This window comes from Aulonocara sp. 'chitande type north' Nkhata Bay, linkage group LG6 (genome assembly GCF_057382095.1).
Source record: "Aulonocara sp. 'chitande type north' Nkhata Bay isolate Kocher_YH1m ecotype deep benthic linkage group LG6, A_spYH_male_GT1.1, whole genome shotgun sequence".
NCBI lineage: Eukaryota > Metazoa > Chordata > Actinopteri > Cichliformes > Cichlidae > Aulonocara > Aulonocara sp. 'chitande type north' Nkhata Bay.
In genome coordinates, this window is record NC_141349.1 from 18,232,805 (window position 1) to 18,809,520 (window position 576,716).

The 576,716-nt window shown below is 41.0% G+C and overlaps 10 protein-coding genes and 2 non-coding genes across 30 annotated transcripts in view; 4 read left to right on the forward strand and 8 right to left on the reverse strand.

The window, feature by feature from the left end:
* Positions 1 to 85,094: 85,094 nt before the first annotated feature.
* On the reverse strand, positions 85,095 to 86,399 carry dctpp1 (dCTP pyrophosphatase 1). Its single transcript, XM_086295370.1, has one exon. It carries the CDS (start codon positions 86,289 to 86,291, stop codon positions 85,806 to 85,808), a length of 486 nt encoding a protein of 161 aa, XP_086151496.1. The 5' UTR covers positions 86,292 to 86,399; the 3' UTR covers positions 85,095 to 85,805.
* Positions 86,400 to 86,512: 113 nt separating this feature from the next.
* Positions 86,513 to 105,445, forward strand: gatb (glutamyl-tRNA(Gln) amidotransferase, subunit B). Its single transcript, XM_086295371.1, has 13 exons — positions 86,513 to 86,670; positions 90,020 to 90,173; positions 90,259 to 90,372; positions 94,888 to 95,086; positions 95,649 to 95,771; positions 95,879 to 95,992; positions 98,878 to 98,962; positions 99,475 to 99,519; positions 99,804 to 99,996; positions 100,201 to 100,334; positions 104,705 to 104,783; positions 104,910 to 105,044; positions 105,129 to 105,445. The coding sequence occupies exons 1-13, from the start codon at positions 86,525 to 86,527 to the stop codon at positions 105,252 to 105,254; spliced, it is 1,647 nt and encodes a 548-aa protein (XP_086151497.1). The 5' UTR covers positions 86,513 to 86,524; the 3' UTR covers positions 105,255 to 105,445.
* Positions 87,022 to 87,093, reverse strand: trnam-cau (transfer RNA methionine (anticodon CAU)). The gene has a single exon. It is a non-coding gene; the product is annotated as a tRNA-Met (tRNA).
* Positions 105,446 to 105,910: 465 nt separating the features above from the next.
* fhip1aa (FHF complex subunit HOOK interacting protein 1Aa) lies at positions 105,911 to 134,939 on the reverse strand. Of its 6 annotated transcripts, XM_086295376.1 has the most exons (15): positions 134,721 to 134,939; positions 126,508 to 126,600; positions 120,671 to 120,731; positions 120,096 to 120,160; positions 118,628 to 118,848; positions 114,734 to 115,414; positions 113,074 to 113,232; positions 112,859 to 112,945; positions 112,111 to 112,278; positions 111,780 to 111,859; positions 111,390 to 111,592; positions 109,090 to 110,094; positions 108,816 to 108,994; positions 108,544 to 108,664; positions 105,911 to 107,880 (listed from the first exon to the last, which is right to left on the reverse strand). In XM_086295376.1, the coding sequence occupies exons 5-15, from the start codon at positions 118,751 to 118,753 to the stop codon at positions 107,681 to 107,683; spliced, it is 3,009 nt and encodes a 1,002-aa protein (XP_086151502.1). In that variant the 5' UTR covers positions 118,754 to 118,848; positions 120,096 to 120,160; positions 120,671 to 120,731; positions 126,508 to 126,600; positions 134,721 to 134,939; the 3' UTR covers positions 105,911 to 107,680. The 6 variants fall into 6 exon arrangements, with proteins under 6 accessions (XP_086151502.1, XP_086151500.1, XP_086151498.1 ...); XM_086295374.1 differs by lacking the exon at positions 126,508 to 126,600 and having other exon boundaries at positions 134,745 to 134,939; XM_086295372.1 differs by lacking the exon at positions 126,508 to 126,600.
* A 1,461-nt stretch (positions 134,940 to 136,400) lies between these two features.
* On the forward strand, positions 136,401 to 152,030 carry sh3d19 (SH3 domain containing 19). 2 transcript variants are annotated; one of them, XM_086295380.1, is made up of 21 exons: positions 136,401 to 136,638; positions 142,480 to 142,522; positions 144,271 to 144,311; positions 144,521 to 144,557; positions 144,819 to 144,924; positions 145,216 to 145,372; positions 145,456 to 146,493; positions 147,071 to 147,184; positions 147,365 to 147,471; positions 147,611 to 147,651; positions 147,741 to 147,951; positions 148,043 to 148,111; positions 148,208 to 148,345; positions 148,465 to 148,516; positions 149,512 to 149,642; positions 149,728 to 149,792; positions 149,879 to 150,102; positions 150,870 to 150,922; positions 151,072 to 151,258; positions 151,555 to 151,658; positions 151,740 to 152,030. In XM_086295380.1, the coding sequence occupies exons 1-21, from the start codon at positions 136,575 to 136,577 to the stop codon at positions 151,848 to 151,850; spliced, it is 3,093 nt and encodes a 1,030-aa protein (XP_086151506.1). In that variant the 5' UTR covers positions 136,401 to 136,574; the 3' UTR covers positions 151,851 to 152,030. The 2 variants fall into 2 exon arrangements, with proteins under 2 accessions (XP_086151506.1, XP_086151505.1); XM_086295379.1 differs by lacking the exon at positions 136,401 to 136,638 and adding an exon at positions 140,791 to 140,930.
* Positions 152,031 to 152,486: 456 nt separating this feature from the next.
* rps3a (ribosomal protein S3A) lies at positions 152,487 to 156,362 on the reverse strand. The gene is made up of 6 exons (XM_086295393.1): positions 156,220 to 156,362; positions 155,540 to 155,643; positions 154,996 to 155,183; positions 153,178 to 153,386; positions 152,927 to 153,036; positions 152,487 to 152,655 (listed from the first exon to the last, which is right to left on the reverse strand). The coding sequence occupies exons 1-6, from the start codon at positions 156,279 to 156,281 to the stop codon at positions 152,528 to 152,530; spliced, it is 801 nt and encodes a 266-aa protein (XP_086151519.1). The 5' UTR covers positions 156,282 to 156,362; the 3' UTR covers positions 152,487 to 152,527.
* Positions 152,814 to 152,880, reverse strand: LOC147327627 (small nucleolar RNA SNORD73). Its single transcript, XR_015130075.1, has one exon. It is a non-coding gene; the product is annotated as a small nucleolar RNA SNORD73 (small nucleolar RNA).
* A 4,360-nt stretch (positions 156,363 to 160,722) lies between the features above and the next one.
* Positions 160,723 to 336,922, forward strand: lrba (LPS-responsive vesicle trafficking, beach and anchor containing). 8 transcript variants are annotated; one of them, XM_086295381.1, is made up of 57 exons: positions 160,723 to 161,638; positions 186,254 to 186,485; positions 187,909 to 188,009; positions 189,897 to 189,992; positions 191,685 to 191,806; positions 192,516 to 192,642; positions 193,330 to 193,449; positions 194,359 to 194,505; positions 195,986 to 196,183; positions 197,267 to 197,400; positions 197,908 to 198,016; positions 198,318 to 198,470; positions 198,751 to 198,919; positions 199,161 to 199,240; positions 199,586 to 199,648; positions 200,222 to 200,319; positions 200,520 to 200,612; positions 201,738 to 201,846; positions 202,159 to 202,240; positions 204,163 to 204,286; positions 204,399 to 204,591; positions 211,231 to 212,526; positions 212,696 to 212,892; positions 213,712 to 213,865; positions 214,389 to 214,569; positions 216,184 to 216,317; positions 216,884 to 216,991; positions 217,135 to 217,276; positions 217,977 to 218,316; positions 223,581 to 223,750; positions 225,585 to 225,669; positions 225,950 to 226,083; positions 226,776 to 226,837; positions 235,715 to 235,779; positions 237,931 to 238,039; positions 248,211 to 248,377; positions 261,898 to 262,022; positions 262,370 to 262,384; positions 266,878 to 267,021; positions 268,796 to 268,932; positions 287,049 to 287,166; positions 287,373 to 287,475; positions 288,957 to 289,072; positions 289,215 to 289,327; positions 294,895 to 295,035; positions 296,217 to 296,336; positions 301,436 to 301,588; positions 314,280 to 314,447; positions 319,768 to 319,857; positions 322,000 to 322,192; positions 323,497 to 323,562; positions 325,281 to 325,436; positions 327,288 to 327,455; positions 331,073 to 331,174; positions 331,369 to 331,565; positions 334,323 to 334,474; positions 335,615 to 336,922. In XM_086295381.1, exons 1-57 carry the CDS (start codon positions 161,453 to 161,455, stop codon positions 335,703 to 335,705), a joined length of 8,748 nt encoding a protein of 2,915 aa, XP_086151507.1. In that variant the 5' UTR covers positions 160,723 to 161,452; the 3' UTR covers positions 335,706 to 336,922. The 8 variants fall into 8 exon arrangements, with proteins under 8 accessions (XP_086151507.1, XP_086151508.1, XP_086151510.1 ...); XM_086295382.1 differs by having other exon boundaries at positions 331,076 to 331,174; XM_086295384.1 differs by having other exon boundaries at positions 322,015 to 322,192.
* mab21l2 (mab-21-like 2) lies at positions 265,035 to 271,895 on the reverse strand. Its single transcript, XM_086295392.1, has one exon. The coding sequence runs from the start codon at positions 271,479 to 271,481 to the stop codon at positions 270,402 to 270,404; it is 1,080 nt and encodes a 359-aa protein (XP_086151518.1). The 5' UTR covers positions 271,482 to 271,895; the 3' UTR covers positions 265,035 to 270,401.
* A 76-nt stretch (positions 336,923 to 336,998) lies between the features above and the next one.
* On the reverse strand, positions 336,999 to 379,988 carry dclk2a (doublecortin-like kinase 2a). 2 transcript variants are annotated; one of them, XM_086295390.1, is made up of 18 exons: positions 379,497 to 379,988; positions 378,940 to 379,390; positions 374,734 to 375,071; positions 357,415 to 357,544; positions 355,466 to 355,564; positions 355,092 to 355,142; positions 352,783 to 352,862; positions 350,634 to 350,721; positions 350,110 to 350,215; positions 349,432 to 349,489; positions 348,989 to 349,108; positions 348,749 to 348,895; positions 348,526 to 348,659; positions 348,149 to 348,226; positions 347,247 to 347,343; positions 345,265 to 345,345; positions 345,060 to 345,173; positions 336,999 to 340,206 (listed from the first exon to the last, which is right to left on the reverse strand). In XM_086295390.1, the coding sequence occupies exons 2-18, from the start codon at positions 379,343 to 379,345 to the stop codon at positions 339,460 to 339,462; spliced, it is 2,874 nt and encodes a 957-aa protein (XP_086151516.1). In that variant the 5' UTR covers positions 379,346 to 379,390; positions 379,497 to 379,988; the 3' UTR covers positions 336,999 to 339,459. The 2 variants fall into 2 exon arrangements, with proteins under 2 accessions (XP_086151516.1, XP_086151517.1); XM_086295391.1 differs by having other exon boundaries at positions 357,442 to 357,544; positions 378,940 to 379,988.
* Positions 379,989 to 438,261: 58,273 nt separating this feature from the next.
* nr3c2 (nuclear receptor subfamily 3, group C, member 2) lies at positions 438,262 to 522,941 on the forward strand. The gene is made up of 10 exons (XM_086295395.1): positions 438,262 to 438,545; positions 438,697 to 438,735; positions 440,245 to 442,071; positions 489,148 to 489,275; positions 499,304 to 499,420; positions 505,873 to 506,211; positions 507,763 to 507,907; positions 511,973 to 512,103; positions 520,876 to 521,033; positions 522,244 to 522,941. Exons 3-10 carry the CDS (start codon positions 440,264 to 440,266, stop codon positions 522,397 to 522,399), a joined length of 2,982 nt encoding a protein of 993 aa, XP_086151521.1. The 5' UTR covers positions 438,262 to 438,545; positions 438,697 to 438,735; positions 440,245 to 440,263; the 3' UTR covers positions 522,400 to 522,941.
* A 7,369-nt stretch (positions 522,942 to 530,310) lies between these two features.
* The window catches only part of arhgap10 (Rho GTPase activating protein 10), a 52,069-nt gene continuing 5,663 nt past the window's right edge, over positions 530,311 to 576,716 (reverse strand). Inside the window, exons 2-23 of one of the 5 annotated variants that reach the window (XM_086295398.1) lie at positions 567,079 to 567,174; positions 566,883 to 566,944; positions 564,979 to 565,050; positions 564,660 to 564,761; positions 563,088 to 563,198; positions 562,365 to 562,469; positions 561,758 to 561,887; positions 561,163 to 561,269; positions 560,936 to 561,030; positions 560,223 to 560,304; positions 559,991 to 560,033; positions 559,817 to 559,885; positions 559,308 to 559,382; positions 556,076 to 556,160; positions 554,580 to 554,638; positions 553,113 to 553,218; positions 549,711 to 549,870; positions 547,302 to 547,443; positions 541,712 to 541,877; positions 536,680 to 536,781; positions 535,168 to 535,250; positions 530,311 to 531,818 (exon numbers count right to left, since the gene is read on the reverse strand). In XM_086295398.1, the coding sequence (XP_086151524.1) occupies positions 531,730 to 531,818; positions 535,168 to 535,250; positions 536,680 to 536,781; positions 541,712 to 541,877; positions 547,302 to 547,443; positions 549,711 to 549,870; positions 553,113 to 553,218; positions 554,580 to 554,638; positions 556,076 to 556,160; positions 559,308 to 559,382; positions 559,817 to 559,885; positions 559,991 to 560,033; positions 560,223 to 560,304; positions 560,936 to 561,030; positions 561,163 to 561,269; positions 561,758 to 561,887; positions 562,365 to 562,469; positions 563,088 to 563,198; positions 564,660 to 564,761; positions 564,979 to 565,050; positions 566,883 to 566,944; positions 567,079 to 567,174 (2,141 nt within the window). In that variant the 3' untranslated portion in view covers positions 530,311 to 531,729. Of the gene's footprint in view, positions 531,819 to 532,877; positions 532,904 to 532,928; positions 535,260 to 536,679; positions 536,782 to 541,711; positions 541,878 to 547,301; positions 547,444 to 549,710; positions 549,871 to 553,112; positions 553,219 to 554,579; positions 554,639 to 556,075; positions 556,161 to 559,307; positions 559,383 to 559,816; positions 559,886 to 559,990; positions 560,034 to 560,222; positions 560,305 to 560,935; positions 561,031 to 561,162; positions 561,270 to 561,757; positions 561,888 to 562,364; positions 562,470 to 563,087; positions 563,199 to 564,659; positions 564,762 to 564,978; positions 565,051 to 566,882; positions 566,945 to 567,078; positions 567,175 to 576,716 lie in introns of those variants that run through there. The other 4 variants (XM_086295397.1, XM_086295399.1, XM_086295400.1 and 1 more) reach the window with 4 other exon arrangements.

Consider the following 576,716-nt stretch of genomic DNA (forward strand, 5'->3'; position numbering starts at 1 on the left):
GCAAAAACAGCTTTTAATTTTCTTACCTATGTCCTTCAATTTTAAAAGATATAAAAGCCCAAAACATTTTAAACAATATAGAAAAATCATATGAAAGTCATTTTCCAAAAGAAGAGGCAGGTTTGTCGGTCTTAGTTTGTGATTGTGTTAGCTGTGCTCTTATATAACTCGAAACTGCAACATCTTTAGAGGTCTGAGACATTGTCTTGTATGTTTTATCTCCAGGCTGCAAACGCCACACAGGATGGATATTTAAATTTCCAACAGTCTCTTCTTTTCTCTTAATAGTGTAGATGTGTGAAAAGTAAAGTAATTACTGTAACACTAAAATCAGATAAAGTGATAATCATGACTGACCTCCACATGAGCACCTATCCACTCTGTGAATGAAAAGTGCTGTTAGCTGTGTTGTAGTTTCCTAGGTAACAGAGAAATGCACTCTTGCATCCTCACTGAAGCAACCATTATCTCCGTTCTCCTCTAATACTTATTTTTTCATATGTAGGCAGAAACTGTGAGTAACGGAAGACAAACAGCATTTCAAACACAAACATTATAATCTACAAACAATATAAATTAGCTTGAAAATAACGCATATACATGTGTACATGGCAAATTAATTTAACTGCTTATTTAATACAACTTGCAAAGTCAATCATCATTGAAACAAATCACTTTGGTAGACACATTTTTATTAGTGTGCTTTTATGTTCTCACTGTGTTGCAGAGCTTTAGTAAGTAGTGAGCCAAACTAACTTATAAAAAAAACAGCTGCTCATTGAACAACATAGAAGAAAAAAACCAAAAACAAAATTTTGAGATTAAATAAATTTAACTTACTGTAATTAACTTCAACTTGCAATTCTGGGAGATCTGATAATAACAAATCTTAGCCAGCCCACATCAACTAAAGGCTCATATGATACCTTACTATGCATTCAGTTGGCACACCTCAAACATGGCTTCATTTTTAGGTAGCTTTAGCCTGCCTTTAGCTGGCGCTGCCTCTGCAAGCTGCATTACAACCCAGCTCAAACGCAGGTTCTTCTTTCATGTTGTGTCTGAATAAATCAATGTCATAACTGTTATCACTGACTCCTGCTTAGTTCTGACTCCTACTCTTCCTCCTTAACAAACTTTCCTGAAGTATAGAAAATAAAGTTCTGTTAGAAATACATTTTTTTATGTGAGAAAACGACATCAACCACTGTCAAAATGCTAAAGCACACATAAAAACAGAAACAAGCTAAGTAATGCCTTTGCTCAGTATAATCTTCATAATTCTGGTATTGTAAGCTTTAGGTAATTTTCACTTTCCGCAGTGGCTTTCTGTTTATTCTTCACTGTGAGAGTAATGACTTTAAAACTGGAGCAATGTTCTTTAAGACCGAGTACAGTTTCTGTGATGTCAAGTACAAGAATTGCTCTTGCTCTACATGTTTCTTTTAAGTTATTCAACATTTTTGGGGAGATAATTTGCTTCAACTTGAGCCAGCTAGCCAACAGCATATTGTCAAGAAAGATGATCATGTAGATTTCAAATACAAGGTCAGTTAATACTTTCACTGAAATGTTCCTAGATGCTTGTGGAGATGTAGAACCTGCAGGCCAGGTGAGACCTGCTGGTTCTCATTTCACAATATTAAGTTAGAGCAGGTCAGATTTTTAAATTAATCTGCCTTCAGGCTTACACTATATACTACCAAAGGACACTGTCAGAGAGGCTGCTTCAGCGTAGACACAGGTTCAGTGTAGTCTAGCTCAGCAAAACAGTTTTTTTCCTATAATATTTAAGTTGTCTGCGAAGCGCAACTCATTAAATGTAAGTTCAACTCATTATTTATTTATATCGTGCCAAATCACAACAGCAGGTCTTTAAAAAAGAGAGCCTGATTATTAAAGACCCTGTGTGTAAGAAGGATTTCAAATTCAAATTACCGATTACTATTTGATGCAAATGGTTTCTAATACACAATCCAGATATTGAGGAGAGATTGAGGAGATATACTTAAAAGCGTGACTAAACGCCAACACTGATACATTGCATGAACGCGACAGCTGCACAAGGAGATTTTCATCCTTGGAGATTAATGGAGAAAGAGCCTCAGCCGAACTGAGACTGTCATATGAACACAGATCAATGCTGTTTTTCAAATTTGATTCTCTCAGAGATATTTGAAAACTGATTTAATTGTAATGGTAAAACTCACAATGGCATATTTATTGGTATAAACAGGATGTGCTTATGTGTGATTTGATCTGCATCCAATGAGAAGCATAGTGCGCTGTTACTAGTAGAGAAACAAATATTAGGAGCAAAGATCCTTTGAGTGTAGGTAACAGAAGAAGAAAAAAGATGCATGTTCTGAATCCCAGCATGCACACAATGGATGAAGTTGAGCTATGGTACAAAGTAAGTGTAGCACGTGACAGCGAAGAGTTTGTGTTTAGTTTTAATTTTATAGTTTCACAGATGTGAGCTGTTGGGTGACAGGCAAATAGCTTGAGTGCTATTTTGAGCACCGGGGTTTTGACAGCTATGTGGAGGCTGCATAGGAATGAGTGCAAGACATGCAGAATTAATTGAATACAAATAGAATTCTATCGTCTTCTGACTCACATTTCAGTAGAAGAGTATATATATAAATCAAACTGAGCAATTATTTCTGTGTTGGCCTTTTTACCGTTTGCTAATTGCGGTTATTGTGGATAGCTACATATAGGAGTGCTGGGAATTTAATTTTCCATCTTAACCACTAATGAGTTAAAGTGGGACTTTGATCCCACAATGTAGAATCCTTGCAAGAGATGAAAATGCAAATTACTTAAAAGTATGGGGGGAAAAAAGTCATAAAAGTGACAGAAATTGCTGAGATTTATTCTGGGCTGAGAGTATACAGATGGGGAATTTTTCATGAGCCGTTTGGGGATTTTCCACCTTTTCACCTCATGTTGCATATCTATACTGTCCACACCTCTTGCCACTGTTGCCTGTACCAGTGTATCCACCTTTAGCAATTTACTTTCACCGTCTTGTGAAATATTGGATGCCTGAAGAGAGCAGATAGTTGAGAAACTGCAGGGGGGATTTGGTAGTTTTGTTTTTTTCCCCCTCTGCGCTATGGCTCAGACTGCTATCAAAGCTGAGAACCACCTTTCCAGGTATGCAGGGGGCACTGTAGATTGCTACACATTTCACAGCATGTCAGAAAGAAAGCTGATTTGCTTGAGCCACAGTCCACCTATTGCAGACATAAAATCCTGACTCAAACCATGAACAAGTTTTCACAGGACTCTAGTCCTGTTGTGTGCATGCTTACTGTCTGTGAAGGTTCTCAGTCATCCAGGTCATTGTAGTCTAAGGAGCTTGGAAAGAAAAGCGTCTGGACTTCTTTAAGTTGCTTGAAGACGTTTCACCTCTCATCCGAGAAGCTTCTTCGGTTCTAAGGTCAAATGATGGAGAGTCCCATATTAAATATTAAATATCTCTTAATCTGTTGTATCTCTTGCTCCCTCTGTTCCCTGCATTTGGGTCTTACCCTTGCCTGCAACACAGCCCACCATGACAGAAAAACGCGACCAGGTTATGGACCCATCGGACTCAGCCTTGCTCGAGTGTTGCAAGGAAATTACTCCACAAGATCTTCATACACACTCTCAAGGCTCCCGATCTAGGGAGCATTGAAATTATGGTCAACACGGCCATAGCTTTTCTGAGGAAGAATCCCCGCCTCCTCCAGTTCCCAGACTCATTTGCAGTAATCAGCACTGTAACAGAGGTTAAAAGAGGTGCTGCAGGCCCGGGAACTGGCGCTTCTCATGATGTCCTTCAGCACGTCCATGTCCAAGTCGCCACCGCAGCAGTGGGAAAGCATGTTCACGTTGTAGACATCGCCACCACCGCAGTAGCGGGTGAGCATGTCCACCTCACCATGTTTAGACTACTCCTCCTCTGCCTCAGAATGTAGTTGGAGGATGAGGAGCTGGCCGTCTCTACAACTCAGGTACTTAATAACAGTCAGTTTTGTGTTTCTGGGCCAGCCAGCTCCTGATCCATGATCATGCCGGCTGATTATGTCTCCCCAGAGGAGGAGAGAGCCGAGGTTTTGTTCCTGAACTCCATCCATAGGTGGCCATAGGTGAGGGTAGGGGGGTAGATCGACCGGTAAATTGAGAGCTTTGCTTTTACGCTCGGCTCTCTCTTCACCACGACGGACTGGTGCAGCGTCCGCATCACTGCGTTTGCATCACTGCGTTTGCATCACTGTGGCCGCAGCACCAATCCCTCTGTCGATCTCCGGCTCCCTTCTCCCATCACTCGCGAACAAGACCCCGAGATACTTGAACTCCTCCACTTGGGGCAGGAACTCATCCCCAACCCGGAGTGGGCACTCCACCCTTTTCCGGCTGAGAACCATGGCCTCAGATTTGGAGGTGCTGATCTTCATTCCCGCTGCTTCACACTCTGCTGCGAACCGTTCCAGTGCGAGCTGGAGGCCATCACCCGATGAAGCCAACAGAACCACATCATCCGCGAAAAGCAGCGATGACATTCTGAGTGAAAGCCCTCCGCCATTTGGCTGCACCTAGAAATCCTGTCCATAAAAATTATGAACAGAATCGGTGACAATGGGCAGCCCTGGCGGAGCCACCTCCCAGTCGGCCACCTGAACTGTTTCATCGCTGTTGCTGGCCACACGGCGGGCCTGATTTTTTTTTTTTTTGTCTTGTTGGATTTGCTTTGAATGCTTTTCTGGTTTTATTTATGTTCTTTGATTTAGTATTATTCATGGTTCTGTTCTTTGCAACCCTTGTCTGCCACACAGCCCACCGTAACACAACTCCAGCTGATTATTTGATCATCAAGTGTGAGCATCTCTACAAAACCAGAAGTTTTTGGCAGTTTGCTTGTCTGGAGCATTCAGATATGTAAGACAGTAACAGTAGAGAGGAATGATATCAGCAATGACCTTAGAAAAACATTTGTTTCTACCCATTAATCTCGGAAGAGTTGTGCGGCCATTTCCAAATAATTCAAAGTCCATTATGAGTGGAAAGATTATTCACAAGTGGAAAACATTCAACTCATTTGGCAATCATTTCACCAGTGGAGGTCCTAGCAAATTCACTCAACAGTGAAATTGTGCGATGCTCAGAAAAACAGCAACCCAAAACCCAAAAGCTACATCTCAGGCTCTGCAGCACAGCTTAGGATTGCCAAGATGCATCTGAACAAATGAAAAAGACTTTAAGAACAACTTTAACAGCAAGGGGAGATGTTTGGTATTAATGCATAACACTGCAGATAACCAAATATAACATATGAGGTCACACACCTCATACCAGCAGTCAAGCATGGTGGTGGTGGAGCTGATGATTTGGACTACAGTCAAAGTCCAGACCTCATAATGATGCATAAACAAATGCATGCAGACCTCAATGAACTGAAGCAACAATTTAAAGACGAGCAAGCCACAATTCCTCCACAATGATGTGAGAGACTGACAATCATTTTTGTAATGTTGTGGCATTGTTTGGTGTTTACATGTTTTAGGAACAATAATGAAAAATTATGTCTGGTCAGGCACTTGTGAAGTTTTAAATGTTAACAGAATGAGGAAGCTACCACAGCATTTATTGTACATTTAACTCTTCTGTGTACTTGAAGAAATGATCCAAAGTTCTACTCACTGAATCTATCATGTCAAGTTCTCTTCCTTGAGATGGGCACCACTGCTCTTATGTTTATCACCTACTTCTTTGCTTACTGAAAGAAGATATGCCCTTTGCTGTAAAAGGCTTTGTGCCCCATTACTGCTGTTTGCAAAGGATCAAAATTAGTTGAGTTCTTGGCCTCTTAGAGTTTGGCAACACTTCTGATTGCTTCTGGTCCACTGAAAGAGGGTGCCAGCTATCTCTGATTATAACCTGTGAGTCACTATCTCACATTACTCACACAGGGAAGACAGAGGGTAAGTGTTGTGGGGGGCTGACTGTGTAACTGTCAGTGATTTGAAGTGTTCTTAATATCCCTCAACAATTACAGAGGCACATGGATATCTTTAAATTGCCCCTTCCTCAAAGTGCCTCTCGGGGTCTGGCACATGACAAAACATTTCACTCTCAGATCTTGTCACGTTCATTCATTATGGGTGAGCGGCATACCAGCTGTGCTAGAGTCCCGCTTTAACCGAAGGCTGCACTGACTCACCTGCATCCTCCTCAATCACACAAAACAAATGGAGATGCATTTCCTCACAGATGAACAAGAAAAACAAAATAAGACATACACAAGAGGCGGAAGGGAAAAAAAAACCCAAAGCACAGAGCATAGTGCCAGGTGAATTAATTAAATGATCAGAGGTAAGAAAAAATTTAATTTGGCCCTTGGTCCTGGAGCCAACATATTTCACTGTGTTATGATTGCTGGTTCAGAGAAAGCACGCCTGTTCTTCTGATATATTTCCTCTACGGTGATGGTGTTGGCCAGGGGTTCAGAGCGGGTTTCATATTTTTTTTAGAAAGCAGAGGGACCAGAAATAAAGATATAAATATTTATACATTTAGAGTTTTATCTAAAGGAATTATTGAGCGATCCAGACCTTGTGCTTGTTCAATATCAGTTCTTCATGACCTTCCAATTTTCCAACAGGTTTTGTTATATCACTGGCGTATTCCATCACAGCAGCTTACACTTTAGTTGATACAGTAAAAGAACTGTCAAGGTACATGTCTGCGACTATAGTGTACTTAGAGGTCTGAGGAAATTCTTTTTCTGTGAGCAGAATGAGATGATTCATATTTCATTAGAAAACAATTTAAAATTTTGGATGGAAATTTTGTCTGATGGCCTTTACATTTGAACAGAAAAATAGGCTTCAAATTAGTGAAGGACAAAAGTTTACAGAGCACACTTTGTAGAGAAAACAGTTTTCTCTTAAATTTTTTGGATTTTGTGTATTGAATATTCCGCATGTCTTCAAAAGGAATATTATGACTTAAAGTTTTCTTTGAGAATCAATAGAAGTGTCATTTTTTTGGTTTTGCTATGATGAATAGCTTGCATTTAAGTTTTGGCTTTTCTGAATTGAGCGCCAGATTCGTGTGAACATCAGACAAAGGCAGCAACAGGACTACTGGACGAGAGAAAACAATCGTTTTTAGGCTGGATTCATCTTTCTTAAGTTATGTCTGTACAATTTGTGCTTATTTGGTGAGTTTAAAGTTGCTCTAATACAAATTTTTATGCGTTATTAGAATCTATTTAGTGTGAACTGTGCACCTAGTAAAGACAATTATGTGACTTTATGTGACTTTGTGTTTTAGCACATCATTTTGGAATGACCTTAAAACTTCACCTGTTGCATAGACCAGGGGTTAAAGTGGTCTGTAATGACCCAGAACAGTGGGACCCTGGCCTTGCTCCCAGTTGATGCCATGGAGATCTCAACAAGTCAGAAGGCAAAGTCACCCCACCATCCCACCTACACCATAAGCTGTTTCTGTGTAGTTTGGATCGTAATTTGTCTGCTAACCAAAGATACAGTGGAAGTTTTTTGTTTGTTTAGTTTTTTGCTGGAATAAAAATGTTAATATGTGATAACATCACCCTCAGAGATGGGGAGACATTTAAAAAGGGAGGACAGGAGAGAAAACTGTTTAAAGAATCTCAACATGGTGTTTTGCTGAAGTCATTTTGTATAGCAGAATGTCTTTAAAAGCACAGTTAATGATAATTAGTGAAAAACTTTTTTGGGTTTTCAGGTTAATTTAAGAGTAGTGCTCATGTATTTACATTTAGGCAGATGATGCTGTTTAGTTTGACTTGCCAAATTCCACTGTAATTCTAGATTTATATTGGCCAGGGGTTGGAACAAAGCCCTGATGGTTTATGTAACAGCTGCTCATGAACTGTAGATTGCATTTGGTTAAAACCTATAAAAAGCTTACCTGTTCACAGTCTGCATACATAAATACATTCTAAGACTAAATACAAATGATTTCGTGACTTCATTTCTGCTGCATTGCTTCCCTGTATCTTATGTTTCCCTCACCTGCCAAATTCCACTTTATTCTACAATCACAATAGGGGAAACAATGGTTGGAGACCACCTCATGACCAAAACTACTGTGACTGTGTGCAATGAACTTGCACACTCATGTCCTTTGAAATTGTTGTTTCAAAGATTGAGGACAGGTGTGCAACCACTCGCATGCAATTGTTGTCTTCAGAGTATCTTTGGTGCGCTTATAATAATAAGCTGGACACAGTTTGCTATCAGATTGCTACTGCATGGGGTCAAGCTAGCAATTATATTAACTGATCAACTGTGATAAATCAGCAAAAATCGCAAATCCATTGCTGTCTGCATACACAGAAATTCACATTAACTGCTTCCATTCAGAGTTCAGCCAGGACTTCATAGATTTGAAACAGAAATATCTACTGCAGTAGGCGATGTAACTGCGGGACGACAGTAAGCTCAGCTACCTTTCTTTTATGAAGGAATTTAACCAGTTGAGTCGAGCCTCCAAATGCAAAGAAATGTGTCACAGACTTGGACTGATTGCAACATGTTGTCAAATTATACAGCAGTGGTCACCCAGTGATCGAGGGTGTTGCAAACTTTTACTGGTCACAAGCAGATTGCTGTTCTAGTTTTATTCCAGTGTGACTGACAAATTGACTGCTGGTCAGCACCAAATATCACGCAGACAACATTAGCAATGTAGGGATACATACATCCTGACGCTTGAAGGTGTAGTAGGCTCATTGCAGTTTCTGAATGATCAGCACTCATTTGGAAGAGGTTAAAAAGACAGCAAAGAAATTTTTTGCAACATCTCCCCCTCTATGTGGATTATCTTTAAAGAGCAACACTGTCATACACTCATGTCTCCAACCTGGCTGCAGGCAGCTGTGATAAAAGCAGCAAGCATAAATGAGCCCCAAAAACAAGCTGGATAATTGTTTAAGGATATACTAGAGAGTAAACATCTAAATGAAGTGTAAATATATGACTTGCATTTGCCATTTTCTAGAACTCTGAAGAAGCAGAAAATGTTTTTTTTTGTTTCAAACTAACCAGTTTAAACATACAAACAATAAAAGAAACAGCCTTCAGTCAACAAATGGGGCATCTGCGCACAATGGGGCTCTGTCCTTGCACTCAGCTATAATGAAGGTGAGTCCACATGTACTACATGCTGCCAGATTCTAATTCTCTGGATATTATCATGTAATGATCTAATCAGTACCTCATTATGTATATATTTAGAGTTGTTCATGTCAGCAGTATATGTTTGAAGCATTACCAGCTCAACAGTGATTAGGGGATATGTCATATCCAATCATATAAATTGTTATTTCTCTCTATAGTAATGGTGAACAGGAAGTCTGTGCTGTATTTTAAACCATCTCATGTAGTAGTTGATAATACAAAACTCATCTCTAGCATCTCTTACCATCTATTTGTGGCTCTAAATCACGGTTTTTGGGCAAGAGGAAAAATTCTATTGGCCATTTTTCTACAAAGTTTGAGGTTTTGGGAGTGAACTTATTGATTCAAACATATCAAAAGAAAATAATCACCTGTTGCTGTTCTAATTAGGATTGTCATCAAAAGCTAGATGCAGCATCAAGTGGAAAAAAACAGGAAAGCCCACTCTTATCCTCAGCCACATTTTTCAGCATTAACTGCAGGATGCGCAGATTCACATGCGCTAACACATTTTCTTCTTACCATACTCATTATTTCTATCCCTTGGTGCAGTATATGTCCTGAGCCCTCCTAACATTTGCTGAATAAATGACAGCGTTGGCTGTTTTTAATGAGATGAAGCATATACCAGCCTCTTGTCCAGCAGTGATGCAGAGGAAATGCAGCTGAGAGGGACTTGAGGATGAGGAGTTTAAAGTTTTCCTTTTTATTTTATACAATATTTTTCTTCTGTTTATGTTCATAGAACTGAATGCCAGACCAAAATAATGTCTCATTACATACATTATCTGTATTTATGTTTAGGGGAAAAGGATTATTATATAATACTGTTTTATTTAGGTAATGCAGTAAGATATAATAATAAAACAGCCACTGGGGGCTCATGCACAGGCTCGATAATTCTGTGCCAAGTCTGGATAAATGAGGAGTTGTGTCAAGAAGAGCATCCAGTTTTAAACCCAAGCAAAATATGCCGATCATAAATTGGATCTCTATACCGGATTGGTCAAGGCCCAGATTACTGATAACCCTATTGGTCAGCAGGACGATGCAGAGATCAGGAAGAGATGGAAACGGATGATGTGCCCTGGTGACTACTGACAGGAGCAGGTGAAAGACGATGTTTTATTTAGGCAACAAATGCCGATTAAAGCACGAGTAAGTGTTTACTGGCATATTTCAGCTAATTCACATTCATATTTGTATTGGATACTTCATTGAACCAGTTAATTCTTACAGATTGCTTACAGATTCCAGTAGGCCCCATTTAAATGGAAAGACTGTGCATTTTAGATGTTATAGATGCCTATACCCCTGCTAACTCACACTGCACACTCCTACACCACCAAAGACAAGCTCCTCTAATTAATAATACATTTATTTATTTAGTGCTTTTCAAAACAAGTTACAAATCATCAAGCTTACACGGTGATTTCTTCCTTTGTGTCGGTGCCATGTCCCCGCGAGGGAATAATGGATGTCTAACCGGATTAGGAAGTGTCTCTGTGTCCTTTCAACCTGTAACAGATTCTGACATGTCCAGGAATATCAGCTCATTTCTGCCATTGGGCCTGACGCCCTTTCATCTTATTGTCTGATGAAACATTCACCTTCAAAGGCTCACATATTTTCCATCAGGGGGAAACTCTGGTTCAAGGAGATGAAGAATAAACTTTCTTTTATCTTAGAGGATGGTGTCTCCACAGACACTAGTTACACGGTGCGGTATAGTACTGCCTGAGAAGCTGAGGAAAAACAAGTCTGAGCTACAAGACGTACAACAAGACTGATGCCTGCAGGAACCAAACTTAATCAGCCCGAGTAAACATAATCTAATTACAGAAAGACAGTCTTTTTGCTTGTCTCTTCCTTGCAGGTCTCTGTGATCATCTATTTGATATAAGCACAGATGGTCTGTTGCTCCTATAACTAAAATCCTGGAAGTTATTATTGCTTTGCAGGTAAGATAAAGTCAGAATGCTTTGTGTGGGTTCTAACACAGCCTGAAGATGTGATATCATGTCTGCCTGACATAGCTCAGGGCAGCCCAGACACTGATGGACCTGAGTATTGCATTTGTGAGGTCATTCAATTAACATCCCAGGTTGATGTCTGCTGTTGATTCCCGCTTGGACAGTCCCTTATCTAATCTCACGTGTCTTTCCAACTGAGGCTATATTTTACAGATCAAATCATTTGGTTAGTTTTATTTTTCCACAAAGATGGTTTTAAAAAGCGATAGGTACCAAAACATCTTATTTATTTAGTTGGCTACAGCCACTTAAGAAAAGCCACACATGCTGAAAACCTTACTTTTGGACATTAATCAGCTAATTGAATAACTGAGTAACAGAAAAATCAACCATTTGAATGAAGGATCTTTTGAACTATGGTATTTTAAATACGAGAATTTGTCCTTGTCATACATGAACGTGAACTTAATAATAAATGTTCACTTTGAAAACATGATAAATCAGTTAATTAAGAAAGTAACTGCCAGACTTATCTGTTAACCAAATAATCGTTAGTATAATAATTGTTAAAAAATAAAACACTGGCTTATCATAAATTTAATGGAAATATTTTCAAGTTGTGAAGCGCACTGAAGCGAAAACCAAGATGCTGAGAGGCAGATTTCAATAACAAAAAGGAAGATGCCCCAAAACAGAGGCACAAAGACACCAAAATAAAAGTATCCAAATCCAGGTAACTCACAAGAAGGCTCAACTGAAAGACAGGAGCTGTGTCCCAATTCAGGATCTGCATCCTTAGGAGGACCCGGCCTTTGCGGTCTACGTGGGCTGCGTCCTCCGAAGGATGCAGACCCTGAATTGGGACAAAGCTAGGGTGTGGAGGAGGTGTGGTCCCTGGCTCAGCTATAGGGGAGGGGTGGTGCTGTGAGCTCAAGGGGGCGGTGCCGGGGAGGCAGATGAGACCACGGCTGGTGGCTTTTGAACCGATGACAGTCTCTTTTCCCTTATAGTGAAGCAAGAGACCAGCATGCATGAGGGGAGAGCGCCGAACAGACTGTGGGTCGTTATATGTGCACTTTATAATAAAAACGGAAATCTGTGAGCACAACCATTGTGTGTGTGGAAGTCCACCTTACACAGGGGTATATATATTTAGACACAGGAACACAGTGAGTGTTCAGGAGAGGGAACAGAAACAGCTGGATGGCAAGAAACTAACTGCAAAAAATTAAGAATAAAGAGACAGGAGAAGTAAAACTAAAAACAAAGCACATGTAATAAAGGACTCACCAAAATAAAACAGGAAGTAACTAATGAAACTCTAGGAAACAAGTTGCCACACTTAAAGAATCCTAACAGAGATACTGAGTAGGAACATGAAAATGAAAAATGTAACAATAAATGTATGAACCAAACAGAATGTTAAACAGTAACTCGGTGGGTTTTTTAAGTGCTCAAAACTCAGTGCTCAGTTGTTCTGAGTAATCTGGCAGGATTCATCTAAACTGATAGGATCTAATCCTAAAATCTGTTTGTTCAAAGGAAAGACAGGATTACTTACAGGAAAACTTATATTTATGCAGCACACTAAAGCGACTTGAAATCCAGTTCCTTAAAGCACATCTGAAGAATTCGAAACACTTTTCATTTTTCTCTTCTTTGACATTACTCAGTGTAGATGATTTCAGGATGCCTTAAAAATGTCCACATTGTTTCTGTAAATAATGTAAATTTTGTTGATGTTTATTAGTCAGACAGGTCAGTGGACTGAATATTAATTAAACTGAAATAAAAGCACTTAACATTACCCCACGTTTGCTGTACTACATGCTGTTCTCATCATTATGTCCAAAAATGTTTTATTATTTTATGTGTTTACTTTATTACTTGAGAATATTCATAACCCTGCATGCAATATTAATTACAGTCCATGCAGAAAGTATTCACAGCACTTACAGCCTTATTCCAAACAGATTACATTTATTTTTCACCTCAAAATTCTAAGAGAGGGATTCTGTACTGGTAATCTTGGTAATCCTTAAAAGTCTGTACCTGGATAAGAGTGATCCTATCCAGTCCTTTTCTGAACAACCAGGACAAAAGTGAGCTAGAATACATCATCTGTGGAAGTTAAAAACTAGATAAACAAAACTGGATTATTTTCATCCTGATCACACATTTTTAACAACTGGGCCACATGCTATGACCTGGGACCATGACAAATATATTCAATTGTCTTTCATTGTGTTTTTGTTTCAACACCTGTGTTTTAAAGTAAGGTTCAATGTCTATCTGACCTTTCTATTTTTAATCTAAACAGTCTTAAGTTAGGTCCGTAACTTTTTCCTAAATTTGGTTCTATACATTACCACAATTAATTTTAAATGAAACAACGCAGATGCAGTTGAAGTGCAGACTTTCAGCTTTAATTCAATGGGCAGAACAAAAATATTGCATAAAATATGAGGAATTAAAGCATTTTTTTAACACAACCCCTTCATTTTAGGGACTCAAAAATAATTTGACAAGTTAAATGAATAACTGAAAATAAAATGTTCATTTGCAAAAAGAAAAAGTACTGAATAAATCAATAGCCTAAAATATAATAAATTGTGTTTGTTTATAAATAATCCATATGTATGAAGATGATAACAACAATGTTGATATTTGGGGGGAAAATTCAATTTATTAATCATGTAAATTCCCTGCACCTGTCATAAACATAAAAAAAAATTTGCCCACTCCAAAGTTCAAATGTTAAACATCATATTAACGTCCAGGTTGGGTCATGGTTAGGGATGGGTATCGTTTAGGTTTTATCCGATACCAGTACCAAACCGGTACTTTTGAAACGGTGCCGGTGCTTAAACGGTGCTCAATCCGGTGCTCAAACCGGTGCTTAAAGAATGGAGAACACAAACTTTGTCCAAAAACCGCTTGTGTTTAGCTGTTTTCCACTTTTTTTTTTGGTAATTTTAGCCTTTTTGGCCAGGGTGAAGGGGGTATCTGCCATCAAACAAGAAGACAGCCACATGAAAAGCATTTCTCGGCTTTTAACAAAACGCTGTGCGTCGCCAGGTAATTCATCAGATTCGAGGTGTTACCTCCTTTGCACAGTATCATCTTAAAGCACTTGTTGCAGGCTGCTGAGTTTGCATCTTTTGCTGTGAAGTACAGCCAAACTTTTGACTGCTTCCCTTGGGCATTTTTAATCTGTAGCTCTGCTCTATGTACGTACCCGCCTACTATCCTTGGAAAGGTAAAATGATTGGCTAGAATCCAAAGTGTATGACATGTCAGGAAAAAAAAAGCACTGAAATAAAGCACCGAAATGTGCGCTGCTTTTCGGTCTGGTTACTATCGTTTATGTCAGAACTGGTGCCATAATGGCACCGGATACCGGTACCCATCTCTAGTCATGGTTGGACATCCAAAATGTGGACCAAGTTTATCGAGAATTGGTCATGGACCAACTGACCCAATATAGACATGGTCTGCACGTCTATCAGACATCCAGTATTTAGTAGAAAGGATGACTTGTTTCACCTGCATGGAGAGCTCCTTTGACCACATGTTGTCTGTTCACAGCAAAATCTTCCAAATGCAAGCACCACACCTCAAATCAACTCCAGGCCTTTTATCTGCTTAATTTCTAAAGACATAATAAAGGATTTGCCCACTGAGGAGCTGAAACTCCACACACTTCTTCCAATTTGAATCTGTATTTAGTCTCACATTACAATGGTTTGAAGTTTTCTTTGCATACAACACACAAAATCCAATATTCCATGTCCTTTTATAGGAGGAATTTCCGCCTCTTTGATTGCTAAATGTGCAACTGTGCTCACCAGCTGGCAGCAGTAACTGCCGGTCTGTTCTCTAATGGGAAGGTAGCCTAAAGTGGGAGTTTTTGCTGTAAAGATCCTCTTCCACTTGATGAAACAAATAGAAACAAAAAATGTAAAAGATGCTAAAACATGTTAGTGTTGAGAGGCCCCACAAAGTAGCGCAAAAATTAAGTAATTTATTAGTTAGAGATTCTGCAAATTGGTGAGAACCTAATTTGTAGACGACTAATTAGGCCCAGAGCACAAGCACAGAGGAGAGGAGACATCATATACAACTGCAATGGTAGCAGTTCCACACAGGCCTGCTATGGAAAAAAGTAAGATTAGCCAGCCAGTTAAAGTGTGGGGATTGCAACCGTGTTTCTTAAACAAGGGCTCTGATGCCAAACTCTAAACCAGAATGAACCCTGATGGGGCAGATTGCACGTGCATGGCCCTAGTGCTTGTGATAAAATTGCACATTCAAATGCATAACCTGTCCTTGTGTCTGTATTTTTTCATATTGTGCTTTTTTGTCAGGCGTCGTGTATCTCAGAGAGGAGAACACAGACCACAACTATGCCTACCTCTTTCTAAGTCCACCCTAATAATGCAGGCTAGCAGCAGCCCTAGCATCACACATGAACACACACAAAATCCTATAATTTATGGTGGCCACTGCAATCTTTTTAGACTTCATACCTCTGAAACATAAGTATTGTTGTGCAGAAATCACATCAAGCTGTTAAAACTGCTGTCTACATGACTTGGCTGCATGGTGAATATCTATTACGTGCCTATGTGCATTACCCAAGAGGACAGAGGGATAGCGGACAGAGTGAGTGCCAAGACCTCTCAGCTTAGAGAGGGGCTATAGAAGCATGTCAGTCTAGATAATTAGTGCTTAGACTGAGGGAATGGGACTTTAATCAGCAGAGCTCTGTGTTGATCATCAGCATTCAGTGTTCCACAGAGTACCATGAGTCTGTTAATAAAGTCACTGACCCACTGGCTTGTTGGCTAAAGGCAATAAGAACATGTACATTTATTCAGACACATCATTCACTTCCTCATGTTTTCTGTCATTTGTCCATTTGTAGTTTCAGTCACACAATGATTCGCACTTTAATACAATAAAGTGGCTGTGGCTCATATGTAGAGCAGACTAATCAGAAAGTCAGTGGTTTGATTCCCTATTTTCTCAGTGTATCCTTGGGCAAGATACTGAACCCAAAATTGCCCCCAATGCAGTTATGTGAGTGTGTGAACCTTAGGTTAAAGCTGATTGTCTGAAGGAGAAAGTGCTCTGAATGCTAAAAGAAAATAGAAAAGGGATATACAAGTATTAGTCCATGAATAGCGAAAGAGTCGCAAGACGTGGAAAGATTCGGTAATACAGTACTACCATTATCCAACAGTTTTCTTCTTCTGAGACCTTCCTTCCTGTTAAAAAGAGTTTTTCCTTCCCACTGTCGCCATGTGTTTGCGCCTGGGTTGGGGTATCTAATTTAGTTTTTTCTCTAATGTAGGGTTAAAAGTTGAAATGGAGTAAGTTTATCAGCCACTACGTGGTTGCTTACACTTTAATTTTGGTTTTACTCCTTTTTTAATTTCTTGATAACTTGATCATTTAAATTTGGGCTGCAAGTTTAGGCGCCTAACTTGGATAAGACGAAAAACATTGTGGTTTAAGTTACATCCCTCACAGCTGAAAAAAAAATGCATATCTTGTGTGTTAACGTATGACATTGAGGGTCCTTCAGGTCTTTCTTATCAGACCTGAGTTGTGATTTTATATATGCAGTTGTCAAGTCCCAGTGACCAGTGAAATTAGAGCGATCTCCCCATTCATTCAGATAAGAGCTTAGTCCCGCTTAAAAGAAAGTTGGCTGTTGACTTGTGAGACATGTCTGGAACAACTTTAATCAGAGTCCCTGCAGTTTTCACAAAAAAGAATGAACACATTTCACACATTTGTTTTAGAATCATTTTCTTCTTCTTTTGGGTGTTCCCATTAGGGGTCACCAGAGCGGATCATCTGCCTCCATCTCACCCTGTCCCTTACATCTGTGACACCATCCTCCTTACATCCACAAATCTTCTGTGTTTTCCTCATTTCAACATTCTTTATCCAATATACCCACTATGTCCAAACTTTACCTTCAGTTTGTTTGTTTATTTTAGAATCTAATCTGAAGTAACCACAAAGATTTGTAACAAAGTATTGCGAGCATTAAGGATCAACATCATAGACAACGTGACATGAGTTAGTGGTCTAAGAAGTTGTCGATAATTTTCTATCTAGCCTTTGCTCCTACCAGAAGTCCCCAACAAGTGTTACAATGCTCTGACACTTGTTTTTCCAAGAGAGAAAATAAGATATTCACACAGTTAGCTTAAATGATTAAAAATTCAGTTGTCACAGGAAAATTAGCGTGGCGGTGCGTTTGCAAATAATGTCCCTGTGGAAACTAAATTTCTTTGGGTGCTCAAGCAACGTGCTACTCTATATGCAAAGCTGCAGTCAGTTCATTTCAATGATTACCATTTATTATAACGAAGTGTAGCAAATTAGTGGCCCAGAAACAAGTACACCCGATGAGGGAACCAGAGGTAGCAAACGTACAGACATTCAGCCTTCTTTACGTCTTTTTCTTTAGTTATAAAGTACACTGAAATGTATTCAAAGCGGAAAAGTAAAAAGTAGTTCTTTTGTAAGCTAACTGATATTGATATAATAAAACAATGCTAATAAAAGACTGTATACCCTTTTAAAGCTCTCTTTCTTTTTAAAGCTCTATTTCCTGTTGCCCTCACTGTGACGGACCTTGCCTTTGCACCTAAACAGGAAAATAGAATAGAATAGAATAGAATTCAACTTCATTGTCATTGCACATGTCACAAGTACAAGGCAATGAGCTGTACCTTTAGATAGCAGACACTCTGAGTGGCAAACTGCACAGAAACTGTGTGTTTGCTAAGATTTATTGAGCTGTTAGAAACATTGCATTTTAAATTCCCTGCCTCTTTGTTATTCTGTTTACGCTCCCTCTGATTCTGTATCTAGGTGTTGTAATACTGCAATCTCAACTTATGGGCTTCGCCACCAAAAATGCCATTCTGGTCTACTTTAACCCCAGAGTATGGAGCTATAAATGATGTATAAGGTATAAGTTATAAGTCATTTATAATTTATAAAGTGTGTAGTTATTCATTTAAATATTCTCCTCCCAAAGTTTTGTGCCGTGTCCCCACCTTTCAGTCCCAGAACTGACACTAAACCTCTTCATTACATTCCAATAGTAGCCTTTTAAGGCTACTGTTTTGCGCTGGTGCACAGTGTTAGTAAATCCAGTCCTTGAATGTAATATTTTTGAGGCTGACCTCATTAAATCTGCATTTTGATTTCCTTTCAGAGCCCACAATGCAAGACGCATGCAAGCAATTAGGATATTTTATTTAAAGATCATTGAAAAAGCAGTTTCTCAACAGCTCAGTTACTTCTTAAAACAGAATAACTACTATGATGCCTTCCAGTCAGGTTTTAGACAGAACCACAGCACTGAAACCGCTCTGACCAAAGTGTTTAATGACATATGTCTGAATACAGACAGTGGAAAAATGTCAGTCCTAGTTTTACTGGATCTCAGTCCAGCATTTGATACAGTTGACCACAACATATTACTCAAACGACTGGAGAACTGGACAGGTCTTTCAGGAACTGTACTAAACTGGTTCAAAACATACGTAGAAAACAGGAAATACTTTGTATCAATAGGTAACTTCACATCTGAGCAGACAAGTATCACATGTGGAGTTCCCCAAGGTTCCATCTTGGGACCCCTTCTGTTTAACATCTACATGCTCCCACTGGCACAGATTATAAACAACAACAAAATAAACTATCACAGCTATGCAGATGACACACAAATATATATCACAATGTCACCAGGAGACCGAGGCCCTGTACAGGCTCTTGGTAAATGCATTGAGGAAATCAATGACTGGTTGTGCCACAATTTTCTCCAGCTAAACAAAAACAAAACTGAGGTAATAGTCTTTGGCGCCAAAGAAAAACGATTACAGGTCACCAGAGAACTTCAATCTATACATCTAAAAACCACAAACCAGGCGAGAAATTTGGGTGTAGTGATGGATGCAGACCTAAACTTAGAAAAACACATTAAGACAATAACAAAGTCAGCTTACTATCACCTCAAGAATATATCAAGGATAAAAGATCTGATGTCTCAACAGGACCTGGAAAAACTAGTCCATGCGTTCATCTTTAGTAGGCTTGATTACTGTAACAGCATCTTTACAGGTCTACCTAAAAAATCAGTCAGACAACTACAGCTCATTCAGAACTCTGCTGCTCGAGTCCTCACTAAGACCAAAAAAGTGGACCACATCAGTCCAGCTCTGAGGTCTTTACACTGGCTGCCTGTCCGTCAGAGGATAGACTTTAAAGTTCTGATGCTGGCCTATAAAGCTCTGAATGGTTTAGGACCAAAATACATCAATGACCTCCTGACCCAGTATGAACCATCCAGATCCCTCAGGTCATCTGGATCCGGTCTTTTATCAGTTCCCAGAGTCAGAACCAGACACGGAGAAGCTGCATTCAGCTTTTATGCTCCTTATATCTGGAACAAACTCCCAGAAAGCCTCAGATCAGCTGAAACACTCAGTTTATTTAAATCCAGGTTGAAGACTCACCTGTTCTCAGCTGCATTTGAATAAAGCACCAAATCCACACTTTTAAGCTTAAATTTCAAAACTTACACTTTAACTACTGATTTTATCTACTGTTCTGATTTTATCTGTTTTGATTTTATATACTGTTGTTTGTTTGTTTGTTAATTAGTTAGTTAGTTTATTTGCTTGTTTTAATCAATTTTAAATCATGCTTTTTATTTGTTCTTGTTTCTAATGTCTCTGTAAAGCACTTTGAATCACCTTGTTGTTGAATTGTGCTATACAAATAAACTTGCCTTGCCTTGCCTAAAGTCAGCCGATAGATTTGTAGTGTTTAACATTTCTAGTCAAATTACTAAAATCGGTCCACAATGAACACAAGTGCAGTCAGTACAAATCACCTTCACTGAGTTTCTTTTTTCTCCTTTTTCTAATTTCTGTACTTTACAACACTGAACTCTGTCAGTGTGCAACAATTAATGGGAGTAAGAAAGATGTCTCAATGTATGAATCCTGCATTACTGCAATACCCAACATTGCAAAAAACCCAACACATTTACTCATGTGACACGGTTACTGTGTAACTTCAATATGCTGATGATATTTGCGGTCAGATTGTTGGGATCTGACGGCTGTCGTATGTCTTGTGTCCTTCTATACACCCTACACATCAGCTGCTAGACAGATTTTAGGGTTACATGGTGGAATAGTTTGTGATAAGGCAGGCAGGGATTGGACCCAAACGCAAACTCACGGGGACAGAACTTGAACTCAAAAACACAGCTTTATTGCTGGGAAAATAGAACACAAGCAATACGAAACTAAACTGGAAAAAGCTAATTATAATGCATACCAGGAGACACGGGGAGAATCACACACAGCATGAGGGAGAACGCGACACCGAACTGAGGGAGACGCAGACATAAATACACAGAGGGTTAACGAGGGAAGTGGGAACACACGGGGAACACAGGTGACACTGATAATCATAACAAGACACGGCAGGAGTAAATGTAACACTGACGGGAGACTGTCAAAGTAAAACAGGAAGTACACAGAGGTTCAGACAGGAGGAGAGAGAGCACAGGGAGAACACAGACATAACGGGCTGGGGAAAACATGGAATAAAACACAAGGAGAGACGAGGGCTCACAAATACACAGAGGGACACACAGGGAGTAAGAGTCACAAGGGGAAAACACATAAGGAACAACGTAACAGGGCTACATAAGGAACAACGTAACAGGGCAACCCAGGAAGCATGGCCTAAATAAGGAACAAAATACAAAAATACATGAAAACTAAGAATACTGGGCCAACAGGATCATGGCAGCATCTAGATGAATCCTATGCTCCACCTGAGATATATATATATATATATATATATATATATATATATATATATATATATATATATATATATATATATATATATATATATATATGAGAGAGAGAGAGAGATATCTATAGATATATATATATATATATATAAGGGGTGCAACGATACACAAAATTCACGGTTTGGTTCGGTTCGATACTTTGGTGTCACGGTTCGATATTTTTTCGATACAAAAAAAAATGTTCATGCCTTTTTAATTTGTCATTTATTAAAATTATAAATATATATTTTAACTCAAAAGTACAGTTTTTAAATTTAATGTTGCTGAAACAACAAAGTAATAAAAAAATAAATCTATCTGATGGAGAAATCACTCATCTTTGGAAAAGAGAGTGTATTACAGAATATAATAATCCAAATCCAAAATAAAAGCTATACTATACGCTTCTTCTGGGCTATATTCTCAGCAGCATATTAAACATATCAGGTGCCCATAAGGAGAATCATGTGCTAACGGCTGTCTAAATGACTCGGGTAAAGTTTGTAGCATGCGTGCTTGTTGTTTTTGTCTGCTTCCACTTGTCTTTGCACTAGGATGATGTCGGAGTAAATGTGCAGTCATATTCGTTGTGTTCCCACTAGTGCTGTCAGCGTTAATCTGAAATGACGTTAACGCCACAACACGGCAAATCTCCGTTAACGAGCTACCGCGGATCGCCCCGTGCGTGGGGCTGGACGGCTAACACGTTAACGAGCAAACTGTGCTAATGCACTAGTTCCCACCATGTAATTGAGCATTGCGTGGCACATCCAACATACTGTTTTACTTTTGTCCATGACAAGCTTACCATCAGGGTCATGCTTCACATGAAAACCAAGATAGCTCCAAAGGCCAGATCTGAATGAGGGTGGGGGAGGTTAAATTTGCCATGTTGCAACGAGAGCTTAACTTCTGTCTCGCTAGCTTGCCCTGCGCTCAGTCAATCTGCGTTTGACTACTCCGCCTAGGCTGCACTCTCGAGCGCAGATCCACTGAGCGCTCAACACAGACAGCATCGTCAGAAGAAAAGTTGATAAAATAAATTTAAAATTTTGTATTGTTCGATACATATGCGTACCGAACCGAAAGCACTGTATCGAACGGTTCAATATCGATACGAGTATTGTTGTACCCCTAATGTGTATATATATATATATATATATGACGTTCTGACGTTGACTCTCTGAAAATCAATAGATTTATAAGTATATATAAAAACAATATATAAAAACTGATAAAGATGGTGATCGAGATGACTTTGTGTTCCTAAATTCAGTCTGACATTTAAACACCTTTACTCAGATGTTGGCACTCGGGAACAGCTACTAAAAAAACCCTCTGGAGGCAAATGAAATATCCACCAATTAGCTGATAGAGATTGGCTACAATATACAGCTGCTGACATTTTCGATTCCACTTTCATTTTAACACAGACGATCACAGACACAGAATAGCAGAGAGAACTTTTGAGAGAGACACTCCGTCTAGCTTCAAGTTTGTTTGTTGGCATTAAATGCACAGCTTGTGGAAAGGATGTGTCATGATGGCAGCTGTGTGGATCTGAGAATGCCCAGCCATCACTCTCTTTTTGAAGCCAAGTGTGAAATGGGCTTTAAATCACTTTTACCCCAAGCACTCGCATTATTGATGGCAGACTCTGAATCCCATGAAAGAGGCTGTCTTATCGGTTTAGCACAAATGCTGCAAATTAGTAAAGTAATTATTATGGCTTTAGCTTTATAAATGCAGCTAACCACAATCCTCTCAAAGACATGCATGCATGGAAATTAAATATTTTAGGAATGCCTTGGCGAAGGGAGCAGACCAGGGGGCACCTTCCACCATCCGGCCTGATTCATGCGAAATTTATCTTTTCATTTCTAAAATACAAAAACAAATCACTAGGAGTACACTGCTCTCAGTTCATTATATTTAAAAAAAAAAACTGGCTCCTTCTATGTTGCATTAGGCACAAATGGATGCAGAACAAACAGAAAAGCAATGAGCATTACTTCTTTCTGTTGTTGACGCCTGAAGCCTTCATGTGTGATTTACTGTGATCTTGCAAAAAAAAAAAAAAAGACACCAAACTTAAGAAATGCAAACTTGGCCTTCGAGATTTGTAAATATTCCTCTCTGAATTCTGTTTAGCCCACAGTGAAACATGGGGTAGAACTCATGGGACTACATGACCTGCTAAGACGCACAGAGCCTTAGACAGAAAACATCTAAGGCTCGCTGACCTTCAGTTTGTCTGAGCTCGCGCTTTGTGCAGTTGGAGACATCAGGGGAGTAATGCGTCTTTAATTAAAGGAGCCGGAAAAAGATCGTAGTACTCTCAGACCGGTGGAGCCGTGCCAGGTTCAGCGCCAGCCTGTGCTGGTGCACTACTGGCTACCAGCAGCAACAATTCATCTTCACTTTGTGTATTTCTCTGGGAGATAGGAAATGACACCGTTCCCGTTCTCATCTCATCTCATTCTCCGGAAGCCATCTCTGCTGTGATGAATCTTTTCATCTTCTACTCATTGCTGGTTGTTGGAATGACAGAGCAGCAGGCATTTCCAAGCCAACTGTATTGCATACTCATGTTTCCAGGCCTTAGACGGTGAATCAAAAATATTGAATATTAACATTTCCTGTCTGCACGAAATATGATTATGAACCCATCACTACTGCTCTGTGCCCACGTGCTGCACACAGAAACAAACACGCACACATTTACTTACCTTTTGTGTTAATGTGTAACATATTGGCATCTTTTGTTATTATACAGAATCTGTATGAAACTAATTTTTCTTTAATCTAGGGTTTATCGAAGGCCTAGATCTGCTTAATCCATCTGTTAGCCCCTTTCCACAATGACTGTCTAAGAAATGATGCACTGCAGACCTGATGAGTTTTAGCTTTCTTCCCTTGTTCTAAGAGCACCTACTGTGCTCATCTCTAGCTCTGTATTTTTGTTTTTCGACTCTATTAGAGTGAATTTGCATTTATTACACTTAAAAAGAATCTTTATCTTATCATCTCCCATCCAGTCTTTTTATATTCTGCAGTTCCTCAATTTACCACTTGAGGCTGAGTTCAAAACCAAGTAAATCCACAGATTCCAAAATCAAACTACAAATGTTAAAGAAACAGTATGCTTACGGTATATGACAAAAGGTATAATTTTCCTCTTCATGCAGCTGAATTTTTATGTAACTAGATCAAAGCTGAAAGTCAGAGAAGCTGGGGGTGTTACAAACAACAGACTTCACAGCACCCCCTACCAAATGCAAAAAAACCCAGACACAGAATATAAAAATTATTAAAATGACTGCTACAATATTCTTGTTGTCATTTTATCTAAAGGATGCATGATTTGCATGAAAAGTTGTAATAAATGATAACTATCAATGATTATTTTCCCTTAAATAGCTAAGCATCATGGACAAATGATGTAGCTATAAATGCTTTGTCTTTCAAAATGAGTTACCAGCTAATATCTGTCACAGCTGTAAAAAGCTATTACAATGGAACAAAAACAAATTTCCAATTTTTCCCTTGTGTTTTGTTAAATAACAGCTCATAAAAAGAGCACAAAGTGGGAGCTCCACTCCATTGAATCGCTCCTATCTTAACCAAGAGGCCTCATCCCAGTAATGACTCTCCAACTTGCTGAAATTGAAAACATGGTCCACAAGGACACCAAAGAAACTCACAAACCTTTCCCTGATGAATAACCTCACAGATATTTTTGAATACTTTGGATCTCTGTGCTGCTTATGAGGGAATTTATCGCCAAGACCTCTGAGCAGCGAGTCACATTTAGATTAGGATTTAACCGTGTACCAATATGAGGGTAACATGAATTACTACTTAATGTTATCATTAAGTAGTAATTCACTTTATTACCTTTGCTGCAAAATGGTACTTGACTATGTTGCATGATGGCTTTTGGGCCCGGTAAAACATTGTGGATATTGGGTAGGTTATAGTCAGCTGTGCACAAATGGGCTTATTGTAAGTTTTAAATGCTGTGTGTGCAAGACAGACAGTTTTTTTGTGGTTTCATAAAAAATGTACTCACCAGTGTGTGCTTGATATGTGCACCCACTCACAGAGCAGAGGTTTAATTAATGCCATATCTATGCTGTGAAAATGTTCAGATATCCCGCATGACTTTTTTCTCAGCCGTGCAGATCTATTCAGCTAATTTTTCTTTTATGCAGGGGTCTGGTAGTTATTACATATTGCAGTTTGGTAGATGTAATGCACTAGATAGACCTCTGTTGGATCATGCCACAAGCACACACACACACATGCACTAACAGACACTCAACATTCAAAGCATGGCCCACAGCTCTGCTTGAAGTTATAAAAGATTAAAGGCGTGGCCATTTTAAGTGATGGTTGCTAGCTTAGATGCTAGCTGAAATGTATCTCTACACTTTACTTGTGGTGTTCGTGCCTTTTGGAGCATTTGAAATGCAATTAATTAGCTCAAGTGTGCTAACAGACCCATCAAGAAGTCTCTTCACTAATTTTAGTGTGTGTTTCATTTACATATTCCAGCAACAGTTATAGAGCACCTTGCTAACTATCTTTGTTAGCATTGTCTGATAATTTAGTACATCAAACTTATCAGATGAGCCAATGTGATAACAAGGTGAGGCTTTAAAATATTAACGGCTAGGTTGTGGTTACATGCGTCTTTTATGTAGAATCAGTTCAATCGATTAAAAATAAACAGGTCAAACAGGCTAAAACTTAAACAAAATTACATTTATATGCCAGTTTAATAGTTGTTTTTGCAATTTTATCGTGAAATTTTGAAGTATTCACAATTAATAAAAACAAAATGAAATAATTGAAATAAAATATATCAAATATAATTTTTGTTTCAAAATGCCTTTTAAGGAGACTACATACTGGTCGATTCAGTTACCAAGTGTGACATTTTAACCATGTGAAGTCCTTTTATTTTGAGAAATTTGTAAAATTATCAATCTGGATATTATCTTGGGATAATGGAAGAGACAGTTGTTCCATATGAAAAGAGTAAAATTTCATTGAAAATAAATAAAGGTAATAACTAGAAGTTTAATGAATGTTTGTTTATTTGTGCTTTTAAAATCATGTATCATCATTAATATTATTGCGTAAAAAATATCATGGTGTTTTTAATTTGAACATATTTGGTATAAGCTCTTACGTACACTACAGCCTGCAACATGCTGCACAAAACTCAACCCCCAGGTCTGTAACACACATTTATCCTCATGCCTGCACCAGTACCATTTGCATTAAATATGTAGAAGTTATATTAAATTAAGTATGGTAAAGTAATATTTATCTTTACTGTTGCATCACTGAAGTTATGCACTGTTAAGGACACTATGGTCAAAGTCAACACAGAACATACTGATATGAAAAAAAAGTACTGCTGCAAGTATTAGCTTAGATGAAAATTAATAATACAGAAACGTAATTTTGAGGGTCGTTGCATTCATATATCAAATAAATCATATTTTATGACAATTTATAGTTGATGATTACAACCAAATCCTTTGTGAACATCATCAGTAGGCCCAACTTCATATCAACAGAAGCTCATACAAAGTTATGAATTTAAACAATTTATCGACTTCCCCACTCACTCTAAAGGACACACCCTGGACTTGGTCTGCTGTTCTGGTCTTACTCCCTTGAATCTTTCTGCTACTGAAATCCCCATAACTGACCACTTCCTCCTTTCATTTAACCTCACTCTCTGCTGCTCTTCTACCAAGCCAACCCGTCTCATCTCGTTCCGCAACATCAAGAACATTGATATGGACATTCTCACTACCAGTTTGGACAATGTTCAGATTCCGGACTTCTATTCTACTCCTGATGATTTGTTGTTATATTATAATAATTGTCTACGCACTGTCCTTGATTCTCTGGCTCCTGTAAAAACCCACTCTGTTTCCTTCACTCACTCTGCTCCCTGGTTTACCTCTGACCTCCGAGCTCTGAAGGCCAAAGCTCGGCAGCTAGAGCGTAAATATAAGAAATCTGGTTTAACTGTTGATTCAGAAATCTATAAATGTCACGGTTTGCCGGGGCAAGCCGTGTGAATAATAATGGATCCAAACTGCAGGCTGCTGAAGTGGAGGGTGAGTTTATTGGGAACTAAAAGGTACAACAGACAGGGTGGCGAGGAACAGAACGGTGAAAACTCTAAACTGGGAAAACTAAATAAAACACTAACCGGAATACGAACGTGACATGCAGGGAGAATGACCAGAGAATCAACACAGAAGGGTGGAAGGGAAATAACACAGACGACCCAGCAACTACCATGACAGAAGACACAACTTAAATACACCCAGAGAACACAGGGAGATTACACGCAGGTGGGGAACACAGCTGGGAGTGATTATCGTGACGAGACTAGGGAGGCAAACTGAAAACACTCACATAAGACGCAGACCTTCACAATAAAACAGGAAACACATACACGCAATGACATAACACACCAACTAAACACAGACTGGGGGACACAGAACATAGGAACATGAACAGAAGAATACAAACACCCAAGGTAACCAAAACCACAGAATACTAATAGACTAAACATAAACACGGAGTCGCAGACTCCGGACCATGACAATAAATACCATGTACTTCAGTATAAAGACTCCATTAACAAGGCCAAACAAAGCTTCTACTCTGGTATTATCAGTTCTTATGAGGGTAATGCTAGGACTCTGTTTTCAGTTTTCAACAAACTAATTCAACCCCCCAACGCTTTACCACCGCACTTCTATTCCTCTGAAACATGCAACTCCTTGATGCTGTTCTGGACTACGAAAATCGATAACATCCACCAGCAACTCAGATCGAATGTTGTGTCTACGCCCTCTCCAGAACCTTTTCTCCTTTTTGAGCCATTTTCCACTTTTCATCTTCCTGATTTATCTGATATTTCCGAGTTAATATGTAAATCAAAGCCTGCCACATGTCATCTTGACCCCATGCCCACGGGGCTTGTGAAATCCTGCCTCTCTTCTTTACTCCCACTCATCTGTGCTATCATTCACTCTTCTCTCACCACCGGTATCGTTCCCTCCTTATTGAAGACTGCTCTAGTCACTCCTATACTGAAAAAACCTTCTTTAGATCCTAACAACTTTAACAACCTCTGTCCGATTTCCAATCTACCCAACTCTTGAGCCACGGGCGATCGTGGCTCAAGAGTTGGGCGTTCGCCTTGTAATCGGAAGGTTGCCGGTTCGAGCCCCAGCTTGGACAGTCTTGGTCGTTGTGTCCTTGGGCAAGACACTTCACCCGTTGCCTACTGGTGGTGGTCAGAGGGCCCGGTGGCGCCAGTGTCCGGCAGCCTCGCCTCTGTCAGTGCGCCCCAGGGTGGCTGTGGCTACAATGTAGCTTGCCATCACCAGTGTGTGAATGTGTGTGTGAATGGGTGGATGACTGGATATGTAAAGCGCTTTGGGGTCCTTAGGGACTAGTAAAGCGCTATATAAATACAGGCCATTTACCATTCATTTCTAAGATACTTGAAAAAGTGGTTGCAGCTCAACTTCATTTACACCTGGTTAATAATAACATCTATGAGAGATTTCAATCTGGTTTTCGCTCATGTCACAGTACCGAAACTGCTCTACTTAAAGTCACTAACAATCTCTTAATCGGAGCTGACTCTGGTCTTCTCACCATTCTCGTCCTTTTAGATCTGAGCTCTGCCTTTGACACCATTTCTCACTCTGTCCTTCTAAGCAGACTTTCCTCTCTCGGCATCTCTGACACACCCCTCGCCTGGTTTCAATCATATCTCCTCGACCGTTCCCAGTTTATTCAACTAAGATCATTCCGCTCTCGCCTATTCCCCGTCACCTCTGGTGTACCCCAAGGCTCAGTTTTAGGCCCTCTTCTCTTTATAATATACATCCTCCCTCTAGGTACCATCTTCCGCAAATTTGATCTTCAGTTTCACTGTTTTGCTGATGACACCCAGTTATATCTCTCTTGCAAACCTGATTCCTCCCTCCCACCTTCTTCCCTTACAGAATGTCTATCCGAGTTAAAATCCTGGTTTACCTCTAATTTTCTAAAGCTCAATGAGGATAAAACTGAGATCCTCCTTATTGGCACCAAATCCAACCTTTTGAAGGCAAACCATTTCTCACTTACCATCGATAACTCCACAGTTTTCCCTTCTCCTCAGGTTAAGAGCCTTGGTGTCATCCTAGACAGTACACTTTCTTATAAATCACACATCAATAACCTCACCCGTTCTGCCTACTTCCATCTACGTAACATTAACAGATTGCTTCCTTCTCTTTCCACCCAGTCTACGTCCATTCTTGTACATAGTCTTGTTACCTCCCGTATTGACTACTGCAATTCTCTTCTGCATGGTCTCCCCCAAAAATTCCTCCATAAGCTTCAACTGGTTCAGAACTCTGCTGCTCGCATTATCAATTCAATTCAATTTTATTTATATAGCGCCAAATCACAACAAAAGTCGCCTCAAGGCGCTTCATAATAACAGTGGGTGGATTATATTCTTAAACTTAGTTACAGTGCTTTCAGAAAGACATCTACTTTGATAAAGTCTACTCTTCACCGCTGTGTAATCAATTATTGTAAAAGTAAATGTTATCAGGAAATGATCAGACAGCAGAGGGTTTTCAGGAAACACTGTTAAATGTTCCGTTTCTATGCCATATGTTAAAACAAGATCACCAGAACCCCCTCCTACCAGCACATCACCCCTGTTCTTCAGGAACTTCACTGGCTCCCTGTGAAATTCCGGATAATTTTCAAACTTCTTCTGCTCACCTTCAAGGCCATTCATAACCTCGCTCCTTCTTACCTTTCTGACCTGTTAACCACCACTTGTTCTGCCCGTTCACTTTGTTCTTCTTCTTCTGTCCAGCTTACTGTACCTTCCTTCCGCCTCACCACCATGGGAAGCAGAGCTTTCAGCTGCTCTGCTCCCAGGCTGTGGAACTCTCTGCCCCCTGAAATAAGAAATATTGGTTCTCTCCCCCAGTTTAAATCCCAACTCAAAACTCATCTGTTCAAATCTGCATATTCACTGTGAATCCACTGTTTGTTCATTTTATCTTGTGCTTTATTTTATTGTTCTTATTCTGCCATTGTTTTACTAAGTGTTTTATCCTATTGTAAAGTGTCTTTGGGTGACTTGAAAGGTGCTCATAAATAAAATTTATTATTATTATTATTATTATTATGTTATTTACTGGAAAATAATATTGTGTTTTACAGATAAACCCAGTGTGGTGTGAATGAGACACGGCACACGGCGGGTCCAGGGATCATAGGTTTGAACCATTTTATTCAATATTTGTCACACCACAACACACCAACCCCTGAGTCCCTGTGTTTTTAACTAGGCGGGCGTGATTAAGGATGCCGTGCAGGTGCGTCCGCCCTCCCTGCACGGCACCGCAGACCACGCCCCGCCACACCCAGGTTTGCCACTTCATTGTGGCTGACCTGAAAGGCTTATTAAATGAGACCCAAATGAAATGGAAAAAGTGAATAAAAATTAATGTCACTTACAAACCAAAAGATAACAGTATGGGTTCCCATTTGTTTTTACACTTTAATTTAATTTTGTTTTTTTGTTGCTCAGATTTAAGCACCAAAACAACTGTTTGGGTTAAAATATACCCTTTAACTTTAACTACAAAATACAAGCGTGTCTGTAGGTGCCATCATCATACAGAGCACATTGCCTACAGTCTTACTGTCCATTTCAGACACTGAGATAGGTCGGAAATGAAAGTTTATCAGACTGTGCTGCGAATTGAAAACTCTAACAGGGATATCTAGTGATTTGAGCGATGCCCCTAGGACCCGACCAAGAGCCTGCTTTTGTCTGCCCGTCGGAAATCAAGTACTGTAGGTGTTGTTTCAAAAACTAGTCAAATATGTAGTGGCATTTAAGGATGCTACCGTCACATAATTTAGTTGTAAATAATGGCTTTCCTGCAGCTCTTTCTTGTCTTTCCGCCCTTTCTTTGACATAAACAGTTTCATTATATTTATTGGGAAATCTGTGCTGTGTAATAGCATCAGCTCTGCCAGTCACAAGACAAACAAGAACAACATTACACCAAAGCCCAGAAGAGACCCGGGCAAAGGTTTTATTGGTAATCTGCTGAAGCCAAATGTGCTTCTATACAAAAAGTACCATCCATTTGCTGCACACTTCATACAAAGGAGTTTATCTTGGGTAGTTGTTGCACAAAATTGATGTGAATATGTCAACTGTGAGAGCAGCTGTGCAACTTGATTGATATAAATGTGGGCTGCAAACACGGAGTTTCAGATTTTCCCTGGCTTGTTTGGATCAGCCCACGTTTATGTCTAGCACAGTCACTGAGGCTGTAACTGCTGTATCGACTCCTCAAATGATGTGTGTTCTCAAGTGTGCATAAACTGAATCCTTAAATTGCTAAAGGGGTCAGTGCTGATAGCATCAAAATTATCTTTTTACCTTTTTAATGGCGGCCAATTTAAATTATTAATTGGACATTAGTCCTTTATTAACTGATTTATCTGATAGGGCATTGGGGGCTAGCAATACATCACCTCACAGCAAGATAATTCCTGCTGTGAACTTCCTGGATGGCTGGAGCTTTTCTGTGTGGCGTTACGCGTGTTCTTACCGCCTCTTCCACCCACAGTGCTTGTTAGATTAAGTCTTAATTGGCCGGGTTTAGATGTGAGTGTTTGGTTGGTTTTCTTTCTGTGTTGGTCCTGTATCACAATGATATCCGACGCCCATCTCCAAATGATAAAGCTCTCCAACAAAGGCAGCACAGTGGGACCGTTCTGTGGGGGGGCGTCTCCATGTGCTCTCCAGGTGATTAAGCAATGATCAATTCATAAGGATCCAGGAGGTCTAACTCTCCACTTACTTCATGAGTCATTTCTAATCAGCTCTATTCTAATTACTGTACAGTACAAAACAGTAACTACTGATTTATTACACATAGCACCAGATCACACAAAATTGTTTAAAAATTGTATTTAGTATTTAATTTTGAGGACATTAGTAGTTTTGATATGCAGAAATTAAACATTTTTTGTTATTATAAAGTTATAATAAAGTGACTTCTTTTCATTAAGGGCAGTCCAAACACACACAAAATAATAATATTTGCCACTACTTTCTTCACCACTGCTTTCCTTAACTGTGGCACATCTGTTCTTGCAGTGAGCAGTAATGAGCAGAATGACAAAATGTGGAAGACATATGTTATGTGTTTGTGACAGCTGTGCGACTGTCTGTGCATTCATCTTGCTTTTATTAAGTATGTATGGAGATAAAGGCGAAATACATCTGCGCACTGTAAGTAAAAAAAACTTCATCCTCTGAGTACATCAGGATCAGAGTGTCATCATTAATGTAACACGGGAGTGAATATGGGGTTCTGTGTCGTGGCACCGCTCAGCAGAAATTACACCTCAGACCTGAGAACTTGTTTCCCTCTCATGCCTCTGAGGGAGGACTGCAGGAAAACATAAATTGAAACGGAGAGTGTTTCATCAAAGTGGGCATACATTGCTGATAGACTGCGTAACTGATTTGGAAAACAGCAAATTGTTCAGGACAGGGTTAGAAAGCACACGTAGCCACCATAAACACAAAAAGGCAAACATAAAACCATGCAAGCAATCACTGTCGCTTTAAACGCTCCCTCTGCTTTAAAGAGCCTGTGTTTTATCGGCAAACCATAAAAGAAACAGCAAGAATCCTTTACTCTGGCTTTTAGATTGTGAGGGAGACCAGCAGTTCATATAAACCGACGTAAATCTGCCTGCTCGTCTTTATGTAAGCAACATCTTTTTCTAATGCGTGTAATAGACAATGCTCAGTTCAGCAGAGGGGAGAAACTGTGTACTGTAGTGACTTCAGCCCATTGTATCTGTCAATAAAATTACTCATCATTGTTCACAAATTTAGGAAAAATAAAAGGCAAACCATAATTACATCAGGAGGTTTTTAAGGTTTGCTCCGAAATCTGAGTTCAAAGTAAAGAATGTTTTCATTTTTTGCTAATCTACCAATTAATTTTCCATTTAGTGCATTAGTATAAAATGTTGTGCGAAAAAAAAAACCTCACAAATGATGCCATCAATTAGTTTTCTTTTAACCATAAACTATATCAAGTTATTCAAGTTTGTTTCCAGTGTTCAGTTGGATTTAGGCACACAAACTACTCGGTGTGATCAGCAAATGTCCATGGTATCAAGCTCGTGATCAATGTTATCACTTCCTCTATCCTCCAGGAACTGCCTGCATACTCTCACCACACGAGGCCAGGCATTGCCCCAGGAGGAACCCGGGACCCACTGCACCAGTATAGTGTCTGACAGTGAGTCCAAGGACTTCATCCTGATATCTGATGGGAGCCAGGGTGTCATTGCCTAGCCTGCAGGTCTGATCCACCACCAAACCACACGTGCTGAACGATGTTACAGGCAGCATGACGTTCTTTACAGCTTTTCCACACACTTGCACGTCTGTCACATGTGCTCAGGGTGAACCTGCTATCATTTGTGAAAAGCACAGGGCCTCAGTGCCCTGCTGGAGGTCATTTTGTAGCTCTGGCAGTGTTTATTTTGTTCATCCTTGCATGAAGGAGCAGATGCCAGGCTTAAGGACCTTCTACGGTCCAGTCCAGCTCTTGTAAAGTAACTGCTCATCCCGTAGGATCTCCACCATGCTCTTAAGACTGTGCTTGGAGACACACCAAACCATCTGGCAGCGACACGAATTGATGTGCCATCCTGGAGGAGTTGAACTATCTGCACAACCTCAAGGGTCCAGCTGTCTCATTCGCTGCCAGTAGTGACACTGACCCTAGCCAAACGCAAAATTAGTCAGAAAATATGAGGAAGGAAAAAATGCCAGTGGCCTCTACCTGTAAAATCATTCGTGTTTTGAGGGTTGTCTCATTGCTGCCCCTTTAGTGCACCTAGTGTCAATTTCAATAACACCAAAGCAGCTGAAAGTGATTAACAACCCCCTCTGCTACTTAACCCTTGTATGGTGTTCGGGTCTGTGAGACCCGTTTTCAGTTTTTCTCAAAAGAAAAATTAAACAATTAATTATTTTTTCAACCTGAAATTCATTGGCTTTGGCTTATTTTCTGTGAAGAACATAAATCCGAACTAATTTTCAATGACCTCATACTGTACCTCCCCCACGCATTTACATTACATACAAGGTGTTCGGGTCCACTGGACCCAGGCCTAATAAAAGTGTTGAAAGTGTAGGTCCTGTGTTCCCACACTCTGTCCTCCTCCTTTCTGGTGCTGCTGATAGTGTTTTCTTCCCCTCCTGCTCCCGCACAAAGTTGCAACATTGTTGAAAATTCAACTATCAACACCGTCTGCTCTGACATTCCCACACATTTTACCCTCTTTCTTGAGGGATCCAAATTTTATTTTCTCATACCCTGTCCCACCTGCAAATTAGGGGCATAATACTATAAATAAGACTTTGCCAGTGTGGTTCTTTATCACAACTGATCAAGATGGCAAAAGATTATCTGCTGCAAGGGCCATCCAATTGATTTTGGAAGAGAGAGGAGCTTCGGATGACGATGTTGACAAAGAGGTTTCAGAATATTTCACATTTCTGAAAATTCAGAGTCTGACAGTGACTTTGAAGAAGAGGATGAGGTTGAGCACCATTTAGTAACAAAACGAAGACGAGTACCCCATCTGCAGCCAGCTCCAGGACCAGAACAAGCCCACCAGACAGCAGGTGAAGAAATATGGACATCAATAACTGGTGAAATTGAATGGTCTTCTTGCCCAAGAAATGAGCCACCCTGCAGAGCTGCTACTGTGATAAGCCAGGGCCAACACGGCTGACAGTTACTCATGTGCAGGACATCAAGTCTTCATTTGAGCTTTTCATCCCAGATTCCATCCAGAAAATTATTCTGGATTGCAGTAATCTAGAAGGAAGGTGTGTTTTTGGAGAGAGGTGGAAGGAGATGGACCAAATTCATCTAAGAACCCCAAAGGCCTACTTTGGGGTTCTTATCCTTGCAGGAGTTTTCAGGTCCAAAGGGGAATCCACAGAATCCCTGTGGGATGCAGAAACCGGCACGAAGCTTTCCGTGCATCAGTGTCTCTGGAAAACTTCCACAAAATTTCCAGGATTATCCGTTTTGATAACCGAGACGACAGACCAGCTCGACAGCAGAGAGACAAGCTAGCTGCCATCAGGACAGTGTGGGATAAGTGTGTGCACCACCTCCCCTGTTTTACAACCCTGGGCCTAATGTCACCATTGATGAGCAGCTGATCCCATTTAGTTGTGAAACATATTGCTTCACGTGTAAATGTGTTGTGTCTTTCCACTCACTCCACTTGATTATAACTGATTTATTTTTTTATAACATTTTATAAAAAAAACCAAAAAACGAGAAGCACATTAATTCATAAATGTGATCTAACAAAGGTAAAGGGAAAAAAATTAACCATGTTTGCTGTTCATATGGCTTGTAATTGGGATGAAGTAAACATCTGTTGAGTAATTTAACATAAAATTGTTTGATAGTGTTAATTTGGAAAGCCAAAACTCTAGCGGGTCCACCAGACCCATGAACACTGGCTGAGTAACAAAAATACGAACACCACACAAGGGTTAACTGACCACAAGAGTAATTGACTTGAGGCTATAGTCTGATTTAAAGGAATTCTTTGATCTTATTAAAAATATTTTTAGGTTGTGGAAAAATATGAGCAGGGCTCTAGACTAACTTTTTGCCATGGGCGTACGCCTAACTTTTATAATAATTGATATAATATAAAGTGTTTTTCTGGATACACTGTGCTTTTTCAGCATTCAAAGATTGATGACACCGTGTCAGAGCACTGGCTATGAATTTCAGAGGGATCAGGCCTTAACTTAACAGAAAAGTTAGCAATAGTTCTTTTCCTATTACAGCTACATCCACTTCTGTCGGGCCTAGGCTGCTCACTAGGGCTGGGTATCATCACTGATTTCTATAATCCATTCGATTCTGGTTTTCAAAGTCCCGATTCGATTCAACTTAGCCTCAGACAGTCAGAAATATTATAATTCTGATCATTTATCAGTACAGACTTCTTCAGAATTGTGAACATCACAGCAGATGCCTTTGTGTGAAAGTAACTGAGAATAAAACACAGAAAAACATGAAGGAGATTTTCCTGGTCTGGCTTTTTATAGCAGATAACCTTAAAAATATTCTACAATGTTCTGCATATAAAGTTTAAATTTCTTCAGTATTGAACAACAGAAAAAATGGGCTTTCTTGTCCGAGGTCATTTAAGTGAAAAAAAGAAAAAGAAAAGAAAAAGACAGCAGCCACAGCTGTAAACAACGGTAGACTGGTGGGTAATAAGTGAATGAATAACACAGAAAACAGAGATTGGAGACGGGAAACTGTTCTTGAAGTACAGAGAGATATAGAGAGAGAGCTAGCTGTTCATGAAGTGTGATTTTAATAGTCGTGGAAGCAAAACAGCAAAATTCATGACGACATTGATCAAATGTGAAGCGCAGTTTGCTGCTTCGTTTGCTGCTTCGTTTGCTGCTTCGTTTGCTGCTTCGTTTGCTGCTAGCTCGGTGAATTTTGGTTGGAGAGACAAAACCTGCAGCTCAGAATCAGCACAAAAAGACGTAAACACAGCGCGGACCGGACGCATCAGAATCGCTTTATTCAAGCTACTCACCTCCCACTTCCACCTGCACTTTCAACTGGACCACGGCCAATTAGAGAGGTCCCGCCCCTTACTATCTCTGATTGGTTTAGTCCAATCAGAGTCGCATTTGCGACCAAATTGGTCGCACTCTAGAGCCCTGATGAGGGAATTCTGCGCTCCTGGTGACACTATATTTCATTGCTGATCAACCAGAGTTGATAAAATAGGTGGCCACTGTTCCTCACTGGTTCAGTCAGGGGAGCTTTACTGACCTCTCAAAACTCCTCAAAGCGTTGAACATCAGATACTTCAGCTGTCAGCAGTGTCCGCTTGACAAGGTGAAGAAGACACTGCCTATCGGTGTCTAGTCTCATGGTAATCGTATTGATTATTCTCTGTGTTTTTTTGTTTTTCTACTTTGTTTTTTGTATAACAGCACTTTGCCCAAAGTAGGATGAAAGAAGATTGCGTGCTGACAAACACATTGTAAACACTGCAGTATGTAAATATGCATACTGCAGATTTTAGCTTCGAATGTCACCTTTAGCCTTGAGTCAATGTTTCCCATTAAATCCTTCCATTTAATCCCATGAATATTCTTCTTCAAAAAGTACCTGCTGGTTGTAATAACAGCTCATTGGTTGTTACAGAGACATAGGAGATCTCAAACAATCGTAAACAAATCAGTGGGAGAAGGCTGTAATCCTGAAAAGGTGGTCAGTGGCATTTTTAGAATATGTTTGACCCCTCCAATCACCATTATGTTAAAAATATTAAAATAAATTAATTTTTTTCCTTTTTCAAAAAGCAAGATGTTAAGATATTGTTTAACAAGGAATCTTTAAAGTGCAATGCTTATACAGTGTATAATAGTCAATTAAAAATGGAACTCTAAACTTATAGTCAGCATCATCAGCATTTAGAGGGGCCACCTTGTCCTTTTTTTTCCTGCTGGTGCCAAAAACCTAAGAAGTGACACACTGCACAGCATGCCAAGATACGACAACAATAGCGTTTTGGGAATTGTTGTCTTAATGGTGCAAAAATACTGTTGTGTGTCTGTCAAACTGTGTTATCTTTCCCTAAATAAATAATGTATCAAGCTGCTAGCAACAAAGTGCCTAAAAATACTAGTGAATTAATTGTAAGTTGTCTGTGCGCACATAAGACTGGTTTATTCCTTGAGTTAGGTGAATTTTTAATGCTTGACTGATTCATAGGTCAGTGTTAAGTGGCTTAGCGAACAAAAACATTCCTCTGAAAATGGTATTGTATGAGGACTGGATTGAAAACGAGTGTAAAAAGCAGCCAGTATCCAAAGAACAATTTTTATAGATCTTTAGAAAGCCTGGAGAGCAGGAATGAGAGAAGATGCATGCTACCAAACGCATCTGTGAACAACGCAGAATGTAAAATTCATTCAAAATAACTTTTAATTCAGCACATTTGTTTACATTTTAAGAATACACTCAGTGCATTTATGTGACAAACACTCAAACGTAACTGCTGTGTTTACTCCACGGGGCACTTTTATTATTCTGTCCATCAACTAATTGGCGGAAAAATAGTTTCAGGGCTTTACAAGAGCTTTGCTAGACGGCAGACAAGTGCAATCCAAAATTTTTCATTGGAGCAATCTTATATCCATAGACCTGCAGCAAACTCGCAAATATCACTCAGGTGTGATACATAAAGGTCCAGCCTTGAGCGACAGGCAGAAAGAACATTTTAAAATTAATGTGTTTACACATTTTTGAGATACGCAGGACTGGAAATTGGCTTTCTTTGGGGCAGCTTTGGATCAAGTAAATCAAAAAAACCAAACAAAAAGACAGCATTGTAGTCATTTATAACTCTTTACTCTCTAAAGTGAATGCAGAGACTGGAAGGGGAAAAAAATGAGACAAGATGAAAATCAAATTTGAAGCGCAGTAATACAAACAGATGAGACATCATTGCATTAGCTGACAGTTAACGCGGTGACATCTCATTTGTTTTCCTTCTTTCTGCAGAATCGAGCATCTTAAATTGACCCTCTGTGGCGAAGAGACAACAGCATTTGAATATCTACAGCCTGTTTCATCTCGAAGCTAATCTCCCATGTGCTTCTTATCTGAAGGGCTTTTAAACTGGCACATCCCTGAATACACAAACTGACAAGGCTGCAATAAGCCAAAGCTGCAGTCATGCCTTTACTGCACCCAGAATTCTTGCACCGCTTGTTCCGACTGGAGTAGTAATTCCCGTCTTGGCATCTGCTCTGCCTCTCAGCCGATGGAGGGAACATGCATATGTGGCGAATCCAGCCCACTCCAGGGTCTTTGTAGTATGTGCGGACGGGCATGAATGTCTCAGCCATGGCATCTTTCCATGGCAGTAGATTTTAATGTTTCCACTGAGGGGAGTAATTGCAGACAAGCATGGCCAGACTGGCAGTACACACCACAACACACACATACCTCGGTGGGTACACACACACACACACGAGCACAGATACTTGCCCACTTCACACTGAGAGGGCCATAATGACAGTGCTAATGGTGTCTTCTATCAAAGGCGCTGGAATTAGGCATGAAGGACAACAAATTTCAACATCACAGGAAAAATGCTTGTTAACTGTGATGTTTAGATGAGCTGGGTAAACAAACGCTCAGTTATTAATAGTGTCAGAGGGGCATAAACGGAATTGTAGTAATGATGCAACGGGACTGATGTCGAATAGCTCTCCAATTTCCATGCGAAACAGCAAGAACGGGCCAAGAAATAAACAGATTTTCAATCACGTCTGTGTCTTTAAAACTGATTGATGGTGTGACATTTCCACATCAGCGTGCCAAGCAAAGCTGTAATTAGTTGTGCTGCAGAGATAGGATGAATCATGTTTTTTACCTCCCCCCACAGCGATGATCATGCAGGCTTTATTTCTGAGCACAGAGGAAGACGGCGGCGCCATAAAGTTCTGTAGTCTGTGGTGAAATACTGCACGAGCTCGTGACATGAAGCGCTCACCTCTCACAGGCAGTCACATGCCCCTGACTCCTGAGTACTAGTGTGACAGCGCGCTTGATCACCGTGTTTCCTTTGCTCTGAGAATTGTTTTTGTCGAGCATCTTGCGAGAGCAATGCAATCAGAGAAGTTTCAAGAGTTTCTTGCGAGGATTAGCTCGGGCCCGCAGAGAGCGCAGGTTAAAACTGCTCAAATTCAAAGGGGAAAAACTTTGATCCTCGGAAGTCAGGGTTACACGAGACGAGTTTCCAAAAATAATAGTGTTTGCCTTATATACACTGCTACATTTAGGAAAGAAAACTTCTCCCACCTGTCCTCTGGGAAGAGCTCAGAGGCAGAAGTTTGCTAGAGGTAATATTGTCTTTGGAAGGTGCGGGAATATTATGCATTATTCATTACATTTGGTCAACTTCAAAGGTGAGATGTAAGCAATGGTAAGGTATCACCTCTGGAGTGTTATCACCACAGAGACCTTGCGCCGGCTTTTGTTCTCTAAAAGCTGTTTAACACAATGTTGTCTTAGGAATTACACATCGGATCACAACTCAGAGAAGAGGGAGAAAGGAGAAGGCAATCGCGCGGGTAAATTTCCTGTTTGTTGTCTTCAGTTTTGTTATTTGACACTGAATTGTCATTTTTTACTAAAAGATTGCTCAATTTACTTGTCACAGCACCTACGCGCTGCACCAAGATGTGTTGGGTTAGTGTAAAACGCGATTTAGTCGCACATCACATTAGTGCTTCAGCTGTAATCTGTGCTGTTGCCATTATTAAATCACAGATGCATCTGTGATTTAATGTAGCCATTCAGATGACTACTAACAAAAAACTGCAATGCAGAAATACCAAGGATATGGTCATAAACACTGTGCCAAAATTCAACTACCATCTGAATGTCATAGCAGAAATGGAAACTCATCAGAGCAGGTGACTTTTTCCAATTTTCTGTTGTCTAATTTTGCTGAGCCTGTGTGAGCTGTAGCGTCAGTTTCCTGTTCTTACCAGGCAGGAGAGGCAGCCAGTGTGGTCTTCTGCTCACCCAGTTGCTCTCTGTTTTTCAGACCATTCTTGGTAAACCAATGAGACGCTTCTGTGTGAAATCATAGTACTCCATAAGTTTCCTTTTTTTTTTTTTTTTTTTTTTTTGCCTGTCCCGTACTCCATAAGTTTCCAAAATACTCAGATCAGCTCATCTGACACCAACAACCATGCCACATTCAAAGTCACTTAAATCACCTTTCTTCTCTATTCTGTTGCTCAGTTTGAACTTCAGCACATCGTCTTGACCACGTCTACATGTGTAAATCCAATGAGTTTTAGACACGATTGGCTTATTAGGAATTTGTGTTAAGGAGCAATTGAGCAGGTGTACCTAAGAAAGTGGCTGGTAAGCACAGCTTGTCCTTGATTTTCTTTTTTCTTATTTTTTTCATTTTAACTGTGCAAAAAATACTTCTCACCGTCTTTTACTAAGAAATACTCATGGTAACTTTGCACAGTGCATTGCAGAGGTCCAAGCTGATTTAAAATCTTGAGACCACGTTAACGGGCCTGTGAAATCTTCAGTGTGCATAATGAAGTCAATTAACCAAAGAGACCTGATCCTACAAGCAGGCAGTCAGACTCAAGCCAACAAAGATCTAAGAATAATTAGATCAAATGTGCTGTTGACCAAAACAGATATGAAGCACCAGCTCTGGCAGGAGCACGACACTCCAGCAATTTATGATCACAAGCCCAGTGCTTGTATTTACTTCTTGAACTGCTCACATTCAATATCTAGTCTCAGAAATACACATCTATGATACACGTGACCAGAGCATCTGGGCCTATTATGGCTCAGGTCTTTGGCCAATTTTCTGGTTACAAGGATCCATGAAAAAACAAGTCCTCTGTAGTGAAGGAGAGAACGGGAAGGAGTCGGTGCCAGAAGCAGAGAGACGCAGCAATAGTGAGAGCTGCTGGGGGCTGTTTGTTGGACCACAGGGACGTCCGTGTGATTAGTTTCTTCCATAGCTTAGGATGACTCTAACAACGGCAGGGGTACAAGAAATATGTTACCGCCCCAGCATTCCTACAAGGGTTCTGTTGTGTACCCATACATCAGCAAACTACTACTGGGCTATAATGTTAACTGCTCTGTTCTTAGGGCGCTGGATATATCATCAAACAAAATATGCAGAGCAGACAGAGAAATCCAAAGGTGCATAATGATGTGTTTATTTTGGGAGGTGGGATGGCAAAGAAATAAAAGGACAAAAAAAAAATCTATGGCTATAAGTTGAATTTAATTTCACAGGACATAAAGCTAGCCTTTATTAGTTTTTCTCTCAGACTGTGAAGCGTGCTCTAAAGCCATAGGCCACGGAATACGCTGTACCCTGGAAATATTGAAAATCAAACCATAAACAATAACTATGCATCCTTGTCTTGCTCCCCTTCCTCGTCGTAAATTACGCTCTCTGAGCCGCTTTGTCATTTTGTCTGTGTCTTAATGCATCCAAGAACAAGCCACGAGAGCTATTTATTTGTTTTCAAACACTGGAAACAAAGACATTTTTTATCCCTCTCAACATGTCAGTAAAACGGCTGAGGAAGTTTGAAGGAAATAGGCAGGGAGGAAATTAAAACTTTCCTGATAACTGATGCAGACGGTGTAGATTATGACTGAGCTTCATTAGCAGTAGGTTCCCCAACTGGGCTGTCTGCTGTAATTGGTGTGGCTGAATAAAACACTTAATGAGGGTGCCCCACAGAACAGAAGTGACAAATAATATATTTATAGGCTGCCCTGTTTGTATTAAGTACTGAGAGCTTTATGTGTCTCCATCTTGCGTATAACTGCGGCATTATTGTCAGCGAAAGAAATACATTTTCTGTTTCTACCACTAATGGCCAGCGCTTGATGAGAATTGCTTCAATTTATAATTTAGAATCTATACAGTACGTTTGATTGATTGCGCGCGATGAACGGCACAATAGGCTGCCTGATGCTAAATGACTCGGGGCGATGCGGAATCCATCCATTTGCCATGGAAAAGGATACAAATCAGTCCTGCAACACTCCTGGACATCAATCTTTCCTGCCTTGCTGAATTCCTAAGAAGGTGGATGAAAAAAGAGGTGACCGGTTTGGTTTAAGAGGAGGGCCATTTTTATGAATCCAGGTATAAATGCAAACATTAACGTGCAAATGTATTAACAAGCCCAGATCGTGACTTTTCCAAAGTGGTGAGTGAATGAGACCCAACAGCTGTCAAATGATGGCTCTTGCCTGCTTCCAACACAACCGGCAGGCACACATAAAAAGAAATATGGTAACCGCCCCGTGATTTCCCTGCACAAATTATTATAGCAAGACCTGACATGTCTTTTGGATGAGAAGATACTTCTTAAATGCTTTAGCACATTCTACATTTAAATAGTAAAGTGATTCTTCACGAATCACCGTGTTGGCTGCTGCAATCTCATTATGGTTGAGTGTGTTAATTAAGATCTCATTGGGAATGACATTTTCATGCGCATTCTCTCTGCAGGGCGGCAAAGCCAGTACCATTTTCCCTTTGCTAAGGAGCCTGGGAGTAATGAGATATGACACCGAGGGGGAGGGATAAAGGTCTTGGGTCAGCCAAAACATATGAATCAAACGATATACAAAATACGTGGAGTCATATATTTTCACGTCAAGCGCCAGATTAGATCTAAGGTTGTGAATTCAGTGTGTCTCTCTGTGGCTCTGTCTATCTATTCACAGGCTGTCAGAATGCATGCACACATGGACATTTGTTTTAAAGATTTTAATGTCAGGGGAGAGTGAAAGATGTTGCACATGATGCTTCCTGAAAAACAGATACTGATCATCAACATCTTCAAGCCGGAGCTTAAAAGGGCAGCGTTGCTGTTATTACTCAGGATGTTGATTAAATCTTAAATGTTAGCTGAGCTGAGGATATACACTTGGGTATATCCTGTGAAAAGGCATCTTCTGCTTGTAAATATATTTGTTTCTAAATGAAAACAGCAGTAAAGAGTTATTCATTGCATTTTTTCAGCCAATGTCTGCAGTACTTTCACTTATTTTCATACTTATAGGCTACATTTGAGAGGGCAAAAAGTACTTCTACTGAACCATTGCTTGTACTCAAGCCCCGTGGTTGCAACACAAACCCAAATCATCACCTCTCCTCCACCATGCTCAACAGTTGGTGTGAGGTATTTGTGCTCAAATGTTGCATTTGGTTTTCTTCACCATGCGCTTTGCATTTTGACCAAATCTTCTCCACTTTGGTCTTATCTGTCCGAAGGACTTTGTTCCAGATGTCTGGGGGTTTGTTCAGATGCAGTTTTGTTACCTTAAGCTCTGCTGCCACCTTCTTTTTACAGATAAGACTTTCTCCTGGCAAGCCTTCCAAATATGCTATACTTGTTCATCCATACATCCATCTATCTTCTTCCGCTTATCCGGGGCCGGGTTGCAGGGGCAGCAGCCTAAGCAAAGAGGCCCAGACTTCCCTCTTCAAAGCCACCTCGTTCAGCTTATCCAGGGAAACACCAAGGCAATCCCAGACCAGCTGAGAAATATAATCTCTCCAGCGTGTTCTGGGTTTTCCCCGGGGCCTCCTCTGGAGGGCCATGCCAGGAACACCTCATTCAGGAGACCCCCAGGAGGCATGCTTATCAGATACCCAGACCACGTCAACTGGCTCCTTTCAATGTGGAGGAGCAGCGGCTCTACTCTGAGCCCCTCCCGGATGGCTGAACATCTCACCCCTCTCTAAGGGAGAGTCCAGCCACCCTGTGGAAGAAGCCCATTTCCGCCGCTTGTTCTGTCTTTTTCTAATTCTACTGTCATGAACTTTGTAGAATCTGAAGAGTCAGTCCATCAAATATTTACCAGCACATTTGGAAAAAAAAAATCTGTAAAACAATCATATAAACAGCTGTGATTTAGAGCCACGTTTCTCTCATTAGAAAGCTTTCCAACAGTTCTGAACTAATAAGCGGTGTAGTTTGAGTCTCACACATTTGGCTTATTAAAAAATTTAAAAAAGAAAGAAGTTCATTACATCAGGAAGGGTTCGCTATGGCAGTAAGCGAGGAATAATGCAGCAATCTCAGAAACGCCTCCCCAACAGAGCTACACCAGTTTAAATCCAACTGAAATAAACTGGATTGCTGCACTTTGATTACAGTTGCTGTATTTACTGTGTGTTTGTCTTAGAGTAAAGTTTCAATAAAGCTATAACACCCACACCATCGTGTCTGCGTGTGTTGGATCATCGTCTTACACACTTTGAGCTAAACTTCAGCATTTTGTCTCAGAGCATCCCGTTGTTGTTCCCCACAGTAGGCACGGTCGCCTTGACTTCCTTTCCACTGACCCACCCAAAGCGTTCAATCTCCTTCGACCACCTTGTTCAGCCCACCACAGAATACAGCAACACACAAACACACACACACACACACTGGCAGATAATTCCACCTGCGCCTGCATGCCTCCAAATTGATTGGTCCCTCTCTGCCTGTCCCTTTGGTAAGCTCGGCTGTATGATTGAGGTCCTCACTAATGAATTCTTAGAGACCAGGTGCTGATACCATGTTAACTGAAAGCAGAGGGAGGCATCTATAAAACAGGAGGGTATGAGCCCCACTGGACAGCTAGACAGTGCTCCTGAGCGGTGCAGTGCAAGATGAAATACATAGGTAAATATATGATTCCACCTACTGTTTTCCCACTGTCTCACAACACTGTCACCACTCTGACTGGTGATTTATCATTTGTTTACCATTTCTTATTTACTTCATTAAAATCAGTGGTTGCATACTTTAGCATTACTTTTATTATGTATCAGATTATTGTTGCCAAGTGGCTTCATCGCGGCAAACCTGAGCACATTTTTGCATTAGGACTCACGACACACTGGATCATGTTTTAGACACATGATAGACACAATGTCACCCTGGCAGTTCAGAATTAATGGTGAGATGAAATGAGTTGTCTGTCTGGGGACATGCCAAGCAGGAGATGGCCGCTATTAAGATGAGGGGGCAAAGAAGCAGAATGCTCTTTCCTACTCATCTGTCCGACATCCTAATATGTGCTGACAAGTTTAATGCCGTGTCCCATCCTTGAACAAGCAGCTATTACTGTAGCGGAGCACTGACTGTCAGTCAGGCCAGTGGAAGTTTATCATGTGAGGAAAAAGGAGAATTTAAGAATAGAGGTGCACCAATTAGAGAATAAAAAATATGTTTAAAATGCAACAAGTGGTTTTGATGTTCGCAGGAAAATGTGCTCTAAGCAGACACATGATGCAGATACACATGCAGCTGCACAAAAGCCAAAGCCCTAATCAGCTTGTTATGGCCTGAGATCTTTGTCAAGGTTACTTTAACCAGCAGCACCTGCTGGTTTTCCGTTTGCTGCACATGGATTGGCAGAGAAGTTGTGAAAGGTGTGTGGGGTGGATGCCAGGTTGGAAGATGCTGATCTCATTTTGAGCGGGAATTTGGTTCATGTGTAGCCACACTACATTATGTGAGGGGAAGTTTGTCTGAGACCTAAATCCACTGCACATGGAGAAACAGTGATTGCTGCTATTACAGTTTCCTGATGTCCTTTTCCCCCTTTTTTTTTTATTAAGTTAGTCCGACCAGCCTTGCATGTTTAGTGGATGAAAATATCTGAGAGTGCATTTTTTCAGGGCAGACTAATTAACTTTGGTTTTTTTAATTATTTGGTTTGGTTTTTGTGAGATATTTTTCACATTATCACATCTTCAGTTATAGCTGGGAGTATCTCTTGAGTATCTCTTCTTGGGGGTGAATGGGAATTATTATATGTTTGACTGAAATGAATATTATTTATAAATCTCTAATGAAGTTGTATTTATATCTGTTAGATATCAAGGGAGACATGAAACATTTCTATTCCCCGACTGTTTGTGAGTATCTGGAGGCTGCTGGCTGACACTGGGGGAAGTCGTGTGTGCTCCAGAAGCCTCCATGTGACTGCTTTAGTTGATTGCTATGGTCAACCGTAGTTTGCATGAAAGACACCAAGTTGTCTGGCCGTTTTGCATTTTTACGTAAGCTGTACAGAGAGACGCGTCACCTTCAAAGTAAATGTTTGGCACAACTAAGTTGAACTTCAAGACCGTCGCACAGTTTCACTACCAGGTGATGAGTAGTTACGAGTAGGATATAGAAACAAGTCGGAGGCTGTCATGCAAACTGCTGCAAGCAATTGCAAAGCGACTGGCAGTTGCTGAAGGTCACTGACTGGTCTGCAGTCCTGCATGAATGCAGCTTTAGTGACCTCCAGCAGCGATCCACCAGACAGTTGGGGAATATACGGAGTGCAGAATTATTAGGCAAGTTGTATTTTTGAGGAATAATTGTATTATTGAACAACATCCATGTTTTCAATGAACCCAAAAAACTCATTAATATCAAAGCTGAATGTTTTTGGAAGTAGTTTTTAGTTTGTTTTTAGTTTTAGCTATTTTAGGGGGATATCTGTGTGTGCAGGTGACTATTACTGTGCATAATTATTAGGCAACTTAACAAAAAACAAATATATACCCATTTCAATTATTTATTTTTACCAGTGAAACCAATATAACATCTCCACATTCACAAATATACATTTCTGACATTCAAAAACAAAACAAAAACAAATCAGCGACCAATATAGCCTCCTTTCTTTGCAAGGACACTCAAAAGCCTGCCATCCATGGATTCTGTCAGTGTTTTGATCTGTTCACCATCAACATTGCGTGCAGCAGCAACCACAGCCTCCCAGACACTGTTCAGAGAGGTGTACTGTTTTCCCTCCTTGTAAATCTCACATTTGATGATGGACCACAGGTTCTCAATGGGGTTCAGATCAGGTGAACAAGGTGGCCATGTCATTAGTTTTTCTTCTTTTATACCCTTTCTTGCCAGCCACGCTGTGGAGTACTTGGACGCGTGTGATGGAGCATTGTCCTGCATGAAAATCATGTTTTTCTTGAAGGATGCAGACTTCTTCCTGTATCACTGCTTGAAGAAGGTGTCTTCCAGAAACTGGCAGTAGGACTGGGAGTTGAGCTTGACTCCATCCTCAACCCGAAAAGGCCCCACAAGCTCATCTTTGATGATACCAGCCCAAACCAGTACTCCACCTCCACCTTGCTGGCGTCTGAGTCGGACTGGAGCTCTCTGCCCTTTACCAATCCAGCCACGGGCCCATCCATCTGGCCCATCAAGACTCACTCTCATTTCATCAGTCCAGAAAACCTTAGAAAAATCAGTCTTGAGATATTTCTTGACGTTTCAGCTTGTGTGTCTTGTTCAGTGGTGGTCGTCTTTCAGCCTTTCTTACCTTGGCCATGTCTCTGAGTATTGCACACCTTGTGCTTTTGGGCACTCCAGTGATGTTGCAGCTCTGAAATATGGCCAAACTGGTGGCAAGTGGCATCTTGGCAGCTGCACGCTTGACTTTTCTCAGTTCATGGCCAGTTATTTGGCGCCTTGGTTTTTCCACACGCTTCTTGCGACCCTGTTGACTATTTTGAATGAAACGCTTGATTGTTCGATGATCACGCTTCAGAAGCTTTGCAATTTTGAGACTGCTGCATCCCTCTGCAAGATATCTCACTATTTTTGACTTTTCTGAGCCTGTCAAGTCCTTCTTTTGACCCATTTTGCCAAAGGAAAGGACGTTGCCTAATAATTATGCACACCTGATATAGGGTGTTGATGTCATTAGACCACACCCCTTCTCATTACAGGGATGCACATCACCTAATATGCTTAATTGGTAGTAGGCTTTCGAGCCTATAAAGCTTGGAGTAAGACAACATGCATGAAGAGGATGATGTGGACAAAATACTCATTTGCCTAATAATTCTGCACTCCCTGTAGACATTTTCCCCTCAAGATCAGTGGTTGTTTCGGTTTAGGCCTGCGTAACTGAGGCCTAAACTGAAACAGATAAATAGGTGATGTGAAGATGATCGTGGACATTGAGGGTTTTGAAAATGTTTGCACAGGAAATGGAACCCTACCAAATAAAGTGGACAGCAGGAAATACAACAATCATATGACCTTTGAGCAAGCACTTTGTTGACAGTGGGAAGCAAAAACTCCTTTTTCCAACAAGAAACTGTCAGAACCAGGCTCAGGGAGGGGCAGTTATCTGCTGTGACTGGTTGGGGGTGAGGGGAAGGAGTTACAAGGTAGTACTGGGGGGTGTAGAGTATTTCAGTCACATTTTTAACTCTGTCTTTTTATTTCTTTTTTGTTGCTGGAGCTCCATCATATATATTTAATTGCTTTGCAATACATTTTTGCACCAACTTTTTAAAACCACTGTTTACATCCATTGATCTCTTGTCTTAACTTCTTCTGTAGCTTCAGTTTTTTTCTGGGTGCCTGAAGCCTTTTTTTCTCAGGTGTATTTTTTTTACTAACATTTTTTTTGTTTGTTTTGAAAGGGAAATAAAAGTTTATAATAATAATAATAATAATCATTATTATTATTACTACCTTGGACAGGCTGTCCGTCCATCAAAGGACTAAAACACACACAATACAATTTGTCTGCAATTAGGTCAGAATATACTGAGAAGAAAGTACTGATGTGTGAAAGTGAAATTGACTGGACAGCACTGAATGCAACAGAGGTGCACTGAAAAGACTTTGATTTGAGGAACAGAATGAGAGGGATGCGCTGCTACACACGACTATCCTTCTTATCCAGTCTGGTCACACATTCCTGCAAATTATACTGCTTATTATCCTTACGCGCTCTATCGCAGCCCTAAATCAGACTGAATTATGGGTGCACAGCCTCTGCCTGTGTCTGAGCATCTCTGCCGGACTGTGTGACAGCCACAGAGAACATAATCTTACTCCTGTCATTCTCTCTCTGTCTTTCCTTCATCCTTTGTTTTCCACGTCGTGTGCCAGTGCATCTCCCCAAGTCAATCAGGCTTCACTTCAATACTGTCCTCTCCCTTGATTCTCTTTATCTCTAATTTCAATTTTCAACTCCTCTAATGTGTTTTTCCTTATCAAATTTTGCCTCCATGCCAACTCTCCCCTTCTCTTTCACTTGTAAAACAGCTGCCAGTAAGCACTCTTATGCGCATATATAAGAGTTTTATTTTAAAAAATAAAAATTCCCCACTCGCCCCTGTGGGCGGTCAATCCTTCAAGCTCGGGTCCTCTACCAGAGGCCTGGGAGCTTGAGGGTCCTGCGCAGTATCTTAGCTGTTCCCAGGACTGCGCTCTTCCCGTGGATCTGCTGGAGACACTCGCCTAGCTTGGGAGTCACCGCACCTAGTGCTCCGATTACCACGGGGACCACCGTTACCTTCACCCTCCGCATCCTCTGGAGCTCTTCTCTGAGCCCTTGGTATTTCTCCAGCTTCTCATGCTCCTTCTTCCTGATGTTGCTGTCATTCGGAACCGCTACATCGATCACTACGGCCGTCTTCTTCTGTTTGTCTACCACCACTATGTCCGATTGGTTAGCCACCACCATTTTGTCCGTCTGTATCTGGAAGTCCCACAGGATCTTAGCTCGGTCATTCTCCATCACCCTTGGGAGCATCTCCCATTTTGACCCCGGGACTTCCAGGTTATACTCAGCACAGATGTTCCTGTACACTATGCCGGCCACTTGGTTATGGCATTCCATGTATGCCTTGCCTGCTAGCATCTTGCACCCTGCTGTTATGTGCTGGATTGTCTCTGGGGCATCTTTACACAGCCTGCACCTGGGGTCTTGCCTGGTGTGATAGACCCCAGCCTCTATGGATCTTGTGCTCAGAGCTTGTTCTTGTGCTGCCACGATTAGTGCCTCTGTGCTGTCTTTCAGTCCAGCTTTGTCCAGCCACTGGTAGGATTTCTGGATATCAGCCATCCCCTCTATCTGCCGGTGGTACATACCGTGCAGGGGCCTGTCCTTCCATGATGGTTCCTCGTCTCCCTCCTCTTTCTTGGGTTTCTGCTGCCTGAGGTATTCACTGAGCACTCGGTCAGTTGGGGCCATCTTCCCAATGTATTCTTGGATGTTCGTTGTCTCATCCTGGACTGTAGTGCTGACACTCACCAGTCCCTGGCCCCCTTCCTTCCACTTAGCGTACAGCCTCAGGGTGCTGGACTTGGGGTGAAACCCTCCATGCATGGTAAGGAGCTTTCTTGTCTTTATGTCAGTGGCTTCTATCTCCTCCTTTGGCCAGCCTATTACCCCAGCAGGGTACCTGATCACGGGCAGGGCGTACGTGTTGATGGCCCGGATCTTGTTCTTACCATTCAGCTGACTCCTCAGGACTTGCCTGACCCTCTGCAGGTACTTGGTGGTTGCAGCTTTTCTAGCGGCCTCTTCATGGTTCCCATTCACCTGCGGGATCCCCAGGTACTTGTAACTGTCCTCTATGTCTGCAATGTTGCCTTCTGGTAGTTCAATCCCCTCAGTTCTGACTACCTTCCCTCGCTTTGTTATCATCTGACTACACTTCTCCAGTCCGAACGACATTCTGATGTCATTGCTGTATATCCTGGTGGTGTGGATCAGTGAATCGGTGTCTTGTTCACTCTTGGCATACAGCTTGATGTCATCCATGTACAGGAGGTGGCTGACAACTGCTCTATTCCGTAGTCGGTATCCGTAGCCAGTCTGGGTTAAGGCCTATGCAGAACAGCAGTGGAGACAGAGCATCTCCTTGGTAGATCCCGCACTTGATGGTGACTTGTGCTATGGGCTTGAGGTTGGCCTCCAGTGTTGTCCGCCACATCCCCATTGAGTTCCTGATGAAGGCTCTCAGGGTCCTGTTGATCTTATATAGTTCTAGGCATTCCAGGATCCAGGTGTGGGGCATTGAGTCATAGGCCTTCTTGTAATTACTCCAGGCAGTGCACAGGTTGGTCAGTCTGGTCCTGCAGTCTCGGCTGACTGCTTGGTCTGCCAGTAGCTGGTGTTTTGCGCCTCTGGTATTCTTGCCCATCCCTTTCTGTGCCCCGCTCATGTATTGACCTATGTGCCTGTTCATCTTAGCCGCTATGATGCCTGATAAGAGCTTCCACGTGGTGCTGAGGCAGGTTATTGGTCGGTAGTTGGATGGGACCGGTCCCTTCTGGGGGTCCTTGAGGATCAGGACTGTCCGGCCTTCGATTAGCCATTCCGGGTGTCTCTCGTCAACTAGCAGTTGGTTCATTTGTGCTGCCAGACGCTCGTGGAGTGCAGTCAGCTTCTTCAGCCAGTAGGCGTGAACCATGTCAGGGCCTGGTGCTGTCCATATATGTACATGTGTATATATACATATAGATATATATTTATGTATATATACATATATCTATATATATGTATATAGATATATATGTATATAGATATATGTATATATATATATATATATATATATATATATGTATGTATGTATGTATGTATGTATGTATATAGAACTTAGTGGAGAGTGCTTGATAAATTCATTAGTCAACAGATATTGAATAAATGTGAAGATTAAAAATTCTATCTGTTCCTCGTAGACTGAGTTTTGCTTTTCTCTCAGTAGATATTTATGCAGTATCCTATCAACAACTCTCCATGAGGGAAAATGGCAACTGCAAGCTGATAAACAAATTTTGCTGCTACAGCTTAAGGGTACAAACAATGCATTTTGGTTAATAACCGTATTGTTAAATTAAACTTGTTTGTTTAAGCTTTAAGTTAAAATGCTTAATCTTGTATTGCAAATGTATGTATTTTCTAGTCTTCTTTAATAGTAAAAATAAAACATATTTAGGATTGGGACGGATATACAACAAAAAGCAATTTCAAGTGAACCAGCCACTCAAATTTTGTGCTTATCATATTTGCAGGCTTAACCGAGACTAAGGAATTGTGCAAAATAAATAAATAATCAATAGGAAACCAGGAGACGGAGACATATATACTCTGTTAGGGATGTTCTGGGAAGCATCAGCATGTGTTTGCGCATCATGCACCATCATCCAGGTGACCTGGATCACATGCTTGATGGAACTACAGATAGTGATCATGTTTGGGAAGCGTTGTAAACAGCATTGCGCTCCGGGAACTTTACCTTGATCTACCCACATCTGCTAAACTGCAGCCGAGCTCCTTGCGGGCCTGGCGCCGGGTTTCTCTGCATGCTGGGCTTTTGATGTTGCTGATTGCACAGGTGACTACCCCGCACTTTGAGCATGCAGTGCTTATATATCGCCACCTATACCAAACTTCTACACAAGCCTTCACATTTCTGCAAGATGCATTACTAATATTCTTATTCTCCTTTAGTAGCACCACCGACAAAAGAAACACAGCAAACATAGACAGTCTGATTGGGCAGTAGACTTACATTCCTGGAGGACCTACCAGCTATGGCAGTACTGAATGACAATACAGATACACGGCACAGAAAAGCTAACATGCAGTAAAAGCCACCAGAGGGAATCAGCTGAAAAATAAAGACCCTCTGGGGTGTGTGGACACGGAGGAAAAATCAGAAGAGGTAAAGGCTGCAGTGGAGGAGCAGCAGTGACATAAACAAGGTACGTGTCAGGGTTTTGAGTGAGGATACTGACGATAAATCTGACAATAAATAATTTAATGCAAGCTTGTATGTCTTGGGCCAATGCCAGCTGATATAATATAAGTGCTATCACCACGGTCAGGTGAAGGTTAGGCCCGATTAGTCTAAATAAAAGAAGCGAATAAAAAGGACAAATCAGGTCCACCTTTGCCACCTTTGACTCTGTATTTGCACTGAAACACAATTCAAATGAATTTTTTCTTACTTGTTACTTTTTCCTGCCACCAGGAAATAAAAGGAGCATGCTACATCCACAGACTTTACAGTGGCACATTTTGTACACAGTTGCAGTCCCTGCTTCGAAACTATGCAGCAAAATGGTGACCATTAAGGCTGAGATTTTCACAAAGTTCAGCACTCACTTTCTTGTCACAATGAGCCATTTTTGTCTGTAGACAAAATGACTCAAAGCAGAAAGTGTAAATATGGAAGTACACATTTTTGAGAAACAGCTCAGTGATTTAAAAACATGCTAACAGTTAAATAATAAAGAATAAATAGCAAATATCAGTAAATGTGAATTGTTAGGATGAGTATTAGCACCTAAATTCTGAGACCACGGTTCTCAGTCTGAAATTTTTCACTCTAGGTCAGGAAAAAGCTGCTGCCCGAAGTGGAGGAGTTTAGGTGTCCTGGGGTCTTGTCCACAAATGAAGGGAGAATGGATCTGAGACTGTCTGAGCATCTGCTGGGAATCATGTAGGTTAGATGAGGCCCCGGGACAGATGCAGGACATACTGTATAGACCACATCGCTCAGCTGGTTTGGAAAGGTCTTGGTGTCCCGCTCTGAAAAGCTCAAGGAGGTGGCTATGGTGAGGGAGGTCTGGGCATCTGTGCTTAGGACCCTGCCCCTGTGAACTGGACCTGAATAAGTAGCATGTATGTATGTATGGAATTGGTTATACAGGTATTAAAGCATTAAAAAGACTAAAAAAATTTAATGGCAAATCCGCCAATATTTGTTGAGATATTTCACTCAACATAACAAATGTAGACCTGATGGTGGTACAGAGAAGAGGTGAGAGGATCAAATGTAACCAGGGTTCATTTTTGAGGATCAAGGAATTTACTAATTTTGGGAAATCTCTTCAGTAGATGTTGGAATACATTTCAGGATGTATGAAAACTCTATGCAGCCGTGGAGCTGGAAGAAAAGTTTAGGAAAAGTCACGACCGAATCAGTGGACCAGCCAACTGAAAGACGGACTGACAGTGTCAATCGAGATCCATAGCACAGCTAAAATGTGTATGGACTGAAAAGCAGCATAGAGACGATGCCTCATCAACTTAAAATTGCACAATGTAACATGACGTGATGCTACTGCAAAAGGTCTTTTCCAATGTCAGCAGCTGGTTTGTGAGAGCTGCCCTTACCACGGAGATCTGTGAATTCTCCCCAAAGAGTAAAAAGCACAACCAAAATACAAGAAAGAAGCCAGACCTGTGCAGCTGCAGTGACGTGCATTTAAAAATCGGGAAGTGTACAAAAAAAATCGCCTTGCTGTGTAATTAAGTGACAAAATATCTTGACAACTTAAAACAGAAATGAGAAAAGTAGAATTAATTATGGAATCTCAAAGGGGAAAATCCTTGCTCACAGTTTTGCATATTTTTGCAGTTTTTAGAAATTTGACTTGCAGAAATGTTGCAGTGTATTCCCCAGCTGTGTGTAACCTGTTACATCAGGATGAAAGCTTGATTAGAGCTCAGCACATTTGTTTCAACTGGCAACAGCAGCAGTAGTCTCTAATGATCAGCTTTAAACTTTACTTGTGCTGATTGCATTAGCATGTATTTCACTCTGTTTTCATTTTACTCGACTGTGGATGCCTTTTCCCACTATGTGCTTGATAAACACTGGTTAATACGAAGGGGAATTTTAATAAAACATGACACAGTCTGATCTACTGTATGTGCGCAACCCTGCACATAATGAGTGAAGAATTTGAACTAATGCGTTTAAAGATCAACAAACTGCCTGTTTGTTGATCTTTAATTCTTCATTAGATTTAAAAAATAAAGTAATTTTATTCCTTTAGTTGATGGAGAAAACAGTTGATGGAGACCACCGCACTACCAAAAATAATGTGACTCTGGGCATTGAATTTGTATCTTTGTCGCCTTGGAAATGGTTGGTTTGAAGTCTGCAACCATTCATGCCAGTTGTTGTCTTCAGCAGCAACTTTATTGCTGACAAGACAACAATAAAAAAAAAGTAAGACAGAGTCATTCTGCTCAGTTTGTTGTTGACAATTATATGCAATCCTTTTCTGATAATACACAAATTACCTGTAATAACTCGGTAACAATGCAGAGCGTTCTCTGTTCGCTAAATAAAGGACAAAATGCACATGAAGTGCTCCTGGGTTTAATAGAGAGTCTTCTGTGTTTACAGTGAAAAATGGGGTGTGGTGCTTAGAGCAGGGCGATATGACCAAAAATATTTATCACGATATACATTTGAAAATTTGCGATAACGATATAACTGACAATATAATTGACACTAGACAAAATACTTTACAACTCCTCAACTTTATTAGTGCAAAAAGCCCCATCAATGTATTTTCACTTAAACAAGCAGCTGTTTTTTATGTGCATTAAAGTTGTATAAAAATGTAACAGTGAAAATGCAAATTCCTTGCTGACAGTTTAACCAAAAGGCATTTCCAGTGGAAATTGGCCGACATATCCTCAGCATAACCATGTATAATATCCACAAAACTTAAAAAGAGGTTATACACACACAATACGGTAATATTATGTTGAAGTACGTATCACTCTGCGAGGCGCCTGCCGTAATGCTCCGACAATCAATCAAGCGGTGCGGGTTTGTAGTTTAGCAAAGTCGTACTAAAACATTTGACAGATTTTCGAGCGCCGTGTACGACATAAAATCGTTTCGAGGTCAGTAAACACAACCGGAATTTATACATAAGGCACACGGGATTATAAGGGGCACTGTCGATTTTCAGAAAAATCAAAGGATTGATTTTAAGTGTGCCGTGTTTTCCAAAATACACGGTAATAACGACGGCCGCTAGCATGCACTACCAAAAATACTGCTTTGTTGTGTATCTGACGGACGAAAGCTAAACCAGTTCCACACCACTGAAGTTGCAGCATTTTTACAAACCAGTTCTGGTTCATCCGTTTCATTCAACGATCTGCTTTCGCTCTTCTCATTCTGCGTCGCTGCCATGTGCATATGTAAACATAGGCACTGAGCACGCGCGTTTTACCCATATTCTATCGTGATACTTCATTTTCCTATTGTTGCCCTAAAATTACACCGGTATTACTGTGAACGGTATGATATAGCCCAGCCCTAGTGGTGTTGGCTTTTTAGCAGTGATAGCTGAATGTACTCCATGTTTTGATATTATGAAGTCTTGGCATAGCTAGACCCCACACAGTTTTTGTGCAGCTATGCCTGCCTTACCTTTGTAAATATATTTTAATGTTCAATTATTTGGGGTGAAATTCCTAATTATACATCTTTTAAGCATTTTTTTTCCAGGTCTACTGAATTAATTAGACAAACCGCATGCATGTTTCTCAGATAGATGAATAAGCCTCAAGCTTTCATGAATTTTCAGTGGTCTCGGGGGAACTGTTAACATGAAAAAGCTGTTCGTTTCAATTTCTTGACATCAGCTGTTGCAGTGTTTTAAAATTTGAGTATCTAGCATACAAGATCTAGTGTGTCAAATCTGTTAAGAAATCATGGATTTATACAAGCACACAAGTGCAATCCAAGCAAACATAGGGAATAAAAATATATGATACATACAATGATAAAACATACGTCTTCTCCCCGCAGTCTTTTTTAAGCAGCAATTTGAGATTTCTACCAAAGAACCTCTTGACTATACACGAGAGCTAGATCACAATGGAAACAACACATTAAGGTCTGTAGACGTCATGCCGAGTGAGTCACACAAAGGCTCAGTGTGAACAAGTGTTTGGAGTGTGTGAGTTTGGCTTCCGCTAAAGGCGAAACCTACCTCCCACCAAGCCGTAAAGTCTTTGACAGAGAAACTGGGAAGGAGAAGAAAGACGAGGAGGAGATGCGCTAAAAAAGAAACTAAGGACTTAAAAATTCGAATGTTGTGTGCAAATTTCTATTATTTATACAGGACATGCTTTCTGCCTTTCATGAAAAAGCCCACATTCACTTTGTGTCACGGTCCTGGGTCTCCTGACCCAGCGTTTTTAGTTCTTTGTGATTTTCGTATTATTGTACTTGTGTGATTTATTCTATGGCTTCTAGTTTTGATCCCTTGCCCTTCATGTCTCCCTGTGTGCCCCTCTATGTATTTATGAGCCCTCGTCCCCTTTCGTGTTTATTCCGTGTCTCCCCTGCCTGTTATGTTGGTGTTCTACTCGTGCTCTCTCTCCTCCTGTCTGAACCTCTGTGCTCCCTGTTTCACCTCTCCCGTCAGTGTTCAGTTCACCCCGCCCTGTCTCGTTATGGCTATCAGTGTCACCTGTGTTCCCCGTGTGTTCCCACTCCCCTCGTTAACCCTCTGTGTATTTCTGTCTGCGTCTCCCTCTGTTCAGCGTGACGTCGTCCCTCTTGCTGTGTGGATCTCCCTGTGTGTCTCTCTGTGAGTTCTTAGTTTATGGTTTCCCAGTTTGGTTTAGTTTATATGTCTGTTCTGCCAGCGAATAAAGCTGAGTTTTGAGTTCATTCCCTCGTGCCTGTGAGTCCTGCATTTTGGGTCCTACTCCTGCCTGCCGCACAGCGCTCCGTGACAGTACGACGTCACCACAACATGGACCCAGCAGACTTACCCGGGGAGAGCGATCTGATACGTGTCCAACGCCTAGTCGAGTGGATAACCCACACTTCCAATACAAGGGCCAAGATTGTGGGGATAAATGCTATCGAAGCAATCCTCAAAGGAAATTCTCATCTCCGCCAGGTCAGTGGATGTTTGGACCTATTGGCCAATTTGAATAACGCCCGGGAGGCGGCGCGAACTCGGGAAATATCAGACTTGGCCCAGCAGCAACAGACAACAGCCACCCTGGAGCAGCCGCGTCAGTTTCACCGGCCGGATGTGGTTTTTCCCGGCCCTTTGGAGCCATCTGCGGGGAAAAAGAAACGGCATTCACGCCGCCGACGCGCCACCCCACAGCCGGACATTCAGCCTTCTAATTCACCTGTTGTGCTACCAGAAGCTCAGTTAGCTCCCTCGCAGCCCGTCCCAGCTCAGCCAGCTCCCTCGCAGCCCGTCCCAGCTCAGCCAGCTCCCTCGCAGCCCGTCCCAGCTCAGCCAGCTCCCTCGCAGCCCGTCCCAGCTCAGCCAGCTCCCTCGCAGCCCGTCCCAGCTCCGTTAGCTCCCTCGCAGTCCTTCACAGCTCCGTTAGCTCCCTCGCAGCCACCCTCAGTTCAGTCTCCTGTGTCCCCGTTAGCTCAGCCATTAACTCCACCACAAGCTCCATTTTCACCTCTACCATCGCTTCAGTCATCAGTTCGGTCTGCCACTCAGTCGCCCTTAGCTCCATCATCCACACTGCCACCTGTTTCTCTTCCACCACAACCGTCACTACACCCAGCCACTCAGGCTGCTACTCAGCCAGTCATTCAACCCATAGCCCTGCCGTTGCCATACCCTGTAGCTGAGCCACTAGCCGTCCGACCCACAGCCACTTCAGCCACTCCTTCACCCGTTACACCTCCACTACAACCATCAGTGCAGTCTCCAGTGTCCCCAGTGCAGTCTCCAGTGTCCCCAGTGCAGTCTCCGGTGTCCCCAGTGCAGTCTCCGGTGTCCCCAGTGCAGTCTCCGGTGTCCCCAGTGCAGCCTCCTTTAGCACAGTCACCCACTCAACCACCAGCACCACAACCGTCACTACCTCTAGTTCATTCCCCTGTGAAGTCATTAACTCCACCACCTACTCCACCCTCACCACCACCGTTACTACAGACATCAGTTCAGTCCCCTGTGCAGTCATTTACTTCTCCACCGTTAGCAGCTCAGGTCCCCGTGTGTCCAGCAGCTCAGGTCCCCGTGTGTCCAGCAGCTCAGGTCCCCGTGTGTCCAGCAGCTCAGCTCGCACCTGAACCTTTGGCCCAGTTCCCCGTAGCAGTGCGGTTTTCTAGCCAGCTTAACATTGAGCCCGGGGTCCCAATCCTCTCTGGCTCTACTTCAGCTCCTGCTGGAAGCTCGGATGAGCTCATCCAGGACTCCGCGGCTCCCACGCCGCCATCTACCTCGTCCGCTGGGGGTTCCAGTGAGCCCGGCCAGCACCTCCCTGTCTCCGCTGGAGGGTCCGAGAGGCCCGTTCAGCCTCCTGTCTCCGCTGGAGGGTCCGAGAGGCCCGTTCAGCCTCCTGTCTCCGCTGGAGGGTCCGAGGGGCCCGTTCAGCCTCCTGTCTCCGCTGGAGGGTCCGAGGGGCCCGTTCAGCCTCCTGTCTCCGCTGGAGGGTCCGAGGGGCCCGTTCAGCCTCCTGTCTCCGCTGGAGGGTCTGAGGGGCCCGTTCAGCCTCACGCCGCATCAGCTGGAGGGCCCGAGGAGCCTGTCCAGCCGCCATCTGCGACCGCCTCGTCATCACCTGGCCCGGCTACATCCGCCTGTGCTTCTGCTACGCCTGGCCCGGCCTCAGCCTCTGCAACCTCGCCTGGCCCGGCCTCAGCCTCTGCAACCTCGCCTGGCCCGGCCTCAGAGCCTTCGTCTGCTGCAGCCTCTTCAGAGCCTTCGTCTGCCGCGGCCTCCTCTTCAGAGCCTTCGTCTGCCGCGGCCTCCTCTTCAGAGCCTTCGTCTGCCGCGGCCTCCTCTTCAGAGCCTTCGTCTGCCGCGGCCTCCTCTTCAGAGCCTTCGTCTGCCGCGGCCTCCTCTTCAGAGCCTTCGTCTGCCGCGGCCTCCTCTTCAGAGCCTTCGTCTGCCGCGGCCTCCTCTTCAGAGCCTTCGTCTGCCGCGGCCTCCTCTTCAGAGCCTTCGTCTGCCGCGGCCTCCTCTTCAGAGCCTTCGTCTGCCGCGGCCTCCTCTTCAGAGCCTTCGTCTGCCCCGGCATCCTCTTCAGCTGCTTCGTCTGCTCCGGCATCCTCATCAGCTGCCTCGTCTGGTCCGGCATCCTCATCAGCTGCCTCGTCTGGTCCGGCATCCTCATCAGCTGCCTCGTCTGGTCCAGCATCCTCATCAGCTGCCTCGTCTGGTCCAGCATCCTCATCAGCTGCCTCGTCTGGTCCAGCATCCTCATCAGCTGCCTCGTCTGGCCCTGCGCCCACCGGGCCATGGCCGGCACGCCTGGGACTGGAGGGCCGCCGTTGCCTTGCGCGCGGCCGGCCTCCTGAACTGTTTCCGCGTCGCCGCCGTTGCCTTGCGCACGGTCGGCCTCCTGAACTGTTTCCGCGTCTCCGCCGTTGCCTTCCGCACGGTCGGCCCCCTGAACTGCTCTGTGTTTTGGGTTGTTTTCTTGGGCTCCGGTGTTTTCTGTGCTCTTTGTTTTCTGTTCCGAGCCCTCCGTCCTGGGCCCCCGCCGCCCGCCCTGGGTTGTTTTCTGTTTGGTTTTGTTTTTCTGTGTTTGGGCTGTCTGGAGCCAGCCCTTGAGGGGGGGGTACTGTCACGGTCCTGGGTCTCCTGACCCAGCGTTTTTAGTTCTTTGTGATTTTCGTATTATTGTACTTGTGTGATTTATTCTATGGCTTCTAGTTTTGATCCCTTGCCCTTCATGTCTCCCTGTGTGCCCCTCTATGTATTTATGAGCCCTCGTCCCCTTTCGTGTTTATTCCGTGTCTCCCCTGCCTGTTATGTTGGTGTTCTACTCGTGCTCTCTCTCCTCCTGTCTGAACCTCCGTGCTCCCTGTTTCACCTCTCCCGTCAGTGTTCAGTTCACCCCGCCCTGTCTCGTTATGGCTATCAGTGTCACCTGTGTTCCCCGTGTGTTCCCACTCCCCTCGTTAACCCTCTGTGTATTTCTGTCTGCGTCTCCCTCTGTTCAGCGTGACGTCGTCCCTCTTGCTGTGTGGATCTCCCTGTGTGTCTCTCTGTGAGTTCTTAGTTTATGGTTTCCCAGTTTGGTTTAGTTTATATGTCTGTTCTGCCAGCGAATAAAGCTGAGTTTTGAGTTCATTCCCTCGTGCCTGTGAGTCCTGCATTTTGGGTCCTACTCCTGCCTGCCGCACAGCGCTCCGTGACACTTTGATTCGAAGTTCACTAACCCTAAAAAGTTACGTGAGTTTACATTGCAAACTTTTCTCTTGATTATTGATGTGTGCATATGTGTATGTGAAGTTTCAAACTGGAAGCACAAAACACAGCTCACATATACTGCAGACCGTATGCTGGCTATTGTAAGAAAACCTTACTGTAAACCAGTGTTTAATGTTAACAAACCCATATTGGTATTTGGACAAACGTCAAGTAGTCCAATACTTCTTTTGGTTTTAGATCTAACTACATGTGGCTGCAAGTGTGTGTGTGTGTGTGTGTGTGTGTGTGTGTGTGTGTGTGTGTGTGTGTGTGTGGCACGTGCATGTGTTTCTGAGTTAAATTCGTCAGTAGGATTAGTGCCACTCCTGCAGCCAGTCCATATGGCACAGAGCTCAGTTTGAAGGCTGGCTCCACTCATTAACATTCCCCGATCGTAGAGGCCAAGGGGAATGAGAGAGAGAGAGAGAGAGAGAGAGAGAGAGAGAGAGATATCGATCTGCCATATGCTTGCTGTTGAAAAGGCAGCTGCCCCCAAAAGCCTCGGATTCCATGTTTCTGTGTTTTTGTGTTCGGGCGCCAGTTTGATTCTGTACTAATTACTATTTTGGAACATGAGGAAAAAAAGAAGAGGCGAGATGTGGGAATAGAAGTGTGTACATGTGCGTGCGGCAAAGTTAGAATAGATCCGTTTTGTTTTTTCCCATCCCAGGGCCTGTGCTCCCTGCCCTGCTGTTGTCTTCAGTGTTTCTCCTTTAACACAAACTATTCTCATGGCGTATCCTTCAGCTATTATGCGTTACACCGGTGGCTTTTTATTTTTTCTGCTAATTTGAGCACAGGACAACAAATGTCTCTGCTCTTTAGGTGCCACAGTTTTTTCTTTCTTTTTTTCACGTACAAACGTTTGACATTTAAGTGATCCTTTCACCAAGCGACTGCACAGACATATATGAAAGGTTTGGCTAAAGGCTACACAATATATCGTTTAAGCACTGGTTTTTACACTGTGCACATAAGAGGTTTGATGTCAAGTAAGGTAAATGATCTCTAACACTTTGTGCTGCACCTCACGCAGTTGTTATTTTCTATGAAGAATCTACATAAAAGTCTCTCTAATATAACACGATTTACTCCAATTTAAGGGTACACTTATACTTTAAGCGCAAAAAAGAAAAAGGCTGCTGGAAAACACAGAAAAAGGAAGCGCTAGTTCCACAAAGAAGCACGACTTGGGAGGTGAATCAATTTATTCATCAAATACATACGAGAGCCACAGAAGAAGAAGAAAAAAGTCTAATTTTCACTATTTTCAAAGGTGTTCAAATCATGTATTCAATGTTTTGTCCCATAGGCACGAGGTACAACTTTGTCTTCTTAAATCTCCACAGGCGTTGCACGACTGGATTTGGGTACTTTTATTCTTTCTTGGAGATCTGATTTAACGCTGGGCTTTGGCTGCCCGACTCAACTACTGTCAAACACTTGTCCTGAAGCCACTTCAGTGCTGTCTATGCTTCTTGTTTCAGCTCATTGTTGCGCTTTTGCTGCATTCATCCTTCCTTCACGTCCAACCAGTGTCCAGATACTACCACCACCGTGTGATGTAGGATTGGAAGTCGTGGGTGAAGAGCAGAACTCTTCAGAGTTCTCTCTCTTCTCTAAAATCTGTAAAGAAAACACCAAAACAAGCTGTGATGAATCCTTAACTTACTTTAACTTACAAAACTTTCTGTTTTCTTTCTGGTCATCCTCAGGGTGTTTTTATGCTCACCGTGCGCCGCCTGTCACGGGTGTTGTGCGCTGATTTTGACATCACATCATGTGTCGCAATCTTTGCTGCACTTCGGCAAGTTGAAAACACAAGTGTACAATTATGTTGTTGTTTTTCCACAGTTTTAATGATGTTCCAGTACAGAAGCTCAGAGACATTTTTCTCTTCCTATATCAGGACTTCTGTTGTCTAGGTGGCAACATCTGTCGTTCAGGAGAATACTGAGTCATTATATTTCTGCCTCAGATCTACATTGTAACTTGTGCCATAACCCCATTTTAACTCTAACCGCAACCTTCTACTTAACCTGACGAGCACCTCACCGAGAAATGTAACGACACGTCGGGCTGATACAACAACGACTTGAATGGTGTGGAAGGTTGCTGAGTAGGGATAAAAGAAGTTTCTGGCTACTGCGTAAATTGACGTAAATTTCCAGCAGAAGTCTAAAACAACCTTGAGACAATTCTGCGGGGGCGAGTGAACCAACTTTTGCGGCGGCCTGGGGCCTTTAAAGTCCTGACTAAGAAATGTTCTCCAGTCTCTATAGACAACCAGCCTCTGAAGCTATTTTAGAAAGCTTGATGTGCCTCTTGTCACCACTTCCACCAAGGCACTCCTAGCTCTTTTTGGAGTTTGACGACACAGGGGGATCTCTAGGAAGCGCTCTGGTGGTTCCAAATGAGCTCTATCACACAATTTTGGAGGCTCGTGTGCTTCTGAACACACTAGAAACCTCACAAATTGCTATATCATGCCATAGTTCAGTAACAGTGTTTGTGGAATACTTTCATTATAGACATCTAATGAGACTAATGAGACTTTGTGGGGATAGGTTAATTGAAAAGTCTAAATTACCCTGTACCCTGCCTCTTGCCCTATGACAGCTGGGATAGGCTTTCAGCGCCCCCCGCGACCCTGAAAAAGGATAAGCGGAAGCAAATGGAAGGATGGATGGACATCTAATGAGAGTTTGGAGTTATTCGTGGCTCACCATGAGACTCTGCACAGGAGTATGCCTTTCTAAACTATCTGAAAACTTTTATACTTGCCAACTGAACACCAGCTGGATGTGGATGTTGCAAACAAACAATCTTTGTGGAAAAAAACTCATTTTGTGAAGCAAATGTTGCTCCCATACGCTCATGTTATGTGTTTTTGAATGTACTCGTGTCTTTTCAGAGTAGGTCACTTTAGCTGAATGCCTGCAATACTAGCAATGACCCAAAATTACTAGTCAATAGTGATATAGAAACCTTAGGAGTGTTTGGTGTTTGTCCCAAACTTCTTTGTATCATGCAATCTAGAAGTTGCTGAGGGACTGGATGTGCTTTATACAGCTGAAATACTGTGTAAGAAATCTCATGTAGGTCCCCCAAAATTGCAACCATGCAGTAGTTCGGTAACAACCACTTCAGGACACTCCTCACCTCTCCCTGCTGTTTTCATCTCGTTTCATTCCCCCGACTCCCTTTGGAAAACATGAATCCCAGCATGACATCTTAAACACTGGCAGTCGGTATCAGAATACAAGTCCAATCTCTCATAGCAGCTAACCTGTGGGTCACAATCACCTGCTTCTCATCAAAAAACCACCCAAGAGCACCTCACAGAAAATACCAAGGTCAAGCTCCTCCTATCTCTAGTAAATCGAAGTGTTATGGCCTTGTTAGTGACGGCGACTCTCTCACAGATCGCATTACAGATGGCGACGAAAAACATCCACATACACTGTGGAAATGCTGCAGTGTCAGAACTCACAAACTTAACTCTGCGCGTTGCACGTTATTTGGGGCACAAAAAATATAGGACACTGGAAAATACTGACAAAAATAACCACGCATGTATAGTGCTAAGTCCTACTAACTCGTTTTCAAGGCACCTTTGGTCCATCTCGTGCTAATTATGCAAAGTTTTCTGGTTCTTAACCTGCTTATCAAATCAGAATCCTCTCAAATCCCTTGAGGAATCCTTTTAGTCAGTTTGAGAGCCACAGGTGTCTGGCTTTCACTGCTCTGTCTGTGACATTCATTTACCTCTCTAGCGGCGGGGGGAAAACAGCATTTGTTCCTCAACGTGGAGCTTTGTTACAGCTGTAGAATCCACATAAGCTAAAATAAAATCAACACTGCAGAAATAATATGAAATATGCTTTATCCTCTAGTTTTGTTTTCCTCTTACAGATGCCTGTAGTGTTGGAAAAATGCTAAAGAGGCTTTCCACTGATCAGCAATCAGACACAATGTTAAAACCACCGACAGGTGAAGTAAATAACATTCATTATGCCCACAGTTCAGATCCATTTCAAATACCCGACTGGAATTCAAGTTGTTTTATGTATGCAGTGATCAGTACATACCAAAAGTGATCCAAGGAATAAAGAGATGGTCATGGGTGCCTAAATCATTTTGATGTAATGGGTAGAGCTGATGTTGATATGAAATGATGCAGCATAAATTACTGAAAAGCTTAACAATCTAAAGTCTGTTAAGCTTGCCAATACCAAATGCTCCAAATGCAAACATCACCTAGCAAAGACTGTGATCAGAGTGGTCCTATCAATCACGTTAAAATAACAAGTGTCACAATATTCACAATGTCTAGGTTAACATTAATATTTTCCTTGATTCCTTGATACTGATCCAGTGTCTGATATGAGCAACATACTGTACATCAGCCCAGGCGACATTTATCAAACTAGATAAAGAGGACTGTGGCCTTTTAGAAAGCACTGTGACTTCCTGAGGAGTTTTTGAACAACGTATAACAGAGAATGGATATTTGGCCCCAGTGAGTTCAAAAAGGAGTCCTGTGAAATTGCAGTTCCACTCCGTCTCGCTACCCTGACAGACAGAAAGGAAATATGACACTTCAAGAAACTAAAGATTCTCTCATTTTTGCCACTTTATAGTATTTTACATCTAATTTCCTTTTCTCAGACGAGCGTTCTCTATCCCTGACTTCTCATTCACACAGTTATACTCTCAACTATATTATTTATTGCATAACCAAAATGAACTAAATTAATTCCAGAGGAGCTACATAGATCTTTAACTTCAGTAAAAGACCTATGAAATACTCTCCTTTTGCCTGAAACGCCTGAAGTCTGGTAAGTGTGACACACAGAAAACTTCACGTCCATATTTTGATTAATAAACACAATAACATTTTAGTAAATCAGGTACAGCTTGACAGACAGAAAAAAGTAATAACCTAATGGAGATCTATGAATCCCTCTGCATTCATTTACTGGTGATACATCATATCAGTGTGTGTGTAGCAAGGAATGACCACTGAAAAAATGCTAAAAATATGTATTTTTAAATGTACTCTGGATAAAGTTTAAAAGTAGTTATCGTTAGGCCACTATGATATGTGTTACGCAGAAAAAGTCGACTCATCAGACCTAAGGAGCTTGGAAAGAAAAGTGTCTGGACTTCTTTAAGTTGCTTGAAGACGTTTCACCTCTCATCCGAGAAGCTTCTTCAGTTCAGACCAGTCTTCTGGTCGTTTCCAGTCTTCTGTTATCAACATTTCAGTGAGCCTGTGCAAACCGTGGCCTCGGTTTCCAGGTCTTAGCTGACAGCAGTGGGACCTGGTGTGGTCTTCTGCTGCTGTAGCCCATCTGCTTCAAGGTTCAGCATGATGTGCATTCAGAGATGCTCTTCTGCAAGTGGTTCAAAGCAGTCCAGCAGTTTTCCTTTAACCTTTGAACTGCTGCTCACTGCATGTTACCTTGTTTTAAGACCATTCTGTGTGAACACTAAAGATGGTTTTATATTAAAATCCCAGCTGATCAGCAGTTTCTGAGATACTCAGCCCACGCCACATTTGCAGTCACTTAAATCCCCTTTCTTCCTCATTCTGATGCTCAGTTTGAACTTGTCTACATGGCTAACTGCATTAAGTTGCTCCCACGTGATTGGCTGATTGGACATTTGTTAACCAGCATTGTATACCCAATAAAGTAGCCATGAGCGTAACTGCATGCAGTAGTTTTTATTCCCTGCAAAAGATGAAAGAGCCAGTGAGAATGGTGTGTTTAAACTCTGTTTTCTAAGGAAGATGGACAAGCACTATTTTATTATATCAAACAAAAGCTTGTAAGAGTCATTAAAAGGTGGCACTGAGAAATGGTCGGAAACACTGATTTAAAAATGTACAGGTACTCTTAGTCTCAGGGAAATTTCCTTTTCAGGGAGAGAAAAGACTCCCCACTTCTGCCTCCGTGGTACCCCCGGCTGTGCTTGTGTTTAGCTGTGGGAACAGCCCACTTGGTGGCATGTCCTGAATAGAGGGCCTTTGCCTCTTTTGGTGATATGTAAGTGGATCAGCCAGCAAACAGGCTTTGGACCATTTCCTTCTTTGTTCTTTACTCTCATCTGGTTATTTTATTCTGTTGCGCACACACTTGTCACAGCCATTCTTTAAAAGTGCATTCATCTTTCTGCCCACTTCTTTTGTAGTCACCTTTGTCTCAGTGCTCCCTTCCTCTGCTCTGTCCTCTGCCCTTTGAGAAATTATTAGGACAGGAGGTAAAAGACAAAGAAGTGACAATGATTATGTGTAGTAATTAGACATCTCATAACCAGCTCTCCAGAGAAGCCATCCTGGAGGCTGAGCTGTGTTGTGGAGAGTTGGACTTGGTCACTTGGAGCTAGTCCAAGCTAAACCAGACCCGCATTCCTTTCTTCTCTTTCCTCAGTGGGCTTACCAGGCCTGCTCCTAAACACAGTAAAACAGACAAAGTATATTACACTAGGGTGATTTAAGAGCCAGCGGAGGCTTGATTTATCCCCACCTATAGATGCAGGGCCGTCTGCTTTGGCCAACATACCACCCCCTGCCATAAGAGTCTTGAGTGGGTTGAAGAGGGAGGGTGGAGGACAAAAAAGCAGTGGCTTTGGCAGCACCCATTAATAAACAAAAGACTGCCCAGCATTTTGGCAATGCATTGGTAAAAGGTCTGTAAAATGTATTTTTGGTTTCCCAAAGAAGAAGAAGAAGAAGAAGATTGCACAACAGAGAGAGATTTGCAGAGATATGTTTGTGTGCAACTATGCCTACAAGCTTCTCTGTCAAATCTGTTCCCTCAGTCCCATTGCACAATAATCAAATCGCTGATTGCAACTTCAAATGTTTTATTGTCTAATACAGTATGAAAACCCATTTGGAGACGTAATGAAGCCAGATCGAAATGAAAAAAGAAACAAAAAAAACCCACTACTGCCTTGAAATACTCTTTTTCAGAGCTGAGACATGGTTTTTATTTTTGAAAAGCTCCCCTTTAAAACATCACTAATGAGCCAGAGGGCTCTAAAGTGAAGGAATAAATAGACAAATAAACAGTTACGAAGCCCCAGCACATCCTGAAAATACACTCACGTCTCATAATATATGGAGAAAACAGGAATATAATGAAAATGAAGGCATGGGAACACAACTCAGTGTCCAGAGACAGTGTATTTTCACTCTTGGTTTAAATTACTACAATACTTTACTTTTTGGAAAAGTGAAAGCAAAAACTGTGGAAATATCATGCACCAATTTGCAGCAGAGGAAATTTTCATCAGAGTCTTGTGGAGAACATGATTTAGCTCTAGGTAATCAAGGACGATCTGATTTCCTCGTGTCAGCATTAATCACGCCCAATATAGCCTCTGTCAGGCCCTACAATCCATTCAGCTCTGCTCACCGGGAAGTGTGATGTGCTGCATGCACCTATCATAGCTATCCGGGGGCATTAATAATGACTGGGCTTTATGTACACTGCAGGTTCCACGTGTGTGTTGAGCACCATGCCTCCCCATTATCTGTGGCAGTGCATTGCCCCATACCACATGAAACATGTATAATATATGAGCCGCCATGTTTGGCTGTAAAAACAGATGAACAGGCTGCTCGGCTGCTCTGCCAGACTCTGTGGCTGGCACTTCAGGACAACCGTGTCAATGCAGAATTTCACGGGCCAGTGGAAGGTAGCTTCTGCAAGGTTTACTGTCTGCTAATTTAAAAAGAAATGTTAAAATTCAAAGCTCTGAAATGCATTTGAATGCACGTGTGCACATGTTTTTCTGTACTTTTATTTCTTTAATAATGGGAACCGTACATTTATGGGAAACAATATAAAGAGGAGCTCAAAACTGCAGCTCCATCAATCCATCCATCCATTTTCATCTACTCATCCAATTCAGGGTCACAGGGGGGCTATAAAAGACACTAATCCAATTGTCATAGGGTGAGAGGCAGGACACACTCTAGACAGGTCGTCAGTCCATCATGAGGCTGATACAACAAGACAGACGACCATGCACGCTAGCATTCACACCTGTCAATTTAGAAACACCAATTAACCAAACATGAAGTGTTTGACTGTGGGAGGAAGCTGGAGGGCCTGGAGAGGACCAACACAGATACAGGGAGAACATCCACATGCCACGCAGAAAATCCTGAACCAGCCAGTGGAGCCAGTGTTGCTGTGAGGAACATTCCTAACCAGTGCAACGTATTTTGTCCTGCCTTTAATTACCCCACCTTAAAACTGACCACTGTTGTGGGGTTCAACACGAGTCATTGATTGGATCTTTTTTCAAAGTGTCTGCTTGTCTTAAAATATCAGTTCCACTGTGAACTTTCGGATAATAGTTTTAGCATTCATGTAATATCAGCTGTGAAATCAGATTTTAAAATTACCTGAATGAAACATTTGGAACTTGGAAAACATGATTCTTGCTTTCTTTTTTAGCCAGCTGGACTACAACTCTTTTCTTGAAACTTTTGCAATTACAGCTCATGCAGAATGATGTAGCGAGACATTCTTAAAACCCTGACATCCAGTTAGTTTTCAAATGCTTCGATTTGTCTTCAAATCAAACCACAATTACATTTCTGAACTCTTAAATTCTGCTGGACCTCAGATAATCAGGGAGGCTGGGGCTGACACAGAGCACACAATCAGCTTCTAGTGACCAAGCTGCCTTCTGCACAGGCTCCAAATATATATATACATTTATGTGCTTGCTGTTGTGTTTTACCTCATTTTAATTCAATTCAAAATTTAAAATCACTTTCTATCTTACTGCTTTTAAACTGTTCTCGCTGTACTTCTTTTTTTATATTTGAATATGTAGCTCTGTGAATTGCCTGTATACATAAAGCTGCCTTGCCTCGTCTTGCGTATTTATGGTCTGTTAATACACCACTTGTGAACTGTTATGGCGTGGTTAAAATAAAATGTTACAACATCGAGTGGGCAACAATACCAACCTCACTCTGGCAGAGATAATGTGCACTTGTGGGTGATGCAGTGAGCTAGCTGGAAGTTTATTCTGGAGTACGGTACAACTGAGCCATAAAGGGTTTTGTGGTTCCCTCTCCAAGTACAGTACAATAACTTTGTTTCAGTCATCTCGCTCACTATTTAAAGTTCACTTTTCAAATAAAACTTGGAGTAGCTGTGGTGGATTGAAGAGGGGGAGGTGTTGTGTCGGTGTGAGGTATTAGCAGTTGCCGGTTTTCCCTGCGGTGGCACTGAGCGATGGCCTGCCAGTGAAAACGCAGTGAGAGATCTGATGACCCCTTCTAAAGTCCAACTTGAGGAAGCTGCTCCAAGATTTAGCCTGTCGCTGCGTGAGTGGTGGGGGGTAAGAGACAGAGAGACCACCAGGGAACCATGGAGAGAAGGGAGGGCAGAGAGGCAATGACCAGAGAGGAAAAACAAGTAAAAGAGAGTAAAAGTATCGATACCAACGCTGGTATTGGTATTTGATCGATATTAGCACAATAGGCTCGACACTTTATGTCCTCTATGTTCAGTATGCAGCCCACTGAATTGTGTTTAATTAATTATTTTGGGGGGAAATAAAAATATATACGTGCACTATAAAAACATACCTGAACCTTTTTGTGTTGATTGTCAAATCTATTTTATTTACAGCCTATAGCACATTTAAACGTTTACACTCCAGGTCTAAATAAAACCCAGTTTCAAAATACCTAAAAAGCTGAAAGGTGTGTTTTGTGATCTACTGGTAATTAAAATCTGTTTAGAATTTGCAAATTGATCTTAGAAGTAATTTCACACTGCCTTTATAAGTTACATATATCGGTATCGGTATCGGTAATACTGAGCCTGTATTTTTGTGTGTAAACACAGATTAGCAGGTGTGTCTTTTGCTACGGGGAAGCGCACATTATCATGGGGGGACTAAAAGGGAGGTGTTTGCAGCTCTAAGTAGGGCTCATCTGTATTCTGGCCCTGCTTCGTGGAACACAAGCGGGTGGTATTCATACAAAGAGCATCAGCCACAGCTGCTGCTCTGAGAGTGATCAAGAATTCAAACACCCACGCAGCAGGGGTTAAGAGCAAACTCTGCTACTTGGGGATGCCAGGTGTTGTACGAGGACCTAAAACAGGAGCTCAAACTAAATTCACCAAACTTGCTCAGGTTTGATCTTAAATTTTCTCTTTGAGTAAGCAGCAATTTGGGCTAAAAACAACAGTTGGTGTTGGGGAATCTTTGGAGACACTGCTGGCTCCAAACATGCTCGGTGCCAGTTTTCGTTGTGAGGATTGGCAGCAGAGCAACAGTGAAATCAGGTGTGGATAGTTTCCGCCGATTTCACGTGAAGCGTGTAGGGCTGCCATGATGATGCTGGTTTCGCTCCAGAAGGATACCGCAGCAGCTGGCGCGGCTTATAGGACTGGTCTCAGTCAAAAACAGCTGCCCCAGGTAGGAACGTCGGAATGCTAAATGTGTCCCTACAGGCCTGATCTTTGAGCACAGCAGCAGCTTCCTCTCAGTGGGTTCTCTGATTTCACATCTCCGTGGAGGGACGACGCTAAAAAGAACACCTGCTTAATTCAGTGATATGCTGTTTTTCCTGTTTAAACATATACTGAAATAGTTTGGGATATTAGCTTACGTATATAGAAGCTCTTCTGGGATTCAGAAGGCCTTCAACGAAGCAGGTGGGTAAAATATAATCTGCATCTTGGATTTTGGTCTAATCTTTTTGATTAATCATTTATTCTACACAGTCCTACAAACTCAGATTACCTTTGAGAGCACCTGGATTATATATTTATAATATCATTAGGAAACATCTTTAATGACTATATCTATGATTCTGACAGCCTGGTTTTAATCAGTTTGTCTCCAGGCTTTGCTTGTGGAAACTAAAGCAATACTAAGGCTCTCCATGGCTCTTTGTAGGTTCTCTGAGCACGGACAAACGTTATAATCTTGGTGAAGTAGTGAAAAAGTCTAAAGGGCCTTTAAGTAACATGAACATGCTTAAATTATTTAATCAAATCCACAATCTTTTCCTGGAACATTATACAGCTTCTTATGCGTTTACTGAACTGCGGGCACGACTCAGGATGCAACCTGTCTGTCTTGCATGTCGAACTGAGTTGCTCTTTAGGCTGAGAAACAGTTATGTATATCATTTTGGAAGTATGCAGCATTACCTTTGAGAGATAGCTGTTCAACTCATTTATTTATGGGAAATTTAAAAATCTATCTGTGATGTGGAGTTGGACAGAGGTGAGCTCACTGACCTCTCGCCTTCGCCCAACCTTTGCTTTAGGCTAGTGGTTGGAGGTTATGTAGGCCGCAGCTTACACAAAATCATGCAGGGCTTCAGTGTGGAACAAGGAAAAACATGTGCTTTTTAAATCCGATTTAATTTTTGCCATCCATAAAGAGTCTGACAGTGTACGAAAGGTTTAGCGCATAAGTTGGTACTGTACTCCTTTACGCAGTTTGTGGCTACACACCCATACTGCACTGAGGTTCCGTATGATACAGTGTTGCCTAGGACGTATACGTCATTTGTTACCATTTCTTTAGTTAAATTTATTTAAATAGTCAAAGATGAGAAAATTTGTTAGTCATGAAAATGTATTTGTTTCACCAGCAAGGTGTTTCCCAAAGAGCTAAAAATCTGACATCTTTGAGCACAGTGCGCAGAGTGTCTTTAGAAAAAACTTCAGGAAACACAACAAATGTCCTTAAGAAATAGAAAACATCCAGCAAAGAACTGACACAGGACCTGAGACCCTTCAGTTAATCCAGCTGCTGTTCACCGAAGCTTCATCAGAAATGGTCTCAGTGGAAGAAGTATCAAGGAGTAATTCTTAAGGAAGGGAGACAGGAGGAGAAGCGGTTATGGTATCCCAAATTACATAAAAACTGCACTGTGAAAATCGCAGCACGGGAGAGATCAGGAGAGAGGTACAACAGTGAGTTTACAGTCGTCTGGAAAACACAGTGGAGGCTCTGTCATGGTTTAGGGCTGCATCTCATCCATAGGTGTTGGAGATCTGGTCAAAATTTGTGAATTTATCAATGCAGAAAAACACACATGCGCGCGCACACACAAAAAACAGATGAATTCTTCAGTATGACAATGATCCCAAACACACTGCCAGTGCAGTAAAAACATACCTGGATAGAAAAACACACAATAGTACACCATCAGTCATGGATCAGAGCCTGGACCTCAACATTATTGATAGTGTGGAATCATCTTGACAGAGAACAGAACAAAAGACAGTGAACATCCAAAGAAGAGCTTTGATTGAAAAGCCTGGAGAACCATTCCTGAAGACTACTCAAAGAAATGAGCAGAAAGCTAGGAGAGAAGAATAACGGTATTCATACCAAATTTTCATTTTCAAGGTTGTTGCAATTGTAAGAATTCTGTTTTTGCCTTATATACTGTATTTCCACATATATTAGCATATGTTTAAATAAATGCCTACAATTATTTCCCATTTTCTTAATAAAATATAAAATAAGCGGTGGCTCAAGACTTTTGCATTATGCTGTAGTACAAGTTAAAGATGATTATAAAATGCATACTCCTACAGTTTGTTGTTTTGCTGTAACACCTGCAAAGAGGATATGCAAAATAAGCAAAACAATATGATCACAGAAGGGGAAAAACACATTATACCACTTTCAAGCACATTTTGCTTGTCATGTGTTTGCTATTTATGTATTTCACGCGTTAATTTTAAAAGGCAAAATTGATGCAATACTTTGTTTAATTTGTGGCTTGGAATGACACACAAAGAATGGCATTCATGCAGTATTGCAAAGCTGTTTGTGAGCGACAAAACTTAAGTGTAGAAATAAAACAAATGAACGCCTAAATTACGCTCCCACGATGGAATCTAATGCCTCTCTTTTGCGAATGACCTGTGGCATGCCGGTGCTAACAGAAGGTTCCGTAAGTGGACTTGTGGACTTGTCACAGTACTGTATGTAATGGAGTTTTTATATCCGTGCACACAAAAGTAAAAAACATGAATCAAAAGATTACATTTTGGGACAATTTCACAAACTGCACACTACCCACTTGATGAATGTCCCTTAGAGACACCAGCCTGGTATCGTAAAAAGGCAGTTTCCATAAGTCAGTCTGCACATTGTTGCTGCGACTTCCATTTCACACTGTGTGACCCCCCCAACACCTTAACTGATATTTATATGCAATTTTCAATATATCACACTCAAGATCATTAAAAGAATAATTCTCTTTAAAAACAGCTGTCCAGAGGAAACGGAATAATAATTTAACTCTTTCTTTTAACATCCAGAGAAGGAAGTCTTGTTAATATATTATTGTAAAAAGCTTCAGCTGCCCTATGTTTGACAGTACGAGCTCCTGAGCACCCATCCAACCAAACTTTTGTTGTTGTTCCTTCAGTACTTCAAACATCTGCATAAAATTAAAAGCTTAATGATATTCTCTCTGTGGCTTGAAGCAATTTAAAATGTATAAACTAAGGCGTGGGGAGATTTTAACATTCACAAAGCTGAGGAATAAAGATCCAGCCGTGCTGCATTAACAGCCCCGACCTGTCGGGAGCTGCTGTGAATATCTGCTGCATTACTACAAAACTTGCATACATGAGTCGCTTCTTGAACTTGGTCAGTTTCCTCCTGTCTTTGTATGTGTGAGTCACCGTTTTATTTTTATCGCCTTGAAGGAACACCCACCCCAGGAGGAAGAGAGAGAAAGGGCTCCTCCCTGTGGTGAGGCTTCAGCTGTCCATCTCAAGGAGAGGGTGGAAGACTCCCTACTCCATAGCAACAGTCCAACATAGCAACAGCCAAGATAGCTTTGGATGCCATTCAGAGAGTATCGTGTATCTTCACTCAGTCCTTAGAAACAGAGGACATTGTAAGGAGCGCAGGATCATAATGCAGGCTGCTTAGCTTTAATTTCACTGCCACTTTTCTCCTTTGGTTTATGGAAGTGACTGTATGCGACTTCAGTTCAGAAGTGTGAGGGTGTGTCTTTTTTTTTTCAAACTGCAGGCTGTGAAATAAAAAGTCAGGTGCTTATTTCTGATTCATGCTGGGCAAGGAAAAGAAAACTGAAAAGCAGGAACTGGAAAATCTAGGCAGAACAGAAATGACTGCCATCGAGCGTTCAAAGATTTAAGCTCTGCATTTGAATAACAACACCTCTCAGCGCCCTCTGGTAGAAACGTCTGAACCGAGAATTTGTCACTCCTTATTTGAACTTTTTCCTCGTCTTTTCCACAGTCCTTATGATGAATCATTCAAAATCCCGGGCTCGAAATGAGACCAGACAGGGACAGAAACTTCCCTCATACTGAGCTTGCAGCAGCCAGCCCAACTCCAATTTCAGCCCAACAATGCGGCACTTTGATCAGAATTTATGGCTGATTTAGGGTGTCACCAGTAACTGTCTATCACTCCTACGCAGGGCCTCTAGGAGCAGTCGAGCTGAGAATGCCGGGGTTGGGACATGCCAGGAAATCAGGAATAGGGTGACAGATGGCAGACCGGATGTAAATCGAAGATGCATGTCAAGCCAGATTTGCCCTGGCACCACCTCTCTCTGTCTGTATTTTACTTTTTGTCAGCAAATTCTAAAAGTAAATTGGCAAAACTCTATTAAGATTTATCTTTGTAGCCAAAGCCTGAAGTACTACACTGTAGGTCAACCCTCTGCTGTTTACCAAAACCTGTCGACAGCGTATATCCACAAACCCCCATGTTGTTTACCATTATTTTGAATATTAGCGCTATTTGAAGTCAGTCCCACAAAAAGTAATTTGGACTGGTGATGTTGATCTAACAAGATTACCAAACCAGTAAATAAAAGCATTCTCCAGTAAATACACCAATCTCATCACCTTAAGTATCATTTACTTTAAACCACAATGTCGGTCTGTTTGAGCCAAAATTTCGAATGAAAGTTCAAAAAGGAGAGATCATTTGAAAAACCTGAACATCAAAGCATTAGAACTGAAGCCCCCACCCTCCCAGACTGTAGAAGCAATAGTGGTGGTGAAGATAAAGATGGAGGCTTGACTGAGTGAACAGGGTGAGGTGAGATTCAAAGCACAGAGGCCATAGACTGATTGGGTTGGAGAGGGCAGGCCAGAAAATGACTGGACCAGAGTAATGATGTCAGTATTGAGTTTGACAGCGTGGGAAATTATAAGTTGGATGACTAAAGACCCAGAAAACTGGTAGATGAGCGATTACAGATCTTCATTATTGAACTTACACATAAACTTCAATTCTCAGCAGGAAGACATCGACTACTCTGAAAGCCACGGGCAAAGTAACAAAGATAAAAGAAATTACCAAGAGACAGATGATTTTTAGACACAATGTTGTGCAAAAGTCTTGAACCACCCCTTGATTCTTTGTATTTTGCCTCTTGTCATATTAAAGTGGCTTCTGGACAGCCATCCTTAAGGAAAGGAAACAAGAAGGAGAGGCTGAAGTATGCCAAATTACACTGCATCTGTTTCCCATTTCCCTAGCAAAACAAAGAAATTAGGTGTGGCTCAAGACTTTTGCACGGTACTGTACTAAAATTTTTATATCTTGTGTGTCCTTGTTAATGTAACTCAAGGTTAAAGGCAAAAGAAGAATCATATTATTTTACTCTTCATATTACAATAAATGCATTGAAGAGATTGATATATTCTTCAGTGTGTGTGTGTGTGTGTGTGTGTGTGTGTGTGTGTGTGTGTGTGTGTGTGTGTGTGTGTCACATTCACACTGAGTGCTCTTTTACATCCTTTACTCCACATAAAAAACTGTATAGTTTGAATAGCGCTGCATGTGAGCTAGGCCGGAGTGTTTTTTAAGGCCGCACGGCTCAATCAAAAGACAATCTTCCTGCCTCTCACTGTCACACATTAGCCTTGTTGCACTTGGCTCCCCGTGGCCATTATGTGAATGGAGTCTGTGCCTGTTCTGTCGCTCTTTGATCATTCCTGTTATTAACCACTCACCAGATACATCTGTCAGATGTTTTACAGTTATGGTTTCATACCATTAGGCACCTGCTGCAAATCACAATGTCAACTATCTACAGGGGTTTGCCATAATACCAGCAATACCTGTGCAACCTAATGCAATCCGGTGCTGTAGCTCTGCAACAAAACCTTTAAATCTTTGTGAGGATAACGCTTCACTTTTATTCGCTGTTTAAGTTTCAGCTGTGTCAAATTCTTAGGCCTTAGTTTCACGAAACTCTGTACTTAGTCAGCCTGTTTTATTTGTACTACATACAGATAAAGTGATGCATTGATCCTCTTTTTTCTGTTTTTTTTTTGGATCCATGTCTACCTGACACAGCCAAAGATGAGAAGATGACAAAAGGAGCAGAGATACCAATGTTTCTGTCAGTAGAAATGCAGCTTCACCACCTTGGTGAGCTCTCTGGGATTTCATGACCCAGCTGTAGACAAAAATAGACGTTTTCATAGAACCACAGACCATCTGGTTGCTTCATCCATTCTCTCTCTCTCTCTCTTTTTCATTTTTGAAAGATGAATGTGAATCCAAGAAGGGTCTCTCTGGTGTACTCGGCATAAATTCTGCAATAATATTAGCATAACAGATTAACCATTACCTACTGTGAGCACCAGATACAACCACAATTGGTCTTCAGGCTTGAGCCTCATGCAGAGAGCCGAGGTATGTAGTTAATCATTAAAGCATTTTTTTAATCAATTCAGATGGAAAAGAGCTGTGAGGATGGAGAACTGTCAAGCAGAGAAACTGCTTTATTTTGTGGCGGTAGCTCATCACCACACTGTCGAGGAACGCTGAACAGCTTGTCGGGCTGCACTTGTCTGGGTTGATAGTGGCAATCAAGTCTGTTAAAACCTGCGTGCTGGCGGCAGCACTTCTCACAACGAGTTTGCACAATCGCACATTAAAATCAACAGCATTAACTCATCAGTTTCACACTTCGCTAGTCGTCCCATTTTCCGAGCTTTGGAGAACTCGATTTAAATAAACAGGAGGTTTTACCAAAACCTGCCACAAAACTGTCTCTCACCGTCACCATCATTTCAGTTACCGCTCACTGCTAGACAGGACAGTTTCCTCACTTTACACTGAGACTCATTACCAAAGGAAAAAGCAGGCATCATCTGCATCACATCTCTAAATGGCATAGTCAGAAACTGCCCTGTAAATAAAGTTCATTCAATTGTTTATTAGTTCTAGTTGAGCTCAGTGCAGCCCATTTTGCATTATATTTTGCCTCAAGAAGGCAATTTGTTTATGCATATGAACTACATTGAACCATACAAGACAACAGACCATAGAAATGAGCCAGAGTGTCTACTGCGAAACAATAAAGCAGATCACCACGGGTCATGGGAGGCCTGGAGTGGAGTCAGTGTTTCGACTGAACAACTGAATGCAGTTAAATACATAAGTATGATACAGTAGTGCGCAGCAAATAAGCAAAGGGAATTCAGTCAGCCACCTGCATCTGGAATTGATGTGTTGTTAAATGGATGCGGAGTAGTAATGAGTTTATTTGGTGTCTGAGACAGACACTCCCTGCAAGCAAACGCCGAGCTCAGCACAGAGGAGACTGGCGAGTGACAGTGATAAACTCCACCACAGGAGAATCAGAGCCTACAGGTGGAGGCCGGGCTTATGAAATACTGAAAGAGCAGAGGGAGGGTAGAAGTGGTGTCTGCATTTCAGGCTGAGCGCTAGCCGGCCCATGCATCTTTATTTGCCTTATGATCCGTATATTTTAAAAAATAATGTTTATATCAGCAAATACAGGACACCATATACAAAGACTGGCCAACCAGACTGGGCTCTAGTATAAACTCTGGAACTGGAACTGTGCTGTTTCTCCAAATGTAATATGAAAAACTGTCAATTTAATGTACTTGCATGTATATGGGGCTTTTCTAGTCATACTAGAATAGAATAGAATAGAATAGAATAGAATAGAATAGAATTCAACTTTATTGTCATTGCACATGCACAGGTACAGGGCAACGAAATGCAGTTTGCATCCATCCAGAAGTGCTTTAGTGATATAGATATATTACAATATATATTAGCAATAGTATAGATATGTAAGTATATTACAGAAATGGGTCCATTATAGTATGTTATAATGTACACGGTATGAAGTATGTTGTGAATATTCTATAACTATAAGTATGTACAGGCTGTCGTGAGTACAAGCTATGTACAGGATATGAACAGGATATAAATATGAAAAACTATACAGAATATGAAATAAATAACTTTACAGAAATCTGAGATATACAGCTATACAGAAGTGGGAACTATGCAAGTTATAAACAGTTGTAGGATTAAAAATTATCGAATGTACAGAATGATTATTTACACAGAGCTATACAGTAGTGCAGTTAAGATAAGTGAGGGTGTAGATAGTTTCTATACTAACCCCTCAAGTCACATTTTAGCGAGTCACATTCAGATTGCACTGAATCCATTAGTTAAACTAATGTGCATGTCTTTGGACTGTGGGAGGGAGCCAGACTAACCGGACGGAGCCCACACAGTCTGAAGGAGAACATGCAAACCACTCCACCCTTATGCCATGCAAGCACACAGACATGCCATGTTTACCTGCTGGATTTGGTTAAATGTGTGGAGTGTGGAGAGAAAAATCATGCAAATCATCACCTCTCTGTGTCAAAAGTCAAGGTAAGTGTCCATTCAGGCCTATGTTGCAGGGAAAAAAAATGTGAATTACTCCCTTTTAACACATATCTCCATACACTGTGATCTTTCTTCCCCATTTCAGTGCTCTTTTCCTTTAGATTTAAAAACTGATGAATATACACAAATGATGTATTTTATATGTGTCCAGAGAACTTTGACCTTCAGTCGCAGTTTTACTCAGACTTGATGGCTGCACCTGAATGCTTTGGCTTACTTTCAAAGAAACTTTATCATAAGGTAAAGTAAGATATTTGGACTAGTCATATGAGCAAAAGCACAAATGTTACTAATAACAATAAAGACTGCTCTGTTCCCAAAGTGTCTAAGTAAGCCAAGGCTGTAATAATATAACAAAGTTAATTAATAATAAAGTAATAATCAACCACTAAAAGGAGGCATATTTGAAAAGGCTGCCTAAAGGGTTTTCTCTTCTCTTGGTCTCAAAGCTGGTCTGAAATGACAGGTATTAAGGTAGGTAAATTGTGCAGCATATATGCATGTGTGTATATAATTTATACAATGTATAAATTAGAAAGAGGTAGTGCAATATTTTAGCAGTCTACAATAAGCAACAGCCTGGAACCAAATGCCACCATGCAGACAATAAAGATAGATTTGACCGTAAAACCACCAAGGCACTCATATAAATGTTTAATTGTTGGCAGGAAATTTGACTTGTTCCATTGCTGCATTGGCTCAGCTGCTTGGTCTGGATGAAAAGGAAGGAAAGTGCCAAGGAGTCAATGCTCAGAATGGATCCGTTTGGGGTATTCAGGACATGATTGTCTGTGGCTAAAGCACACAAAAAGGAAGAAATCGTGGCTATCCATTAGCGATGGTTACAGAAAGAGTCTCTGTGTGCTTCTGTACGTGTGCATCTGCGTGTACATGTGTATGGGATGTGATGTGAACCCCTGCTGCTGGATAACCTCACTGTGTGAGATCTGACAGCTCCCACTGCTGTCTCTATGACAGGATAAAAGAGCGCCTGTGTGTGTGAGAGACTCAGATAGTGAAAAGGAGGAGGAAGTGGCCACAAAGAAAGCGAGAAACCAAAGCCTTTTCACACAAAAAAATAAATATGTTCACTCAAGTAAATGTCTCTTTGAAAGCTTATCTGTTTGAGCATGAACAACTAGATGTCCCACACTTCTTTGAAACTCACAACAAGCGACTGCAGGCGCGATGGTATCTGCTGAGCTGTTAACAAGACGATTTAAGTCATCAAAAGTCTTAAATGTAATTATGCCCCCAGTGCTGTCTTCAAACAAGGCACAGCACCATAGGAACCATCTGATTTCTTTCTAAAAAAATATGAAGACACAAGGGTACAAAAAGCCTCCCCCCAGCTTGCTTTCAAGCAACAATTATAAAGTTTTTAAAGAGTGGCGTATAAGCACACAGAAGGACACGGGTCTGCACCGCAAGATAACAGGTGTACATTCATTTCCCACTTTTAAGTCAAAGAAATACAACATATTGACAAATGCAGCAACAAACAGAGACGTCGATACAGTTTGTGGGCCTGTTATTGTTGTGTGGTTCGGAGCAGTCCAAGCATACAAACCCTGCCTGCAAGCGTGTAATTTGCTGTGACACTTGTGAGATGGTTTGTGCTCCCGGAGAACTTTGATGTATTTGTAGCATTTCCAAGCCATTTGCCCACTTTGGCTTTAAAAATACAGCTTCCATCAAACAGCAGGTAGAGGGTACATGAAGTACGCTTATCAACAGTCAATGGAATCCACCATTACATATTAGTTCTTAAGTGTACTTAAGGTCTTAAGGACTTACAAGGATTTTTGGGATTTCTAGGCTATTCCAATTACTGCACCCTTTAAAGCATGGGTGCTAAAAAAAAACTTATAAAACATTTACATATGACAACTTCTGAAGAAACGTTAGTATTTTAATTTGCTATGGTGCTCATTTGTTTTGGGTTCCAACAAATATTTAACATGCAGAAAGCTCTGGAAGATTACGGTCCATATGCGGCACAGCAGGCTTTCATAAGCGAATTATGTTAAATATTTTACACAGACACAGATATTTTTCTCCAAAATTATGAGGTGTGAACTATAACACAGTGCCGACTGGTATTCAGTCAGTGGCTCGGTTCAGGGTTCTGCCTGGCAAGTGGATGGACGTTGAAGGAACATGGATGCATCTATGCAGTGTATTCTAGTTGTGCATGTGTTCTTTTCTTCTAAGTGGTTCACACTTATAATCAAGGTACGCAGGAGAACATTACTGAGCATACAATGAATAGAACCCTGAAGCAGATGGGCTATAGCAGCAGAAGATTACACCAGGTGTCACTCCTGTCATCTAAGATCAGGAAACTTACAGTATATAAACAGTATATCTTATACTATAGTATAAGAAATACTGTATAAGTCTCAGTAGATATCCTACACAATACATTTAGGCTGTAAACATTTACAATTAGTTTTTTTTCCTGTTACTTTTCTGTGTGGGTACACGTGGCTCTAAAATAAAAGACCTTCTGCTTCCTGGAAAGTATCAAAAGCCACCGCCCAACTGTAAAATCCTAAAGCCAGTGTGTGCATAGTTTTCTGCCAAGCAGTAGGCATTGTGGCTGCAAGTAAATTAACTTAATAATGTCGGTCCATAGAGTTTGCTAATATTGGCCACTACACACTGCAGTGAATACATGCTGGCAGAAGATTAAGTCCTGAGGGGTAGAAACATAAAGACAAGTGTTATACGTGCTATTCCTTATATTTTACAGACATTGACTTATTTAAGAGATTTAATTAAAAAGTGTGAGTGATTCCCACAAGATTAGAAAAACAAGTGAATGTTAATTTAAGAATAGCTCTTTGATCAGGATATTCAGAAACAGGCATCTCACATATACCATAATTTGATGGTGAACACTAATGTGGGAAGCCTCACATTCTGTTCCACTCTGTTCACAGCCAACAAGGCTTCTTAAAGTAAAGATTTCTTACTAAATCTGTCCCGAGGTGGTCTCAGAGAAACAGCACACCAGAAGCCTGCAGGTAGAACAGGGGGTAGGCTTAAAATGGCTACATTTAACCCTCCTGAGACAGCTGTAATTGCAGCTTGCTACCTGCCTGGCATTCATCTAGACGGTGAATATTGCGATAGCACCTACAAAGTGTCACGATCATCCATTTAAGAGCAAACTGCTGTTGTGCAATGATGTTCCCTGTGCAGCACATACGTCTGCTGTCTGCTCTGCCTGTTGTTTTGGATGAAACGAAAACGGATTTCACTTTCAGCCGAGGAACAAAACTCGCACTAGTGTGGGAGTTATGGATGATGTACAACAAATTAGGGTAGCTCTGCGCTTCATTTGATTAACGCAGAAACAAACACAACACTTGCTTCTTTTTCTTCTATATAATCCTTCACTTCAAATAAAGAAGTTGTATGCGCAAATAACATTAAGAAGAGAGGAGTTTTCATATCAAATGCATACCACCAGATATGGGCAACTGCCTATTTTTAAAAGTGGAAAGCTATATCATAGACGCTGCAAATAAAGCTGTTTACTTTGAAGTGAGGCTCAGCTCGCATACAGCAGCATCTTATTGATGCATGGCTGTTCTCCTTTGCAGCCTGTGGATGACTCATTCTTCCAGCTGAACGCCAGTATACACAGCTGATGGCAATGTTTGCATCTCGGAGCACATCAAACAAAGAAAATCAGACGCTTCAGCGTTACGCTAAATGCCTCACTTGAGCATCCAAATGCATTTTACTTTTAAAATCTTTGCATGCAGAAATATAGCAAGAGATTCACTTTTCACCCCGATTCTTGAAAAAAATGCTGATTTAAATTAGACAAAACAACTAAACTACCAGCATAGAGAAGCATGAATAGGTGAACAAGAGGTAAAACTGTATTTAGCCAAATGTACACTAAATAAAAAAGCACTTCAGAAAAGGGAAGTGGTGATTTATTGCTGTCATAATTTTTGCAATTTTTAGTCTTTCATTTGGTTTAGATTTAGTAGGTTTAGCCTTTAACAACATTGTTTACCAAAAAAAGCCATCTATAAAACACAGTTTAGGCTGTCATGGTTTGGGGTTGCAGCCAGTGGTGTAGAGGATGTTGTCAAAATTGATGTAAATATGAGCGCAGAAAAGTATCATAAGATTTTGATTTACTATGTGATACACCTGGAAAGTATCTCATTGGCAACAGCTTCATTTTTTAGCATAAAAATGATCCCAAACACAATGTCAGTGTAGTAAAAGCATATCTGGATAGAAAAACACACATATCGCATGGAAAGGTCTTACCAGAACCCAGACAACATTCAAAGAAGAGCTTTAAATGTCCTTGAAGATACCTGGAGAACTATTTCTGAAGACTACTTAAAGAAATGACAAGAAAGCTGCCTAAATAAGTTTAGACTGTGCTGAAAAATAGACGATCATACCAAATATGGACATTAAGATTGGCAGAATTATACAAACTGCTTTTGTCTTATATGCTGAATTTCCATATACATTTATGTTTTAACAGAATTTTTTTTTTAAAAATTAAAGGTGGCTCAAGACTTTTGCACAGTGCTATATATACACAATTTCAAATACAGGATCCTTTCATCCTTACTTCACTTAACCTTTCGTTTTCATGTGAGTGTGGGACACTTCCACGTGATTATAGTGTCTTAGAAAGAACTTGTAAAAGAAAAAAAAAAGGATGGATTGTAACTGCTCTTTATTACAGCCCAAATACAAATGTCCTGATTTATGGACGTAACTTGCCTTTTCATGAATAATAAGACATTATTGAATCAGCAAATAAAGTGGACAGCAAGATGACCTGACATGTGACTGAAATCAAAACATCGATTAAGGTACAAGACTGCTTAATCAACTGCAGGCTGGTTAACAGATTACTAATCCAGTTTCATCCTTTAAAACACAAAACTGCTGAGTGAAAACATGACTCGGACTCAACTTTTACTTATGACAAAATGATAAAAACATCCAAATTTGAAAAATATGCTGATACATTTGGATGGAAAAAAGAGACGAGACTGCCAGTTTGGCACTGATCAACACTCCACTCCGTGCTGACACTGGAGCCAATCTAAATAACTTAAAATGTTTAGTGACAAATAAACCCCCGAAAGGCGATGCGCAACAGTCCCACCTTAAACTAACAGAGGCACAGCTAAGGTCAGACTAAAACTCAGGACTTAAAAGTGAACTTCAGTAAAAGCCAACATATTCCTTGAGTTCGGATAACTCCCAGATAACACAACAGTTGAAGGTTTTCGTGGTTTCCTAACATGTAAACCCAGAAAATGTCATTTAAACCGAGCTGTGATTGTGCAGCGTTTGTGGGTCTTTATTAAACAGCAGCAGGTCCAGCAAACACACTCCACCAGTGCTCTCCCCCTCGTCCATCAGTCTTTATACTCCGTGTACTTCTTGGCTGACCCCTGCACTTTGCTGGCGGGGTATTTCAGACGGTTTAGAGCCATTTTACGGAGCACCGCTTGTGGGAGATCCACGCGACACTTCTCGGCCAGCTCCACGAGGTAGATCAACACGTCGCTGAGCTCGTGCGCCAGCTGCTCCCGCTCAGTCTCGGTCCAGTCCGGCAGGCCCTCGGCTACCTCTCCCTTCCACTGGAAGAGCTCTGCCACCTCGCCCACCTCCCCGACCATGGCCAGCAGAAGGTTGCGGGGCTGGTGAAACTGGTTCCAGTCTCGCTCGTCCGTAAAATCGGCCTGCATGCGCCTAATATCCTCGATGGAGGGCTCGGAGCTGAAGGTGAACCTCTGCGGCCGCTTCGACTGCGGCGACGCCTCTGCACAATCTCCGTTTACCGCAGCTGTGTGCGCCTCTTCATTGACCCCACACGCGTCTTTTCCGTTTGTTGCCATCATTTTCTGTGTGTTTAAACAAACTCCGAGGCTTGTAAACAACCCGCCTCTCTCCTATCCAGTGAAGAAGTCCCGCCAGTTCTCAAACCGGAAATGATGCCTCTTTACTCGGAAGCTGGAAAATACACAATGCTGGGGTTTGTAGTTTTAAACCTCAGCTAGCGGCGTAGGCCTATATACTAACTGCTACTTAAAAAAACTACAATTCCCGTGTTTGTCAGAGCAGCGACACCAACATGGCTGCCTCCTGTGTTGCAGCAAGTGAGCTGCTCAGTAATATAAAACAAATATCAGCCTTGCGTCCAAAGGCTTCGTACGCAGTTAGGGCCGTGAGCACCACAAGCCCACAGTGCCACGCTCAACTCCCGCAGAGGGCACGAAGGTAAGAAAGGGTGCTGAGTTATTGTGTGTGCGTGTGTTTATCGTCTCTGACCTGCAGGTTAACCTGCATGTTGCCTTGGTGTTGAGCTATAATAATACCTCTTTAGGGTCTTCTTATTAACAGCAGCCGGGTGAGAAAAGTCATTAACGGCAGCCTCCACTTGTCAGCCTGGTAAAAAACACTGCAGACAAAAGAACATTACTGCGTATGCGACATGATTCGCGATTTCATCAACAAAATACGCCCTGAACATTATGCATTCATGTGGTCGAACAGCTTAATATACGTTTATTAGTCTTTTAAACGGCATTTGGAGTATAAGCTTTATCTTGTGGCTCGGTTAAAAACAGTTAGCAGAGGATGGTTTCGATCCATCGACCTCTGGGTTATGGGCCCAGCACGCTTCCGCTGCGCCACTCTGCTGTGGAGTTATGAAGGTGATACAAATCTAGTGGCTGAGCTAACGGTGCAAAGATTTTCTTAGGGCTTGACCTAAGATAGATGAGGAATAATAATGGATGAAAATCAGTAGAAGCAAGATAGAACGTGTGCATGGAAGAGAGGTACAGCAGGTGCAACAGTAAAGCTGCAGGAAGCAGAGGTAAAGAAGTTGGGGTCAACCAAAGCAAAGGACAACGCTCAAAAGAGGTGAAGAAAAAAGTGCAGGCAGGGTGGAGCAGCGGAGATTAGTGTCAAGAAGGGATTTATGACACAAGGATAGCAGCAAGATGGTAGTGGGATGTATGGTTTGAAGATGGTGTCATTGACAAAAAGACAGGAAGCTGAGCTGGAGGTGTTTAGATTTCCTTTGTGAGTAACCAGAACGGACTGTATTAGAAATAAGTTAATCAGAGTGACAGTTCAAGTTTTACCATTTTGGAGACAACGTTTCAGAGTCAAGGCCAAGGTGGTTTAGATGTGTACAGAGTGGCCAAGATAGTGGATACAATGGACAAAGGATGTTAAAGATGGAGCTGCCAGGCACGGCAACAGAGAAGATTCATGGAGGTAGAGGAGGACATGCTGAGGGTTGTTGTGAATTTGTTAAAAAGTTTGTTAAAAAACTACCATCATAGTTTCAGTTTAGGTATGGTTATGTACCAGATTTTTACTACTTCCTGGATACTCAACCGGTTGCCTTGGAGCAAAAAAAAAAAAAGTCATGTTACTTTTATTCTACTTAAGTAGTTCAGTTTCATGTGGCTTTATGCTTCTAGCCCAATTTAAAATTAGTTATTTTTCTTTTTACTCTGTTTCATGTGAAATCTATAGAGCAGCTAAGGAAAAAACACACATTGTGTGTCCATATTAGATAAAGGATGTTGAATATGGAGGGAGACTACAGAGAAAATTCATGGGTGTAATGAAGGAGGACATTTAGAGACCTGGTGATACCAGGGGGTGCCTTTTGCTAAGGCGATGTTGTCTTTATCAGTTTTATTTAGCTTTTCAAAGGGTTAAGGCAACAGTACAGACAGCAGTCTCTGTGCTTTTGTCCATAGAGTCACTCGAAGATACAAGCTATCCATCTGCCATGGTCACAGGATGCCGTTAGAACACTGTAATAACAGATGACGTCAACGTGTGGTGCAATGTGAAAGATTACACGGAGACAGAATAAGACAATATGGAGCCTTTCATTCAGGATGCTCACCAAGCCTCTTACATCTGTGGCAGAAATCATGTTACTGTCGTGCAGTGTATCATACATCAAATGCAGTCTGTGTCTGAATAACAGGATGCCACGAGTTAAACAGATTAATGCAGACAGACATTTTAAGCTTTTCATCTCTGAAGAGTGCTTTAGGATTGCGTGCATGTTTCAGCTGAGAGAAACTACACAATATCAGTCCACTATGTACCCCTTTAGGATATTAAATCAAGGCTACAACATAATGCAATTTAAATAACTACTGTATTATTATAGGGTCTTTACTTTAGTATAAGCACCTTAAGGCAATTGTGGTTGTGGTTTGGCACTACTACAAGTGGCACCTGAGTAGAACATCTGTTGCAGACACTAAGCTTTCCTACTAGTTTTTCTCAGTGGTCACAGATATAACTGTGGCTGCAATTCTTTTTGCTTGTATCTAGATACAAGCAAAAAGCGGCTTTTTTTTTTTTTTTTTTACTTCTCATCCGTAAATAATCTGCTCTTTCACGTGATTCAGTTTATTTTGAAAAGTCTCAACAGGATCTTGAGCTTTATTGTGAAAGGTTTATGTGGAACATAAACAAGCGGACACGCGAAGGTGTTACCGTCGTTGTTGCTAACCACAACGCATAAAAACAGGCGCTTGTCCGTCCGTAGTGTGGTTATATTAAATATAAGAGAAAGAGAGAACTTTAAGAAATTAATATAGCCACTACAGTGACCATCAGAACGATGAAAAAATATTGCCGTAAACAGTTTATTTTGCCACACCACCAAACAAACGATAGCGTAAAATGAAACGATAGATGTTTTTATATCATCATCCGATATATATCGTTATATCGAACAGCTCTAAAGAAGATTATTATTTACTCTCTCTGTTAGGATTATATTTCATTTAGATGATTGTTAAAAAAAAAAAATCCTCAGTGCCTTAAAGTGAGCTTAACTTTCATATTGTCAGGACACCACGACACTACCAAGAAACTGTAAGTGGGACCAGAAGTGGAAACACTAACTTTTCAAAAGCAAAGCCAGAAACTGAACAGCTGTTTTGACTCGTGCTGTGCCGTTCATTCATCTTTGAGTCTGTTATGGCGTTTTTCAAGTTTTTATTAATGAACTGAGAAAGTGTAGTTTCATAAAGTTGTGTCATTTGCAGCCTACCTGCATTTGCTCCTGTCGGCCACATAGTAGGTCAGAATAAAGTTTTTAGGGCTTAAGTTAAGTTATAGTCTCCAAGCCCAGCCTCTGGGCTGTAAACAAAACAAAACACAGGTTTCTGCATACATTATTGAATGCAGAATTTATTAAAGCAGAATATGAACTGACAGAATAAGGCCTTTCAAGGTGAAAGGTCCCAGTGTCTGAACGTAGTTTCAGAGCCATATGGGAAGATGTCCTTGCAAACTCTTTGGAAAAGGACAAAAACATCTTCTTTTTCTTCTTCTTCTACTTCTTTTGTGCTTTTGCTTCCTTTGTGAGAAAACAGTGTACATCAAAAGCGCTGCCAATTATAAAGTGTAATTGTAGGCATCTAAACACACTTCAAACCCATAACCCGCATGAAATTTGCTCATTTCCTTAACACCTCAAAGCCAGATTGTATTTTCCTTTGCCATAGTACACAAATACAGCCCACCTGTGTAGTTGAATTTTCTTTCATGTTTTTTGTTTCTGTACCGCGTGTCTCAGTGCTCCCCAGCAGCTGGTCGGCGTGGTGGGTTTGGAAATTCATGCTCAGATTAACTCCAGTACCAAGCTGTTCTCTGGCGCTCCGGTTCGCTTCTCGGCTCCTCCGAATTCCCTGGTGTCATTCTTCGATGCATCCTTACCCGGCACATTACCTGTAAGTTATGCTTCATGTGATTAGAATAAACGTAACCTGTCATTCTTAGATCATCTGTCCCCATAATGTCCCCGTGTGTCCCCAGGTCCTGAACAAGCGCTGCGTCGAAGCAGCGGTGATGACAGGACTGGCTCTTAACTGCGCCGTAAATAGGAAGTCGCTTTTTGACAGGAAACACTACTTTTACGCTGACCTCCCTGTAAGTTCTCGTTTTCCTGTCCTCGGTTGTCACTTTCTGTGCAGCATCTATGGATCTATGGGAAGGAGAGTGATAGCACAGGAGACAGGGGTTATCTAAGAGACAGGACTCATTATCATCCTCCACGCTGCTTCCTTGCTTTGACTTTTATGCAAGCTGTGCTCGTCTGCTTCCCGCCTTTCCATCACAACTGTTCCGGTGAACTCTCCCAGCCGTGAGCTCTAATTTAAATGGTGAGCAAGTCTTGCAGAAGAAGCAAAAAGCAAAAAGGCAGTGTTTTCCTCACATACACAGAAAAATAACACTGAAAATGACCAGTGCTTTTAACTTGCCAGCTCATTTCCTTCAGTTCACTTCAATTTTTTTATTATCCACAGGTCATTGCCTCCTCCATGCTGTTAAGTTTGTGCTTTCTCTCTTTTATTTACTTAATTTCAGTCATTATCAGAATTGGAAAAACCAAACATAAAGTAACTGGATGGAACTGCACAGATTCACAACTTATCATATTAACTGTGAGCTAATATTATAAATTGTAAATTAAATAGTGAAAGTAAAATAGTTGGGTGAGCAGAGGCTGAATGATCTCCAGTCATTAACCAATAATGGGCTCTATTTGGATATTGGCTGCCGGCCATTTTCTTAAAGTGGATGTTTGTGTTTTGTAATGTTGGCTATCGCACTCTTAATTGAAACTATCCATATGGTTACTGTTGAATGCCCCCTTTTAAAGCAGCAGAACGGATCCAGCCAAACCAAAACTTGTAGCAGTGTAAAGTTCGAGTGTGTGCTAAACTCATAGAGTGTATGTAAAGAAAAAAAATGGACAAAGCCATTGTGATGTCAGCCATAGGTTTCTGAAGCTCTGCTTGGAGATTTTGTTAGCATCATATCATGTTGCTGGTTTGAAGCCCATATTCGAAGGAGAGAGTAGAGTGCTAAGCATCTCACAAACAGAACCACAGATACCTGCTAAGCATAATACAAAAGTTACTAGATTTTGACCCACCAAAACTGGTGGTCAGAAAATTGCATTTAAAACATGCCAGTAGAGATCAACACCACAAATGCAGCCAAGAGATGCAATTCAGTAACCAGGACTTTCAAAGGTGTTGCCAAACAGCATCCCGCTGCAAAGCAAACACACTCCTAATTTAGCTTTTAAGACCCCAAGATGCTTAAACTCCCTTCACTTGGTGCAGTAATTGCTCCATGACCTGGAATACGCACTCAGACTTGGATGTGCTAATTCTCATCTCATCTGCACTTTTTAAATCACTGGGGATTGGCTTTAAAAAAGAAAAGAAAAATGCACCGAATGGGAAAAGAAGAAAACAAAAGTGACAAGGCCTTTGTGACTGCAGGCTCTAATGTTGTAGTTGGCTGCTGAATGTCTATATGCTGTGGTGTGTATCAACATGCAAATTCATGCATAAATAGAAAAACAGAGAAAAAAAAACTTTTTATCTTGAAGTGAGAGAAGAAAAACTAATAAGTGAATGTTAAATTAAACATATTATTTAAAATTAAAAAAAAAAAAAACAGGACATGTAAGAGAGAACATGAAAGAAGGTAAGGAGGATTGCTAAACGTCCCCAGCAGGCATGGCCCCCACAGGAGTAGGTCACAGGGGGGCAGGGCATGCAGTATTTAAATATCTAACGGCAGGATGTATAAGCTGAATAGTAGCAATACTGGAAGAGATACCCCAACCTCCCAAAAAACCCTCTTTAACGGTGATATTTCCATTAAACTGTCTTGCCCAAGTCATATTCACTTTGCTTTCTGTAATGGAGTGCTTGCATGGAAAGGTTTCTCAACCCTTCAGTAGCCCTGGGGTAATTTTACTGCCAGACATTTTAAGGCTTGGGTGGAACAGACAAAATGTCATGGGAGCTCTACAGTGACTTAGCCAACAGAGACCTCCTGCTAATAAATCTAGAAATTTCTCAAAAGAAAGGTGTAAGAGAATTTTACTTTTCAAGTTTGTTTTCAAAGTGTAGCCAGCCCTGGTAAGACATTTTGCTAACAGAGCTTTGGGCAAAGTAATGAAGAGGGTAATTATGGACTAAATAAAAGTTTCATTTTCTTTGGAGTGTACCATATTTCAATGAAACTGCTCAAAGAAGTTCATTATGGAGAGTACTTTCTTGAAGTAGCAAGCAAAAAACAAAAAACTTTAGCTGGTGGTTTTATTTATTTACTTTCTCATCTAACTTGACTTTATTGTGAGCAGATGTGACTGCATAAGCATGATGAAGAACATCCATTATATGCAGATCTTTACAGATTGACGTTCTCCCGTTTAATTTTAGGGGAATTACTGATTTTGTGGCAGCAGTGCACATTTTCACTGTTGTAAATGATACATTGTCTCCTCTCAAAGTTCATCAATCTTCCAGCAAAATCCCCTCCAGAAGCGCGGGGATTATTGTTGGGCTCCTCTCGCTTCCTTGCATGTTTGTAGAACTTTACATCATCTCCTTTGGATTCATCCTCAACACACACGGCAGGATTAAGATTATTATTTTTCTTTTGAGAACTCGTGCCAGTAGGTTTTATCCCAAAGCCTTATTGATGTTTTAAATACCTAGTGTAGTCTGCTTTATAATCACTTAGTTTCCATTACTCTCACAGCTGCTTAAAGAGGGTGGTCTGTCTCAGTGAAGCAGCTTGATAATCTCAGAGTCAGAATGGCTTTAATTATGCAGATGATGGAATATTCTTCACATTCGACCAAAAGTTTGAGTGCAGTCTGTGCTCGTAAAAACCAAACGTGGAACAGGATCGAGGGAGAAATTATCCCGCCCTTGAAAAATACATTTGTAAATTGCATTGTACATTATTGATATGTTCCAGTAGAAATCCCTGATTGCATTTTGTAAAACACCACAGTTGCTCATTAAATGATTAATGCCGCTGTCCGAGCAGCATTCCTTCATTGAGTTGAAATGGCAGGCAAGGCACATATATAAAGTTTTTAACAGCCCTTTAATAACATGCCTCAGCAGCTCCACGCTCATCTAAATAATTACAATTTCCTTGAGATATTAAGTTTCCAAATAAACAGACATGGCCTGGCCATTGAAGCTTTGACTTGTGTTTAATGAGAGAAATGAAATGTCTTTGTGACCTCGGCGGGGTAGCCGAGGAAAAACATCGGTGTGCAGGGGTGAGGAATTAGACGACCGACTGAGTCTTGTTTGTTTAGACTTTGGAATGAGTCAGAAAATGACTCAGGGGCTCACAATGTGGAAAAGAGTTGAAAGTGTGTGTGTGTGCGCGTTTGATCCTGCTTGAAACGGCGTGTGAGCAGACATGCATCTGTACGAGTCTCAGGAAGCGCTCATTAGGGCTCCGTGTTCTGTCACAGAGTAATTGCGAAAGCTTAATGTGGGTACAAGGATGCTGTTAACAGCAAACATGGCTCATCCAAAAAGCAGCTGATTTATTATGCAGGAAATGTAAATGGTCTCCACTTATTCAGATGCTCCCTAATGTCAGTAGTTGGTTGCACTTTCACCTGCAGAAATTGTCATTTTCAATGACCAGAGACAAAACTCGTGAAAGGATTAAGTGGGAAAGGGGGGGATTTCTGATGAGCTGCAACGGTAGTCACAAAATCTTGCAGATTTACAGATCAAATCCACCAAGAGGAGCAGAAGTTGAAAAAGAACATCCCCAGGAATCTTGTGTTGTTTTCTTCCTGTTTCTTTTAAAAGGAGGAGTTGTGGAGGTGATTGATTGTGTCGATCAGGCGCATTGTACAAAAAGCCGGTGACTAACAGCCCCCCCAATCTCTTCTCCCACGTCCTCAGTCTCCTTAGCATAAGTGTGATTAATGTTTAGGTCTTGTGATGTGGTTGCCGTGGTAACGTCGAAATTAATACTCGGGGCAGCAGGTTCTTGTAGGAATAGAGGAGCTCATGAAATATTGTGCTTTTGTGAGCAGAAACCTTGAGTGAAATGCCAGCTCCTCCTGCATTATGACAGCCAAGCCAATCGCCGTGTCTAACTGACGCTCCCCGCCAGACCTTTACACGCAGCCATGACGCTGCAAAAACTCTACTGCAAGACTTCACGAAACAGTCTTTCTTCTATAATTAAAAGGATGTATTGGTTAAACAAAGTGAAGGATCATTTCTTCATTCAGTTAAAGAGGAGATGAAATTCCTATTTTAAACACATATACACTCACTGACAATTTATTAGGTATGCCTTGCTAGTACTGGATTGGACCCTTTTTTGCCTTTAGAGCTGCTTTAATTCTTCATGGCACCAGTTCAACAAGGTGCCGGAAACATTCCTCAGAGATATGTGGGCCATATTGGCATTTAACAAACCAGTCTTCAACCAACCAGCTATCCAGCACTCATATATTTCACTATACTTTAATTCACATAGCAGCTAACATAATAATTATAGGACATGTCTTTTAATCACGTAGTAAGTTGGGGCATGTTTTCAGGTTCTATTTTTTATTGAATTTTTTTGTATTGTATTTTCTTGTTTTAGGCTGGATACCAGATCACTCAACAACGTTTGCCAATCGCAGTAGATGGCGTGCTTACTTACAGCCTCCTTGGAGGGAAAAAGAGGAACCAGGTGATGAGAAAAAATGTGACCATCAAACAGATTCAGCTGGAACAGGACAGCGGCAAGAGTCTCCACGATGACGTCCGCAGCCAGACACTCATAGACCTCAACAGAGCAGGTAGCAATACAGAGGAAGAGTCTGCTCAATGGAAAAAAATCAATGATAAATCAGTCCTGCTCATGTCTTGTACATCCAATAGTGGCAGCTTATTCCTGTGATTCTCCTGATGCCATTTAAAAGCCGTCACTGAGCTAAACCGGTCTTTGCTTGATTAATTTTTTTATCAAGAACTTCAGCTAAAAAATGGACACCGGCAAATACTGTATTTACTGCGTATTTACTACTCATTGATTAGCTGTTTACTCCGCCACTGAACTGGTATTTAAAAGTCACTGGAAGAAAAACCTCAGAGTTATAATGTGTCAGAGGCCTGAGGGCTGCCAGCGTGTAGCAGCAGGTGTTTGGCAGTTGACTTTCCTAAACCATCTTTTGATTAAGAAATTAAACTATTTTTAAGAAGATGTTTTTATGATTGACAGACAGCAGCAGCAGCTGGAAAAGTCATAGAATTCCAGTGATAATGTTTTGATTTTTAAAAACTAATATTAGGTTAATCAACAAAGCAAGGGTTTATCACTGAGCTTCAGACCCTTGAGATGTGAAACGTTGCTGTCTTCAGGTGTAGGTCTGATGGAGCTGGTGATGGAGCCAGACATGAGCTGTGGAGAGGAGGCTGCTGCAGCTGTCAGAGAGCTGCAGCTCATCCTGCAAGCTCTAGGCACCTGTCAAGGCAACATGTCTGGTATGGAAATCACTCTCTGTCTCTCTCCTTCTCTCGTGCTTCCAAGCTGCCACACTTCTAAACCTAAACTTAACTCTCTCCGCGTGCATCTACCTCTTTTTGCTCAGAGGGGCAGCTGAGAGTGGATGCCAATGTCTCGGTGCACAGACCTGGAGAGCCACTGGGCGTCAGGACAGAGGTGAAGAACATCAACAGCATTCGATACCTTGCCAGAGCTATAGGTAAGCACCGATAAAAAGTTTGAGACTCAGTAGCAAGGATAGCAGAAAGCGCCTCAGGCATTTATTCATTTATTTTTTGAATTTACTTTATCTGAAAGGGTCTTAACTGCACGCATGATTGCTCACACATTTTAGTCCTTTTTTAGTTGACATTTAAACAGGTCATGTTCAGATGAAATGGTGTTTCAGAGTTTTGCGTTTTGTGGTAGCTGCATCTACCAGCTTGTGGTAATATTGTCCAGGTCAAGATGTCTTGTGCCTACAATATGTTGAGCTGATTTTGACACACGCTGTAGTGCAGCTATTCTATTGTAATACTTCACAGTTGGTTACTATGCTCTCCACAGTGCTGCTGTACTTTGATTATGGCTCTTGTATTAAAAGCGGAGGTAAAATGAACAAGCTGTCAGTGTTTTCTTCTTCAGATTGCGTGAACGGCTTTTTAGGACAGTTATTAAGTTGCTGAACTATTGACATGACATATGTAGCAGATGTTCTATAGATTGGCTTTATTAGCCAAAAATCCAAAACTTGGAAGCTGACTCTCAAATTTTTACACTTACATTTCCTTTACAACCAATCAATCAATCAAGTAAAATCACTTCTATTTTTACATCCCTGTGTCACAAATATTAAACATTTGCTGAATGTTCCCTTGATCATAATAAAATAGCGTGGGTGCAAACTTCACCCATGCTTGGTGGAGGAATACAATCTAGACAGTTTTTCATTTGCCAAAGATGAATAAGAGAATTAAGAGGCAGCATCCAAGAACTTTGTACAGATAGTTTTGGAGGTACAGAGATGTTTAGGAGAGAGAACAATGCACTTTTTATTCAGACTGATTAACACAGTGCTGGGGAACGAGAGGATGCTTGAGGAATGAGGAAGAAGCACACTGATACCAATTTTCAAGAACAAGGGTGATGTGCAGAGCTTTAGTCACCAAAAAGGGATAACTTGATGAGCCATACCATGAAGTTATAGGAAAGAGTTATTGAAGGAAGGCTAAGAAGTGAGGTGACGATCAGTGAGCAGCAGTATGGCTTCATGCACAGAAAGGGCTCTACAGATGATATGTTTGCTTTGAGCAGGTTTATGGAGAAGGATGGAGAAGGTCAGAAGGAGTTTCACTGAGGTCTTTGTGGACCTAGAGAAAGCATAAGATAGGATGCCAAGAGAAGAGCTGTGGAAGTGCATGAGGAACTCAGGAATGGCAGAAAACTGAGGGTGGTACAGGACATTTATGAGTACAGAGTGGTGAGGTGTGCAGTAGGAGTGACTGATGGGTTCAAGATTGAGGTAAGTCTACTCTGAGCCCCTTCTTGTTTGCAGTGTTGATGGACAGGTTGGCAGATGAGATCAGGCAGGAGACTCTGTGGACTATGATGTTTGCAGACAACATTGCAAGTGGAAGAGAGGCTGGAGAGGTGAAGGTGTGCTCTGGGGAGCAGAGCAATGAAAGTCAGTAGAAGCAAAAGAGAATACATGTGCACGTGAGTGAGAAGGGGGCAGAGGTAACACAAAGCTGCAAGGAGTAAAGGTAGAAGAGTTTAAATATGTTGGGTCAACCATCCAAAGCAAAGGACGGTACACAAGAGAGGTGATTTTTGGACCCAAGGATAGCAGCAAGAGTGAAAGGCAAAGTTTATGAAATGGCAGTGAGAGGGAGATGGTGGCACTGACAAAAAGACAAGAGGCCGAGCTGGAGATGGTAGAGTTGAAGATGTTTATTTGTCATTAGGAGTGACCAGAGCCGCCGGGATTAGAAATGAGTACATCAGGTTGATCAGTCTGGAGACAAGGTTAGAGAGGCAAGGTTGAGAAAGTGGATATAATGGATAGGGGATGTTGAAGACATCAACCAGGCAAGAGGGAAAGAGGAAGACCACAGAGAAGATTCATTGAGGTCATGAAGGATGACATGCATAGGGTTGGTGTGTCAGAGGAAGCTGCCAGAAAGAGAGTGAGATGGAGGCAGATGGTTCCCTCTGCTGACCCCTAAATGGAGCAGCTGAAAGAAGCAAAGTTGGAATAAAAAGTTTTAACTTTTGTCATTTTTAATCTGACTAGCAGCTCTATGAAAACATAATTGTCATGCTGCATTTATTAATTAAATCCATGAACTAAATACTTGTACCAGATTATTACTTGGTTGAACCCCTAACTTCCCGAAGTCTCCAATCAGTCTGGTTACCTTGGAAGGAATAAATCTCGTTACTTTGACTCCAATATTTCCCTTTCATGAGGCTTTATACATTCCTCTTTTTCATTTGATAGCTATAGAAAAGCAAAGAAAAAGCATGCGTAGTGTGACATAACCATCATATTTTTACTATGTCAGTGCCTAGAAATAGACCCAGTTTAGTAAAAGCAAAATTGCTGGATTCATGTAGAGGCATTAAGACAGGAAGTATAGTTGAAACTGACAGTAACTTGTGAAGCGTACGTTTTTTGGACTGACAGCTATTCACAAACAATTAGCTGCGTGATAGCAGCATGTGATGATTAACTGACTTCTTGCAGCTGTTCATAGATTTTGTGTCAGCTATAACTTTGCTGATTTTTAACTGAGCTTCACTTCAAACAAGCTAGTAGTCTCAGAAAATTTCAGTACTTGAGATGCAGGTTTTGGAAGTGCGTTTTGGCATATAGCAGCGCTGTGCTTCAGTTATTTATCAATTAAGTTGTTTCACATTTACTCTGCGGCTGAACTGATATTTAAAAGTCACAGGGAAAACAGAAGGCTGTTTATCAGAGTTATAATGTGGCAGCACTCAGAGAGTCAACGATCACCGGCGTATAACAGCAGGTGTTTGGCATTTAGCACCAAATTATATTTGCGGTTCTGTATTTGTGTTCATGTTCTCCTTGATATTCATCAGACTATGAGATCCAGAGACAGATTGATGTCCTGCAGAGAGGAGGGACGGTGCAAAACGAGACCCGGGCGTATGATTCCAAATCAGGGTAAGAGGATGAAAAAGCAGCGTCTTCATGCCAAGATGTAACTGCTACAGCACCCTGTGACTGGGATCTCTGCCTGCTTCATTAGTCGTGAGCTTTGCTGAGGACAAACCATCATGGTAATGATGATGAATAGAGCCATTTGGATGCTGCCGTCGTTCTGTGTTATCTGTGAGCTATGTGCTACTCACAAGCTTATGAGCTCACAGAATAAGGCAGCTGAGGCCTTGATCATCCTCTGGTACCTCCCTCCCATGAGGTCTTGTATATCCGAGGTACATGGTGAAGCATGCTAAACAGTGTGGGGTGATGACCTGTGGATCTTTCTTCTCATTCCTGTGAAAGTGGTCACAGATCTGATGCCACTAGTTTGAAGAAAAGCAGGCTCACTGAAAGGGATCCCCACACATATGTTCATTCTTTGTTTTGAGTATTTTCATGTTTGTTTGATCTTCTCATCAAGAGAAACAAACATATTGAGCTATCATTTCTGATACTGCCACCTTGTCTTGTAGGGAGACTCTACCTATGAGGGACAAAGAGGGTCTTCAGGATTACAGGTGAGTGTAAGTTCATATTGTAAGTGTTTATAAAATCAGAGAAAGATCCTCTTACTGGGGTCTGGAGATTGACAGGTAGCTAAACAGACCTCACCTAAAGTGTGAACAGACGAAGAATGTGTTGTAGTTTAGGTAGGGGAATGATTGACAGGTTCAAGGCTGATGGAGTCGAATGATCAGGTGGCCAAGTGACAGCACAAGACGACCTTTTTTTCCCCAAACTTACCCGTACTGCTGATAAAACATTGTTCCCTGTTTTCACTCACCCCTCCTGCCTTTTTCAGGTTTATGCCAGAGCCCAACCTGCCCCCTCTGATTCTGTATGAGGATGATGCATCACTGCCCACTGGCATTGATGCGTGCCAGGTGGTAGTGGTGCAGAAGATAAAGGAAGGGCTGCCAGAGCTACCAAGTGTCAAAAGAGACAGGCTGGTGCAAACGTACGGCATCCTACCTGAGCACAGCTTCACTCTGGTGGTGAGTTTCTGAGTGGGAGAAACTGGGTGAAACCAGCCAGTGGGAGGAAGGGTAGTTCTTTCCTTTAAAAGCCAGTTGATCAGGTCTTACTTGTGTAGCTTGCTGGACTTTAACAGGATGTAGTTGTATACTGATGAGCTCTGCTTGTTTGATTCTAATTAGATTATATGTTTGTGAAGGAATCACTTTTTTATGTCAATGTAGAATGAAGATGGGTTGGTGGACTACTTTGAGGCTGTGTTAAAGGCAACCAAGAAGGAGCCAAGGAAGGTGATTGGCTGGGTAACAAATGAGCTGCTGGGTCACCTCAAACAGCAAGACATGAGTGTGTGCCAAAGGTGAGACACAGACACATAAACATGCTCCAAGTTCCAGGATGAGCATTTATCTAACCGCCAGGTAAAGACTTGGGGTCTCATGGGTGGCATGGTGGTGCAGTGGTTAGCACTGTTGCCTCACAGTAGCAAAGTCCCTTTTTTTGAACCTCCTAGTTGGCTGTTTGGGATTTCCACATTCTTCCTGTGACTGAATGAGTGAACCAGTTCTTTCTGTTCCACCTTTTCATTAGACCCTGAAGCACCCAGTCTGTTTCAGACTGAAAACTACTAAATAAAAGAAATAAACTGGATTTTGAGTGTCAGGAAACTCATGTAAAGAAAAAATAAGAATATTCTGAATGTTTGCAATGCATTGAGATGAAAGAAATTGATTCTGTGTTACAAATAAATTCCACTAGACATCTTTGTGGGGACCCGAAATTGGAACGTTACTATATTTGTGGGGACCAGCAGTCACTTAGGAGGACAAAAGTGCCTGTCCTCACGAGTTTGAAGGCATTATTCAGACTCAAAATGTGGTTTTAGTGTCAGGGTTACAATTAGGTTAGGCATTCATTTTTGATGGTTAGGGTAAGCGGCTAGGGAAATGTGTGTGCGTGTGTGTGTGATAGGAAGTAACTCATCAACTGATAAACACACAGCTTTGAATAAGCTGATCATTGTAAGGCTCAAGTCAAACAGCTGATCCTAACAGCAGTGCAGTTGTTCAGAAAAAAACAAACGAACTGCTGATGCAGACTTTTGACTGATGCCACTAAAGCCAAAGTTATTGAACTAGTTACACCCTAGGTGATTTGCACTGGATTAATGACCTTTCAGCCCCCCCAAAAAAAGATGTTATCTTTGCGGTGGAGTGTTCTGAATGATGGCTTTTTTATGTTTATCTGAAAGGGAGAGCACTACAGCTTTAGATACATAAATAACTCTCATCCATAGCTATACAACAGCAAGCTGGGATATTCATTATTTCTGTCAGTGAGAAAGCTTTTTGGAGAATTGCTTTTTGAAGGCTTGATCTCTCCCTAAATAAGAAAGCCTGTTAGCTTGAAGATCTTCTAAAACACTCTTGACATTAAAGAGATTTTGATTTGGTATGAAAAGAGTTACACTTGAAACATTAAAGAAAAAAAACACACGCGCACACACAGACAAAGGTACATTTCAGGCCACCAGCTATGAATAAATAACACCTGTTGTCTCCCACCGTTTCTGTTTATGGCACTGTGTGACGCTAAATGTCCGACACTAATTTCAGCGCTTTCAGTCTAGCAATTTTCCTACAGTGGCAGTTCAATAATTACTGCAGCTAAAAGAAAAATGAGGGCGGTCAAAGGCGTCTGAGCTGTTGGTCCAACTGAGATTAGCAATGGAGCACAATGATAATTTCTTTGAACTCATTAAAGGCCGGAGTCATTACACAACACATGAAGTTTAAGTAATGGACTGACGTCAGCATAGATGCTGTGTGAGCTTTGCTTTATCTGCCGTTGCCAGACTGTTGTGAAGCATTTGTGTGCGAATAAACTCCAAAGAAGCTCGTGTTTATTTATGCGTAACGTTGCACTGGCTTTGGTTGAAAGGAGGAGGGTTGAAGAAAAACAAAGAGTGGCAAGCGGTTTAGAAACTGAGTCATATAAGTACTTGGAGGAATATTTTGAGTCTTCGGAGCTAGGGAGGAAATAACCGGAAGTTGGTTAGCAAATAAAAGTTCTCCAAGTGTTACAGTAATGTCTGATGCATGACCTCTGCTGCCCTGTCAGGCCTGCCCGCATTTCCTCTCGCTCCTCTGGCTCTAAGCCATTGACTTGGATTAATGAAATGAGAAATTGGGAAGCATATTGGTGGGACAGCTAGAGAAGTGAAACTCCAGACATGTCATTAAGAGCTCATCCAGCTCAGACATGTCGCTGTCCCAGAACCCCCCCTCCCACCCACCAGGGAAACTGCTGGGGGCTGCCTGTGAGTGAAACTAAGTGGCATATTTGTGGCAGGATGGCGACAGCATGATGACAGAATTGTGAAATGTCTCACCAGGCCCACATGATGGTAATGTTAAAAATATGAAGATGTGGAAAAAAAATATAATGAGGGTCCCCTATTTCGATCCCAGCTTCCTTTTTGGGGGGGGGTTTTGTCCCCAACAGCTGGATGAGCAAAAGTATCCCTTTATGTGAACCACCTAATTCATATGGGGAGATTATTGCTGAACTTAAATCTGAAGCTGAAGCTTCTGTTGTTACAAAAAGGTTTTTCAATTGAGTTGTCGTGAAATATTCAGGTTTCTTTCATTAAGTTTGCATAATTCTATCAAAAAAGAGAAGAAGAAGCAGCTCGAAGTGGCAGACTCTGGATGTATCAACTATTTATTGCATTACCTTTAGCTCTCTATTTTAACAGAATATTCACACCTTATTATTCTTTTCATCTCATCTGTTCATTCTTTGATTTCTGTTAACTTTTCAGCTGTGCTACCACTCTCACCCTTCATCCTCTGAATTATCATCTAGTTTAACATCATTTTCTGGATTCTGAAGAATCGACTTCATTGCTCACAAGGAGAGTTTTCTTGCTCACAGGCGGTCTATTATCAGATGTTTTCTTTTTCATCTTCAGTCCACTGGACTCGGCTGTTTTCTTATTCCTAACTCGAATGCTTGTCAAAAACCTGCTGCTGTCCTTTTCACGTTCTCTTTGTAGTTTGTCTTGGCCTTGGGTGATGGGGAAACAGCGACAGGAGACACAAAAGCTTAGTGCCTTCCTGAGTATTTGATCTTGCCGATACGTTCAGTGCGCTCATGTATATTTATATCCTGATCAGTTGTCCTCACAAGCTGAAAAGAAATATTACAAGATGAGGCGATGATGTGAATATTAGCCCTGCTGGATATATGAAATGATAACACTACCTGATACTTTGGACAGAAGTATTAATCTGTCTACAGTGAAAAAAAAAAATATATATATATATGTATATAAAATCCACTCCAGGATTATTGCATTTCATAAATGACATGGGTAGTAAACAGAGTCAAGGCTCCCAATAGGCGGCACCAGTCACCTGTGCTTTCTCGTGGAATGAGAGACCTAGAAGGCACGGCTCATTTTGCTCCATGTAGCATCTTAGCCCAATCTCTTCCCACAGCAGACGGATCCACTTATTTGATCTGCCATAGGTTTTACCCACGATGCCCTTCCTGATGCAACCCTCCAGGCTTGAGATCAGCACTTGGAGCAGACTAGCTCGAGATGCCCTGAGGCTAGGTTTGTGCTTTCTCTCCCTGATTGGTGTGTAAAGTGAAGTGAGTTAACCAACACCACCTCCAACGCTTACCTCCCCTCTGATGTGGACATCGGGTCAGCTGGAGGCGCAGTCGAAGATCAGTCCCAGATCAGATGTACACACTGGAACTCTTTCCCATGTTGCTTGTCTGCGTTTATTGTGCTATGGTGTGTTGATATCTGTGCATTCCTGTATTATCCTTTTGTGTTACACATTTCGATGTTTTTTTCCTCGCTACCTAGCCTGACCTGTCTCCCCAATGTGATGTTTGTGTATTATATGTACGGTCGGCAACGTCTGTCATCTCGGTTGTGGGCAAAAGACCTGCAACTGACAAATAAAGGCTATCTCATCTCATCACTTCAAGCTATTTAAAAATCTCTGCTTTTTATTCAGTTGATTGCAGTGCAGCAGTTGTCTTACAGATGTCTCTGAGGCTGACGGACAGCTTGGGAGTTTCATAATCCATTTTAGCTTTCTTTTTTATTTTGCTATTAAACCAAAAACGTGTGGCGGTTAACAATCACTGCCCTTGTTTATAACGACGAATACTTTTTCTAACGATCATACATTTTAGTATTGCTGTGCTCCAGAAAACCCTGCATATATATTTCAGTGTCACTGGTTTGTGCTCGCAGCGTGGACTGAGTCGAATATTTCGCCGTGCTTGTCAGTCGCATAGCTGCATATGCAGCAACAGCAGCAACGGTTCGTTGCCCCCTGAGGAAAAATGGGTGATCTCATGACAGGTGGAGATGATGTGTCACAAACATATCAGAGTTTTTGTTGGTGCAAGTAATGCACACAATATAAGGGTACATTTTTATTGATGCAGAAAACTATTTTTCGGATGTGTCGGTCATGGATCGTAGACCTCTGGTGCTCCATGAAGCCCACTTTGGGAACGGCTGGCCTATGGAATAAACACGGAGGCAAGGAAAAGACAAAACATCGCAGGCAAATCACAAATGTTGATTGATTCTTTTGTCCTTTCGGTGCAATCCTCTTCCCATCTCTTCTACCATTTATATCACAAATTCAAGTCCATCTATTAAAGTGTGATTAAATTACCGCTTTAATTTGATTTTAGCCCAATCTCTCCTTCTGCCCTGGCGGAGCTGCTGGAGCTCCAGGAAACAGGACACATCTCCTCTTCAGTTGCCAAGCAGGTCAGTCAGCTACACAGACAATGCAATTATCCCCTTTCGGTCTGTCATTCAACACACGCAACCCAGCTACCGCTTGTTTGTATTCTGCTTCTCACCTGCGTTTCACGGGTTTCTCCGTGTTCTTAGGTGTTCCAGGAGATGTGGAGGTCACCAGGCAAGACAGCCCTGCAGATCACCCAAGAGCAGGACTTGGGGCTTGTTAGTGACACCGCACAGCTGCACATCATCTGCCAGAAGGTGGTGGACTCGCATCCAGATGAGGTCAGGGCTCACAATGTCGCGTGTAATCACGAGTGAAACATCTCAAAAACATGTCCAAAAATCCCTCTGTGTGCCTCTCTGCAGGTTCACGCGATCAGAAGCGGGAACAAAAAAGTTCTGAACAAGTTGATGGGTCTGGTTCAGAAAGAGACCAAAGGAAGAGCTGATCCAGTTCTGGTGAGGGCGATTCTACAGAAGAAGACCTCGTGAAGATCGCACTGTAGTGTGAGACGCAACTGCATCAGTCTGACAATAAGACATGTTAGAAAAATAAAAACTATTTTGGCCTAATGGAAAAATCAGGCCCCTATTCTTATTTTTGACGTTGACATTTTGTAAATATTGAAATCTATTCTCGTCTGTATTTATGTTTGAGAAGTAATAAAGTTTTCAGACTGTGACTGTCTGTAGCGGAGGTGCATTGCCGTTCAGTTTGTTTTGCCAGTGAACAAACAGAATTTCGAATCTTTCTTAGGATGTCCACTCATGGTGATAAGATAGTCAAGGTGGCTTTTATGTGCAGTTCTTTTATTTAAATCTAGTAGTCATGGCCATCAGGGATGGCTGAAAAGCTGATCTTAAGTATTATTTCCCTTAAAGCGAATGTGTGTAATTCAGTTTAATTCGTTCCATATAACTTAATGTCCCATTTGGCTATTGCTATGTTGGCCATTATGGTCATTTGTGAGGCAGAAGATGAAACTGCTGACATGACATTCGCTGGCTTATTGAGAGGAGCTGAGAAAACCTGCCAGCTCAAGAATCCAGGAAGGATCCCAGTCTGAGAGCTCCCTCTGGTGGTTGTCTTAGTCACTGCTTGGAAATGGAAAATGTTTACTCAGCACACACACACTTCAAGTTCAAGGTTTTTAATTATTATTATTATTACTATTAACAGAGGCATTCCTTTGTATCTGAGACAACAGTGAACAGCAGCCTGGTTAAATCTTGAACACAAAACAGATCAAAAGTCGTATCAGATGAGTCTTTGGAAGATAAATCTACTGAAATTGGTTGATCAACTGCAGTCGTGCCACAGAGGTGTTAGACAGTGAGTGGCACTGTGGTATTAGAAGGCTGATAAAGTGCTCTGCAACATTCATAAAGACCTATTCAGCGGTCCTGAAAATGGCTTTGACTTGTAGATTTTGAGCCGTTTTGTAAAGAAAAAATAAACGTATTTGTATCAAGTAGGAATCAAACAATTTAAAATGAAACACAAAGTTTCATGTTTCAGATTTAAACCTAAAAGTAAAATCCAACCTTCTCAGCTCAACTTCTAGATAAGACCATTGACCTACTCGGTGTAGTTCACACATTCCTCTGCTCAATCAAAAAAAAAACAACCTACATTTTCAGCTCATGCTGCAAAGTTTCATATTGCTCTTGTTTAACTCCTTCACAAATCAGGCAACATTGTGAAGTGAAATCATAACTTAGACAACAATTTGCAAGTATTTCTATGTTGGAAGGTTCATTCAGAAGAAGCATGCTTTGTAACAAAATATATATGTATATCTCATAGCATCTCCTTATACTGATAACCACGTGCAGACTAAATTAAAGGCAATTCAAAGCAGGCTACCTTCAACACAATCCAAACTGATTTTCAACAGATGCAGAACTATGATTGAAATTTCAAACTGATCACAGCTAACACAACACCCTCAGCAGACGAAGGACCGCACGCTTAAAAACAAACAAAAAAAGCAACTAACCTCATCAAGGAAAAAAAATGGCAACAGAAAAAAAGAGCTTAAATACCCCGATCCCGTTACGAAACATGCTGAACTTAATTATTCTTGATTGTCACCAGAACATACAATATGTACATTATGAGGCATCATAAAGGTAAGGCAGACAGTTAAATACGTCACTGCTGAACCTGGTTTGTCGGTTTTTCGCAGATATGGAAAGGCGCAGAGGCCACAAGTGTGGAAATCTAGTGCATCGTTTCACCTACAGCTGTTTAAGAAAATCTCCTGAGGTACCGTCGTGAATCAACAGGGAAGGAAACAAAATCTAAATCTAACACGATGATTTTGTGGAAACGCCCCTTCGTGAAGACATATTTTCGCCAAAGAATTAAGTGTCACAACAGTTGCATAAGAACAAAGTTTGGGTGCGTTTCTGTGAAGTTGCCAGCACTGCACCTTGCAGTGATCCATAGACGCAACACTTCTGAAAGGCCACCTGAGTAATATCGAGTACCACACTGAGCAGCGGATGTCGTACTGTGGATGGAGCTGGTTGTAGAAGACATTCGGGTTGAGGTCAGGACCCAGACGGTTCAAATAAGGGCTGATGACTGCTTTAATTCTTTAAATGTCTACAGTCTTTGGTTAGTGGTGGAGCTGGAGCCTTAGTCATGAACATTTCGGCTGGTTTAGAAATCCTCCTTGGCTGCCAAATTCTTTCCAGAAGTGGAATGAATACATTTAAAAAGTTCATGAAGTTTTTCTTTTGCTTGGAAAATAAATACTCTATATTTTTAAAAAGTAGTTGTATAAAAATCACTGGATCTAAAAAGGTTTCTATCAAGCGCTGCCCAAAAAGGACATAAATATCAAAAGAGACTCTTTTTATAATCTTTCCTAGTTAGGCTGGACTCTTGACGGAGGCCTAATGGGACACAATTACTCTTCCATAGGAATGTAAGATAAGATGGAGTGCTCTTGTGCAATTGCAGCCAGTTCTTTAAGGAACTCAGTGAAGAGGATGGTAGCGAAGACCTCGGTCCGCTCCAGGGAGATAGCTTTGGGTTTTGGTGGGGGTGAATTCTTTAGGATCCTTCCCCCCTCGTGGTGGTTGGAACCGCTGCTGCCGCCGCTTTTGTCTGTGAGGATAAAGATTGAATGAGTTGCACCGACTAACAACCACGTGAATACGCTGACATACTGTACATGCAAAAGTCTGGATTCAAAGATATTCTCTAAACATATTTCCGTTTCCTGATTTCTAAATACTACGCTCTGCTCGTCTAAATAATTCCCTTTAAAATTCCTTTCTTCTGACAACAGTTTTTCAAGCCTGCTCAGCTCTGAACCTACAGGGAATATAGTTCAAAACCCCGGCTAAAGCTTCAGGGCTAGAAAGAGAAAGCAGCTCAACTCCAAAGACACACAACTTAAAGAACTCAGCACAGGCAGTTAGATTTATTCTGGTACCAAACAGGAGCCCAAAAACAACCAATCAGGAATGCCGATGTTGCCTTGAACCATATTTAACACCATGCTGGTAAGGCTCAGGAATAATAAACAGTAAATCTAATGCAATCTGCCTTACTAACCATCTGGAATCTACCAAAATACTTCCCAGAAAGCTTTTACAAACAAACTATTCCTGGCAGGGCTAGCAGGGTAGCTTATGGGTTCTCACAGTATAATCAAAGAGATATATACATATATAAATAGATACTTGATTTTTCATACTGTTATAGAGCCATGTGCAGATTTCAATAAGAGCTAAAACAGAAAAGGAGAATCTGAGCTGTTGTCACCTGTTTCTATGAACGAGGGCTCCCGAGCCATTAGACAGTGTTGGGCAGCAGTGATCAGCTCTGTAAAGTCCTTCTTGCTGGCAGCCAGCTCCTCTATCTGGTTCTTTACAATGGCTAGTACCTAAAACACAAAGCAAAAGCAACATGATTTGCATGTGCACCATTTACAGAGGTGATATGATTAAGGCTCAGATAAAGACAAGCGACTTAAAACTAAAAGTGCCAAGTATTTCCAAATCCCCCAACTAAGACCTCAAAACTTGAGGGGTTACCTGGTAAAGAGAGCGAACAGTCGGCTGAAAAACCAAGTTGGTGTTGAGGAGGAAGGAGCGCAGCAGAGGCTGAGGGTAAGCAGCTAACTGGGCCAAGATACCCGTCAGCAACAGGTTGACATGAAGCGAGTTGGATAGCATGTTCTCCAGACGAGATAAAAGCACGCTGATGAATGGACCTGCAGGGAAGGAGGTTCAAAATAAAAATTCTTTCCAAATTCATTTTTGAACAAATGATGAGACTCCTACAGAGCTAAGATATTCCTCAGCTCACCTGTAAAAGGTAGTGAATGGTTTTTAGTCGCACTCCCGCTGCGAAACCTGTTGATTGTCCCAAATGGTGAATGCAGTTTCTCTGGCTCTGGCGTTTCAGCAGAGAAGGAGGCGAAATCCATCTCGTCCTCCTCCACCACCTCCACAGGCGTGATGGGCTTCTTCACCTCTCTGTCAGCTTTGACCTGTTTTCCACCTGCTTCGGGGTCCAAAGTGCGAATGAGCTCTTCATACTGAGCCAAGAGATCGTCACCCAACGCTACAGCAGTCGTGTTTTGGAGGTTGGCGTTGCAATCCGTCTGACCATTAGCCTTTGCGTCCAAGCTATTCCTGCTATTATCAACGATCGCAGGGCCTGGAAGTGTTAGATTGAGCCCATTTTTGAGGGGAATGTCAGCTGAGCCTGGCTTGGTTTCTTCCGTTTGCGAGCTACTGGGTTTACTGGTGCGCTCGACATTGCCGGAGTCTTTCTTTGCGATGAGATCGTACACCATGACGTCATCCTGGAAGTCGTTCTCCTCGATGTATGAGCCTTTAACCAACATTCGTGCTGTTCTCCTCATCTCCTGGATGTGCTTCGGGGGCTCAGCAGGAGGCGGAGGGGGAGGTCTGCTCTCTGCCGGAGCATCGGCGGTCTGCACGGGGCACGCGTCGTAACTGTCGTCCCACTCCAGCTCCAGCTGGTTGACAGGAAGCGGGTCTGTACCCGGCAGCACGCAGGATCCTGCTTGCGATGCAAAGGGATGTTGAGCTTTCTTGAGAGCGATCTGGGGGTGCCGACTCGTTAGCCCCGGCTCTTCGAGGACGCCCGGCTGGTATTTCTCAGGAGGTGGGTCCTCGCCATCGTACGGGGCTGACCACACCCGGCAGGCACGTATGCAGCTGCTGATGCTCAGACGGGCGTCGTAGAGGTAATGAAGATAACTGACATCCAGGTAGATTTCTGACCCGATGGTGCAGGAGTTTCCTGAGCCATCATTTTCTTCAGAGAAACTCATTTCTTCCTCTGATTTAAAAAAAAGAAAGAAAGAAAAAAACAGATAAGAACTGTTAATAAAAGCTGGTGTGCCTCAGCACAGCACTCACACAGAGCACAACTAATGAGTTTGACATGTAACTACAGGGGGTAAAGTGATGTAATGCATCGAAACAGCGGGAGATCTCGCCATTTGATAAAATACTCACAATCAGCCCCGTTACATGTTGGTTTCCCAATTAAATGCAGATCTACACCTTACAGTGCGCCATATGTCTGAACAGATTTGGGAAACGTTCCATTAATAAATTATCCCATTTTCATTTTAGTTCCTCAACCACCACATTAAAGGATTTTTTTTTTCACCATTTATGCCAAATTTTCTGACATGTTATTAGGTTATAATATCCAACGTTTCAGTTACCTGACTGAGTGAGTTGATTTGAGCCCATTATTCAGCCAGTTAGACTAACTAACCAACTGGAATAACTGGAGCACTTGACCATGCTTTTCTACTTGGGTATTGACAGATATGGATACTTATCCATGTCTCTCAGGAATATAATATATGTGGAAAGATCCGAGAGCATTTAATAATTTTTAAGGTATTACATGTATTTAAAGTTTGTTGTTGCCATGACAACAGACACTGTCTATTAATCTTTCCTTGGGAAAAGAAAAGGTGTTAACAGTTAATTTATTATTTTTGTTCTGTAACGTTAAATACAGTTAACAGTGTGCATTTTAACATAGTAAGCAAAAAGAATCAAGCTTTTCAAATAGAAAAGAACTGTTTTACACCATCAGGTTAGGGCTGAGCAGTTGATTGAATTTTCTTAATATTAAACAGCAAGCAAAAGCAAGTCGCTGTGTGAGGATCTGCCTGCATGAGCCAATCACAGATGTTCCCTGCAGTGCACTGCATGAACTTCCCTAGGTTTAGCTTGGATCAGTAAAAAAACATAAAAATTAAATAATTAATTAAAATAAAACGGAGCAACAACAGATAACAGACCGTCTAAACAACAATCAAATGTCTGGCACAGCAGGAGGCGAAGAGCTTCTCCCTTGAAGCAGATCATCATTTGATGTTTGGAAATATGCCAAAAAGCAACACAACCAACTTATTCAACCGCCTGAAAACGCAGAATTAACTGCAGTGTAGTTAATGCAAAATTAATAATTTAGGCTTCAGGAAGGCGGTAAACATGCTGGACGAAAGACTTCATCATACCAAAGTCACTGTGGCCATACATTTTACTATAAACACAAAAAAAACCTGCGAAAAACCTGCAAAAGTAATACTCGATTGTTCTATTTGTTACCTGTGTTTCCCGAATTGTCAGGAGTCTCTCCGCCCTTGGAAAACAGAATGGAGTCCAGCTGCCGGAGTGGCGGCGGGCTGCGATCGGGAGAGCAGCAGGATGGCGTTAACGCCAGGATTTTCGCTGCTGAGGCCGAATAGCAGTCCCGCTCCCTCACTACACGTCTCTGACTCAGCATCATGTGATTACAGGGGATCAGGTACCTGGGGAGGCATATGAGAGGGAGATGTCAGGAAAGCCAACGTGTGGCTGTAGGCAGAGAATGGTGAGGAGGGGACAGCGGGCAGATGGTAACAGCGGGAGGTTGCGAGTAAAAGCTCATCGTAATGTAAAGCAATTAGATGCAGCATGTTACCACGAGTGGGACGTGTCAGCGTGCGGGCCGCTCACCTTAATACGAGCTGCAGCATCACATCTTCACAGTATAAACCAATGAGAGTGCGGAAGAGTGCCAAGGACACAATCCCCAACTGTAGAGTTTAATCAAGTCAGAGAGACACAACAGAGCAAATTTTAAACACTAATTTATTCAGTCCTGAAGATATTTGCACAATAAATTTCACAATATAGGAGAACTGGTTAAACAATCACATATGTTTCCTGTAACAGTAGAAAGAGCATCTGGGACCATTTGTAAAACCTGTTCCTGGCTTATTAAACCTGAGCCATGCTCTATGTGCTGCATGGCAAAACTCGTTCCCTTAGCTGTGTGCTGGGTTACCTGGAAAGGTGTGTTGATGCGGCTGACTAGAGTATCCAAGATATGGACGTTCTCGTGACGGTGGAGGAGGATGAAGGAGAGGAAGGTCTGCAGCAGTGCTGGCTCGGTTACACTTCGCAGGAAGAGGTCCAGGTAAGCTGTGGTGGTCATCACCTCCTCCAGGGTCACCTGTACACACGCAGGAATCAGTCAGCAGAGATTGTGTGAGTGCCACAATAAATGATCAAATATTAAAACCTGATTCTGTATCGTAGCAGTACTGAATTAAGGATTCATTTAAGCGAGGGAAATTAGGTAATTAGGTAATTTAATTATTGCGTGCGGTATTGCCTCATTATAAAAGAACTAAACAAATCATTGCATTATATAGAATTAAATATGATGTCCTTGACTATACATTAAATAGCCTAGAATATGGGTCGTCTTACACTTTCTTCCAACTCTCTCTCTTGATAGTTTAACCTAACTAGTGTCCTTTTTACCTTTAGACACAGCCCAGTTCATGGATTTTCTGATGCCAAGCTCATATTTAATGGATGACAGTGACGGTGATAGCTATCAGCTCAATTAATTTCTTGGGTAGAGGGGAAGAAATAAGAGTCATTTTTGGAGTGTTTATGCTTGTATGTTTTTGTTGACACACCGCGTCGTCCTGCAGAATAACCGCTTTCTGTAATTGGGAAATGAAACAGCAAAATGGCAAGTACTTCCTTTTACCCAGGTGAAGAGAAATTGTGCTACTGCTAACCTTGTGGAGTGCTGGTGCAAGGACAGGCACAAGGAAACCATTGTAGATGTAACTAACCAGCTGGTCTCTGATATCAGGGTGGGCCACCTGGGAGCAGTCAATATCAAGGAGCATGTCAGTCAAGCGTGTAGCCAGGCAGGAGGTTGCAGCCATTTATCACACGTGAATGCATTTTTCATGAGGCAGAGCTTTTATCGTGCGGCTCACGTCTTCACCTGAATAACAGCGTTGCAGAATTCCAGTGAGTTGAGAAACTGGATGAGTGATGGCATCTGAAGCCAGTCCTCTTTGTGCAGGCAGTGCCACTCTTCATTGGGGACTTCCAGCTTGGTGGGCAGAGATGAATACAGGCCACTCAACCCTGTGGCCAGCACCTGCCAAATGAGGTTTTTATATTTAATCTATGCACCGTTCATATAAAGTTTCCTCCAGAACCAAAATATAATTCAAATTTGTGGTTCTAAGTATAATTTACTTTTAATTTTGGGTAATTAATTTTCTTTAATTGAATCATTGAGACAAATTGTTTAAAATAATGACATTCCCATTACTCTCATGCATGAGGTAAGTACAGCTACATTATAACGGCCCATTTACCTGAACATAGGAAAAAGCACACTGTGTTGCACATACATGCATCATGTAATATAAGAAGTCTATTAAAAATCATCTGCCATAAATTGATTACAGAGAGAATGTTATAAACTTCATTAAACATTAACGAGGTAGCGTACCATATAGCAGATGCAGACACACACACACCTCCTCTGCTGTCAGTTTTACCTTAAGCTTCAGCAGATTTATTACTGTGTTTTACTACAAAGCTAAAACACTGGTGTAAATCACTTCTTGGCCTCTGCTTTGTAACTTGTAATGCAAATATAAGCGGATGCAGCAGTCTACATATCAGCCTGCTGCTTTCTCCTTGCACAGATTTATGCCTCCTATGGATCAGCTCAGCTCGGAGACCTTTAGCAGTATTTGAGATGCGACGTGACTAATGCTTTAATTTCAAAATAAGATTCCATCTTATTTTGAAATCCTTGTGTTCTGGGCCAGATTATCCAGGCATTCTGGGCATATGTCCACAGGCCTCAGACACAGTTGAGGGCCCACCCAAGCACCAAATAAAAAAAAAAGAAAAAATAATACCAGATTTTGATTCTCTTAAACTTTTTTGGATCATAAAAACATATATCATGGGCGCAGTGTAAGGTACCCTGCTCTCCACAGGCACACATTCCCATATGATCTGTCTAATTACTTAAGAAGCAAAAAACGTGTAATCATCAAATCAAGTTGGCGCGTGCCCATCGCATATTTGTGCCCAGGGGTCTTTAACTGGGCATGCCTGCATTGTAAGTACCAAGAACTGCTTTACAAATGCAACACAGGCTATACCAGCGCAACCAAATTAAAGTGTAAGATGAGTGACATTATTAGTATTGTAGTATTGTACACGTTCCTCTGCAGCATTATTCCGCTGTGCCCTTCTTGTAGACGCCAGTGGAACCAATTAAATTCTGTCTGCATTCAAACCTCATTTTGAAAGCACTGTCTGCAGCCGTGAATTAATGACGTTATTTACATGGGATTATCTTGCAGCTGTGCTGTAATCTTATAAATGCCACACATTTGGTGCCAGATTTTTATTTACCCTTGTTTTGGGGTTTGTTTGTTTTTTTGCTTTTTTAAGCGAGCCCATGAATTAATCACCATCTGCTCTCTGACTAATTATGACACCCAGACACAGAAATGTCAGGGAACAATGCTGCCAATGTTAGTGCGTGAGTGGGATTATTTAGTATTTAGGACAAAACGATTCCTTTTGAATTTTACGGAAAGTGAGCCGCTGAGCTTCCATTTGGGACTGACCGGACAGAAGAAGGTGTTCTCTGCGATGTGTTTGGCCACTCGCTCATTCTCAGCAGACAAAGACATGATGAGCAGTAAGGCATCTCTGGCTTGCTGGCCCACCGTGCCCTCTCTGTGAATAAAAGGGATGAGCAGGGAGAAGATGAGGAAGTTGGTGGCTCCCTGATCCTCGCTCGTGTGGAAAAACAGCTCCAGAATTGAAGGGTCCTTCGCCAGGACGTAGCACAGCTGGTTGAGCAGCAACACCAGCTCGGCTTCGACCGCAGGCGCAGTGGTGCTCGAACAGGAGGACAGCAGCATCATGAGAGGCCGCAGGATGGGCTTGTGGTGCAGCAGAGGCTGGCGCGCCTGGCCCACCAGCATCTCGTACATTTTCAGCTGCTCCAGCTTCATGTCGTCCGTGAACTCTCGACGGAGGCTCCACACAAACAGACGCTCCATCACGTTCTCCATCACCACAAACTCCAGGATGGGGCCCATGGCTCCGGCCTGACCGCTCTCCTCCTCCATCAGCAGGAACAGCATGTGCTCCACATAATTCTGCACCGCGTTTGCCTCGTCTCCAGGGATGGGGCCGAAACGAGAGCTGCCGCTAGAGCCGGCGGTAAGGTTGATGACACTGAGGGAGGACAGGGCGGAGCTGCTGCGCAGGGGATCATGCTTTTCAAGGATCTTCACTACCTACAGTACAAGAGAAGAGGATGATATGAGATCTTAGACTTTTACGTCACCCAAGAAAGTGTCTGTCATACAGATAAACTCCTGTTATCTTTGATCTAACCTCTGTGGTATAAGAGGTTAGATCTGAAATGTTGGCGTTTTATGATGCTTTTATTACAATACGATGCCATGAAAACCACACATGCTGGATTGCTAACAGACAAACAGACCCTACCTTGTGGGGGAAACTGTGTAATTGTTTTTAATGAAATACTAAATTGCCTCAGTTTAAACTTCTCAGATGTTTTCTATGTTCTTATGGGAATAAAATATGGGTTTGTGAGATTTGGAAATCATTGCATTCTGTTCTTATTTACACTTTACACAGTGTCCAAACTTTTTTGGAAGTGGGACTGTATGCAATACAAATAGGTACAATCACTTCCTTATTCCTGACAGGTTCAGTTTCAACAGAAGTGGAGTGGGGACAAGCAGCACTGTATGAATAAACTCACTTTGGTTGCACAGAATAATACAGTCCTTTGTGTATCCAGTCCCTCCCGTGTGTGTGTGTCTGCTGTGTAGAAACCAGTGTCACAATAATGGAGCCAGTGTCCCCAAGCTGACGCTGCTGCCATGACAATAACAGTCTGTGTATGAGATAACTGGGCATGGCTAATGGCAGCAAGAGAACAGAGTCTGTAATCCCAGCCTGAGCTCAGTGGAACAAGCCACAGGGATCAGTCCAGCTCAGGCTCTCCTTCCAATTCTGAAGTAACAGGAAGGAGGCAGGGGATAAGATTTTCCCAAACTGAACAGCTGGAAGAATGGAACCATGATCATGAACCACCTTACACTGGTGACGTTATGGTCGGTTCCAAAAGGGGTCAGTATTCACAGTGTTTTTTGTTGTTGTTTTTCAGGATTTGCCCAACGATGCTGATTGGTGGCATTATTTTACATATTAAGCTGGAACATGAGAGATACAGAGGCCTTTTAAAATGTGACGAAGAAGTAGGCTCAGGCTGGATCAATGTCAAATATTTCCCAAGAGCAGTCAGTCATTGTTATGCTATGGATGCTGGCATAATAGTGCCATAGATATGGGAGGATCCTCAAATGACAGTAGTATCATATTGCCAGCCCCCAGTGCCTCACTGTGTCTGTGACAGTAACTTCAGTTAACCATCAGACAGAGCAATGGACACATTGAATCATTCAGAATAACATTCATGGTTTAAAGACAGATCTTCACTGTACTCAATTATGAAAAATCAAGACTGCAAACGCCAGTGAGGAAGGAAAAGTCAAGTGTCATAGCAAATTCAGACAAAACTGCCAGATTTTCTTGACGACTAAAATGAATCAGAGACCTTTACAGGATCACCATAAACACGCTGCCCACACTACACACAGACTACAGTTAAAGACTGTTGCCAGCAACTGACAGATCACTTAACGTGACGCAACACACAGCTCCGTGACGCCTGGAGAGAAGCTGATAAGAGCCAGCAAATGAACCTAAAGCTAATCTTCAACTCTGAAACAGCCAGAGCTTCTCACACAAAGACAAGGTCATTACTTACAGCGTGTTCACTGTTTTCTGAGCTGAAACAAGTCAAGAGCATTCTTATCAGGCTAGAGATTAAGTAAGAATGAAAACAAAACTCTGTGTGAGGTGGATTTGTGCTGCCTGAAGCAAATCGAACTTTAATCCGAGCCCAGAGTTTTTGATTACGGCTACTGTCAAGATGGGGATGAAAAATATGAAGCTGAGCAGACAGCTAGCAAAGACGGCCACATGACTCATGAGGTGTCTGTTGACATTGCTTAGTATTAGCTGCAACAGACTGATCGTGTTTATTTCACAGTTACAGTTGTTATTAAAAATATCCCATTTGTGTGACAAGTTGAAAAGTGTAAAATCTACAATTGTGCAAAATTTTAAATGCTTTGAATGTCTTGTACATCATTAAACGGTTTATCATCACTAAATCCCCAGATGTTTCACATTGGCACATTAGTTATACAACCACTCACATAATAAAGAGCTGTATAAAGAGCTAACATCTCTAAAATGTCAGGAGTAGTTAATCATTATGAGAAGTGTTTGTGAACTAAAAATCAAGAATGTGGGATACTGTTTGTCCATGATTTGAAGAGCCCAGTGCGTGCTCCCGACCAAGGGAAAACCAATTCTACAGGGGAGACCTACCTCAGCACTTGTGCAGGTGAAACCAAAGGGAAGATATGCTTCACCATATTTTCTAGTCTTTGGCTTAGAATGAAGTTGGTTTGGAAACATATTCAGCTATGCTTCATCTCCTGCTTTGCGTGGGCGCCCCGTGCTAGCAGTGTCCAAGCGTTTTGGGGTTTTTTTCACCCTTAATACAAAGAAAACAGAAAACCCCAACAATTACACAAACCCCTGTGAACAAGCGCTTTGGTGACAGTGGGAAGGAAAAACTCCCTTTTAACAGGAAGAAACCAGAACCATGCTCAGGAAGGGGCAGCCATCTGCCACATATTTAGATTAGAGTTTAACACAATGTCTTTAAACTTGCATAGTTTTAACACTAATGAAACCAAAAGTGGGATTCTGCTTGATTTTGATAAATTCGGGTCAGTCATCACATTGACAACCATAAATGTAGATGGCAGTTACCATTATGCTCCTCTATGTCCTCATTATTCAGTGTCCCCCTGCCCCATGTTAATGTGTGCAGAGTTTGTTCATCTCTGTGTGGGAGGAGTGGGATTAACAGGCTGCCATGTCCTGCAGGGGAGTGAACAGGGACACAAGCTGCTGGAAAGAACCAGAAGTCTGAGACCGTCAGCCTTTTACCGCCAAGATTCCACTGGCCCTGCTCACACTGCAGTTTACTGTTATAGGGGGACTACATGAGTCATTTTTTGCCATCAGGTTTTGAGGAAGGAACTAAATAGAATGTGCATCTTTATTTACAAGATTTTAATATATTCACTTCACAAGGGTTTCGTTATATTCTACTGTACAAAAGTCTTATGCCGCATTATCGTTTCCAAGGAAAATGGAAAATGGGTGCTTTTTAACCACATTTTTGTTTGTGAACATGTTTGTTTAACCTTTTTAGAGGATATCAGGTGAATACTTCGGAAGTTAAGAGATCCAGATTCTTTGCTTCTAGTGTGAAAAACTAAGCTGGCTGGAGAATTCACAGTTCTGAGACTGTTAGCTTGGCGCTGGTGTTTTACCTGAGCCCAGTGGTTCTTGAACACAATCATGCAGGTCTCTGGGTCCACCCCTTTCAAGACCAGAGACTGTCCATCACGGTTTCCACTGGCAACCACAGAGGCCATCATGGTGACCGGATCGCACATGGGTTAAACCATGTCATAGGCAGGACAGGGAGGGCTTTCCTGGCTGCTCACTGGGCGTTACCAAAACCAGAGAAAGAGAGATGATCACAGGAGACCTGAGGAGTCAAATAAAAGAGGAAACACAAAATGACATCATACACAAAGCCAAAAAAAAGTTTGCTTCATAGGATAGCAGCACAATGATACGGCTGGTGATTGCTGCAGACTGCAACCCCTCTTTGCTTCTGCATGGCCAGCTAGGAGCTATGACAAGCATGCAGGAGAGAGAACAATAACAAGCCAAGTCAGAGGAGTCAGTCGAGGAGAGAAAGAGAAGCTGCTTCAAGTTAGACTTTACCGTCTCCTGCAGCAACTCTGCGCTTCACACCGAGCTGTCAAATCGCTTTTGGAATATATCATACGCCCCCATTGGATTCCTGCAGGCCCCTGGACATCACTCTCATTACAGAAATATTTTGTGACATCAGAAGGCGAGCAGCAATTGGGTGTGTCTGCTATGGCTGAGTGTGGGGATCAAGGAGGGTAAAAAGATTTAAATAAAATACAGGACAATGTTAGTTCTGTAGATCACACGTGATTAATTGCATGTCCCGCTTTTACTTCTGGATCAGAAATATTACAAAATGTATGAAAGCACTCTTCACACTGCTTGTTTGGATGAAGAACATATATTATTTTAGCCTGAGGGCAGCTTCGCACAGCAGTTCCAACACTCACACTGGCACCATAAAAAATCTGGAAGAGACTCAATCTTTTTCCCCCGTAAGAAAGGAACTAGTTTGTTGTTTCCCTTGGAAAGCATGTTCATGGAAAGATTCATACAGCCAAAACTGAACAGAATGAGAGTAGGGCTTTTCGAAACAGAAACATGTGAGCTGCCATATAACCAAAACAATACGAGTTCCCTGCCACACAGTTCCCTGTGACACGCTTCCAGGTACTGTGCAGGCCTTTGCTTCACAAGAAAGAACATCAGGATGTAATACGGATCCCTTTCCTGTGTGTGCCGACAGATACCAACAATCAAACAAAAGGTCCACAGCCCAAGCCGTGGAGAGTACTTTCAACTAGAAATCAGTTTTACCGGATGAACCTGGATAAACTAATTATACTTAATATATATCAACAGCAATAGCATTACTTAACTATTAACATAAATGCGACAGGCTTTTTACCTGTGTATGAGAAGCCCAGCAGCTCATGGGAGCTCAGATTTGTTTTTTAAAACTGTAGATCTGCCTTAATGTTTTGTTAAACATTAAAAACTAGAACAGTTTTAATGTTTTATATTAAAGATAAAGTCCCAAAGCCAGTGAGCCACTATTAAGGCTTGATGTTTTACCTGTTGAGCTGATATGTGTCCACTTGAGTTGACAAGTTGTGTTGGGAGATCTTTAGGATTCATTACTGGGAAAACATACAGGTTGTTAAGATACTTCAATACGAACCAGCAGACTGACAGAGCCACCCCTACAACCCAACCACTAGCCTGGCTACAAGCAAACTTTCCAGCACTACACAATGACATGACAAAGTGCGTTTGTCTGTGAATACTAACACAATGATGGGACCAAGTCAGGCAGTCCCAATACGGAGGGCGATATGGAAACCGTCACCACAGGGGACCAACTGTAAAACACACAGCAGCTGCACAACATGGGGCCCCAATTTACGGCTTCTAGTCCCCAGCCCCTAAACACATCTCCTGACGAATCAGAGCTCACCACCCCCGCCCACCCGTCACTTTGCCCCAATACCACACAGAAACATCTCCGCCACCCATACACGTTAGGCTCACTTTGCCAGGCAAAACTTTTCAGCCATCTGCTTTCAGTTACGAGTGACTGCAGGCCGGTTAGATTCTCAAGAAGGAATGTGAAAGCAGCGTGGAGCGAGCGTGCTGGCAGGATTTCTTACCTCACGTGAATCATCTTCAACTGGCACAGGTCGCTAAGCAGACAAGGACCTCATTCTGCTCCTGTTGCACAAAAAAAACAAAAAAACAAAAAGAGAGACAGAGAGAAATATGAAAATATGTCCAGAGAGGAGCAGGAAGCGCCTGTGTGAGAGGCGAGGCATGGTGGGAAGTGACTGGACATGAGTAAGCTGCTCCGAGCACCAGTTGGATGGAGATGAAGAGGAGGTGGTTACAGGGAGGGAGCGAGGGAAGAGAAGGGAAGGAAAAGCAGAAGTGGGAGGGAGTGAAAAGGAAAAAAAAACAAGCTGAGTGAAAGTCTACAGAAAAATGAGGACATACAAGTACAAATTCCAGCAGTGCACACAAGAAGACTAAGATTACGTATACTGTATGGCAGCACTTAATATTCCTATAAGATTCATAATTCACAGAAGAATAACACGATTGTCCTTTCCAGTTTGTGATGTGACACTGCACAGCAGCCGTCCTGAGCTGCGAGAGGCCAGCTGCCCTCTCTGGCACCAGCACGGCCCATCATGTAAAACATGTCACTTGAGACAGCAGCCTTAAAAGTCTCAGGGTCCAGCTTGTAGTTGTGTACACTGTAACACAAACCACAAAAGCTGCACGCTGCCTTCAATCCACGTTGAAATTCTGAGCAGATGCAATTCAGAAATGTGTCTTTCTTGGAAAGTGGGCAAGACTTTCCTAAAGCGTGACGTCGTGTATACAGCAACAGTCGGACGGAGACAGGTGTGTGCGTGTGTGTGTGGTACATGCACGAGTTCTTAGAAAAACACCAATCCAAGCGTTTGTTGACTCATCTTTGGCTCAATCCCAGCAGTACATTATACAAACTGTCCATCTGCACTCTGTTTAAAGCCACATAACATGCCTACATAAGAATAACACGGGGAGCAGTTTTGTTCAGAGCTCTTCAACCTGTGGACAGGAGGTGCTTACAAATTGAATTGCCAGCCTTGTGATTAATTATTAAACTACATGCAGCTCACAGCTGCTCCAAATTTGCCTTCGTTTTCCTATTTATGGCCTAACAGCAGATATTAGGACGCGGGTTGGCAGCTTGGTCAAACAGGCGCGAGGTGCTGACTGTAGAAGTTGAATCAAGAATGGTTGCTATGATTTAATCATTTATAACTGGTGTGATAACAGTGCTGTGTAATCACACCTCCTGAAAAGATCAAGAGGGATTAATTCCATTTTAAGTGAGGGTGAAGGTGCGGGCATAAATCTTTGTTACACAAAATGATTCATTTAAAACAAGTGAATCAGCTGAGTGGGCTGGGCAACACATGGTGGATTCTGACTTATAACACATGTCAGTGTAGTCGATTCTTCTGCTTTCAGCTGCTCCTTTTAGGGGCCAACACAGCGGACCATCTCTTTAACACACACCACCTGCATGTCCTTCTTCACTCCATCCATGGATCTTCTGCGTGGTCTTCCTCCTTTTCTTCTACCTGGTAACTCCATAGTCAACGCACTTTGTCCAGTATATCCATTAAACAGTAATATATATTTAGAAATATATTTGAGGTAGTGTAAAAGTAGTCTGGCCACAATCTGAGATAAATAAACAACAATAGATAACCATGGGACACAGTATAGTGAAGCAACATCAGGCTATCCAACAGACTGTATACAAAGTGGCCCTGAAAAGTGAAGCCAATGGGCAAACCAGCATTGTTTTCAAATGACCAGCAAGGAGCAGCTTCTCAGGTTGACCCAAGGCTCCCTCATCAGCGATCTCAATAAATATGTTCCAGCAGAGGTTTTGTTCTCGACTCTGCTATCAAGTTTCCTTTAGTACAGCATGAAGTTCATTTTCTAAGGCATCCACTTGCCTCCTCCCTTAAATAACTACCATCTGCACTGCACTGTTGTCACCCTTGTACACAAAAAAGGTCCAAAGTATCTTTTATTCTTCAAACCATCACATTTCTGAACATGAGCAACACAATTACTATTCAAATTATTTTTTACCAACGTTACTATGCAAGGAGAGTGAAAGTGTGTATATTGCGTGCTAATGTCTTATCTTGAACTGATTGTTTTACTGCATGTGTATACTCACGTCATGGGACATAAATGTAACTATCTATCTAAAGAAGATAAATCAGGGATATGCACTGCCACTCAATCTCTCAGTCAGATCCACACCTTTCTCATCCCATCCAGTTTCACAAGTGGATATCAGCTAAACAGCTGAAAGTAAACCAGTAAGTAATTTCCTTCACTTTTTTAAATTCTCTATAAGATCAGTAACCCTCTCAAGCTCTTTTTATATGAAAAAATGAGTCATGTAACAGCTGACTCTTTAGATATGTCACCTAACTTAACTGTTGCAGTTTAAGTCTAAGAGCAGATTAATGTTAACAAACTGATCCTACAATAGGAAAAAAAAATACCTGTATGAGCATGGGATTATTTTAGAGATTAAAGTATTGTATTATACATTGTTTGTTAGGATTTCTGGATTAGTTTGTTTACATTTTTTCTGCACCCTGTCTATCGTCTCGCCTTCCTGCAATGCCGTCTGGTCCACATCACACTGCCAGGTTCACTCGTGTGTCAGCATCACTGCCTCTCAACTGAATTTTCAGCTGTATTTCCTCCAGGTTTCCATGTCGAAACAGCCATCAGTTTTTGATACACAGGATAATATCAAAAGCTCCCGTTTCAGAATCACTTGTTCTTTTGTCAGGGGGTACAAGTTTCAAGATTAGCTCAAGCAGTGATTAGCTGCTCCTAGACAACAATACACCTGCAACAACTACCTCTCAAATCTCCATTCAGTACAGCAGGTTTCTTGACCTATTAATAGCCAAATAGGTCAGGATTTGGGCCCAGCAACAGAAAGGAGACTATGCCCCAGCGCTTTCTACTCAACTAATACCCCAACAATCCAACGAGCGTCCGACACAGCATGAGAACAAAGCCACTTATTTCTAAGAATTAAAATGTGCTTTTTGAAGAAATCCAGTTCTAGGCCTGTTATGGAAAATCGTGACCTACATTTACAGGTCTCATTTACAGTACCTGCTGTCGCACAAAGAGAGACAGACCACTCTTACCCATAAGTCACTGCTCTACTTGCTCAAAATAACCTGAAATACAGTAGAGTCATGAAAAGGTTTAAAATACAGGCTGCTGAAAACATCTTTTGTCTGTGTGAATCTGTGAGCTGCTTCTGAAAGAGTTTCTCCAGCAACTATCCAATTACAGTAATTTGATAATTACACATATTTGTTGCTTCCACATCAGAGTAACAAACATAATAAGACAGAAAGACTGGGATGCTACCTTCTTTTTCCTACAGCCCTGTGCAAAATTTTTGAGCCACCCCTCATTTTACTTTTATACTTTGCTTCAAAGGAGCCAGACATCTTGGTCACTTTTTAAAGTGCTCTTGAGCAATGGGACTCTGGGCTTTCTGAAGGTCTTTCGATGATTGTATTTCAGTCTAGTCCCTGGACCTGACCACACCACAGAGGAATGTTTTTTGTTATTTTTTGCTTAGGTATTTTTTTATGCCAGTTAACACTGATCTATGAACTATTTAGGCATAATTAGCGCTGTGTCTGAGCATAACAGACATCTCAGCAAAGAGCCAACTTTAAATTGTAGCTTTAGGTACTTTGCTACTAGCAGCCTGCCGCAGGAAAGTATGATTCGTTCCCCTTTCTTTAGCTGAATCTTTAAAAATACCAAAGACTGGGCTGGAAAAGTAGATGATGAACAACAAGAGAAAAAAAACCCTACAGCACATGGACAGCATGTCAAATTCATGTCCTTAAGAAAGAAACTGTAAAACATCCTGCAAAGACCTGACACCAAACCTGAGAGATGAACAAGGAGAAAAGGCAGGTATGCCAATTACACAAGAACTGCACTGAGAATCAGTGATAGCAGGTGTTCTCTATTAATGAATCCAAATGGATTTTTCGCATCAAATCTACACCATTATATACAGAGGTGGTCACGAGAGAGGTACAGCGAAGAGTGTCTACAGCCATCTATAAAACACAGTGGATGCTGTGTCATGGTTGGGACTGCATTTCAGCAATTCCAATCCCATTGGCTCTGCTTTGGGAGTGCCTACCATCGCTAAGCAGCACATCAAAGACATTACATTCGTGCAATTTAATTGCGTGGTCAAATCTTTGTGCTTTTTGGAGTTATTTACCCACTAATTACATTTAAAGTAATGCAGTACGTTGCTTAATTACTCCCAGAAAAAGTAATTCATATGATCTTTCCCTTAGTATTTAGGTATGAACACGAAGCCAACAGCACAAAGCAAAGATGAAAAAACACACAAAGAGACTTCAAAGCGATCGCCACAGTGAGTCTATTTTAGAAACATGAACAGGCAGATATGGAGGCTGCAGCCTGACTGCTCATCACTGACTTTGTCACCAGCTGAAAATCAGGGTTTGGCTGCTGGGTTGAGATCAGCATTCACTCAGTTTTATCATCACTCTAAGTTCTTGGCTAGTTTAAATGTTAGGATGCTATCTGCACAGGTGCTTGCAAAGAGCCGAAGTTGTGTTAGCAGCATAATAAGATTGTTTCTGTTCTGGATGCAGTTTGCACGTTGCCAAAGTGCTCTCATTCTTTTGTGTCCATATCCACGTTGCAGACTGTGCCACCATTTACCTCTTCCAGCACACAAACTGAAATCAGCTGATTGTAGCGCAAGTGCGACTGGAATCAATAAGCAGGACGGATATAAACAAGCAGACTAACAATTCCAAGGAATTGAACTACTGGGAAGTGGTTCTCTAGAAAAAAACAGTTCTCCGTACTGGGGATCAGATTTTGATCCACCATTGGTACCATCCAATTGGCAAAGGGTTCATTTTTCAGTAGGTAAAGATTCCAAACACACTATCAGTGGAGTAAAAGCATATCTGGATAAATCAAAAAAACTGTCTGGGGTCTTTCTGTGTGGCGTTTGTATGTTCTCCCCATGTCTGCGTGGGTTCTCTCTGGGTACTCCACCTTCGTCCCACAGTTTGGTAAATTAGTGATTCTAAATTGAACGTAGATGTGAATGGTTGTCCATGTCTGTGTTAACTCTGCGACCGACTGGCAGGTTGTACCTTAGCTCTATGACACTGGGATGGGCTTCAGCTGCCCGGGACCCTGAAATGCAGAATAAAACGTTGGATGAGGGTGGTGGTGGCTCCAGACTTTTGCTCAGTTTCATATCCTAGTGGTCGTCTCTATTTCTTGCTGCAGATCCTAGATGTTCAACACACTGAAAACTAACACCCACACTGAATTAAAAATGCTCAATTAAAAACTGAAAATGAAAAAATCAAATCCAAAGCTGTGACAAAGCCAACATAAATGGCCCTGTTTTTCCCCCCCCACTAATTTCACAGGTACAGTGCACCATTACTCAAAGCTCTGCGGGGTTACTTTACACTTGCTGTGCATCATTTCTAAAAATGGTCCTGGCAGCATTTAGGGCCTGCTGCAAATTCATGTCCTCTACATCAACATAAGAATCAGTGCATCATTACAAACATGTTATTAGAAAACATTCAAGATCCCATTTTAGCAACAGCATTGCATCACACCTCTGTCACAGTGCCAGCTGCAAATGGTTGCACAAGTTTAAGTAATTACTTATTATCACGACACAGCAGCACACTAGACATCCATAATTTCTAAAGCTTAAAGAGCAGCACTCCAAAGGTAAACACCAAAAAGAGATTAGTTTCTGATGAATCAAAGTGAAATAAAGACACGAACTGATGGGAACAGATAGGATCAAACATGATGTAAAAATGAAAGAAATGTTCACCTCTAGGCCTTTTGTCATTTCTTCTTTTCTGATCTGGTTTCGGCATTGTCAGCCGACTGCAATCCCAGAAGGTTTCATACACAAAGGTGTGTCCTGTGCAAATACATGAAGGGCAGGACACACCTTTAACTCAGCGTAACGATCATATTTCTCGCTAAACAGGAGCTTTGATCAGCTGAGCATGAAAAAAAAAATACAACTTATTATGCTTCTTTTCTAAACCTACCTTTTATTAAAAGGTGCAGCATTCAAAGGAGAGTTTCAATGTTTCCATCAACTTAAAGGTGCTGTTTAAAGAGAAGAAACTCGCAGCAACCATAGCAACCCAGAGACCAACAGCCCCATTAAAGTGATAGCAGCTGCTGAAATATTTAGAGCTGTAGGTGAAACTGCTGAAGGGTAATGTAGTGTCTGGTCTGAGTGTTAATACTCCTCACTAATTCAATCAGCAGCACAGCAGGGAGGAAGAAAAGCCAATGTTATTATCCAGATGCTGACCACTGTGCCAGTTCATCATGTTTACAGGTGTCATACTAAAGTAAAGCTTAAATTACATATTATTAATAATATTATTACATTTTTTTATGTTCATTTCAGTCGTTGTTCGACAAAAAAATAAAAAGTGAAAGCAGCAGCTGTAACTAACTAGCTTAACTTTAACAGAGGTTAAGGCACAAGTAGCATCTCAAACCACCCAATAATACCTCATTTTGAAATCAGCACATACCAATAACAAAGGTATAAAATATCTAACGAGCAGCAAAAACATTTCTGTGAAAATATCTAACCAGCCAAAATGAAATTTCAACATGATTAGGTGATTAGTGCACAAATATTTCACCCCTAAAATTACATGTGTGTGAATTCTGTCAGATGTAAACACTACAGGCCAGATGTGATTCATTTAGCATTTGCTAATGCTAAATTAGCTTAGCTGCAACATTCCACTACAGTTTTTCTAAATGTTAATTTAATATAGTATAATATAGTACTTGTAGCAGTACTATATTGCAGTAAAAGAGTTCCCTATCCAAATAATACTTCTCTTCCTTTGACTAAAATGAACAGTGCTTAGAAACTATTGAGAAAAGTAGACAGATAGCACGCTAACACTTTTGTAAAAAGCTACCTTTCTTCAAACAAAAACATTTTTATATCATGTATATGTTGCTTCATTCACTGAAATGCTGTTTCTTAGGCCACTATGTGTTCAGTAATGACGGTAACTAGCTTATGTAAGCAGATAACTTCGCTCCATGCCTGTGGATTTTCACATGCACACAACAGCTAATGGCTCGATTTGCCATTATATGCAAAATGATTCATCAACATGCTCAAAGGCAGATTCTCAGTTTAGCTTGAAGGAAGCAAAAGGAGGAGAGGAAAAGAAGAAGAAAAAAAATCAGTTTTAAAAGGCAATACATAAAGCCTGAAAGAAAAAAAAATATGCCACTTAAAATAACCAAGTTCATTATACAAAGGGGATAAAACTAAGAGAGACTGACCAGAACACACAGAAACCAACTTTTAATCAACGTTATCCAATGTCTTGTGACTCTCTTAGTCTACTCTTAAGCGATAAAGCTTGAAAAAGCTTTTTACATCAGAGGTAGATAAGTTCCTGCTGCTGATATGAAGCATGAAGTCATCCTTTACCTGAATGCGGTCATCCTTTACCTAACTTCAATACATCTTAAAATGTTTATCAAAACATGCAAACAAATGATTTTTTAATGATCCCGATTAACAATTCAAAATTGGGGTGCTAATTCATTAGATTTACACAAATATTATAATTACTTTAAATGACATAATGGGACTCAGCTAGTCCACAGGGCAACCAGTAGATATTTCATTCTGCTTTTTGCTTCTTCTTTTTTTTTTTCTTTTTTTTTTTATGAGAATTTTATTTCTGCTTCTTTTGAACAAACGCTGTGATTTGTTGTAGACGATGATGCATATTTGAGTCTTGCTACACTGCGATACCATTGTTACTGAGGGAAACAATAACAATAGAGCAATATGATACAATCATGTAGACTTGATAATATCATATTCTATGAGTTACACTCAAAAACTCTTACAGATAAAAGTCTGACAATATTGTATTGGACTCTGTAGAAAAAAATTAAATAAAATATAATAAAAAATTTTTAGCCAACACATAAATCGCAATTATAAATCTCAGTGTTAGCATTTGCTAGCTTACTTACGAGGTTCTGGAAGTGTTTCCTAACAGTATCCTTATTTCACATTAGCAGTTTAATTGTGTACCTTTAATTATTTAAGCTTTGTTTATGAGAATTTTTGCCTATTCTGTTAGTTCTCTTCACAGAACGGTAAATGGACTGGTTTTTATATAGCCTGTGTAATTAAAGGTCCCAAATTTATAAAAATGGTACAGAAAACATGTCCTCTCTACCTTCCTCCCCCGCCCTTCCTCTGATCTTCACAAGTTAAATTACCGCATTGCATGTGTGCCGGTGACATCATTCCTTCATTCATATTGGCAGGGGAGACTTTAGCCTGTCCTCACGCTACAATAGGCGACTGTCAGCGATAACAGGGCATTTTGTGTGGGTATATCCTATCTCTGCTCTCCTCCTGCTTCCTCTGGAGCTCGTTTGCATCGCATCTCCCTTGCTGATAAAGCAGACATGTTTGCATGTGGGATGGAAGAAGGAAGAAGATACGAGGCTTCTTGTGAAGTTCAGAGATGTTTATCAGATAGACGAGAGAGAGCTACAGCACCAAACTGACATAATTAACCAAGAAGATGAAAAGTTCTTGTAAAAATAAAAAAAAAGGAGCTTATGCAAATAAATAAATAATTCACAGCTAGCAGCAGAACTTTTCTTTTTAATTTTCAGTCTTGTACGCTTCACTTTTCTTTTCCTTACAAACACATTCAGTCAAAGAAAAAAAAAACATTGGCCTTAAAGCACCCGAGCACTCGTCCTATACAAATTTTTTTTTTTTGTACATAATTTTCAAAGCAAAACAGATGCAAAACAAGACAGTATACCCTGGGAACTGTTTATCAGAGTAGTAAATACTAGCCTCTACACCTGCACAATAACTCTTCATGTTATCAGAGTACAAACTGCTGACTTGATAGAAAAAAAAAGAAAAAAAAACAACCTTCTTCCAGTTCATTGTAGGACAACATAAGTGGTTCAACCAGATTGAGTGACAGTGTATTCATTTCACAGCACAGTCACGACACTACAGAGTCTGTTGGAGTTCTCTCAGTAGAATTAGGCCTAGCAAACAAACGGGACCATACTGCATAAGTTACCAACAATGATCATAATTGAAGTAATAGAAATCAGTTTTATGATGAGGATACATCAGACTAAGAGGGAGTTGAAAATAAAGTGGAAAATGAAAACGCTCAACTTAAAACCTAAGGAAGCATTTACAGCCAAGTTATCCCAACCTAAACCTCCTGCCCAGCATCTTATTACATGCGCTTAAGCCGTTAATTTAGCTCTCTATTGTACTCTATATGTTGCATTTCCATTCATGACAAACTAACACCCTCACCCAACTTCCAAACAAAAACAGGCTCAGATTAACTGCTGCCATTGCTGGTCAGTAGGGCTGCTCAATTAATCGAATTTTAATCACGATTACGATCTGGGCTTTCAACGATCATTAAAAATGACTGAGCCGATTATTAGCCCCTCCCTCATGCTTTACTCTCGCGCTGCTCCGTGTGGCAAATCAAGCGCACTGCTTTGCATTTCGAACACGCGTCACAACAATTAAGAGGACCCGAGGGAAGCTCGGAAAGCTAAGCAGAAGTTATTTGGAGAGGAGTGGACTGCCGTTGGTTGAAAAGAGAGGTAAAAAAAAAAAAAAAAACTTCAGTGGTGTGGAAACATTATGGCTTCGCGGAGTCAGACGTGGATCAAGTAGACACAGTGTGTAAACTTTGCTATGGTGTCGTAGCTGCACCACAGAGCAACACTGCAAAGTTTACATTTTTCATTTATTTCTTTTATTGCAAACATTTGCACTGTTATCAGTATCTGCACACTATTTTATATTATTTTTTAAAGTCATTATTCAATACATTGTTATTGTTAACCCTTTAAAGCCGGTCAGAGCAGCATGCTCGTTTTGTATAACTATTTTTAAATCCCTGTAGAACCTGAACCGCTAAGCTAGCACAATAAATTTTTTTCCATATGAAACCAGAGGAGTTGTACTTACATCTTATGCCATCAGCTTGTCCTAGGTCACGGTTTCCTTCCACATATAGCTTTGCAAAAATTGCATAAAAAGCGCTTGCAGGAACAAAAACATAATATTCCAGAAACACGCTTTGCCGATCCGATCAGCTGTTCTTAACACTTCCCACATTGAAAAAGGACGTCAACGCGAACTATCGCAAGTGACATAATTTTCCCGGAAAATTTAGTTTTTTACTTGTAGGCCTTAGAACTCGAATTGCACTGCTGGAAATAGTTTATTTTGATGCACATGCACATTCTTTGCAAATTTGCATCATAGGATTGTTTTTTTGTTTTTCCTGCAGTGTATATAAAAATTGCTGTATCTCCAAAAATAAAACTATGAAGACACTCAAAATAAATTTCCTGTTGTTGTAAACTATTTTTTGCAACTTTTTTGTATTTAAAGTTTTGAGGGATAAGCCTCTTAAATTTCTCCAAGTAGAAATATATGTAAAAAAAACAAAAACGATTTTCAATTTTTTTGTAGTTTATTGCACTTTTTTGCAATTAATGTAGTTACTATGGACTTAATACATACACATTTTTAAAATATGGGCTATAACAGTTGTATTGATGTATAGCAACTTGAAATGCTCCCACAAATGGCACTACAGCATGTAAAAAAAATATTATAAGCTCTGGCGGACTTGGTTCTATGGTAGATCTTAAAGGGTTAAATAAATATCGTCAAATAATCGTGATCTCAATTTCAGTGAAAATAATCGTGATTATCATTTTTGCCATAATCGAGCAGCCCTACTGGTCAGTTTAGTATATTTGTCACCTCTCGGGGTCACGAGACACAAGAGGGGAAGGTGGAGCTAATCCCAACCACGGGACAACTGAGCTGGCTTGTTTATGGAGGGCAAAGTGGGAAAACACACAGAATCACCTACTGATGTGTTTAGATTTCTCACAGCTTTATGTCTTGTCAAGTATTTTCAGACCGAGTAACAACAGATAGGCACAAATAAGTAAGGTAAAGCAAATCAAAAACTTGTGACCTGAAGCTGTGCATGTAAATCACATCAGCATGACCAGCTTTCAGTGTCTAGCATGCTGCAGTAGATCCTGTGTGTGTAAAGGCCCTGGAAGCAGGTCTGAGCATTGATCTTAGCCAAACACATTGTTGGACTGCTTGAGCTCCCCCTCTGAACATCAGCAGTAATCGTACAGATGACTGATTAACTGTACGTTCCTCTCATGCCTCAGAAACTGCTCTCAACTCTTCATAAGGTTTAAACTTCACTTGCACTCTTGCTGCATGTTTAATCTACTCCAGTTTAAAATGATGTGAGAGATGAGAGAGAAAGTAGGAGGCAGGCCCACCACAGCTCATAAGCACTTATAAACAACAGACAGTAGACTGCGTTAAACAAGAGAGTCTGTAAAACTGCCTCGAATTACAGAAGTTTTGCTAAACTTTCAAATTACCTGACGCCATAACAACCTCACATTTTTACATCCTCTGCAGTTGAGGCATTTTAAAAACAAGCCTGAGCAAATACGGCAGACCAGCCAGGTCAAACTCATTTTACATTACGTCACACGTGCAGCCCACTTTGACCTCTGTGGGCTGCATGTGTGCCGGACCAGTAAAACTCCCCTTTCTTCCAGCGTAAAGAAGTTTAACAACGTATCGAGTCCCTCATGTATTTTAATATAAGAACAAAGAAGTGTAGTTTCAACATTACATAGGAAAATACTGTTAAAAATACAAAGTCTATGCCCTCCTTCAAAATTTGCAAAACCATCCAGTGGGACCATCTTGTGATTGACAAATCACTACGGTATGAGCTCCTCTGTTTCCTACTCAGATCCACATCCGACTCATGATGTCTGGTTTCGAAAAGGCAAGATTGCAGCATCCAAAATGCTCAGCACAAGGCTTCATCGCCAGCTGACATCACAGTGGCTCCATCCAGTTTTTGTTTTTGTTTTTAAATGAACAGTTCTCACTGAATATCTCTAAAGAGACGATTCTGCAGAGAAGCCCTGATGTGCTTAAATGCCATCCATGCACAGAAGTCCAGCTGTGACCAGAGTGTGGTTTTAGGTCACTGCTTGTGTGCTGGGATGCCTTTAAACTAGATCCATTGAAGACCAGTTCAGCCACCACAGTAGCCACATCTGACAATGACATGCAGACATCTGAAGAGGACACTGGTCCTAAAATAAAGATCAAGCAGTTTGCCAGAAATCACATAGCCCAAGCTGGCATTTCAGTCACGTGATAACACGGTTTACTGTGCGAGGGACGTGTGAGTGACCTCAATTTGTCAGATCTGAAGTGATAAAAAGTGAACCATTGATAACAGGATTGCCTAAAACACCAAGTGCACAAACAGATTTATATCTTTTCAGTGCCTTATGTTCACACGCACGCAACACTTAGGGAGAAAATGTACTTGTATACTGTAGCAGTCAAACAATTAGTCGATTAAGCAGTTCGCATACTGACAATAAATGATTTTGTCTTTTATCTACAATTTTTTTGACAGCTGTTTAATTGTTTTCAGTGACTAAGCAAAATATATAAAGATACTGGCACTTTCATCAAGATTAGTTCACTCATCTAGGAGGAGATAGAGGACAAACATAGACTATGAGGACTATTTGTAATCCTCATTCTATTCTCTAGTTGTAAAATATGTACATATGTATATATAATCTATACACCGATTTTTCTAAAGGAGGAAAAACATTAAAATGTGGATCATAGCCTTCTCTTCGTCATTTTACTGAACCGCTTGCATGAATATGGACACATAAATGAGTACCTACCACTTCCAAATTTTTAACATACGTTTTTTAAAAGGTATCAGCCAGCTATACATGTTATTGATTATCAAAATTAGGCTCATTTTAATTTGCACAAGCACAGGCTGGACTTAAAGCAACCTGCACAGCTTTCCATTTATACGTATTAGTGGGGTTTATCGGATTAAACATGCATAATCGGCTGTTTTGCAGCTCCATGCATTTTGTCCCGTCATAAATTCCTTTAAAAAAATGTCTTCTTTGGTAGTAAAAAAAAACAAACATTTCAACACACAAGTGAGAAAACCATGACTTTGTTTGAAAGTTGTAGTGAATCCCTTAAAGCTCATATCAAGAGATCTAGTCTCGCTGTCGCGTTGTTTCAAATATTTATTAATGATTTGATATGCTGCACTAAAATATGGTGACCTCTACCTTGAGATAAAACGTCAACTAATAAACTACAGAGGTTGTAGTAACTCATGACCGCCATCTGTTCATTGCCTAAATCGACGCTCAGAAGCGCAGTTTGCATCAGGTGATTGTGGAAAACCCTACAAAACAAAACAGTGATTTAGCGGGTAGAATAGGATACCTGCACAGGAATGACACACATGAAAAATTCATGATGTTTGCAGGTAACTCAACACCCGCACACTGCGTCCTGCCTGGGAGTGGATACCTGAGTTCAAAGCTCAGAAAAGAGCAGGCTGAAAGGCGATAGAGAGCGTAACATAAAGTTTATAACAATGACAATAACAGCAGCAGCACGTGGATACAATATTTGTCTCGTCCTGAAGATTCTGCGTTATTATGTAACCAGATCCGCGAACATTTTTTATGAAGCATTGGCTGTTTTTTTATTGGTGTACAGAACTAAGATTAGACATAGGGTGGGTCTACTTTGTTTTCTACGGTCGGGCAGAAGTAGTCAAAGAGGAAACGAGGCAAAACAGAGTTTAGGTTTTCACTTCTCTAACGTCACAGGGATGCAAACTTGTCGCCGTGATCCTGGGTATCTCCCCCCGGTAAACCCAAAGGAAAACACCCCGCAGTTTGGAGATACTCAACCCTTCCACCCGCCTACCCACCCGCACATGTTAGTCACAGAGTCTGGAGCTGTAAAAACAAGCAAGCAAAACTTAACATACAAGTCAAACTACCACTGCCAAGTGTTGCCTGCCGAGCTGGCCTTTCCCGTCTTTTTCTTACCGTCGGACTCGTAAAGATCCCCACCTTGGTTAAGAGCGCACAGTGACGATCAGCAGCAGGTTTCCAACCACAGACACGCACTCGCTCTCTGAGCCCCCGCAATAAATGTCCGCGTTTTCCACAGCTCCACAACGTCCCACTTTAGAAATAGTACACAGAGACAACCTAAACGTAACCAAAATCCTTAACCTGGTCCGTGGCGCACACAGTGGAGGTGAGCCCACACTGATCCTCTTCTGATCGCTCCTCCCACAATACCAAGTGGTCATGTCCACTGAAGAGGTGTTTCTCATTTTTTTGTAATACCTTTTGGGAAATAACCACGTGACGATATGATTAGCGGCGTTTAGCACCCTGTAAATTCTGTAAAGCAGGGAGCCATAATAGTCTGTAAATTAATGGTGTCAGATGTAAGTACTTTTTTAACTATTACCTTTTTCTGAACTGTCCCACTCGGACGCACACAACCTCTCGATCATTTTCGTCCTGCATAAGAAGATCTGCCAAATCGAGCTGATCTGGGAAAAGTTCGCCTTATTTATTTTTGAGAATTTAGATCTGAAGTCGAGATTAGAGTGTGGGTTTGAGATCAAGCAGGCTAAGAATAGGTGCTGTACAACGGTTTACTCTTCCCCGACTTTCCAAGTTGTGTATAAATCTGGGCCTCAGCATGTCTAACTCCACCCATATCTCCAGCGGGATCATAATCATTGTGATTTCCAGCATGAAATTATACTGTAGAGTTATAGAAGAGACACAACCTCCATTTATGCTTGATTGAAAGATATATTTAGCCCAAGTCGTAATTTAAGAAGTTAGATGCAAACGTATCTAACTGTCCATGATTTCCGGTAGTTACATTGAGTCTTATAGGGGGACTTTTATCGGGCATATTTTGACAGATTTGGCCATGACAGTGAGGGACGTTTTTGGGTTTTTTTTAGTTTATGGTTATAAAGATGAGCAAGCCTGTAGCGGCATCTGGTGGCAAGACAGATGAATTACATCTCCCCAGAGTAGCCTTTCAAAGGAAACGTGTCAACGACCGTCAAGAGTTATTATAGCAGCAGGTCGTAGGTGTAGTTCTGACTTACTGGAGATTCGTATGAATATTAAAGCTGTGTAAATTAATACAGGGTGGTTAATGGTGAAGATTAATGTTGAATGTGAAATGGATCGGGATACATGTGACTATCGACACACCCGGAACTTTCAGCTTACATCAATCTCATTGGTTGACGGTGACATTTTCTAAATAAAGATTTATACAAATTTGAAACGAAAAAATAAAAATCTGTCTCAGCAATACAAAATATCCAAGGAGGAGGGATCCATCAACAAGAGCCTTGGATGAAGTTGTTGTGGTGGTATCTATTTTATCATCTGAAGTTTTGTTTGTTTGTTTTTTCAGGGTTTTTTCTTTTTCTTTTTTTCCTCTTTTTTCTTTTTCTAATTGATCATATTGTTGACTTGTTGACCCGTAAATGCGACACGTATCTATCATTAGTGATATGAAGTCAGAATAAAGGCTAAAGATTACTGTTGACGGCTCGGTATTTATCAATATAAACGTAGATATTAGACATAAAATAATAATGTTTTTTAAAAAAAAAGCCGCGTACAAACATCGACAGTAACGACTCCTGCCGGGGGGTCCGGTCACTGGATGTCGTCACCTCTGTCTGTCCACAGCGGGGCAGGACTCGGTGAAACTTCTAGTGGACAGGACAACATCCGACTGCGTCGTCGTGTTATGCTCACAGATGACTGAGTGGCCAGCTGCTCACAAGATCTAACTTTTTTTTTCTTTTTTTTTTATCTGTTTTTTAAATTTCCACATCGTTTCATACCAATATGGCAGAATCCAGGCGTGAGGAGGAGGAGGAGAACGAAGGGGAGCGCACAAGCCAGGCATCGGGTATGGTGGTGTATCAGGCTTTGATTTATCTGCAGAGCGCGTTTTTTAGGAAAAAGCTGAATCTTGGTTCAAGTGTGAACACTTGCAACATTGACGAAATCATGTAGAAACGCAATGTGAACAGCAAATAATGTGAAAAATCTTCATTGCTAAGCGGGGGACGATGCTCCATTCATAAAACCTGTTGCTTAAAGCTCACAATTCAGGAGTCAGCGTTTTATTCTAATATAAACACAGAAACTGAGAGAGAGGAATGATCCCTAGAAATCCTAGAAATGTATAAAAGGTGTGCAAACCTCTCTTGGACCTGCAGGATCTTGCCATCTGGCAGGATTGAGAGACCGGTGTTAGGGTTAATTTGGGCAAATGCAGAAGGATTTTTAATAACTATGTTTTGATGTTGCTTCAGAAATCTGAACACAGTAGCAGCAGGCTGTTGTAATGCTCTGATTTTCTGCGTGGAAGCAAACCATTACTTTATTTAATAACGCTCTGACTGAAGTGCCATTTACATCAGTTTCTCCGTTTCTTATAATCACACAGCCCTGTGGATTTTAATCATCCAGTTTGTGATTATAGAAAATTCCCACCCGCTTCTGTACTCATAATTTGCTGCTCTTCATTTTAGCCCCGGCTTGCCCACAACAGTTAAGTACCAAGATAGTTTTACCCCAAGTAATCTTTGTTTTTTCTAGCAAGCAACCCCACCCCATGTCAAACCCAGCAGTGTCAGACCCTCTCATACCACAACCTGACTCCACCAGCTGTTTGCATGGAAATTCCTGTCAGTGTCTGAACAGGCAGGCTGCTGTGTGATGAACACGTTGTGGTATGTAATTGACAGAACTTGTGATAATAACAGAAAATCGTCTGACCCACTTCAGATACTACTTCGGGAAGTTTGCACTGTGAATCACTCATTTGCATCGACACCATCTAATCTTCCCGGACACTGCTGCTGACATTGTGTTATTCACTCGTGACATCGTCATTTGGCAGCTTTAAGCTCTCTTGTTTTTAGAGTGAAGGCAAATGTGTTTTCAACAGTTAGCAGCAGCACTTCCTGGATTTTGACCTTAGTCACACTTTAGAATCTTTTCCCTCCCAAAGGTGCTTCAGCATGTTCTTGATGACCTGTACAGGATAGGGAGCAAATTTGCTTATCGAACTGACTGCTCTCTTAACTCATGCTGGTGAAGCGTGACACTTGAAGGCAGATTGTTCTCCATTTGGTGCTCGTTTCACCAGCTGCTCTGTGACTGCTGCCACTTGTGCTGAGTAACGTCAGCATGTGTTCGAGGGAGAGTATGGCTGTGAAGGGGAAACCTTTCCTGCTGACTTTAGCTGCTTTCTGATGTCAGTGAATCTCTAATGGTAAATAATTCTCTTAAAGAAAGCCTCTATTGTTACACACAGGTGCAACACATGTTTCAGTTTCTCTATTTGGGATGATCCTGTTGCTTCATTGGTCAGTGTGTTGGTTATTCTTCCACTTTGGCCCTTATCAATATACCTTAACAGCCATCTGATGCATGTGTGGTCAATCCATTTTCCCAGGGTGCCACACGGGAAATAGGGACTGATTTAGAATAAGCTGAACCCAATTCTGCTTAAAATAAATGTTATCTCTTTATAAGCTTAATTGCTGTTGTTCTCTTCACCTACCACAATGAGGTAGTTCTTGGCCTGAAGTCACCTTCATGATGTTTAAGTATGGTACAAGATTGCCTGAAGCTTATTCAAACTAGTGTGCCTTCACCAGCTGATATAATCTGTCGTTTCTGGCATTTGCTGCTGGTTATGGTGGGATCAAAAATCAGTGTTCACTTTGCAAAACCTCCACAGGACTCTGGAAAAATCTCATTTATGCCTTGTTGATTCCCTATATCACTGCAGTTCTACTAGAGGGATGAAACCTAATTCATTCATTCCCTTATTTGAAGTTTTGAACATGATAGCGGAGAGCTCTGTCTGTCTCAAACTTCCCACAGCCATTCTGTTGGACTGAGATCTGGCGACTCATATGATTCACGTTGTTTGACAATCAGTCCATCTTTGTGCGACGGGGAGGCATGATCAGTTAAGAGTTTCAGTTAATTTGTCACACCTCTGTGTGTGTGAGGTATTCATGCCTAACGTCTCACGCACAGGTGAGCTTAACCAAGACAAAACCGCAGTGCTGTTATTGGTGCAGAGGCCAATTATGACTAATAGGGAGGTTTTTGACATCCATTAAACCAGAACTACATTCAGTACATTTAGAAGTGCATTCAGCTTTAGAGTTTATACTTTAAACCATGCGAAATGTATCAGCCTGCATCACTTTCTTTTTCACACCAACAGACAGAGAAATGGATTCACTTTGGTACCTTTCAGATATTTCAAACTCACTTTTTCTTTCAAAGAACTTGAAAACATGTACCGTTTGCATTCCTATAAGCCTGAATCTGTGAACACAAACAGCTGGCTTACATGATTACTTAAAGTGTAACCAGATACTTTGTTTCTATCCTCTAAGATAGAAACAAAGCCCAACGATTTGTATTTAAAAAAATGAAAAAACACATCTCAAACCTGCAAACTCAGAAAATATCTGAATCTTTTAGTTTTGACTGTCATGTCTATTTTATTTATAGCCTATAAGAGATTTAAACAGCAGAAGCTGACTGTGCTCTAGAGAAAAGGCACATTTACATTCCAGGTCTCCAGAAAAGCCCAGTTTTACAATATATAAAGAAATTTTCATATCAGTATTGGCAATACGGGCCCTGCATTGACTTGATATCAGATCAATGCCAAATCATGCAGTATCACACAGCACTGCTGGTTACTTTATCTTCATATTAGAGCTATGGGTTTTTGGTTGCTCAGCTAGTAGACCAGCAGGTCTATCAATCAGAAGATCAGTGAACTCATCCTGACTCCTCCAGCTGCCCTGAGTTGCCACATGATAAATCTGTGTGAGGGTGTGAACGCTAGAAAGTACTTAGGCATAGATAAAAGTGCTGAATGAGTGTGCGTATGACTGGATGAATGAGATTAGTAGTAGAAAGTGCTTTGAGTGCTCACCTGAGTAGAAAGGTGCAATATATAAGTACCAGTCCATTTAGCTTACTTGGATTTACTCAAGGACTCATATTTGAAGTGCTTTGAATGAGTGCTCTTCAGGTGCTCTGAGAAATCGTTGTTTTTTTTTTAAAATAGATCTTCCATTTATCATCATATTTTTAATTTTCTTTTTAAAATCCTTTAGTTAATTCAACATTTTAAGCAAATACTCAAGAGCCAGGTTCTATATTGCACTGGAAATATAACAGTTAACTGTTTAAGCCTGAAATAAATGCTGACCTGGTGAGAGAGTAAATGTAAATTCAAAGCTGCTGAAGTTCATTATTTAACGGCTGTAGACCCGCGTCACCTACAGTATGGATGACAGAGTCGCGTGAACATTTCTGTGACTTCACAAGTAAAAGATTAATATGGTGCAGTGTTACACTGAAAACCTCCACTTCCTGATTGACCACATTCCACTTCATCAGATTGGCCGAGTAAACACTGAGACATTATCGGCCGTCCCTCTTTTTTTTTTGCTCTTGCCTGTGGGTGTGCGACTGCTTGCTTCAGCTTCACTGGCACGTTCAGAGGGACGCTCGGTGGACCAGGAGAGAAAATATTGATTGGAAATAACCTTTTGGATGCTGAACGCTTCATGTCTTTTCCTTTAATTTCTCTCAGGTAAGGCTGTCAGCACATGGTGTCACTTCTAGTGATACAGATGACCAGGCAGGTGTGCTTTTGTGTCACTTATGTGACTTCTGTTATGAAGTGTTGACATTTTATTAAGTGTAAAAGTGTCATCATGTAGCCACTTAAAAATGTCTGTGTCATCAAGTGAAAGTACAGAAGCTGTGTTCTCACATGCTGCGTAAATTGAGGAAGCAGCACTATAGCTTAAACAGATAACAAGTAACAGGTGTGACAGGTGCGTGTCATGAACAACTAGGTCAGGGCGTCAGGTTTGAGGCATTAAAAACAATGCCTCCTCTGTCTCTGCCTGCTTGCCTTCATTAAACTTCAAGGACAAATGACTTTAGTTTAAATGACTGAATTTACTCTTTAGCTTGTGCTGATAAATGCTGGAAATCTGCTTTAGGTTTGTAAAAACCTAGAGATCAGGTCATGGACCACATTAGTCCAGGAAATAACTATACGTATGTTTATGGTGCTTCCTGAAGGAAACCAGTTCATTTTAGCCAAACTGGTTCATCAACATGTTTCTGTCCACCCTGCTGGTATGGTTTCAGTTCTTGTATTTCTAGTTCACACAGCACTGTCTGGAAGCAGTGGGAGAGTCTGGGGTTTGTGTCTTATAAAACAATGGCTCAGACCTTTGGCGTGGACCGTGATGTCATATTTAGTTGCCTTTTTAAAAACTCCCATCTTCACCTGCTGCTTCTTTTGTGCATTTTTATCCTCATTCTGATCCTCAGTAAGTTGCTTTACCAGTAGGACCAGCTCATGTTTTAGAAAGATCATTCTATCTCAAATGAACCTGCACCTACGGCTCAACCGTCTCTGATTCGCTTACAGATTTTATTTTTATTTAATCGTTGCTGTGAAATTTTATCTATCAAATACTTTTTTTCCCCAAACTTCAATGTTTACATATGGATGACTGAAAGGCTATTAAAGATGAGATTTTCTCTGACCTTCCTTGCCATCAGAGTCAATAAGGATCTGTAACTTGGGAGAGCAACGTCTAAAAATGTCCAATTATTGACTAGTTAAAATTTGAAGAAAAATAATCAAGCAGTCCTGTGACGTCTTGTATTTGAACTCACAGTAAAAGTTTGGGTTGTTTTTTTTTCTGTTTGTTTGTTTTTAAACTGATATTGTAAAAGATTTCTGAATGAATATAGTTGTATTTTGCAATAATACAAAATAAAATGTGCAGAATCCTTTTCAATGTCAAATTTCTGGTTACAAAAACGAAGAAAGTGCCATTTTCATTCAAACTTCAAGTTAGATTGAGCAAGTATAACAAGTTGTACCACAAAAATATCAGTAGATCGTTTCCAGATGGTACTCTAATTATAAAAGAGAAACTAATTTTGTTGATTATATGCATATTTTTTCATTTTCAAGACCTACTCTACCCAAAGGACTATCTGATAATAACATTTATATCATAGTTGTGACTAAGTATTGAACTTAAAGTATTCTACAGGTTTAATTGCATCATTGTAAAATTCAACTTTGTACCATTCAGAAATTATCACTGGTTGTCTTTTGATTTGTGAAGCTTTTTTCTAAGTAAGCGCTCAAATGTGACTTTACACAACCGCTTCATTTATTTATTTATTTTTTTTAATATTTTAACTGACCAATACTAAGACATTTTTTGATGTATCTGTACTAAATTTTAGATCCTGATTCCTTTTGATGATAAGAAAGGCCAGTGAAATTCTCAGGCTTTTATCTTTAGTAATGTTTGAAATATTCATGTCCAAACACTGACTCATGCTGGTAGTGAGCCAATGGACCATTTTTCAAAAATATATCTCTTGAAAAAAGATTTTGACGTATAAGGTTGAAATTTCATAACAATCATTATAACAAGTTTTTTCAGAAAGATTTAAGTTAATTGCACATGATCGATCAGAAGGTCATGTTAACATAGCTTGTTTCTGGATTCAGTGAAAGCAGCCATTGCTTCTGGTTACTTGACCTGTAGTATCTCAGTCACTGCACTAAAAATGATCAATCATGATACATCTAACTTTTCTCATACGTCATTCATTGTCACTTATAAAACCTGTTTCTCTCTGTTTTCCTCTGCAGATGGTGCTGAAAGAACCAAGAACCAAGAACATTTGCATTCCAGGTATTTGATTTCATGCCGAGCTGAAGTTTTGTATGTTCGATCCAGCTACAGCTGTTCAGTTTCACCAAACTTCAGCTGTAGCTGGAAGCAGGGCTCTGTCCCCTTTAACAGCCAGATATGCTGATGGTGAGGTTGTGAATGGACCAAACAATGCGGTGATCTATCCTCGCTGACAGACAGGAGGTCAACACAATGACGAGTAGACACCGTGCTGCTTTTTTCACTTGGTGTTTACACATGTTAAGAAGACAAATGTGTGTAGAGCTGAAAATCTGTCCAGTTATTTAAAGCTTTCATGCATCGTGGATTTGTTTGTGACCTATTAAGTCCATGTGGTTCCAACTCAAGCAGTCAATTAAATTAACCGCCCAGCACAAGGAAAGGAGGATTGTTGGGCCTTTGTCAGATAGTTTAGATCCAGGACTCGGGTCTTAACGAGCAGGGAAAATTCCCTGTCACGTTAGTTCAACCTCTATAGTTTTCAACCAGCACAAAGAGTGCTGCGATCAAAAGGAAAGAATGTTTGAAAGTGAAACAAACGGAAGATGTCAATACATTCGCCTCCTGTATTTTGTAAAAGAGTTACAAAAGAGGAAATTGTCCTGTTTATTGGGATTCCTGGTTTTGTTAGCCCGATGTGTTCAAACAGATTAATGAACGGTGTTTGTTGGGATACTACTCTTGTCCTATAAGGCGGAAACTTATTATTCTTTGCCTTTTATTTGTGTGTGGTTGTAAAAGTGGATGCATTTTTTTAAGCATATAAAGTTTCATAAATGTGGTCAGTGTTTTTAAAAGCTTCAACCTGTGCTGAACATTTGGATTCAGACAGTTTTTACCCCTCAGCTGTAAAATACTGATGGAGTAAGATACCAGCAGGATATCATAAGTGGACAATTTTGAATCCCAGTGACTTTGATCACAATGTCAAAGTCAGAGGTCAAGTTTTCTGAAAATCTTGTGAATGCGATAACTCAAGAAGGAAGTCACCTTGGATTTTCATCTACTGAAAATCTCCGACAAGTTTGAATCCCAGTGGCCTTGACCTCAAGGTCAGAGGTCAAGTATTCCGAATACCTTTTGAATCTAATAACTCAAGGCGACATTGACTTTGATACCATGGTGTGTACTGTCTATTGGAGGCTGAGAAGTAGCACTTGCATCCAGCAGTGTTTTTTTTTCCTACTGTTGGATCTCTATGATGTCATTTAATGCTGCTGTCTGAGGCAAATAAGTCTGTATTTAAGCAGAATTGCTGCCCACCTGCTGCTTAAACCGTCCGTTTGAGAGAGGTAGCCAATCAGAAGTAAGGAAATGAAATGACTCGTTTCAGACAGCCCAGTCTAAGAAATGTGAATTGCATAATTAACTCTGGACTCTAAGAAATTTCTAAGAACTTATTTCAATGTATTTCAGCACATTTTTTTTTCTGCTTGTATAAAATATTTTTGTCTTTTTACCTGATGTAAACCACCTTACTCTTCCCTTAACCATAATAATCCAATATAGTCTGCCATCTGCCGGCTTACATTTTTATCATTTACATCTATAAAATATTTAAGCAATTCATCTCTGCCTTATTGTCAATCTATTTTTGGATCATCAACAATAAGGAGGAGCTGCATGGAGTTACACTGCAAGGATTGTTAAAATGAAGAGTGACGAGATTTCTGTTTAACCATGGTGTCACTGCAAAAGTATGACCCTGCTGTTGATGATAAACAAGACTCTTGTTCTGCTCTTTTCAGTCCAGGACCTCTCTCCTCAATACGAGCTGCTATCAAACGAAGTAAGTTTGCCTAAACCGGCCTTCTGAGAAGCGTTTAGAGCCTTTTACGGTGTGTTTCTTCACACGTTTTTCATGTGGAAGTGTAATGAGTCAGCAGGCTTTTTTTTTTTAAGAGAGAAATATATCTGTAGTATGATTAACTTGAACAGACATCTTACAGTGCAATGGTGACAAAGTTCATGTTACTTTTTTTTTCTTTCTTCCTTTAGCGAGAACAAACTCTCAGAGCAACAAAAGAGACAGGAGGTACAGTAAAATGTTCCCATCCTCCTACTCTTTACATCTCGCCTGTATTGTTTGCTTCTTAAAAGCTTAATGAAACCAAATATCTGATTTGTGCCATGTGGTTCAGAGAACTGTGCTTTTGCTAACGAATCTAAAAAGTAATCATCAGTAAATAAACTGCATTAAAGATAAATGAGAAGTGGGTGTGTAGATGTGTTTTTGTCGGGGGGGTGGTTTCATGGAGGGGGGGTCCTCATGGTGCTATGGCGATTTGTCTTCCAGGCGACCACAGATCACTTTTGTAGCAGCAGAGCCTCTGACAAGTAACACCTGGTTCACAGGATCCTCGGTGGTTTCCCCTCCTCCTCAGCCAGGCTCTGTGTCCCAGGTAGGTTTGACCTGAGCCACAGTGTCTCAGTGTTACCTATTTAAAAAAACAAACAAACAACAACACAGGCACGCAGACTCAAATGCTTTGACTGAAAGGTTCAAATGTTGGGTCCAAACATGCCTGGATCAACCTATGAAAGCATGCCTAATGAAAAGAGTCATAATAACAATAGTAGAAAGTTCAATAATTCTGTTATTCTAGATACACGACACAGAAATGTCATAGCAACTGAGAAAATGTGGGAAAATCTCTCTTTTAATGACTCCACTCCCACCATCCAATGACCAGGTGATCAAAGAGAAGACTGGGGAGGAACACACTGTAAAGCCCACTCCAGCCCCCCGCCGGAGCAGCTGCACAGCCACAAGCGCCACACAGGCTGACCCTACCGCTGCCGTCACACAGCGTGGTGACACTCCACCGTTAGCGGAGAAAAGACCTGCTGGTGAGGCATAAAAGGATCGTTACTGTCTGCTGAGCATTCATAGCAGGTTTGACTCTAAACACCGTGGTTCTTCATGTTTCCAGGTACAAAGCCACAAAAGCCACCCAGGCCCTTGCTGCCGAAACAAGCAGACAGAAAAGCAGCAGAGAAGGTTGTGACAAATACTGCAGCGCTCACAAACGCTGAGGACCAAAGTGATCCTGGCTCTGATGGAAAGCAACTTCGACAGCAAGACTCCACGCACACGTGCGTCCGATCTGTAACTGTCCACTGGAACATTCCCGTAAACCATCCTTCTGTTGCCCCTGAACCTGGTGACGCCACTCTTTCACCTTCAAACTCCAATCGCAGCCAACGTCCCGTTCCACGCCCTCGCACGAAATCCCTTAAGCAAGCACCCGAAGAGGAGGCTAAAGTTCAGACTTTGGTTGAAATCTGTGAAAGTTTTGGGGATATTCAATCTGATAACCAGGAGTTCCACTCAAATAAGTATTTAAAGGAGTTGTTGGAGGTTTTCGGTGCAGATAACGAGTGCGAGCAGGGCGGTGGCATCACTGATCAAGCCGACGAATCCTCGCAAAGTGAAGATGCTCCTGACGAGATGAGCGGCAGCAACAATCAACGTAGCATCCGGGCCACGATCCAGGCCTTTGAGAGCCAGGCTACCGGCGAGGACGGAAATGGGAATGAATCTAGCAAACCGCAGCTTCCTGCCAGGAAGCCATCCATTAGACCTCCGGTTGCTGCTAAACCTTTTGTAGCTCTCAAACCTCCGTTTACCCCGAGTATAGACGATGACAGTCAAAACATATCGGGGGCAAACATCTTTAAAAACGCTATGACAGCCCCCAGACCTCAGCCTCCTGAGAAACCCGCAGGTCTATCAATAAGGGAGGAACTGGAGGCTTTACACAGCAAGGGGGCAATGTCACAAATATCACGCTCTCCGCTGACCAGAATCAGTCAGGTGTATGAGGAAGAATCTTCACCTTTTCCACCTGAATATTCACCTTTTCCACCTATACCTCCGGTGAAGGAACCACTCAAACCCAATCTGAATATAAACAACCACAACTCGGCCTCCGTGGTCAGAGAGAAAGAGTATGTGGAGACTCCAATAAGTAAGTGCAAATAAAATGCACTGCTCCAAAAGCACGTGTTTACGTTTTTCATCTCCAGTTTCTGTGTTAATCGACCTACTGTTTTGTTTTGGGTTTTTCAATCTGCTTTCATATAAAAATCCTTTATTTGACTTTATTAATGTAAGAAGAAATCCTATAAATTGTGGTTAAGAAGGTTATCTTGCCTGCAAAGATCTTACTGGTGTTTAAGTGACAACCATAAGAAGCTGAGAAAAGAGAGCAGAATCTTTGATTGGTGTCACTGGCAGATATTTGACATTTAAAGAAACCTAATGAATGGTTGTTTGGTTACATCGTGGTCAGAGATGCTGCACAAAACTATGTAGTGACTGGAGGAATGGCTAAGAAATGCGAATGCACAGTTTCCCCCCCAGCCTTATTTCCTACAATGCCAAATGCTCCCTTTAAGTAAACCTTAAGCTCTTCTCATCTCGATTGCAAATAACAACAACGTTCTGCTTGACTTTTATGACATTAATGTACACCGGAGGTCCTGAGTTAGGTTGGTGCAACACAAAAGCAAAGCTGTACACTCATGAGGTGTCTCATTGCTCAGATCCGATGCCATTTAAACCGCCGCGTAACTCTAACATCAATGGAGGCTCCGTCACCGTGCCAAGCCTGCCGAAACGACCAACCACCATCAGGGTCCCCAGCAAAACCAGTTCAGGTAGGTTCAGTAAGCCTTAAGCGATTGACTGATGTTTGATTTATGTCAAAACACTGATGTGTTTATCTGACATGTATGCAGCATGTGGTAACTGCGCACTGAACTCTTACCTACCTTCACTTTATTTATCCTGTACACATGAAGCACTGCTGCTCAGTATGCCTTTTTTTTTAATGTCAGATTCCTCCTGGGATGATCCTCCTCCTCTTCCAATTCAGAACCCCGTGGGCTCACTAAACAACTCAATGAACCACAAAAAAAGCCTGCAGTCCAGCTTGTCCCTCCAGGTATGATTTGGATCACAGGAAAGCCTTAAACCTCATTAAAGTGCATCTTCTGATGAAACTCTTGCCTCCTAAACCCGCTGCCTGCTGTTGAGCTTCAGCTAGTTGTGCTTCACATCTTTTGCCCTGATTCTTTTTCCAGGAGCCTTTCAGTGCTATGCCAATGCCATCTCTGCCACCTCGGTAAGTGCAGGGGGGAAAACAATCAGATATCAAACTGTAGGACACTTTGAGTATGTCCCGCTCAAGTTGTGCACAATTTTGCACTTCAGGAAGCCAAGTGTGAACAAAAGCCTCCCACCTCGCCCACCTGCTGCCAAAATAGCCCCGGGAAGGCCTCCCCAAAGCTTCAAAGCCACAGGTCGCTCTCAGTCGCTGTCATGGGACGCTTCACCTAAACTCCAGCCAGAGAAGCCCCACAGGAAAGAACTCGTCTTACCCCCAAGGCCCAACCCAGGCCACCGCCTCTACAACAAATACACTGTGAGAGACTGCATGCATAAAAACTCCAGGCTTGTTTCTACAACGGCTTAGTGAGGGCTTGATAATATTATTTTTTTCTTTCTCCTACTAGTTGCAGCTTCCCCATGGGATTGCAAGCTTTGACTACAAAGGGAGTAGTTCAAGAGAGCTGTCATTCCAGGTGACCAAACTAGTTTTACCAGCACATATGTGGCCTGCAGCTCATCATTGTTAAGCACATCATTAAGTCCTTTGTGTACTGTTGGCCTTTCAATAGAAAAACGAAGTGCTGCTGCTGCTCAGAGAAATTAATCACAATGAATTGGAGTGCCAAGTTGGACAAACTAGAGGAAAAGTCCACAAGTCCTGCATGAAGATTATAACTCCCCTTTCCTCGGATGAATCTTCACCACAGGTGACTCAGCCTTTTATTATGAGTCAGTGAATGTTTTTTGCCACCTGATCCGTTGATGCTGTTGTTACCAGTCTGTCCTGATGTGTTATACTTTAAAGTCTTTGTTCCTTTTTGTGCAGGATTCTGACCAAACTGGGCTAAAGGTGCAGGTCGTACATGACTTCGATCCAGGTGAAGCATCGGTTTCTTGAATAACTGTTTAATAGAATATTTTTGACATTTCAGGCTGTTCTTTGTCTGGATTTGTTGTGGCATTTTAATTAAGAGGACAAATACAATTATAGGTTTCCAGTCAAGAGGGGAGGGAGGTTAGTATAGTGTAATCTCTGTAGACAGGGGGCTAACCCAAGGGCCTCCCACTAAATTTAGAAATGCATATGCATATGCATTTTTTTTTTTTTCTTTTAATCTTTGGAGACAATTCTTTCTGGTGAAGTCAGGAGGTGATGGTTTATATGGCACAAGATAATGGGGGCTAACTAGTAAGAATTAGCGTTAACTTTGACCAAGACTAGCTTGTTTTCCAGAAAAGAAATGCAATAGAAAGGAGGTCAGTCCAAAATTGACAACCACGCCTAGATCTACCTCTAATGCTCCCTAAATAACAAATAGTTTCTTATTTCTGCTGGCCTCTTTGTGTCCGTGCTACAGTGAACACTCTAAACAACAACCTCTCCTGCTGATAAAATGCATATTGTCTGAAAAGAATCATAGACACTGATGGCCACTTTATTGGGTACACCTTGCTAGTACCAGTTTGGCCTGTATTAATTATTCATGGCATAGATTCAACACGGTGCCGGAAACATTCCTGATAGACAACTGCAGATTTGCACATCCACGATGCAGAACTCCTGCTATACCACATATCACAGGTGGAGGTCATTTGAGTACAGTGAACTAATTCACATTCAAGAAACCATCAAATATCTTTGATGGCACTAAGGGGCCCAAAGTGTGCCAGTGTGCCATGCTTTAAACTTAAGCATGACCATGTCTATATACTTAAATTCACTGGGTTACCACCATGTGATCAGCTGATCAGCCATCAGCATTAACAAACAGTTGAACGGGTGTACCTAATGAAGTGGCCTGTAAGTGTAGATGTATTTGTTGTATTTGATTGTTTGCACTGAATGATTGATTGTGAAGTGTTTGGTCCTCAGAGGGCCCCGGAGAGCTGAGTCTGAGAGCGGGAGATATTGTGACCATGGTGGAGAAGGTGGACAGCGAGTGGTACAGGGGCACCTGTAGGGGATCTACTGGTTTCTTTCCCATCAATCATGTCAAAGTCCTGGTAGGTTTCAGTGCATTCTTCACCTATTTAGTGACAATCAAAAAGCAAGGCAAATGCTTTTAACTTTTGTTTTCTTTTTGATTAGTTGGATTCACCAAAACCCCTCCCAGAAAGGAAACCAAAGCCGCCACCAACACCCGCAAAAGTCAGGTACTGTCTTTGCAGCATAAAATGTTTGGATCAGCCTTTACAAACCAGCATGATGGGCTAACTGGATGTTTAATATACCCTTAAAGTGGTCCCAGGTGTATGGCGAGGTTCGACTTTGAAGGGGAGCACAGTGATGAGCTGTCGTTCTCTGAGGGTGATGTGATCCAGCTGAAGGAGTATATGGGACAGGACTGGGCACGGGGACAGATCGGCGGCCACACTGGCATCTTCCCCCTTAACTTTGTAGACGTCATTGAAGATCTGCCTCCACCCCCGAGTCAGAAACCCAGTAAGAAGGTCGCACTGCCCGGTAAGATTTTCTGAAGACACTCAGACGCTCACTATGTGCTGACTTTTAAACTGTACATGCATACATTTATCTGTGTGAATATCCACACTACAACATGCCGACGTTTTGTATCTTTCACTGAAGAGCTTTTATGAGCGTCTTTACTTCATGCTGGCTGGTACATACTCTCTGTGGCATGTCAAGAATTTGCACTTGTGTTTGACTTTAATTAAGTAATTGTTTACAAAAGCCCAGCCATAGACAGGAGTTTAGAATTACAGATCAGAGGTTACGAGTAGTGCATTGTTGTCCTACAAATACTTTTTAAATCAGGGGTGTCGAACTCCAGGCCTTGAGGGCCCGGTGTCCTGCAGGTTTTAGATCTCACCCTGGGTCAACACACCTGAATCAAATGATTAGTTCATTACCAGGCCTCTGGAGAACTTCAAGACATGTTGAGGAGGTAATTTAGCCATTTAAATCAGCTGTGTTGGATCAAGGACGCATCTAAAACCTGCAGGACACTGGCCCTCAAGGCCTGGAGTTCGACACCTGTGCTTTAAATACTATAAATTGAAGAAAAAAGTTGAAAAGTTAAAGCAAAGCATTCACATGAATAATGCAAACTCCTGCTCAGTAAAAGAAATAATACAAAAAGGCTGACACCAGTCTCCTCAATGGCAGCAATATTGAATTATTAATAGCACACCAATACATTATTGAGGACTGTCACAAAATGTGGCCACAGAATTTTCTGTTTGTTCCTTGATTTAATTTTGTTCACACAGGGATGGCTGCCGCTTCTCCAAGCATGCACCCTGAGGCTGGCAAACCTGCTCAGGTAACCAACACAAGCACGATAATAAATCCAGACAATGTTGGTCATGCAATTTGACCCTGTGTTTTGAGCAAAATATATAATAGTTTTGTTATAGTTAAGTTTTCCGCAGGTGCACTGAACATTTGTGTATTTTGCTCTTTTTTTTGTAGGCGTCTCACTCTGACGTGGAGTGGGTGGTGGCTCTGTATGATTATGCAGGGAGGACAGAGGAAGAGCTGTCCTTTCAACAGGGCGACTGTATCCTCGTCACCAAGCACATGGATGCTGAGTGGAGCTGTGGCAGGCTCAACGGCAGGGAGGGCCTCTTCCCCAGGAATTATGCGGAAAGCACCACAGGTGTGATGTCATTAACATTTGAGCTGAAGAGTTTCGTTTTGAAACGCCCGTGTTTTTATACTGTGCGTTTTTGGTAGAGAAAATCAGGTGTGAGAAGATGGACAAAGACCTCGCTTTTTATGTCATGCTGCTCTGTAGCATGACACAGTGAGAAGCAATGTTTGCCCCCAAAGCTTCACTGTTTATCACATGCATCCACTAAATACACTGTTCTAAAAGTTCAAGAAACAAGAGTATAGGATCATGCTCAATGAGATCTGATTTGCAAGTGTTCCTTCAAATCTTGCCCTTTACAGGCCAGCAGCCGTTTAATAACCAGGAGAATGGAGCTGCTGGAGGCGGGAGAGCCAGGGCTCTGTACAGCTTCGCATCAACCTGTGATGAGGAGCTCTCCCTGCGGGTACTGATGTGATTCCATCTTACATGAGTAAACAATAAATTCCTCATTACATGTAAAACCACATTTCCTCTTCTTTTACAGGTTGGGGATATTGTAACCAATCTCGAGTCCATAGATGATGAATGGTTTTTAGGGGACCTGAGGGGCAAACGGGCCTTGGTTCCTAAAAACTACGTGCAAGTACTGGATTAAAGCCACATGGACTTTTGCTCGGTGCAAAGCACAGCTGGATGACCTGAAGCTCCAGTGACTTGTTCACAGCAGCAGAAGCCTGAACTGACTTTAAGTTGAATGCAGTATTTTACCTACAAGTAATCCAACTTTAAGTCCACTTGAAAAATGTTTACTGAATAATCAATAAAAATATTACAAATGGTGGACGATGTTGGTTTCTTGGTAAGCATTTTCGATTTGACCAGATGTACACTAGCACCATCTAGTGGTTTTATTTTCTTCCCATTACAAATGAATTTCACTTTCAAAGTGTTCTTTACTGAGATGAAATTAAATCACAATTTTGGGGGGGAATATTACTGCTATAATTTTAGTAAGCTTCAGTAATGTGATTTAACAGGACCTGTGCATACTGCAAGAGTTTTACCACAGATACTGGAAACACAGGCATCTTCTACACTGAAGAATAAATTGAATTCAGGTCAGTTACCTTTTATACAAACAAGACCTAATGCACTGCTAATTCTGCAGCATCCACCTTTTATCTGGTGACTAGTTCCTTCGAGAGTGCTGGATTTTGTAGCATTTTATCCCCTCCTTACATGCACTGACTGAACGACTGCATTACTTTACTGACAAAGAGAAACAGGACAGTTTGTTGGTCATTTACATTTTTTATTCAAATCAGGGTGTTTTTACACTGTCTCCTGAATGGGGGGCTCATAGCCATCAGCCCTCTCCACCTTGGCTCCAGTGTCATCACCGGAAGCCTTTGCAGCACCAGCAGCACCACCCTCACCATGGAGCTCCATCAGCTTGCCCACTGCAAGGGAGGACAGGGAATTTAACTGACTGATCAAACCATTACTGACAACTTGCAAATGACAGTTTGTCATACATATGTAATGGCAAAGACATAGTTGTAACATTTCATTCAATTAAACCAAGAATGTCTGCTTGTCAACTAGCATGTTGCAAGGGAACATCAGCTGATCTCAATTAGGTAATCAGGTGATCATATGGGACCGAAACATTGTCATCTTTTGTTCCCACAAACAAAAGAAACACTGTAAATACTAACATGCATTACTTACACTCGAACTTGGGCTTCTTAAGCATCTTGACCTTGCGAACGTACACATCGTGCAGAGGGTAAATGGACTGGCATGCCTTCTCGATGTCCTTGCCAACACTGTCAGGGATCCTGGAATACGAAAAAGCAAACGCATTCATTTAAAACCATCAATTGCGACACACACAAAACCTGAGTGCACTCAGAGATATAATTAGCTCAATCTTAAATTAATAATGCCATCTGTGCTTTAGTCAGAAACATGAGACTTACAACTTGTTGACCACTTCCTTCAGGTCATTGGTCTGAACCTCACGTGTCATGATCTCCATCATCTTCTTGCGGATTTGGCGGACCTGTTGGTGCTGGGCGTAGGAGGTCTTTCTGATCTGATTAGCACGCTTCTTTGTGAAACCCACACAGAAAAGACGCAGAAGGTAGCCATCGGTGGTCTTCACATCCACATGGGCCTCAATCATGGTCTGAGCAGAAAAATAATGATGACATTAACAGTGCCGCCTTAAAACGCATCGGTCTGTAACAAACTTTCTGCTCGTGTTCCTTCAATGTGCTTCTCACGTTTCTTTTTCCGAACCAAAATGCATTAAAACCCAACTTGAAAGTTTTGTTAATCTGGAGTCACTAGTAAATGGTTTGAGGTGTACACTTGTCTGCCAAGGCACTAGGTATAGCTGTGAAGTCTAATGCGACAACTCTGCCACATATTCTACATTTAGAAAGCTTCTACATTTCCAGTTTTGTTCTACAACAGTCTATGATTCTACTGCTCGCTGTCCACATGTATGCCATCTGAGCGGATAAAATGTTGGGAAATCTCAGATGTAATAGTCCAATATACAACATTGACAAGCTTGAAAGTATAACGAATAGCTGAACACACTAGATATCCCAGGTGTATCTAATAAAGTGGCCTTTGATTTTTGAATGGGAAGAGCCAACATGAAATGACACTTTGTTGCTTGCGTTTCAAAGAGCATTGGTGCACTCAGACTTTGCTGCTACCATTGCTGTAAACAACACTACAAAATTATGAATATATGACCAACACACTCAAATCCAAAATATTTTACCAGCGCCTGCTGAGAAGACCCAACACTTTCATAACCGCTGTCTCGGGCCAAAAAATAAATACAATTTACAGATCAGATGACTGTACGCACTTATGTCTTAACATGATTTATCATTTTAATTTCGTGCAAGCAAAAGTCAAATAACATGTTAGTCCTTTGATAGACTGAGTTCTAGAGTGCACTCTGCCTCTGGGACTGGATGAAACCCCGCTGTGAACCTGAATTTATGTTTACGCAAACAGGGTTTTGTGAATGGACTTAACTAGCGATGGCCCATTGCTTGCACTCACCAGCTTACTACTGTAGTGGTTGACCACTTCAGATAATTTTAACTGCCGACACATCTCATAGGCCCAACATTTAAGCCACTGACCAGAATTAACTTCATGTCATTAACAAACAATGAAGGGATCCATCAGCACAGGCTTCACTCACTTCTGAAACAAGAACAGCACGAACAGCACACACAATGCTGTGGAAAGGTGGAGGCTTATTGCAAAAATAAGCTCCCAGTATCCTCAGCAACCCATATCGCATGTGTGAAAGAGCTTCGCACAAACATCAACTGTGCACTCTCCCAGCAGAGCATGAGGGGCACTGACAAAAAGCCCTGTGAGGATGCCAGTACTCAGAATTCTCCATCGCCAAGCAGCATTGGTGATTATATTGACTTCTCAAAGCTCCTGTTTTGTAATTATTATTTTTTAAAAGACAGTATATTAAAGAAGTATATCTAAAAAGCTTTAAAACATACCACATTACATTGGATTACTTCCCCCTTTATACTGGTCATGGAAGACATTTCTCATAAGTCTTTCTTTTCCTTCTAATGTGTTGAGTCCCAATATTTACACTTCAGCGTAAATATACCGTATACAAACCTGAATGTTCACACCAAGACCATACATAGTGTAGCCCTGTAGCCAAATCTCAACAAACACATTGGCATAAGTGACATCATCAGCTATCTGGCACCACTGGTGAAAAATGTGACCATCACCTGCCACTTCTTGACCATGGAGCACATCTTGTCACGGGTCAGGTCCATGCCGTGGAAGTTGGTGAGGCAGTTCTTGCCCTGAACATCCTCAGTGATGAGCTTGAACTTGCGGAAGGCCACCTCATCATTCTGGAGATCAGCGAGGCTCACTTCAAACACACGTCCCTTCAGACCATCTGAGGCGATTCCTGTGTGGTACAAGAGGTACGAAAAAAGGTTAAAGGGTTGAAAGGTAACGAGAAGTCTCTGGAAGCTGAAGTACTGATAATGGGAAAGGCAGTTGATCTCGTAAGTAATCAGGCCCCTCATTTGGGACGAAACAGTTTGTCATCACACATTCCCACTGTACGCCAAGGATACTCTCAGATAATTATGGACAGCATTAGAAAACAATGCATCACCTACACAATTCTAAAGCTGATCTTTACTACTACTGCCAGAGTTTCACTGAATCAAAGAATGACACTTCTGTTCTTTACAGAAAGCAACATTAGCATACAACACACACAACAGCCACAACAGCCTTCGCACAATGCAGACTTACTGGTTCCCTGAGTCCTGGTGACCAAGGTCTTGCCAAGATTGCGGATGTTGAACATGGCTGGTGCCTTGACATCATACCAGTCCTTCTTGGAGAAAGGGTCCACACTGCAGGAGAGTAGAAAGTATTAATTCACAATCATCTCAGCCATGCTTGAATACCAGTACGAGAAAGGACACTGCTCGGATTAGCAAACACCGTGGAATAACCACTACTCTAATCGATTTCACGATTTCCTAACGGACTAGCTCGGTCGTACTGATTGTCTGCACCACATGGTGTTATAAGTTAGATACATTAACTCTTAGCCGTAGGGTCCGACTGCCATGTTGCCAGACAAGCTCGCCTACAGTTAAGCTAACATTCAGTAGCCTTTAGCATATAAGATTGCAGGCGCTAGCTAGCAACCAAATTACTTGAGCTTTCCCTTACTGTGCTGGTGATACTCCAAATGAGCTGCTCGCACATAATAAAATCAACTTTAACTACATAAAGTCTAAGAGCATGAAAGGAGACATCATGCTACAGCTCAGCGCCACTGGGGCCGGCGGTGCCGACACTAGCACTGGCCGCTTAACATCCACCTAAAATCGGCTTCATCCTTCACCCATTTCACACCAAAATGACACCAACGAAAAAAGCGAAGTGTTGTTCACACAACAATGTCTGAATGTCCAACTTACATCTTCTTTTTGGCACCCTTTTTGCCGCCTTTGGTCAGCCTCTTATTCTTGCCGACTGCCATGTTGGCTACAGGGAGTGAAAGAGGAGGAACTCGGAAATCCCGCGAGAATTAAAGAGACGGCTCGGGGTTCGTGAGATTTGTCTCATCTCGCGAGTGTTTTTGCAGTTTCATTTGTCTCCCTCTGCCGGTGAAAGCACAGTCTAACACGCTCGTAAAAAAACTAACAAACTACATTAAAAAATAGAGTTTTGAAATCAGCAACAATAAGGTGAGCAGACGTTCCGCTTTATGTGGCAATGCGCAGCATTTTTATCCCCTGTGCCCTTCTCCCACATCTTCAGACAGTGTCCCACACTTTGATCGGTTCTGCAGGACATGCTTTTTCAAAGAGACCGTTTTTACCAAATGTGTATAATAAAGAGTTAAAGTTAAAGCATGTGAAGGCAAGGCTTTTTTTAAAATTATAGTCAGGTCAGCATCTCTAATGCCATACTCATCAGGGAACAGTAACCAAATCAAAAAGTCACAAGCTTTGCAGATTCTGCTGAATATGACAGAAACAACTACAAAGACAATGAAGTCATAGTATATACTGACAAACTGAGCTTATTTATTTTTTAGCTTCACACAGGAGTGTGAAGTAGCAGTTTTATTAGTCATGATTTGTTAAAAAATTGCCCAAAATGTCAGACATGCCTCAAAAAAGGTATATCAGTCTATTGACATATACAACTGAAAGCCAAAAACTGTTACCAGGCAGAACAGCGGCTGAAATAACAGTGAAATAAAATTCAGCATTGTCAACCTGTCCCACTTTGCCCCACGCAAACACAGTGTTTGCCCTACATTTAGTTTGTTGGGATCTGGTCATCCCATTTAATTCTATGAGTTTAAACCACGGGTAGTCTAATCAAGCTTGAAAAGATTTCAGATTCCACATTCAGGAAACTTTTTTTTTTATCCCAGAAATGGCGAATCAGTTTGACGGTCCACCACTACAACGATAAGGAAGCAAATAAGAATAAAAAACAATAAAATAAAAATCATATAGAAACCACAATCATTTTAGTATTAAAGGCTGATATGCAAATACAACAACATAAAATAGCCTGGCCTGCTAAAAGTATTTGATTACTGGCAGATTATAGAAGACCACAGCGCAAAAACAGTGGAAGGGCCAAAGAGGACAAAGTAACAAAGACAAAACCTACATTTTTTAAGTAATCTTTTTAAATAAATGGAAGCTGGAAAAAAAAAAGCTCAACAATAATTTATAACTAACTACAGCCATAGGGAACAACAGTTTTCAAAGTAAAATTTGTCAAATGCTGAAAGGCAATAGTACAACATTTTCGTATTTAGTAATTTGTGTCATATAGCAAAAAGTGATCCACACCAATTTTTTTTAACTGGGAGACAAGTTCTTCCACATCTCTGAACAGGATGAACTAGTCTCAAGGTGTGCAAACAGGTAAAATAGGCGTGTTGCCTGTTTTCCACCAACATTATTACTGTAACAAAGGGAAGAATTTTGTCTGTTGGGAAAATACACTTCGGAGGTTATTTATCCACTTACCCACAAAGCCTAATACAATAGTCCTGTAATCTTCCACCTGTATGAAGGTCATATTATTCTGTGGAAGATGTTGATTCCTGATGGAGGACACAAAGTAAACACGTTAGTGGACTTCATCTTTCATATACCAATATTGACAAATGTAAACCAGGTAAACAGGTAAAAAGGTGTTGTTTTATGTAAAGTCTTGCTCCTTAATTCTTCCTAATATGCCAGCAAGGTTATTAGTACTTTGACAAATCCAGCTCCTAGTGCCACAGATGTTTTCAAAAATTATTTGAAGGACGTGGCAGCTGTTTATTGTGTCTTCTCATTCAAAATCTGATTTATGTTGACATTTTTTGCCTTTATTTCATCTACAGCAGGTGTGTCAAACATAAGGCCCAGGGGTAAAAATCAGTCCAGCAAAAACTCCAACATACTCCATACATTTTCCCATCTACTGATACAATTCACCTGTTCACGTTTTTTTCACTACTATAGAAATTACAAGGTTGTTTTATTAGTTTTTTATAAAGTGTCCGATGTAAATAAATAAATAAAACAGGTCATTTTTCTGTGAATTGACAGTAACTTTCTGCTTTATAATTACAGGGCAGTTTTATCAATGAGCTACCAGACTCATTTCTGTAATTTTACATATTAATTTCTTACAGTTTAAGTCTAAAGAGTGGCGCTGATGGGTTTGTTCATTTACAACAGCGGCATTTCTTTATCATGTAAAGAAAAGTGAGAGCTACTGTTGAAATTGCACTTCTTTTTCTTATATTGAGATATGTCGGGGATTAAATGTGCAGTTAAATTCAGATAGACAGAAAGAAGAGTTTCGCTGATCTGTTCCGCTTGAGATCAAAGTAGGGTTGTATGTGGCCCGTGATGACTTTGACACCCCTGATCTACAGCCTCTGCTGTATTGTTTGCATGAGCAACAACTTTACATTTGTGGTTCGGATGAGAAGCTTATTACATTTGCCGTCATTACTTTAGTCATCTTTGCTTTCAAGATGGTTTAAAAAGATATTTTTCAAAGAGTTGCTCTGACACACTCTGAGCTCTTAACAAGGGCTCATCAGTTTAATTGCAATCTCTGACACTAAATCATTTGCAGATGTTATAATCTTCTTCTGAGATAATAAGAGCTTCCAACAGGATGGCAGCAAGAGGGGAGAAAGAGACGATTACGGTGGCGCTGTGTCACAAACTTGTCCACTCATTAGCTGCATAAAGCCTGCAGGAGAATAAGAAGGCACAGTTCAGTTTAAAGGTCAGTAAAAGCTTTCTCTGCTCTTTTTCTGTTCTTTTTTCTTCTTCTTTTTGAAGGTCGTATTTAAGAAAGTCTTTGGGCTCAGTGAACAAGACTGCTGATTTGAGGTCATTAAATCAGAGACAAGGCCTGCATCTCATGGGTGGTGCTGCTGGCTTCCATGACTCCCAGGGTCCCTGAGGGCTCAGCTACACTTTACTGGGAGGTCAGCGGGAACGGTGACGCCAGCTGCCTCTGTGGCAACACTCATGGCTGCACATCCATCCCACAGAGCCAATGTGAAGTCACTAGAAAGAACAGAGATGGGAAGACAGATAGTATCAAATATGGGCATTATTTGACTTCGACTGCTTTGATTGTGTCTGATTAGAGTTTTGTCTCTTCTCCTCAGCCGTGCAAAAAAAAACCCTCACGTGTCAGGGGTTATGGTTGTGGCGGTGATTTGAAAAGGCAAGCAAAGCAGAGCCGTCACTTTGCTTTAATGTTTGGTTTTCAGCGCCGCGGGATGCACACATCTGTCAGTGTGCGCTGTTGTGCCCTACAAAAACGTTGTTCTGCATGTATTTCCTGTTTGCCTTTTCATTTTGTTTGTTGTGTTAGTTTAAGCTATAACATCCTCTTTTTATCCATTATATGATGTGTGATTTACATTGACAGTTTGTACATAAGATTTCTAAATTAAGACTCCTACACTCAGAACATGATTTGTTGGTGCTTGTGTTACAGTTACTACTTTTCTGTGTGTATGTAGCAGGCACTTGTCTTGTACACTCTACCTTATTTTAATTGCTTTTTCTCTCTATCTCTAGGAGAGGGCATAAACAGGAAGAAAAAAATTATGATTGTTGTTACTATTTGTGGAAAGGGGGTGGGATTTAATAGAATTAGACTTATTTCTGCTCCCTTTTCAACATGTAAAGTTATACATTGTGATTATTCTTTTCCTTATGTTTTTAACATGTTCAAAATAAAGCCACATTTCAAGTGCAGTATTTGAAATATATCCCCCTGAGGTTTATATGCATGCTGATACACAGCATACAGTCAAACCTGGATTATCATAAACAGCCCCATGGTCTGTGTAACTTTTTGAAATATTAAAGTGCAGCATTATCTGCTTACTATTATACGTCCTCCCTTCAGCATTGTAGTTTACATTGGGTTCACGTGACATGTGCATTGTCCTGAGGTTAGGGTATCAAGCTGCTTTTCCCGAAAACGGAACAAAGACACTTTCAATAACCTGTAATGTGTAAATATGCATACTGTGCGACAGACACAGCTCAGACGCAAAATTTCCAAGCTTATAGTCCCACATTAATTTTAGCTGGCATTGCTTAAACGGTGATAATGTAGCTCTCTCGCTGAGGTTAGCGGACTACTGTTGTGCATTTTATTTTGCCTCCTTGTGTTACTGATGTTAATGATGTGGTGTGCGTGTAGAGAGACTGTGAAATCGCGAGTTTTGTTGTGTGGAGCCTGTTTAGAGAGGACTTCTAAGCGGCAGGGCTCAAACCGTTAACGTTTCGCAGTAACTCAGTTCACACGCTGTTGATTTGAACGCAGTCCCTGTGCACGGAGCTAGAAAACCACCTGAGCTGCACACCTGCCACTGAGCTTAACAGTCCCCAGTTGTGTACTGCGCATGCGCCACTCACTCAAGGGCTATACTGTCATGGCGGTGACGAGCTGAAGCTACCGGGGTAGATCAGGAAGCAAATGCAGCGCAGCTGGGTCAACGTTGCCATTTAGCCAAGTGTGCGGAGTTTCCCGAGGAGGAGGAGGGGGTCACCGAGCGGACCTCAGCTCTTTGTCGGCTTTCTCCGGAGCTGTTGGCGGACTTGCTTCCATTCAGTTTGAGTTTTTTTTATTATTATGCCAAGCGCTACCTGTCAAGTGAGTGGACTCAGTGACAATAGCAACTTCCACTGCTGTGCGGAGATATTAAAGTATCCTCGCTTGCCGTTTGTGCACAGGAGCACGGGAGGACACAGGTAAAAGGGCGAACTCTTCTTCACCTGCTTCTCCCCTTGTTACCTGCACCACACTTTCCACGGCTTTTAACAGTGTAAAACCCTCCGTGTGGCATCAAGTTACAGGGCAGAGGAGTAGTTCACCGTGGAGAGGAGCACTGACATTTCCAGCCTCGCGGTGTCAGCGGTCATCAAATTCTCTCGTTTTTTTTTTTTTTTTACCCACTTTCGAGGCTGTTTTTGGATGGGAGGGAAGCGTCTTGCTTATGTGCCTATAGACTGTCAACAACTCAGCTGAAGGGGAGATAAACCCCCCTCCCCCTTATTTCCCTCTTCTGACATCGGCTCCACTGTCACCATTGGAGGTGAACAGGTGCCTTACCTGTGAACGCCACCTGTCCCGTCCGCTTCCTTAGCAATGGCTAGCGAGGAGACAGCGGGCGCTGCACCGCCAGGTGAAGGGAAGGACGGGCGACCTGGCGCCGTGGGGCTCAACCCCGGAGTGCCTATCAGGGGGATAAGAATGAAATTCGCCGTGCTCACCGGCCTGGTGGAAGTTGGGGAAGTTTCCAACCGAGACATTGTGGAGACTGTGTTCAACCTGGTAAGCTGATTATGGGGCTCAGAATAGGCCATAGATAGCACTGTCACGCTGTGGTACTGGCTGTGAATCTTTGGGAAAGTCTGGCTTACACCCATATTTGCATAAAAGAAAGGCGTTGATCGTCTGTCAGCACTGACAAAATCGATACTTTCTACTAAGTGTGGCCATATTGACTTAAAGGCAAGCAGCCTACACTGGAAACTGCAGTGAGTCACAGCTATAGGACCTCTCTCTCTAATGAACCCTTATTATCCATGTGGCCCTGTAAATTAAATGGTATATTGTTGGTTGGTTGTTTACAGATAGCTGGAGTGATTGGGCTCATCAGAGCAGGTTCTCATTATTTAGACATGCATGTCATACAGTTTCTTATGCTGCATTGTTCTGTTGTCTTATTGGGCCCCTGCATGTACACATGTAATTATCAGTGTTAAAAACATGTTGCTAAGGTTGTTATTGAACATGACATGATGACCAATGTGAGAATAATCGTGGCAGAGAAAATACTGCGGCAGCAGCAAATCAGTCAGTGCTTTTTTGTGTGTGTGTGTGTGAGAGAGTGTGTGACATATCCAGGTCAGTCATACTGGGTGCCTTATCTGTCTGTTACCTGTTGGCCACCTTAAAGCATGTACCCCAGCTTGGCCTGTCTGCAGTACTGATAGCCCTCGCCTGCCTCAAAGCTTTTCACAAAGTGACTTTGCGGTGTCTGCATGAGAATGAATGTAACAAGGAAACTTACCGTGATGAATGGGAGCATGCTCAACCGCAGCTTTCACTGGTGAGGTGTGGGAGGAAGGGAGAGGGAGGAGACGTGAAGGTAGAACCTGCAAAACTGCTTTGTCACAGTGGTACAACAATGGAATCCTTTAGATAGGGGAGGCTCGCCTATAGTCATATAGTATAGTTTACTCCCAACGCCAACCCCCACAGAGGAGGCTAATGAACTGCAAGTAGATGTCTGACTCATGGCGAGATATTTGTAAGCACTACTAAACACAAACTATCCCATCAGCTAAATATCAGCACAGCTGAGAGCCTGAAAACTTCATTTAACCAAGAAGAAAAACTAAGCGGTGAATTGATTAACAAAGCAGATGATGATTAAATGCCTTTCAGACAAAAAGCGATCAGTTAACTTGTCTTTCCACTCTTATACTGACCCATGTTACACTGACCTACTTTGATTGGACACGTTTGTAGTGTCACCAGGATGCTGCAAAAGCAAAGCTTTTTTTTTTCGCTTTTTCCTCATTTATTTCTTTATTTTTTGTGTCCAGTCTTGTCTGTCTGTTGCTATTATTAATTTTAGACAGACATGTGATTGCAAGCGAGGACCGCTGACTGGAAAAGCAGACAATGTAAATGCAGTATCACGGGGAAGTATTGTTTTTAGTAGCAGCTTCCAGTGACTATATGTACAATTGTTTTTTTGTGTGTGTGTGTTTTTTTTCCCCTTTAAGCTGAGAAAGCCATCATTGTACAAATATGATCTGTACAGGCTCCTCTGTCTCACTGCAGCTCTTCTGGACTGCATTTTTATCATGGACAGTGTCATTTTTCAGGAGGTGCTGTGCATTTCATTATGCTTACAACATTCTACAGCTTTCCACATGATAGTCTGATTTATCACAGTGGTCATAGTTTTCTCTTTGGTAGTATCTGCCAGAGCCCTACATTGATTAAATACTACATGGTTTCCCCAAGAGTATTGTCTCTCTGTGTCACAACTCATCAGCAGTGGTTGTGATGACTCGCAGCACGTGGGCTTGGGTTATAAACGCCACTATTCAGTTGTTTTTAGAAAAACGGGCTCATGTGCCGGCCCTGTTTGTGCCTGGAGTCAGGAATTTGCTATAGATGGGGGCAAAGAAGAGTTTGCTTCACACAGTCACAGTCTGAGTGTTACGCTGTTTTGTCCCCCCCCCCCCCCCCCCCCCCCCCCAGTTGGTCGATCTGCTTCACGCTATCTCGATACAAGGTTCAAGGGGTATATAGCTGTCAGTTAAAAGTGAAAGTAAAGATGAGCAGGCCAGAGAATAGAGAGCTGAACTTTTGTCAGTGCAACAGCTGAACTGTTGATACGTAATCCGGTATTCAAGTTTACTTTTAAATAGAGGAAAGGGAAAAAAAAACAAACAAACCGTAATCTGTGTGGCAGAGTACAATATCTGTATTCAGAGACAGTTTTTTTTTTTTTTATATTTTGGTCCTATGAAGTCTTGCCCTGTCATGGCTCATTGGACCTGTCTTGGCTAACAAATTCAATCTGTTTAAAGCAGCACTGGTGTAATACAAGGGATGAATTTCACAGCATAAACATGTTTTGTTTCTTTATTTTCTTGGATCTGAGTATGGCAAGTTTTTATTTTTCCAGAGTCTGCATCAAATACACAAGTTTGCACACAGCCAGAGGAACAATGTGCAAAAAAAGGCATATTTTCGCTTCAAACGGATTACCTCTGCAGTGGCTTTCACACTTATGGTAAAGAAAGAATATGGGAATTCTAAGTTTTTATGTATTGAGACGTAGTTAAAAAATCATCTGGTTCTTACCAGGTTTTAAAATAATTTAAATACAACCTCTGATGAACAACAAGACTCGACACATTTCACCACGTCATTATTTATTTAACAAAAGCTAAGTCAAAATGCTTAGCGGTGAATGAAGAGCTGCGTAGCTTGTACAATCATATTTAGCAGCAATAACTTGAAGTAATGATTCTCTGTATGACTTTCAGTCTCTCACATCACTGTGGAGGAATTTTGTCCCTCTATTCTTTACAGCGTTGCTTCAGTTCATTGAGTTTTGCAGGCATTTGTTTATACACAGCTCTTTTAAAAGTCCTGCTGCAGCATTTCCATTGCGTTGAGGTCTGGACTTTGACTGGGACATTGTAGCACCTTGATTGTTTTCTTTTTCAGCCATTCTGCTTGTAGATCTGAGGCTGTGTTTGGGATCATATTCCCAGTCACACTTGGACTTGATGTTCAGCTGGGAGTGAAGATGTCAGGAAACTTGATTGATGAGACTTCCCTCCCACTAAAACAGAATCAACTTTCTGGGATTTAAACTGTTAACTTAAATATGCAGCGCTACCTGCTGTTGCTACCCCTTCTGAATAAGGTAGAAACCAAAAGCAGCATAATGTTTGACCTTGGGGTCAATTTACTGGGATTTCTATTCCCGGGAACACTGGAAACAGTCTTGAATGTTTTGTACTTGTCAATAATATTTCCCATTGCAGAATTACTTCATATCATTTGGAAATGGCCTTATTAGACTTTGCAGGTTGATGGGCAGCAACAATTCTTCTTCTCTGAGATCACTGTGGATGTCTTTGCTCCTTGGCATTGTGATAACACACAGCTGAATGCTCCAGACCAACAAACTACCAAAACGTCTGCTTTTATAGAGGTTATCAGTGATTAGCAGGAATTAAATAGTAGCTCTGTTCTTTAGCGGACCCACTAAGGAACAGAAATTTTTTTGTTATATCCTGATATATAAAGACACAGACCTGAAAGATGGCATACTTTCTTTTTACTATGTCTTTATGTGCTTATTACTCTTGATCATACATGTTCATAATGGTTCAACAGGTGTCCACGTTTTTTGTAGTTGTTGTTGTTGTTGTTTGTTTTGCATGTCTAAAGCATAGCAGCACCCACCCTGAATGGAGCCAGAGAAACTGAAAGCACTTGTGTCAAGATGTTATTGGGTGTACAACATGATTTGTGCACATTATGACAACAGGCCACACAAATTGATAGTTGAGCTTTTTTTTTTTTTTAAATAATGTTTTCTAACCTTTTAACTATTAAAACAAAAGTAATGAATATTTCTTTAAAACGAAGTGAAACTAATTATTGCCAAAGTGTTACAGCCTGCTCTATTGGCCAATCAGTGGGCTTAAAAAACCAAACAATCCCCAAACCACACTGGTTAGGACAAAGGGAAGCTGAGTTACAGTTTTCATCCCACTAGATTACAGATTATACATGGCACTTCTTGAAACACAGATGAATTGGTGAACAAAGTTCAACATTTAGCAAGTCTGAGATATTGATATCTGGCTTTCTGTCAAAATGTTAAGTCCAATGGTCACTGGTGTTTTAACCCCATGCCAACTTTTGAGGGGGAAAATGTGTGGGTCTCTTGGGCTTGAGTAAATGTTTGACTTTGTCTAGTAGTCACTCGTTTACACTTGTTTCCCCCCTTTTTAAGGCAGGTAGTGTAGAATCGGTTTGTTTGCGCCTTGTGCTTTAAGTGGCTGCCCACAGCTTTAGAGGAAGTGCCACTGTTTTGTTTTTGTTCTGGCTAACTGAAACAGTGTGCTGAAAGCTGGAAAGAGCTGCAGACTGGGGTGTTAATTCTCAGTTGAGCCAGTAATAAACGTTACTGTCTGTATCTGTCTGCTGATGTAATTCTCTTTTAGTTAGCAGACTTTATTGTAGATTTGCAAAGACAGCCTTGTAATGCATAATCACACATAATTACATGTTGCTACATAGGATAGAAATAAATGAGGAAATAAAAGGCTGCAATTAGGCAACATCAGTATTCCTTCATTAGGGTTTATTGTGTTTAATGGACATCTCAGAGGGTGTAAATACTGTTAATACATGGGCACTTTAAAATGAAGCAGTGGGACGTTGGGGCTCTTGCGGTTATCCCAATATAAGAGAATGAAAGAGGTATACCGCTGCCTTACATAGGGTAGGTAATCTCCTAGTCCCAATAAAGCACTGACTAATGTGACGCTCTGTGAAGAGGAGCCAGGCTGAGCTGGAATCATGGCTCCTCTGTTAGGTGACACAGGAGATGGGTGGAATGTAACGGCGGCATTACCTGAATACAAGGTCATAGAGCCGATGGCAGACAGCTATGCAGCCCACAACTATATGAATACACTGGCTATGATCATTTAAGTGTTAGTTTTGATTTCCTTTATGAAAATGATGCATCACATCAAAGTATTTGTGTTTATCACAAAGAACTACAGCCTGAAGGCTCGTAGCAGAAGAAGCCACAAATAAAACTCTGTGATGTTTCTATTTAGTTATGATTTATTTAATATGGGATAGGTTTATTCATGTATCTGAAAATGCAGTCTGTGTCACAGGGCTTCATTAACCAAAGTGATCTTGTTATGCTACAGGGCTTTCTGGAAGATGTCGTATAGTAAAATCATACTTTCATTCATAAAGTTGACGTTTCTCATTTCATTTTTTCAAATGTTAAAATGTGGAGTGTTGGAATTTGTCTGTCCATGTGCTTCAGTTTGTCTTGAGCCACTGTATTTGAACTACCTGCTGCAACACTATGTATTAAATCTGTATTTAGCTGTAGCTATAGCTTAGATGGCCTCTTTTTGGGCATGTCTTTATCCTTTTTTATGATATCTACTTGCATTTAATTTCCCTTCTACGAGGCTACTGTTTTCCAGGCATTCTGTATTTCTAGTTGTGTCAACGAGGCAAATCAGTTTTATTCTGTTTCTTCAGTGATATTTTAAGGTCTCTTTCTTTGTCTTTGTGCTTCTGAGCATGTGCAGTTTGTGTTTGATAGTGCCTTGTTGCCCACTTTATCATCTGTGGGACTGATGTTGACACAGAGGATCCTCCTTTGAGATAGGCTGTCATAAGTGAAATTAATTGTTCTAAACTTGCATCTTCCCTTTTTATTTCTTTAAATAGGCTGCCTGGGACCCTTATTACTTCCCAGTGCAGGAATAAATCCCGAAAAGTAGTTGTTCTGTGGAATTATTATGTGTCACGCTTTAAAACTGTGAAATTGAGTTTAGTAGCTTTATTCTTATCAGCAGATACAGGCTATTTTTGCCCTGACTAGAAACTAGCGATGGTTGCAATAAGATAATCTCCAAGATGGTAGACAAGTGTTAATATGAACACTTGAGTCTTTTTTCTTTTTTTCTTTTTCATAATTCACTGCTTGTGTGCATATGTTGCCCACAAGCACACACACATTCTCCCTTCATTTGCAAGCAGTCTGGCACAAAAGCTGTAAGAGTGAGGGCGATGCTTGTGCTCTCTCCAGGCATGCTTTGCCCTCTCTGGCAGTAACAAAGAGCCCTTTAATCTGTCACATGAATGAAATGCTATCTGCTGCTCTCAATTATCTGTCGCATCAGCCCAATTTCAGGGTCACACCTCTTTCTTCTTGCATCACTGTATCTGAAGGTAGTCCGAAGTGGTATAGGACTGTTGACTGTCAGCATGACTGTCTATTTTATTTTCAGAATAATATTCAGTGCTCATTGTTTCCGTAAATGGTCTTTTTGTTTCCCTAAACAAAAGAGGGCATTTGTGTTCGTTGCACCATTTTGGCAGTCATGTCTTTTTCATAGAAATAACAGTGAAATCACCACAGTGAGTTTTCTTGAGGGTAAACAGGATTAGCTGGTCTGGATGAGCTATAGGTGTAAGTGGGTTTAAAAAGCCACAACTGGAATGCCTGTTTTCTCCTTCTTTATGCAGTGTCTTTATTTAGCCCTGGAGCAGGTCAGATAATGCACCCATCATGCCTCATTGTCTGCTGTTTGTTGACAAATAGGCAGATGGCCTCAGGATTTAACAGGGTTTGAAAGAGATGCGTGTCATCGGAGAGATATAATGTCTTACATAACAAGAATTTAGAGACCGTTAAAAGCTTGAGATATAGTATTTTGGGACACTGTAGTTACATGAAATATCTCTGAGAAGTGTGCTTTGTTTTTCCTGTTTTTGCTTTAAAAAGATTTAATGGGAGCGTTGATAAGCACTGGGTGGGAACAGTTGCCTGGTGTCACATCCTACTTCAGGAGTGTGGTTAGGGAAACTTGTTCCACATGACAGTTTAGTGGTAACTACCTCTGGAGTACAGTGGGGAAAATAATTACTTTGTTCCCTGCTGAATTTGTATGCTTGCTCACTTACAAAGAAAAGCCAGTCTCTATTTTTTCTGATAGTTTCCTTTTAATGCAGAGAGAGAAAATATCAAACAAAAGTCCAGGAAAAAAAGAAAACATATTACAGAAAAGTTAAAAATTCATTTAAATGTCATTGAGTGAAAAAAGTATTTGATCCTCAAGCAATACATGTACTTGAGTGACCCAGTCCATGACCTTAATGTCCTTCTTCTTTAGCCACTCCTTTGTTGCCTTAGTGGCATGTTTCAGGTTACTGCCATGTTGGATAACCAATCCATGAGTCATCTTCAGTGTTCTGGCTGAGGGCAGGAAGTCTAAGGTTTTACATTACATAGCCCTGCCCTTTATGTACCTTCAAGTTTTCATGTATCGTTAGAAGAAAAACAGCCCCAAAGCATAATGCTTCCACCTCCATGCTTGACTGTAGGGATGGTGTTCTTTGGGTCATACTCAGCATTTCTCTTCCGTCAAACACGACAGGTTGAGTTGATGCCAAATAGCTTGATTTTTATCTGGACACAGCACTTTCTCCCAAGCCTTCTCTGAATCATTTAGATGTTCACTGGGAAACTTAAGTTGGACCTGTACAAGTTCTTTCTTGAACGGTTGGACCTTATTGTATAGTGTGTTGCTAATGGTGTTGTTGGAGACTGTGTTTCTAAGTGCGTTATATTTCTTCCCTTTCCAAATATTCACACCAGCATTGTCACTTTCTCACCAAGCTTCTTGCAGATGGTCTTTTAGCACATGTAGCCTTGTGCAGGTCTATAATCTTGTTCCTGACATCCTTTGACAGCTCTTTGGTCTCACCTATGGTGGTGGTGAAGTTGTAATGGAAGAAATTGATTCTGTGGACGCGTGTGTTATATACACACAACTAGTTGAAGTTGGGAGTATCTGTAATTGATTCATTGTAATTTGTGTGCCCACAAACAATCTGTGGGAGTCAAAATTCTGGTTGGTAGGGTATCAAATACTCATTCTACTCAATGACACTAAAAGCAATATTTAATTTTAATGAAATGTGGGGTTTGTTTCTGGATTTTTGGTTGATATTCTCTCTGTGTATTAAAATGAAACTACCAAAAAATTAGAGACTGTTCATTTCTTTGTAAGTGAGAAAACTTAGATTTCAGGCGACCACCAAATGTAGACTTGTAACACACAGCAGTGAATAACCAATTAGCTTTATTGTTTATACAAGTTTTACTTCAGTGAGCACAATTCCAATTATTAGAATTACTACATTCTGCAAGTTTATTTGTAAACTAATCAGCTCGTATGCACAATTGGCAAAGTGTGGCTAGAATACATTTATCAAGCAGGCAACACATCCAACTTAAAGTCTTGTTGCACACACAGTAGTCTAGATGTAATCGCATATGTTTTTTAATTGAAAGTTAGTTTTAAAGTTTCCAATTATTGTCAGAGAACAAACATTCCAGGAAACCAAAAGAAAAACTTGCGTTATTAATTTGATTATTTTTGATTAATGGTTTTTGTCTTCCTGCAACTTCTGTTAAATTAATATTCTTTGAGTGTTGTTCTTTCACTCAAACCTGAGTCACTTGTACCATTCTCCAAACTGTTCTGGTTTAGGTTTGCTTTTAAATGTAGAATGCTGAACAAATAGTAAAAGATTAACTGCTCATAGATTTCTCGCCATTTGCGGTTGTTGCAGTGACTGCCTGCTTTTAAGAAACAGGGTCAGGGTAGTGTAGCCTACTACTTGGCCTACATCTCTACTTATTGTTTCGCCTGTAACTGTGCCAGCTCACAAAGGCATTTTGTCAAGATGCTAATGGTTATGATGGCGGAAACTGGGAACAGGCGCTGTTGAAGGCTCTCAAACACCAACAAGCTGATAATAAAACTGCCCAAGAGCCACAGGGGTAATTATGCCCGCTATCATTTGTATTTTCTTGCACACAGATTAATACTGTACCGTTAAGTAAATGGCTAGGGTCACTTCATTTAAGTTTCATTTAATCTTTATGCAATTTTTGCCCCGAAGAGAAGTTTTGGGCCGCTTGTTTAAAGTAGAGCAGGGTGTCTGTCCACAACACAGGATCCTGATAGCTTTGCCTGCCGTCCTAATTTGGATACTCTTGAAGTCTGCACTATACTACAAAGAGCTCTACTAGGATGATATTATGATAAGTCTTTAAAGCTGTTTTCATGCATTATAGTATTATAGAGATTACCCAGTGGAAAAACATGTCAGGATGTAAAACATCTGACATGGTTTGACTGGATGTTCAACAGTCTCTGACCGACAAACTTCCTAGTTCGTCTGTTGTCTTGTGTCCTTTCTCATGATCACGCTACCCAGCAGCACCCTCGCTTGAACCAAACAGAGTATTTCCAGTACTGAGGGCATGGCTGATGTGAACTATCTCCTGCTGTGTCCTACATCTGAGAGAGCTTTGGACAATTCCTCTGACAGTTTTCTCAGTTCATGTGTGGAATCAGCTTAAGATATTATCAAGCTTGTTCATTAAAGTCTATGTACATGAGGAAAAGGATTTTAAATGCTATTTGTGATTTTTTTTATTTTTTTTTATTTTTTATTTTTTTTAAACTGAGAGCCAGTGAAGAAACGCTGGTGATCAGAGATGCAGAGTACACCCAGATTCTTTTGACATTCTAGCTGGTAACTTGCAGAGGTTATTTGGAGACTTTACCCCACATGCTTCATGAGGCCTTTCACTCAGTTTGACAGGTACTCCTTATGTAACAAACATCTCAGTAGCTGTGAGGTATGATACGTTATGATACATGGACAGACAGAGTAGCATTTTATTGCATTTGTCTGAATAGTTCTTGCATAGTTTGAAGCTATGCCTTGGGTCATTGCTGGAGTAATCTCAGTTCCAATCAGGTATTGTCTGCAAGGTATGTCTTCAAGATTTGTCAAATCCATTTGGGGCCCGTTTATGGTCTAAATCAACTTATTGTTAATGCTAACTCACAGAGAAACAGTCTAAATCTGGTCTTATTCTAAAGCGGCTCCATTTGATGATACATCTGTGACAGTTTGGAAAGACTCAGTCCTGACAGCTAAATCAATGAAAGGCTGAACTGAGTTACTATGACTGTCTCGGCCTGTTAAAAAAATGTTGTTTTTTTTGTTTCCTTCCAATAACAGTGAGTAATGTGCACTTCTAGCTTATCTTCCCAGACTGGCTGAAATTCTTTATAAATGCTTTGATGCTTTAAAGTGTGAATTGAACCATGGGACTGGCCTCCTGAGTCATAGCTTTCTTTTTCAGAGGGGTAACAGTATTAAGTGTTTTATGCATTGAGACTGCAGGACTATCAACAATTGACTTCAGGAGATATAAAGATAAAATGGCTACTCATCATTTTTATTGGTTCCAGCATTTATGGTAACAATAGTGGAATCACTTGAAGGACAATTATGATAGTGGACTTAACAACAGCTCAGGTCAGCTGTTGTTAAAATAAAGTTGTACATTGACCAGCTAGGAGTTGCACCTACCTGAGATAATTAACTATTATATTAAGCATTGTTATGTGAAAAGCATGTGCTTTTTTGAATGCTGGCACCTTGAAGTTCTAGTTAAAATGACATGTTTGAACGCTATAGCTTCTGGCCAAGCAGTGTTAACCTTTCTTTTCACAGTGATGATATTGCAGTACTATTTGGCAGATAGTCAAGTTTCAGTGCTAGATGCTTAGATGGGTTGTGAATGTTAAAACATATGTGCTGGATACAACATAATATAGTGTGAGCAAAGATTTAAAGGGAAAGTAATGTAAATGTTAATGTCTAAATGTTCTTTCTTGCTTTTTCTCTTTCTAGTGTTTCATAGCATTGCTGTCTACCTTTTCCTTTGTTTTTGGGCAGGTTGATTAGCAATTTAGGTAAACCTTAGATAATGTGAAAATGAACTGCCCTTGGATATCTGTGATAGACTTAAGAATGTGGAAAATGTGGCAAACTGTTTTGTATGACACAGCATTGCATGAGAAGTTACTTTTTTTATTTCTATTGAAATTGCATCATACAGCAATAACTGTTTTTCAGTAAAAGTGTTATAAGAGATTAATACTAAACTTTTTTCCCTGACCTTTTGTAAACTGCTTTGCAAATTGCTCAAATTAATTTAGTTTTACTGCACTCTATGCAAATATTTAGAGACATTTATCAGAAGCTATCTGAGATCAAGTTGATAAAGTGCATGTCTTAATATTTTACATGAGTAAATGCAACAGACTAGGCTGAAAACTAAGAAAGGGGGGAGAAGTGTCCCAGTGTCAGCTGCTTGACTGTTGTATTCAGACCAAGTCAGCTGTCATTCTGATTCAGAAAGGTTTTCTACATTGAAACCTGAAGTCTGTTATGTGCAGTAGTTTTAGAAGCACAGAACAGATGGTTTCTTGACACTCTTGACACTTTACCATAAAGCTATGAACACTGTAAAGTGTTAGTATAATTAATGATATTCAGCTTCACTTCAGACAGACACACTGGTGATATATTCACTTCCTCTAGTTGAAGCCGCTCTGTAACTAGAGGCGTGTTCCTCTGCATTAGTAAAGGGCATGATTGAATGATTCTACCCTTCATAAGGGATCATCTGCTTTCCCTCAGACTTTACTTATCCGGTTATTTTACTGATCAAAGTATTAACGTGTAGAATACCCAGGTAATACTTGTGTATTCAAACCAGTGTGTTGAAATTGAGTTTTGAGTTAAAGCTCACTTTACCAGCAAAATTGCACCCTTGTGATTGCATACCTACATGCTAACCCACAATGCGTAGGTTGCTGGAGTCAAAGCGGCTGCACTAACTGAAAATTTGTATGAATCTGGTTATTGTACAACCCCATTTTCAAAAAGGCTTGAACATTGAGCAAAATGTGAATAATCAGTAATGATCTAGTCTGGTATTTACTTGGGCGTGACTTAGCCAATTAACCAATACCTACCTATTATATGTCAGCTGACCTATCTATGAAGTTTTGACTGGTTAATTTGAATCTTTTTCTGTTTCCTGTCTTGTATTTAAGCAATTTTTTTACAATGTTTTACTATGACCCTGATGAAGGCCACAAGCCGAAACGCGTTGGTCAATTATTTAAGTTGTTAATCTTCCCTCAAGTGTTGCTGGAGTTCCTACTTTGTGAATTCTTTCATCCTCTCCATGCACCTTGGAAGCAGGTGAAGTTGTGCCAGAATTTTTTTTTATTTTTTTTTTGCTTCGATTTAGACTTCAAAAAGAAAAATATTAAAATTGTATAAATTTTTTATTTTTTTTCAATGTCCATCTTAAATGTGAAGCCAGCAGCATGTTTTAGAAAGATTCAACAGGGTGTTATTCACCACATCAATCAGCTCTTTGAAAACACTCTAGTTTTGAAAAGGTTTTGGACTCTTATTCGACACATCACAAGCTGCTAAATAGATCTGGGTCAACTTGGTCATAATTTTTATTTCACAATTCATCAAATATTTTCACAGGGTGATAAGTCTGATCTGGAGGACGTTCCTCAAACTTTTTTCCACAAATGTTTACTTTACCGTCATAATGAAACGATTTGATTTTGGAGGAGAAGATCAAGTTCTCTGTGACCTAACAAAACACAATTTGGCCATTCGAAAGCAGAAGAAAGAATTAAATTATACCCCAAAAACAAAAGGTCAAGTTCACACAGCTCTACAGTGAAAAGGAAAGTATATCCCTTTTCAGTTTTAGGTTTTCTAAATACAACTTTTGAAGAAGAACAACACATGACATATTACGCCATGTCATAATTGATTTAAAACAAACTAAACCAAAATGCAGATGCAGCGTATGGGGGCAAAAACTAAGTACACCCCATGATTCAACAGCTTGTAGAAGCACATTTATCAGCATCTGATTAATAACTTCCTGTGTGACCTTCTGTGTGGAGGAACTTTCGCCCACTCTTCCTTACAGTGTTTCTTCAGTTCATTGAGGTTTGTGGGCATTTGTTGATGCACAGCTCTTTTAAGGTTCAGCATTTCAGGCTGGTTGAGATCTGGATTTTGGGGCATCGCAGCATTTTGTTTCTCTTTTTCTAGATGGATATAAAACCTTTATGAAGCTTTTGATCACTGCATGTTCTATGTTGGAAAATAAAGTCTAGATTTTTGATTAGTTTTCTTTATGTTCTAGGCTCTGTAGGCAGGGAGTAGTATTATAAACTGTTAGAAAAGGTGGAGTGCACATAGCTTCTATTGAACGACTTATTTAGGTGAAAGGCTGAGGGAGGACTCTCCCAGTAGTTCTGCCAGAATTAAAGAGTAAATAATTTTGCTTTTGCTTTTTTTTCTCACTTTATTGCTGGAAAAGGAAGAGGGCAGCAATGAATATGAAGTTAGTCACCCTGCCTTTAATCCAAATCAAACAGTTTTCTCTGAGATGTCAGAAGAATGATGCAGTAACCCATAAACGATGACTGCTGAGACGTCGAGCGATGCCATCAAAGGTCTATAGGACGATCGGAAAGGCAGCACCTGCTCTCAAACCACTGAAATAAATGTTAAAAGGTCGAGGGTATTCATGCTGGTACCGCACTGGGGTTATCAGTTTGACATCTTACATCACTTTGTTTTATTGAGCTGCACTCAAGTCATCAAGGTTCAGCAGTTAGCTTTGGATTCCCAGAGGCAAATGTCTATACATTAAACATGGATAGACATTTTTTTTCATCTGTTGTTCTACTTTTTTAATGTAATTTTAATCTTTTTTTTTGTTTTTGTTTTTTAAATGTGCTTCAAAATAAATAAATTTGAGTTGACTTGACACAAATGTAGCTCTCTTGCTTTTAAAGGCCATGCTGGCACTTAGGATTTTGAATGTTTATCCCCACAATTCACGTTTACTTTACTACTACTCAATCATAATACCACATATACAAATACAACGTACGGCTTTCAAAACAGTTGTTGAGTTCCTATACTAAAAGAGTGCTTCTACATCAGGATGGAAATACTAAATCACACTTGGGTAATGATTTACTTGCAGGTAAATGTGCATCGTGCCATTTTCTGTGGCCTTCATGCATGGTCTTTGTTGACTAGACTTTTATGATATGCAGAGGAAACTACAGGAAGTCCGTTAGAGTAGAGCAACTTTGTTGGGATATGCTGGAGGGTGCAGACGGTTTCCTGCCTCCCCATGTGGGATTTCCCAGATTTCAAACGGTGATAAAACCTTCCAGTAACTTTTTGAACAGAATTTGAATTCTGGATCTGTTTACATCTGTTGTGTTTTTTTTGTTTTTGTTTGTTTGTTTGTTTGTTTGTTTGTTTGTTTTTAAAGGTCAAACAGAAATGATATGGATCATATAGCCCATTCTTTGCATTTGGGATCAAGCTGCATTAATATTCTTTCACATAACAAAGCAAAATGCACAATACTAGAGCTGCTGTCATTATAACTTTGTACCAGAGTACAAATTTCTTAGGTTAGCAGGTTGGTGTCACATTCAGGAGCTTGCAATACATAAAATCTAAATAAAAAAGCTGCTTCGGTGGTAATATATGCCTGTGGCTGCAATACAGTAACTGTACTACTATGACTATGAGCTCTTAGGCTTAAATTGACATGTTAACCTTCAATTTGCCACTTACAAAGGTACTCAAAAATCTAAAGTTTCCAAAGCTCTCCAATCTGTGCACAAAAGTGCTGGAAAATATAATTTTATTTTGATGGGACGTTCATAAAAAAACAGATTTGAAGGTGTTTAAAAAAACCAAAAAACCTGTGATTGGAAAAGTGTGCTTTGTTATTCAAGCACAATAAAGTACAGTTATGTTTTTAGTCTGAAGTGTGGTACCTTTTGGTACCTCAGTGAATGAGGAAAAAATCAGTATTTTGTTTATAAGGAAACCTTTACAGCCCACCTTTTCCGTTAAAGAGATGTATTAATGGAGGCTTCTTTGTGTTTAAATTTTGATTTCACCCCATGTATCAAAACGGGCTGGAATTCCTCTGTAATGACTAATGTTTATCTCTTTCCTTCTTCAGCCCTGTAGCTGCTATTTTTAACTTATTGTACGGCTGCTATTCAAACTAAAACCACAAGCAAAGCTGCTACACTTTGACTTTCTTTGTTTGATCGAATCATTCTTTCCATGTCTGCTTTTATGGAAGTCACATCACAGTAGCAGAGAACACCTATCCCCCAGAATTAGCTCAATAACCCGCTCCAAACAGAAGCCATGTAAGGATTTTTCCCCCTAAAATGTGATGTACAAAGCAGGATTTTATTGTTGTGATGTTGAACATCTATTCCTGAAGCAAAAGGAGTTTAGTTGGTCAGAGCTGTCCATGAAAACTAAGAGATTGCTCCAAACCAAGAAGTCTGATTACTAATGAGGACTATTTCCTGACAAGCCTTTTCCTTTTGTTGACAATAGCAGCCACCCTGCAACTCGAACTCGATTGCCAGATAGTGCAAGCATTAAACGGGGACTTGAATAGCTCACCAACTCATGTGATGTGTACGAGTATTTGCTTAATAGGAGAAAAGGTCAAAATCCAGCTTCTCACAGTATCACTGAAGTGCTTATATTTACCCATATGGAAAAGATATATATAAATCTTATAAAGTTTGTATCTGTCTTGTGTGAAACTTGTATGAAAAGCATATAAGTGTGAAAACAGATATAAGATCCCTTGAAAAATTATATAATGAAACTTGTATGTTTTGGATACTTACTAAAACAATGTATGAAAGTAATGCGAAAGTGGCCACTTTCATGAGTAAATCATGTAAGCCTTATATGATTTACTCATGAAAGTGGCCACTTTCATGAGTAAATCATATAAGTTTTTACTATTTCTTTTCTGTATGGGTATCTTTCTATGCAAATGTGGAAAAGAGCTACTACAGATCATAGTCACGCCCCTCCATGTAGGCTATTTCGAGGCAGGTAGTATATTTTGATGAGAATTGATGGCAGTTTATCAGATCTTTTGTGGCATCTTTTAAAGGACGATGGCACAAAGTGTTTCATACAGGAATGTTGATTTGCTTTTTGTGGACCCACCTTTCACACACCTTACAATCTCGGCAGGTAAAATATGTAAAAGCAACATTTCATCTGCAGTCTATTAAATCAGATGTAATGGTCCTAATTAAGGCTTGGGTTCCCTTTTCTTGTCTTGGTTTCTGCTTCATTTATTCCTTCACAGTGTGCACATAGTTTTAGTAAAAATAAATGCTGTGTGATTGCATGAAATAATCCAAAAACTCTGCAGGTTCATGTGCGTTATACTCCATCTGCATGTTGTGTAAATCTGTTCTTAGATAAATAAATGATGCAACAAAAGAAATCATGTGTTAATCAAACTAAAGCCAAGACATCATCACTCCTATTGTAGTGTAAAAATGAATGCCAGCCGTTGTTAAAAACAAAAGCTTGGCAGACTGCACTTCTGAAGATATTCTTAGAAATCCAGCTATTAAAATATCTCCCTCCTCCCTCTCCACTCTGCCTCTCATCATGTTCGTCTCATATGGTATTGAAGGTAGCATTGTGGCTCGGGAAAACAATGTATTACATTTTGAAAAACAAATTGTCATACAAGATGAATGGAGTGAGCCACTTTAAAAGGTTATGTTGCACTGTGATCATTGGACCGCCGTTTTCATGGTCATTGCATGCATAATTTTCACCACTTTGCTCTCCACTTCTGCTTTAGAAAATGCAAAGTGGCAGGCTCATGCACAAGGCAGAATATTGATGGGGTGGTATGTGAATAGCTTTTCCAATACTGAAGCTGTAATAACAAGCCTTATTACAGCATGGTGAAACTAGTACAATTCAGTGCATTTTTACTTGGATGTGCTGTAGTATAATTATGAGTGGAGATAAATGTAAACATCCATCCATACATCAATTTTCTTAACCATTTATCCAACTCAGGATTGTGGGGGTGGGAGGGTCTGATGTCTGACACCTGGATCATGAATGTTGAGCAGCAAAGTTTGATTTTATAGAAAACTGATTTTTGCTGGGTCTTATCAATAATGTGAAATGCCAAATGATAATATTCAGTGACTTTGTCAGCTGTCATCAAACTCTGGTTTTGCTTTCAAGATACACTCACAGGCCACTTTATTAGTTTGATTTAGCCATGTAGACACAGTCAAGATGAGCTGCTGAAGTTTAAAGCAAGCATCAGAATGACTTTGATTAGGGAATGGTTGTTTGTGCCGGTGGTACTGATGGGATTTACTCAGATAACCTTCTCTAAGTTGTAAGACAACAGGTTGTCTAGAGAAAAATATTCAGTGACAGCAGTTCTCTTGATTTAAAATTGTTGGGCATGTTGTGTCAGAGGAGAATGGTCAAACCAGGTGTCACTTCTGTCAGCTGATAACTGAGGCTACGGTTTGCATGGTCTCGCCATAATTGGACAATAGAAGATTGGGAGGGAAAGCATTGCCTGCTCTGATGAGTCTTGATTTCAAATTGTAGGCTCAGAGTTTTGCATTAATGGTATCAATAACTAGATCATCCTGCCTTGTGTCAATGGTTTAGGCTGGTGGTGGTGGTGGTATAACGGTGTGGTGGATGTTTTCTTGGCAACTTTAGGCCCTTATTACCAACTGTTACCAATTGTTTAAACACCACAGCCTACTTGAGTATTGTTGCTGTTCATCTATTCATCCCCAGGGTACTCATCTTCTGATGGCTGCTTCCACCAGGATAATACACCATGTCACAAAGCTCAGCTCATATTCAACTGCTTAATTGAACATGAAAGCAAGTTCACTGTACTCCACAGTCTGCAGACCTGTATTCAATAGAACACCTTTGGGATATGGTGGAACAAGAGATTGACACTATGGATGTCTAACTCACAAATCTACAGCAGTTGTGTGATGGTATCATGTCAGTATGGAGCAAAAGCACCTTGTTGAACCTATCATGAAGCTAAAAGTGCGTCCGATCCAGTACTTCTGCGGTGTACCTAATAAAGTGGCTGGGTTGTGTATTCCTTCATTTTCTATTTCTAGCTGACAAACAGCTGGTGAATTAATATGACCAAGATTTGCGTGATGAAGTGGTTACCAACAGTTGGTTTTGACTTGTTTTTTTTGTTTGTTTTTTTTAAGAAAGCTGGAAGATTTATAGGTCACAGGGCTTGATAACATTAATTAAAATTTGCTGTGTCCAAAATTTGTATCACAAGCCCCTTCAAAGACCTCGGCTCACTATTTCGCCTCATCTCCTCCATCAGAAGCCCATTCCACCGTATCACTGCTAGCGCTAGAGGGATTTGAGTGGGACAGATTATTTGGTTGACCTCCTTATCTGCTGGAGCTATTTCAACATCTCACATCAATATGTTTGAAATGTGAGTGTTTATCAGCAGTGAAGAGCGCCGGATTATAAGATGTTGTCATATCACAAATCATGTTTCGGGTCACTTTGATAGATGCTTTGTTTTGGGTCATGCAGTGGGGGGCTCTCATGGAAGAATAAGCTAAACTACATTTGGTTTGACAAGATAGCTTGTTAAAATAGATCCACTTAAGAGAGCTGTTGAAAAAGTAGGCCGTGTGTGTGTGTGTGTGTGTGTGTGTGTGTGGTGAAAGCATGGTTACTCTTGACAGCCCATTTGAGTATTTTATTTATTTATTTATTTATTTGGACTTGATTTACATTAAAATGGATTGAAAACAATCTGGCATTTAGTGCTCTTGTAAAGGACAAATTGAACTTGGCCTTGAGTCATTTACATGTTTTTTTTCTGGTAGTGAGGTATTGCAACACATGAGATTTAGGGATGTACTTAGACTGCTAGCTGCACAGTGGAATCAATCAAATGTCATACCGATCAGGTCTCACTCTCTCTAGGCTTGTCCTTAAGAGCTTATGCATCAAAACTGGCAGATAATAACAAGTGATAGATGGGGCGTGCGTGTTCTGACCGTTCAAAGCAATTCAAAGCTGGATGCAAGCCCTCTGACAATCTACAGAGATGCTAGATATGAGCATATAAATGTCTGGGAATTTTTTTTCTGTTTTCTCTGATCTTAGCCATGCAACTCTTTTTATATTCAAACATTTTCAGTCATAGAATTTAATTGAACTTTCACAAGAAATGAAGGATTAACATGAGCATGGATATAGTCATGCACAGACACAATGGAGGGGCTCGTCACCCTGCAGCTATGACTTGGCAACATCACTGTTTGTGCCTATTACTTTTAGCCGGGTAATTTCCTCCCCTGTGGTACAAAATGGTCATCATTTGTTGCTTTTTCTCATCGTCAGCATCACATGGCTACCTGTAATGATTCACAAATTCGTTTTGTTTAGCTCAGACCTCAGGCTCAGTCTCAATTTCTTGCTAACTGAATTTAAAGGGATTGTGAAAAGATTGCGAAATCAAGAACCAGTAAATGTAATGCATTTTCTGACCCATACAGTGGGGCAAAAAAGTATTTAGTCAGCCACCGATTGTGCAAGTTCCCCCACTTAAAATGATGACAGAGGTCAGTAATTTGCACCAGAGGTACACTTCAACTGTGAGAGACAGAATGTGAAAAAAAAATCCATGAATCCACATGGTAGGATTTGTAAAGAATTTATTTGTAAATCAGGGTGGAAAATAAGTATTTGGTCAATAACAAAAATACAACTCAATACTTTGTAACATAACCTTTGTTGGCAATAACAGAGGTCAAACGTTTACTATAGGTCTTTACCAGGTTTGCACACACTGTAGCTGGTATTTTGGCCCATTCCTCCATGCAGATCTTCTCGAGAGCAGTGATGTTTTGGGGCTGTCGCCGAGCAACACGGACTTTCAACTCCCGCCACAGATTTTCTATGGGGTTGAGGTCTGGAGACTGGCTAGGCCACTCCTTTGTTGCCCGGGCGGTGTGTTTTGGATCATTGTCATGTTGGAAGACCCAGCCTCGTTTCATCTTCAAAGTTCTCACTGATGGAAGGAGGTTTTGGCTCAAAATCTCACGATACATGGCCCCATTCATTCTGTCCTTAACACGGATCAGTCGTCCTGTCCTCTTGGCAGAAAAACAGCCCCATAGCATGATGTTTCCACCCCCATGCTTCACAGTAGGTATGGTGTTCTTGGGATGCAACTCAGTATTCTTCTTCCTCCAAACACGACGAGTTGAGTTTATACCAAAAAGTTCTACTTTGGTTTCATCTGACCACATGACATTCTCCCAATCCTCTGCTGTATCATCCATGTGCTCTCTGGCAAACTTCAGACGGGCCTGGACATGCACTGGCTTCAGCAGCGGAACACGTCTGGCACTGCGGGATTTGATTCCCTGCCGTTGTAGTATGTTACTGATGGTGACCTTTGTTACTTTGGTCCCAGCTCTCTGCAGGTCATTCACCAGGTCCCCCCGTGTGGTTCTGGGATCTTTGCTCACCGTTCTCATGATCATTTTGACCCCACGGGATGAGATCTTGCGTGGAGCCCCAGATCGAGGGAGATTATCAGTGGTCTTGTATGTCTTCCATTTTCTGCTGATTGCTCCCACAGTTGATTTTTTCACACCAAGCTGCTTGCCTATTGTAGATTCACTCTTCCCAGTCTGGTGCAGGTCTACAATACTTTTCCTGGTGTCCTTCGAAAGCTCTTTGGTCTTGGCCATGGCGGAGTTTGGAGTCTGACTGTTTGAGGCTGTGGACAGGTGTCTTTTATACAGATGATGAGTTCAAACAGGTGCCATTCATACAGGTAACGAGTGGGGGACAGAAAAGCTTCTTACAGAAGACGTTACAGGTCTGTGAGAGCCAGAGATTTTCCATGTTTGAGGTGACCAAATACTTATTTTCCACCCTAATTTATGAATAAATTCTTTACAAATCCTACCATGTGAATTCATGGATTTTTTTTCTTCACATTCTGTCTCTCACAGTTGAAGTGTACCTCTGCTGCAAATTACTGACCTCTGTCATCATTTTAAGTGGGGGAACTTGCACAATCGGTGGCTGACTAAATACTTTTTTGCCCCACTGTATGTATCGTCTTTATTTGCAGTAAGGGTCAGTAGGAGGTTGTGATGGGTCCCCCCCTTTGGAAGAGTCTTATATGACCACCTCTTCTTCCTTTTTTAATCTCAATATTTTGGTGATTTTTATTAGTTTAAGGTGATATTCTGGATTTTAAAAAAGTGGCATTTATGATAGAAAATGATTTTTCTACAATAGCAAAGGAATATTGATAGAGTTTGAAAATATATTAAACACATGAAATGAAACATTTACAAAACTATTAACTTTTAAACTATAACTTTTACAATTCTGATTCCTGCTAATCCTGATATCCTTTTTTTTTGGCTGTCAGCCTTCAGTTTCATTAAAATTCATAATCCTCTTGGATCTGATGTACGAACACTGGTTCTGTGTAACATTTAGAACAGCTCTCCTCCGGTGTTGTTCTCCATGGAGACCAGAGCAGCCTGTTTGTGCTTTGTGTTACAGCCCAGTGGCTGCTTGGCTGCTCAGCCATGATTAATTCAGGCAGGCCTCAGGGGAGTACAGCCAGGCTAGGTTACCCATCCAGGGATCTGGTGTCTAGCTTCCAAAAGACACTGGCGATTATGGTAGCTTCTGACTAAAAAGGAAGTTCAGGCTATGCCAGCTTTTTACCTGTTCCCCAGAAAGAACAATGTAAATCATTGGTTTGAATGTTTTAGGGAGTTTAAATATTGTAAGCATCATAAACATTTCCTGGTAGACAAACAAGATGTTTGTTATCACAAAACAAAAGCAGAAAAATGCATTTTTGTAGTCAACATCAGCCCAGTAATTTTTATCTGTCTACAGAATCGTTTCACTTTAATTTTAGTATTAGGACCACAAGGGGATTCCTCTTTGTCGAGGAGATGGGGACACTTCCACACAACCACTTATTGTAATTGCTTAAGTCTTCTTGGACTTGGACACCTTTCTGATTATAGGAAGTGGAAAATCAGATTTAAAAGCAGCCCTGTTAGCTTCAAGAGTGTGCAACTGCAGTGTGGTCTCCATCCTTGTGCTTCCACTCTTGTCATCTGTTGGTCAGTTGACTCTAATGGATGGATGACTAGCTTACAATGTGATGCTCATAAATCAGTTGTTTATATGACATGATGGTACATATGGGCATCCACCAAGTTAGAAAAGGTGTGCACGATTTATGGTTTTTAAAAAGGAAACAGAAGAGATGCTGGTCATTTTGTCCACACTTTCTTCCATTTGTTTCAATAAGAGGTAGCTTGGTATTCATTTGAACAGATGCATAGAAAGTTTAGTTGTGCTGCATTCATACTTGCAGACTGATGATTTTTTTTTTAATCTTTTAGCTGTTTGCCTGATGAAAGGTGTGAATAATCCATATGTGGTAAAAAATGTTGTTACTTTTATTTTATGTCTGTCCATGGACATAGTGAGCTAAAACAATCTCGAGGCTTTGAGACATTTGAATGTAACTAATTAAAACTGAATAACAAAATTTGGTTTGTGGTGTTGATTTGTAAAAAAAAGGATAAATGTGTGATCACTCAATGAGTCTTCAGCCAAAGCGAGCTTAAGTTTAAGGCCATGGTTGTCTTTTTTTTTTTTCGTGCAGCAACCAGTAAATGATGATGGATTGTGAGTCAGATGAGCGACTCCATCACTGATGTTCTGGTTTATGTTTTCTTTGTAAAATAATATTCATATAAATATGATATATAGTGATAAAATAACTATTTTCTACAGTTTATTTATGTGTTAAAAGTTACAAGTGTTTTTTTGACAAAAGCTAAATGCGGGCATTTCATATGTTTAGATACAAAGTTGTTTGCATTTGCAGTAGTTGTGAATTTTGGAACAATATGTTAGTACCAAAACATATTTTTTACATTATGTTTCATCTGAGGCTGTGTGCAAAGGGATGATAGGAAAAATGCATCGTGTATCTGATTCTGTCAAAAGGTAAAGGATATCTTCCCAGGCTTAATGGTGACATAAAGAATAAATGGATTATATGTGAGGGGAGGGCAAAAGGACGATGGGAGAGCTGCGTCTCAGCGCTATTATTTATTCCACATCTTTAAAGATATTGCAGCAGCAGCAGGGGCAGCTGTGTTACCCCTCCTCCTCTATCTTCTGCTCAGATACACATTTGCAGAGTAAATCTCCCCTCTCTCATTTTAATAGTACAGTTTCTGATCCCTGCACCAAATCACACTGTTTTCACACTGAGCTGGTCTAATGGTGGTACGGCAATCTTTTTGTTTTTGTCTAGTCACACCTCCTTGATTCTAAACATGACAGCCTTCCTCGCATTATTAATTTGACATCCGTGTTGTTATTTTCTTTATCTTTTTCTATTAGGCAGGGTTCAATAATAAAAATGTCATCACAACTATTAAGGAGTGACAAATCATGACATTTATGGCTCGTAGATTTTTTCCCTGGACACAAAGAACATTATTTCTTTGCAATAAGACAAGCAATCTACCTCACCACCGCCTGAATAAGCGTTAGCTGGAGATCGCTGCTGAGGTTGACTAATACTGTAATTAGTTTCATGGAGAAAGGAATAGAGCTTGGGGTTGTGTGTTATGTTGTGTAGAAAGCTGTGCATATATGGCAGGATGTGGTTTATACAAATGCTATTGTTTCTCTTGAACTTGATCAGAACGGGAAATTAATCTCAGCCCGAGTTTGTGTCTGCCAGGCTCTGTCGGATGCTGTTAGTATTTCAGGACCTCCTACAGGAATAGAAGACCTCTAAACATGCTTTTCACTCTGAGGACATAATTTGCAGTTTGCAAAGTTAAACACAACTATTTCTGACATTTTTAAACCCTTTAAAATTAGCTTTTGTCCAAGTTGGTTTTTATGTTTTTTGTGCTGCAAAATGAGATGATCCGTGATGCCAAAACTGAGACTAAAACCTGCCATAAATGTTGCCGTAATACAGAGTACTCTGTTATTAATCTGCGATTGAATGGGGTCAAGTTGGCAATCCTATGCAATCTGTTTCTAATAAATCATCAAAAATCGCACATTTGTTGCTGTCTACATATATAAATCCTATTTTACTCATGTGACTGAGCCCTTAGCTTGCTCTGAATTAGTAGGTAGTAATATCAAGCCAACTGTGTCACAGTGTTGAATAGTTTTTTGGGTTGAGTTGATTTAAAGTAAGTTAGCTCACCGAACATTAGCTCAGGATGGTAGTGCATGAGGTGAGCCTCCTGTTCGTAGTATTCCCCCCCACACACACACACACACACACACACACACACACACACACACACACACACACACACACACACACACACACACACACACACACACCTGGGGGGTGTGTGTGTGTATTGATGCAGTATCACTATGATGCACACACACTCCACAATGCTCTTAGCATTTTGGCATTTACAGAACCGAAGTTCATTAACGAACTATTACTAGGTCAATAGTTTTTGCTCTTGAATAATTGCAGTGTCAGAAGGTTAGCTGTAGACACCACAGACTTACAGAGATTCTCTGTTGACCTTTAATCCTCTGGCATCATCTCTAATGCCTGACTAATGATCTGTTTAGGAGTGTGGACCCACACTTAGGAATGTTTCTGTTGTCTGCTTATGAAAGAAAAGGAAGGAACTCTCTCCTCCTCATCCACCCTCACTTGTTTTTCTCTCTGTCTTCCAGCTGGTCGGCGGCCAGTTTGACCTGGAGATGAACTTCATCATCCAGGAACCGGAGAGCATTGTGTGCATGGTCGAGCTGTTGGACAAGTGTGAGCCCAACTGTCAGGCTGAGATCTGGAGCATTTTCACCGCCATCCTCAAGAAGAGTGTCCGCAACCTGCAGGCGTGCACTGAAGTGGGGCTCATTCAGCTTGTGCTCCAGCGTATATCCACCATTGACAGCATGATCGCAGGTGCTGAAAACAGTCCTTCATTGAAACAAGTCTTTGTCTTTCCATGAGTTTTTAAAGGTTAAAGGCAATTGGCTTGTGTAGCAGTTGCAGCATGCTATTCAGCTGCAAAGGTGTTTGCTTAACAAAACAATGAATCTTCCCCATCTGGAGAAGAGATGTTTTGTTGCTAAGCCTTTACTGTGACCTCTGTAAGGAAGGAGAGCTGGCTAAATGATAAATTCCAACTCCACATGTGAATTGATCACTACAGTTTTTTGTCCAAAATATCATAATTTCATCCTCACATATTATGCTGAGTGAGGATTCAGTTGTCCTGCACAGCCTCCTTAAGTCTAAGTCTAATTTGTCTGATGCCCATCTGGAAATTAGTATGAACTAGTCCTGCAGTGTATGGTTCAGTGAACCTTTGCCAGCTAGAACAGCTCTGGCCTGGAGCATGTATGCAGTCAAGCAAGGGTGATATAGCCCAGTAGTAACTAGGCAGCTAAAAGTAATGATTATAATAACATTTACTTTAGTGTGAATGCAGTATTAGTTAAGTTAAAGAGATCTGCAATCCCCTTTACTAAAAACCAAAATGAAACCATGTAGTACAGAATTGAACAGCAAGACTTTAATATTATGTAGAAAACATCCTCTCAGATGTTACTGCCGTTCATCTTTATGCTGGAAGAAGTGAATCATATTAAACGGTTAACTTCCATAAAATGCACACTAGTCTTATCTGTCACTAGGCTCATTATTAATAATGGCTAATAAGAGACTGCACAGAAGCTGGGACTCTCCCGGAGCATCCTGTCTATTTTAGGTCTCCGTTTTCAGTTATTTAGCTGCTCGAAGCGTTCGCTACACTGTAATTCTTACTGTAATACTTCCAAAACAGCTAGGATGCTGTGTAAAATGTACAGTAAAACGGAATGCAATGAACCTCAAATCTAAGAAAACCATATTTTATTTAGAAGACAACATCGATTATTTAAACTCAGAAAATGTATCATGTTAAGACAAAAATGAGGTACTTTTGGATTTGATGGCAGCAATATGTCTCAAAAAAGTTGGAACAAGGTCATGTTTACCACTGTGTAGCATCCTCTTTTCTTTTAACAGTAGTTTGTAAACGTGTGGGAACTGAGGACACTAGCTGCAGGACGTTTGGAAGAGGAATCCCTTATTCTTGTCTGATATAGGATTTAGTTCAACATCTCAGTCCAAACACTTGATAAGGTTTCTATGTCCTATTGAGAATAACATGTGAGTGTGAGACTTGGAAATCACTGCATTTATTTATTTATTTATTACATTTTACACGTTTGCTGAACTGTTTTGGAAATAAGGTTGTATTATATCTTGTCAGCCTGTTTTTAACCTGCCATGTTTAACGCCTGTGTTTTTCTGTCCTCTTTGTGTACGTGTGTCCTTGCAGACCTGCTGGTGGACATGCTGGGTGTACTTGCCAGCTACAGCATCACAGTTAAAGAGCTGAAGCTTTTCTTCAGCAAGTTGCAAGGGGAGCGAGGCCAGTGGGTGAGTCAGAGGCTCGCCACGGTGATCTGTCTTGGTTGTCTGGGGCCCGCATGAGCAATGTTCTAGCAACACCTAAACTGCTGCCATCCCACAGGCAATGCCCTCATCACACAGAAAATATAGATCATGTGAAACCAGATGACTCCTGTTCACTGGTCTTTGCACCTCTAGATTATTGATATTAGCTGCTTCTTGAGAGTACACACACAGTCCAAATTTAGGTTGCTTTTTTTCACATCGTGACCGTGCGAGCCAACACACTTATTATTTACACAGTTGGGGAAGATTTTCTACAATAAATCCTGTCTGAGCAGCTGCACACAGGTATACCCACAATGAAATTAAGATTTATGATACATGTACAGAAGATAAGTTGCTTCATCCAGGGAGAATCAGTAGCACAGAAAGGATGACAGATGAAGCGAGGAAGAGAAGAAGAGTAACCCATTAATCACTGACACTAATCAAGTGAAGGAAATGGGCCAAGTTGATTTTATGCCTGTAAATTTCACCTCACACTTCCCCCTGTCAAGCAGCTTTTGCTACTGCTCCATTTTTTCCCTTTATGAATATCTGGAGCCGGATAGACCATGGGAGCTTGTGTTGTGCTAGTAAAACATGACTTTCTTTTCTTTTCCTTTTGTAAAAACACTCAGTCATATTTGTATTTATACAACACAGACTATATTGCCAAAAGTATTCACTTGTTTCATGCGCACATGAACTTGAGTGAGGCAACATTCTTAATCCATAGGATTTAATGTGATGTCGGTCCACCCTTTGCAGCTATAACAGCTTCAATTCTTCTCCGAGGGTTTTCCATGAGGTTTAAGAGGATTTATGGGAAATTCTGACTGTTCTTTTAGAAGTGCATTTGTGATGTCAGACACTTACTTTGGACAGGAACACCAGCCTTGCAGTCTCAGCTCTTTTTTTTTTTGTCCCAAAGGTGTTCTATCAGGTTGAGATCAGGACTCTGTGCAAGTTCTTCCACACCAAACTCGCTCATCCATGTCTTTATGGGCCTTGCTTTGTGCACTGGTGCATAGTCATCTTGGTACAGAAGGGGTCATCCCCAAACTGGGAGTATGAAATTGTCCAAAATATCTTGGTATCCTGAAGCATTAAGAGTTCCTTTCACTGGAACTAAGGGGCCGAGCCTAACTCCTGAAGAACACCCTCACAAAATAATCCCCTCCACCAAACTTTACACTTTGCACAATATAGTCAGACAAGTACTGTTCTCCTTTCAACCACCAAACCCAGATTCATCCATTGGATTGCCAGACAGAGAAGGGTGATTTGTCACTCCTCTAGAGTCCAGTGGCACCCTACTTTACACTGCTGCATCCGACACCTGGCACTCTGCATTGCTCTTGATGATGTAAGGTTTGGATTCAGCTGCTCGCCCGTGAAAACCTATTCCATGAAGCTCTCTGCAGGCTGTTCTTGAGCTCATCTGAAGGCCACATGAAATTTGGAGGTCAGTAGTGATTGACTCTGCAAAAAGTTGTCATTTTCTGCACCTCAGCATCTGCTGACCCCACTCAGTGATTTTATGTGGCCTGCTACTTTGTGGCTGAGTTCCTGGGTTTGTAACACCTGAATTCAGTGATTTGGATGGGTGAGTGAATACTCTTGGCGATTCATTGTATTTTAAATAGGCGTACTGTGCCGTGCACAGGGTTGAGAAAATATGAGGAAATCTGTCAGGATGTCAGTCTTTGCAGTTTTTGAGTTAGATTTAGAACAAGCAGAAGGAGCCTGCATGTGTGAAGAGCAGGTTTAAAACCAGTGTGTGCATATTTGTGTGTGTATGCTTGTTTGAACATTGATAGTATATCAGCTGCCTTAAGTAACACCCATGTGTCTGTGTTTTCTCCTCAGCCTCGTCACGCAGTGAAGCTTTTGTCAGTGCTAAAGTACATGGCTCACAGGAGCGGTCCCAACTCCTTCTTCAGCTTTCCAGGAAAAAATGCAGCTGTGAGTATATAATGCCACAACTGTAAACACAATACAGTTTGTAGTTTTGTCCGTGTGCACTATCAGTGGCTTTTATATGAAACACTAAATTAATGATTAAAGATGTGAAATCATGAACCCAACACAGATACAAGAGGAAAAAAAACAAGCAAAGCCTCCGAGGAGGAATATAATGCATGAGAAGTGTTCAAGTGGAATTTAGGAACAATGAGTGCACTCTAAAATTTGTGAAAAATCCTTTTTTCCCACCACCATTGAGAAATATTTTACACCAGTGTTGGGATGAAATGAAGGACTTTGCTTTTTCACCTGTTTTCCATTAAGCCAACTGTTTAGTCTTGTGTGTAATTTTTCTCTTATTGACTGCATTACACATGCTTTTTATTTTTCATACTACTTATATTTTTTATATTATATATTTTCTGATCTGCTATTAAGCATCAGGCCCCTCCCAGGGCTCCAAAGCTAATTCATTCCTGCTAAATCTTGTGAAGTGTGTAGTAATGTTGGAGCATAATCTCATGCAGTTTGATGCTAATACCATGCTTTCTGATGTTTGCATGAAACGCATTAATGAAGCAAAGGTCATGCATAGTGAGCTTTGAAATATTCAAATACCGTTTGTAACTTGGCTGCACATTAGTTTAGTGGAAGCCTCCTCGTTTAGCAGTTGGTATCATGGAAAGGCAGGCTGCACAGTGCCTTATTTGTCTCTGCTTAACATCTTTTAGTAGGTTTTTATTTTAAAGATGACACATCATAACACACCCTTGGTGCATATTACAGGATTGTCGATTGTGACAGCTACAGAAAAATTAACAGACTTGGAAAAAGAAAAACCAAATCAACTGAATCTAGTCAGTTATCTGCCTAATTATTATAATCTACTTTGGCTGTGAGTGGCACGCTCCAGCTTTAGTTTCTATTACACTGAAACTTTACAAAAGCATTGTTTATAGAAGCATTGCTTTTTGCATCATTACCACATACATGAAAAATTGCATTGCTGTTTTTTCCCCCCTCTTCCTGCCACAAGATATTTTGTGGCACGTCAATGCGATCACCTTGGGAGTTTTTTCTCTCTCTCATATTTGAATATGTCACAGTTGTTCCTCGATTGATAATCGCTACTAAACTTTGGAGCTAAATGCGTCATAATCAGTGTTTTTAAATACATGGATGCAGGCTAAATTAAAACATGAAGCTAAACGAACCTTTCATTATGTCTAATGCACATAGATGTGTTTAAATCTGTTCCTCGGTACTTCATTAGTCTACTCACACCTTTAACATACTGCATGTTTGTGTGTGGTTTCCTGCTTGTGTGTGTGTAACCCTCTGCTGAGATGATGACACATGTACAGATGCAGCACGCCGCCTTGTGAGCTGTGGTTTCATTTTTTTCTTTTTCACCTAAATGCTGCTATTACGTGTCTGTGCTTTTCTACAGCGTGCTGTGTACAGTGCACATACCTCTGCTAATGAAACAGTAAGACAGGAATGTGATTTAGAGTAAATGTTTTCCAGCTGTTCTTCACTCTTGTTTTGTTTTTGTGGGGTTTCAGACTGACCTACTGCACTACTGAACAGTGTTAATTAATATTTGAAGGCTCATTTCATTCCACAGTTGGGATCCTACATCACAGTGTCTGATGCTTTTTGTTTTTTCTTCTGTTTGTTTTCCCATAACAGGCAATAGCTCTGCCCCCCATAGCAAAATGGCCATATCAGAATGGGTTTACATTCCACACGTGGATCCGCATGGATCCACTCAACAACATCAATGTAGACAAAGACAAGCCTTACCTGTACTGGTAGGTACACGAGAATTTTCGAAACATTAAGGAGTGAACATAAACCTTTGCTCTTTGCCATTTAAATGTTAATTTTGTTTGAACGTGGCACAAATGGAACGCAGGAGTGCCAACTTCGCCTTTAGGACATAGTTTAGACACAAAGAAAACTGCACGAAAGGTGAGCGTGTCAATTTTCCCACCAAGATGATTTATTTTGAAACCCACTCCCTCCAGCCTCAAAGGTTGTTTTTCCCCGTGTCATCATACTTTGTTTAATCTCTGAGGAACAAGTAAAACAAACCCTCTGAACATTTTATTTTCAACCAACATTCATTTCTGCCAAAATCTCATTTATTCAGCAGGGGTCTGCTTAAGCCGCTGTGAAAACGGTAAGCAAACCGGGCAGCCAACGAGCTGTTTGAGAGAATCCTTAATAAAAACTCCCCCCTTCAGTCTGGTGCCCTTTTAACAAGAGAGATATTCACTAAATCACATGAAGGGGCCCCATCTCTCTGGGACACTGAGAAGGATGGGAAGACTTAGTGAGGATCAGAAATGATTGTTTTTTTTTTATGCTTTAAAAATTCCCTTGAAAATGTTTTTTTAATGTTTTTTTAAAACTGTAATTCACACTGCCACTAAAAGGTACAGTAGTTGGTATGAAACTGTGCAGCATCATTTCCAAAGTAAAGTTACATGTTTGTATTTCCCCTTCGTTTTGTTTCAGTTTCCGTACCAGCAAAGGCATGGGTTACTCGGCACACTTTGTGGGCGGCTGTTTGATAGTGACCTCATTAAAATCGAAGGGGAAAGGATTCCAGCACTGTGTAAAGTATGACTTCAAACCGCAGAAGGTACGAAAGGAACGAAAACGAAGCTAAATACAGTGTTTTGTACCCAAATATTCAAACACATGAAAAGGCAAATCCTTGTAAATAGATCACAGAAATCATATGTCAGCGCACACATAATCAGTCACATCTATACACCCAAATACACATTTGCACACACGATAAATCTAGCCCTTCCTTTAAAAATGAGCTGCCACATCTTACCTGACTCTGGGGAGAAGCAAAACTAGAAGATGGAGGAAGGAGGGCAGTGGGAGAGAAGGATTATCCAGGGCTCTGTTCCTTCCACACAAAGCATGCATTGAAAACTGTTAGTTTCAGAAACCGCAGTCTGCGAGCAATTTGAAAGTTTCTGGTGTTTTTTGTTTTTTTCCCCCTGGAGCTTGAAGGAGTCATCTTACTTCACCAAACCCCAAGAGGACTCATTTTAGTTGATTTTTACATGGTTATAATGCTTGTTCTCTCACATAATGAACTATTTATTATTATTTCACTGGTTGCAAAGCTGAAGTAAAACTAGAAGCAAACATTAAGCAGAAGGTGGGATCATAGCTGAGGGCAGTGAGTCATGAAACGTGACTGAATTACAGTGATAGAGGACACCGACTTGCTGATAACATGTGTGTGCGTGTGTTGGTCTGATTGATGCACTTCCATTGTGTGAAAGTGTGCTTGTTCTGGTCGTTGCAGTGGTACATGGTGACTCTAGTTCATATCTACAACCGCTGGAAAAACAGTGAAATCGCCTGCTTTGTGAACGGTGAACTGGCTTCCTTTGGAGACATTGCCTGGTTTGTCAACACCAGTGACGTAAGTAGCAACAGTTTAATAGTATGTTTGTTTTTTCTCTTTTTCTCAAAAACAGGACAGGAGTTGGTGCTACTAACAGCTCCTGTAATATTTAATGTCTGCACAGATTCACAGAGAATTAAAGGAAGAGTGTGAGATTTGGGGAGAAATGTTTTGCTTTTCATGTAGTGCTATTTAGTTTTTTGCTAAAATGCATTTAAGTATTCACTTAAATAAGCCATTTCTGTGTTTGCAAATCATTATTACTTATTACATGAACCCTTTGGTAAAATGTAGGCATTGATTGTAGCATGTGGGGGTTAGACATATAGGCGCTCTAACAGGTTTTCTGTTTAAATATCAGTTTTGTCACTCAAAACCAAACAAATAACACCCCGACTATCTTGCCTGATTTTACGCACATCCATTCACAGTCCTTGCTTTCAGAGGGCTTTCCTTGCCCTCCATCTGTGAAGCATGGAAAATGCAGTGTAAAATGATTAAATGATGGCCGTGTTCACTTCACACTTCAGAACTCTGTCACAGTCCACAGGATTGCTTTCTGTCATGCTGAGATAAAAGATTGTAACATTACATTATGTTTGGAATTATTGTGCCATCACAGTGTAATGTAATCCTGTAGCTGTGGCAGAAAGCAAATTGGCTTCTTGAAGGAGACGTGATCTTATCATTCTTAATATTTCTGCTTTAAAGCTAGCGTTAACATCAGTGTGTCTTTCCCTGCTGTTCTCTCTTGATTTTTTTTTTTCTTTCCCTTTTTGGTTTTGTTTACCCACCCCCATCTGTCATCACCCCTTATTTCCTTCCTCGCATCGTACCCCTTTTGTTTTTCTCCTTTTGTCTATTTTTGTTTTTTCCTTTTGGTGCTCTCGTAATTCCTTCCTCCCTTCCTGCTTCCTCCCTTTGCAGACATTTGACAAGTGTTTCCTGGGATCGTCTGAGACGGCAGATATCAACCGTGTGTTCTGCGGACAGATGGGGGCAGTGTACCTGTTTGGAGAAGCTCTCAGCGCTGCTCAGATCCTTGCTATCTATCAGCTGGGTCCGGGCTACCAGGTTGGAAAGCATGAAACTGTATTTTATTTACAGCAGAACATAGAAAAGAATATCAAATGTTTAAACTGACACGTGTTACTATTTTTTTGAAAAATCTCAAAAAAGTTTGGACATGTGCAACTCTAGAGGAACATTTTTGCTACTAATTAGATTAATTGTAAAAAGTTCAGTAACATGATTGGTTATAATAATGAGCATCTTAGAGAGGAAAAAATATATACTGGCATGACTTCTCTGCTTTTGTCAACATTTTAAACATTCAGGAATTAAGAAGGGCAATTATAGTACCTTTGCAGGTTGTTTACTTTACTTTCTTGGATTCTATGACATCCCTGCGTCATGTTTTTCATTTCCTCGTGTGTAAAATGTTTTCAGTGGGTGGCAGCTCTGCACTGGAGGCAACACCTGAAATCTTATTTTTGGAGCTATGCTTGCTTTTTAACTGCATAATGATAACAAGCTGGGTGGCCACAACAGGGCGCAACATCCATGGTTTCCAAGAAGAATTTCACATTTAGAAAAATCATCCAAGTCCATATTAAATGAACAGCAGTGGTGTTTTTTGGATCATAGCCAGTAATCATAGATGCTTACAGAGATTTCAATATATTATCAAAGTCCTTTAATGTGTTGTAATCTAAAAATACTTTGGTATACAAGTTAAGAAACATTCATTTATATTGATGAGCTAGTTACCTCTGGGAGGTTATGCTTTTGGTAGGGGTTACATGCATGTGTCTGTAAACACGATAGCTCGAAAAGATTTAAATAATAGTCTGATAAAATTTTATCGGGGTGTAGAGTGAGGTCATGTTAATAATTCATTACAGTTTGGCTTACATTCACTAAGGTCTTCAAGGTCAATTAAATAATTTATTGGTTGAAAATGGACTAAAAGCCTTAAAACTTATAAACAATGGTTCTTACTATTATCCTCAGTGTGGTATGTCTTGCAGTATGCATGTATGTATAAAGATTTAAAATATCACGTCAAATGTACTACCTGGACATAAAGTATGTTTTAAAAAGAAGAAAGAAGGTAGCTGAATGAATACAAACTACAGTATTATTCCCTTAAAAGTAAGAGCTGACCAGTGAGTGAGCTGCTCATGGATGTTTGTGCTCTGAGTGCGTCTTGTTGTCCTTGCAATCTTTGAGCAGTGGATCTGTCTCAGTCTTTACTAATGAACCTAATTAGTTCATGCTCCAACGGGTCTGTTTTTAAGACTCCACAACTGGGATCAAATTAAAAATAGGCATATAGTCTTTCAAAAGCAAGATCTCTCTGTTTAAACATGCAATGTCTTGTGTTTGAAGTATTGTTTCATTTGCAGATGATTGCATTGACTCAGTATTTGTAACTGGCCTTTTTGTTTGGTTACCAGGGTTGCAGAAAGACACTTAAGAGAACGATGCAGAGACTGTCTAATGTAATTTTTTACTAAACACTTTTTGCCCTTTTCTTTGTCTTCTTGCTCAGGGCACATTCAAGTACAAGGCTGAGAGTGACTTGTTGTTCGCTGAGCATCATAAGACCTTACTGTATGACGGCAAGCTGTCTTCTAGTATTGCCTTCACTTACAATCCCCGAGCCACAGACGCCCAGCTCTGCCTCGAGTCCTCCCCAAAGGACAATGTCTCCATTTTCGTCCACTCACCCCATGCGCTCATGCTGCAGGTAATTACACCCTCACAGTTAACACTTAGTGCGTCTATCATATTAGAGCCATCCATTGGAGTTGGTATTTATAGCATTGCTTTAACCTTAAGCCACCATACAGCACCAACATTAAAGCAGTTTCACTGCCTAAATTCATTCAGCACCTGTACACCTGCTCCTTCCCTCCCACTGTTCCATATGTACCACTCTTTACTCTCTTTCTTCCCACACGGTAATGAAAGTGGCCCAGTTGGCATCTTTTCATTTTAATAGCCTCATTAGGGCAGAGGAGCGAATGTGTTGAGCCAGCCAGACAGACTGCTGCAGCTGCTGAAAAATGCCATCCTGGTGCTCTAATTATAAAATTGGCTTTCTCTGGGAGATTTAGTTTGGAAATACATTTGAGTAGTTGTGCATTTTTCTTCTGTAGCTGTATATGGTGTTAGTGCATGGACATTTTCCAAATTCTGCCATAGTCATGTACGTACCCACAAATATGCTCAGAGAAATGTGCACCACACGTGTAAAACTGTTTCTTCAATCATGTTGAGTTTTCTCCTCTCGAGCGCTAATTGAGTTTTTCTCTCATGCCCTCTCATCAAAGAAAGTACTTTGTTTCCTCTGTGGGGGAGGCCTTTGCCGCCACATAAACATACGCTCCCTCCACCACACAAACACACTCGGTGTGAAATATGAACGAATGTGTGACCTATATTTGCAGCTTTGGTATTCCATGCTCAAAAATTCCAATCCTATAGAAGAAGGCGGGAAAAATTCTCACTTTTTTCAGTTTGTTTTTCTCATCCATTAGTTGTGTCTACCCTCTCAAACACTGAGCAACATCCATATAAATTTTGGGGGAAATATTATAAAACATTACAGTAAATAAGAGGAAATATCAAAACTATGGTTTGAGGTTAGGAGGTAAGCAGGCAGCAACAGTCAAAGATTCAAATGAGGGCTCTTATGTTATGCTGTGGCAATAAAACCCCCAAAGTAGTTACATATCCCTGTAATTATCAGAAGAAAAGAACATCTGTGTGACCCTGTGCGATTCTGATTACATGTGTAACGTGGCTATATGTGTGTGTGTTTCTGTAGGATGTGAAAGCTGTGGTGACTCACTCAGTCCAGAGCGGCATACACTCTATCGGTGGTGTGCAGGTCCTCTTCCCACTGTTTGCACAGCTGGATTACTGCCAGCCTTCCAGCAATGAGCTGGACACCTCTGTCTGGTAACTCCACTTACGTGCACTACAGTAGTAAGCCGAGCAGTGAATAATCAGCAGGCTTTTGTTCATTTGTCATTAAGACCACTCAGGTTGTAACACATATGGTGTTTTATTAGGGCTGTTACGTGCAGAGTAACAGTGAATCAATTTGTACTATTATTTCTCAACGACTCTAGAATTGAATGGTCTAAATAGTGTACGCTGCTTGTTAAATTAAAAGTTTACTCTCAGATTATTTCATCCTTACTAAATGTTTAGTTCAATACATGCGTTGCTTTGTTTATTACTTCTAAATTGCATTGTGGATGTTTTTGCAGTCCTCAAGGTGATGCTAGGTTGAAACTGTTACCCCAGCACAAAGGAGACACACAACCTCATTCAATCACATTTCCTGTATGATGTGTTCTTGACAGTCTGGGCTTTGTCAGCAGCTTACATAGACTGTCACTGTCTGACTTGTAGTCTGTCCTTCTCTTTGTCACCGTTTGTCTTTCTGTCTGTGGCTCTTAGCTGCACTTTGCTGTCCTTTGTGATGGAGCTCTTGAAGAACTCAGTGGCTATGCAAGAGCAGGTCTTGGCCTGCAAAGGCTTCCTCGTCATTGGCTATACTTTGGAAAAGGTGAGTAAACTGGCTTAACTGACAAGAAGACAGTTTTCCTGTCCTGGTAATGATCCCAGCACAGCTGTAACCCTAATATTCATTCATCTCCAATGCTAATACACTAACACAGGCACACATTTACACTTACTATACTCTTCCTTTGGCTTTGCTTGGAAGTCACTCTTATGAGTCTGTTAGGCAGACTATTTCCCTTCATCACTTTGCCGTCTCTTTACTGTTGTACTTCTTATGGATTTTTTTTCCTCCCTCACCTCCATTTGTGTCACTTTGTGCCTTCTTGTCTCTCTCTCTGCGCCAGTCTTCCAAGGTGCATGTGACGAGGCCTGTCCTGGACATTGTACTGGCCTTTTCCAGATACCTTAGCAACTTGCAGAATGGGATCTTGCTGCTCAAGCAGCTGTGTGACCACATTCTGTTCAACCCTGCCATCTGGATCCATGCCCCTGCTAAGGTAACACACAGGGCTACATTATTTTTTGGTTATGTTTAAAAAGATGTAGAAATGAATTTGTACTGCACACAAATTTGCCCCTCTGTGCTTTTGCCCTAGTTCAAGGTTATCCCTCCACCTGTAACTGCCATTAAAACCAGAATGTCTCAGTTAAACCCTTAGTAGCTTTCCAAGCATCCAGCTGCCTCTCAAAGGAACAAAAAGCAAGGACACAGTAAAACAGGACTCAGCCCTGAGTCCATGCACATTTAAATTTCATTTGCTTTTATAACCTGTGCAGGTGCAGTTGACACTCTACACCTACCTGGCAACAGAGTTCATCAGCACAGTGACCATTTACAACGCTGTTCGCAGGGTGGGCACTGTGCTTCAGATCATGCATACACTAAAATTCTACTACTGGGTTGTCAACCCTCAGGACCGCAGTGGAATCGTACCCAAAGGCCTAGGTGAGCCTACACACAAAATGCAAAAATATGCAGCAATTACGACATAATCACACCCCTGATTAAACTTTCACATGCACATGTGCACAAAAACACAGATTCACACATACAAGCACACTCACACTGTATGCAAGTCCTTTCAAGTGATATAGAACTTTTACAAAATAAAATGGATCATCTTGTAGTTTCATGCCTTTCTTTTGTTAACCACGCTAAACAGCCATTGAACTCTTTGGGTTTTCAGAAGGTCCAAGGCCAAATCAGAAGGAGATACTCTCTTTGCGAGCCTTTCTGCTGCTGTTTGTCAAGCAGCTCATAATGAAGGTAAGCTCATGCCTCTTCCTCAGGCATGTGTTGTAACTCAGCATGCACTTCTCTTGTCCTTAGGATGATTAGAACCTTTAACCTTTGATCTGTCTGTTGGTAAATAAATGTATTATATTTGCTATATCGGACTTTTTTTTTTCATTATATTGTAATGCATACATTACACTTGGCTTTGCAGGGTTCAAATATTTTATTACAGTATGTGGGATTTCGATATCATTAAAGGTTTCATCATTATAATCTTTGCATTTTTAGGGTTTACGGGGTTAAAAATGTTGTTTCTTAGTCACCTCTTTTTCCAGTCTTGCGTTGTTAAAACAATCTGCGCATTTTGCATTTTAGGATCATGGAGTGAAGGAAGATGAGCTACAGAGTATCCTCAGCTACCTCCTAACCATGCATGAGGTAGGCATAGACCGGCAGAGAGAGAGACCTCACCACCAGATGGCAACACAGTACCGCTACACTGCATTTAGTGTGTCTCACCATGTGATGTGGAGAGCATGAGCAAACACTTCCTGCTTCTAAACGCTGCATTACTGGTTCTTGTTATTCTTCCAAGTCTGCCAGTTTGAGGTCCTGACAGAAGTGGGGTTGTTTACAGTGAAGTGATGCATAGCAAATGAATCATTCAGATCAGTCAGTAACGCAGTGAACCTAAGTGGTGTTTACAGCACTGTCTGGAAAAGCCACCATCATGCAGCAGCCATACATTGCACAGCCTGTATGTTGTAATTCTTTAGTTCAGACGCTTGTGATGTATTCCATGTATTATTGCTGCTACTGCCACTGCTGTACAAGGCAGAAATATAAATATCAATTAGTGACTAGACATATATTTGCTTTTAGCTTAGATTAAAATACACAGTTCACTGTAAGCCCCTCATAATTTAGATATCATTGATAAAGCTGGCTCGTTTCCCACTGTCCTTTTTTAATACTACAATAGCTTCAGTCTCCTTCCTTTATGTTCCTCAGGACGACAATCTCATGGATGTGCTGCAGCTGCTGGTCGCTCTCATGTCTGAGCATCCTGGATCCATGATTCAGGCCTTTGACCAGCGGAATGGGATTCGGTAAAGATCGACTTTTATATCCATATTCATGAGCTCCTTTACAAACGGTGTGAATGGTTCCAGTTGAATTTCTTAGTTTCAGCCCTAAGATATAAGAATTGAATATGCATGTATTCATTAAAAAAGCTTTTAATGTATAAATATGCGTTTCTTTTTGTTAACGCTTAACTGTTAACTGTTTTCTGTTTTTCGTCCCACAGTGTGATTTACAAGCTTTTGGCCGCCAAAAATGAGGGAATAAGAGTCCAAGCACTCAAAGTTTTGGGCTACTTTCTGAAACACTTGTCACCAAAGTAAGTACTTTATTAGAAGTCTTTGTTCATACAAGAACACATTTTTTACTTTTAAGTGACGAAACAACAGAAAGCCAACACTGGCAGATTTTTTTTTTTTTTTTTAATAGAGTAGACTCTGCACTATCACTGCATACAAGCTGGATCTGCTGTCTCTAACCACGTGCTGTTTTTCTCTGCACTGCACTGTAAAATAAAAAGGGGGGAAAAGGGCTCTTCAAAAATTTTGCAAACGAGAGGAAAAAAGTCCTTAACTTTGTTAATTTAAGAGTTTTATTTAGATGCTTACTGGATATTTTCTTAACAGTTTTGTTAGTTCTTTATATTCTAAAAATTCAGTGCATTTTCTCATTATCCTGATTTTAACTGTATTATAGCTAAAACTCATTTTTAAAAGGATTCTTGTTAACATTTAATTTGTATTAGCCCACATGCTGACAGAACACACTAAAATAACTTAGTAAAATAAGAATTTAGCATGTCAGTATTGCCATTTTGGGTGATGATACTTAATATAAATTTACTTAATGAAATTCTAATGTTTTGGCTAATAATCACCATTGATACTGTGCAGCTTGTATTGATATAGGAGTTAGAGAAACAACTCTAACCATTGTCTTTGCAGCAGTTTTAAGCCTTGAAATCCACATGTGCACATCTGCAAGTAGTTCAGTTTTCGAGGCTATGATACAAAAGTAAAAGTGGGGCTGATGAATGATTAGAGATGAAAGCAACAAAGAAAGCAAAAACCCAGGCTTCGTCAGCGGGGATTCTCTTTTTCATTTCCTCCTTGTCAAATGTTAGCAAGAGCACAGCTGATTTGTACCGCTGCAGATTTCAAACAGAGGCGTGTAAAGATTTTTTTTATCTTAACACGGCTCCGTTTTTTTTTTTTTTATTAACATTTGAGCTATCACACACTCCAGATTTGCTTTTGTTATTCCTTATAGTGTAAAGAGTTTTGTTCACCATTGATTTTAATATTGATTTTAAAATTGAGATTCTGCTTGTGTGTTTCTGCAAACAGATATAGGTTTGGTTTATCATGTTTTCCAAAATAACAATTGTTTAAGCAAATACTGACGACTGCTGACCGACCTTTGACCTCTTTATCATTTCAATCAGGAGGAAAGCAGAGGTCATGCTAAGTCATGGCCTGTTCTCCCTGCTCACCGAACGCCTGATGCTTCACTCCAGCCACTTCACCATGACAATGTACAATGTGCTTTTTGAGGTCTGTATGCTGCCCATTCACCCTCGAGGCTCGTGCTTGCAGAGTGAAAGCTTTCTATTAACAAAACACACACTAATAACCTCTGTGTTCAGCCACATGGCCCATTTTTCCCCCCCCAATATGCTGAATTTGTGCCTTATTATCTAATCTGTCTCAGTTGTTTGTACTTGAAAATGCAATAACACATTAGGTTGACCACCAACAGAAATTTGATTTGTGAAATAATTTAGAAGCATGCAGATATCCCTGTGCTTTGTTTCTCTGTTATCCTTAAGACTTATGTGGACATTTATGACTTGAATCCCCCGATAGATTCTTACGGAGCAGATCTGCACTCAAGTGATCCATAAACAGCATCCGGACCCCGACTCCACTGTGAAGATTCTCAACCCACGTAAGTGCCTCCTCCGCGCCGCACCGCTCCCTTAAATCATCTGCCGCAGCATACCCTCTACATACCTACGGCTCTGTGCCGCAGGAGGATATTCCCCGTGGAACCGTGCGATCGCTATATACCGTCAAACAAATGAACGACATAAATTTTGCAGCCGGAGCGTATTTTCAGACTCCTGAACCTCAGATGTAAACCTTACACGAGGATGGTGCAAACACTTTGTGACAAATATACACTCGTCTGCTGGTTTTATTGAGCCTCGGCGTTGTTTTTCACGGGGATTATTTTACATATAAAGGAAAGATAAATGTAGTGACATGATAATAATTTATTCAGGTTATAATTGTTTTTTTAATGCATTTAGGTTTAATTAATGGTGAGTTTGGATTTTTAATGTTTTTTTTTTCTTAAATTAAATTTTTCTTGTTTTCTTTAATTGTACAATAATTAACTTTTATATAATTTTTGCTATTTTCAATGAATGTTAAAATGAAAAATATTTGCATAACTGATAACTATTATTACTTGGCCATTTTCTGTTTGCTTCACATTTGTATATTTAATTATAGGTGGGATAAACACAGCCCAGGATGGTGGCTTTGGTCACTTTTATTATTATTTTCTTTAGGCTGTTACTTACCTCGAATTTTACGTCAACTCACCAAATCTTTCCCTCTGTTGAAATCTTAAGTGTTCATTTCAAGCAAGAAAAGAAAACATCCCACTCTCTTTCATACTGGTGCTTTCATAGATGCATATGCAGCTAAAAAAAAGAAGCTTTAATCAGTCTGAAGTCCAAACACAAGCAAGGTTTACATCCAGCCAGACTTAATCTGACAAGGTCTTTGTGTAGTCACACATTGATTATCCCAGGCCTTTATTGCGTTAAAATCTCTCCTGCCCAACCATCCCGGACAGGCGGTATATATCATAGGAACCTTGTATGGGTTTGCGAGCATATTGTATGGAACATAGACTGGTGGTCTGTTTCTCCTTTGCCGTGTATTCTCTTGATTTAATCTGTGACAAACTCCCAAAATGGCCCCCTGATTGCAGTCTTTAGTAACGTCAGAGCCAATCAAACAAACCGAGGAAGTACCGTTTCCCTCAAATTAACTCGAGGGAAAAGAACCAAGAGCAAATGGAAAAAAGAAGGGAAAAAAAAGAAAGAAAGGAACACGCCATCCCTCCATCCTCATTCCCGGTACATGCTGGGGTAATTTTCTGGCGGTAAAGGTTCAGCGACTCATAATTTGAGTGACTAAGGCGTAGAAACAACACAACTGTCTGCCGGGGCAAGGGGGCATCGGTTAGCGCCAAGGTCTGAAGAGACGAGTGAAATCCAAGCCCTACCGTCTCTCTACTCAGAGCAAATGGACACTGACATTGTCTAGATAATTCATCTAAACAGTCAGTCTCTTTGGTTTAACCGAAGCCAAGCATTTCAGAAGGGCCTGTGACTCTGGCGCTCTCATTTGAAACAATACCAAAGCCATTACAGTATGATAAAGATCAATGGCTCTGGGCTTTTTATTCTCCTCTGTTCTGTTTTTCTTACCACGGGCGCAGATTTTCAGGTGTGCACAGCTGCAAGTTCAGATAGTTTGTGACACAATGATTTGCACATGTTGAAACCAATGTATGATATAGCTGTTGATTTGCTCGGTTTCCCCTCCTGCGACCAATCCTTTTTGTATATCCAAACACGATGCTGGCTGTTTCCAAATTCAAATGTTATTTTATAAGCCTTGAAAATACTGCTTGGCTGTTATGTATTACATTACAAAATGCACAAAGCAGATGCAGTATTTTTGATATTTTCCAGCACTGGTGCCTTTTTTTTTCTTTTTTTTTTTTTTTTAACTCCATAAAGCATTTTTATCTCAGACTGTAAACAGAGTGGGTTTTTTTCCCTCTTCCAGAGATTCTGAAGGTAATAGCTGCTCTGCTGAAGAACTCTCCCCCCTCTCAAGAGAGCATGGAGGTGCGCAGGGTCTTTCTGTCAGACATGATCAAACTGTTCAATAACAGCCGAGAGAACCGCAGGTAAGAATCGGACCGATTCAAAGGATAGAGAAGTACATCACACGTCAGTGCACGCTGCGTTTAGGCGCCCGTGGGATTCGCCACCTCCTCATTTGCTGCCGTTTGTTTTCAGGAGCCTGCTGCAGTGCTCGGTGTGGCAGGAGTGGATGCTCTCTCTGTGCTTCATCAACCCGCAAAACAACGAGGAGCAGAAAATCACAGAGATGGTGTACGCCATCTTCCGCATCCTGCTCTACCACGCCATCAAGTATGAGTGGGGTGGCTGGCGAGTCTGGGTGGACACCCTGTCCATCACGCACTCCAAGGTCAGCTCATTATATCCCCGCACACAGAGCTCACACACAGCTTTGTTTATCCTTCTCTACAAACTTCTTCCATTTCCTCGTCTGTTTTTCTTTTTAACATCTTACCATTATCTTTCTGTAGCAAACACACTCACCGTCTTGCTGAAGTATCGTCAGCCTTGAACACTCACAACATGACTGTAACCACAAGCCTCTTCCTCCTTTTCAATTCCTGCCAAACAGAAAGCAATGATCATTCAAAGCAATCAGTTCTTCCACCCATGTCTTTACTTTCAAATGTGACACAACACAATTCATCAAATAAAAGAATCACGCAGCATTATCATCTCGCCCGGTTACTTTCAGCAGAGGCGAGTGGGGTAATTGAACCTTGCGTCCCGGTGCCCATCAGATAAAGCTATGGAAGCTATATAGTGATTGTAATTTAAAAGCTAGTTTCAGTATAAACCAATTGGAAAGAATCCCTTCAGCCTTCCCTCTCTGTGTTTATGTATAGCGTCTCTTTCTTTCACATCACACAGATAAAAATCAACTTCTGGCACGTTTTATTTCCAAAACCTGAATTCAAAATACTGCTTTAGAAATTCAGTGTTGATATCATATTGCGCTCCTCTGTTCCAGAGCAGTGAAGTAATTGAGGCTGGTGTCAGATTGTGGTCTGGGGGGTTTTTAAGCCTGGCAGATTGAAAGTTGAGTTAAAGAAGTGCTCGTGATATGAGACGCTTCACTGTAGCCTTGAGTGCCGTGACAGGTTTCATCCAACAGGGGGCACAGAAAGACTGCCAGGGAGATCAGCGGCATGTAGGCTGCTGTGTGTGTTGGATGTGGGGTGTTTTAAAACTCCCACACATCTGAACACTGAAGCACAATGATAAGGACTCAAGAAGAAGAAAATATTGGTCAGCATATTGTAGAAGAGTGTCAGTGAAATTCTGAAAAGGTAACACGCGTATGCACAACAGCAGATGCTGCTGCAAGCTTGAGTGTCTTGAGATATTTCAAAAAGAAATAGACTGCTGGGGAGCGTGAAAAATACTAATGCTATTATTTTAGCTGTTTTGTTTTTTTGTACAATAGGGATAAACTCTATTTTTTTTCTTCCCCCCACAATGTGGTGTAATTGCAGCAAGATTAATGCTGTTTCTTCTTGACTGAAGTTACAGTTGTTCCTGCTGAATTTCACCCTTACAGTGCGTGAATAAACCCATGCACTTGTACAATGTGACACACACACACACAATGTGACACACACACACACACACACAAATACACAGAGGGCCGGGGACTGCCTCTGAATCGAACTTGCAGCAGGTCCCACCAAGATGCATGCATCTGCTATAAAAAAAGCTAAAGAAACTCAATTGCAATTTTATTGTCCCGTTTGATAGATTTCCTGCCACCTTTGTAGCACCAAAGCTGTTTGTCACTGTTGCTATCTCCTCCCACTGCTGCAGGGCTGTGTTTGCACGCGCGATTGTAGTGCGTTTGTGCGTGCGTCCGTGCACACGCGTGCGTCTGTTGTGAGTTACCAGGCACATTTTCTTTTTGCCCTCCTTCTCTCTCGAGTTCTAGCAAGCCCTTCTCTCTGATCACATTGAATATTCATGGGAGCTGCGCGTGAACAATCAGAGAAACAAGGCCTCATAAATACAACCAGCCCACCGGGAGCCTCTTGATAAGCGCATATATGCATTCACACATACTTGCACACCTCCTCTTTACAAAGACTTTTCATGATTGAGTTTGCCTTGTGTAAAACACGGTAAAATTATCAGTTTGATTTGTAGAGTGATGCTGTACTTGAAGCTGAGCACGGTCTGAAAAGTTGTCTGTGACTCGCACTGAAACTACTTTTTCTATTGATGCAGGATGGCTTTAAAAAATATTAGACATTACACACAGAGTTTTATTATCGTTTACAGGCTCTAATACACAGGAATTTCTGTCTAGCTATAAAAGTTTTGTTTTTAAAAATTATTTTTTTAATGTAAGTGTCGTATCTGTGATCTGAGTGTTGGCTGTTCAGATTTCTGGCTGATGGAGTGGGATGAGCAGCAGCATGTCTGCTTTTTACCTTTTTTGTTCTTGTGTTAAATTTGTGGGTTTTTCCTGGCTCAGAGTGGGTGTTTGGGTGAATGATCACTGTGTACAGTAAAAGCACAGTCTGTTGAATTTTTACACATATCTTGTCACTCTTTTGGCTGCACGATAAAATGATAAACATGAGGTTCCTTTGGGGCTGTCTAGAACCAGTTTGTAGGACACCAAAAATTCTTTTATGCAGTTAAAAAAAAATAAAAGGTGGTTTGTAGATAAAATAAATTGTCTTTTTTTGTGATATCATTCATTTACATGCTAGACACCTCATCACTAGGGACAGATATTGTTACTGTGCTATTTGTGCCAGTGCTGCTTATTAATATTCTTTTTCTTGATGGTTTCAATAGACATTTAATGACTTATGGCTACTTTTGACATATTGGCGAGTTTGCCGACAGCACAGCTGCTCCATAGGAAGTCAAAGAGATGACTTTGTGTTACCTTATTTAGCAGTAGTATATACATTCCCCTTTTATTTGCAGACATTAGCGATACAATGCTTACTAACAAAGGTAGCTACAAATATTGTATACCTGCTGATATTCTAATTTTCATATTTAGAGTTTGAGGAGACGATATAAGAAAACTATTTGCATTAAGTTGCTGTGTGTATAGTTTCCCCACACACACATGTGTGTTTGTGTGTTCATATGTGCATTTATTCACATCAATCATTAGTGTATCTGCACGAGTGTCTCTAAGTAGACAGATGTTTCTGCAGGTGGGCACGGTGACACAACAGCCCTCCCACTCTCTGCCCACATAACCCACCCAAGGTGCCCCTCGTCCGTCTCTGCACACAAATCAGTTTGAGAACGAGGAGTTCTCCGAAAGGGAGAGATCGGGGCGTGAAGGTCCCGATGCCCTTCACACTTCCACTGCTGGCTATCGTCATCACCTGCCAGACTTTTCACCACAAAGATGGCGATAAGCAGAGAGGAGCAAAGATATCTCTGACATAATTTAATACACATTAAGGTATTAAAATTCTTCGCTCAAACCCCAAGTGTAATAATTTAGTCTGTTTGAGTTTGTCATGGGGTGCTAAACATCACAGGAATAGTAGTTCAGCAAAACAGTCTTTGCCTTCTGGGATTATTAAGATTATTAAGACACACACACACACTTGACTCAAGCTGTTGTTCTTGGCAAAGAGTTTAGAGAGCGATCCAGTGACGACTGGACAAAGGAAGAAAGTGAGGATCCAATGCTAGATAAAGAGCTGCGCATCAAGTGTTGTCGAGGTTATCATAGTTAACATTTTGCACATTTCCAGCATTCATATATTTAAAATATTACATATTACAAGATATATATTGTATGAAATTAATGATAACCAAATGGTGGAGATCCAAAGTGTTTTTCTGACTTTTAGTGCAAGTTAGTGCACGCTATGGAAGGATCTTTCTACAAGCTTGTCTTTTTATGGTTGTAATAAAAAATAAAAATGAAGCCTATCTGCATTAGCCTCGATCAGCAAGGCAGGACAAAACTAAGAAAAGTTTTAACAAGAAGTGAGAAAAGAAAGTACTGTGAATAGGAGAAAAACTGCATGGAGACTTGCAGTAGCAGATGACATTGATTTTGGAGAAGGAATTGCATTTAGCAAATCGGATTACAGCCACGCTGCCCTCTCCATTTCCCCCTTGTTTTGTGGTCACTATCTATCTATCGCCAATCTAAATGGGGACTCCCAAGCTCCTACCATGGGGGTCCTCTCAAGATCAGCGCTTTGCGCCGCTCTATTACTGTAACAGGTTGTCGTTTTTATTCAGAACTTGTGAAAACTCTGCAAAAATTTCCTTTCTTTTTTAGAAGTGCAGTTAAGAATATTTAAATAGTAATAATAAAGAAAATGTCCAAGTATTATTGTGTACAAAAAACACAAAGTTGTCCAAGTTGGGTTTTGTTTGTGTTCGAGTCTTGAGGCATTTCAGATCTTTTTCTAGGATCTGGCTGTGCTGCATCCACTTAATTCCATGTTACCTGTCACATTAGAAAAGCCCACCATGTTTTTGTACATTACCATAGCATTTTTCCATAACCCACTGAGGCCAGACCGAGTCTTGGAATAGAATGAAATTAGATTAGATCAGCGCTGATGTCCTAGCCACCCAAGGCAGTTTCTATATTTTGTAGCGAAGCTAAAGGCTCTTTCAAAAACCACAGAGACATATACTACCTCTGTCTAATGGTAACTGGATCTGTTACAGAGCCCCATTTAAGGCCAGCATACATCATCTTAATGTACAGACTGCATCCTGAATCTATGACGTTATGTGCTGAGCTGCTTGCCTACATAATTTCCATAGCGGTGCACTCTGAATGCAGCCTTTTAATTGCTAAAAATGCTAAATGTCAATTTAAGCTCAAACTAATGGGGTAGAAGGTCTTGCTGTGTGATCAGTGGGAAAGCGGGAGGAAGGAAGAAAGAAAGGCAGACTGCTGGTGCATTTAGAACAGGCTGTGCACTCAGAAAACAGCTATGGATTACCAATCACTGCTTCCCACTACAGAAGATTAATGAGCACCCATGTAGCAGGCTAATTTAGAACAATAACGCCTAATTAATTACAAATAATCAGCTTCTTTCTCCCCCTTCCCTTTCTTCCACTCTCAATGACTCTCTTTCTCCTTTTGCAATTTCTTATTTTTTTTCCTTCCTTTTCATCTCCAGCGTTCCCATTTTCTTTGTTTAGATCTCACTCTCTCTCTTTCTCTCTCCTCCTATCCAAATAGCCTCAGGTAAAAAAGCAGCAAAGTGGGTCTAGTTTCACTCACACAGCAGACCCCCCCCCCCCCCCCTCCCCCCTCCACCTACAACCCATCTTTGACTTTCTGTCCTCCAATCCCAGTGATTAATGCAGGGTCTTAAATTAGGCGTGGGAGGATTTGCCGATGCTGGACACGCACTCAGCGCAGCTAGGAGACACACACTAATAGTGTCTACCGCTAATCTATGACTGCTTACATGGATGGGCTCTTCCTCAAATGCCACTGCAGACTATTGTCGTTATAGACTAGCAGTCTAGTATACCTATATCAGATGGTAAGAAGACTGATAGAGGTTAATAGGCCGTGGGCAGCTGCATGTAAGAGAGGGAGAGAGAAAGTTTTAAATATGCCACAGTTAGCCACAAATGGTCCCAGTTTTCAAATATTATAAGAAGCACACAACAAACAGGCAGTTTGAGGATATCGTGCTTCCATAATTTGGGGTTTGCTGTTTGTTGGGACACGAGGAAATAAGCAGAAAATGGATACAGTGGATAAGTGGCTGGATGGTTTTTATGTTAATTTACATTTTTTTCCAGACTTACTGAGATGTTTAGATTTCCTATAGGACAGATGTTTCTAAATTCTTTTACAGAAGTATCCCCCCCTCCCTTTTTAAAAAAAATAAAAAATAAAATGTTTAAATCCATGTAAAATGCCTGATTTGAAGTCTCCAAACACTTTGGCTGCAGCTGTGTTGGCGTTTTTGGGCTAAAAGCAACCAAATTTAGGTAACTAAAAGTGTGGCTGTGGCTCAGAAGCACATTATCGACTAATCGGAAGGCCGGTGATTTGATCTCTGGCTGCTACAGTCTATATGCCAGAGTATCCTTGGGCAAGATACAGAACCCCAGTTTGCTCCCAATGGCTTCATCTGAGTGTGAATGTTAAATGCACAAAAAGAGCTTGTGTGAATGAAACATGTTGTATAAAGTGCTCTGAGTGCTCAAGTAGAATAGAAAAGCAATATAATGAGGCCCAGTTCATTTAGCATATTTGGGTGAAAGGGAAGTGATATCAGGTTATCAGGTTAGCTGCTAATTAGTGAGAAGTACGATGCAAATAAAATACTGCGGTTTCAATCACCTGGACTGGAGCGCATTTCTTACATGGGGCTCATTTGTACAGTTAACTTTGGTGCAAGCCATGCTGTGTGTGAGATAACTATGAGGTGTAAAGTAAAGTAACTTTTTTTTTATTTGTCAAAAAAACTAAGTAGTTGTTCTCCAAAAGTTGATACTGTTCATCTGGACGTAGCGTTTTCTGTGGGAGAAATGTTTCGTTACTCATCAGTGACTTCTTCAGTCTCAGCTGACTCCAAATATTTCTCCATCTTTGGAGATTTACTTACCTGGATGATTGACCATGCATCAAGACAAACTAAGTAGTTGTTGTTTTAGCAGAGTGGGGATTGGCTCTCTTTGTGGCTAGCTAGACATGAATATCTGATGACCTGCAGTTTTTGGTTGCTTATTGAGGAACAGATCTCACTGGATAATTTCAGTGCTAAATAGGCTCATCATCATTCTTATTAGTAATGGCATCACTGACATGTGCATATTAATACATATTTTGCTTTAAACATTTTAGTGTGTGTTATATTGGCCTGCTTATTTCCTTATTCACACAGAATCATCAGTGGATGGACTGTAATAAGCCAATGAACCAGTTTTTATCATCAAACTAGGCAAACGGAGCAGACTGATAAAGTGTGTGAACAGTACGACATTAGTTTTTCTAACATCACATGTTTTGTGTTTGCAGGTCACCTTTGAGCAACACAAAGAGAATCTGTCCCGTATGTTCCGTCAGTACCAGCATCAAGAGTCCACCGGCACGATTCGCTCCATCTCTGGTGTCAGCCAAAGCTCTGAGACTATGGAATGTGTTAATGGGCCACCTGCAGAGGAAACCGCTCCCTCCACTGTCATTGAGCTGACTGTGGACAAGCTGTCCCAGAAATCCCCTGATTCAGCATCCAGTTCCACCATTACTTCCAGTCTGCTGGAGGTTGATGATGAAAGGGGACAGGCATCCATCACTGTGTCCAACATCCTGGCCGGGGCCAAAGACGAAGAACAAGAGCAACAGCAGCTGGTGGAGGAGTCTACCAGAGATAACTCGGGTGTCAGAGAGGAGACACAAAAAGGTGCTACAGAGCAGTCGAGTGAAGACGTCAACAAAGAGAAAGCACAGACTTCTACTGGAAAAACTGCACAACATGAAACGGCTGACACAAAAGCGGTGGACGAGGGTAAAGTCTCTGCACCATCTGGTAGCGATGATGCACAGGCACCTGTAACAGATGATGAAAAATCTGAAAGTGAACAGAACAAAGGTGACTCGTCAAAGTCAATGACAGAAGACTCTTTAAATGAAGCAGAGGCTGAACCGCCAGCAGCTTCAGAGCGAGAAAACAGCGTGCTCGGTGGAGCTTCGGTCCTCAATGAGGACCTGGTTGACGTGTCATCTGTTAGCGACCAGGTCCATCCTAGCGATGCTGATGACAGCCAAGAGGAGTCCTCTTATGCTTCTGCTGCCACCGGAGAGGAAGGTGGGGAAGTGAAGAAGGACGAAGACGAACGAAGAGATGGGGGTGAAGAACAGGAGCTGAATAAGGAAGAAGAAAAAGTTGAGACACAGGAAAGTGAAGTGAAACAGACGCCTTATGTGGAAAGCCAGACTCCTCCAGCTGAAATACCTGAGAAAAGTGTCACAGAAGCACCTAAAGAAAAAGCTGATGATGAACAGTCTTCCTCCATAGCTGAAACTACAAGCCAGCAGCCCTCAGACACCACACCGCCATCTACAGCCCAGGAGGTTACAGCGGCATCAGACTCCACTGCAGATGTCCAGCCATCAGAGACCAGCGGTGCCACTGGAGAAGAAACCCCATCTGGTGCCGCTGACAGTAGCACCACCACCACCTCTACCAGCTCCGACACTCAGAAGGGTGCAGAGTCTGTCAGCAAAACCAAAGAAATCAAAATTGCCAGACTGGACGTATCCAATGTGGCCTTAGACACCGAGAAACTTGAACTGAAGGAGACCTCTGCAACAGTATGCAATCCACCCCCTTTTTTTTTAGCGCTTATGTGTTACTCAGTTGTTATAATAGTTTATTATAGTTTAGGTGTTACACAAAATTGAGCGTTTAAGTTTCAAAGTGTTTTCTCAAAGGTTCGTGTCACATTAAAACGTATGACGTTTGGCTTCCATATTTCTGTAGGAAACAAGCCAAGGTCAGTCAGCAGCTGCTGCATCAACAGCCACAGGAAGTTCTTCAGGCCAGCCAACAGACAGCAGCACCCCTGCACCTCGCTCCACCATGTTTCGCATCCCAGAATTCCGCTGGTCCCACATGCACCAGCGTCTCCTCGCTGACCTGCTCTTCTCGATTGAGACAGATGTCCAGATGTGGAGAAGGTAGGACGACAGTCCGCGGGCTCTGATTTTATTAATGCTTCAATAAACAGAAACACGGATTTATCAACTAAAGATTTTTTGAGGAACATGCAGAAGTTTTATGGGTTTTTTTTTTTTTTTTTGGTTAGGTTGTGATTGACTCAATTTAGCATAAAGACTGGAAAGTGCAAAAAATGCTGGTTTACTGTCTTGTTCAGAAAATTACGAGTTAGCAGGCTTTTAAAAACAATGTAACTCTAAATCTGTAATTGTCAGAATGGTGTAATCTTATCAAATTGTTGAGCAAATAAGTGAGTTTTTCAGTCATTCTTTATCGAAATTGGTTTGTAACAGATCCTGAGCTAGAAAAGTGCATTAGAACTGTGCAATGGGACCAGATATTAAAGTAAGTGTCTAAATAAAAGAAGAACAAGCCACATAGCTTTACGCTGTGTGAGTGTGGCTTGAGGTGAATTTAGAGGAGCCTTAACCTCCTAAGACCCGAACTCTTCCACGACATGCATTTTTAATTTCTCTTTGATATTTGGTCACATTGGGGCCCGATGAATGTAAAAACAAAGAATTACCAGATTTTATTTTATTTTTTTTTACCTTTTTTTTGTTTTTAAGAAAAATGTGAGCAACATTTGTTTAAAACTTTGATAGAACAGTGGCAGTATAATGTCCTCGTAAGTGGATATCAGGCCCATGTAGAGTAAAATTGAGTATTTTGGTCTAAATAACCCAAAATGTGATGTCCACATATGTGGACGGCAGGTCCTAGGAGGTTAATACTTCATTGCAATAACTAAAACCATCTTCTTGTCTTTTGCCTTTTAGTCACTCCACAAAGACGATTCTGGACTTTGTAAACAGCAGCGAGAATGTGGTGTTTGTCCACAACAGCATACACCTCATATCCCAGGTGGTGGACAATCTCGTCATGGCTTGCGGAGGCATTTTACCTCTGCTCTCAGCTGCTACATCTTCCTCCGTGAGTCCTTTGCTGCACGTGTGATTTTACGTTTGTATTTGTGTGGCTGTGGCTCCGGTCACAGGAAGTTATCCATCCACATTGACCTTTCCCCAATCACATTAGACTACAGTTAGCTGCTTCCTAACAACGTTAGTTTGTTTTAGTCCTGTCTGACCTCAGTGACAGCCGCTCTCTTGCACCATTCTTTGCTTCTGCCAATGACCTGACCGGTCTAAGGAGCGGGTTCACTTCCATTATAATTGATTTACATTCAGTTGTGTGGGCTCTGTAACCAGATTTCAACCTGAATGTGAAAAATTGCATTTTCACATGCCTTGATGTATTTTCAGTGCTGCACACGTTACGTATGTAACAACTTACTAACTGTGATAAATCACTGGTTATTCAACATAAGTCGAGGCTTCTGACCAGGGTAAAACCTGACTGTAATGTTACTTTTGAGAGAAAATGTTTAGAGAGGTTTCCTCATTATTACTTTTATTATTTATATATTTTTTCCTCTTTCTCTCTCGACTTTCAGCATGAGCTAGAAAACATCGAGCCCTCCCATGGCTTGTCAGTGGAGGCTTCGGTCACCTTCTTGCAGCGCCTCGTCAACCTTGTGGATGTTCTTATTTTTGCCAGCTCGCTCAACTTCACAGAGATAGAAGCTGAGAAAAACATGTCATCAGGAGGCATCCTCCGACAGTGCCTTCGCCTCGGTATGCACCTTGTCATTATTCCTGAGCTTCTAACTAGCTTTATTTCTCTTGTTTGGTCCTCTGCTTTTTTTCTGTCTTGCTGAGTTTTTACATGTGTAGCTGGCTTTCAAGTGAATTTCCCACTTCTGTTTCATCCTTTTACTAACCCCACCCCTCATCCCCCTCCCGCTCATTGATCCACCTTACATCAGCTGGCAGCAGCCTGCTGTATTAGCCCCAGTCATGGCTCCCTACAGTGTTTTTGACCCTCTCTTCTGTATTCTTCCTCTCAATCTTCAGCTCCAGCTCCCACTCGGATCCCCCTCGCCTCGTTCACCCCGCTCATATCAGCCCTCTCTTATCTTGTTATTATAACCCTCCTGCATGGCAACACTTTAAAATGGCTGCTCGCATGATATAGTGAGTTGTTCATAATGGCCTTGGCTGTACTGTACTGCTGCGTAGCCCGAGGCCTTTGTCTGCCTTCTGTTCCAGGCTATTAAAGTTTCCCCTGACAGCATCAAAAGCCCAGCCTCACAATCACTGAATAAAAGATATTGAAAATCTTACATTATTCATTTAATTTTTTTTTCTTTTGCAGCACACCTTATCAACGCAGCATGCACAGATTAAAAATGAAAGTAGTACAGTATACTTTGTACTTAAGCTATAAAAAAATTATTGAATTTTCTTTGGATATTTAATGCTGCACATTCAGGTATCTGTTTCTGCTTTTAAACACAGTCCAGCCCACAAACAAAACGGCTGTCAAGAGGCCGACTTGTTATCTAAAAACGCTTGTTCCCTCTGATGTCGCTGCTGCTGCTGTGTGTGTTTTACAGGAAAACGATGCCACCATAGCACAGGTTCAGTTTTAGAAAGCAGCCGCTATGAAATGAATATTTGATGAGGTATGCGCTCCCCATTGCTGGCACCTAATCTGATTTTGGAAAACTGTAACAAGGTTTTAGCGTCTCCGCCCCTCCCTCTCCTCTCTTTTTTTCTTCCTTTTATAAATGGTCGTATGAAAGAGTGGTCCTAATGGAAAAAGCGAGCCCATTTCCAGACGGAATAATTCCCTCCTTCGTAATCTAAATGCCTCAGAGTTAACATTTGTCAGTTGTCACGCTCTGAGCAGTGGGGGTTGGGAGGGGTCCAAAGAGGAGCAATACATTAAATTACAAATGTTAAGTGTGCCAGTTCTCAACCCACCTAAAGTTGTCGGACAACGAGGTTTTCTTTCCTTTTTTTCGTCTTTTTTTTGTCCGTTGAAGGGTGTATCGCGCTGCCTACTCAGCATGTGCACACCCGGCAGTGTCATTTGTTATGGGAGCTGCACACAGTGGATGTGATTCAAGAGCACACCCTTGCACTATGACCTTGGGAGGAGAGGTGGAGCAGGGAAGAGTGAACGATGCTGCCAGAGTTGGCCAGAGCACTGACCTTGTCACGGCCCCGCTTTTTCTCTCCTGTTTTTGTCTCTGCTCGCTCCGCTTGCGGCTCAGTTTTACGCGCTCTTTTGTTGTGTTCGGAGGCTTGTAAATACAAAGACTTAAAATTTTGTGTTCACATCCCCCCGACAATGATTTTATTTGTATGATGTCACATAAGATCTCTTTCTCCGTCCCTCCCTAGTGTGTGCTATTGCAGTGAGAAACTGTCTGGAGTGTCAGCAAGCCCAGTTTAAGAACGGCGCAGACAGCTCAGCCCGCAGCTACACAGCCATGCAAGGCACTTTGCTTGGAACAGCCAAGTCTGCATCTGCGCAGGCAAGTACTTGAAATGATCACCTTAACTTACATTTTCTGCTGTTTTAAATTCCTCTACCATCAAACGCAAAATAACATCATACTTTTCAGTGACCGGTTCCCACATTTGTGCTGATTATCTTTTGTATAACGCACATTTTTGTCCTTCTCCTGTCCTCAGTAGGCAACCAGAAGGCGCTTTGCCCTTTGTCCTGTTCACAAGTGTTATTGCATTAGCTCATATCTTATTATGTTACCACACGGGTTGCTATTTGTTACACTAGACTAAGCCCTTTGTCATTGCCCCTTTGATTTGATACAGTGACTTCCAGTAAAAGTCATGTTGTTCTTCCCTGAACCGGGTGTTAAACCTCATTTATAATGCAGTGGCTCTATAGAAAAGCCATTATGTTAAGGACACGGTCTCAGGAGGGATAGCTTCCCTAAGCTGTTAAACCTTACCCTGCTCCTTGAAGGATTAATAAACACCCAGAACGGTGTAAACGTGCACGTGCGGTTTACACTTCCCTTGCAGATAATAATACATTTCACATGATAATTGCTTGATTTTTAATGCGTGCATGCAGAGTCCTGTTGATGCTGTGACAGGTGGCATGTCTCCAGTGAGAGATTTAGACCGGCTGCTTCAGGACATGGACATAAACCGCCTCAGGGCTGTCGTCTTCAGAGACATTGTGAGTTGTCCAGCAGACACGTTCGCATTCCTGTACACAGCACTCATAACGTGTATGAAATCACCTTTTCTAGCATCCTCTAACCTCTGGTGCTTTTCAAAGAGGACGCACGTACAGATTGTTTAGTGTGTTGTTTGTTTCAGGAGGACGGTAAGCAGGCTCAGTTTCTGGCTCTTGCCGTCGTCTACTTCATCTCAGTCCTCATGGTGTCCAAGTACCGTGACATCCTGGAGCCCCACAATGACAAGAAACACCCTCAACGCTCCCAGTCTGCAAGGAGTACAGGTATACAGAACCTTCAAGAAAAAAAATCATCTGACGCATTTATGTGCATCAGAATGAAGCAAGTTGTTGTTTTCAACAACTTGAAAAGGATCTATGAATCCTGACTTTTTCCTTTTTTTTCTTTTTTTTTTTAATAAGTGGGTTCATGTACTGCATAGTGTTCGACTATAAAAAAAACAAACAAACAAACAGCTGCTAATCATCTTAAGAAAAATTGTTAAAGTTTGTGTATTTTTATTTGACCTGCAGATTGTTTTGGTGTGCGTTTCTCCTGATTGTGATTGTAACTTGCCATGTAAATAAATCACCTAATCTCACACACATTCACACTGATTCATCAGGAGGAACCTGAAGTTCAGTATCTTGCCCAAGCAGGGATTGAATCACCAACCTTCTGATTTGTAGATGACGTGCTCTACCTCCTGAGCAGGGTGTATGCCACAAAGAAAAAAATAGTTCCATGATAATTCCTCTGTCCCCGCCCTCTGTTTTTGATACATTAAGCATTATTAGACAAGTGCCATGTAACTCAGTCAATTTTAAGAAAAGAGACATTTCTGCTGTGCAGCCAATATCTCAGTAACGGGTCAAATCTAGACGACAGTCCAGAAGAAAAATATGTAAATCAGGTTTCCCTGATGGAATTGGATACTCTTATTTGTTATTATTTATGTCCTCACAGATAGTGTTGCTGTTTCAGGTAGCACAGAAGGAGAGAACGGCTTCTCTCTGCGCCGCTATGATTCCGGCATCGGAGATGACCACACCTCAACTGCCGCAAGCGACGCAGATCTGTCATCCTCCGGTGGAACTCACGCTCCCGATGCCATTTCAGAGGCCTTGTCCACGCTGTCGTCTGAGGTCAGACCTGCTATGTCTGCTGACTCAAAGGGTAAAAATGTGAAGGACATTCTGCGCAGCCTGGTGAGCGCTCCAACTGATGATATCGTGGTGGATCCAAGCCTGTTGCCGCCAGCGTTCCTGGGAAGTGTGAGCGATGCGGCCAGAGAACCATCGCCACAGTTCCGCTCTTTTGATAGGTGAGGGTGTGAACATGGATTGACATACACTTAAAAAGCACATATGGTGTTTATAGTCTCAACGTTTGCATTTGACAGTTCCACAGGATTTTACTCCCAACATGACTGCGGGAGACCTTTGAAAGTTAAACCTTGAATGCATCTTTGTTTTATTTCCTTAGAGGGTGCTTTAGAGGATCTTGAAAAGCATTTAGTAACAAAAGCCCCTTTGGACTAGGAGTCTTTGTTGGTGACGACTTCTCTCTTTACTAAGGTCCTCACCTCATGCAGACTTCCTCCTTTCAAAGAACTGTTTTAAGACGGAGAAAAAGCTTTGAGGAAAGCTTTTGTCTGTCCCTGTTTAACAGTTATCAGGGGTTCCCTCCTTTCTTAAAGTAAAAAAAAAAAAATGTGTATAATTTGCGTTATCTCCAGCGGTATGGGGTGAACAGTCAGGAGTAAGGCTTCAAAAGCAGAGCAGGGTACTGAAGTCACAGACGGGCTCAGGTGAGGGAGGACGGTTACTGGTCTGGTTTGCATTTGGAGCGCTGTTTCGCACATAGACTTTTACAAACGGGTCGATTTTGGCGGGGGTGGGGAGGGTAAAGAGGGAGAGGCACAGAGATGGGAGAAGCGTGTCAAGTCAAAAGTTCTCACGCACCAAAGAAAACATTTCTACATTTTTCTCTTTGTCACTCACAAACACGCTCACACTCAGTCAGTCTGCCTGCCCCCCAACTGTGGGAATTCCACGGCATCTCTGTGATCGCGTGTCTTTATCTGAGGAATGCTTTGTCAGGTCTCAGGGCGCTCCTCATATCAGGGGGATTAGACTGGCTCCTGTCCGCTGAGCACACTCAGTAGGAAGAGAGGACGTCAGGAGAGCTGGAGAACGTAGACTAACAGCTCACTTGCTGGTTATGGGAGCCTCTGCATGCAGGGCACGCTGACAGTAGACTTTACCCCAGTTACCTTTTTATTAATCACTTGCACATCTGCACAAAAAAATTAATATCAAATCCAGGTGGAGGTTAACAAGTCCAGACTTTTATATTATTTTAAACTGAAAACCAGCATCTTATTCATATTATTCACACAATATTCAATCACCAGAATTATTCTTTAAGCAGAAAAAAATCAATGAACTCTTTGGTCTATATTGTATGATTATATATTAGATAGTATTATTATTATTAACAATAACAATTAATTGGGACTGAAGAGAATTTTAAAAAAGTGGATACCACCAAATGTTTGGCTTTATTGATTGATCAGTCACTTCAGCTTTTAGTGTGTCCTGCACACACTACTGTCTGTCAGTGTGCCAAGTTATTTTGATGCGTCCGAGTCAAAACTACCCCTCCCATTCATGTCATCCTCTGGTTTTAAGCCTATATTTATTCTCGGTTTACTGCTTTTTATCACCCCGCTGTCTCTCAACCCTTACCAATTACCTCTCGACACATGTAGATATGTTCCAATGGTGTTTATTATCTGTTGCAATGACTTTATCACTGCTCGGCATCTCCCGCTAACCACTAAGTCTTCCAGGGACACGAGTACAAGCCAGAGCTGACATTCTGCACTGACATCTCCTGCCAAAACATGGCAACTTTCTGCTTGCCCAGAGGGTTGGATTTATGAGACCAATGTATGAAAAAAGCCGGGATCTCCCAGATAAAAACTGGAGGCGGGTCAGAGGGTGAAGTATCCCTGCAGATTTATTTACTAGTGGAGATGTGCTGGATTTCTCCCATGCATTTCTCAGCCATGCCCCTGTTATGACAGCCAGTCTGCAAATATTTGCTGATACTAACCAGAACTAAACAGTGTCATTGTACGAGTCTGTGATTTAGACTTCATGGTTCGGCAGAATATGTGAGTGTTAGACAGTGGGATATACATGGTGCGGTTGTTTGCATTCCTGGCAGCAGGCTTTGCATGCATGTGAGAGCTGATGTACAGATGAGTTTTGTTGATGATTAAATGTTGTTAATGTACTGCTGGCGGTAAGCGTGTCAGACATGAGCGCAGCTCTCAGTCAAGGCCTACCTTTTTAGAAAAGTCAGTTAATAAAGACGTTGTCGCTTTGCATTGGAGTTCACCTGCAGTGATGTACCTTGAGGAAGCTTGAACCCACTTTAGCTGGTATAATAAAAATCACACATTTATGTGCTAGTGTTAATTGCAAAGATCCATATTATATCCGAATCAGGACATAATGATAAATATCTGCCATTGTTTTTAGTACATTGCTTTAACAAAATTGTCAAATATTGTTGTGATTACAAGACAGTAGAAATTAAACTGGGAAAAGATTTTTCATATATCATTTACTAAAGAATTGAGCCACCAATGAAAACTGCAAGTATATAACACCTTGAAATTGATAAAGCGAGGTCTAATATGCAGTCTGGTTACCACAACTGAGATTTGTTAATGTTTTATTTTAATATTTGTTTGACAAACATAAAGACTGAGCTCTTTTGCTCCTATTTAATACCGTAGTTTTAGATGGTTGCTCTCGATCATCTCCATTTTTAATAGATTATTTAACATCAAGTAACACAAGAGAAACTCAGTTGATAATATAAACAAAGGACAAGGGAGTTCCCCGGGTCTTCTGTCTTTAAACCCAGGATTACTTGAAGATGTTAAGATATGGGCTTTGTGAGCGGCGGTCCTATTACGGCTAATAACAGCTTTTTATGCTTCCTTGGTTACTGTGTGTAAACATGTGTCTTTCACTCTGTTTTGGATAATTAACAAAGAACGGTTTACCCCCTTTTAAACCAGTGTCTTCCATTGGTTTAATGAGGCAGTTGTTTTTGTGGGCACTTTAGTTGATGTTGTTCACACTTACAGATCACAGATAACATCAAGGTACCGACTCCCGCCAGCCGCAGCTCCATAGGGTGAAGATGTGTACAAATGTGTTTGTGTGCGTACGGTCAGTGTTGTTGTTACATAGTGAAAGCTATGATCAAAGCTTTGCTGGGGTGCACTCTTCTCTCCATCGTGTCAGTCTGAGGTAAAGTCTCCAGAGAAGAGTATTTTTATGTACATGCAACTTGAGACAATTTGTTATTCGGTCTCACACTTGTTTTACCTGAAATAGCGGAGTTTACTGGAGTCATAGCTGCACTTAGCCATAGTAGGTTAGACCTTCTAAATAATTCAGCCACACACACACACACACACACTTTCTGCCCTGGGCTCCTGTTTGCGGGTTGAGTGGGGCCGCTGACGGCTGATTAATCGACTGGGGCGGCCCACTCATGATAAGTGTGGCTAATGACCTGCTGAATAATTCACTGAGCCTTTGCTGAGGAACAGATGGAAGGCCAAACACATATGCAGACATGCTCACTGGCAGACTTCTTCACACTCGTGCACTCGAGCATTTATTTGGACACTCATGTGTGTGCATTAAAATATTTCTGAAAACATCCACGCACACTTTCAGCCTTCACTCAGCAGGGGTGTCTCTCCTTCTGTCTCTGCTGCTTTTGACACCCAGGGTGCTTCATGTCAGCGCCACCCTTGCTTCTTGATACCACCGTCCAGTCCACTCACTATCTGAACAGAAAAAAAATGACCAGATACTTTTATCTCCACTCTTCTTGCCTATCAATACTGATTTCATTCTCTTCTGTCACTACTTCGGGTTTTATGCAACACGTGGACCTTGAGTGGACATTCCTGACACAGTTATTATTTTTTTCCCTCAAAGCTGTTAAGATTTAACAGCTACAGTAACTTTTAGTAACAATAGATCTGATCAGCTGCCTTAAATCAGCTGAGCGCATGCTTTGACACAGCAGCCAGGTCTGCAGTACAGAGAGCCAACTATCCTCGTGGGTGTGTGTGCAGGAAAGAATGCACATACACACTCTGAAACTGGGGACGTGCAGGAATGTTTGCAAGCTCTTGTGTTTGGGCCTCTTCTTTTTATTGCATATTCAAATTTGACGTATTCTTGCATGTCTTGTTAAAACCTGCATTGGGTCGTGTTTCTGAGAGGGGAGCAGTAGCCAGGGATTAGACCCTGCTTCTCCTATGTCAGCACTGATAAGCAGGGCCAGGCTCTCTTTGATATGGCCGCTGGTCTGTCAGAGCCCTGGTCTAAACTGACAGCTTATCTACATGCTGCTCTCCTCGCATCTGCTGTTCGCCGGATGAGAATTGAACTCCACTTACTCGTACCACATCACTATGAGAAACATTTCCTGTTACTCCACAGGAGGGACCTCTCAACAGGCAGCATCATTGTTACAGAGAAACTCAATGTACATATTTAATCTAGCTGTCAGTGAGGTGTTTTTTGTGATGCTTGGCAGTTGTTTTTTATTAATGTCAGGATTTGTGTCTAAGGATACATTGATTGTTTTACATTTTTAGAACAAACAACTTAAAGTTGTCATTTTTAAAATCAAGTGTGGACGCAAACCTTATTTAAGGCAAAGCCAATGTAAGAGCCAAGTCTATCAGGACATTTTTCATTTCAAAATGTTTTTTTCTTTCCTTGAAATAACCTGAATTTGAGCAAAAAAAAAAAAAGATCACTTATTTGTATTTTTTTTTTTTTTAGAAGGTTTTCTAGAATAACTGAGATATTATAGAAGTATATTATTATAAATGTACTGCTTTGGTAGACTAAATATCAGGCATCATAGTAGAAGTTGCATTAATATCAGGTAACATGCAGCTGGTGTTATGTGATAAAGCAGAAGATGACATCTAATAAAACGGGTGGCTATGGCTTAGGGGGTAGAGATCATCTGCTAATTGGAGGGTCGATGGTTTGATTCCTGGCTGTTAGAGTCTGCAAAACTATTCAGTAGTATTCACATACTTAACCCCAGTGCATTCATCAGAGGGTGAACGTTAGATAGAAAGCACTTCGGCACACTTAAGGATGTTTTAGATGAAGCTTGATTTCAGTGTAGCCAAACTGTAGTTTCTTCAAGTTTTCTCAAAGTAGTATTGTTGACTAAAGAAAAATGTATTTAATTAAAAGTAGAAATGTCCAAATAAAACAGTTTTTTAAATGGAGACATTACATCAGGTGTCCTGTTTTATGGTAAGATTCAGTGGGCTACTATTCTGCTTATTTAAATTGCTCATAATTACTCCTCTACTCTGTGTCAGTGAAGGTTGTGGTGTTGTTCTAGTCATGCTGTGTGCAAAAATCTTATGAAGGGTTCTGTGAATTGGCAGCATCAGCTTTTTCTTCCAGTTGATCTATGAGTCTTGATAATAAGCGCTTTTTCTTCTCTCTACAGAAGCGTCATCGTTGCACCAAAGAAAGCAGGAGTGATGCCATCTCCAGGCACTTCCACCCCCGTCCTGGCAACCGCCTCCGGCTCCGTGTCTGGTGGGACACCTATCGATAGCGTCTCTGTGGTATCTTCTAGCGACGCCTCCCAGAGCACCTCTGCAGACTCTGCAGCCTGTAAGCACACAAACACAAAACTGGACTGCAGTATTGGCAGAGCAGCGAGGGCAGCTAAGTCACAGGGTGGATGAGTGTGCTGAGGAGAAAGTCAATATTTATTTAGAGATCGTGCTTCTCTGTATGTCTGATGGAATAATGGTGTTTGCACAGTGTAATCCAGTTTCTTCAGGCTGGAGGACAGCATGAGTAACACTGATTCAATTATTTAAAAAGCTAAAGCAGTATCGAATGTGAAAAAAATAAAAACATTTGAGACAATTTTAGGGCGGTGCTCTGCCAGTGCCAGGGCCCATCGTGCAATTACACAGAAAATGATGTGAGTCTACACAAAAATGTAATGGGTTAGTCATCAGGATTACGCAGAAACAACCGAAAACAAACTGTACTAATCACACTGGAACATGCATAACTGTAACAGAGATGCAATAGAGTGCATTTGGAAAGGGTGGGTTTCATGTATCAAGGGACCATTCAAGTGGGGGGAATCAAACGTAGACATTAGTTATTTGGCATTTGTCTTAACTAACAGGCTACTGGGACATCCCAGTATTACAATAATTCCAGTAGGAGAAGGAATAAGGTGAATGGTGACTGAATAAAACAATATATTAAAGTCATACCTATCTTAGTTGATTCATAAGTGACATAAATCAGCAGTTTTTGTCCCCTTTCTGTGTAAAAGTGTAATGTTTTTTTTTTTGTCTGTGTGTTTAAGAGAGGAGGGTTTGACATGAGTATGTGGATTATGTTTTAGGACTTTTGGGTGCGTGTGTGTGCTAGTAAATAATTATAGCTTAGCTGTATGCACAGACTGCTTGATGGCACTGAGAAGTGTTGAGTAAATATGCTGTGTGTGTGCGTGTGTGTGTGTTAGTGGGGCAGTGGGAGGACTAATGGAGACGTTCATTTACTCCTCTTTGTTTGAAGGAGCTACTTCAGCTTGAGAGGGATACTCTCACCAGATCCACATGGCGCTGTTTAACACCTTACACACACACACACACACACACACACACACACACACACACACACACACACACACACACACACACACACACATTCCAGTGCACATTACACTGTGTCATTCCTGAAGAGTTATCCCTGCACGGAGACTGTCCTGGCTGGAAAAACAAGCCCACTGAAACACCAGAGGAATCCCCCTCCTCCATATTCAGCTGGGCATTAGCTTATTTATGAGCCACAGGGAAGTGAATTTACTGCAAGATCAATCACACGCGGACTTTGTACCTCATGTGCCTCTGTCTCCAGAATGAAGTCGTAAAGCACCTTTTAGTTGTATAATGAAACGGTCAGAAAAGCAGCCCTGAGGGGTAAATTGGTATGTAATGACTTAATGAGGGGAAACAAGAAAACATGAAAATAGAATAATAACAATGAATGGAGTTACTTCTTTCATATTTAAGCCTTTGTCTAACATATATTGTTTCCATCTACGAATAATTCATCTTTAAAGTGTAACTGAAGCAGAAGATAAAGTGTTGTCATCCTTTCACATAGAAAGATTTTTCTCATCAAACCCAATGAATTATACACTGTTATGGGAGATGTATTGTGCTCAGAGTACATCATCCACTATCTAACTATAAAATGATACTTGTACCCCCACATACTCAACCATAAATCCACCTATTCTATACATTTGAATGGAGACCTCTGTATTATTTCATAAGAGGCATGTTTCTTCACAGGTTTATGGTGCGACCTTGGTCATATAATGTATTGCTGTGCGCGCGCGCGTGTGTGTGTGTGTGTGTCCCATTCTTGTCCAACATCCAGACTAATAACAGAGTTCTTTGGTTTCTCCCTGCAGCAGGCGGCCAGGTTCCAGCCAGCACTAGCCTGCCATCTGTCCCCCCACTCTCCCCTGTGACCCAGAACACAGCCCCCAATATGAGGTGATTCATCTTCTCTCTCTCTTTCGCTCGCTCTCTTTTTCTCACACACATGCACAATCAGCTGTTTATGCACATGCGCTTACACAATCAGTTATTTATGCATATGCTCTGATTATTGTTTTTGTCTTTATTCCATATTTTTTTTCATCATATTAAAAACACATTTTTGCTGACGGTGTATTTTTAAAAGCATCTTTTGTGAGTTTTCAAAGAGTTTGTTTAGCCTTTTGGCCAATTACTGTTAAATTACTCCGTCCGCTGTCTGTTTTGTTTTTTTTAGTATCTCGGAGCGTTTGGAGCATGCCCTTGAAAAGGCAGCTCCCCTACTGAGGGAGATCTTTGTGGACTTTGCCCCTTTCCTCTCTCGCACTCTGCTTGGCAGCCATGGACAAGAGCTCCTTATTGAGGGCACCAGTGAGTAGAAAATTATGGAAATTCCTTAGAAGTCACATCATCATTTTAGATCATCTCACAAACCTCAACCATGCAGGGATTCTTATTTAATTGCAACAATATGTCCAGGCTATTGTTAATCCAATATTGTGATGAGTCGCGCTGCGCCGGTAGCCGTGCTGAAGGTTTCCAGGGGGCCAGGTCAGAGGCCAGGCCACTAATAGCAGTGTTTGGGATGTCTGCTGCCACCAAACAAAATGGAAAGTTGATTGATAGCTGTAAGGGGGGGCTGGAAAAAATAGGGTGGGACTGTATGTGCATGCATGTGTGTTTGCACGAATGTGATGTTACATGTGTCTCTGTGAAACACGGAGACACATGAAACATCCGCTGAAGCGCACTCTGGACACTCTAGCGGCCCCCTGCCCTCTAAAAGCCCAGGGCTTGCCATTAGGGATCAATGGGACATATGCTAGCCACGCCAGGCCTGTAATACAAGGCCCAAATATGTATTAGTTTACAGTAACATCATGTCGGCTCATTAGGCCCATCAATACTATCCGCTCCCTTGCAGATGGCACAAGGTTAGGTAATCCCTGATGGTTAGCGTGTGCTGTCACAGAAATCCAGAAAGCTGTTTAAAATCAAACACAAAACTTTTTCTTGTTTCATATGCCATTATGTCTGACTCCCTTTACTTTATATTTCTCCAGGTCTGGTGTGCATGAAGTCCAGCAGCTCAGTGGTGGAGCTTGTCATGCTTCTGTGTTCCCAGGCAAGTCTGGCATCTTTATCTTTCCTCAGGCCTGCGCTCTGCTTTTCCAGCAGGCTGATTTATCAGCCTCACCTTGAGTGCAGTAAATTCACAGAGCCTTATCTCTCCCCCACCCTACCTTGTCTACCTTTCCATATTCACCCTTCCCCTCGTGAGGGCAGAGCGAAGGTATATTTGGCCGCAAATATTGGTTGGAGGGTCAAGGGTGGGCGACCTGTCCGCATCACCTTTTGACCTGAGCGGGGCCCTTGTGGCCTGGGCCAAACTGATGAGGAGGGATAATGTAGATTTGATGGTGCTTTGCATTGATTATCCCTCTCTTCTCTGTTGTCTTGTGGGTGTTTTGTTGCCAAGTTTATTTAGCTGCTGCTGGATTCATGAATACTAATTTAGGGATCATAAGCAGGCGTGGGCAGATCAATGATCGGGGTTGTCAATACATCACTTCAGGACAGCTGATTAGTATTTAGAGACAGAAAGCTACTGAAGGGCTTTACATTTAGGGTGAATTTAGTCTGTGTATTTTGCTTGAAAAACACTTATGTTCATAGTACATCAGAAATAAATAAACAAGAAGTTGCCCTCACATGCACAGCCAGTGACAAGGACAGCAGATAATAACTCATCCCAGGCCGTGTTTGTGTGCATCTTTATCGTTTTTAAAGAACCTCATAAAAAAAAAAAAAAAACGACACGCACACAAAAAAACAAGGTTTCCAATAATACAAAAGCACATCTGATTAATGACACCCCTCTCACTGCTCCACTCGCCTGTATTTTTTTTTTTTATCAGCTTCATTTCCTAAAGAAATAGCTCCTGTCGTTTCGTTCCTGCACCCTTTAACCTCCATACGTTTGTTTAGTTCCTATAGTTCACTTTACTTCTTCTCAAAAAAAAAAAAAAAAGCTAATACAGTCAGATCACACATCTGTGTGGATGTCAGTGGCCATGCATAAACTGGGGCTAGTGGGACTCGGGGAGGGAATGTGAGCCCCGTAATGTCCAGGGACGATGGAATAGCGGGAATGAAAGCTAGATAGAAAACCAAAGAGAGAAGAATGACAGGCTCTAATGCACCTATTTGTCATATCTGTCAGGGTGTTGTTTAATGCTAATCTAATCAAAGGCAGAATCTTGGTGATTGTTCCACTGCACAGCTCATGCCACGCTTCCCCCTCTTTGGTCCCTAGCCCAGGCTATTTCTTCTTTTTCTCTGAGCTCTAAGCTATCCCACCCAATTTCCAAAACACACACACACACACACACACACACACACACACACACACACACACACACACACACTGTTTCAGTCGGAGGACCAGGGATTGGACAGCATAGTGTTGATTGCATCAATAAATCATCCAACCAAATTCTCTTACAGCTAATGCAAATGTAATTTTATTGTTGTGTAAAGGGGAAGAGGAGGGGGGCCTAGAAAGGTAGGGCCAATGCACTGCCTCTCACAAGGGAAAAGAGGAAAAGAGGGACAGACTTTCCTCTGGGCTAAATTACAATGTATAATTATGTGTGTGTTGGTTCCCCTTGTGGGGCAGGGAGAGTGGGCCAGTGCCGTGATTGATGACGTTATTTAGCAAAGTTTGTTGGGCCCTCTGGCACAGGAAGCGCTCAATTGTCTTTACAGGAAGTGCCTCTGTGGCCATCTTGTGACCCCCCCCCCCCCCCCCCCCCCCCCGCCTTCGAGTCAACCAGTGGAGCGAGTAGATGGAGATGATTTTGATTGATTTTTTTTCTTTCTTTCTTTCCCCTCTCAACCCCCATGCCTTCATCAGAGATGTGACGCGATACCGTCTCTGTGAAATTTTAATTAATTTCCCAAGCTTTGAGATGGAGTGGAGCCAAGGTGAAGGGTCAGGAGGCTGGGGACTGCAGAGCAGTTTTTAATCAGGGATCCTATGAAAGTTGCATTGGCGGCCACATCAGCTTGGCATTGAGGAGGGGATTGTAAACCGCTGTTTGATGGTACCCCTTTTCGAGACGAGTACAACAGCGCTCCCAATTAAAGGACCATTTTGATAAGACATTAACTGTTGGGGTGGCATACTGCCCTTGTTCTCAGCTGTAATATTGATCTTCACACACTGCTGAATATACAAAGTGAGGATTAATGATCATAAACTCTGGCTTTAACCACTACTGAGGACTACTCAATATAGGGAAAAAAAAAGGCTGACTGTCAATTGTGTTCTTATTTATTCAGTATTTATTGTCTTTAAAGGCTTACAGCTGACACTTTCCCATTATTGTGTATTTGGGAGGATATGGGAGATTAATTTTTGACCTATAAAAAGTCGAATAGTGAGTCAGATTTTTTGTTTTTTTGTTTTACACTCTTAGTTTTTGTTTAACTAACTGTATATAAAAGATGTATATAACATTGTACCACAAACGATTGGCTTGTGGACTTCCATGTTGAAGCCTTTAGTTAAAATCATAATTGTGACTAAATATAGCCAGAAGTTATCAGCTGTTTGTGAGCTGCATCCAGAAACTTTATAGGTACAATTCACATATATTACCTATGAATCTTAACTGATACTAGACACTAAGCACGAGGTCTTGCACTTTTTCGTCTTCCCGTTTTTGTCGTACTCACAGTCAACGTTTCGCTTCCCCGGTGCAGTTTTTGAACTCGCTTCTACCAAAGATATCTGATTAATAAATAATGCACTGGGACGAGAGAGAGAGCTTTTCCTTGTGCTTGCTGCCATCCGTCGAGAGCTTTGAGAAATCATCTCATTGGATACTGGACAGTCTACGATGAGCAGGGGCTCATTAATCTTCTCAGTAGCTGCATTTGTGTCCTGTAGATCAGCCATTATTGTCCGGCACCTCTGTCAGACCATCCATCCTTCTGCCATTTATCAGAAATGCATCCTGTACATGGAGTGGAAAGAAGAGAGGGAGGGAGAGTGAGTGTGCTGTGGGCTCGTGGAGTGTCGTTTTCATGATGGTCAAGACTGGGTGCAGAAGAGGGAGAAAGAGGGGAAAACTGAATACTGAAACGAGGTCATCAGGTGGCTCTGCTATGCTGTCAGAGGTCTGGGCCTAATTTACAAAGCACTGAAAAAGCAGCTTTAACAGTGTCAGTGGGGAAAAAGAAAAAACACACTGAAAAATGTCCCGTATGATGGATTTTAGATTTTGTAAGTCCCATTTCCTGAATCCAAAATTCTTTCAAAAGCTATATATCTGTGATATATATATGGTTAGCCATGCTAGCAGCCACCACCTCTATACTCTTGTTATTTGATCCACTACTTTGGTCCCGATTGACACTTCTCGGACGCCTGTCAATCTCTGATTTAAGTAAAGCGTTTCGTCGTGGCCGCTGATGCAGATAATCCTTAAATTGTAATTCAATAACATCGGTGTTAACCCGCTAATCCAATGACTGTGCATCATCATATGTTCCCAGTCCGTCTCACCAAAGTTAACCTGTTTAACAGATGGGCACCTCTCCTTCAGTCTGCAGGGAGAAAGACATTGACTTCCCCAAACACTTGGCTGCTCCTGACCTCTGACCCTCTGACCTCCAGGTTAGAAGTGGAGAGCTACTTGGGCGCAGAAGTTTAAACCCACGGAGTCGGGGAACAGTTCGGGAGTGTACGCTCATGAAAATCAATAGCATAATGTGAGAAACGAGGGAACGGGGAAGTTGAAGCCTTGACGGTTACTTTTGTCCACTTTATATTTTATGTAACAGGTTTGTTTTAAAAGTTACGCTTGTGAAAGCCGGTCCCATGTTTGAGTTGCTCAAATAGTCATTTATTTCTGTCAGTGAACATTGTTTCTTCTTCTCTCCCATAAGCGATGGATCAAACGCAGGCCGTGTTGAATGAACCACTTGGGGAGCTGAGAGAAAAGTGAGGAATGTGATGAAACCAAGGGACAAAAAAATACTTTCTCCATCGTTTTTCGGCACAGTCAGACCCGCACCCCATCGTGCTGTTAAAGAGGCACGCAAGGTTCAAGATCAGTGAAAATCAAAGTGTTATTTTTTTCCCTCCCTCTCTGCTGGCCCTCGCTCCACGCTTTGCTCCAGTGCCCCTTTACAGCTGTGCCACGAGGCTCACTGTCCCTGCCATTGCTCTCTAGTTCATAGGACAATATCATGCTGCATATTCTTTGAAAGTTTCACTGACCTTTGAGGCTTAGAGAAAACACAGTAACGCCAACTGGCACTTAATCCTGCAGACTCCCCATCGTTGCCAACTATGCAGCCGCAAAGGGGGCAGCGGGGTGCGTTGTGTTGGAGGAGCTTAGGGTCAAGGAGGGCTTCCTGACAGGAAGTGAAGTCTAGCTGAGAGGAGAAAATCAGACAGGAGACTCCTAAAAATATTGAGTGGCTTTTAATTTGGCTCCCAGGCGGATTTTACTGTGAACTGGGCTTCAAGTCGCACGAATGGCCGGTTATTTATACGCAACATAATTTTCTTTCATATAAATGAATTTCCCTCCCCTCCCGACAGGCACTCCTAATGCAGTGTTTTCTTACCTGTCAGGTCCCTTGTTATAAGACCTTGGAATGCGCTTCTGTTTTTCCCCTCGCTATCCTCTCTCAGCTAACCGGTTGTTAAAATCATGACCCGTCGTCTTCGCGCACATTTTCAGTAGGAATTCACTCGCCCTCGTTTATGATCTGGGACGGGAGAGGTTCAAATATTTGGCATGATTTAGCTTTAAAGTGGGAATCTTTACCTTGTGTTATTCCCAAATCCTTAACTTGGAGATCGCACAAATCGCCTTGTGCGTACAAAGTTCTTTTTATAGCTTTATTTACCATTTATTTTGTGCATTTAGCTTCCTGAATAATTAGTGGTGCAGAAACAAAGTTTGTTTGGGGAACAGTGTTTTGTTTATGTGTGTCTTTTTCGGTCCTTGGTTTGCCATTGCCAGTCCCGGTTGATCCTGCAGTCCTTGTGCAATGGGCCGTGAACTGCTACTGTACTATCCCACAAAACATTTCCTGCAACACCGCAGAGCTTCCTCAGAAGAAGTGGGCATATAAAAGGCCCAAGAATTGCCATTTTGTTCATTTTCTCCTAGATTATGCTGCAGTTAGAGCAGCTTGGAGCCAGCATTTTGGGGAATAAAAAACAACCCTTTTTCAGTCAGTGTAGTTAAGAATAAACCTGTAATGATTGCTCAAAATTGTCAGTTAGAAAAAAACTTTTTTAATGTTTTGTTTTCTGGAAAATTTATACAAATGTTGTGCGTTACTGCACTGAAATGTCATAAAAATTACATTTGGACGAGGTGATGATTTCATTTCAACATGTGTTTGATTTGGACCTGAAACGGCTGCATATGGTGTTTTTAAATATTCCTTTTCTCCTCACACCATTAAAATCCACCAGCTGAACTGCATATCATATTACAGAATAAGTTTAAAAGAAAAAAGAGGAAAAAATCAGTTTTTAAATAACATACCACTGGCTTATAAAATGCTCTGTATATATTTATGTATTCCCCTTACATTTACTTTTCGTGCAGAGTTCAAGTGGTTGTAACATATGTTTTGATTTGTCTGTTTGGGGTATGGGGGCTTTAGGCTTAGCTTTCTCACTCTGTGTTAGTATAGCCATGACAGTGTGATCCCATGAAGCTCTCGGAGACCGAGCAGTATAAATATTTGGACATCAGTAAATATTCCTTGGGTTGTGAATTTGATCACGCAAACACCAACACGAGTGTCTGTTTTTCTTTAAGCAGATAGCATCTGAACATGCAGATGTGGATTGTTGAAAATGTACACCAGTGTTAAGTTATTCATACACACAAGCGCAGCAGACGCAGCATTAATAACAAACTACCGAGCTTCCGTATTAATCAGGTTAAAGAGCAGTATATTTTTAGAGCCTTTTTTTCTTTTTTCTTTTGCTTTGACTTCTGCATCCACAGGCTCTTTCTTTTGGTCATTGTTAACATCAGGTCACTTCTCATAAACATTTAGATCTCAGTTTGTTTCCTTGTCTCTCCCCCACCCCTCTTTTTTCTTTTTTCTTTTTTTTCGCTCAAATGTCCAAATCAGAGTGACAAAGTTGGCTGCCGCCACCTGCAAGCGGCATGCCAGTGATCAAAACGTTTTTGGTTTTTTTTGGTTTTTTTTCTTTGAATGCGTGCATTTTATTTGCATCGGTTGACTTTTTTCTCTCACTGTTCAGTTAATGTGGCAAAAAAAGACATTAAACAGTGAGGCGTTTAAGTAAAAGGGGGGAGAGGAAAAATCAGTAGCTTTTAGCCTCTTTAATTTAGCTTCTGCTGCTCTGCCACTTATGACATGCAGATTTATGCTCTTGCCGTCTCATCTAAAGTTGTATTCCCCGAGCCTTTCAGATCAACAAATACTTGTGATTATGAGTGATGCCACCGAAAAGCACAACTGACTTATTTATTATTTCGACAGAGCCGAGACGGTTCTTTCTTCGGTGTTGGAAAATGTTTTCCTTGTGTTGTGGCGAGTCTGATGTTTGAAAGGCGATTTTGCTCAGGAGGTCTGTGTTTTCTCACCAGTGGTAGTGGTATATTTAGAAGTTGATTATGGATAATCAGCTGTAATGACGGAAGTGCATGGCATGTGTGTTTAGACTCAATGCCATCATCATGGAACGCAGAGCAAACAGAGCTGTCTTATTGACTTGAGATTTAGACATTAGGCATTTTCATGAACAGATTCATGCATAGCAAAACATAAATGCCGGTAAAGTGCATTAAACGTGTGCACGATCTCTCTCTTTCGATCGCTTTAAAGTCGGGATCAAAGATCGGCTGCCTCTCTCGCGCGTCCTATCATCTGTTAGGAGGTCAGGTTAAAGGTGAGAGGTCACAAATGGCTGCTTGTATCCTCTCATCAGGAGCGATGTGGTCACGGCCTCTATCGCAGCCATAAAAGCTGCGACACTGCTGACCAGGGCAGCCAATATCCAATATTCTATCACTGACCTGTCCCTGTTTCCTTTTTGTCACTGGGAGATGTCCCTCAGATCAGGGTCACTGCTTTTTTAATTCAACTAGAGGAGCCATTTCTTCCCCATAATGACACCATTAGTCTTGCTATCACCTTTGTCCACGTCCCCCAAAATGCCAATGGTCTCTACGCTTTTCATCGAGCCTAATTTAGACGCAGAGCTTATCCCGGCCACAGATTCAGATCCAATCTTTATTACTTCAGGATAATCTTTTACTTTCTAGAGTCTGGCATCAAAATCTTTAAGGCTTTAAAGGCATAAAGGAAATTTTATGTCACCGCTTTTCTGGTTCTCCAGAGCACGACTCTATTTACAGCCCTGCTTCCTGTGGTGTTTATTTGAAATCCAGCTCGCACAGTCTGGATCAGTTTAGAATATCCACACAGCCACAGGCTAACACTCATGGTTAATGTCCTTCAACTACAGTCAATGCTTCAGCTAGAAGGCCCCAAGGCTACTCTGACATGCTTCCTCCAAAGCAGTCCTCAGCCACAAAACCCTCTCCCAGAAACGCTGTTTCCACTCCCTCGCCCAGACTCGTATTCCCTCTGTGCCCTCTTGTATTTGGAATGTATTGTAAACACGGTCAATGCCAATATGGTCCTGCAGGACAAAAAGCAGTTATGAACTGAGGTTAAGTGTAAGGTTGTTTTGTATATGACGTGCACTTGGGCACAGAGTGATGGTGCACAGGCGTTTCAGAAGAACGGTACTCTTGACTGCCATGTGATTAGTTTTGATGGGCTTGTGCTTAAAAATTGCACAGGTGAGAAAATCTCGACGCACCCACAGATATGTGTGGATGTGTATTAGAAATTCTCGTAAACTGATCTTTCCTTCCTCCTCGCAGCGCTGATATTCACGTCCCTGCGGGCTCTCTAAGGGTTACTGAAAAGCTAGTCTCTGTGTAAACACACGATTTCCTCTATCAGCTCCAGAGATGATGACAGCCGAGTTTAGGCTTATACGCAAGTTTTTCACTTCATAGCTGTTCTGTGTCTCTGTGAAACGATTAAATGGAAATGATAAAAATTAGTGGTTTTGATTACTTTGGAATAAAAGTGTCTCCAAGTCTGAATAAATTGTGGATCACAGTTATTCTCACAGTAGTAACTGTTAAACATTTGTCAACTGATGGCAAGTTTTAATGTTGGTTAACAAAAATATTAAGAATGCAAAGAAAAAAAGAAGTCCAAGCTTTGAATAATGATTTTTGTAAGAGTAGTTTGGTGGTTTAGGTCTCCAACCTGAGAATTTTTTTGTGCATTTTTCTCCAGCTCCCCTGAGAGGAAGAAGGGGGGGGAAACGCTGTGAGCTTCAGACAGCCCCCCGTGACCTTGTTGCTTTATTATTCTTTTGACGGTTGCGTTGAAGGTGTTGAAATGTGGAACAGAACATGAGAGACGATGACCGGCCGAGTTTCCCTTCTCTCGTTGTCCCTTCGAAGTTGAGGATATAAGGCGCACACGGCTGCGGTTGGATTGTTTAGACTGACACCTCGAACCATAACGCTAGTCAAAGAGAGGAAGAAATGTGTGTATTTACTTGTGATAAATGCACTCTCAACACGGCTCTTTCACTGCTGCGCAATGGTGGGCTCGCATATTATGCAGCCGGCGCTAATCCAAGCAATTCTTAATCCTTTTTGGATCATGTTTTATGTGATATTAGGGGCCTGTAAAGAAGTAGCTAAGTCAGAGGGATTAAAAGCTTTACATGGAGCTACTGTTTTTGTTCAAACTAAATTCACTTTGACCCAGACTAAGAAAAACTCACTTATCTTGTAAACGTATCATTTTTGCCTCTTGCTGCTGCTAATGTATAGCAACAGAGTTCTGTACTATTGTAAAAAGTTGCATCAGTAACATGTTGGTGTTTGTGTTGCAGGAATGGCAGAACTCCATCCAGAAGAATGCCGGCTTAGCCTTTATCGAGCTGGTAAACGAAGGCAGGTAGGTAACTCCGACCTGCCTCTCTTCTTGCAGCAGCACTAAATTATCTCTCCAACCTCCATTCATCAGCCACTTTCCAATTTCACCTTCCTCGGATCGCATCGTACCCCTCCTCCACTCGGGCACCCGAGATCCTCAAGGCCCGTGCAATATGGTGGCTGTTCAAGACAACAATCAATGGTTGAAAAGCGCAGAGGGACTTAGGGGAGTGAGGATGGAGGACCGCTGCGTTCAAGGCTCCATTCAATACCTGCTTATCCCAGTGGGACTTGGGGAGAGAAAGAGGGTTTAGGTAGAAGGTGATAGGAGCTCTGAGTGCTGGTTCCTCTGCAACACTTGGGAAATCGCTCTTAATTTGCCACTCGGGCCTTTCTGCCTGAGCCTTTATCTGTCGGCTACCATCTCTGTTTTTCAATTATTCCCACATATGAAGCTTCATTTTGCTAATAAGAGGTCACCCTTCTTACTCTGGCTCCTTTGTAGTATTCACACTCAGTTTCAGGTTGGTAGAGCAACACTTTCTATTATTGATCCTCAGCTTTTAGAATTGGCAGAGGGTAATCCCAAGTAACACAAATGAGATAGCAATGTTATCATTTGACGTGTTTGTCTAAGAAAGTGTTAGAAAATTACTTTCCAGACTTTGCTGTTATGATACATGTAATATATAATATAATTTTTCAATCAATCTTTATTTATTACAGACTCATAGGAGGATAAACAAATAAGAAATACACTCAAATCGCAGTCAACCCAAAAAGTACTTCAGCTATTAACAACTTTGGCGTTTGTGACATATAATAATTTTAAGCTTAATATACTTGATATTCTTAATACGTTATCTATGTATCCATCCATCCAAGTTTTAAGTATGTGACACTTTTCTTTGGGAAAATAGATTCAGAAGTGGAAAACCATCCTACGTTGTGAGTATGCTGTACTTTTCAGGGATCGGGCTATATTATGATGTGGATTAATCTTTCCTTTTAACATCCTAATTTTTTTGCATAATTAATTAATATTCATTATGTCAATGTACATGATGGATTTTCTATTATTCAGCTGTCAATTACTTACAGTGTAGTTTGTATCTCCTTTCATGTAAAACACCCAGAAGTTGGACATGGTTAATATATAATACAGCTCACACCCTGAAAAGTGCAGTTACTATATGAGATGGAGATGTATATTGTTTGGTTTTCACTACTTACAACAGTTAATGTAAGTAAATGTATCTTTTTTCTGTAAAAACCTGACTTGTTAGCCCCTAATTCTAGTTGCCTATAAGATTTACACCATTTTCTGTCAGTAAAGAAAATAATTTGGTGCAGCTCTGCTGGATTTTCTGGTATGCAGGTATGACCAGTCCATCCAAACTGCTTTTTTCCCGAATTTTCTTTCCAACAAGATTTTTAAAAGTTCTTCTAAAGTGGCACGTGCTTAATATGATTGAATTTTACAACCCTATTTTAACAGGATTTGACCACATGTGCAATCATTAACTTGGTGCGGTATAAAGAAGGGCCAGTGGTTAGGTTATTGATAGTGGGGCCGGAATAAGGACTCGGAGGTTGCAGAGGCCCCAGTGCCTCTGCTCCCCTGCTGCACTGTGCTGAAACTGGAGGCTTAGGTTACAGCCATCCCGCTGCCAGTCCCAGCCTGCCCCCACCTCTCCTCTCTGTCCACCGGTCTGTTATTGTTCCACTTTGCACAGTCCTGACCTGTGGGGCTGCGGAGAGGTTTCTGTGACCCGCGCACACACATAACATGCATGTTTCATCAACACTGATAAGAAGAAGGAGGTAGACTACATATGTAGCAACACAAGCAGAGATCCTCCCTCTTGTCAGATGCATATCATTAACAGATCAATTAACACCTGCACCCCAGGTAGAAGACAAATGTGCTTTGGGTTGGTTTTCAAATTAGATTTTCTGCTTATTTCGCACGGTTCCTTTTCAATATTTCATGGATATTACATGGCGGGTTTATCTGTAGGTTTAAACAAGCTTTAAATACAGTGATGCTCTCGATTTTGTGAAATTTCGAAGCGTCTGAGGCTAAATGACTTATAAGCTGTTATGTTAATGAAGGAATAAATCTTACACAGTATTGCAGTGTACTGATGGCCACTCTCCCATCTGCCCTCAGGCTTCTGAGTCACACCATGAAGGACCACCTGGTTCGTGTGGCTAACGAAGCTGAATTCATCCTCAGCCGACAGAGGGCCGAAGACATTCATAAACATGCAGAATTTGAGGTAAGATGCTGCGCAGTTTAGGCAAACACACAAGCATGAACACAAAATGCCCATTGAAAATATTTTTATTACGGAAGAAAAAAAGTATAAAAAAAAATACGAAAATGTATATAAACTGTGATTTTCACCAGCCTGGCGCAGGAAGTTTTCATAGACACTAAAATCGTTTGCCACAATTTATCTTAAAGATGCAAGGACAGCTTTTTCAGTGAATTGGAATCAAAAATATATCATTAATTATATTTTAATAAGGATGAAGGATGTTTGCAAAATCAGTCTGGCTTTCCCCCTGTGTGACCCATGGCAACTTTATCCATTTCAGCAGCTTTGACTGCTTTGATAAGAATTCTTGACTTGTTATTGGTATGCTCTGACTGTGTATATGTTGAATAAAAACAAACAAGCGGTAAAAGTGGTGGGAAAGGTGCTGATCCAGTGGCTACTTTAAACCATAAAGTTGTAGAATCTGTCACAGTAAATCTAGAAGACAAATGTTTACTTTTCAAACATAACCCTGGCTAATTGGGAACATAGAGACACATACAGATGTAGTTTCAGGCGCGTGTTAACTGCTTTGCACATACAGTTTGGCTAGCCCCAGCTTAGTGTTAATTTATCCCTGTACATCTCAGTGTAACGGTGGACTTGCCTCTGTGTCTTAACTTCTCCTATTCCTCCTTCTAGCTCTCAGGACAAACGTTGCCATTCACATGTAGCCGCCGGGCCAACTCTGTCCTGACCCGTAGGCACCTCTCGCTGCCCCTTCGCGAGTCCAACTCCACTTCACTCCCCCGACTCTTCTTTCTAGATCTCACCAAAATCATTTCCTGTCCTGCTGAGATCCTGTCCATTATACTCCCACTGGGGGTGTATTTTGCCAATGACAGGAATATGGCATCCTCCCCTCTCTTCCATCCCTCCCACCATCATTTCTCAGGAACCTGCCAGCACTAAAAGCTGCAGACAGACCTGAGAGGTGCTGGCCTGAAGGGCTCACTGTGTGTAAGCCTTGGCCCCCACTTGGCAGTAAAATGTGATGCTTTCTTTTTTCTTTTTTTTTTAAGGTTCAAGGAAGGGTCTTTCTTACATTTGGGTAAAGTAGAATCCCTTAAGACTGCAGAAAGTCAATCACAGGGGCGGAGGCACAGCACGTGCACTTGAGCATTTATACAGTGAAGAGAGCAAAACATGGCAATCACAGGCTAGACTGCTTTCCTGTGTGATTGTCATGTTATTCGGCTGAACCCGTACTGCTCATACAGTGCCAAGTGTCAGTCATTTGCACAGTATTGTTTGACATGATTTGACCTTATCATCATCAGCACTGACTCTTAGAGTATGATTAAGTTCTGCAAGGGTAATACCGGCAGTTTTTGTTTTTATTCCAGTCTATGCAGGTTTGGGCATTTGGCAAGTAAAAGCATCTTACAGTAGGTTGCTAGACTGGCCGATCGACAGACCAGGCAGTCAGTTTGCACACGATGGCCCCAAATGATCCTGCGCTGCCTCAGCCTTCTGCTGTGGCCGTGGGCCACGTACTCTTATTGTAACCATGTCCTATCCCTTCTACATTTCTCCAGCATACAGGTCCTGATTGCTAGCCTGGCATGTTGAGCAAAGAACAGACTAGCTGTCCTCGGGTCTGCAAATCTAATATCTTTCTTTTTTTTTTTTTTTTCTTTTTTTTTTTTGCTGTGTTTTCTTGTTATTTTCTCTTTCTGTATTTCTACATCTCTTCCAGCTGAGGCTTCTGGGCTTTGGAAACCTTTAAAATGTGTACTGAAATAGGGAGTATTGCAAGAATAAACAGTTGAACTGAGTTCAAGCCTTAATAAATATAAAGTCATTTGTGTAGTTACCTACACAAACTAAATAGTCTATGATGGATTTTATGACAGAGTTTATCAAGACGCTTCTGTGAGGGGTAGCTACGTGTATGGAGACTGAATTCTTTCTGCATTTTAGGGCATTGTGGGTTTGTCAGCATTCACTTTCATAGATTTTGTTTCCATATTACGTGCAACAAAGAAAACGTAGGTCCCTCTGCAAAGCTAGCTGTGTTTTGGGGTTGTCATTTGTAACTTTACCTTCCCTTGCAACCTCCCAGCTGTCCTTAATCAGATACCCAGCAAAGCTTGTCCCAAACTATGCTTCACAATTGAATTCCCCACTTAAATGCAGTTGCTCCACGGTGACCTCTGAGAAGAAGCGAACCCTGATAAGTCTTGCTCTGATATTGCTGTATTGATTTTTGCCTCTATACAAGCTCTACTTGAGCCTGCTGGAGCCAATGGTTTCATTTTGCACTGCCACAATAAAAATAACAGGCCAATGAAAGGCCCTCCACCCCCACCCTTTTGGGGGGGGGGGTTGTGAAATAATTTTCAGTTATGTCCCAGATTTTTAAAGGGTTGTTTCTCTGCATTGTGTTGCGGTGACACTTCAGATTGGTTATTGTTTTGTGAGGAAATAAACCTCCAAATGGGCCCCCACAGCGCGTCATTTGAGGTATCAAAATAAGGTTTTCTGAAGGGGGAAAAAAAAGAGAGCAATTCCCTCCCCATCCTCTGCTACATCTGAGAAATTCTGTTTTAAACAGCAGCAGCAAATCTCAACCAAGGCACCAGCAATGAGATTAATTCGATCCATAAAAACACAAATTTATGTTTACTCCTTGTCAGATTGCATATCGTTGAGAAGGCAGTGATAGAGGAGCGTTTTGATTTAGATACCCGTTTGCCTCAGAGACGTAACATATGCTTTTTCTCTCTCACTGTCCCTCTCTTTCTTTCTCACTCACACTCTCTCTGGCTCTCTGTGGGACAGAATTTAGTTATCTTTGGCCCTGAGAGTAAGTTATTACAGCGGGCTTAGGGTGAAACAGAGATGAAGATAACTAGGGGGGAAATCCAATTACCTTTTAGGGTTCTCTATCTAATAGGATCCTTAATGTGAAGGAGATCTGCAGATCGGATGCTGCCGCCCAGCACAGCAAATGATAGACTCCGATATCTTCCACGGGAGCTGGGAGGAGAGGAAGCCCGAGAGATGGAAAGAAGGAGAGCGAGAAATCGAACTCCCTCTTTTTATGGGGCTGTTCATTAGGGATGAAATGTGGTGGGCTCAGGGGCAGAAGGGCAGATAAGAAGGCTCAGATAGGGAAGAGTGAGCAACACCCAAGTCATTTCTATTCTTACTCTTCCTTCTTGCTTCTTGCCTTTTCCCCACATATAGCCTCTTGATTCATCCTCTGCTGCTCTCTGGAGTAATTGATTTTACTGTTTGAGAGATCCAGTGAAAGCCAGACGATAGCGCCTAATTAGTGCTTGGTGTCACTGTCTTCCCTCTGCTGAGCTTGTAAAACGATCTGGCCCTTCTCTCCATGTTAATGACATTAACATTGAACTGATGCTCATTATGTTCTGTTATCATAAACCTGTAGTCTGTGGATGAGCGTTTACCACAAACTGTCAGACTGTGCTGAGCATCTCAGAGAAACTCTGGCTAAGGATGCATTTTACAGATAACATCTGTTAAAATAGTCTGAATCACCGAGGTTAATTTTTTTAATGTAGTATACACCGATCAGGCATAACATTAATATAACTAACATGTGAAGTAAATGACACTGGTTATCTGGTGGGTAAGATATATATTAGGAAGCAAGTGAACATTTGTCTTCAGTGCTGATATGTTAAAAACAGGCAATATGCACAAAATTGTGGGTTTGACCATCACAAGGGTCGAACTGTGATAGCTAAAACTCCAGCTCTTGTCGGGTGTTCCCAGTCTGCACCAGTCATTATCTGTCAAAAGTGGTCCAAGGAAGAAATGGTGAGGAACCACTGACAGGGTCATGGGCAGCCAAGGCTGATTGATCCATGTGGGGAGCGAAGGATGCCTGTGTGGTTTGATCCAGCATACGAGCTACTGTGTCTCAAATTGAAGAGGAAGTTGATGCTGGTTCTGACAGACAGATGTCAGAAATCACAGTGCATCAGGTTCTTGTTTATGGGGCTGCATAGCAGGAGACCAGTCAGTGCTCGTGCTGACCCCTGTCCAACACAGAAAGCCCCACATTGGGAACGTTAGCATCAGAACTAGACCACATAGCAATGGAAGAATGTGACTTGGTCTGATGAATTATGTTTTCTTTTACACTCCAGTGATTTAATATCTGTGACCGGAATAATATTTTACAGTGAAATGATATCTCTGCTTTCTCTAAATTTTATTGACTGCCAATATAATTTTCTTGCAAGGCTATTGCAATGCTTTAGCAGAAGTCTTTCTCCCACTCTATAGTGCATGAGAATTATAACTTCTTTATTTAGAGACAACCTTGTTGAGGGAGTCATGTCAGCATGGCTGGTTTTCTCCATCAATGGAGAATAAACTTGACCCTGACTTTCCAACCAAGCACCTGCAAAGTTTCAAGACTGTATCTTAAACGATGTCTCTTGACGTTAGCTGTCAACAGATTTACTGTTCAGACAATCTTAGCTGTCATAACTGGTGATTTTGTGTCATTCTTTACTTTTAATTTGAGGTTACTTGATGAACTAATGAACAAACTTGTCTGCAATACCTGTCTGGTGCTAGTTATCTGAAAAGATAGAAGAAATAAATCAAGCCAAACCTAGATTATTACTACCTCTGCTGAGGTGGTTATATTTTTGGTAGTTTTCGCATGTGAGACATTCTGTCTGTAAACAGAAAGGTTTTGAATGAATTCTGATAAAAACTTTGTAGAGATGTAGACTGGAGTCAGCGGACTTAACAATCCATTAAAATTTGGCTCACGTTCACCAAGGTCTGTAATGTTCATTTAATAATTCTTTGGTTGAAAATGGACAAAAAAGCCTTAAAATGTAGAAACTATTATTCTTACTATAGTGGTGTTTATTGCCAACTTATAGAAAGTAACACATAAAGATATAAAGTATGTCATATTTGACCTTTGACCTCCCTTTCAAGGCCAATAGATTGATCTGAATGTCTAAGAGATAATAATGAGCTATATATAATGTGAGGTTATATATAACAGGTTATATATTAATTAAATGGCATAACAATTTGAATACATGTGCCATCTTCATGAATAAGTATGTATTTTGTTTGAGAAGCAAAACCAACCTGTGATCAAAAACTTTCCCCCCTTGATATTTTTCATTACTCATTTAAAATAATTTTACTAAATAATTACTTATGTTCCGTTTCCACATGAATAAAAAGTAATAAATATACACACAATTATGTCAAGTCTATTAAAATGGGCTTCAACAGGAGAAATAACAAAAGCCACTTTGCTCTAGTTTTTACTGAAATGCAAATTTCTAGAAGTAAATTTAAGAAGTACAAACAAAACAAAATGAGCAAAATACTTTACTGTTTTCTTATGAGTGATACAAGTAATGCCCGGCGAGAGTGAGTGCTAATGCAGTTTCCTTATTTTTCTATTTCTCATATACCTAATAAATCGTCACTGTGGGGAGTGGGGGATACTCCACCACACACGCAGGGGAAAAAGTCAGAAACCGTAACTCCCAAAGGCTGTTTTCACCACCACATTCGCAGCACTCAAACTGATAGCTGCCACCAACTGTAGCCTGCTGTCATGTAGTTGTCGCTGCTGTAATGTAGTATGTCAGCAGGGCTGGTTTACCGAGCGTCTCATTACAGGCAAATCTGTTATAAAGAGAATGAGGGGGGGGACCCAATAAAACAAAACAAGTGTCTTTGTGCGATAGTATCGCACCACCATGAGAACAGGGGCACATTTTTAAAAAGAAAAGTGAGAAACTGCACCTAGTTCTCCAGCCTGGACAGCAGGCTCCTAACATATAATCACGTTATTGTCAAAACACGCAACACCTTGACAAACTTTAGTGTTTCTTCTGGTCCTATACATACATACACACACACACACACACACACACACACACACACACACACACACACACACACACACACTGTTTCACTTAAGACGCCAAGAAATGGAAAAGGAGAAGTGGGTTACAGAGAGGAGAACAGTAATCTCAGTCCTGCTGTCTTGTCAACATAATGAAGTCCCCAGGTACCTCCTCCGCAGCTCCCATCATTATTACTGACCACCTCACCCCGAAATATGACTTTACTCCACATTTTCCTTTGTTTCACTCCGACACCATCCCTTTAGTCACTGGAGGAATGTTCTCCTGATATTTATATATATATTTTTGTTCCTATTAATGGCTGAAGGTGAGCTTGTAATGCTGGATAAAAGCACATCGCTGTCACTGCTGTATGCTTTTTAGATGTTTTTATTCACAATGAGTCTGTTTGCTGCTTTAATTCTTTTTTATTTTTATTTTTATTTTTATTTATGTTTTTTTGGTGGAGATTTGCTTTTACATGCAGCTTGAGCACCGTGCCACTAAAACCTTGCCTTCCTGACTTCTGGGCAACAGCAAATTCAGGAGAGGTGCAACCAAATTTTTCATCCGGTTGCGTCCTGCCTTCATTTGACTATTTTTCATCTCCAGATGACATTTTAACACGAATGATTTTTCACGTGGCACGACCTTGAAGCTGTGCCGGAGTTATCGCGCAAGGAGATGGCAGCCGTGCAGACTGATGTGGCAAAAGGAGGGCGAGGTTTTTGCAGAGACAAGTGGTTTCTGGGTAAGAAAAGATGAAGAGGCTGCCAGCCAAGCATGGTGACCAGTCCATTAAAGATCAGTGTGAGGGGAGGAGCCGGGGGAGGAGAAAGGAGGAAAGAGATACTTTGATAAGTGTTGTGCCTGCGTTAACCTTGATGGTGGCTATAGCAGTGGGCTGATGCCAGTAGCAGGGATCTGTTTCGACTGGATTAGATTATTTTTTTTTCTCTCCCTCTGGCGCTCCAAGAGAAGAAGCAAAAAAATCAATACTTGGGAGCACAGCATGACAGGAGCATCATTTCAGAATTGAAGTGGCTGTCAGGCATTGTCATTTGGTGACTTTTGTTCGCCATTGTACTTTTAAGCCCTCATTTTTCTCCCCCTCCTCGTCCTTTCACTCGTTTCTTCCCCTGCCTATTGTCTGAATTCCCCTGGTGACATTTTATGTTGCAATTTGAAAACTCGAGGGCAAGAGATCAAGTGCAAGAGAATCTCTCTGCAACCAATTGGTGGTGGTGGTGGACCGATTCGCCATCTACTTTTGTTTAGCAACCGCCCCCCTCCCTCCCTCCCTCCTTTCTCATTTCATCCCCTTGTCTCACTAGACCTCCATTGTGTTCCAGGAGGAATTTATTTGTAGTATATTTGCATTCTCTGATGCCAGACAAGGACAAGCCTGATGTCTCGCCTTCCTCTGGACAGTTTCTCTGCCCGTTCGTAAATGAAACCCTCTGGGAGTGCTTGTCGACGGATGTGAGAAATTGGAGAATCTCGTAGAGCAATAGGCCCAGCCTTGGCGCACTTGTATCCCTGACGTGCCACCAATGTCAAGAGATTGCAAATCAAGCGCTTTAATAATATCTCTGCTGGTTTTGTTCCTTCCTCCTGTTCTCCGTCAGAACCTCGAGACCCTGGCTTTGTCAGACGGCGTGTTGAAGGCTCGCCGTGGCACGGCAACACCACTAGACCTTTCTCTGTCACTCTAATTGATAAACATAGGGCTGATATCTTGTAATGAGCCTCCATTCTCCGGCCTATTATACTGGTTAACCCTCTCAACCCACAGAGGGAGAAAAGGAGGGGAGCCAAGGCATCATCTAACAACTACAGCATTTAGATAAAGCTGACACTAGTACAACGCTGCTGTGTAGATGTGAAAGTCTACTCCTCGTTTTCTAACACCCCCCCCACCTCCGCTTATTATTTGTAGTCAACACGGCACAAACACAATCTGTTGGCAGCCTCGGTAACATTTAGCAGCCACAGAAAGCTTGCGTGTTTGTTTTTCTCTCGTTATAAACTCGGCTTCAGCTGTGATTAAAATTCATGTGATTTTGTTTTGTTTTTTCTTTCTCACGCTTCATCTCTGCAGGTGCGTCTTGCTTATTTTCCACCATTGTGTGATATTTAGAGATGATTGTTGTTCTTTTCACCCTCCAGTCACGTCTGGCTAGGCCATTTCCTTCCCCAAAACTCCAACACACATCCCTAGTTATTTATTTGAACTGTAGATGAATTGCGGGAGACACGACTCAGCGTAATTGACTCGATTAATGCCAGCCATTATCATTTCGTCTTCAACCAAGCTGTCTCCCTCCGGCAGAGCCAGCACCCACGTTGGCCCGACCCTGTCAGCCAGGCCGTGTAATGGAAGGTGCTGCCCATGATTACAATGTCGCAAGTCATAACGCTCTCACTGGCAGCAAGTTGTGCCCTGGTGGCTGTCTGAGTAGCAGGCAAACGGAGAAGAGTCTCCCATATTTCAACCCCAGCTGAGCATTTTTAACTCGGATGTCCTCGTCTCCCTCTCTCTTTTTTTTAAAGTGTGTTTTCTTATCAAAAATAATCACACTGACTGCTTTAGTGGCTCACAAGGAGGCATGATATGAACTAAAGTGGAAACAAAGTTTTAATTTATTTCTTGTTTCTTTGGCATTCCTTGAAAGGAATGAAAGAACAGTCTGTTTTTAAAATGCCTCTGAATGCCTCTCTTCAGTTTCTGTCCTCTATCCTGTCAGTGCGACCTGTATGCGAGGGAAAGCAAGGTGGTGCCAGCAGGGAGATTTACTTATTCGCTCCAACCTTCATAATAGCATAACATAATAAGTCCTTCATAATACCCCGGCATATTCTCTGACTTCACATCAACGGTATGACCCCTGGAATTAACTGTGACTTGTCTTTTCCACTTAGAAGCAAACCAAAGTTTGGGTTTTAATGGCGCTACTTACATGCTGAGCTTTTTAAAAAAAAAAAATTTTGGTTGTTATTTTAAGGTCGAGTCTGTGAACTTGGCCTGTTCTCCCACAGACTTTGGCTTCGGATAGAAGCAAAGCCCATTACAGCATGGAGGGTTTGGGTGTTTGGGCAGGCTCAACACACAGGTGATGAAGTGTTTGTTTATGGTTATGAGTTTGAACCCAGCACCGCTGATTAGTACTGCAGACTTTACATGTCTCACACAGGAGCAGATAGAAGTAGACTCGTTGCAGGCCTGCTACTTGCTATCTGTATAAATGATGGAAACCTGCAAGGAGCTTAATGCATATAACTAAGTAGAAAATTTGGGGACTCACAGATTGTCCCAGATTTAAGGCACCCTTTTCTGTATGAAGTATAGTGACTAGGTCATCGTTCTAGGAAGGTCAGGGCCCCCTTTAATTCCACATAAAGAGACTTAGATTGATAATTAAGCAGCCCACAGAAAAGCCCCTCTGTGATTTATACCTATAGATTTTCTGTCAGATATGAAATGTTGTGCTTGAAATTGAAGAGGAGGGCCCATTATAAAGCGCTTTACCCTTAACTTTGAGAGGGCTTGTTGTATTTGTTCAGCCATGCTTTTGAGTTTAATAGTTACTGTATGACTGCTGCACTAGTCAGTCAGTTTAACGCTAATCTAAAGGTGGTCGATAATAAACAGTCCTATATCATACCCAGACTATGCGATTAATCATGCAATACAAAGCCCATGTTCTTCTTCTTCTTTGTTTTTTGACTTCTCATCATCAATATGCATGCCACAGTAAGTCACGATTGCAGCCTGAATACGCTGTAAAAATTGGTTACGAAAGCTCCAAACACTGTTTCAAATTATAGCCCCTATTGTCAGAAGGTGTTTTAGTTTCAGCATCGCTGCCGAGTTCAAAGGCCCGTTCTGATAACAAATTCAGACAGAGAAAAATGTCCTCCCTGTGCATTGTAGGTATCGTGTGATTTGGTGTGCTGGAGGGCATTAGAAAATACATGTCCACTGTTATTAATCAACATGACACGAGGGCAGAAATGACCCCCTGTGCTTTTCATTTGGTTCTATTCAGAGTAGAGTTTCTGTATGTGAAAACACCATTGTGCTCATATCTGTGTGGTTTTTGTTTGTGTTATTTACACACAAGAGCACGGTGTAATGTGTGGCACATGCATGTGTGATTTTTGTTTTGTTTTGGGGGTTTTTGGCGATGTGCACTTTATAGATTATGCTAGGGCATCGTTATTAATGTATGTGTGTTTGTTTTCCCTCTCTTTTCCAGTCTAGCTGTGCTCAGTACGCAGCAGACAAACGTGATGAGGAGAAACTGTGCGACCACTTAATCCGTGCGGCCAAGTACCGCGACCATGTGACAGCCACGCAGCTCATCCAGAAGATAGTCAACATCCTGACTGACAAACATGGAGCCTGGGGCGGCTCTTCCATAAGGTAAAACAAAAACTGTGGTTGTGTAAAGTGTCAAACAGAGCTGTGCTCCGCTTTCAAATAAGATCAGATTAGACGTATTATAAAAATGTTTTTATTTATTTCCCCCCTCCCTCACGCTTATATTCACACAGTATGCTTTAGCTAGTCCATTATTAATCCATTATTTTATTTAGTGTGTGTGTGTGCGTGAACATGTTTTTTGTCTCATCATTATGTTTTCTTTTTGATAAGCCCGTATAATCGTAAGAATCAAGAAGCAACATTATTACTTTAATTTCATAGAAATGCCTTCAATTGCATCCAGTTGTCGGGCTTGAAAATTATTCAAATCGCCATTATGGTTTTAATCTCGTTATCTTTAATCTCAGCCACCAGTACTCATGACTTTGATTAAATTAGATTTGCAAAGGTGAAAATGTCAGCCGCGGGTTGAATGATGCATTGATTCGGGGGGAGAGATGAAAGCCATTTGAACAGCTCAGTTCCCATTAAGAACAGAGGGAACCTTATCCTCTGTGTTTGTTTCGCCAAATAGGCAGCACAGTCCAATGCAGCTATTCCCTAATGATGGCTGTTTGTGCAGGTAGTGTGTAATGGCGAGCTCCAGAGACGGCTGCTGGCTCACGCTTGTTAGGCTGCACTAAGTCTCCAGGGACTCGTCTGGCGAGGGTTAGTTTGCCGTTGGATCAGGAGTCTATCTCTCGCTGCCTTTGTTTTCCTTTTCTATTTGTTTCTGTTTCATATCGGCATCAGGTTATGATGTATTATTTGTCATATTTTTCCTGCCTTGATCCAATCTCCCTCTCTCCCCTCCTTCCATCGCGCTCTCTCTCTCTTTCTCTCTGTTTGTCTCTATGTGTACTCACACAAGGCTGCGCCATTTAATATGGATATTGTGTTCTACGAGCTCTGGCTAGAAAAGTCCCCCATTACCGCTGCTTTATGCCGCTGTACTATTGATGGTTTTCCTAATGGCTGCCGATGGGCGCAGGGAGCCATTGGCACTGAGCCTTGGAGTGCAGCGCTCTTTTAATAAATCACAATCAGTCTTGTGCCATTACATCAATATTTTTGGTCAATTACTGTGAAGGTCAGGTGGTGCAGCTTCGCACCAGAGCCGATGGTATGTGGGCATAGGAGAAACATCTGGTGCTGCAAATCTCTGAAAAAAAGGAAACGATGAATGTGGGGAAAAACAAACAAAAAACCCCTTCTGCACACCTGTATACCTGCAGGCTTCCTAATAAAAGATTTTCTTCTTCTTTATTTTTAATTTCATATATACACACAAAGCATGTGGTGCAGCATCATTCCTGATGGTAAATAAGGAAGGGGGGAGGATGGATTCACCCAGTGAAACCCGCAACCTCTTTTCCAGCTGTGAAAATGAAATCCAGGAACACAAAGACAATACGCAGCTATGATTGCGTCCTTTTTGTTGCATGGGTGTTAAAAACTGTAGGCTGCCTGCTCACATGCCATAAAACCGTATTCCCCAAAGTTTCCATTCAATAAAGGGTCTGAAAATGAAAATATTATTTTCTCACAAGCTGATGGGAATTGTTGTTTCCTCACGGCAGGCATCTAATATCTTGTGACACAGTGTGACCTGCCTGAATGCAATTTGTGTCTTAATATCCAGCTTACAGCCGCCCTGGCCTCTGGAGAAAAGAGGTGTTAGGTGATTTTCCTTTTTCCATTCCCCTCTGCTTCTTCTCTGTCTGCAGTTCTGTCTTTCTGTCAGTCTTTCACCACATGTAGTTCCTTGTCCCCTTTTCCCTCACTCTTTGTCCTTTTGCTCTTTCTAGTTTCACACCCACTTCAGTTGTATCACTGAGTGTCCGAGGAGGAATCCTTTCACCAGACAAAGGGTGTCTATCTTTTTTTTTATGCCCTTGTCTGTCATCTAGTTTCAAGACACAGACAGATCCACGGTCAGACAGATAGGTTGACTACCTGTTCATCCATGCATTTGTGTCCCAGCACCTTGAGACTCAGGTGTACAACATGTCAGCCTGCTGTCTTTTTAAGAGAGGAAAAAGTAAATGAATAGCTAGCAAGATGATCACAAATGAAACAACTGTCAGATATCCTTCTTTTTTTTCTTTTTTTTGCTCACTCCACTTTTCCCCTCCTTTTTGGAGCTTGGGTCCACCGAGCATCAAGCCTGCTGTGGTGTTTATTTGGGTCAGGAATCATCTTTCATGTATATGACACCTAGACAAAGTCGACAGACAGAGGGGAGATGAGGGCAGATGATGGAGAACGCCAACTCGCGGTCTCTGGGGACAGACACTACTCTCCTCTTTTTCCCCTCTCATACCTTCTCTTTATTGCATTCTAATAGGCTGACTAATGTACCATGGAAATTCACTCTGGATGCTGGAAGCAGGGAAAGTAAAAGGAAGGTGGCTGCAGCTGGAAAAAGATTGTGTGATGTAGAAGAAGTGTGCATACTTTTTTTTTTAACCAGAGCAGTTGTTTATTGATGTCACCAGTCTCTCTGAGACAAATGCAAACATTATTCAAGTTGCACGTGCAAGCTTGCAATGGTATCCTTTTATTTCCACTTTACTTCAAAAATCCTCACCTACAGCGAGCCCCTCCAGACACACACACACACACACACACACACACACACACACACACACACACACACCTTGAGCACCGACTCCTCTCCCTCTGCTCCTCCTTCCTCATATAAGCAGCTCATTTTCTGCAGCACCGCTGCTCTAATGGACGCCCTTAGGCTAGAGGCTTCCCAGCCAAGGGACATCCATCTTTTGGCATGTCACACTCCCGCCCGGCAAAAAATCTTTGTGATGTGCACTCCAATTTTTCTTCAGTAAATCAAATCTTCCTTCCTTCAGAAAGATGAATGCTTTAGGGTTGGAGTGTTATAGAGAAAATCAATGCCGGCAAAATTGAAACAGTATGCCCCCGTATTGATCGGCCTTGTGAGATCGAAAACCAACAGCTTTGTAACTGTTCCAGTGGACAGTTAGCTGACCTGTAATGGACAAACTATTGATATTAGCATTACTATTTTATCTTGTGCTACGTCATTTCACCAGTGCACTGTTGAGGGGAAAGAGGCCGGAGCTTAACATTCCCAGAAAAGCTTTTTTCCCTCCTTTTTAGGCAGTGATACATCATGACATGAGACGCACAAAATGCCGTGGAGACACTGGCATGCCACTTCAGTTGTTAAATGATTGGATTTATTCCAGTTTTGCTTTGCTTCAGCTGTTATGGTATGGGCAGTAGTATTGTGTCTTATGTTAATGCTGTTTGAGCACAGGCACAGTATTTAGTCGTCCTCCTTCATTCACGACCACAAACCTCTGCTGCTTGTTTTTTAAATTTAATGAGATCGAACTAGTTTTAGATTGAATTAACTAACTTTCTGAGCACAGATGATGGTCAAAATTTCCTGTAGCCCAATCAAAAATCACCACATGTCATGAATGCTTTTTGTCACGTTGTCAGAATGGAAAACTGAGAAATCAGAATAACCAGTGTTTTTTGTTTGTTTGTTTGTTTGTTTGTTTTGGCAGTGTCTACTTGAGAAGCACTGAAATAAGATGCCGAATACAAATCTCTGAATTACAATAAATTCTTATGACACATAGTTACTGTTACTACGGTGAGAACGTTCACGTTCACATTTTATTTATTTGTTTATTTCAGTAAACGACCGCATGAGAAGCTGCGACAGCCAGATTAATCTCCACTCGTACGCTTTCATTCCAGACTTAAATCACAATTATGATACATAATACTGAATGTAATGCATGTGTTAAAGCTGAGGTCTGCACAGTGTCTGCACTGCGTTGCGTGCTCGCTTTATGGACACACTGTACATTAAGGCTGCACTGGTACTGTGGATGCAGGGCTGAAAAAGGAAATGGGACTCTGGCATGTCATTGGAGATTATAACCATAGGAAACAAGAGCATAACAGTTTAGAATACACTGACTCTCGGAAATGCGTGACACGAGAGGGGCAGGAAGACGGGGAGAGAGAGCGAGATGAGGAGAAGGATGAAACAAAGCACTGGAGAGAGAGAGAGAGATCTGTTACAGGAGGATCAAAAGTTTAGATGGAGACAAAGACAAGATGGTGGCATTTCTCTACACCATCCTTCCATCCTTTCACAGAGCCATTTAGATGATCGATTTTGCAAATCTGAATGTTAAATGTTGAGCGAGTACATAGCTGTGTATCTATCAGACACCCCGATTTGCTTTGTGTTTGGATAAAGAATAAACAGATCATTCTTTATTGAGTGATTTTTAAAAACTATTTCAAGTTGGATTACGTTTTGCAATCCAAATTTATTATTAAATCCAAAGCCAAAACAGGTTGGCTTTAACATTTCATTTAAAATGGGATAAGCCCTAAAATACGACTGCGTTGATTTATATAGGGAAAAACCGTTTCCTTGTGTAGAATTAGCTACTAATTTTTAACTGCTATTGGCCTTTTGGTTTGCTTATAAATACTCGGGAGTCTAAACACAAACATGACCCAATGTACTGAGCTTTGGCAGCTGTAGCGGTGCGTAGCTTCCATGTCGTCTGAGGCAGAGACAGTTGTTTCCTTTAGTCCAGGTCCTGACTCCTTCAAAACCAATTAGTTGGGGCTCGAGTTGTGATCATCCATCTGCCTTCATACAGCCATAAACATATAGCATAAACATACTACGCGAAGCAATACAAGGCTGCCTTCAGCTATGTTCATCTCTGTAAACGAGACGCTCTGTAGCGCACAGACGGTCTCCAGCACCCAAGTCCTTAAACGGGTTTAACATAAAAACCTCCAATTCATTAATCACTGACTGTGACGTGCGTCTGGCACTTGGACAAAAAGGATGTTCCTTAAATCTCTGGGGAAGCTGTTCAAGTTTGACAGACATGCGTTCCATCAGTTACATAAAATAACGTGCCACGAAGGCCCTACCATGCAGTCTGGCTCATAGATATGAATTAGAATATAGCCTTAATGATAACATTTACCTCTACTGTATATACACTACAGTGGCTGGGCCTGTAAGGAATAGTAACAACATGTCATGGTGAAACATATTAACAGCTGATGATGTCCATATGTTACCATGGTTAAGTGAGGCGGTATAGACCGAGGCTCAAAAAACTACACTTAGATCACTTAAAATGACAACAATAGGATATTGGTTAGGTCGAAATGGGTATTTTTAATCATTATCATTTAAATTATTTTTATTATTATTGTTTTATTTATTTTTTTAAAAATGTAGTGTAGCGGTTACACATCATGTCTGAGCTGGCCGCATACTGTATATGCACCTATGACACAGCTTTCCTTAGCATGTCATTTAATGTGCAGGTGAGAGAGAATAAGAGGTACACCTGTACACACCAATTGACTTTGCACCTCACTTGAAGTTGTGTGTGGGTAATACAATTGCAGTGCAGCCCATGAATGCTAAAAAAAAAAAAAGCAATAAACATGTCCTTCATGTCCTTCATGTCCTATCACAAATGGCTAACTTAGAAAAAAAATATTAACACTGTTTCTATCCAGTTGGCTACATAATAAAAGGCAGGCTGCAAGTTCAAACTTCAAGGCATTTCCAGCAGTGGGACGCATCACCAGAGGCATTTCTGCTACAGGCTGTATGTAAAAGATGGAAGTAGCCATTGTGGTGTCACGTGTTGGTTTGCAAAGCCTGAATCGGAGCCTTTTCACAGTTTTCTTCCTTTTATTTTGAAACTAATGTGAAGAATTTGGGGGAAGATCTTGCTCGCCACATCCAGGATCCATATAGGATATCAGCTTTTCAGTCACACAGTAAAGCATGCTTTATCTGTGGTTCAACTCAAATGGGGATCAGGTATTTATTTAAACAATGAACATCACTTTTTTTCCAGTGACGCTTTAAAGCTAAGTAATATTTACTGCTTGAATCTAGCTTTTGAACTCTCCCCTTGCTAGCCATGAAAAAGTATTCACGTTTAAGGCACTTCCATATTTATTTCACTTTTCAGACCCATCTTTTATATACAGTTTATCAGCGCAGCATTGCTGCTTCTCTGCCTGCTACAGTCACCCACTCTGGTCGCATCATAAGATCAGACTGCTCGAGGCAAGGTAATTAGCATGCTAACTTTAGTAGCTATTTCTGCAATAAAATACACAGACACAATGTCACGCTCTAATTTCATCACTTTATCACTTTATCTTCAAGTCCTTGCTTTTCTCTAACTTCCCGGTATCTTAGAAATGTTCGGGACTGCCAGTTGGAAGTATGACAGAAGGTCACGATACCAGAAAGAACAATTACACCACCCCTAGCTTCCTGCCTCGCTGCTCACAGCCAGGCAGGATTCAGTAGCAACTATCAGATTTATGAGTTTCATATACCTTAAGAAAGTATATGGCCTTGGTGGAGCAAGGTCACGATAAAAGGGTGCTGATCAATATCTGAATGAAAAGCCATTTGGGAAGTTTTTAGGGCTTTTCCCCTCCTTTCTCCCTGGATGCAATATCTGCAGAGTATCGATTGTTCCGGGGCCAGTAGTTAGTCAAAGGCTATCTCCTTTGACTAACCCCTTTGCAGCGTGTCAGCCCCCCTTCTTCCTCTTGATAGATTGGTATGCTTCCAGCCACTGTAATTACACCATGGGACCAGCAGGTCATTTATTTTGCTACTTTCAACATTCCCCCCCCCCCCCCATCCAAAAAAAATTGCCTTTATCTTTAGAATCCAGCACTTTGTCGTGCAGCTATAGGAGAAGAAAACGACACATAAAACAACAAGGTTCCCTCCTATAGAAAGGGTAGTATTGTGAAGACGAAGGATTGCCTTTACTTGTAGATTTACTTCACAGCCCCTGTGTCTGAGTTCAAGTTCAATCCGGATAAGTTTGACGGGTAAGCTCGGCGACGTTTAGAGTTAATTCTAGTTATTAATGCTGATACTAATATTAATGGGCTGAATTTTTAAAACAGTGGTTAAAAAATAAAAACAAGACTCTAACCGTATCTTCAGGGACTTCTTATTACTGAAGCATATTCAGGCTCAAACACTTCAGTCCACTTTGATAAACCTGTATAATCTAATTTAAAACTGTAATTCTTCCATAAATTGTTATTTTGCAATATGATAAAAATGATAAAATATGTATTTGTAAAGGGTAAATTTATGTGTGCACGTGCTGATGTTAATTGCATTTTTTTCCCTTCTCCAAATCGAGATAACTAACAGGGTCATTATAGTTACTGCTGCACTTGACACACACATGCACACACTCTGGATTATCAGTGGTGTAATGCACGCAGCCATATGATGGAGAGAGGGGAGGAGGTGCTCGTGAATAGGCGACAGCACTACATGAGGTTGTCGAGTGTTGTAGTGGTTCTTTGGGGCACTGAAGGAAAAAGCATAATAGACCTACTGTCTACATAGAGTGGAAAAGAGAGGAGAACATTTGCTACTAAGTTTCCCAAAAGATTGTTTGTAATTTGGTGTAATTTAAACGTAATAAACTGATGTATTATTTTAGAATTTTCCTTTTTTGTCCCGTAGAATTTGAAATCACCTGCCTTGTTTTGTTGCTTTAAAAGGAAAAGTTTTAAAACTGATATTTCACAAATGTCCTCTGCTTTTTATTTTAATGTCAGGCTCCTGAGTTAGTTTTGTCGTTCAAGGTGCGAGGTTAAACATGACCCCAAGTTTGTGTTATGAATGGGGACCTTCAGACTCCTTTGGGGGGGGGAAAGCCCTTTTCCTCAGACTTCCTATCTCAGCTGACCTTGAGCTTCTCCCCTATGTTTTTCTTTGGGGGAGCGGGTGTTAGAAATGTGGGTACGTGTTCAGATTTGTCACAGCATTCAAGATCAGCTCTGAAAGCTAGAGGTCAGAAGATTATTACAATGGGACAGTAATGGCAGAATTATGCAACTCCGGTCCAGTGGATGCCCTCATTACCTAGCAGTACTGATGATAAATGGCCTTAAATGCATGTTGTCAAAATGGCAGGAAAAATGTGACTCTTCATCAAAAATACAGATGGTACCACTTCATTGCTGTCACAGTGGAAGTCTGCGGATGCTATTTAGTATGTATTTGATATTTAGATGATACTTATCAGCAAAAAAAAAGGAGCTGAAGCTGGGAGCAGAAGCTGGACGGGTTTCCTTTAAATGTTTTCACAGCACGGTAAACGATCCTGTCTTTGGTCAATATTTACCGCTTTACTAATCCAGCACTTTTCCTTTTACGTCCCATGAAATCTGATATAATTAGTGTGTAATCATCTAGCCTTTGTTGGTGAATTTACTCTGAGTGTAATTGCTGCTAATTGGAAGCCTCACAGTAAGCTGATGGTAATTAGGGCTTGATTTGCATTATTTCATTTGGCTGCACTGCATTGTGGGGAGTCTGCAGCCTTTTGCCATCCACCCATGGGAGTGCTTTGATCCTCACAAGCTGGTGATGTTGCAGAGATGCAATATCATGCTCTCTTTTATCAGATCACTTTTTGAAAGCTCTTGGATGAATTGGAGTTAATTGGAAGGAGTGGTAGCGGCTTACGTTGTGCCAGTAATGAGAGCTTGAGCGCTCTGGTGTACTAGGGAGTGAACCCTAGGGTGATAAAAGCAAAGCAAGTGAACATACAGGGACTTTTCATAGATGTTAGGTAAGGAATTCACCCACATTGAAGGCTTTTACCTCTTTTTTTCCCTCTCTAAACATATTAATATTCTTTAATTAGATACGTTTTAATAATTTTCTCATTACGGCCCTCGTGTAATGTTGGGTTAAGCTTATATTAAAAAAAGACAAATTAAATGACTTTATACTGTGATTAATAGTAAGGATAGGCAAGATTACATGTGCACTGTCATTTAAGGGGATGAGATGGAAATGTCGTCGTGTCTGTGACCCTGGTATCACCTCTGGTGAATCTGGTAAACAACATTAGCAGAGGTAAATTAACATCCACATATGTAGATGGTGTCCTGTACACCTCATTGTAGCGGGAAGGATAGACATTGATGCACATGTAGAAAATCACTCCGGCAAGACTTAATCATGCCAAACAATTTCAGCGGGAAGGTATTTGGCCCCGTTTCATTTTAATTTGAGTCTGGAGAGCCCGTCGAGGCGATCGCTGCCACCGTTTGACAAAGAGCCAGTCCTCCAGCAACCAGTCCTCAACATGACAAATCCTCAATCTTCTTCGCTCTCTCCCGTTTCTTCTAAACACATGGTTTATGCAAATCAAAGCAAAATGATCTTGGGGATAGCAGCAATGTTTGAGCAATTTGAGGGCTGCCAATAGGAACTGGCATTAATATAAAATAAGCAAGGGAGGAAAATCTCCGGTGCATATGCAGGTCTCATTGACTGTATCCAAATGAATTTAGCAGAAAGGTTATGAATGACTGTTTGTGGCAAAGTGCAGTCGCTTGTGGTGATATATGAAAGTAGATTCACTCTGCGTGTCACGCACGCTGTGGTAAAGGTCATTTTATCATTTACATACCGTTTTTAATAGAAACCTGTGCGAACCTAGATTTCTCCTGCCTCTTTATTCATGTTCACCCCTAAAATGTAGAAAATGCTAAAATCAAGCAAAACATAATAGCGTCAGGAAGGCAGTTGGATGATTATTATTTATTTTTTTTGTATTTTCATATTTTAAAATAAAATAAAAAACAACAACAAAAACTGAAAATAGCAGCCCAAAAAAGCCCCAAAATAGTCCTCATTTCTCCTTGTCTTTAAATCCTGAATGCTGGCACAGAGCTAACTGTACTATCAGACTTTAAGGACTCGCAGACAGAATCTATTAACATGTTTAAATGCCACATTTATTAATAGTAAATAGGTACTTAGAAACCCAGAAATATCAGTAGTTTATGATTATTAATAGAGAGGGCATTATTCAAAATCTAAATCTTTATTTTGATTTTGGTACAATAAAATCAAAAGGACCATAAAGTCATATGCAGTCCTATTCAGAAAGTGTCAGCACATCTTATTAAACTTTTTTTCCATGGGCAAAATTTTTAAGAAGAGAATTTCTAATAAATAAACAGTATAAAAATATAAATATATATGTGTGTGTGTGTTACTGTATGTTGCCTAATTAAACTCTGCCTACTCACTAAGGGGATTATGGGTTAGTGAAGCATGCATGTGTAATAGTCAATAAAACAAAGTAAACAAAAGATATCCAGACTTAAAGGGTTAAGTTATGTATAAAAAGGGAAAAAAACACTTTGTATTTGGTTGAAATCACAATATTTGAGCTGGGAATAAGTGTTATAGACCTTTTATGGACAAATTCTTTCAAAACATGTTTAAATATTGTAATTTCACTCAACAGCCATCATATCGAGATCCTTAAATAACTTTGATTCTTGATTTTTATTTGGGTAGACGCCACTTGTGTGTGTATACATGGGAACAGTTAATAGTAGAAGAGGTAATATAATTCACTTAGCCCTCCACTTTTCTAAACTTCCCCCCCCCCACAAATAAGCATTTCATTAATCCTGATGCAACCTCTTCATACTGACTGAATACGTCTCACAATTAAAGCATTTATTTATTATGTCACCTAACCGTGCCAGATCTACTTGGACTCGTCCTTTGTTTTGATGTAAATGGAGAATTTAGTAGCACAACTGAAATCTTAAAGAGCCCAACTAGTAAAATATTTCCTCGCAGTGGCGTTGATGGTTTGTGTTGAGTTGATTAAATTGGAGGGGTAGCTGTTCTGTTTACAGATTAGAGAGAAAAATCGGGGCTACACAAAAGGAGAAACTTGCACTCCATTTGTTCTGTGTGTTGGTAAACTTCCATCCAAAGATGTTTTTAAAAAAAGGAAAAAAGAAAGAAAAGAAGGTAAATAGAATTTACAGCCTCTCATAAAATTCTTGTGCAGTAGCCAATGTGGTCCACATTAGAAAAGCTTAGCATGGCTCAACGTTTCCTCCATAACGCACAAACACACAGCCCCATGTACGGCTTGAAAGCACTGGTGTATACAGCATGAAAGTACTGCTCATACTTGAAATCATGCACGCAGACGGCCTCTGATTCTCCCCCACTTTGATCAGCTGCTGGTGCTCACTTCCGGCTTAACGAGCGGGCCTTCCAGACACCTTTTTATGACCGAACTAATTACTAATTACACAAGTGGTTGGCGCGAGCCACAGCACAACGTGGGCCCTTTTGTTATTTTAATTGTTGTTATTTTGAAGAATGGTGCTTCAGTAAATTCTGCCAAGGATACCAGAGGAGGATGGATGAGCCCTGAATAATTTATTATCTTTGTGGAAACACACTCAGCTTGTGTTGGGGGGGGATTGCATAGTGCTGTACATCTCCATTCTTGTTATAGCGGCGCTCGTATTGGGGATTGATGACGAGGTATCTTTCATCGTACGTCCACCTCTTCTAGCAGCCTATCATTAGGGCTTCCACTGTCGCCTCTGCCCTGGATGAATATGAGTGGCAAACGCAGTCCGCTCCATGCTGTAACTAATTACTCCAGGCAATGGTTCCCCCTCCTGATGGATTAATGTGTATTGTGTGAACTGGACAGATCCCCACCTTCCATGAGATGAGAGACGAGCCCATCCCGATTCAGAGGCGCTTGCACAACCTTGATAATTATTTCCATAGATGAATGAAATTGCAGGCGGGATGATGAAGTGGCCATTTGCGTGCGGGGGCTATCACATGCAAACATAGAGCACAGGCTTTGTCACCACTGAGAAATCTGGTCCTGCACAGATCTCTGTCCCCAGCGTCGGTCTAGCTTGCATTCAGCACACACACGCTCGCTTTCAATTCACAGCTCTGAATATACAACATCAATATTCATTTTCTCCAGTTTTTGGTTTCATGGCTAAACATTTTCATGCATTATTTCTATCTACTCTACTATAAATATATGCCGAACAGCTGCCACTGTCCACTTGTCAGCCGTTTGAGACTGATTTTTTTCCTCCCCTTTTTAAAAAAAATCTAGATAAATCAAATAATCAGTGGTTTTCATTAGCTAGGGCGTGCAGGGTTTTAAAGGACCTGCTTGGAAATTGTATTTATTTTCTTGCGTATAGCTCTTTTCCCTTTTAGAGGCCCCTGTGTGATCATTGGTGTTGGACTGAAGATTTGTGAGGAGCTCCCGGCCGGAGCGGCGTTCAGTAGTAGATCGCATAAAGCATGCTGGGGTTCTCCCGTCGTAGCCAATGCCACTGAAACCATAAACCGTGTCTTCCTACAACTTTAACCTTCGCACAATTCACTTCAGCCTCTTATGAGCAAAAGGTTTTTATAAATTTTTACTTCGTAATGTTTAAGGATTGCTTTTTGTCATCACTGATGACTTAAAGTAGACTTGGTTTTACTGGCTTCTAGGATCAACATAGTCAAAGATGTAACATGTAAATGTAATGAGAGCAGATGGATTCTGCTGATTAATAAGATGTATTTTTCACACACCAGAGAAAACATTTACATTACCTCACTAACGGCGAAGCAGCTCTCTAAACTCAGTTCAGTGACATCAGCGTAATGCCAGATGAGAATTTCTATACTTCCTAATTTTTCCCCTTTGAAACATTTAGTTCAAGAAAAAGGACTATTTGACTTGAGTCAGTTAGGATTTAGTTTCACTAAATAGCCAACAACATGTTATTTTTTCCTCCAGTCTGAGTTTTTCATCATTACATTTAAACAGTTACAGTTTTTCTTGCTGCCTAGTTACCAAAGGAACTGATTTCCTAATAAAAAGAAGAGAAATAAAAGCACCTAAACAGAACAAAACGACTGCTGCGACGCTTTGTTGTGCCTTCAGTCTCTTGATTTTACTAATATTTTAAATAATAAAAATAGAAGTTCTTATATAGCCTGCGTCACAGTCCTCATTAAAAGTTAACACTTTCCTTTCCTTGAGAGCAGAATAATTACTGATCAGTTCTGGTAAAGGATGATGTACTTCGGGGACAAATATTGAACTCATAGACATTGATTAATATTGGTAATGCTAACCATCCTAGTTTTTGTAATGGCCTTTCCGTATCATGCTAGCTATAACTCTGACAAGAGGTGTCCTGCTGGGCTTGGGATGAGCCTGGAATGAAAGTGCGTGCCACAACAGTGTGTGCAAAATGATCGCACTGTCGTTTACTCTTTGAACTGTGATGGCGCACACTTACTCAGCTCCTCTTCCCAAAGAGCGAATCAAAAGAGGGGGATAAAACTAAAAAAAGAGAGCACCTTTGCTTCTGGGATGGAGAGCCTCATTGTCAGGGGCAGGGATACAATAATGTGGGATTTCAGCTTGTGTGTAAGTGAATGTTTTTTAAAGACAAATTCTAAGAGTTTGGTGGGGGGGAGCCCTCCAAACACAATGCTGGCTTTATGTATGCTTGCTCGGACCAAGTGCTAATGCTGGGTTGCTATACCATGCTGGCTGGTAATTGCTAACACATGTGCTACCTCTGTCTCGTTGCAGCAGGCCGAGGGACTTCTGGCGCCTAGACTACTGGGAGGACGATTTAAGACGGCGACGTCGTTGCGTCAGGAACCCCTTTGGATCCAGTCACTCAGAAGCTACGCTCAAAGCTGTGGCTGAACATGGTCAGTCTCATCCACCAGGTTTTTGTGCCCCCCCCCCCCCCCCTCCCCCGCCTGTTCATAGCACAGCCTTTCTTACTCATTTGGTGGTAGCACCAGCTACAAGGCAATAAAAATTAGTCCTCACACTGCAATAAACGATTTATTGTACCACAAAACGGAGGAGAAGAAAAACACCCACATTTGAATTTCACACACAGGTAATTTCATACACAGCCACCCATTATGCAAAACCGAACTACCGCCTTCGTATTGGCTTGCTTTATTCAGAACATGTTTAACTGAGATGTTGTGGATAACATGACGTATTGAATTTTATTTATTCTTTTTTTTTCTTGGCTGCATAACAGTGGCTGATATAAGTGGTAAGTAACATTCACTCAGCCTCATATTTTCTTTTTTTCACCTTTCGAATGAAGGATCACTGTCGGATTTGAACTTTTCATTTCAGGAAGATTTTTAGAGTTGAAATTAAATGTATATAATTTTTCATATTAATCAAACCATCCATTAGGTCCTTGTTTGTTTTGGTGTTTGTTTTTTTTGCTAGCCTTAAAAGAAGCCACACCCATTAAGATAGAAGTGTTTGATCACAGGATGAAGGTAATCGGTCAGAACAACTTTGTGTCCAATCACTCAACCCACTAAAGGAGAACACAGACCCCAGCAATGCCAGCAAACCCCCCCAAACATGATAGAACCTCCTGTGCTAAGACTTTGGCTTTTGCTATTAATTTGTCACTAATATGTGTAAGTCATGTCTAATATTATTTAACAGTAAACATTGTGCCGGTCCTTCAAGTTTATTAGAATGCTAGCAAAAACGCAAATTGGAGTTGAAGAAAGGCCTCAGTTACTGATAATTTTACATGGTCTGGGATAATCAGTTCTGACAGTGAACACCAACAACACTGACTTCTTTTTTTCCTTTACCACTATAATGTAGACCCCCCCCCCCCCCCCCCCCCCCCCCATCTTTGTCTGATTACAAGATTAGTTATCAGCTAACAGCAGAGTCTAAGTCACACATTCCTGCAGGAAAAAGTGCATATAATCCTTCATTTTTTGCAAGTATCCAGCTCATCCCTGGCGTTTACATCAAGATTAACCAGCACAATCAATTGCCTTCTCCTAAAAAAAATAAAATAAAAAAATAGAAAGATGGACATTTCCGAGCCAAAAATGTCCTCGGTGTGTCACCTGCAAAACTACCCTTTAAATGCGTTATCATTCTTAAAGACAAATGGCAGGTGTGACAGGATTCAATAAGAATACGATCTAAAAGCAATAAATGTTTGGGAACCCCAGATCCTGGGAGACCTCTGCTCTGCAGTAATGGCTGCAGTGTGGAGGCAGCTGGGGAACGAGGCCAGAGTCCAGCTGGTTGCTGTTCCTCTGCAGCAATGCTCCAAATTTTTACTTTCTGTTTGAATTCCTCAGTGTTTTCCCTTCAGCTAAGTAACGGCAGAGAACAGACATACTCATGCTCTATCGTTGCCTTTTTAAAAAACATTTTTTAGTAGAGGAAAAGACATTCACATGGAAGGAGTTCCTTATGTTTTGGTTATTCAGGTATTCGGTCTGGTATTCTGCTATATCTAAAATAATTTCAGCTCATGTGCTCTATACATCCATCACTGGTGGAAGAAGACAAATTCCTGCAAACAATATTTAGTTTCAAAGTCAAGCCTGTGTAAAAATAGCCAGCGGCCAGTTTTGGAAAGACTGCGCTGCCTCCTGAGAGTATACTACCTGGATAAACTATGGGAATATATCATTAAAATAACTCTTTGACAGTGAAGCCTGACGGCATACATTTTCTGATGTAACCTTTTGTCTTGTTTTAGTCAACCCGACATTTGTTACGGAAGTGCAGCTCGGGATGAGAACGCAGGGCTGAGTTTTCAAACAGAGCACAAAGGTCATATCTGGCTGTAATTATATTCATCAGATGCAGAAGGGAAAATGCAGTCTCGCTCCCTAAGAAAATATTTAGCATAAGATCAAGCCTGAATTTACCCTCATTTGCTAGCTACCTGTGGCAGTGCTTTTCACATCTCTTACATAATCAGAAAATTGGAAGCAACGAGGGGGAAAAATGCAGTTTTTACTTGTTGATATATTCTAAAAGCATTTTATTTTCCATTAATCATGCTTTGCTCTTAAGATTGGGGAAATATGTGCAAAAAAAAAAGCATTTCTGTGTTAAAGATATAGACAACTGTTATCATTCATACAGTGCCAAGATGATTTCCACAGGAGAGTGTGTGGCTGCCAGTAGGGCTTGAGTAGGCTGTTATGTATTTACAGCTGGAAAGAACCATCTTTTCTAGGGATTGATTTGGTCTGGTCCCGGGCCCGTGTACCAGAGGTGGCAGAGTAAATACCTGAAGACTAATGTCTCTGTTCTGGTAATCAATACTCGCCTCATGACCACACTCCTGGCTACGCTCCCGTTAAAAACAAATTTGTTAATTCTGACAATTTAATTGCCGCGACCATGCATGCCTTGTGTTGTATAAGCAGGTAGTTGAACCTCTCAGCGAGGGAAAAGGGGTCCTGGAAAGAGTGTAACCAGTTGGGATTTATGTACATTTCTGCTCCCTGCGTGATGAGTGATGAGGTTGAAGTGCCGTGGATTTTTTTCTTAATGTGGCACTCCCGCTCCACGCATAGCTTGTAATCACGGCATAATTTAAAAGCATTACAGTGATTAACAAGATGGTAAAAGCCGTGATGTTAAAGCTAAAGTTGTGTTATTTTAATTCCTTTTCTTTTCCTTTTTTTTTTTTTTTTTAAATTCCCTTTTCTTTTTTTTCTTTTTCTTAAAGTTCTTAAAAAAAGAAAAAGTGTGTGTGTGTGTGTGTGGGGGGGGGGGGGGGGGGTGGAGAAGTTGTTTCATAAGTATTAGAACAGTTGTAGTTCATTTTAGTTAATTTCATATTGTTGTCACACTCTCACACACACACGTGCGCGCACACACACACACACACACACACACACACTCTGTGGGTTAAATTCCAGGCTGAATGTTTGTACACTAAAGCTGAAGTTCCGTTTCATGAGTTTGTATGCTCCACATAATTCCCAAGCGCGCGCACACACACACACACACACACACACACACACACACACACACACACACACACACACACACGTCATATTCAAAAAAGAGAAAAAGTTACCTACTTTAAGAACTGGGAGGCTGGCACACAGCTTGTCACTTATGTCCACTTTTATGTATCTGGTGATAAGTGATGTAACTTTAGCCAAAATAGCTCCTAATGGACTCACACACACCCACAATATGCTGAGTTGTCATTATTTGTGTTGCATGTACTTCAGCGAATAGACTAAAGAGCTATTTATAAGCTGTTTGAGGTTTTCATGGCTTGATACTGTGCGCTAGTGCCGTCTTAATATGAGGGGGAGGATAATTGCTGAGCATGCAATGCATAGAAGTTCAAATACATTTCTGTTTTTAAGCTCCTCTGACAAGTCCCCTGTCCACTTGCTTGGTGCGAATACAATGGCATGTGGTACGTATTAGGGGAGCTGGTAGTAATTTCAGTGCTGCTAACTAAAGAATCCTCCAGGGAGGCTTAATTACAGGAAGGCCATTCTAAATATCAGTGAGCTGCATATTTTCCATGACAAGAGATTTTTTAGCCGCGCTCGTCTAGCGGTTTCAAAGTGTACGGCTACACGGCACGGCTGTGCATTTTTAGGAAGTGCAATTGATCTCCACCGCAATCCCAGGTGGTGATGACAAAAAATCCCCTGGATATGCGTTCAGCGACTCGCCAGACTGAACGTGGTTACTTGCAGCTGAGTGCTGGATTAGAACACAAAGTCGTGCACAGAAGCAGTGAAAGCACTCTCTGTATTGCCAGCTATGTTTACAAATGTAGAAGACTTGCCAGCCAGTCTTTGTGTTGTGAACTTGCGTCTGTGGATCTTTACCATGCACCGCTGGGGAAGTACGGGGCTCTGTAAATGTTTGCAGATTTGCAGATTTTTTTGTCTTTTTAAATAATGTATTTGGAATCTCAAGTTGTGTCGGCTAAAATCAAAACGGGAAGTGTGTGACCATCATTTTGTTTAAATGTGTCTGAAAAGCCTGAGTGTGAAGTTGTGTTTGTTATGCTTCATGGTAAATGGGGGAAAAATCCAGTTAGGGTTGTGTTTGCATTTGGGTTTTGTCTCGTGTTGTTCGTAGCTGTGACTGTCTGAAAATGCAGTGCACGTGAGCGCTGCACTGAACCGCTGCATCGAGGTAAAGACTCAAATGCAAATAGTTGCATTAGGGTAAACACACCATATGCTCACTTCAGTGAAAAAAAGCAAAAAAACATAACATCCAGATCATATTAAAAAACTTGCCTTATCTTACTAAAAGGCCTCAGATTGTTCTTCATTTTGTAAAACATAAATTAATTATGTTCTGAAAATGAAATATAAGATTTTACTTGGAGTTGAATCTTGAAGAAGACTGTTGACAATTGATTTTAATTGATTTTAACAAAGAAACAAACACTTTTATTTTCACTGTGTGATAATGGATACAAATAACTAGTCCACTGTTATTTTTACTGTGTGTAAGGGGATTGCTTATAAGAGCTGTTTTTTCTTTTCTTTTCTTTTTTAAAAATGTGCATCAATTTCTTTTTTTTTTTTTCTTTTTTTTTTAAATCGACTTGATGTGAAAGCTTTTGTGTCCTTAAACTCTCATAAAATAAAGTCGGATGCATTCGTGTCGTGTCAATCTACAGTATGAAATACAACCTTGACTTTTATGCTGTAATTACTTCAAATGCAAAATAAGATGGCTCTTTCCCCCTCCTGCTTCCCACTCTAGCATCCGAGGACGATATTCTCAAAGGCAAGCAGTCCATCAGGAGCCAGGCTCTGGGAAATCAAAACTCAGAGAGCGAGGCATCCCTCGACGGAGATGATGACACTCTGTCGTCACTAGAGGACAAGGACCTGGAGAACGTCACAGGTAAAGAAGCAGCTCGTGTTCGCCACCTCCCATACCTGCTCCTCGGTCATTCCCCCACCTCCCTGCTTGTGTTTGTGTCTGTGTTGTAATTTTCCCCCCTGCAGTTCAGACCAAATAAAGAAATGGCGGCACTGTAGTTTGAGTTTTTGCTACATGTGCAACTCTGATTTACTGCATTGAATACGAGGAATCTATACACGAAACAAATCCAAACAGTGTCTTCCTTATCTTCCAAAGCAGGCTGTGATTTTCCAATATGACCTTGGTGTTTTATTATATTGCTGTGCTTCTTTTTACATTCATACTTGAGTAATTTGTGTGTACAGCTCCTTTATAAACAAAGGAAAACCAGCTTTTTAATGAGCATACATCACTTTCTCATAGCACACTGGAGTGCTAGTGCCACCATGGCATCTTAACTTTCCTGCCTCTGCCAATGGAGGTCTGCTTTACAAACATACTGTACACACACAGGCACACACACCGGCCCAAGCAGCAACTCTAAACATTTTTTTATCTGGCAGTAGCAGCTTACCCCAGGATAGCTCTTTTCAAATGAGGTATTATCTGATTGAAGGAGGGTAGTTTTTCCTTTTGATAAAACTTCAAATTCCCTCCATGTGAGCCTGGTCAGCTATTGCAGCTGCAGAATGAGAATGAGATTCCAGTTCACGATGTTGCCCCACCTCCTTTTTTTTAATGTCTGTTATTTAAATAATCTTCATTTAATAGGCCTATTGCCGTGTAATCCGCATATTATGCGCAGCGACAGCGCTCAGCAGACTAAGCTGCAGTAATTGGGCTTAGAGTGCTATAAAAATAATGCATCTGGATGACAATGGGATTAAACACTGAATCCTGTCTAATCGTGTGATTTATCCCGCGAGAAGTGCGTAGAAGTTGTCGGGAGAGGTTTAGCTGTGCTCTTAAGCAGCTGTCTGCTCCAGGTGTAATTGAATGTCTTTGAGTGAACGGAACAAAAAATGTTATTTCAACCCACGGATAACATGTCAGTACTCACGGGGTTCACGACAGGCAAAGGGATGACTATATACATATCTGTTTATTCCATCCGTGTGCGAGAGCGCGAGGGTGCTCGGGGAAATCAAGCCCGCAGCTCCGCGGCGCACATCTGCAAATACAATGGCTCATATGCGCAGAGCCGGGCAGAGCTTCCACCCACGGCTCCCCTGAGCCAGGCTCTCATTGTCATACTGGCATAAATTAAGATTGATGAGAGATGAAATACAGCTTCTCCCAGAAGCCACCGATCAATGGATCCTGATGAACAGTCAGTTTTGACAGTTGTGACGCAAAGTAGTATTTTAATCAGTCATTTTTTTTGAGTGTTTTCGGCTTTTTTTTTGCCCCACACCGTTTTATTACATAAAGTAAAAACACGTGTTGGTGAACTTCTATTGTTTCGTGTGTGTTGGTTTTGTCTTAAATTTGCCAATAAAACGCTGATTATTTTAAACAACCGAAGCATTTTGTTTTTTAAAAACATGGCAGCTTTATTGTAAAAGTAATACCGTGGAAGTTGGTTACTGCGCGATTGTGCGTCAGCTTTAAAAGTGGTCAGACGTTAACGTTATCTTTACCGTTTACCATGATTAACTTTCACGAATTAACCAGATCCCTGGTTTGTTTTTAACTTTTCCATCAGGTTGAATTCTTTTGATTTTCCTTTTTACAGCTTCGCATTAGCGCTCAGTGGTCCCCCAGTTTGACGTTCTCGTTTTGTGACCGGCCTGTGTCTCTGTCCGTCCTCCAGGCCCAGTAAACATGAGCACCAGCGCTCAGCTCGTGGCTCCGGCTGTGGTGGTAAAAGGCACCCTGTCCATCACCGCCTCCGAGCTCTACTTCGAGGTGGATGAAGAGGAGCCCAGCTTCAAGAGCATCGATCCAAAGGTAAGGGACTCAAGCTCCATTGACCATGTTTCTCACGGTCACTTACAGAAGATATGCTTGGATTTCCGATAGGCCCTGCTGGCATCTAAATGTCACACAGAAGCTTGTGTGTTTTTATGTCCGCTTTGTTTTAAAATTAATAAAATATTTTTTTTAGTTCATTTGTAAGCTTTTCTAAACATTTGCTAAAGAGGAGACGCGGTTGAAGTTACCATAAGGTTGGATTCCAACTGCGTCTGTGTTTTATTTTCTCTTTACAGTGGTTTCTGGATTCTATGAAACTCATTTTATTTTCCCATGAAAGTTTTTTAAGTTTAATTTAAAAAATAATCTTTATTGGTAGAACATTGTTATAACAGCTAATTTAGCAATTGTATCATGTAAGTGTGCAGCATTTGTTTCATCACTATAAGAAAAACACAAGTTGAAATTGCATTAAATTATGCTCTGAGTTGAAAATAAAAATGATTTAAATTTGTTTTAGTAATATTGGTCAGTAAGAGGAGTGCTGACCTACAGGTGGCTGTTTGTTGTCAGTGTATGGTGGGTGTTGGCTAAGACTCTGTAAAATTATCATATTTATTTAAGTGTTATTTTAATAAAATCCACATTTAGTTGGGTGTTGTTTTATATCAGAAATATGTGGATGAAAACATGGAGAATGCCATAAATATGGCAATAAAGGTTTCAAATAGTAAAATCAGTTCATTACTAGATTTTTTTTTTCTCACTCTGCTGTAGGCCCTGTGCTTGTACCACTGTCCAAACAGAGCACAGATGCTCCCAGACCTACACATTAACACCAGAGCCTGGATTTACATTCATTTAAAAAACAACAATCCAAAAAAATCCAATCCCGTTGAGCTTGGCACTCTTACAATAACTTATGGCCTAAAATGGGCCTTTTAAAAATAAAAACGTAAAAAAAATAAATAAATTGCTAAATCATATTAATCTTTTTTCTGCCTGTGTTTCATCAACTTAAATTTTGTCCTGTGATTTTTTTTTTAATTTTTTTTTTAAGCTAAAGTGAAACAGATTTGCAAAGTTGCCATCTCAGCTGTCCAAAGACGTCCAAACATGAGGCCAAGTTGTAATTTAATTTGCAACATTTTATTAACATTTCTTCTTTAAGTCACATAATGGAAAAAAAATGAACTTGGCACGCTACATTTTCTTCTTTCACTTAACGAGTTTTGTGCATATATTTAAATAAAAGTTTCTTCACTTTGTGAAAACATTTAAAGAAGACAACTAAAATTTATTACATTTATTTGAAACTGTACCTTCACTTTCTCTCGGCAGGGGCCCAATTGCTCCATTTATTATTAAACAAAAGTGGGGGTTTTGTTTGTTCGCTTCATTATTTTCTTGCTGATTTTCTTTTCACATTTCTTGGAGACTCGGTTGAAGAATAGTCTTTGAATTTTATCCCAAAAATGTCCTTCGCTGCAGTCTTGACAACCAGTTTATAATTTGTCCAAACTTTTAGCGTTGGTGAGGATTTCCCTCGCTAGTCTCCATGTCTGCTTAGCAGCAACCTCCAGGGCTGAGTGAGGCTTTCCCTGAAACAAGTCCAAGTTTGGCAAGAAGTAGTGGGGACATCTGCGGCATTGCAGACAGGATATGAGTTGCAGCAGGATACCATTGAGTCGGTCTCCGAGGCAAGACTCGTCCCAGTCGGTCTCTCTCGGGTGTTTCTCGCACTCGTACAGCAGCAGGGTCTTCATGTGGTAGTTGTTGAGGGGCTGTCCCGGCAGCTCCAGGTGACGGTCCCTCAGAGTCTTGAGGATGGACAGACACTTCTTCCTGCAGCCTCCCATTAGCAGCCTGTTCTCGGCCTCGCTGAACTGGAGGACCCAGGCGTCGCTCTCTGCGGAGCTCTGCTTCCCCGTTAACGAGTAGCACTCTTTGGAGAGCAGGTTAAAGCCCTCGGCTTTCACTTCTGCTACCCTGTTAGGGCCGGGCCAGGGGATGTGGGGCATGGGCCACTGAGCTGCACTTCTAGGCCAAATCCCAGTGCACTTGAATGCGGGGGTGATTTGCACCACGTACCTCTCCCTGATCCGTAGTTTGACCTCGCTGGTGTCGGCGACCATCTTTACCACGTCACGGTAGCTGCATTTATCCACGGCCTGTGCCACCAGAGTCTGAAATCTTGAGCGGATCTTTCTGGCTGATAGGTAGCCCGAGGCTGTGATGAACTCGACCCACAGCGACATGCTCCTTTTGCGGCCATCGCTCAGCTTCAGCACCGCGCAGCCGGGCAAGGAGCCGTCATCCACAAAGTTGAACACCCCCATCTGGTTAAGGTAAAGCACCACCTCAAACTCATTGGGGGAGATGACCTCCATCCCCTCGTAGCGCGCATCTATTTCACTGAGGGAGCTGATGAAGCGGGGTTCCTGCACTTCCACCTCTTTCAGGACATCGGACACCACTTTACAAACCTCCCTTATAGTCTTCGCAATGGCCGCTTTGCGAGCTTGGCATCTGTCGTTGTAATATTTGTTAAGCTGGTAAACCAGCTTTGCCTGCGTCGCAATCATGTTCGGGCAGAGGTCCGGGCTGTACACCGGAGAGTCGCAGTAATTTGACGGATCCAATGCTTACCGGTAAAGCCAGAGGCAAACGCTCACCGTGCAGGAAAAATGTGTAATCAAAGTTTTTTTTTTCTCCTTGCTTTTGCAGCGGATGGACGTCAGTGTGAGGAGGAGGAAACGGATAGGGATGCAACGTAATAGCTTACTAAATATCAGTCCAAGACATGAGCACTTCCAGCACAGCTAAGAAGATTCATATTCAGGTTGTAGGTCACCATCCGTTTCCCGGACTGTAGACGCTAAAGGCTAAAACGCCGCGTATGACCACTCATCTCTTCTTGCTCTTATTCTCTCCTCTGTGCCCCCGCTCACTTTTCGTCCACACTCAGCTTTGAGCTGGATTTGTGTACTTTATGAATGGTTCCTTTAGAAGAGTGAAGGGGGTCGGGCTTCTCCTCCTGCAATCATGTGCAGAGCTGTCAGTGCAGGCAGCCAATCAGAGCTGCCAGAGGCAGACGGTCCTGCAGGAGAGCTCCAGTTCGCTTCGACAGCATCTGGGCACACGGTGCATGCAGTCCAGCGCTCCCCAAGTCGACACAGGAAAACACAAACCTTTAGGTTTATACTTCATATGCCGGTGTAAACTCTCCGCGCCGACAGTAAAACATTTTTTTTCCACGACAAGTGCTGCTCCTTTACGCGCAGCTTCTCCTGCATTTTGAGGATTGAGATTTTGAATCTTTAACTTAACAGCTGCTTGCATTCTGCAGATAAGTGCCTCGCTATTTCTCCTAGTTTTTAATTTAACAAGTTTCTTTCTCTATCTTAAAAAAATAAAAATGCCACTCCGACTTCCAAGGCTCAGTAATCGCAACGTCTATAGGCTTTTGCGCCACTTTCTTCATAAAAAACTCTTGATCATCGCTGACTTAATTTTTTTTATACTCGGGGTTTTGCGGATTTTGGGCGTATTCTCCATGTTTTGAATTAGACACCTAACACCAGGTATGATCTGCTGGTATTATTTTGTGAAATAAAAGTGAAAATTCTTTTATTCCCTCTTCATCTGAAATCAATCCCAATTCTCCTTACTTTGTGAAAATCGATTTTTTTAATATCACATCCATGGGTCATTTTCTTTTAATTAATTATTATGTGTGTTTTTCTTCTTGCTGATTAATCTCCGATCGACACAGTTTTGTCGGTGTATTGTTTGCTGGGATAAATGTGTCCAATGCACCTGCAGCTTCCCCTCTGAAGCTCTTTAGTGACGCGAACGAAACCAAAACGGCCCCAACGACTTTTCCTAAACCTGATGAGCTGTTTAACTAATCAAGTGATGTATTTTTGGGATTGGTTTAGCATCTTTTACACAGCCAGTACACAACATTGTGTCTAGTTAAATAACTTATTCAGCGTGTGTGTGTGTGTGTGTGTGTGTGCGCGCGCGCGCGTCTTCCCTAACACACTTCCCTCACACACCGCCCGTGGCTTGATCGCCGTGAACCCTGACCATATACTGAATAATTTAACTAGAGGTCTTTGCGTAGACATCCCTTTGTCACCGCGTGTTGGAGAACTAAAGACGCCATTACATCCTCTCACAGACGAGAGGTGTGAGGGCATGTTTAAGCAACATGTAATATTTAGTCCTTTTCTATCCCGTCACGCGTCCAGAGAACGACATTGCGATAATAGTGCGTCTTAAATTAGATTTTAATGAAACATTTGATGAGACTTTCAGGTCTTTTAAAAAATGAGTTTAAATATTTGGATTAATTTTATGCAAACATATATTTTGATCAAAGCATCTCAGATTAGGCCTAGAATTTTGAAAGACTGCTGTCGATTATTGTAACCTCATTTTCTTGAAATAAAATCAATAATAAGCGGCGATCAGGCATCGTTTTTGAAGCTTCGTGTGGAAGGTGTTTCTCGGAGTGAATGTTGGTAGGAGGCAAATAGGCCTTCTGCTGTGGCTGCCACCGATTAATAGAGAATCTGTCGTGCGTTTCATCTGCAACCTGAAGGCTGCAGAGAAAATAAGGTTGCTGTATTTTTGTTCAAAGAGTCAAATATGGAGTTTGCTCCAAGCTTCCTGCAAATGAAATGTAAAAAACAAAAATAAGAAAAATAAAGGAAACTTTTGACACTTGTTACTAAATTATAGATAAGGCAGAATATTGCTTCATTAATGATTCCCAGGAGCCATCCGCTGATATGAAGTGGCCAAACTATGCAAATGATACTGAAATAAGACATAAACATTTCAGAAAAGCCTCAGATTAATGAGCCAACCTTCACAGTTGCCACATTTTCTGGACTTTATCATGTTGTGTTTTCCACAAGTGGTGATAATTTTGAGAAGTGTGAAGTTAGTCATGATGTGTAATTTTTTTTTTAGCTATATTGTAAAAGACGTTTGAGACCTTTTTTAGTATTTGAGCTCAAACTAGATGTGTTTAAAACACACACACACACACACACACACACACACACACACACACACACACACACACACACACACACACACACACACACACACACACACGATATACTGCTTTTGCCTCCTGTGCAAACAGCACATTTTGCTTCATGTAGGTGTAGCAATAAGTGCTAAAACCCCCCTACATTTAATTTCATTAAATTCTATGAGTGAGTTTTTATCTTTATTAATAATAACCTAGCAGGACCCACCCCCCCACCCCGACCCCCATAGATAATAGCACAGAGTTTTAGTGTCGGATTAACTTTCCTCACCAAGAAAACATTCAAGGGGAAGTGTTGCTGGTGCGTCGTGACATTTTATTTTGGCTTCCAAACATAGATTTATTGTGAAATACTGCTGATAAAAATACTAAACTGATATTCGCCAGGTCTTCCCTCAAGCAGCCGTTATCCTAATGTGGCTTTGGAATTTAGTAAAAGATGAAATAAGTGAGAAAAAATGTCTGGCTGTGTGATTTCAGGATGACTGTTTATTATCAAGCTCGCAGCTCCGGAGAGATTAATCGGCTCTACTTGGAGAGCAAGTGTCCAAATATTATGAAGGAGATGCTAAGCCTAGTTTAATGAAATATACGGTGACACAAACGTACAGTTTTATATAGACGCTAGGGATCTTTTCGGGCCCACTTATCACACCACGCGTTCCTGAGCCACTGTGTTCATTTTTATTATAGAATGGATACCTCGTGTCGGATTAATAAAATCGTTTTTTCAGCCAAAGTGCAAAGGTCAGCCATATGTCAGAATAGGGGCGTCATTATATTTCAGCTTACTACATGTCCATCGAAGTTTGGAAAACAGAAACGCAGTCAGCACACGTTGGAGCAGAGATTTTAGAATTTTCTTTGCTTTTTTTAACACTCCTCATAGTTTCTTTCATATATACTGTTATATATATGAACGGCAAATGCCGACTGTTTGTACCTCATTTACCCCACTCAGTCACTCATACGTTTTTCTGTACATCTCTGGAAAACATTCAGTGTTCCTTGAAGGTTTTCTCATTTCTGAGTGTAGAGAAGATCCTGTCAAAGAGCTCTTTGATCCAAGCCTGCGCGACTCCACAGCCATCCCCTCGTAAGCGCAAAACTGACTGCACAAATATCTGCCAGCTGATGAGTAACTAGACAAAAACACGCATCCCCCCCTCTCTGTTCTTGCTTTGAGTTTGCCATTTTCACACAATTATCGGCTCTTTCCAGATAGCATAAACTACAATATTTGTATACCTTAGTTTAAAATTGGTATCAAAGCCTCAAAGATACATTTGGTTCCTTATCAGGTGAGAGTTGGGTTATTTGGTTCATCTACTTGTTTAATAGTTAGTCTCAATAATCAGTACTAAAGTAAACTGAGAGTCGAGTTGCACTCATTAACACTGATCTCCTTTCTTGCTTTGTACTTTGAAGTGAGGGGTGTAGTAGCACTGCTGCCAGTTTTAGGTAATTCCTTTTTTTTCTGCTCTCTTTATTTCTCTGGAAACATGATAGGTCCAGGGAAAGTGACTCATTGCCTCCCAACACACACACACACACACACACACACACACACACACACACACACACACACACACACACACTGCACATGAGTAACATCCGCACACGTGTGAACCGAGAGAGTAAATTTTGATGTTCTTGTTCACACGTTTTGTTGCCGTCTCCCGTACCCGTATGGAGCCAGCTGCTAGCTCCATAGAGAGCTCAAAGAAAATCATCGCAGGCATCTAATTGCCTGGCAGGCCTCTGCATCTGCTCGGCAGATAGCAGAACTGATGAAGTCACGGAGCAGAGCAGATGTGCGTTTGCCTGTGTATGTGTGTGTTTAACAGCACCCTCTCTGCGTTTAGACACCAGCCATCAATATTGCATGCAGAGTTATTGTTGCAGAGCCTCTCCTGGAGACTGCTAATATCGCATGTATGAGGAAGTGAAATCCGCTCTGCCCCCCAGCTGATTGGTTAAAGGGAATATCTGCAAAAGCTTGATTGGATGGCGTTTGTAACCCTTCCTAGTGCAGTTTGAGCGTGCTCCATGCTATCGTACTGTGTTTGGAGTTTGCAGTGTTAACAGCTGAATAAAGTAAAGGGTGAAAATACTGAAGGGGGTGTTGCAGGAGCTGCAAACATTGAAATATGTTTATGCTTTCCATTGATCATTAAAGTGCTTGAAGATGAGATTTTGTTTTTATTTTAATTTAAATTTTTTCCAGATTGAGGATTGTTATCAACTTGTGTACTGTGACTTGGTATATTTACGAAATCAGAACTGTGACACAGCATTTGTAAAGAAATTGATGGCAGAGATGTAAACGATTAATCCCTCGCTGGACCAGACAGATTTACAAAGTATTGCACATTATTAAACGTCAAAATACCTTCACTCGAATTCATTTGGTTTATATGCCTCATATGAAGTCATCAGTTTATCTGTACGCAAACTGCTACAAAAATACCCCTAAAATTTTCACACAAAGTCTCCAAAATATTTCTTCCAAAAGAAAAACAAAAACAGAGATGGGAAAACATTTGAAAGATTGTCAATAGTTTTGTCAGTGTCCAGCCTTGCGCTACGCAATAATAAAATCCCCACTGAGAAGACATTGGTAACTCTAATTAGTGGGGTGGTGACGGCTACCCAGGGTTGGTTCAAGCAGTTGAATGAAGGACCATTCAGTCAAGGAAAACCACCCTGGTGTGTTATGTAGCAACCAGTCCCATATCGTTAAGCTCTCCCAAAGTGTCAGACTGCAGGGATCACCCCCCCTCCACCCCCTCGGCTGCTTGCTCCACCAAACCCTCGTGGTCGCCAGGGACGACCTTTGGCTGGAGCTGCCAATCACAAAGAGCCATGGCAGCCAGAGGTCTCTGAGAGAGGAGCCTATTGATTTTCCAGTTAGAGCCTAAGTAGTGTGTGCTATAGGACTAACGGACAGCCCAAGCAGGTATGTCATTATCAATGAGTCCAAGGAAAGAGATCCTTTCACTCATTCATATTGGCCTCTCACTGTCTCTCCTTCATACTGTTCCACTCTATTGGTTGGAGCACATCCTGAGATTGTCAATAAATCGCTCAGCCACACTATGGCAACGACTAGTAGAGCGAAGGGTTAGGCTGACCTTTCTCTTTCTAGTCCTTCACTTTCCTTCACTCTTTTGCATTCTGCCCGGTTCTCAGGTGCAGTAATTACAGTAGGTGGAAGGCATGAAGTGTTTCCTTAACAAAGACAGATTTCACAAGCGTGAAATGATTTTCTCTGTCTTTAAATTCCCAACATCCACGGCCAGTTTACTGTCAAGAATCAGGCTCCTTCTTCCCAGCCCACTTTGGATCATCCAATCATTGGGGAATCCAATAATCTAAATGCTCAATTTAAGTCAAGTTACCGCACAGATTTGGGAACTTGTCAACAAAAATACATATGTGGGAAATCTGGAATTATTTAAGCCAACTATAGGAGATAACACCAAATTAAGGTTTCTGAACTGTATTTCTGTTTGCCCAGTAGGAGGTGAAGCACCCTTGCATGCTGATACTGGGTCTCCAACCACATGGACTGTTGTGTACAGTCCCTCACATCCAGCTGAATAAGGCTATGTCACTGATGATTAATGAACTTGAAGTCTTCAGTAGACATATCGAGACATCGACCCTTCATTCAGAATCTGACCCTTTGCATATATTAAACCTGCAATTATTATTAGACATCTTTGAGATTTTGGCCATTATCTGATTATTGTTTCTTTTGTTAGATGTATTGATTTTACTGTTGGCCCAACACTGGTCCAGACTGAAATATCTCATCAGGTTTTTGTGTTGTTTATTTTACAAACATTCATATCAGGTTTAAACCTCATGACTCTGGTGATGCTTCGACTTTCCTTTAGTGTCACCAACCTGTTCCTTTGATTTATTTTTCATGTTATAAAGCGCTTTGGGGTTCTTAGGGACTAGTAAAGCGCTATATAAATACAGGCCATTTACCATTTATATTTATAACTTAAAGTTTTAAGTTTTAACCTCCTAACACCCGAACTCTTCCACGACATGCATTTTTAAGAAAAATAAGAGCCACATATGAGGATATTTGTTTAAAATTTTGATAGAACAGTAGCAGTATAATGTCCTCGTAAGTGGATATCAGGCCCAGGTAGAGCAAAATTGAGTATTTTAGTCTACATAACCCAAAATGTGATGTCCACATATGTGGACGCCAGGTCCTAGGAGGTTAAACTATTTTTCTTTCATTGTTTTATTCAGCTTCTGCTGTGTTTTCTGTGCTCTTGCAGTGTTTTTCTATTTGCTGGTGGTTTCTGAGGTTGACAGGTAAAATGCACTTGAAACTGCACTTGAAATCTCAGAGCCACAATCAGAATGTGTGCTTCCCTTTCTCTCCAAAATCTGTCCAAAACGTCGGTTTGAGAGTAGTGAGAGTAGCATTCATTGCTAAATTACGCTCATTATATGCTCATCATACTAAAATGATAGTTTTTAGCATGTTTACATTAGAATTAAACACTGCTTTGCTAAAAAACCTTTTCAGAGCAGCTTGTGTGGCTCCTAGATTTGTAGTCTTGTTTTCAGCGTTTTTCTACCAGTGTTATAATCCAATTAAAACATCCAGGTATATTGCACATAATAATTATTTATCATTCAGCTTGCTTTTTGAATTTTTTTAGTACAGTCAAAGCATTTTTGTGTTGTTTTTGTTGTAACCCTTGCAATGCGATGTAAAGCGTGACTCCTGTGAAAAACAGGCCGACGATGCATCTGTGCTGCAAATGGTAACCAGGTAGGACAGGTCAGGGAAAGACAATTGCCACATAGGTAATCACGTAAAGAACCATTAGACAGTCTCATCTCACCACATAATGATGACTAATGCCTCCTTGCGCTTACACGCACACACGTACACACACACACACACACACACACACACACACACACAGGCAGGCGCTCTAAACAACCTCCTTCACAAACACGCTCAGCCTCTCTCTGTTTGTGACCTGACTTTGGACCTTAACACATCCACAGACCACTGTGGCCATTTTGACCTGGCTCACACTTAACCAAGCATCTCCAGACAAAGAGCTACCCCCTCCTTTTTTTTGCACCTGAGCCTAGCCCCTCCATCATGCTCCATCTCTGGGCTTGACTGGACCAGTCAGGGGGCAGGTGCCTCCCCCTCCCCTCCTTTGATTGATCCCCTCTCTCCATCATTTATTCCCTTCGTCTGCCTCTGACACACACGTCAAAGGCAACGCACCAGCCTGATGGATAGGCCTGTTTATGGATGCCAGTCTGCCTGGTAGGCTACTGATATTACAATCAGCACCTGTGTACCTGCTGTTCTCACGAGCCTCTGCTATTCAGTTGAGGTCAGAGAGGCACGCGGCTTTGATTGAAAGATCGATGTCCAGCCATGCTGATTGGAAATTGGCATTGTAAATGTGCTCTCGGTTTGTCAGAAAGCTCTCTGCTGCATATCAAAAGTTAAAACGAGATCCATGGATCATAGAAGCAAGTAGCTATTTATGTTAAGTCTCCATTTTTTTGGTTACCTTACAAATGCAAAGGTAAAATTGCTTGACATCAACATAACGCATGTTTTTAATTTTCGAAAAAGTCAAGAACAGGTTGCTTTATATGTGCGACCTCATAACACTGATGCACAATCTGTGTAAAGACATCTTGCGTGCCAGAGAGCAGAATGTTAAATTCTTGTACTTCTATTCTCATCATGGTTAATGACCTATTCAGTGTGGTTTAAACGGCACAACCAGAGGGATGCTCTGGAGATTACTCACTCATCCAAGACTCCATTTCTAGTGGAAGAGTAAAGTGGATTTGTGGAATATAATATAGCAACAATACAAAACAATTCAAACACAGTGTTGAATAAAATCAAACCCTAATCGTGAATCAGATTTGGTTTTAACTTGACATCTTCATCAATAAACATGTTTGTTTTACACCACAGATCTTTGATTTTTTTCAGTGGTTCATGTTAGATCAGCAATCCCCGTCGTTTTTCAGCCTCCATGGTAGAATAAAAAGCTGAAGCTAACTTAAAATTGAACTTGTACGTATGAAACTTCAAGGACCATGACTTAATATTTGTAGATTAAGTGGGTCAGTTTGTTTGTGCAACGCTTATACTTTTTTTTTTGGGGGGGGGGTTCTCCTCTTTGTTGCTATTTTGCTGGTCACCCCTTTGTTTGATGCTACTGCTCATATGTGCATTATTTGCAGATGAAGCTAACATGCATTTTCAGCAGTTCTCTTGCAGACCTAGCTCTACTCTACCTGCCCATTAACACGCTGCATGCAGATCAGATCAGAAACTGCTTTTTATGCTTATCAGGTGCTTGGAGTATTATTCGTAATTGAAGCTTGTGATACCCTGTGAGCTCGTTATGCAAAGAAGAAACCTTAGCTTAAGCGTTGGCTTAGAACAGTCAAGTTTCAGTATTTAAACTAGCGTCTAATGCCCTGTGTTCTGAGTCAGCAATGGGATAACACCCCGTGTGCACACGTAATTGAAGACGGTTGTTGACTCAGTTTCTGTCATTCCAAGTGTAGCTGAAAGTGCTTGTCACTGATAAATTTGGAGCACCAATTGAGTCACGTACAAATATTTTAACTCTCCACAACATTTTTCTTTCTCCACTAAAAAGGCCTTTTCTCTTCTTCATCTATCCTTTCGGAGAACCCACCCAAAATTCCCCAAGAGGGGTGTACTTTTCACCCTACACCCACTTAAGCTGCTGACAATAGCTGGATTAGAGAAGAATTTATTTAGCAAAGCCTCACACATACCCCCAAAAAAGCCTATCCTTCATTAAATGGCAAAATGGGAGACTGAAGGAAAGCGGGGAGAATGCGATGGGAGCCGGTCGGTGATCTTAACCTGTCTGATGTTTGCTATGGCAGCTTATAGGAGAGCAGAGGTCCAGCAGCATTTAGTCCTAAAGAGCTCCTGTGCTTTAGCGGAGGCTCCGGGCTGTCTCCCTGATTTTTCCAAGTGTCAGTGAAAAGCGTATACATTCTTTTCCAGCTTTCCCTGATGTGCTAGCATTTACTGATGCGCTTGACAAATCCAGGAGTGTATAGAAGCTCTTTCATGTCCCGTCCATGTCAACAGGTGCTCAGCAATATCAGAAAGGCCTTACATTTAGCCATAGTGCAGGTGTGCATTCTATATGAACTTCTTTGTTACACAATTCTAGTAAATTATCTTAATTTTCTTTGACTTTTTTCATAACATGCTCTAGAGATTCTGTATTTGTTGCACCCAGTTTCACAGCCCTTTTCTCTTCACTTATCCATCCTTTGTTACCCATCACCTTTGAGCCCTTTGTGGCCTCAGTCCAGCCTGCGATGGAGTGAAAAGGAAGCACTGATGTTCAATATATCAGCATAAAATTTCCATTTTATGTTCTTTGCCATTCTTAAAGGAAAACTGTAATTTACTAAAATCCTGGTGTTAAAGGCTTTATATGTCATTTACTAAGGCTTTGACTTATAGTTTCTGTTGGGGCTTGTGTTATGTATATACCTGCTACTGCCAGTAAGTGATAATTAATACCACTTTGGTATCTTATTATATGTTGGGGCACTTCTAAGGCTTTTGTCCTCATAGCTTATGCCCAAGGTAGAATTTTTAATGATTTAATGCACTGAAGTCTTTAATTCACCACCAATTAACCCCAAGACCACTGCAGCATTTCCCTAAATCTACACAAGACTTTTTTTTTTTTTTTTTTTGTCGTCTCCCACTTCAAAAAGGCCAAGCAGGCGAAGATAGAAAAAAGGCTAACCTGTTAGCAAACAGTGAAAAGGGCAGAAAAAAGGGGGGAGTTAATCCTTATTAGGCTAAATTCAGACTAAGTGGCCCCAAAGATCCTTTCAAAGGGGACTTTCTTTCAGGGAGCACAAACTCTTGCTGGGTGACGTTTGGAGTTGAATACTTTGAGTCTTTAGGCTTCATAACCCTACACATGCTGCAAGCTGGGCCTGTTTATTTTGCTTCAGTTCTCACTTTCCAGCACAGCTTCTTAGCTGTGTTTATTTTTTTTCTGACCTTGTAGTTTGTTTTACTCCCCTCAAGGCAAATAGAACGTTATGTGTGACCAGTGATTACACATTACACTAGTTACACAGCTGTAGAACAGCTGGGATTATCAGTTCGTTTTGGGCTAGCTGTTCCTGCAGCATGATGACAGGATGTCTAATATTCAACACTGACTTTCATATCACTCTTTCTTTTAGATGCTCTCTAGTTTTAATGGATAATATATTTGCTCCTTTTTAAATATACCTATTAAGTTTGTGGAAAAAATGTGGATTCTCTTAACTTGCTTAGATGGGAAGATTGATACCACTCTGTCCTCTGTGGTAAATACGAAGAATAGAAATCAGTCAAATAATACTATTAATTTAACCCAAAGAAACATTAGTTTCGTTAAACTGACTCTTGATTACTTCAGTAGCTAAGTGTTCTATATTATTTGCATATTCAGATGCACTTTCTCTTAAATTCTGTGGAGAACATGGATAAGTTGAGGTAGAGTCATGTTTTTTGCATTTTGTTAAGGCACTTGCTTTCAAAGCCACAAAGGCTTGAGGACAACTGCTGGAGTGTGAAAGAGGAGTCATGTGGCTGCTCTTAAGGTCACATGATCGAGCGTTCCTGTGTTGAGCATTGCTTTCCTCTTAAAAGCTTTGCCTACTTTATTCCAAATGCAACCTGCAAACACCTACTCGCCAAAAACAAAGCAAAACACAGTTTTAACCTGCAGTGAGTCACGACTAAAGCTTGTGCATGTTTTCGTGAAGCCTTACACTCAAACTGTGCGGATCTGTGTGGCTCTTTCTTTTTCCATTGTGGTACTCTCGGTCCATCAGTCTCCCTTCCTCTATTTTTTTTTTTTTTTTTTTTTTTTTTTTTTTTTTTGCTATCACTCAATCTCAAAAGCAAAATCTGTCTTAATTGGCTCCAGAGGGCTCGGGGAGGCTTTGTGTCAATGCTGATGAGGGTCCTGATTGGTCCAGAGGCACATGCAGCCAACAGACCCTTGTTAGTGTGTCGGGGCCCTTTGCTTGCTCGTTAGTCCGATGAACTCATTTACTGATGGGGGGTGACACGGCCTCGTTTACCAGTGTGGAACAGAGAAAGGTGTGTGTGTGTTGGTCGGAGGGGGCGGGGGTTAAAGCGAACAGGGAGGGTAAAGAACCGAGTAGAGGGGAATATAACTGAACTTACAAGGTGCATACGCAGAAATACTACGAGTATGGAAAAGCCATCAAATGCCGATTTATGTTTCTCTTCATTTTCTTTCTTATTTGATGCAGCAGTGAAAAAATAAATAAAAACTCGCTGCAAGTGACTCGGTTCACTGAAACTGTTTATTGCAGATTGCTTGATTCTGTGGTCAGTCGAGTGGAAACAGTCACAAACAGCATGGGACTTGGAAGTCTTTTTAAGACATCTAAGGAATCTGTAGCCTCCCTTGTTTGCATGCACATTTTTTTCTTCATTTTTTATGAATTCTATTCAAGTTCTTGCAGTATTGCTTGTCCCTCGTCTGCGTTTTGATGTTGATGGATCACCTCTCTTCCTCCCGCTCATTAATTTCATCACCTTATCTCCCACACCACTTCATTTGACCAAAAGGTAATAATAAATCCCTCATCCATTATCCTTTAACTGAGTCACCCATGTGGAAATACTTAATAAGAGGCAACAAATTGAACTTCAATCACCTCTTTTTTCCCCTTTGAGGATGTATAGTAGATTAAACCGAACATGCAAATATGCTTCCGCCATTCATCAAACACTGTTTATGTGCAATTCTGAAACCTTTATTTCCTAAAACACCACAATTGATATTCAAATGATATTTTATTTGTATTTTTTCACATGTTATGACAAATAAGGATCATTGGTTGCTGGCAGTGGCTTCTCTCCTCTTCAACTCTAGGGTCTTATCAGCCCAAAAACACACACCCACTCAGCCGGCCTGACTGCAAAGGCAGCTGAGAGCCTCATCTATCTTGAACCACGTTGCTGATAGTTGCTCCTCTGCTCTCTTAACTCTTCTTTAATCCAGTACAGTTTCAATTTAACCCATTAGCATCCCTGTGTTTGGCTTTACCTCTGTTTCTAAAGATGCTCTGGTTGGTAAGAGGGGTGGATGCGAGGGGTGATGAAGAGGATTCACTGGCACAGACTGTCTGTGAGATTCAGTGGTGACAGCTTTTTTGTGTGTGTGTGTGTGTGTGTGTGTGTGTGTGTGTGTGTGTGTGTGTGTGTGTGTGTGTGTGTGTGGGGTTACACACCATAGCCACAGTCACCCGACCCCTCTTCATGTGTCCCTCTTCATTCCGCAGTCTTTTGGGCATCTGACAAAGACAAACGACAGTGCTTCAGAAATGAGCCGCAGCCCGCTGCACAAACAGGTTGAACAAGGAAGATGGAGAGAAGGCAATGCAATCAAGACCGGTTCTTTTGTTTTCTGTTTGGCTGTGTCCTCTCGCGTGACGCTGTGAAATTGATCTCGGAGTGCTCCAAACCTGTGCCCGTGGATATCGTTCCACTTGAAATGAAACCTCAAAGAAACAGCTTCTGTCAACGATCAGCTCCCGATCAATTTGCTGCTGCCGCAATAATAATAATATATTGTTTCATTATTAATATTATCACTTTAAAACCAGACATTCAATAGATGGTAAACCAGAGATGGTGTAATTAAATTGCGATTCAAGACTGCAATAGTCTGAAATCTCTATTATTTTCCCTTGTGCTGTAACTGTAGCATTCCCGTCTCTTTAAAGCTTCCACTACTATATATTACAGATGAAGCTGATGCACCCATAACTCCAACATGGACAATAACCTCCACACCAATGTAATTTGTCCAGATGTGGCCAGAACAGCTCGAGCATTACGACACAGATAGTTCGTCATACTCATTGTCACACACTCTGCTTTTTCATCTGCAAGGGAGAGGGCGCTGCCGATCGGGATGATGATCTTGGAGAGCAGCACGCTGTTTACAGCTGAGTTCCAGGAGATCCATCAGTCTAGTGAAATATATCTGGGTGCTTTCACTTGTGTCATATCTTTCTATCAGCTGAGAGTTGGCAGCTTCATTAGTTTATCACTGGGCATCTATGTAAAACCACTCTTTAGTTGTGAATAGTTATACTTCAAGCTTTCACTTATTAAACACCTGAAGACTGGATTCTCTTTTCCGATCTGATGGAAGAACAGAAAAAAATGTCTTTCCTTCTGTAGTGTTTCGACATGATCAGCTTATTGTCACGTTTGTAAATAGAGGAAACGATGAAAACCAGTAGATTTTGTTTGTCATCAAAATTCAAACATCTCAGCTAGCAAAAGTGATCACAACTTATGTCCCCATTTTGCTGATGAATTAGTAGCCAACAAATCTGAAAGTGCAATTGTTGACCTGGATTTAATATGAGCATGCCTCAGAGAATACTGCACGCATAGTATATCCACTGTTTTAAATGCATTAAAGATTCCGTTGAGCTTATCTTTGTGCTAATTTGATAATAAAATAAATGTTTAGGTTTTTTTCTTTGGGGATTGAACCTTGGTGCTACCCTTTTCTTTGTCTGCTCCTGCTTATTTTTAAAACCATGCCATTCCTTCTTTGGTTCGTTGTACCTGGTGCACAATAAACTTAATGTTGGTGGAAGTAATGAAATCTGTGCCCAACATCTCTAGAGCTGACTGAATACAATGGTTTGTCTTTATAATAATAATAAATATCAAAGCCAAAGTGTAAGGACAGCTCATTTTGTAAGGCTGGTTAGTTTACAAATAGGGAAAAAAGCATATTTTTTTTCCCCAATGCCAAAAAATTATTTTTTGAATTAAATATGTTGAAGATTTAAAAAAAATTCTTTATAAAATTTATCATCAAGATGTTATTGAACTTAAGAGCTAATATTGTGTTACACTGTATTTACAACAAACAAACAAAGTCTTGGAAATGGGTTTGGCTTTAGGCTGGCTGTGACTGGTTAAATCATCTGAGCTGCCTTGAGAGAGATGGGAGGCAGGAGGATGCGGTGCTGGCTAGCTTCTCCAGGCCACTAATCCACATTTAATTGAACTCCAGAGACTTTGAAGTGAGTCTGTGATGCAGGCAGGTCTTATTCCTCAGAGAGACAGCGAGGGAAGCGCTCCTTAGCTGAAGGCCTCAGCTGGTCCTCTTCTCTGTCCCCTTGCCTTTAATGAGCTCCTTCAGCTTAACACTAAGCCCAGCGTGCCGGCTCAAATTTGAATACCTTTGATTAATAAGATGCTGCAAAATCATATCTTAACAACATGAAGTGCTCATTTTACCTTTCTGCCTTATAACAGCGGGCACCTTTGAAACCAAAAGCAGAGGTTGAAATAAAAACCTAGTTAACAAAGCAGTGCTAAGTAGGTTAGTAGCCAACCTAAGTGCTGGATTAGTATGAGGACAAATCACAGGGGCAGGGCTAAGCATGCGGGTCTGTCAGGAGCTGTGACAGCCGTCAGAACAAGTCACTCTGACAGCCACCGCGGTCTCCATGGGGACAGATTAAGCTCAGTTCATCGAAGCATTTTTAAATGTGGAGCTTAGTAACATAATATCGTCTGACCTCCGTGTCAGTTACCTCCTAGGAAATGCAGAGACCAGTTGTAATCAGATGTTTTGCATAAAATAGCTTCTTGTCACAGCAAACTGTCGCTTAATAGATGATCTTTTAGTGAACAGAACATTTCCCTCACAGCGTCCGGCTGAATAGCGCCCATTCTCTCGCTAAAGGAATCTCTTTTTCATTGAGACTGATCAATATAAGACATTAATCGTGCTCTTCGAGCCGTCACGCCATCACTGTGAAAAATGAACTAACCCGGCCCTCTGGTCTGTTCGCCTTCCTTCTTCCCTTCTCTTCTTCTTTTTTCCTTTTCTTTTAATTTTTAATTTTAATTTCCATTGCACGCTCTGTTTTCATTATTTAACTGGAATCCACATCTCTCTGGTTTCTCTTTCGTGTTTTCCAGATTCTAGCCTACACAGAAGGTCTTCATGGAAAATGGCTGTTCTCGGAGATTCGTGCAGTCTTTTCCAGACGCTACCTCCTGCAGAATACTGCTTTGGAAGTCTTCATGGCCAACAGGAGTAAGGCATCCCCCATAATTGTCTATGCCTAACCATTTCACCTTCTTATTGAGTACACACACACCTTTTTTTTTTTTTTTTTTTTTTTTTTTTTTTTTTAATGAATAATTGTGGAGAAATGGCAATCAAAAGTTGTCATTATTGTGATTTCTAATCTTTAAGAAATAATCCTTGATAACTGTTTGTTGCTTTGTGCCTCTCTGCAGCGGCAGTCATGTTCAACTTCCCAGATGCAGCCACGGTAAAGAAGGTGGTTCACAGTCTTCCTCGTGTTGGCGTGGGCACGAACTTTGGCCTTCCACAGACCAGGTTAGACGTGCGCGATTGCTTTGTTGTGTTTGTTGCTGTTGCAGTACAATCTCATGGGGTTAAAAATGGTAACTGGGGAGCAGAAGAGGATTATGGAACATCTATGGTGGTGTTATGCAAATATTTTAAAATTTCAAATAGTTTTTATTCTTGTTTCTCTCAAAAATGTACACATGGGGTTGGCCACTAATCTCCCTCCCACTCCTTACCCCGCTCCCCCCAGATATAATTGGCTTCACACAAACATAGTCCAGTTCATTTATTTATTTCCACCAATAAATAAATACTTGCTTGTAAGCCTGCAGGGCACACACCTTCCCCCAGCCCTCTCTCACATCATGCCCACTCTGTGTGCACGCATTGCTGGAGCCGATGGTGTTGGTTTTGCACAAATCTTGCACAAAATTCACAGCAAGACAGAGTTTTCAAGACGCTTTGGTGATGGTAAAAATTCAATCTGAGGGGAAAAAATGTGGATAAGATTAAAGATTTGTGATTGGCTCTTTTAATCTGAGGTGTGCCAGAGCCCGTCTGATGGGATTTTTGAGTTGTATTTTGAGAAGATGATATTTTTAATTTCTTTGTAACTTTTTGGTATTAAGCATCACAGAATTTGACATGTGGCAACATAACAGTGAGGGCTGTGTGATAAGTAGAGTGAGGAAGTGCATCCAGTAATGAGTTAGTGTGGGTGTAGGAGAGTTTGTGTGTATAACACACAGGGTTAGGGCAGGTGAATGTGTGTGCTCGGCTCATTAATCATACTAGTTTGCCGGCCACCTTGCCTCTACGACCTGAGGACGGCTGCTCAGGGCAACCTGGTGCACGTCAGCTCATACAGCCAGCACAGCACAATTTAGCTTCATGTCCAGAGTTATGCACACACACAGATGCACAAATTAAAGCAAAAGTCCAACATATGTTCATAATTTAATCTAATCCCTCTGTTTTCAACCATTTTTCCAGTTTTGCATTCCTTCTTTTCTCTCCTTTACTTCTCCATATCTATTTATAATGTCATTTAAAGCAGTTCAAAGGATGTACAGAATTGCTTGGTGACAATATAAAAAATGTGTCAAAGTACACTTGTGTTTGGGAAGTCATGTTTTCACATTCTTTTTCTTTTCTTTGGCAAGGCCTAATGACCATAATCTCACACATTGACATTGATTAATTTCATCATTTTCTTTTGTTTTAATTGGATTGGAGGTCATTCGTTTTTGTCCTGCAGCATACATCATTCTTTGGGGCCTCCTGTGTGTGTGTACACATGCACGTAAATATGTGTATTCAACCCAATTTATTGCGCATTTGTCTTCTTAATTAGCAAGACTGTAAGTTCGGTAGATTTTTCATAAAATGACATTTGGATTGCAAAAGTCTAATAAAGCCTGGGGCTTTTTATTCTTGCAGTCTGCTGTTCTTGTGATTTGAACGGCTACAAAAGATTTTAATATCGAGCTTTCCATTTCTTTTTATAGACGCATCTCTCTGGCCACACCTAAGCAGCTGTTCAAGGCATCCAACATGACTCAGCGCTGGCAGCGCCGTGAAATATCCAACTTTGAGTACCTGATGTTTCTGAACACCATCTCTGGTGAGGACACCGCTCAGCACCTGTGTGATGTTATTGCAGGGTGTAACACAGAGGTGGTGTGGACATTTTAACAGTCTATGATGCTAACTTTTTTTTTTAACAATATTTGTCGCCCCTCTCCCCCGTGCTGTCTCCCCTCCAGGCCGTACCTATAATGACCTAAACCAGTACCCAGTCTTTCCATGGGTCATCACCAACTATGAATCAGAGGAGCTTGACCTCACTCTGCCCAGCAACTTTAGAGATCTGTCTAAGGTAAGAGCGTGGAGACGACTCCTCTCCCCTGTTTTCACTATAATGGATCTTTTTTCTTCTTAATTCCCTGAAAAAGTAGGGGGGGCATTAACACACAGATAACTGTGTGTGCATTCTTCCTAAAGTCAATTTTGTTGCTTTGTAATTGCCATTGATCATAGTTTAGTGAACCTGCTCTTAAATCACCGGTGGCTGATTGCTAGGATTCCACACGTGCAGAGCATTTTTCCCATGTAACGACCCAAGTATTTCAGATGTCTGAGAAGAATTGATAGAATAGTGCAGTTTGAAACTTTTTATGTTACTAGCGTCATGCTATCTATGTTGATGAAGTGATTCTATATGCAGTGATTTGCACAGTTTTCATCAGCTCACAGATATATGAAATTTGAGTAACAATGTGACAAATTTCCCAAAACTGCAAGTGGTATTCATTACATCTAATCTGTATGATTAGTTGTTGACTTTTGCTAGTTCAGGCAATCTTGACCTGCTGCATTTAAAACATATGTAAGCCCCTCATCTTCTCAGTCTGCAGCTCCTAATTTGTGGCTTAGCTATCATTTTCTGGCCATAAATCAAAGTTTCCTAATTGAATTCTTTCAAGTTTGACCTTCCACAACACAGCAGGAAGTGAAGTAATACTCCCTGGTAGCTCCAGGCATCGAGTGATTGGGCTTAAAACAATGAAACCTGCCCTGAAATGCTCCCTGGCACATAAATACACACACTCGCATCGCTAAAGGATTCTCCCCCATAATTGTAGGTAGTCACGCAATTATTTACTCCCATTAACTCCCTCGCTTTTACACGTACATACTCAGATGGAAAAAGGCAAAAAAATAAAAGAGCACACCCCTTAGCTTGTCAGCTAACGTCGGTGGATGAACAGTCCAGCGGTGGGAGGACTCAGGATTAGTTTTAGAGTGGGAAGATTGAGCGAGTGTCAAGCTCCTGGTAGGAAAATGACTGAATAAATCAGCCATGGAAGCAAAAGAAAGCATGTGTTAATGGACAGGGGATCTGTTGGAGCAAATGCTTTTTAGAGGTATGCTGGAGGTCATTTGTTCAGGTGCAGACGTGGAGGTAGTCCTTTAATGAGACAAAGTGGAACATATTGGTCTTCTTTCAAAGATATCGCTCTTTGAATAAAACGATAAGTAAGTAAATTAGAGTCTGCATTGGTTCGGGTGAGATTAGACGATCTAGGAAGTCCAGTTTCCCTAATAATGTGTTTTAGCATTTCTTGGAGACTCTCCAAAAACTCTTCATAATTTTCGCTCAGTCCTGTTCAAACATGACGGTATACATGTTATACCGTCATGTTATATGTTACTAATACACAGATGGATCCATGGGTGGAAATTAGGGTTCACTGTGTTGGCTGGGTACAGAAAGGAAGAGCCAGTGACCTTCTGGCTCTACTTTTTGAGCCACCATCAACTTGACTTGCTGGCATTTTGCATGTTATGTTCAAAAGGACAATGCAGATTTAGTTTAGTTTTGCAAGAAAATTCTGTAATGGCAGCAATTTTAAATTTATTTATTTATTTAGGGGACAGCAAGCCTAGTATTGCTGTTTCTTTATGCAAGCATTCATTAAAGTCCATCAACTGCCATCAACCATTGGAAATGAAAGGAAGAACAAATATCTGCAGAATATAATCCAGATGCAACGCTATTGTCCTGCACAAATACCACAGTTATGAAACACAAGTGAACCATCTCCTCACACTTTCATTCCTTCACACTTCCCTGTCACATAGATTCAAACATCTTGTCCCTTAGGTTCTCTCCAGTCCTGCTTTCACTTTCAATCTGCTCCTCTGTGTCTCCGTCCTCGGCTTTTATCCCTCCCAGTGTAGTTTTTATCCACTGTAAGCAGCTGCATAATTCTTATGTTTATCCTGCTTGATGTTACCCAACAGGGTGAAATGTGACAGTTGTATTTGCCCCACCAATACACACACAGGCACAAAAACCACGCAGCCTTCCCGCGTGGTTTCTTAGCTCATTTCTGCTTCCTTCTCTTCTCCTTTGCACTGCCATGGAGTTTGGACAGCTCAGCCTCTGTGCTCAGTCAAGCCTCGCCACCCCGGGGACTTGAATGAATGGGAGAGTTGGGTAAAAGGAGGAGAAACAGAAAGACGATCAGAAAGCAAAAGAAAGAGGAGGAGAGAGTGTGAGAAAGGGAGAACAACATTATTTCCCATCCCTTTAACCCTTTTTCTTTTTAAAGAACAGAATGGAAGCAGAGAGAGCAAGAAGGAGGGGAGGGAGCAGAGCCAATCTTTATTACATCTGTTTTATTCATGTTGTTGACACGCGTGTGATATTAATGTATGACTACTGGACCGTGCCAGACTGCGGTGTCTGGAAAAGGGCAAAGCAGCTCTGTGCAGCCCTTCAAATCAAACCCCCACCACACGATGTTGCACCTACAATCATTTGTGCTCCCCGTTTCTTTTCTTTGCAACCTAATATTTGGTGACCTTCAGCTAGTTCTGCAGTGTGTGTGTGTGTGTGTGTGTGTGTGTGTGTGTGTGTGTGTGTGTCTGCACCATTCAAAACTGTGCTTACTTTCCCATTTTCCCCTCTTTTGTTTGCGCTCTATTGTTTTTCTTTCTTGTCTCCTTCTGTTTTCCTCTCGTGCTCTCTTTCTTCCTCACCCTTCAAATCTCTCTTGTCCCCCTCTAATGTCACGTTGGTGGTTGTCTCTTGTAGAAACAGGTCATCTGCGAAGCCTCCAGTGACATTGAGAAGCCAAATTGCTATGAACGTGTGTGTGTGTGTGTGTGTTTGTCACACACTGTCATCATTCCCAGCACAACAGAGGCCACACAGAATTTATGTTCCTTGCTACCAGAGCCATTCTGACCCCAGGGACTTTCTTATCATAAACTCTAACCTCAACCTGACATCAAACGCCGACCCCCGAGATAACATTGTAGTCACGATAAGCTCTCGCTTGATCTGACTGCAAGTGTTTTAACACCTCTTTTTTTTATTCCTCCACCCCTTTTTGCACCCCAGCTCTGCATACTGTCGCACATCTCCCCACAAAAATCCACTTGTTCTTCATAAAGATGCTTTATATAACAAAACCAAACCTAAATTTGACATTTTAACAGATAAAATTCATCTTTGGGGCGATTTTTACAAAAGAAAATTGTTATTTGATCTGTTTGAACTTCTTGAGTGTTCGTACAAGGTGTCCTTACAGCAAAGGCACGCTTTCATCTATTCATAAAAGGCAAAAATATGTAAATAAATAAATCCACTCTTACTGTGCTTTTAATGAAACAAATAATTCAAACAATTGTTAATCTAATATGTACTCTGCATTTACATAGCAAGAAAATAGGACTTACTGAGCATCTTGTGTACCTTTGTGCTATAACGTGCTGCTCACAGACACATGAGCTAATGGTGTATTGATCTCATCGTACTCGCCCCATATGTTTATCCCCCCAGGCCCTCCACACCATTTTCACTGTTTAAATAGGACATTATACATAAACACTCTCTTCAAAAGGCTCTTGTGATTTATGACTCAAAGCCCTACTGATGCTCAAATCGTCGGTGAGCCATTATACTTCATCACCGGTGACCCATTAGTGTTTTAAAAGCAACGTAGCACTAGGTAATGTTCTTATAATAGTTTCTCAGGAAGGTGCTTATTGTTCCTTGAGGGAGTGTTTTTCGCTTGGTATGCCTACATATAAAAAATTACTTTTTAAATATTTGAGTTCCCAAACCTCTGATTATTTGGGTAAGGAGGAGAGTTTAGGCAGGATAACATACATAAAAAAAATATATATATATATATATATATATATATATATATATATATATATATATATATATATATATATATATATATATATAATTTTTTTTTTTTTTTTTTTTTAAATACATCTCACCATAGCAGTTTTAAAATGTCACTGTTACACCATCTGCAGCTGCCTTCTTGATTTAGAACAGATTAAGACTAATTCAGCATTATTTTCCCCATCTTTACTGAAAACTCTGGCTCAGTTTTCTTCTGTAGTGTACCCTTTAGTTAAAAGTATGTGATCGGTTCATTTGTCTGAGAGCTCATCAGAGTGCTATTCTTTGCCACGACGTATTGGGTCAATCTGTGATGGGGCAGCAGCAGGCGCTCCATCAGCGCACCGCCGGCCGCTCTGCTCTGATGTACGGCACCGTCGCTGCCGCTTTGTTGTAGCTACTGTAAGCTGAGAGCGCTAGCCCCACAGTAATTTACAGCAGTAAACAATGTCGGGCTCGAGCAAACCAACAGCCCCCACGTGCCCTCACACACAATTCTCCCTCTCTCCCTGTCACTGTGGCACTTTCAGTCTTTTCTTTTTTTTTTTTTTTTTATATGCCTCCTCTCCCTTTTCTTTTTTTAATGAGCCGACTGTTATTAGGGCTATAAATCAGGCCAATGGGTGTGATGTATAATTCACTGTGTGTACTCACCCACCCCAGTGGCCCTGAGGAAGCCCACAGTGTATCACTGTCAACATAGATCTGCACAGTGTTGTGGCACAAGGCAATTCGCTGTGTAAATGCACATACGCACAGGAGCACTATTTACAAAATAACCAAAAAAATGCATGCATTGAACAAAAAAAAAAAGCAGCAATAACTGCAGGACCGTGTGCATCACTCCCAGTACACACACACACAGGTACACAAGCATGCACCATTACACCCACATAAAACAGTAGCCATTGCACAGATCAATATCATAGACCTGCCCTGTATGTGTCTTGCTGTGACATGCACCCTATGATATGAAAGAGATCCAATTGATCCACACCCTACTAGGCCCCCATTCTCAAAAGGGCATCATTCCATTACCATTGATCTGCTGTGTGTGTGTGTGTGTGTGTGTGTGTGGGGGGGAGCAAGATGATGGAGCGGTTCGAGGGAATGAGGCACAGCCTGCAGAAGACTAATAAAAATTGAACCAGCCTGAAAGTGATTTCTATAAATGAGTATTTAAATAATAGGCGAGCTGCACAGGGTTATTGGCTTTTTTTTTTTTTTTTTTTTTTTAAGAGCAATGGAAAATTAATGCAATTTAACCATTTTTTTTCTGGACTATAAATAGGGCTGGTGACCAGTGTATTAGTTACAGATTAATAAAAGTAAAAATTAAAGGAACCCACAGCCTTGCTATTGATATTCTGAGTAGGCACTCTTTCATTGGAGCACATTAGTTTTCTCTGACAGACTACAGCTGCAGGGGCTCGGTTTCACAGCCTCTAAAAAGCACTCTGTGGGAAAGGATTGATCTGTCTGAAGGAAAACATCATCTAATATTCATTTGAGATAGCACAATGGTTATTAGCTTCATTCGCCTTGCAACTATTATGCAGCAGTGAGTGGTCCCTGTATTCACAGTAAAATTCAGTACTGCCTCCCTGCTTTTGGTTTGTGTTTTTTTTACTTTCACGCATCTATCGTGTCCTAATATCTGTTTTGTCGTATTTATTTATTTTTCAGTTTAGCTGTTTAACATGTTTGACCTATTTTTTGTTTGTTTATATTTATAGCCCATCGGTGCTCTTAACCCCAAGAGGGCAGCGTTCTTTTCAGAACGATATGAGACCTGGGAGGATGATCAGGTGCCGAAGTTCCATTATGGCACCCACTACTCCACCTCGAGCTTCACCCTGATGTGGCTGCTACGTATTGTAAGTGCAGTGCACGTTTGGAGTGTTTAGGAGCATTCGTGACTTTTAATATAAATTCTGGAAAATAATGAAATAATTATGCTTGTGCAAGAATTTCACCTTGCTCTTTAAAAGTGTAGTTAAGCGCAGTATTTAAATTGGATTCTTCTTTTTAATGAACAGTACATTCATGATGTAGAGGTCATGAATGTATTCTTAATTAGACCTAGGATTTTATCAAATTAAGAGTATATGCATGCTAAATATTGCATAGCATGCATGCATGGGGTGATAATAAATGAAAAGCAAAAGCAGTGCACCTAAAGGTCTGACCTTCACCTTGATGCAAATTCTCAAGGTTTTTCTTTTTAATAACAGGTACTGAAATGTGATTTTGTTTGTTTTTGAAGCACATTAGTGGTGTATATTTTGCACTAGAGTGCTCTCTTGTAGTACCTTTGTTGAATGGATGCCATCAATCTTTCCATACTACACTCTGGGGAGAGGGAGGTTACTAAGTTTCTCCAACGTGCAGTTTTCTGCTGTTATTGTCCCAGTAGCTCACTGTCTCTGTAACTCCCAGTAGAGTTACCTCATTGATCTCTGCACATCATTAGCCAGCTTACTCTAAAGCCACTTTACCAGAAGCACTCATTTATAACTCTCGCTTAAAGATCAAACTTAACCTTAAATATGAAATGAAAATGGGTTTGTGTAGTAACTGTGTATTTTGTAAGATTTTACACTGATGTATAAACTACAAGATCAATTTGCTCACTGTCCCAGCATTTAAAAAGATTAAATAAATGAGGCTTGCGTCATTTCAGGCTGGACTTAATTATCTATTTACAGTATTAGTTTATAGCTGTGGTACAGCACAGTGTGCCCGTGCATCAGAGAGATGGCTATTGATCTGCCCTAACAAGATTATACGTGATTAGAAATGCATCAGCAGCACATGTGCATTGATTTTAGTAGCACACTGGGAATATTGTTGTTTTACTTGTTCATTTTTGGCTTTAAGTTTGTTACAGGGTGTGCAGAAAGGGTCAATTCTAGGTCAAATATATTGACAGAGTGTATTCAAACTGTAGACATGTTGACAACCATGTTTTCATTGCAGAAAAAGCAATTGGGTGGTTTCAGTTATAGGAGTAGACTCCCCAGTTTATATTCTTAACCATAACCTTTATAATTTCCAGGAACCCTTCACCACATTCTTCCTTAACTTCCAAGGAGGAAAGTTTGACCATGCTGACCGCACCTTCTCCTCAGTATCCAGGGCTTGGAGGAACTGCCAGAGAGACACATCTGATGTTAAGGTACCATTCATACTTATGCATGCTCACAATGGATCTGGGGACAAAAATAATAGAAGTTGGACGATAAAGTCCCGAGCGCTGCAGGAGAATAAATCCAAGTCCAACACACATAAAAAAGAGAGGGTTTCAAAAGAGTAATGTCCAGTCACTACCAATCATTGTCCCTACACAATGATAGCTTCCTGCTCTTCTGATCAAAGCGTTGGTTTAATCCTCATCTGTCCCAGCCGTCTGTCTCAGATTCAGTCAGCTATAACATGGACTTGAATCCCTGCCCACTGGGCCCCCAAACTCTGCTGCGCCGACGGATCTACCCTGAAACGGCACAGGTCATTCTCATACCGAGCGCCTTCGAACCCCCAGCGCACACTTTAACTGCTCTCCTAAAACATTTACAACTACACTCAGACATTCTCTGTCAAAGCTGAGTTTTGCTTGCTCTCCCGGCACTGGGTCACTGGATGGGGGAACAGCAGTGGTGTTGGGGGTTTTGACGCTTGATTGCGTTTACCCCCCTCCCGCATCCCTCTGATAAAACATGTGGATTGTGTTACTGTGTAGCTGGCCAATGCTTGATTGCAAAAGCCCAACAACAGCCTTAGTTTGCTCTCTTAGTCTCAACCTGTCAATGTGGATCAAACTGTGAGAGCTCAACTTCAGATCAAAACAAAGAGGAAATCTGGACGTCGTCAGTTTGTTTCCATGTTCAGCTTGAATTTTTAGCATATTTTGAATGAAAATCTGTCGACTTTATCCAGTTGGATGCACACATTCATGCTCCTTTTTCTGTTTTTGCTCAAAATATGAATGTGTGCAACCAACTGGATGCAGTCCAGTCGCATCCATATTGCTTAATTCCTCTTTTAAGCAGTAGAGGAATTAGGAGTGAGATGTATCAATTCAGTAGGGTAAGTACACCATTTAGCTTTAGTATTGGGACCATTGATGGCAACCCTCTGTCTCTGCCAGAGGGCAAAAAGCCCCTGTGTTTTCATACGCCACTGTTAAAGAAGGGGTGATAATGGGCTACAACACCTAGATTCAATGTGTCTCTAGCCTGGGTGACGCTAGAATGACCTGCCACCCCCAATCCCCTGACCCCTAGCCTCAGCCCACAGGCATCAGAAGGGGGAGACACAAGAGAAGAGGGGTTAGAAGTAGCAACAGTGGAAGTGTAGCTGGAGAGCCCAGAGGCCAAAGCCCCTTCCAGTGACCCATGACAGGACAGGATTGGGGATCAGAGGGGCTGGCCTCTGACCAGGCTGGAGCAAAAGGGCCACTGCACATAATGGTCCATGTAAGGCAGGCTTGAGTGTTGGGGAGCGAAGCCCTCAAGGTTTCGTTGGGGTATGTGCATGCGTGCGTGCACGGGTGCCGCTCTCTCCTGCTCAAATTTACAGCAGGCTGTAGCCGGTGAACCCGGGTGAGCAGGAGGCCTCGTTAAGAAGGTGACCTTTAGTTTTAGGTCAGCTTTTGTGGAGTGAAGAGATTTCAGAAGTGAGGAAGTGCCGTGTTGTTTTAAAGCTGTGTGTTTGCTTGCTCATTTGATTGGATCTTTTCACCCCATTAATGAGAGGGGGAGATATTGTGCAGCTAATTTGATAAGAGGAATGTTATTATTTGCTTGTATTTGTAAAGATCATGTTACATATGCTAAGAATTGAATCTTTTCAAAATGCTTCTTGACTTCCGAGTTTAGTTTTTTGGTTTTTTTTGCTTTGAGTGTTAGCTGTCAGCCAATCCCCACTTAGTTTTGAAGGTAGGCCATTCATTTCTAATGCTAGGTTATTAACATGTTTGTCACCAAATTCCCTTAGAAATGCCCATAATTGATTCTTTATAGTGTTTTCTGTATATGCAGGTGAATGTAGTTATAGATAGTTATAGTTCATATAATTATGTATTTTGTTACACAAAACCTGTCAAGTCTTCATAGAGCACATGGACTGTATATTAAAAATTTGAATTAGGACCAAGTCATCACCCACTGGTTTGTGAAGTCCTGTCTTATTGGCTTGAGATCAGAATTTGCCCATCATCACACTCATCTTACAGCATCTTTTTGGACTCTAATGAGGACTATAATATGGAAATGATCATCCTGTTTTATTCACTAAGAATATAAATTAGTGATTGAAAGTATAAATGCATGTGTCAACTGTTTACTGCTTTCCCCAGTCAAATAGGATGAAGGGTAATTTTTCCATAGATGCTTTATAATCTGACTTTTTTTGCAACTGCCCCCTGCTGACCATAAGACAGAATGCACTTTAAGGCACTTTGCTTTCCCTTCATTTTTTTCAGTCTATTGGGGAAAAATGCAAAATACCATATATTTCACGCTCCACTTTCCTTTCCTTATTTGCATGACACAGCCAAGAACTGAACCTTCCCGTGTCCTGATTGTGTCGAAGTTTGTGAGACGTACCCACAACAATAACACAACAGCTAAAGCCTGGGAAGCGTTGTTGATTTATCTACATGTTTTTAAGCTCAAACACAATCTTAATGTTTATACTCACTGTGGCAAGTTCTGCTTTGTTTAGAATGACAAATGGCTAAACATATAGGGTTACATCTCCTGTCATACTTGCATTTCTCTTCACTCTCGTGCAGATTGAAAACATGCTGTGTTGTTTGTGACAGCCAAATAAAATCATCATAGTAAGACGAGAATTTAGCTGACTTTTCTTTGTTGTTGTGGAAGAGAGGGGAAAATCAGAAGTGAACCTTTTTTTTTTTTTTTTTCTTTTCTTAGACACAAAGAATATGATCATTGCATCAGAATAGGGAGAAACCACAGCCGAGTGCACTCAGAGGCTTTTTACAACAGACCAGCGTCATGTAATTTCCACAAATAATTCTGCCATTCAGAAAACAATACAGCAATTCTATCTATATACAAAAGCAGTGCTGCTTCGTTGTGTTTATTTTCCCTGCTCTTGTTCTTCTTAAAGAGTTACTCAACACTTCAAAAGGGCTTTTTGAGTTGTAACATAATGTGCTTTAATTTGGGGAGGCCGTCCACCTCCCTTAGCCCACAGTTTGACTTGGAGTCTGCAAAACCACACTCATCAAATTTATGCTGATCAAGACTCACAGGACTTTACACTCTTTTTTTGGGGGGGTAAAGCTTCTACTTATTTACTCCCTGACATCTGTAGAAGCACCAGCCCAGTTGCTTTCTTTCCTTTCACACCCACACAGCACTGTTTCACATGTGAGGGCGGTACCTTGATTATTTGAACTGGTTCAGGGCCACCTTTTGTGAGGCACAGACCCAGGGGTGAACATACCCTTTATCTTCTTGGACATCATGTTCAGATCTACAGTGGGGCAAAAAAGTATTTAGTCAGCCACTGATTGTGCAAGTTCCCCCACTTAAAATGATGACAGAGGTCAGTAATTTGCACCAGAGGTACACTTCAACTGTGAGAGACAGAATGTGAAAAAAAAAATCCATGAATTCATATGGTAGGATTTGTAAAGAATTTATTTGTAAATCAGGGTGGAAAATAAGTATTTGGTCACCTCAAACAAGGAAAATCTCTGGCTCTCACAGACCTGTAACGTCTTCTGTAAGAAGCTTTTCTGTCCCCCACTCGTTACCTGTATGAATGGCACCTGTTTGAACTCATCATCTGTATAAAAGACACCTGTCCACAGCCTCAAACAGTCAGACTCCAAACTCCGCCATGGCCAAGACCAAAGAGCTTTCGAAGGACACCAGGAAAAGTATTGTAGACCTGCACCAGACTGGGAAGAGTGAATCTACAATAGGCAAGCAGCTTGGTGTGAAAAAATCAACTGTGGGAGCAATCATCAGAAAATGGAAGACATACAAGACCACTGATAATCTCCCTCGATCTGGGGCTCCATGCAAGATCTCATCCCGTGGGGTCAAAATGATCATGAGAACGGTGAGCAAAGATCCCAGAACCACACGGGGGGACTTGGTGAATGACCTGCAGAGAGCTGGGACCAAAGTAACAAAGGTCACCATCAGTAACACACTACAACGGCAGGGAATCAAATCCCGCAGTGCCAGACGTGTTCCGCTGCTGAAGCCAGTGCATGTCCAGGCCCGTCTGAAGTTTGCCAGAGAGCACATGGATGATACAGCAGAGGATTGGGAGAATGTCATGTGGTCAGATGAAACCAAAGTAGAACTTTTTGGTATAAACTCAACTCGTCGTGTTTGGAGGAAGAAGAATACTGAGTTGCATCCCAAGAACACCGTACCTACTGTGAAGCATGGGGGTGGAAACATCATGCTATGGGGCTGTTTTTCTGCCAAGGGGACAGGACGACTGATCCGTGTTAAGGACAGAATGAATGGGGCCATGTATCGTGAGATTTTGAGCCAAAACCTCCTTCCATCAGTGAGAACTTTGAAGATGAAACGAGGCTGGGTCTTCCAACATGACAATGATCCAAAACACACCGCCCGGGCAACAAAGGAGTGGCTCCGTAAGAAGCATTTGAAAGTCCTGGAGTGGCCTAGCCAGTCTCCAGACCTCAACCCCATAGAAAATCTGTGGCGGGAGTTGAAAGTCCGTGTTGCTCGGCGACAGCCCCAAAACATCACTGCTCTCGAGAAGATCTGCATGGAGGAATGGGCCAAAATACCAGCTACTGTGTGTGCAAACCTGGTAAAGACCTATAGTAAACGTTTGACCTCTGTTATTGCCAACAAAGGTTATGTTACAAAGTATTGAGTTGTATTTTTGTTATTGACCAAATACTTATTTTCCACCCTGATTTACGAATAAATTCTTTACAAATCCTACCATGTGAATTCATGGATTATTTTTTCACATTCTGTCTCTCACAGTTGAAGTGTACCTCTGGTGCAAATTACTGACCTCTGTCATCATTTTAGGTGGGGGAACTTGCACAATCGGTGGCTGACTAAATACTTTTTTGCCCCACTGTAGCATTGCCGTTATTCTAAATTTCCATTGGTGATTATGCAGAGCTTTCTACAGCTGCAGCATCATGTCCGATAACTGTTGCAGATTCTCAAACTGCTTTTTTTCCCCCTTTTCTCCCGATAACCAGTGTGTGTTCATTTATGTGTCTGTGCTTTACCCTTTCAGGAGCTGATCCCAGAGTTCTACTATCTGCCTGAGATGTTTGTTAACGCCAGCAATTACAGCCTGGGAGTGATGGAGGATGGCACTGTAGTCTCTGATGTTGATCTGCCACCTTGGGCCAAAACCCCAGAAGAGTTTGTGCGCATTAATCGACTGGTAAGAAAAGTACACCTGAATGCTGTGTCCCATGTATGATCCAGGTTAAAGCAAGTGTGCATTAAAAATATACTGAAGCCATCATAGAGTCTAGGCAAGAAAAAAAAAGTTTTATAGTTGTCATTCATGTATAGCCTTGTTTTCTTTCTTCCTCATATGGCACATGGCGCAGGCCATCTGAGCCCCAAGCTTAGCTGGAAATGCTAATTTAAAGAGACAGTGTTATTTCCTGACCTTCACACAGTTCTTCCTGTTACCTGAGCCTCCCCTCCTCTCACGTGTCCCAACTTTCAGATTGCTTTGCCGGCAAATTGATCCAGCTCTGCCCCATCTAATATCCCCATGCAGCCTCACGGTCCCTCTCTCTGCTCTGTTCATACACATCTGGAACATGCCGGTGTGTGCAACTGCAACTGTGTTTTTGTGCAGAATAATTATGCAGTATCCACTTTCTGATCTCCCTTTCCGGTCCGCCTGGCCAAAGGCAGAAATATTCTGTGTGTATATTCACGTCAGATGTTGTCAGAGTGGCTGCCGTGTTTTCATTATACTCTAGATGTTCTCTTCTGTGCTTTACACAACATGCACACACACTGTTGGGAGACTAAGGTAACACTTTGGATCAGATTTCTCAGCGCTAGAAGATCTAGGAGCCTCAGATGGGGGATTAACACTTTCTCTTCTGCTTTGCTGAAATTGCTTATCATTTATGCTTTTAGCCCTTTTATCTTTAAAACATTTTAACTTCATACTGACAGTGAAAGGACAGCTGTCCCCTTACAAATAAAGCTTAATCATAATTTTGTCTGTCTGTCTGCATAAACACAATTACAGAAGAAAACTAAACTGTGGGTTATAACGCAATGTAATCTGGAGCCTAGCGCAGGCCACTTTTCGCTCTCAGTTACATATTTGGGGTAAAAGCAGTGGCAGCTCCATGTGTGATGTGTGCCCACAGTAGTAATGGGTGCTGATGATGCTGGGTGTGCTCTGTGACCTGTGCAGTCTTATGGTGGGGGTCTGTTAGCTAGCCTGCTGATATGACCATGCTGCTATCATTAATCACACACTTCCCTCTTTTTGGCTGTCAGCATGCAGCCCGCTGTGGATGTATTAGAGGGACGCTTGTTGTGGCGGCAGCGTTGCAGGCTGTTGTGCAGTGTTTTATACTCACGGGGAGGAAAAGTTGAGTTTTCATTTGTGCTAAATGAGGATTATATTTGACAGATATTTGGGAAATTGTTATGCATTAAAAAAACAAACAAACAAAAAACAGAACCACTAGTCCAACTGTTTTGTTTTTTTTTTAATGGCGTGAAGTTTAAAAAGTTTTGGATTGTTTTTATTTAGTTTCTTAAATTAAAAGGTTCTGTCAGACGTTACTTCCTGTTAAAAGGGAGTTTTTCCTCACCACTGTTGCCTAATGCTTGTTCACAGTGCTGTAGTAGCGCCTTACAAGATACATGCCTTACAACAGCGGTCCCCAACCTTTTTTGCGCCACAGTTGGCAAAGTTTTATGTCCGACAGTATTTTCATGGAGTCGCAGATAAATAAAATAAAGCAAGTACTGGTACGAGGAAAAAAAAAAAAGATTTATTCGTAACACATGGGAAAAGATCTAGGGAAACAGAGATAACGATAAAAATGATAAAAAAAAATAATGCTAAAAACCAATGAAAACCCTGAAAATCATGAACTTCACACCCTCTCTCACTCGCACGGCCTGGTACCAAATGACTCATGGACCGGTGCCAGTCTGGTCTCCTCTACTTCTTCATTTTTCCCCCTTGCTTCTGTCCTTTGTGCTCCATTTGGCACTGCAGATGCAATTTGGACTCTATTTTGTCTGCAGCCATACTAGTAATGCTGCTTTCAAACTGGTAAAATTTCGCTCTGCTTTTTCTCTCTCTCCTTCTCCAAACTGAGATATTGATCCAACGTACAACCAGCAGGCAGGTGTAGGTGCACAGAAACATAACAAGCTTAGGAAAATAGGTTTCATCCCAGAGGGACTGTGAATAAAAGCTTTGCTATCAAATGTCAGTTTAAGTATAATTTTCTAATTTATTTGGACTGAATCACTTCCTGGAATCTGTTGGTTTCGCTTAAAATAATAAAAAAAGCTGGGATTGTGAGTGTGGGAGTGCAGTTTGTCTTTGTAGTTTTACCATTTTAAGAGGCCCAGTCGTATGCTACAGATCACATAGAAACAGCACCAAGGTTCAGGGAGGGATGTGTGGGTGGACAGGTCTCTGGTCATGACAGATAGCTGGCATTAGAGGGTGTCAGCTGGCAACTGTGGTACTGTTGGGAAAGAGATGAGCGTGGTAGAGAGGAGAGAGGAAGAGTGAAGGAGTTAATGGGCTGTTTGGCTCTCTTTAGCTTGTCTGCTGCTAATGGCTTTGCAACACAGGGATAGACAGCAGGAGAGAACACGCAAACACACGCAAATGCACACTCGCTTACAAACACACACAGGCCTGCTGTCTCCACTCTGGTTATGAGCCTTAGATGATTAACAGCTAATTAGGGCCCAATCTGGAAAGGCCATTAAAAGCCTCTCTCAGTAAAGGATTGTGCTGCTCCGCAAATCGGCAGCTTGTTTTTGTTGTTCAGAGTTTCATGGTTGGTTGGGGGGGTAAAAAAAAAAAAAGATGATATAAGCCTACCATCAAACTGTAGCCGGGTTCATAATGCTTTCCTTTAGAAGTGTCATAAGTTATCGCTAATGTTTAGCAGGAAGTGTGTTGCATGGCAACAGATTAACTGCAAGTTTATGCCTAGACAGTTTATTGTTCAACAAATGTCTTACACAACACTGAAGGCTCCACTTGAAAACCACAGGTCTGAAGAATAGTTGGATTTTTGGGGGAGGAGGCGGAGCAGCACCTCCGCGGCTTAAGGAAGTGCCTACACAGTATACTTAAATGCTTTCTTGTAAAGGCACACTCCCTTTTTCGTGGTCCATCACACATCCACACATGCATCCCTGTGGAGACACCGGGGTCTTGAGGCAGCATGCCACGGAGATCAGGGGCTGCTTGTTGTTTTTACCAGGGGGTCGAAGGAGAGGTTAAGAACTTGATCCCTCCTCCACCAGATAACTACATTTCTCTGGGCACTGTCAGCCGCTCTGACATTCCACTATGTACGACCATACCTCGCTTTTCAGGCCTGCTAACCATTAGAGCGATAGCAGGTGATCTTGTGTGCATGCTCGTGTAAATTTGACTGTTATTTGTCTCCATATCAGTGTTTACCTTTACTGTCATGGCTCCAAGTTTCACTGGAGCTACTGAGATGGGGCGGGCTAAACCACAGTCTGTTAGAGCAGCCATCTGCTGTGGGTATATCGTGATGCTAGACTGAGCTAAACACTGCTGTTTTTTTATTTTATTGTGCATAGATCAATGTTAAACTAATATACGAATGCAGACAGAGATTGGTGTTGGATGAAATCTTTATAATCACCAATCAGCTTGTGCCTAAAATGTAATATGGTTACAATCACAATAATAGTTTCATTATTTAAAAAAAGTGAAGCTGTCTAATCAGACATATTTAACTCCATGGTTGCCATTACATGCACTTGCCGAGGCTTCTTGTTACTTTTTTCTCGTGTTGCCATTTAACCAAACTCTCCAGTGCTTATTTGCTGCTCCCTGCTTCAGCTGTTTGGCTTCTTTCACTCATCTGTGCTCTTGCTGCGCTGCTGACAGACCTGCAAACCTCACACATGGGAGAGACGGGCATGCTTTACTTTTGGCCTTTTCCGTCTTATAAAGTGTCAACTCGCTCAAAGGAGTGACAGAGGCATCAGCTATACTGGCCTCACAGAAAGAGGGAGCCTTTCGTCTTTGTGAATGGGAAAAGGCAGCTGAGTGATTGGTCAGAAGCAATGCCACAGAGAATGCTGGCCACAAGAAGACACTGTGGGTGTTGGATGCCAAAGAACCTTGTGTAACTCATCAAAGACGACCATTATGCCTCCCATTGATTTACTTACTCTATGCAGAAACTCTGAAACTGTCATGTTGTTGAATTTCTGTGCACGGTTTATTCCTGTGCTATAATATAAGAAACTACTCGGATTTTCAGTGTGACTGTGATGTCACTACAACGCATTATGTACTATATGCTGCTTTAGATCTCAAGGAACACTTTGCAAGCTTTGCTAAAGAGTAGCTTCTATAGCCACAAGTTGTAATTATATGACCCTAGCACATTAGAGTGCTCAGGGCACTGAAACACATGCTATCAATCATTCATGCAAAACACATAATCATCATTTCAGTGCAAACTTGCTAAACTGAAAACATCTGAAGTCAAGAGGCTTCTCTCTGCATTGCCAGGCAGAATAGTGCATTATTCCTGTAATGTTGGATTATTATGACCTAAGTCATCCTCACATGCCGCACACATTAGTCTGCGGCTGCTAGTATACATCTTAGCTCTCTTGAATTATAAATGTTTGCTGATGTCTGAGAGTAACGTCTGGAGCTTAGCTCTGTTGCTAACCAGTTGCACATATAGTGTGTGTATATGGTCCAGTCAGATTGTGCTAACAAGCTTTGAGTGACTCTGTTATCCATTACTGAAGAGTTTATCAGTGATGTCTTTGCTTTTATTTTAAGACCTTTGTTCCCATGTCAGTGCATTTAAAAGCTCCAGCATTTAGACTCAGGTAGATGAACCTCTACAAGCACTGGATAACTCTAGCTTTGCTTCTGTTGCAGTTAAAATGAAAATATTGATATAATCATAATTATGATGTTTGCAGTGGACAGTGATGTGAGTGTGTTTCATACTTTGTCATTCGGCCATACAGCTGTTATTGTGATGTCATCACAGTAATCCTGCCCGCAGAGGTACATCTACATGGCTGCTAAAAGACAAATGTCATATTTATTTGAGACATATCACCTTTACCCCCCAAGCCTTGCACTCTCAACTTGTTTGAAATCTGAAGTTTGTCAGCTTTATGTGCTGACAGCCATTAACACTTTGCAAAAAACTATGCAATCAAGAAACCCGTTATTCAGCAGGCATGTTATTACATTAAGACATGAAAATCTTATACATAAGATTTTTTTTTTTAAGTTGACAACATAGTTTGAAAGACTTGGATAAAGATTTTAGGAAGTTTACTGTAAAGCGTGATTTGTGTAGGAACTATCCGAAATGTAAGCGAGTAGACTCAGAAGACAAAAATGTGTCTTGCATTTTTTCCCACAAGTCACACAGCCAGACATGATCGCTCCCCAGCTCAGACCACCAGCTACACAAAGTCAAAGATCACGACTGTTTACATTCACCTCTCATCCGTACTGCACTCTCTGATCAGACACCCGCTGGGACTCGCATAATGCCGTTCCCACCAGCCTCCACATCTTATTCTCACAGTAACCCCACAGGAACCCATGCATGAGCTGAGGTAAACCACTGCAGCGACCAGCCACTAACCACTAAGAAATACTTGTGCACTTGTGAATGACTGAGTGAGTGAAAACCTTAACGTCGTCTATCCCAGAGTGGCCCCCGGTAATAGAAGACAGTTTGCCATGTTAGCCTAGTGCTAATCTATTCCCCTGGCGTCTCCACTGAAAGCCTTGTTGCTGGATGGGAACTAGCACGTGGGGTAGAGGGAGGTTATCTGGCTAATATCAGGCAGCGCTCACTGAAGGGGTATTGTCATGCATAAGGGCAGACATGTTTACTGTGTGCTCGGTGTTTTACGAGCTGTCCCCCCTTCTTCTTCGCCTCCCTCTCTTGCCTGCTCATCTCCCCCTCCCCTCGTTTATCCTCCCTTTCGATGACGTAATGGCGGACCCGATGAGAGCCTGAGAAATGGGATGATCTACTCCTGCTGACATACTCACTCACTAATGTTGTCTTTCTCCCTTTCCTGCACTCCTCCATGCTTTCATTTTACTTCTGCCAAAGTGTACTGAGGCACTTTTTTTGCAGCATTATTCTGTGCTGCATCTCAGACTCCTGAATGTCCGTGTTTGTAATCCTGGCTTTATTTAAAGAAACACTTGTACTTATTCGTTTGAGTTGGGACAAAGGGTGTGTTTCTTGGAGCATGAACGCAGATAAATTCTTTAAGACGTTTTTGTCATACTTATATTATCCATACGAGAAGGAAATAGCCATACAGCTGTTGTATAGGTTCCCAGGAAATGCCGTGTAAACATTCAAAGACCCCAGAAGATGACTGACATATTCAAAAACAAAGGCTTGCATGAATAAAATTGTGTGATGGAAATTGGATGCAATCTTATTTTATGGTGTTGTTTTTAGGACACTTTGTTAGAATTTAGCGCAAAGCAGGGATGCTTTGCTGTATACTCTTGTTCTTGTGGTATTTTCTGAGTGTTTATTTAGTTTTGTAACGGTATATTTCTGAAAATGAAGCAAAATGTGTCACATTGAATTCATGCATATTCCTTCTACATTTCATGAGCATAGTCAATGGGTTTCCTTGAGGATGTATTTATGGTTTGGAGCTGCTAGTCACGTACATACGCAGACAGTCTCGCACTAACAAGCTGCAGCTCCACATAACCCCACACCCTAATAACCTCTGCTTGAAGGCTAACTACACTCAAGCTGATCAGTTGAGCCATTCATCCTAATCATCTCCAATCTGTGCTGAGAAGCCTCCACACCTCCACACAGTCCTGCAGCCAACTCTGTAATCATCTGAGACAATAATGCCTCTCTCAACAGCTATCCAAATATTCTTTCATCCAGAAGCAGAAGCCCTCTTCAGCATTTCTGTGTGTAATCAGCTCTTACTGTTGACTTAGCTTTTGCTCACTTGATCCCATTGCGTTGTGGCACCGGTGAAGTATTTGCTAGCTTGTTAGGCTTTTGGAGTGGAGGTGGACAGATGGTTATGTCCTTCGCAGGTGCTTGTGAACAGTGTTTAAGATTTAGCTTCTCTTGGTTCTTGCCAGTTGTAGTAGTAATAATAATAATAATAATAATGATAATAATGTTAGCAGTTGTTTTAATAACAATTGTAATAATAATGTATTTTTTTTTAAGGCATCATTGTTTAGTTTGCATTTTTACAGTCATGCATGAACTTAAATCTAAATGGATGCAGACACCACAGTTTTATTGTTATCTAACTTGGATTCAGTGCCACCCAATCAGTAGTGTTTACTCCATTGTCTGGGCTGTAAGTTGGATCAAATCCACCATGATGTGTTTGTTTTGTGGCGACTTTCCCAATCACTACTCATTCTGCTTCTTTTCACCCCTTAACATGATATTCTTGCTTTTTAAGTGGTCGGGAGATAATGAGAAGGATGGGAGGAGAGAGCAGCCGAGAATTAGGGTTAGAGTTTCAGGTTCCACTTGCCGACGAGTGCCTCCTCCACTGAACCATATCCAGAACTCTCACAGTTGCGACCTGTCTAATTAGCTGAGCCGGAAAGGAGGTGGGGTTTTGGACTGAAGTAACACACGCGGCCCATCTGGGTTTTTCTTGGTGTGTGTGAATATGAGAATAAAGGAAATGGTTCGTTAGCTGCATGGCTGCTTTAAGGATCTCATTCCTTACGTCATACGCCCCCCTTGTCTTTCTATGTTGGGGGCCCCCTCTCTTCTAGCTGTTTACAGGCTTCCTCTGCGTGCTTCACAATGACAATTAGCTTCTCATTTTCTGCAAGCTAATAAGCCCTTTAATCAGAGTGCTTGTCAACCTCAGGGCAAGGAAACTCCAGAGGAGTTGATCCTTAGGATCAAATGACTGGTAGAGGAAAAGAAAGGGGTAAGTGGGAGAACAAATAGAAGGGAGGGAGAAGGAAATCAGGCTGCTGAACTTGGAGAAGGAAAAGAGAATCAAAAAGTGAGATAATAAAGCTGTACTAAGGTAAAACTACTAGGCCAGTTTCCATTAGAGATGTCGTCTAAAATATAAATTTGATGGGCGGATTTATGATTTGATTTAATAAAATGCCCAAAAAGAATATGACTAAACAAAACTTGGTCCCGACTACCGATTCAGTGTCCTTGGATCATCATTTTTAAACGTGAAAACACGATGTTTGACTGTCAAGCGTACTGAATGTGGTTTTCAGGATGTTTTTAATCAGCTTGTTCTGAAACAGTCATTTTAATGTATCCAAATCTGACAAGTGTTTGTTTTATACATCCGTAATCAATACGAACGAAAACAGTCTGCCGCTGACAACGGCTCTGCACACAACATGTGCCTTTAATTACACACCCACACCATCGGCGACACACGCACGTGCAACATACACTTGCATCACCGTTGGCATGCAAATGAGCGCATTGATTTGTTAAGTGATGTTTTAACATCCTTACGGACAGCTCTCCATAAGTCCTTAAAAGGGTTTTTAAGGACCAGTGAGGCAAGGAGGAAAGCGTTCACTGTCACCTCGTTAAGACTGAAGTGAAATCCAGCTCAATCCAGACCATAAAGCTAACCGCAAACCACTGCGAGGCACAGAACCTTCACAGATAGGCCCAGCGTAAACCTGTAGTATGGACACGCAGTTTTCCTTTTAAGCAGAGCAAAGATAATCACTACAAGAGGTCCCACATGAGGTTAAAATAAAGATAATAAATTTCCCACCTGCGAGCAGAAAAAGCTTTTCAAGATGAGGCTGTGGGCCGGTTACTGACTCGAGATCAGACGCTCTCAGTTTTGCTTCTCAGGACTCAAAGCAACCCCAGTTTAATGTCCACCAGCTGGTTAATTGCAATCACTTGGTGTTTCTTGTCTGATGTCTTAAATTAGGATTGTATGTCTTTAAATCCTCAGTCTAGAGTACAGGTCCCTCTAAAGAGTAACATATTGACAGACATGTAGTCAAACTGTCATTCTTTTTGAGCGTTTTGGGTTTTCTTTCTACACTCCAGCTACAGATGTTTCACAAAGGAAGGGATTAAAGTAACCCGAGCCTTGCACGCAGACGAGACTTGTTCATTATGATACATTTTCATTGGAATCCACATCACAGCGCGGCATGCTGGAACACAAGCAAAATAAGCATGCAGTTCACAAAGACTATATAATTATATGCATTTGAATACATGGCGGCTTTGATGGGGAAAAATGATTTGGGTAAATGTATCATTCTTCTCCTTAGGAGAATATTCCAAATTATTGTTGCTGTTGGAAACAAATCAGAGCACACAACAAAAGGGACCCCCTTGCCCCCACCCCACCCTCCCCTGTGCTTCGAAGGTGTACTTTGTCAAATCTGTAACAATAGGAATGTGGGATTCCAGTTACTTCTACCCCCTTCTAGCATTTACATAAAGGCATGCTAAATTATTCATTAATTATCAGAGAGTCCCTTGTGGATGGGGATGACACACACACTGGCTGCTAATTGGCCCATCAATAATCCTGCCTGGTTCTCCTAAAGTGGCACCAGATCCCACCTCAGGAATCTACTATCTGCCTCAACCTTCTGCTCAACTGTTTCCACAGTGTGGCACCACATGTGGAAACGTCTCCACAGCTGCTCACATGACACATTGTTAATGAGTTATCAGAACATGCCTAATTTCTGTACTTCACTTAGGTTTCTTTGATGGATTATAAATATGTTCCTTAGGTGTAATCTTCTTGTTATAAATCGAAATTAGGTTTATTGAGTACCTGCATAGTATTGTGTGGTATTTTCTGAGTATATAATTTTATTATTGTGAAAAGGCAAATGGGAAAAAATTGTATTTACTCTGTTGCTTCCCCTCCTCCCATCCGAAAATGTGAATAAATGAGTCACCAATATGACATTTTGAAAAAGGTTAACTGAAGTAGCTGGCAGTAGTTGTCATTGTTAAATGTGACACAGTTAAGCAATGTCAGTGATGGGGACTTCTCGATCTCAGAGTGTAAGTTTTTATAGGAAGAGCAAGAAAACCAAAACAAAATAAAGCACTGGGCTCATGTCAATCATAGTGTCGCCTAATGCAGTGGTGTGCCTCGCAGATTGAATGTTAAGGATGATGTCACTGACTGGTTTCTAGAGTTTAAAGGTTTAGCATTTGTGTTTTTGGCAGATGTGAATCTGATCTGAATTTGTGAATTTGATTTGTTGCAACTGAATTCAATATGACTCAATATTTTAGGCTTTATTGGTGCTGAGGTTTAGAAATTTTGATTGCTTTTGTATTTAGATCTTTGTGTAATTATCGTGTGTGTGTGTGTGTGTGTGTGTGTGTGTGGCTCCCTGTACTATAGCTGTACTATTAAGTGTTGGATGAGTTTGTTGTTGGTTTCATTCTGTTCAGTGGAGTCTGATCAATGGCACCTTTCCCTAAGCTTCTTCTATTAAGATGTTTTCTCTGACGTCGGCTCATGATGTAAAATCCCGAGTTTAGATAAAGGGGCAGATTAAAGTAGTTGAATCCTAATCTGCCTGATACCACTGCTATTGCGTACAATTTATACACCCGACACCTTTGACGTGATACGATCGTGGCTTTTCTACTGCAGGCAGATACTCTTTGAATCTCTAAGCTTGATCTGCTGAGGTTAAGTTCCTACATCCAGACTTGAGTCAGGGAGACATTGACAAACCAAACAAATACAAAAACAGATACACACTTCCAATTCCAGCAGAGCGCACACAAATTCTCACTTACTCTGTTTCACCCTCTCCAAATGGATCATGCAAATGATTTCCATAAAGGTGGGCCTCAGGAGAGGGAGCTGCAATAACACGGCTGCTCTTTGTTTCCCTTTGCTGAATGACAGTTGATTGCGGTGCACATTAAATGCCCATCAGCCCCAGCTTTAGTTTTAGAAACAGGGGAGCAGGGCCTGTCAAAGGTCAATCCTAGTGCATAATGAACTGATCTCTCCCTCACACACACGCACACAAACACACACACGATACACGCACGACTCAACCTCTGCTATTAAAGGGAGTTTGAATAAAGAGGATTTTTCTGGCTTATCATGTAACATTAATAAAAAGGGCTGCCCTATGACATAATGTGACTATGGCGATGCCAGAGAGGCAGACAGACATGGAGTCTAGACCAGGGGTGTTCTGTTTTATCTTAAGACTAACGGTTAGATTTGTTTTTTGAGTGTGATCATAGACAGTAGGGAATACACAGATCCCTCTGCCTGCTAGTTCTGTTGAATCTGCAGCTTTCAGAACAGTTCTCACATGTGAAAATAATAAATAAATAATAAAAAAATACATAATGCTACAGAACATGCTGCTTAATGCTACATCAGTGACAAGCTGTGCACGAGACGGCACTTTTTAAAGTAGGGTCGGGTATTGTTTGAAACATTTTGAGCCTCAAAGACCAACTTAGCAGGAATTTTGAATTTCATCAGATATCCTGTGCCAGATCAGCTTTTTCTAACTTTTGCTCTCATTGCTGTAGCTGGATACACCTTAGCTATAAACCAGAGATTTATTTATAAGGACAAAATCAGTCAAACTCCCATTAAGCTCTTTGTTGCATCGAAGGATTCGTACAAATTTATTGTATTTGAGTTGTGATTGATTGCCTCCGTGGTTATCCATCTTACTCACAGGGTAATAAACATTTTAAAACTGTTATGTGTTCATAAGTTACTGTATATACAGGGACATTTTAAATAAAACATACATAATGCATCTGGGGAATACAGGGGCAATAATGTGTCGCTTGCAAGTGTATACAGTCACACAATCTGTGCGCAATGCTAAATCAAATGAAAACACACGATGATCAGACTTTGCTTACGTTTGATTATTGCAGCATTAAGCCATAAAAACATTTTATATCTTTGTTTATTGATCTTTTTTTTTTTTTTTTTTTTCCATCTCCAGGAACCGAAATGCAGTTTCACTGTTAAGGTTCTCATCAGCTGGGATGATGAGATTCGTGACAGCATCACAAATTTAGTCAGTCAAGCTGCAGCGTTAAAAACCAGCATCACACCTAAAGCGCACACTCTCCTCTTCAGACGTGTGCTCGGCTCCCTGATTGAAAGTCGTAATTAACAGAGTGGGGAGGAATTAGATGCAGAATGAGCTGTCAGAAAGTCACATTTAAGTGAGGGATGCACTGGTCTCCGCAGTAAAAATTTAAATGATATAAATTGCCATTTAAGTGTAGCGCAGGCTAATGTTTTGTCACAAATTAATGTGACACAAGGCAGCAATGACAATCAAGGGCTGCCTCATTCTAATTTGGTTGTGTTTAGAGGGCTTTTGTGAGCCAGCAGCTTTACACAAATTAACACAATTGTCGGTTTTTATGAGAAAACCATAAATGCTTTTTCCCTCCTTTGCCCGCTAATGAGGAGAGAAAACGGCTTGTATGTGTGGCGTTATGACGACGTCTGCAGGAGAGCAACACGGTGCTCTTATCCGCTCACGACCAGCAGAGAAAAGAACAAAGACAGAAGCTGAAATGGCTCCCTAATGAACTACAAGAGTCCTCTAATGTCTTGATGCTCTCTTATGATCAGATATGGATTTACTGTGCTTTTTGCTCGTTATAGAAATCATTGGCAGATTCCGTCAGAGGAACAATTAGAAGAATATTCCGCTTTCTCTGAGAAATTCACCTTTGAGGGGTATTAGTAATAACTGCTGTTCAGTAATGGGATGTTAGGGGAGTTGCCTTTTGTTGCATCTGTTGACATCCTAGATAAACCTAACTCTCCGGCTTCACCTCTTTTTAAAGGCACTGGAGAGCGAGTTTGTGTCCTGCCAGCTTCACCAGTGGATCGATTTGATCTTCGGCTACAAGCAGCAGGGACCCGAAGCCGCCAGAGCCCTCAATGTTTTCTATTATCTGACCTATGAAGGCGCAGTCAACCTCAGCTCGATCAACGACCCCATGCTCAGAGAGGTGATACAGTGCGTGCATCAACACACACACATTTTAATACACGTAGCTGATTTAACTGCCTTCGCAGACCATGCTGAGTAAGGAGAAAAATTCCATATTAGAGGTAAGTACTCCTGAGCAGCAGTGCTCTCAGATGGACGCTTAATCTGGCTATATTATAAAAGCACATGTCCACCCTCTGCATCTGTATGTCAGGAAGGTTTTGATGCCATTAGCCATGTTAAAGTGCTTGTAGAGTGGCATGGGAGAGCTAAGCTAACAATCTGCCACACAGTATTGCTGAGCGAAGCCTTTTCCTTTGTGTGATACCTTTTGAAAGCACTCCACCAAGTGTTCCACTTTAACGCCTTTAAGCCGCCTCCTTGGCTTTCATTCATTATTCAGTTCACTCACTTTGTACTGCTGCACACACAAGCAACACTGTCCTGCCCGAAAGCAACCAGACAAAACACAGTGTTGAAAAGAAAAACACAGCTAGCTTGCCCACAGCCAAACAAGCCTGACAACTTCACCAATCTGCTGTAAAAGGCAGCTAGCCAGCAGCGGGCCAATTGACCCTGCTCCCATCAGCCTTTTTGACATCTGCATTTTAGTGCCAAGAGGGGTGCATATTCTATTTCTTTTCTCTCCAGAGTAAAGTAACCAGGCGTTGGCTTTCTTTTAAGTGATTATTCGTGTTTATTACTGGTTGTTGTGGCTGTTTGTAGGCAACTTCTGAGATCTGGAAACATCCATACAGAAAACTCCAATACAAGGGCAAACAAAATGAGCAGGCGGATCTCAGTTAAAGTTCAAACAGATCATCTTCACAGTTTTGTCGTTGTTTGTTTGTTTGTTTGGTGCCCCACCTAAATACAAGAACAGAACAGTCAAGAAAAGGCCACGTTTTCACTTTTAAGAGAGACTCACCATGGTGCTAACGTATAAATGGTGATAAGTTCAGAACACACTAAGCAGGCAAACACCCTTTGCCTCCACTGTACTGCTGCCCTTCATGCTCAGTGACTGGAGCATCGCAGGCACCAGGGGTAGATCCTTGATTTATCACCTCATTCACCCCAATTCCCATCCAGATGTGCTTTGGCCTTTATTCACTCTCTCTCTCACACACATACACAGACATGCAGATTCATTATCTGGGTTCACCGGTCATTTCCACTCTCAGCCCATTACCCATTCTTCTGTTTAACACACACACACACACACACAGAGCAGAAAATTGGATCACTGGTGCCTCCACTATTTCTGCCAAGCTGTTCCAGTGACAATGGGATTGATAATCTACCAACATACACACACACAGGCCTCAGAGGGAGGTGCTTGTGATTTGAGTGGCATTGAAAAAGCATCTTCGACTGCTGACTTTAAGGATGCATACTTAGGATTTGTATGCTTCTGAATGAGGTTTTTATTTGTCTGTGGCTTTGGTACCACATTTAGCATTTTACTATAAACAAATTAGTGTAACTGTCTCTAGCTTGAAGTGTTCTGTATTGGTGCACTGGGTCAAACTTTTGTGTGAAATGTCTGGAAAATACAGGGTGTAGTCATGAATATTGGTGTAGTTTAATTAAAATTATTAATTGATGTTTTGAAAGACTACAGTGGCAGCGTAGTACAGAAGCTCATGTTAAAAGTCAGTAGTCATCATATCTGTAATGCTGTAAAGTTAGCCTGCCTCGAGGAGGGGGAAAAAAAAAGTTTCTTGTTGTTTCGTCCTCGCGGGCTCTCTCGCTGATGCTTTGATTGCAGTTTGCTGGGAGAAAACTCCCTGAGCACTTTAATTAGTTAAATAAACCAAACAAGCATTACCCCAGTGAGCTAATCCAAGGCTCTCCTTCAACTGTGTTTGTGCGGAAGGAAACGTGCCCTGTCTATGCAGAAGGTGGAAACACAGTTCCAGGCCTGGGGCTCGTCATGGCTGGGCGCTGGGGGTGGCTGAGGGCTGCAGGAGCTTTGGGACTGAGGGTTTGGGGTCTGAAAGTGTCCCTAGAGTATGCCATTACTGAGTGACAACTGTTTCAGTCTGAGCTGTGGTCTCGGCCAGACAAGCCCGCATTAGGACAGGCCCCGGGGCTGCTCAGTGTCAGGGGGGCGGTTCACAGATGTGTGTGCATGTACGTTTTTGTGTGTGTATATTTAGGTGGGAAAATGCAGTAGACCGGGCTGGAGGGTTCTGTATTTTTGCTTCGCTGATTTCTGTATTCCTGCCATGCTGCTTCACAGAGGCTAACTCTCCCTGTAGCCCACACACAAATACACGCGTACAAGATTTGTGTGGCTCATACCTTGATGTGTTTCTACATATGCATGCATATGTATACATTCATTCATTGGTATGTGTATACCTTTGTATATTTATGTGTGCTTTTCTGTTCCGGGAGAAAGTTTGGAATATCTCAGCACAGATTAGTGAGTGCTGTGGAGACCAGTGCTGTGTTTTTCAAAACCATGATTACTTCCTGCACTACCTCCTGCTTCCCCTCTCCCACCCCAAATTTCATCTGTGTGTGCGCGTGTGCACATAGATGGCTTGCATGCACATCTGTGTTGCCTCTCGGTGTATAAAGAGAAACGCGCCCTGTGTAGCCTTCTCATCGTTGTACAGGGCTTCCCCTCTTTCGCATGTGATTATGGAAAATCCCACCACCTCTCACACGAGCGACAAAACACAGAGCCCCGCTTGAGTTGTTTGCCGTTTGCGTAATTCGGCAGAAGACTGGAAATATATGCCCACGTGAGTCAACCTGCTTCGACAGTAAGCCAAAGTCACTCACTAAGCATAAAACCTGCTGGTTTATTTTCACTGGACAATGTGACCTCCTCTGCATAGAGTTGTCTCAGTATTTTAAGGTGGACGTTTAAAACCAATGACACAATCTGTCCAGTTTCCTGCTTGTGAGAAATACAAAACTATTGGTCTTTTTTTTCTTTCCCTTGGAGGAGGGGGTTGATTTGCATAAAGCAGCATGTTTTACATGGAGATCTATCGTGTCAAGCGACTGAGTAAATCAAAGGACAGGCTGAGACATCTGAGCCGAGGGCGTCTCGGCCATTTAAATGTATAGAATACAGAAAACCTTCATCAGACATGGGCCAATGCTCCCAAAAGAGATTGGCCTTGTGGAAGGCCCCTCATATAATCACCTGAGCATTGCATTGGCATACAGGATAGGACATGCTGACCTAGACTCAGCCACTTTCCAGCCTTCCACAGCCTCATAAATGTCAAATACGCACTTAATGAAGATAGGTTGAGTGGCTTTGAGCTTACGCAAAATGCTTTCCTGTGTAGTCAAAGAGATGGGCAGCATTTTGACCTTGAATAATGCAGTTATGTCACATGTCCTCCCACCAAGAGGCTAACTGTGGATGAGGTGGGAAATGTCATGATAGTGTTACACAGTGTTGATCAGTTTACTGTGACGGACCTTTAAATCCAGTCTTACAGACCAGTGCTAATAAATGCACATCACACATCACTGCATAACAGGAGCATCGCCTTTTACATCTGGCATGCTTGCACACATGTAGAAAATGCACTTGTGGCCTGAACACAAAACCGCAGACACTTGTTCTAACACGGACACTGTCCCTTCCAGTCTCATGAACAAGCACAACCATTGTTGTGCAATTTATGAATAAAACCATGAATTCTTTTCTATTTTAATTAGCCTCCCATAAGAAGTACTGCTCATGCGTTTGTGCCGAAGGATTTTATGAGCTAGCGCTGGATTATTACCATCTTATTCAGAGGCTTTGGAGTAAATTTCTTCTTATTCAGATGTAAATGTATAAAAGTAGACTAAAAAAGAAGGAAACCTGAGATTTTATTGCTTCTTAAAAGTGCACAAAAGTATAAAGACCAGTGTTCACATAAAAATAACATGATGTAGAGCTTTTGTTGCTGGATTCTTGGTCTTAAAGAGGCTGATGAAACCTTGTAATAGACAGTTACAATCACTACTTGCCTCTCTGGTTTCTGGTTAGTTTCAGACAATGGGTATGAGCAGACTCATTTCCCAACTTTTTTGGGGGGTTTTTTTCTCATGGAAATACCATACGCAGGCCTCAACCATGAGCTCATTCTCAGGCTGCGCCAAGTCGACTCAAACGTCTCAGCCTACACACACAAGCTGTCACTCCTACACAGCCAGTCACAGAGCACACCAACATACTGACGGGTCTGTCACAATTTTGTGTTGGTCATTTTCCCTCTTCCTGTCCCTGTTACAAACTATCCATCACACCGAGTTTGTCTCACAGGACTGCTTTTGCTTACTATTGTCTGCTTCTTATTGTTATATACATTTCTGCTGAGACTGAATTGCATCATTTTCTGTTTTTTAAGAGGATTTTGTGCACATGCAAATTTTGAATGCTTGCGTGTGTTATCTGGCTGTGATTGCTTTTCAAAATGTTTCCTAAATGAGGCACTTGCGACCCTTAATAAGATTAATTAACACAAATGCGCCATCTACAGTTTTAACCATCTTCCTATAGTCGTGCATGAAGCAGCATTTGCTGGTTTCATTTTCTGAAATTTCCCCAGGTTTTCTCCTTGTTGTTCAGTAAACGTCTGTGGCGATAACTCTTGGGGAGGGGACATTATTATACATTTAAGCAATAATTTGGTTAATAACAAGGCTAATAAATGTAACAATAATTAAAATGTTTGGCTTTTTTCAACCTACAGAACGGTATCGTGGGCAAATGTGTTGCAGCACTTTAGCGTAGCCTCATCTGTCCATACCGTGCTGTGGGCGTGTTCCCACTTCGTGCTAGCTGGCCTGACAGTGAGCTGTGTGATGATGTCCAGAGGCTGCTCAGCCGGCGTCTGCTGTGACATTTATGGTCCTATACCTCTTCATTAACACCACCTAACCAAGCCTACAAGCCCGCCTGCCCAGCCCTCCTCTGATTCTGTGTGGTTGCGGAGGAGAAATTGGTGTTTGTGTGTAAATGTGTGTGCGAGAGAGAGTGAGTGTCAGACTGTGAAAAAGTGTGTTTATATGTAGACCGTGTCCATGTGTGCTTGAGCACAAGTGCACGCATTTTTCCCTAGCTCTATGGGCTTTTGTGTTCCTCTTTGTTTTGTTTTCTTTTAGACATTAATCTTAGATTGTTGTAGCATTTATCAGATAATAATATGACCTTCACACACAGCGGAGTGGAATATAACCATTTTTCACTTAGAAACTGAGCCGTTATTGTTTCATTGAAATAGATCGCAGGACACAATTATCAAAGAATAGTTTGAGTGAGAGGAAAACCTCTAACATCTCTCTTTATTTCTGTGTTTTTATTCCTCCCCACTCAGGCTGTGGAGTCTCAGATTAGGAGTTTCGGACAAACCCCCTGCCAGTTGCTAATCGAGCCACACCCGCCCCGAAGCTCGGCCATGCAAGTGGTGAGTAGACACTGACAATCATCTCAAAAATGAATGCATATACTCCAGTATCTTTTAATTCTCCAGGTTAAGCTCTGGTGGGTCAGAAAACAGCTGATCATCAGTTCTTCTACCTGTCCAGTTCTTGTCTTTGATTTCTGGTCAGCACTCGGCAAAAACCTTTCTGCCCCCCGAACTGTTCTGTTTAATTTTCCTCTTTTCATGTTTTCTTTACCTTGTGTCCGCTTTCTCCATCTACCACTGTGGGAAAATAGCCTTGGTTTTGAAAGCATCCCCTCACTCATCATTAGTGAGGTGTGTGTGAAAGGGAGAGATCACAAATATTTGTGTGCATGTGCGTTTAGAAAGAGATTTCTGGAGAAAAGCACAGCTTCGTGCTGGAAACCTGGGTCTGAGCCAGATTTTCCACCTGAGCTGAAAAAAAAAAAAGATGATCAACAACAAATGGAAGTTTTGATGTGACGGCCCTTTAAGGGCCAAGGAGTTTAGTCAGCATGCCTGCCTGTGATGGACCGAGGCCCCACGAGTCCCTATTAGCGCGGTGTCCCTGTGGTGCTGACAGCTGGCTGTAGACCACCACCCAGCGTGCGCGTGCACACAGACACGAACGCAGACGATTGCTTTGAATCCAGCGCCCGACTGTACGGGTGAATTCCTGTGTAATGTTTTTATTTTTACACCGCCGCACCATAGTTTTCAAACATAATATTCAGGCACCATTTTTCAAACACTTTAATTCCCTCCCCGCAGCTCCATATTGCTCCAGAACACGCTGTTCTCTTTGCTTTTTACGGATCTTGCTCTCTACTTTCTCTCCATCCTCTTTCGTGCGAGCGTGTTGTCAGAGTGTCGGCATCTGCCCATGCTGGTGGTAATGATACTGTCAGTGCTTCTGGTTAGCTGTCAGACACACCGGATTTACTCAGGTCTGTTCTTGATGTTAAACACTGATGTTCCTCTTCTTTACACACAAGGAGGAAAATAGCTTTCTGTTAGAGCTGCTTAGTACAAACACTCTATAAATGGCTGTAGAGCCTGTCTAAGCAGAGGAAACAGTCTGATAGGTCAATGAAATTACTTTTTTGTTATGACTGTTTTAGAGATGGTCTCTCCTGCCGTTTGCTCAGCTTTTACAAGAATAAATCTAGTGCAACCTAGCAAGTTGCTGTCATTTTCTGTCTTTGTATAGTCTGTTAGTCAGCTGATAGTACAAGTTTTTAAAATTAGTTACTTGTTTGCAAGGATATTCTTTTTATTATTACTGTAAATTCAACATATTTTGGGGGCTTTTAATGAAGCCAAACAAACAAAAAAAACAACAACCTGAACTCAGAGAAATTTGGTGTTTCTTTATTAGACATATATATTTTAAAGTCTATGTAATGACTTATGTTCATCAGATTGGTTGATAAGCATGCAGATCAGTTGCAATCTTAAAAAAAAAAAAGTAAAACATTTACACAGATGCTGTATAGACATGCAGTGCGTGCATATATACACACACTGCATGTACAGTATAGCAGTTTACTTAAGAATCCTTCTCTACCCTGCCGACATGCACAAGGATCTTTTCTTTTTTTTAATAATCTGGTGTTTTCTTACAATAATTCTTCTTTTACATCTGCTCAGTCTTCCTCATTTAAAAGAAAAGTTTAGAACACAAATACAAACTGGACATCAGACTGTAGTCAGCCTGTGAAATCTATGGCGTCTTTGCCTTCTTCTATAAAATGTCTAATATATGATGTATAATATCATTACTGTGCACACTGAAGGGGAAATATTAATCAACAGACATTTGTTTCGGCTGCTTCAGTTTCTCTGTTAAAACTTAAATGTTGTTCTGAGATTCTCTCCTCATTTACTGTAGCGTTGTTTCAAATGCAGACTCTTGCCTTCTTCTGAACTCTTTGCTAGCTTTTTTGTGCTGCTTAGCTGCTGCTTACCACTATCCTCCTCAAGCCTCCTAACGTTCTCTCTGGCCTTCTCTTTCCTCCGTCTCCCTGTGTTTTTGTTTTCCTCCCCGTTTTCACCAACTGCTTCCTTCATCTTTGCGTTTCGCTCTTCGTCCGTCGCGCCACACCTCGGCTATTTCCCCGTCTCTCCCCTTCATCGCGTCGTCTGTCCCGGGGCCCTGAACAGTATCTTCTCCTGCAGACGCCTCTGATGTTTACGGAGCAGATGCAGCAGGATGTTATCATGGTACTGAAGTTCCCATCCAACTCTCCTGTGACACACGTAGCGGCCAACACCCAGGCAGGTCTGACGTCACCTGCCATCATCACTGTCACCGCCAACCGCCTCTTTGCGGTCAACAAGTGGCAGGGCCTGACAGGTGAGAGACTTGAAGCAACGAACATGTGCATTGAAACGAATGAGCTGAAGCGATGACTAAAAATAAAATCTCAGGCAGACAGAAACGATCCTTGTTATTGAACTGAGTTTGCTTTCACATAATTATTTTCATGCTGCTTCTGTTCATTTCTCCTCCATACGTTAGCTTCTAATTTATCAGAAGATCAACCTGCCTCGTCTCTGTAGGATGGACGTTGATTTGGGAGACAGTTGACTGTGTCTACTAGATAGCAGTATCAAATGTGACACATGTAGCAGCCAGCATTAGGTCCCACGTCCACCTCCATACATCAGCCGCTTACTACACAAAACCTTATTTACTCAACGTCCATCCTGCCCTAGAAGAAATATTAAATTTGATATCTAAGTTTACGAGGATGAACACTGATCAGATTTCACTGGAATTAGACATCATCCATGCATACCACAGGCTGGCCATATTGGGCAATTTTTCCTGCTTGGAAATAGTGGATTAATTGTAGGGACCCACTGGAGTCTGTTTAATAAATGATGTGCAGAGCAAAGTTGCCAAAACTGCTTTTAAAATCTCAGAATAAACGCATGAAATAAAATGACAAATTATGAGTGTGTTGAAAGCAGTGCACACTTTCGTATCACATTTCATTTTTTACTTTTATTTTTTAATTTCAGAGCCGATGTGACACAAGTGTACAATACTCATACTGATAATTACATGTGAATCTTAAAAAAAAATCAAAATCAGGTTATTGGTGAATAAATTAGCTAAACTATTACAATTAATTAATGGATAGAGTGAACCTGAAAAAGTTTAACTAAATGTAAAGGATAAACTGCCCAAAAAATACACAGGTTAAAAGTAAATGAATGATTATATCAGCTAAACATAATTGAAATCACTAAAACAATACATAAAAAGCTCTATCGTGAGAGATTACTTGCTAAACTTGTGGTAAAAGGGTAAAATTGTTACCTCACTCTACAATCTAAGTTTTCTAAACATAATGGGTATATGCATGACGACTTAATCCAGTTTAAAATGAGTTAATTAGACTAAATATCACTTGCTGTGAATATGTTATAGTTGACTTTGTCAGGATAATTAATTAGTTTTGTAATACTTTGTGCTCCGAATGGCCTCGATAGCTTTTTGACAGCACTGATGTCTAATTTGTGGAGCGACTCTTGAGCCTCTGACTTTATGGTTATAGTTTTCAGCGTGTTATAATGACCTCAAACCCAGCACCTACTCCGCAAGGCCAGACAATTGCAATATTAATCCACTCTGTCTTCTTCTTCTGTCAGGTCATCAGGGCTCAACGGTGCAGGACCAGCAGTACCAACTTCCTGTGGAAATTGACCCTCTAATAGGTACGCTGTCCTTTACGACCGGTAGAGAATCCACACACGGGAGTTGGCTTCGTGTGGGCATGAAATGGGGTTTTGTGTGGATTTGTGCCTAAATCGCGCTGCTTGGTGACTCATGGCAGTCTGTTGGGCTGTGTCCCTGGACAGTAGATTAGAGTTGTTTCTCAGCCTCTGCCCTAGTTCACTCGTGATGATATAGGCCCTGCTCTCACACTAAACCATTTGCATGCAAATTGGAATGCAATGAGCTGTGGCCTAGGCCGGCATTTCATCATCAACTCCCCCTCTTTCTCCCTCTCCATCGTCCCCTTTCCTCCCTCCCTTTCTGCATCCTCTTTGGTTTAATTTGAGCGGAGGGAAAGGACGCGTGTCAATGGAAATGAATATGAATGTGGTAATAATGTGTGATTGAGAATGCACGGCGGACGGCTGTCAGGACAATATGGGCGCCTCTCATCCTTCACGACTTGTTGATGAGCAGGAGAAGAGTGCCGAGCTGCAGTGATGTATGGGATGCGCTGGCAGAGAGCAGGGAGAGACGAGCCACCTCTATCTGCTCCCAGCTCTGTTACTTTCCTGCAGCCTCCTGCAATCTCATACACATCTGCGAGGGGGGCTGTTTTTTCTCTCTGGGTGTTGTGGTCTCTCTGAGTCTCATCAGACCATATTCACACTCTTTTTTTTTTTTTTTTTTTTCCCCTTCCAAAGACTACTGAAAATAACCAGGGTTGAACCCCAGATATTCATCTTTATCTGCACGCACTGTGCTGTATTTCTCTGCTTCAATGCTCCCTCTGTAGAGGCAGAATAAAAGAAATCTTATCTGTGCATCAGTATTTACACATTCAGTGCGTGTTGCTGTTCTGTGCTTCAGCAGATGTGTGATTTGTCACTGAATGCACAGGTTTTGGAGTATATTTATCCTCCAAAGTGTTTACTGTATATCTCATTTCTAACACTAAAGAATAAATAATGTGCTAAATAATGAATTTTGGTGTTGCTGGGAGTGTGCGTGTGTGTTTTAGGGGAGGTAGCTGGGATTTTTCATGTCAGTAATATATTTACACTGTTTGCATTCCAGGAGGAGCCTGAGCTAAACACAGTAAATTGAGGATGAGCGTGGAGCCATCTGTGGCTTTGGGGAATGTTAAAAATCGGTTGAAATATTATTCATAGCAGATATACTGGACTTTCTCAATTTCCACTCTAGACAGTCTTCTCTGACACCTGTTCTCCATTGCTTTTGACCCCATCAAATAAGAAACCCTTCACACCGAACATATTTCTAGAGAAGAAAAAAGACGCCTCTCGTGGAAATGAGAATGTCGGTAAATTTGCTTCTAACCAACTTGGCTTAATTACACAGCCAAGATGAATTTTCTGGGTCTGTTCGTACTTGAGTGGGGTACATATTTTGTGAAGACTGCACGCTCTATATTACTCAGCCTCTTAGACTCTCATAGAAAATGTGAAGTCCCTATAAACTTAACCCCTAGGATGTTTTATGTTTTCCCTCACAAATCTTCTTTGCACCCCAGCGCTGAAACCTTAGTGGAGGTGCGCTGAAGTGTGAGCTCTTTGAAAGTAGTTGATATAAAACAGTAAAGGGTTTCTCGGATCACGCTCCAGGTTTCATACTTCTCTGGACATCTGTGCATTTTCAACATGTAAACATCTTTATTTTGCTCCGTTTATTTTGATCTCCTCTCATCTCCTTCCAGCCAGTAACGTGGGTCTTCACCGTCGGCAGATCACAGATCTGCTAGATCAGAGCATTCAGATCAGCTCGCAGTGTTTTGTTATCACGGCTGAGAACCGCTTCATCCTTCTATGTGGTTTCTGGGACAAGAGCTTCCGGGTCTACTCCACTGACACAGGTATCGTTTCACCACAATAGACCAAATATCCAACTGGCCTAATGTGAATGTATCTAAACTAAAATACCTGTAATCTCTCCAAGACTTTCACACATTTGCTGTTTTTTGACATCAGATCCTCACTGTAATGTTTTTGCTTTAACTAAGCTTCTTGTGTATATATAATTTTGGCAGTATGGAAGCTCACAGCATATTTAGATACAAATTAAGCCATATGAAATTGAAATTTAAAATGAATAACACTCCTTTGGCTTTCCTCTAGCACCATCATCAGGTTGGGCATACTAGTGGTCCGGAAAAGACCAATGAATTCAATACTAGTGGTTTTCCTCAAAACTATTAGGTTATGTAACACAATAGAAATACTACTATTAGTTGTTAGAATTCAAGTATTACCTAATAAATAAAACGGCATGCATGTATTTTGCCACTGACCCAGTGATCTGCTTTCATGTAGTTGTGGCAAGTGTCCTACGTTTGGTTGCTATACATTTAGACTCCTTCTTGCCACAGTGGGGCTCTTTTCATTTCCTTTTTAATTCTTTTGCACAAGTTCAAACTTTGTGTGTCGTCAGCAGTGTCAAAGCCTTTTTTACCACTAAAATGCATTATACAGCACAAAAATGGCTTTTTTTTTTAGGTTTCTTTGATTCAGTGTGATTTTGATTGTTTTTTGTTTTTTGCTTCTGCTTTGCTGGTTAACTTACTGTTTTTCCACCTAAAGCCTGAGTGCTACTTGCATACACACATCCAATACACTCGCTCTCGTGCACACACAAATGCCATCAGGTCAGGGGTCCTAAATGAAACTGTCTGAAGCTTCATCTCTGTACCCCGCTCCTCAATGCTCCCCCCCACACCCTCAGCCTCATTCAGTACTCTACACACATCTATACAACGGGCATGCGATTCAATTTCTACAGGCCAGGCCCTCTGTGTCTTTTGATGGAGGAGGGAGGGAAGGAGGGATGGGAGCACAGAGATAGCTCTATTGTGCGACTGCCACCGGGGTGTGCGACTGGAACGTGAACACAGTTTAATCGCACACGCTCAACAGCTGCCACCGAGGTCCCTAAATCCCCCAGGTTAAAGAACTGAGGGATTTTATCAATTACAAGAATTGATTGGTACACATCCACAAAACCCGTAGCCTCAAACAGTGACACACACACACACACACCGAGTTTAATTTGTCGGTGTGCACACATGCGTGTGAGCATGAGAGTGAGAGTTTAATACGAGGTGCGTGGTAGCCATTATTGCAGCACCCGTCATTACTTATTTTCAGCGTTTATAAAAATGTCAAACATTTTACATCTTTGATGTCTCTGTTCTTCTTTGAAAGTTTCATAATAATCCTCGTCGTTTTCAGCAAGATACAACTTAATTATCCCGCGGGTAGCGATTCTGACACCCAGACAGAAATGTCATGTGCTGCAAACTACCCACTGTTTGACTGCAGAGGTCACACTATGAGGAGCGTAATGAGTATTAGACAGCTAGACAGTGGGGCTGTGGTCTGGGAATCTGACAGCAATTAGCCTCTTTATATATACACACAGAGCACCCTGGATGTGCACAGGCGCACACACAAAGCTGAAGCAAATATTTATTCTTGTCTGGGAATTAGTAGAAGTCTGATCTTGTGTGGATCAACTAACTGAGCAGACAGATGATCAACAAACGCATGGTGGGAAGTTCAAAAGGACTACTGCAATGCAAAAAAACCCTATCTCCCTTATTGTTGAGATGTTTTAATCTATTTTTAAGTAGTTCATTCCTTTGATGTTTACAGAAGAATGAATTTTGATTTACTAAGAACATCCCTGAAAATTTGTGCGCTTTTTGCAGGCAAACTGACCCAGATAGTGTTTGGACATCGGGATGTGGTGACGTGTCTGGCACGCTCAGAGTCGTACATCGGAGGCGACTGCTACGTCCTGTCGGGCTCGCGAGATGCCACCCTGCTGCTGTGGTACTGGAACGGAAAGCATAGCAGCATTGGAGAGAGCCCAGGCAGTAAGTGCACCTTCTGAGAGCGTGCACACACACACACGCACACAGCTCTTCACCGAGCTCTCTCTCTCGCAGACAGATGTGACTGTGTGATTTACGGCCTCCCTCTGTAAAGTAACAACTAGTTTCGTCTGACCAAGCTAGGCCTCCTGCATACAGATTGGATTTCGCAGCCCTGTCGCACCAGGAACAGCTTTCGGTAATGTGTCTGAGATTGCGTGCGTGCGTGTGTATTTCTGTGAAGCCAGATATGGTGTGTAGTGTGTGTGAGAATCTGTCTTTAATGTGAGTGAAAGTGAGGGCCACTTAGAGACGTTAAATGTGATGTTGGGGGTCGTCGGGCAGCGCATGAAAGTTCACCACCATTCGAGGGCCACGGGGTCACGTTAGTCGATAAAAGTGAAAAATGTCATGGGCCTCCCTTACGTTACCATAACATATGGCATTAGCCATGATCAAAGCACGGCGCACACATTGCTCGGTCCTTAGCCCCCTCGGTGCTAATTTGGTCAGCTTAGATTGGCGGACATGTTGATAAGTGATCCATTACAAGTGGGATGAAATTTATGACAAATTGCGATTTGGTTAATAAGCCATATTGGTTTATGATCGTGCAGATGATGGTCATCTAACACATCCATACACGGGATTTTAGAGCAGAAATACACAAGATTTTTTTTTAAACATATTTAGTAGATAACCAGTGGTTTAAAATACTGCTTTAGCTGCACATTTTCTACAAATAACAAATATATGAATATGTTTCCATGCATGTGCTGTACATGTCCTTGCAAGTGCTTGTGTGTCAGTCTAAACTCCTGGTTACCAAGCTGAAGCTAGAGGAACAGACAAAGCAGTCGTCATCTCATCCCATCACCACCACAATGTGATGCTCCATTGCCCCAGACCGCAGAAAGCTCTCCCAGACATGAACTTCTGCTGCACACACACGCACGCATACACACATACATGTACTAACAAAATGCATACAGACAGCAGACCTTTCTTTATTCCTCTCCCACAGACACACGTTAAAGCTAAAGCCTGCACACACACACACACACATTCCTTTGCATGCATAATGTTCTGTGGGCATCCCACTCACTTCATAAGCTTGACACAAATACATCTGAATGGCTGATATGCACATGCACACAATGACCTATCCCCACTTTGTTCCTGCTGCAGCCACATGTTGTGCACAGCAAAGATTTTACAGACGCTATCGCCATCTGCTGGGCACCTAACAGGAATCATCTGAGTGTGGTATTTACTCAGTAACTACAGTATTTCTGTTTTTTCCTCTTGTTTTGAACGCACCATATGAGAGAATAAATGTACGTAGGTTCACTTCTGCCACTCCTAAGGCCCAAAAATTAATTTCTTTTTAAACACTGAACACAAAGAAACAAAGAAGCTGCCAGTGTAATAATTACATCATAAATTATTTTTAATTAGACTTCATGAACTGGCATTTTATCCACCTCATTTTAAACAAACATATGAAAAGAGATATTAAATCTTATTGAAGTGAGGGATCATGAGACTGTGATCACCGCGGTAGATAGCTTTTGCTCCTCCAAGTATTGAGGTGCATAATCTGAGGGGACGACAAGCTAAGGGGGTGCGTCCACCCTTAAAACCTCTACAGTGCCATGATTGATATAGAAGGAGGAAGAATACTCATCCCTTTATTCCATCTTTCCGAGGAATCTAATGAGACAAACACAGACTGCTTGAAGACGCATAACATTTCAACATTTCATATTCTGGGCGTGAACTGTTACTCCGTAAGAGATGCTATAGAGCCAATAAATGCAAAACCAGCTGTCCCTACTTCTAAAAAACTCTTAGCTGTTGATCACGTGGCTCATGTGTAAATCCGACTAGCATCCAAATGCAGTGTGGTTTAATTTGGTTTATATATTTGTATTATGTAATTTGTGCCAAATCTGGCTTTCACCTTTTCATTTTAAGTGCTTTAAATACTTCCCCAGTTATTTTTCCTGGTCTACATTCATTTATACACACAACACACTAACTTAATCAATCAAACACAGTGTCGGCATGCAGCTGAACTTTCTTTACTAATGGGTTTAGTTTTCTGCTTTTATAATTGGTCTTTATTTTATTTCATTGTGAATCAAATGAATAAATACAATAAAATAAAACCAAGTTATACAAAAATTAAAATATAGTTCATGACAATACAAAACCAAGTTAAAATAAGGAACAAAATAGAATAAAATGGAGTCAAAAACAGTTATTATCTCAACAGAAACAGAGTTGTTTATTTTAATTTATTTGTAATCTCTTAATAGTTTGACTATAGGGTTGTTACTCAGGGGCACAATCAAGAAGTTCAGATTTGGTATTACAATACAAGCACTTGGCCCACAGCATATGTAGATGTCTCAAACACACACACTGACACATTTGGCCTGTGTTTTTTTTATTTACTTGTATTTTTGTCAGTTTTTAAAGTGAAAAGTTTCATTTCAGTTACTTTTACATTTCAGTTTGTGTTTTTGTGTCAGTTTGCTAAAATGTTTTTTCCTAATTTTCGTTTTTAGCTTAGAAAACAATTTAATTATTTTTGTCAAATATGAAGACAAATCTTCTGGGATAACAAAGAATATTTTGTCTTAAGCTACAGCCTCCAAAGTGACCTTGTAGTTGGATCAAAATATCATTTTAACATTAACTCCTATATTCATTCAGTTTTAGTTGTAGTTGTTTCCAATTAATTTCTTACAGTGTGAAACAACTTTTCAAAGGAAAGGTCTTAAATGACATTGCATTTGATAACTAAAAGTAAAAGTGAATAATAGGCATGTTCAGTATAATTTACTACATGGGTATGTTGTCTTACACTTTTCTGTGTTGCTAAATTGATACTCGATTGCTTTGGCGCGCACAGTTTTGGAAAAGTTTTATTAGGAATTCAAGCGTGTGTGAGTGTCCTTGTCTTTTTGAGCTGAGGTTGCGGAAGACCACCTCTCGATATTTAAAAATGCAGTCCAAAGATGCAACTGTGCGTATGAGCGTATTTATGCCAATGCGTGTGCTTACAGACAGAAGACAGATGGAGAAGTAACAGCCGATTTTGTTTTGTCGCTCACCCTGACAGCTCAAACCAAAACAAAATCACACAAACTTCATAACGCACTCTTTTTTTCCTTCTGGCTCTCATTCTCTCTGTCAAATGCAGAAACATCTGGATCGAGTGAAGGCAGCGAGGGGGAGAAGGTTTTAAACATAAGAGGAGGCCCTTGGTGACAAGTGCTTGAAAGGGAGAGTGAATGAGGGGAGAAGCAGGCTTAAAGACTGTGCAACAAGTCCCAGCGCATCCGTATAAAATAACATGTAAAACACCCTCCAGGATGATGAAATTAGCAATTTTATTTTTGGTTATTTTTGAAAGCCCGCCTCTTTTTTAAAAAAGAAATTTTTTAATAGTTTGGAGTGAAAATTTTTGTAGCTTCAGCTGTGACTGCAGTTAGAAGACTAAACCAATCAAGGAGAATTTAAATTTTTTCTTTACCTCCTTCTAGTGGCCATAAAGCAGTACTGCATATGGTAATACCAGGATTGTCTTCGCTTTGTTTGTGTTTTGCCAGCAGACTTTACCACACCGAGGGCCATCCTTACAGGCCACGACTGCGAGGTGACTTGTGCAAGTGTGTGTGCTGAGTTGGGTCTCGTCATCAGCGGCTGCAAAGGTGAGACTGTTTGTCCCTGTAAAAATGTAAGGCTACAACTGACGGAAAAGAGAAGATATAAGTATTTCTACTATAGGTGTACAGCTGCACCGAAGATTAAAAGAATAAGCTAAAAACAAACTTTAAAAAGTCATTTATGCTTAAATCAAGCTACGGATTAATTTGTTCTAACCTCTCGTCTCATCTGTGTATAGAGGGTCCTTGTCTGATCCATTCCATGAATGGGGACCTGCTGCGGACCCTGGAGGGACCAGAGCGCTGCCTCCGGCCTCGCCTCATCCAGTCCTCCGCCGAGGGACACTGCGTTATCTATTATGACAAGGGACAGTTTTGCCTCTTCAGTGTCAACGGCAAACTGCTGAGGCACATGGAAGTGGAAGACGGCGTCAAGGTGAGGACACGATCACACACATGCGCCTGCACGTGTGCGTCTGCACTGCATCAGTATAGAAAGTCCTCTCCCTGATTAAAAGCTCAGTCTTGGTTTTAGATGCGAGCGAGGTAAAGGTCGCTGTGCCTCGGGACAAACTTACAGCCTCACATCTGTTCTTTCCTTTTCACCCGCATTACACCAGAGGAAAGGCCTCTTTTGATCCGGAGCTCTGTTGTCAGGTCAAATTGCGTTGGCGACGCTGGCGGAAAACATTCCAGAGGAGTGGTCAGCTCTGGACACCAACACCATTAACTACCCTGCAGCGCGGGACGACACATTCCCCATTTCCCACATTTCCTCCCTCGTGGCTCGGGTGACATAAGATAGCGACTACTGCCTTTGGTTTCCCGACCCGATGTGTCCGGTTTGGCCTGGGAAATGTAAGCTAGCTCTGACAGGCAGCCGCGTGCCTGTTTCCTATTAAGAAAGCTCTTGTGCCCAGGCTCCTAACCTGCCAACCAGCCCCGCTCCCACACAAAGCCACAAATATACTCAAATACTGACGGAGTGCATTACAATCCCTGTGAAACTAATGCTGGATCTTTGTGTCTTTAAGAGAAACTAACAGCGTCCTTCAGACAGTTTTTGAGCTTCAGTTTTTTGGTTTCTTTCTGAAGATGAAACTTGGGAACAGTTCAAGCTACTGGCGTTCTTGTCGGCTCTCCTCTGCTGCTGTAAATTCCAGTCGTGTCAGATGGCATTAGGAGAATCCTAATATCTTGGAGTGAGGCTGTAAGAGTCTCAACTCCCTCCCTTCCGCCTGCCTCACCCTCTCTGCTTCACCCTCCTGGTCTGAGACTCCAACAGTATTTTGTACACTCTGGTACATACCAGAATCAATCTTCTCAGCCCTTGGAGCGTCTGCACAGTAGGGCTCCAGTATAAATAAGTGTTTGTCCTGGCCTGCAGTACACACTCAGAAACGGAGAGGAAGACTGTGAGAGAGAGTGTATGCACTGTGAATTTATAGGGGTCTGGAGTCAGAGGTTAGATGACAGGCTAACAGTCGGCATCCTAGTCTAATAGCAGAATCGGGTGACAGGAGCCATACTGAATGGATTACATTCTTTTAAGTACTAGTATAACTCAGGCAGTGTAACCATTCCAGCAGTTCTTTCGCTGCCTGCGTCCGTGTAACAGGAGGATTAACGGCACCATAAATTAAACTTTTTACCTTCTCCAGCCCCAGAATCCACCCACTGTTCCTTGAAAGAAGTAGGAAATATGGGCATTAAAAGTGCATGTGTTTCTGCTGGAGTCATTTTTTAGTCATCCGAGCCCGGGTAGCCATCTTAGCCCCCACAGAGCCATCGGCCATCTTGTTTGGCCGCCCAGTGGCAAAGGACTGATTTATAATGTCTGTCTGCAGCCTCCTACCTGGCCAGGCTGACATGTCTGCCAGCTCCCCTGCCTCCTGCTGGGCTCCAGTAAGGTCATGGACTCCATTAGTAGATACACAAGTCCATTAATACAGCATAAGAACTGATAAATAGTTTTACTTTTACTGCTGCTCTGTTGAACGTTATTATGTTGCTTGTGGTCACAAACTTTTAGGCAACTTGGCTAAACTGCGCCGAGCACTTTGCTCTCTTTCATCTCATTGTACCTGTTATTGTGTTGGTGGTGGTTTGGTTGATGGCTCAGACTGAAATGAGCGCTCGTCTTTATCGCCGCTGTCAGATTAACTCCGAATGTTGACACACAAGACAATTGCTGTGGACACAAAGCAGACCCACAGCACACAAATCAACCCGGAGCTGCGCTCGCTCGTGCGCCACGATGACGATGATCTAACGTGACAATTAGTTTGGATTGATTCTCAAGGCCAGCTGAGAATCCAGGGCATCACTGCGCAACGCTTTGTGTAGCTGTGTGTGGGAGCGCCTTCACATCCAAGTTTGTGCCTGAATGAGAAATAAGCTTTTTCTCCCCCCCCTCTCTTTACATACAAAACATTTTTGCTTAATTAGGCTGCAGGTCTTGAAGGGTTATTTATGTTTTCCTTACCGAATCAAGTTCCTGAAAATGACTTGTTCCAACTTCAAGTTTAGGTTTCAGTTTTCCGTTTAATGCGAGCCCAATTCAACACACATGCGGCTGCTGATTGAAGCGTCTCCCGCTGAATCGCCGCAAAGCATGTCACAAAAACCGCAGAGGACAAAAAGCTCTAAATTAGTGTCATTTGCTGCTTTTAGAACTTAACATTCTGCCTCGTCATTTCATCGGCTACGGTTACTTGCTGATTGATGCTCCCGACTCGTTCAGTTTCAGCTTCCACTATGCGCTGCGCTCTTAATAGACTCCAGCACACGACTTGATTTGTGTACATGTGAATCCCGCGGGACCCGTTCGGCCGCTACAGTTTGCAGGAAAAGCAGATGAGACGAGTAAATCTCCGGGCCTCGCTGTGGGGAGCCATCTTTGTTGCGGGTCGGGGTCTGTGTGCAGAAAAACCCCTCAGGATGGCGGCGCTGACCTGAGATTTTTTTTTTGTCGGATCGCTCGACCTCGCGGTACGAGCTTTGCTTTGACGGTAGAGACAAACTGCCCCCAGATCAGCGGCTTATTCAGAGGCAATTTATGCACACGCTACCAAGTTGAAAACCTTTGAGTTTGACCTTTGTGGGACACTTAACAGATGACGCTGGTAAATAATTGATTTTGCATGATGGAAGCGAAGAGTTAAGAAGGAAGTTCTCTGATCATCTTTCACAGGCTGTGCTCCTCAGCCGTGATGGCCAATACCTGCTGACAGGCGGTGATGGAGGTGTAGTATCTGTTTGGCAGGTCCACAACCTCAAACAGCTGTTCACCTATCCGGGCTGTGACGCAGGAATCCGCTCCATGGCCATGTCACATGACCAAAGGTAACGCGCTCAAACAAAAGATCATGCATATGTACAACAGTGGCTATATTTATTTGAAGTTTGCTCACTTGGACAATAACGAACAGTCTCTAGTTTTAATGGAGAGAGACAGAATACTAACCAAAACTTTAGAAAAGACACATCGCATAAGAGTTATAAATTGATTTGCATGTCATTGAGTAAAATAACTATTTGATCTCCAAGCAAAACATGACTCAGTACTTAGTGGAGAACCTCTTGGTGGCAATCGCAGCAGTCGGATGTTTCTTGTGGTTGGTCACACGTCTCTTGGGGGTTTCTTTGTTGTTGCTTAGCAGCTCAAAGTTTCAAATCCTTCCAGAGATTTTCTAAAGGACTGAAGTCTGAAAATCAGCTGACTACTCCATGACCCTGATGTGTTTCTTCTTTAGCCACTCCTTGGTTGTCTTAGCGATATGTTTAGCATTGTCATGCTGGACGACCCATTCACAACCCATCATGAAGTGTTCTGGCTGAGGGAAGGAGATTAAAACATTTTATGGTACATGGCCCCATCCAGTCGTCCCTTAGTACAGTGAAGTAGTTGTTAAGCCCCAAAGCATTATGGGTCCACCTCTGTGCTGAACTGTGAGGATGGTGTTCTTTGGGCTGTACTCCACATGAGTTTTCATATTTCTTCTGTTTTCAAGTAGTTGTCCCCTACTCACCAAGCGTCTTGTAGCCCACGTAGCCTTGTGCAGGTCTACAATCTTGCCCCTGACGTCCTTTGACAGCTCTTTGGTCTCACCCACAGTGGTGGAGAGGTTTTAATGGAAGAAATTGATTCTGTGGACAGGTGTGCTTCATACACATAACTAGTTAAAGTCAGGAGTATGTGTAATTGATGGCTTGATTGTAATTTGTAGGAACCAGAGTTCTGGTTAGTTTGTAGAGGATCAAATACTTATTTCACTCAATATGATGTATAACTTTTGTGTAACGTCTCTTTCTAGATTTTTGGTTGATTTTCTGTTCCTCTCCATTAACATTAAAAAAGTTAGAAAGTGTGTTTTTGGAAGTGAGCAAACTTACAAAATTAAAATTTCCTCCACTTCAAGAGAGCAGGCAAACCATTAAGCTCACCTTCACGGCCTCATGATGTTCCCCCCTAACATTCCTCAGGTGCATCATAACCGGCATGGCGTCGGGAAGCATCGTCCTCTTCTACAACGACTTCAACAGGTGGCATCACGAGTACCAGACCAGATACTGAGGGTGAAATCAGCAGCGACTTGACTGACAAGAGTTGAGGGGAGGGCGGGGGAAATCCAAACTGTTGCAAGTGTGAACTCTTATCAAAAGCACTATTCTGTCTATATCCTGATATCCTGAATGTAACGAAAGAAGGAAAAAACCCAACATGTCCTGTTATTGCAAAAGAATCAAACTATTTTTAAAAAGGGCATTGCTATATTTTGTAGATCAGATAGAAAATTTTCATACCAGTCTTAGGGTGGGGGTTACGTTACTTTACGGTTAAAAACAAATCTATTTTTAGCTGTAAGAGTCTATTTTCTTCTCAAAATAAGAAACGAGGGATTTGTGGGAAGTTGGTGAGAATCATTTCTCTGTGACGTAAAAATCCAAATATTTGTGTACTTTAGGGTGAATGATTTTTTTTCTGTAGGCGTGTATGTGGTGAATAAATATGAAGCTGTCATTCATTTTAACATGCTTTTCCTGTTTTGGCAACACAGCACATAGATATAAAGTGTTTGAGTAGATGAAGCACAGGAAGATATTGAAGAGGGAATATACATTTATATAAATAACTATATATAAAATGTTTAAATGTAGTCCTCCATATTTAAAATTTTTACTCCCTCTGTACCTCCGTACTTGCTAAGAGATTACGTTTGTGTGCATGGCTCACTACTCATAAAACATCAGTGCAACCTCTTTGCGTTATTTAATACTTTGAACATCAAAAACATAAAACTTACTCTGTAATGTTAAAATCTGCTTTCAGCTCCTTTTAAGATTTATATCCTTTATGACTGAGTAAGCAGTGAATCTTGTTTTATTTTCCCCCCTGCTAAAATCAAGAGCTGAGGATTCAGCTCATACCACCTCAGCACAGTCCACTTTGAGTCTAGTCTCCAAAGCAGTGAGATGAGCAGTGAAAGCTGGAGCAGCGAGGGGGAGGGACTTACCATTTCCATTTTTTTCCTCTCTTTTCATCACAGAATGATTGATCAATGTGATTCAATACTTAAATGCTAATCACACACATTCTTTTGATCTTTAGACAGTCGTCCTCTTATATCTTTGATTTTCAGGAAGCATTCCTTTCTTTAAAGTTGCATTTCTAAAATGGTTTGAATCTCCAGCAACACGGGAGTTACTTTTATCTTTTTCTTCCAATCAGTTTGGAGTGTTTTTGTGTGATGAGTTCTGACAATAAAATGGAATTTTATAACCTGAATTGTCCTTTGGTGTATCTTTTATAAGGTGTGACTCAGCCCCCCCTAGTGGTAACCCACACATCCAACACAAAAACAAATACTAATTTCAAGTCTTTATTGCTGAACCACTCTAAAATAGTGGGACATTAAAAGCAACCACTCAGCGCCTCATAAAAACCACTGATACATTTGCTCTTCTCATACAGTTTTTGCTTTACAAACTGTTAAAGCATGAAAATCTACTTTGACTACATATACAGTACATAGGAGAAAAATTAGGCCATGTAGCAACTTGAATTTGTGAACAGAAGGTATTCATGCAGTGAAAAAACTGCTAAACCAGCGGAGGATTTGGCTCTGCTGACAACAGCTGTGGAGTTAAGAACGAGGACAAAACAGGTCACTTTATTTGTTTTTACGCTGCAGAGAGTGAGATCTGGTTTTGATGAAGGTAATCTGTAAGCTGTTGGCCTGTGATCGAGTCCAAACTCAATAATCATAACAGGATAATCATTCCTGTGGTTTTACTCTCACTGGACACTTTTTTAGGTACACCTTACTAGTTGGACATTCACACCTGCAGGCACCAATTTAAGAATCATTAACCTAACACCACTAACTGCATGTCTTTGGACTGTGGGAGGAAGCCAGAGGACTGGGAGAGATCCCCCACAGACACAGAAAGGCCCGGGCCCTTTGGAATCAAACTTGGGACCTTCTTGCTGTGAGGCAACAGTGCTAACCACTGCGCCACCTTCAGTTTAGCTTTTATCGTTTGAAAATGTTTCATTTTACTTTAGTTTTGATGAGTTTCAGTGTTAGTTTTATTTTTTTAAATTATTATTGTACAGTATGGAGGGCATATTTTTCTCGTCATTTAAAAAAAAAAATAATTTTTAAGCTGCTGACTCGCATCCAGAGTCTCAAATATGTCCATTAATACCACATCAGGCAAGATGTAATAACATTTTTTTTTTAACCAGACTAACAAATACTAAATCTAAAGATCCCTTCTATATAATTTTGTTTGAATTAATTTTCAAAATTTTAGTTTAGTTAACTATAATAAAACTATAAAGCCCCACACCATTACGCCACCACACGGGGCAGGATGGATCCATGCCATGTTGTTTACATTGGAAAATCAAGACTCAAACCTGACAAAGTGTCAACTGCAGCAGTTTAACAGGTGTACCTAACAAAGTGGCCATTGAGTGTGCATAGCTCATGACATAGTGGTGACCGGAGAGAATATACCAGCAAGTATGTTTTTCCTGTACAGTACCAGTCACGTCTGTATTGAGAGTTTCGGTTAAATAAAAGTTACCGTGCAGTTCGGTTTAACATCTGTTGGATCTTTCTTCTCTTTACATGTGCTCACAGCTGTAGTTCAGCACAATACATACAAATAAAGCGTATGAGTGAAAGTTGCAGTCGGCTACTCAAACAAAGAGACTTTAATGACTCAAATACACGTACGGAGTACATTACTTTCCTTCAGTAGTGCCTGGACATGCAATGACCTTTAGCTAGTTGTTTTTAGATGTCCATCACACGTCTGTCTCCAGTCCATCATGAAGGGTAGAATTATACTTTGTGCTCACAAAAAAAAACCCAAATTAGATTTTATGCTTCTTTTTCCAAACAGTTCCAGTTCCAGGGTGCTGCTGTGAGTAGAAACATTGTAACCAGCACTCTGTTTATAACTAACATTGGCTAATAAATCTAAGGAGTTGAAAAATGATAAAGAGGATAGATGAGCAGAAGAGGAAACTTTTGATCTTAAAACAGCAATTTTCCTAAGACTATTTTTGCAGCATTTCTCACTTTTGGAAGAATTGCAGAACACAATATTTGGGGAACTGCTGCACTAGAGGTCATTTGGATGTTACTGTAGACGTAGCTTCAAAATTGCGTGTGAACAGCCATTTCTTTCAAATTTAACAGATCTGATGATTCCCAATTTTACACTCAAACACATACGTGGAGCTAAAGCTGTTTGAAACACTCTCTGACTCCTTAGCCATGGGCTACTTTGGCAGATACCACCTTTACTTTGTCGACACAATGCATGAAATTGTCAATTGGCCACTATCATCAGGATGACTTTACTACAGGTAGACAGTCTAGCAAATTTGGGACTTCGATATGGTGAAGTGATTGAAAAACGCATACAGAATCACACACAGTAGCCTCTCTAGGAGTTTGCTATGCGTTTGTACTGAATAACCCTTTAAAAAGGGGCCCCGGGGATTCCAAATGGGAAGCTAAAACAAGAAATCTGACTAAGCAGTGTATGAATTCAAAAGACAAACCACTCAGAAGAACGATATTCAGTTCATTCCCTTTCAACATCCTCAATTAATAAATAAAAACATATATACAATCAACAGAGTACAGAAAATGCCTCATATCCTTTGTCTAATAAAATGAGCGGGAAAAGAATATGAGGGGAAAAGGCATGGTCACAGCGGTCACTGGCTCAGTTTACATCTACCAGGAAATGCTAATTGAGATGTTTCATCCTATGGTTTCTGTTTCTGTTTGTGGGGATAAGAGTGTTTAGAGCTTCTCCATAAGTTCTTCGGCTGTTAAAGAAGGAGGGCAAAAAGGAGAGGGCGGGGTGGTGGATCTCAGAGGTGTGGAAGGAGGAGAGGGAAACAGGGTTGGATGGATAGGTGAGGGGGAGGAAGGCTCACATTTTGTTGGGGATGAGAGAGGGAATAACACAACGGGCTGGATCGGGGAGACAGTGGGTGAGGAAGGCTGAGATGCTGCTTGTTTGGTAGGACAAGCAGAGGGAGCATTTGTGGTCAGCTCGATCAGAGATGCCGGGGAAGGACGGGAGATGGGTGCAGAGGGAGCTATGCATGTGAGAACAGCAGGAGGACACGAGGGTGAGGTAGACTCTAAAGACGAACAGGGGGCAGCAGTTGGGGAGGTTTCTATTTGTGGTGGAGAAGAAATGAGCAAAGAGTTGATGGGACAAGTTTCAACAGAGGGTGAAGGAGAAAACTGAAGTGAACTTAAAAGATTAGAGGTGGGCAGGTCAAGCTTAGCAGCTAATGTGTGGCTGTCATTCGGAGAATCGGAGTGGGGAGGTGCAGATTTGGACGTAGTATCAGGCCTAGCGGTTTCTGTTGAAGCCAGCTCGTTAGATTCGGGTACTTTGGCAAATGGTGACGCCGACTGGTCCGGAAGAGCAGATGGGATTTCAGTGCCATGCAACAGGGGCGAACATGGCACCGCTTGTGGCCCTGGACAACAACGGGCCGTGAGCTGAAGGGTCTCCTTATCTAGCGCTGTGTTCTGGAGGAACAAAACAAACCATCAGCTTGATGCGCGTGCATCCAGCAACATCAGTCAGAACAGAAAGAGATACTGCGGGTTGATCTCAGGAAATCATATTCATTTAGCATAAATAATCCTTCTGTGTTTGTTTTTCTTTTTTTCAGAACTACTGACCCAGCTTTTAGTGAGTAAACAAAATGAATGAATAAAGAAGCTAATGGAAATAAATGGACACAAAAAAACTGAAAGATGTTCACCAAAAGAAAGTACGCTTTGCACAGAAGACTGACCCAAACGGGAAGAAAACCACATCAAAGTGCTACTCTATGTACAGACGAAGGGCAAATGAGAAAGGGAACTTTTACTTTGTACGGATGCCTAATGGTTCACTTTTACATAAATCAACCAAAATAACACATACTTGAGAATACTTTGAAGACAAAAACTAGTAAATGTAACGTTCCTCACTTGCCCTTTTGCTGAATCTCAGCAGCAGAACAGATGAGGCGTAGCATCGTGTTAGTACATACCATTGCCTTGGAGCTAAATCAGAGGGACGAAAAGCAGGAAGGTGGCGGGGGAGGTGGGGAAGAAGCAAAAAAGGGACAGAGACTAGTCTTACTCACAGCTTCACAAAGAAAAGTCAACACAACAAGCATGACAGCCGGTGGACAGTTGTTCCAGCTCAGTGCTGCTGCGCCGTTTCAAGTCAAACTACTCCCAACCAAAAGGCTCCTTCAGAGGACTGACGTGGAACAAACTGTGAAACCTTCTGTAAAAGGGTTAGTGTCAGCGAGTGCTGCATAACAATCAGAGGACTGAGTGGATTAAATGTGGATTTAGTTTTAAAAGAAAAGCCTGTAATCACTCCAGACTTTTTTTTTTAAATTATTATCACTGTTGGTGGGTGAGAGATCACTGACTCCCATACCTCACATACCTCAGAGTGAAATGTGGAAGTTAAAGAACTGAGCACAGTTTTCTGAGCAGGAAGTTATAATAGATAAATTATGACAGAAGAGTTAATAATTGATGATTATTAAATAGCTTGATTTTTAGTGAATAATCTGGACAAACAAGTGAAACTGTACAAAATAGAAAACAAAATCCTTTGGAGAAAATAAACGGTCAATCGTTTGGCCAAAGGCATTGCTGGAAGTTAAGTGTTCGGATTAATAAAAACACTATTAGGCAGTTTAATAAGAGTACATACAGAGACTGTATATAAACGATGGATATAGTTTGCAGGTGAGTTTTGTTATTGTTTGTTTTTTAATGGCGGATACAGTGGATTATTTCAAAAAGATATCTGCTGGCATAAAACGCCCCTTCACATACAACGTGACGATGGCTCCACGCCGCTCTACAACTTTGGCTTAGTGTTGAACTTTGACCGTGGCGTGCTGTGACGTACGTTCCAGATCAAACTAGGAAAAAGACTTGCAGGGAACAGCGCATATTGTATGACCCCAATTCCTCAAAAGTTGGGTTGGTATGTAAAACATAAATTATAATGTAATCTTACAAATCTCATAAGAGAACACAAAAATGTTTAAACTGAGACACTTTGCTCGTTCCGTGAATTTTACTCCAGCAACTAGGGCTGGGCCATATTATACCGTTCACGGTAATACCGGTATAATGTTAGGCAACGATAGGAAAATGACATATCGCGATAGAATGGGAGTAAAACGCGCATGCGCAGTGCCTTTGTTTTCATACGCACATGGCCGATTGTTGAGTGAAACAGATGAACCAGAATTGGTTTGTAAAAATGGTGCAACTTCCGTGATGTGGAACTGGTTTGGTGTTTGTCCGTCAGATACACAACAAAGCACATTTTTTTGCAGAACATGCAAGCGGCCGTTCTAAGATGCTCTTAAATCTGGGAGTAATCTGGGTCCTAAACTCCGTATGCTTCAGGTCAAACGAACACTGCAGCATCACTTAGAGTTAAAAACTGTCTAAATTCTTTAATCTTTAATAAAACGATCAGCATTGCTGCTTTACCAGGTGTAACTATAAAGTTTAACTTCCAGGCATCCATGAAAACAAAAGTTATTACATTTAACGGAGTTAGAAGTTAGCAGGAAGCTAGCGGAAGTTAGCTCGCTAGTTTCGCTAGTTACCTAAGCATGATATTGCACGTTCTGACTGAGAGATTTCTGAAAAAAAAATCAAACGTACAGCTCTGCTATCACTTCCAACATAAATGAAGACAGGAAACTAAACAGCAGTGACGTTTGTAGGGTTACTGAAGTTGGGCTAGCTGGTATATAATGATGTGCTACGTGATCGCTAGCGACACAGCTATGTTAGCATAACATAAACAGTGAAGCTGGAGGACGAACACTAACACTTTTCCACTTATAAAAGTTAACGTGAAGGTTCTTCATGGTTAGAGACAAATGCAATCGCATGGCAGGATGCTGTAAACGGACCAAACTTCAGTCAGGAGAACAACTGAGAAAATCCATCCACAATACGAGGTTAGTCATTAATATACTGCAGCAACATGGGAATAGAGCAGCTGCCAGAGAATTCAACATTAATGAATCAATGGTACAGAAGTGGAGGAAGCAAGAAGAATGAGTTTAATAAAGTTTGATTTATCTGACTGCTTTGTTTCGCTTAATGTGCCTTATAATCCCGTGCACCTTATGGTCCGAAAAATGCGTACTGCACACTGCAGTTTAATGTTGCAAAGCACCTCTTTTTAACTTCAGTGGATATTATACATGGTTATGCTCAGGATATGTCAGCACATTTCTACTGGAAATGCCTTTTGGTTAAACTTTCAGCAAGGAATTTGCATTTGCACTGTTACATTTTTATAAAGCTTTAATGTACATAAAAACCAGCTTCTTGTTTAAGTGAAAATAAATGGAAGGTTGTCTTTTTGCGCTAGTAATGTTGTGGAGTTGTATTTTGTCTCGCATCAATTATATCGTCGGTTATATCGTTATCGCAAATTTTCAAATATATATCGTGATAAATATTTTTGGCCATATCGCCCTGCTCTACCAGCAACGTGTCTGAAAACAGTTGAGATTGTAGTAACAAAATCCTGTAGAAGTAAGTGCTACTAAACAGAAACAGCTAGAGGAGCCTTTTAGAACTAACTAGGTTCATTTGCATGAGGTCAGTAATGTGACTGGGACCAGATGATTATGATATACACAACTGTATAACTAATGACGACTTATTCAAGTGGGCCAAACGTATTCTACACTTGTGTTATTCTAAACATGGATGCTATAATTAGTTACCATGCTATAGCAAAATGTTAATATTCCCTTTTTCTTTTAAACAAATGCATCATTGTCCCTCTCTGCGGCAGCTTTGCTAAAAGAAGTGCTCGTCCATTTAATAAGACATCACTGGGTGTTTTTAAAAAGTTGGATTTGTAGACAACAAAGACATCACAGAACAATCTGGCCCTATTTCTTTAAAATGCGCAAATGGAGTCTTACATCCAAGCCATAAAGACACTTTGAATCCTTCTCTGCAACTACAACTTTGTGCCGGCACTTCCAAAGCTTTTCCTCAAGGTGGCGCCAGACTATCAAAAATGGGAATGACTGCTAAGCAGCCAATCATTGATTTATTAGATCAGCAGTTACAGAAAGTTGACTTTAAGACAAATGTGATGACTGACATAATAAATACAGAGAAGGAGGCAAACTGCATTGCGCTAGCAGTGTAAACATGCTTTTAAAACCTCAGTGACAGTATGATCCAACACCCCCCCCCCCCCCCCCTCCAAAAAAAACCCCCAAGACAAACCAACATTTTCTTTTTAATCATATTATATAAACGTTGTGACCAGCACAAAAGGAGCTGAATGTGAATAAAAGGAGCAGAGTGACACATGTGCAGAGAGTCAGGGGGTTAAATCCAGGACACAGTGTTAGTGAGTGCAGTCACTGCAGCTGGCAGCCCAAGAAGTGGAACAGGGGGTCGGAGAATGAAGCAGGAAGGAAGGGAAAGGGAGGGTGAGACGGGAGGGTGAGGAGGGAGACTGGGGGGTGGGGATGGGAGTTGTTGTAGATGGAGTAAGAGTGCGAGCGGAAGGGTGATAGCTGGAGAGGATGACGGGAGTTAAGAGGGGCGGTGGTAAGAAGTGTGTACCCAGCTCTCAGCTCCAGGCGTCCCCTGTGGTCCTGGGTCAGGTGTGAGGGAGGGGTGAGGATGAGGGTGGAGGAAGAGCGTGGAGAGGAGGAGGAAGAGGAGGAGCCGAGGCCAGGGCCCGCAATTACACCTCAAACTGTCAAATGAGATTTACAACAGAATGAGGCTTGGAGTGCCAAATCAAATTTCTAATCAAAGACATCTTCTCCTTCCTCCACCCCCACCATCCTGCTTTCACTTTAGACAGACTGAAGAGACTGTGCTCAGCTCATGGGTGGTGTGACCTGATGAGGAGAGGAAGTCAAACTGTACAACAGGAAGTGATGTAAATGAGGCTTGAAAGAGACAAGATGAAGAGCTGCCCATACTACGGGAATAAATTGTGTATTTCTGTCTCTGAAGTCTTAAGACTTATGGCTTCATCCGTGTCTTCCTGGATGAACACGAGATCAGAAATTCTTGGCCCAGTGGTCAACTAAACCTTTGTTTGGTTAGGAGCGCAATCTTGTGTATTTGGGTCAAACATTCACAATCACGCAGTAAATGCTTGGAAAAGGGCCTGACATGTTCATCCCACTGCAGGCTCCGGGTCACTTACAACTAAACCCACACCAAGACATCAGTATTGCTGATTTAGATTTAGGAGATCGTTGAAAGGTAATCTCATTACAGTTACAGGATTGAAAAAAAAAAACCCTCCAGAAATATGTAACAAATCATGTCTCGTTCCAGGTGCTTACCATGATGACTGACACCCCGGCTGTGGTGGTGCTGTGCTTTGGCGCGGTGTTGAAGTGCGTCTTCAGTTTACCTGTCACCTCCATCTTCATGTTATTCTCCATGATTGCATCATCCTTGGCACACACAAACACACAATATTGAAATCCACACAGAAACAAATAACCACAGTCTCGGGCTGTGTTAATACAGATTGTGTTAGAGTACCGTGACCCATGGATGTGAGAGAACATCTTGTGCTGTGTATCGAGCCTCAGCGTTGACCTGCAGCATCTTTCCAATCAGCTCCTGCAACATTTCACAACACTAGATTAGTTCAGCTTTAAAGATAAATTTCCTTTAGACTTAAAGTCTTTTCGGGGGGTTTTTGGCCACCAGGCGGCGGTGTAACAAGAAATAAGTGCCAAATTGATATGTGACCGATGAAGATGTTCTAGCAAACCCGTGGGCAGTGTTGCCAACTTAGCGACTTTATCGCTATGTTTAGCGAGTTTTCAGACCCCCTTAGCGTCTTTTTTTCTAAAAAGCGACTAGCAAATGAATCGCGCATGACTGTAACGCAGTCAGTTCTTCTTTTATTGTTATGTTGTTTTGGGGATCACAAGGTTTAAAACTACTTATAAACACACACAAAGCAACTCCCCCAGAGTGCCTATTTCGGGTCACTTTTGCCAGTCCAAGCCCGGATAGAGGAGCAGGGTTGGAATTGTGACATTAAAAAAACAATAATTGCTAAAAGAAATTTAATTTGTAGTTCTAAATAAATTCTAAATGCATTTAGGACGTTTTTTACTCACTTTATGTCTCTTCCACAATGTTATTTTTCTTGCCTACAACATAGGTTACAATTACATTAGCATGACCAATTATGCAAATTAGGCGATGGCGTCATGTAGCGACTTCTAGCGACTTTTAGGACAGCCAATAGCGATTTTCCTTACTGAGGAGTTGGCAACACTGACTACCTGCAGGCCAAAATCATCCATGTATAGTCGCATTTCAGTCCATCTGATAAATACCAATGCACAGAATCAGGTGGGTGTATGCTTGAACTAATCAAGTGGATTTTGAGTTAAATTGAAAATTAAAGTGTGGAACAAGTATAAACTACAGCTCCTTGATGCTAGCTCAAAAAGTGAACCGATCTCCATAAACTCCTATGTCAAAATATGCAACTTTACAGCAAACAGAAACATGATCTACAGCATGTTGCAAAGAGCAGTTTTGGTCACTCTAGTTATTTTACCCCTTCATAGTAACTGTGCTTGATATTACTCACACTTTAAACACTTTTAAATCTTAAAATTAAGTGTTAGTAAGGGTTGGCAGCTGACCCTAGATGACTGCTAGTTAGCTTCTTGCTAGTAGCCTTTTGAGTATTTTTCTGTCATTATTTGACAACTAATATTGCTTAGAGTGCTGATAATTGTACTAAAATACTGTGCAAGAAGTAAATTACAGGATTTTATGTACTATTAGCATATATTTGTACCGGTCTCATGCATTTATACAATTTATGGATACACCATGCTAACCAAGCATGGTGATAACTGACAGCTTTATGCTATTTGTTTCTGGAGCAGTTTATCTGTTTTAACTGCTTTATTGGGAGGAAAAAAAAAACTATTATCTCAACAAAAAAACTGGAAATGTATATTCCTGGCAAAGCTGGTTTCTGCATTGCAATAAATTATAAACATGTTCCTAAAAGAACCACTTTTTAAAATATAAATAATGACCATTTGTGCACATGTGCACTCAGGAAGTCACGTATGCATATATTGTTTCCAGAGAAATCGTGCTCTCTTAGATCTACAGCTTCATTACGCCACGCTGCCTCATGGTGTGGCATCAATAACTGTGCTCATGTCTACAGCGACAAAGCCACTGTAACACAAGTGTGTTTAATTAGCAGTTAGGTCTTGCACGCTGAGTGCCGGCTGCCACCTTAATACTTGACATTAACTTAGAGAATTGAGGGGGTTTCTGCGTCCTTCAGCAGAAAGCAGCTATTACAGGAGTCTCTACTCTTGTATACTTGAACTAAAAAAGCTGGAGGCTTGTTTCAGGCTTTTTGCAGCCAATGCAGAGAGAAGGGTAAGGATTAAACAACAGAGTGGGTAGCGTAACCCTCCAGAGTAATGTCATCTAATGAATATATATGAATTTTGTAAATCAGTGGTCCTGACCTTAGCTGAGTCAGTGATGTTGTCCCAGTAAGGACTGGGAAAGTCCAGTCGCCCTTGAAGGATTTGGTCAAATAAGTCCTCTTGCTGGTTATTCTCACTATATTGAAGGAGAAACACACACTCAGAAAAACAACTCAGAATTTATAATGCATTACTCAGCAAATGTGACATACATCTAAACTGTGAAAAAACTGAACCATCTGTATTGTACTTTGCATAATAAAATCCTTTCATTTTGAATTTCAATTTGTGGCTACTGCCATAAACATGAAGTGCTAGAGATGACATATGGGTCACATTAACGTAAATCAAATTACAAAATCCTTAGCACAGTGACTAATATCAGCGACAGCGTACAGATGTAGCAAACTGACAGTGATGAAAGTCAAACTGACAACGTTGCTGAATTTCTGCTGACAATTTAGAAAAGATTGAATTTTTTGCTCAAAGTCATAGACTGTATATTAATGACTGGCATAGCCTTCAGGACTGCAAAGTTAAGCTGCACTCGTTTTAATGGCCAGCAGGGGGTGACTCCTGTGGGTGGAAAAATAAGAAGATAGAAAAATCTGACTTCTGGCCTGGTTATGACCTATTTAATTAGACTCAATCTATATCTCCACTTTCTAGTTTAATACTGCACTATCTCAGTTTAATAAGCTGGGGTGTCATATAAAAAGTAAATACAAAGTAAAGCATATTTTAGGGCATGGCTAGCTTGTCATTGATATATTGACACCAAATGAACTTGAACAGCATCCTCGCTCATTAAATCTAGGCAAAAAAGTATGGTAGCAATATATGGCATCACCTGTTATCCACCTGTGATATAGTATCTACCTTTAAAACTGAAAACCACGTCCCTCTACATGTTTGTTTACTGAACTATGTGAACCGAGTACCTTCTAAAAGGAGGGAATCCACACAGGAGGATGTAGGTGATGACACCTGCGGCCCAGATATCCACCTTCAGGCCATAACTGTGAAATGAGGGTAAGAACAGAGCCAGAAAAAGACTAAATCGTTTAAAGCAAACTCTTTCTGGACATAAAAATACAGAAAAAACATTTTGACATTTGACAAATGAAAGTTTCTAATCTGCTGTAACGGTACAACAGTACATATTACCACATAAACGTGCCTGCTGCCACATACTGTATGCGTAGTTTGTCATGCTGTATTGTACACTGGTATAAAATACAGTTTTCTTTTTAATCTTCAGTCAGCTGATTACAACAGCACAATACTAAAGCATATTGCGTCAAAGCGTCCAGCTTACCCTGACTCTGCGATGATTTCTGGAGCCACATATGTAGGAGTGCCACATACAGTATACAAGGGGCCCTCGACTACTGTAGCTAGGCCAAAGTCTCCAAGTTTCAGTGATTTGGTGCCATCTGGGTACTCAAAAACCTAGAATGAAATACTCATTTAAAGCCCACAGAGGATCTGGATTTGTTGTAAGACCCACCCCAAAACACAGCATGTTTGTAAATGCATACCAGTAGATTCTCTGGTTTAATGTCTCTGTGGACGATGTTCAAGCTGTGTAAGTACTTCAGCGCTCTGGCGAGGTTGTACACCATGATACTGGCGTCTCTCTCTGTGTATTTGGCCGAGGAGGTGATGGCGTCAAATAAATCGCCTCCCTGCGAAAATATGACAACTGTGTTTTACACAGCAAAACGAGAAATGACCCCTCTCCCCTCAGCCACCCACTCCCCCCTCAGCCTCTACTGCACCTTCACCAGCTCCATAACCAGGTATAGTTCAGAGGGAGTGTCCACCTCCTCGATCAACATGATGATGTTGGGATGTTTCACCTTCCGGAGCACAGCGACTTCATTTTCTATGAGGTGCTCCTAGGAAACACACACACACTCACTCAGAGTTGGCTAGCGCCCCGGTGTCTACGCTCAGTTGTTGCGCTAATAATAAAAGATCTGAGTTGTGCGTTAAACATGAGCAAATCCTGGTGTGTCATTGTGTAAGTGTGTGAAAGTATGAGGGTAATGCGAACAAGGGTGTGAATAAACAATATCACTTAATCGAGCTTTGAGCATCAGAGGCACACAGGTGTGACCGTGCAGTGCACCAACATATGATGCCTGCTTACGTCTGACTGAAAGTGACACATGCAAAGGGAGGAATAAAAGGAGGAGGCAGAGAGGAACAGAAGTGAAACCTTTCCGCTGCACTTTGTCTTGTCGATAATCTTCAGGGCAAACTCTTTCCCCGTGGACCTGAACAGAAACAGTGCAATTAGGGGATAACACTGAACGCAGCAGTGAAGCTACAGCAGTGTCTGTAATTTAAATGAAGTGCTCGCTGGAGACGCTCGGTTATGGTTTTGCAGGAGCGCTGCGTCACATCGTTACAGGGGAGGAATTCTAGATGTAGCAAATAAACTTTGTTATGCAGAGTGTGAGCTGTGAAACCGTGCAGGCGCAGGCAAATGTTTATTCAATGACATATACACTGTATTTTGGTAAGAAACTGAGAATCTAAACTGTTTGTTTACAGTGTGTTCACATAAGTACTTTCTAGAAAGGTGCAAGACATCTTGCGCGCGCGCACACACACACACACACACACACACACACACACACACACACACACACAACAGGCCCCTCTTTGTCACCTCCACCTCCAGGCTAATGAAGTGAAATCACTCCTGGGTTTAATCCATGACATATTTCTGTCTGCACAATGCCTGTCATCAGGACTCAAACGGCCTGACTGGGCAGTGACCATAATGTGACACATACTTCAATAAGCTGCACACGGGGAGGAGGGACACTGCTGTGCGTTCACTGCAGATTTCTGCCAACATTTCCAGTCTGATCGAACGGGTTTCACTTACCTCTCCACACAATCTTTGACCACAGCAAAGTTGCCATCTCCGATGACTTTGCCAATCTTGTATTTTTCACAGATGCTTGAGGCATGCGAGTGCTGGTTCCCATTAACTGCCGAGGAGAGACAAAGGTTATAAACAAGCAAGTCTTAAAGGTACACAAAACTACGCTGAAATCTAGCAGCATAGCCAGGCTTTCTTTGCCTCAGCTGGCTTGAAAAAAAGTCAAATCCAAGTCAAAGGTAACAGGTATCATGCTGGTGGTTATCAGTTTTCTTTATTTACACAGACTTTCTGTTTAAGGCTTTGTCTACTCACAAAAACAGTTTTGGTGTCATCTAGGAAAATTAAAGGAAGATTGCTTTAGTGTGTTGCCGGGTTAAATTTTAATCATTCTAAATTACAGGCTTCAAATAGTCTATAAGTGTAACTGATTAATTTTCTAATCTAAACTCTAGTAGTTGCAACTCCAGCAGGTGTCACACTGAGTTAAGCAGCAGAGTCTCTGTGTAAAATTACTCTGATCATACCTTCTGGACTCAGCTGATTGGTTTGCTCCTGATGATTGTTCAACGAGCCATTTATATTTGGGGAAGAGTGGTGATGTGACGGAGGGATCTGTGCGACAACAAACAACAACAGAGATAAGAGCTCGGCCTCATCAATACTCAAACTGGCAGCAAAATAACAAACAGTGTCGACAAACATAATGATCGTCGTTAAAACGCTGCTGATGTATTACTGGCTTGTTAGTGACTTTGATTACAATAAAAGGAGACATATTCATTTTCATATTCTTTCAGATGTAGACGATTTCAGATGTCTGAGTTTGACCACTTAAATGAATCATTCATTTGTTAAGAGAGTCATTTCAGCAGCTTATGTCTACATTTCTGAAATGTCAGCAATAAATGCATGCCACCAGCACTAAAGATCAGAAAAAGTTCACTCCCCATCATGCACAGCAGTGCTTACATACCGCACTGAGCCATAATGTGCATTACCTTACAGTGAGGATCTATTTTTAGGTAGCCCTCTGAAGCAAAGTTGAACGTGGGACAGTGTCAAGGTCCCTTTTATAGGTAGATACATAAAAAAGCTTTTTACTTTGATAAATGACTTTATCTGACTTAGTGGTGCCAAACTAATGTGGATGGATAACTCTGGGCTCACAGAGGAACTGCGCAAAGGTGGAGGAGGTTAGCCAGCTGGCTGGATCATTCAGAAATGACAGTCTGGGACTAACACAGATTTACAGGAGAATCCATCAATAAAGCAGATTATTATCTTAAAATCTAGTGAAAACACATCAGGCAGCTACGACATACCCTGCGAGTCATACAACATGACTGACAGTCAGTGGCTTGATAAATTCATTTGATGCTGATTTATTCTATTTCAGGGTATGTAGGTTGTACATCCTTGCCTTATCCCTAGCTTTGCAATAACGCCACTAGCAGCACTAATTTGGATTTAAAGTCTCAGAGGCAGAGCTACACTGAAATCAGTGTATTCAAGCTAATCCACTGGTTAACGGGTACCAGTGAGCCAGAAAAATGCAGGAAAGACGGCTATATGTTAGCAAATGCAGCTGGAATATAGAGATTTAAAAATTTTTAGGTAAAATGTAAATAAAAGCAGAATGCAATCATTTTAAAATCCCCATAAACTGATATCGTATTCTCAATAGAACGAAGAAAGCGAAAAAACTAAGACTTTTTGCTCTTTCACGAAAAATAGTGACTCATTTTGAAATTGATGGCATAAACATGTCTGGAAAAAAGTTTGATCAGAGGCGACAAAAGGCTGGAAGCAACATTTTGTAACTAATTAGGTTACTGTAAGTCACATGACTGGTAATGAAAAAAGCATCTGAGAAACTGTTCACCGTGCCATCCACAAACACAAGTTAAAGCTCTATCATGCAAAGGAGACACCATATCTGAATATGACTCAGAAACACTGCTGTTTTCTCTGGGCTAAAGTTTATGTAAAATGGACTGGGGCGACCTGGAAAACTGTTCTGGGGTCAGGTGAATCAAAATCTGAAGTTCATTTTGGAAAACATGTAATCCTGTAAGGAAACATTCCTCTCCTAACAGTCCAGCAGCTGGTCTCCTCAGATCACAGATTTTTACGCCTGCTGTTAGAAGAAGAGGGCTTATCCCAACTCTTTTTGAGATTTAAAGTGACCTAATTTTTTATTATTTTAATGGTAATATGGGTTTATGAGGTTTGTGTTTTAGCATTATTTACATTTTACAAGGCATCACCAACATTTTGAGTTAGTGCTGTAAAAATATATAAAATTATATACTGGATGTAAACATTTCTTTACCTTTAAAGCAGTTTTAAATTTGTGCTTATCTGCATCTTATCTAGACAGTTTCACTAAAGGCGCTTGTTTGGTCTCAACCAGGACGAAGTGAAGGAGTCAGTGTCAACACAAATGTGACACACGCCCTGAAATTCTGCAGCATTATGAACTAAACTTTAACAAAGTCTGTCAGTGTTCTTTTGCAGTATTGTGTGTGTCTCGAGTGACTGTCAGTGTGAGCCCATGCATATATTCACAGTACACTGTATAAAGAGAATCGCTGAGACTCTGTGGGTTCTGGTGCAGCAGCAAGCTGTGGGTATCTTGTTACTGTATAAAATGCATTGGATACACAGTCTTACCTTAAAACTGGGGGTGGTTCGAGGGCTGGTAGGGGATGGAGTAGAGGACTTGGTGGACTTGTGGGCTGAAATACCATTTACTGTGCAGAGAGAAGGAAAAACAGGGCAAGAGTCAGTGGGATTATGAGTTCATCATTCAGAGCGTAGTAGTTGTAGTTCAGGAGTAATGCACAGCTTTGAGGAGAATCCATCAATAAGTCAGGCAGTGACTTAATAAACATGTTTGCAGCAATATATACTTTTGAGATGTTTAAAACTGCCAGTGATACCAGTGCTAAAAGATAACCCGTGGTTATCCAATGCAAACTGTATCACACTAGCATACTATGCACTTGGTAATAAAGTGAATCGTCAAACAGCCCCCCCTGTGACTCACTCACAAATTTGCAAGTTCTTTTTTAGCAGGTTGCAGATTCTCCCCATGAGGGGGAGGTGTGTGGTCATTTTTGTAGGTACACTTTTAGTACCTACAAAAATACCATTATTCTTTCACTGAAAGCACTCTCACTACAGGTAACGAGGCCGAATGATTGCAGAATTGCAGATTGCAGTCTAGGCTGATGCCCCTATTACTGTTCACTTTGGTTTATGTAGACACAATACATTAAAAAAAATGTATTGATTGATCATAAAAGTGAGTTTTTTGTAAATTTGCCTGAAAATTATCATTAGATTTCACACGTTTGCATATACTTTATCACTCTTTAAAACAAGAGCACACAGCAGGGACGAAATCCTCTATTGTTTGAGTGATTCATTCTCTCAAGAACAGTCTATTTCTGCTTCGCTCTCTATCGGCTGCTGGCACAAATACAGAGCCATAATGCGTCAAACTTTAACTCACAGTCATTCATCTGCATAAACCCAGACGAGCTGAGGAAAATCATTTCACACTGCCTACAGGCTGCATCTTTGCACTCACATTTCAGAGTTTAACTTTTTAATTTAATTATAAACTCAAAGTGTTTCTTCCTAAAGGTACTTCAAAATCAATGCCTCAGAAGGCAGTTTACACAACATGACATTAGCCTGTAGATAACAAGCTATTTTCTCAGCATCTCATCTGCAGCTATTCAGTTAGATTATAATTGAATTATCACAGACGAGAACTGTTTCCTTTCAGAAGCATTCTTCAGTTGTTCATTTCTAGCAGTCAAGAGAGTAGTAGGGTATCTGTGCTAATGTGCTACTCATGTTTAGCTTTCTGTGCAGACACGGTATTATCAGTTCATGGCTCTGCAGCAGCTGGCTCTCTAACAGGTAGCTGAGTAGAGTTCAATGCATCTCATTGGCCTCAGAAGAATGAGGGAGAGAAAGAGGGTCAAAGTACAGAAATGTGTCTTGTTTAAATACACTGATCTGAGATCTGAGGAGCTACAGAGGAAACAGCTAACAGTGCTAAAAATAGAAAGAAACACAAACCAGTGTTCCTATTTTTGGCTCTGATTTTCATTTAACACTAGAGGACCAATTAGTGGAAGACTGAATGTTAAGAAAACTGCTTTATTTCATAGACTTGGTTTTAGCAAGCTAAAGTAGCTAATAGTAGCTAAAACAGTCAAGTCTGTTAAGTTTAGATAATTTTGTGTTTGCTCCCTAGTTTGAATTCTCAGTTTGATTTTTTCCTAACATAACTGCAGTCTTTGCATTTGGTTGTAAATGTGTTGTCATATTGGATTTGGCTCCCCATTCATATGCTATGGTTAAGCTGCTAATGATTAGTTTATCATTAACCATCATTCACAGGTAAAATTAAAACATATATGAATGTCAAGTATGGGGTGATGCTAAGAGTAGACAATTTTAAGAATAGAGTAAAGGTGAAGCTTCAGTAATCAGTAAAATCTGCAGATTGTTGTATTTTGGTGTTTTTTTAATCCATTTATTTTTTATGATATGCTTCCTACAGTACCACAGCAGATCTTGGGGTTTATTCACCTGCCAACAAAACACTTGCTAACAGAGTAATAAAACATGAAGCAGTTGTGAGCAACACTCAGGATGATCCTGGATCATTTATGGGGGAATCAAGCTTAGCTTTTTTCTAATAAATTTCGACTCAACAGGTAGATTCTACATCAGGTGTTTTACTCTTTGACATTTCACTTTTGCGGTAAAAGCTCCAAATGGTTATCAAAATGGTTTAAAAGTTAAATATTATTGTACAAATATGAAGATTACCCCTGAAAACGTTGGGACAGCAGATTTGGAGTCACTGCTAATTATATAAAATGTCAAACTAACAAAAATCATTTTATAACATAGACGTGAGCACAACAGATTTCACAGCACAGCATGTTAAGCCTCACCTGGGGACTTGACTGGGGACTGCGTGGTGGAGAAGTGGGCAGGTCGCCTTGCTACATAACAGAAAAAAATACAATGCAGAGCATTCAGCTTAATGTAACATCTCTCAACACTGCACACAATCTGCTCAGAAACTATGGCCAGTTTACATTTAAGCTGCTAAATAATCATTGCCTAACCTGTTACAGTCTTATGTTGGCTTTAGTCGAATGGGATTTTTTTTTTTTTTACGTGTGAAATATTTTCATACATACTATATGCTGTAATAATTTGCAAGAACTGACTTTGCCTGCATGGCAGACGTATGAGGTGGGAATCACCACACATTTTTATAGACTATTATTTTTAAAATGATTGTGCAACACGTGCCTCCTACCTGCACCGGGGGACTTGCTGCGCCGTGAAACTCCAGGGCTTTTAGCCGTCCGGTTTGGAGTAGCAGAGCGGCTGTATGACGACTTTAGCACTCTGCATTCTGGGAAAACAACGCAGTTAAAGTCACCACAGCATTCAAACCACTAATGATACTCCCTGGAGTCTGTGAACCAGGACAGAACTTGTTTGTTCATGAAAAACTGCACAGGTTTACAGATTTGTGCATATCAGTACCTGCTATACACCAGCCTTTCATAACTGACTGCAGTAATAGATAATCATTTTGTACACTCTATTTCTATTGCAGTCCAACACATACATTCAAATCATCCAGAGTGCAGTGTGACCCATAATGTATATCAGCAGATGCAGAACCTGGAGGAATAAAGCAGTTCTAGCTATGAAATAAAATATTAAACAAAATCTTTTTCCAGGACCAACAAATATAGTTTCCAAACTGATTTGTGCTTCATGACTTAAAAGCTAACCTGCTTACATCCGATTACCCACTTTCCTCTCCTCAGTCACATGGTGTGTCCTGGACCTATCTTCTGTACTCTCAGCAGAGTGCAGTGTGCCTTTTTATGTACCTTCAAAGACCTAATTCTTACAAGTGGAGCACAGCAGTCTAAGTGGGACAAAAGCTCTGAACTATAACTGCATACAGGCAAACCACCATCAGTTAACGTGTAGTGTGTCAGGATATGCCTCCCTGTTGTTAAGCCAACCTGACCAAACAACACAAATATCAAACAGGATGTCAGTATTTTGGACTGCAACTAAATTAAACTTCCTCTTCTTCCCATGAGGTTGTTCAGTCTTGGCTGAAGTTATGTGCAGCTATGACAGTGAATGCATGAGCTGATTATACAGGTCATATCCTCTAAAGCTTTCTGCATAATAAAATACAGAAATATGCAAGACGTGCCTAACTTATGTACAACACATACAGTACAGAACATTAAAGTGGGACTTTTACAAACACATGGACTGGACATGCCATTCAAAAATTAAAATAAAATAAAAAACAAGAATGCAACCTTCTTCCCTTTTTGACAAAAAGGATGTGTGTTTAAAATATGCAACACCATTTTCAATTTATTGAAAACCCAGTTTGACAAAAGCTGGGAGACTGTATAACATGTAAATTAAAAAAAAAAAACAGAACGTGATGATTTGTAAATCTCTGAACTCCATATTTTATTCACAACAGAACATAGAAAGCATACCAAATATTTAAACTAAGACATTTTACATTTTCATGAAAAAATGCTCCGGATGCTGAAGAAGTAAAAAGTGAAAGAGCAGCCAAAGCTTATTTAAAATGGACTTGGACAAAGTGGTAAACTTTTCAGCAGTTCAATGAATTGAAATGTGAAATTCTTTTTGAAAACATGGATGTTGCATCCTCTGGCTTAAAGGCGAACGAAATCATCGAGCTTGTTTTTAGGACTCCGTTCAAAAACCTGACTGCTGGCCTATGGAATTAGTATCTTGAACATGTTAAAAGTCATATACAGTTTTTAGATGAACAAACACTCCCATCCAGATGATGCCTTTTTCAGGGACCTTGCATATTTAAGCAAGATAATTCTAAAACGAATGCTAATTTATTACAACAGCATAGCTTCATAGTAGAAGAGTCCGGGGTGCTGAATCAGCCTCCTGCAGTCCAGATCTTTCCCCAGTTGAAAACATTTGACATTACATTTCTTAAAATGATACATTTTCTCATTTGATATGTTTTCCATGTTCAAAATTCCAATCAACAAGAAATCACATATGGCATTGCACGGGAAAACACACAGCATATCTTGATGTCAACTTTTCAAAAGGAAGGAGTGTTTCATGCAGCTGCAGGAGAACAAATAATGGGTTAAGAATGTCATGCACACACATGACACACACATATATACAGACATATGTTTGGTTAGTGTTAGTCAGGCCTACCAGTTGTAAAGGCTGTGGAAGCCTTACCACTGTGATCCAGCACAAAGTCGTCTTGGGCATAGCGAAACTTCTCTGGTCCGCACGCTATGAAGACATCATCATCTCCGAAGAAGTCCTGCAGGCAAGTAATCTGGAGACAAAACAGTAAATATTAAGGAGTGATGAAAAATGCGGATATCACATTTTTCAGATCTAAATCCTCATTGAAGTATTGATTTCCACACCATTTAATCTGCTTTAGCCTGCGCCACTGCAAACCACTATGCAACCCACATTTTCACACTATGCCTGAGTATTAAATACCTTTTCTGTTCTGTATGGATCTTGCTGCCACTTTCCAGATATACACAACTACAGGCCAATTATAAATAGCAGATGGAAATAACAGCGCTCTTTTGAATGCCGTGACCCTGACTGAACAATGTTTGTGTCTTGCATCAACTGAACTCATCCAAATCTAGAAGAAGTTAAGAACTGTTATGAGTAATGATTTATTACATTTATTACAGTAAAAGATACAAGATGCCTTTTAAAACAAGCTGGATTTCCCAATTCATCCTGCCAAATGTGCCATTTCCAGAAACTTCATTAGCTCTAAGTTTAGTAGTAATTGTATTTAGTAATTTAGTAGTAAACCAGAACAGGTTTTAGCTACACGTTTAACTGCAGTGCTTTTAGATCTACACACTGTGCAATCAGCTAAATAAAACAGGCCAACAAACACGACAAGGTCAGAACCTCTCCTGACACCCAGAATACTGCAGAGTTAATGCAGAGTCTTGAGAGGGAAGCAGTACAGTTCGAGGTTGTGCCGCAGGGTAATTTCTCTTCCTTCTTCTATTCTGTCTCACACTGTGGTCGTCATTTTCTCTGCAGCTCAGAGCACTTTTTGTTTTACACCCACCACCACCCACCCCTGGAGACGGAAACAGAAGCTACTTTTAAGCTACACTGAGTCGTGCCCATACACACACACACACACACACACACACACAATCCCTCTGTTGCTGTAGGTGGACAAGTAGGAAGATAAAGGAGCAAAATATCCCTTCATTATCCCTCCCACCACTGCATGCATGTGTGCCCACTCGCTGGCAGTCATGTGAGTTGTGTCCACACACACACAGACACACACTTTTGCAAATAAGAGGTGGGGTACTGCATGGCTAAAGACTGTGGGCAGATGGATCCTCTAGAGGAGATTAGGGGTTGACACAGCGGGGAAAGTGTATTTGTGTGTGTGATGGCCGACAGAGGAACAGGTGGTGCAGAAAAGCAGAATGGCCACTGAAGAGGGTTAAATTTTTTTTTAAAAAAAAGCAGAGATGGAAGCTGACATAAAATAAGTTAGAAGTGGAGGAGGAGTAAAAACTTACAATGATGAAAAGTATAGTGTTTGACATAAATTCATAAACTCAGTTACTCGTGTATTAGCAATAAGTGAGACGCACAACGTGTCTGCAATCAGACAGTCTGAGTTCAGAATGAAAAATTCAGTATCTGTGACTTTCTTATAGTGAATGCAATTTCTTTTCAACTTTTATGACAACCAACGACCTCTTTTACTGGCAAAACTGAGGAGCAGTGCTGCTGTGGGGAAAATGTCTGCAGAATTCGTGTCCATGCTTAACTGTGGCAGATTACTGAAGATTTGACATAGCTGAAGTGAATGTCATTCTTTAGACAGGCTCTCACTCAGGAATTTGGCAGCTGATCCTCACACTGTACAGTGTAAGCACAGGTGTTAACACCCGCCCCAGGGAGCGTCCGATGCGTGTCAAAAATGGACTGTGGTGAACTACGAACTCTCACGCTTCTGCTGCATGAGGATATTGGATAACGTTTCCACTTGACCTCTGACCTTGATCCTCATGGCCTGCTGTTTCCTTCGGTGTGCAGACATCATGAGTGATGACACTTTGCTGCATTTTTGCTGTGTCATTTGTTTAAGGACAACGTGAGACAGCAAAGCACAGACTGCTGAGGTGAGCAGCGAGCACCGTCCTCTGGCAGGGGAGCCACGAACTGGGATGACATCAGCAGCGAGAGGGCTTTAGTGACCGCTTATAACAACAGTTTGTCATTTTGTGAAACGCTGTGGTGGAGACTCAGTTCATGTGAATTTTCTCACCATACTCAAACCTGTTGCACAGTCCAGTAAACTCTTTAATCACAGGCTATTCAGCTTAAAATGACCTTGACAGAATTGTTCTACCTCACTAATTCACGTGTTATATCATAAGCAAACAAGATACACATGTCAGTGCCCTTGGAAGCTTGTGATATTATTTAAATATTGTCTTAGAGTTTAACTTTTAAACGGAGTAAGGAGAGTGGCTGGAGTGATATTTATTAATATAAACATCTTGCATCAAGCTAATATAATAAAAAAACAAAACAAGGCTAGCTTTTGTACCATGTTATAATAAAATTGTGATTTTCATTTACTATGTAGTACAGCTGTGTGACTGCAGCACTTCGGATGTAAAATAGCTGCCTCGCTCCGTGTTGGCAGCTCACTGAGACTGGCCAATTAAAATCAGCGGTTCTACTTGGTGGACAGGAGCTAACCATCTCCTGGCTGCAGCTTCAAACACACGAGGTACAGATAAATGTTCTCATTTAAATGTCATGCATGCAAACAATAAGCACATTTCACAATATAGAACTACAGCCTCACATTACATGATGCCTCTTTTTCACTTGTGCAAAGAGAGTGGATGATAAATTACATCACAATAACCTAAAAATTTCAATCTAAAATTGAAATCTGTGCCTTAATGCCCCAAGACCTACTTGTCCCATGTGCCCTCTGAGGCAGTGGGCTTATTTATGAAGAAGGCAGACTGGAATATTATACATCACTGTTGAAAAGGCTCGTGGCTGCACACTCATTTGCTTTCACCCCTACGCACTCTGCAAGGCTAGCACTGCTGGGGCCTATGATAAAGTACTTTTCAGCTGCTCTGTGACGCCCGGGGGGAATGCAAGGGAATTGAGACAAATTGTGGCTGTATGGATACATTTTAAACAGGCATAAAAAAAAAAGAAGAGGTCAAGTGGTTAAGAACTTAAGTTAAAGAGCAACGGAGGTTGTGTTCTGTGTTTGTATTGATTTTCTTTTTTAAATTGAAAGCAGTTTAGAAATTTATTATTTATTTGCAATTTATTAAAAAGTGACTGACTTTATATGAAATAAAAGACCATGAAAAGTCAATTAAAGAACAGTTTATTTAATATTTGGACAGTGCATCGTTATATGATGTGAGTCAGAAACTACACAACGCCAACCTATAATATCACTTAGTGTATTATAAATCAGACCATAATTTATAAAATGAAGTCATATTAGATCAGATTAGGAATGTTTACTAACTGAAAACTCCGTTAATTTTCCTCACAGACTTCAAAATAACTTCTTTTTTTCCAACCAGTTTAAGTTTAAGGCAGTCCTGCATTGACTTTACTTTCACACCATCATCTTTCTTCAGCACAGTGATTGAAATACAGGCTTTTAGATTTATATCAAGGTTTTACAAAAGTATTCTAGGACTTACAGGTATTTTTTTATACATTGCCTCCCATTACCAGTTGTTCATAAGTAACTGGACAATTCACTGAAAAACTGTTCCCTTGTAATGTGCCATGATAAACTAAGCAGATGAAAGACCTGAAGTTGACTCGAAGTGCTGAACGTCAATCTGGTGGTTTTTAATGGAACTCTCACTATGAGGTCCAAAGAGACGTCACTGCGAGTAAAGGAGGCCATCATTAGGCTGAAAAACCAAAATCAACCAATCAGAGAGATAGCAAAAACTTTAGGAAGTGGTCAGATCTACAATCTAAAACATGCTTAAACAGAAGCCATGCACTGGCGAATTCAGAGACCTGGAAGATCCCAGAAGACAGCTAAAGTGGATGATTGAAGAATTATTTCCTTGGTTAACAAAAATTCCTTCGCAAAGTTAAATTCCTTCGCTAAGTCAATGCTCTTGAGGGAATATCACTTTCAAAGCCTACAATCAAGAAACGCCTTCATGAATGGAAATAAAGAGGGTTTACTGCAAGGTTGTTAAGGCCAGATTAGCATTCGTCCAAAAACATTTAAAAAGCCCAGCACAGTTCTGGAAAAGGTGAAACCAAGATTAACTTTTACTAGCATGATGGGAAGGAAAAGTATGGAGAGGGAGAGAAACAGCTCATGACCTGAAACATACCACATCATCTGTGAAAAATGGCAGAGGCAATGTTACGGCACGTATAACTGCCAGTGGAACCAGGGCACTAGATTTAGATAGAAGTACCAGGATGAACTGTGATGTGCACAAGGCCATACTCTCTGCTCAGATTCAGCCAAACACTGCAAAACTGATCTGACAGTGCAAATGGATGATAACCCAAAGCATACTGCAAAAGCAACCTAAGAGCTTCTTAAGGCAAAGAAATGTGATATTCTTCAATGGTAAAGCCATTCACCTGATCTCAACCCAACATAGCATGCATGAAGACAAAACTGAACGCACAAAGACTCACAAAGACACAAGAACTGAAGGTGGCGGCAGTAAACGCCTAGAAGAGCATCTCAAAGCAGGAAAGTGTTTGGTCATGTCCAGATTTGGGGGAGTGGTCCGAGTGGTCCTAATTTCTGAACAGTTAATGCAGTACATTTAATAAACTCCTTAAATTTAATTCAACCTGCACATTGACTGCATATTGACTCATTGTTTTTAAAGTCCTCTGTGGTGGTGTACAAATGTAAAATTACAGGACATCTCCACAGTTTAACAGAAGGGACCACTAGAAGCAAAAGTAACACAAAATTGCTTAAACTAAAGTCAACCAGCAGCTTGCTTCAGTGATGCAGAGGCTGATATGAGGATGTGCGTATGCTGTAACATCACAGCGGGATGTCGTTACCAAAGCACACTTCTAAGAAGACCCAGGTGTTATAAATCATATGAAAGAACTGCACAGAGTGGCCTGAAGATGAGACAGAAAAGCAGGCAATTTACTGACAACAGTAAAAAAACAGTCATACTAATCCAATCAGCTGCTCCCTCCTCTGCCTGAGTCTCCTGCAGTGCCTGATGTCAGCATTACTTATCTGTTGAATTTTTTAAGTTTCTTATAAATGAAATTTCTCACTGAAATGTGAAAGTGCTAAATATTAAAGCTTAAATACATTTCATATCACATTATAAAGCAGGACTCACAAGCTGAGTATGTTTACACATGGGATTATTTCCTCAAACACAAGGAAAATGTTGGAATCATGAAATGGAGAGCATAAACGTCAGACTACATCGACCATGTTTGCCTTTGCTCCTGTCAGCCACTGCCAGGATAAACAGCCAATGGCCGTCTACTGCCAGCACTGTCCTGTAGGGCCTGTCTTGGCCAATCAGTGAAGTGAACTGTTTGCAGGGTTCGGTATTGGCTGGGTGACATGACTTGAGGGTAAACTTGGTTTACCCTCCAAGATGGGACACTCCCCCTCCTCCCAAATGTCTGACCTTCTCTTACCCTGACCATCAGTCTGTCCTCCGTCCTGTCTGCTGTATTTTCTGCCCGGGTAAGCTCGGCAACAGCACAAATACGTGCCAAGGGCTTAACATGTGTGGATAATTCAAATACAATAACAAGCGAACAGTCTTGATTTTCAAGGCATTCAAAAGGGTTTTAAAGCAAGGAGGGAGAATTGTCTTCTCTTGTTTTTACAGAACAAAAACAACTGAAATAGAAAATCAGCAATGAACAAAACACACACGCAAAAAAAGCATAAAAAGGGAAAACGACAGCTAGAATTACTCCGTCCGTATATTTAACCTCATTTACCCACAGACCTTGCTTAAATTCTCACTTAGAGTGTTACTTACTTAAGAATTTGCTGATAAGTAGATGCCCATTAAGTTTGTCAGGGGGATGTCTGAGCTAAAGCCAGCCTGGTTATTAACACTGAACTCTCAGACAGAGGCAGCTCCCTGAGACAGTTTAATTCCTCTGGATTAGAGCAGTGAATCTCAGACACGTGTAACAGGCAGCACAAGCAGCGTGGAAATGAGCGATGAGAAATCTAAGCCCATCATTAACTCACGCCAAAAGTGATACAGCTGGGTGACAAATGAAAGTTAAAAGAAACCAAACCAAAGTGAAGTATTAAGGAGTTGGGCCACTACATGCTGCCAGAACAGCTTTAATGCATTTAAATCACACAGAATGCATTTGTATTGATTTGCAATGATCATTCCTCAAAAAGAACAAGTAGATCAAAACCACTGGCAGCAAAATTTCATCTATTCATCTGACCCTGTTAATATTTACATAGGCATGTACTAGCATAATAAATATACAGGCAGAAAGAAAGACAGTGTGTGGGAGTTGTGCTTAATTGTTTTTATGAAGTCTTTTTCGCTCATTCAGGTGTGCAGAGATTTCACACTTAAAGACAAAAGCAGCACAGTACCCACTGAAGTCATTTGTAGAGCAGATCAGAGGAACTCCAGCAGCCTGCAACATTTCGCCCTATCACACATTACACAGCTGTCTGGCTTACTGTCTTCCTCTCTTCCAAGAGATATTTGCACAAAGAGACTCATAATCACATAACTTCAGGCTGTCTAAATGTACCTTAGTGCTCCACTCTCTATATGCAAAAAGAGCTGCGCAAGTAAAATGGAAACATTGTACAAACATCCAAATACAAAGGTTCAAAGGAGCCCCTCCTGATTACCCTTCAGAATTGCTGAGGGGCTAAGAGATGCTGGTTGCCAGTTAACATATCCTGAGTTTTAATAAATCAGTAAGAGTGCTACATTTAGACCGGCCCAAAATATTAACAACACCAAAAGCTTCAAGCGCTCTTAAGCCAGTGAAAGAAAAGACTTGAACATCAAGAACAAGCACAGACTTCCGTCGCCTGGTTGACTTGGACAACTGATCTGTCCTCAGCTAAACTCAGCTAAAACTTGCTGTGACTCTCCTTGCGTGATTAAACTCGAGCAGACAAACAGTGTGTACTGTGATTTGTGATGATGCCTAACCATATCATGATGTCAGCTCCTGCTGGGGGAGCGAACGGCCCGCTGCAAAGAATGGACGAGGGCCAGGCTTCACAAATAAAACAAAAACAAGCAGTTGAAATCGCACAACACACAATGGATGCACTCCCCCTCTATGGCCTCCACACGCTTTGCACAGCTGACAGCCCGCCCGCCACCCCCACCCAGCACCCCGGCTCTCTGTCGTCTGGCAGCCTTTTGTCTTCCCGCTTGTTAAGTCGGTCCTCGTGAAACATAGAACAGGTACTCTGGTGTCATAACTGCAGTGACCGTGCTACAAGTTGTCACGAAAGCTGGGAACAAAGATTGATTCCAAGTATCCAAACTATTGTTAAGTTATTGCCAAAGCTTCGTGCTTGTCTATCAGTGCCAGCTTTGTTTACTCAAAGTCAAGTCAAATCTACTCGCAAACAGGAAAGCCGATACAATTCTTGGCACATGAATCCCCAAATGAAAAACTGGAGCACATTTTAATGAATCCTCATCTTAGTGTGGTTTACACCAAAAATGCACGGCCACTAAAGACGCACACGGAGAAACTAAACACATTCAAACAGCTAAGACATCGTCAATTAGAAGACAACACAAGTGCAGCATAACAAAATGCACAGAAAAACCACTGAAATGCTGTTTTATTAAGAAGCTGCCTGCTTTCAGTGTGCCAATAATCTATAGTCTGTACTCTGTGAGGGGAAACTGCTTTAAATTCAACTTTGAAAAAGCAAACTGAACAAGTATCCCTCTTCCACAATGAAAGGACTGCAATCCACTAAACTGACAAAAAAAAAAATCAGATTTACTAGCAATATAGTTTGAATAGCCTGATTTTCTAGTAAGGATTTGGCAAATAAAAGGATAATTCAAATAATAACATATTGTCGAGCCTAGCAGAGAGCACTCCTGGTTGGATGGTGTCAGTGCACTGGCGTCAGATGGTGCTGTATGCTAATGACAGTACAGAACAATGGGTGGGCATGCAAATTTCATGGCTGTTGACCCAAATGACGGTGTTTAATCCAGACTGTGTGCTGACAACAGCTCAAGCCTGACAACCAGATGAAACCCTTGTGTGGCCTTGCCTCTAGCTAGTCAGAGATGGAGGCAGTCTTATTAATCTATCTCTAACCGCAGCAAGTTTCACCGTCTTGCCAGGAGAATGTGCAAACAACAAGATATCAGCACCTTCAATGTGACAACAGGGTGAGAAGAATTCGGACAGCTTAATGAATGCAAACCCTTTAACTGCTGGCACAAGATAGTAGTGCCGCACGGCAAGACCTGGGCTGCTGGGATAATGGGGACAGGAGGCCATCATCATTAAGACCATGTCATTGGAGATGATGCCAAAGTGCATCAGCGTCACAGTAACCACATATATGTATATGCACCAAAAACACAGCAGTGCATGAATGCACTCTTTCTATATGTGGCACAAACAGAGCAACTACTTGGAAAGTTGTGAGCAATTTTCGCAAAGGAAGAACTCTTAACTCAATATTGAGGACAACACTGACATTTTTATGCAGTGCGCTGCAGTTGAGAAACTATATTTCTTTTTATGTCCAAAACAGCTGGTTACCAGAAACCCGATCTTTGTTGTCAAAGCTCTGGAAAGATATAAAGGGGGAAATGGGCCTGAAAGGAAAAGTACATTTTCATTGCTGCCTTCAAGATATCAGTAGAATCTGCCTGTTGGGAAAAAGTAATCATCATAGTATTTGTCCCCTATTTACCGCCTCTTACTTTATTAATTTTATTTCCCCCAGTTTGTTTTTTTTTTGCCTTTGCTTCCTAATGTACTGAACTGCATTTACTAATAATTGCTCCTGGGTGTAGAAATTAAGTTGCACTGGCATGAATTGAATGCACAGCTGCAGCAATAACGCTGGATTAGTTTACTTTTTTTATTACAGTAATTTGTGTCTCCTCTTGCATAGCTCTATTTTCCCCCCATACACTTTGCACCTTTGTAGATTTATGAATTACAAATTAATAATTGTGCATCATTCGTGTCTGTTTACTGACAAAAATACACAGATTTGTGTTTTGTTGACATAAACAGGGAAATATCCTTTCAAATGTTAAATACAGAAACAGATGTTGGAATGAAGTTTTTCTGTATACTCCCTTCTCATAGGGCATCATCGGTTATTTAAAAAAAAAGAAAGAGTGCAGTAGGGATAAAAAAACAAAACTGTTGTGCATGATTTGTTTTAGTCTGCTGGGAGACGTCCCAGACTGTGAGCCTGCTGCTCTTGCACAGCATCACATCAAATTCTTTGTGCCCTGATAAACTGCAGCGGAGTTGAAGGCCTACAAGTGACCTTCAGTTGTTGTCATGCACACTGCTGGAAAAATGCTGGAGCCCTAATGCACTTAACAGTTAAGGAAGCCAGTTTTTACCCATCAATTTATAGAATTTCTGCTTCGTGGTTGCTCTTATAGATTTTTAAAACTATCAGCCATCTTCTGCATCTTTAGATTATTATGGATGGATTCGGGATCCTCTGTATCCCATTAGTTAGTGCAAACATGTAAAGAAAATAAGACTGTCCAGTTACTAGTGCTCCCATTTCCCCCCCGCTCCTCAGGTTACTGTGTGTACTGACTGACAGGAGCTTTAAAGATTTTAGAGAGACGAGCATTTGAGTAGTCTAAAGGTCAGGTTCTGTTTTCAGTCTCTCAATAGTGAGCAGACAAACCGTTATCCTACAAACATCATTAAAAGAAGTATTAAAGGCAAATGCATTTTAGGATTTCTATCATGTGCACGGGCAGAGAATTATGGAAAAGGGAAATATATACATATATATCATTACAGAACACAGATTCCAGTTATCTTTCCACTGATTGAAATCACATCATTGACTCCAGGTACAAAACAAAAAGTCCTTTTTGTTAGTTGACAAACCTGCTCATCGTCTATATCCCAGACAGACCTCACAGGTCATCAGGTTCAAATCTTTTAACTGTTAACCCAGAATCAGATCCAAGTGGTCTTTGTGGTCTGGAACAAGCTGCCTGCTGATCTGAGATCAACTGCGTGTGTATTCAAAATCAGACTCAGAACCTCTTTAGTCACCCAGGCTTGCACTCATTAGGCACTGCTGATCTGATTTTGTCTTCTTTGTTAAGCACCGTGAGCCAACATGCAATGAAACGTGCTATATAAATAAAATTGCTATTTTTATTACTGTTCATTAAAATTTCATACATATTGCTTTCAGTAAGACCAAGAGCACAACGGCTATTTCAATGATATACACTCACTGATCACTTTATTAGGTACACTTTGCTGGTACCATGTTAAGAAGCATCAGACCAATTCTGCAGGTTTATCAGCTGGACATCCATAATGTGAGTCTCCTGTTCAACCACAACCCAAATGTGCGTTATTGGATTGAAACACTGTCATGTTCAATAAACCAGTTTGAGATGATTTGACCTTTGTGACATGGTGCGTTACCCTGCTGGAAGCAGCCATGTGGCCATAAAGGGATGGACATGGTCAGCAACAACACTCAGGTAGGCTGTGGTGTTTAAATAACGCTCGGCTGGTATTAAGGGGCTCAAGGTTTTGGTTAACCTGTGTGAACTGTAGCCTCAATTTCCCTTTCTTAGCTGACAAGAATGGCACCTAGTGTGGTCTTCTGCTGCCGTCGCCCATCTGCTTAGCCATTTAGAGATACAGCTTGAACATTATAGTTTGGATATAACAGAATGAATTTTGCGTGGTCAAGAAAATCTCAGAATATGTTGAACAAATTTAAGAACTAAGACCTTTTAAAAATAGATGGTCGTGACTTCACACTTCTCTGTTTTTAAAAAATCTAATCTGGCACCGAATCTGCCCTGAAACTTTGCAAATGACAGAGAAAATGTAATCGATTGTTCGCTCACAACAAAAAAAGATTTTTTCCCCCTGTGGAAAAATTGGATTTCTCACCTATTGATCACTAATGCTTTAATAGCTGTACCACACCCTGGCAGCCTTTCCTCACTTATCATGTGTCAGGATCACAAAGGGTTTAAGGCTACATCGGGGAAAGGCAGGGAAACTCTGGACTGGACCTAGATTTTCAAAATCACAATAGCGCCGATAACATCAGACAGCATTCTGTGCTCCATTAACTATTCACAGTTTAGCATTTGAAATGGGTATAGCCAAGACAGCCAGCGGTTAACACCATCTCAGCATAATGAGCCCTTTTTCTTACCTTTCTGAGCTCTTTCTCAGCAACAGACTGAAGTTACCTTAATAGTTTCTGCCTGTAAGCATAACTCTGTACAACAAGAGGTCTGTATTAGTTTTTGGCAATGCTAATATTTACACTTACTTCATCCCATGATTGGCTCTCTGTGTGTAGCTCATAAAGGTGACCGGCTCTCTGTGTGCAGGTCAGCTGTGTCTGCTGCCTGCGATCAGGTCAGGTCACGTTTGCCTTTCGATTCAGTCGTCTTCTTCTCTGCCTTTACCGTTAAATTACAAAGAAACTAGCAACCAGCGTCACATGAGACAGCAGAGTGCCTATTAATTAAATCATTCCTGTTGGCTCCCAGCATAGTGTTTGTTCTTAGTCCTGATATGAAAACTTTGGGGTTTGGAGTAATTTGGCTACTACTGCTATTTAAAAACTCTGTCTGCAGGATATGTAGCAAAGTATGCATCCCAGTTGAGCAGATGGTGTGGAGCTGAGTGGCATCTTTGCAGTAAGCTGCTGCCGAATTTGTTAAAACATGGCAGGAAAGTTAAAGATCTGCGTGCCTGAGATGACCACGTCTCAGTCCTTTCTTGCATCACATAGCTCCAGAGGTAGTAGAGACTGTTGAAAGAAAAGTATTTTGAACAGTCGAAGCCCTGTGCTTCTAATTCTGTTTTATATTTCAATCTTTGGCTATAATATGAGCAACCATGATTGGCATATATATGCATATAAATAACAAAAAGCACAAAACTTTCACTTTATTTAACCGCTCCATCGTGTTTTCCTTTTTAATACAGCTCACAAAACATGCAATATATACTTCAGGAACATGAAGAATACTGAATCTATCAACGTTTGAGTCCTAAAAATGTGTATCAGCCCAAAGATGTCCAGCATCAGGCTCTAGTTTACAATTCATTCATTTTGTCACAGGGACTTTTATTTGTCTTTGCTACTTCTTCTACAACTCCCTTGAATACGTTCTCTATGATTTACACGCAACAAAAGCAAACTCAGGGACTGCAGGACTGTGCCCAAAATTAATGAATGCATCGATTCGACAGTTTAGACAATTAAAATAGGAAAATCTTATTTTCTGCCTGCCCGGTCAGCTTTGAGATGTAAAACAGGGTTTTCTTTCAAAAGCAGCAGCTGATTCTGTTGGCCCTGATAGCCATGATCTACAATTAACATTCAGTCTGAAGAGGAGCTTTGACTCGAGGAGGGAGAGTGGACAGAGACATTTTGTGAAAGGCCCCTTACTCACGAAAAAACATCCGTGAACACAAACGCCCTCAAACACACCTGACAGCTGCACTGTAACCCTTCCTTCCAGCTTGTAGGTCTAATCATTCAGTTGTGGCCAGGGCGGGGGCTCTGTGCGAGTGTGAGTCCATCAGCGGGTGGGAGTCTGCAGACCGGGTGGCTGGTACCCCCGATTTGATTTTGGAGGAGCAGATGGTCGGCTGCTGCTGGAAGGCATTCGGAGTGTTTGCGTGTGTTTATGGGTGTGTGAGTGACTGAGGAAGGAGCCTTAGAAGTGCTTTTTATAGAGGCTATGGGGTTCAGACTAGAAAGATATTCACATGAACTACTAATATACATTCAGTTGCCAGTTTATTAGGCAACCGCATATTATTGTAGGGTTTTTCCCTTACGATATAAAGCGCCTCGAGGGATTTGATGCTATATAAATAAAACTGAATTAAACTGAACTGAACCTAAAACGGTGCTGCAGTAAATCCAACTTTTATGGGAGTTCTACTGTTCAGTTTCTGTTTCTGTGTGAGAGCCGTGACCCTTCTACTGTGGATTCACGAGAAGCCTGTATCTTACAATGCTCTTGAATTGGACTGCATTAAAATAATATAACTCTTTAATCCGTCCATCACACTTATGGGACTGGGCATTTTGGAATGCATCTTTAGAGTAATCAAATACAGCTTCTACTGATGAAGTTTTAGATATGTGGCTTTCAATAGATAGATAGTGTAAAAGAAATGGCCACTGTAAAGTCTCAGATCAAGGACGATTCAAATCTTTAAAGGCTGTGTGGTACACAAACCAGGAGAGATGTAGGCATCATCAGAAAATCATCAGAAAAGCTGTTAACTAAGAAATCACAAGGACCAGGAGAAATACTATGAAAACCCAACTAGCAAGTATTACCAACATGATCTGGGTAATATTCTGGTTAGAGCAATCAACTCACTGCATACAGTCAGTGTGTCAGAAAACTGAACTAAGACCAGCAGTAAAATGAACAGCAATGGAAATCAAATGCTCCAGCACAAACACATTTCCAGTGTTTCCACTAATAAATGGGACTGAAACACCACATTTTATTAGCTAAATAGCATATTTGCACCTCACAAACTTTGGAGGTTTTAATACTTTGAATTGACCAACATTACTTTTAATAAAGACCTAACTCGTCTATATATAGCGCTTGCCAGATGGATGGATTTATACTCCACCAAAGAGCAGAAACCATCTGTTAAAGGAAGCTAAATAAAAAGACTACTGCATCCACAGGCTGGTGCAATGTGATCATTAAGACGCCTGCGGTGAATATCTAAGGAAGCTAAACGACACACTTGTCAACATAAATTGTGTAATGTGTCATCTGTAATGGATAACCTCAAAACACTTACAGAGTACATGTTGTGAGTCACTATTACAAATGATTTATTTATGGTTGAAAAACATAAAAACCTAAAGGGGAAACAAGATTTTTCTAGTCAGTCAGCCAATCGGTGATTTATTAGAATCACTGCCGTGAATGTTGGGCTGCGACTGATCTTCAGTTTGATAAAACAATATATTCGACTGATGTGTCGTTTGGTTTTTTCCCCTCGGAGTGAGAGCAACGCTAAATTATATTGTTATTTTTACTTTTGACCACATGACATATTCAGTGCACTTGTGGGCATGACTAAAATGTCAGGCTTGAAAACACCTTTGAGTAAGTATAGTCTGTGCAAGCTGTGACAGCGCCATCATCATCTCTGTCCACCCAGTAAAGGTTTTGCTGGTACAGACAGTGTTTGCGGGTGCTGTTTTTGATGTTTTCCTTTAGAATAAATATAGATTGGGACATTACGGTTCAGTTTAAAGCACCACTGAACACACGGGCCATTCCCACAACACTGACATCGGCAATTTCAGTTTCACCCACTTCCACCACAAGTTACATTTACACAGACATTGTGGACTTTAACACAGTGCCTCATTCTGGCAAACTGTATCAGCATGGTTTGGGGTAGAGCAATCATTTGAACACTCTGCCCACCTCTTGTGATTTCAAATGATTGGTGAAAGCATTAGCTCTCAACACTGATCATGAGTTCTAAAGTGCACAAATGAAGCTCCATAAAGCTCCATATCTGCTTCTCCTGATCTGGAGCTTAAAAAGCCTGGAATAAACAGCTGGTTTGCATGGCTGGTCTACTTGGAATCTCTCAAGGGATGGAAGTAGACATATCAAGGCTTTATGTCACACATATGGAATCTGTGTTAGGTGGGAAGTCTGCTAACCGAATTCTTTAAAGTAGTTTTCAAATATGAAGAAGCTTTTTTCCCTTTTTTAAAAAAAATCCCTGTAAAAACTTTTCATTGTCAAAGAGGGAAACTTTGAATTTAAGTTGGAGAGCATCCGCTACAGGGAGCTCTGCATGTCTGATTTGGAAGATTTTTATGCCCCTTCCTGATGCAACCCCAAAGGGATACGTGGCTCCTCTCTGAGTCAAACTGGGGAGCTTTCGCTTGGTAGGCGAGGCTTCAGTCTAAAATAATGTAAATAAATACAGCAATGTTCTGGATGCTATTATATAATCTTGTCGAGTCAGTGTTTCTGTGCAGTGCTGGCCTAACAGAAAGGATGCTTTGCTTGCTCTGTCAAAGGTGATAAGGATCACAATTCTCATGAGTCAATTTGTCCAGACTGTCCAGCCCAGAAAGATTCCCATCAGCTCACAGAAAACAAACATCAGCTGGTTTGGTTGTCACACTTTCAGTCCCAGTTAAATTTTTCTTTTTCCCCACTCACCAACACTTTTAAAGCTCAATTTAACTTAAACTGTTACCAAAGAAATTCATTTAGTGACATTTTTGTAGTCTTTGACATAATTCTGTAATCAACATCCCTGTGTGAGTGGAGCTGATCGTTAAAAATAAATAAAATGCAGTTTAGCTTCACTAAAAATGCAAAACTCCTAGAGCTCTATCAGTTCAGTAGTTACAGTAATTAAGGTTTCACTTTCTAAATGCTTAATTCCAGTAAACTAATTTTATGAAACCATGAGTTGATACATTATTTGTTAGATTAAAATGTGCATCAATCTATTCCAGTATAGGCCAAATACAGGATTTCACAAAAATCTTTATCCTCCTAATTTTTTTTAATTTTGCTAGGAAAATGGGGGAAAAGTGCAGTAAGTACAAGAGAAATACAGTATATATAGCAAAAACAGAATTTGTACAATTGTGAGTAACTTGAAAGTCAATATTTGGTGTGAACACCTTTATTCTGCAACACACCCTGAACTTTTTTAGCAAGCTATCCTTTAATTTTTAGGAATAGTTCTCCAGGCTTCTTGAAGGACATTCAAAGCTCGTCTTTGGATGTTAGCTGCCTTTTATTCTGTATCAATACGATCCCACAGTTCTTTATTAATGTTGAGCTCCAGGCTGAAGGAGGCTGATCCATGACTGTTGGTGTTCCATTGTGTGTTTTTCTATCCACGTAAGCTTTTACTGGACGGCCAGATTGTTTGGAATCATTGTGATACTAAAAAACGAAGCTCTTGCCAATTAAACACTTTCCAGATGGTACTGCATGGTGGATCAAAATCTGATGGTACCTTTCTCCAACACCCCTAGCTGAAATGCAACCCCAAACCATGACGGAGTCTCTCCACTGTGCTTTACAGATGCTGAAGATACTCACTGTCCTTCTTCACACAACATCATAGCGCTTCATAGGTCAGTGTCAACTGGCTTAACAAAGACTACAAGCAAACACATTCCTCTGAAAATTGTCAGGTACAAAGACTGGTTCTCTGTCTTAACTTCAACCCTGAAATCCACTGAATCATGCAACAAGATGAGTGTTCTATAAATGTATGTAACATCTTACATGTGACAAACATACTTTGACTTAGTTCTCTGAGCACATTTCACACGAACTCTTCCAACATGCATCACAAAATACAAACATCACAAGAACAGACTCGGGAACAACTTCTTGTCCAGCATCATAACAACAATGAATAATCTGTGTAATAATCACAGCCATGTACAATATTTCAAATGATCAGAAACTCTGTGCAATATTCTCATTATTGGTAAATTCACTGTGTAATACTCTTATCATACTCCTCTGCCTAGCATTGCCTCATTTGTTACCTCGTTATCTTACCCCGTTAACTTGCAAATACTTTTTATATTTAGTACTTTTTATATTTTCTGTGAGAATGACAGTTTGTTCATGGTCAGATGAGATGTCAGCGTAAATATTTTACACGGGGGCCACCATGTGTTGTAGCTCACCTCATGTCTGAACACCAGAATTTCAACATGTGCCCCAGATGGATAGCATTATAGCATAAATAGTCTCATGTGGTACAACCAGAGCACAAGGTGGGGATACCATACTGATGGATATGGCACAAGGCCTTAAAGCCAAAGTGTATCCATTACTGCTTTGTTGAAATAATATATGGGCGTAGAATTATGCATGGGTGATTAAACTGACTTTAATTATCTGGACTGCTGACACAGCTGAAACCTATAAATCGCGGCGGTTTTTAGAGATAAGCTCAGCTTTGCTCCATCTGGTTCCCGTAAGCACATTAGCCAGTTTCATCTCATTGAAAACAATATGTTTAACTAGCTCTGGCTGTTAAGTTATGCAACTGTAGCAAATAAAATCACCACACAAACTAAAACAAGAACAGGTCATAGTTTGTGTAGTAATTACTGGAGCTGGTGTCCACACAGTTAAAGGCAGTTTAACATGATGTAGCGCAAGTTAAATAGATATTCATCAGACCTACCTGCTTGCCTTCCAGTGTGTACAGTCTCCTCACTGCGCCAGAGTCCAACTTGATAGCGTCTGTGATGTCGGTGAGCACCTGCTCGAAGGAGTGTGCAGTTTTCTTATTGAGCAGTATCCGAACGGCCTTGCGGGGCTTGACGCCGCTGCGGATGACTGTGACTAACTTGGGTTTGATGAAGTCCTTAGATTCCCTCTGCAGCTCACTCTTCAGCGGGAAGAGAGACGGGAGGGAGCGCGATGTGCTGGTCTTGCTGCCCACTGACCAGTTGGGGTTCACGTTCTTGGTGTAGTCGACACGTCGGAAGGGTTCATTGGAGGCGCACACGTAACTCTCTCCTGCAGGAAGAAATGAGGTGCTGTAAAGAGAAGCTAAACACTGGCGCATAAAGCTCAAATAGCCACGTAAAGAACTCAAGTCATCAGTGGGAGGAAGTCCTGCAACAGGTGAGATGGCCTCATCATTACCCTGACATTAACATTACTGCATCACTCTGGGATTATAAGGAAACTGTGGCAAGCTCTTGCTAGGATCAACACATACCTTTAAGGAAAAAAACATCTGTGTGTACATTTACCAAAGAGAATGGCTGAGGTTATTTTGCTATTAATTGCACACTAAAGGACACATACGTTGCACAACATCGACCATAGCATGCCTTACTAAACACTGCTCCCATATGGTGAATAACAAGGAACTGACAGTGTGACGCTGTTCTTCTCTCTCCCTTCCAGCTGCAGGGCTGCTTTATTGGCCTTCCTCCAAAGCAAAGCGTTTTGCTTTATCAGCCAGCATTCCAGTTTAAACACCCAGCACGCAACTGTTTCTCCTTAACAAGAAAGTCGTGATAAGTACGGGAGCTTGGTGGGTGAACAAAAACCACATCAAGAATGTCTGGAGATTGTTTTGAAAGTGCTGGATTTGTGCTTCCCTGCTGCCGGTCTGTTCCAAATATGAGTAAGAGCTGGAAAGTGACAAATAGTGTCTGCAAGTACCAAAGCCTCTCTCAGAAGCAACTTACTGCATGCTCAACTTCACGAGAGATATTCGGCTTTATTTGAAAGAAATCTTGTTCTAGGAAACTAGATAATTACAGGGTTACTAGGAATCAGCATGTACATACTAAGAAACCGAGAAATAGATTATTACTCATGGCTGCATCTGTGTATGAATATAAGAACCACAGTGGCTGGCTCTGTCCAGGGAATCCCAGTTAAGTAGCAGGAAGAGTAATCCTTTACATACCACAAAAACGTATTTGTTCAAAACTTAAAGGAAAACTTTTATTTGTAGGATATGTTCAGCATATTTTTCTCACCAGTTCATCTGCTGATAAGAAATCAATCCCAACACTGACATTTTGGTTACTGGATTTGTGTCAGAACAAGCAAATTGAACTTCAGCGTAAAAAGGCCAACTGAGACACCGCGTCCCAGGATACCAGGTTTTATTAAGCCTGCAATTAACCAAAGGCTAATTAAAAGGCTAGGCCACAGCTGGAGGGGACTGAGCTGTGGTTGAGCACCGAAACAAAATATATAACCCAGGCTGCCGTTCATCTGCAGGGAAATGACAGAACGCTGACATGCCCTCAGACGGTGCGCGGTGACAGGTCTATTCCCCGACGTCCCACGGGGATGTGATCGGAGCCCCAGCCACCCGCCGCTGGCTGCTGTCCTCGTGTGAACAACAGATGAGGACAGGCCTGACGGACTGTTTAACCAGCCCAGCAACTTTTACGAGGTGACACAGCGGTCACCAGTCCAGCATGACGTCAATAAACAGCCACTGTTATTACTGTGATAACAGAGTTGCTGTCACAAAGAAATAAAGTGATATAATAACTGCAAAAAGTATGAGGTCATGGTTCTCCGATTTATACTCACAATGTTACAAAGAAAGATCAACTTTCTTTAACCTTATCAGACTGTGGCCTTTACTTCACACTTGAATTTCAACTGTCAATTTGAGTTTTTACATTTTACATTTACATTGTTTCTATCATCCTAAAGGGTTCATATTGTCACATTTTACAGAAACATGTAGCACACGTCTGTCATGAGAGGTGTGTATTATCAGTAAAGAACTGTTTCTAAGTCATGATTTAAAACTCTTTCAGCCATTTCTCTCTGCTGTAAAATACAAAATATTTTCCCTAAGGCTCAAATGCTTTAGTATCACAAGCCAATTTGAACACCGACCATTAAAAGGTTTAATTTCCCCATGAGGTTCAAATAAAGACCCTCTGGTGCCCAAACTTGTTATTGCCCCGACTAGAATTCCCTTTGTCAGCATGCTACGGAGACCCACTGTAACCTGCAAAGCTCCTTCTAAACCCATTTCAGGATTGGCTATAGCGGTTGTTTTCCACAAGCACAGCAGTTCGAGTCGACTGGTTGGCTCTGTAATCCCATCTAGTCATACGAGGTGCACATGTGAATGGCGCCTGATTGGGTTTTCACACAAAAGAGCCCCAGCAAGCCTCAATCAATGGATGCAGACTGCTGAGCTGTGCAGTAATGTTTGCTCTCTTTGTCCATTAGATGGGTGTGTAAAAATCGACAATATGGCCCACCTGCAATCTGAGCAGCTCAAGGAGAAATTAAGCAGTCAACAAACATGCTTACCATTGACCCAGGGCATTATCATATCCTGAAATTCCCACCTTAAAGGGCCTGTCTCTTCAAACCAAATCATAAATGGAATATTTGTTCCTATTGGAATAATAGGCCCTATTTGGTGAGATTAGAAAAAAAAAAAGACAGAAAAGCAATACAATCAAATCAATGGAGGCCAAATGGAACGAAGTATTCTTTAAGTATTCATTTTGGGGTTATTTAACCGTAATAACAAGGTTGACTACAGCAAAAACAACACAAAAGGACCTGCTTTATTTTCCCCACTATGTGGGCACTCGTACATTCAAAACACTTGTCCTAATACCAAAATTCTTCTGCATACACCACCAGAACAGTCATTTTGGATGAACTGCCCATTGAAATAAAATCACTGGTTATGTGAGCTACTGAAGTAGCACTGAGGGGTGAAGTCAGTGCACCAAAACAACCTTGGTGCAGTTTGTTAAACTACTGTTGCTACAGAATTTAGATCAGGCACTGGCCTAAATCTTCCCCAGTCTCTGGAGGGACAGAGTAAAGCAAATGAGTGCAGCGCAGACTGAAATTTAGGAAGATGTGAGATGAAAATAGGATTAATAACTTCAGTAAGAGGTCAGTGGATCCTAAGTGAGTGTGAGGAGCAGTAATAGAGGACTGCAGTCAGGTCACAGTGCAGACAGTGAACATGAAGATTAACTTATTACTGAGAGGCCACTCTCCCTGCAGAGTAAACAGCACAGGGAAGAAGGAGTAGGTAGGAGAGTATATTCTATTCGTTTCTGCAGTGAGTGACCAAATTTGTCTAGGGGCTCTTTGACAAGATGAGTACAGTTCTCCATATAGAAGGATTACAGGAACAGTTGTTACCACTTTTTGTAGTAGTATTCACGTTTATCTTATGAAAAAAATGGACAGACAGGGGATGGGGGAGGGCAATTTTATCCTACAAGCCCCAAGGCTGAGCTCAATCAACTGCAAAAGATTTTAAATGCCAGTGAAGCCAACAAAATACATACGTTCACTCACTTACTCACTTATCCATTCATTCATTTCCAGGCAGGGGTGTATTTAGTGAAACACAGGGCACTTTCACACCCACAAAAGCTCACAAATAAAGTAGGCGTTAGCTGGGAGCTTGAGTCCAGCTGAGATCAGTGGGCAGCGATGCACATTTTGCAGAACAGAGCATTACTGAGGAGGGGTCTGTATGCTTGAGTGCATGTATGGCACTGGGTCAAACATGTTAGGGCGGTTACGTCAGTGCATATACAGCGATAATCTATATCGCTGCACTGCATCCAATGGGTTTAAGTGCAGCAGATATTTGGAACAGAGTCAGAACTTTCCCAATTATGTTGTAAAAGCAGGGCAAGGAGCTAACTCTCTAAATATAATTTGCTTTGTAAGTTTTCAGGCAAGTTAATCAATATTCAAGGCAAAAAAAAAATGTAGCTTTTAAACGATAAACAGCATGTCTGAGTCGATGCACATTAGGCCACCGTTGATCTAATCTCAAGTACTGAGCTCCTGTCATCATTTGCGGTCACGCAAAGTGATTGTTGAAGGCTTCATCCATCATCGATCTTACCCTCTACTAACTCATCCAGGCTGGTGATCTTCCTGCCCCCATCCAGCGTGTACAACGTCCGGACTCCTTGCGGAAGGTTGACGTTGTCTGACAGGGACCGTGTGAGCTCCATGAGCAGGGCATCCAGGGATCTGAATCGGTCGTTAGACACGGCGTACACCAAACCTTTGAAATACTTGTCACCATTGCGATAAAAGCGCACCTTCCTGGCCTTTTTCTCGGAGGTGAGGGACTGGAGAGTGCGTGTGCGGTAGAAACTACAATGCGCACTGTGCGCGGGGCTTGGCACCAGCCCGTTACCTCTAGAACCACATTGAGACCCGGAGCCCGAATTGGTCCTCGGTGGCCGGTGAGGCTTGTCTCGTTCCTCAAAGTGTTCAAACTCAATACTTCTGCTTAGCGACATGTCGTCTCTCACTTTATCTGAACGCTGCTCCAAACAGGAAACCAACTTTTATACAGAGAGAGAGAAAGAGATGAGGGATCGATGAGCCAAATGAAGAAGGCAGCCTACACGTGTGCGTCTCCAGTCTCCACTTTAAGCCTGCTATGCCTACCTTAAGCAGCACCAACAGTTTCAAAATGAGAGGGGAAAAAAGAGAAAGTCAGGATGTGACCTCTCAGTCCGCTGAATCTTATCAGATCGATCCGTTAAACTGATTCATCAACCGTCAACAAAACACAGCAGGAGTAATAATCCAGACGTCAGCTCGAGATGAGATATCCGGTTGAAAATGTGTCAAAAAACCGGCAGCTGTGCTTGACAGACATCGCAGTGGATCTCTGTTATCTCACAAACAGCCACGAAATGTTAGAAAAGTTCGGCACGCCGCACTGAAGCCGCCTCCTCCTCGCATCCTTTCCTCTAACTGGTCGTCGGCGCAGGCTGTCAAATCAATGGATAATGAGACGGAGGAGGAGGACGCCTTCCGCATCTCCGGGTCCTAATGCTGTCTATTGTTCCGTTCATGCATTCAAGACCCGAACAATGAAGTTGAGGTTTTACATTCCGGCCAGATGACCTCAGACTGAGGAACCGTAAGAATGATACACGCCCTCCCCCGGAGAGCGAGAAAGTACATTCTTAGCTGGCCTGAGATCAGTACAGCACAGCTACCAAAAACATATCGCCAGTTATGTATTTTATATATTACCTTTAATTTACAATTAACCCCAAAGACATATATCAACCTTGTGTATTTAAATTGCAGCATATATATCAGATGATACCATTAATTAACATTTGCTCATTCTCGCTCATTATGTGTTTGACACACTTTATTAAAGGCTGAAATCAATAGCATAATATAATATAATATAATATAATTTCTTTCTTTCTTTCTTTTTCAAGAAGAAACTTGGGGTTTCTAAGCTTTATCTTAGATACATAACAGCGATTAAACCATTTACAGGGAGCGCTCATGAGCTGTGTCGTTATGGCATACGGTTGTGCCAAAAAGTGATCTTTCATGAATTATATGATATTGAGCCACAAAGAACATTACTATCACAAGGTAGATGCTCCTACCAGTTGTTTTTTGTTTGTTTGTTTGTTTGTTTGTTTTTTGTAAAGTGACTTTTACACAGCTTTTTTATCTGGTATAAAAAAAAAGTCTTTTTCAAGATAGATCTGGCCATGAGCAGAAATAGCAAGAAACATAATATTATACTTCTGTAAAGATATTTTAAGTGACCAAAAAGGACTGGATTGGTTATAAAGTAGCTGCAATAATGCAAAACTGGTAATTTCTTCATTATAAATGTATATATAATCCCTTCTTAAATCCTGTTGACCAGTAGAAGCAGATAAAATACACGAAAAAAAAAAAAACACACACACACAGAAATATCACAAATCACTTTTTGGCACTAAACTTAGCTTGTTGGTTAATGCACAATAGCACTGATTCCACCCAGCCCTGCTTTAGCTACTTTGTGTGTGGCATTAGTATTGTAATGGTGTTTCTGTAAGTTGTGAGATTATTCTCTACATAAAAAAACAAAACAAAAAAAAACATTCAAAGATTCAAAGATTTGAAAAATGTGATACGATGAGTGTCTATTTCTTTTTGTGACATTTGGATGGTAGGGTTAGAATTTGGTGTGAGTAACATAAGCACATGGATCTATCCTACCTTGTTTTGTTTTTTTGGTTTTTTTGGGGTGGGGGTGGGGGGCGCTAACCCTACCCCTGTTTTCTTGGCACAAGAATGTTTCCAGCACCTTGGTGAATCTACATTAAAAAGGATTAAGGCAGTTCTGAGGGCAAAGGGTGATCTAACCTGGTATGACAAATGTGTGACTAATAAAGTCTTCTAAGTCTACTTTAGACTAGAAACTTCTACCAACCACAGCAGAGAAAAGCCCTATGATGTAAAATGAATTCTTCTTATTCAAACATTTGTTGAATTTGGCCATTTTAACATTTACAGAATGTAAAAAAGAGGATATCAAAGAGAAGTTTGTGGATTGAATGCAGCTGTTTCACAGAGGAAGATTTGCTAAATGAGTCAACTCAAACATGTGTCATGTTGCTTTAGGGAAAAAAACAAAAAACAAAAAACAAACAAACAATATATATATATATATATATATATATTAGGGGTGCAACGATATTCATATCGATATTGAACCGTTCGATACAGTGCTTTCGGTTCGGTACGCATATGTATCGAACAATACAACATTTGTAATTTATTTTATCAATTTTCCTTCTGACGATGCTGTCTGTGTTGAGCGCTCAGTGAATCTGTGTTCGACTACTCCGCCTAGGCTGCACTGTCGAGCGCAGATCCACTGAGTGCTCAACACAGACAGCATAGTCAGAAGGAAGAGCGCAGGGCAAGCTAGCGAGACAGAAGTTAAGCTCTCCTTGCAACAGGCAAATTGAACCTCATTCAGATCTGGCGTTTGGAATTATTTTGGTTTTCATGTGACGTATGACCCTGAAGGTAAGCGAGTCATGGACTAAAGTAAAACAGTATGTTGGATGTGCCATGCAATGCTCAATTACATTGGTGTGAACTAGTGTGTTAGCGCAGTTAGCTCGTTAACGTGTTGGCTGTCTAGCCCCATGCACGGAGCGATCGGCGGTAGCTCGTTAACGGAGATTTGCCGTGTTGTGGCGTTAAGGTCATTTCAACGAGATTAACCTGAAAGCACTAGTGGGAACACAACGAATACGACTGCACATTTACGCCGACATCATCCTAGTGCAAAGACAAGTGGAAGCAGACAAAAAAAAAGCAAGCATGCTACTAACTTTAGCCGAGTTATTTAGACAGCTGTTAGCACATGATTCTCCTTATGCTGCTGAGAATATAGCCCAGAAGAAGCGGATATTATAGCTTTTATTTTGGAAAGAGCCATTTCTCTGTAATAAACTCTCTTTTCCAAAGATGAGTGATTCCTCAATCAGATACAGGGCTCGCAATATCGCTAGCCCGACGTCCCGGAGCTAGCGATTTTTTCAGTCGGGCTACCAAAATCTTTCTCTTCCCTGCCCGTCGGGCTATTGTAGGAAAAATATATGTCAATGTTTTTGCATTCTTTCAGAAATGTAGCTGGGTAATTATGTCATTGGCATCGGTGAGCCACTGTCAATATGTGACATATTGAATTTGCGCTTGTTTTTTTGCTTTCACTTTGCAATCGTGCGAACTGTGTATAGAGAGCGACAGCACTGATCTGTGAGTGATGATAATTTGTGCACCAATTCCTCTGACATCGTCTTATTAATTGTTAGCTTACTATGCAAACATGACAAGTGAAATCTCCCGCAGCTTAAACATGTGAGAGGTTGATCGTGCAGAGAATCGCTGAGCTTATGTGAGTGCGTGTGTAAAAGCATTTCAGTTCTGCTGAGCCAAATAAGACAGGTCGGGGTGAAGAAGTGACAGCCAAAGAAAAGCTTACCACAAAACGGAGAAGTTATGACAAATCAGACTATAAGGCAAAAAGAAAGTGCAGCTTTATGGTTTCATGGACAAAAGAATTTCTGTGGCTGTAATATGATGAGCTAAATAACCAGGGCTGCACATAAGTGGTCCGCAGGTGCGCATTCGCTGTCAAAATAAAAAACACGCACAAGGGTTAGGGTTAAATTTAAAAACTGTACTTTTGAGTTAAAATATATATTTATAATTTTAATAAATGACAAATTAAAAATGCATGAACATTTTTTTGTATCGAAAAAATATCGAACCGTGACACCAAAGTATCGAACCGAACCGAACCGTGAATTTTGTGTATCGTTGCACCCCTAATATATATATATATATATATATATATATATTGTCCAAAGACATGCAGCTTGTGGGGATAGGTTAATTGGATAATCCAAATTGTCACTAGGTGTGAATGTGGGAATGAATGTGAGTGCAAATGGTTGTCTGTCCCTGTGTGTTGGCCCTGCGACAGACTGGCGACCTGTCCAGGGTGTACCCTGCCTCTCGGCCTATGACAGCTGGGATAGGCTCCAGCGCCCCCCTGAAAAGGATAAGCGGAAGCGAATGGATGGATGGATATATATATATATATATATATATATATATATATATATATATATATATATATATATATATATATATATATATATATATGGCGCATATGCATAAAAAATACACAGATATGTGTGCCAGGCATATAGATGTTTATGTTGGAGAATGTCCCAAATACTAAGCTGGACTTTTGATTCCTGCCAAATAGTGACCTTGGATTATGCTTGGCAATGCCAGGTTTACTCACCACCTGGTGGGTTACTGAGAAACTCACCACCGTTTCCATCCAGGCTCTCACTCACCTGCGTCATAACCTGGCAGAGCGCAGACCTGGGAAACACTGTCAGTGCAGCTTGTCAAAAAAACCAGGCCAACCAGAGCTGCAACGGACAGGCTGGGGATCAGTTAACCCACTTTTGAAACACTGTAGCCTCATTCCTGAAGCCAGTGCCACAGAAACGAATGAGTCTAACTTTTGGTATAAGTCAACTTAAGGCTGATGAACAACTTCTCAACAATTATTTGACACATGAAGTCAGAAAAGCACATCAAATATGAAGATGGAAAAGAATGCGAAGAATGAAAACTTGAAATACATCCAGTATGCGTGGACTTTAGTGAGATCTCAGATAAGAAGCCAGCTTTGGATATGCATTGTTTGAGCAGCCTTTCTGGAGGAAGTTGTTAAGCAGGAACCAACCCGGCAGAGGGAAATCCTGTACAGAATGACAAAGCATAAAATCCCTCAATGACAAAAATCCCTTTATCTAAAATATAAATAACAATTAGGTTGACAATAAAGCTTAATCCTCCCCTGACCGGTTCTTTCGATACTTTCTGGCCAGCTGCTAATACAGTGAAGTTTATAAGGGATTTGGGGGATATTTCTCACACAGGGATTTGTATGAAAATCACTTAGCAAACCAATCCAGTCTTAACAAAACAATGCAAAGCAAAGCGTGTGATCAGTTACAAAGCGCTGCTGGTTTCAGGTTCAAACCACAAGCCATATAAACATACTGAGAGCTATTCATTTAGAGAGATGAAGGTCCTTTGGCTGTAACACTGTACTGACACTGAATTCAGCACAGTGACATTTCTTAAGTGCTATAGGTCCTGGGGAGCCCACATCATGACAGCAACTGTATCAAAGCCATGTGGAAACTCACCCGCACTCTGTGCGTTATTTACACTGCAGCTGCTACAACACTCACACAATTTCAGATTGATGTGCCAATAAAAACGGTTTTGGTTTTGGGGCCAAAGGTTAATGGAGAGAGAGGCAGATCTGTGAAACATATGGGTCAGACTATACATCACAACTTTAGACACACTGAACATGTTAAAATTCAGGTCAAATGTTGATGTGAAAAGTTAAAAACAGGAAACCCTGACCCAAAATATCATGTGAAGGTTAAAGGATTTCCATTCCAGTCTAGTGAAGCTGAAGGAGAAAATAACTCTGTCACCCTCTAGTGTTCAACACTGAACATTTAATGACAACTTTGTATATTGTGTGTATTTTGCTTTGATGACTTTTTACTGAATAAATTGTGCATAAAAAATCACAGGAAATATGTCATACAAACAGTTTTACCTCGGAACGACTTTTAAGCATGATGTAATCATCATGTTGGTGAATGAACATTAGTGACACGGTGAATTGAAGTGACCAGCATACAGTATATTATGTATAAGCATATATAAATGTTCAAAAAAGAGAGAACAGCCAACAGAGTTTCATTAAATCCTGATTTCATGCAGCTCCTCTTCGCTCCTCAACTATATGACCATCCCTGCCAGCGCTTACTGATCTCACACACCCGTGACACTCTCTTGTGAACAAGAATGTGAAATTCTATGCCTGACCTCCTAAACCAAAGGCAGTGGCAGAGTATCAGGGATTCAGAGGGTGCTGACTCTAATTTCAGTTTCCTCACGCTTGGCTGCAAACTGCACCAGTTTTGCATTGGACTTTAGACTTCAGCCAAGCCGAGGTCACGGACGAGATCACTGGCAAACCAGGGGTCTCAGGTTACCCAATCAGGCATACCCTACTTCTCCGCTGCACCCAGAGGATCTGCTTGTGAAATTCACAAATAAAATTGGTGACAAGGCATTGAATTGGCAGAGCTCCAGGCTAGCTTGATTAGCTCTTTCATCAGTGTTGTAGATTAGTGGGAATCTGGATTAGAGCTTTGACCAGCACCAGAAAATCTCTGGCCGGTTGGGACTCCATGTATCCATCCCTCCCTAAGAAACAAGGAGTGGCCGTGCATTTCTGTGCATCTATGCAGTGGTAGCATCATGACCTCACCTTCATACTGTGGTATGCCTGACTTTAGTAGCAGGTGATTGGCATGTCTAGCATAAGTTTTCCAAGACATTGTTCTTATTTTCAACCTCACCTAAGACCACGGGCCTCGGGAGACCCTGCAAAGAGGTGATGCCTGTGACAACACAGCTACCAGCGATACCCAGGCATGCCGTACCTTATGCTACAATAAGCAGTTTTGCCAGTTTAGTCTTATTTTACAGGAAAAAAGAAAGAAATTGATGATGTTAAGGATGAGTGTGAAATTCTATTAAAACTTGCAAAATCCACATTTCTATGAGACATTTCCATTTATTGTTTGCCATATTATTGAAAATGTAGACATGTGGTGGAACAATAAATGAAGCAGCATATACCACATTTGCATGCTAATGAGCAGCGTCGTAAAAACCACAACTGTCACCTTAATGCGAAGTCCACACTTTGGGCCACAAGCATGAAATAAAAAATTCAGCCTTGACACATGGAGGTTTTTATGGGGACAATAAATGTGAGAGTCATAAATTATTTCTGTAATTTCACCAAGTTAATCTCCTGGTGTAAAAGGACAAGTGGCTTTTTATTTATCTGGTAATTTGCCCACACCACAGCTTTCACACTCACACACACACACAGAGCCCATCATGAAAACAAGGACAATATTGGTCAGCTACAGATCTGTTTTTGGTAACTGTCTGAAATGCACCCAGCACTTCTTTTGCAGCCAAAACAAATTCAGTTATCTCAGGTCACGTCAGGTTTTACACCATTTGGCAGCAGTGACTCTGAGGGCCCATGTTTTCCCACAATGACCCAATTCTCTCACATTCTGTTAAAGGTAAGACACACAGTACTGCTGCCAGGTCAGCTGTTGCTGTAAGTGAGCAGCAGCTAGATGCCTGTGTCTGGGCGCAGGAGCAGTTGATAAGACAGTGTAGATACTTGATTGCAAGGTGTAATCACGCTTACAGATATACCGTGATTGTCATTCTGAAGGACACAATCGTCATACAAGACATTAAGGCAAAACCATTGTGGTGCCGTTTTGTTTAAAATCCAACTTAAAATAAAGATCTGTGAAATGTTTTACCAACGTGAAACGTCAATGACATTTTATTAAAGTAGAAGAAATTATAAAAAAAACTGTGAGAGACATCATATAATAAGAAACATGCATCCCAAAAGCCAACGTGAAAATACCACCATCTGAATGTTGCAGCAGAAATCAAGACTCATCGGGCCAGAGAACAGATATTTTTTATGTGGTATGGTTAATAAAGTGTATAATAGAAATGTACATGGTATTTGGAGACTTTCTCTTTATGGCAGCAGTTTATAGGTCTGACCACAAGATGGGGGTCTTACACCTTCCATTGTACCTCTCTTTTTTCAGCATTGCAATGATATCCTTCTTATATTTCATGTTATAAAAGATGACAGAGAACGATTTTGATGGATACATCAGAATAATGAGCAACATATTCATACACCTGCCATCAACTAGAAATTTTTGAGTCAGGGTAGATTTCTCCCATGGCTCTTCTTCTTTCTTTTTCTTTTTCTTACACAGAAGCAATGATAATTGAAATAAAAATAATACCAAATGAGACTGCAGAAGGATCTTATTTGCAAGGGTGTAGAGAAGGAAGATAATATGTTTCAGAGAAAAGGGATATGATTCAGTTAGGTGAGAGCAACATGAGGTAGAAGAGATGAGTTTTCAGGCTCTAAGCAAGAGCGGAGAGTATCTGGAGGAGGGGGAAAAAATCTCTACCACGAGGGGAAAAAACAGAATGGAAAAGAGTCGAGTCCCTGCAGGGAAACTGGACCTGATTTGTAAAATTATCACTTTATTTAAAGGAGTAAAATCTCAATAATTGAGCTGAAGTATCAAGGAAGGTATTCCTCATCTCTCTGTATATATTCACCCACACAATATTCTATTTAAAAAAAAAAACAGCCCACCTTCAAACCCCCACACTGCTATGCTACTATGTGCCACTGCATGTTCTGGCCTTGACCTAACATGACACACTCCCCTCTCATTGAGTGTTTCCCACTGAAGAAAAACACACCTCTGATCAATAGATCCTCAGCAGGAGCAAAAAACATCTAGACATTAATAGCACTGTTAATCTGTCAGAGCCGGTACTGGTAGATTACAGCTGAAGGGGTCATCACATTGAACAGTCAAAACTAATCGAGGCTGACACATGTCAGAGCGAGGCATTGCTCCGGCCTGATCTCATCCAAGACATCCTGCTCCTCCCCAGAGAAATCACCGGGCCTCTGGCCTCACTATTGTGAAAAGCTGCATGGACCATTCCAAAGACATAAGGACTATAAACACCGGCACTGATCTGTCATACTGGCCAATCAGCTTTATTATACCCCATGTTTGTGTTAAAGCAGCTACGGAGGCAGAAATGTCTACACTTGTGAAATTTCTTAAGCTTTGTATTTGGCAACAATAAAAGGCATAAATGCTGATATCTATGAAAAAAAAACCCAGTTTCTTATCATCTTTTCAGTCTGCAGTTTCAAATGCTACACAACTAGGACCAGTCTCACGGATGCTTTTCACAGGATGACGAAAAAAACTGTCATAATTCGTACAGCTTTAAATAGTACATTTAACTACCGTATAAGTGTGTGTGAACTGTTACAAACAGATGACTCCATCGCAAGTATTAACTCCGCTATTACCACCCTCCGTGCAACAATTACCCAACGTGAACTATGATGCGGTTTCGCTGGTCACTGCATGTCACCACAGATCTTGCATAAAATTCACAGAGATGTGTCAGAAATTAGCATTGTGAGCAGTTGGGCATTGACGGTTGTCTTTCACTGTGAATATCAACCATGGCGCTGGTGAATAAGTCCTTTCTCATCTGATCTTGTCACAAACTCCTACAGACCTCTATGATGTCAGAGCCAGTCTGTAGGTTCACGCTATCATGAGCATGACTGCTGTTAAATACATTCGTCGGGCTAAAAGGATCCTGGTAAAGCTTACAATACAGTAGGCAGTAGTAGCTGTTGGTGAATAAAGTGTCATAATGATAATTTACAAGGTCCACTCACTTCAGCGTGTGGTGAGTGCTTATTACACATTGTTGCTACTCTTACCACCATTTAACTCTTTTAGAGCCTAAAATTACTCATTTACAAATCAACATTTGAATATGATCAAATATTAATACAGTGTTGCTTCAGTGGTGGTTACATCTCAGTGATTGTTGCAACTGGGGTTAGCTGACACTCTAGATTTTTGTTGTTCTGGACAAATAAATAACACTTAAAGTCACCTTAAGGACCATTTTAAGTCTAAAACCATTGCATAACTATACCTGAAAACTACATATAACTATACAAGTACAAGGAGGTTTGAATATATAGTACTTTCACCTGTTATTAGTTACCCATTAGTAGAAACCAGTGCATAAGTACATAACAGATGATGGGATTTTGAAACAAAGATCCAATCATACAAAATATTTATTTTGCATAAAAAACATTTAAATTTAGTATTAAAAATTCTGAATATGTTAGAATATGTTATAAAAACAGCATAAAAAAACATACATTTCTCAGCTGTCAAACACTTTTTGTGGTCAGAGCCAGGCTTTCACTCTGATGTGTACAGAGATTTTACCAGTCTTTAAATATAGTGGAATAGTTCTAAACTGTATACACTACACCCATATATACTGCCTAGAAGAGAACATACCCTTAATGTCCTTAAAGGTTTAATATATCATTGAATGAATGGCAATTATTCTCCTCAGAAAACACAAAAAAACCTGAAAATGAACAATGCATCACCCTAAAAAGGCATCTACATGGATGTTTTTCCTATAGATTAAATGTCTATATATTTGCAGGGTATATATATATGATTTAATAGGTGCATCTTCTTAGTATTGCTTGTCTTTAAATACTGAGTTGACTATGTGCTTGGCATCGGTGACATGCAGGGAAATATAGATGTTCAGCGGAGAAAGAAACGTCTCTATTAAACCTTTGCTGTCAGCTCCAAATGATTTACCATTCCTGCTATAACATATATGGTAGGAGAAGTACATTCAATAGATGGCACTGTTTCCCAGGCCTCGGCCTCTCTACCGTCCTCACTGCTGCACAGCTCTCTCCATTTCTCTCTCTGTCTCTCTCTCACCTCTCCTGGGAGCCTGGAGTTGTTCTGTCTAGAACCCACTTCTCTAAAATGTTGAACAGACTCTTGGCCAAAGCATACCTGGAGCCATTTCAAGCAATATCAACCACTGAATCAAAAACATCGCTGCACTCATTGTATCAAAATATATAACTGAGGATTGGATAACAGTTTTGGTTGAGATGGATGATCTTGGTCTCACACACACACACACACACAAAATGAAAGTTATATAAAGATCAAGGAGATTTATAGGCAATAACATGCGTTTATGCTGTGATTATAAAAGTGTTATAAGTCAGTGCAGACATGCCAGTGATATTCTCTGCATGGTCCAATATATTTTTACATGCAGTATTTTCAAACAGTTCACAGCTTTGTTGGAATGGCATGTGCATGGGCAGGTATATATAGCTACCATCCTGACTTAAATTGCTTTTTCACCTGGAAGAGTCACGGTCACTTTTTATCGTGCTGATCATTCAGAGACGTCAACAAGTAGCACGGGTCTGCTGCCACAGCCAATCATTAAAGGTTTTCAAAAGCCTGTTTAGAAAAGGTAAGAAAGGCAGCAGGATGAACAAATGTTGATTTGTGTAACTTAGGGAGAAATATTGTTAAAATACAAGTTGGGATGTGCAACGGTTGAGGAGAGAAGGAGATGGAGGAGCCAACTAAATGATTTGTGAGACAATTTTTTTCTTGTCTGAATGAAAAATTTAAAAAAAATGTCTTTATGTCTGTGAGTTTAAAAATAAATAAATCAGGGACTTTGACTTGTGAGTGCAATTAAACTGATGCTTTCAGACAAACCTGCAGAAGCATATTAAAAATGAAATCATTTCCACTGGTGCCCCCTGAAGTTGATCTACCTGCAGATGATTGACAGCTGCAAAGACGTCTGGTTTAAGACTTGCAGTAAGCGGTGAGATTAATTAGAGTGCTGCGTGGTGTTGTTTGATTAATTATAACACTGATCACAGAACGGAAAAGTGTGGAGGGAGAGAGAAAGGCTGAAGCTTGATTGATGAGTCAGTGTGACAGGGAAAACCGCCTCAGCTCATGAGATTCTCTCTTAAACCTTGAAGCTCACCAGCTCATTCTTTCTTTTTCTTTCTTTCTTTTTTTGGAAACCTCAAGAGCACAAACACAATGTGTGTTCAGTTTCCTTTTGTTTCTTCAATCACACGAATAACAGGGTTTCAAATAGCATAGCAGCCACTTGGTTCACATCGAGCTACCTTCTTCGTGGAAGTTACACCTGGAGCATGAGACAATCAGCGTGGTTGCTAGGTAACGGGTCTCCTCATAGTCTGTACCGTAAGCTCCCAGCGAAGCAAGCTTTGCTCAGTGAATCACTCCTTACATGACAGTAGTGGACTACAGTAGAAGTAGATATGCTCTGCGTGTGCGCCTCTGCTATAGGTGAAGTTTAACATCAATACTCACAGGATGTATCCTCCCCCCCTCTTTTTTCAGAATGGTCACAGCAGGAAAAGGACAGATTTTTAAAATAAATATCACGTCTTGCTTTCAACTTCGGTGTCCTGGTAAATGTTAACAGCTGACTGGGACAATAATTGAAACAACTTTGCTTTTCATAGTAGGATCCTCTCTTATATTAAAGTGACTCACTGCAGAAACTTTGCTAGGCCAGTTGGCATTGGATCAGTTCCCATTTCTTCATTTCTTCTTCACAGCTACTCATATCACTTTACAAAGCTGATGGGGAGTGTTTTAACCATCAAATTTGTATTTATTTGAAGCATTTCTTTTCTCTTATGATGATCACCACCAACTGCTGAAACAGTGCATGTTCCCCACTTACTGGCTAACCTTGTCTGATTGGATGATGATTGGAAACAACTAATGATGAACGAATTAGTTAGCTGCATGTAAACGATGGCCATACTAGGGATGATCCAGTCTCCATCTTGGTTATTTGAATCCAAACGTGACCTCAGTTACATAGGAAGGCAACACGATTAGCACTGGCTCTCTATCTAACAAGCTGGCAAGGAGCATTTGTTATATATGGTGATATTAACTGGGATGGCAGAGAAAACGAATCTCTTTAAGCAACATATGCATAAGTCGAATGTGCAGGCAAGAAGCAAGATTTTTAGTTTCTGTTTGCAGTCCACTCGTGGTTCAAGTACTATTGACCAATTACGCTTGAGCAAGCTTTGGTGGTAGGTGGTAGTTTGTGTGGAAAGCAAAAGAGGAATGGCATTTGTTGAAACACATTGCATAGCCATTGGCTATGTTTGTTTTTGTTGTGATTAACACACACAAAAAAAAAAAAATCTGAAGAAGTCAGCAGACTAACTTGACCTGATTTCCTGGAGAATTAAAAAATATATTTACCAGAAAACTGACAGCTGACTTCTTAAAGCGTGTTTTACTACATCTGAATGCTGAACAAATGAAGGGTGGATCTCACTGAGAAATCACCTCCATAATAATTCTTATCTGTTTTACTCTAAAATGATTTTTAGACATTAGAGAAGACTTGAAACTAACAATTGAAACTTTGAACCCATGAGGTAAATGTTTGCTTTTGTCGTAAATATGATGCAACGTAGGATCATTTCCCCACAAACTTCAATTACAATTCTTTTTTACAAAGAGTCTTTTTAATGACTGTGCTGTCCATTAAAGAGACTGCGCGTTTAATTCACTTCACTTTAATTTACTTCACTATACAGAACCCGAGGCCCAATCATTTTCTTATATACACGAATGAATACTGAGAAAATGAAGAGAAATAAAGAGTCAGGTGATAATTCCTTTGGGGTGTTGCTACTTCCAGCTACGCTGACTAGTTTCTGTCTGTAAATTTACTTTCCTTTATTTTTAATGAAAGACTAAGTTAGTTACTTCTGCTGCTGCTGCTTATATGATTTCCTCTTTTAGGAAATCAGGAAAAATAATAGAGTGCAGTTGAACAGCACCGCATCAAATCCTCTGCTGAACAAAGTCAGAAGAGGTCCTTATTGTTTGTGAAGTGTACAAGTGTATGGGGATATATAATCCATGGTAAATCTCTGTGTAATGAGCAGTTATTGGCACTTGTTTTTGAGGAGCCCCTCTCTTCAAGACAAATGAATGGTTTATGATGATGGAGACGGCAGCACTGAAATCTGCCCAAATGCCTCTCCGGCTCAGCTCAATAGTGTTGTTTTCCTCTCCTCATCGGTTCCAGCCATCTGTTGCTCATTTCATATCTGTCCATTGCATTTTGGCCCTGGAACCTCACATGTTTTGAAGCTTCGGGTTAGTGTTTGAATTAACTATTAAAAATGTGGCTTGCCATAATATGGGAATTGTGAAGCAATAACACCATTTCAGAAAGTACCGTGCAATTTAACGTTGCTCAAATGACACGACCATAACACCACAATTTGCAGAGTTTGTTCACCCGAGTCAGCTGTAGTGGTAGATCCACTACACTTTTAATTCTGCGGTTTTTCATATGAGGACATAATGAAAAATAATATGATCCTTAGCAGATTTGTACATGAATACAACCTCAGATGAACTACAAAAATGACATATTGCACTGTGTATTTAATAAAAAAAACTGAGCCAAAATGCAGAAGCAGTGTATGAAAAACTACATACAGCCTTACTGCTTCCAAAGAAATTAAGGGGTATTAGAAGCCAGGGCCTGCTAATCAAATGCTCCACATGAACTGATGATCAGCAAGTGTGACCACCTCTGTAAAAGCACAAGTCTCTGCTTACTGGGAGTTTTTTGGTTAGCAGAATGCCAAGGAAGAAAGACATCCACAATAACCTTAGAGAAGAAAGTGTTGCTGCCCATCTGGGAAGGGTTACAAGACCATTTCCAAACATTTTGAAGTCTATCAGAAAGATTATTCACAAAAGGAAAACATTTGAGACAGATGCCAATCTTTGCAGGAGTAGAGGTCCCAGCAAATCCGCTCCAAGATCAGACCGTGCAATGCTCAAAGAAACTAAAAAAAAACCCCAAAAAACCCAACTAACAGCCACATGTCAGACTGTGCAGACTTCAGTTAGCATGTTAAATGTTAGTGAGTTCAATGAGAAAGTACAATTAGAAAGCGAATGAACAAGTGTGGCTAGTTGGAAGGGATGCCTCTTGTCTCTAAAATGAATATATCAGCAAGGCTGATTCAACTTGACTGAAATGCTGGGACCTTAAGAGAGCTGTGGATAAAAGAATGGCCACACACCTCAACAGTATAAAGGAAAGTGGGCCAAAACTCCTCCACAATGATGTGACAAACTGATAAAGTCATACAAAAAATGATTACTCCAAGTTATTGCTCCTAAACGTTGCTCTACGAGCTGCTGAATCACGGGGACGTGCTTAATTTTCCACCAACTACTTTTGAATTTTGGTTCCGTTTTTGTTAAATAAATAATCACATAGTGTAACATGTCATTTCATTTGTGGTCCTCCCAGCTCTCAACAACAAAAAACAGGGTGCAAAAAATTTGTCACATCACCTCTTTTTAGAAATTGGCCTAATGGATCATCTCCAGTCCAACATTATGCACTCCACACTGTATATAAATGCCACTTGTTTTGCACATATTCAACTCTGTATATTTTATATATTTTATTATTATTATTATTATTATTATTATTATTTTTATTTTTTTTTATTTTTTTACTATTTAATTTGTAAAAATGTGTATACACACACACACACACACACACACACACACACACACACACACACACGTAGGAAAATATTTAGTATACACATCCAGAAATGCATATACTATTATATATTGTACATATATTTATTAGTTTCAGGTTGGCCATTCTTGTATTTTGCTCGTTTGTGTTGTTGTGTTTGCACATCTCTGTTGCTTGTGGGGCTCGCACACAAGAATTTCACTCGCATGTGCTGTGCCAGTGTGCCTGCACATGTGATGTGACAATAAAAGTGATTTGATTTGATTTGATTTGAATATGCTATGAAAAGTTTTGTGTTTCTTTAGCCGAAAATCCAAAATTGTTTAAAATTGTTTAACGTGTGATCTGTCGACTATCCAAAGTATGATGAGGTGAGGATTTCTCCGTCCCTCACTTAGTTATTCCTCACCTTTTGGATATAGTTTCCTGCAGCACCTTTGGCATCACTGCCTGTAAGTTTCTTCCCTCATGTGCAGGGTTTCATCTTCTCCCACTGTGCGAATGGTGTCCTTGAGTTTTGTGTTTTGTATGTGTGGCCTGTCTTCTTCCCAGGTCGTCATGGTGCAGAGGTGGCTGTGTAGCTTTCAAAATGTATCACTGCAGATCTTTTTACCACCACATTTTAACGAGTGTGTACAGGCTACATGTAAATGACACGGGCAGAGTACTCCATATCCCAAACCAGCATTTAAGATCGAAGGTACCTTTAAATGTAAAGATTGTGATTTTTGACCTTGATGATGAGGAAATACCTTTTTTTGAGACATAAGCTGATATAGAGCAGGCTGCAGATTTATTTTGGACTGGGACACTGTTGTGGTGCTACAGTTTGGCACAGCTGCTCTTGTAAAAAATTTTGATACCCCCAATAAGAGTTCCGTCTTTTACTGTGATTAAATCCCTCCGGCCTGTTTGCAGTAAAAAATCTCTCTCCTTCTCTTTCTCCAGGTCCCCTTCCTCCCACACCCTCATATTTGCCTCTGCCTCCCTCATCATTCTCATTCTCTCCCACTCCCTACCTCTGGTGACCTACACAGAGGGAGACACAGGTCACTGAATTCAAGGCTGTGTATTCACAACAACAGTCTGGTCAAAACTCTTGTAAACCGTCTTTAACTGCAGTCACACCAAGTAACTGTAAACAGGTTTGTTTTTTTTAATGTCAAATGGCAGGTTGGCACTATTGGATTTATTCACCACTTCTACCAAGGAGCATGGACTATTTATGGTTGCAACTGTCTGTGTCTGGTTTTTATCTTTGTGCTCCTAACAGGGGGGAAATCTAGTGGTTTTAGCCACCTCATGACCTTTCTATTAATACCACCATTAGACCATAGTTAGCTTACTTTGGCAATGCTTCAGTGACTGAAAACACAGGCTAACTGGGGAGATTGCCATTGGTGTAGATGTGCCCTCTGAGTGCTCTCATAAGTTTCTCTTTTAAACAACTTGAAAATGTTTTTTTTTTTAATGTAGTGTAGGTGCTGTACAGACAGATGAACACATCGAAGCAAAAAACCTGCCGTCCAGCGTTACCTTGTTCACTTTTTTTGCAACTTGCTGGTGCAGCAGTGGTGGGCATATACTTCAAGATTTAGTCCTGACATTGCTTATATCCTGTTCAATCTCAGCCATTAGGTTTGATCTCTGCAGAAGCATCACTCAATTTGCCAGATTCTTTAAAAAAAAAGAAAAAAAAATCCCCCACATCTGACCTCTTTTTTCCTACAGTCATACATCTATACCTGTTTCCTTTCACTCTCTGCACAGCCGTATGACTGACTCCATTTAGCCTACATTTGTCCTTTGACGATGACTGATTGTTAACCAAATGCCCTAATTGTTTAATTAGGCTGGGGCCAGAGAGCTGTGACAGCTGCAGTGTGATTCATGTATGCTGCATTTTCAGCAGCAGTAATGGCTAGATGGCAGGCAATGGAGGCGGTGGGGGTGCAAGGAATGATGCGGCCTTTGGCAGGAGAGCTGGCATCTGTCACCCATGTCAGCATAATGGGAGTGAAAAAGGCAGTCCGAAAATGCTGCCAGGTAACCCGTGGCCTCCATTTTTCACAGTGGCTGAGTTAAAACAGCTTAAAACTGTGGTCTTATGATTTTTAGCAAGTCAGACCATATTTGTGACGCTCCAAAGTCACAGTTCTACTAATAAGTCGCTGACAAGTAGACGTGAAACGACTGACATGGACGTGATCAACGTGAAGCTCCATCTTGTCCGTTTTTTAGAAATTATTTTGTGGCCTTGGTCTACTGCATAGGTGTCAAACTCTGGCCCGTGGGCCAAATTTGGCCCGCAGCCTAATTACATTTGGCCCGCAAAGCCATACCAAATTACTATCAGAGCTGGCCTACTGGTATTATACAGCTAGTATATATATTGTTTAGTATTAAGCTTTGCTTGTTCCATATTCAGTTTTTCAGCAAAACGTGTTTGAGTCCATAAGAAAAGATTCATTCTTATATCTGGAGGAATAAATATATTTCAATAAATATTAACATTAGCCCGCAACTTTGTTCCAGTTTTGAATTTTGGCCCACTGTGTATTTGAGTTTGACACCCCTGGTCTACTGGCTGAAAAAAATGAAGCTGGCTCTTTGGGCTCCGGGTAATTGTGATTGATTGGCAATAATGTTAACATGCAGATTACAGTCAAAACTGTTCAAGGCTCGTCTCTATAAAAAACGAATTGCATTTAATGTGTATATTTATTCAATCATTTTTAATCGAGCCAGCAACAGTAAAAGTCGCATGCTTCCCCAAAGCCCCATGAGCAGACTGCATGTAGTAGTTGTTGAAGTAAATATTAATAGACAGACAAGAGCGCCGGCTTGAATATTTCAAATCAGAGAGGCTGAATGGTGTGACTGAGTCCAAGCCTGTGTGCTGCGCTCCATTAGTGTTGTGTTCCCCACTACAACCGTCCCCCAGGGCTGCCGAACCAAGTGGAATACAGTACTGTGTTCGCAATCTGCGCCAGCAGTCTTTCCTCAGTGGCTGCTGACTGTCTATGGGCAAGTTTACTGTGGGAAGAGTTGAATCACATTTCTTTAAGCAGTCTTCAGGAATAGCTCTCAGGGCTTCTTAGAGATCCTTCAAAGCTCTTCTTCAGATATTTCTGCCTTTTCTTCTGTTCTCTGCCAAAATGATCCCGCACTGCTTCAACAATTTTGAGGTCCGGGCTCTGGGAAGACCAATCCATGACTGGTGATGTTCCACTGTGTGTGTTTGAGATCACCGAAATATGAAGCTCTTAGCAATTACACTCCCTCAAGATGGTATTTTTCACAGAATTTTGCAGATTTCCATAATTTAGTCTCCAACACCACTGGCTGAAATACAGCCCCAAACCATGACAGAGCCTCCACTGTGTTTTACAAACGTCTGACACTCACAGTTGTACCTCTCTACTGAGCGCATATAATGACCACAGTTTAACCAAATTTTCAAATCAGACCTGTTGCCAGTAATTTTCAGTCAAATTCTTGTGTACTTTGGCATAGCTCAGGGTTTTCCTCCTATTTCCCTTCCTTAGGAATGGCTTCTTGACACACATTCTTAAGTTAGGTGCCTTTTTTATATTTTATTCTGGTTAAATAATAACATAAGTGAAAGGCCATTCTTACCTCTAATGTTATTATTTGTTAAAATTACTTTAAATATACTATGGTAGTAGTATATATGTATTGCAGACCACTGTCTATTCCTTGGTGTCTTGAATTGGCCCTCATTATTTTTTTGCTCACTTATGGACAGAGCTTCACAAAAAGCTGAACACCGTACACACATGAAATCACTCAAGCTTCATATTCTGACCTTTACCGTACGTCAGCAAGAACCACTACAGTCAGAAACAGATTTTTCTATCTCTAGCTGCAATAATTGTATTTTGTGGAAAGCAAGCAGTAAGACCCAGGAGAGCAACAATCAATAACAACATATATGACAGTAATTCAATCAGACAGCATGAAAAATGAAGTGGTAGGGTGCAGGTGGGTTGCAAAGCATCCTGTAAATGCACAGCAGATGTGAGAAAGCTAAAAGATGAATAACTCACACACACCCTATATGAGACCTACCAGCTGGATGTGTAGGGGGAAATCAGCTGATGTGAAGATTACAGTTGTTTCAAGACTGTCTGGCTTGGTTGCTGTGCTCTCTGAGTTAGTGATATGAAAGGAAGGAAATGATTTCTCTTTTAGCTCATAAACACAATGTGGTGATGAGTAGAAGGACACTGAAAAGATGGCTGCTGGACAGACAGATCGTTGGCAGGTGCGATGTTATCGATGGTTACACCCTCGTGCAATAAAGAGGATGTATATCGTGTCACGAGACGGGTGATCAATTTGTTTCACTAGCTCATCTACATGAGGCACTTTGTAGAGGGTATAGCAAACATGGCAGTTTGCCTTGGAACAACAGCTGTTGTCGCCACATTTCAACCGTTTTTCTCAAAAATAGAATTTCGACTTTAATCTTGAAATTTCACCTTTATTTTCAAAATGATCAATAATATTTTTTTTTCTTAAAGTGGTCCTAATGCTCATTTGAACTTCAGCAGGTTCTCTTGCCAAAACACGTTGAGTTTCTGCCATGTGCTTGGCTGATTACATAGTATAGACATTTCAATTTTAATGCACCACATAATAAAAAGTCTGCAAAGCCTTCTTATGAATATTCATCAGTCGTTCAGATCACATTGAATTCTAGCTTTCATGATTCTTACTGTAGACCTACCTTCTTTGTCACTGCCAATGGCAAGATGCTCACGCTCATAATGTGTCATCTTGTGCATGTGTATATGTGAGAGAGAGACAGCCTGCATCTCATCATGAAGGCTTTAGGCTCGCTTCAGTGAGGTTAGAGTTGTAAAACCTTGTCTCAAAGATGCTCGCTGCATTTTAATCACATTCAGCAGTTTTTTAAAAGACCGATAAGCAGGTTTAGTTTGGTTAGCTAGTTTAACTTAAATCTGCCAATGATATTGTTAGAAAACTGTTACAGTCAAATAAAGTACTGAAGAATAATTTATTTTTACGTTATACAGCCTTCACCATCGCTGTAATGTTGGCTCTTCACTGAGCAATGATGAAAACCTGTAGAGTTTTATTACTAAACTCCATCATAAACACTAAAATACAAACTTAAAGAAATATTGTATTGATGAGTTTTAACTCTGTAGTCATATATGAATACCTCTCAGTGGAGTAGAGTAAAAAACACTCGATCAGTATTTTAGAACTATTTGATAAAGTTTGGAGACTTGATCCTAATGGTTAAAACACACCCTGACTTATAGCCTGCAATACGAGTCGTGCTCCAGACAAGACTTCCCATAATAAAACATTATTTTATTAGACATAACTATTAAAATCTGGCGCTGTCGCTTGACACATTTTCTCACCCTATAAGCCTCTATCACAAAAGGTGTTATACGAGGATTCAGAGGTTGAGTTACCTGACGACGAGTTTTACAACTTTTTTTGCGTTTTTGTGCAAAGAAACGTTCCTAAAAAACTTAACAGTCAGTGGTGTACAGGGAAACACAACCTGCACTGATGGTGCAAGAATCAAACAAGGAAGAAGAAGCAAAATAGTCAAAAATATAGCTGATGCTAACAAACCAAAAAACAAATTTAAACTCCAAACTAACTCAGCAACACGCCCCCCCCCCCGGTTCTGACCTTCCTTCTTTCTGTTCTCCTCCGTCTGATCTCTCATTTGTCATATGCATGTGTGTGGGCATGAGTATTAACTCATAGGTGTGGCTGCCCTAGTTCCCACCGGCACACCTGATCTTCATCTATCATCTCCAGCTGTATATAACCCCGGTTCTCCTCCTCCTGGTTCTCACATACCCCTCGTTAAATTATTCAGTGTGGCAGAGCGCTTGAGTCTTCTGAGTTTGATACCTCGTTTGCTTGCTAACCTGTGAACTTGTGCTCTGTACTTTCCTGACCTGTTCTTCTTTGTCACATATTCAGTCCTGGTGTGCCTGTCTTCCCTGCTTCTGGCCAAACCTGCCTGACCCACTCTCACTCACAAACCAGAGCCTGTGGAGAAAAAGTGAATCATTCCCAGTATATACGTTTGTGGAAAACAGAGAAGTCTTACCTGCAAATTCCACTTGTAAAAAATAACCACAACAGACCTGTGCCTGCGACCAGTGGGAACAGTGAACACTTACCAGCCTGTGGTAACTAAACTTGAGCCTACAAGACCACTGTTTGAATATCAACATCAGTAACATCCTGAAAAGTTAAATTGCTAAAGGTCATGAATTAAAAAGTGTAAATTAAAGTCTTTGAAAGTTTTCCAGCATCCAGCTGGTGTGAGTATTTCTAAAACTGCTGCCCTATTGGGATTTTCCCACACCAACATCTCTAGGGTTCACAGAAGATGGTCTGAAAAAGAAAATATCCAGTGGGCAGCAGTTCTTGAGCCCGGATAACGTCTCACTACAGCCAGAGTAGGCAGAGTATCATGTGCATCCTTTAAGACCGCACAAAGTGCCACTCCTGTCAGCTACGTACAGGAAACAGAGGCTACAATTCACACAGGCTCACCAAAAAATTAGAAAATAGAATAAAAGTGCTTCCTGTGATGAATCTCAGCTTTACTGCTGCAACAACTGGTTGGGCCAGAATTTGGTGTTAACAAAATAAAAGCATGAATCTTGTTATGTATCAACCATTCAGGCTGCTGCTGGTTTAATGGTGTGGGTATTTTTTTTTTTTTGGCACACTTTGGGTTTCTTAGTATCTAAGGAGATTTGTTTTGTAATTTTGGTTCTGGCTTATGTAATATTCTAGGTTTGGTACGTTTAATTATTTTGTGTATTTTCTGGTCTTATGTTACCTACTCTTTAGGTTTCTGTTAAAATGCCTCCCTGTGATCCTCGTCCCATGCTTTTTTACTCTTCTCCCCATGTTTGTCTCTGGTCTCTGTTTAATGTTCCCTTTCCCTCTCCTCTCCCTGTCCTAGTGTCAAGTCCACGTGTGTTATTCTGCGCCTCGGTTGTTTTATTTTGGCAGTCTCTTGTCCTGTGTGCATTGTGTTCAGTTTTGCTTCCTGTCTCTTTAGGCTGTGTTACCTCCAGCTGTGTTCCCACCTGTTGCCCATCCTCTCATCATCCTGTGTGTGTATTAAGTCCCTGTGTTCCTTGTCGCGGTTTCCCGTTTGCTGTGCGTTTCCCTGAGCTCCTTGTTTCCCTCGCTACTCCTAATTATCACCTTTTCCCTCAATTCTAGTTCCTAGTTCCCAGTTTCTGTATTCTTGTATGTTTATGTTTAAGCGTGTTACAGCTAATAGAGCTGCTTCTTTTGTTTATCCCTTTTGTTTCCAAGTCCTGCGTTTGGGTCCTACTGGTTTCTTGAACTCTGGTTCTGTGCTGCTATCATGTCAACGTGAACCAAAATCTCTGAGCAATGTTTCCGGCACCTTGTTTGAATCTATGCCTCAAAGAATTAAGGCAGCTCTGAAAGTGAAAAGGAGTCCAATCTGGCATTACTAATGAAGTGCCCAGTGAGTGCATATACACACAGTCATTGGGTATCTAGAACTAGAATTTTTTCTATAATCTGTTTTTTGCTAAAGGTTTTGTAGCACGACTCATTTTGCTCGTCAGGCAACGCCAAGAATAAATGGCAAAAATAATGATTTAGGTCCAGGTAAGCATTTTTCTTTCTCAAAAATCATACAGATCATTATCTATTATGCGGTTTCTATATCAGAGCAGGCAGATTGAGACAGAGGCATGATCAAAAACTGCACAGACTAATGGTAAAAGCATTGTTAGCAGGAAATTTACTGCACAGTGTGGCTAACGGTATTTTTTACTTAATTCAACAGGAATATGCATACTGAATTATTAGGATGTGGTGGATCATATATTCTTCCTGCTTTTTAAAATTGTTCTATTTTGGTATTGCATTCAGTAGGCTTACATGAATATGCAGCAGAAGAAAGCGCACAGTGTAATGCATGCTGAATGCAAAGTGACATGGACATAGAAATGGATGACTGATTACATCTGCTTAAATGGTGCTGTGCTTATAATAGACCATCTATTCCCCTCTGAGCTGACGCTACCAAACACAGGAGATGAGGCAGTAGTCGACTATGACCACGTTGCTCCAGAAATGAAAAGTTGTAAAGGCTCCTTTGGTATCCAAAGTATGACTTGGGTTCACGGGAAGCTCATTAACACAGCAAATCCCCTTGATCTTTTCCAATTAACTGTCCTGGCCAGGATGATGTGAGACATGCAATTAACAAAGGCCAGTGGCTGACTCACCCCTCATCCCCCTATTTCATTACTGGCAAGCCTTGGATCTGAGTCAGATTCAACAGCTGACATATGTGCTTTAACAATCTAAGTGCTGTGAGTTTGATGCGTAGCAGGTCCTCTGTGCTGTAATTATGGAGATGGCCTCCTGTCATTGGGAGAGTTGGTTCAAGGTCTCGCTCAGATGGCGGGGGGTAACACATAAGAGTTGATCATCAAATGAGGGAGACGATCAGAGAGGTGTCTGACACCACACAGATTTTACATCTACACGCTGCTGTGTTTGAGCTATTTGTGTAATGGCATTACTCAGCTAGATTCACCATTGTTTCCTGTTTTGTTTTTTCATTCCTGTAGTGAAAATGTGCTAAAAGAGGCAAATGTTAATGTTACAGACACAAACTAGGGCATTATAAATCCACATGTGATGTGAAAAACAGAACCTTATCTTTGTGCTGTAGTGCAAAATTAGTAGGTTAAGAAAATGTAATAATTAGTTTTGACTACAGCCTCATGCAGATTTTTTCCCCTCATATTGCATGACAAGTACCGATTAGACAAGTGATATAGCCCCAAGGGAGGCAACCCGATATGAGACAAAAGCGTCAAGTCATTGCATTCACTTCCATCTTCACTCTGACACTTGATCCACTCCAACACAGATTTCCAGCAGAGAGCAGTTTCAGTAGTCCCCATCTAACTAGATCTATATGCCCACATGCGCCTGAATCAGTTTAATTCAACACCGATGAGTAGCCATGCCAACGTAGTGGTTTTATCTGGGTTTTAATAGTGGAACAACAAAAACAGTTCAGCATGTTCCTCTGTTTGTCATTCAGCAGCTATGCTTTGAGGGTGCTTGGGAACAGGAGGAGACTGTCTGTTTCAAACACCCCACTTGCAGAACGCACCTTGACCATGGCATTAATCCCACCTGCAGCTACGATTGGCTAATTGTTAGTCCTCCCGTGGTGCTCATTAAACGCATTGTTGTTGTTTTTTAATTGAGAAAGTTTCACATCACGATGCCAAACGAATGAGTCAGCTCACTGGTGTGGACAGACACAAAGGTCCTCACCCAGGCAAGAGGGGAGGGATTTCAAGGAGAAGGTGAAGGAATAGTCAATTTGCAGAGCTGTTCCCTTTAGTATCAAGCAAAGCCAAGCTGAACTCACTGCCTAAATTAAAACACAGGAGAAAAAAAAAACATATTTTCCCCTCCCCCAAGTGAAGCTGTAGGAGCACAGAGAGCATGGAGGAAGAAAGAAGGAATAATTTCCATTAGGAAAAGGAAACTTTACCAAACACAACGGCAGATCGTAGGTGTACTCAAGAAAGCTTCACTGCCTTCCTCTATTTGTACAAACCTATTTTTAATTGTCCAACATATCCAAAGAGGGAAAAAAAACCACATAAAATAAAATGGAGCTGAAGAAATTACCATGCTTCAAATACTGAACAGCTGCCAGTGTGCAAAAAGCTTTGAGTCTTTGAAAATGTAGTTGGACTGAAAATGTGACCTTACCATTTTGACGAAAATGACACAATTAGTGGAGGGAAGGGGAGAAAAAAACAAAAACGACAAAATGGAGATTCAGAAGCCTCTTTGGAGGTATGATTTGCATGTCCCGTGAAGCGATCATGTTAGTGGGCACACAGACTTCCTGGCTTTAAATGAAGAATTTGCCGCCCACCAGCACAGACGCATGCAGTTCCCACAAACCAACACATGAAGCCCAGTATGTATATGCACACATGAAACATGGACATGACATTGCATTGACTCAAACACTTTCCCTTAAAGCATGCATGATTATGATCATTGTTTTTGCCTTAGTTCACCTTAAAAAAAACAAACCTTTGAGGATTATATTACTGTCTTTTTCTTTGGAAAAGAAAAGTGCAAATAAGAAAAAGGAAATACTAAAACCTCCTCTGAATCCAATCTTTATTTTGAATTTGGTTTCAAAAATGAAAAATGCACCAGGTTTTTCTGTCTATTCCTCCGTCTAAGGTAGCTTCTTGTTCCCAATACCCGCGTGGATGTGTGCGTTGTGTGTGTGTGTGGTTGTGTGTATTACTGCTACTGTATTTCTCTGCATGTGTGGGCAGCTGGTAATCAGTTTTAGTGAGAGTGAAATTCAAACTCCTTGGTACTATCTGGGTAGCTGCATGGATTCAGATTTCTGGCACTGTAATGTCTCCGCATTTTCATTTTGTTTGCTATAATATTCAGCGCCACATTACATTTAATGTTAATTAAATGTAAAAAAAAAAAAAAATCTAACCAACACATTTTGAAAAAAAGTTGATCATCGAATGTGAAGCAATAAAGCTGCCAGGGTCATGGTAAACAGGAGAGATCACGCTGTGCTAGAAGCAGGGTTATCACAATACAAGCTTGATACCAAAAATCAGGAAAATGCAAAATACTTTTTTATACTGTGGGGCAAAAAATATAGGGGTGGGTTACACATTTGCCTAATAAGTAAATGATCCTTCATCCAATCTTGCGAGGAGATACAAATCCCTTCGGCTTTGCATCTGCTGTAAAACTCTGCCCATATATACATAAATATGTGGAGTTATGGTGATCCCTTGTGAATACAAACAATAGTGTCAGTAAAAAGTAAACAAATAAAGAGTTTTTATAGATAGATAGATAGCGATAACTGTAAGGCATATATATATATGCCAAAATGTTAAGACTGTAGTGTCAAAAAAACAAAAAAAGTCAACAATATTCTCAGGTTAACTGAGGTAGTGGTGTGCATCTGGTGACCTGGCATCATATTTTCTTTGCTAATCAACCAGAGTTGGTAAAGTAGGCTGCCACTGTTTTTGTCTAGTTGCTGGTATGCTTTTCTCAGCTTCAATCTGAGACTCTAAGAGACACACAAACATTTTTTAAACACAAATAATTGTGTAATCTTGTTAAATTAATGGAACGTTTTAGACAATTACAGATGCAGGGCTGATAACGTTTGCTGCCTAGCCCAAATATTAATGTTATACTTTTATTATTATAGCCACTAGCCACTGTTTTAATGATAACTTAATAGACAGAAAATGTGACTACTGGATAAAGATGCTTTCCACTGTTCCCTTATTTCCATAGGAGGTGCCACAGCAGATGAATCTGAGAGTTTGATTTGCCTTTGCAATTATCTAAGCTTGTGATTGACACTAGCAGTATACTTGCTTATTTCTGTGCTGAATCTTTGTAGAGCCTATAATGTCACCTATGTAAGTGGCCCAGATTGTTGCCAGCACTTATGGTTGTGAGTGGTAATTACATGTTAATTACCTTGTGGTGTATCCAGGTGGGAAAAAATATACCAGGACTTTATTCCCTCAACTTTTTCCACTTCTTTGACCTCTCAAAATGAAAAGTGTCGATTCGAGCTGTGAACTTCTAGTAGTTCAGCCGCTAGTGAGGGGAAGGCCTGTGTGCCTGTCGGCAGGGTGCTGTGTGAAGTTGTGTCTCAGCTGAAGGTGAAGAGAGCACAATACTGTTTCAAATGAGTAACCTACCAAATCCGATTGTAAATATTAGTACCTATTAGTGTCTAAATATGCAAAATTCTTTTGTTACATTATAAAAAGGGAAAAAAAAAGATGCTTTAAAAGATATTTGCTGATTACTGAGAAGTTTGAACTGTGGTTGTGTGCAGGTTGTGAATCACTGGGAGCTAATTAGTGACATGTTCATTTTAATAGCTTTTGTAAGGTGTGAGTGTTCACATGAGTTGCAGACAAAAGCCTAGAACGTATACAGCTCTAAGCAGCGCCTCAGTGCAGACTATTAAACTGAAATGATCTGAAAGACCTATCTTCCTCTTCAGTCAGTCTCAGTATCGTCGTGACACTTTTAAACTACATCTTTAAGTGAATATGAAAAAGATGCTTGCCTTTAGTTACCTCTTATTTATCGACTGTGCGTCTTAATTTTCAGCTCTTGTCATGAAATATTCATGATAGCCTAAATTAGATGGATTGACCGGACCAAATATTGACAGCAGCAAATGCAAAAGGACTTTGAATCCCAATCGCCAAGCACGTAAGCAAAGCAAGCAGCAGCGGTGTGTCATTTTAAGATTAGCATTATGGGTCACCTTTAAAAGAGGTCTAACAAATGCCACTTTTATGTGACTTCTCTGAGCAGCGTGAAGCAACTAATGGAGCTCTAAAGTGGTCAAAGAGACGGTGCTACAAATTGCGGGCACATCAATTACGACAACCGCAAAAGTATTTACAGAAGCAGGGGTCTCAATTATCACACGACAAAATGCGCTAGCAGAGAAGAACGGCGCGTGCATGTAAATGTTCACAGGAAACAAGAGACGGGCGCCACGTCATGACATTATTAGTTTGATGTGTTCGTTTCAGTTGTGCCTCGTTTTTCTAAACTGTTTACTTATCAGTACGAATATTTTAGGTACTCTCGGTGGTACAGTTTGGTGGAGATTGGAAAAATTCCAACATCTGGTTGATTGGCTTTGAATATTTATGGACTCCAGAGGATGCAGCCTAATGACTTTGGTCTATCACCATGAGGTTGACATTTCTGGATTTAACTGAAATGTTTTTTTAACAGTTAGATAAATCTAACTGCTAAATAATACCCTCAGATTGTACGAATTCTGCTTATTTTGTCGTCCTTTCATCTTGCACCGATCACAAGCCAGACCATGATTTTGGTTTATGAACAAAACGGCAGCAAAACTAATGACACTTCTGTACGGCATAGTTCAGATGTTGATCTTGTGACCGTGTCAGCATGTAGCTGCCAAAGCCAATTCATGGCTTTCACGTCTGTGCCCAAGGACAACTGTAGGCTCAAATTCAAAGCATGTCATCTGGCATGTAAGCTACATGCTAAACTCAGTGTGGGCGTGCAGGAAAACGTACAGATGGAGTACCAAACATGCGCAAAGTCTCATATTTTCAGAAATGGGGGACCTGTGATTCATGTAAAATAATACTTATAAATCCAAGATTTACAGAAGAGCAACAACAACTCTCTTTTATTAAAATTACAGAAGTACGTTGGGTGTACATAATGAACAATAACAGCCAGCCTCTCACTGCTGTAACTTTTATACTGCTGTGAGCTGCAGAGCTTGAAAAGTCTTATTAACCTAGGTGCCATTCATTAACATCACAATATGCATATGCATTTCTATACTGTGCCGCCTGCATTTCCAATCCTGCGACAATTACGCAGTTACCAAGGATTAAGGGATCCTATATTTAGGAGCAGTTACAGAGATAAGCAATTATTTTCAGCACCGAACAAATTCAAATTAGAGTCTCTCAAGCAGGGCTCTGTCATAATGACCATATAATTCTATTTTATCAGACTGCCAGCAAAATACTTGCATTAGTGTAATTTGCGATGAATAAAAATGACCTTGGACCACAGTTTGATCATGTAGCTGGCTACTCATGGTGCCATGTATTGTAAAATACAATCTATCTTCCACAACCAGCTATATGCAACGCATGTTTTGGGGTTATATGTCATTGCTGTCATGAGCTTAACGCAATATTGTAAAATGTTATTAAACGTACATTATCCAACTTCTCAAGCTTTGGGTACTGGGTCACCTCCCCATGTTACGTTTAAGATTAAATGGGCTGTTGCCATAACAACGCCGAGAGGCATGGGCAGCGAGTTTCCTCTTCCTGAAATAGCCTGCAAAATTGTTTAAACAGATAACTGGGAATCTGGCTGCTGGCCAGGAGCGTGCCCCAGTGCCTCATGGGATATTAATGGTAGCCCAAGCTGAAGCAGGTCCGCAGTGAGGGAATAGATCCCAGAACCAGCACGACACATCTCCCCTAATCAGTGCTTTAAAATCAGCTGTGCCTCTGCTAATTGGCTTCATTTCAATCTGAGGATGTCTCCATTTGCTATTGAATTAGAGCAGTGAGGGAGTGCTGTGAGGCATGTTGTAGGAATACATGTTTCTCAGCTGAAATCACACTTAGGATTAGCCCTGATTTCCACATTTCATTTGCCTGGCACTACTAGTTTGTACAGTGCATGCAGATTTGTTCTTGTGTCTTTACTGACTTCCCTCTCCCTGCCCCGTGGGGCTGCCGGTAGATGAATATCAGCTCTTTTGGCAGCGTTCTCCATGTTCTTTTCCCCAGTGAGCCCATGGGCCCCTTGATGAAAGCCATCAGTCACCGCTATGGGATGACCTGTCTGCACTGACCACCGCACACCTCCCCCCTTGACCACTAGACTGTGAAGGGGATGTCTCCATGAGCACCCTCACACAACACCAAATCATGATTTAATGCCTTTAATTTACACTGTCTCAAGGGCTTATCAAAAGGTTAGCTCAGGAGCACTGAGACAAGTCTATAAAGGTTTTGCTGGGACACTGCTACACAGGACACAGAGTACATTGTAGCACTGACTTTTGGATGCCATTTAGAAGTGATATGAAATCCTGATTGCTGCAGTAAGTTCCTGCTTAGTTTAACGTTCAGTGCTGCAACTGCATTGCATTTTGGCAAGCAGAGCATGCTTGTCTGTTGTTGTATCCCAAGGGACCAGGCAAGTGAGAGCAATGTGAAGCTGAGTGAGATTAATGCATGGTAAATGGAACATGTGCTGGGATGACAGAGTAGATGAGGAATGATGCCTCCACGGGAGATGGAGAGTGACAGGCTGAAAACAACATAGTACAGAGGGGGACATTCCCAAGAATATTCCTCCCAAATATTTCAAGGAAGTGCAAACTGTGGATACAATTTAAATCGGCGTTGCAGGCGTTTGACGCAATTTGCTGTAATATTTTATCACAGGAGTCACATAGTAATGGTCTAATTGAAAGCGATTAAATGGTTTGTTAAGCAAGGCCTGGTTGGGCAGCAGCGAACAACACAAAATCCATGCCGGTTTCATCTGTTGTGTGCCACCATGACCACTTTATGTCTGTCATCATCATTACTTGAAGTAATGTCATTGGAGGGCAAATGGAACGGTAAATCCTGTTCCCGTGGTCCTCGTTACTGTAAATGTTCCTCCTACTCAGGCAATCAAAGAGATAATTCATGTAGCAATATGCTCCTGTAGGTCAAAGTGGGACAGAGGATGCACAACACAGTGAAGATGACGGCTTTATAATGAAGACAGTACCAGATGTAAACATGCAAATGTTTGATCAATTGAAAATATCAAATCCCTGCGCAGCATAAAATATTCAATGTTAACAGGACTTCTTGTGAGAGGTTTTTTTGTGGATTATTATCATTATTAGTATAAAGATGTGCTAAATTATAGATATCTATCAACTGTAGGATTTTGTTACACAAATGTTTTAAATTGCTTTGATTTAAAGGCATTAAAATCTTTATCCTGGGGTAAATACAAGACACAAAACTGTGTTCTTAGTAATAAAAAGGGTTGTTTTTAATGTTTTTGAACATGAATATATACAATGCACATACAAATGTAGTTAAGCACACACAAACACACACCATATGCAAACATACTTAGAAGAGAAAATATGAGGAAGGCAATAATAAAGCACGCAATAATAAAATATATTAGCGATATCAATTATTTCTAATATGAGGATCCATCAGAAATGTGGCCCACTTTACCTAACACATTAAAGTAAATTGGGCCAGTAGCTAAAAGTGCTTTTACATTCAAATGAAACTTAGGTGTAAGTTCAATAGGAAGATCTGAAATCATTCATCTGCCTGATATCCTGGGTGTTCAGATTACCAATATATTCTTTAAACATCACGTCTGCTTTTCCGCACTAAAAATCTGAATACTGACATCATTAATATTATTAACTCAGTCCAGTCATTCTCTTGCCCACCTTCTGAAAGCCAATCAGTCTCTATACTGTGTACTTTACCCCTAGTCTAATTAACAGATAGCTTATTAATCAAATTCTGCACATCAGTAAATCATGCTCAGTTCAGCCAAATGATCTCTCCTTGTTGGCATTTGATTTAGTTGAATCATGACTTATGTATGCTCCTTTTTTTTTTCCTCACTGACAAATAAGGTATCATATGTCAGGCCACTTGCCAAGCAGTTTTCTCAGGCAGTCTCAAAAGGAGGCATTTCCTTGTCCATCTTAGTAACCTCAGACCAATAAAATCAAATGCTAAATGTCAACAAGTATTGTGGCAACAGTTTGCAATGGTTTACAGCCATTGCTGTTAACATTTAAAGAGTTGAGACGTTCAAACCTTAAATGGCCTGTTTTACCAATGGCACAGTGTACCTGAGTCCATCTTATATTTGGTCATAAATGTGCTGGAAGTCTGCCACAGCATTTTTTAAATAAAGGCATCAGGAAGGAGGGTGATGGTGACTCCTGACTCACTTGAATGCAACCAAAAAGGTGACAGATTGCTAGCTTGCCCCACACCAATTAGGGTCCATGAAAAATATATGAATTTCACTTATTACTCCACTATACCCAAAAAACGTCTGGAGTCTGAACTAATAAAGTCATCTACAGGCAACAAAAAGAGGTACACTGTAACAATAGTCAGTAAAACACCTGCCAATTATTCACTCGGTCAGACTCCTTGAAGGTGTCTAGGAACTAAAGACTGCAAAACCTAATTTTCTATAGTACTTAGATTAAAATGATCACAAAATTTACTCACAACACCTTCATAGCCTTTGACACTGGATTATAGCAAGCAGTTGATAGGAGCTCAAGGTACTATTTCAGTTCTTCACAACTAGAATAGGTTCCATGCTCATCATGTTACATGGGACAACAATGAAGTAAATATCAGTAATAGAAGAAGTGTTTAGCTCTCTGTGTATTACTTTCCTTACCACCGAATAGAGTTTCAGTAACCTCATACTTAAGGAGCAAGAAATCTTCAGATAGAATACACTTTGCAAACTCTTTATGCACACAGTGATTGACAGAGTTTAGAAGGAAACTCAAATGTTCGTTCCACATTTTCATGACATCTCTCCCACAACAACCACATGCTGAGTTGGCAGAGTGGGCTTACTACTACTAGCTCAGACATAACTTTAAAGGACCGCCATGTGTCTTGGTAGAGGAATTGTGCTAGTGTGTACTCTGCTCTTCACAGCAACAAAGTTACCTAGAAATACACTTAAGGTTGGGTGTTTGAACCACAGACTGTATATTAAACAAGGCAGCCACTGGTTGCTATAGGGAAAAATGAATATTTCCCGACTAGCTGCTAGTGGACAGTCACTGTTGACCTGATTGCTAAAGCCCCAGTCAGCCCCAGCCCAGAGAACATTAAGTGACCCCCTGGTAACTATTGGGTACTAGGAAAACCTGTATTCCCTGACCAGTTGCTTGCTGTCACTGAGTGACATGTGGTTCTCTACTGAAAATCTCCCTGCAGTGTCTTTGATTGCAAGGAGAACGTCACGGTCAGCCATAGTTTGAATGGAAGATGCAAACTTGGCTGTGAAACTATGTGTGATGACAACTGGAGAATGTTCACCTAAAGTAAAAGTTGTGCGTTTGATACGTGCTAGTTTCTGTTGCATGAGGCACAACTTTTGGCAGTTGGTCTCAATTTCTAATTTGCACTTTTTCAAGTTTCACTAACGCTCAATAGTTACATAGTGAGTGTTTACAGACAAGTCGCGATGATCTGCTAGTGTCCAAAGCAATCAGAAGGTTTTTGATGTAGTATCTCCCTGTGACCAATTTTACCCAGTGACAACAGTTTCAAGCAATCACTCGGCTAAGGTTCAGGGAATACCCATTTTCCCTTAGCCACAGTTGCCAGTTGTTATGCCGATCACTTTTATTGGTTCCACTTGCTACTGGGATACTGGGAACTGGTTCTCTGCAAGAACAGGTTCTCGATTCCCATCACAAGTGGTCACCACTGTTGGGTGTAATCAGTGACACTGTTTGTACTGTTTATAAGGATGGGGAAACCTGCCACTTGGATGAGTGACAAAACATTTCTCCCACTGAAAACGCTACGTCCAGATTAACAGAATCAACTTTTTGGGATTTACTTACCTGGATGATTGAGCATCCGTCAACATCATTTTGCACCTGTTTACAATTTTTGAACATATTGGGAATTTTTTTGGGGACCAGCTTCAAATTGCTATTTGAAGAACTGCACATTTCTGGCAGGGTCTTTCTCAGCTTCATTTGTCAGTCCCAGCAGTAGCTGCTTGCTTTGGACAAAGCCTAGTGGTAGTTTCACATTTAGATATGAGAATGACATTGATCTTGTCATCGGACTCGACAGCTATATCGTAAAGTACAGCATTAACAGTTGAGAGAATTGCAAAGCAAAGTTAAAAAGTAAGAAAAAAAAATCCGTCAGCCAGCAGAAACTTAACAACAACTTACCCTGAAGTTGTTGCTTAAAATTTTACTCAAAACTATTTACAATTTGTTTGCATGTCAACAGATCCATTGTTATTAGAACAGATTATGGGCTCCATTGATGAGGAACGATCATGTAATTTTTAAAAGAAACAATAGATGGATGGATAGATAAGCCAGCATTAAGAGGAAAAAAAGGGAAAATTGTGAAATCACGCCTTGGAAAGAAAATCTTTGGTTGCTCCGGGAAAAGCTATCAATAATATTGAAAATTGCAGACAAAAAGGCATTCATTGCTTTTAAGAAACTGTGCAAACAGACACGCTGTAGTGTGGTCATTTAATTAACAGTTTTATAGCCTAACCACTGCTTTTAATTTCATATAAAACCTCAACACAATCGTGCTGAAGTCTTTCTAAGTATGGTATTTTTTGTGTTCGGGCAAAATGTGTTTACTCATTACAGATAACCCAGTTCAATCTGATTTGATATTCTTACTCTCAGAACACATATATGTTCCTACTCCATCCTCCACGTTGTAGTTTTAATTCCTTTGCTTCAAAAGCAAACACACACACACGAGCGTGCTTTTGTTGCTTTGTGCTGGAGAACTTTCCTTTGACTTTGTCTTAATCCTAAGTTTAAAAATGAGAAAATTTCCTGTGTGACGCTACAAGCACATCTGCAGCCTTTGCAAACACAGAGATAATGAGGGCGCAAAAGAATAGAAAAATTAAAAAGAACGAAAAGTTAGTTTGTGAGAGGAGATTCCTCCCAGGCAGTTGAGGCTGGTGTGTGTATATATAGCAGAGCAGCCTTGCTTGTCTAAGGGGGTGTGCATGCTGATGGCCATCGATTGAAACAGAAGGTGTTGTCTGGCACTTCGGGCCATTCACACAGACTTCTGGCTTTGAGAGCAGTTATATTAACAACTTTGCCAGTTTGTAATTAATATGAATCTGCTGTTAGAGTTTGATGCACCCTGCTTCACTGTGCTTGTTTTGTAAGTCGTGATGCTTCTTTGCCATGTCTTCATGTATGTTTACCAGGAGTAATATATACATCTGTTTAAAGTTAAGGATCACTATGAAGGATCATAAAAGAACAGAAATGAACAGCATTTGAATCAATTTGTTGAATAATAGAAAATTATTCTACAGCTAAAAATATTTTTGATAGTTTGGCAAAACTGCTGAATATCTGTCAGTTCGACCTTCATAAATGTGAGCAATTCTCTCACGTCATTATAAAATCCTAAATCATTTTGGGACCAAGACTATAATGATCTGGTATTTTAACATAAAGAAAATAATGAATGAATCAGTCAAAGAAATAGGCCATAATTAGGCCATAATAACAAAATACAGAGCCACAAACAGAAATACTTACTATTTCTTTTTTGTGTTGTTCCTAAAGTGACAGTATGTACAGTATCGCCGCTAGATTTCAGCAGAATGCCGATTGCAGTCATTGAGTTCCCCTCCCAATTCAAGTGCATAATCCTAGCAAACGTGGCTTTTGTAGGACAAACAATCTGTAGTGAGTGTAGGCTGTCAGTCTGCTGTTTATCTCAGCTGCCAATATGTGTTCACCTCTATTTATTCTGGAGGAGGGTGTAAAACTTAGTCAAAGGAGTCTGGAGTTGGTGAGTCAGTGAAGCTCACCTCTATCCAATGACAGTGATACTGAGGTAAGGTTTCTGTCTATGAGAGCTGCTGTTTTTGCTGCTGTTAGCTTCTGTTAGCAGCTGTTAGTTACTGTTAGTCGGTGTTAGTAAAACTCCCTTTCAAGTGGATCTTACATAGTGAATAAAATCTCATATGATGTGAGAATGCAAATGTAATGATCCTTCATATTTTCAGTCTACTTGCAGATATTGATTAAAATTAGCCTCTATGGCAAAAAAATGACTTCAAGCCATATACATAACATGTGATTAGGTGTAACTGCAATGTCCGTTTTGGCAACTGTTTACAAGACGGTGGGTCAACATGTACAATCTGATATCCTTGTGCTGGTGTTGTCCCTATATCATCATAATAATGCTGGTCCAGGATCAACATCCCAACTGACTAGTGACGTCTGAGCATTCAGTTAGCATTAGCCAAGAAATTAGCTAATGCCTTTAAAAACCATCACTAGCAAACAACATCAGTAATCTATATTTTCAGCAAATCTAACTTGATAATTTATATTAATTTATATAAATTAAGAACTTAAAGACTTGAAATGCTCCCCCCACACACAATGGAATAACAACAACATGAAAAATGATAATGATGATGTAGTAACAACACCAACACCAGGGCAACATGGCAGATTTGACAAACCAGGACGTGCTTCTATGTGTTTTTAATAGATTAAACCTAAGTTTATAAGAATGCATCAATTTGATGGAAGACATAATTAAACAGTGTCCTTTTTTCTTATTAAATAACCGTAAAAAATGACTGACTGTACCTTTAACTCGCCATACTCTCCTCCATGGGCATGTCTCACTTTGCAGTCCCAGGGAATTTTAAGGAAACTGGCATATACTTTTTGCTGAAATCATTTGATCTCATATCAGGGAATGTGTGGCGGTCAAATGGTGCAAATTATTACCTCTGCTAAGTCTACTTTATAGTTTGTGTGCCCAATGTGGTATTACTTCTCCTACTCATACCCTTCTCTCTCTGCTCACTCCTCTACAATCACGCACCAAAGACAGAACTTGTGAACTCGTGTTCACAACCTGAAAAGTTTCTAAGTCTTGTAACAACTTTAACCCTTCCCCATTGGCAAAACTAATCCTGTGAAGAAAATGATCATCAAAGCCAGACAAATTTACACCTTAGCCAAGTATCATGAGTCTTGCAATTTCACACAGACCCAGTTTTCCTCCACAGCAACACCAGGAAAACAGCCAAGTTTGCCACTTTCCAGATGGAGGCTAGGCTTTTGAATAATGACTAGCTCTAAAAGTTGCATTTGAATCTCTGTGCTACAGTGTTTACAAAAGTGCTGATCCCTACACCGGTGCTGAAGTCACAATACGCACAGTAAACTTTCTCACACATCAATCTCAAGAACACATTTACGTCTCATTTGAATATGGATTTATGTAAGGAGAAACTATTTTCACATCAGTTCGTGTTAAAATTACCAGAACTATTTCTTCTCTCACATTTTTTTTTAGGTATTTGAATATTTCTCACTTCTCCAAGCATTCTGCTGTCAGGTGTGTACATGCACTGCACAAATACTGTAGGTGGACAGCAGAAAAATGCACACTGAGCTTGTGTACAGAGCTCGAAGATGAGCTCCTTTCCCTTCATTTCTATCAAGGCAATTCTCCTCTTCCAGTCACTGCTCATCTCACACACACACACACACACACACACACACACACACACACACACACACACACACACACACACACACACACATAGAGAGAGAGAGACACACAGAGACACACTCAGTGCACATCTTTGTAGCGGCTCCTTCCTCAAATAGAAAATGTGCACTAAAACATGACAGCACTGGCGGCTAGTCTCCGAGAGCAGCCCCACTCTCTCTGGCCTAGATTCTTTCAAATCCGCTCTGGAAGTGCCTGCGTCCTCAGCTGCACTGCCAGCCCGCCAGAGAGTGAGTGAGCAAGCCATCTGGCTGCACAGCACATCAAATCCCAATCTGTGTTAATTTGAGTGTTATGGGCCATTGTTTATTTTTGAAAAAAAAAAAGAAAAGAAAGAAAGAGAGAAAAAGCTCACTCGCAGGATTAATAACCCTTTTGTAGTTAATTGAGTGCTTTCCCCAAAGTTTTTGCACCATGCCAGACACGCTGCAGGTCGCTGCTGAAAATTAGATGCGTCTAACCTGGCGACATAAAGATTTCATATAGCTACGAGACAATAATACCTCGTAGATTGTGCACAAATGAAGCTAATTCATAAATGGAGCATTTTTATAAATAAAAAACGACACTATCTAGGCCAGTAATCACGCTGAGCAGATAAAAGTAATTTTGCATTTGTTTCTACCACCTGGTGAAAACATTTGGACTCCCATAGGCGCTCCTTGATGTTTATTGTTTTTTTATTCAGATCCCAAATAACAGTCACCAGCAGCTACTCTTCCACAGGTTTTTTTCGTCTTCTTTTCAAATCCCTGTGCATTAAAATGCTTTGATAAACACATTGCATTTCCATGTTGAAGACCAGATAGACAGATAATTTTCTTGAGGAGTCCGTGGCTTGTAAGTGCAACACAGCTACTCGCTAAACAAGTAGTTGAAGCCATGTCTTTTTCTTTGTCCCCCCCTCCCCGCCCCCCTCACTTCCTCTCCCTCTCTCTTTCGCTTTTTTATCTCACTCTCTCTCTCTCTCTCTCTCACACACACACCCTCTCTCTCTCACACACACACACACACTCACATGCCACCCACCCTGACACATGGTGTGTTATGCAATGGGTGATGCCTAATTACCACTGACATCGCGGAGACTGTTCACTGCGAAATTAATCATGACACAGGCGTCAGCTTTTGATTTTTTTTTTTCTTCGCCAAGTGCTCCGAGTTCGTACCAGCCGATGTAATTAATAAACCAAATGCACACAAATACTGATTAGACACTGATGTCTTAATAATAACGAGGCGCCTTAAAAACTAATGTCAGGTGAGAGATGAGGAGAACAGTGAGTGCGGAGAGACAGAGAAATTGGAACTAATTATTTTCTAACTACTAGGATGAGGTTGTTTTCACTTTGAGGGGCTGTGGGCACGGAGAGGGAAATAATATAAGAGTTCATGTGTAACAAGGGTGCACGAGTGTGTCTCCACACAAATTCCAAACAGCTGTGAGCCCACAGTAGCTCATAGAAGGCTAGAGAGCTATTTATAAATGCAGCATTGTACTGGAAAGAGTTTACAGTATATTCAGCCATGCATAACATAAACAGTTGCTTTTCAGTTAGCAGAAAAACCTCGCTGTTACTTTATTATTACAAATAGATGAACTGAGACTCCAGAAACGCAGCCCACCCATATCTGGCATAATTAATGTGACATGCAGCTCATCAGAGCACAAACCTCTCTACGAGAGCCGGTTGCTCATTTCAAGAGGTTTTTGCTGCCTCGGTGGCAAATGATTACAAGCCAAGCAGTTTGGGACGAGACGCAGGCTAATTGATTTGACATCTCACTTTTTTGTTGTTTACCTCTCATACAGATGTCCTTTTTTTTTCCCTTTATTTTTTTTTTTTCATTTGTGTGGCTGCGATTAGCTTTGATCTTCCACTGGCTTCAAAGTGTAATGTCTCGGAGTTGTTCATTTGGAAAACACAAAGAAAACTTGTTTCCCATTTGAGACACGACTAAAGAGAACAGTGCACGGCTTTTGCTTCAGGTCTGTCTGATGTATCTTGTGTTTTTCCAGCAAAGTGCACCATTAAGCTATTTTAGACCATTTCAACTTTAAATCTTTTTTTCAGCTATTCTCCAAAGCCTCAGCTCCCGTCTGCTCTCAAGCTCAGGTGCGTCACTGAGTGCACCTGGAAGAACAGACTTTGGACCTTAGAGTCCTGAGAGGTATTCTCAGAACTTATTTTCCTTTTTTATTTAACATTTATCCTTTGTATTTTTTCTCAGTGCATTTTTATATTGTTGTCTGTGATAGCAGAGAAAGTAAGACTAGGGTAAAAAAAAAAAAGTAAAACAGAAAAAGCCATCACCCTGACTTAAACAAATGTAGGTTGGAGTTATATGGTCAGTGACACGAACCACATAGGTCGGGATGCCCGTTTTCTTTTGATTGATTTATTATAATCAATTTTTCCTGTCTATACATGACATACACATATCATGGGCATAGCATGGAAACTTTGGGCTTTTTTAATGATTTCTTTGAGCTGTTCAACTTCCAGTGTGGAATGGCCACCCCTCCCTGAGCCTGGTTCTGCTGGAGGTTTCTTCCTGTTAAAAGGGAGTTTTTCTTCCCACTGTCACCAAAGTGCTTGCTGATAGGGGGTCATATGATTGCTGAGTTTTTCTCTGTATGTGTTACTGCAGGGTCTACCTTACAAAATAAAGTTCCTTGAGGTGGCTGATGGTTTGATTGCATTTTGAAAATAAAACTGAATTGAATTGTACAACATACATACATTTAACAACTTTAACTAACAAGGTGCACAAATCTGAATTTGTTTTAGATTTTCTCTAATCTGCAAAGGGTCAACCCTTTTGTGTGCTAAAGGCTCTACAATGGCTTTTAACTTGACAATGACAAGTTCTATTAATTTCCCATTAGTGATCATGAACCACTATAGCTGGTAGTTTCTCTTTGCCAGCATAAAAATGTATTTATTTGACAACACTCTTTGGATTGACCAACACATGAACAATGAGAAATGACAAGGAAATCAATGAAAATCTAAGAAGGAAAATTGTTTGCCAAAGTCTGGTCTGTAATTGTCACCCTGAGATGAAAGGGAAATTGGTTATGATGTTCAGGAGCAACCCACCAAGGCTCAAGCCTACAGGAACACCAGAATTACTGTCCCTTTTTGATAAGTGACGAATCAAGAGCTAACCAGCTGACACTTGTACATGGTTGGGTGTTCCAGCAGGACAATGAGCCCAAGCTTACATAAAAACTGGTTTTGGAATGGATAAAGCAGGCTAACATTAATATCTCAACTTCACCCATGTTGAAAATTTGTGGACTACCAACAAATTTAAATGAACTCTACAGATTCTGCCAAGCAGAGTGAGTGTTCAGAGATTTAGTGTGAATTATGCAAAAGCATGCTGAAGCAAGTTTTAAATCACCATGGACTTAGAAGATAGTGACCAGGAAAGAAGCCCACATGCCGAGCCAAATACCTTCTTGAGAAAAGTTTCATGGTCAGACAAAGTCTGAGCTATTTTGCCACATTGAGAGGTGTGTTTGAAGGAGGCTTTCAAGCCCAAGAACACAACCAGCTGTGAAGTATGGTGGTGTTAGCATCATGCTCTCGGGTTGTTTCGCTGGCAGTGGTATGGATACATTTCACAAAACAAATGGAATAATGAAGAAAGAGGACTTTACCTCAAATTAAGCTAGGTGTTGAAACTTTGATGCATTTGGTTGTTCCAACACGACAATGATACCAAACAAAAATCAGAACTGGTTTTGGAAATGGATAAAGCAGGTTAACATTAAGCTGCTGCAATGGCCCTCCCAACGCCCCAACATCAACCCTTAAAAGCTGAGATTTAACCAAATATTAGTAGAAATGTATGTGTATATTTGAGCCTGCGTGGATTAGAGAAAATCTAAAATAAATTATTTGTACAATGATTCCACCTTGGAGAAAGAACAATTGAAAGAAATCATTGAAAGCCAAAATTACAATGGTAATTCATGCCCATAATACGTGTATGTAAGCGTCTGACCACAGATATAACACACTTATACTTTGAGCACTTTCTACTACAAGCCTCATTCACCAAATCACACAAGTGCTTCTATTTAACATTACCATAAAAGATGCCCTGATGAGGGGCCTTCAGTTTGGTAGATGACCCACACATATTCCTGAGGTGTGGTATGGAAGCACAATAAAGGCAGTCAGTGTTACCTCATTCTTGCCATTTTTGTTTTGTTCTATTATCTAATTGGAAAATTGTCTATTAATTCTCTAATATATTAAACTGCAATTCCTCCAAATATAACAAAATATACTTTCTTTTTTTTTTTTACAATGCTGGTTCATGGCTTTTGCTCAAAACGTCTTTGGAATTCACCAAAAATTCAGCTGTGTTTGAAAAGCCCTAAGTGTATCATTACACACTTCCACTGTCCTGGTGAACGTGCATGTGGAGATCCAAATATGATGAGTCAAGTCAAGTGACTTTATTGTCTTTTCAACCATGTACAGTGGTGAAACGAGACAGTGTTCCTCCAAGACCATGGGGCAACGTATAACAGACAATCAACACAGGACAACATAAAGTGCATTACAATCACTTCTGATTGTGGTTGCTCGAGTCTACCTGTATCTGAGGAAAAGAACAACACAGAACGCACAGGGGAAAAAATAGCAGGGGAAAGAAGTTTGTAAATAGGCCAGAACATGTTTGCACAAAGTATCAGCACAGAGCCATATGTGCGAACACATGCGCACACAAACAGAAAAACATATGACAGTCACAAGAGACCTGCCGTTAACATACAGCACTGTTGTTTCCATATGCAAAGGCCAGATTCTTAGATCAAAGTTTTTAAGCGGGATCCGCTTTAATTCACTGTGTAGATTTGTTTAGAAATGTGTTTTATCCTCTGGTGAAACTACAGGCATCTAGGGACGTGTGTGTCGTACGTGACAGACAGAGTAGCAGAAGGTAACCTTTACAAATGACACACAAACAGCTAGACAGTGTATCAGAGTAAAGGTGGCTCCTCTAATCCTCTCTCCTCCTGTTGTCTGGTTTCTTTTGTCTACTGTATCACTACATTACATCCCAGGCAGAGTGACACACTGAACTCGACCATTTCTTTGGCTACTGTTCTGATGTTCTGTTTGCTTCAGGGCTTTACCCGCCTCACTCCTTCCACTCAAGACAGCAGCAAAGAAAGAACCACTACAGTAATGACTGTGTGTTAGCACTGTGATAAGTGTGTTGACACTTTGCTTTAGGTAATTCAATCTATATCTTTATACAAATGGCACTGCATACACAGTAAATTGCTTATAATAATATATCTACAGTGGGTATTAAGATGATTTTCATAATCAACCTATCTCAGGACAAAACCACCTGTGTTGTATCATTATGTTGTATCAGTAGCAGAACATTTATATTTTCCATATCTGCTAAAACAAATAATACAGCAAAAACACAAATTGCCATAAACAACTGGAGTGCTGTGTGTTCAGATTCTGTGTACGCATGCAATAATTGAAAAAGTCTAATTATTTATCCCACCACTACTCACTGGATTTTTTTCTGGTCACATCTCTGTGCAATTTTTCAATTCAATTCAATTCAATTTTATTTATATAGCGCCAAATCACAACAAAAGTCACCTCAAGGTGCTTCATAGATACAGAGAAAAACCCAACAATCATATGACCCCCTATGAGCAAGCACTTTGGCGACAGTGGGAAGGAAAAACTCCCTTTTAACAGGAAGAAACCTCCGGCAGAACCAGGCTCAGGGAGGGGCGGGGCCATCTGCTGCGACCGGTTGGGGTGAGAGAAGGAAGACAGGATAAAGACATGCTGTGGAAGAGAGACAGAGGTTAATAACAGATATGATTCAATGCAGAGAGGTCTGTTAATACATAGTGAGCGAGAAAGGTGACTGGAAAGGAAAAACTCAATGCATCATGGGAATCCCCCAGCAGCCTACGTCTATTGCAGCACAACTAAGGGAGGATTCAGGGTCACCTGGTCCAGCCCTAACTATATGCTTTAGCAGAAAGGAAAGTTTTAAGCTTAATCTTAAAAGTAGAGATAGTGTCTGTCTCCCGAATCCAAACTGGAAGCTGGTTCCACAGAAGAGGGGCCTGAAAACTGAAGGCTCTGCCTCCCATTCTACTTTTAAATACTCTAGGAACAACAAGTAGGCCTGCAGAGCGAGAGCGAAGTGCTCTAATAAGGTGATATGGTACTACAAGGTCATTAAGATAAGATGGGGCCTGATTATTTAAGCCCTTGTATGTGAGGAGCAGGATTTTGAATTCAATTCTGGATTTAACAGGAAGCCAATGAAGGGAAGCCAAAACAGGAGAAATATGCTCTCTCTTTCTAGTCCCTGTCAGGACTCTTGCTGCAGCATTTTGGATTAGCTGAAGGCTTTTCAGCGAGTTTTTTGGACATCCTGATAATAAGGAATTACAGTAGTCCAGCCTGGAAGTAATAAATGCATGAACTAGTTTTGAACTAGACTGAAACTCTTCAAATAAACCATTCCTCTGCAGATGATCAGTTAGCTGTTCGACAACTACTCTTTCAAGGATTTTTGATATGAAAGGAAGGTTGGAGATTGGCCTATAATTAGCTAAGACTGCTGGGTCTAGAGATGGCTTTTTGAGTAAAGGTTTAACTACAGCCAGCTTGAAGGCCTGTGGTACATAGCCGATTATTAGAGATGAGTTGACAATATTTAAGATTGAAGCATTAATTAATGGCAGGACTTCTTTGAGCAGTTTTGTAGGAATGGGGTCTAAAAGACACGTTGATGGTTTGGAGGAAGTAATTATTGAAGTTAACTCAGAAAGATCAATTGGAGAAAAAGAGTCTAACTTAACATCAATGGTACTAAGAGTAGCTGTAGATAATATTACATCTGTGGGATGATTATTGGTAATTTTTTCTCTAATGATAAAAATTTTATTTGTGAAGAAGTTCATGAAGTCATTACTAGTTAACGTTAAAGGGATTATTGGCTCAAAAGAGCTCTGACTTTTTGTCAGCCTGGCTACAGTGCTGAAGAGAAACCTGGGGTTGTTCTTATTTTCTTCAAGAAGTCAGGTACTTCTGATTTGAGACCTTAGTTTTCACAGGACCTACAGTATTCAGAGTCGTACGTAGTGAGGAGGTAAAATTATTAACAAGATAATCGACCTCTGTTTGAGTAGCGTTCAGATAGCTGCTCTGCTCTATGTTGGTACAGGGCATTGAAGATGATAACAGTGGGTGGATTATATTCTTAAACTTAGTTACAGCGCTTTCAGAAAGACATCTACTTTGATAAAGTCTACTCTCCACCGCTGTGTAATCAATTATTGTAAATGTAAATGTTATCAGGAAATGATCAGACAGGAGAGGGTTTTCAGGAAACACTGTTAAATGTTCAGTTTCTATGCCATATGTTAAAACAAGATCTAGAGTGTGATTAAAGTGGTGGGTGGGTTCTTTTACATTTTGAGAGAAGCCAATTGAGTCTAATAACAGATTAAATGCCATGTTGAGGCTGTCATTTTTAGCATCTACATGGATGTTAAAATCACCCACCATAATTATTTTATCTGAGCTGAGAACTAAATCAGATAAAAAGTCTGAGAAATCAGAGAGAAACTCTGTGTAAGGCCTAGGTGGACAATAGATGATAACAAGTAAGACTGGTTTCTGAGTTTTACAGCTGGGGTGGACAAGGCTAAGCATCAGGTTTTCAAATGAATTAAAAGTCTGTCTTGGTCTTTCGTTAATTAATAGGCTGGTGTGAAAAATTGCTGCCACACCGCCCCCTCAGCCTTTTTCCATTTAAAAGCGCAAGTATACACTGAGGAAGTTATACACCCTTAATATCTGCACACCCTCTACAGACAAAATAACAGTCGGTATAATACGAGGGCCAGCGACACTTCGCCAATCAACGCCGACTCTGCATTCACCAATGAGCTGAACCAGTTCTACACCCGTTTCGAGGTTAGCCAGGCGGCTAATGCTAACTACCGCCTGACTACCGAGGACAGTGACATCATCAGCGAGAGACCGGTGATCAGCATCATGGAGCATGACGTCCGAGCGGCATTGAGGAGAGTGAACACAAGGAAAGCGGCTGGGCCAGATGGCATCACCGGCCGTCTGCTGCGCTGCTGTGCTGACCAGCTAGCAGGTGTGTTCACTTCCATCTTCAACGAGTCCCTGGCGAAGTCTGTGGTCCCCACATGCTTCAAAAGATCCACCGTCATCCCTGTGCCCAAGAACAGCAAACCCTCATCCCTGAACGATTACTGGCCAGTTGCACTGACCTCAGTAGTAATGAAGGTGTTCGAGAGGCTGCTGAAGAACATCACCTCCTCCTCTATCCCAGACATCAGAGATCTGCTCCAGCTCGCCTACCAACCCAACAGATCCACAGAGGACGCCATCGGCCACATCCTGCACACCACCCTCAGCCACGTGGACAAGAAACAGGGTAACTATGTGAGATTGCTGTTTGTTGATTACAGTTCAGCAGTTCGGCTCCAACACCATTGTGAAGTTTGTTGACGACACAGTGGTGTTGGGCGGCTTCTCCAACAACGATCTGGTGAATCTGGCATCATGGTGCCAGGACAACCATCTCCAGCTGAACATTGGCAAGACCAAGGAGCTGGTGGTGGACTTCAGAAGGAGTCAGCACAGAGACTACAAGCCCATTATCATCAATGGAGCTCCAGTGGAGAGGGTGCAGTCCTTCGAGTATCTCGGTGTCCACATCTCCTCAGACCTGACATGGTCTGCCCACATTCAGGTCCAGACCAAAAAGGCTAGGCAGCACCTGTACCAGCTACGACAACTGAGGAAGTTCAGGGTCTCTCCAGAGATCCTCAGGATTTTCTATATGTGGAGAGCATCCTCACACAGAACATCACATCCTGTTTTGGGAACAGCTGTGCTAAGGACCCCCCCCCCCCCCCCCCCCCCCCACACACACACACACACACTCACACCCACCCTCTCACATCATCCATAAGTGACTGAGACAGGACTCTCTTCTAGACACTCTAAACCCACCGGCTCAAATTCCTTTAATTTAAAATTCATATTGTGTATTTTGTAAAATAGTCAGATTGTCTATTGTTATTTAATTCACTTAATGTACAGAATTCACCTGCTTGCTGCATACATGCTACTGCTGCACATTCACCTAATGTATATATTATATATAATGTCGTCCACCCCCCTTTGCACAAGTCGTGGAGCGTGTCAGGTTACATTTCACTGTGTGTTATACTTGCATAACTATGCATGTGACGAATAAAGAACCTTGAACCTTGAATTTGGAAAGGTTTAGAAAGGATCATTGTTTGGGTTGAACAGAAAAGATCATTTTGCAACATTATTCACAACCACTCCAGAAAGTATATCTTGTTGTTAAGATACCAAGCTCTGACATGTTAACAACAACTGCCTCTGGTGCTGTTGGTCAACAGGGTGCCAGGGAAACTGTGCTAGTGCTGGCAAAGGAAGAGAAAGGGGGGTGAAGGTGTGTTTGAGGACAGTGAGAGAGAGAAGAAAAGGTGGAGGTGTGGCGGTGAGAGGAGGGGCTTTAAATGTGGGGACTCTGAGTTGTAAAGAGAGAGAGCTGACTGATATGATGGAGCCAAGGATGGTTGATATGTTGTGTGTGCCAGGTGGAAGAGAAGTAAGTCCACAAGCATCAGAGGTGGATTCCAGCCCATAAAGTTGGTCAAGATAGGGCTGCGCAATATGACCAAAATCTCATATCCCGATGAGGCATTTCTCATCCCGATAGCTATATATATCACAAAATAGTGCATTTTCTGTAAATTCTTTGAATCTCGGGCAACTTGACTTATGTGAAGTGTTTTCAGCTGGGCGTTGTGTACCTGGAGTCGAGTGTTTTGACCGATGCAGGAAACTATATATTTTCATATACAAGTTGTAACAGCTGCCATTTTCTTTGTAGTATTTGGTGTGGGGAAACGCCTGTACTAATGTTTGAGTCTAAGGTTTATTTTGAGCTCTTGACAGCTTCTCATCCGTAAACTCTCTCCATAGTCTTTCACGTGATTCTTGTGTAGGTGGTTGAAGAGGTTTGCCGTGTTTGAGTCTTGTGCCATAATTTGCATAGTACAGTTTTCTGGTCCGCGTCAGACTTTTCATAACTAAACCATGTCCATGCTACAGAGGTAGCCCCTTGTTTAGGAATAAGGGCCTCAGTTTGTTTTGACTGGTCCTTCTGTTTGGAGCTACCTGGTTCTGCCTCATCTTCACTGGCCATGCTGGTATCCTCTGTGCCTGCATCCACATGGTGACCATCCAAACGATGAAACAATGTTGCTATAAATTGGGTATTTTGTGACACCATGAAACAAACGATAGCGCATAATATGAAACAATAGATTTTGTAATTTCATCTTCTGATATATTTTGTCATATCGCACAGCCTTAGGTCAATATGACCTGATGAAGTAGAAAGAAAGCTGATTTAAGTGACTTTAAATGTGACATGTTTTTTTATGCCAGACAGTCTGGTCTGTACAATTCAGAAACTGCTGCTCTGCTGGAATTTTCCCACACAATCATGGATTTTTTTCAGCAATGGTCTGAAAAAGAGAAAATATCCAGCGAGCGCAGCAGTGAGAATGCCTTGTTGATGCCAGACAATGGCCAGACTGCTTTAAGCTGATAGCTTCGACAATAGAAGTCTTGATCTCTGATCAGTCTTATTTAGATAGCAGGGTTAAAATATGGCAGACATGGGGTCCCTTCAGGGCTGGACTGGGACAAAAAATCGGCCCGGGCATTTTGACTGGTGACCGGCCCACCATGGTATTATAGGAAAAACCATAAATCCTTTGAATGAAAACAAACGCTGTTGTGACAGTGATGTACACTATCTTGTTGGTATATATGTATCAGTCTGATAAACTTAAACCTACACCATCCTCCCTATTCTGGTATTCTAAACAGTACCCGAAAGTAGACTGCTTGGTCGAGTTAACCTCCTGAACCATCTACAACACATGGTGAAAACCTGAAATTAAGACAGAGAAGACTAGAGGTGAGACATGATCATTACTGATTACCGATGACAGATTTAGATATATTTTCATAAACCATTCATTTGCCACATTAATAAACACCATGGCAGGGCAAAATATTTTTTCTAACATGGCAACCTTTAATAAGTAAAAGGAGACAGGAAGATAGGTGAGAAAGAATAAAACTTAATTGACTTTTTGATGGCATTTTACACACAGTACTGGTACAGTATCTAGAAAATGTGGGAAAATACTGGCATCATATTACAGTACTTAGCTACTTCTGAAGAAATTAAAATGGGACCCTAAAAAAATTACTATGTACAATAATGGATTTCTATACATTTGACATCAGATGAAAACGTTTGTTGTAAGATTCAGATAATTATTTGTTAAAAGTGAGAAATTTTAAATGAGAATAAGAAAGTATTTCTTTGTGCCCCCCTCTCCCTGTTAATGCCCTACCTGCCCCCCTGGCAAAACTTTGCTAGACCCACCCCTGCACAGTTGCCAGCTGTCAGCTGACAGGAAAAGGATCCTGGTGTTATTTCTCAGAAACAGTTCATAACTTCTCTTCAACTGATTCATGTCACCTAAAAGGTAAACCTGTTTCTCCATCACCTGTTCAGCTCTGATGATTGAGTAAGGACATCTCCTGGTTTCATCTTCATGTTTCCCTCTCACCAGATATCCAAACCAATATCATGACCAGCAGCTTTTACAGCTGTGGCTCCAGCAAACATCAGCTGATGCTAGAAATTAATATTAAATAAATTCTAGCTGATCAAGCTTAAACGTGCTGCTGTTGTTTAGCGCAACATCCGCCGGTTTCCCCGTTCTGGCGCAAAGTGGACGATAAACAAACAAGAGAGAAAAGCCGATCATTGATCAGTTTCATGATTGAAGTAGAAACAGGAGAGGGAGGGGAGAGAATGAGAGAAGAGGCAGCTGTGCAGCAAAGACACAGAATAACTTCAGCTTTGTGTCTTTTTCATTGTAGCTTAAGTCCGGGACAAACTGTTCCTTTTCACCTCAATACCAAACGCACAATATTTTCTCTGAATACGAGACGATTCCGTTTTTTACAGGACGGTTGGAAACTCTAATAACTAACCTTATAAATAAAATAAGATAAAACAAGTTCAACATCAATAATATCATAGCACCCGCCCAGCAGTATATAAACTCCGTCATGCTAGCTAGTACGCAGTACGAGTTATTGTAACTGACTGTAAAAAGTCAGCATAACGAAAACGAACTCCACCTAAACTTCGTTTATATCTGACCCAGATAGACTGCAAGTCATAACTTCTTACCTGAAGTTCAGTTCACCGCCTCGGGTCTCTGCTCCTCTTGCCTTTCCGTCATCCACCTGCCAGCGTGTTGCACCTGCTGGCCTCCACCACTTGCTAATGTTACTGAATCTGTGGAAGCTCCGCAATCCGGTTGTTCAGTCTGACGTCACTAGCCGTGTCTGGGCCTAAACTCCGCTGCAGGTCCATATATCAAACGATCACTATGGCAATACTGAGAGTTGAAAAACTGTCTAAAGTCTTTCATCTTTAATAAAATGATCAGCGTTCTGCTCTACCAGGTGTAACAATTGAGTTTAACATCCAGGCATCCATGAAAACGGAATTTATGACATTTAACGGAGTTAGAAGTTAGCAGGAAGTTAGCTCGCTAGCTTCTATCTAAATACATTAAAGCATGTCCTGACTAGGGTTGCCAACCGTCCCTTAAAATACGGAATCGTCCCGTATTTCGAAACAAAAGTACACGTCCCGTATTGAGCTAATAAGGGACGCACTTTGTCCCGTAATACAGTGAGAATCAAAAGTAGTCTATAACTTTTAATGGAATTAACGCTTTGTTTGAAAACATAATTCCCAGCCCCTCTCCTGCTTTGTGACCAATGAGCTGACAGCACACTTACGAGTATGACAATTCAGATTACCACTCATCTCATTGGTCGAGGAAAGGTCGCTTACGGAGAAAATACCGGAAGACAACAGATGACCACAACAAGAAGCATGGCCAACAGGGGAACAAACGCCGACACTGCGGTGCAAGTCTCGGACGACAGTAAACCTAAAGCTGGGCAGACACTGTGCGTTTTTTTTTCAGTCACGTTATTCACCTCCTGCTCAAACTGCACGATTGACTCGCAGTTGGTAGGTCACGATGCAGGTCTCACACTATACCGCCCGGTGCTCTGATGCGACCTGAGTGCTCACACTGTGCCTCCATAAAATGAAGGTTATAACAGAAAATCTGTCGCGCTCTCTCTCTCTGTCTTTCACTCACACAGACACGCACACCACCACCATCAACTTTGCTAAATTGCTAATGAAAAACATTGATCGGGCAGCTGTGATTGAGCAGCAGTGTAAATCCAACTATTTTCACGGTTGTTGTGGTCGTGATAATTTTGTGATGCCACATCGAAAAGGCTCGGATGAGCTTTCCAAAGTTCTACAAGTTGTGCCTCCATCGCTTGTGTCCAGATCACACGCTGCACAGCCGTGCTGCTCCATCTTTTACACCAACGTTTACGTGTTTGCGCGCGAGCAGTGTGAGCGGCTGTGGTGAGACCCTCACGAGCGATTGATGATCGGGAGCTGGTCGTGAGGTGTTAATCACTTCTCGTTACCCCACGTATACTACACGATGCACGATGAAGGCCAAAATCGGTCCGATCACTCAAAAAATCGGCTCAAAATGGGCCTAAAACCGCACAGTGTGAGCCCAGCATTAGAGCAGCAATGTTTGTTCCCCTCAGAGAAAGGGAAGAATGGGAAAAGGAAAACACCTGGCTGGAAAAAGTTAATATGGGCATGTGCAGTGAATATCAGCGCTATGTGGCCAGAAGTGTGATAATATAATTTATTTTGTGTAATAAACAACTGCAAGAATAGATGATTACAACAAATAGATGACTAATACATAAAAGTAATACATAGATGAATAATGATGATGAGTTAAGATGCGTAATCATGGGAGCAAGTGGGTTTACAAACAGGAGCAGCTGATTAGCATTAGAAAAGCTGAAATAATACCTCAACTGAAGCCAATTGTACTAAATGCACTATATGTGCACTGTTACAAGAATGTTTTTCTTTCTATTGTTTTCTATTATTTTAAGTTAAGCAGGACAGAGTTCTTTTAAAGAAAGATTTACTTATATTCTCAAAAGTTAAGCATGACAGGCTTCTGTTTAAGAAGGAGACCTGTTTTATTGTGTTAATGTTGTCATTTTGAGCTAAAAATAAATGGCTAAATGATCATTTGTTTCACATGTGTTCATATCACAAAGAATACACATCTACTTAAATCAAATTCAAGTCAAATGGTTAAAAAAATAATTTCACACACAAAAAAAGAGCTAGAAAATTCACCACACTGGGAAGGGTGAAGACAATTGGGTCGCCCGGCCCTGGCCACAAGGTGTCCCTTATTTATTTTTCAGGGAGTTGGCAACCCTAGTCCTGACTGCGGGGTTTTGGAAACAAATTAAAACGTACAGCTCTGTTATCACTTCCAACATAAATGAAGACAGAAAACTAAACAGCAGTGACGTTTGTAGGGTTACTGAAGTTTGGCTAGCTGGTATATAATGATGTGCTATGTGACCGCTAGCGACACAGCTATGTTAGCATAATACTTTTTTTCCACTCGATAAAAGTTACCGTGAGTGTTCTCGGTGGTCAGGAACAAATGTAATCGCATGGCAGGATGCTGTAAAAGGACCAAACCTCAGCCAGGAGAACACCTGAGATAATCCATCCACAATACGAGGTTAGTCATTCATATACTGCTGCATGGGCTGGGCTGTAGTTACATCCTAAGGTTTTAAAAACTGAGCTTAAATAAATGATTAGCGGTAATAAAAGCCGAGGGAGGTCAACAGTGATCACTGACTGTTTTAGGAGTTTTTTGAAATTAAATAGAAGAAAATACATAACAAATTCAAATCAAATTCAATTTTTATTTGTCACACACACACAACCATACACAGTATGACATGGGGGTGAAATGCTTGTAGCTGTACAAGTTAAGTTTGCAGATGACACTACAGTGCTCGGACTTATATCCAACAATGATGAGACAAACTATAGGACAGAGGTGCAACAACTAGAGTCATGGTGCCACGACAATAACTTGGTCTTAAACACCAAAAAGACCAAGGAGATCATTGTAGATTTCCGGAAGAGGGGTCATAACAACCATCTGCCTCTCTTCATTGGCAGTGAGGCGGTGGAGAGGGTGAGCAGTTTTAAATTCTTGGGGGTAACTGTGACCGAGGACCTGTCCTGGGGCAACCATATCACCTCAGTTGTACGGAAGGCCCAACAGCGCCTCTACTACCTGAGGAGACTGCGGAGCGCACACATTCCCAGATCTCTGATGTTGAACTTCTACAACTGTGCCATCAGCAGCGTTCTGACGTATGGATTTCTAGTGTGGTTCCCCAGCTGCACCAAGGCCGATCAGCAAGCACTCCAGCGGGTGGTGAAAGAAGCTGGCAGAATTATTGGAACAAGTCTGCCAGAGATCAGTAATATCTTCCCCACTCGCTGTCTGAGGAGGGTGCACAGTATCCTGCGGGACCAACATCACCCTGCGCGCCACCTTTTCCATCTGCTGCCCTCAGGGAGAAGGTACAGGTCTATACAGGCCAGAACATCCAGACTGGCCAACAGCCTGTATCCACAGGCTGTGAGGCTCCTGAACTCTCTGCCCCCCTCTCACGGACAATAACCATATCCAACTTCTTAATAGCAATGAACTGGTCTGCATTGGTGCATCATATCTTTATTCTCTTCCCCCTCCTGCCCCCCCCCCCCCTCTTTCTTAAATAGATAACTATCATATCTGATATCATATCTCACAGTACAATAATATTGAATGGGTTGCATTGTTGTATTTTGTCATGTTTCTCAGGTCTTTGTCTGAATTTCTACGAACATTATTGCTAAGGATTGTCTTATTGCATTGGAGTCACACTGGGTTAAATATGTACACTTGGGTTTTAAGGGGTATTTATTATTTTCTTCTTTTTTTTGGGTTGTATGGAAGCCCCAAACGCAATTTCATTGTTCTTGACAATGACAATAAATAAATAAATACTAAATACTAAATACTAAATACAATGCCCGACCATTAAATGACAGAAGAAAAGTTTTACAATATTTACAATTTACTACAAAAATTTACAAATTAACTTAGGAATTTACAGTAAAGAATGTGCAAATAGCAGAAGAGATTATAAAGATAAGGATTATAAATTATAGGAATTATAGGATTATAGGAAATGTGTGGTGGTGCGTGTGGTGACGTGTGTGAGAGTCCAGTCTTATAGTGACGTGTTTGGGAGAGTCCAGTCCTACACCTGGTTCAGGCCCCGAATAGACATTAAACATGTTAACAACACAAAAGCCATATTAAACGCAGACTACTTTAGGCCCGGAAGTAGGATTCGTCACGTCATCACTTAACGATAGCCGCCACCAAACAACTGAGTTATTTTTACACATCTCCCAGCATCTGGCCAATCCACCACCTTTCAGTGTTTATACGGTTACGGAGAAAAAAAAACAAAAAACAAAAAAAACATCGGCCCATAAAAACAAAAAATCAGCAGCCAGTCCAGCTATGGGTCCCTTAGTACCATCATCTCAGACTGGTTTCTTAAACATGACAAAGATTTTACTGAACCCCACAGTCACCAGATCTCAATCCAACAGAACAACTTTGAGATGTGGTGTAACAGGAGATTCTCATAATGTGCAGAAACAGTGTGATGCTATCATGCCAATATGAACCAAACGTTTCCAGAACTTTGTTGAATCTATCCCACGAAGAATTAAAGGCAGTTCTGAAAATGGGGTCCAAGCTGATACCTGATAGGTGTATTTTTTTTTTTAAAAGTCTGTGGTGAGTATATTTAAAGCTGATTAACAAACAAAAACTGCCAAATTCACAAGGTGTTACCGCATGCAAACCTTTATAGCTTAGCATCTTTTATTGCACATCTGCAAAACAATGTCATATTTTATATATATCTCCAATCTCCAATTAGAAAACGTGTCAAATTTATTGTGCAACAGAATCAAGTGATATTTCAACACCAAAGCATACTCGGATGTACACAATGCAATCTGGGCATTTGCTCTTAAAGCTCACTCTACCTTGGCATCTAAATGCTGCGAGAGGTGGGGGGGGAGGGGGAGTTGGGTGCGGTGGGAGGGGTGGGTGCAAGCAGGCACCAGGAATATGAATTCATAATGTACTTGACACAGTTTTGTTGAACAACACATTATTTAGTGATAATTTTCTGCATGTTAATAATCTGATCTGAAGTCAGGCTGTAGCCTATACGCTGTGTTCCCACTGAATATGTATTTCTGACCACACTGAGGGTAAACATGTTATTTAATCATCGCCGTGTTGTCTGTCATTATTGCTTAAGTAGGGTGAACAAACCCCAGGTGTTGTACACATAGTACGAGAGACTTTTCTGTAGGGAGGCTGGCTGAACATGCTCAGGATTTAAACGATACGTGCCGTCCGTGCAGTCTGCCAACTTAAGGTGAACTGTGATCTGTGTCAAAACGTGGAGCTGGAAGATAGCTTTATTTCTGCTGTGTTATAACAGACATATTAAGGTTTTGCATAACATGCAATTTACTCGTAATAGCATTCTATCTATCTATCTATCTATCTATCTATCTATCTATCTATCTATCTATCTATCTATCTTAGAATTAGTAAAATATGCCTTTATTTTAAATAAGTGTAAATTTTCACACCCATACAGTCATACTTGAATGATTCAGTATGTAATTATACCCTTGGGTGAATTAATTAATATCTTGCCAAGTTGGTTGTGTAACTCTTCAACTTTGCATTTATTCAAATGCTTGCAGTGCAGAGATATGATTTCTGTTAAATGAACTATTTCAGGAACTGGTCAACTTTGATTACCAGGTGAAAGTTAAATCTAATTAGCTGCCTCTAAATGTTTAACTACACACGGTAACTGTGAATAAAAGTATCAATCGTCTTTGAAAAGCACGAATCCCGATAAAGTTAGCAAATTAATTTTCGCATTTTTTTTCTCTCTCTTGCATTTACTCCATAAACTCTCTTTATTATTATGAAATGTAAAAGAGTTCATTCCCAATGTTAATTCACACTTATTAACATTTGCAGTAGCCCAAGGCTAATTTCTTTCACATCCTGCCTACACTGACCATGGCTGCAGAGTTCAGATACAAAAACATGCTAGTTCCCATAACAACCCCATTTAAAATTCAATGGTATGTATGCCTGTGTCTGACCTTCATAGGCTTATCATCCAACTGTGAGGTTATTCAGTCTGCGAGCCAGATACGACAGCATGTACTCCTCATCTTGAAATCTGCATCGGCCAAAGTAAAGAACGGATTTTTCATCCAATCATATTAGTTATAAGAAACTTACTATGGCAAGTAGACATGTCTAATGAACTGTGAGCTACTAGACAGTGCCTGACCGGTTTCTCCCGGCCTTATAGTCTGCTACCACACAAACACTGAGCTGCATCTGACTGGTTGATTGCCTCTCAAGGACTGTCTGCTTCAAACCAAACTAACACGGGGAGCTGTTTGCAAACTTTTTCATGTAATCCAGTAAAATGTGCTTCTTAAAAAACATCTAAAACAAGAGTCATGCAGCTGCTGAATATGTTTTCCTATTTGGAAAATCTTTTGATGATCAGAGGTACGGGTTAAGGGAAACACTCCTGTATACAGTCACCTACCCCTCAACTTTATGCAGATGAGAAGTGGTCAACTTTCTGCCCTGTTGCTACCACATGACATTGAACAAACAGACATAATACGCGGAAACATGACGGATGCTGTGAACACAATCATAATGACTGCACAGAGGCAAGAAATGAAGCTTAAGTGTTAAATGTTAAGTGAATAGTCACCCTTTAGTTTATAGTAATGAAAAGAAATTGCATTTCCCCTCACCTCAGCTTTATTTTTTATTGTTTTTAAGCTCACTTGAGGTCAAAAAACTGCATTGCTTTTGTTCAAACTGAGGAATCGTATTAGCAGTTAAAGGTCGGCTGTTTTCAGTGGAAACGTTCTGTTAAATCTAATTAACAGCACGAGAAAACAGGTGGAGGAAAACCTGCAACTATCTGGTAAGCAGAGCTGCAGCTAAAGAGCCACGTATCTCCCTCAGGGCTTGGTGGAGACTAAAGTAGAGCCAAAAGGAGAGTCAGTGCTTGCATTTATCGGATATTCAAAGACAACTTGTGTGAAAAAGGCTTTTGAATCCAGGATGTAAAAATGCCAACCTCGATCAAACACTTGTCTGATGGACTTCTTGGACAGAAAGTCAACACATCATCATTTCGACCCATGAAGTCAGAGTTGTGAAAAAAAAGGTGGTAATGGAATATTTTAGTAACTGGCAGAGCGACTGCATTGTCGCTTTATCTGTGAATGGATGACCCTCGAGGAAAACTGAACTGAAACAATAAGCGGATTGGGGGAGGGTGTCGGCGATGGACTTCTTCTCTGATTAAAAACTACATCTGTAATTACCACACGATGGGGACAGGGTCTTCTGTTGAGTTGACGAGTGTTTTGTTTCAGAGTTAACATGCTCCAATTCACCTGTCCCCATGAGGGGCAGCATCCACTTCTCTGTTTTGCAGCCGGGCCTTTCAGCTACTGGAGTTGTCTGCTATGTGTCTAAACTGGAGTGGAAGCCTGCTCCTAATCATGGCAATCACTCATCTGAGAGAAACCTACACACACACACACACACACACACACACACACACACACACACACACACACACACACACCCTCCCCCCAATCACTTCAAAACACAGCTATTTTTAAACTCCCATATATGTACAGTGTTTTCAGGCTATTGCGATTATCATTGATTTGTCTAAAATGACAGTGCTTGGAAGCTCAGAGAGATTCAAGGGGGCTCCCTTCAATTTCTACCAATGAGGGAGCAAATTATTACTGATTTCATATCAGCCGTGTTCTGCTGTCAGTCTGCAAATTCTTAGGACTTTGTGGCTGTGGAAGGAAAATCTGTGGTGCAAAGCTAAATTAGATTTGCCCATGATGTGTTTGACTGGCACCCATTATGCGCAATGGACAAGTGGGAGCTGCATGAATGGGTGTGGGAAACATTGCTTATATCTCAATTCTGCTACGCTTTTTCCCTCTGTTTTTGTGAAGCAGGTCCCCATTCATGGGTGATTAACAGGCAGATCAGGGAGGCGGGCAGTGTTGCTTGGTTGGCTTTGACTAATCTAACTGCTGCTGCCTGGCTTGAGAAATGGCTACAGGCTGGTATGGAGTATCCAGAAAAGCAAAGAAGAGAAACGCTGGAACTTTATTCTACTGTATAAAGTGCCACCCTCACAGTGGAAACCCCTACACGCTGCCTGTTATGCAGTCAAATGAAAAAAAAAAAAATCCTACAAAGTGTGACTGACAACTCCACAGATTAAACTGATTATTGGATGTTGCTGGAGTAAAACCAAAGTCAACACCATGAGATGTGGGTCGTGAAATGTAAACAGCAGCTTAATCCAGATGACAGAGTCACAAATCACGAACCTGAGAACATTTATTTGATTATTTTTTACTTTCGAGTGAAGGCACCTAGTTAACCATGCACTGTAATCATCATGCCAGCGAGACAGCGTGAACACGCAGTGACCAGATGGACTCGGATGTGTCACCATCAGGGATGAGTGGATGTCTTGCACTTCATTTTAAAAGAAAGGTGTCCGAATGTCCACACTCAGATAGGAAACATTGTTTGTGGCTTTTATTATTATATTCTTCTTTAAGAAGACAGATGATGTGGAAAGAAAGCTACGGGTCTAACACGCAAAAGCAGAAAGTGTGCATTTGGATTCATTAGAGATTAAAGCGTTTTTTGTTTTTACTAATATAGTTTGACATGGACGGAATTAAGTGACAGCTTGACCACTCTGTAATTTGTTTCTGAACAGCATCTCCATCTAGTGGGGGGCAGCCGTCACGCTCTCGCCGACTTGATTTCACTCTTCTCTCAGCACTCGCGAGGGTCTCATGAGCTCCACGTTCACCGTGCGCGAGGAGGGGGGTCGTGCGGGGAAAGCACCTGAAATACTTTCCTGTGATCTAAAATTGCTGTGCGTGACCGTGACGGGATCTCCGAAGTGTCAGTTGGCAGAAATGACTAATATTGAAAAGTCACAAATGAGAAAGAGACAGAGAAAATATAACGTAACAAACTTGCAAGACTTCAACAGACAAAAAAAGAAGAAGAAAAAATGAAATCACGAAAGCCTTACTGTCGCCATCACAAGAGTTTCTTTCACACAGCTCGGTGCCCTATTTCCAGACGGCTCCGTCTACCTGCGCTCCGAGCCCCTCCCTCCCCCTCTACCACTCTCTCTCTCTCTCTCTCTCTCTCCCCCCCCCCCACCTCCACCACCTCCCTCCTCCTCGGAGTTTGTGTTGCACTCGTTGCAGTAGGAGGGTCCATGTGCACAGAATGACGTCGCTCTGACTGCAAGTCCGACTCGACTCCTTCGTTTGTTTTTAATTACTCTTCTTCTTCTGTTTTTTTTTCTTTTCTTTTCCAGAATCGTCAATCTTGGGAAAAAAATTTTTCTTACGGCCATAATGTGAGTGTGATTATCCGTCGCTGCCGTCCGACCCATCGCTGTCGTTTCGTCCTGTCAGGAGCAGCGGCTCGCTGTTGAGGATTACTAGTGATAATACGCAGTAGACTTCTCCGGTGTGTCTATCTGTCAAACTGGCAGCAATGTATTGGAAAGAGTAGAGGGGTGAGGAGGTGGGGGGCGGAGAGCACGTTGGTTGATATTTATTGACTTTGCTTCTTTTTTTTGCGTTTTTCTTTTTCTGTCCTCTGGATTATCGCTGCCCAGCAACACAGCCACCTGACAACTCTGAATGTCGTAATTAAGGTAAGGACGGACGGAGCCCTGTGTTTTAACTGTACAGTTTTAATTCGAGGTGATAATGAAAGCAAGTCCCCCTCGCAGTTGGTGTCGGGAGAACTGGATACTTACGGACACTGGCCTTGGTGCTGTGGAGGAGAAAAATAATAACTTTTAACCGGGACCGTTAGCCTCTCCCCTCCGTGTCTGCTCTTTAATAAAAGTGGCCAAGAAGTTTATGCACTTTAGGAAATCGCCACCGTGATTTAGAGCAGCGTTCGTGGATTTAACGTACATGCGCTCACCTGTCTGCGGAGAGTGATATATAGGGCTGTCAAATTCTGTCTAAAAAGTGGCTTAAATAATTCATACTTTGATCGTAGTGGACGTAATCATTCAAAAGCAATACATGCGAGTTTTAAAGCAAAAAGGAGTAAAAAACGGAAACAATATAGCAGACGGACGGGCTTTTGGCTTCTTTTTTCATCTACTTTTTGTATTCTGCGCACACGCAAAATGCAGACTTGTGCATGTCCTGCAAAGGCAGAGCGATCGCGGCAGGACAACAAGGAGGGGAATTATGAGTCTGACAGCTGTTCGGGTTTTTCCCCCTTTTTTTCTTGTTTTACTTTCAAATTCTCTGCACATGTGCACAGGACAGCCTGTTTTTTTTGCAGACAGCAACACTTTAACGCCGATATCTCGGCCGCTCGCTGCGAGCCCTTCGCGGACTTGCACCGTTGCATGCAAAATAAATAGCTTGAACATTAACTCCAAACCAGCCAGAAATCAATGCAATTTGTTGTGTTTTATCGTCCGATTGTTCCCAGTGATGTTGAATCGTTTTTAGCACACAGGGAAGCCGCTCCGGCTGCCTAAAACAACAGTTCAAGTTGTGTCGCAGCAATGTTGTGGCTGCATGAGCGATAACTATTGAGTGACAGCTTTCGGGCCAATCCATGAATGGGGCCTGATGAAGCTGCTGGATTTCTGGCCGAGCTGGCCAATAGAGACGCAGTAGAGGTGGGAATAAAAAGAAAAAAAGCCCAGGCGACGTCACATACAGATAAATTAACCCTTGTGGTCTGGGTTTCTTTAAGTTATCGCTGCATTCCCTGTAGTGCGCCGATAAGGGGTTTGAATCATGTGTGAGAGGGAAATACTGTACAGATTTATTTTGGACTTTATTAGATTTAACTTGTTTAAAAAAATATGAGACACTTTAATCTTAAAAAATGTTGCCCGTGTAAATAAAACAATCAAACAGGGGCTTCACACTCAGAAATCTTTCAGTTCCTCCACATTGTTTTTTTTTCTGCCTTGTTAGGTTTCACTTAAGTGCAACTTTTTATAAGCTATAAACAGGAGACTGATTAGATTTTAAAGGAAAATAAAATTGCATAATCCTTTAATATGTAACGTAATCTTACATAGTCTCTTTATCAGAAAGTAATACTCTTAAAAACCTTTGCCAACTATTGTAGCTCGACTGACCCTGTTTTTGTTTGTTTTTTGTCTGTTTGCCATGTTTACTAGGTAACTCAATGAGCCAGCAATGGAGACCAAAAGATACCAAAGTTTCTTTGATGGAAAGGACACAGAGAACAGATGGCCTCAGGTCCCTGGCACTATGGAGTACTGCTGCAGTACAGAGGATTCAAGTCTGACTGGCAGTGATATCCTGATGGACATAGTTAATGTCAACTGCCCTGCTGGAAGCCCGGCCACCGACTGCAAAGACAACAATACAAAAAAGCAGGAGCAGCCAATGCTGCAGCTCAGCCAGAACCAGCCATTTGTTCTCCCACACTTCAACAACTCACTCCTTGGTCATAAGCAGGAAATGGACTCCAAAGAGCTTTCCAAGACTGTGGCTGAGTCTATGGGCCTGTATATGAATGCTGCCAGGGAGGCAGATTTTGCTTTTAACCAGCAGGGAGCCAATACCAGCCCAGGAAAGCTGTATCCAGCATGTGGACGGCCTTTAGAGGAGAACCAATGTGGTCCCACAAAGAGCCCCAAATTGAAGCCATTTGGTTTCCAGCAGCCTAGCGCGACTCCCAGAGAATGCACCGCGGGGACCCCGGTTAGCTCAGCATCTATGCTGGCCTCTTCTCTGTCCTGCAGTCCCCAAACCTCCAGTGCCATTTCCAGCCCCGGAGGCAGCAACAATATGGTGTCGTCTACCACCAGTCCTCCTACGTGCTTTGCGCCTCTGTGCTCGTCTGTCAGTAGCCCTGTCAGCCAGACTTCGTGTGCTGCAACTCTAGCCAACATCAAGCGCAGGAATTCAGTCACATGTAGCCCTGTGGAGTCCAGCACCGTGGGCTCACCGCCACTCACCAGCCCGCTCAATGTCATGAGGTCTCCCATGTCCAGTCCTCAGAGCATGAGTAGTGTGAGATCCCCTCCATCCTGCAGCACTACATGTAACATTAGGTCCTCTGTCTCAAGCCCAACAGCTGGCAGCTGCTCTAGCAAAACCACCAACAACTGCAACACAGCAATGCCCTCCATCTCCAGTCCGGCCACAGCAGGCAACATGACTGCCAGCAGCCCACAGAACCCCTCCTCTGGTGGGTTTCCTGTGTCCAGTCCTGCTGACGGACTGGGTCTGGTGCAGAATGACACGAGCAGCCCGGAAGCAGGGCTGACCAGAGAAACGGACTTCAAGAATTTCGAGTTCCCTAAAGTAGAGATGGTAGACGGGGAGGTGTTCAATGTCGGCTTAGATCAGATGGGGATGGTTAAGTACATAAAGAACGAGCCTGGGACTGACTTCAGGAGCATGTGTTTAGGCAGCTCCAAATGTAACGCGAGCAACACGCCCTTTATCACGCAGATTAAGAGTGAGCCAAACAAAAGTGAGGGATGTATGAATCAACAGCCCTACGGTGAGCAGTCACCATCGATTGGCCTCTTCTCTGCGTCTGAGACCACTTATCTGTCCCTGAGGAATAACATTGATGAATACAGTCTTTCCGGTATCTTAGGACCCCCTGTCTCCTCTGTGAATGGGAACTATGAGTCTGATGTGTTCTCCAACAATGTCCTGTCTAAAGGGGTTAAGCAGGAAGCCACAGATGGCAGCTATTACCAAGAGAATAACAGCATGTCCACATCCGCCATTGTTGGAGTTAATTCCGGTGGACACTCATTCCATTACCAGATTGGAGCGCAAGGAACAATGTCTTTCACGCGGCACGATGTGAGGGACCAGACCAACCCTTTGTTGAATCTAATTTCACCCGTAACGGCGTTAATGGAGTCGTGGAAATCTCACCCGGGCATATCCCAGGGGTCTCTCGCAGCCAGAGGTGAAGGATATCTGGGTCAGAACTGCATCTCGGACGGCATGTCGAGGTAAGGAAGAAGAAGGTGTATTTAGGCAGTCTCTGTGTGTGCCTGTTTTGTGTAAATATCAAATCATGTTTGGGGTTTTTTTTCCCTTCAGTGTACCTGTATAATAGTATGCCGCTCCAGAGTCTCCCATAGATGGAGAGCCAGTTTTTTGTTTAGTTTTTTTGTAATGGGACTCCTGTTGCACAGGGGATTTAGGGCGTTTGCTTTGAGAAGTGCAAAATAATAACAACAACAACAGGGCTTGGGAAAGGCAGCGGAATGCTGGCTGGGGGAACAGGAATTAAAGGATAGGGTCCAGGTCATTGTTGTAGCAGCATGTGACCACAACATTATCGTCTCTCTTCTTACAGGCCTGTGTTCTACTGTAAAACAGAGGCAAAGTTTGCTTCTTATCAGGGGCCTGTGTGTACGTACAATAACAAAATTTATTGGTCTGTTATCAGAAGTTCTAGCTGAGACCTTGTGTAATGCAAATATCTGCTTTTATCTGCTAGGCCTTTGGCAGCATTATAAATTATGAATGATTGATCACAGGCTTTGGTTGCCAAACTGATGAAATAAACAGTTGATTTTTGTGAGGGTGGTGGTGGAGGGGGTGGAACAAAACAAACAGGCCAAAGGGGGGAAAAAAATCTATAACAGCCGCCAATCTGACATAGTGGAACTTTGACACAGTTGTTGTGGTTCCAGTGTATTCTACTGTCCCGGCTGCATGTGAAGGAGGTGAATTATCAGCACGATTAATAATAGTGAATGTCACAACCGTAGGCCATAAAACACACGGTTGTGTTGCTGAAAATACATTGCTATATTCGCCTAACAGTGACGGATGCTGCTGTTTATTTACAGTAAGTCAAAGAATGGTTTGTGGTATATGGAGAATTTGCACGTATTATAAATGTTTTTAAATAACAGAGAGTGCCTCCTAGTGCTTTATAAAATACACTTTGCTATAATCTATTTATGCTTGGGGATGTCATAAATTCACAGGTTTTATGAGCTCGAGCAAAGACGCACTAAACAAAACCATAAATGACTTCCTGCTTACTTGGATCGCTTTTGATAAAAGTCAGACGCTTGCTGTAAAATAAGTGCAGCACTGTATCCGAGCCTCCGCTGGGATTTTGATGTACATTGCTTTGCTATGTTTGACTGATCATGCCAAGTCCAAGCTGAGCTCGGGCCGAGATGTTGCACAGAACCCCGTAATGGACATGTATTAGATCAAAAGTTTTCTAATAAAAAAAAAAAACCAAACGAAAAAAAACCCCCTCTGCAGATCTTTTTGATTTCTCGGCCGTTTTCTATCATTTTCTTCAGCTCAGTTACTATCGTTCAGATGGGAGGGAAATTATTTTAGAAAAAGCTGGCATAATAAAGTGCTTGATCACTGGATATTCAATTAGGTCATCACTAGAAGTATGATTTACTGCAGAATATAAATGTAATCTATAAAATTGCTACTGCTTCTAAGGGGTTGATTGTTCTGTTTAGAATTTACCTTAAAAAGAGAGGTGTCAAACACAAGGTGAGCGGGCCAGAACAGGCTCGTGAAAGGGTCCGCCGGAAGTGAAAATCGTGGAGAAGGAGAGCAGCATTTTTCAGTGCGCTTTGCACCAGGAAGTATTCTGTCTGCAGCTCGTTAAGATAGGCTCATGTTATGGGAGTGATTGTCTGGACTGTTAATTTAATCTGAGACAAAGATCTGAAACATCATCGTTTTTACAGCCTGCTTACTGACAAAGACGTTACCCTTAGCCAGCCATACGCCTTCAGGGGAAGGTGGTTAAGGCAAAGAGCCGTGCCGACGCTGGTGTTTTGTTTCTAATGAATGTAATCCGACTGATGTGGAAAAACAGAAAAAAAGGTTGAAATTGCACTTAAATTTCTTAAGATTCCTTAAAATTCTGCTCATCTTCTGTTGTGTAAACGGAGGGTTCATTAAACATGAATAGTTAGTCCATGCACGCTGAAAGAAATATAACACTTAAATCAAATTAGGCTGCATGTGGTCTGTGATCTACAATGGGTTTGACACCCCTGTATTAAAAGTTTATGTACTTATAATAACCATCATTCAGTGACACAAGATAACCCGATGAATTCCTTTTAACCTTGTTCACAAAAAATGTTTTTGTCTTGGTGTAATTTTTGTCCTTTTATGTGTTAAACATAGATAGCAAGTACTCTGTGCTCTGTGCCTGCCCCTGTGTGTATCTGTGACAGTGTTTATTTCTCTTTCATCTAAAACATTTGGCCTGATTATCATATCAAAATTACATGCTTTCTCCCGTTTGACGCGCTGTCTAGAAAGTAGATACTGCGTCTGCTTGTTTGTGCATGTGCTATAACAAGGCTTGCAGCTCTGAGGAGACTGATACAGCCCGGTTACCTTGGAGGCGACCCATATGGCAGGAGCCAAAGCGATGTTGACGGGATCACTGCCACCTTGGTCCTAATGAGATCCAGCTTAGCCCTAATGTCAGACAGGATGACAGTACGAGGTGGGCCACATGGCAGGCAGTCAGGCAGACAGGGAAGCAGACAGATGCAAATATACATGTGTACATACAATACATGCACGCACACACACGCACGCATACTGTATACATACACATGTGTATATATATATATGTATATATATATATATATATGCATTAGGCAGAAGGCAAGACTGCGTTTTTTCTTCAGAGGTTACTGCCTTCTTTCAGTTTCCTGTTGTACTACTGGTGCTGCATTGATTGACAGCTATACTTAGGCATAAACACAGGCTTAGTGTATCCTGCCTGAAATTTGAAAAAGCACTGCGGGAAAATCTGTGGTACCGTCCAGCTTTGGACTGACTGCATGGCACCCGGGCCCAATATTTCATAGGCAAAAATGTTACGTAACCATTAAAAAGCACTCTCTAAAACTCTTTGATCCGCTGAAGCCTTGGATGACAGAGTGTTAAATCCCTTGGCTCTTTTTTTTCTCACTTTGGTTTCCTCTGTAAATGGTTTTAATTAAAAATGGCTGCTCATCTGAGCAGTCTGGATTACTTTGTGCAAAATGTTTTAACTTAGATTCAGAACAGAGGAGGAAGGGGGAAAAAGGAGTCCTGGAATATTTGTATTTGTGTGATGTTTAATTTAAACCTAATGCTAGGATAAAGTAGAATGGAATATTGCATGTTATTAGAAGCTTGAATGCAGAGATGTTCATTTAATATATGTGTTATAAATGTATCATTTCTGTATTTATTTGATTTTTTTGAGGAAAAAAAATAGTGCGCTGCAGTTTTGAAGATATATAAATATGGTAATGATCATAAAATGACCTACATTAGGGCTCTGGATTATGTTTGCTCACAGCCTAAATCTCCAAATCTCTTTTCACCCTATTTAGGGCATTTTTGTGTTGGTTTTCACAGCAATTTTTCACCACATAGAATTTCTCTAAAACTTGTCAGTGCTAACCTTATAATTTCATAATCCGACAACTCGAAGCCAACAATGCTTTTTTCAATTTAAATAAGCCCTTCCTGAAACTTGTAGCTTTCAGCCCAGCAACAGGAAAGTTGCCCAGCGCTGACAGACACTTTCATTTGTTTTAAACTCGCAGCCGGTTTCTATAGATTAAACGAGAGCACGTCGTGAAGAGGCACCGGATTCGAGCAAGGAGAAGGCTTCACGCTGGACTCTGGCCAACTCTCAATGTTCTGCAGAGGGATGAAAAGGCATACTCCTGAGAGCACGCTAATAAGGCTTTAATTGTATGTTCCTCCACTAAATTAATGGATGGAAATGATTTGATTAATTCAGACACTGCTGGATACTAATATCCAATTAAACCCCAACACCAGGCATGCACAGGGGCTCCCGGTGCATTATGGGTTCCTGACTGTGAAGCGGACAGCTGTTTCTTTGGGTTGTGAAAAAGGACGTTACAGGTGAAGGTGCTGGGGAATGGCTTCGGCTCTCACGTGTCTGCCCAGCAGACATAACAGTGTGGCAGAGATATTGTCTTTTGTTGCGCGCAAGCGTTTTAATTATATGCACTCTCATGTGTGCCGGTGAATATTTAATTATATTGTAGTAATTAAGTGAAGACTATGATCATTTAATTGTGCTGGATATCATTTAAACCACTTATTCTGGCAAACTTCAAGGAGCAAGTTCAGATTTCAGGAGTATTCGTGTTGCTCTTCTTCTATTGTGTAATAAAATGTAATGAATGTCAGGCTGCTTTAGAAAAACTCTCTTAATCTTGAGTGTGTACGAGTTCTTGTTAACTACGTCTCAAGTGCAGCCCTGATACTCATCGAGCGTGAGTGCTGTTTTATGCGCTCGTGAGCAAGATGAGATTTATCATATTTATATATGTATATATGCGTGTAACTAGCACATAATAGCATAGTAGAACTTTTTAACTAATACACTGGTTTTAGCTTTATGAGGATTGAAGACATCATGTTGTCATGCAGATTTTAGTTGTCACGTGTAGACAAAATCTATTAATAAATAAATAAAGAACGAACTAGATCTAAAACTATAACTAATGATGTCAAAATAATAGATATGTATATTTGTAGCATGTATCTACATATGTCTGGTGCTTTAGGAAGAGACTGGTGAAATGTTTCCCCGACACTGTGTAACCAGCTGTTAACAGCCCACTATAAAGGGGCTCTCAAAGGATGTTGGGAAAATGATACGCGCTATTTATTTAGAAGAAAATGAAGCTACATTACGTAAAACCAATTTAGTCAAAATGTGTTAGCCACAGCGCTGGCACGGCATACAGAATAATCCTTAAATAAAAAGACAGGTAGACAGCTTTTCCTCTACAATCGAGTTACACGTGTTTTAAATGAAGTTAAATGCTGCACGTAAAATAAAGTAAAGTACAGTATGCTAAAATGCACAAGCACATCCGTGTACGGGGCTTTCTGTCTTCTTGGCTTCAGTGCAGCATTTAACTAAACCAGTCCTGCCGAGCACTCGTCACACTGAGCACAGAATAAAGTAAGGACAGTCTAAATAGGTTTAGATTTTCAGCCCGTGAATCGTATTGATAAAATAAAGCAGTGGGATACCGCGGCTTGTAGATGCAAAATGGATTTTCAGTGTAATAAGATTTGTTAAGTCAAATCAAAATGTAGATCTCACAAATACAAATCAACACAGTGTTACTGCCTGAAACTTTTTGTGACCTCATCATACGTATTTAAATTTTTATCCCCTTTTATTTTGAATTGATGTAAAAACAGATGCATTGAAATGCATTAAAATAAAATAACATTAATGTCTAGAAAAAATGAAAAAAACAAAACGTTTGCAGAAACACACAAATTAATGAACACGCAGAGACCACAAGGATCCAGTTCTTTCAGGTCTTTTCTGTCTTCTGGGTAGCCCAGCACTGGTTGGTGTGGGTGGATTGGAAGCTGTGTAAAGCAGAGTCGAGAGGCAGCATTCAAGGTATGAATAGTAAGAGCTGGTCCAAGTGGTGAATTCAGCTGTCTACAGTTCTTAGAGTCTAAAAATGTATCCTTAAAAGTGACGGTAAAAGCTCTCCGTGAGGCGTTTCGGCTCAGGAAAACCTGTAAAGAGCAGTGAAAATGTATTTTATGGAACTTAGGAGTTTGTACGACTATGAATGTACATATTTTTTGTATAGTAACCTGTGTTTGTGATGTTGTTGGCCTTTTCTCTGTGTAACAGTTAACCGTTTTATGGGCTTATGCTTGGAAGCAGTTTTGTTCTTTTCAAAACAGAATTTCAGCATTGCGGATATCCTCAGTTCAGTCAGATGTTCATGGTGTTGTTTAGCCAGTGTGTTCATTTAGGTTATAAGACAATGAGTGTAAGTTTTGAATAATCATCACCAAGCTTTTCCTGATTGATTAGGTATCACTCAAGCAATTGGATCACAATTATTTAGGCATTTTGAGGACATTAAATTATCACCAACTTGACTTGGCAGTAGTGTTTGCAATTTTAGTACCATCACAGCCAACTATTGCTGTGCTGCAGTTGCTCTCAGCTATTAACTGTCCCTGGTGTGGTCTTTCAGGCTGTGTGAACCATGTTTACAGCAGCAGCAGCAGCAGCAGCGGGCCACTCTTTTCCACAAAAAACTGATAGACCAACTGGTTTCTCAGGAGCAATGAGCAGACACATAAAGTAATCCACATATCTCGTTGGGTGTGGCTGTATACCCAAACAGAGCTGAAAGGGCGTAAATGTTGAGATTTCTCATATCAAACAAAAGCTCATTTGTTTGATATGTCTGCATTTGCTGGATAATCTGGTAGTTTTTGCTAAGAGGTTCACCGCAACAACTTTATAAGGTGATAATATGTCGGTGTTATGTTTATGGCTTGTCGTGCTGCCCAAACTGTATTTATGGTGCTTTAAGGGGGAAGTAATGGTCACCATTAAAATGTAAAGAGGCATATTCTCACCTCTGTCAGCTCTACTTTCACTTCTACGAGATTTGGTGTTGCAAGCATCTCTGTCCAACGCTCTGTTTCCATTACTTCCTTTACTGTTACTTCTCCAACACAGTAACGCTGAATTCATTTGCCGGAAGAGCAAAATTACATTAGCTAAGAGTTTAGCTATTTTTCCTTGGCTATAAAATAATCTTAAAAACAGCTCTAAATCGGGTACGGATGTGATCAGAATATCGCCCCTTATTTTAACAAGCATAGCCATGAGGATAAAGTGAAAGCCAGTTTTCTTTCCCAGCTTTTATGAATGGATATGTTTTTTACCTTGTGCTACCAGAGTGTAGGAGTAGATGCCTACAGTGGATGTAATCTTTTTAAAAGAACCCAGATGATACTGTTTAGCACAATGGTCGGATGCTTTTGTTGCACAGAAAAGAAATCATGTTAAAAGTTCCCACTCAGCCTCTCCCACACACAGCCATGAAGGCGCACACACACACATACAAGCACACAACGCTGTCGCCATGGTCGCCAACAGCAAGAACAACAGCACACATTCTAGGCCGGACTTGACACTCCAATAAAAGTGTGGTTACTGCTGGCCAAGGCTCCTGGGGTTTCAATGCTTGTCTTGTCCTCACTTGAACTTCTTCCTGAAACACAGTCTGGTGACAGAGGGCCAGATTTCCACTAGGCCGGTCCTGTAGTTGGAGATCTACTCTCTATTACCTACCGCTGACATTCCCTTCTTTTGTTGAGGTTATTAACAAACTGCATAAAGGAGGTGGAAACTAAATACCGGAGCTGCAACAAAGCATAGTGCATGCTTCTGTGTGTTGCCCTGATTTCTGTGGCGTGCTGCTGTGTGAGGTGCTGTGGCCGTCTTTTGTGCACCAAGTACTTTGTTTACCTAGCATGCAAGAAGTCTCAATGATTTCTCACAAGTGCTCTTGAACATCTCCTGAGTCATGAGCCTTGTGGGTCAGTTTGGCGATTTAGTCATACACCGCAGCTAGAGGAAAATATGCGCATATTAAATCACAAATTATAGAGATTAACCGCTCATAAGAGCCTATTGCTATTGTCATAAATAAAGAAAGTACCTCTTGTTGATCTAAATGCAAGGTGATGTCTCTTTCACTGGCTGGATATTATTCATTCAGCGCTATAAAAACCAATTAGATCTATATTTCATTTTTGGTGGAGAGGATGCAGAGAGAATCCATTTCGATTCACTCTCTCAGCATATAATTGTGTTCCTCTTGTATCCTGATATATTTGACTAAGCAAACAAGGCATGCCTTTATCATTCATGTTTAATTAGAGCTTGCCCAAGTATTCGTGCCAGAGTGCTTACGTTTAAGCCTGGTGTTTGTCTTGTCACTTTCTCCATGGAAGGGATGCCATGAAGGAAGACACTTCCAAAAAATGTTAATTGTTCAGCTTGCTTGAAAGGTTCCCAAAGTAGGTCATGCATAGTTGGCTCAAATAAACCAAAGGAACTGCGTTTGTGTGTTGTTGTTGTTGTTGGTGAGGGGGGGGCTTCTGGGCGTTTTACATAACACTTTCATTCTTCCCTGAATAAAACACACACACACGAACATAGACACTCATACGAGGTGCATCCACTTTTACATCAGCAGAACCCGTGATTCAGAAAAGTGTGACTGTGACTTAAAACCATAACTTTGTCGATTTTACATTCACAAATACAAATGCGAAAAATCTGAGTAGGCAGCGAGCACTGATCGATTTCCTGAATCAAAAATTGTAACAAGTTGAACTTGAGCCTCTTCAGTGAGATATTAGTTTAGTCTTGTTTTCACTCTAGATTTATTTATATTTTACTGCTAAGGAGATGTTCTTGTAATTCTTTAGAAGTGGTCTTGAGCAGTAGTTCTCCAGGCTTTCTCAAGCCCTTTCAAAGTTTTCTGTGGATCCTTGTCCACTTTCTAATTCACTTTCAGTCCAATTCTTGTACCCGGACATTTTCAGTGGAATCATTTCAGCATCTATTGTACCTCAAGGGATGAACAGATCTTGTGTCTATACATAACAAGCAACTTAACAACGAACCAATTTTTAAATTGTATTTTAGGCTCTTTGTTCCCACCAGCGTTCCACAAAAACACAAGTTTGTTCCAGATTTTGTTGAATCTATGAAAAACACAGTTTGACGGGCATAAAATTGTATTTGTGCACAAACAAGTTGATTTCCAAGACCCATTGGCTTCAAATTTGATGTATCTTGGCTGGGCATGCCTTGTGTCCTTAAAAATCTTGAGGAAACTGAACAAGTGGAAGACAAAAGGAAAGTTGGCAGGCCTAGAAAACAATCTACAGCAAGGGGGAGGAACTCCAGGTCTCGAGGGCTGGTGTCCTGCAGGTTTTAGATCTCACCTGGGCCAACATACCTGAATTAAATGAGTAGTTCATTACCAGGCCTCTGGAGAACTTCGGGGCATGTTTGGGAGGTCATTTAGTCATTTAAATCGGCTGTGTTGGATCAAGGACACATCTAAAACCTGCAGGACACCGGCCCTCAAGTTGCCCACCCCTGATCTACAGCATATAAACAGCTTGTGTAATTCCTGTCCTTAACAATAAAAAGTTCATCAAAAAACCTGATACATGACCCAAGAGATGAATATGCCCTTTCAGTTAATCCATATATCTTTCACTGAAGCATCATCAGAAATGGTCTCAGTGGAAGGACGCCTGTAAAGAAGCCATTCTTAAGAGAGGGCGGCGATGAAAGACTGAGGTACAACAGTGAGTCTCTACATTTATCTGTAAATGACAGTAGAGGCTCTGTAATGGTTTGGAGCTGCATTTCAGCCAGTGTTTTGGGGGATTTCGTCAAATTTTATTGAATAATTATCCACAAAAAGTGCCATCAAATTTTGATCCACCATGCAGAGCCAACTGTAAAGTATTTTAATTGGCAACAGCTTCATTATTCAGCATGACAATGATCCCAAACACACTGCCAGTTCAGTAAAAGCATACCTGGATATAAAAACACACAGTCATGGACTGGCCTCCCCAGAACCTGGACAATAACATGATCTAATCAATGTGGGATCATCTTGACGGAAAACAGAACAAAAGGCAGCCAAAATCCAAAGAATAGCTTTGAATCTCCTTCAAGAAGCCTGGAAAATAGTCCTGAAGACTACTTAAAGAAGTTAGAAGACAGCTTTCCTGAGAGAGTTCAGCCTGTACCGAATAAAGGTGGTGATACCAAATATTACATTACAAGGTTGTTAGAATTGTACACTCTGTTTTTGCCTTCGATACTGTTACTTCCTTCTATGTTTTCATATGTTTCAATAAGCACTGCAACTATTTCTCATTTCCTAGAAAAACATTAAAAAAATGAGAACTGGCTCAAGAGTTTATCAAAGTAACTTTAATAGCAAATAATATTAAATCATGTGAAGCACTGAACTATTTAACAAACTACTACCTATCTAGCAGTGTAGCTACTAGTAACTAGTCGTGTTCACACTTGTGAAGCTTTAAAATGGCTGCCATCATGACCTAGAAAAACATGTTTAGTGGGTACCCCGGGCTTCCTGCTTTGCTGTGGGATAAAAAACATTAAATGATTTGTGCGTGTCCTCTGTCAAGCATTTAGAAGAATCCATATGAGACGGTCCCACAAAACCCCTGTGATTGAGGATGGGGAAGCTTCCTGTGATACACTGACCCAGAAAGTAAAAGGAAGCTTCCGAGGATCAAGTGGCAGCTCAGAGAAAAGATACTATATTATAACTGAACCTGTTGCTAAAGAGAGAATTCACTAGTCTGCTGCTGCAAAGGGGTAAACATGTTTGTCAGGAAGTGTAATATGAGCCTGGTTTTCTGTAGAGGAGAGAAGAAAAGCCATAATTGAAGGGATATTAAAGGGTCAGTGTTCAAATTACAGACACACGAAAACAAAACAAAAACTTTTCTTTCTCTTTTTTTTTCATGACCTTGGGTTGTGTCTAGTCATGCAGAAAGTATTAGTTTCATTTGTCTAGGTATTGAATTCGTTTTCATTGCCATACCTGTCGACCTTCCTGTTTTGCCTATGAGTAACCTGTATTTTTTTTAACTTCTCCTCCACCATCCTCCCATATTTTCCCATATTTGTTTAAAAAACAGAAGAAAAATTTAAAAAGCCCAGCCCGTTTGATGTGTTTGTTACGACACATTTCGCTGTGGTGTAACAAGAAGAAAAAGCAGGGCGGCCCTGCAAACTTTCAGGCCTTTGTTTTCTGGCAGTATGGGTGTGAAGGCGGGTGCAGGAGAAAAAATGGTTATTATCTCTTCTAACTCACAATTTAGTAACAATTCTTGACTCAAGTCATAAAATGTATCCATTTAAATATCTATATTTTTGTACTTCTGGTGTTATTTCTGCCATTAAAAAATGTCATTATATTAGCATGAATACGTCTGAATGTTATAGTGAATCTCAAAACATATTTACTTACCTCCAGCAGTACTGAAATCTTCTTACTAGATAAAGCTGGTTGTTTATCTATCTTTTATTTTAATGAATAGTGGATGTTATAGTCACTAGAATGTGTTTGAATGCGGTTGAGTGTTTAGGAAAAACAATTAAGACACTGTAGATTTAGCATAAACTCCGCAGCTCTGGAAAATCCTCTGATCTTACTGTTCTCCTGGTAGATTTTACTGCACTGTACCTGGCATAGACAAACATGCCACTGTTCTGTGTCTGCATTTTCTTCTGCTTGCCTCCCTCTGACTTGGCTAGGACCGTCTGTTTCCCTGTAACAAAGTCAGTCTGGGGCTGTTTTGGGTTTCGACTGTTAAGCAGTAGCTTTCTTTTTTATTCACATTCTTGCTCAGCTGCTGGACCTTGGATAAAATGAAAGAAGCTGACTCACCACCATACCGTAATGTCGGACTATTAAGAGTAGAGCTGGGCGATATGAGATTTTTTCATATCACGATATGTTTTTTTCATTTCAGGCGATAACGATATCTATCACGATATAAGCCAAATAACTATATTTGTAAGATTTAAATGTGCCGTTGCTCACAAGTAAAATGTGAAATAATCAGCAGCTTGTTTTTATTTAAATATTTATTTCCCATAATAAGTTCAACAGGGTAGATGTACTTAAGGAACATGAGACTTTTTCAGATAAATAAAGGCAAATATTGCAAACTACACAAAAGGCAGCCGCTAAAGCGTTTAAGTTTCAAAATAGAACAAACGCATCAGACTAAATTGTCAATTCCACTTAGAAACAAAATATTAATTCTAAAAATAAATCGTAGTTTGTTTTACAGAAGAACAGACAAAACTGACTAACTTTTGTCAATATCAAATAAACTGAGAACTAAAAGGAAATTCTCAATCTCTCCTTGTTGTATAGCTTAGCTTTTCAAACAGTTTTAACAGTTACTTTAGTCTGACAAAAGCCGAATGACGAATTAGCGCTTCCAGTCAGAGACTGAGGCTACGTCCACACGTACACGGGTGTTTTTGAAAACGGAGATTTTCCGTTTTCGTTTTAAAAAATAATCCCGTCCACACATAAAGGGAGAAATGAAGGAAAACGCTGCTATGAACATGCCAAAGCAGCAGGTGGCGCTAGATTCCTAACCGTGCAGAAATGTTGGCCAATCAGAAGTCTAGAAGCCTCGGCGGGAAAAAGTAAACAAAGCTGGGGCATAGAAGCAGAACCGAGTCGTATGTGTGGAGGGACAGTAACTGTGTGTATATGTAAGCATTTAAACACTGCAGAGAGTACAATTAACAGTAACAGTATTGTAGAAGTTCATTTCACCGAAACAATAACGTGGCGCACAGTGTGACGCATGCACCAGTTTATTGTATTTCCAGACTTGCTTTCGGCACAATTTACAGTGCACGCTACTCTGTTTTTTGTCAGACTTGAAATAGCCGAAATACCTTCCCACTACGGAACTTCTATGGCTCTTCTGTTCGACAATCTCTCCGGCGTTGGAACCATCATCTGTTTTCTCTTCGGTCACGCTCGGTTGATTTTTCTAGTTGGCACACTCATTTCCTCCATTACGCGCTGGCTCCATTACCCGCTGGCTGCTTCCCAAACAAACACAGGTGCGGCTTGGCACTTGTGCTGTACGTAACAAGTCACGCGACGTGACGCTGCGGCTGTGATTGGTTCGGCTCTGCGCTACTTAATTTGGATTGGCTGACCTTTTTTTTTTTTTTTTTTTTTTTAAAAGAGGACAAGAGCGGCGAGGTCTATCGCGATAGCTTAATTTCTCTATCGAGTAAAAGTTATATCGCGATACATATCGTTATCGTTCTATCGCCCAGCTCTAATTAAGAGACGCAAAAGGGTGGAATGTCACATTCATAACTTAATTTTTTAGTTTGTCTGACCACATGGATACTTTCCAAAAGACTGATATCTACTTTATTGTGGTTAAAATGTGAGATTGGCATTAAGATAATAAAAGAGACACAGTGTAAGATGTGATGTAAAGCACGAGTCAGGTTATTGAGTTTATTCATTCCGACTAGTTGCCAACACTTGATCTCTCATGCAATATGCAGTGTTGGGTAAGTTACTTTAAATTAGTAACTTAGTTACATTACTAGTTACTTCCATCAAAAGTAACTCAGTTACTTCAAGTTACTCGTTACTTTCAAAGTAACTAGTTACTAGGGAAAGTAACTTTGATTTTACTCAGACTTCTCTTGTTAATCTGTTGCTAACTGGATACCCACCAAGAGTGCCAGTCTTCTAGCTTGCTTACTTGCCACAAGTGCACTGTGCCACCTACCAAAGGAAAAAATAATGTGCATATTTCCACGAGAGAAATCCCACGCCTGGACCGTCGTTGACCGCCGCCAGGATTCTAGCCTACGTCACAGCATCATGTGCGCTTTTTACATCCAACACAAAAACTGCAGTCGTGGTGCTTTTGATTGTACTCTGAAATTCTGCCTTCCGAATAGGAAGATGTAGGTAACACCAGACTGCAGATGAGCTGCATACAGGGCTGGACTGGGACAAAAAATCAGCCCGGGCATTGTGACTAGAGACCGGCCCACCATTATAGGAAAAATCATGAAGCCTTTGAATGAAAACAAACGCTGTTGTGACAGTGATGTACACTGTCTTGATGGTATATATGTATCAATCTATCAATCGTTTGTTGTAAGACTCAGATAATTATTTATTAAAAGCTAGACATTTTAAATGAGAATAAGAAAGTATTTCTTTGTGCCCCCCTTTCCCTGTTAATGCCCTACCTGGCCCCCTGGCAACACTTTGCTAGATCCGCCCCTGCACAGTTACCAGCTGTCAGCTACTTAGAAAAGGATCCTGGTGTTACTTGTCTCTCAGAAACAGTTCATAACTTCTCTTCAACTCATTCATGTCACCTAAAGGGTAAACCTGTTTCTCCATCACAGCTCTGATGATTCAGTAAGGACATCTCCTGGTTTCATCTTCATGTTTCCCTCTCACCAGATATACAAACCGATATCATGACCAGCAGTTTTACAGCTGTGGCTCCAGCAAACATCAGCTGATACTAGAAATTAATATTAAATAAATTCTAGCTGATCAAGCTTAAACGTGCTGCTGTTGTTTAGCGCAACATCTGCTGGTTTCCCCGTTCTGGCGCAAAGTGGACGATAAACAAACAAGAGAGAAAAGCCGATCAGCTGATCAGTTTCATGATTGTAGTAGAAACAGGAGAGGGAGGGGAGAGAATGAGAGAAGAGGCAGCTGTGCAGCAAAGACACAGAATAACTTCAGCTTTGTGTCTTTTTCATTGTAGCTTAAGTCCGGGACAAACTGTTCCTTTTCACCTCAATACGAAACGCGTAATAATTTCTCTGCATACGAGACGATTCCGTTTTTTAGGGAACGGCAACTCTAATAATTAACCGTATGAACAAAATAAAGTTCAACATCAGTAACATAGCACCACCCAGCTGTATAGAAACCCCGTCATGCTAGCTAGCACGCAGTATGAAAAAGTCAGTACAACGAAAATAAACTCCAACTAAACCTGGTTTATATCTGACCCAGATAGACTGCAGGTCATAACTTCTTACCTGAAGTTCAGTTCACCTGACACTCGGCCGCTTCGGGTCTCTCCTCTTGCCTCCCCTTTCTCTCATCCACCTGCTGGCCTCTACCACTTGCTAATGTTACTGAATCTGTGGAAGCTCCGCGACAGCCACCACACGAAGTAACGAATAACGAGCCTATCTAAATCCCAGTAACGAGTAACGCGTTCCTGATTTTGGCATAATAACTAGTTACCGTGCTCGTTACCACAATAATAACGTAGTTACTGTAACGCGTTACTTAATAACGCGTTAGTCCCAACACTGGTAATATGTACATTGAAGTTGATCGTACAGCCTGAGACTGTCAAATCCTTTGTGGCAATGATTGCAGCCTTTTAGGTGTGTTGTTGTTTTCCGAGCAACAGCCCTGCATTCAGCTACAAGGATGTACTGTATCCCTGGATTGCAGAAAGTAAGCATCGTCTGTGAGAGTAGGCACACTTTATAATTAGAAATGAAGACTGATTAAATTAAGGCTATGCTAACTCAGACTGGTAAAGCCTCACATTAGTTTTTACTAAAATTTGAACTGGATTGTTTTTTCTTTTACCCCAATCTACAATCTAAGATGGTTCACTACCAGCATGCATAGAGGGAATTTTGATGAATCACACTGTCAATATGGGCATCACCATAAAATATTGTTTTTCTCATTATGAATTTGTAATCCTAATGTTGCAAGCTGTTGCAGAATAAATGGCTGTGCAAATGAGCTTTTGAGCTACACTTATGGCACTTGGAGTACATACAGTGTCTCGGTGTGCATTCACTATTGTATAATTTAATACCTTATGTGTTGGATGGTCAGAAATCATTGTTGCATTCGGCTGGCAAGTTTACATTTTAAACCTTCTTTCATTGTGCCGGTGCATTGTCCTCTCACACAACGCAAAGCTAATGCTGAAAGGTGACAGTGAATTGCCATTTCAGCACAATTTGTATATAGAAGAGGGAACGAAAGACCAGTTGTCATTGAATGCATCTAGTTTCTTCTGGGTTGTCTGCGAAGAAGGATCTTATCCTATGATTGTTGCTTACATGCCTGAAGTTCTTTCTTCATTCCAGTATTATTACTCACACTTGTTTCACTGCCTCGATGCTGGTGCGATGCTGTGTTGTTTTAACTACCTTTGCAGTGGTATGTTTGATGAGTTGATAAGATGACTATCTACCTGAGCATGTCTAAAATAGAAACACAACTGCAGAAAAAGGAAGATGAGGAAATTATGCAAAGTGATGACCTACTTTTTCATATGACCTGCTGCATACAGGTTAACCTTGGTCAATAGTGAGGCGGGAAATTACATTGAGTTTATAATAGCACGAGGCAAATGACTACACTTCAAAGTATGTATGTCAGTTTTTGCACAAAGAATTAAAATTACTCTCAGAAAAGGTCAGATTTTTATGCCGTGAATTTACTTTTATGGAGAGCCATTGAAAAAAGCCTAAGAAATATTTCTTCCCTTTAGGTTGAATAACAAACCATGGACACATTTGTCTGCTGAAGCTTCCATTAAACTTTGTTCAAATAAGGCTACTGTGTTCTCATTGCCAACATACAGAGATAGTTTGTAGGGGTGGGGGGAAAAAATCGATACTGTGTAGTATCGTGATATTTTGTTTGCTAATAATGTGTCGATACAGGGACAGCAGAAATCGATATTTTGTTACAAAAAAAGTTTTTGTGGACTGCAAAATGCTCTGACTTCAGAGTTGATCCTTTTTCTGAGCAAGAATCCTGACATTCCTTCACTGTCCAAATGTGTTTAACTTTTTTTATGGCAGCAATAAACATGACAGTTTACTTATTTTAATTTAAGACATGTTTTATTTTAATTAAGTTTAAAACTTTTTTATTTAATGTAAAATTATATTTTGTTTTAATTTACTTTCAAATTCTTCAGTTGCTGAAGGGGCTGCATAGTTTTCATATTGCATAGTTCAGAATAGCTATAATTGTACCAGATGTTTGCATTCAGTTAAGTTGGACTAGACTGTAATACAAACCGTTCAGTTTGTCAACAATTAAACTGACTGAAATGAGAGAAAGACTGAGTGCGAGACTGATATTAGATAAAATGAATATTGATAAAGTTTACCTTTATGTACAGAATCTGAATATCGCAAAATATTTTTTAAAAATTGCAATAATATCGTATCGTGCGTTAAGTATTGTGATAATATCGTATCGTGGGATGTATGGTGATTCCCACCTCTACTACTTTGTGCATGTTTTAAAATTGAAACTGGAATTGCTGGCTTTTAATGTTGAATGAATGTGTTTCACTGATCTTAATGGATTTTTTTAACTTGATTTTATTACATAAAAATCCTATCTCATTGGCAGTATGCAGTGGCCAAATTTTAGCACTCTACCGTTTTTTTGTTTTGTTTTGATAACATGTCGAAAATTCAATTCCAAAACTGAGGTGAGTACTGAAATGTGAATTTTCTGCACCGGTGTGATTTTTAAGAATAATACCATCACCGATATTTGGTGATTTAAAAACCTAATTTATTGGTCAGTATGTTTTTTTGTATGTTTTATTACTTATGATTAGGGCTATTCGATATAACTAAAAAAAAAAAAACACCCGCGGTTTATCCTTCAAGCTCGGGTCCTCTACCAGAGGCCTGGGAGCTTGAGGGTCCTGCGCAGTATCTTAGCTGTTCCCAGGACTGCGCTCTTCTGGACAGAGATCTCCGATGTTATTCCCGGGATCTGCTGGAGCCACTCGCCTAGCTTCGGAGTCACCGCACCTAGTGCTCCGATTACCACGGGGACCACCGTAACTATGCATATATGCATATATTAGGGGTGCAACGATATTCGTATCGATATTGAACCGTTCGATACAGTGCTTTCGGTTCGGTACGCATATGTATCGAACAATACAATTTTTTTCAAATTTTTTTTTTTTTCAAATTTTTTTTTTTTTTTTTTTTTTTTTGTGTCCCGTTTGGATCTATAGCCATCAGAATTGTTGTCTTGAGGCCAAGAAAGATGCCAAGAGGATTTATTTTAAGTGGATCATCATATTGGTCCATTTGATTGACCTTTTATATAATTATGAATTTATTTTATTTTCAGTTGCAAACGGGACAGACATGACTGTGGGATAGGACAGGGGGAAAGAATGAAAGAAAGAGGGGGAGAGAAAGAAAGAAAACCAAAGGGGAGAAAAAAAAGAACAATACAAAATTTGTAATTTATTTTATCAACTTTCCTTCTGACGATGCTGTCTGTGTTGAGCGCTCAGTGAATCTGCATTTGACTACTCCGCCTAGGCTCGAGAGTGCAGCCTAGGCGGAGTAGTCGAACGCAGATTCACTGAGCACTCAACACAGACAGGATGGTCAGAAGGAAGAGCGCAGGGCAAGCTAGCGAGACAGAAGTGGACCTCCCCACCCTCATTCAGATCTGGCGTTTGGAATTATTTTGGTTTTCATGTGACGTATGACCCTGAAGGTAAGCGAGTCAAATCCAATAGGCAAAGTTCAATATAGTCATTTGAAATATTGTATATAAGAGCCATTTGAAACTGGTGCTTACATTCAGTAAACTAAACTTAAAAGTTGCTTAAGTGTGTGGCTTCTTTTTGGGGTGCATAACGCTGCACACGGGCAACGTCAAGTTAGTTTGCTGAGCATGGCTAATGTTAGCATTGCAGGCACCAGCAGCCTTGGTTATATGCCAGTTCCCTCTGACACAGCCTACACACAACGGTCAATTTTCCACATCCAAGTGCTGGAGAACCACATTGGTTAGCGGGGCTGTCATCTGTCTCACTTCACTTCTTGCTTGTTTACAACTTCCTGTCAGCGGGAGAGAGAGGTGTGCTGATGTGTGCCAGGGCTACAAGTTCACTGGCATTGCACGTTACTAAGTATTTTAACAAAGTAGTTAAACGTGGAGTCACATACATGCCTCGTATATTATGAAAACAGTGTACTGGGGTGATGGTGGGATGGAGACAGTCGACCATCTGATCTAAGTTGTACTCTTGTATTCTTCTTTAATGTTGAGTAATGGTGAGAAAAGTTCAGGGTTTTTTTTCCCTTAATGCTGTCCTGATTTGTCCTCGTGACCTACTGTTCACTTAATCCAGCATTAGCGCGAATGAAACAGCCACTTTACCACTGAGGAAACAAACTATCCACAGCTCCATTTACGTAAGAATAAGACTGTTGCTGGGAACAAAATCAGCGTTGATCAAATCACTGAAAGTAGTGGTGAAAAATTAACAGAACAGCGCAATTAAAAAACACTGAATGAGTCCTCGTTTATAGTCAAATACAGAACAGAGATTAAAATAAGTAACTTTATGATTATTATCAGTAGGTGCCACGAGCCCAATACAAATTGCTAACAATGTAGAGCAGCGTGTGCCTCGTATATTAAATATTTCACGTCTGTAGACTAGCAGGTGCTGTCACATTAGGTACAGGTCCCATTTATTTGTTGTTTTATTCTCCTGGCCCTGCTATGAGTTATTAGAGCTCCCATCTGTGGGTTGTATTAGAAAAGTTATATCGACAGCATGGCATTGTTTTCCCTGTGTGAACAGAGCTCCATGCTCATTTCATGAAATATGAATTAAGGGACAAACAGTCAGAAGTGTTCAAGGGGCGATTTCCCCTTAGCGATTACACTGGAGAGGTGCCAAAAAAACTAAACAGGGGAAAATTACCATACTATACCAAGACAGGAAGAACCTGAAAGTACGACACTTGATGCGTTTGCCACAGAGAGAAGGAGCGAGAAAAAAGAATATAGACTGAGGCGGAAAGAAGGAGAAGATTGTTGCACATTTTAATGTACTGCATCGTTTAAAGGGAGTTTTTCAGATTCTTAAGCAAAGAAATGTGACAGGTTTTTCAAAAAGATGTGTGAGTAGTAGTGGTTAGGTAAGCAGGAAAGTTAGGAAGTTGTTGTGGAAGGATGGAAGATTTTTTTTTCTGAAAGAATTAAAGGAAACTTAAAAGTACATTTCAAAGAATTTTTTACAGCAGGGATAAAGTACAGTTAGGTTCATATATATTTTGACACTGAAACAAGTTTAGTAATTTTTTAATATGGAAACATATTCCAGTTGTAGTTATATAATGGACATGACCATTATATTAATAATGTGTAGGCTCTCAGCTTTCATTTCAGGGTATTCACAATCAAACTGGATGAAGGGTTTAGGACCAAAAGTAGTTGGACAATTGACTCAAAAGCTATTTCATAGGCAGCTGTGGGCAATTCCTTTGTTACTTCATTATCAATTAAGCAGATAAAAGACCTGGAGTTGATTGGCGGTATGGTGCTTGCATTTGGAAGATTTTGCTGTGAACAGAAAACATGCGGTCAAAGGAGCAGGTGAAACGAGCCATCCTTCAGGTGTGAAAACAGAAAAACCCATCTGACAAATTGCTACAATATTAGGAGTGGCAAAATCTACATTTTGATACCGTCTGAGAAAAAAAACACTGGTGAACGACAACAGTGGTGGATGATCGCAGAATCATTTCCACCGTGAAGAGAAACCGCTTCACAACAGCCAACCGAGTGAACAACACTCTCCAGGAGGCAGGCGTATTGATATCCAAGTCTACCTTAAAGAGAAGACTGCATGAAAGTAAAACAGAGGGTTCACTGCAAGATGCAAGCCACTCGTAAGCCCGAAGAATAGAAAGGCTGGATTGAACTTTGCTAAAAAAAAACACCTACAAAAGCCGGCACAGTTCTGGAAAACATTCTTTGGACAGATGAAACAAAGATCCACATCTACCAGAATGATGGCAAGAAAAAGTATGGAGAAGGTGTGGGACGGCTCATTTCACAGTTTGAAGACTAAACTTCAGACAGAAAGTATTAGAAATGAACATTTTATTTTCAGTTATCTAATTTGTCCGATTACTTTTAAGCCCCTGAATTGAAGGGATTGTGTTTGTTGCAATCTTTTTGTTCAGCCCACTGAATTAAAGCTGAAAGCCTGCACTTGAACTGCATCTGAGTTGTTTCAATTAAAATTCATTGTGGTAATGTAAAGAACCAAAATTAGGGAAAAGTTGTCTCTGTCCAAACATATATGGACCTAACTGAATGCAACTGCACATTAACTATTGTTTTTTTTAATTGTTTTTAAGGCCTCCCCTCTCGATCATGTGCCCTAGTACTGATTCATATAATCAGTGCGCACGATTATTCGGTTTCAGACCCCGACTCAGCACTCACCCCCATTTACAGTCCTTAGATCACTTCCACGGCAAAATGCTGAGTCAAACCCACTGCGATTAATGGTGTTGAAAATGAGGGCATGTCACATATGTTGCCACGTTCGAAGATGCAGTGGCCTCAGCAGAGATGGCCCGAAGGCTCAATCACTGTACCGCCTGCTGTGTATACAATCTCATCATGAAGCATCTTCCACGTGTTGAAATGATTTGAATTCAAGGTTTTTTTCTTTTTTTTGCCACAATTTTCATTTGCGCCAGTAAGGTAGTTATCTCATTGTCACGTTTGTGTGCGCCTCTCTGTCCTCCTGTGGTCTAATTTACATTTGATAGTACTGCACAAAGGCACTATCAAATGGATTTGGAGATGGATTTCAGTTCACATCTGTCTAATGGATTCTAACAAGTGGTCAGACAGGATTTGATTAAAAAAAACACACATCACAAAACAATCTGACAATTTTGGACCCCTCTTTTTTTGTCTCTTTGTGGCATTTAACAAACATCTGTGGGCTGCATGATTTAGTTATTTCCCCTCAGTGGTCTCCCTTTGGTTTTGGTCCCCTTGTGGCTCCCTTTTGGGGTTTGCACACACCATCAGACACACATAAATAAATGCACACTTGTAAACAACCACATCTGCTTAGCAGACATGTTAATATTTCAGTGTTGCTTCTCAGTTTTGTGCTCTTTTATATTGTATCCTGAGAGAACAAATGTAGTTTGTAAAAGATTCTTAAGATTTATTTTTTTTTGGTGAGTGATGCAATTGAGAATTTTCTGGAAGCAGAGTGTTATCTAGTGCTCGCAGGGTTTGGCATTGGTAGGAAGGGAATATGGCTGAGGTAATTATTCGGACATTAGGAAGCCAACGCGATCACAGAAATGTAGGTAAACGTCTGTGCCGGAGTTGCTAACAAATCCTGTGGTGTAACCGTTAGATCACAGGATTCAAATGATGCTGAACCTTTATTTAGTAACATCTACACAAACATAAGAGCAGAACCTAGAACTCGAGAGCAATGTCTGATCAAGGTCTCAAAGCTCCATCAAACACAGTGAATGCACGACAACGGGCTTCTTTTTTTAGATGGCTTCGATCTATTTTGAGAGATGGGTAATGATACAGGACAGATACTGAAGGACATTCAAACCTGTCAACTCCTCTTTCTTCACACCTCATTGGGCAGAGGGAAGATGGCATTGATGAAAGGTCGCGGTGACTCTGATTAAAAGGGAATATATTCAGCTAAAGCTCGGACAGCGCGGGGTAGTTTCTACTCTCTGTCTATTGATGGATCGGGTAATTGATCCGATCTGTCTTCGCAGAGCTGAGCTCTCTCTGCCTCCAGCATCAGTTAACCCTGCAGTGTATTAAAGTCAGATTAGGCTCTTCAACATAAAGGAGTGTGCCAAGGGGAGCGCTGCTGCACCTTCACGTGCGCAAACACACCTGTACTCCACAGGATGAGGAAGAAGTAAGCCAGATTATCTGAAGAATACAAACAATCTAATGGATAGCAAGTTATTTCTCCATGACATTCATTTTCCAAAATTAGGATTTGCAGTTACAGTAATACCTGCTGAACAGACACTAGAAAAAAAAAAGCATGAAATTGTACTTTTTGTAGCTCTCATGTTACCTCGCTTTCTGAGTAGCTAAATTAATGTACTTATGTTTTTCTATGCTGATCTTATGTTGTTTTATTGTGATGTTTTTTGCACCTCTGTAACACTGGCATAACACTCTGCATTACTGAGAAAAGGGAGGTGTTATGCGAACATGGTTTAACTTATAGCATACTATCACTTTGCAGGCATATGACACAAAGAAGGTGCAAAAAAATGCAGGAAATTATGCTCAAATGAAGCTTCTACAAAAGTAAAGAAGCTGAGCGACACTTTAGGTGGAAGAAATAAAAAGTTTAATGGTTCTTTTCTGGGATCTACACACGTCTAGGATCTGTTAGAGGGTGCTTTGGAATTTCTGGGGCAAATGATTAATATGCACTACATCTCATTTACATAAAACCTTTTTTTTTTCTCAGCAAATAAGGTCTTATTTTACATCCAGTGTTAGTATTTTGTCCTCATTTTTTTAAGATATCACCACCAACCCCCATGGTGCCCTGGGAAAGAGTACCTTCTCTATCACTGCTATACATTTTTTCATCCAAATACGTTATATTTTCTGTGGGCTTTATTTACATTGCACACTGTCAATATTGGTGGGTAGAATATAAATACAATGGATTTGCTTCACAACAGAAATTTGGTAATGTTAAAGAAAAGTAATGCAGATTAAAGACTGGTATTAAATTGTAGTGGTAAAAAAATATATAATAGCATTATAAAATTATACTACTTATGATATTGCCCATTGCCCATACACCTTGATAGTAATGGGTTGAAAATTTTTCCCCTTCAAAATTGCCTGAATCCTTTGTGGCACAGCTTCAACAAAGTGCTGGAAACAGAGATTTTGGTCCACATTTAAGTGATAGCATCACACAGTTGCAGCATATTTGTCAGCTGCACATTCATTATTCATTCAACCACATCCCAAAGGTGCTTTACTGGGTGACTGTGGAGTACAGTGAACTCATTGCCATGTTCAAGAATACAATTTGAGATGATCTGAGCTTTGCGACATGGCAGATTATCTTGCTAGAAGCAGGCATCAGAAAATGTGCACACTGTGGCCAAAGGGGTGGACTTGGTCAGCAACAATACTCAGGTAGGCTGTGACCCTTGAACGATCCTTAGTTGGTTTCAAGGCGCCAAAGTGTGCTAAGAAAATACCTCCCACACCAAAATCGATCCATGCATACATGTTGTTTATGTCAAATTCGGACCCGTTCATCTGAATAGAAAAACAGAATCAGGGGGCATTTTTCTAGCTTCCCGTTCCTAAGTGACAGGATTGCTGCCTGGTGTGGTCTTCTGCTGCTGTAGTCCATCTGCTTCAAGATTCGACATTTGCATCCAGAGATGCACCTCTGCATACCCAGGTTGTAAGAAGTGATTATTTGAGTTACTGTATCCTTACAAAAAGACAGAACTGCTGCTCACTGAATATTCTCTCTTTTCTCTGTAAACCCCAGAGATGTGCAGAAAAATCCCAGAAGATCAGCAGCTTCTGAAATACTCAGACCAGCCCGTCTGGCACCATCAACCACATTTAAAGTCACCATTACCTTCCTCACACATGCTAAAACTCTGGTTAAGCTTCAGGAGGTTGTCTTAACCTCTCTTATGCCCAAATCATTGGATTTCTGCTATGCAGTTGACTGATTAGATATTTGCATTAACAAGCAGTAAAACAGAACTGCACGGCGAGCGTTTGCATGCAGGAGGGAATCAGCCTAAATTAAAGCTCGTTCAAAAACGTGAAATAAGTCCTCCTTTGTCATTTATTATGAGAGCCACATAAAACTTAAGTACTGAAATAACTTTAAAAACGTGTCTCACTTAATTCACAACAGTGCCTTTCGAAGGATATGTAGCCTAATTTAAAGTGAAAAGAAAATGAAGAGGAGCAGAAAAATGGATAGAAACTGATGAAGTGCTGCACAGGGATGGACAGATACTGATCAGAGAGACAAAAGAGCAGCGGGTAAGGGCATTTGTAAGTCCCCTTTTAATTTATTCCATATTGTTGAGATTTCAGCCTGAAAAAATACCAATAAAGTACCCCACATGACCATAAGTAATCCTCACATATCAACCCACATGTCAGTAAACGTATCCCCGTGTTTTTAATTATGTAAAAATTGATTTACTCAGGAAATGCATGTACCTAATAGTAATGATTGCAGTTGCTAAAATGAGACATGGGTCTGAAAATAGCAAAATAGTATGAATAAGTTGCTTTGTCCTTGTGCTACATGAGAAGCACCATTAGAGAAAGCATTAAGGCCATGTACAGTATGCTGTTTATTTTAAACAGCAAGAGGAAATACCCTTTACAGTGGATGCCTGAAGGGAGAAAGGAATGTAAGGCAAACAAAGTCTCTTGCCCTTCCTGTCATCCTTTCCTTCTGGCTCGTAGCCAGAGACTTGCCACTAAGTTTATGCATCAGACTTGAATTTTAAACATTAAACAGCCCGGCTTGCTGCAGCTCAAGAGGAGTCACCGAAGACCAAGATTTAGCTTTCCTTTGACATTTTGAAGTGAAACGAACATCCACGTCTGAGCAGAGACGGTAGCTCGCTATTGTTAACAAGATATTTTAATGATTTTTTTATTACCTAGCCTGATGTCTACTAATACCGTAAGAGAGCGACAAGAAATAGATATATGGAGCGACTGTTGTTCTGCATATTGAACACAGTTCAGAGAAATGACTGCTTAGAGAGGAAGAGCGAGTAGACAGACCAGACAAACTTGGCAGGAAGACTGAGCTCTCACAAGAACGTAGAGGTTTGTTCCAAAATCAATGCAGCCTACTAATATTTGATTCTCCAAAAACCAAGGCTTCCATTGGCAGACGCGATGCACGCAAGCACACACTCTCCCCAACTGCAAAACCCTGCACTGCCCTCCAGATTACATCAGATAGATGAAAATTTAAAGTAATCTGACACTTAATTTGTTCAAGTACACCTTAGGGGAAATAATAAGATGTGGAATTTGGTGATTTGCAGCTGAAGCAAACCACAAATAGTGCAAACCGCCAATCAACTGTAACAACTGTTTAGAGGGTGTATAATATAGGGAAAGACTCATATTTAGATATAAAACCACAATGCCTAATCAAAGCAAAGGTTTGACCACACAGTATATGTGATGTGCGGTGTGGGATTTGCCCTTTTGCATTGTCTTGACTGAAAATAAAGAATATGAGGTTTTGTATACTACCGGGTTTTAGAAATGCCTCGAGTCCTCCTTGACTTCTTGAAGGTAGCTACTGGGGATTTCCTGAGGGTAACTACCTGCTGTGACGTTCCCCCGAGAACTACATAACCTCAAGGGTTGTTTTTTTTTTTCGCTCTTTGCACTTGCATATCCAATAGGAAGGTTTATGCTGCTGGTTGGGATAGCAGCAGCAAGACTACAGCAGCAGCAAGCAGGTGGATGTTGCATTTGCCTCTGTGTGTTTTCAAAGTTTCCAACATAATTAGAAGACTTGTGAATTCAGACTTGTGTTTTGTCAGCTATAGAATAAGCCACTAACCTTAGAGGCTCCCTCCATCTAATTGCAGCTCACAAGTCACTTATGATGGCGTCCGAAAGGTTGACTAATATTACCAGCACATGCTAGTCAAATCTGACCAAGGATAGCATCTAGTAAAGTTGATTTCACATCTGTTTGGTCTACTCAAATCAATCTCTGGTTCATTTACCCCTTTGGTGCAATGGGTTTGGAAGTTAAGAGGAAGTTGTAGCTAAGGTTTTTAAAATATTTTTGCTTTGATGAGTCAAAATCACCTTGTATTTCCTCTGTTGCATATAGATTTAATAAAGCCTGGATTGTACTGCTGGGCCATGTCCTTTTATAAAATGTCTATGCTGATATTCTTTAATATGGGACTTGAAAGTGCTGCACCTCTCAACGTACACTGAGATTAATCAGCGTACACGACACTCAAAGGTTCTTCTTGTGCTGGAGGGTTTCCCCTTGAAGTATGAGCTAAAATAAGGGAAAGAAAATTTTAAAGTAATGCACTTAAGGTGATTTATTTATCACACTCACACAAAGGTAGATGCATAAAGAGGAATTTGAAGTCTTGCCCAAGACATGCAGGCTGGATAAGGGCACTGAAGCATTGATCTTCTGATTAGTGGACAATCTGCTCTGTCCTATATGCATTTTTCATAAGATATTGGCAGCGGCTTGTTTAACAATCTGGAAATAAACTGCGGATAAAACTGGGGGGGGGGGGGGAAACATCAAGCTCCACTGTGAGCTGGATGCAAGCAGAGGATACAACAGTGAGATGCCTGAGAATAACTGGAAGTGCAAAACTATACATTGTATGCAAATCATGTGTGCAATCACACACCGTCCTGATAGATGCGAATGTGGTAATTTCACTCTTCACTTCTGTCAAGACAAAGGATTGTTTCTATGTTAACCTTTAAAAATCTTTCCTCATTATATAACCACCTACTGCCCAGTCTTTGGCATCTGATAAGCCAGCACCTGGAGCAAAACACACCCACCACACGGCCCCTTGTTTAGTTTTATTGCTGCGCTGCTTTCAGATTGAAATCCTGGTGGTGCTCAAAGTGCCCACATACATCCTCACAGAATAAACTGGAACAAAATTCTATACGAAGCTAGAATATTTTCAGCTGTCTATCTGGAGTATATTAGACAAAAAGCCACAAAAAAATGATTAGAAATTATTGCTTTTCAGATTGCTTGAGACTGCCTTCATTACGACTAATTGGATTGAATGGTGCCCACTCATTGGCCCACATTTATACATTTACATCGTATTTAAGGCGCTTAATCTCAGTGGCACTGATATCATGAGACTGACATTTAAGCTCTTAAATCCGAAGGATGTTATAAGGGTTTTAGAGAGAGAGAAAGGGGGAGGGAGGGAGGCAGCGCAAAACAGGGTGAGGGAGCAGAAGAAAGAAAGCAGCGAGAGGGTCTCAGTGACTGTGTGCTCAGAGAGACAGTAAAGTAGGAATGACAGTGTATGGCTTTTGTTAGAAGGACTGCCAGCACGTCAATTTCGATATAACATTTTTATCGACACCCTCCTCACCGCAACCTGACAGGCGGGCAGGAGCTCAACTTTTTACGTTCCACACCAGAAGTTCAGGGTTACTGAAACAGGTTTCTTTGGCAAACTTCGGAGGAAGTCTTTCTTTTACCCCCTGTTGTCGGCTGCTTAAGGAAGTATGCGAGACTGGCAATATTTATTCAGTTGACCTAGAAAAAGCTCTTGCTATAACTGCGCACATATTCTGAAGTCAAAAGTAATTTTTGATTTTATAGTGGAACTATACACTGCATGTGGGTGCACAATGTACCATGTAAGCTATTTACTGCATGATTTGCTGTTGTTTTGGAGAATCTCAGGGGGAAATATATTTTTCTTTTTGGGGGGCTTCTACATCAAGCAGTGTACTGGAATGGTGATGGCTTTATTCTGTAACTAAAAAAGATGTGTTAAAGCTCCTATTATTGCTCCCCCCCTAATTGACAAACAAGCCAAATACCACCTTGTTACTGGAGTTACACTACACTCGCCAGACACTTTATCAGGTAAACCTTATTAGTATTGGGTTGGATCACCTTTTGCCTTCGGAACTGTATTAATTCTTCATGGCATCGATTCAGCAAGGTGCTGGAAATTTTGGTTCATACTAATATGTTAGCTTCAGATGGTTGTACAGATTTGTCAGCTTCACGTAAATGATGCAAATCTCCTGTTAGACCACGTTCCAAAGTTGCTCTATTGGTCTGAGATCTGGTGACTTTTGAGTACAGTGAACTCATTGTGATGTTCAAGAAACCACTTTGAGATCATTTGAGCTTTATGCTGTGTTGCACTATCTTGCAGCCATCAGATGATGGGAACATTGTGGTCAAAAAGGGACGGACATGGTCAACAACAATACTCGGGTAGGGCGTGCCATTTAATTGATGCTTAGGGGCCCAAAGTTTGCAGAGAAAATATCACGCAGACTGTTACAACACCATCAGCAGCCTGAACCATTGATATAAGGCAGGATGGATCCATAATTTCATTTTGTTCATGCCAAATTATGACCCTATCACGGGAAAGTTGCAGCAGAAATCGAGACCCATCTGACCTGGCAACATTTTTCCAATCTTCTGGTGTCCAGTTTTGGTAAACCTGTGTGAATTATAGCCTCGGGTTCGATAGGAGTGGCACCTGGTGTGGTCTTCTGCTGCTGTAGCTTTTGTAGCTTCAAGATATTGTGGATTCAGAAATGCTCCACTGCATACATTAGCTGTAACAAGTGGTTATTTGAGTTACTCCAAACAGCTGAAAGCAGTCTGATCATTCTCCTCTGACCTCTGGCATCAACAAGACATTTTTGCCCAGAGAACTGCTGCCCCCTGGATATTTTCACTTTTTGGATCATTTTCTGAAAACACCAGAGATGATTGTGCCAGGAAGTACCAGTAGATCCATAGCTTCTGACACTGAAAAAGCTATTTTCTAAATCCCAACAACCAAGCCACATTCAAATTCTCTTAAATCTGCTGTTCAGTTTGAACTTTTGAAGTTTTGTCTTGACCATTTCTGCATAACTAAATGCACTGATTTGCTGCAATGTGATTTGGCTGATCAAATATTTGCATTAATGAGCGGTAGAACAGGTTTTCCCTAATTACAGGTGTCCGATAATCATATATATTACTAAATTAAGAAGTTAATCAAGTCGATAATTAAAAGAAAATTAATATCATTGTCACGGATTATAAGTAATCCTTTTAGCTGCTTTTGAAGCAAGGAGCTAAATATTTTCTGCTTATAGCTAATAGGATGCGAGGCCTTGCAGCTTTTCTTTCTCATATCTCAAGTTTAATTGGCTGGATTTAAGGCCGGATAGTGAGAAAGCTAAATTTGCCATTACTTCTGCAATTTTTATGGGTTTGTCACAGCAGCTATCTTGTATTAGCTCACTGCTGACATGCTAGCCAGCTGAATTTTGCTAACACTAGTCAGTCAAAATATCTGTGAGATCTTTTGGGCTAGTGGCTCCCACTGATTCGGTATTTTAATATTGTGAAGATTCCTTAAAAGGATGGGAGAACTTTCTGAGCTAACTTAGGTGAGGACAGAATACTGTGCAAATACTGTGTAGAGTTATTAATTTATTTGTACCGTTATGTCTTGCCGTTAAACTCATCAACACTTTAGTGGTTATTTTTTTTTGAGATTCGTCAAATTAATAAATGATTACAAACATCCTTAGTCAAAGTCTTACTATTTTTTTTTTTTTAAAAGGTCAAACATAATAGTCTACGTTACACAGATTACATTACAGAGTGAAACTCTTACCATGGCTTCTTCTTTATTTCCAATCACTCGGTTTATGCTTCCTTTCACTGAAGCTGCTGCTATATTTAGCCAGTTTATAGCACTACCTGGCTGTAAACAGAAGTGCTGCAGATTACAACACAACTGTCCATCTGGACATTAATACACAATAGGAACCCAAAGCCATTTCACCGGCTACGGACAGCCTGTGACGTTCACTGCAGGGCTCACTTTAAGCCTTCCAACATACATTCATCCAAATCCACCAGACCGGGCTGGACAGGGAGTGTTTGCATGGAGGAAAGATTCCTTTGATGTCTAATAAGCAATTATTGACATATCACCACAAGTTCCTCCTAAACTCACTAATCCCGAACAGCAACTTGTTTGATGGCTTTATTACACTGATTGCTTTTGACCACCACAAATGATGCAAGCGTTCCGCATTGATCCTTTGCCTTGTGTCTTACATTTGTTTGCAGATTGTTCAATAATCCAATTATTGCAGCACAGCTTTCTCTGAGCCCCTCTTATGTGTTTAGAGACACCTCCTTAGCATGCAGGCGAGAGGAGGAAGAGAAGAAGGAACGGGGGAAATGGGGGAAATAGACAGAAAACTCGGAAAGTCTGAGAGGCTGTGCGAGACAGCCGCTGTGGGAGGGAGAAAGAGACGGAGGGGAAGGGGAGAGCGAACGAGTGAAGGAGAAAGCAACCACTGAGGGACTCTGTGGCTCTATGTGTGTTCATGTGAGAAAAAGAAAAAGACAGAGGGGAGAAACAAAGAGGAGAACGTCACAGGCAAAGCCAAGGTTACCTTTACAAATGTACTGACCTTGTGCACTTCACATTAACCTCCCTCTCCAAGAGAATTAGTGTGTATCATTCCCCACTCTGCTGTTCCTAACTCCACCAATTGATTTCAGTAGCTGGAAACAGGGAAATTGAATGTCCTGTTATTGTGGCTAAAGAGTGGAAATACATGCTAATGCTGCAAAGACCTGCAAAAGCCCATATTTACTCTCGGTCCACTTTTGTCTCTCTGGATAGATTTGGTGTGACTAGAACAGCCCCCTAGGGTGCAAGACTGTTGGAACAACTTCATAAGCCGTGGGATGGCTTAAACTCTTTCACAGTTTTCTCACTCTTCCTCCTTGATGATCGGGTTTCAAATTCAGGTAAGGAAAGAGAACAAAAGAATGAAGAATGGGTCACTGAAACAGTTTCAGTGAATGGCATGTAGCATCGTTGTACTGCATCGTGGCAGCCGTTCTAACCCCGTTTAATTGGCGGTGAGTGTATTATTTCTGAGGGCCGAGGGCGCGAAGCTTCAACGGATTCATTTACGCGATGCTTGCACCACGTTAATAACACGAAGCTATCGAAACAAACAAACGGAAAGTTTTTAAATAGTCGTTTTTACGTTCAGCCCAGACACAGAAGGGCTCTGGGGTTGCAATGAGTTTAAAGAGAAAGCTCAACTAACCATGTATGGATTTTTTTAAATGCTTGCGGTATACAATAGAAGATCTAAGTCTTCAGCATGAGGCTAATGTTGATGTTTGGCTTCGTGATGGCACACTTTGCGGTCTTCAACAAATGGCTTTAATCCACATAAATTAGAAGAAGTTGCTCAGCGGGAGAGAGAGATTACGGGGATAATGCACGGCGTGTGATTTGTTCATACGAGAGGAGAGACGCGAAGGAGCAGAGAGCCTCTGACAGAACAGCTGAGGAAGCAGGACTGTTTACAGAGGCACTGTTAAAGAGCAGCAGCTGGGGTAAGGACCTTTCAGCAGCATACCAAAGTCAGTCCTCGACACAAAAAAGGTGGCAGGAGAACATCAGTGGAGAAATCAGTATGATGAAGTAATAAAAGTTTCTTTTGAACCAGAGAGCTTAAAAAGCTTGAAAGATGTGGCGAAATGGCAATTGTTTCACATCTGGGAAGAAAAAAGAAAACAAGACTTTTTCTTTTCTGAAGAGTTAAGCTTTTGTCTTTTGCTTAAGAGGATCGCGAGTTAACTACAGAAACAGAGAGACGTTGTTTCTCTGTAATGACGGGGCAAGCCAGTTGCTGATTTATTCAGAACAGAAGAGAAACCTTCATCTTGAACCTCAAAGGAAATGCACAGGCTCTACAGTGGAGCAGCGGGCCTTCAAGTTTCAGCCTTTTGGGAATTATAACTTCTGTATTTAAAAAAAAAAAAAAAACCCACACAGACAGAAGCATATGCCTGCTTTACATTAATTTGCTTACACCAGCAAGGATTTAAACAATAACATCTATGTGTAGGAGAAGTAGGTGTAAATGGAAATCATGACCTCTGTTTCCCAGTGGAGTTTGATGGTGACACATCTGTTCAGAGCAGCATAGCAGTTCTTCTGAATTTACAGTAACTAGGGTTTGTATACTTTGGCCAGCCATCCCAGTGCAACGGGGCATGCCTCACCCTTCAAAATGGCTGTTATGACAGGGTTCCTCATATAAAGCCTGTGTGGACAGACAGAGGATGGGTGGGGGAAATCTACATAAAGGGGAGTTAGTGGCACACTGATCAGCTGTTAGTTTGGTGTCAAAAATCTTTATGCGGCGCACCAGTCATGTTCTGAACTGTGCAAAAGCCATAAGCCACCCCTCATTTCTTTATATTTTGCCTCCAAGGAGCCAGACTTGTAATTTAATTCAAAGTGGTCTTGAGCAGCAGTTCTCTCGGGTTTTCTGAAGGTCTTTCAAAGTTTTTCTTTAGACATTGGCTGCTTTTTCATTCATTTTTAGACCGATCCTTGCACTTGACCATTTTCAGAAGATTTTTTGTATGTTAAGCCACTTAACACTGACCTCAAAAGTTTTAAGCATAAATAGACATCTAACTCAAGAGTGTACACATAACACACAACTTTGCAAAAAATACATTGAAATTATATCTTTATCTTCTTCAAAATCATCTTCAAAAAATGCCAAGGTGATTCCCAAAGAGCTGCTAGCTGGAAACCTGGTATATCTTGGCATGATCTGCTGTGTGTCCTTAAGAAATTTGAGGAAACTCAACATGTGCCGCATAAAAGAAGAAATGGCAGGCCTAAAAAGCACATGACCAGTATCTGTAAGTCCTTAAGCAATAGGAAAAAGTCCAGATAAGATAACAGGGCCTGAGAGATGGACGTTGCCCTTCAGTTGATCCATTTACTGTTAATTGAAACCTCATCAGAAATGGTCTCTGTGGATTGATGGCTGTCAAAAAGCCATTCTATAGGGAAATAGGGAGATAAGTTGGAGGTATTCCAGATTACACAAGAGCTACACTGAAAATCAATGGCAACAGGTCTTGTGAAGAATCCAAATTTAAATTTTGGGGTTTAAATCATTGTTAGTATGAACAGAGGTTGTCAGGTCCAACATGATGGAGGCTCTGTCATGGTTTGGGGCTGCAGTTCAGTCAGTGGTGCTGGTGTTGCAAAATTGATGGAAAAATGGAGCCACAAAATATCGTAAGATTTTAATCCACCATCCAATACCATGTGAAAAGCATGTGATTGTCACCAGCTTCATTTTTCAGCTTGACAATGATCTCAAACCAATGCAGTAAAGCACTGGCAGTGCGTCCGGTGGCGCCAGTGTCCGGCAGCCTCGCCTGTGTCAGTGCGCCCCAGGGTGGCAGTGGCTACAATGTAGCTTGCCATCACCAGTGTGTGAATGTGTGTGTGAATGGGTGGATGACTGGATATGTAAAGCGCTTTGGGGTCCAATAGGGACCAAGTAAAGTGCTATACAAATACAGGCCATTTACCATGAAGCATACATGGATAGAAAAAAACAGTGTAACAATATCAGTCATGGATTGGCCTCTTCAGAGCCCGGACTTCAACATTTCTGAAGCAGTGTGGGATCATCATGACAGAGAACAAAACAAAAGGCAGAAACATCCAAAGAGCTTTGAATGTCCTTCAAGAAACGCTGAGACCTATTCCTGAAGACTCTTAAAGAAGTTCAACGGGAGGAAAACTTGCTACGAGAGTTCAGGCTGTATAGAAGATAAAGGTGGTCACGCCAAATATTCACTTTTAAAATCGTTAGAATTGCTCAAACTCTGTTTTTTGTCTTATATGCTGCTTTTCTATGTATATTTGCACACTTTTTTAATAGATCACTGCACTTGGATATCACTTGCATATCAAAATATAAAGAAATATAAAGAGGGGTGCCTCAAGACTATTGCATAGTACTGTATATTAACGTATAGTATGCATGCATGTCAATATATGTGCTTTATGTGGGTTGACAGACATCTTTCCCAATTTCACCCAAGTCTCTTCATGTCTCAGAAAAAGCAATTACGCTCTATTTCCTTTTATAAAGGTACTCATTAGTGCTGGCGGGCTTCGCAACATGGAGCAGAACAGTGAATAGATAGAAAATGTAGAGCTACAAGCTGCTTTTCTGCTGCACAAAGCAGTGTTTCAATAGGGAATCCTTTGTTCACTGTGTAAATCCCCACGGCCTCCTGTTTAAGAGCTCAGCATGTCACTTGAGACTAAACGGCTGCTCACAAAAAAATGTAATTCAAATATTTTTTAAAATCCTCTCAGGTTGGACTCTGAATAGTCTCCTTAAGAAAAAGATCTATCTTTAGAAAAGCTACACTCTTAATTCTATTATTTTTTTATCTTAATCTTCATAATAACAAAAACCTCTCAAATAAGTTACCCTTACCATATGCTACTGTGCTGACTTTCACCGTCTTCTCCACCTGAGGCCTGTCTCCTGTTCTTAAATATTTATGCAATGAGCCCAAAATGTTATGTATTTACCATAAAATTCAGTTTCATACACCTCAAACAATGACATGAAGTGTATACACAATGTGGGGAGGGGAAGAGCAGCAGGGAGTGAGAGGAAAGAGAGAACCTCTGAATCAACAGTATTTCCCACACATGGAAAATGTGGGAGATATTCTGGGCCCCTGGAGTATTTGGTTGGGCTAATGTGTTATTGGAACAGGACATCTTTGTGGTAAAACCTGACAATTTATTAAAAGTGCAGCATGAAGGGAAATTATAAAATGAAAGGAGATTTTTACCTTGTGCATGTGTCTTGTACTTTTATGCATAGGGTTTATATGGATATATTCATCATGTAGTATGTTATTGCTAGGTGTTCTTGCAAGGAGATAAACTGAATTTAATTAATAATTACTAATGAATCCACTTACTGTCAGAAAATGTAAATATATATTGGTTTCTAGTGGCATAATTTCTTTAAATATTCATTTTTCTTCACGATAATCCTGAAGATAAAGACAAGAACCAGTTGAGAAGCCAGAAGTCATTATTATAAACTATATGACAACTTATCCATCCATCCATCCATCCATCCATCCATCCATCCATCCATCCAATATAATTCAAGTGAATTATATTTTGGCAATATATGAGATTTATAATGAAATATAGTAACAAAGTAATTAAATAATTATTGATAATTATTTTATTGTTTTCACTAAAAACTGTCAGAAATCCAAATGATTGATATTAAAATGATGGGATGTGAAATGAGTGTGAATACGCGTGAGAATTTTTGCTGTTTTTATTTGGTTAAGTTCCTGGCGCTGTATACTGTAGAGGATGTTTTATTTCAAAATTCTCTTGCACTTAAACACCAAAAGAACAATCTGTAATACCTGACACGGTGTTTACCACAGATAAGCTTTTCAATTTGAAAAAAGAAAAAAAGACTGCATCTTTGGTGCAGACGCTTTAATTTATTATGGCTGTAGTAGTTTTTGGCTTTCCAGGTTTCTCTTATCTATACAGTAGCATTCAGTCTCTCAGTGTCACACACACTTTATCTGTCAATCTACATTTTGAAGCTAATGACTTCTGGGAGCCAGATGCTACCGTTTAACGAAAAAAGCGTGGAGCGCTAAGTCAGGTAACACTAGGTAGCTAGGTTAGCATGCTGCATTCATAGACGGTATAAAATATGCACATATGGCCATAGTAACTATGTACCTGTTGTTTCTGACCTGCAGCTTTGAAGCCGTGAGAGTAGCGTTATTACAGTCACCATCTACAGTATGAAACTACAAAAGGGGGGGCATGATACTGTAAGAGCACTTGCTCATTGGCTAACAAATTGTCAAGCATAAGTCATTAGCCAATGAGTATAGTATATATAATACTCAACGTTAGCTTCATTTTCCTGCTCTGGAGGTTGGTCGTTAGTAGCTTCTGTCTTTGTTCTTTAATGTCAATGGGCAAACAGCTTATAGGTCCATAACCGCCACCCTTTGGCAATGCTAGCCTTATACAAACAAGGGGGAACATGCACTATATTTTTGACAATAAACTGTTTGCCTTTTTTATTTGACAAACATTCTGAGAAATATATCCAAAATCACTTATAATTTTAAAATGATTGATTTAAAATAGGTTCAATCTTGTGTTTAGCTTGAACTGAATGTTTTTTTTTTACCTTTCATTTCCCTTTCCTGTGCCTCATCATCACTCATCATCATCCCCGGAAGTGGCTGGCCATAAAAGGTGACATGAGCGCCTGCTCTGAAAGGGCAGCCACATGCACCACTGCAAATCTTTCACCTTATTAAATATAGATCTATAGTCAACTACACCTGTGAAGCCAGTCTCACCTGAGCCAAGGTTACAATGACTGATGCTATTTTTAACTTCTTGTTTTGAACAGGAAATTGGGATCCCATGCGTGTTACAAGTTGTGTAAGTGCAGTGATGATGTATGCTGATAACAGTGGGTAAAAACAGTGTCCCTTGATTTTTCAGCCACTCACACCCTCCCACTCTTCATCAATGTAGCTTGCCATCACCAGTGTGTGAATGGGTGGATGACTGGATATGTAAAGCGCTTTGGGGTCCTTAGGGACTAGTAAAGCGCTATATAAATACAGGCCATTTACCATTTATATTGTCTCTGCACACAGCAAGCACACATCTCTTTGTGCAACATGTGAAATAGACTTTGGCATTAGAGCAAGTCCGGGTACTGGGCAGTGATGGCCAGGTGCATCTGGTGCATCATAGAGATGCAAGAGGTAAATATGCTTGATTTGCTGAATCATGTAATTACACCTGCACCGCTGAGCTCCTCGTATTTCTTTTTTCATGAAAACAGTATTAAGTGAAATCATTCAGCTATTCTGTTTCCTCTTCGTTAAAGCCTGTCTGGTCAAGTTTCACTTTGTTTGAAATGAGAAATCAGAGAGTATTTGTTTTCTGTTTGTCACGCTGCTTAAAACATTTCATAGCATAACAGCAGGAACAAGGTGAGACAGCTTCACAAACATGACACGCGATACTTCTTTATCTTCGCTGCAGATGCTCGCCGAATGTGAATAAAGTTACAGAGTGAGAGTCGGAAGACTTAGGCATCTGTTGGTTTTAGGTTTTAAGGGCTGACCTTGATCAAAGATCAACTGGGTGTCGGATTAAACTGTGGTTAGGGTTGTTGTCATGCAGAGATTAGCCGAGAGTGAGATTAGTCAGCACAAGCATATGTGTACCTTTGATGATTCACTTTAGGTTCTCCTTTTTTGCAGTAGTTTTTCTTTTTTTTAATGTGAGAACCTAATTGCACTATGTCCGTCAGCAGGTGTTGCATTGTTCATCCAGAGACCATCTGGGCCTGTAATCCTTCGGAGATGAACACCAACATTGTGTGTGTGTGTGTGTGTGTGTGTTCATCTGTACCAAATGTATGGGACCTTTTGTACTTGTGAAGTCCGAATTGTTAAGTTGACCTTTTAGGGAGTAAACATTTATAATGAGCAGGCTCAGTGCTCCTGGACAAACTGTAGACATGATTCTTTGAACTATTCATTGTATCCGCTTACAGTTTTGGTTAATGTGCATTAGCTTATTGTCTTGGAGAAGAAAAAAGAAACACAAAACTGTGAAATATGGAAACTTTTCTAACCGACTACCTTGTTGAACTGCTCCTAGGTGCATAGAAGTCTAAAGAAAATATGTGAGGTTTCACTGTTGTTGTTTCTTCTATCCATATACAATCATTACCTGATTGGCTCCTGATTGTTGCTGTCTGGAGCAGTTTGACTAAGTGGCTGAAAGCAGGCAGGAAGGAGACTCCGAGCAGTTCGTAAGACTGCTCTTCTGCTGTTGAACCTGTCAGATGCTATAGAAACGCTGACTGACTGGAGAGGAGCTCACAGCAGCCGACATGCAGAATGTAAGCTGTGGTGTTAACCACCTGGATCTCGGCCAACCCCAGACTTGGTTTTGGCTCCTGTGCACAGCCAGCTTCTTGAGGTTGAGGTTTCATACCCTGTGACTTTAGTGAGCCGCTTGACTATTAGCTCTACATACAATAAAGCCCCTAAATAGATCCACTTGACAGCCCCATTGCTAACTCTGTCTCTCAGTATATATCTTAATGTACTATGGCTTGTGTGTGCAGCGTTTCCCCTTGTATATACACTGGACTCCCTGTCTGCTCATCTGACACGTTTGTCCTGGCAGAATTGTAAATGACTGGTGGGTGTTAAGGATGATCACATGTGACAGCCAATGCATAGGGTTGCTGGCAACATGTGTTAGCGCCAGTGTACATTAACCTACATTCAGAGTGAGGCCTTTTTGAATCACTAGGGAAAGGAAAAGGTCATCTCTTGAATAAAATATTCTGGCACATTTCATTTCTCTGCACTCACAAGCTCAGTTCTTTTACATTTACATGCTTTAGAGTTGAAATGCCAACCTTTGGCCTATGATATACTTTCATTTTATTCAGTAGACCCTTCTTGCTCACAGGAAGGTCAATGTAAACAGGAGTCAGCTGCGTACTAACTGTTGCTAGAAAGTGGAGAACAGAGGTTAATGAGTTTGTGGCATGGAGGTGGCTCAGGTCAGGGCTGATCCCTTAAAGATAATCTCCCTGTCTAGGGATTTGTTTTTCTCATTTGTCCTAGGGCCTCTAAGCTGAGTTTGGAGGTCACTTCCTGTGCAGGCAACGGGGCCCAAATCTGGCTATAGACAAATAGTACGTAAGGAGCCAGGTACTGCTCAGAGTTGGTGGAAGAGAGAGTGAGAGAGAGCACAGTAAGCAGGAAATAAAGCTGAAACATGAACATCAAGGGAGGTCGGGGCTAGAGTTTATTCATGCCACTGAAATCAAAGGATTTGCTTCTGTAACAAAACCAGATTTATCAGCGTGACTTTGAAGTGGTCCATTTGTGTTTTCCTTCGTGGCAGTGAGTTTGATTCAAGTCATTCCCGAGCCGTGCTTCACAAAGGTGACGAAAACAACTTCCCCTTTGTGTATTTAGTTAGATTTAAGCCAACTGTCCTGCTTATTTTTGCAGTTATCACATAGGTTTAGGTTGGGGAGGGAAATGCGAGTTCGGGTTCTAATCGTGGAATTTCATGTTCCTTTGTGTGCTGAACATTTTGTGTTTATCACTGGCCCCTTGTTTGCATTGTTTCTCAATTTCCCATATCTGGAAGTCAACCTGATGCCCAACAATGAAGTTTCTCAACATGTCAGCCGAATTGTGTTCCCAGCTGTTTTGTGGCTGTTTTCCGATTCCAGTCCAGAGCAGCTTTGAAAACTGGCAGCTCAAAAACAGAAAATTAGCGAAGCAGCAACAGATTGGTGTGAGGAGCACGTGAGGAACTTAAGCTCTCCAGTGCTTTAAAGACAATGCTGCGGGACTCGAGGAGGTGGTTTGCCAAAGCTGCTGCAGAGCTCAGCAAATGAGTAGTAGGATTGTTTTGTTTGAATGAATTCAGCATAGTAAAAGCTGTTGCCTTTTTTTCTGTTGCGGGGTTATTGAAAAATACATTTTACAGGTTTCTGAAGGCGAGTCCACTCAAGTCTGAAAAAGAACACTCCAAGTGGAGAAAGTTTTTAAGATGTGGGACTTGCACCCAAACTTCTGCTCATCCGTTGTCCGTATACATCATTTCTAAGGCAGGGGATGCAAGATGCATCTAAATTAAGTTTCTTGCAGTCCTGGATCTCTTTGGCCTGGTTCAAGCTTTGCACATTACCCCATGAACTCGGTGGACTGCGTGTGGTCAAATGAATGAGTGGGTGTGCTGACCCCTTGAACTCTATAGGAACTGTCTAGTTTTCGTGTAGCATTATGTAAAGATGAAATTTATCACAGCTACACTAAACTTTTAATGTAGAGTTTGAAAAGTATGGAAAGCATGCACACGAATATTCATTAGCAGCTCACCAAGGCTCACAAAGACTTTAAGCGTAACATATCACGCTCGTTTTTTTATTCTGGGACTCCACAATTGTGGCTTTGCATGATTCCGTTCAAGACTCTTTATTTTCATTATGCAAGCATAATGAAATTATGAAATTAAGCAATACTCCCTCACATGGCACATAAAAAGACTTCGATAACATAAATATAGTGACATAATATGAATACAAATACAATGAGACTTAATATTGGATGATGTATATACCTCAGGGTTGCTATCGTGTGAAGGTGAGCAGTAGAAAGTGAGTTGTTTTGCATATTATAAAATGATTCACAGTTTATTCTTAAAAAAGTCCTTACCTATTCAGTGTATTTAAATACATTTTTTAACGTAATGTAAAGTGATCTTGCGATACAGAGAAAAAAATTCCCTCAAGTAAGCGCTTGGCGACAAAAATCTTAACAGAAATAAACCGCAGAGCAAACCAAGCTCAGGAAGGCTCTCCATCTGCCTCAACCAGTCTGGGTGAGAGGAGAGTGGAAAAGAGAGAAAAGATTATTTAACTCATTCTGCCTGTTATGCAGCTCCTGAGTTGAGCCTCTGCCTGGAAAGAGGCAATATTAGGGCTCCTTAGGCCATCGTTTCTAAAGGTCAGCTTTATTCTGATTGGTCAACTTCAGGAAGCCAGCCAAGGGGCAGCACCTTAACCCCGTGAACGCTAACTCATCCTTTGGTTGGTGTGAAGGTTCTTAAAAAAAACCACTATGCAGCTATCCATCCATCTTCTTAACCGCTTGTCCGGTTCAGGCTTGTGGGAGGGCTGCAGCCTATTCCAGCTGTCATAGTGCAAAAGGCAGATTATAGCCTGGATAAGTTGCCAGTCTATCTAACATGCAGAGAAAGACCACCATTCAACACTCACGGCCAATTCAGAGTGAACATTTAACCTAAAACGCATGCCTTTGGACTGTGGGAGGAAGCCGGAGTCACCGGAGGAAATCCACGCAAGCACAGGGAAGAACTTGCAAGCTCCACGCAGAAAGGCCCCGGCCAGCTGGCGGATTTGAACCCAGGACCTCGCTGCTGTGAGGCGACAGCGCTAAGCCCTGCAACCAAGTAATATATTTTCACTTACTTGAGTGGAAACTGGCAACTTCTCAAACCCACCCATAAACGTTCAAGCCTGATCTGAGTGAGCAGCACAAATATTCACAGTAACAAAGACGACAGCAGCACATCTCAGCTCGGTAAACAAAACATTCGCTACCTGATGCACGAAATATTTGCCCTGTGCTGTAAATAGGTGTAAGTGTGGAAAATGTGCTTAAATGTCATCTCCTATCCTAAAACATGAAAGGTAATGTAGCTAGTAAAATGTTTTTGTTTGTTTTTTTTCTCCTGTTGTCACCAAACAAACGTATGGTAGCACCACACACCGACAGTTATTTGCATGCTGGGATAATTTAATTGCTTATAATACAACTTAGATTATGAATACAAGAAGATCACCATATAAAGAAATGTGTGGCAAGATCAGAGTAGCCTGAAGCCTGAGCTTTTGGTTCAGGAGAAGTACTCAGAAATTTGGATACCTAAAATAAAAGGTGCAACATAAAAAGCATGAATGAAGTTTTGGGCATCCGCTGGCTTCCCAGTGTCTAATTTTATACTGGATGCATGCGATCAGTCCCTCTCTGTCCTCAGCAGGCACGAATTACAGGAGTTTCCAGCCATGATAATCCTCCTCACCAGATAATAACAGCCTGCCACATCTTTCTGAGATTCATGCCCGCATGCTTTACCACTTAGCCAAAATATCTCAGGTGATTAATTTCATTCAATGCGGGTGACGGTGAGGAATTAAGATGAGGTTGAAATGCTCAACGGCTCCGGCCACTCTAAACCCGGTGAGTTATCCTCCCGCTGCTCTAAAGGTACCCACTGCTTGTGTAAAAACAAAGCCTCTGGGCCCTTCAGCTGCAGCTGCACGCTAAAGAAAAGGTTAAAGTTGGGCCAAAAAAAGCGCCTGTGATGTTTGTAAGTTGTTTATGGAATTTGAAAACAGGTACAGCTTCAGACATGTTGAGTCCAAACTGGATACTGTGTAGATCAGAACGATAGCGTCGTCTGTAACCTCCCGTCGACCAAGGCGGTGTGAACGCCTTAAGAGGGCGGCGTGTCTGCGTGCGTGTGTGCATTTCTACGCCTTTGTTTACAGTCAAAACAGTGGATTTCTAAAAGGAAGATAAATGTGATTTCGCTGTCATGGGTAAGGTCACCTAAAGTTTGCGGGAATAATCCATGGAGGCGAGACAACATGACAGCTTTGGGTTTAACATGAGGAATGCAAACACGGCTGACATAATACATATTAATTGCTGTTGCTATACTCACATAAGCCCTGTAGTTTGACTCTTTGTCAATTGTAATGTAACAAGAAAAAAGTAAAGGCAATAAACATTCACAGGTGTGCTAAACATCTTAAGGCTGATTCCTCTTTCTTAACCAAAAGCAGCAGTCAGAGTAGATTATACTGTAACCTTAACACATGTGTAACACAAGCCTAGCAAAGAGGAAATCTCATATTTCTGTATGCTCAGGTACTCTCTGCCCAATGCCAGGGTCACCTTCACCAGGAAAAATAAATCCCTTGTGGCTCATTAACACTACCCATAAGACCTCTCTCCCTTTGAGAGGCGGCGAGTGGGTGTCAGCCTAATGTTTATACTGTCTGCTCATGGTTATGTAAGCCATTTCGTCCTCTTTCTAACTAATCTACCTTTACCTTTCCCAACATGCCAAGTTATGCGTTACATAAATATTCTTTGAACTGGTCTAGCTTAAGGTTTTTCAGCATGCCAGGGTGTGTATTACATAAATATTGTAGGCCAGACTGTAGAGAGGTACTGTACCGTGGAAGCTGTTTTTTCTTTTCCCTTTTTTCTCTTTCCAGAGTCAAGGATGCTTCTCTTTCATGAAGGGCAGGTTCAGGGAGGCCGTGGCACTTAATCAGCCTCTAGAATGAGCGAGTCAGTGCGTTTATCTTTACAGTAGGCGGCCGGCTGTACAGCGGTGTAAACAAAGTTCAGCACACACGCGTGTGTTTGTGTGCGACAGGCGGTGTAACATGCGTGATGAGGACATTGTTTCTCTGTATAACAGTGCCCTGTCTGTGGTTCACTCGCTTGTTTACTGACGCTGTCATGCTAATGTACTTACAGCATGCGGGTCACAGGGTTCATTTCTAACCACGAAGCCTCGCTGCCGTCCATCATAAAGCCGTTTCGTGCCCAGTTATTCACCCATAATGATGTTATCTTGATAAAGCCAGAATAACTGGACTTCCTCTATATGTCTCCCTCGTTCGTTAGTTTTCTTCAACGGCGTGGTTTCTATAGCAACTAATTGTTTTTGTTATGCCTTAGTCAAATGATTGCTGCCCCTTTGTTGTGACCTGTATTGACCTTTTTTTATGGCTATCGGAGGATTTGCACTAGGGCCAAAGAAGACTCCTTGATTAAAAAAAAAAGAGAGACCAGCTGTGAGTGACTGCAGTCATTATCAGTTTTCCGGGTTCTGATAAATCTGTGGCTAAAATGACCATCCTTCCTGGCTGTAGCTCTTAATGACTGAGCATTCCTGCTGCAGCTGAGAGAGGGTGGAGATATTTGAACCATTTGAAGAATGCTCTCAGTGTGACATCCGAATTACTCGTAAAAAAAAACCCCACAAAAAAAACACGAGGCCAATTTGAGCAACATCTGTCCTGTGGTTTGGTCTTCACACAGTTTGGTGGGCGCAGTGGGCTTTTCTCAGCCTTCAAGATAACATGCTTCTTTTCATTTTTGGCTTTTTCATTAATATCTTCCCCAAGCAGCACGTTGGTCTGATAAGGAGGGAGCAAGAGCAAGTAGAAGACACACATTTCTGTTTGTACATTTTGGTGGGAAGAATCGGGCATTGTGTACTCGTACTCATCTGGGCCCTCATGGGAAATACACAGCAACTAAATCAGTTGTTAGCTTTGTGTGTTATCTTTTAAGATGAAAGGACACTGAAAACAATGAAACTGCTGCCCTGGGGTTTCAGTTAGAAGGGGAAAAAAAGCAACTGGAGCGAAGAATGAGACCTTTGATCTGTGCAGTCAGTCCCATTGAGTTAGTCTGAGACTGTACCCAGAAATAGAGAAGACAGGGGTCAAGAAAAGAAAAGAAAAAGGCCCCGTTCCCGGTTCACAGCAGTTGCCTGCAGAAGTTTCTGCAGAAACAATCATCCTGTGCATTGTTTTAGAACTATTATTAGGGCTACCCTCCCAAAAAAAGAACATCTGTACTAAGTCACCATTAACTCTGCTTTCTGACTCCGTTTTTTTTGTCTTCATTCAAGATGAAATGTGACACGAGGCTGTGGGAATTAACATTTTAGACATCTAGCTTTAACAAGACATTTCACCAAGTTGCACATCATCATTCAAGTTTCATCAAAGCAGACATAAACTGTGACCACTTAATATTTCAAGCCACTAAATTGGCAGGCCAAAAAAAAGGAAATTCATTCATTTGTTGTGTTCTTGTGGCCCAGTAGTCAAAGATAGACACACAAAATATAACCACTATATCCCCATTTTGGTTTCAGCTAGGGGCCATAATTGCATTTACTGTAAGCTTATAAAAAATTGTTACAAAATTGCTAATATTCTTTGTATATGCTGCACGTGTAAACTGTAGGCTGCTAAAAGCGGCTGATTTGGGAATGTCTGGCTGCTCGTTTTTGGTTCTGGGCTACTGGCAGACGTTGGTGCACAGTCACTGCAGCCTGGCCTGTCTGCTCTGGTTTCATAAGCAGAGAGAGCAAATGACCTATATACTTCTCTGAGGGAGGGGAAGTCACCTTGTTGGTGGACCAGCAGGCAGGCAGGCTGGCACGCAGCGACAAGGCTTTAATGTGCAGCACTATTAAAAGGTTGACCACTGACTCGATATTAGAGGCATACTTTAGAGAGACCTCTCATCTGCTCCTCGTGTTGCTCTTGGCCGTGAAACTTTCCGGGGCTGTTTTTCTTGGATTGGATTGTCTTCCCCTTAATGCAGTTTGGTGATGGTGTGAAAAGGCCAATGTATGGGGGGAATATTCTGCATATAAACATGCTGGAAACACATCTTGATACGTATTCGATTTGTGCACGCACACTTGCACTCACATTAAGCTGAAACCGTGAGGCCCGCTGCCAGAAAGATCAAGTCAGACAAACACCTCACCAGAGACTCCTCTAAGCGTCCTAACAAATTGAATGTGTGTGTAGATGGACAAGAGGGAATTAGATCAGTGGTCCTGATTGTATCTGAGTGTGCTGTTGCTGTACCCCTTTCCAGCTCGTCCCCTGGAGGAAATGCGTGTGCATGAGAGAAAGAGACTGGGAAAGAGACAGAGAAAAGGGGAGGGGGGAAAGAGAGAAAGAGAGCGCTTGGCAGCTGGTTTGATGAAGGATGTACGGAGAATGTTAACCAGACAATCACCTTGCATCTTATTGATTGAGATGGAAGAGAGGTAATTAGCACAGAAAAGAAGGGGAAGCTGAGGCCACTTTCAATGTTTTGATACAAGGTGTTCTCTCTTTGTACCAATCTACATATTGTGTTCTTTGTGTGTGTTTGAGCATGAAGGGAAACGTTTTGTTAAAGGTTATAGTGAATGTCCTGATTTTTTTTTTCTGCTGTGTCTAGACGTGACAAAAACTTTTGTGCACGTAGAACGTAAATGTTAACCGGTTCACTCTATAGTACAGCTGTGCTGGTGGTTACTACAAGACAGCTGATTAATGTAGACCCGTTCCAGTTTTACTCAAACTATCAAATCTGCAGAACAAAGAGCAACACCTAAAACTCATTAGATTGAAATTTTATATTAAAATACTGTGAATTCAATACATATATAAGACAGGACTTTTTTTTTAGTTTGAAAATATAGTTTGTGGTCTTTTGCGAACTGGATAGGGTTTTTAAATGAGACTAAATGATGGGAAAAAATGTTAGTGTTACTTCATTGATAATACACAGTTGCCCGTGGTGACGATATATATCAGATTTATGGAAATGTTTCTTCTATCAGAAGAGATTTGGGTCTAGAACGCCACCTCGTGAATCAGTCCATCAGTATTTACAGATGTAAACTTATTTTTTTTAAAAAGTTACATCCAATTTAGAATCACTAATTAGCTTCTACCGTCTCGATTCTCGATCTTTTATCCAACATCTTCCTGGAATGGTCCACATTTAGGCTTGGCAGACAGAAACATTATATAAAAATAATGATCTTTCTTCAGGTGGAAACTGACAGCACACATCAGGTTTTACCAGTGACACTCCTCGCCATGACCCTCATGGTCTCATTTTCAGGAGTGGGTAAACTGCAAGTCTTAACTAATTCTCCCATTTAACAGCGCATTAGTAAGAACATACTGTTTATCCTGCGATTTAATGAGCCTGTAATGGCAGGAATCAGTCAGTGGTAAAAGAAGTAAATGATGCCAGAGTAAACAACGCCTTAGATCAGCAGACTCATCACTCGTGTTGTCTTGCCTGTTTGTTGCGTTGTTTCGAGTAAATTCAACACGTCATGCTATTTACAGTACAGCACACGTCAGTGCTGAATCACACCTGCGATCTTTGGCCTTGAACTCGATATATAGTTTTACCTATAACACAGTAGGGCTTTTGTTCCACCGTGGTTTTTGACATTTTAGTCCACCTCTGAACTCTTTTTCCAGTCCGGTTTCATGCCAGAGAAGAGGTGTTTTGGATCCCACTTAAATTTGACACCCTGCTCTGTTTCTCTCTGCTTATTGAATTTAAATAATCTCCTCTATAATTCTTTCAGTGTCATCCTGGTAAGCTTGGAGAAACCATAAATCCGACATAAAGCCCTCCTCTCCCGGTTGGCAGACATTTTTATGGCTAGCCACATTGTGCTGCTACTGTCAGTGGATTGTAAAAACCCAAGAATGTTTCACAGTGCGCATCATGCCGTAATGCAGATGGGAAGGGGACAGTCAGCCCTGGTTTTATTGTTGACTTTTGAGTATTCCTTGTTAATTTATGCCTCGTCTGAAGAACTCTTATGTGTGTCCTTTCAGCTCGCCACTGAGACAACCGTCCTCGACGGCCAAAGTGTGCCTGGTTTGTGGAGATGAGGCATCAGGTTGTCACTACGGCGTCGTAACATGCGGAAGCTGCAAGGTCTTCTTCAAAAGAGCTGTGGAAGGTATGGCATCGTCCCACGTTTAGATGAGATGTCACTGGCTTGAGCTTAAAACCCTGCAGATTAAGCAAACACAAGGGAGTGCAAGAAAACATTACCACCTCTCTGACAAGATAATAAGTAAAACAGCAAGCAAATCAAGAAACATATCGACCAGTTGATAGCACACACAGTATGCAGCATAAGAAACACACAGCGAGTACAGGAAACAGGCAAACAGAGAGATTGGTACAAGCCAAGTACACAATAACCGCATTTGTGGCAACACAAAAAATAATGAACAAGTAATTGGCTGAATCTAGGTATGGAGCCATTATCTTTTGATTGCTCTTTTGGAACAACATTGATGATTAGTTGACGTCAGTGTTTTTGTATCTGCAGCATATGCAGCCTTATGTGTTTTCAAATTGGCGAATGTGTTTCTTAATTGATGTTCTAGAAATTCTACTGCAACTGTCCTTTGAAGCACCGCTCCTCTCTAAAACAGAAATAAGGATCATTATTAGGTTATTTACATTATTATGTAAATAACAAAATAACTTAAAGCAAAAATTGGGAAACGTAAAATCTGAAGTCTTTATATTAAGGGCCATCAGTCAAACAATACTGTTTGCTCTGGGTCTAAACAGAGCGTGTTGTGTGTGACGTCTTCTTTTGCGCATTGAGGGTTCACACTAGAGCGCGTTTGCTGTCGCATTTTATTTGTAGTGTGAACAAGCAGACAAAAAAAGAATCGGATTTGATCCAAAAATCGGAATTGAGCATTAAGACCTGCAGTGTGAACGTAGCCTCAGACGCTAGTTCCGTTTGCCTCTTTTCGTTGCTGTGCTTTGGACTCTCATATTTTTTATACAGGAAAAAAAGAAAAGACACATTAATACTGTTCTATTACGTTGCAGGAATTTCTAATTAATTATTTCACTCAATATCAGATAAATGAAGAGAATCGCTTTAACTGACAATTACAACTCTCAAACTTATTGGCCAATATTCTGCTTATTTGGAGGATCTTATACCAGAGTGATATGCTATGAAGGACACTAACAAAACTTCAAACCCAGTCTGAAATAATAGGTATGACATCGATGGTAACCATCTTTCTTTGTTAAGCCGTGCTTTCTGTTTCACGCATCATGTGACTCTTCTTCTACGCAAGACTATCCTTATGAGTGTCGCCTACTGCAATCAGAGATACTGTTAAATGGTGATGACAAAGTGGTGAAATTAAAATTCAACAAATTCTGTAAGGTACACAAAATATAACAGTAAAATGCAACACACAACAAATAAGATGGAAATTAGACCAGAAAAGTGCATTCAGCCATTCACACCTATTCACACCAGCTTGTTTTCTATGCTGAAGTGCTTTTATCTAATGTTCACTCACATTCAGAGCAACTTGGGTACTTTGACATGTAGACTGGAGCAGTCATGGATTGAACCGCCAACATTCCGATTAGAAGATGACCTCCTATACCTCCTGAGCGACAGCCACCCCATCCATTCGTTCTCCTCCGCTTATCCAATTCAGGGTTTCGTGGGGCGAGCTGAAGCCTATCCTAGCTTTCACAGTACGAGAGGCGGGTACACCCTGGACAGTCGCAGGGCTAACAGAGCGAGACAGACGACCATTTGCACTCACATTCACACCTATAAGCAATTTAGAGTCAACAACTAACCTAACCCCACTAACTGCATAACCCTGCCAGGTTATGTGTCCAGCACAAGTTACCACGGTGATTTATCCAGGTAAAAAGACGGATGACTTTAATCTCACGTTGTAATGTGCCTCTTATGTTAGGTAGGAGCTGGGGAAAATGTTAATGAGAAAAATGGTATAAGTCATTTTCAGATGTAACAACAACATTTTAAAGAGCTCACTTAAACAAGGACATGGTGGCAAGTTGCTCTTTCCACACATTCAGCACACTGTACTTTGCAAGAATTATTACCCATAGTTGCTTTTTAAAATTTCCACCATACTGTTGCATCTATGCAACAAACTACTGTTTAATCTCACTAGACCATCTGTTTATTTATTCCTAAAATATCATTAAAATGACCAAAATTAGGCATTACATTTATAGAGTGAGTCATCGGGGAAGAAAAAAGCAATTCAGTAGGTTAGTCTCCAGCAGCAGCCCTTTATGTTATATTTAGCTTGGGGAAAATCAGCACCAGTCATAATGTGCTTTTCATGTTGTGCCTGTTGCCTGAGGCTTTGGCCTAACTCATTTAGATGAGTGTTTGAATGCAAAACACACTTTTACAGACCCAGTGAAGGCGGGGGGGGAAAAACAGGAGCAAACAAGGCTGCTAGCCAGCCAGCCGTCAGGCCCTCTAGGTGTTTTCCTGACCATTGAAGGAATTGCATTCATTCCCAATCAAATCATGCCTTAATTTGATGATATTTACACACCGTCATTACGTAGAGACCTAAAACCAGATTATGTGTCTGGGGTTATCGAATCAGACGTGCCGTTGTTCTTGCTTCAAGCCTGTCTGGCACAACGCCGGCGGCAGACACTCAAGATCGGATTTTGTGCGGGAGCGCTAGTCAGGTGAGGCACCGGAAAGTGCTCACTTCTCTTTGTAATTACGGTGCTAAAACCGTATTTTTTGGTTTTTTAAAAACACAGAAAAGGCTTCAGTGATTGCATAATGCCTTTCAAATTTAACACGGTGATCCTTACATTCATATTTTCTCAATATTCAGTATTTCTCGGGGGGGGGGGGGGGGGGGGGGAATTTCCTCTTGATTCTGCACAACCAAAAAAAGAAAAAAGGCAACTGTGCAAACTATGAAAGCAACCCCTAGAGTGGTGTTATGTCATCAAGTTTGCATGAGACATGTGAGCTTTTACCTTACTTTACCCCCCTCAATAGCTACTGCTGCCGCTGCTGAGGTGGATGGAGAGCGAAGCAAAGGATGAAAATAGTGAGAGAAGGATTTTGCAAAGGGAGGAGAGATAGAGGACGGTGAAACGGATACAGCGAGGGAGGAGGGGGAGGAAGGACAAAGAAAAAGTCAGACGCAGATCGAGATAAAGAGAGGAGGAGCTGGGAGTAAGTAACATGGAGAGGGATGGAAAATGATGTGTCAGCAGCGAGTGCCGGAGAGGTGTAAGTCAGGACGTGAGGAGACGTTTCACTCCGCCCCTCTCCCAGTATTTCCTCCTCCTTCTCCTCCTCTTTTCTCTCAAAGTTAAAAACTTAGACTTGGCATGGGAGATATAAAAGAAGACTGCAGAGAGTGGGCATCTGTACAAGGGGAATAATCCAGCCCATGCTTAATTTCTTTTGGCACGGCCTGCCTCGGGGGACACAAGTTTTCGGTCGGCTGTAGCTCATTAGACGACTAACTGGCTCACAGCCCTTACTACAGAGCTAGCATTCTGAAGCCATCAACAAATCAGATGATATTCTGTGATTGTGAAGAGTCTGGTTTTCTCTTTACTCGAGTCATATAGGTCATTGCTAGGTAGCTTTTCTTCTCTTTTTTAACATCACTGGGCCTCAGCACGGTTATCCTTTTGAAGTCTACGTTTTAGATTTACATTTAGACCATCTGTTTGGAATATCTATTGGCCACATGGGCCCTTCACTGTCCAAATCTGTTCACTTACAGTTCTCCTCAAGAGGACTAATATTCATTCCACTTAATGTTGTCATATCTACCAGAAGGTGCTGCCAACTGTACACTATAAAGTTTAGAACCATGAGCCTGTGAAATATATATTAATATTAAATTAGGTGTTGAGAACTCTCTGGCTCCCAGTTTGCCGAAGAAAAAAAAAACAGCCCTCGGTTCATTCTTACCTCACAACATACAGTATGCATTAATATGATTTATTAAAATGTATTTATTATTATATATTAACATTAATTGCTCTAATTGCTAACGCTCACGGGATAAATGTATATCAGAGGCACTGCATGAGAAACACATGGCACTTACATAATCCCCAATAGCAATCAGTGGGAGAAGTCCATCACGCCAAAGCGGGCATTTTGCTGATTACTGGGAAACATATAAGCCAATCAAGTTGCTACATTAAAAGTTGAAGTTTACGACACTTTGTACCGTGTGGGGGCAAACGTTTCTATTCGTAGTGCAGATGTAGATAAGTGCTCTTATCATTTGTCTTGACTTACTGTGTTAGTAGTGTGAGTTAGCAGGACATTTGTTCAAGCTCTTTGGTGGGATGAGGCATCAAAGCGCCACGAGATGCTGTGTTGGCAGTCGGGGTTGAGCCGTTAATTAAATCACAATGCCGTGTATTTGTGCTTATGTGGAGCAATTATAACCTGCGGGAGGAAAAAATAATCATTTTTTAAACTTGTTGAATTGGCTGTTGACATTACAGCTATATCACTATTCATTTAGATAGTCCAAAATAACTCCCTGCTGGCTGCTGGTGGCAAAACGTCCTTTTAGAATACAGAGGGCAGCAACAACAACTTATTAGAGTACCTGCTGCTGCTGCCATTCATAGATTAGAACTACCCAACACAATGACTGATAAGCAAAATGATATTTAAACACTGTGGTATACAGTACTGTGAATTAAGCTCAAACTACACATTTTGCTTTCACTTTGGATTAGCCACCCAGCTGCATTAGCACCATTCACTCAGCATCATTTTTGTCCTTTTAACAACAGGATACCACTGGTGACATAAATCATGGTGACAATGTAAAACCAAGGGAAAAGGTTTGTCACACAGGCCTAGAGACTGGTCTGCAACCATATGACAAACACATGAAGCCTAGTTGTGGTTGTTTCGGTCACTGGTATATTACTTCAGCTGTAGTTTTAATGAAACAGAAAAGTGTGACACAAACCAGAAATGTAGAAGGTTCTCTTTCAATTAACATATTTCACAAGGCACAACTTTTACTTTGAAGGTAAACTTTCTCCACTTCTGGATTGTTCGCATCACACTTTCCCAAAATGCACTATTTGCAGACCAATGTGAAGAACTACAAGCAACCGTGGCAACCTGCTAGGAACCAAATCAACTGCTAAAAGTTTGTTTTAGTTAGGGGTTTTTTTTTGTTTTGTTTTTTTGGTGCAGTAACTTCTTTGCATCCGATTTCACGAAGCAAGAAACAGCAATTTCTGACTAACCAGTCGGGGAAAACATCTTTCCCTAGCAACCAGTGGTTGTATCACTTCCAATATGGCAGACAACTCTAGAGCAATGTGCGTATGACGCCTTGTGAGAAACCTCGATTTCATTTAGCTGTTTCTATCATTTGGCTGTTTCTTGTCCTGCTGTCTTGGACTGCAGTTGGCAATGACAGCCCTTCTTCTACAAATAAGATGTGCTGCAGAGATTCATTGTGAGCCTCGGGCCAGTTTAACTTGAACCTGACAAAGGTGGAAAGATAGTTCATGTGTCAGCACTGCAGAGCAGAACAGAGACTATATGGTTGGTTGCTGCAGTCAAAGCCAATAAGGTTGGAGTCTGTCCACGGGATCTTAATTTTTAATAATACACAAAAAGTATCTCAGTCTGTGGGAAAACTGCATTATTAAAACTACTGTACTCTGGATTATTCTGGCTAAAAGGCTGAAATAATGTTGGCATTTAGCCTGTAGAAACTGTCTACAAAGTGCAACACATAAAAAAAAAAATAAAAAAAACCCCATCTCAGTAGTATTTAGTAACTACGTTCTCACACAGTGCTGTGACACCAATATTATCAGTACATAGATAAGCAATTACTACAAATAATCCAGTTTATCTTTTAGAGAATGGCAGCTATTGTTAGACATTTACTGTGTTTACCGTTACATCTGGCATGTTAATTGTCCGATAAATAAATATAGAATGACTTATGAAGCTCACAAGGCAGCTGTACTTATGTTATTGACTAAACTGTCATGCAAACCTGCAGTAAATGTCTTGCAGTTAACTCTTCAGGTTATGGATTAGTCCTGCGCTGCAGAAAACAACCCTCTGACATAAAACAGCGCTTTGTAAATATGTGCCATCGCTGCTAATGAAATGTGGAAATAGCTGAATGCATTCATATGTGCTTCTTTCCTGCTTTCACTCCTCTAAAGACAAGTTTGTTGATACAAGACAGCTGCACTCAATAAACGGCTCCATGTGGCGCACATTTGAAGCGTTCAGCGCCAACTTATTATTCGCATGTCATCAGTGGCTTGGCATGTCTGCTCCTCGTAATAATACCAGGTCATGCTTGGAGCTCACTAGCTGCTCTTACTGTTCCTCTTTCTTTTTCTTTTTTTAACTTTGGGTTTACGTGATACACGAGAAATTACTCAACCTTGCTACGCCCTCATTCAGCTCTAAAAATCCGACTGGGCCGTGGTTTCCGTGGCGCTCGTGTCAATCTGAAAAACTCATTCTTCCTTGCCTCCTCAGAGGAAGAGGTCGTCTGAGGACACGTCTTGCCCGGTTTCTGTTTGGATTGACAGCTCTGCTGTCCAATCCCGTTGCTCAGCTCAGGCTCGGGGGGGAGGGAGAAAGGCCTCCCTGCAGTGCCTCCTCGGTGAATGCTTCAGGTTGTGTGTGAAGGAGCTCATGTAACGACGGCTGGAGTCAGTGTTGTCCCGATCTCACCTTCCCCACATCACACATCCTTTAATCAGAAACTGCATAGCAAAGACACAACCGGAGGCACAAGAGGAAAGAAATTCAGGTGTACGGCTCGGGGTAAAAATGACTTACTCTAAGCATGTGTGTCGCCCCGATTGCAAATAGACCTGTAATGATATTAGAAGGGATATCTTATTACACTATTAAATACTGTTAAATTATGCATTCTTTTAGGAATATTCATATACATAAACAATACATGAGGGCTACAAATTATTTTTTATATTAAAATTGTGCACTTGAACAACATCTTGCACTGCAGACATATTATATTCTTGTTTAAGTGGTTGTTCACTATGTTCTATTTAATGCCTCATTTTAGCAATAAAAACAACATACATAACACTGTCTACTGTCCTATAAAGCCTGTTGTGGCACTAACAACTACACCATATGTTTTGGTGCTTGTGTGATGATATAACTCGCACTACTTCCTCCATGCCATCAGTTCCTCTGGCCTAGGCTGACCTGCATGTCTCCCCAGCGGATATAATCTGACCTCCATCTCTTCCTACTCCCTGGTGATACCTTTGTTCTGTGACTTCAATGTGGGTTACACCTTTTGTGCTCAACCAAATAAGGGCCGCCAATCTGATGGGCTTTATCACTGTCTTCACTGGTAATTGTTTTTTCTTTTTTTCTTTTTAAAGATACAGCACTAAGGGAGTGGCGTTACTTTAGAAAGTGCTGCTGCAGATATGCTGCTCTCTTCATTAAAAATAGGTATACCACCACAATTATGCAAAAATGTCTTCATCCTTTGCAGAGGCGATCAGGATACTTATCAATTTGCAGAGAATTATTTTCAAAACATGCTTTAGATGACAGAAAGTTTTCACATAGTTATATTGCAAGAAAAAAATGCCTAAAAGCTGGGACCACTTGGCATCATAGATTTAGTAGTTTTAAATAAGAGCACAAACCTAATTGTGTAAAGCCTCATCCAACACAGCTGTTTGTGTGCTGTCCAAAGAAGCGGAGTAGCGATGCCATTGCAAGGCAGTGATTTGCATACTGCTGGCTCACTGGTGACAACAATTACATCTCTGTTTTTTTTGTTCGTTTTTTTTTTTGTGTTTGCTATTTTGGTATCTGTGTAATGATAGGTTGCATAAACACCAATGAACCGTGATCACAGATTTGGCCAAATGCTTTGCTGGTCAATAATTAAATTACTGTCGTCCACGATTGCGTTCTTTAGTTAAGTCCACAGCAACGGTACCCAGTGAAGAAGTGTGCGTCCACTGGCAAGTGTTCTTCGGTGCCGTTATCCATGTGCGTCTGCATCTGTATTTGTGAGGTTATTGTCACAAACAGGGGTCTGACCACTTGTGTTTATTGGCTATTTAAATATGTCAGGTTAAAGGTTGTATTTTAGCAAAGGCCTGAAGCTGATTTTCGCTTTCGAGAGCAGCCGAACTGTAGCTTCCTGAGTGGCCAGAGTGCTGTAGGTCAATTGGAAAGAAAATTTCCTTCTTAGAAGAATTTCCTAGTAATGCATTGGTCCTTACATTCGTATTTTCTAAATATTTAATATTTCTCAGTTTTTATTATGGGAGTTTCCTCTTCATTCTGCACGAATCAAGAGGTAATTTAAAAGATAAACATGTTGCGCGAGTATATGTGAGCGCATGCACAGTGTGCATAAATAAATTCTCATGCTTGACACACACACACCTACACACAAACTCACACACAAAGTTGCACACGTATCCACCATCGGACTGCGACTTTGGCTGGCTCTTAAAGTGTGTTTCACTCTAACAATTATTAACAAGATTCACAGGAATGAGCCAAACAGTTGACACGAGGACTCCAGAGTTTCGGAACTGCCTTTCGGTCTGGCCTAAAGAGGCGCAAATGTGTGATTGTGTATACTGTAAACATGTGTGTGTGTGTGTGTGTGTGTGTGTGTGTGTGTGTGTGTGGATGAGGATGGGGGGGGGGGTGCAGGGAATGGGATGGCTGCGTTGTGTATCCTGTGTCGCAGTTTACTGTTTTTTAGAGCAAGAAAAATGGGCTTATGTAACGGTCATGTGATTTAGCCAGAAATAGTGGTGGGGCTACAGCTGCTGCCTCTCCTCCTGCAGCTCGGTTCCTTGGCTTTTGGCAGCAGCCAGACAGACACACTGCGCACTACTCCCGCTAGCTCAGAAAACAACTTCTACTCAGTCCTACACACAAATACAGATACTGTACTGTAGGTGCAACAAAATGCAATGCACAGTAGCATTGTCGCTGGAGATAAACTGCATGTGAACGCCACACGGCGAGCTCCCGTACTAAAAGCATTGCAATCCACGACAGAAATTTTGCGTACTTTGAGAGAAACAAACAACTGACAACAAACGTGCAAGGGAAAATACGGAGCAATATGCACAGACATGCAAGCATTTGCATGCGCGCAACCATGTATGTGTTTGTGGGAGGGACACACAGTTTTAACATAAGCCCTGAGGGAGCTAAGCCTTATACTTAGGTCATTAGGGTCACAATGGCACACTGTACCACTCCACCCGGGTTGGGTTGTGATTTCAGTCCCTGTGTATGTGTGTGTGTGTGTGTTTATTTCTTTGTGGAATCAGATACAAGATTTGCATTATTTATTTATTTTATTTTTTGAAATTGCCAAGTGGAGCAGCTTTGGCTGTATGTGCATGTGTGCGCATGTGAGATAGTGAGAGTGAATGACTGTATGTGTGCATGTGCATGAGCCTGTCTGTGTGTGGGCGTATGGCGCTCTGAGGCTGGCGGACGTGTGGAAAAGGAGGGATGGAGACGCAGGCGTAGCGAAGGAGAAGAGTGGAGGAGGAGAGCGGAGCTGTACAGTGAAGAGCTAGTGGAGCGGAAGGAAGCTCTCTGAAATGGGAGATCATTGGGTTTAGCTCAGGGCTAGGCAGGAGGCAGGAGGGATTCTCGCCATGTTAGCATCACTGTCAGGAATAGTCTAGCTGCAGTCAGAGTCCTGGCTCCGGCGAATTCTAAAAACTCTCATGCTATTTACTGTCTAATGCACTATTAGTCATAGGTGAGAGCGGAATAATCACAATTTTAATCATTTTCACAGTCGTGAAAACCGATATTGCCACACATTTTTTTTACAGCTTACCTTGATGACCTACATTACAGTGGCTCACAGAGATCTGACATTACAATGAAACATTTCCTGCCATTCATGTAATTGGTTGTATATTTCCTGGAAAATGTTCAGAACTATTATCCTACCTCTATAAGTAAGCGGCTTCTATCTCCTGCTTCACTTTTTTTTCTTCTAAGAAAAAACAAAAACAGACAAAAAAAAAACCTGTTTTCTCCAAAACTTTGAAAATATCACTATTATTCTGTGTCAAGCTTCAGGATTGTCATCATCAAACTGACAGGGTCTTGTCTCCCTGTAGGTCAGCATAACTACCTGTGCGCTGGGAGAAACGACTGCATCATTGACAAGATCCGAAGGAAAAACTGTCCAGCGTGTCGTGTACGGAAGTGTCTCCAGGCTGGGATGAACCTAGGAGGTAAGGAGTCACATCCTCATTACACATTTGCCCGGTCACTTGTCTCAGATGTGGCATTTAAGTCAGCCTCTGTTTGCTTCATGGAAATTATAAATGTAGATCCGTATATAGTCACAAGAGGCCCTGGGATGCTGAGTCAGAGGATGTTTGTGTTTATATTATGTGTCTGAATATAATATGCATAATGCATCTACAGCAGGTGTAGCTCAACAATACTATATACAGTACAAGCTAAAAAAAAAAAAGAAGCCTGCAGACAAGTTGCAGCATTGTGTTATAAGGAAGTATGACACTGTATGTTAGCGGGGAAAATTTGTGTTTTATTTATTTATTTATTCTTTTAAGTGAAATGTATTCATTTTTTTTGCCACAGGCATATTCCAATTCAGGGTCACAGTGGAACGCGCAAAGCTAAAAGCACACTTGATAGATTTTCACTCCATTAGAGAGATTGAAATTACAAATGGTTTCCAATTCTACGCTCCCAAAGGGAAGTGAATTTCACCACAAATGTAAACACATAAAAAAAATACTCTGCTTAAAATTGTACAGACACATTTTAGGATTTTAGCAATTTACTAGATAAACAATGAAATATATGCATAAAGGCATATTGGATATTGTAAAAAGCACCTTAAAAATAGGATAAATAGTTTTAGGTTTACTAAACAATTGAATATTCACCAACTACTACTGAAGCCATGTAAAAGAAATTCTAGCTCTTATTATACTCTTTTTTTTAAAGGGATTTTTATAATACGATAACTTTTGATGGTATAAAAATGTTAACCTTCAGAATTACACCATAAGAATGGCCACTTGAATTGAACTCCTCAGAATAAGAGTGAAATGCCAAACGTTTTAAATGAGAGTACGACCTATTTTGTTATAAGGCCTATGATTTGAAGAGGTACATCCAATATTTGGGACAAAGTTTATCCAGCAAGCCGGCCAACCAACTCACAGTATAACAAAACTCACATAAACAGACACTGATTAGAAAAATCAATTTCGGAAAAGGATTTTAAGATCCATTTTCTGTCCTATAAACTTCTGGAAGCTTACTTTTCCACAGACAATTTAATTTGCCTCTATATATTTCAGGCAACAAAACAATATGAAATGGATGTAATAGTGAGTTGCTAGTGTATTATAGGAACAGAGCCCACTTTGTTTTGGTGTGTATTATGACGGTCTGAGAGCAGACACAATGTTCACTGTCTGTGAAGAACCGGGTATACGAGGATAATAAGTCTATAGGTGGATGCAGGGGTGAAGCTGGATTTTAAAGCAGAATACCAGAGTGAGATAGAAGCCACAGTATTATAAAGTGTTAGTCACATTAAACACTGCCCTTCAGCACAGCGAGTTCAGCACACATGGGACTGGAAAATGGCACCAAAAAAGTAGTCTGATTACAGATACCCTCCAGTAATTAGCCACATGTATCAGCACTCATAGCTTGAAGTAGTTTGAACAGCTTGAACACTCTCTTCGCTCTCTTCTTTCAGTATTTCTACGAGGTGTTGAAAAGCATCGTATGACCATGAGTCACAAATAAATAAAACTTAAGGTTGCCAGCAAGTGTATTTCTGAGTAGCAGCAGCGTAATCCATTGAAAGAGACTTCAGCTGTTTATACCTAATTACTGTATGCTGTGAAGACCAGTAAAGAAAGCTGACATGTTCCCAAAACTTAATAATAGACATATTTTTGTAATGCTCTTTTAATATCAGAATTTTATTTTTGTTTATTTGTTTTGTGAAGTTTGCCTTCCAGCCAACAAATATGATAATATTATTTCATGCTGTGTAAAGTGTAAGTAGTCCCTTTTATGAATATTTATTCCTACTGCCGCTATAGCATCATTTACAAGAGACATGGGATCTGTACCATGACGCATGTTCGATCTGGAAGTCATCTGCCTTCACTTTGGCTACCACTGGTTGTCCTGGCAACATTAAGCTAGTTATCGGCTGATTCTTTTAACTTGGAGCATCTCCGTGTGAAAGAGGCAGAGTTGACCAGAAGCAACATTATCAGAATCATGAGTGAAGGATGAGTTGCAGTGATTCGAGCAGATAAATCAGACCACAGATGGATAACCCCTTAATCATGCTCTATCGTACAGGCACCACCGAGTTAGTCAGTTCAGCCCACAGCTACAGTAAGTGCAAATATGTAGAAAGCAACTATAAAAAACAACAAATTAGCATCATTTTAAAGAACTTTAAGAAAAAAGTAATGGACTAGCTACATGAATTTAAAGCAGCTCATGCAAATTACACCAACCTAGTGAGAGTGGAGAGCACAAAGAAGTAGCAAATTTGGTAACTGTATCAAATATGTAATATTTATTATCGTTAAAACAAACCTGTAATACCACTGAAAATTTAGCTTATAGACATTTATTTATTAGCTAAAGAGTAGCAACAGCTTTATGTAGCTCAACAGTGGTTTATACATTTGGCAACAAGTGAAGCTCTGGTTTGATCCCAGGATGAGACAGAAATCAGGAAGGAGTCAGGAAGAGGGAAAAAAATCTGTCAAATGAAACATAGGGGAACTACCTGCTGTGGTAACCCCAACAGTTTTGTGAGGTGTCGTTGTAGACAGCATTGATTTTTATAGTCTCGATTGATGCCCCGAGATTAGCAATTTCACCGTCCTCGTCTTGGTTTGGAATAAAAAGAAGAAAAAAACAGACAGTGGTGAGGAGAGGCGGGTCTTTCTGTAAAACCAGTTGTTAATTGGCTAATGGCTTGTTAATCACAAGCAAATGAGCTTATTGTGGCAAATCCTCTTTTTGAAACATAGTATCACCTGGATTTACAAAATAGATGTAATATTTCATTCAGCATGAACCCAGAATGAGCAGAAAAATGTTTACAGAGGTCAAGTCAGAAAGCTATTTTCTTACAGTGAACTATAGTACGGGAAGGCTCTTTGAAATCACAACTATCGCCATGTGGTGGGCTTCGGGTAAAGTGCAGGTTGAAGGCGCTCACTTTTCCAACCGGAAGCTAGAACCGGTCTGGCCTAAACCGGAAGCTACAAGAGACCTGGGGCTGGCATCATGATGCAAATCGAACTCTGGGTTAGCCGGCTTTACTGAAACCAACATTTTACTGTTATTAAGGCTACTATGAAGCTGGTTTAAAGTCTTAAAGGCGCTTTTTAACTCCAGCTGTGAGCGCACTCGGAGCTGCCGATTTGAATCAGCATCGGAGTCGTAAATGTAGTGCAGCTCCAGTGATGCACTGATAAATTTGATCGTGAGGACGGAATAAAGTAAGATATCGAAAAGCAAAATAAAAACCACGTAAGCTGCACAAATATACTTATTATCAGGGATGCAAACATGGACTCCGTACAAAAGGTGAGGACATTGCCTGGTCAGAGAAAACCTGCTGGGGTGTTGATTTTAAAATGTAGTTAATGTAGTTTACATGCTAATAAACCAGTTCTGTCAGTTATTATGGGTTAAAACAACTCTGGCTAAAACATATAAAAAGAACAGATGCGGGAGCTGATTAGGGACGACCTGTTTTTCACACAACCCTTGAAGCTCTCTCTCGATTCTCTCAAAAAGATGCTGTTTCCTTCAAGCCATGTATGCTTACATTAAAACTTGTTTGCTGTTAAACCGGCGTGTCTGCACATTTACACGTGACACATTGTCGGGTATTGCTCGTGGGGTTATCTATGAGCATGTTTGGAGCTGTTGATTAACATCTATGACAGAGCGATTGGAGAAGTATGATATATAATGAAAGAGTAATTCCTGCAGGGGAAAAAAAGGTGCATTTTGCAAGTTGAAATTAAAAAATAGATAGACTTTTTTGTCTGGTTCCCTAATGATGAGGAAGGATGTTGTAATTATGTGGTGAAGCATTGCTGTCTAATGCACGATGAGATCAGTGGAACTGAAATGCTTCATTTATATTTGAGGGAATAATTTAACAGCGTGAGGGTTTTTGTTCTAAAAGAAAACAGAAGGCTTTTACTGTACTTTTCGTTTCCAATTATCATCACAAAGACTCGCGTGTTAGTTTAAGCTGGAGCGATGAAGAAAGTGTGTAAAGACGCTGACATTTTGGAGCAAATAAAACGCTGCTATTTAGGTTTCCCACACGAGATCATGCACACATTCCTCAAGAGTTGTCTGCCATATTGGACGTGATACAATCATTGGTTGCTAAGGAAACATGTATCCCCCGGACTGACAAGTATAGGTTCCTGGAAGTTGGTGGCCCTGGCTAAGTCCAGACCCTGATGCAGGCCACAAGCCGAAACGCATTGGTCACCCAAAAAAGTTGTTCGCAAATACATTAAGTGTCGCTGAAGTCTTCATGTCATCTTTTCCATGCGCCTTGGAAGTAGGTGAAGTTGTCCCACTCTGGCTAAGTGAAATTGGTTGCAGAGAAGGTCCTACCAGGGGTTGGGAAACTCCAGGCCTCAATGGCCAGTGTTCTGCAGGTTTTAGATACATCCTTGATGCAACACTGCTGATTTAAATGGTTAAATTACCTTCTCAGCATGTCTCCAAGTTCTCTAGAGGCCTGGTGATGAACTTATCATTTGATTCAGGTGTGTTGACCCAGGATCATATCTAAAACCTCCAGGAGGCCTGGAGTTCCCCACCCTTGCCCTACAATGAAAAACTATTTTTTGATTGCTTTGGTTGCTAGCACTTTGCCACGGTTGTCTTTAATATTAGGAAAAATGCTGAGCAACCGCAGCAATGTACTAGCAACCACAACAGTCCTTGCCAAGTCCTTGCCAACATCTTGGGGAATACCTTTTTTCCTAACAACAGGTGGTTGCCAGGGGGTCATTGACCACTCTATAGGCCTGTGTGATTGGGACTTTATACTTTTTTTTGCCAACAACTTCCAGCAACCGCTCACAACCTGTTGGGAAATACTAATTTTTCACTCACAAATGGTGGTTGACAGATGGTTGCAGACTGGTCTCTAGTCCTGCGTGACTCGGGTCTTGTTCTCTTGATCCTACATCGTCACCATGATTGTCACACATGTAATATTTACATTGTCACACAAATGGCCCAAGGAGTTAACATCACATGGTTACTGGTCAGATGTCCTTTATTGGTTAGAAGCTCTGTTTTAAAAATTAAAATCCTGACAATGAGACAGTATTAGAAAGCAAAATTCAGACTCAACTGATCTCTATAAACACGTTACACTTTAATACTTAAGGGATGAAAATGGAGAAAGAATAAGGAAGGTAAAAACCTGCCTTTACTACGAGGGTCTGGGGGAATTACTTCCCCAGAAGGAAAGTGTTACATTTCAAGGTATTACAACTGCGTTCGCAGAAAGCTAATCCTAGCCATCATTATTGTCTATCTGGCTAATGGCAATGCAATTAGGCTCGTCATCAGAACTGTGATGTATGATACACAATGAAACCGCAATACATGGAGATAAGGTGGTTATAGCAACAAAAGCATGAGGGCTGGGCTGGAGCCTATGCCACCTGTCACGGGGTGAAAGGCTGTCTTTTTATGTCAGCCTTGTGATAGATTGCGTTCATGCTCAAATTCACACCTACAGTTAATTTAGAGTTACCAGTTAACCAAACAAACCTGGCTTTGGGAGGAAGTTGGAGTATCTGAAGAGAAGTCACACTGGCATAGCAAGAGTGCCTGTCAGGAACTTTTTATACCAGCAGTAGGATGGCCAGATGTCCCACCTTATGTGGGACCGCACATAATTTTCATACCCTGTCCTTCGTCAGACAACGTCCCACATTTTGATTGGCTCTAGTTAAGTTTCAGTTGTAAGTATTTACCAGCTGTGCTCCCACAAATGGTTGATTTTTGATATACTATGAGACTTTACACCCTAGACATGGCAGAAAGGGGTAAAATTAAACATGCTTATATCTGTTGTTTAAAAAGCTCCATGAGGAGAGAAGTTATGAAGGCTTATGTGCCAAAATATGTTAGAGTTTTAAGAGAACAAAGAGAAAATGCCAAGAATCAGATGACCCGAGATGAGATGAGCAAGAACTTGGCGACAGTGGAAATGAAAACCTCAGTTTAAGCCAGAAGAAAGCTCCGGCAGAAGCAGGCTCTGTTAAATTACTGACTAACCTTGATTTTAAAAGGAAATTAGAATAACACTTATATTATAGTATTGACAACTTATAATGTTATAACTAGTAATTAGCTGGTTTACAGTCCAGTGTAGGTGACTGTATTGCATCTTAATGTTTACTACCTTCCAAAAACCTATATGATTGTGTGAGTAAACAGGAACTTGAACAAACACTTTTTATGTGATAGCAGCACAGCAGACATAAATGTTTGACTTAAGTAGTACATCTTGTTGCATTTGCATATTATTTATACCCATAGATAGACACATAAATAGAAAAAATACCACCATTAACACTGTTAGTAAAGGCTCTTTTGTACCCCGCAGCACGGAAATCCAAGAAGTTGAAGCTGAAGGGAGTCAGCGAGGACCTGCAGGGCTCTAAGGATGGCCAAACTGCTACAGGTGGCGCTGGAGGCTACCTGTCCTCAGAGAAGGAGCTGAATGCCAGTGCTGCCAATGCCCTGGTGCCCCACAGGCCTGGGGTGGTCACACCTTTTCTGCCGCCCTCCATCTGCAGCGTGTTGGAGCTGATTGAGCCCGAAGAAGTGTACTCTGGCTATGACAACTCACAGCCTGACACCACTGACCACCTGCTATCCAGTCTCAACCGCCTGGCTGGAAAGCAGATGGTACGCATGGTGAAATGGGCCAAAGTACTTCCAGGTTAGTGACCATTAGTGCAAGAGGGCTGAAGCCTAAGTGCTGTTTAGGAATGTTTGCTAGAAATGTTTAGGAATGTTGGAAAAGAGTGGAAGCAGTCCTAAAGACATGTGTAAGAGAAGTAGGTTATATGTGCATGGCCTTATAGTTTACTGCTAACAAAAGAATTGATATTCAGTTTTATTTATGGCTGAATCAAAAAAAGTGGTAAGCTGGTAAAAATACCAGCCTAATAAATCAGAGGGGACTCTATATCGTAATTATGAAGAGGGGTTTTAATGAAGATAACACGCCAACATCTTCACTTTTGATCTTTTTCGGATAAAACACTGCCAGTTTTGTCAGAGCACCCAATTTTGATTTTAAATATTAGGTCAGGAAATAATTCTGCGGTGCTTCAACAAGATTAGAGATGAATCCTATTTTACCATTTAATAAAATCAAGATTAGGATTTCTTATAGAAGAAAAAAAAACAAAACTAATTTACATCAGTGTTGCCAGTTGTTATGTGAACAGCTTTCTCATTAATTTTTTCATATACACCAGATTACGGGAAGCTGAGAGAAAATAATGTTTGAGAAGGAATAAACACGTTCCCCTAAAATTCCAGTCAGTGGCAGACATAATGAAAGATGCCTCACAGGTAGCTCTTTGAGCCTGTTTAATTTGCTGTATTGCAAATATTTGATACCTCCACGGTGTCTGCTTGCCATATCCGGACATATAAATAGAAGCCAGACAGAAGGGTCAAAATGAGCACCTTCGACTTTCAGATATGCCCCCTGCCGGCATTCAGTTTACATTTGGATGTGGCAGAGTGACACGCAAGGCAACACGGGCCAGCAATGTCAGTAACAGCAATGTGCCCAGTCTCTTGTTATGTCAGTCATTAAGCACATATACTTTTCTGATGTTAACTTTAAAGCAGCCTGTAAAAACACACACACACACACACACACACACACAGATCAGATGTAACAGTTTAGAGAAGACCCTCATAACGTGATATAAACTGACTAAACGGTGTTGACAGCCAGGCATTTGACATACCTTTCCCACAAATGTTTTCATACAAATCATTGTTTTTGGCAGATTGACACGCATATAGACTGAAATAGTCCCTAAGCCCTGATAAGTCACTTGGGTGTCCTTAGTTGGCCTGTGTGTTTCGGATAAGGAGGGGTTCCTTGCCTGAGTTTGATTGAGAGTTTGGCAAGTTTCCTATTTGAGTCTATTTTTGGAGCTCCGTAGATGGCATGCCAATATCTGGAGGCCTTGTGGGATTTGCATGAAACAAGAATGGGTGAATACTTCCCAGTGGTTATCATGTCTAAATAAAAAACGGGCACAAAACTGCTCGCTGTAGCACAGATACACGCCGCTTAATGCATAGACATGAGTAAACACACGCACGCGCACACACACACGTGCCAGGCTAGATAAAGGCCTCTTTAAGTTGCTGCTTAAGTCCAAATGCGTTAACTCAGTGTTCCTTGCTGCATTTAAAACGTGACGTTGTCTCTGTCTGCTGTGCATGTGTTCATGTGCGCTAGGTTTCCGGAGCCTGCCCATTGAGGACCAAATCACCCTGATCCAGTACTCATGGATGTGTCTGTCCTCCTTTTGCCTCAGCTGGCGCTCCTACAAACACACCAATGGACAGATGCTCTACTTTGCCCCTGACCTCATCTTTAACGAGTAGGTCCACACTTCCATATCTGCAATGTAACGCACGCATGGCTCTCATGTTATTAGATCGTATTGGTCGTAACAGTTAGCAGGTAGCAGTACTGAGACTAAAGGCAGTGAGGAGATATGCCCTTTATCAACCATTTCAGTCATCTATTAAAGACATGAAAAAGCACAATTTGGTTTTTAGAGTAGTTAATTAGTCGATATAGTAATTGAGTGAACAGCCAGGCTTACACTATTAGTGGCTGGTTCTATTTTTAGCCACTCATGAAATGCTAATTTATGCATAAACATAAGGAAGTAAGCAGTGCATTTTGGGTCTGTGCTATTTTAAGCGTTTTATTAAGCCACCCAAAAGCTACTAAAAGGCCACAATGAGGTTTTGTGGTAATGACTTCCCTCTCAGGAAGTCAGGATGTACTTTAAACGAGGTCATAATCTCGCGCCAGATTTCTGGCACTTTACAAGAAAACACGTTTGTACTTTCTGATGGTCCTTTAATTGCATCAGGCACAGACCATCAAAGCCTGGCAAGAGCAGTCAATAGCCCAGTTGATCTGTGTTAATATGTTTGAGCAGGGGAGCAGGCAGAAAGGAAACGTATGCTATATATATGCTATATATATATATTTTCTGATTGGAGCTGCAGTGCGTGGCCATTGATGAATTGAATGTTGTAGAATTAATCAAAGGGGAGAACGGTAACTTCTCTAGGCAGCCTGCTGTAGAGGAGCATGTTCAGTCAGAGGCTGCTTTAAAAGCTCCCAACTAATAGCTTGTATAAGTCAATGTCACTGGGTCAGTTTGTCCCAAATAAATAAATACAGAGACACAAACAACCAAATAGGAGCACAAACTCTTTCGTGCAACACAGCTACAGTAAAAGCCCCTTTTTTTTGGGACCTCCATGTTGTATCACTGTGTGCTTAGCTCACATCCTGAGTTTCATTTAGCGCCAAATGAGACACAGTAGGTTAGGAATTGTGTTTCCTACTTTGAAATCAGTTTTAGGGGGAAAATCTTACGCTGTGATAGAAACCGAATGGTTCATGTGACACATTCAGCTCTGAATAAGTCCTAACACAGAGAAAAGATGTTTAAAAAAAACGAATAGCACGAGTATAATGAATGATTATTAATCATTTATATATAAATATGCATATATATATATACATACATATATATACTTTGCAGTTGCTGTGTTGGTTTCTATACAGCAGCCTTTCCCTTTGACAGATGCGCCTGGTATTAAGCTTGACAGAGCAGAGGAGATGTAGACTGGCTGTTGGTGGTGGCCTGGATGTTGGTCACATGCTTGCTGCTCTATCAGGGCAGCCTGGATGTCACTGCCATCCCCGTTGATTCTTTCTGAGCGAAGGTGTGTGTGCGTGTTTGTTGTTGTTTTGAGGTCAAATATGGGTACACAGTTTGTCCATAACTTTTCGAGCTCCGGTCAGTCTTCAGGGCAGAGGACGGTGTCCACTTGTTTCTATAGCAACAAAGTGCTTATTGGCCTAGGGCATTAAAGCGTTTATTGAGCACCCTGTCCCCTCACTTAGCTGTCTGCAATTGAGTCTAAATACAGCAAGCATGGATGTTCATTTTACATTAAAAGCTATGTACATCTGTCAAATTTTGTCCATTATTATCAGTAAATTCCCGAGTCAGATCACATCACTTGCCCTAGATTCAAACATTATAATTATAGAGTGCAAACAGTTGCTTTTACTTTGTAAAAATGTGGAAACTGCATGCATCATAGATTTATAAAAATTATTCTGCTTATAGCTGTTAATGTATGAGGTGGCTGTGGCTCGGGAGGTAGAGCATAGAAGGTTGGTGGTTCAGTACCTGGTTGCTCCAGTCTGCATGATAAAGTGTCTTTGGGCAAAATGCTGAGTTACCCGTGTTGCTCCTGATCTGTTCTTCAGAGTGTGAATGTTCGATATAAAGCACTTAGATAAAATTTAAAAAGTGCTTGTGTGAATGGATAACTGTGGCATGTCGCATAAAGCACATCTCAGATAGAGTAAAACAGTGCTTTATAATCCATCCATTACCATATTATATTTTTGGTTTCCTTTCTATTTATCTAACTTACTACTTTCATTTGAATTTAAATTTTGAACACGGGCGAACAGTTTAACTGCTCAAAAACATACCTAAAGTCAAACAGCTGATCTAAACTTCTCTTTATTCTTTGTTATCAAGTGTTCACGACTCATTGTGCATCCTTAGTGTGTAAAACTGTAGCCAGTGGTACAGCGTTATTTAAACTGTGCCACTGATCCCGTGGCTGCTCAGCTGTCAATCAAACACATATAAGCGTCCTCCCAATGAGCCCTTGTGATGCATCTGCAAAGACCCTTTTGTGAACTTTTAAATTATATTAACAAAGTTTTTGAGGAATTATGTTGACATTGATATTTGAGAGTTTGAAAAAAGAGAACACTAATTGTGATTTCATTTCAATTCTAAATGATTCCTTTGTCCTTCTCTTGTGAGCTTTTTGGGAGCTTCTCGCAGCTGAAGGAGACTCTGAACTCTCCTTTCTCCTCAGTCTTGTGCTTCTTCCTTTTTTGCCTTAGAAACAGAGAAAGAAAAGGAAACCGAGTGAGAAGAAGACAGACACACAGAGATACAGAGAAATTGGAAAGCGAGAGGGAAGGAGAGAGATTGCTGCTGTCTTCTTTTTTCTCCTCCTTCTTCTTCTTCTTCTGCTTCTTCCTTCCCCAACACCAGGCGCTCATTTTGGGCAGTGATTCAGCAAAATTGATTTCAGGAAGGGAGTGAGTGAGCGCGAGAGAGAGAGAGGTAGCGATAGAGAAAACGTGTGGAGACTTTAGAAACTCCAGCCCAAAGTTGTATCAAATGATATTACACCGCACTTTGCGAAACTGCTCACATACACGGCACTGCACAGCGGGGAAGCGGGCGTGCTCAGACGTCACAGTTTATCAGTTACTTAGCGAAGCCGACAGCTGCACAGTAAATACTGTAAAGGCGTTGCGTGTCTTTTTTTTTTGTGCTTTAATGGGAATATTATGCACCCATTTCCAATCGGCTGCTCCCGGTCCCCCCTACATAATATTACATGTAGTTGTTATCAGAATAAGTCTCCGCCCGCGCTGCCTGTGTAATGATGTGGTGTCACTGCATTGTGGTTAAAAGTCCAACCTCTTTCAAGTCAAGGCGCACCACTTGCATTTAATTACTGTAGTCCTGATGCGGTGGTGATTTATAGCAGAGTGAAGTGGCATCCAAAGCCAGAGAATCTGTGGCATCTGCAGAGAGTGTTTCTGATTGGCTTGTGCTTTATCTCTTCTAGTGTTTCTTGCTTTCCTGTTTTTTTGTCCCGTTTCTTTGTGTGTGTGTGTGTGTGTGTGTGTGTGTGTGTGTGTGTGTGTGTGTGTGTGTGTGTGTGTGTGTGTGTGTGTGTGAGTGTGAGAGAGAGAGTTGTGTAACATACCCAAGATGATTTTAGCGATAAAATGTGTGTGAAAGAGAAGGGGAGTGAGACAAATCAACGCAACTGGTGTATTTTTGACACTCTGGTGCACAGGCACTGATGCTGATTGGTAAGCATGCACATGCGTACTTAACATATGTTTATGTGTGCCATTTCTGCCAACATGGATGTGTTTGGAATTACACACAATTTTTCAAATGTGTTTTTTTTTTTTATGGGGATTGGGGTTAGATACGGGGTCTGCTGTAGTCTGCCGCAGCTTTGGAAAACTGGTGCATCTGTGCTGTGAGACCGTACGCAGCGCTCTGCAATCTGCAATCTGGGGGGATTTGGTATTCTGGTCTTAGCCCAGACTGGAAGGATCCTCCTCTGCACTGTGTGGAAACACTGTTTCACTGGACTGAACTAGTTTTGGTAGGAACAGAGCGAGGAAGCCTGTTAGTGAGTTAGTATCGACAAAAATAAATAAATAAATAAATAGAAAATAACCAGTGAATGAACTGAGAATAAATGTGAGCCTGTACTGGGGAAAGGAGTGTAACAGAACACCGACACAGTTGCTAGTTATTAATTTCTTTTTTTTTCTGCCTGTCTCTCTTCAGGGAGCGCATGCAGCAGTCGGCCATGTACGACCTGTGTCTGGGCATGAGGCAGGTGAGCCAGGAGTTTGTGCGACTGCAGCTAACCTACGACGAGTTCCTCTCCATGAAGGTCCTCCTGCTTCTCAGCACAGGTAAGCAGTGGACTGGAAACCTGCACGGCTCTTATTTATTCTCCACTTACACACCTGGCTATCATAGACTCCACACTAATAATCGAGCCATCTGTTCAGAACCACTTCGGACCTTCCTAGTACCTCGCAACACCTGCCACATTTCATGTGCGTGACTCAGCATTCAAACCGTAGGGTCCCGGCTTCCAACATTTCCGCTGATGCCAAAAGTGCCCAGATGAGATGAATCCGATGTTTTGTGAACCCGGCAATGCTGACGGGCATCTAACACTTTCTTTGTACTGCACTGTTTCGTTGGTGCTTTCAACAGCGTTATATAATACAGATGGACAAATCCCAAATCTCTTTGTTTTCATTTTATGTTGTGACCTAAAAAAAACCTCCCTCATATTTAAGGATAGTGAGTGTAGCTTTAGCAGAATCAGACTAAGAACAGTCAGCGTATGTCATTGTTGCGATATAAATCCCCCCTCGCTAACTTTAGGATCACAATTAAAGGCGTCATGATGTGGATTGCTACAGCCTGAGTCAAACTGCTTCTTCTTAACCAAAAAGGTTGCCATCTCACAAAGGAAACGTGGCGATGAGGTGTTGTCTGTTCAGTTTCACCACACACCTTCGAGACACCGTTGGCAGTATCTGCCTTCCTGGCGCCCACGGTTCAATTCTTAGTAATTCTTCAACAGAGACAAAGAGTGTGAAAAATAGACTTGGTGTTGCAGGCACCTGTGGCAAAATGCAATGTATGCAAAATGAAAGAGAGATGGTGTCATTTCTCGGTTGTGCTCTGGTTTATTTTCCGTTGCTGCTTTTTTTGTTGTTTTGCCAAGGATTAACACTCGTGCCGCTCAGTACTGAGGGTCTCACTGTGATACCACCTCACACACACCACCACTACAGCCTCACAGAGAAGATACGTTGGACCAAGTTGCTCAACTGGAAACCAAAAGTAGCCTCTGTTTTTTCTTTTCACTATGACAACAGAGTGAGTGGCTGTGGTCAAGTCAATGGTAGCAGTCTATCAAAACGTTACTGTCCACACACACACACACACACACACACACACACACACACACACACACTAGAATTAATGAAAAGGTAAACACAAAGCTTTAAATCACACCAGAGACCTGATGCAGTCTTGCATTTGTCTGTGTAGGGTGTCGATAGATGTGCCACATTCAGAAGGGCACAGAAAGGCTGTAGTGAGCAATCTCATGTTTCCATATAAAAAACTTGGAGGGTTTTTATTTTTATTTTTACTGGACAAATTTATTTATTTAAATGAAAACTTTTTCAAAAACTTTCAATTAAGTACATCTACTAAAATACTTAGAAATCCTGATAAAGTTGTACATTTTATATTCATATTTTCAGTGCTTGGGTTTTTTCTGAAATACAAGGAAGCTTTGGTGCCTGTAATGACTTCTCTCTTTACACAGCAGGGACACAGTAAATGTCAATAGCGCAAAGAAAGTGTAGCCCACATTTCTTCAGGTTGTACCGAATAATTTTGATCCAGCGGGAATGCTAATATTACTAAACTGTATTTCTATAGCACCTTTTAAAACTGGAGTTAGGTGGCTGGCAGAAGTTACAAAAATTAGAAACAACAAAATGAGAACATTTACACTAGATAGACCATAATGTGTTATACAAAAGCAGGCTATGACGCGAGACAAAGTTTGATTTTTGAAACTGAAGGGCTGATTGAGCACTTTGAATGCTTTAAGTAGAGCCTTTAAGTCTTATCGACTTATTGTCTTAACATTTTTAAGTTATATCGATACAGATATGTGTTGTTTTTAAATCGCTAAGCATAAACAGATTTCCCAGTTATTTATGAGTCCTTGCTAAGATAATGTGAGAGTTCAGTTTAAAAATAATCTTGTTTTATTGCCACAACAAGACGTGGATGACCGTTTTATGCCCGTCCCGACTCTGCCCAGACCAGCTGATTGTTGGGTTTGTTGAAAACATTTGTTGCCAACAGGGAAGTTGCAGGGTGCAAATTATGCAACATCAACCCTCATAACATGGTTCAACTTTGTTTCTCCCATCTCTTTATCTAGCACAACACAAACGATATATATATATATATATATATATATATATATATATATATATATATATATATATATATATATAAAAACCAGACATCTGTGAGCATGAGCAACAACTCTAGTTTTGTTTGTGTTTCACTTCTAATTGCTGTTGCTATATATGTGTCACGATTGTGTACACATACTTTATAGCATGACATATATGAAGATATGTTTAACATGTTTTAAACGTGTCTTTCCGTTGCCTTGACTTGACTCTTTTTTCTTTAACTTATTTAATTTTTTAGATATGCACATAGCTAATATCAGTTGAGCTCGAGCTTTAAGCCCTGAGTGTGGAAACTGTGACAGCTCCTGATTCTCTGATCTGACAGCCTGGGTGCAGAATAAGAGGTTAAGAGTTCTGAAATATAAAGCAGAAAGATATTATGCAGCGATTTCCAAGAAATTGATATGTCCTTAAATTAGATTCTGTCACAATTGGGTAGCCGATTTAGTTCTGGAGTACTCTGTTTATGAGTGTTTATGAGTGGCCTTGCTGCCGTGCTTTGCACCAACTGTAAACTGGCAGCTGCAGCATCATTTTAAGCATCTATACTCTATTTAATATACTTATATACTTATATACTTAGTTAAGCGAGTAGTGAATACTTTGAATTTCATTAAAGTGTTTTTTTTAAGTATTGAATGGAAGGGAAGGGAAGTCTACAAGTATTTTAAACATGCACTGTACTGCGATGTAGCAGAGGAAGGCCGATTTTGGCTCTATAGCTCAGCGACATATGGAAGAACAAATGTGAAAGCGTTTCTCTGAATATGAACTCTGAAAGAAGGAGAGCTCTAACTGGACTTTAACAATGTGGATGTCAGAAGAGAAGAAGGAGCAAGGCGATGCGGAGAGAATGAGAAACCAAAGACGGGAAAGTTCGATTTAAAGAGTGAAAACACTCTTTGGAGTTGACGGAGCAAGGGTTGGTGAGAAAGAGACAGGTGCACAGCTATGGGGAGAAAGAAAGCGAAGACAAAGGGAGTGGTGGGATGGCGGAGCTAGTCCTTCTGTTGCCGCGGCCTCCCTCTCCCTCTCCTCACTGGTCCTCTGGAAGTTTTCCAGAGAGCCCTGCTGTACTTAATAAAGGCCAGTCAAGCACCAGGCATTGCTCCAAGACCTGCTATTTTTCTCCACTTCCTTGAAACCCGGGCTAGAATTTTGAAAGCGAGGGTGTGGATAAAAGAAAGTGGGATGCAGAATCAAAACAGGGAATTTAAGATGCTTCACAGTTAGCTTAGTCTGCTGCAGTTATTGGATTTAGTCAAAATATAACATTCAAAAATGAGGGAAGGGGAGGGAAGAAAATAATCATTCAATGCTTCGTCTTTCATGTCTGTACTGTACGGAGGTTTGGCAGAGCACTTGTGGGTAATTTCAAAAAAAGGAGCAGTCTATTGCAGGATTTTCTGAGGCGCTGTAGGAGGCTCACTTAGTTACCATCATTCAGATATAATACTCGGGCCTTGTGGAAGGAGTAGCGGGAGAAATGTTTACAGAGGAGGTGTCAGAACTTGTCAGCTGAGCAAGTACTACATAGTCACCGAGTTTGCGAGTGCCTTTAGGCTGCTTTGCAAAAGGGAATGTGTGCGCTGCATGGAGAGAGAATAAACGAGTGAAACAGACATGCGAAAAGGGATAAAGGGAAAAGAGACAAGGGCTGTTATTCCTCTGTGACCTTGGCTAAGGTTTCAGTCAGCCCGCGGTGTCTCATGACCCTGTTTGGATTCAGTACAGTAGCAGCGGCCTGCTTGAACCGGTTATGCTCCTCACCTCTACAAAGATGTAGATAAAGTTGATGATCTCAGTCATTTGTTTCCTTTGCAAACCGTCATCTTGCTTCTCTCCAAAATGGCTCCGGAGCCTCATTCCAGATGGGACAAGTGTGTGTGTGTGTGTGTGTGTGTGTGTGTGTGTGTGTGCGGAGCTGAAGTGGTTACAATCTCAAATACTGTGTCAAATACTGTGTTCCTTTTATTGCAGCTGGTTATTTTTCTGTTGCATAATCTTTTAATAAATATTTATTGTCATTCAGCACTTTCACCTGCTTTATATTGCAGTCATAATCAGGACTAGCTGCAAACTTGGTTACTATCAGGAAGTAAATCAAAACTAAGAGCCACCCTGTCAGTTAGGCATGTAGCTACCGAGAGCAGGAAGCTGCACGTAGTTTGGCGAAACGCATGGTAAGAGCATCTTCTCTCGGCATTAGATATGCGCTGCTTCCTTTGAAACACATTAAGAAAAAGAGCTGTTCGGTGGTTGCGGTGCACACGGTGCAGCGTCTTAACTCCCAAAAAAGAAATGCAGCCCAGTTGAAGGTGCTCTCGACCTGCAGCAAAAATCAATTTGACATCATTTATAGTGGTATAAATGCCCTATTTCAGGGCCGGTCATGGTGCCGCCCCTGAATGCCAGGTCAGTTTCTAATCAGGGTGTATGTGGGTCAGTGGGAGAAAAACAAAAGGTCCAAATGCGACCAAGGGTTTTAGCACATTCTCATCATGTCAGCCATGAAATCAGCACAGAAATCACAGCACCAGGGTACAATCTGTTTTCTGGAGGTGATTGTACCTAAAAGTATGATGAAAAGAATTACATAGAAAGAGACAAGAAGGAGCACACACACACCAAAATACATACTCTCAAAGATCTGTTTTAAAAAACCTGCAATTTTGACTGACAAGATGCCGGCTTTGCCTGTGGCTGTTCACTCTGCAGAATTCAAACAAGCCCTATCAGCTGATCGTTGTTGCTAAAGTTCATATAAGATGCTTGGAGCTTGAGGCCAGCAACGTGTTCCTATTGAACATGTTTCAGTAGGTAATTAGGTAATTATTAACTAGCAACAGGTCATTAACAAGATTTGGTAGGAAAAAAAGAGCCGTTCTGAGAGGCTGACAGTGTTTCAGATAATGAGGGGTTCACCAGTGTGTAAAGACTGTGTGGTCATGTAGTTAAAAAATACAATTTTTCAAAATAAAAATTGTAAAGAATTTGGGGGGGATGTCATTTACAGTGCATAATATTGTAAAACGATTAAAAGAAACTGAATAAATCTCTATATGCAAGTGACAAAGATGACAACCGGTATTAAATGGCCATGATCTCTGAGCCCTTAGTCACCAGTGTATTAGAAACACATAATTCTGTAGCAGAAATCACTGTATGACCTAAGCAACATATTTTTGTCTGTGCATTCACAAAACCCATCATGTAAAAGAAAACACACACACATGTATATTTATATAAAGATCCAGAAACACTTCATTTCTGGTCCTGAGCTAAATTAAGAAGGACTGAAGTGAAACAGAAAACTGTCATTTGGTTTGATATAAAAAATTGTTTAATTCTTTGTGAAAATAACAGATGCTGCATCCTCCAGGCTAAACAGGAGATGAACCATCTGGTTTATGAATGACTGTGTAGTTCAAAAGCCAGTGATGGTGGAACAGAGTTAATTATTGCCCTTACCATGTGTAACTTGCACATCTGCGAAGGCACCATTAATACTGACATATTTTAGAAATATCAAAATCAACGTGTCATTTTCAAAACACACTCGACCTTCTAGCAGCTTTTATGTTGTATTCATTTGAGGCCTTACTGTGTTGTAAAGCATCATTTTTTGATTTTGGCTTTAGGAAAACTAAAGATGTTGCCTCAAAGAGCACACCTGATTTTTAAGCTTTGAGAGGTGAGATGTGTCTTTGTATGGCAGCAGCAGAATGTTATTTAAGAGGTTTAGCAGGCATGCATACAGTCATGTGAATAAGAAAAAAATAAGCAGAACAGCTTAGGTTTCCAAGGTTGCATCCAAACAAACCACAAGGTTTCTCAAACGGTGTCATTTGGACAGACAAGACTAAAGTAGAGATGTTTGGCCAACGTCCACTGTGCAACATTTGGTGAAACCATCAGCACAAACACCTCATGCCAACTGTCAAGCACGGTAGTGGAGGAGTGATGATTTGGGCTTGTTTTGGATCCATAGGTCCCGAGCACCTTATAGTTGTTCTCCTGTAGTATAAGTATTCTAGAGTCAAATATGAGGCCATCTGTCCAACAGCTATAGGTTGGCCTAGACTGGGTCATGCAGCAGATCAAGGTGTCCAAGTCCGGACCTCAACCCTGATAACAGTCCTGTGGTGGGACTTCAAGTTATTGCTGCTTAAGATGCTTCTACAAATTGTTGAGTCATGGGTTGTACTCAGTATTGCGCACACCGCTTTTGTAGTTTTTGCTTACTTGTGTTAAATAAGTAATGGCACAGTGAAATATGTTGTGTTGTTTTTGTTCATCTCAGATTGTATTCAAATCATTTTAGCTGGGAAGGCCTTGAGGCAACTGCTGTTGTGATTTGGTGCTATATAAATCAAATTGAATTGAACTGAATAGCTCGTTTTCTAAAACCCCAGGATGTACTGCTTTTTTTTATGTATCCATGACATGATCCTTTGCACAGGTGGGAAGACGGAGTGAGACAAAATGATACTGTAGATGTTTAAATGGATCTTCGTGGTGTAATTACTGTGGGGTTTTTTTTTTTTTTTCATTATTATCTAGATTTCTAATAGACCAGTTTTTAACTCTAAGTGCCACAATCCAAGTCATTATTATGAGAATGAAAGGTTGACGTTATTTAATAGCTCCGGGCGCCGAACGTTGCGCTTAATAAATTAGGTTTGGCTACCAAAATTATTAGACCCTTTAAATTACATAAGCACCATTGTTTCCTTTTCTGCTCTCACTGTTTCTGAGATAACTTTGAATCAATGCCTTTCACTATATCTGTCATCCTTCATGAACCAGCTGCTACACATGGAAACTAATTACTACTTGAAATGGTGAAAGTGGTTGTAATGAGTTGCTAAATAGGCTCAGGTCAACAGCACAGGAAAAATGTGCAAAAACAGGCTACTGTGTGGGTTTCAGAGCATAATTCACTAAGCACCTCTAATTACCCTTAACACAGTTGCACATTAAAGGAACATACCGCGGGATGTGCATGGCTTAGCCCATTACCTGCAAATCATATTTAACACGCATGTTCCAGACATTTTTAAAATGCGTCAAATGTTTCAGCACGACAGGAAAATCAATTCAGAAACATGCGAGACAGGAAAACAGTCACAGTTAATTAGTAATGTGCTTTGTTTTGAGCGGAGTTACTATGAATGGTTAAAAACAAAAAAACAACTTCCCTTTTGGTGTTTTCAAGAATTCTCAAACAGCTAAGAATGAATGCTGTAAAAACCACAACCCGACCAACATTGGATTGGTTTTTTTGCGGGGGGGGGGGACAAAATGAGTTGCATGTGAAAGACGGATGTTGTCGTGTCAACCGCTGATTACTAAAGCTGTTTTTACAACCTCAAGATGAGCTTTTTTTTTCTATCACCATCGTAGCTTTTGAGAAACCACCCATCACACGGGGGTGGATCTGACTGTGAAACTGCATGCTCAATGGCTGATGACTCGTCATTCACACGGTGAAGAGTACCTTACTTTATCCTCCTTTTTCACTCTACTGGCTATCATCATTTACAAAGTGATCTCCATGTTTTACTCAGTAACACTTAAAACTAGTGATTGATGTCAGCACAAAAGTGCTTACTGAGGTCACGGTGACTGGGAGCGGAGGAGCGGGGAATCTCTTTGCAGCTAGTGGAGTTGCCCCCTACTGGTCATTAAGAAGAATGCAGGTTTAGAAACTTTCACGTTGGCTAACAGCATGTGATTGACAAGTCAGCAGCCAATGAGCTGGAGGTTTCACAGTCACATCCACCCCTCCTCATCACATATGTTTTTTGAAGCTAAAATGGCAATAGTGAAAACGCTAACCTCAAATTGAGTCTTCACAAACCACCGGATGGTTCATGGTAGCTATGTCCATCTTTATGCCTGCAACCTGTTTCCATCTTTTATATACAGTTTGTTGGCCATTACTGATTACAGTAGCAGCAGTATTGTAAACAGTGGAGTTGGAGCCACAATTACAAGATGAGCCCATTTTAAATTACTTCAGGCATCTATTTGTAATACTTGTGTTTTCTAAAAAAAATAAAACTCTATGTGTGAGTTGTCTTATGTTTATGAGTGAAAATGTGGATAACTACGTTTTTCTAATGTGGGATTGACTTTTACTATTTAAAAGACCCCTGTTTTTGACTACTTTTATAACGAATACAGAAGTAATATAAAGAAAACCAACACTGTCACCCAACAGTCCTGATCATTACTTTAACACATTGCCCTCACTGTTTTAAAATACAACCACAGATGACAAATTGAACATTAACTTGCTCTTCAGATTGCTGTTTTTTAAAACCAACCCTACAGCCCACTGAATATTTATTGTGATAACACCATTAATTATCTGAAAAGCATTCAGCAGCTCTCAGCGTAGCCCAGATAGAGCACAATAGAGACACATTAGGCGAATATTTCTTCCTGTATATGTCTAATGGAATCGCAGGCTTGGCTGTTCAGTACGAAGTCCCCTGCAGTCATGTCAAAACGGCTAACAGGTTTAAGTAGAGAAGTCTGCACTGTTTAGTCCTCATTGCTAGTATTGGGTCATTAAAATTTAAATCGTTTCAAATAATTGTTGTACAGTCATTGCATCCATATCAATGACGTAATGATTTGTCTGATTCCCAGTTCCCAAAGAGGGTCTGAAGAACCAGGCGGCGTTCGAGGAGATGAGGGTTAATTACATTAAAGAGCTCCGGCGTTCGGTGGGAAAAGCAACCAACAACTCCGGCCAAACCTGGCAGCGCTTCTTCCAGCTCACCAAGCTGCTGGACGCCATGCATGATGTAAGTACCCTTGACCCCCCCTCCCCCCCTTTGCCAGTTGCATACAGTACTGCCTTCCCTTGGCAGTCTAGTTATGCACTTTAGGGCTCTGATACAACTGGAAATGTTCTCAGTGAAATGGCAAAATAGTGGATTTGGATAATGTGTTTACTTAGCAGTTCAATGGTGCCGTGGCTTGGAATAAGGATTATTACATCCCATTTTCTCCCTGAGGGAAGGTTATTTTGGAAAAGGCAGTGATGAGGCTCGTATTGGTGAATGGAACAAAAGGGGATCGATATCAGCTTGCAGTTTATTGAAGTTCACACTGGTCACCATAGCAAATGTGCAAAATGAGGTTTTTTTTGTTTTTTTTAAATGCATGTGTCAACAAGTGCGTGGGAGAATGACAGTGTAGGCACAGCCTCTGGAGGTGAGCGTTAGCAAGAGAGAGCAGTCATAGAGATTCAACGACCCTAATGACTGAGTGAATGGGGTTAGTGCTGGGCAGATGACCCTTCTTTTAAAGAAGGGCTGCCCAGACAAAAATCAGTGGTGCCCCCAAGTGGTAAAGACAATCAGTGAAATTCAGTTGCAGTTTACACACAGTTAAAAAATATACATGTACAGTACTGTGTGAAAGTATTGCGTCTTTATATTTTGCTTCCAAGGAGTCAGACTTTCTTGCAATTTTTTAAAGTGGTCTTAAGCAATTGTTCTCCAGGCTTTCTGAACTTCCTTTATTGGCTGCTTTTTCACTCATTTTCAGTCGGTACAAGAAGCGGACTGAAAATGAGTGTACCTGTGAATAATTCAAGTGTAAAACACAAGAGATGAACCAGTTTGAGGTGTATCCTTAGGCGCTGTCATGAAGCCATTCTCAATGAAAGGAAACAGATTACACTTTCAGCACGTGTGATGAAGAGATGAATCCAAATATGACATTAATGGTTAAAGTCATCAGTATATATAGAGAAAGTTAAGAGAATGGGCCCAGCCATGGTTTTGGACTGCATTAGAGCCAGTGGTGTTGGGAATCTTGTCAAAATGTATGGAATTCCAAACTCAGAAAAGTGGAATCGTTTTTCTAGCTAAATATAAAGAAATTAGGGGTGGCTTAAGACTTTTGCACAACGTTGGTAAGTAGGAAATAATTTAGAATTTAGAAAATAAAGTGGAAAAAACCCAGTTATGTTTCTAATAATCATATTTTTCTCTCTGTGGTGTCCAGTTGGTGGGGAACTTGTTGGACTTCTGTTTCTACACCTTTCGTGAGTCCCAGGCCCTGAAGGTGGAATTCCCCGAAATGTTGGTGGAGATCATCAGTGACCAGATACCAAAGGTGGAGTCAGGCCTCACTCACACGATCTACTTCCACAAGAAGTGACTCTTTACACAGATGGGACAGAAGCGGCATTAAGAACTCGAAAAAGAGGAGCGAGAAAAGTTCAGGGAAGAGAAGAAATGTGCTGGGAAGGCCCGTCCTGCTGGCCCGCACCGTGTCGCTCAGTATGCCAGCGTCCTCGTACTGGATGGAAAGATTTAGAAAAAAAAAAGAAAAAAAGAGAAAGTTTGGGGGAGAAGGTTTTGACCCTGCAGTCACCACGAGCGGTTTAGAGCTGCGGATAGTTTGAGAAGCCGAGCGTGACACACCGAGAAGGACTTGTGACAAATGTGACAAAGCATCCCGAAGTACACCAATGTCCCCCTGCCCCAAAGACGATAACAGTATTTTCTATGGAGATAAAGCCATACATTTCTTAGGGCGCACTAGATACATTCACTACACACACACAGAAACACACGTAGAGGGAAATCGACACACTTAACTGTCCACATGCCTTCACACAAAATGCACAGGTGCACTCCACATGCACTAGAAATGGGACTCCCTTACTTACAAATCTAGAGAAAAGGTTTTGTTGCAAATATTAACTCTGGCTTATGCAGTCTTTCACAGATAATAGCACTATGAAAAAAAATTATGCCAATATTTACATTTGCTTTGCAGTGTAGTGACGAGACTGCAGGGCAAAAAAAAAAAGGACATTAATGAGGAGGCACAGAAAATCTAGACTTAATAGACAAAGGTCTATTTGAATATATTCCAAGGGCTATACAAGGATCATCATAAGCTGAATAGTCGCATCAAATTTAACAAGGTTCAATTTTAAAATCGGTATCATATAAGCCATCGCTGACATTTACATGCTGATTTTTCTTTTTCAAAGTTAAAATGTGTAGTCAAACAATCAAAACTAATATGCAAAAGTCCAAAGCTAAAGCTGTTTTGAAACACAAACGTCTCTCTCTCGCGTAAAAGAAAGCTTTGCACGTGATGCTCCCATGTCATAAAGTCACTATTTTAGAGGCATGGTGGTGTAGAATTAAAGACAATATTGACGAGAGACTTCTTACCTTTGTGCAGAAATGGTCAGGAGCGCGGCGGGATGGAAAAACATAATGCATTTACGGAAACAATTTCAGTACAGTCCGCTGGTAATGGATTTGACTGAGGTGCATCCATAGTAATTGCTGTTATTTGTGTTATCTCCAGAGCAGCTGTCCAAATGTCTGTTTTTACTCACAATGAAGCGAAACCAGCCCTTTGTGAACCGACACTTATCTACTCTTCCCAGAAAGAATAAAAAGCATTTTTTTTAAAGAAACGTGTGTTGCAAAGGTTTTAAGTTTTTGACAAGCCAGTCGTTTTACATTTAAGGTGCTTCGTTTCTACAAAAGCCAGGCAAAACATAACATGTACAGTAACTTGGTAGAACAGTCCATGCAGTACGCCACGTGGGCTCGCAGTTCAAACACGCATACTCTGTAAAGTCGATATAATCCAAGACGGAGCGTTAACTCTTTGCAGTGCTTACAGTAAAAACAGCTAACGTATCAAACCCCAGGCAGATGTGTACAGGTATTAACTTCTTAAAAACACACTCTATTCAGCTGTTGTACAGAAGACGTTTTTAAGGTACACGACGACGAGAGCTTGATGAAGATGTGTTGGTATGATCACTTTTCCCTCACTTTGCTTATTTCCTTTTTTTTTTTTTCCTATCTTCGGGCCAAGTGCTACTATTTTAAAAGCATGGCGAGGCCCAGTCATCTGGACCATTAGCTCGTCTCACACCCCACTGGTTTCCGGGTGGTTGTGGAACACTACTATGATGCTACTGAAAAACGACAGAGTCGCTGGGGAAGAAAAAGAGTGCGCGTGTGTGCAAGGGGAGGGTGGGGGGGGTGGGGGTGGGGGGGGTTGGTGTGTGAATATTACTATTCTTTTTTTCGTGCCCTGTAAGTGTGTATTTACATGTGTGTATGGAGTGCGTGTGCGTTTTTTTGTTTTGTTTTTTCCTCCTGGCAAGCTTGTGCATAGATGATCTGCTCTTTCGGCGTGGGTATTATGCATTAATGTTATAGGATTATCCTATTTCCACATTTAGATTTTTTTGCACAGAGAAGATACAATGTGAAATGAGGCGTCAGTGCAGCTCGTAGGAATTCTCTGTTTCGATAAGCAACTGTGATAATGCGGGGTGGGGGAGGGGAGCAAAACGTTCTGCATGGTCACCCCGGCCTAAAGTTAGAGACGACATCATTACCACATCAGGGTGGCCGCGTGCTGTATTTGTGGCCTCGTGCTCAACTGAGGTCTCGTCTGTGTTGTTATTTGCTTTGAAGTTGGCATAACAGAGTAAGTAGGTAAGTAACTTTACTTACTTATAGCCCTTTTGCACTTGTACCTACTCAGCTTGACTTGACCCGGTTTTTAAGGGTTTTCGAGTAGGTGGTAGTACCTGCTACCAGGTTCTTTTTTTAGTACCTTCTCGGCGGTTGTTCTGAGGCTAACCGAAAATGTTACATCAACAGGCCACATGGCACTGATTGCCTAGCCAGTGGCGTCATTCCACAAGTCATGACAGCGACTCCTTCACCAAAATTTTTGAAACTCAGCAAGGAGAAAAATGGCTACACAAACAAACAACACTGTGGTCCTCGAGTTTGACAAAAAGAACTAGACCGAGCAGCAGGTAGCTCATCCTCCATTGTTGTGTTGTGTTTGTGTCATGGGACTTACTGTACTGTATTTGGTACTCGATTGTAATGGAAAACAACCAAATTTGAGTCAGTCGAGTTGAGTAGGTACTAGTGGAAAAGGGCTGTTACTTACTTACGTCATTAATTGCTTGGACGTTGGTGTAAAAAGATAGTAAGTAAAATCAGTCAAGGTGATTTTACTTACTTATTTACATAACTGCTTGGAGGTTGGCATTGTTGGGATCACGACTGTCATTCGATACTGTATTTTTGGGTAGAGGAAAGCAAAGCAGGGTATTTGAACTTTTTGTCATTCCCAAATCCGAATCCTTTTTCAGTAATTCACAAAGAGGTTGGTGTGTGTGTGGGCCCGGTTCGCTCATGAAGGCTAGGATTCTTGTGTTTTGCCATAAACTTTATAATAATTTCTCCTGCGCAGTCATTATCATGCAGTACCCGATTCATCTTTGCCGTGCCCTTACGCTGATCTGTCACTGTTTCTTTATTTTGCTTCTTGTCTTTTTTTTTCTTTTTTCTTTTCAAGAATTCAAAATTTTAAAAAATAAACTGTCTAAAGGTTCATAGGATGAATGGGAAAGTATTTTTGAGAGAATTATATTTTGCTGGAAAACAATATTTAAGTACTTTGTCTAAAAACGATATCCTTTTTGTAAAATGAAATGTTATTGCATGCTTTTTGATGAGATGTTTACATTGTATTTAAAAAGAAAAAAAGGGAAACTTGTGCCTTTTTATCTCACCTGATTTACAGTTTTACAGTATATATTGTAAATAATACAGCAAGTCCTTATGTTGAGTGTAGTATAAAACATTTCTACTTTAACCATCTTGTTGGAATATTCGAGAAAAAAAATGACAAAAACAAACAAACAAAAAAAAATTAATGTGTGTTTCCCACTCGCCATGTCCTGTGTGTCGGATCACAGAGGAGAATTTCAAGAAAGGGGTTGGCACCAGGCAAAGGGCCAAACAGAGAAATGAATGTATCATACATCGTGAGAGACTTATGGAACTTACTACCTGAATGTTAGAGAGAGAACATTTATTATCTTCTTATTAAGTAAAATTATTTGATTCTGCATCTTTTTTCTGTTTTTTACTTTTTGCATTGTTGTTCCCCGACTCATAGAGAAAAAACAAACAAACCACGATTTAAAAAAGGATTTATTTTGTAACGAGATGTATGAAGTGATGGATCCTTGTTGCTGTTGAAATGATTTCCTAATCCGTGGCGGTAATTGTTGATGAGCACCACAATAAAAATCAAGAAGTCACAAACTATTGAAACTGCGGCTATGTGACAGAACATTATTTTTGGCCTTGTGCACACACTGAGAGAAGCTGCGGTTTACCCGACCATCCAGCCAATTTCAATTATGACCCCCCCCCCCCCCCCCTTTTTTTTTTTTTCTTCTGGACCTTCAAATTAAAAGTATCAAAAAATGCAAAGATGATGTTGTTATCAAGCTCCATCTCCTTTATCGTCCTCCAGATATATGAGCTGGCTATTTTTTAGATAAATACTTTTGGATATAGTTTAGTGGGACACGCACTTGTTCGCTTGCTTGCAGAGAGTTAGATAAGAAGATGAGCGTCACTCCAGTGTTGAAATCAGAAATCTGCTTAGGCTGAACATAAAGACTGGAAACAAGAGGAAATAGCAGGGAATGGTGTTGTTTGAGGCGCCGTCAGGCGGGGCTCAAGACCACAGTGTTTGAATATGAGCCACTGCTGGCATAATAGGAGAGGAGACAGACCTGGCACTCGCACAACGGCAAAGGTCACGGTAGAAGCATCATTTTTAGAGGTAAAACCTTTTTAAAATGTTATTTAGGGGCAGATTCTGCAATTCGTTTTAAACACTTATGGAGGTTTAATGTCCCAGTGAGCATTCAAATTCAAAATAACTGCCCGGATCAACGTGTGGAGGCATTTGTTGAAGGGCTTTGGCGCCATCAGTGGTGGAGTTGCATTGTGGCTGATGTGAGAGTGTCTACAGTCAGTCTGGTAAATTTTGGGGAAATTGAATTCTAAAACAGCCGACTGAGAGCGGTATCAAAACATCTCATCTCCTAACTCTCCGCTAAAAGGGACTGTAAGTGTGTTTCCCCCAAGTGTCGAGGCAATGCTTCGGAGGAGCAAGATTAATGTATTGTTTACTTAATGGTCATCAATCACCGCCCACTGCAAACAATAAAATCAACCCTTACCCCCGTACTTGGGGGAGCGGCTCTATCTTCAAAGCTGTCCTAAATGAACTCCCTCCCTGTCGGCTCGGGATAACTCGGGATATTTGTCTGGTTTTTTTTTTTTCTTTCTAACTGCAGTGTCACAGTACACTTTGGTGGAGTCACTGTACGTGGAGTCCCATCATCACCATTCTCTGTTCACAATAATGATTCGGGTGTAGAGAGACTAAGCCATATCTCCACAGCCATGGCAGTGCATTTTCTTATAAATATATACAACATTTTTTTTCCTGTTTTTTTTAGTTTCTTTCTTTTTCCAATTTGAAAATTGACTTTTTTACTCAGATGCTTTGTATAATAATTCTCAGCAAACATACAGTAGACAACCCTCACTATAAACCAATAAAACATCTTCGAAAGCAGTTACTACTGTATATCTTGATGCAGATATTGCCATACTTGTGTTTGCAAACTATTGCAAGATTCTAATAAAAAAAACATTAAATTGAAGCATTTGTTGTAATTTATGGGTTGTGTGCAACTGTGTGCGTGTGTGTGTTTTAAAGGCGTGTGCGATGAAATCTGTACCAATGAGAAGAAGCTAGAAAACTCGTTTACATCATGGGATGCATATAGCCCACTTTGATCTTAAGTGGGCCGGACCATTGAAATTCACTCTTTCTGTTAATATATAGTTGAACTGAAATTGTAAGTAAATAAATGTGCAACATAACATAAAAAGCTCTGGCTTGTAGTTGCCTGTCCTGTGATTAAACTACATTTTTACTCTGGACCAACAAGAAGAAAAAATGAAAAATGACCAAGGGGAAGATCTTTATTAGGAGGAAAAGGTCTGTGCCGGACCGATTCTGCCCCCCTGGGTCTCGTATTTGATACCCCTGCCCCAAACTATAAGAGTTGATGGATGTATTTGAAACAGCTGCATTTGGTGGGCGGTGATATTAATAAGGTAAAGAAAACAAAACAGAGAGAAGCATCAGCAGGTACTAGGAGAGGAGATGAAGAGAAACAGAAAGAGGGAAGAGTGAATAATGACAAAAAGGCAGCGGGCAAGCGTGAGCCTTTTACAGTAAAACGACGCCTGTGGAGAAAAATCACCATTAACCTTGTTAAAGGCTGATCTGAAAACACGCCTGCTTTGCCAGACTGTAGAGCAGACAGTATTACTTTTTTTTTTTTGCTCATTTTCCTCCTTCTCCCTCTCTCTCTCTGTGAATCCACAGCCCTCTCCAAATCTCCCCCAGATTTCCAATTGCTTTCACTTGTAGTCGTGCCAGATAAACAGAATCTATTGGATCAGGCTGATTTCACGGCTGCACCCGCACACATGGCGGCTTCTGTGGCCCACTTTCTCAGCTGAGGAGTCCCCCACCCCCACCCCCTTTCCGCACACACACGAAAACACACTCTTTCCTTTATGTTTGAAATTCACTTTCCTCCAAATTCCCACTCAGTTTTCAGCCCCGGTAATACACCGAGTCTACGAGTGTGAAGCGTGATGGAGACACAGGAAAGTATTAAGGCAGTTGTGCCATTTTCTCACGGTTGTAGGTAAACTGCTGCGCTGCTTTGATCTGGGCTGAGTCACGGCACGGTGTGTGTGTGTGTGTGTGTTTTTTGGGGGCTGAAGGACACTGCGTCATGGGAGGTAGAGGACAGCTGGCACACAGCCGGTGGGGGGCTGGGATGTGAGAAATGAACACATCTATCTGGATTTTTTTACTCACACACATCAAGTAAGTCGACATGGTGACACTGATGTATACATCACCCCAGTCTGATGCACACTAATGAATAATGCATGCACAGGTAGGCTGACCTCAATCTTAAGTGGCAGTGGAGGGCAGCTCAACAAGCCTCAAATATGAAAAGCCCAACGCTGTTCCTATTCAACAATTTCACACAATGACGAGAACTAATAAATGAATGGAGCTTAATTGATTTTGAAACTACTAGAGCCTCAGTGAATCACTGGCTGAGGCAGCAGGGAGCAGAGATGAGCCTAAATACTACTGAGAGAGAGATAGGTAGGCAGATCGTTGCAGCATGGCATGCTTTCTGACTGACAGTCCAAAGAGTGTGAGAGGCAGGCAGGGCGCACGTCTATGATTCAGCAGTATTCTGCTGGAGGGAAGATGATGAAGAGCCATAGGAGTGGGTGGCAGTGGTGGTGGCGGTAGTGGTAGTTGAGGGATTATTGTGCCCATCTCATTAGCTATGCCTCATTTCATAATGTTAATGTTACAGTTGCTTCAGGGGGGCTGGTGGACATGTGTCACCCACTAAAACCACTAAAAACCTTTCTTTAAATGGACAAAGCCTGCATGTGTTTACGCTGCTAAACAGCGCATCAGCCCGTTCACTGGAGGCCTGAGTGTAGCAGGGGGTGCACTGATGGTGATTATGTAACAGAGGCCGAAGCTCTGGGTCTGGAGGCCATTTGGTGTGTTAATTACACAGATGTAGTCTAAGAATTAACATGCGTGAGGCTGAGATGTTAATGGATCAGGGAGTGGTGAGGAGGGTGGATTAGTGTGTTTTTCCTCCATAAAAGATTAACATCTATTTTTAATCCCTTTATGGAAAGTTTTTTTGGAAGTAGCTTTTAGTCGGAGGGGCCCAGCACAGGTCAATATAAAGAGGAAGGATTACATTACACCACAGGGTTCAGTGTATGTGAAGTGGCTGCAGGATGAATCCGCATTTCATCATTTTATTCTTAGACTCTGTGGGAAACTGGGAGCCTTTTCAGTGACACAATGGATGAATCAGCAAAAAAAACCACACACGTTCCACATTAATAAAGCTGCACATTTCCCAGACAAAGATCTAAACGGCAAACTTTCGTTATAACTCTCAGTCGGCACAATACGGCCATGAAATGTGTGTCGTTTAATAGGCTGTTGTGAGATTAGTCCAATAATTAAAGAAACTGTTAAAGACCTTAATTTGTAAAAAAAAAAAAAAAAATTAAATAAATCATTTATCGTATTTTTTCATGACAAGAATATGCAATGCAGTGAAAGAACAAAAATAGATATCTTTATTTGTTTAACATTGATCAAGAAGTTACCCAAAGGTAAATTTTAAAAAAGAGAGAGAGAAAAGCCAAGAACCTTTACAAACGTCATAAATCATTGTCTTAAATTATTGTAACCTCAGCTGCAAACACAAACAATCAGCTGAACCAAAGCTCTCAGACAAATGAAAGTGTTTCGCTGAACAGCTGAAGGATAAAATGTATTATGGTGTGCGCACATGCTAAAACCAAATCTAAATGACAACCTAAAAAAACCCATCCATTACTTAGCGCAGTAAATATACTTGGTTGTAACTCTTTAGGGCTTTGTACACTCGATGGATGCGAAACGGTACAAATATTTCAAAGTACTGCATTTCGTGGTCTCGCTCACAATAAAACACACATTTCCGATAAGTTAATAAAGAACTAATAAAAGTCAAAATTCAGACTTTCTGGGAGTGTCTCATTCCTTTGCTCTGAAGAACCTGAGTAACGTTGAACTCGAAAAACAACAAACCAGACGGAGGATTTGAGAAGAAAAACACTTGGTTTCGATCACCTGCTGAAATCGACTGCGGCTGATTGTCAGGTGTTAGTGTTTAACCCAACAGGTTCCATCGGGTGGCTAAGAGGCGTTTCTGAAAAAGTTCGGCAGCAACGATACGGCACTGTAAATTAAAATGAGAAAAAAAAAGAAGAACAAAACAAAACGTGCAATCAATGCGCCAATTACACAAAATACAATTACATCAGCAGTGTGCCTCCTTTTGCATGTCTAGCTATTCTCAAAAGAACAGAACATCGCAAAAGCGTATAAATGAAAAGTTCGCCCGATCGTTTTCATACATACCCGTACGCATGTTTACACCGGGTGCTTTGACTGTGAAGGCACAAAGGGTATCTCAAACAAATTTGCGTGGATCAATGTCAAGGGCTGTGGCGGGTTGTGAGGGGGTCAATGTTACAGTGGTTTTGAGTGCTGTCATTCTACTTTGTGGTTTCTGAAGATCACCCTTTGACTTTGAGCTCATGGATACCATGTATAACAGGGCAGAGGGCGCTTAGAGAGACGCTTCTCCTCTGGTTCTGCTAAGTTCCTTGGATAGAGGCTACAGCATCTTCATATACAGCAGAGCACTGGAAGTGCAATCCCATTTTGCAATTACAATTGTCAAAAATCAGGTGAACACTTGGCTAAAATGAACAAACACATAAACATGCTTGCAAATGCATTGTAAAGTCTACTTGCCAGCAACAAACAAACAAACAAAAATGCACCAATAACATCATATGGTGTTGTCATTACTGATTGAGAAAATTCAGGGCTTCGATTGAACGAGGCTATCGAGGCACGTGCATCTTCCCATACTTCCCTCGGCGAACGTGATGAAATGTCCATAAATATTTCCTTTTGGTTCTACAGCATCTCCACATAGTTTTCAGGGATGAGGCCCCTCTTCCCCTCCAGCTCCCCCTCCAGCCAGCCCGGCTCCCTCGACTGGGTCACTGCAAGAGAGGACACAGTGTCACTGACGGGGGGGAACAACAGCATGGGAGGGGATGAGGGTGGGAGAGAGACAGAGGACACTGGGCCTCCAGTGAGTACACTGTTAAGAGAGTGTGGAGGGCAGAGGTTTAAAGGAGGATACAGCGATTATTCAGTTACACTGTGACCCTGTTAGCAGGACAGATATGTCAGAAAGCAAATCCCAGGCTGCAAAAAAGACCATACAAATTTACTTTAAATCCAGTGGTCATTTTGTTTTCTTTTGGCCCTTTCAGTTTAGTCATTTTACTCAAAACTGAAAGAAATAAGAACTTAAAAAACAAAAAAACCTTTCATATGGGTATAGACAAGTTAAGTCATTTCCAAACCTCAAAGCAAAACAGCCCGCTTTTAGAAGGCTTGCTAAATTGAAATAGAAACTAATATCTCACTTTTTCCTGAACAGAATGGGAATTTCAAAGACAATTGTTGCGATCTCTGTGACATCTAGTATCTGACGTCACCTCACCATATACGTTTTATCTGTTGAGTTGTGGTGGCATTAAATGAAGTGCATAATGAGTGGTGTAACAGTTAGTTGTGAAAAGGGAAGCAAATGCAGAGGAGCTTTAAATCTATGTTTGTTAAACCAGCGGTCCCCAATCCCCGGGCCACGGACCGTGAGTCGTTTGGTACTGGGCAGCGAGAGTTGAGGCTCAGGTATGAAATTCATGGTTTTCGGGGTTTTTAGTGTTATTTTTTAATCATTTTTATCGTTAATTTGGTTTCCCTGTGTCTTTTCCCATGTGTTATGAATAAATCTTCTGTTTTTTGGTAACAGTACTGGTTCTATTTTGTTGTATTTATCCGTGACACCTTAAAGGCCGGGCTGTGAAAATATTGTCAGACATGAACCGGTCCGTGGCGCAAAAAAGGTTGGGGACCGATGAGTTGAACGACCAGCAGGGGGCGACAGCTGCGGCTAGAAAAAAAAAAAGCCCAGCTAAATAAAAGTCCATGAAAACATGCCTCTCAGGTCTCTTACTCTGTGACTTGAGTGAGCATTTTCCTGATGAGGTTATGGACCCAATCCCTCATGTCAGCTCTTGTAAAAAACAACATGACATTCATTTTTAAATCATAGCACCATTTCAAACTGAGCGCATTGGAAAAAAGTGACAAGAAATTCAAAATTTTCCAGATGCAGACTTGCTGTGTAACATATACACTTTAAACACCTTGCATTTTTTCCAGAAAATTAGTTTTTAAAAAATGCACCGTGAAAAAAATTAAGCTGACATTAAGTGATGATGAGCTGGTCCTGATGTTTCTGCACAAGAAGAGGAAGAAACTAAGATTCTGGGCTTATTTCTTCATTTTTCAGGAGAAGACACCAGGGAGAGTTGAAGCTGTATGACGGAAGACGAAGCTTGAATGTGTATTATATATATAAAAGACACACTGAACCTCTAACCAGTTCACAAGTGGTTTCTGGCAGCTGTTTACCAACACTTGATGGAATCAATTGCAAGGAAGGTGTTGCACCAAAAACCTGCTTGTGATCGTGTTAGTCTCTAGCAGATTGTTGCCCTTAGTGTGCTTGGTAGGCTAAGGTAGGTAACTACTAGCAAAGTCGCAGTAAAACTTGGAAAAAGTGCAATACAAACTGGAAACAGAAAATGTTGCCTCCAAAATAAAAGCAGAAAGTAGTTGCAGATAAGCTGGGCATGTTCCATGCAAGCCACCAGCCACCACAGCAATCTGTTAGCAACTAACACAATCGCAAGGAAGTGGAGGCAACACACATTTTCCACTCACAATCGTCGGTTGCCAGATGGTCATGGACTGATCTCTAGATCTGTGTGACTGGGGCCTTGTTTACTTGACCGTACATTGTGACACGTCCAAAATGTCAGATAAGTTAATGTCACGTGTTTAGCAGTCGCGTGACTGAAAAACTACAATAAAACTCATAGGATGAGAACAATTTCAATCGTACTCATGCTTTTAAAATAATGCTAAAATGTGTTCAAAATATGGAAACGTGGAACACAGAGAAAAGTTCTGCAAAAACTTTCTGCTGGAAAGATAAAACAAACTGGACATAACTCCAGTTCTTTTTAGTGTGAATGTAGCCCCCCCCCCTTCACCACCACTGACTGCGTGGGTTGGCTAGAGGGGGGTCAAGACTTCAGGCTTTCATTGCCAAAGCCACCCCATGTCTCCGCCCCTGGGACCTGTCTTCCAGTGCAAGGACTGTTGTTAAAGGGCTGTTTGCATCCACTATGTTTTGAACTGTTATATATTGTATAGTATAATGGAACAACAACAAAAAACTTTAGGTCTCTAAGGTGGCTAAGAATCGAAGAATCGAAGAGAATAAATTATAAGCAAATAAGAAATGCAGATATGTTCTGCTAATTTTAAGGGTTAGGAAACATCAATATATGTCAACTTTGTCTTCACACATATACACAGACTTGGTAAAGAGTCAGACCTCTTGACCTTCTGCACATCTGCTATGCTCCAGCTGACTTAAGACCACAAATACATTTAGAAATAGAAGTGCAGCAAAATGTCAAGGGTTTTGAAGACACAGCAAGTAGATGTTTAGTTGATTAAAACCTCGGCACGTAACATTTATGTAACAATGTCAGTCGCCTCCTTTGAAGCCAGATTAAGTGCTGAAGGACACACAGATAGTAAACAAAGCTGTACAGAATGTGCCCAAACTTTCTTAACAGGATCACTGGAGATTTATGTTAAAATCCAAAAGAAACAACTTCAACAAGATAGTTATTTAAAACGTGAGAAAAATAAAACAGAGGATGGTTTAATCTGACTTTTAAAATATTATTATTTTCTTAATACTTATAAATCCACTTTCTAATAAATTAAGTGTTGTTACTGTAATCATGTTTTGAATGGCATGTACTCCTCACACCAACACTAAAATACAGTTGCACCCATTTCAAACAGTGCAAAAATGTAAAGCTACGTGATCACAACAACCAATAAATTCTTAGGTCATATCAAAAGCATCTCCACAAGCAGGTTTGCTTGTACATAATTCAGTATATACACTTTATACTATCTGTGTCTCATAAAGGAGGGTTCTCACAAAAATATAAAAAATAGGGACTCGAAAAATCCTCATTTCCTCTATGAGTGATTAAAGCTCAGTTGAGCTTCGACTCAGAGACACCACAGACCAAATCTGTGTCTCCTGTGCAGCCCTCCCTGTTCTCCCCCTTCCTTGTCTCATCTCTCGGTTCAATTGAAGATCAGATTGGCTGTTCGGTTTTCCTCCAAATCCAATATGCCAGGGCTGGTTCTGAGTGAGCGACTGGTGTAGGCGATAACACTTACCACCGTTGAATATGTCGCCGACGTGGAAGGAGAGCTCAGAGTCGTGCTCAGCCTCACATGGGTACACTGCCCTGGCTTTCCTGCTGGTGACACTGAAAAATGAAGGCAATCAGTGAGCTGGCGGAGCTTTGGGAAGGATTACCGCACAGTTCAATCTGGGCCCGGGGCCTGCTTGTTCATTCACTCACTAGCCTGAAACAGCAGAAATGGGCCAGGTTGGAAAATAAGAAAAAAAAGTACTGAGAGAGGAGCTGGGCCACTACACAGCCTTGTCTTGCCCTATCTCTAGTCTAGACAGTCCAAGGAGCGAGTCAAAACACAGCTACAAGCACATGTGCGTGTGTGTGTGCTCAGACACAATGGGATGCAGCACTGTTTGCAGCAGATTTTGTACAGCCAAAAAGGAAAGCACACATCAGGTCTGCGCAGCAGACAACCATCTATGGTGAGATAATTAAAAAGTAGCAGGGGGATTCTAAAGTAGGTTTGCACACAAACACAGGTAGAAAAGAAATCTCCCTCCGCAGCGCTTCGGCTTTTAAATTCCCATTTGTGAGCTCAGAAGCTGCATTTTAAATCAGCCCGATGTAAAAGAGCGCCGTCAAAGAAACCATATTCATCGCACCGCAAAGGTTAGTAAAAAGACGTATTTATGCCATTCGGTTGGCAAAAACATAAAAACCGTCTCCACAGAAAGCTTGTTTTGCCCACCATTGCAAAGTGTTATCTCGAACGCCAGCAACATTACCATGTAGAAATTGTGCCTTCAACGCATGATGCCCTGATAAATATTTCATATTCTTTCTGCAGAGAGGCAACAATGTAGGATGAGAAAGGAGAAAGAAGATATACAAACTGAAAAAAGTTTGTGGTCACAGAGTTGTCAATACAACAATGCTCAGCCAAGTTCCTGAATTCAGAAGAATTTTGGAAGAATGCACTCATGTGGAACCGCATTTGGAAAAACGAAGACTTTTATTTCGATGAAAACAACATTGATGGATTGCCCATAGAATTACCACGCTGTTTGCATACTCCTCAGCAACATCTGAAGGCACCGAGAATGAACTGAGCATTTATTTGGAGGCAGGCAGGGCAATTGATCAGTGCAATGGGCTGACATTGCGTGCACAGTCCCATCCACTTCTCTCAAGGTACCATTTGAGGCTTGACAAAGGAGAAGGTTGCTGCTATGGCCAATGCTTGTGTGGCATTCAATTCATCAAAGGTAACCAAATCACACAAAGAGTGAACATTGAAAAGAAAAAGAAGGAAAATATTGATGTGAAAAGCTGCGCTGATGCTAGACGATTGAGACACGCAAGTTAAGAGCAGCGAGTTAGTAACGGAGGAAGTGATTTAAAACAGGAAAAGAGAGCGAAAGAATTTTTCCGCATGACATTCAAACATGATGCGAGCGTGATAGTGAACAATTCAGACAAAACAGCACGGAAGAGAGGCCAACTGCAATTACGAAATTAGAGAAGAAACTAGCAAAGAGCCCTGTCTTACCTTTCCTCTTGCCTTTCTTTGTCAGAAGTAGCTTTGGTAGCAGCAGTTTGACGCTCTCCTGACGATCCAGGAGCAGAGCAGGAGGCTGCTGCTGTGGCAGATCTGCAAATAAAACAGAGCAGCTTAGTCACCACAGATTCCATAGTGTCGTCTGCTGACTGAAATTATGGTCAGCATTATGTAATCCATCGGTTTCCCGCTTTGGATTTTTGGATTTTTAGCCGCTGACGACTTGTTTTTTGAACACTATGAGAAAGGGGCATCTCTGACTGGAATATTGCACAATTTATAGTTTATTTAATTCTTAATTCAACCATAAAGAACAAAACGAAACATTTAGACTTAGAATTAGCGTTTAGTGAGGTCATAAATCAAAAGAGAAGTAGGCTCATGTAACCACAGGCTTCTGTACAATCACTTGGTTTTGCAACTAGAAGAGTCACCCCCTGCTGGCCATCAAAAAGAATGCAGATTAAGGCTAAGGACATCTTATACATACAGTAATGTTGGCATACTACACTATAGCACGGAGTCACATTTCCATGAAAACAACACGATACCAGCATTAATGTTCTTGTTCACGCAGCATTATAATATAAATGCAATTGAAATATATGAACTCAAAGGTTTATTTACTCAAATGCGATTTTTTTGTGAGGAAAATGTGCTTGGTGTAAACTAAACATATACCGATCAATTTAATTTTATTTCACCAGATTCCATTAAATATAACATTTAGATATACAATATAGCAAAATCAGAAGGAAAACTTTAATTAGTTAACGTCACCATCTTGAGCTGATTTTTGTGTGTGTACCCCGTGAAGAGGTTCTCAAGCCATTATGCGTTTCTTTTCTTGGTAAAACCTGTACCTACAGTAGTGAGCGCAGGTTCTGCACAGTCACACGTTGACTGTAGTTTTATCTGTTGCAGTAGTAGCTGTGCTTTACACTCGTTGTCAGGGCCAACAAGTCTATGGCCGACCTGAAGGACTGAGGTAGGGGTCCTGATAAAGGGAGAGTGCAGCAGAGGAGAGCAGGAGTCTCAGCCAGGCATCCCTCTGTGCTCCATGCCTGCCCCAGGGCCAGTGCTAATACAGCACATAATGAGCAAATTGCTCCTAGCTGCCGCTCCCATAGAGACGTTAATAAAGGCAATTAGAGGGAGCAGCTGGGGAGGGGCTGGAGGTTGAGAGGATGTTGTGAATAGTGGTTACGTTGGCACTAGTAGACGTGGGGGGAGAGATAGCCTTAAGGGAGAACATGGCTGGGGATGTTATGTGGACATAGGTGGAGGTGAACACAGCGCTGTGCTCACGTTTTCGTCCCACGCCACCCCCTCGCCTCCCGTAGTTGCTTTCTTCCCTCATTTCTTCCGCTGCTTCTCTCAGTGCTCTTGTCCATCCCCAGCGGTGGCTGTTCTGTTTGGGCCTGGCCTGACTGTGGGTGATTTATAGCTCTGCAGCAGTGTGGGGCCACTGTGGTGCTCAGCTGCTCCACATCAGCATGGGGGACAGTGCGCTGCAGTGCAGCAAATCCACTCATTAACCTGGTCCCAGGCACAACCACTGTCCGCCTGGGTCGAAGCCAAAAGAGAGGAGAGCCGAGGAGCGCCAACACTTGACCCACCAGCAGGTGAACTCACTCACATACACGCCATATCCAAAATTAGATGATATTGAAAGGAGAAAATGTCAACATCCACATATTTCAGAAAAGTTAAATGATCTGTCTGACTGTTTCTCACAGCTGGGAAGAGGATTATGCAGCTCTGTGAAGATCTTTAAAATAAACAGATATCTAAATAATAATAACAGAATAAACAGTTAGGGAAATCAGGGAACGCCACATGGTTGCCCTAGAAACTTGTTAAATACATCAGAGGTAAATGGATTTATCCAAAAATTGCTTTCACAATTACAGCTAAGCCAAAGCGAGGGAAATCGTTTACCGTTTCTCTTCAGCAAAAATAGCATCGAGCATGAATTGCTCTTCGTTGTTTTTTACCCGTCACAGGCCTAGCTAAGCCTTTTCTGTAAAGATGATTAAATACAGTAAATAGGGACTTGAAAATGCAGTGCATGAAAGGCCTGGATGAAAATCCCCTTTCAGATGCCGGTAATATTTATCACAAGAGTTTTCTTTAAGAGTATTAAGTTGTGAGGATGTGTATGTATATTATATTGAGCAGAGGGCATATTGTAAAAACTAAAGGGCATCATTATATCAAACTCAAACAATATTGCAAACACGGAATTTCAAAGTGAACAGCACCTGGAGGTCTTCTGGTTTATCGTTATAAACATTGGGGTTATCACACGTTATCACGCATTGCACAGCAGAGGGCTGCTGCTTCTCATTACTGCAGGAATTTCAGCCTGGAGGATCCAAGCCTTGTTGATCCTGGCGTGGAGCTAACATGGGGATGAGCGGGGCTATCGACCGTCTTTCTACCAAAGGACGAAAGGCAGCGGTGGGATTTAGTACTGTTTCTAGTAGAAAGTGGGATCAGACCTATAGCCGAGCTGCTCGCCCAGCAATCTCCAGTTTGGGTGGGCAGGAAATAAGCTCTGATCCACCATTTTATGATCCACAGCTGTCTGCCAGTGGGAGGCTTGGAGGGCTGGAGGTGGGGCAGCAGCACAGAGATAGAAGGAGGCCAAAAAAACAAAACAAAAAAAAGGCCAGAAAATGTAACCTCATTGGGCAGCACTTCGGGCAACTGAGCCGCTGGGAGAAGCTGTGAGTGAATTCAGGGAGAAGAGGAGAAATGAGGCAAGACATGGAAGTAGACAGAGAAGATAAATCGTGCAAATACCCACAAAGAGTTACTGTATGATACAGTGAGTCAGGATGCATTTTTTTTGTATGACCATGCAGATTTTTGCCATGCTGCAGGACAGAGACTAAAATATGTTGCTTTCCAGGTGCGCCTTTGAGCACGCCAGAGAGCAGATAACACATTTCTGAGAGTGGCTGGAAGTAATGCAGCAATTGCCATCCCTACTGCTCTTTTTGGCTACGACTCACGCCGAATCCCTGGGTTCCACGCCAGAGAGCTGCTGTGCTAACAGGTCTCTACCATCTCACATGCTAAGATTTATGAGCGAACAAAGCCAGGGCGACACCCTGTGACATATGGCGCAAGTCTTCATAAAGGGACAGGGGCTGCGGCTATAAGGGTAAACAAGATGAATATCTCCCCAATGTCAATACGATTTACACGGCCAACGCACGGCCACCTGTCTCCCAAACAAATAAGAGCCGAGATTTACGACCTCCTCCTGGTTGCTCCTTCCGTCCTCCAACATGATGCCACATATGTGGGAAAGCACAAAAAAATAAATAAATAAAATACCCACAGGGGAAAAAAATAGAGTTGGTTACATAAGGGCTATAGAGCCTTGTCCGTCTAATCCTGCAACTTAGAAAAAAAACTAAACATGCCTACACTCACAGGCGGGCAGGCACCCACAGAGGTCACAGAGAGAAGAATCACATTGTCCTCTGTCAAGGTGTGAGGAGGCTTTGTTTTTATTTTACAACTCTTTTCAGCTGATGGAAAAGGAGAGAGGGACAGTGAATGAGGGAAAAAAAGACAAGTCTATTCCAAGGTGACTGTGTAGACATGACACAGCAGAGAGTCTAACATCTGCAGCATAACCCAATAATTCATCTCTCACATCAGCATTCAAGACAAGTCATAGGCTGAAAACAACAAAAAGGACCAAGGACTTAGCAGTGAGGACAGAAAGGAGAAGCCAGCGAGGGAGAGAGAGGGAGAGAGGCATGGCAATGCATTCCAGCTATTAATGCATTTCCCATCTAGTACAAAAGAGTAATAGCAAGAACAATGGGGCTGACACTCCAATAATTAATTCCACTTTACCTTGAATAATCTGTTATTTAATTAAACTCAAAAATGGCAACTGAGTAATGTGCATTACAGGTTAGCAAACGCGTGATTCACACGAGAACTGAGATGCTCGTTTTCCACGATTCACAATGTTCAAAAATAGGTAAGTGTGCATTATTAATAATGATTGTTTTATCTTGCCAAGTATGCTTTTTGCCCAGAGTTGTAAAGAGGGAGCTGAGATGCAGCTGCTAAGTGCAGAAAAGTGCAACTGCTTCCCATGATGAATGAAACCCAAAGTGTTTACATGAATTTCCTTTTTAATAATGTCCACAGGAAGAAGTTGCTGGACTTTTGGCTTAGAGTCGCTATTCTCAGGTTGTTGCTGAAATATGTGCGCCAATATTCAAAGTATTTCATTCTTCATTTTACTCCGCAAGTGTGCATCAAAGTTACTGTCGAGCCAGATGATGCAAAAATGTAAGGGTGTGAAAGGGAATTTCAATTTTCTGCCAGCTGAGGATGACCAACGGTGCCCTGAATCAAACGCTAACATGTTGCTAAAAGATGTGCTTTTCTAAGGACTGGACGAGGGGAGCATCGAATCCCCGATGGTCTGATTAAACTACACCGGTTTGAACTGGAAGACAAAAAACCTAAAATCCAATTGATTTAATGGAAGATTTCTGCTCCAAAAACACTAACAAGAGACTAAAAAGAATATGAATATACATAAGAACAGGTTCTCACAGAATCACAGTAACCACGTCAATACAAAATGCAAGTGAATAAAAAGCCTACAATTAAAATAATGTCCTTCTCTCTTATTTGGAGTTTGCCTTTTCCTCTGAATCATCCCCTACACTTCTGAGAAGTTCAACGATTCATATGTTAAATGAATCAATACATTAAGTGAGAGGAAATTGGCCCAAAGACTGATTACCAGACTAACAGCTGTGCTTTGGAAGCAAAGACCAGTTAATTAGAAAACACTCTAATCAAACATTAGTTATTAAAAACAGAGTTTACCTTTGAGAATGGGATAACTTGATGTGAAGCACTACTAATTTGAAATCATTTTCATTTGTGGCCTGATAGCTGAAGATCTCACCTCACAAACATGCATTCTGAGCGCCCGCATGCGACATATCGATTTGAGACTTAGTGAAGAACTCACCCGGAGTTGCTGCCTGAGGAGAGGCTGGCATTAAGAGGGGCGTGGTCACTCTTCTCCATATTCACCTCTGAGGCCGAGGCTGATGATGACTGCGATGACACAGATTCATTGCTGCCCATTGAGGTCTCATCTGGAGCTGGGCTGGAACTGTCTCCCACTGTTGACACTGGGATAAACAATTAACATGTGTTTGTTTGAGTTAATTACATCTTTTTAAATAATTTTAGTCAATGGTAAAAGGTTCAGTCTGCTCAAGCTCGCCGACGATAAAACAGATGAATAATTTATCAACACATGAAAACAATCCTGCATCAACAAGGGACTTTGTAAATCAAACTGCTGTCAAAGCAGGCGAGACTTACAACCAAGTTTGTGTTGTTCGTTACACTTGTGAAGTCATAGACAGGAACCTAAGAGACAGCTGGGAGAGCCGAGCTCTTGTTTTTCACTTTTACTGTGACGTAAAGATTGTGCTTTTAGGAGATGAGGGAGGCACAAAAGGATAAATGTAAAAAAACAAAAAAAACAAAACCACAAAATACAACATTTATCTCTCCCCCGATAAATACATCAATTATGAAAATGTCTAAGAACTGGCTTTGTGTACAGTACAGTGATAAACTCTTGAGCCACCCTCATTTCTTTATATTTTGCTAATAAAATAGGAAATGTGTGCAGTGATTTATTGAAACATGTGCAAACATACATGGAAGTACAATATATAGGCCAAAAACAGAGTTTGTACATTTCTAATGAACTTGAAAGTCAATATTTGTTATGAACACAGCCTGATCTTTCTTAGGCAGCTGCTTCAGGAATAGTTCTCCAGGCTTCTTGAAGGACATTCAAAGCTCTTCTTTGGATGTTGGCTGCTGGCACTATTCTCTCAAGATGATCCCACACTGCGTCAATAATATTGAGGCCCGAGCTCTGGGGAGGCCAATCGATGACCAACAGTGTTACACTGTGAGTTTTTCTATCCAAGTATGCTTTTACTGCGCCGGCAGTCTGTTTGGGATCATTGTCATGGTGAAAAATGAAGCAGTTGTTGTTACAACTTGCTTCTTATACGCAGCACTAGATGTGAGCAGAATATTGTTGCTAGCCTACTGTTCAAGTCTTTTGTTTAGAGGTGGAAACCCACCAAAAGAAAGTTTGCTTAGAAGGTGGTGATGTCAGGATATAAATCTGGTTGTAAGAGACAGAAGATGGCCTGAGGGTCTGCACCAAAGATTAATTTATACTGTAAATCATGCAAAGCTTCTCTAGTGGAAAAAAGTTAAAGTTAAAAGTTAAAAAAAATCTATTGATTAAACTTGAGACCACTTTATAATGAGAATGAGTTCAATTTATTTTATGCATTATTATATAATTTTATCTACAGATTTTGACAGTACATTTTTTTGTAAAGTGCTCTAAGAAAAAGATCACATCTGATGAAATAAATATTAAAAAAGCAAAACACACCCAACAGTAATAAACTGGCAGCTAAATCTTTAGCACCTTTTACATTTTAATTAAATCAGTAACAAACATGCAAGTGATCTGTAATCATCTTGAGAATAAGAGCCTTGTAAACCACAGTTGTTGGAAAGCTTCCTGACACAAATACTCTGATTAAAGCACCTCTCTACGCATAGCGTGCCGTCACATCTGCGAGGATATCAGACACCCAGCACGGCACGTAGAATCATAAGAAGAGTCACACGCATACATAAACACTGCTCTCTCTTACCCACTTCAGCATTCTTAAATTGCTTTTACTCTTATTATGTGGGACCCATATAAAAGACACAAAGGTTAAAAAAGGATTATGCCTTTCATCCCTGATATTAAAATACCCCACAGTAAAAGCTAGCACAAGGGAGACAAAGAGAGGCAATCTGGTAAGCAGATTTAGACTCCTTTGGTATTGTGTGTGTGTGTGTGTGTGTGTGTGTGTGTGTGGGGGGGGGGGGGGGGGGGGATTTAACTGGCTGTGGATCAGAAACTGCTAGAGTTAGAGTGTTTGGGTCAGTGGGTCAGGTGACCAGCTCTCCTGATGTACCAGAGTGGGACTCTCTTATGCTGCAGTCTCCCAGTCAATCTTTAGAGAAAGTAAATTTTTAAGTAAACAAAAACACAGAAAAGACCCAGATGCAAATCCCTTCAAACAGTATTAGAGAAAGAAGGTGATTAAGTTTAGTGTGTCATCTGTAGACACTGTTATTCTGCATAGCACTCATAAGGGAACAGACAGAGTGAGTGATTTAGAGCTCAGCAGGGATCAGCGGTAAATACACTTAGTTGCCAGTTTATTTGTTACACCCACCTCAAACTAATGGATACTAATATTGTTGCCTGAATGCATCCGACAGTGATAATGTTTAGTTTTTGTTTAAACCGCCCATTAGAAAGATGCTGATTCGACTTCATGATAATTCTGGATATTTTGACTTTGTGTTTCTGTTCAACAACACTGTATTACATAAAGCCTAACCTCCTTGGTGCACCTCACAACCTGGCAACACTCTATTATGATAATTAATGCACAAAATATGTTAGAGTATGAGTGTACAAATTAGCACTAAAATAAATTAGCACTAAAGTTTTCCCTTTTCAGGTTCTTTAAGACAATACATGTTGGATTTTAAATTGCCCCTCAACAGAATCTCAACTGGCAGCTTCCTTGTGTAGACCTAGAACCAGCGTAGACCCCCCTTTTCCTTCAGAACTGTCTTAATTTTTTGCTGCATAGATTCAACAAAGTGCTGAAAACATTCCTCAGGGGTTTTGGTCCATATTGACATGATAGCGTCACAAATTTGCAGAAAATTCTTTTGGCTGCAAATTGGCGGCTCTATTGAACTGAGATCTAGTGACTGTAGAGTAGAGCAGGGCAATATGACCAAAAATATTTATCACGATAGACATTTGAAAATTTGCAATAACGATATAACTGACAATATAATTAACACTAGACAAAATACTTTACAACTCCACACCTTTGTTAGTGCAAAAAAAACCCCCCAAACATCAATATATTTTCACTTAAACAAGCAGCTGTTTTTTTATGTGCATTAAAGTTATCTAAAAATGTAACAGTGCAAATTCCTTGCTGACAGTTTAACCAAAAGGCATTTCCAGTGGAAATTGGCCGACATATCCTCAGCATAACCATGCATAATATCCACAAAACTTAAAAAGAGGTTATACACACACAATACGGTAATATTATGTTGAAGTACGTATCACTCCGCGAGGCGTCTGCCTACGATAGCCGTAATGCTCCAACAATCCATCAAGTGGTGCGGCTTTGTAGCTTAGCAAAGTCGTACTCAAACATTTGATAGATTTTCGAGCGCCGTGTACGACATAAAATCGTTTCGAGGTCAGTAAACACAACCGGAATTCATACATAAGGCACACGGGATTATAAGGGGCACTGTCGATTTTCAGAAAAATCAAAGGATTGATTTTAAGTGTGCCGTGTTTTCCAAAAAAACACGGTAATAACGACGGCCCGCTAGCATGCTCTACCAAAAATAGTGCTTTGTTGTGTATCTGACGGACGAAAGCTAAACCAGTTCCACGCCACTGAAGTTGCCTCATTTTTACAAACCAATTCTGGTTCACCCGTTTCATTCAACGATCCGCTTTCGACCTTCTCATTTTCCGTCATGTGCGTATGAAAGCAAAGGCACTGCGCATGCGCGTTTTACCCATAATCTATCGCGATATTTCATTTTCTTATCGTTGCCCAACATTATACCGGTATTACCGTGAACGGTATGATATGGCCCAGCCCTACTGTAGAGGCCATTTGGGTACAGTGAACTCATCGTCATGTAAAAGAAATCAGTTTGAGACGATTTGAGCTTTGTGGCGTGGTGCGTTATCCTCCTGGAAGCAGCCATCAGAAGATGGGCATGCTGTGGTCATAAAGGCATAGACACAGTCAGCAGCCATACTAAGCTAAACAGTGGCTTTTTGAATGATGGTCAGTTGGTACTAGTTGGCCCAAAATGTGTCAAGAAAATATTTTCTGCACCACTGCACTACTACCAGTTCGAACCACTGATACAAGCCAGGCCAGCTCTATGCTTTCATGTTGTTTGCACTAAATTCTGGCCCTGTTATCTGAATACTGCAACAGAAATCGAGACTCATCAGACCAGGCAAAGTCTATATAGTTTTCCATTTTGGTCCAGCAGCAGCCTTGGTTTCCTGTTCGTAGCTTAGGACCGACATCCAGCGTGGTCTTTTGCTGCTGCAGGCCATCTGCTTCATGACTTACTGAGTTGTGCATTCCGAGATGCTCTTCTGCGTACCTTGGTTGTAACCAGTAGTTACTGTTGCCTTCCTCTCAGCTTGAAACAGTATGGCTATTCTCCATTGACATCAACAATACATTTTTACCCTCACTGTATAGTTTCTTTCTTGTTTCATCTCTGTAATCTCTAGAGATGACTGTGTGGGGAAAATCCCAGTAGATCAGCAGTTTCTGAAATACTTTGCTATATTCTATAGACCAGCCTGTCTGGCACCGACAACCGTGCGACGATCAAAGTTATCGGTTTGAGCTTCAGCAGGTCATCTTCACCATATCTTTACAGGAAGGGCCAGAGTCGTCTCTATTTTTTGAGGCGACTGAGGTCCTTGAACATCTGCCAGAAAATGCTGAGGATTTTCTATGAGTCTGTTGTGGCCAGTGCGATCCTCTATGCTGTTGCATGCTGGGGGAGCAGGCTGAGGGTCGCAGATGCCAACAGACTTAATAAACTAATCCGTAAGGCCAGCAATGTTGTGGGGATGGAGCTGGACTCCCTCAAGGTGGTGTCGGAGAGGCGGATGCTGTCCAAGATAAAGACAATGTTGGATAACACCTCCCACCCACTCCATGACATGCTGGTCAGTCACAGGAGCACGTTCAGTGAGAGACTGAGATTACCGAAAAGCACCACTGAACGACACAGGAAATCATTCCTGCCTGTGGCCATCTCCCTGTACAACGCATCCACTTAACACACTGTTTGCTGCTACAACTACACATGTTTCTTTTCCAACTATTTATTTATGAGTGACTTATGTATGTATGTATGTATGTATGTATATATATGTATATATTGTACTATTCTTAGTTAGTGTATTGTCTGTCTTGTCTTAATGTTGGTTTAAAATGGAGCACTGTAACAAAAAATAATTTCCCCCAGGGATCAATAAAGTATTCTGATTCTGATTCTGATTCTGATCTACATGCCTAAATGTATTGAGTTGCTGTGTGGTGTATCCACATATCCGCACATGGAAATGGAAGTAAAATAATATTTTCCAACATAACAGATTTATGTTCAGTTCATTTGCACTTACTAAAAGTCTCAGGGCAGGTATTACTCACTTGTTGCCACTTAAGACCTCTTGGGCCCTACAAATGAATAAATGCTAAGTGAGATGCTTGCTGAATCACTATAGTGCTTTACAGCTAAAGTGAGGAGCATTTGAACTTCTAGAGCAAAAAAATAAATAAATTCCTAAACACATTCACAACACCTTTTATTTAACACACCGAGAAATGTGAAAATATACAGGTACAAACTTGTACATCTCTTACCATTCTGAATGTCAAGGGCTTGCGGATTGTAGACAGCCAAAGGCCGATTCTGTCGACTCATTTTCTTGGACTGCCTCGTGGGAGCACAGAGCACTGGGGCAGCAGGTGAGAGAGGGCATGACTCGGGAGCATCTGTAAAGATCTGAATACACATGTGAATAAGTCTGTAGCAAAACACAGTATACACAATGCAGATACTCCTAGACTGTTGAGCTGCAGCATGTCCTCAACTGAACCAATGTGTTTTGAAAAACTCACACTCTTTATGTAGTTGTGGATGGAAAAAGATATTTGCAGCAGCAGCAAGTTCTCCTGGGAAAAGTTGAGCTGCTCATTGATTGGACCCTAAAAACTGCATGTGAACAGATTCGTGTGTGTGTGTGTGTGTGTGTGTGTGTGTGTGTGTGTGTGTGTGGCCAAAAAATTAAAAAATAACTAAATAAATAAATAATCACTTCCCCATCTAGAAATCCAGGGCTAAGTTAAGGTGACGTTTTTCCTCCGAAAAAAATTGATCCAAAGTCAAATAAACAAGGTTTGGACTTGAGGAGGACTGGCCAACTGGCAAAGCCTGTTTACACCGGGCCCGTGTTTACATATAAACTTCTGATGTGGAGTTAAAAGAGAATAGGGCTGCAGAGAAGAGGAAGTCTCAGCAGAGCCTCAGAAAGGATCACAGATGAGGAGAGGAGGGAGGTAGGGAAGGGAGAGGAGAGAGAGAGAAAGTGAGCGAGAGTGTGAACGGAGAGGCAGATAGAGGAGGGGGAGGGGGGGTGGGGGCATGAGAGAAAAAGTTTGTAGGAGAGAGGCAGATAGAAAAAGTGAGAAATCTGATATGGCTGAGAGTTTGTGCTGCCTCTCTCTTCCCCTCTCGCCTCTCTCTGCAGATGGAGGTGAATGTAAAGCAGAGTCTACTGTTGGTATCTGGGGGTATCAACAGTCTGGAGTGGGACTCAGCTGTGAGGGAAGTTAATGCCCGTCTGTCTGTCTGCTCAACTTTTCCCCTGCTCAAACATGCTGTACTTTCTAAAATGCTCTTGCTGCATTCTAACACTACATCTTTTATCACCCGGACAGTGCTGGATACCTCTAGGTAGTCTAAGGACACTAGCGGTGCGCGCGGGGCTGGCTGGTGTTGTTTTTTCTGTATTTTCTCACACCCCGTTTTAGATTTGTGAGTTTGGGTGGAGACATTATTCGCAACACGCCTCTTCTTCATTTTAATGAAGCTTGGAAGGAAAATAAACACGACGAGCTCCCGGTTTCATCTGATTCTATGCAGCGAGTGCAGCTCTGCTCCAAACAGATTAGAAAACTAATCTCAAACCTTTTTCTCTTCTGACACGGAGAATTATCCCCGTTTGAGGATTGACACCGATTAATGACATTCTGGGGGAGATTACATGATCCTGTGAACTACAGGTTATGAAACAACTCACAACCAAAATAAATGCATTCAGACAGGCCTTTCTGAATGTAATAAAATGTGTGCAACAATCTACGGAGTAATCAAAAGGCTGAAATTGAAGAGAAAACCATGTGTTTGATTCTGGTAGAAGCACTTAGGGCTCCCCCTATTGGAGAGCCACACAAAAATATGTAAATTAAACTAACATCGAGCTTCTCTGCGCCTCAATAACTGGGTGAAGGGTATTCTGTCCGGGCATGTTTCATTATCTGAGCTCTATGTCAACTCGGAAAAGCTTCCAATAGCCACAAATTACCCCATCATCTAGTATGATGCATGTTTTTGCCAGAACACTTACTCAAGAAAGCAAAAAAAGGTTTTCAATGCACACGTATAAACCACCCTCACCAAAAACAAGAATACCTGCAGAAGAAAAGAGCATCACATCTCCCCTAATTGAGACTCTTATTCGATCCAGATGAAACTCTTCTGTCAGACATAGTACAGTACGTGCACTTCTGTTCCAGCAGAGAAGTACCAAATAATAATTTAGGAAGCGAAACACAAAACCTCTAACAGTAATAAAGCGCCCCGTTCCAAAAAAGACTCGCAAACACATTTTTTGCTGCACTAGCACATTTATAATCTGTCAGTTTCGAGTAATTATGCACCACATAGGTAGGTAAACAACAAGGTGCTGTGAGCAGCTTACTGATGTCATGTCACCTCAGATTTCATTTCGTGCTGTCACTTGTTACCTGGCGCTGCCTACAGTGCTTAGGTTTTAGTGAATATAGTTGTGGACTGCGAATTGCAAAACAGTTGTATAGAAAATGTTGCACTCGCAGGATGAATCCAATGTGAAGAGTCAACGCAGTTAACGTGTGTACAATCAAAAAAAGTCAATAGAATACAATAGAAGGATATTCCCATAGACACTTATACAGTCTATAGAGTGCACTCCACTAGGCATATGATAGATTATAAAGTCTGTGTGTTACCTTTTCATGGTGTTCAATGAGGATTTCCACCACAATGTTTTGGAACTTAAGGTCCATGATGGCGGCGACAGTCTCCTCCTGTGGCCTCATTAATGTGGGTCCAAACACCACGCCCAGGTTGGCCACGGTCATCAGATTCTGCTTGCTGTGTGCCGCCACGCTGGGGAAAATAACCACTCACATTATAGCCGCTTAATTTCAACTAAACAACTTAACTTCACAAAGACAGGGTAGTCCAAGAATAAAAAAGGGCAGAGCTCCAGTAGCGTAACTGTAATGGGTCATTATTTCCCCCTCCCCCCAAAAAAGTTACATAAGCAGATGAGAAAGGGAATCCAAAAATAATGTTAAATAAAGGCTTAGTCGCTGGCTGAAAAACAGCCCTTGAACACAAGACAAGTTTTTTCTACCCTTCAAAACTGGAGGTGGTAAACCACCCAGATCTGGATGCACTCATCTTCCAGCTCATTAAATTAGTAGATGGTGGCCTATGCAACAGCTAGTTCAAAGACATTTTTAAACCCAATGTAAAATAATGAATTTGATGCCAGCAACAAATCCCAAAAAGTTAGGACAGGGCCAATGCTTATTGCTGCACTCCAGCATCTCTCCTGTGACTGGTAACTGAGGAGACCAACTGCTGTAGTTTTAAAAGCCAAACGTTTCTCGCTTGAGATAGGGTTTCAGCTGCGGGGCCTCCTTTGTTATTTGTATTTGTATTTGTAATTTCATTATGACGCCAATCGGCCCTTTCAGACATGCACTCCTTCCCATTAATCTGATGGTGTTTGAACTTGTCAGCTTCGTGTTTGTATGAGCGCCCTGGCCACAGTTGCGATTGCAATCTTACCAACTTGGCGTGTGTGACTTTTACTTATTTTCTCTACAACACAAGTCTAAACTGCATGCAGTCACATTAGCAGATAGAAACACACGATTAAGACTGCAAATCTTGTTCAGCTCACTGAAAGGTTTGAATGTTTGCTGTTGTCATCTAGAATCGCCATTCCTTATTCAGTAAAGGGGCAGCTGAAGCACACACAGGCCCGAAAACACAGGGACACTGCTTCTAGTGACAGTGACAGATGGAACTAAAGAGTGAAGTTACACTACTCTAGTGTCACTGTTGACAATGCTTGTGGGCACAAGGGCAACAAGTCTTGAAGCACATTATGCACAGTATGCATGCGTATGCTGTCTCTTTTTGTCATTCTTACATTTCTCAATTAACCCAGGGGGAATACTAATGCAAACATGACCCAGTATCCATGTACTGTACAATGTTTTCCATGTCAGGAAAGGACTCATGGATGACTCGTCAATGTAGGATTGTAGGTAGAACCAGTTTAGCATCCTTTCATTTTGGACTATGCCACAGAGTGTGGTTTAGCAAAATCTGTGCACATCTTTTTAATAATTATGGTGCCTTCACAGATGAAAATCACCCTTGCTATATGCATTAATGTAACCCCATGCCATTACAGATTCTGGTTGTGACTCCTAAAAGTAATTACTAATTTCAGATGCCCAAATTCTCTGCAATTTTAGTTTGAGAATTTTTAAAACTGCTGCCGAAATATTTGCTCCTGTAGTCTTTCAGAGCATAGCAACGGTTAACACATTCACCTTACATCCAAAAGACCCCTGGTTTGAGATGGGCAAGAGACACGAAGCTAGTCTAAAAGAAGGGTGGCTTGTTCATGAACTCCTAGTGCTGGTAAATGTGAGGATAAGGGTATTTCATGTAAAATGTGTGCCAAATCAAATATGCAGATACATTTGCTGTGCTGATCCTTTGGGAGCAGAAATAAGGGAGCAGCTGAAAGTACCGCGGAGTCTTTTCCTCTGACTCAGTGGCATTCACAATCACATTACTGATCAGTTCTGTTTGTTTGTTTTTTAACTTTAAACAACATCCCTTTTATTGTTTTGTCACTTGTTGATGGCATTAGAGTCAAGCATATATTTTTTTAAAAATCACACTTTCGAGTTTTACTTTTACTTTAGTAATTGTGAAAGACATTAGCCAAACTGACACCTTGCAGCACTGTATGATGCTTTGTGTCATATGAAATGTATATAAAACGCTTAAAAAACACTACAATTAAGTTTAATTACTATGAACTTTCTATTAATATTTTTGTTCACATATAATTATTCTGGGGGATTTTTTTCAGATTTTCTTTTCAAAAGCACACAACATGGCCATTGATTAAGCTTTCTCTTTGTGTTCTGAATGCGAGTATGTATTAATCTCTTCATCATATTGCCATCGCTGACATGTAAAGAGGCCAGGGGATGGATCCACCTTACCAAATGATATTTACATTGAGGAAAGACTGGAGTTTTATTTAATGTCACCTACATCCATTCCAAAACTGGGAGTTCAATAGGTACAACTATATTAAGTGGTCAAGAAAAAGAAAAGTTGAAAAAACCTTTATTTGAAGAAAAAGTTATACGGACAGGTGAAGAGATTTCATACTCCAAATATGATGATATGCAGTGCAGCTGCAGAGAGACAGTTTAAATAGCTTCAAAGGATGCCTTTGAAGACAAAAACATTGGTGACAACTCACATTTATAACATCTCTGAAACCATTTCAGATAGGAGTGTGAAATTCTGGCTTTGCTTCCTTCCCCTGCAGGACATGCACACACGCCAACTTCAGAAAAATATTCGAGTCTCTCCAGTCTGGAGAATTTCACGCTGGATAATCCAAATTCAATTTCAATAGCGCTGCCTTTTTACCACAGCCTGATTCTGCAGCGGGTTTCTATGAAATAAGATCCACCAGACTTTCACTGCCTCAGGGAAGAGGGATTATTTACTTATCTTCAATTTGCTCATATTTAGTTTATAAAAAGCTTGCTGAGGTAAAACCTTGTAATGTTAGCTAACATTATTTCTTAAAATCTTTCTTCCTATCTAATCTCGCAAATGGAATGATGCACAATAGTGGTCCGTCCAGGGGTGTATACAGTAATCTCAAGAGAGGGCTTAATTTGAGTGGTCTATTTCATTTCGTTTCGCCCGTGGGCTGCAAAACAGCATGATGAACAGGTACGGCAGGCTACTCAATCCTCCCTCGACAACTTTAAATATACAACAAAATGACCTTAGAAAAAGAAAAAGAAAAAGAAAAAAGAATCGAGACGCTAGTGGCATCAATTTTCTTACCCAGCAGTCACTGAGTAGACAGAGAAGAGATGGAGTGACAGCAGGGAAGGGGGAGTGAAAAGAGTGGGAGTGAGGGAGAGAGAGAGAGAAAAAGCATGTGGAGTGAGAATAAGGAGACAGACAGGAAGAGCAGAAAGAGAGAACTGAGAGAGAGAGAGAGAGAGAGAGAGAGAGGGGGTGGAGATTGGCTGAACTATGACCAAGGAACTATGAACACTCACTTGGCCAGATGCTTCATAAGCAGCCCGAGGACTTGTCGATTCCTCTCCGGTAGTTTGTGGACCAGGCAGTGGACGGCTTGGATGCGAGACTCGGGACTACCGCCCTCTGTTCAAATGCAGAAACAGCCGTGTACTCATATTAAACTACAAGGAATTCTCTGTGCTCCTCGCATGGCAAGGAGCCAGCACAGCTCAGATGGTACACTGTACAGTAGGAAATTTAAATAGATGATGAAAAATTCTAGTCGCTGCTGATTTGAGTGAGGTTTCGAGGTAAAGAGCTCTATGTTACTTCAAAAAGGCCTAAAAGTATTTATCGGAAGTCTGGGAATGTTTTAAAATGAGCAAAAGTTGGTGGACCTTTAAGCGTGCAACAATCAGAGGCTATCCCTCTCAAGTGTATGGGATTAAGCATTAGAGGAAAATACATCCCAGTTCAAATAAATGAAGAAGAGGTGTGATGGTGATATACGGTCTGAAGCCTCCCAGAATTTGGCAGCAGGGACCACTATGCTGGCGGAGAAGATAGCTTTACGTTACTGTCGCTACCGTATAAAGGGTTGTGTTAAAACCCCCAAGATCATCTCTTAAACACTTCCTCACACATGGGCATCTGACCGCCCACACGCTAACACACACAGGCACACAAAATATCATTACTATGGGAACGACAAGGATTTAAACATGGCAAAAGCTTCTTATGGATGCTGTCATCCATCAAAAAAAATATTCATTGCTAATCCATTTTTCCCCCCTCGTTATGAGGGCATTGCGAGCGCCTGATAAAAATGTCAACCTGATCCAATTATAGCACTTGTTGTAATAAGATTCAAGTTTGGCTTGATTTAAAACATTTCATACAGAAATTATGTTATGTGGGCAGAAAAAAAACCCTATTTTTTCCCTTCTTTTTTTTCCCTCTTCAAGGTCACTGGATGATTTTGATCCAGGATCTTTAATGGCTTTTTTGGCCACAAATTTAGTCCCATGTTAAACAGGTAGCGATTATATGGAGATTGGAATAAGCTCATCTGCAATGAAAAGACAAATGCAACTAAGCCAAAGGGAGCTGAAAGCCTCTTTGGTAGGGTTAGAATCAACAACAAATGCACTGAGTGCTGCGAGTAACACACTGATACCACGCAGGAAGACATAAAAAGGCGATAATTAGCAATCAAGACACGCACACACCACACAATAGCTTTCAGACATAAGAAAGGTGACCACTGTTGCCCAACTTCCCTTAAAAGCACAAAGTTTAAACAAAGTTAGTAAAATTTAATTTAAAAGTGTTTTTACTGTGTCTCACTTCACTGCTCCTTTTCAATAACCCCCCGAAGAAGAACTAAGTAATGAACTCAGCTGCTTCAATTGATAAAATGCACTGATACGGCACATACATACACTTCTGTTTGCGTATGGTCTGCGCTCAGATGAAGAGCTGGTACATGAGGCGGTAGAACTTACTTGCGGGGCTAATGAACTCTTTGTAAAGTTCATAGGTCATCAGCGGCTCAGGAAGGCTCCTTCGCAGAGATAGTGAGAGAAAGAGAGACGGGTTGGGGGGCGGTGGGAGGGAGAAGGAGAGTTAAAGTGAGCAAGAGGGACAGAAATAGCTGGCACACTGTTTTATAGGGTCTGCACACAGCAATGATTAATGTGGCCAGGCCAGGAGATGGAATTAGACGGTGCACGCGTTGAGATAACCAAGTTCATCTGAAGGTACTTTCACACTGCAGCTGGATAGTGGCCAAAGCTACTTAGCCTCAGAGGAAACTGAGGAGATTGAGGCCGTTTTACTTCAGCAGGTCATGGAAGTAAAAGACAAATTAGAAAAACACTGTGTTGATTTAATATAGCACGTCAATAATGATAAGGGTACGGTAACTAAAATGCTGAGGTAAAACTTCTCAACTAAGTAATGTCCCAGAGTCCACAGTCCTCTCCATCAGTCTGCTTTTTGGAAGTGGTCAGTCCACACAAGTTTAACCCCCCTGACTAGGTTCATCATTTACATCCTAATTACATAGCAGTGACTGTTTGAAGACCTCCATAGTGACAAAATAAAACAAGTAATCGAAACCCCCCACCCCAAAAAAAACGGTATTAGTTTCTTTTTAGTATTTTTAATATGCATAAAAGAAAGCAGGCAAATTCCCAACTTTAAATGCAAATTTTCCTCCAATCAAGCAACAAGCAAAGCCAACTCAATTTGTTGCAACAGCATGTCGACAAAATCAGATTGGCATTTAAAATTATACCGCTTCATCTTCTTGCAGCCAAACTACATTTTTAATCTCTGAACTTCACCCACACTCGCTGCCAACCTGGAAGGAGTTATTGACTGTGGAACATGCATATCATGAGCATTATGAGTTCGCAAGGAGTTAATTATACAAAGGCACTCTGCATAATTAAATCTGTATCCATTTTATAAAATAAAGCATCGACGCTGGATGCAGTGTTTCGCATTCAAGCAAGCGGAAAGGACCGCATTCATCAAAGGAGTTGTCGTGGGGTCAGAAATAGACTTGCTTGGATGCACAACAGCACAGTTTGACAGTTTATAAGATGAAAAAATATAATTACCTACTAAGCGTCTTTCCCCCCAAATAAGAGTTCCTGCACTCTTAACAGTGCAGCTATTAACATCTAATGAAGACAAAAAGCTACTGTACTCTTGAGCTGCTGAGAAGGGATGGCGGTAAGCTCTATTTGTCATATTTCAAATTAATTAGACGAATTAATTAAAAGTTTGTTAATAGGTACAATTCAACCAGAGGGTTTAGGTGTAACGTCTAGAGCTGAAGTGACTGCAAAAGCGATCAGAAGAATCAATTACCTTATTTAAACACTTGCTGTGCTGCAATGTTTTAGTATCAATGCTTGCCACTGCTTGGTGAAACAAATAACTCACAGGTGTGTGCGTGTCTTTCACATTAAAACATCACACTAATCCTTACCTCAGATAAAGCTTCAGTGCACTTGTTATTGTCTTAACATCCCAGTCTTCGCTGGCTGACAAATCCACTTCGTCGCTCTTCTCATCTATAAGAATCACAAACTTAGCATCACTGCAATTACTCACTGACTGAGGTATTCGCACCGAGGCGCCAATTAACTACCCTGTTCATATTATGCACAACAAATATGTGATTTAAATATGTAACTTGTAATTAGCCATATGAGGATAAAAAGCATTCCTGCTAGCCTTCGGGGGTCGCGTTTCGCCCCAGAGGATATGGAAGGAAGTTGCAGCATCTGTAGAGGGCTGCTGGCTTTATACTCATTACAAGTTTAATTAATCCCTTACTACTTCACTGACTCCACAGGGACTCCAAGGGTGTGTTGTGCTGAAAATTTGCGGGGGTGGGGTAGGGGGGGCTTTAGTCACACCGTAAGTAGCCTCTGATGAACTACAGAGGAAGTGCAATGTGTCAGTGAAGTGTTTGGAGTCTGACACATGTACAGCTTAGGGTCTTAGCCACCACACAGACTTTAGCTTCACGGGTGTTAGGTGGTCTGTTAATAGGAAATCTATTTATTTTTTATTTGATCTATCCACTGCAGGCAAGAGGACCGCGTGTCTCTCCGTCTGCATAATCCACAAAATTGCCTGTCCAGTGTCAACTTCTGAAAGCAAACGTTTTTAGGAAGCATGTGTAGCCAGGTGTGTCTCCACATGTGAGACTGATGGAGTTTGCAGAGGTGCTGTAGTCTTGCAAAAACAGGCCTGATTTGGCCAGGTCGGTGTATGCACAAACACAGCTGGAGCAGTTGGAGGAGCACTGATTGCAAAACTGTTAACGACACAGCATCCACCGAGGTTCAGTTCTATATTATTTTCTTTTGTGTTAGCAACAATAAAGACTAGGCAACCAACACCGTGCTGTGTGGGGACTTAATAAGCACAGCGGCAGAGTGACATAACACCAGCAGAAAAACTTTTCATCATACACAAAATATTAAGAAGGGAAAAGTTTGTTAAATAAAAATAGGGAATTTACTCCCCTTCACAGACTTTCAAATTTGAGGATAAGCTGATTGAAAGCCTGGACCAGTATGAAAGTAAGCCTATTCATGAGATAAGTAAATACCACATCCTGACCCAAACCCGAACAAACAAGTGATGTGCAGAAATTGGAAATGAAGCGATGGTTGTGTGACGTATGTGCTGTAAGGATGTTCAGTGGCACTAAAATGTAAAGACTAAGATGTGCAACTGATGCCAACTGGAAAAAGAAGAAGGGAGGAAGCAAATGCTGTTCAGGATTAAGATGAAGCAACAACCACATGCAGCACCTGTCAGTGTTTGCTTCCTGCGTGACTGATTTGTTCTTTTATTCTCAAACAACCAGCTCACAGGTAATTCTTCCAAAGTGCCTGACCCACGGTTAACCACTTACCCGTAACTCTATCTCGGTCGATTTAGGAAACGCCTATATCCCCACCTTTCCTGAAAGGTCTCAAACCAAAAATAGCCGACATTCAAACTAGAAAGGAGTCGTAGGTTATAATTTTTCTCTCAAGATTTTTCATTTATTAATTTTCTATAAATTATACAGTCAAAAAAGCACCTCATTAGCCTCACATTTTAATAACAGTTCCTTCTTACTTCAGGTGTGGCTATTCAGAGCAGCTATTGCATGAGTTTATTTTTGCGCTGTGCACACTCACACTGCAAAATGTCCTAACCGCCTGCTTGGTTCATCTAGTGACAGATGACTCTTCTTTATCATCTGGGTTTTTTGGGCACAAAGAGGCCACAGTGTGCCTGGCGGGTCAGTATTCAAGCGATACCATTTAACCAATGAAGGTGCACCATAAACCTTTTCAGCATCTGTTCAGGTCTAATTCAGTGTTTAACAACTTTTGCTTTGAACTGTAAAATATTAAATGCCTGACTTTGCTCCTTGGAAATGTGCATTCATTAAATTTACCTATGCAATTACATCTGGAGGACCAAAACCTCCAATTCAGCAGCTATTATGACCATATCGCCACCGACACCACACGCTGCCCTGCCCGTTCTGTCTGAACCACAGACAGGTCAGAGAGGGAACGGAGCTCACTTTTACAGGTTTCTTCCTGTTATATTGTTGTCTGTCATTCAATAGGTGCCGCTCTCTTTGTTTGTACTGTAATATGATGGGAGAATTTTGTATCACTTTGTCCTCTCAGATTGGACCGTGGCCATGTTGGTGGGTGAGAGATGAAAAGGAGGAGGTGTGGGAGGATCCAAAGTCTTTCTTCAGGGTTTAAAGCTTGTTTCACCCACTCACTGTGAACTGTTGTATGCAAGAAATGTTTGTGAATGTGTCTGTGGAGAAGTAACACACAACTGCTGTCATACATATTAGTCATTTCAGGGATAAAATACGAGTTGCGTTTAGATAGAAATATTTAGGCACAGATTAAATCGTTATTTTTCTTTAAATGAGTAACATGCAGATTCTCAAGACTAGTGATGGAAGTTTTCTATACTTTAAGGCTTTAAAGAAACTTCCGTAGCAGAGCATTAATGGAGTCTACCGCATGAGTCGGCGGGCTGGAAGGCTGCAAGGTTTTGGAGAGGAAGCTGAGACAGGCTGGCGGCTGCCTGAGTTTGTTGTCATTCTGAACACAGAGCTGAAAGTGAGCTGGTGTCTGCTGGAGACAGCAGGAAACCAGAGAGCAGACAGGGAGCAATGGAAAGGACAGAGGACAAGTTCTATAGAAAGGGAGTTGAGTGAAAGGGATTCGAGACGAGTAAGAGGCATAAAGGTAATTGAGAAAGGCAACTGACAGACTAAGCCATCTGCGAGCACACAAGAGGCCATCCTACTGGCGTGTTAATGAAGGAAAAGCCAAAAAGCAGAAGAATGTGAATAGGATGGACCTCGTTGGGTTGTCTCGGGGGGCTTAAAACTGAATGAAAGCGAAGCCAAGCTACACACTGGCACTTGTTGCACTTCAGAGAGCCACGGGTACCAGTGGGCTGAGTCACGGGATGATTTCCAATCGCTATCTTTTTAATATCACCCCTAACAGACACATCCAGACACATCCATTACATCAGCATATTCAACTAACTAGGGGCGACCTAATTTCACAGAGATAGTGCGGTGGCATTAAATTAAAATTTGTAACTTTATTCAGTCCTTACTTAAAAAACTAAAAATCTATGTGAGAAAAAGAAGAGAATGAAGAACTTACCAATCATTAATGAGAGGAGCTTCTGGACCTTGGAGCTTACCCCCACAACCCTATACAGGCCTTGGTCATTAATGCCTAGAATATAACAATAATAAAAATAATACACCTCTACTTGCATATTACTTACAATACAATAATGACAATTATTGAAATAATATATTTGCAGCATGATTTCAATTTTAACCAAGTTCATTATGAGGTAACAACATGCATAAAAATATCAGTTTTTAGAGGATCTTTTTATGAAGAGGTGGCCAGATAAGAGCAAATAAGTAAGAATAATGCCGTGAAAAGGCAGTTGCATGTCTTCAGTACAAGGTGCCTGCAGGTGATGCTGGGAAGTCTTTTGCCTTTTCAATACTGGAGAAAGTCTGCCCCCTTGTGTACAGATAAAGGCTTGCATGCATGTTACCTACTATTATTACTATCCACCAACACTGAAATTTATCCTGCAATTTTCCATATGCTAGCATCAGATATTTACATTATTAAATATATTTATAGCTCACCTCTTTTCTCTATTGCACTGATGGAATTCTTCACAAAACTGAAACCAACGTCATCCAACTGAGCGTCGACTACAGGTAGGGAAAAAATGAAGACGAAAAAAAACACCGATGCTTATAAAATTGTGATATCACATAATTTTACAGATTCAGTGTCTGGCACAGCTGGATCCTTACTTCCACGTTCTTTAGAATAAGTCCTCATAAGATAATGTCCGACCTGTTAAAGTAACAACCACAAAACACAGACGTAGAGTTTTAAAGTTTACGCAATATATTTTTGGGGAGTTCTAAGTATATGTTGGTGTAAAGCTACATGTATTTGCTCTCTACAAGATGGCAGTTAAAGAGAATGTATTAAAACTCCATGAGTGAGTGGTAGATGATGACATTGTGAAAGCTGACTCACAGGCTCCTTCCCACCCATGGCTTGCATCCAAAACTTGTGGTCATCCTCAGACAGAGCCTGCACTGTAAGCACCGTTCCTGGCCTGGGAGAGAGCCATACCACACTTGTATTAGGAAAAGCATCAGAGGTATAGTTTTGTAAAATATTAAGGAGTGCATGAAATGTATTTGCAAAAAAGCAAAAAAAAAAAACACCCTCTGCCACATACATCTTAGATTGGTTGTACTACAAAGAAGAGGCCAGCTGGTTTTATGACACTTCCAATCATGTAGGAACAAATGGGTATCAAGTTACTCATTACAGGGCGAACAGATGTGTGCACTGACATTTCCATTCTAAATTTAAGGTATTGCTCTTCTATTAATACTACAGAAAAGGGGCGGCGCAGGGTTAAGTTCTGTGACAAAACGGGATATATATTACAGCATGATGCGTGAGGGCGGTCCTCCAAAACAACCCCTGCAGTGCTGCCCTCGGCTATCCAAAACATAGCAACAAACACCAAGTGTGTGTGTGGAGCTAAGCCCTTTAGCAAAACAGATCTATGTGCTCTGTGAACAGTCTGTGGACAACATTTACATTGTGTTCAAGCAAAAGTCATCCAGCAGGCAATAACAAATAATGTGTCACCAGTAATCCAAATTAAACGACAAGTTTAATACAAGCAAGATTTTATCACAGTGTGTTTGAGAACATAGTAAGTGACAATATACCGATCTGTTATATCGAGGTCTAAACAGAACCTCCGGTCCAACACATCTGTCGTTTTCCGGACACAGGATTTGAGTGTGATGGACTCTGTTTCCCCCTGGAACAAAAAAACATCAAAATATGGTTGGTTATTTAAAAAAGAAAATGCATGACAAAATGAACGTTGTAATGGAAAGTAAAAGACTGAACAGAGTCTGATTTTTTTTTAGTGTGCGGCACTTCCACTCACAATCTTTCCTCCTGATCGGTGGTCAAAAGTCACCATGTGCAGGATCTTTTGCTCTTTAACAAATGTGCAGTAACGCTTGACCCAACTTGAACCAAAAGGAGGTGGCCCTAGATGAAACACAAATATTAACAACATACTGTAAACATTTCATGTGGTTTAAGTCATAACAAGCCCTTTTGGGCTCTGCTGCAACACGCTAACACACAATTGACAGTTCCAGTGTGGTTCTCCCCGGATAACGCTCGCAGTTTTCGCAATGTCCTTTTTAGCGAGCGAGTGACAAAAAAATACGCAGCAGTAAGCAAATTCAGTTAAAACATCTACAGTGTCAGCAACAAGTGCAACTTCAGGAACTTATCCTGTGTTTCAACTTTCTGTGTCACGCTACAGCAACGTTGCTGCTGATTTACATAAAAATATCTGATATATCACCTCCATTTACACATTTGATTAGCAGCAACAACAAAAAATCCCCTTCTAATAAGGAAGAGTTATATTTGTGCTTTTTTTTGTCGCTCAGAGTTTGGCTGCCTGCTGCGCTTTATTAACTAAAATGTTATACACATACTATTACATGATCACAAACAAGTCTTACGTTTTTCTTGTACATAGAGGTAGCCTTCAAAACTGATGGGACTCGTCTGTCTGTACTCTTGCGGTGCCTCTCTGATCCTCTTCATCAGCTCGTTTACTTCCGACCGAGTGCCCTCAAATCGATTCCTTGTCTAAGAGGGAGAGGAAGCAAGCGCACACTCCAGGAAGTCACTTTCGGCCGCTTGGTAGGGATGACCTCCAGAGGCCTCATTAAGTCACAGCTTGTATTTTTATGGCTTCCATAAAACACCTTCAACTTTTTGAAATTAGCTGCTAATTTACAGTATATAAATGTAAAGGTAAGAATGAAACTGTGTCCTGCAGGATAGGAGAAATCGAAACAACAGAGGTGTGACCTGAAGCGGTAAAGAAAACAAAACATATTTTTCTCAGGAGTTGATGGCCAAATGAAGATAAACAGACAAGTAAATACTAGATCGGAACATGAAGAGGCCTTTTTCCCTATTTAGTGACCAAAAAGTTAAAATTTAATCTTCTGTTTTCTACACTTAAGACCTTTCTTCTGTTCCTCTCAAAGTGCAAGGGAAATGACATATATAAACATTTGCTATCATGGTAACAATTAGGCAAAAAAAAGTATTATTTACATTTTGAATATTAATCTGCAGCTCTCGTTTATAATGGTCAAAGTCCTTGGCGAGCTCAAAGCCCTGGTGATAAAAGGTGAAGACTGTCTGAAAGAAGGCCAGCATCTACAAGGAAAACACATGAGACGAAGAAAAAGACCAGAGATAAAAGGTCAGCAAGTAAAAGAGAAACTTGCAAACTATATCCACATAATGACAGGATACGATGGAATTGTTTAGTAACTTTTAGTCAGGCAAAAACTTGTGACGGTGTAGGACTTCACATATTGCCTTTTTGTTTTAATACGGAAGGGGTTTGGGATTTCTGTCATAAAGCAATACTGTTATGACCATCTGTATCTGACATTAAGTGTCGGGATCTGTAATTTTCCATAGTGGTTTTAGCTGTGACAAATCTACTAATCTGAGTCAGTATTAAAGTTACAGATTTCGTTTCCCAAGAAAGTAGATCCTTACTTACAAATATTTTCACATCTATTAGAAGGTAGGCACACTTTGTACAAGGGGAAATTTCAAAGACACCAACTCGATTTAGTGTGGGGTTGTTGAAAATGCACCCCTAGAAATAGAGCTCTACCTTTTAATCCATCATTTCTTACTGTAAATCAGGCTAATCCCATGTACTGTATACACTAGCACATCGGTTTTGTTTTAAGACATTCATTGTGGTATGAATGAAACACCGCGCCAGTGCTTTTATGCCATTTTAGGTCAGTTACGCACCGGTTCCACACACTCAAACTTCTTTCTCTCTTGGATCTCCTGCAGTCCACACACGTAGTCCAGCGACTCCTCCTGAAAGTGCCTCCTCATGATTTCCACCTGCGTGTCTGCCTGGAGAGGTGGAGAACACACCCCATCATAATTATAGTTACAGGCAGAAGCGCGGAAGCAAAGAAGAAACATCACAATTTTAGTTTTTTTGGTGCAATTTGGGACATTGAGGTCTACCTTGGTATGGCTTTAAATTGGTATAGAAGACATACTGAAGTTAGTAAATCAAAATCTGACACCAATGTTTAGCTAATTTCTACCACCCCCACCAAAAAAAACCAGGTTTGCTGTGTGATCAACCTCCATTTCTTGTCTCTTTGGACAAAGAAAAGCCACACACGCTAAAAGAGACGAAAACTGAAGGAAGTGCAGGGATCCGTCTTCAAGGACGGCAAAAGCAGTACAAGTCAAAGCGAACTTAAATGTCATTCAGACCCTACAAAGACTGCACAGGACACCACGGCTTCCTTCCTTGTAGCTTAATGTGCAAACTGTTGATAAAGTGAGAAACACAATCTTTCTGATATCTATCTATCTGGCCATTATCACTGCTTCTTGTGCTTTGCAAGCCAGAGCTAACCCCACTGACTGATGGTGAGAAAAGACACACCAGTATTCACATCTACAGAACAAGGGGCGACACTGAACTCTAACCTACCAGTAGGGAATTTGAACAAAGAAAAGATCTACTTATTTCATTTCTGTGATTATTAGTATTTGAAAAATGCCCAGAAGTATCATAACCATCCAGGAACTACAAAGCAGCAAGGCTTGAATACTAGAAATACATTTTAAGTGCCATAGAGTATGCATATTTTCACACTACAGCAAGTTTGTTTCAATATTGTCAAGTAAACATCCAGCTCTGATTACTACAGATACCAAAGTTCTCACTTGTAGTTCACACACCAGGTTTATATTTAGTATAAACTGTTCACTGAGTTGTCCTAACAGCTGATGGAGTTCATGACCCTTGTAGCAAGGAATGAAATATGGGGTCTATTTATACAAGTCTGCTAAAAATCAGTATTGGTGCCACAGACTCTTGTCTTATAAGAGTCCCAAAGAATACAAAACCCCGCAGTCGTGATGTTAACAGTTCTAACCACCCCCTGGTTGGTGGATCTAACGTACGGGCAAGCTTTACAGGGTTTCATCACAAAACACAAAAAAACATTGTTTTGTAAAAGGTGGCTCAGTTCGTCGTAACTCAAAAAATGTCAGCTTGTGGTAGTGCAGCGGGGATTGATCCACAAACTGCAGCAGCCACGGTCAACCTCAGAGGTGCGGTACAAAAGAGCACACATTTCCTTTTCAAACAAGCCAGGAAAACTATTGCTGCAAGGCATGCCAGTGGAAACCCAAAGCAGTCGACCAGGTTTTGCAGCCTCATGGCACCGAACGATAAAGCCAGAACCGGAATTCAGACACTAAACAAAACATCTGCTTGAATAATCTTACTGTCATAATAAATTCATATCATGTACGTCACACAGAGCGGTCAGGCAATGATAAAGATACCTCTTGCAGTTGCGGCTCTTTCTTCTTTGATGACATATTTAGAAGCTTTTCCAAAGAACTGTAGTATTTCTCTGTTTCCTTTTCATATCTCTTTCTTTCCGCCTTAACAAAATACAGGGGGGAAAAAAGCAGTAAAATTAAAGGAGAAGAAATACTTCCTTATTTTTGGGAATTAAAGTAAGAAGCTGTATGTGTAGTAAAATCCATTAAACATTAACTACAGAAACTACAAATGCATTTTTTATAGTTATTAAGGGCATCAAGCCTACAAAAACCAGACTGTTTAAGGGAAATAGATTTTGGAATGAGAGGCCCTTACCCTTAATGCACCAAGCTGCTCTTTCCTGAACTTCTCCAGAGGTTTCATTAAGGTTTCTGTGATGTTCCTCATCTACGGAGAATAAATGCCTTCATTAGTGCTCATTTCAGTGACATGCTTCATTAATAAAACTTTTACTTACTTACTCACGACATTCAAAACTTTCCAGTCTTAACGAACGAGCGGCTCTCTGTAGTTACTTGCCACTACTCTTGCCACTTGTACCATGTTGCATAATCCATCCTTTCATTTTAATAATGCTGCCATGCTTTTCAGACATTTGCACATTGCAAAACAATGACAAGAACATGTGCAATTTTTATCTGTTACTGTCCTTCCTTGGTGACACATTATCTGGCCCATATTTACATACTTGAACTGCCACATGAAAAAACTGTGGACTACCACCTGGAGCATATTTGGCTTTGCACCAGTTGTTGTCTATTAGCATGCCAGCAAGGTAAACAGACAAAGTATAAGGCCACACTCGGCAGCTTCTCTGCTCAATGGTAAATGGCCTGCATTTGTATAGCGCTTTTCTAGTCCATAGGACCCCAAAGCGCTTTACACTACATTCAGTCATTCACCCATTCACACACTGGCGATAGCAAGCTACATTGTAGCCACAGCTGCCCTGGGGCACACTGACAGAGGCGAGGCTGCCGGACACAGGCGCCACCGGGCCCTCTGACCACCACCAGTAGGCAAACACAGGGTTAAGTATCTTGCCCAAGGATATTTGGCATGCAGCCAGGAGGCAGCCTGGGATTGAACCACCGACCTTCTGATTAGTGGCTGACCTGCTCTGCCACCTGAGCTACAGCCACCCCATCTCAAAGTGAGTCAAGATCACATTGAACTGTAAGTGTAAACATTGGGACTTCATTCCCAGCTCATCCTCTGCCAATCCTCCCCCAAAAAAACCCCAACCCAAAACATAAATAAGTATTAAAAAAAAAAACTGTACTGCAATCATTCTCAGCCAAGATGGCTGTAACTTTATATAAACAGTATCAATAGAATCTTTGTGGAGATTTAAAGCTGAAGCTCCATTGTGGCTTCTTAAAAGTTGATAATATGCCAACATTTGAGCGGCTCAATGTTTCGTTTTTTACCTCTAAACAATACTAATTACTAAAAAAAAACTTTTGTCTTCCAGTAGTGCATTATTAAAGTTACTGTACGTAACGTCTTTACTCCAGAGTTTCTTCTGTGCTGAGAACAAAGCATGTCTGTACTTGTTTGGCCAAAGTACTTTTCCTTACGCTGCATGGTGATGTCATCGCACTTTACTCTGAGGATTCCTGCGCTAAGTCTGTGCTTACGGTCTGAGCATGATGCTGTAATAGGCATCTCCGCAAGCTACTGATGATGGGTTCACTCCCTAACCCCAGACAGGCATTACAAGAAGATGGCTGGAAAGTCTGCATCTGCATTGTAAGAATGCTTCAAACGAGTAGCACTGACAAGTGTATCAATTCACTATTAGATGGGATTTTTGTGGTTATACTGGCAGCTATAATATTGCTACCTGTGGCAGAATAGCTTTATGGCAATATACGGTCATAAACACTTGCATTGTTGTGGATCTTGTTGGTGGTAGCGCTTTATTTGATCTGGCTTGGTACTTAAAGTTTGGGTGTGTGATGAGTGTTGTGCGTAATGTAGTTATGGACTCTTGCTCTCTCTGTAGCCACGCCCAGGCAGGGCATGTGACAGTGACCCTTAGACAGCCAGAAGGGGAGGATATGTGCAAACGCTAACAATATTGCAACAACAGCTGGAGAATATGCTACAAGTATCCTACATTATGAGCACTAGACACACACACACACACACACACACACACACACACACACAAGGTACAGCGGGCTTTCAATTAGGTTCTAACGGGTCACTCTCACCATCAGCTCTCTTTGGTCTTCAAGGTTTTTGAGGAATGCTGAGAACTCTTGCAAAGACTCATCTGAAGAAAAAACAAAAAATAACACATACAGGGTTAAAGATATTAGAATTATCAGTTGCACTCGTCTAACAGCACGTGTTGGCAAAAAACATATGGTTAGCGCCTTCAATATGAGGTGGTTAGCCCACACTTACCGATACATTTCTCATCATCGGTCTTTGCATCGCCAATGTACTCAAACTGAAACTCTCCCAGGCACTGGGCGAACTTGCGCTGTGCCATCCCAAGCTCTACAAGGAAATGTCAAAAACATAGTAAACATCAGCCTCATTGTATTAAAAAGGGATTTTACAATATAAATCATAACACACTACAACTGTGTGTCATCCTGGGCACCACCTGTGGAAAAGTGACATAATAAAGATAGTCTTGAAAAGTAGGTCTGCTGCACTTAGCTGTTAACCACAGTGCAAACATCCTGTCTGTCTACATCCTGTTGCACATCAAACCCTCGTGCACCAGCAGTGCAGGTACCACTGCTTCACATTTGCCACAAAACAGGGCAAACTATATTTAGCAAGTCACACAATACACGAGTAAATGCTTTGATGCTAACAACGTGATGCTTAAAAGCTAGACAGCTGTGAAGCCAATACATCTAAATTAATATACACAAATTACAATATCGATTTCCCAAATGCAATGCAGTATTATATTTTCCTTTCCTAAATAATAACATTACATGAACCCCAAAACTTGGAAAATAAAATAAAATGTTTGGTTTCTACAGCACTTTGGCAATGCTTTTTACTGCCTGACTAAAGGCAGGTGACTAGATTACTGGAAACTTAAAATCATCACACATACAACAGGACAGCACAGCAGTTAACACTACTGCATCACAGTGAGTGCAAAGGAAGCAAAATTGGCCAGAGGTGTGAATGTCAGCATGAATGGCTGTCTTTCTTCCTGTGTTAGCACTGCAATGGACTGGCAACTGTTCCAGGGTGTAACTTGCTTCTCACCCTAAGACAGCTGGGATGGGTTCCAATATGGATGGAAGGACGGATGGATAGTAATCTGCCCCAACATACCCTAAAAACATCATGAAGCATTCCTCAATCAACACCAAACTTAAGCAATGCAGATAACTAAAAAAAAAAAAAAAAAAAAAAAAGTCTTTCACACTGTTATTTGGATTCCTGGCTTGCTTGTGGCTCAGCTATTAAAAGGTTAACACTTTCAACCTCGACTTTATTCGTTTTCTTTATCTGAAACCCACTGCTGGTCACTCTACACTCTAAAGGTGTTAAATCTGTACCGTCCCAAAGCACACGAGGCACATTAAAACCAAAACACCTGTGGTTTGGGTCCTCTGGCCAGTTGACGTGGAACTAGGGGAAGTTTAAAGGATCTTCCAGACAATGGGGCAGCTTCTTATTATAGTATTGTTTTTGCTCTAAGTAGTTTTTCATATAGCATTTGGAGGAAATGCTTTATTTTCTTGTGAGATCATTGTTGATGTAAGAGAAAAGTATAAACAGAAAGTGAAGCATCTAAAATGCATACAAGCAGAACTTGCACAATCACTTTATTCCTCTTTAGCAAAAATACTATAATAAAAATAAATAAAACACAAGGATTCATGACTTGTTTGTGGCAAATGACAGATCATTGCCTGACCCCTGAACAACTGCAAGACACAGAACAGAATAACGTCACACCGTGAAGATTGAAGTGAGCTTTAGGCTACGTTCACACTGCAGGCGAAAGCGCATCAAATCCAATTTTTTTGACCCTATGCGACCCATATGCGATCATGGTATGACATCCGATATTTTCAAATCCGATCTGGGTCACTTTCATATGTGGCACTGAATCCGATACATATCCGATGTTTTTAAAACATCGGATATGTATCGGATATATAAAACAGCAATAAGGATAATTATTAGGTTATTTACATTATTATGTAAATAAAATAACTTAAAGCAAAAATTGGGAAACGTAAAGTCCGAAGTCTTTATATTAAGGGCCATCAGTCAAACAATATTGTTTGCTCTGGGTCTAAACAGAGTGCGTTGTGTGTGACGTCTTCTTTTGCGCATGCCGGCCGCTTTGAGGGTTCACACTAGAGCGCCTTTGCTGTCGCATTTTATTTGTAGTGTGAACAAGCAGACAAAAAAATTGGATTTGATCAAAAAAATCGGAATTGAGCATTAAGACCTGCAGTCATCCTTTTCTGTATATATAAATAGGACACTGCACAAGTTTCATTAAGAGATGCAAACACAGAACAGCGGTGGAGTATCAAAGACTGACTCCTCTTTAAAGGTTGTAGTCTTTTATTTTATAAAGCCAGAAGAAACGAGAGGGAGGTGTGCTCGGGATTCCTTATTATTGTCAGGAAAGAATCACTCAAGTTTCTGTAAGACTTTATTAGGCAAATATTCATAGAAGACAAATGATGTCATAAACTTGCTTGAATCACACCAAATACACGTGCAGCTCATTTTCCTAATGTGCTTGTACTATAATGAAAACTTCATTCTGTCTCAGAGGTGACTTCTACCTGAAGGAAACACATCCTGGTGAATGATGTGTGTGAGTGCTCTAAATATGGGTTAAAAAAGGTATTATTTTCAAAATAAAGGTATAGCAAATATAAGCCTACCAGGTCATTATTTTGGAAGCAAACACATCTAAGCTATAGGTTGGAATTATTTTTATTTTTTTTTGAAGGGACCGTAAATCTAGCAGGAATCTAAACCACACCGACAGCAAGAATTCAGCTCAGCAAGTCCATAAAAGGTGACTCTGGTCAGCCTGCTCTCATCCTTAATTGGCAGAACATGGAATGACTACAAGCAACAGAGGCAGGACATATTTGCTACCCACTTTGATAATAGATAATTTATTGAGTAATACACAGTACTGCATAACATCCAATGCTTCTCTTTGGATCTGGCCTCTTGTAAACCTTACGCAATATCTTCTGATGTGAAGACCTGGCACTGCTGTTTAGTCAGTCCACGAGAGGGACAGTGAGATTCAGCTGCGTAACCAATTAGTCAGAAATTTCCCCCAAATGCTATTGAGGAGTCCTTCACCGTAATGCTGTACATGCTAAATGTGATTTGTCGTTGGCGTGCTGAAATCAGCAAGGCCTTCGGTGAAAACGGCATCTTCTGAACTGCAGCATATATAGATGTAAAAAATTATTTCATATACATCATTACAGGGCCCAGACGAGGTTTCCAGATCTTTCGTGTAAAGATTTTGATTTCACATGGTGGAGTTTTAACTTTTTGCAGATGGTTGGAAGATGGGCTCAACATGAAATACATTTCTGGAAAGTTTAGCTAACTAGTGAGCAACTTGGAGTGAGGATACGGATTGATACTGCACCATGGTCACGTACTCTGCAGACAGTCCTGAAAGTACTGAAAGCAGAAAGTGTTCACAGATTCTTAGTTACAAGCATCTTTTCTGCCTCATTTTTTTGTGAAAAGGTTCTCATATTAATGTGTAACAGTAAATCTAAATGCTGATATAGCTGTGAGATTTCCCAGATTTATTGAAACTTCTTAATAATGAGATACACTTACTATTACTTAATTATTGTAATTTCTAAACTGTTTAACCAGAATGAAGCAGTCCCTCACCACAGACAGACCACACAACATCAAGTTGATGCAACTGGCTGCATCGTAGGGTTACAAGGCATCTAAATCACACCTAAGTGGATGGGTGTTTCCTCCGTTTTCTAATGTCTTTAAGTTACCTTTTTTGAATGGAGCCGTTACCAGAAAACAGTTTTATCAGCATGGAAACCCTTTAAAAGATAACCCCCGTCCCAATGCATTTATCCCCATTTGATGACTTCAACAAAATGTTTGCAATATGAGTCTCTGTGCTTTGAAGCAGCCGTGCTGAAGGAACACAAGGAAAACAAGTATTGCCAATTAAATCCTTGCTCAAAACCTTTTATAGAAAAGCAGTGTTATTGGAGTGCATTGCTTCTTTTCATTCCCAAAGTTGTGCTTTTTATTGCTCACTCCCCTCTGTTGCTTTTGGCATTGCTTGTTTGTTATCAATGTTCGACATAACTTTCCCCCCCATATTTTAAACTTACAAAGTTTGTGTTGGTCAGTGTTATATGCTGTCATCTTTAGTAGTAGTATTAGAATGTAAGGTTTTAAAAGCATAGCTCATTACCAACCTTTCATTAAGGTATTTACTTGATAGGTAATGAGTGACCTTTATGGAGTCCTTGGTCACCTGCAGGTCTCAACTTATCCAGAAACATATAAATGTAGAGTGGAAAGTTCAACTCCTGAATGACACAGTAAAAAGATGTTGTGACAACATTACACTGAACACTGCCACACCTTAAAGCCTCAACACACTACATTGTACCTGACGTAAGGTCAGAATCAAATGTCACTAAAAATCAATGCCATTCAAGCAATTACTGTTATACTGCAGAGTGTAATGTGCATGCTGTAATACACAGGTTTTCTACAGAGTTTTTTTTTGTGCAGTGTTTAAGTTGCCTCAGGGATTCAGTTCTCAGTGAGGCACTCGCTTCTCTGCTTTTCCAGATTTAAACAACTTACACAATAAGTTTCCAACAGAGTTGGGATGATTCATAATTACAAAACTAATGATGTATAAAATACAAACAAAAACAGGGTGCAGTAATTTAAAAAAAAAAATTACAAAGACTTTCTGTTCTTGAAAGTTGCATTTAGCCTAAAAACAGACAAAAAGCTGTTTGCAACTTTTTATGCCCACAACTTTTTTAGAAATTCAATATCTTCTTGTTGTACTATTTACAGGGTGAAAGGTGAAATTACAGAGTTCCAGATGTTTTGGGTTGTAGCCTGTTTTTGTACTGTTAGAGAAAGATCATGGGGGGAAAAAGACACAGGTCTTTTGTATGTTACTTTATTAGGATATGAAACATCTTTTGTGTATTAAAAAAAAAAGGTAATACAGGGCTAACAACACTGTGGATAATTAATATGCACTCCAGAACACTGATGTCAACAGACAGATTTGCATGGTTTTTATTAGAGCCACATGTGCAGTGCAGGTCGCACCCATCTGCAATCTGATTACATAGGCTGCAAGCATGTTTAACACACTTCAGGGTGGACAGTTCAGGCCAAGCTGTGGACTTCATTACATAAAACACAAAGAATGAATGTTATCCAGTTACATGAAGCTCCAGCAATAATCAACACCAGGCAACACTCAAATAAGGGGAAAAAGCAAAAACAAAAAAAAACCCCGGCATTGTTTTCCTGTACAGTTTCAACAGCATAGATTAATTGGATACAATCATTCCAGTGATAAACAACGTGTCAGATGAGAGGTCTGCAGAAGAGATTGAAACGATATTTCTTTCCTTCAGGACAGCAACTATCACATACCACACACACTAGGGCATGCAAGAGTCCAAGGCAAAAGCTTCGTCTGCTTTTTGCCTTTTAAAGCAAGGCATTTCAGAGCAAACCTGGGAACTGTCAAACTTGGCTAGTTTCTCCGCAGAACACCAGAGACCCTACTCTTCTGGATTTACAGTGCGAGTCATACAGACCCCACCTTACTTGTATCTGATATCACAGGCTATGCTGTTCTATAAGCGGAAAGCAAAGGAAAATAAGTGGCCAGCTATGTGACATTAGCACTGGCATGCCCATTCAGGAAGACAAACAAAATGTGAAGGGTAGTGAATTAAAGGACTCTGGTTATTGTAGAGTGTCACCGATCAAAGGGCAAGACTACTTAAAAAAAGAAAAAGAAAGAAAGAAAGAGCAAAACGAGTGAAGAATCTTTAATAGAAACCTCTGGAAAAAATATTTTAAAGCCAAAGATGGTGGTTGTCCTGTAACACCCACTAAAAAGCCAATCATCTGCTTTATATCAGCCGAACTAAAAAAAACATAAGCCCATTGTGCTGTTGCACATAGTGTAGAATGTTGTTGCACTGCATGGCATTTGTTTAGTGCTCTGATGGGATAAACCAGAGACCTTGCTTGACTTGGTGCTCTGGATTAAAGCATAAATGATGGAGTAATGCTTTGATATGCTGCTCTTGCATACTTAAAAAAAATCTTTTTTAAGTTCATACTTAAAAAAAAAAAAAATTTAATCAGATTTGACTGTTGAGTCTACGCATACAGTTTTTATGCCTCAGTCTCACTGAATCAGAGTTTTGACTTTCTCTCTATTCATGTTTCTAGTGTCTTGAATTGTCAGCCCAAAATGATGCTTAAGCATTACCTAGATGGCTGCTGTGTGGCTAGACTTGTGATAAGTACTATGCATAACTGCCAATCAACCCTATTGCCACTTCTCCCAGGAAACATCTGTAATCTGCATGTCCCTCAAGCTTTATAATTAATAATTGAAATACATGTTACCCAACTTACCACACGGTCTATGAAACAGTGTATGTACACAACCCACATACTAAATAAAATTTCAACACATCTGTCAGCACAACCTGGCAACCCACAACCTTATTCAAGGGTGTGTGCTTACTGTGCAAGCAGAACATTTAGATGCTGTATGCATTAGCTCATCACTTTAACTTTAGGCTTGCCATTCCACCAAAGATATAGTAAACAGCAAGACTTTAAAGACACAAGACAATAAATAATGTTTATTCTTGCCTCTGAGGAAGGTCTGAGGAAAAATATAAGGACCATTGATTTGAGCATGACTAAAGTGTTGTTAAAAAAACAAAAAACCCTCCTTCCAACTGTGAACAAGTTGGAAGCTGGGCCACAAAGCACTCATCTCTATAGAGCCAGCTATGCATCAACTTTGTTGGGACCAAGTAAAAAGTGAAACACTGGAAAACGCCAGAAAAAGTCCAATACTACAAAAATATATACAATTTACACAGTGAAGTATCACCAAAATCACACATTGCTGATCTCCTGTTAGTTCGGCAATAAAGGGAGCTTTATTTTAAATATATTTGATAACTTCGATGTTGTACTGTGCTGTAAAACTCACTTCAGACAAAGGTCTGGTGGACAATAGTAATATTAAGTTCCCTAACTGCCTGGTCCTTCACCAAAAATCACTGATTAATCCATTTAATTTCTCAAACACTGTATTAATATCAGGTGCTTTAAGAACTGGCATTCACAAGAACAAAAGCAAAAAAAAATAAAGTCAATGACAATAATGAATCTAACACCAGGAAAAAAACAACAACTTGGAGTCATTGTACTGTCAAGATATTTGATTAATCTACAAAATGGTCTGTTGTTACAGTGCAAACAGCTTCGTTAATGGAGCCTGATTGCTTAAAGCACTGTGTTGTAACATATATTAATAAACTGTTCAGAGCAACCTATCCATTGGAAAATACTGGCACTTACAAGTTGAATATTAATGAAACTGATTGTAGAGTTACTGGTTGCACGCTCACCAGTGCTCTTTATAAAAAAATGGCCTCATGTTTTCTGTTACACTGGGCTTTACAGATTAACATCACTGATAGTCAACAACAGTTAGCCCAAATCCTTTTTAACTTGCTGAGGGTTTTAAAGCAGAACGTTTAACATGCATGTTGGGACTGCAGTAGCTAAGGTTTTCTCCATAACAGACTATAAAATGTAAGTCCATGTCAAAGGTCAGTTGCAGAAGAAGTCCACAGTGTATTTATTGGCATCTGTTGGAAAGTTGCTTGTTATGATTTCTATAGTCTCACCAGATGTGCCACTTAGGTCAGGAGTTGCCTAATGCAAGCCCACAGTGTTTACGTGCCGCGCCTTTCCACAGTCTTTCCTGTTCCACTCTCCCATCTTTTCCAGGCTGTATCCCAGCTCTACTTGCCTTCCACCTTTGCCCTCCCCAGAGCCAGCTCACCCGACCCCTCCCGCAGCTCCCTGACCAGAAAGCATGCATTACTTCATTTACGTATCCCTGAACCTCAAAACAAGTGTGCTGGGTGAGGCTACGCTGTCAGTAACAGCCAAGAGGCTGATCACAATATTTCAGTGTCTGAGGTATTCTTCCCCCCTCAGACACCAAAAATGCTTTTCTTTCATTATGCAGTGAAAGGTGTCCTCACCAAAAAAGGAGCCCTTGAAACACTGCAATGTAATATACTTTTATAGTAGACCTCTTCCTTGGAGAGAGAGATAAGGAGCGTTCCTCCCACATGACTTCACGTCTTGTGCTAATGCGATTTTAATGAAAGATTGTGATGTGGCTCTTTGGCAGAATCAGTAATGTGATTACAGAGATGAGCAGTGAGCCAAAGCACACTATGGCAGGCTACTCTTAAACCTGTCTGCCAGACAGAAAGAGACCTTCACATCGCTGGGCTTTCAATGTGGAACCAAAAGTGAAACTACAAAAAAAATTACACTTATGGAATTGTTTTTCTGAACTGTTTGGTCAATTTACCTGAGCAAGTCCAGCTGTGGAAGAGACAGGCCTGATCTTGCTGCAACTTTGTCTAACTTCAGTTTTCCAGATTATTACAACACGAAAACACAATTTGCAAGGGGCAGTGGAGAAGTGAGCAGTGACAAGACTGCCCAAATAACAAGATCTTCAGAAACCGAGAACTCAAAACTTCCTGGGGGAGCAAAGAAGGTTTACTAAAGACAACAGTGACGTGTAGCTGAGAGGGTACAGACAGGACACAGTTCCTGTGGAGGAAACCCTCTGAAACAGAAGCACATCTGCATGCTGCTCCTCTAATGGGCACTTCCATGTCATGCCTCTCTGGCCCAAGGCCCCGCTTCAAAGTTTCCTCCCAGAACCAAGGACTTTCCATACTGGCACATCCTCCCAGCTGTAGCAGCCAAGGGAGTTACTGAAAGGCTGAGAACTGAATGGATTTCTAGAACAACAACTGTGCTTTGAACTGCCCAAACAACTGAGCCTTCTGAGGGCAACACTAAAGGAAAAAAGAATTATCATGAAACTAAAAAATCTATACCTAAATTGCATTCAAGATTAAATATGTTAGTGTTCACTGCAGACCTCTAAATAACACATCTGTACAATACTGTCGAGTGTTGCAGCTTATTGTGAAGCGGATAGTGGCCTGCAGATTAAACAGCTTAGCGGCCTCAAATCATGTCTACACATCAAGAAAAAGCACAATCTTGCATCTAGATATGTGGCCCTTTTAACTTCAAAGTTGCAAACTACAAAAAGCATACTCAGAAGAAAACTTCTGATTGTTTGTAGGATTCTCTCTAAAAAGACTAACCAAACACAGTGTCTCATGAGACTGTAACCCTATTATCAGAGTGTATCCACCTAAACAGAGCTAGACTGTGATTGAGCTCCACCCTACGAATGTACATTAACAACGCTGTACCTTACTTAAACTTTAGGTATAGCCCAAAATACTATAAACTTAGTAATACCCCTGTGCTTAGAGAAAGGCCCTGTTCACACCCAGCATTAACTTGGGTGGTCTTGCAATAAGTGGACAGCTTCACAGTACAGATGTAAAGACACTTAGGATGCATTCAGCCATAGCCGTTTTGTTTCCTGTGTACTGGACTACACTAAAGGACCGCCTAAACAACTGGCATGTAGATCCATGAAGGACCTCTGCAAACAAATCAGGAGCGGTAAAAGGCAGATTTTGTCACTTTGAAAACATCTAAAGACTTTTCTACTGCCCACTGAAAACTGATGTACTTTGATCAAATCACCCAAGAAATAGCTATGCCAGCTATGAACAGGATCAAAAGTTTAGAGCAGCGCGACAGACTTTAAATCTATTATTCTATTTTAAGAATCAGAATATTTGTAGAAAATTATCTGTAGAGCTTTCAAT

What these genes read in the sequence shown, in the direction of transcription:
- dctpp1 (XM_086295370.1), bottom strand. Translation starts at nt 86,291, where the DNA reads ATGATGGCAACAAACGGAAAAGACGCGTGTGGGGTCAATGAAGAGGCG.
- mab21l2 (XM_086295392.1), bottom strand. Translation starts at nt 271,481, where the DNA reads ATGATTGCGACGCAGGCAAAGCTGGTTTACCAGCTTAACAAATATTAC.
- nr3c2 (XM_086295395.1), top strand. Translation starts at nt 440,264, where the DNA reads ATGGAGACCAAAAGATACCAAAGTTTCTTTGATGGAAAGGACACAGAG. An exon ending in ATGGGCCAAAGTACTTCCAG is followed by an intron (nt 506,212 to 507,762) that starts GTTAGTGACCAT and finishes CATGTGCGCTAG; the next exon opens with GTTTCCGGAGCCTGCCCATT. An exon ending in CCTCCTGCTTCTCAGCACAG is followed by an intron (nt 512,104 to 520,875) that starts GTAAGCAGTGGA and finishes TCTGATTCCCAG; the next exon opens with TTCCCAAAGAGGGTCTGAAG.
- gatb (XM_086295371.1), top strand. Translation starts at nt 86,525, where the DNA reads ATGGCTGCCTCCTGTGTTGCAGCAAGTGAGCTGCTCAGTAATATAAAA. An exon ending in CATAGACCTCAACAGAGCAG is followed by an intron (nt 95,087 to 95,648) that starts GTAGCAATACAG and finishes TGCTGTCTTCAG; the next exon opens with GTGTAGGTCTGATGGAGCTG. An exon ending in CCTCTTCAGTTGCCAAGCAG is followed by an intron (nt 104,784 to 104,909) that starts GTCAGTCAGCTA and finishes CCGTGTTCTTAG; the next exon opens with GTGTTCCAGGAGATGTGGAG.
- lrba (XM_086295381.1), top strand. Translation starts at nt 161,453, where the DNA reads ATGGCTAGCGAGGAGACAGCGGGCGCTGCACCGCCAGGTGAAGGGAAG. An exon ending in ACCTCCTAACCATGCATGAG is followed by an intron (nt 199,649 to 200,221) that starts GTAGGCATAGAC and finishes TATGTTCCTCAG; the next exon opens with GACGACAATCTCATGGATGT. An exon ending in CATTGGAGAGAGCCCAGGCA is followed by an intron (nt 327,456 to 331,072) that starts GTAAGTGCACCT and finishes GTGTTTTGCCAG; the next exon opens with CAGACTTTACCACACCGAGG.
- sh3d19 (XM_086295379.1), top strand. Translation starts at nt 140,852, where the DNA reads ATGTTTATGGTGCTTCCTGAAGGAAACCAGTTCATTTTAGCCAAACTG. An exon ending in AGCAACAAAAGAGACAGGAG is followed by an intron (nt 144,558 to 144,818) that starts GTACAGTAAAAT and finishes TTTGTCTTCCAG; the next exon opens with GCGACCACAGATCACTTTTG. An exon ending in GTATGTGGAGACTCCAATAA is followed by an intron (nt 146,494 to 147,070) that starts GTAAGTGCAAAT and finishes CTCATTGCTCAG; the next exon opens with ATCCGATGCCATTTAAACCG.
- dclk2a (XM_086295390.1), bottom strand. Translation starts at nt 379,345, where the DNA reads ATGTCGCTAAGCAGAAGTATTGAGTTTGAACACTTTGAGGAACGAGAC. An exon ending in GAAATCATCGCAGAGTCAGG is followed by an intron (nt 348,227 to 348,525) that starts GTAAGCTGGACG and finishes CTCATTTCACAG; the next exon opens with TTATGGCCTGAAGGTGGATA. An exon ending in TCTCACATCCATGGGTCACG is followed by an intron (nt 345,174 to 345,264) that starts GTACTCTAACAC and finishes GTGTGTGCCAAG; the next exon opens with GATGATGCAATCATGGAGAA.
- rps3a (XM_086295393.1), bottom strand. Translation starts at nt 156,281, where the DNA reads ATGGCAGTCGGCAAGAATAAGAGGCTGACCAAAGGCGGCAAAAAGGGT. An exon ending in CACCAGGACTCAGGGAACCA is followed by an intron (nt 155,184 to 155,539) that starts GTAAGTCTGCAT and finishes TGTACCACACAG; the next exon opens with GAATCGCCTCAGATGGTCTG. An exon ending in AAGGAAGTGGTCAACAAGTT is followed by an intron (nt 153,037 to 153,177) that starts GTAAGTCTCATG and finishes TTCGTATTCCAG; the next exon opens with GATCCCTGACAGTGTTGGCA.
- fhip1aa (XM_086295377.1), bottom strand. Translation starts at nt 118,753, where the DNA reads ATGTGCGATCCGGTCACCATGATGGCCTCTGTGGTTGCCAGTGGAAAC. An exon ending in ATGCTGCAGCTCGTATTAAG is followed by an intron (nt 111,593 to 111,779) that starts GTGAGCGGCCCG and finishes ATGCCTCCCCAG; the next exon opens with GTACCTGATCCCCTGTAATC. An exon ending in GCCCTCGTTCATAGAAACAG is followed by an intron (nt 107,881 to 108,543) that starts GTGACAACAGCT and finishes TTATCCTCACAG; the next exon opens with ACAAAAGCGGCGGCAGCAGC.